Below are 576,716 nucleotides of genomic sequence, written 5' to 3' on the forward strand. Positions count from 1 at the left end.
TTAAAAAAAAATTGTAATTTGTTAAAGTCTCCTGGTAGTTTGAAATATATATGAGAAATTTTCCTTAACCTAAGATTTAAATACTGTGTAAGTTTATTCTATTCAGTTTATGTGTTCTATTCAATATATACGCTCAGTTTATTACTCACACTTTTGAAAACTTCCCTATGTACAGTACCTTATCCCCATCCTTTGGAATAAATTTTTAGTTACTGTTTTCCCCCAGCTTCCCCCAACCCACTGTTTCGGTTTCTCCAATTTACCCATTTCTCCAGTTTACCTGTTTCGTTCTCCATTTTGTTGATTTTGTTTTTTTCCCCTTTGATGGCAGTGGCTCCTTTTGCTCAAGAGAAAAAATTTCTCAAGTCTGATTATAAAATGTCTTGAATTGTCTGTCTAAATGTTTTGTTTTATATGGATACACGTCTTTGGTTATTATGTAAGAGAATCACAAGTTATGGTTATACGGCAATTTCAGATCTGGGATATTTCATGAAATAGAGATGTCAGCTGGTCAGTGCCAGCAGGTATTTACTTTCCAGCTCCAGATCTGCCCGTCACAGCATACTTTCTTTGAAAAACCACACCCCTTCTGGCCATGTTGCTGTCCATTGCTCCTTAAAACATGTTTGTGAGTCTCTGGCAGGAGCTAGAACAGGGGTGGGCAAGTTTTTTATGAAGAGGGCCAGATTGTAAATATTTTGTGCTTTGTGGGCCATATAGTCCTGTTGCAACTATTCAGCCTTGCCTTTGTAGCCTAAAAGCAGCGAAAGACAATATGTAACTGAATGGATGTGACTGTTTCCAATAAAACTTTATTTATGGACACTAAAATTGGATTTTAAATAATTTTCATGGGTTATGGAATATTATTATTCTTTTGACTTGTTTTCCCCCCAAACCATTTATTAATATGGAAACCATTCTTTCATTTATGGGCCATAGAGAAGCAGGCATTGTGCTGTTTGACCCTTGGCCCATATTTTGCTGACTCCCTGAGAAGCAAAGAACCCAAAGAAGGAGGCACATAGAACTGGTTCCTTATTGACAACTTCAATTCATGCAGATATCCAGGGTTGCTTTTGTTACTATCAAAAATAAAATAAATGTATTTCTTAATATGAGAGATGATATAAATGATGTCATTTTTTTTTTTTTTTCAAACTTCACAGGGAACTTTATTTTTTTTTATTTTTTTTTTTAACATCTTTATTGGGGAATGTGGAAAATTGTTAAGGCCTGTGGAACAAAATCTTTGATTTACACATTGTCAAAAGACTAGAATACATAGGAACTGTATAGATTTGTTTGATATGAAGGCTTCATTTAAGGCAAAGAACCGCCTTCAAGGCTGTTTTAGCTTGTGATTCCGATTTTGGTGTATTCTGTCCCTACCTGATGATTTGTGCAATCTAATGATGGTAATTCAGAGCTGGAAAGTAGGTTGTCTCTAATTTTTATCTTTCTTAGCTTTACAGTTTTGTTTTTTTTAAAATTAAATCTGAAGTAAGAGCCAAACTGTCTTTACAGGTAGGGATTGCTTTCCTCCTCCTGCTTAAACTTAAAAATACAGCCTGTTTGTTAGCTTTTTTCGGCCCTGAATAGTGCTTGGGCACTACATATTTCACAGCAAACATTTTTGCTACTTAACGTTGTGAGCAGTTGGTTAATTTGAAGACCTGTTATTCTGTTGATCCTTGCTATGACAAAAATCAGTGTACACAGCACAGTCTGAATTAATAGGACTCAAACTCATTAGGCCATGAAAATGGTTTAATCAACAGTGAACCCTTTAAAGACCTTGTCAGCTAGTATTTTAAAAGAGATTCAAGGGAAAAAATGGTTAGCACCTAAAAATATTCTTTGTTTCAAAGTTTATATTTTTCCTTTTTAAAACCCTCTTGAATAATTTCTGCGGTTGCCCCTATGTTCTATTTAGAGGAAAAAACCCTATGTTTGTATTTTTTATATTGGACCATAGCCATTCAATCTAATTACTAATCTCTTTTTAGTAAAAGCCCTTTCAGACACTGAAAGACACTTTGTTTATTCATCCTTATATGCTGGATGAGTTACTTTGTTTATTCATCCTTATTTCTAACCTGAGGGTATATTCTGGATGAGTATGTAGATTTTCTCCGCTTCCTTTAGTTTGGTAATAGTTGGCTGATTTGATGTTCGTGGGGTGTTCAGGATTTGATAGCTGTGTAAGTGTGGATCAGCATTTCCTTCTAAGCATCCTTTTTCCTCTAATGAAAGTTCTAATTGGATTGTACTGTGGGTAGTTTGTGAGAGGTAGCTAAAGGTCAAAAGGGGAAACCTATATTGACTAATAAATTGAATTTCCCTGTCGGAGAGCTTTTCATTTTGTGGTGCAGAGCCTGAGTTTAAATCCTGGTTCTGAAACGTACTAACCGCATGGCTTTATTGAACAGATGTCATTTAATACCTTTCTTGCTATGTTTGTTCATTTATAAAATGGAGAGAATAATAGTACCTATCCTTTAGGAATACTGTCATGTATGTAAAGTACTTAGAACAATACTGGGCACATAGTTAGTACTCAGTAAATATTTATATTATCGTCATCATCATCATCATTCACAGTTTGGATGAAAACAGCTTTTTGGATGAAAAATGTGAGTTTTAAGCAGGAAAAGGACATTATCAGAATTGAATTTTGGAAAGATTGCTTTCATAGTTGAGGGGAAGTGGAGAGCCAGGTGAGCAAAGGTAGAGGCAGGAAGACCAATGTTACGGGTTGAGTTGTGTCCTTTCCAAATTCGTATGTTGGAGTCCTAACCCCGTTCCTCAGACTGTGATCTTATTTGGAAATAGGGTCATTGCAGTGTAATTAGTTGAGAAGAGGTCATTAGGGTGAGCCCTAATGCAACATGCCTGGTGCCCTTATTAAAAGGGGAAATTTAGAGATAGACACACACAAGAAAAATGATGTGAAGAGACACAGGCCATCCACAAACTAGGGGACCGGGACAGATCCTTCCTTCACAGTTCTCAGAAAGAACCAACCCTGTGGACACCTTGGTGTCTGACTTAGAGTCTTCAGGACTATGAGACCGTAACTTTCTATTGTTTCAGCTCCTCAGCTTGTGGTACTTTGTTAGTGGAGCCCTAGGCAACTAATACAGCCAGCTAGGGAGATGGTGAGATTCTGAACTGAGGCAGTGGTGGTGGTGCTGAGGAGAAGGGGATGAGGCGTTTGAAGTGCAGAACCGATAATCCTGGTTAGTAATCCTGATAGGCTGTGATGAGGCGGGAGAAGTAAGAGATTGTTTTACTTGAGTGGATGATGGTGCCATTAACTGACACTGAAAACACCTGAGGAAGAGAAGGTATGAAGAACAGGTTGAGTTAGAGGTGCACGTAGGACATTCAGGGAGGGGCCGAAGGTCGGCAGTTAGATGATTCTGTATCTGAAGCTCAGGAGGGAGGTTGGATCTAGACATTTGGTAATCATCATTTATGTAAGCAGGTGTTGAGAACATTGGGGGGCACATTGCACAGTGTATAGTAAGTCTGTGAAGACAAGCCTGTAGAGAGGTCCTCTGAGGAACACTCAGATTTAAAAGTGGCAGGCAAAAGAGGGGCAGTTGTGGAACAGAAAAAGGAGCTGACCAGAGACATGCAACAGGATGGGGCTAAAACGGGAGGAAGTACGTCAGTAGCATTTCCAGTCTGCGGGTTTAGGTGGTGTTGTCACAGTGCTCAGCAGCCCATATATAGGAGCTAATATTTTTAATCCTTGCGCCAAGATTTTATATGCATTAGCTTATTTAACCCTCATTATATCTCTAAGTCAGGTATTATTGTTCTTATAGATGTGGAAACCGAGACTTGGAAAAATTAAGTTGCTTGCCCCAGATTACACAGTGAGAAGGCAGTAGAGCCAGAATTTAAATCGAGGTGGGCTGACTCCTCCTGAGCCTGAATTCTTACCTACTGCACCAGGGTGCCTCCTAACCCAAATGCAGGGTTGCAGATTTTCTGGGTAGATATGAGGCAGGAACAAAGGAAACTGAAGGATGAGATTGCTAGAAAGAGCAGTGGCATAAGAATGGAATGTTCAGTTCTGTGTCAGAAGTGGTCATTTGGGACAGAAGGAACAGATCAGTGGACTGGAGTTCTCATGGAAAGCCAAGATGATGGCAGGAAAGATGGGCATGCAGGGAAAGTGCTGTCAAAAAGTTCCATGGACCAAGGGCCTCTCTTACTGGGCATAACTAATGCCTGAAGCCAAAGGCTGAACCAAGAACTTAAAACCATTTTTTCGGTTTTCTACGCCAGCCCCCTCAACTTCCAAAAATGAACCAATGAAATAAAAATGTATTGAGATTTTGATGGAAGTAGTTTTAATTAATTTGAGGAGTAAGGCAGAAGACTTTTTCTTGTAGAAACATTGTATTTCTCTATTTATTCAAGCCCTCAATGAATTGTGTATGTGTGTATACACACACATAAAATTTTTATAAGGCAAATACAATAGTTTCGTTTTTAACATCCTGTGTGTTTCCTGTTAAATTTATTCCTAAGAATACTGTTTGTATTGTGAAGCCCTCTCCCCAATTTCTAATAGATGTGCTGATTTTTATTTATTGCATAATAACATTACTAAACTCTTATTAGTTCTGATACTTTTCTAGTTTATTATCTTAGATTGTTCCCAGATAGGCAGTCATATTGTCTACAAATAATAATTGTATCTTGTTTTTTTTTTTTAACCTCTTTATTTCTTTTTCTTGTCTTAACTTCAGTTAACTGGAACTTCCAAAAATAATGTTAAATAAAGATGGTAATAGTATACATCCTTGCTTTATTCAGAATTCCTCTAATATTTCACATTCATAATGATGTTGAATATTGGCTTGAAATGTAGTTTTTAAATCATGTTAAGGAAGTATTGTTTTAATGGAGAATTTTATCAGTTGCCTTTTTTGGCAAGGCCTCCTTTAACAGAAATACCTTCATCTCTGCCATTGTGTGGCGCTCTTGGCTGAATTAAGGATGGGCTTTGGAGATTTCCTGAGGGAAAAGTTTCCCAATTAGCCAGTTCTCTGACTGCTGCATCTGTGTCATTTAGCGAGGCAAGCTCATGCTAACATCTTGTCATGATCTGGATGTTAATGGAGTTTCCCAGGCAGGATAGGATGACTCTAGAAGTAGTTCATTTGGATGAAGTTGGCTAAATCCATTCAAATTTGATACATCAGTGCCTTTGTACCCAAAGCTAGCCAAATTCCCAGACCAGGGACTACGGCTGTGACCTGTAATCAGGAGTTCCCAGTACTAGACCAGTAGTAGCTGCTAGTCTCCTGGACCCACCGATTGATGGGCCAGAGCCTAGGTCTTTGTGTCTTGCGTGATGGCAGTCTAGTCATTACCTAGAAGGCACAGAGAAGGTGGGGCGGGGGACTCTACTTGCCTTGGGGCTATGCTGAGCACAGTGGCTTCTTAGTCAAAGACTGGCTCAGACTATCCCTTGCCCCAAGGTTTTATTTCATTCTGCAGTATCTAAGGGGGTGTTTAAGAAGTACGCAGTGGTTGAGAGACAACCCAGGTGGTTAAGTTCTGTGGCCCACCTTTTTAAGAAGGAGGGAAAAAAGAGTAAATTTTAGTGTTTTCCGTTTGCTAAACTTTCTTATTTAGTAGAGTACTCCCTACATTTATAAATAGCTCAATTGTAAGAAAGACTACAGTGCACCAAATAATGGGCAAATGTATGCAGGTGCTTGCCATTTGCATTTTTGGCAGTACCGGGTCCCTGAAGATGGGAAGTATGAAATACCCCTTTTGAGAGAGTTGATGATTTCCATACTGAATTGTGGAATCCGTGTCCTTTCAGTCACTTCCAAGAAGAGTGGATGAGAAAGTAGAATTTTTTTGATTTGTATTTGAACTGTGAGATTGTCTATTATCATACAGTTCATTTAGTCAATTAAGTTAAAATACACAAAAGCGCTTTGGAACGGACTTATTTTGATATGAATGTCCAGAGGGCTGGATCTGCTGTGTATAATTCGAGTCCCTTTCTCACTCTAGAATTCTTCTCTTTTTCTGTAGGCATTTGCACCAAATATTATGATAGCCTTAAGATCATAACATGTGGGTGGATTTTAGTCAGGCAGAAACCTGACTAAAATACCACAGAAGGATAAGAAGGTGAGACAACTGAATGTGCTGGATATGGAATTTTCTGAGGCCATTAGAGAGCATTTGACGGCAGTAGTTGAACGACGCCTATCAACTTGGCTCTCCCTTAGATAAGTGGGAAATTGTCCTGAGGATGGGGTGGACCTCAGAAAATAAAGATTGTTGAGACTTAAGTAAGGGGCTTAGAATTTGTTGGCCCCTTCTGCTTTCCCTCTTAGCTGCACACAGTTGAGTAGTGATGTCTTTCAGCATGGTCCTTCTGTCATTTCTGTCCTCTAGCTGTGTCCCAGGGAGAGCTCTCTTCCCCTGCTCCTTTTCTTTGACCTGTACTGGGCTTGGCACACATTGTCTTACCAACTCCCTTTTCCTCAGTCTTTTCTTACCCATTTTATTCCACCTCAGGTGGTATTTAATGTCCATCCTTTCTGCTGTCTCTTTTAATTTTTCCTTGGTTATCCCAGGAAAATATTTCTTTCCAAAAACTGACCCTGATTATGGCAGGTTAAGTATAGAAAGTGGAACTAGTAATATCTGTGCTAAGAAAGAGAAAAGCTGTACATTTAAAAAGTAAAAGGCAGGGCTTCCCTCGTTGCGCAGTGGTTAAGAATCCGCCTGCCAGTGCAGGTGACGCGGGTTCCAGCCCTGGTCCGGGAAGATCCCACATGCCGCGGAGCAACTAAGCCCGTGAGCCACGACTACTGAGCCCACGTGCCTAGAGCCCGTGCTCCGCAGCAAGAGAAGCCACCGCGATGAGAAGCCCATATACCGGAACGAAGAGTAACCCCGCTCGCCACAACTAGAGAAAACCCGCGCACAGCAACGAAGACCCAACCCAGCCTTAAATAAATAAGTAAGTAAGTAAAAGCCAATGTCAGAAAGAACTTCTTCACAACCCTTGAAAATACCCCGAAGACTCATTTAAACCCTCTGCAGGTATCTCCTCCTTTGGCAATTAAATATGTTTTTGCCTCAAATGCCAACATTCAAAATAAATAGAAAATGATTCTTAATTCACCTCAAGACTTTTATAGGTATTCAGAAGCATTGTTTTCTAAAACTTTTTATTGGAAAAATATATGTCAACTTCTTAAGGGATTTAGTAGTTTAGTGAGCTAGCCTAGAAATATAACTGTAATTTATAAAATTGTTTCTTCGGAAATGTGAAATTTAATTTATGAACCCACAGGTGAACTTGTGGATCATACTGAGGTTATAAATTGGAAACAGCCTGTGTTTTATGCCACATATGAAACGTAGTCATGTTTTTACTTCTTTCTCTGATCCCCGCCTAACCCCCCCCATTTAATCATCATCTAGTCCTGTTGATCCTGAAATCTTACCATATCTGATAGTATCAAATCTAATTTTCACTCCCTTGCTTAAAGCCTTTTGATGGCTTTCACAGCACCCAATGGGGATGGGGTAGAATGCAAGATGGCAACAACCTTAGCATGTCATGCCTTAGGAATCCTGCTTTATAAAAATAGTATGTGCCAAAGAGAATGAGCCGCTCTCAATATGTAATGATCATCCCACCCATTAGTAAATGCGGTGTCATCAGGGTCCTAGAATCTGACGATCATATTAGCAGTTCTTTTTTCCCTGGTCAGAGTAGAATGGTGGGATGACCAATTTGTCCCTGGGGCTTTTCTGGTTTTAAAATGGGAAATCTGGGGCTTCCCTGGTGGCACAGTGGTTAAGAATCCGCCTGCCAATGCAAGGGACACGGGTTCGAGCCCTGGTCCTGGAAATTCCCACATGCTGCAGAGCAACTAAGCCGTGTGCCACAACTACTGAGCCTGCGCTCTAGAGCCCGTGAGACACAACTACTGAGCCCATGTGCCACAACTACTGAGCCCATGCTCCTAGAGCCTGTGCTCCGCAACAAGAGAAGCCACTGCAATGAGAAGCCCGCGCATGGCAACAAAGGGTAGCCCCTGCTTGCCGCAACTAGAAAACTAGAGAAAGCCCATGCACAGCAACGAAGACCCAGCCATAAATGAATGAATGAATGAATGAATAAATAAATAAAAAAAATAAAATGGGAAGTCCTATGTCCTGAGACCCTCTCAGTCCTGGGACAGTCCTTGGACAGTTGGTCACCCTAGGTGGGAGAGAAAGGAAGAATGTGAATTTTTTAAAAAGTATATTTACTATGTCATGTTAGTTTCTGCTGTACAGCAAAGTGATTCAGTTATACATACACATATATATTCTTTTTCATAAAGAATGCGAATTCTAAAGTTTATCATGTATTTTCTTAACTCCGGGTCTTTGCACCTGCTATTCCCTCTGACTAGAATGTACACTTCGGCTAATTCCTTCTCATTCTTTCAAGTCTCAGTTAATTGTTCCAAGGGCTTTCAGAATAGGTTAAGTTGCCTGGCTCTAGGTACTGTACTTGCCCCAGGATAACACTGGTCGCTCGGGACTGTAGTTGTTTGATTAAGAAGGCAGTGCTGTATGGGACGGCGGTATGGCAGCCATTGGCGCACACTAGAATCACCTGAGGAGTTTTCTAAATTTTAAAAACACTCCACAGCTCCTGGCAGCCAAGATTGAGACTGATTGGTAGTGAAAAGGGTAGGAAGTGAACTTGAGAGCCAGTGAGATACAGGTTCAAATTCTGGCTTCACCACTTTCGTTTATTCAGCAACTATTTACAGAGTACTGTGCCAGGCACCGTGCTGGGAACGTAGACGGAGAATGAGGTGGGCACAGCTTTGGTCTCGTGATGCCCACACTTCAGTGCTTTGTGCCGCAGCGTTTCCCTCAGTGTCTGTCATTCACTCTGTACCTCTTTGTGATTTCTGTTAGTTCTCTACACACCACTGGCTCTGTCATTTAATATTTTAAAAGTTCTAACTTGTGCACTTAAAACACATTTGCTTTATTCATTTTTCCGAATTTTATTTTATTTATTTTATACAGCAGGTTCTTATTAGTTATCTATTTTATACATATTAGTGTGTATATGTCAGTCCCAATCTCCCAATTCATCCCCCCCCCGCCCCCGCCGCTTTCCCTCCTTGGTGTCCATACGTTTGTTCTCTACATCTGTGTCTCTTTTTCTGCCTTGCAAACCAGTTCATCTGTACCATTTTTCTAGATTCCACATATATGCGTTAATATACGATATTTGTTTTTCTCTTTCTGACTTACTTCACTCTGTATGACAATCTCTACAAGTGACCCAATTTCTTTCCTTTTTATGGCTGAATAATATTCCATTGTGTATATGTACCACAGCTTCTTTATCCATTTGTCTGTCGATGGGCATTTAGGTTGCTTCCATGACCTGACTATTGTAAATAGTGCTGCAGTGAACATTGGGGTGCATGTGTCTTTTTGAATTATCATTTTCTCTGGGTATATGCCCAGTAGTGGGATTGCTGGGTCATATGGTAATTCTAATTTTAGTTTTTTAAGGAACCTCCATACTGTTCTCTATAGTGGCTGTATCAATTTACATTCCCACCAACAGTGCAAGAGGGTTCCCTTTTCTCCACACCCTCTCCAGCATTTATTGTTTGTAGATTTTCTGATGATGCCCATTCTAACTGGTGTGAGGTGATACCTCATTGTAGTTTTGATTTGCATTTTTCTAATAATTAGTGATGTTGAGCAGCTTTTCATGTGCCTCTTGGCCATCTGTATGTCTTTTTTGGAGAAATGTCTGTTTAGGTCTTCTGCCCATATTTGGATTTGGTTGTTTTTTTAATATTGAGCTGCATGAGCTGTTTATATATTTTGGCGATTAATCCTTTGTCCATTGATTCGTTTGCAAATATTTTCTCCCATTCTGAGGGTTGTTTTTTCGTCTTGTTTATAGTTTCCTTTGCTGTGCGAAAGCGTTTAAGTTTCATTAGGTCCCATTTATTTTTGTTTTTATTTCCATTATTCTAGGAGGTGGATCAAAAAAGATCTTGCTGTGATTTATGTCAAAGAGTGTTCTTCCTATGTTTTCCTCTAAGAGTTTTATAGTGTCTGGTCGTACATTTAGGTCTTTAATGCATTTTGAGTTTAGTTTTGAAAATGCATTTGCTTTAAAATGAAGATTTATGTCACTACTAAAATTAAAAAGCCTACATTGCTTGCCATAAGGAGAAGGTGACTATAAAAATAAATACAATAGAAACAAAACAAACTTTAAAAATGCATTTATAAGAATGTATTTATAAAAGTAAACTCTTCAATGTGCGATACAGAGCTGTTTATGATCATTTAGTAGTAGGTGACTCTCCAGCTCCATGTCATGGCTATTGAGACAGAGAGGAGGATTTTGCATTAATAAGATGGTTTAGTTTTGAGTTTTGATATTAACTAGCACTGAGAGACCCATTTCACATGTTTAAATAACAGTCAGAAAGGACAGCATATTTGCCAGAATGTGATTAAAGTTTCTAATAGAGGCCAGCAACTCTTCCAGCAGAAGGAAAGCAGGTGTCGGAGCAAGTTGCCAGATCTCACTGGCCCAGGTCCGGTGCCTCTTTCCTACCCAGGGAGAAGAGTTAAGCAACTCTTGGATAGGGAAACGAAAACAAAAAACTGCAAAACCGTTCCAGTTCAACCCTCCGACAACCTGGGATTTTCTGTAAGGCCTGCAGAGAAGTTGCAGACTGTGTTGAGGGGCTTAGGAAAGCACTGCTCCCAGTTACGAGAATATACTGTTAACTGTCTGAGCTGCGATAGCTTAGGGTAGTGGTCTTCAGAGTGGGGGGACTGCTTCTCCAAGGGGCAAGAATGCGGGATGGTCCACTGGGGTGAGGAGAAACGCAAGTCTTGTTTGAAAATTTTAGTGGTGCCTAGATACATATTTTGGGATGTGCGAGTAACACAGGGACTTCCCCGGCGGTCCAGTGGTTAGGACTCCACGCTTGTACTGCAGGGGGCACGGGTGTGATCCATGGTCAAACCTGGTCAACCCTGGTCGGGAGATCCCACAGGCCCTGCAGTGCGGCCAAAACAAACAAACAAACCCCCCCCACTCCTATAATGGCCTATGAGGTCCTCTCTGACCTCGTTACTAGTCGTGTCCCCCCCGCCCCCCCAAGTAGGGCTGGTGCCCTACCCCTTGTATGCTGTCGATCCTCCTTGTCTTGCTCTGCTCTTTCTTTTTCCTTAGCACTTTGGATATACTGTATTATATCTGTTGGTTCTTGTGTTTCCCCCTGCAGAATGTGAGATCTATGAGGCCAGTACTCTCTTACTGCTTTGTTCACAGATGTGTTCCAGATGCTTATTAGAGCAGCACCAGTTCAATACATTTTTGAATGACTAAAGCATCTGACACATAGTAGGCTCAGTAGTTTTCTTTTAATGAATGAATAAATTATTTAGGAAAATTGGAAATACAGAAGTGAATAAAACGTGCTGTGTGCCTTGAAGTAGCTCCAGGTAGCAGTGGAGACCAGTATATAAGAAAATAATTCTAAACCTGTGAGAACTGTAGCAGTAGAATTATGTGGTGGGTAGAGAGGTGGCATTAAGTGGTGATTAACTCTCTGGGGGTGGAGGCACTTCAAAATCAATGCCTCTGAAAGGGATGAGTCTAAATGTAAAAGCCTTAACATGTAGGAACTGTCATAAACCTGGAACTTGTTTATCAAACATGTATGTAAGATGGGCTTTGAAATGAGGAGGAACATTTATAAGATCAAGATTACTGTTTTATTTTTTATTTGTTTTTTTCTTAACTTCTCTTTTGGAGTATAATTGCTTTACAATGGTGTGTTAGTTTCTGCTGTATAACAAAGTGAATCCGCTATATGTATACATATATCCCCATATCCCCTCCCTCTTGCGTCTCCCTCCCACCCTCCCTATCCCACCCCTCTAGGTGGTCACAAAGCACTGAGCTGATCTCCCTGTGCTATGTGGCTGCTTCCCACTAGCTATCTGTTTTACATTTGGTAGTGTATATATGTCCATGCCACCCTCTCACTTCGTCCCAGCTTACCCTTCCCCTCCCAGTGTCCTCAAGTGCATTCTCTGTCTGCATCTTTATTCCTGTCCTGCCCTTGGGTTCTTCAGAACCTTTTTTGTTTTTTAATTCCATATATATGTGTTAGCACACGGTATTTGTTTTTATTTGTTTTTAAAGAATGAGATTAATAATAGGCTGTTCTTGGAGGAAGATCTGATAGAAAATTTTCAAATGCATATTTTTTTTCTTGGGCAGTCTATTAACCACAAAGGAAAGTGCATTTCCACACACATTCGCCAGCCCTTAGTTCCTTTCCCCCTACCTCACTCTGTACTTCCCATGCCTTGGGCAAATCGTAGTCTGGGTTACCTTCAAGCAACTGATCAGCCCGTAAGTATTTATTTGTTAAAAACTCACTGTGTACCTAGCACTGTAAATAGAAAAAGAGCAACATCTCTTTATGAGAATATATAGGGATGGAAATTGCTTACTGGAAATACATTGATCTCATTTTTTTAAATGTTTTTTAAAATAAATTTATTTATTTTAATTTATTTTATTTTTGGCTGCATTGGATCTTCGTTGCTGTGTTCGGGCTTTCTCTAGTTGTGGTGAGCGGGGGTTGCTCAGCAGTTGTGGCACATGGGCTTAGCTGCTCTGCAGCATGTGGGATCTTCCCGGGCCAGGGCTCGAACCCGCGTCCCTGCATTGGCAGGCGGATTCTTAACCACTGCGCCACCAGGGAAGTCCCATCTCATTTTTTTTTAAAAAACAAAACTTAGTCTATGGCTAGTTAAATGTGCCCCCCCCCAAAAGGGTAAACATTTATTTTTGTCTTATTTATTTATTTATTTTTATTATTATATTTTTTTAGGGTAAACATTTAAATAAGTTATTTTAAGTGTTTAAAAAAATTTTGAGTTTTTAATCCATTAATTGTAGATAGGCCTGCTTTTACTAGTCCAGAGGAAATACAAAATTATTTGAATACAGTGCTTGTGACTCTATAGAAACCCTTTCTTTGTTAGACACATGTCTTTTCTCTAGCTTAAAGCAAATGGCACATCTCCATCATTTGTTCCTCTGTGTTTATGTTATGTAAATTGCTGTTATTTTAATAATTTCATTAGTTCTACTTTGGTAAATATGTAGAAGAGTGCCTATTGGAACTGTATCTATCCTCCCCCCCTTCCCCGCCTTTGTCTGTAATACACCTTGGGCTTCTTTGGATATTTAATAATACCTTAAGGACATAAATTGGGAACAAAAAGAGTCAGATCACTTAATTTCATCAAAACCTATGGCCAGATGCTTAGGCAGTAGCATTTTGACATTGTACTGCCACTGCCCTTGGTCTGTGGGGACGAGTGGTGAAGGGAGGGAGGAGGCAGGGAATGGGCTTGCCCTGAGATAGGCCCTGCTTGTTGTCATAGATGCTTTGCTTGCAGGACCCAGCTGAGCGTCTGTCCAGACACTCCTCCTCTGCTCAAATAAATAACGTAGCAGTGGCGGTAACAAGAATGAAAAGAAATGCTGATTTTCTTACCTCCCACTCCTGGCTTTTACGGAGTAATGTTCTTTGTAAACAAATAGTGAATTGCTGACCTCACTGATGGGGCGATTTAGGCCCAGGCTGATTGTTTTAATCGGTTTCTTAAGGTGAGTATATGATCACAATGCTAATAGTACCTAGTGTTCATTAGACCATTTCTTGTGGGCCCAGCACTCTGCTCAGGGCTTTACTTGCTTGAATCATTTCATTCCTTGTCGTGATAACCTTATGCAGTAGGTACTGTTATTAATCACATTTTATAAATGAGCATATGGATACTTGCCCAAGAATACCCTGTGAGTAAATTGTAGAGCAGGGATGCTGCTGGTCATCTGGCTCCAGAGCTGGCGCCTTTCACCATTAGACTAAATTTCCCAAAGACTGGGAAGCTCCGTCAAGAGCTGATGAAACATTGTCGCCTGCTTTCAGAGGAGCAGATGAGAGCATCACTTACCACTAAAATCATCTGGAAAAATACACAGAATTACACCTCACCGTTGGTGAAATGAAACGGTTTTAGTCCCAGAACTGAAAAAATTTCAACTGACTTAGTGCCTTGCTGGAGGTCAGAGATCATTAGCTTCCACCATTGCTTTTTTCTCATGAACTATAATACATTTCTGCTTTTGCCTGTCTTGTTTGCTTGATTTTCGGAATTTTGCCACTCTTCAGTGTGGAAACAGGCCCACTGCCTCAGCTGGTGGGGACTGAAAAGCAGCAGAGGGAGAAACTGCATTCTCATCTGACCTTATTTCTTAAGAAAATCAGTAAAGTTGTAGAAATCTAATAGCTTTAGAATTTATTATTTTAGGAATTTATGTGAAAGGCCCAGTATTCCCTAAAGTAAACTCACTTCTTTTTCTTTCATGTGTCATACCTGCTCTTGTTCTTATTCTCACGTTCTCTTTCTCCGAGCAAAGAAATGGAGGATATAGCAAGGATAGTATTAGTAAAACAGATGTTTCATACTTGAAATTGGATGTGCTTATGGTCTTGTGTGTTAACTACTCTTAACAACTGTATTGAAACTGGAAATACAGATTTGATTATAGTTTAACCAGCTTTATTTTTGTACTGCTCTCCTGTAAATGGTTTATTTTTAGTTTAAGATTTTGCTGCAAGCCCTTTCCCACTACTTAATTGACTCTTCAATCACACACTTGCAGTGCACATGTCAGCATTCCCAGGGACGCTAAACACACACAGTGTAGTCAGCATAATGGCAGGTTCTCTGTGAATTACTGGCCTCCCTTGCTTTTAATGCTGAAAGTGGAATCCATTCTGGTTTCCCTCCAGTTCTCTAATGGAAATCTAGGGAGTGTATGTCAGTCTCCTTTTAAAGTTTATCCTAATAGCTCTTGGTGGTCATTGTAAAATTATTCGTCTGAAACTTAACAGATTGCAAATGAAATAGGTATCCTAGTATTTGTTTTGCTGCTGCCTAATGATACCTCTGTTTGAGTCATTGAATACTTCCAAAGCATAACCTTTAAAGAGTGTTCCCACATCTTAATTTGCCTCTTGGCACATTTAGTTCCAACAAACCAGAAGCAAATTTTGTTTCATGAGAAACTGCTTGCCAAGCTTTAATTTAGGTCTTCTTAGAGGTTTATTAATGAACTTGTGAAGTGTATGTGAACACTTTTTATTGACAAAACAGTGGTATTAAAATTTAGCACTATTCTCAATAAAAGATAAAGCATGGCGTTTGGGAGATAACTGATAAGCTTGCAATTTTACCTCTAACTAGTGTTTGAAAACATCCTCTGTTTTCCTTTATTTTATGAATCTTATTCTCTTTTTAAGAAACTTTTAATGGATTTTGGAACATATCTTTGAATAAACAAATGGGTAAAATGCTAAGACATTGTTTAGAAAATTATGTTAAATTTTTTGAGGCTAGATAATGTATTTGTACTTTTGCTTTTATAGCATTTATCTTTTAAAAGCTGATACTATATAGTTAGTGATATGTTTCTCATTTATGTATACTAAAATTATAGGGATTGAATTTGGTTGCTATATCATTTCTTTTTCCATTTCTTGGGATTGTTTGTGTTTTTTCTTTTTTTTGAAAAAAAAAGAGAAAACTGTGAGTTGTTTTTTAAATGGAGTGGCTAAATTTCAAGAATCTTGCCAGCAGGTGGCAAAATGTAGTACAGCTTTCTGTATGAAGAAAAATAAATTTCAGTTCTGGTCCCTGTGTCTTAAAATCTAGCTTCTAGCTTCTTTGGCTAGATTTCTTTCCCTCCCTTCCTCTGTTCACCAGGTGACCAGAGCACACTGTAAAATGCTAATGGTATGTGTCAGCAAATTTCTTAAACAAGAAGCTAAGGTCTTTTCACCAACATCTTTGTTAATATTTACTTTAAATTTAGGTAATATATGTACGTGGACTTAATGAATCAAATGTGTTACAAGGTTTATTTATTTATTTTTTAATAGTTTCCTCTTCCATCCTTGGGTCTCACTCCCCGGAGAACCCATTTTAACTTTTTGAACCATTTCTTTTGTTACCTCAATGTTGATAAAGAGCATGCTTATGTTTTTATTTTATATTGTAGACATTATTTGCCGACTTTGCCCAATGAGAGATGAGGATTTATCCTTTTTATATCACCTACTTTCTCCTCCTCCATCTTCCTAATGTAGTTATATCACAGTTTGTGATTAAATCAATATAGAATATTTCTGTTACTGTGACAACGTATATATTGTTATAGCTGAAGCACATATTGTATTATGATTTAATTTCCCTTCTTGTACAACTTCTTCATTTTCTTTCCTAGAGTTAATAATTCATTTCTAACCCAGCTCCCCGCCCCTCCCGCCCCTTTGTTTGTTCCTTTGCTTAGTTTTGTATATTCTTATCTTGAAATCAGCCTCATAGTTTCCAACAGAACTGTATAAAACTCCTCTCAATATAGTGGAAAATATTAGGAAATCTATAAATCACTCTTGGTGGTATCCCTTCTGGAGCCCCTCCTCTTGATTTAATGTCTAGACCTGCCACCTAGCTGGTGGAAGGGGTCTTCCCTTTTGTGTCGCTCTGGACATCATCTTAGAGGTCAGTTTTTGCAGGGTTTTCTTTGGTTCCTTTTCATTTGTGGGATAACTTCCTAAGAAACAGTGCATGGGAAGTAAATGTTTTGAGGCTGTGTATGTCTGAAAATGTCTTTATTTTATACTCATACTTGATTCATAGTTTGGATGGATGTAGAATTTTAGGTTAGATACTATTTTTCCTCAAAACTTTGAAGGCATTGCTTTATTGTCTTCTAATTTTCAGGAAAAAAGCTTAATCATTATACAGTGTACATTAAACTGAAAACCAGCAGGACTCTTTTAGGGATAGTTGTTATTAAAGCAATGTCTTTTGAAAGATAAGGAGGACACCTAGTTGGTTGAAGGAATGTCATTTTAGTCCCATATGTTAAATGAAGGTAGTTCAATCCCCTGTGGGAATATTGTGGAAGTAAACATGAAAAATGTTAAGGTAGCTATAACTGTCAAGTAGAAAATCACTTTGGTTTATTTCCCTTCTTGACACACCTCAGGGTAAATGACAAACTTTTGTGTTAATAGCCCTTTATGTTCATATTTTAAAGCACTTTATCTCGATATTATGATTTTCCAAGCAGTGCCTTGTAGAAGCCAAATGGATTTTAAATTGACAAGATACATATAATAATATTTAGATTTTTGCCTTAAAAGTTTTCATAATATAACATTTAATTCCAGGGTGGGGGGAGAGAGATAAATTGGAAGGTTGGGATTGACGCATACACACTACTATATATAAAACAGATAACTGATAAGGACTTACTGTATTTCACAGGGAACTCTTCTCAATACTCTGTAATGACCTATATGGGAAAATAATTTAAAAAATACTGGATATATGTATATGTGTAACTGACTTACCTTACTGTACAGCAGAAACTGGCAACAGTTTGAATCAACTGTAATCCAATAAAAAAAAATTAATTCCATTATGAGAGTCCACAAATGATAAAGCCGTTCTTTTTTTTTTCACTTTAATATGTGCAGCTTATTGTGTTGATAAAGCCATTCTTTTTTACTGTCTATATACACAAAGGCTAAATAAAGAATAGAATCATGAAATTGGATTTTTTTGAAATAAAGTATCTTTGATGTTGGATATGTTAGGAATTTCTTTTGCAATCTAGTAGAATTGAAAAAAAGCAAACCAATGTCTTTAAAAACAGACACCAACCATTTTGTTGGGGGATAAAAAGTTTTTTTAGTTAGTCTGCACTGATTTGGTTTTTTAGCAAGAATTTGCATTTAAGAAAGATTGTCATTCTTATATTTGATTACAGTAATTAATTTAGTATGTTAAAAAAATGAGGTAATCAATAGAAAACACCTATAAAATGGCAAGTATCAATTCTTAACCCAACTGCTAATTGTTGCTTGGTGGCTGTCTTAGCATTGGTTACTATGGTTTTCCTCTAGCCTTTATAAATTACCACAAAAGATAAATTGTTCCTCCTGCTACACTTACTAAATTAGCTCCCAGGTAATGTTGAAAGGGATAGCTAGGAAGATTTGTAGTTCAGATTCTATAACAAGTCTTATTTTAGGATAATATGCTTTTCTAGTTGTTTGGGCACCTTTTTGGCTTTTTCCCCAGGGATGTTAATCCTTGGCTGGAAAGAATAAACTCTAGTCCTCCATAACACCTGACTGCCTGACTGCAAACTGCAACCATAAAGCCTTAGACTGTTAAAACAAACATTTCTCAACCTTATAGCAAGACTTACTGTTTTTAAAGCTTTTCTGGCCTTCCTGAGAAAAAGACCAATACTGCTACGGTTACATCCTGTGGTTATTACCATTAAAAATAAAATCTATTGAATTTCTCTAAAGCCCTCGAGTATAAAAGTGATTAATGCACCAAAAAAATGTAAATAGCACTGGACTCATGTCTGATCTTTGCTAGGCCTTCAATAAAAGATAATAGAACCAGGTCAGCTTTTAATGTGCCTCTGTTTGTTCAAGGTCTGCTACAATTGGAGTGTCAGGAAAATCTCACATTAAAGGGATCTGCCCTATTCTGGAGAGTTTGTAAAGGAAGCCTTTGGCAGTCGTTTCCTTTCACTGGTGAGAATGAACATGCTTTACATTATAATCGTTTAAACATACCAGAGTCTGCTGATAGGGCGCTCATATTTTTCACTGTAGAGTTAACTTGCTCTGAAGATTAGAGGGGATGATCATTGTTTAGGTTTTATTGTTAGAATTAATCAAATGAAGTAAATGTTAGAAGTTAGCTCACGTCTTCCTTTGTACTAAGTTGTGTTTCCTGCAGCCCAAATATTTGCTTTTTCTAGTCAGTTAAAATTAAACTCAAATGGATATTCCAAGTTTGTCTCCTTCCTCCAAAGAAAAGAAAAGAAATCATCCTGTATTGTTTAGGGCAAACATTCTTGAGACTCTGGCTTTTTATTTTTGTTTTAGTTGATGTATTGCACGTTTGAGTGGATTTTTTGAACTAGAGTCTTCTGACATTTTTTTAGAGAGAAGTGATTGGTTTTTAAGCAGAAAACTACTGGATCTTTGATGCTACCTGCAGTGTTGAATCTGGCAAATGGTACTTATTTAATGTTTTGAAACGTTTACATTTATATTTTTCCTAAAATAGACGTTGGTGATTTTATTTTAAAAGAGTTTAGTCTACTGGAGGCATATTACAAGAGAAAACATATGGCAGAATTTTTTTTAGAAAAAGGGCAAAGTTATGTTTTGGATTTGTAAGCATTATCTGGTTGATATTTTAAATTCTTGGTAAAGTGATTCCAATTAGGGTTTTTAGATGTCTTAAGATTACTTCCAATAAACTTGGCTGGATCTCCACACTGATTTTATCACGTATTGTCAGGCCCCATTCTAAACATCCTGTCAGGGTCCTGAGATTCTGAACTGTTTCTTTCACAAAACTCTTTTTTTATTGGTAACACTTTTCCAAATGAGAGATTTCTCTTAACTGTATTTTTGCCGTCTCAAAGTATCACTCTAAGGGAACATTGTAATTTCATCTGTACAATCTGAGATCTTTAGTGAGTTTTTAAAATAGAGGTGAAAAGGGCTTCCCTGGTGGCGCAGTGGTTAAGAATCCGCCTGCCAATGCAGGGGACACGGGTTCGAGCCCTGGTCCGGGAAGATCCCACATGCCGCGGAGCAACTAAGCCCGTGCGCCACAACTACTGAGCCTGTGCTCTAAAGCTCGAGGGCCACAACTGCTAAGCCTGCGCGTCTAGAGCCTGTGCTCCGCGACAAGAGAAGCCACCGCAATGAGAAGCCCGCGCACCGCAATGAAGAGTAGCCCCCTCTTGCGGCAACTAGAGAAAACCCGTGCATGGCAAGGAAGACCCAATGCAGCCAAAAGTAAAAAATAAAGTAAAAACAATTAAAAAAAAATAGAGATGAAAACGTCCTTAAAAATGTTTAAAGCATATGCTCTCTTAGAGTTCCGTTTTCTCTCAGGTTGCTCTAAGGCTTGTTTCATATCCTACATCCATGAGAGGGCCACACACTTGCAAAAACTAGAATCTCCAGGTCTGACCTTTGACTGACTTACTGCGTCAAAGAGTTTGTGCTGAGTGCACACCGGAGCCAGCGCTTCTGCTCTCCGTTCTTAGAAAAGCGGGATTTGGTGTGCTGCAAGCTGGGTTGTTTTTTTTTCCCCTTTCTTTCCAGGAATATATTTTAATAATGTTAGTAATTTTGTACTTCATGAAATAACACCTTAAATACTTATTAGCAGTTTATCACTCAAATATACTTGGGTCTGTGTTGGCAAGTATAAAACAAAAGTTGTAATTAATGTGTAATCTTAATGTCGTATCTCTGTATTTAATTTGGAGTATGTGCTGTTCATAGTTTTACTAAAGGTTAGCCTCCTTGATTTTTAGAATCTGATTTATTTCTAGTTATTTTGAGAGAGTATATTAAGTAGATTCCAACAGTATCTAGGTTGAAATTAACTCAATTTTTGTCTTAAATATAAAAGAGTAAATATTAAGATTCTGGCATTAGAGGGCATAAGAACCCACTTATCCTCAGTAATTTGTAGTAGGTGCCTAATTTTTGCATCGTATATGTCAGTGGCTGCCTGTGCGAGTCTTCCTGTGGGTATAATTATCATCGCCGTCCTAGTTGGCTTCGGTTTTCATATTTCTGTTCTTCAGCACCTTTACCTACAAAGAAACGATGACTGAATGGAAAGTGATGTGATAAGTGAACGGATAGGTGACTAGGTAGGAAAGGTGTTTTAAAAATTCATCTTAGTAAACCTTGATTTGCACTTAAGACTTGCAGAGTATGGATTAGATGGTTGTTAGCCATTATTAAACAATATGTCATTCAGTAGTGCTAAAGGCTGAGAAGTATATTATGTTTAATGTGCTAATTCTGATTTCACATACATTTTAGGGTGTAAGTCATGATTTCTCTTAAAAAGGAAGGGCATGCTGTTAATTCTTATACCAGGGTAACAGGAGTTCCTGAGACTGGGTTGGGGAAGCCAGGACATGTGGGGGAGAATGAGAATATTTTGATTTTGTTTAGGATGATTTGAGAGTGTCTGTGGAATACCATTGTGGCGGAACTCAGAGGGCATTTGAAAACATGAATCTGTTGCTAAGAAGCTAGCTGAGGGTTAGAAAAATAAAATCTTTCGATCGATCAGTAGTAACACAGAGGCAGCTTGAGAATTAAATCTTCTCACTCATGACAGATACCAGAGTGTGATAAGAAGAGGCCAGACGTTGACTACCTGTATGTTTCAGAGCAGTCATGGAAAGAAATAGAAGATGTGGCCGGGGCAGTAGGGGGTCCAGGAGAGGAGTGTGTGATGCAAAACTCAGACCGCCAGAATGCAAGTATGGGAACAGGGCCTACTGTTGGGAAGAGTGCTATATACATTGGTCCACTTTTTTTGGAGAGCAGTTTGACTCAATCTTTTTGACCAAAAAGTGCATATTCATTGACCTAGAGATTCCAGTATAGAGATGCTCACAGGTATGCACAGTGATGCACAAAGAAGTGGGTTGTAGCAGTTGAGGACTTGTTAATTATGGTACTCCCACACAATAGAATTTTGTTCAGCTCTAAAGAGGAATTGGATGTTAATGGTCTGCTGTAAAGTGAGGGAAGCAAGCTGCCATATAGCATGAATAGTAGAATTTTATTATCATGAAATAAAAATTAGTAGAATGAGCCCCTAGATGAATGAATATATATGTTCTTAAATATTTGTGTAAGTTTGTGTACATATGTTCTAGAAGACAGTCCGGAGAGATACACTTCAGCGTGTTGAATGGGATTGTTTGGATTTTCTGTAGGAACATATAATAACTAAAAAAATCCAAAAGGGCTTCAGAAAGAACTATATATTTTTCTTTTTTTCTTTTGAAAACTATAGAAGTGTTGTGTGGTGCCACTTTGTGAACTGGAAAAGGGAAAGAAGTACATGGTTAGCTTAAAATTATATATCCGTATTCCGCATAGTCATACAAAACAAAACCTCCCTATCCTAGGACAGTGTGCAAACATTGCTAGCTAGTACTAACACAACCCTTGGTTTGGTCATTGCTTGATTGACTTTGCTAATCTTTTGACACATTGACACTCAGGTGAGCTAAGTTTCTTGATTTGAGTGATTTTACTAGATAATGCGATAGGAAGGAATGTTGTTGTCTCAACTTGATAGTTATAGTTTTGGCAGACCTCACTAGTTATTGTTATATGAATGTTATTTTTAAACTTTCATGTAAAATTGCAGTCTCCTTCCCCTTTGATGGTCTTGGAGAGTGGTCCAAAGCTGCTGTCTTTAGAAGATGTGGCCAAGAGTCTCATGGCTGTGATAGAAGCCGGGTGGCAGAGAGAGGAAACGCAGGGTAGTTGTTCAAGGTTAAGGTTCTGGAATAACCTGAGCCCTATTCAACTAGTGCTGAGTTTATACTGCACATTTCCCCTGTGTACTGCTCCCTGTCATAGCTTTAATGTTAGTTTAACTAGACTTTGTATTTAATTATAAATGTTAGGGTAAAGTCAGATGTCAGCTCACTTAGCTGCATGCTGAGGCCTGTAGAATATGGAGTGCTTTGTCTCTCCTCATTATCTGTTAATGGTACTCAACTTGACAGGGTTGTTTTGATAAATGAAGAGTGTTATAAAACCTGGAGCTGGAATTTACGTGGAGTGGAACTTAAGACAAAAGGAAGCAGGACATATGACATAGACAAGGCCAGGGTGAACTCATGTGGGAACCAAGCAGTGCCACGTGAAATGCTGAAAATAACAGTGAGGAATAATTTGGGAGTGAAGCTGGGGAATATCTAATATCTTTTCATTCATCTCACGCTTTCTCTTTCGCTTTTTCTTGTGCTCTTGTGCAGGACATCTGAGAAATTGTTCTTGTTGTAAGAACTCCCCTTTCTTATCTACAGATTCCTTAATTTACAGGCTCGCATTAATGGTGTTTAAAATGAATTCTTCACTTTGAGGAGTCAGGGAGGGCAGTTTTGGAATGTCTGTCACCAATGACTATGAGTCCTCAGGTCCAAAGAATTCTTACAGAGGCTTCCGTGTCAGGGAAGTAGAAGTCTTTTAGAGAGGAAATAACTGAAAATAAAGAAAAAGTTCAGTGTAAAAGAGAGGTGAGGATTATACCCCATCCCCCACTTACAGGAGAAATTTGGTAGTACTTTCGCATTCAGAGAAATGTTGAAGACAAACTAGTGTATAATAATGTGCTTTCAAAATTTCATATTCTGTTTATATTGCTCTCTGTGCGCATACAGGATTTAGTAGTCTGTCCAGTTTACCTGCTGCTGTTTGCTTCTTAAATGCCACATCACTAGGAAGAACTTACCTTGAATGTATTAATGATGGCATCTGTACTTCATTGGCTCTTAAAAAAAAAAAAAAAGTATAGCTTGCAGATAGGACCCTGGTTTAGGTCTCAGTGTTTTTGTAAGTTACCCCAGGCACAGTTATTTACATCTCTATAAAGTGGGGATAAAAATGTTCATTTTCCTAGACTTTTAATTTATTTGCATAGGTACTACTTATTTGAGAGGGGCTTCTTTTGTGCCAACAACTGTGTGGAGAATATACAAATGAGTAGAACAGTATGAGTAGTATTATTAATGAATAATTCAGTTATTCATTTCAAAGATATGTGTGCTTGGTAACCGGGTATTTGATGATGAGCAAACATACAGAACTTTCTCTGATGGAACTTGCTCTCTAGAGGGGGCTATGAACATTAATCAGAAAGTCACACCAATGAATTACAAACTGAGATAAATGCTCTCAAGGAAAGGAACGCAGTTCCCTGAGAACTTATTATAACAAAGGAACTTGACCTAGAATGGGGCCGCAGGGGAAGCTTCTCTGACAAAGTGATATTTTACCTGAGGTCTGAAGGAGTAGGCTTTAAACTGTGTGCTGGGGAGGTTGGGGGTTCGGGGTGGCAGGGAGAGAATAATGTTCTAGTGGGAAGAAGCGGCCATGGCCTTTGGTAGGAATCCTGATACCTTGGAGAGATTGAAAGACTGGTGTAACTAGAAAGTGGGGGGCTGGGTGTGGATGGATTAGCAGAGGGTGCAAGATAAGGACAAAAGAATATAAGTGTCATAAAGTGCTGTCAAAGCATTTGGAATCCCAGGAGACTAGGTACAGTATGAGTTTAGAATGAAGCAGTTTGGTTGTCCTCACCAGCCCTTTCCAATTTGTGATAAACCAGCACTTTTTAAAGTGCTGCAGACAAACACCCCCCCCCCCTCCCATTGCTTCTGGCCCTGCCATGTATCTAGATAAGAGCTGGTGGGTAAATGGAAGTGTGCCCCAGTATAGGAGTGGCTTTTGTAGCTAGGCTTTAGGGTCAGTTTCATCTCCGACATGGATGGAGTGATCTCAGAACCACTTGGTCCTGAGTAGACTTTCAAGGCTTCGGTCCCCTCAGGATGGTTTTATTGAGGAATGGTGGTACGGGGAGCTTATGGCAGAGCTGCACTTGCGTGGGGACCGCCTCTGATTTGTGTTGGTCACAGCCACCTTTCAGGGTGGCAAAGGCATTATGCTTCATCAGCTCTTGCTCTCAGTACAAGTGCTGTGTTAGTAGTTTTAGAGAGAGATTTCTATCTCCTGTAGACTAACTTGAGTTTTCTTTGAAAGAACTCGGCAGAGTGATGTTTAAATAGCAAATGTGCATGTCAGTTAGGTTATCTGTGCCAGAGAGGCAGGATCCCTGGGTACACTGTGCTTCTCCTCCATACCTGGCCCCCCACTCCCTTGTTGAGAAACTTTGGGCAAATCACTTAATCTAAATGTTTGCCTATTGGTAAGGGTACCTAATAATTCAGCAAAGTTATTGGACCTTGGAAGGTCCAGTAACGTGTATAAAGCTATTTGAGAGTTCCATGAAACTTGCCTGGAGGCTAAAAAGTGTAATATTAAAGGTACCAAAAGTGATCATTTAAATTTTGAGCTTGTAACTTTCAAATTTGGGTTGATACTGAGTTTAGTAATTTGAATTTGTATTCCATAGGAACGTATTTTTTAAAATTTGCTATAGAGTGTCTTATTTAATAGGACACAGTGATTGTGGCTGTTACTACTAGGGAATACATGGTATAAATGTAGTTTAATTTTGAGCAAGTTGATAGATATTTACCAGTTTGGGGTTGGGGAAGAAACTAATTTGAAATTTACTTTTGGTAATTCTGTTTCCATGCACATAACAATGGAATTAATGACAGGTCTGGAATCTGGTAGCTGGTGGGTTTTATGTTTATTTAAGGCTACATGGCAAGGAATGTGTATTTATTTTGCTTCCTTATTAGATGGATTTCAATCAAGCCCAATTTAAGCCATGCCTTGTCTAGCAGATGGATCTTTGTTTTCTTGGGGAAAAAAGATCAGAGAGAAGACTTTTTAAACAAATGACTTACAGAGAATTCTTAAACTGTAAGGAAAATTGGGGTCAGAAATGTTGTTTGACACCAAACAATGCTTCTTTCTCCTGTGCATCTTTGAAACAAACGTTCATCGTGTCTGTGATTGTTGGTTATTTCATCTGCATTTGTTAGACGTCAGAGGTGGTTGGCATTAATATTCCTGGCAGAAGCAGAGGCAGCTCTAGGACGTGTGAACTGCTGATCACTCACGGGGATGCGCTGCCTCTTTAATATCTTGCTTGCAGATGCATTTTCTAGCTGACCACGCTATTAAGAGCTGCCATCAATCACACAGCCTCCCAGTTCCGGCTGTCGGGAGGGGAGGAGGACTGGGGAAGAGGGGAGGCTGGCCGAGCTGGGCAGGAGGTACAGTTGCAGCGGCACAGGCTTTGTGTGCGCGCGTCCCCGCGGGCAGAGGTGCGCGCGGAGCGGGCCAGGCTCCAGCCCGGGTTTTGTCGGCCGCCGCCGCCGCCGCAGCGGGGAGGCTGCTCTTTCTCTCCCAGCGTCTGGGTCACTGGCATGTGGCAGTGTTGGCCCGGACGCCTGGGCTGAAGGAGAGTGAGCCGCGGCGGCCGCTTCCCCTAGCTGCGGGCGGGGCCCGGCGCGGCCACCACCTCCCGGAGCCGCTGAGCCGCGGGGACATGCGCCCGCGCCTTGCTGCCCTGCGGCCTCCCGGGCCTCCTTTTGTTTAGCAAGTGCATTTCACGGCCCGAGCCCCAGCCCGTCCCTCCGGTGCCCACGGGCCTGAGTTTGCGAGGGGGCCCTGCACCGGAGGACGAGGAGGAGGAGAGGAGGCCCCTGGGCTCAGCTCCTGCTGCGACCGGCCGCAGGCAAGTGGCTGGCCCCTCTTGCTGCGAGGGGGACGCGGGTCTCGGGCCAGGAAGTTGGATAACTGTGGGCGCAGGGGCTCTCGGAGGTGGGTGTACGGGAGTGAGGTCGATGACCCCAGAGAGATGAACAACTCGGGTATTAAGAATAATGGTGGCTTTCCAGGAATCAGGAATAGGTGTTTACTGTGTCCCATTGCATTTCTGTTGGGCTTACTAGTTTTGGGGTTTTTGTTTGTTTGTTTTAAATTGTCAAAACTCTAGAAATCCCAATTAAATAAACTAAGTAAGAAACACGTTTAGGGCAGAGGAAACACTTTTGTTTTTAAAGGTGTGTGTGTGTGTTCTCTAAAAGGAAAGCTGAAGATGAGGACTGTATGATCCGGAAGCCGCTGTTTGGTCTGGAGCTTTATTGCTTACTGTGGAGTAGATTTAAGTTTTAAAATAAAGTGAATTGGATGGACTTGGTTATAAAGTAATTTGGGGCTGCTTAAGTGACAAGTATAATTTGTTTCTTGGATCACAGTACTGTTATTTTACCAGGTTAGCTAAAACGCAGGGATAGTTTTGAAGAAGATCGCTCTAAGTTTAAATTGTTATTTTTTATATTTTTATTTTTTGTTTGAGGTGATGGCTTCCCTGCCCCCTCCACCTGTTTACTCAGATCTTGTACTCTGGTTGAAGCTGTATGGAGACCTGCTTGACCACTTTCTGTTTGCTGAAAAAGAAACTCTTGTCATAGGTTACTTTGTTTTACTCCCAGCCATTCGCCTTCCTGGCCCACATGTGCCACTGTTCTCCTTGGGGCATTGTTTGGCTGGAGGCCTCCTCTCAGCCATATGGAAATTCAAAAAAAAATGGTATGTGAATGAACACTGAGGTCAGTAGAGAGATTAATTTTTCTCTTTGATATGTGTGTCTGTGTGCTTTACGATTGAGACACTGAGTGAAAGTTGAGAACAGAGTTGACAAAGTCCTTTAAATTACATGCCAAAATTACTATATTTTGGTCATTCTTACTTTCTTCTTTTTCCTTTCTTTTTTTTCTTCCTAGGAACTCCAAATTTAAAGTAGACATCATTTGAAACCCTACAGACGGGAACAATATCCCATGTAAGCCTGTTGATCTGTGGGCAATTATTTCCAGATGCACAACCAAACTCTACATTTTTATGTGTGTGTTAGATTTGGGCTCTGAGAGACAATTGCCTTCCTGAAAATCTACATTGCCTAGTTAATAACACAAGGCAGACATTTTAGAGGCTTAACATTTAACAGCAACTTCACAATAGTATGGGAGCAGCAGTTAGAAGCCTGTGTTTGTTTTTTTCAACTCTGTAATTTAGTAGTGTTTAAAGTGTTTTATAAAGATCTCTGGGACCAGTGAAAGGTGGTTTTCAGTGCAGAGCACTTGAGTGCTCGTTGTACTCTGGCAGGCCCTGGTGCTTGGCAGGCTGTGCTTGAAATGTTATGTGATCTGGTTGCATGAGAGAATGGACTAAGGTGACACTTCTTCCTTCCCCTTGGCTGTTGGAAGTGATGCATCAAGGAGTGCTGTTCAGTAACATATTTGAAGACTTAACCTACATTCATTCACTCTGAGAAGGTTTCCAGCAAAAGGCCATGTAGGTTTTTGTCTTGTTTTGTGGTTTTGCATTTATGAATTGAGGCGAGAGCTGACGTAATGTAGCTGTACCACTTCCTTTGTGTGTGAATGGGTTTTTATAAGCCTGTAGGATATGTTCCAGTCTACATGGTTGTGATTACTTCTGAAATGCTTGAATGTGTATGTATCTTCAAATGTGGGTACCCTGAGCCATGTGCCGGTTTATTTTTTAGCTTGTAGGTCTGGTGGTGGGGTGGGGTGCGGGTGTGGAGTGTCATGGGGAGCCCCGTCAACTCCTCAGGAAGGTTCAGCGAATGGCCTGTGTGTCATGCAGACTAGCTCTTCATTTTAATTAGTGCAACTGTGTACAGCTGTTAGGTCAGACTGCATTGGCTGCTCCTGCAGGGTAGTTTTCTTTTACACTGGAGGTTTTATGGACTTGTCTGGCTCTGTTTCTTAATCCCTCTCCCACCGCCCTTGTGCTTGCTTTTAAGCAAATGATAGAACAAGACAAGCTTTTGTTTACTCATGTAATAGTTTACTCGTGGGAGATTTATTTTTGGTTTTGAGGAAATTGATAAACCATGTAATTTAGCAGTAGGTATTAACATTTACCATGCTTTTCCAAGGTCAAAGGTTTTGCTTGCTATTATGTTAGTCTGAGTAGCCAATGGAACCATCCATTTTATAATGACATAGGAAGCCCTTTTTTTTTTTTTGAACTGGGTCTTTGTTTGCTATTCTAGGATTTGTTTGTAAAACTCAAATAAATGTTAGCCCAATGGAGATAACATGGCTAAAATGTTTCCTTCTGTCTCTTCCCTCTTGTTACACTGTACCAAAGGGACTGAGAGAACCTTTGATTTAGAGCAGTCTGGCCACGGGCTAGATGATTAATACAAGGGTTTAGAAATGTCTCTGTTCAAGGGTATGTGTGGCTACCTTTAAATTTTAAAATGTGCTTTTGGCTCCAAGTTATTGGAAAGTATTTACTGTAAGATTGAGTAGCTTTGAGTCTTTGAATATAGGTCCACGACAAAGTCAGACTTTTCAGGCTGTAAAATAGATTGTGGTGTGAATGACACATTTTCTTAATGGTTTGGTCTCCTTACCGTATGCCTTTGTCTTGAGGAGCTGCCTACCACCATGGTTTCTAAGACTGTCCACTACATTTTTTAAAAAAGGAACAAAAGTCAAAAGACAAAATTGACAAATCTGTTTATATATAAAGCTAATGTGAAGCCCGTCCACGGGCCCAGTTTACTGTTGGAAGAACGTGGGTGTGTGTTGTTGGAGGGACTTGTGGGGCTGGTGTTAGGGACGGGGTTGGGGGGTGTTTAGAGGGACAAGGGAAGCGGTCGCAGGTTGAGATACTTTTTAACTCATTGGAGAAATGGGTCCTTCTTAACATAACCTGGAATGAGGAAAGAGAGTGCAACATCTTCTAGAAAATGTAATAATTTCAGTGTGACATGTATAAAATGTTTTCTTTAATTAAAAGAAACCAGGACATTTAGATTGGCAGCAGAGAATGCTGAATCTACAGAAAAATAGAAGGAAGTATATAGTAAGTATCCTAGATCCAAACAGGTTATTTCAAAAGTTCATTAGTATGTATTTCTTTTTTATTTATAGGACCATATTTTTTAATTCCATATATTGATGGTGATTAGGGTCGTAGCCTTGCCCTCCACAATCTTTTTAATTCTCGATTTAGTTGACATATGTTTGTAATGAAAAATAGTAGAACAAAATGTTAAAATTTAATTAGCGGGAAAATAAAGCATGTTCAGTTTTTAATGCTATCACATGGAGGCTCTGCTGGTATAAGTAATCAATTTATTCATTATAAGTTGGTGGTAAATAGCTAGACTGTGTTCTGTCCTTAGTTCTACCACTCACGCACTGTGAGACCTGGGGTAAGTTATTTATTAGCCTCTTTGTGGGAAAAATGATGAATCTACCTCAGAGGGTGTGCAAAATGCTTAGGAAAGTGCCTGGCAGATAATGGCAGCTAGTACTTAATATAGCGAGCAGTAGTTATGCTCTAGATACTGTTTTAGTTGCTGAAGATACAAAAAAGATGAAGTCCCTGTCCTCACAGCACTTACATTCCAATGAAGGAACACCAAACAAATTTAAAAGAACATGATGGTGCTTCTCTGGTGGCGCAGTGGTTGAGAGTCCGCCTGCCGATGCAGAGGACGCAGGTTCGTGCCCTGGTCTGGGAGGATCCCACATGCCGCGGAGCGGCTGGGCTCGTGAGCCATGGCTGCTGAGCCTACGTGTCCGGAGCCTGTGCTCCGCAACGGGAGAGGCCACAACAGTGAGAGGCCCGCGTACCGCAAAAAAAAAAAAAAAAAAGAACATGATGATTCACAAAACTTCCAAAGATAACTTCAGGGCATGCCAGTGATTTTTAGTTTAATATGGGATGCTTACTCTCTAAGTCGTTATTTTCTTCTTCCTTGATGAAAATGTGTTTCTCACACTATTTGATGATTTATTAGCCATTGTTAACAATTTTTGGCTCACAGGTGGAATAGAGAGGGAGGAAGAGAGTTTTTTTCTGGGAAAGGAAAAAAGAATGGAACAAAAAAGAAATTAAACATAGTGATTTGTCAGTTTAAGCACCCAGTAGTAGAAGGGAAATGTTAAATCATGATCCATCCATAAAAGGAAATTTTATGCAACCACTAAAAATCATCATGATATAAAAATATAATGTAAACCTCAGTGGGAAAAAAAACTGTGGATGCCAAACTGTTTATGCAGTATGATTCCAATTATGTGCACACCCACATTTACTCACAGAGGCTAAGGAAAAAGATTAGAAAGAAATATACCAAACATTAATAGTGCTGATCTCTGGATGATGGGATTATGGATGACTTCATTTCCTTAATATTGTTCTGTCTTTGCGTGAATTATTTAATCCTTGCAGGTCTAAATGCCTGTGAGGTACCAGTGAGGAAACCCAAGACTTAGAGGAGTTAAGCAACTTGACCAAGGCCCACGGGTGGTGAGTGGGGAGGCCCGGATTCCAAGCCAGAGCCTGACCTCTGTTCTTTCCTTGACCTCCCCCCCACCCCATCCTATTAGAGGTGACCTTTGTGAAAGGGCTTCCCCTGGCCTTCCTCCACACACTGGTGGCCCAGCCAGCTTTGAGATTTGTTTATGCCACCAAAGGGCCCTCACTGAATCTCACATAGGAGGAGGAGCCAGTGCTGAGGTAATGCTGAGCATCACGTCATTGGGAAAGAACAGCCAGTGTTATGGCAGGAGGAGGAAATGGAAGAATGATTTGAGAGAAAGCAGTCTGAAAGGTAAAGCAATATAAAGAGAGTACAGGGTAGAGGGTGCTTCAAAGTAGGGGGATGACAGTAGAATCACATGTTCTAGGTTTTGGACTAGAGAATGAGAACTGAGAAAACACAGTGAAAAAGTGCTATTGACTTAATCAGGAATCAGTGGAACCCCTGAGAATTTGTTGAGCAGAGCAGCCCAGGAGGTGGAGGATGGCCAGTGATGGTGTAAGCTAGTTTGCAGTTGGTAAGGAAATGTTGAGAAGTTTGGTAGCGGGAGAAGGAATGATAGAAGCTGGAAGAGGCTGCAGGTTAATGGCATTAGCTGGTTGATGCATTAAGAGGTTAATGGCAGTTGTGTTCTGTACGTAGGATTTTATGATGATTCATATGACAGTTGTACTCAGGTTTTTGTGATAAAATGAGGTAGTAATGGATGTGAATCACTTTAGAAAGAAGAAAACATTTTCATTTTAGAGGATTAATCAGAAGTTACTTGTGAAGTTTTAAGAATATGGTAGGTAAGTATGGGGGATCCTTTATAAAGCTGAAGTATTTTTGCCGGTAAAGATTAGAAATAATCACTTGGTTCTAAAGATGAACAATTAGATCTGTTTCTCATGTCTTGTTTCTACAAAGTGAATGAGCTTTTGTAGTTGCAGTTTAAAAAAAGGGTCAGTTTGTATGTGACTGTTCAGCTTCAAAGGAACAATATAGAGTTGAATATACTATTATGCATTTGAAAAATTGCTTATGTCAAATGCCTCCAGATGGTGCGTGCTGCTGAGTTCACAGCTGTATTTACCTCAAGCTCACAAGATTATCTTCTAATAATTTAAAAATAGCTGGTTAGAAACAGTGGCATAGTCAAGTTTCTACTGGTTTTGAACGTCAGCAGCAGTGGGGACTTGACTTGTATGCATTTAGTAAAATGCCAGTTGATATTCCTTCCTTTTGCATTGTTTTCAGGATTTCTTATTGGTCCAATTTATGCTTTGCAGAAACAACTGTAGTGCTTATGTACAGGTGCAGATGACCAGGTTCTTTTTATGTGGTCTCAGGAGTGAGATTGGAGAATGGCTCTTGATTATCTTTATAAGAAGTTTTTGCTGTTTTACTAATCACCTTTTATTTTTTTAAACATTTTTAATATATTAATATAGGCAGTTGATATTTTACACATATGGTGAGCTTTCTGTATTTTTTGATATTACCACCCAACAAAAAACAAGAGAAAGACTCTTTAATACTTGCATCTGCCTCCCAATATAAATGCCTTTCCTTTTACAAGGATTTAATAAAAGTCATTTTGGAAGAACTCAAATTACTAAATCTTAATTTTTTTGGACACACATACTACTGTTTGTTTGCTTAGCAAAAGAAGGTTTTCATAAATTAGATGTAAAACATAGGAAAATAGTTTGAAACATTACCTAGGAATTTTAAATATGTGAGGGGGGATGGTAAGAAAGACATGCACATTCTTTATTAATCAACCAAAATTATATAGAAAAACATTATCAAGATCGAAGTGTCTGAACAGTTATTTTCTCCTTTTGGTTTTAGGTATTTAGCTCTTACTGTTGTCTTTTTTGTGTGTATGGATATTTTATAATGAGAAAAATTATGTAGAAAACTTTTTACCTATTTGTATATTCTTTGACTACCTATCTAGGCAGTGTCTCTTTCATAGGCTCTGCTCTTTCCATAGGACATAATTCTCACATTGAATAGGTAAGGGGAAATGTTCAGTAACGGAATGTTCACCTTTTTAAAAACATGTTAGATGTGAAGGGAAGGAAGTAGAGCAATTAATATTCATTCTGAAGTGTGCTGGCGGCAGATGCGGGGTACATTTTGATCTTTGAATGGAAAGGAAGAACAAAACATGCTGGCAAAAAGTAATGTCTGAAGCAGTCTGGCTTTTGGGGGGAAAGTTTTCTTCAGTTTTGTGAACAGGCTTAAATTGATTGCATAAACATTTATTATTGGATAAGTAATATTTTATTTATGTGATACACAAAAACATTAAAAAATTAAACCACTATTTAATAAATTAATTAATAGGCTATTCTACGGAGCAGTTTTATTTTATTATTATTATTATTTTTAACGGTACGTGGGCCTCTCACTGTTGTGGCCTCTCCCGTTGCGAAGCACAGGCTCCGGACGCGCAGGCTCAGCGGCCGTGGCTCACGGGCCCAGCCGCTCCGCGGCATGTGGGATCTTCCCGGACCGGGGCACAAACCCGTGTCCCCTGCATCGGCAGGCGGACTCTCAACCACTGTGCCACCAGAGAAGCCCTATTTTATTATTTTTAAAAATATTTATTCATTTATTTATTTGGCTGCATCAGGTCTTAGTTGCAGCACATGAGATCTTAGTTGCGGCATGCGGGATCTTTTGTTGTGGCACGCAGGCTTCTCTCTCTCTAGTTGTGGTGCACAGGCTCCAGAGTGCATGGGCTCAGTAGTTGTGGCACACGGGCTCTAGAGTGCGTGGGCTTAGTTGCCCTGCGGCATGTGGGATCTTAGTTCCCCCACCAGGGATTGAACCCGCGTCCGCTGCATTGGAAGGCGGATTCTTAACCACTGGACCACCAGGGAAGTCCCGGGAGCAGTTTTAGTTTTATAGAAAAATTGAGTGGAAAGTACAGAGAATCCCCACATGTCTCCTCCCACCCAGTTGTCCCTATTATTAACATCTTGCGTTCGTGTGGTACCCTGTTAGAGTTGATGAATCAGTATTGATACTTTGCTATTAACCAAAGTCTATGGTTCAGTGTTTGTGTTGTACATTCTATGGGTTTTGACAAATGTTTAATAGCATGCATCCACCATTACAGTACACACTGAATAGGTTCACTGTTCTGAATACGCCCAGTGCCCCACCTGTTTGTCCCTCCTTCCCTTTCCCTTAGCCCCTTGCAACCACTGATCTTTTTACTGTCTTCATAATTTTGCCTTTTCTAGATGTCATGGAGATGGAATCACAGAGTTTGGAGCCTTTTCAAATTGGTTTCTTTCACTTAGCAGTATGCATTTAAGCAGTCTGCATGTCGTTTTGTGGCTTGCTGGCTTCCTTTTTATCACTAATAATATCTCATTGTTTAGATGTACCACAGTTTATTTATCCAGTTACCTGTTGAAGTACATCTTCCTTCTTCCAAGTTTTGGCAGTTACAAATAAAGCCACTGTAGACATTTGTGTGCAAGTTTTGTGTGGAGATACGTTTTCAACTCATGTGGATAAATACCGAGGAGCATGATTTCTGATCTCTGGTAAGAGTATGTTGGGCTTTGTAAGAAACTGCTATACTGTCTTCCAAAGTTTCTGTACCATTTTGCATTCCCAACAGCAGTGAATGAGAGTTCCTTTTGTTCCACATCATTGCTAGCATTTGGTGTTGTCATTATTTTGGATTTTAGCCCTTTTTATTTATTTGAAAAAATTAAAAGTATCTACTTATTTTCTGGTGTCAGCTATGTTGCAGTTTTGATTTTCTCTGCTATTTACCATAGAGAGGGAGAAATGGGGACCATAAATATATTGCATATGCCTCATTCTCCATCCTGTAGGGGAAAGGCATAAAGGTATAAATTTGGGAATACAGTCTGTTACACTTTAAAAAGAATGGGCATGATGCTGATATAATGATGTTAGGTTATGGTTCATGTAAAATGCAGTAGTACTGATTTCTTAGTGGTTCCATGTAAGCTTTATTTCCTCTTGGTTACCTGTGTTCCTCATTTGGCAAAGTATTTCATTTTATGAAGGGAAAGGGATACTTTGAATTATTTTGAAATAAACTAATTCTGGCCAAAGGTCTTTATCTGCTAGATACTTATAAATGTAAATAAAGATTTGTATTAATTTCTTTATTGTAAGACCATTTATCGGATGGTCAGGGCACTCAGAGATGAGGACCATTTGATCCTGCCTTTGGAGGTTATAAATTGCAGCAGTGACTATTGGAGGGTTTACTATAGGGTAGATACCATGCAGTTCTGAAACGAGGTTAGAATTACTTCCCAGCTATGCTTATTTAGAATGTTTTTGACTTTGCATTTATCCAGTTACTTACTGGAATTTAACATCCACCTAATTGTGTTCTATACCTACCCACAGCCTTGGTTGTGAAGATGATTTGGATAGGTTCTCCTGGGGGTTATGCAGTTCATTAATTCCTTTGTCAAGGGTTCTTAACTTTATTTTTATCAGAGACTCCATTGAGTATTGGTGTAAGCTGTGGTATTTCCCCCAGAGCAGAGTTGTGAACATTTGCCTACATGTCCACAATACACAGTTGCAGGTAGTTTATGGAACTCTTGCAGCCCATCCATGGACGTCTCGTTTAAGAACTCCTGTTCTGGTGAGCCTTAAGTCTCGGTTTGAATTGCTAGGAATCCTTTGTATTTCTTACTTTTGGCAGATTTGCTTACTCGAATAGTGTGGTGTGAGACCATTGACCGGTACGGAGCCTGTGGAGCTCGCTGTTTGTGCTCCCTGAATGGCTTATCCAGGGGTACCTGAGGCTACTGGCCGTGGCAGATTGCTGTCTCTGGGCGGACCCACAGGAGAGACTTTTCTCAGCTCTTAGTTCCAGAAGGGACTGACCTCCTGAGCATGTGATTGCTTCTACCTTACGGATTTAGAATCCTGTGACTGATCAAATTTCTTCTGAGGTATTTGCTTATAAGATGTTGGCTGCATCTAACAAATGGTATACAATGAACCTGAACACCTATTTCATGGTTCCATTTTCTCAATCCCCTCGCTCCCCCTACAATTTTCCTTTTTCCCAAGAAAAAGAGAAGCAGTATAGTAGTATATAGTTAGAGCACAGGCTCTGTAGCCTGTACAACATGTGAGACCTGCCATGTGGCCTGAGGGAGCCTTTTTCACCCCTGTGTGCTCAGGGTCCTCTTCTATAAATCGTTCCTACTTTGTGTGGCTACTGTGCGGGGAAAATGGAGAGCTCTTAGAGCAGTGACTGGCACAGGCAAATGCTGAATGAGTCTTAGCTATTGTTGTCAGTCCAGTTCCCTCATCTGTTTAAAATTTTATTTTATATGGTATGAATATCAGTAAGCTGCCTTAAGTAAGCTCTTTTAAAAGTAAGCCATTCTTTAAATCTCCCCTGCCCCCTGTTTATTTTTTTATGCAGAGGTTTAATTTCTGCCTGAAGACGGTCATTAAATATGTTGAGCTGGCCAAAAAGTTCGTTTGCGTTTTGTTACGGAAAAACCTGAACGAACTTTTGGCCAACCCAGTATTATGTAGGGGAGTGCTAAGGGGCTGAATTGTGTTCCCCCAAATTTCATATGCTCATCTTAACCCCGAGTATTTTGGTATTTGGAGGTGAGGTCTTTGGGAGGTAATTAGGTTTAGATGACGTCGTGAGGGTGGAGCCCCATGATGAGAATGGTGTCCTTATATGAAGAGAAAGAGACCTGAGTGTGGCCTCTCGCTCTGCCGCTCTACTGTGTGAGGACACAAAGAGAAGGCCACAAAGAGCAGGCAGGGAACTGAATGAACCGGATTGGCCAGGACCTTGATTTTGGACTTCCCAGCCTCCAGAACTGTGGGAAATAAATTTCTTTTCTTTAAGCTGCCCAGTCTGTGGTACTCTGATATAGCGCCTGAGCAGACTAATGCAGAGAGTACATTCCATACATGCAGAGCAGAAGGCGATCAATAGCTTATCACAGAGACAGCTTTTCAAGAGTGAAATGGGGATGATGCTTCTCTTTGCAGAAGGCTTTACCCCTGCTGGATAGCCTTCCCTGACCTCTGGTTGGTCCTCACAGCTACCTTCTGAAGGAGGCAGCACAGATGCTGGCTGCTTGGGCTACGGAGTGAGCGAGCCAGCTCAGGAGAAGTCAGTGGAGTTGTCCCGTCCACAGTTTCCATTTTGGAACTGGCTGAGCCTCTTTAGTAGCTGTGTTTTCTGACTTCTAGATCCATTGATCCTTCCATGAACACCTTAATATTGTCAGTTCAGTCTTATAATTCTTTTGCTTAGAAGAATATAATCTTCACTTGTAGTCTCTATAGGAATATTATTTTCATGGTTGAAACATCAATGGTGAAATTGTTGAATTTATCTTTACTGTCTCAGGGAGAAAAATAGAATTTATGAGTTCTTTGGCCTGTTGGTTAGATTTGAAGTATAAAATTTCTGTGAAGTGACATAAGCCTGAGAAATGTGATACGACCTGAATTGGTACTTATGACATTTTTTTCTTTTATTTTGGTCCACATATTGGTTTGCCATTCAGTCTTGCTGATGAGTTTCTAAGATGTAGGAGTTTTTTGGAGCTATCCACGGTCAAAAGATTGCTATTCATTTTGGTCAAGGTGCTGTGAGTATGTCTTGATCAAAGGGATGAAACAGGAGGGATAGAACCTACAAATTAAAAAAACTCCAACTTCAAACCTGCAGCCAAACCCTGCCCTTCATTCTGAATGAGTTCTGGATCCCTACAAGGTTAGTATTTATGAGCCATCAGAACATACTGTATTTGCTCCATTTCCCATTAAATTTTAACAAACTAAAAAAAAAAAAAAATCAAAATTTTACTTCCTGAAGATAAAATGATTCATTTGAGACCAAAAACTTGGAATAGATGTAAAAAAATCTTTATTGAGGTAAAACTCCCTTAAGAGAGAATTCATCTATTAAAGAAGTGTACAAATCGATGGTTTTTAGTATATTCACAGAGTTCTGCCATCATCACCACAATATAATTAGGAATAGATTTTATATGGCAGTTTCTGGTGATTAATTGAATGCTCCTAGATAATCTTTTATGTGTAAATTTGTACTTCTATGAATAAGAATATAACTTATCTGTATGCTTTAGTATTACAGTACATAATTGGTTGAAGGCATTCAAACCCATCTTTTGTTTACAGTGGTCTGACAGAAGGGAGTTAACTTCAGACCAAGGTTATTAAATCCTTCAGTGACTGATGACTCCCTTCAAGGGATGATAAAGCAGTTATGAATATGGTATGAAAAGGGTTGTAGTCTCTTTCAGGATATTATCTGGAGAAATTGCAACTTTCCCAGGGCATTGTTTGTATATTTGATGTGCTCAAACTATGTTTAGACATTTGCCATTTCCAGCAGTTTGTGTTAAAGAATGTTTCATTTGTTAGTAGAAAGGCTGATAGCTGGGTATGTCTTACACTAGGGGAATTTCCTAGTGTTGGTTCCCAGTTAGTTCATAAGATTCAAGCGGGCCCTTAGGCTGCTGAGCAATCATACTTTTTCCCCCTCCTGGTCCATTCACTTGCCCAGTTTCCTAGATGACTGTTTCATACTTCCTCCCTGTCTTCATGCTGGGTTTCCTGCTTCAGTGAGAAAAAGCAAAGCAGTCCGCAGAGAACTTCCGCCCATACTCACCTCCCTGTGGGCCCAGCTTGCAGCACAGACTCCGCCTTCCCCCTGCCTGGAGGTAGAGCAGCAGAGCTCTCACCCTGCAAGGCCGGTCCAGCCAGTCCTGCCCTCTCAGTAGTCATTTCCTGTCTCTCCTGTCTATCCTGTATCATTGTTTTGGGCTCTACTGGATCATTCTCAACAGCATACAGTTTTTCTGCTTTTCTTCCATCTTAAGACAAATACAAAAACAAAATCTCCCTCTTTTGACCCTGCTTCCCCTGTCCACTGTTGCTTATTTCTGTGCTCTGCTTTGCAGCAGAACATCTCAGCAAGAGTTTTCTGTACTTAAGGTCTCCAGCTCTGCTCTCCTCTCTTAAATCCATCACCCATCATTCCAGGGAAACTGCTGTGGTGAAGATTACCACGTCCTCTGCACTGCCGGTTCCCTCTCCTGGAATCTATCACCCCATATACCCGTGTGTCCTCACTTTCAAGTCTCATTGAGGCCTGCCTTGACCCTTGGTCTTTGCTCCTGGTTTCCCTTTCCCTGCTCTGTCTTTTTCCCTAGAGTATCCTCTTTTCACAAACTATATGTGTATTTATTTTCATTACTTATTGCCTTGTTCCTCCCACTAGAATGTAAAGTCCTGAAGGGCAGGGATTTTTAACTGTGCAGTTCACTGATATATCCCCAGCATGTGGAACAGTAACTGACACACAGAAGATGTCTGATAAATTATCTACACCGTGTCCTGGGACTCACAGCTTTAAAAATTATCTAAATGAATATAACTAAAATTTTATGTCTCATCCAGGTCTTAACTCAGCTACCTTCTTCACATGTCTAATTCGATGTCTGATAAGCATCTAAAACTTAACACACCCAAATGGAACTTCTGATGTTTTCCCCCTACACCACACATAGCTGTGGGGTTTTTATATTTTAACTTCTCCATTTGGTAGGATTTCCTTGTCACCTCTTTTCTTTGGTGTATAAATTGTACCACCTGGAATGCCAGAGGTGGACTGCAGCAATCTTAGGTTGTTTAGTTTCATCTGGCACTTTTAAAGCAGTTACATTTTTTTGAACGTTGAAAAACAATTTAAACAGTGATGTACAAATGAAAAGAAGTCAATGTTCATCATTTAATTTACCTTAATAACTTTTTTACTGTAGATTCCATAGACCCATTAGTTAGTTTTTTGATGTTTGACACTTGGAAATATGGTTTTAGCATTCAAAGTAGAGTAAGAATATTTTTTATCAAAACTTTGATTTATAATTGCCATCTACTTAGCAAATATAAAATACTTTTTAGAAAGCTTTCCTAAGTGTAGTGGGTAAACTATTGAATCAGGAAATATGTACTTAGAAGTTCCTCTCTGGGAGAATCAAATCAGTCCTCTTAAGATCCAAACTTGAAACTTGTTTTAGCGAGAGATGGAGTTAATGGCATCTCTTCTTTAAATGCTGATCCGGTCTCACAGCATCAAATACTGAGGTAGCTTTCTTCCAGTTGGACTTAAGTTGGCAATTACATTTACTGTCTACCAGCAAATCATTAGATTTCTTGCCCATGAAACTCTTTCAAAGACTCTTATCCTTGTAGATTAATGTATGTTGATAGTTTATAGGACAGTGCTCGGGCACTGTAAGCAGACTTGTTTGGTGGGAAAATTACTAGTGATTTATTTAATATATATACATATTTGCTTTAGTATTACATTTCCCTAGATGATAGAGATCAAAGGAACTTGCAACAATGTTTTTCTCTTTTTTTGGAACAAGTAAGCCAGCAGAACAATCCTGTTTAGCCTACTTCAGTGCAGTGGTGTCATAAAGAGAATCACACTGTGAGCAGACTATACCAAGACAACCCAGCTGATCAGTGAAAAATTTGGTTGGTATTTGATAGACGGGAAAAGGAGGAGGAAATTGCTTGAAGTTTTTACTTTTAAACGAATGGAGTTTCCTTTCTGGGTCCAGTGCATTGATGGGGGATCTGTTTTTTTTTTTTTTTTTTTTTTTTGGCGATACACGGGCCTCTCACTGTTGTGGCCTCTCCCGTTGCAGAGCACAGGCTCTGGACGCGCAGGCTCAGCGGCCATGGCTCACGGGCCCAGCTGCTCAGCCGCATGTGGGATCTTCCCGGACCGGGGCACGAACCCGTGTCCCCTGCATCGGCAGGCAGACTCTCATCCACTGTGCCACCAGGGAAGCCCATGGGATCTGTTTTTAATAGTCATTTGCAAAAAGTTTAGTGTGTGGTAGGTCTGTGATGAGCTATAAAGATAGAGAAAGAATCCTTGGTTTACAAGTCAGATAATACTACCTTTCCTTTCTGTGTGACACTGAAATACTCTAAACTTAATCCTCAGTGTAATTGAGGTAGGACCATAATTCCCATTTAACAGAGGAGAAAATAGCTGAGAGGTCAAGTCACCTTACTCACTGCCCCTCAGTACTTGGTTTGATTTCCATGTCTGATGTTATTTCCACTACATCACAGCCTCCAGACTTGCTGGAATAGATGAGCAAGACACAGCAAAGGTGGACCACTGGGAGGAAGATTTCTATAGACCGAATGTGCTTGAATGTGTAGAGGCGGAGAGGGAGAGAAAGGAAGCTTATACATACTTTGGATGTGGTTGATTTAGGTAGATGACTTGACCCTAGAGAGAATCCTTAAGAGACGGGTTTTGGTCATATATAAATATGTCTACTTCTACCTTGTGTATGGTCGTATTAGAGAATTGTCTGGAGAGGCAAGGTGATTTCACTGGACTTTTTCCAATAATTTATCTTTAGAATGAAAACATTAATCTGATTTCAGTTTTTCATTTTCCCGGGAGATCCCCAATATGGTTTACCAGGGATTGAGTCTTAAAATAAAGGGGCCAGGGATAGTGTTTGTGTTCAGTGTCTGCTTTTTAAAAGTCAGTTCTAGCATTTAACGCTTAAAACACAGGAAGCAAAGCTTAGTCTAGTGACAATGCTAGGATTAATTTTACTTGTTGAAATTAACGTTTCCTTGATAAATAAACCGTTTTCAGGTTCTTGGTAGATGAATTTAACTGAGGACAGATTACAGATTATTACCTTAATTCATAAGAATTGTGCGAAATCTGAAAACAGAGAAAAAGAAGCAAACTTGTTTTCACTGTTAGATGTCCTGGCTTGATTGTATAGGTCCCCCGCCTTTATCTTCAATGCCTTCTCTTCTGAGATTAAAATCAAACCTTAATATGTCGACGTGTAGTATTCAGGTACTCTTATAATTAATTAAGTTAAATTTCCTTTAACTTCTGTAATGCTCATTTGAAAAAAAAATTGACGGAAAAGTTTTTCTGGTTTTCATAGCAATATAAACAGCAGGTAAAAATGTACTCAGAAGTTAAAAGCTGAATTTGTTAGATTTATCAGTTGGGACTTGAAGAGGATTAGTTAAAAAATGGGCTTTAATCAAAAACTGATAGCTTGAATTGAACACTGTGAATTCTGTACTCAGGAGGTTAGCTCTAAATATCTGGACTAGGAAAGAGGTTTCGAATCCAACTTTGCTATTTTTCCAGTTTGTCTTCTGTGTTCACTGGCGTTGCAGGAGGGAAAGTGGGATGCACAGACCTTGTCGTAATGGTGGGGTGGGGGGAGGTGAGGCTGGAGGGCACAGATTGTGCTTGATCTTGATTGTCTTCTGTAGGAGCCACAGTGATTATTTAACCAAGTACTGTTGAACTTGGTTATTGCTTAATTCATCATTCTTGGTTCTTTTAAATCCCTTGTGGAAATAGTGTTTTGTTGTTTTTATAAGTCTGACGCTTAGTGCTAATATAACAATTAAAAATTTATTTTTCATTGGAGTATAGTTGATTTACAATGCTGTAAATGTATTTTTTTTTTTTTTTTTGGCTGCACGGCATGCGGGATCTTAGTTCCCTGACCAGGGATCGAACCCTCGCCACCTGCGATGGAAGTGTGGAGTCTTAACCACTGGACCACCAGGGAGGTCCCTAATATAACAATTTGACGGAATGATTTCATAAGCTTGTGCGTTTCAGCACTAATTCTGCCACGTGAAAGGAAGGAAAGGTTTTTTGTTTATGTCCAGGACATTTAAAAAAAAAGTTTATTTATTTATTTTGACCGCACCGGGTCTTAGTTGTGGCACGCAGGATCTTTTAGTTGCAGCATGTGGGATCTTTTTAGTTATGGCATGTGGGCTTCTTAGTTGTGGCATGCATGTGGGATCTAGTTCCCCAACCAGGGATCGAATCCAGGCCCCCTGCATTGGGAGCGGAGTCTTACCCACTGGACCACCAGGGAAGTTCCTGCCCAGGACGTTTTTAAAGTGAGAAATGATTTGTTTAATGACACTGCCTTGCTGCTACTGGCTTTTCTAGGAAACTTGTCTATAATTAAAGAGAATCAAGATTTAATATGCCTAATGTATTATTTGGTGGACTGATTCATTGAAAATGCACTTGGTCACTGAAGTATGCTTTTAAATTTATTTAATTATTGGCTGCGTTGGGTCTTTGTTGCTGCGCGTGGGCTTTTGTCTAGCTGCGGCGAGCGGGGGCTACTCTTCGTTGTGGTGCGCGGGCTTCTCATTGCAGTGGCTTCTCTTGTGGTGGAGCACGGGCTGTAGGCACGTGGGCTTCAGTAGTTGTGGCTCGCGGGCTCCAGAGCACAGGCCCAGTAGCTGTGGCGCACGGGCTTATTAGTTGCTCCACGGCATGAGGGATCTTCCCAGACCAGGGCTCGAACCCATGTCCCCTGCACTGGCAGGCGGATTCTTAAGCACTGCACCACCGGGGAAGTCCCTGAAGCATGCTTTTAAAATAAGGGCTTTTGGCACACTTGAACCATGAAAAAATTTAAGTTGCTCTTTAGCATGTCTCTAAATGGACATTTTATTTAGTATCTGTCTTTTATTACTAAGATCCTCTAAGGACAATCGTAAAAAACTAAAAAACTAGTATTTTAAACCTGTTAAATAGTATTGTTAACCTGGCTTTGAAGGAGGGCCTATGGAGTAATCTTGTTTGTTTTTTGCTTAAGATTAAGTTGAATAACCCCATAGAGTTATAGTTGTGATGAAAAAAAATCAGATAGGTAGATATATTTTGTTTTTATTTTCTGCCATAAATGAATATTTTCTGTTTTATACCTTTATAAATACCTTTATTGGTATTCTGTCAAAAGCAGCTCCAGTAACTCTGGGGAATGGTTTTCCCTGAGGCAGTCAACAGCACACAATTTGTAGAGTTTCTGTGAGTTACTGAAGAGGTTTGTGGCAAGGTATTCCCGCCCGCCCCTTTTTTTCTTTTTAGCAGGGTTCAGCAGTTTAATTTCTCTAGTCCTTACGTAGAATCATTAGATCTAAGTAGTGCCCTTTGGTGCCACTCTCAGGGAGAGAATTAGGGAAAAAGTGAAGAACAAACCAGGAGAGAGACATGGGATAAAAAGGGGCAACAAGGGGGCAGAGGTGCATATGTGGGGTGTTGAGTTGTAAAATACCTGGGAAATGGGTGCGGTGGGGGGTTGCCACTCGGCCTCATTGGGCCCCCATATCTCCGTCTGTTCGAATGTTGAAGCTTAGGTGTTCTTACTCCTACAGGTATTTGGTACCTAAAATATTAATAATTTGTAACATCTCTTACATTTGGTTTACCAGGTCATTCAGTTAAAGTTTGTTGAATCTTTCTAATAGAGTTTTAGAGTCCTATTCATTTTTTGTTTTTTAAGATGAAGAATTTTAAGGTGAAAGAAATGAGGTACAGAGTTGGTACATAATACAGCCTAACTTCTGATCGGCGTCTTTGGACTTCACCAGTGCTCATTCTACCACATCACAGTATTGGGTAGCTTTATTTCCCACTTTTGAATCTGTTATCTTCCTGAGACTCAGAGTCTTGATTGCTCTTTGGATTGAGTTAAGGCATGTGAAAGAATCCCTTGTCATTCTAATAAAGGTTTGGTGAACAAAACTTGATTGAGGCTGGTGTACCTGTGAAACATACATCACTACTTGCCTCTATAATTTTTATTCTAGGTTATATTATTAGAGCCAGCATTTTTCTTAAATGATTACTTGCATGCTTCACATTCCTGGATATAGAGACATTAGTGAGTTAGTATACTGTTTTCTTTGTTTTGTAGATAACATTAATTTTCATCATCTGTACATTGGAAGGCTTATTGTCAATAAATAGTCAACATTTTGACCTCAAAGAAACCAGGAAATATATTCATAAAATGAGACATGGCCACAATCATTTTGAGAGAGTTTATGACGGGTTATACTCAGTTGGACAGATTATTAAAGTCAGTACCACAACAAAAATGCACATCCCCCCACCTCCAAGAAACCACATAAAATTTTCTTTCTTTAAAAAAAATAATTATTATTTATTGGGCTGAGTCGGGTCTTAGTTGCGGCACGTGGGATCTTCTTTGTGGCATGAGGGGTCTTTTGTTGCTGCATGCAGGCTCTTTAGTTGTGGCGTGCAGGCTCAGTAGTTGCGGTGCGCGGGCTTAGTTGCCCTGCGGCGCGTAGGATCTTAGTTCCCCAAACAGGGGTCGAACCTGCGTCCCCTGCATTGGAAGGCAGATTCTTAACTACTGGGCCACCAGGGAGGTCCCCACATAAAATTTTCATAGTGCCTCAACAGAAACTGGTTGTATAGCTTAAGGAGCGAGGTCAAAGGCTGTGCTTTTGATAGCAGAATTTGTATTGAAATGTGAAGAATTTATTGTATCATATTCCATAAATGATATAAAGGAAGTGAGATGTAGTTTACTTGCGATTATTTGTCGTGAAATAACGAAGAATATAGAGCCTCACTCTTATAGACAACCTGTAGTGTAAGGAAAGGAACAAGTCCCCATTTCACACATGAATAAACAGACTTAATCTCCTGATATGAAGGAGCCACAGTACAGGGGACAGCCTGGGGGTGAGGAAGGCAGAAGTCTTGTCACTTAGCCAAAATAGGCCAGGATTCAGAGTAAATGAGATTTGTGATCAAAGTAAGCCTTAAGTCTCATTAGGGCTCTGCATGATTGTGCTGAAATGAGAGTGTAGTATACAGAAATGTTTCTGGTGTGAAGTTTATTGTACTTAAGTGCCTACTTTTCAAACCTAGGACCAAGGTGCGTACTATATTTGCCCACATCTCTCAGTATGAGTATCAGGATGTGAAATAATCAGTCTCAGTTTCTCCTTCCATTCCTGTCTTACTTCCTTAATGCTACCCTGAAAATTTCAACTGTGACTGTATGTCTTTATTTTTCCTGGGGTCTGTGAAGATCTATTTGAGGTAATTTCTGTCTGTGCTGGTCTTAGAGTATAGGTAAGTTCCATTTTATTTTTTTGATTTAATAGAAGGTCTGTGATACAGAACCTTAAGTGTTACCCAATCTCAAATTTTGTTTAGTAGCACATTTTAATCTGTGGCTGAATTTAGGTATTAATGATTTTAGGTTTCAGCTCACATTTTATATTTACAGGGGAAGTAGAATAATGTATAGAGAATGATTAAGCTATGTAAATATTTGTACTTTGCCACAGTGTTAGACGTCCTAAAGTCAAATATTTGCTATAGAAATTAAAGCTTAGCTAAAGAACCAGCTATTTTACCTTTTAAGATAGATAAGATGTGGTTTCCAAAACTTCATTTTCAAAGCACCTGACAAAAATATTAAGAAAAAGACTCCCTGCTTACCATAAATAATTTAGTATATGAACAGCGAATCTGAGATTCTTGTGATTTATTCCTTGTATGTAAAATCCGTATCTGGTCTGGTTTGGAATTGCTCGCGCCGGCTGAGAGGGGCGTAGCTCTTGGCACCTAGCTCTCTCCCTCCTCCGCCTCCTCCCCTCTCTGGTTTTCTTCGCGCATGGTTTCTGTTTGCTTTTTTGTAGGTTAGAAATGACAGTTTTAAAAGCCCAGGAAATTTGTTTCTAGAGACCTCCCCTCCCCGTTTTTAGCATTTCTGTCTCTCTGTACTTATAATGATTTTATGGTAAATTTTCAAATTTCCATTTTCTCTTTTGTTCTACATGCTTTCCTATTTCCTTTCTCTGACCCTCCACTCAGGTGGTTGAGCTATTGGACATTTTGTCCTATATTTACCATTTGTAGAAAACACACGGTAATGTTTTCTTGACTGTATTCCTGCAAAGTTGACCCATATTAGTAGGAAGCAGTTTTGTTCTTTTATCTACCTGTGTCCTTTTCCTGTGTTAAAATGTTTACAATTCTTGAACAAGAAAGGGTATTCTCTCACTTCTAAATTGCTAAGGTTTTTCACACCCAAGTGGGGAACTGAGGGTGGTATAATTCTTTTCCTTTTATCCTGGCTGAGGGCTTTTTCTCCCAAGGATCCATTTAAGCATGGATGTTATATTTCACAGTCTTTCTTTGCTTTTTACCTTGAAGTCTACAATGCTGATTCTCATGTCTCAAGATCTAAGATTTCCAGGTTCGTCCCCCACCCTTCTTGCCCCCTCTCCCCTCCTGTCCCTGTGACTTCAGGTCCTTGTTCCGGAGTTGCTCCTTCATGCTGTCAGCGTCCTTCTGGAAACATTTCCTACGGGATCCTTTGCGTTCAAGCCAAAATTCCCTGGGGAGAAGTTGCTTCCACCACTCTGCTTTTGTTTGCTCTCTCAGATTCCGAAACTCTTTCAGTGGAAAGGAATAGTTGCTTGCAGTTTGGCCTCCTCTCATGGCAGATAGCTGACCTTTCCCCTCAGAGATCATTGGTACCTGGGACTTGCAGGATGGAAGGAAGTGCCCTGTAGAGAAATGCAGCTCATACATACACTCAAGGTTTCTTTTTTTCTTCTTTGTTTTTGTAATGAAGTGGTAACCAAAAGCTAGAATGGTCATCACTGAACAAGTTTATCTGGCTTTCCCTACTCCCCCCTCCCCCCCCAAGTCTCTAGGAAAAGGGTGTTTCCAACATTAAATCCATTGCCGCACCCTTGTTGTAACACTCCCGTCAACCTGCCTCACTCAGCAAACAGGTCTCCCCTGATTATTGCTTTAAAGTTAGTACTGTAGTATTGCATTATGGAAAGACATTTACGGTTCTAATTTTAGAGAAGAACTTTATTAAAATATCCCTGCCCAAGGTCGTGAGTTTTTCTCTGCTTTGCCTCTTTTCCTATGTAAAAGCAGCCTGTGGTAATCCACGCAGGTGGCAGATAAAACTAGCGAAGCACTCAGCGAATGCTTTGAGATATTTCAGTCATTATGGAGAAATAAGTGGTTAAAAACATATGCTCCTAAGAGCTCTAGTTTTGTAGAAAAACAAAACTCTGCCTGTCATCTTGTGTTATAAATACAGAGGTAACTTACCAGCTTTGCAGAAATTGGGTCTTTGTTTTTATTATGAAGAAAAATGTGCAGCCTCCCACACACCCTCACAGCAGTTGCATAGCATTGGAAAAATCCTCCAAGAGCAGACAGACTGATGGTTTTATCCAGACTGTCATTACGTATGGCCTGTCTGCCAGAGACTCTAGGCCCTGAACTGGGAGTGAAGGCAGAATGTGTGGAGCAAATCAGAGGAGATCAGTTTGGAAAGGGAGTTTACAAAGGAGGAATGCTGACAGTGTAAGATAATGGAACCTGTGGTTCTCAAACTTGGCAGATGTGACCGTGTTGGAGAAAAGCTGCAACACAGTGGAGAAAAATGCTTTCTTGCTCTTTTTCCCCTCAGGTCAGGTTGTGTAAATTGCTGAAGGATGGAAGACCAAAGCCTTAGATTGTTATGAGGTTCTCTCCCTCTGTCTTTTCTAAGAATCATAATCTGTTGTTAAGGGTAAAAGCCACTGGGTTCATGTTTATGCATATTCTTGTACTTAAATCAGTTAGAATTGATTAAAAGGGAGTGGTTTATTGATGAAATGGGAGTCGTAATATTTTTATTTATACACATTTAGATCTAGATCAGCGCTCATAGATTTCTCTATGAGGTCGGTAATGTTCTGTATCTGTGCTGACCACCATGGTACCGTCAACACTAGCCACACACGACGGGTGAGCACTTGAAATGCCACTAGTGTGACTGAGGAACTGAATTTTTTATTTTATTTAATTTTAATATATTAAAATAGCCACATGTGGCTAGTGGCTACCATATTGGACAGCACAGCCCCAGATGAAAGCTCTTAAGTGATTCACATGGCTGTCAGTGAATAACGTTGAAGGGCATTCTCTCATGTACAGACATGTTATAGTTCTGAGGACGTATGCTTTTATTTATTTATTTTTTAGAGAAAGTTGGAATGAAAGGGGGAGTATAAAGGTACTATTGGTGTGTGACATGGAGAATTACAAGTTAATTTTTAAAACAAACCCCCCAAAGGTAGCCTGTTTTAATCTATTTAAGAAAAACATTAACGAGAACTATATTATTCTGCTTTAAGAATCTGTGCCCTTTGATTATAAGAGGAAAGCTTGTTAGTGGGTAACGAAAGATGAAGTCTAATTAATAAGTGGATTTTGTTCATTCATCAAATATTTGATTGCTTCCAAAGTTAACATGGCACAAATTCCTGCTCTCAGGAATCTGAGCAGAAACCAGGATACCGTGCTTGTATAGCCAGAGTAAGGTTGGAGTGGGGAAAAGTTCCCAGGGGGCTGTGAGAGCCCTTTAGAGAGGCTCGAGGATTCGGAGCAAGCTTCTTTGAGAACTGATAACTCCTTCTGTTGAACAATACAAACTAAAACAATGTTCCTCGGACCAGCTAGATGTATTCTGACACAGCGTCTTCGGCAAAATGTTATTGAGTTCCTCTGTGTCGTGGGGTTCTTAGATGTGTAGAACGTGGGCTGTCTGGTAACTGATATCTTTGATCTGCTAGGTATTGTGCAGGTTAGTGCCTTACGTGGGTTATCTTATTTATTCCGCACAACTCCTCTAGGGGGTATGCTGTTATTATTTTCTTTATAGATGAAGAAACCAAAGTTTAGACAGAGAGATCAACTGCTCATGGTTATAAAGCTAGCAAGGACCAGGGTGTGTTTCTATCAGCAAGGCCTTATAGAGAAGATGAGAGGAGACAATATATGAAACATATGAGCTGGTAAATAATAAGGTATTTTGCATTTGTAATATGTTAAAATGCTAAGTGTAAAATACAGACTATGCTTGCAGAAGGAATTAATTAAAGAGGGGCAAGAATGGCATGGCACAGTTTGGAGGCATCATGGATTCCTTCTCAGACAGTGTAGGGCTTGGAGTGGACTTGAATAGTACACAGTTATTCAACAAATGTTTATTGAGCTGGCAGTAAAGACAGTGTGAGCAAAGGTGAGAGTGAGAGGACCAAGTAGGGGTACATGTAGAAGGCTTTTTATTGGAGAGTTGTCGGGAAGCAGGGTTATGAACTGAGGACCAGAGAGGTGGTTTCCTGAAGGAGGAAATTGAACCTCATGTAGTCTTTCCTGGAAAGTTTTTTTTTTTTTAATTAGTATACAATTGACATAAAACATTGTATTAGTTTCAGATGTACAACATTATGATTTGATATTTGTATATAATGCAAAATGATCACCACACTAAGTCTAATTAACAGTTCCCTCACTACATATAGTTACAAATGTTTTTTTTTCTTGTGATGAGCACTTTTAAGATCTACTCTTTTAACAACTTTCAAATACAGTCAGCCGTCTGTGTCCGTGGGTTTTCCATCCACCGTTGATTGAATCTAAGGACGCAAAACCTGGGGATATGGTGGGCCAACTCTATTCATTGTTTGAGCCATTTTATGGAAAGGACTTGAACATCCGTAGAATTCGGTATTGGTGGGGGCTCCTGGAACCAGGCCCTCTTGGATACCAAGGGATGACTGTGTACCATATGGTATTGGTAATATAGTCACCATGCTGTACGTTACATCCCATGACTTATTTATTTTGTAACTGGAGGGTTGTACCTTTGTCCCATTTAGCACATTCTTGAATGTTCTTGAATGAGGACATTAAAAATTGAGATAAAAGGTAGGAGTCATTTGTGTTTATAGAGAGAATTGAGGTCCAAGGTAAATGAGGGCACTGGGAATGGAGAAAAAGATTGACGGTATTTTCCCAGATGTTTTCCTCCAGATACATGTGATTCAAGGTAGTGGCCACTTTCTTGCCATTATCTCCAGCCTATTACGTGGTGCTCATCGCTTTGATTTGTGGGTCATCTCTGGTGACTACGGGGAGGTCCACCTTTCGCCTTGGCTTGGAGCCTGGGCTGTGGTTAGGGCACACCGAGGCCAGAGATACTGTCACTGCCTTGGCACCATAAAGTGGTTTTAGGCATCTAGTCTCTTTTTTCTTGAGTTCTTGCGATCCCCCTTCTGTTTTAATTTAATGTTCCACTTACGGGAGTTGATTCCTTTCCCTTGCTGCTGAGTGGCAGATTCTTTTCTTTCCTCTTTTGGTAAAAAATACCTGATTTGCTTTATTTAGTTCTTTCAGCTTGCCATCTAAGAAGGTTTTGTAGAGTGAATCATTCTTCATGTGGTTCTGTAGTCCGAGTTGATGTTGGTCTCTAACGTGAATAGAACGACCAGTGAATAGTTTGGATTATTTTCTAAAACCTGATCAGTGGTTAAGGCTCATGCTGATGTGGCAGGTATTTGGGGAGTCAGAGTCCTATCAAGAACTCCTGATATTAAGTGCAGTTAAGTTGTAGAATTTCTATTACTCTTGTTCACAACTCATACCGTTCTAAGGAAGAATGAGAGTTTGCATTGCTCGTTTATATGCTTTGTAATGTGGAGATGAATTACACTGGGCAGTATGCTCTGGATATTTGATTCTGTTGATAAGCAACTTACTGAACAGTTTTCTTACGCACAGACTTCTTAGACTCTTTAGTATGACAAATACACCGTAAACTGTGAGAGTATTTGTAAGCAATGCATCCTACACTTTACACAGAAGATTTTATTGTTGCGCTCGTTGGTTTGGGGCTGTCTGTCATAGGGTCTCCAGATTCTTTTTGGGGGGGATTTATTTTGGCAAATGCAAATGGTGTCTGTGTTTAGCCCTGTACTCTCCATCTAATGCTCTTCCCAGGTCATCTCATTTAGTACTCATAGATACTATATGACTTTGACTCCCAAGGCCTTGCCTTGGTTTCTTCTCTCCGGAGCATCAGGTTGTCTTTTTAGCTGCCTAGTAGATACCTTAGTCTGGATGGCTCTGTATTAGCAGCCGAAACCCAACACTTGGCAAAATTGAAATCTCTTCTCCATTTAGTCACATGCATCATTCCCCCACGCCCCCGTCCCCATCCCCTTGTTGTCCAAACTAAGGATGGAAGCCCTTACATCATCTTCACTTCTCTGTCTTTGATTCCCAACTGGTTGATTACCAAGCCTAAAATCCATTGGAATCACTAATAGTATCGTCCTCCTGTTTTGATCCTGGTGGAGAGTAAGAATGGCTTAATTGTGGATGTGGTGATGGGGCTCTCAGGATGCTTAAAAATCTCTTCTGGGCTACCCTGGTGGCGCAGTGGTTGAGAGTCTGCCTGCCGATGCAGGGGACACGGGTTCGTGCCCGGGTCCGGGAAGATCCCACATGCCGCGGAGCGGTTGGGCCCGCGAGCCATGGCCGCTGAGCCTGCGTGTCCGGAGCCTGTGCTCCGCAACGGGAGAGGCCACAACAGTGAGAGGCCCACGTACCGCAAAAAAAATAAAAAATAAAAAAATAAAAAAAACTTCTGTATTATTGGGAATCTCTGTGGATTTTTCATTGGTATGAAGAGCTGCCTTTTATATCACTGCTTTTTCTACATATTCTGAAATTCTGTAATATTCTAAAAAATGCTTACCTGTTCGTATCATATCATTTGTTTAAAAAAATATCAAAAGTGACAGACCTTTAGGGAAGAAGCAACACATCATATCCAGCTGCTTAAAAAAAAGAAATCCAAAACAAAACGGTAAATTACCAATTGCTGAAAATGGCACATATGTCTCTAGGTGGTTAGACATACTGTTAAGTCAATTTGCAAGTTGCAGGATAAAGCAGGCAGGAGAATAAAGAAAGGAATCTGTGCATTTCCCCAAGGTCCCATAGATTTGATAAAATTAACTTTAATCAGAAGTGGCAGTTTTTCCACTGAAAGCATTTGAGAATAAATTTCTCTGTTTTCTGACGTGAGAAAGATTTCTTTTGAGAATGCTGTTGTGAGCCTGTGCTCCATTTACATTGCAGCCTTCCAGGTTGTGTTCGTCAGTTGCTTTTGAAATTTGTGTTCTCTCATGTTGAATATTGCCTTGCTTGCATTTTCCGGGTGTTCATAAAGGTCACTAGAGACTAGAGCTCTTCAGTATATGTTTACATTGGGCAGTAAACTGAGCTTCTGATGTTTTTGTGGTTGTGGAGTATGGAATGAATATTTTGCTTGTAGGTTTAATTTTTCCTTGACTACAAAATTGAGGAGATTTGTCAGGGGAACTTGACTTTGAGCAGTTAGGATACAGACGTTATTTAATCAGGCAATTCAGTTGCTCTACTGTCTTTATCTTACACTATATGAGATGAAAGCTTAGAAAAAAATACCTGTGTAGTATTGATTAATCCTGCCAACGCGTGGCCAATACAAGTCTTGTTAGCAGATGGACTTGCCTCGGGAAGAAATGCAGTTTCTGCCTCCTTCAGTCCTGCTCAGTGTTATCACAGTTGTTGTACTTAGGTATGACCTAGTCAGTTGCTTTCACACTTTTAAAAACTTAGTTTGAAGAGCTCTGAAGACATAGCTTTTCTTTTTTTCCCCCCTCCCTGTATTACTCTCCTACTGATGATAATGTTCAGGTCTATAAATCAAAAGGTTCTCTTTTAGTCTAGTGATGGTTATAGAGCAGTGTTAATAATTTATAAATGTCAAGATGAGCCCTCTCTTAGGCCATTGGTCTATAGGAAAAGCTGCAACTTTGGTACATATTATTTAATAACAGTTTGTGTTTTAAATTATAATGTAATAGATTTAATTTGGGTATGTTTTAATATGAATTGTAGCATTAAGCTCTTGTGCCCCATTCTTTAAAGAAACATGATTTTCAATTTTTCTTATTTTGACACTTATCTTTGGAGCCTTTTATTTGTTTCACAAATCAGTGGGTTTCTCAGTAATGACCTTCTTTCCAAGATCTTGGCAGACACTTGCTTTAGAGAGGTGTCTGTCTGTATTGGAAACCCGATGTAGACTTGATGGCATTCTCTTCTCATTCCCAGGAGGGCCTGGTCCTGGAGGTAAATGAGTTTTTATTAGAGAATCTGTTACATGCTTAGCTGGACTGGGGTGTATTATCTGTGATGTAGGGCCATTATATCATCCTCTAAAGCTCGTTGTAGTAAACAAATTAAGCTATACATAATAATAGGGACTATTTTATTCTTGAATGTATGGCTGTTCCTCTTATCAAGAGGGTGAAAATGAAAAAAACATTATACCCTCCATACGAATTTATTCGATTTATTGCTGATTATGTATATTCAAGGTTTTTTTTTTTTTTTTGGGTAGATAAACTTGATCTTTTTCCCTGAGCAAGAGATAGAAGAATATGCTGGCATATTCTTACGAGTTATTTTTATTTTGTGAGGGTACTCTTTGGAAACTGTGAATTTACAATGGGGTTAACTTATTGGGGCCAGAAGCCAGGTGTGTCTCAAGCTGAATATCCAGAGAGGTTACTGCTGATGCCTGCAGTGGGAACTTTAGGTGACATTCTGTAGGTCTGTACTGTTCTCTACTTCCTTTCGTAGTTTCCTTCTTTCTACTTGTAGTTTCCTCACTTTCAAGTTCCAGAATGGAAAGTGTCCGTTCAGCTTATTAGCACCCACACATTTGACTGTTGTGCCTTTTTGCTGTATGTGTCATATGTCACTTGACTGCTCTTGGCAGTCTTGGGTACCATTCCTGGTCATGGAGAGACATTAGTGCTGAGAAAAAGCTGGCAGTGCTGCCTTCATTGCTGATGAATGATAGAAGCTAGATAATTATATGTAAGAATCCTTATTTAGAAATCTAGACTCTCTTACTAGGCAATGACCCCTCCCCTCCTTTTCTGGCTCTTCCTACTCTGAATGTTAGTGTTATCAGTCATTCGGTGCCCAAAAGTATGGGGAATCTAAAACAGTCAACTATAGAATAACATGCTTGCACTGTCAAGATTACCTGGAGTTCATGCTTCCTACTGTTCCACGTACATAAAAGATGATATTTGTAGAGAGTACTGGGTAAACTGGAGATATTTTGGGAGTGTCCGTATAGGACTTTGTGAAAAATTCATTACGTATTTTCCCCCATTCTTTCATTGACAAATATAGTCATAATTTTCTTGATAATGCACATGTATTTTGAGTCCAGTTAAACCTTTTCGTATCAAGTATTTAAAAACAATACGCGGGCTTCCCTGGTGGCACAGTGGTTAAGAATCCGCCTGCCAATGCAAGGGACACAGGTTCGAGCCCTGGTCTGGGAAGATCCTACATGCCGCGGAGCATCTAAGCCCGTGCGCCACAACTAGTGAGCCCTCATGCCAACCGCATGAAGTACTGAAGCCAACATGCCTAGAGCCCGTGCTCCGCAGCAAGAGAAGCCACCGCAATGAGAAGCCCGCGCACAGCAACGAAGAGTAGCCCCCACTCGCGGCAACTAGAGAAAGCCCGTGTGCAGCTACGAAGACCCAATGCAGCCAAAAATAATAAATAAAATAAAATAAAATTTATATATATATAAAAAAACCCAATACGCTTTTTTCCTCCTACTTGACGCACCAGTTCTTTAGGATTCAAATTATGACACCAAGTAAGCATCACTAATGAGCCTATTAAATCTCATTTTTTTCTGAAATTGAGCTTTTGTTTTGAATTCATATACTTAGTTACTACGTTTTCTTTTTTCTTTTTTTTTCTTCGTGTGGACTGTACAGTATTCAATTTAGGGCCTCAAAAATGTTACTTAAGAAAACTATTTTTAAAATCTAGTAACTCTCCTTTATTAATTTGCAAGGTAAAAACAGTCTCTCCTCCACCCCCCAGGTCTTCATTTGAATAGCTGCTGTATTTCCCTTCGAAACAGGGGCGGGGAGTGGAGTGGATGTACCTATCTTGTGTGACTTCATAAAGTAGAAGCCAACCAAGACTGTAGCAGCCTGGGTTTTATTAACTACAGCATTTGGTAACATCATTAATATGTAATTTGTCTTTAGGCAACTGTTACATATGTAGAGGGCTTCTTTGTGAATAAAACAGGGTATTGTTTTCACCTCAGCATTTTCAGAACATGGTCTGAGCCAGTCTTTCCATCATCCTATCACTGAAACTTCACCTGCAGTTTACAAATTTATTTGGCCTGTCCGTAATACCTTTTATTTGCTTGTGAGAGTATTCTCTTGCTACTTTGAATGTTTCATCTCCTGTAGTTTGCTTCCACGCCACCCAGTCATCCAGTCTCATGGTTGTTGGTGTAGGGTTTGTATGGTGAGGACTCCCAGATTTAAATCTCCAGCCCAGAACTTTCTGACCTCTCAACCTGTACCCATATTTCTGCTTAGATATTTACTAGGCGTCTCAAACTTAACATGTTCCAAACAGAATTCCAGTTTTCCTTCTCTTCCCCATCAGTAAATGAAGCTCTGCTCTTCCAGTTGCTCAGGCCCAAATTGCGGCCCCTTCTTGGACTCTCCTCTTTGTCTCAAATCACATCCAGTCTGACAACAGATTCCGAGGGCTCTACTAGCAGAACCTGCCCACAGTCTGACCTCTCCTTGCACCTGCACTACTGACACCTGGCCTGAATCCACAGTCTCGTAACCCTGCAGCAGCTGGAGGGAGTCTGTTAAAACGTAACTCAGATCATTACTTCTTTATGCCAAAACCCTACAAAAGCTTTTCTCTTATTTCGGTAGATGCAGCATGCACACCGCCCCCGCCTGCCCCCCTTCCCTCTTCACCTCTGACTTTCTTCTTTGCTGTCACTGCTTCAGCCACCTTGGCCTTTTGCTGCTGTTTGGATGTGCCAAAACTGCCCCTGTCTCAGGCCTCTGTACTTGCTTTTCTCTCTGCCTGGAATACTTTCCTCCAGATAACCACACAACTTGCTGCCTTACTTCCTTTAGGTCAAACGACCCCTTATCAGTGATTACCTTAAATAAATTACCCCGCCCCGCCCCATTCCCTTTTGCCCACCTTAATTTTTTCTCCATAGCACTTATCACCAGGTAATATACTAATATATTTTCTTGTTTGTTTGTTGTCTGCTTCCTCCCCTACTATACTGTAAGCTCTCTGAGGTTAGAGATTGTGTGTATTCTGGTCGCGCATATATCTGTAGCTCCTAGGGCAGTGCTTGGCACCTAGTAGGTGCTAAGTAAATATTTGCTGAATTAATGGAGGAATTGACAGCGACTTCGCTCAGGACATTGGTGTTTATTTGATGATCAGTGTCACAACTACAGCATTTCAGTGTTGTGGTCCAGGCCGCGGGACTCCCTGTACTCCCACCCTCCCTGGTCACTTGCTAGTTCTTGGCATCTTGAATTGAATAATTCTAGTGGCTCTTTTGCTTTTCTCTTTCAATGATGTCAGGTTAACAAAGATGGCAGTGTAATACATCTGGTCAACCTAGAGAGCATCATACCCAGTTGGAACAGCTCAAAGAAAATGGCAAATTGAGTTCTGGCTTAGATTTATGCTTTTCGTCAGAGCTACTTTTCCTTTTCATCTAGGACTCAGATTCTGAGTGTTTTTAGAAGGACTGCTCCAGTGAGTTTCGCAGTTTTTTTCCCTTGATATAATTTGTACCCATGGATTAGAAGTGTATTATGAATGCTTTTGGTTTTTCATATATGTGTGAAGTGTAACTGTGTTAAGTATAAAATCCACCCTGTCATTTCCTTTCATCAGCTGTTGAGACCTTACGTGCCATGGTTGCAAATTAACTTTGAATCTCGGATCTCTGCAGACTGAAAGAAACCCTGTCCAACTTATCTGCTTTGGAACATGTTGTGCAGAGGTAGTAAGCCTGACCAAGTATTCATGCATATTAAAGATTACTGTGGTCCAAGGAAGGTTCTCTTTCATTCTTAATGTTACATGAAATACAACTTCTCCTATGTGTTTAATTAACTATGCTTTTACAACTTTAAGAGGTGGTTTTTCAGAATTGTGGAGGTAGAGCTTGTCCTTGTGAATTTTATAGCCAGATGCATTTTTTTTTAAATTTTAACGAAGCTTGAGCTTTTTCTTATTAGTTTGTAATGTTGCTGTTTGTGTGTGTTTGTGCTGTAACAGCTTTATTGAAATATTATTTGCATATCACATAATTTACCCATTTAAAGTGTACAATTTAGTGACTTTTAATATTTTCACAGATATATGCAAGCATCACCATAATCAATTCTAGAACATTTATATCATCCCCAAATGAAATGCATAACTATAGCACCCCAGCACCCCCCACCCCCAGGCAACCACCAATCTGCTTTCTGTCTCTGTGGATTTGTCTTTTCTGGGCATTTAATATAAATGGGATCATACCGTATGTGGTCTTTTGTGACTGGCATTTTTCACGTAAGATAATGCTTCCCAGGCTTATCCATGTTCTAACAGGTATCAGTATTTCATTTCTTGTTCAATAATGTTCTATTTTATGGGTATACCATATTTTACTTATCTGTCTGCTTGAGTTGTTTTTTTTTCACACCCCCCCCCCCGCCCCTTTCCCCACCTTGGTGTCCATACGTGCTTGAGTTTTATATTTATCTTTTCTGTATTTGGTTTTCTATCTGTGGCCATGCTTTGGGAGAGTGAGTTCAGGAATTCTTTCCCCTTTCACACCAGGGTTTTGGTCTTGTAGGTATTTAGTTTCCCTTGTTCTTGGCATTGTGGACACCAGGTTTTCTCAGTTAGTCGTGTGATAACAGAAGCATCCACTTGGCTCCAGGACCAGAGCAGGTCACCACTGAGTAACATTACCCCTGATCACCTTCAGAGCTTGCCAGGAAACATCAAGATTTTCAGAATATTTACTTCGGTTTTCCTAATTCAGCTTCACACATCTGTGTAATTACTATTTCAGGTAGTGTTTTGAGTTAATCCAATATATTTCAGAGAATGAAGAACATGCCACATTATATAGTTTTCGTAATGGTGTTAGCTTTATGGATTCCATACTGGTCAAGCATAATTTTGAATAAAGCAACACAAATGCTTAATCCTTTGAAATCTCTGTGATAGACAAGAAGTTTTATTCGTTGAAAGCAGTGGTTCTCAACTGTGAACAACTTTGCTCCCCAGAGGCTATGTGGCAGTATTTGGAGAATTTTTTTTAATGTTTTATTTATTTAATTTAGTTTATTTATTTTTGGCTGTGTTGGGTCTTCATTGCTGTGCGCTGCGGTGAGCGGGGGGTACTCTTCGTTGTGGTGCGTGGGCTTCTCATTGCGGTGGCTTCTCTCGTTGCGGAGCACGGGCTCTAGGCGTGCGGGCTTCAGTAGTTGTGGCGCGAGGGCTCAGTAATTGTGGCTCGCAGGCTCTAGAGCGCAGGCTCAGTAGTTGTGGCGCACGGGCTTAGTTGCTCTGCGGCATGTGGGATCTTCCCGGATCAGGACTCAAACCCGTGTCCCCTGCATTGGCAGGCGGATTCTTAACCACTGCGCCACCAGGGAAGGCCTGGAGATACTTTTTTGTTGTTGTCATTGGAGCAGTGGGTTGTGGTACTAGAATCTATGTGAGTAGAGACCAGGGATAATGCACAGAACAGGCCTCCCCCCCACCCCCCCCACCCCAATCTGGCTCAAAATGTTAATTGTGCCGCAGTTGAGAAGCCCTGGTTTAAACTGAGCAGTGAATTCTTCTTCGCTACTTAGTAGAAGAGACACAACTATAGGCAACTTGCAAGGCAAAAAAAATTTCGTATGTAATTGCGAAAATCTTCACATTTTAACAGTATAGAAAAGCAGTTGCTTGTGTCAGTGGATTTATGTGTTCTTTAAAGAAAAGGAGGATTTTTGATTTTGGGGGGTGCGGGGGAACCTCCTTGGGCGTCTCATCTTTGGGAATTCCCTACTCTTACTCCAAATAAAAAGGTTATGTGTTGTTTGTTATTTAATTTTAATTGAGCTGTTGATTGTAACCTGGAGTTTTGCTATCCTGGGTACTTTCCCCACCTTTTGCAGGTAGTATGTTTTGTTGTTATTATGTCTTTTTGGAAGAAATTAAGATATTTGTCAGAGTCCGCCAATCTTAGTTCTCTGTTTTTTCCCAAAGCTTCTCAAGCAGTTGAGGAAGTGCTGCTTTAAGCATTACACCCACTTGTGATTAAGGTGCATTCATTCTTTGCCTCCTTCTGTTTTGATACCACAGAGGCTGCTCTCTGAATTTGACTAATGGGTCCCATCTCGGTTATTTAGGTTGTCTCAATAAGACATGTGTTCCAGGAATGAGTATTTAAACATTGACTAATTAAACTGATTGAGTTTAAATATTTATTAACCCCAAATGCAGAGAATCTTTGGAGGTAGATGTGTAACCGTTTGCTTATAAATGGTTGGATTTGTTCAGGTGGGAGAACGTGACACCTGTTTATTTTTACGTGGGAGAACTGCTCTCAGTACCACATCCGTTTCAGATGAAGCACTCTGACCTCTACGTGGATTCCTAGATCCGCTGACCCCATGTTTCAGAGTTACCTTGCATCTCTGTCAGTGATTCTCCAGCCTGTTTTGAGGTGTTCTGTGCAGCAGGTTGCTGTTTATGGGTTCTTATCCGGGAGTAACAAGTGTTAGAGTGACATTTCCCTTTCCAGAGCACAAGTCAGTACATTTTCATTCCCAGGCTGTTGATATGAAAGGGAACAGGAAAAGAACATTGATTTTACTGAGAAAGCAAGTCGCTCAGCTGTCACATGCTTCCTGGGTGTTCTGTTGCCTGCCTGGCTGCAGCTGCTTGTCTTGCAGGTGGGGCCCAGCGCAGCGGGTAGCTCACTTAGGTCTTCCACTCTTGGACCATCTCATTTTTTTCCGAAGGGAAAAGGCTAAAGCATTTATTGAGACATAATAAATGTAGAAATGGCAAAGGCAGAAGTTCTTGAGGACCTTGGTTCCTGATTTAGGCTTTCAGAGATAATAGATTTGAGAGCAAGCTAGTTGGGAATGGCACTAACAACCGTTGTTGGAAAATATCTCGTGCCAGAAGGGATGAATGTTTCCCCAAATCCTACTTTCATCTTAAGAGCCTGCAGTAACACCGTTCGCTTAGAAAACTCTCTTAAGGCTGTGTGATTGAAGGCAGTACAGCCTTGTGGGTAAGAGTATAGGCTCTGAGTCAGCGCCCTGGGTCTCACACAGAGCTGTGTGATTGGGGTCTACCGAAATACACAGTGCGTGAGTTTTGGTCTACTTGCTCAGCCTCTCAGTGCTTGCTTTTGCAGGGAAACTGTACATAGCAACAGCATCTACTGAATAGCGTTACCGTTAGGATGATCATGTGACCTGGTTTCACGTTTTTCCTGAACAATTATTAATGTTTTTGCTCTCAGATGTGTCCTGGTTTGGACGATAAATTATATTCTCAGTCTCATTATAGTGAAGTTTAAATGAATTAACGTGTAAAATGCTTAGCGCATGGTAAGTGCTCAGTGAGTATTAGCTGCTTTATTATTTTAGGAGCTCCCATTATCCGTTCCCCCCTCTACTTAAGCTTACTTCCTACTAGTTTTACTCTGTGCCTGCCATCCAGGACAAGGATTTAATCAATAACTGTTTTACTGCACTTGCACCTGAATGCTCTCTCCTCCTTTTTGCTCCTCCCACCCTGTTCATGGTGTGCAGGCCAGCTCAAGCACCCCCTCAGTTATTTACGCATGAAATATTTTCTTTCCCAAATAAAAGTCTCATCATAATACCGTCTTGATTGATCCAGCTTATGTGTGAGAGGGAGGGCAGGGAAGAGTAATTTATTGCTCGTCTGTATGTGCCAGGCAGTGAGTTAGGATTTGAGAATACAACACAGGGCAAAGAGAGTCAGGGTCAGCCCTTCACGGAGCTTCTAGCTTAGAGGTGGAGACAGATGTTAATCAAATCACACAAATAAATGCGAAGTTAGCATTGTAGAGAGCATTACAAAGGGATTTAGCCTAGTCCTTTTGGACAAGAAAGGACATCCTGAGGAAGTTCCTGTTGAGCTGTGACCTGAAGGAAGAATAGGAGATACGTAGGCCAGGAGAGGAGATGAGCATCACGACGGAAGGGAGAACATGAGCTAAGTCTTACTCCAGGTAGGAGGGCGTGTGTTCAAGGGGCAGAGGGAAGGGCAGTGTGGTTGGGCACAGAGTGTGGGAGGGAGGCGGGGGATGAGGCCAGATAGAAAGATAAGGGCGTTGTAGATCATGGCTAGGATTTGGGTTTTTGGTTAACAGAAGTGACAAGTCACTGAGTATTTTAAGGTAAGGATTGACGTAATCACATTAGCCTTTTGAAAGGAGAGCCCTGGCTGCAGTCTGTAAAGAGAATTATGAGGATTCAGAGGAGTAGAGTTGGAGAGAAGCCAATTGAAGTGGTCCAGGAAGGCCACACTAGTAGCTTTTAACTAAGGTTGTGCTGTTGGACGTGTTCTCAAGTAGGTGTGTTTGAGAGAAATTTATAAGGTGACGGTGACATGGTTTGCTGATGACGGGATGAAAGAGAGGAGGTGCTAAACATGTGGCTTAGATGTCCAGCTTGCATGACAGGATGGGCAGCGGCACCAGTCACGAGAGAGGCCATCTGGGGCCAGAGTGTGCCCTTGTTTTGATATGTTGAGGTACCTTTGAGACATCCAAGAGGAGACTTCAGGTGGGGGCAGTTTTCAGAGGCATCTGGCTCTGCAGGAGAAGTTTGGTAAACACGTGCATTTGTGGATCGCCTGTGTGGATGTGGTACCTGGGGCCTGACGGACACGTAGGAGATCGACGAGGATGAGGAAGGATGGCTCCGGATAGCTCCTGAAGAGCTCCCCCATTAGCTGGTCCAGTACTAGAGGTGGAGGAACAGTTAAATAGACCCAGGAGATGACAGTGCCAGGAAGGCCAGAGGAAAAGAGCCTTTCCAGAAGGAGGGTGTGTGGTCAGCCCTGTCAGAGGGTGCTGAATGGTCAAATGATAATGAGAACAAAACCTCTAGTGGACTTGATACAGAGAGGAAATTGCGTCAGTAGGAGTTGTTCTAGTGAATATTATACTATAGTCATGGTCCTTGTTGGTTAGTGGAGAAGTTACACAAGTTAACAACAGATACCAGTAGTGGGATCAATGAGGGCCACTTTACAGGCAGGATGGGGAACAGTGAGGGGCTGGACTTTGGGGGGGTCTGGGAGCCTTCCTGGAGTTGGGCAGCAGAAATGCCTGAGGGCCCTAAGGGTAAGTAGAGGTTAGCCCGACAAAGGGGAGGGGACTGCTGGACACACAGGAAGGGTGGAGGTCGGGCTGGAGTGGTGAAGGGGCAGTCAGGACAGGAAGGTCTCTGTAATCTTTGAAAAGGAATGGTGCACAGTGAATTGTACTGTACATGGTGAATTGTATGGTGTGTGAATTATATCTCAATGTAAAAAAAAAAAGTGGTGGAGGGTCAGATGCTTGGCTGGCTGTGTTGGAGGACGAATTGGAAGGAAAGCAAAAACAAAATTTTATAGTCACAGAGACCAGTTAGAAGGCAGTTGTGTTAATCTGTGTGAAAGATGATGATGGCTTGAAATAGGCACTCTCTGCTTGAGTTGGAGCAGTAGACAAATTATAGAGTTATTCAGGAGGTGATTGGTAGACCCTGAGAGCTGAGGAAAATGCCTAGTGTGTGATTGGTATTTGACAAACGTAAGCATTTCTTGCTGTGGTTGAATGAGGAAGAATTCATTGGACTTCACTAACTGCATTTGGTGTGAGAGTCAAGCGTCCTCCAGAATCTGGCTTGAGCAATTGAAATGAACAGAACTCAGGGATTGGGAACTCAGGAGGAAGGAGCAAGTTTTCATTAATAAGTGGGTTTTACGCAATCCAAGAGGAGATATTTTAAAATTTTTACTTCATTTGTAGTCAGTTTTCCATGATTTATTTCTTACTCGTGTAATAGGATTCCCCCTCCTCCCTAGTAGGTAATAAATTCTTGAGGGTAAGGATGACGTTTGGCTACGTTTATATCTTGCATAGCACAGTACACTGTTTGGCATTATCTGCTGTAGTAGATAATGTAGTTATGACTGATCTAAGTATATATTATTGATAGTTTATATTTATAAAGCACTTTGCAATCTATAAGTGCATTTACCTGTATACGTATACTTAATTCTCACAGCAGCTCTGTGAAGTAGCTAGTTATTATCCCTGTTTTACAGCATTGAAACTGACTCAGAGATAGAGTGATCTGCCTAAGGCACTAGCCCTGGCAGTGCCAAGAACTTGGATCTTGGCTTCTGACCCCAGTCTTCTTGCAGTTCTATCAAGGGCCCAAACCTCCTGGGACTGCTTAAATAGTGACAAGAAGTGGTGTCCTTAAATGAGGTGTGGACCCTGAGCATGACCGAAATTTTAGTACTTTATGCAAATCAGTTCTGTTAAGTAGTGTAAGGTGTTTGTAGGTGGTTGTTGGCTTCACTTTGAAGAGGCAGACAGTGTTTGTGTAGAGGGTTAAGTAACCTGAAGTAATAAAGAACAGTTCTGTATCCTCGACTCTGTTAAAAGCCTTTGACCCTGATTAGATCACGACGAAACGAAGCTAGCCTACCAAATTTTATCAAGATAAAACGATGAAGTGCAATCTGATGACTCTGGAAACTAGTGTGAGGACTATACGTTCGTTTTTTAAAAAATCAGTCCTCTTCCTCATGTCACTCCAGCCCCTCTGGCCTCCCGTGTCTTGAATGTAACTGAATCACTGCTGCCTCTGGACATTTGCACCTACTTTCCCCTCTGCTGGAATGGTCTCCGTGTTTCCTCTGTACTCACTCTTAACTTGGGACAAAGCCACCTCAGTGAGGCCTTACCTGACCATTTAAAATTGCAATCCTCTTATACTCCCTTGTTCCCATTGGACTCCCCATGTAAGATCTTTTAATATAGTGTGTGTGTGGTGTGTGTGTGTGTGTGTGTGTGTGTGTGTGTGTGTGTGTGTGTGTGTGTGTGTGTGTGTGTGTGTGTGTGTGTGTGTGTGTGTGTGTGTGTGTGTGTGTGTGTGTGTGTATCTTTCTCCACTTCCTGGAACATCAGTTCCACAAGGTCAGGGATGTTCGTATGTGGTTCTCTGCTATTTTCCCCATACCTAGGGCAGTAACTAGCACACCGCACATTGTGGGCATTCAGTAGACATTTGTTCAATGAATAGATGAAGATTGTTTTGAATCTGAAATGTTTTAGATTCGATTATTCCTTTAATTAATTATTAAAGTATCTTTTGCCGTGTTTCCTGTTTAACTGGGTTGAGTAGTGGATCGACAAGATATTTTCAATATTCTTGTCTGTCTTACTGGAGAAAAGTACCTCTTGTTTTTGGGGGGAGAGGTTAAAGTGAGTGTGTTTCCTAAAACTGTCTGTGCAAATTATCAGCAAGAATACATGTAGGAAAGGTTGGCACCTGTGAAGATACAGATTATAACCTGAGCAGCAGGTTGGAATCAGGTCAGATGGGGTTCACCTTTGGGAGACCTGCTTTAGACTCACTCACGGGCAGATGATCTCTTCTTAGTTCTCCTCCTGTAGCCTGAAAAGTGGGAGTGGTGACTTCTGTCTGGTTCACATCACTGAGTTGTAGACAGAGAGAATCTAATGAGATCATGGCAGGGACCTGCTTTGTAAACCCCTTGCTGTTTTAAAGATGCTGTTGTATTGTCTACTGTGTAGATCATTTCTAGCGTACTGAAGCGACAGCTACCTTTCTCGGTGCCACCTGGTTCCTCTCTGGGTCCCTTTCCTCAAATGTTGTATTATTGTTGCATGTTGGTCGTTTTATAATGAGGCTCAAAAAATTATGATTAGTGTGGTAAGTACAGAGGAAAAGAATATATCCCCACTGAGCTATATTTTATAGCCAAATGTGAATGGTAGTTGGATTAACTTTTGCTTTGGATTATCAATATTCTTGGTTATCTGAAGGTTGGATACACGCGCGCACACACACGTGCACACACACGTAGAGGATTTTATTTTGTGGATGTTTTCTCTGTTGATTGTTGAATTTTTCTTGCTAACTCTTGGCAGAAACAACTCAAATTTTTTTGTAAATAGAAATACAGTATATGATTTTGTAGGGAGTAATGTTGAATGTACAATTTGGACTTACTGTTTTTTTTTCCTTTTTTTAAGTGCTGAAATAATATTTTTACACAATTTTCTGGAGCAGTTATCTTGTTAACCCTAGGGAGAATGAGTTTTTTTCTTGAACTTGTCTGAAGTATGTCTGTCCTGAACTGCGTCTTAGAGGCTTTCAGCCTAAGCTTCTTGTTCTTTTTAGATTCCCAGGAGGCCTTGGTATGTTTTCAGTGTCAAAGAGGAATGTTTTAACAACTGTATTAGCTGATGGTTTTCTTTCTTGTATGATTGGCTTGTTCAGGCTCTAAACTTAAGCCAGATGGAGAAAGTAATATGTCTCTTCGTGTATTTTCAATTGCTAACACTAGTGGCCTACAGGGACTTGGGAGTTTATTACTGTCTGTTTAGCAGATGATTCATCGAAGCAGAACTTTTGCAGGCACTAGAATAATTTTTCATTTTCTGGAAATATGTTTAGAAAATTGAAATCCTATCTGAAAGTGCATTTCCTATGTAAAAGGAAGCAATTTACGTTTGTGCTACATGCTTTCATCCTTCTGACTTTGCTTATAGATTGTTGGCATTATTGCTCCTTCATTGTTCTCTCACCCAAAAGTTGTTGTTAACATTTTTAAAATTTTCCTGGATGCCTAAGGATATTCGAAGTGCTTATGTGGAGGTCTTTTCTGGTATCAAGTTTGACCTAAGAGCTTTGGAGAGAGTATATGATAATTTTTATGGTTTTGGCATGACCAAAGAGAATTTTCTCTGCCTCTGAGGCATGTAATTACAAACTGACTTGTTTGTTGTTGTCTGAGTAAAGAGGACCAATTTTTCGTTTCTTTGCACGTGTTGTTTCCTATCTGGCCCTCGTAGCATGAGCAAGGGATGGTTCTCCTATTGATCAGTTGTCTCCTCTCTTTGCATTAGAGCATTGCGGGCAAGGACCACGAGGTGTTCCCTCATGGTGTCTTTAGTTCTGAACCCCTGGCACGTAGATAATGTTTGGTACAGATTGCTGAAAAAATGAGATATTGGGAAGGACGATAAAAGATTGCAAAAGATAAATTACTGGTTATTATGACTGTTCCAAAACTGACATGTAAATAAAATTAAAATTTAAAATTTTTTATAAGAATTGTGTTGGGTTGGAGCTTGGGGTTTACTCTTCTCATTATACATTCTTAAAACCTTCAGACTTTCCTTTTGGGGTTTAGTTCTGGGGAGAAATTTATTAGGGAAACCATTAACAGTGGAAATTTGGAAGAATGTATAAACCACCTAATATTCCCTAAAGATGGAAGGTTGTTTCTGGAAGCTGTTATATTTTCTTAAGACAGAGATAATATATCTTTCGAGAAACCATTTTTCCTGGAAAATAACTAGAATAGTAAGTAGACCTAGAAGATGTAAAAAATTGTAATTGAAGGCAAAGGAATCTTGCTTTGAGGTTGTCACTTTTATTTGAGTCAGCTCTTATGTTTATTCTTGAGAGGAGCTCTGGAAATTTGGAGAAGTGGCTAGAAAGAGTCTTCAGAAGGTAATGCGCTGTGAGACATCCTGAGACATTTTGCAAGGCTATCCAAATTACTTTTTGCAGGTGGAAATAATTTAACTACAGGTTCTTACCCTTTTAAATTAATGTTATGGGTTATGAAGCCCCTTTTGTATACTTGTACCCATTATATGTTGTTTACTAGGGTACACTTTACCTTTTCCTTTAAAAGTTAGAGAAAACGATTTGTATACAGAAAGCATAGTTTACCCTTACGCATTCAGAAATCTTTCATTATTGGTGTGATCGAAAATCCCAAACCATATGCTAGTTGAGGCCCAAAACTGTTTATATTTAAATTTGATATCACTTGTCCTACCTTTTTTCCTATTGCCAGTGAGAAGTTTTAGTTGCTAAAGCATGAGTAAGTGAGTCATTTAACAAAACGTTATTTTAGGAAGGAAATACGAGAAAATGTTAAAGGAAAATCAATTTCGCTCTCTCTTTCCTCTCCTAGCATTTTTGAAACGTTGGGGTTGTTGGAGTGGTCGGATTTTCCCTGGAATTGAGTGAGAAATTCAGAAGACTGAAGCCCAGGCTTACTGTCTACCTTTCACGGAGGCCCAGCCGTGAGAGGACAGAAGAAGGCACGTGGCGAATCATGACAGCTGATAAAGACAAAGACAAAGACAAAGAGAAGGACCGGGACCGAGATCGGGACCGAGAGAGAGAGAAGAGAGACAAGGCGCGAGAGAGTGAGAATTCAAGGCCACGCAGGAGCTGTACCTTGGAAGGAGGAGCCAAAAATTATGCTGAGAGTGACCACAGCGAAGATGAGGACAATGACAATGGTGCCACCACGGAGGAGTCCACGAAGAAGACCAAGAAGAAGCCCCCGAAAAAAAAGTCTCGTTACGAAAGGACGGACACCGGGGAGATAACGTCTTACATCACGGAGGATGATGTCGTCTACAGACCAGGAGGTGAGGCGCCTTTGGGTCTTTACAGTGTTTGTGGTAGAGAAACGATGTCAGCATGTGGATGCAGGCAGGCGTGGAACCCAGAAGAGTGGGTAGTGGTTTGGGGCAGGAAAACTCCAGGTGGGAAACAGCTGCCAGCTTTGGTCATCTGGGTGTGCCCGCCTCCACTCGCCTCCTGCCCTGGCCGGTGTGCCTGTCGTTCTTTCCTTGTCTTCTGCTGCTCATTCTCGCACTTCACCGCCTGCCCAGTAGTTTTCCTCTTTCCACTTCCTCCTTGCCTTTTGTCTTCAGCACCGATTAGGCTGTGTTGAGACCCTGCAGAATGGAGTACACAGTGGGACAAGTAAACCTTCAAATTCTTGGGAACAGGACATTTTACGTTGGCTACAGGAGTGACCAGAAACTAGAAGGTGTTTTTAATGGCCTTCAGACGAAGGTTTATTCCTCCTGATGACCTCCTTTTCCAAAGTATTGATCTTCAGGGTCTCTAGTCAGTGATAATAGATGAAGCCAACTAACCTGCTCTGTTTTCCAGGAAAGGTACTGTGTTCACTCAGTATATTGAGGTTATTTATAGCAGTTGTTCAGAGAGAGAGAGAGAGAGAGAGAGAGAGAGAGAGACCCAGCTTTCAGATGAGATTCAGGGAAGCAAGTGATTCAGAACCTGTTGAACACCAGCAGAACCTTCCTTTTCCATATGACGTATTGTGTGTATTAAGGTACTTTTCTTACAGAAGTCAGTAAAACTAGCTAAAATCATTTTGTTTGAATTACTTACAGTGCTCAGGAATGATGTGAATTTCATGAGATGTAATTAACAGATTAAAAGCCTCTCAGTTTGATATTTTTCCAGGAGCGGGAGATTAAAGAGATTATGTCATTAACATGGTACAGTTGTTTTGCTGAGGAGTACTGTAACTGTGCTCAACTTCACATAAAGTATCGGATTTTTTCCCCACAAAGGAATTAGTTTTGAATGTCAAAATATAATCAATGTTAGAAATTACACAGATAAGCTTGTATTCACAACTGTGTTTTGGTTGATGATGAACTGAGAAGATATTTATGTGATAAAAAATTATCAAAGTTGAGGTTTGGGGGCAGGTGGAGCTCTGCTCTAGAGATTTGGCAATGTGTGGGTTACAGCACTATCAGGGTCTTTGATTCAGACTTAGATGCTGGATGGTCAGATTTTCTTAGCCACTGAAGACTTACCGCAGATTGCTTGCTATGAACCTGTGTGGTTCTAGATCATGAGAAAGGAACAGAATGGGTTAACTCCTTTAGCTATAGATTACAGGATGATAACTTAAAAATAAGGAAAGATCTTGTTAGCCTTTTCTCTTGATACATAACAATTCAGTGTGGTACTATACTATGATCTTTTGGATCACTGTCAAAAGTCTGGCTGCCTTGTGCAGTACTAAATGCCAGCCTTTCTCAGTGGAATGTTACTGCTGTGTCAGTGGGGATGCTTCCTCAAAATATTTGTAGTCAGAACATGTGGGAAATGCTGCACGTACTGTCCCTCATGTGAGAGAGTCATAATTAAGGACTCTGAGAAGTCCTGCAGTTAAGGAAACCTCTTTAGCGTTGAAAAAAAAAATCTGCCGTTTTTCCCATTTATGGGCCTGTGGCATCCTGTTTCTGCTGAGTATCTCCCTAAGAAAAAACATTTTTGAGAAAACTAGTTTGAGAACTGTTGCACATTCATATTGCATATTCTACAGGATGAAGGGAAATCCTTCCTGCTTGTTGCTTAGAAGACTCTGTGGAGGAAGGTTGCTAATGGCTTATTTTCAAAACAACAGGTTCTTGTTTTGGGGAAGAACTGTGTACTCAGGGAGGCAGACATTGTTTCAGTATATCTGAGGACCTTTGTGAAATGTGAAAAAGATACAGCCTCTCTGGAAGCTAACTATGTTATAAAGGATGTACGACAACCAAAAATGGCTATGAAAGTTTTCTTTGGCGCTCAGAGCATAACTACTTCCTGTGAGGTGCCCCTTGTGCTTGGGGGCTGACAGCTGTGGCCTGGGGTTTGCATCCTGCTAGGTCCTGCCAGTCTGTAAGAGTAAGTAGGAGTAAGTAAGAGTCTTACTCTTTGGTAAGGAGACTGTTTCTGACCTTCTCAGTGGTTTCATTTCTTTTGCGGTTATGCATTCGAAGCTAAATGACTTCTCCAAATAGCTTCTTTCTCAATGGAGGATTTTAAAATAGTGCCTATTCTTTAGGTTTATCTAAACTGAAGAATCAGAAGTAGGGTACTGTGGTTAGATTCGCAGGTGGGACTTGATTCTTTTCTTTCCTTCGTCTTTCTTTTTGCTCTTTCTCTTTCTTGGTGCAAAGTACTACAGTAACATCTTCTGTTAGTGATGAAAAACCATTATCCTCACCCAATTACAGAGATTCTCTGTGGTTTGTTGTATCTTAAGTGTTTTAGTAGGGACTTTATGGGGCATCATAAGGGATTTCTTCAGTGTATTATTGTTATTCTCATTTGTTTCTTTAGGATGTAGATCACAAATTAATTTTTTTCTTTTTCCTTTTCTGAATTGGTTTTAATACTCAAATCAAGTATAAATTATAAATACCCCCCAAAATGTCATTAAGAATGAGCCTAGCAGTGAGTGATACTGTGAGGATAAAAATAGACTATTATATAACTATACTTCCTTGTCCTAGGGGGACAAGCCTATGTTCAGATTATTTGGTCTGAGAAGAATGAGGTTTTATTGAGAAATCGGGTATTTAGGATTTGTCGCTAGCTAAGGTTTAACCTCATGCCTGGTTACAACCAGTTCTCTTTTGCTCCTGCTCATCACCTCTGGAGTTACCTTTATTTTGCCCTTAGAGGCTCAGCATAATGGACTTGTAGTTACAGTGCCCATGTAACCTCCTGCCTTGGGGTCTTTGCACTTGCTGTTGCCTCAGGTTAATGACCGACCCCCCCGCCCTCCCTGTCCCCAACACACACACAGACATACTTACTTAACTGCTCTCCTTTCTTCATTTCTCCCATTCCAGTGTCATTGCCTTTCCCCTCCCACGTTTTCCAGATTTCCTTAATAGCTACTGTCCTGGCATTATGTGTCTTTTCTTCTAGCACTTATAACAGTAATACTTTTCTATTTATTTCTGTTACTATTTTAGGATTAGTAGCTGTCTCTCTCTTCCATAAAGGCAGCAACTCTGTTTTTGCTTATTCCTGGAATCTACAATAGTGTACACATAGTGTGTATTCCATAATATTTGTTTGCGTTTGTTTGTTTGTTTTGTTCTTGGCCTCGCCGCTTGGCTTGCGGGATCTTAGTTCCCTGACCAGGGATTGAACCTGGGCCCACGGCAGTGAAAGCGCCAAGTCCTAACCACTGGACCACCAGGGAACTCCCAGTATTTGTTGAGTAAATAAGTTTCTGAAAATTTTTTTCAAAAATATATTGACTGATAAATGATGTCAAAGTTAGAATAATGCTTCTGGAAGTCCGTCTTGAATCATTTATTTCCCAATGGATGATTTAACAGACTTGTTATAAAATAAAAACCAAAACAAAAACCTTGTGGAGCTCTGTTTATATTTTGCATCTGTGTCTAATCTAACTTCTTTGTTGTCTATCAACCGTTACTCTACTTTTGAGATGACTGTCACGGTAACAAATTGATTCATTACACAGCTGTGTGCAGCCAGATTTCCCTTATGGGCCTCTTTAGCATAGAGTATTGATTTCTAAAGTTTGCTGTGGGTGGCATATAAATTTCTTTCTGCTTCTTTTCTTTTCCCTAGCTTTATTGAGATATAATTGACACATGACATTAAACTTAAGATGTATAACATAGTTATTTTATGTATGTATATAATGCAAAATGATTATACCACAATGAGGTTAATTAATACATCCATTACGACCCAAAATTACAGTTTTGGGTGTGGGTGTGGGTGTGGGTGTGGGTGTGGGTGTGGGTGTGGGTGGTGTGAACTTCTAAAATCTGTTCTCTTAGCAGCTTTCAAATATACACGGCAGTATTCTTAACTATAATCACCGTGCTGCACATTACATCCCCAGAACTTATTCATCTTATAACTGGAAGTTTGTACCCTTTGACCGCCTTCACCTATTTCCCCTACCCCTATCCCCCACCTCCACACCTGTGGCAACCACTAATCTGTTCTCAGTTTCTGAGTTTGGTTTTCTTAGATTCCACATCTAAGTCAGATCATACAGTATTTCTCTGTCTGACTTTTTCACTTAGCATGATACCCTCAGGGTTCATCCGTGTTGTTGCAAACGGCAGGATTTCCTTCTTTTTTTTTCAGTGGCTGAATAATGTTCTGTTGTATACCTATGCATTTTCTTTATTCCTTCATCCATCAGTGGACCCTTAGATTGCTTCCGGGTCTTGGCTATTGTAAGTAATGCTGCAGTGAACCTAGGGGTACAGATATCTCTTCCAGATAGCGATTTTATTTCCTTCAGATACATACGCAGAGGTGGAATTGCTGGATCAAATGGTAGTCATATTTTTAATCTGTGGAGAAACTCCCATGCTGCTTTCCAATTTACATTCCCACCAATAGGATGTTCACTATTTTCAGTTAGATACTGTGATTCCTTTATTCTTGATCAGGTAAAAGAGTCAAAAAATTAAATTCAAATCTTTGGGAGATATTTTTTTCACTTGGGCAGGTCACTTTTGCTTGCTATTTCGATAAAGAAAGTGTTTTTTAAAATGTGCTTATTAAGCTGGTTCTCTGTTTTTTGTATTCTGTCATTTCAACTGATAATTTTTGATTCTCCCATTTACCCTGGACATATTCGTAGAATAAAAGAAATCTCCATCACATGCAAGAGAGGAGGGAAAAAATCCAAGACTCAGAATTTTCATGTTTGTTATATCTCTGGTTCTTCCGCTTTCGTAAACAAAGAGTGAAATTTTTCATGAAGATAAACTTTACTTATAAAAGACGAAGAACTTTTAAGTTTGTGGTTTATGAAATCTTAGGTGAAATAAAACATTTCCCCCTTTTATTTGCAAATTTTCCTTATTGTTTGGAACTGGGGACTTGAACTGATAAAGGACCTAGAAACTAGAATTGATTTTATATTGAACATTGAGATGTTAATTCCTTTTGATGCAAATGGAATCTAAGCTGGAAAAATCTAAACAAAATGAAACCTGGGGATCTAGTTTGAATTAAAATTACACACACACACACACACACACACACGGACTATTGAAGTTAAAAGGAGACTATTAATCAAAGCATAATATTGAGTGGACTCAAAAGAGTATAATATTGTATGATTCCTTTTATATAAAGTTAAAAAACAGTTAAAACTATTCTTTGGTGTTTTGAAGTCAGGATAGCAGTTACACTGATGGGGCGCTGGTGTCTGGAACAGAGCATGAAGGGGACTTTTGGGTCTGGTCATGTTCTGTTTTGTGGTGATAGTGCTGGTTACATGCGTTTGTTCACTTGGTGAGAATTTATCATGCTTTGCACTTTGCTGTATGTCTGTTATACTTAAATGAGAAATTTACTTAAAAAGAAAAAGGAAAGTTAAAACGTGAAACTTTTAAAACCGTATAGTCTCCCTTTGGTTCAAGTTTCTATTTAAGGAGGGAAGGGAGTTACCAGCGTTTTAACAAATCATCTGTCCTAACATTTAGCTGCTGATGCTTCACTGAGGGGTTGGTCTTTGACCAGTTAAGAGGCTGAATTTGGTTTCAGAGTCCTGATTTTCTGAATAATTGAAAGCTTATCTACCGCAATCACACAGATAAACATTTCCTTTCTAAAATAAAGGTGAACAAAACTCTGGCATTTGGTGTTCCAGGACATACATTTTAGGAGAAAATAAAAGCTCATTTGATCTGCAGCTTTTCATCCGTGGCTTTTATACGTAGAAGAATTTCAGGTAGAAGTGACATGAAAGTGAAGGTGTCTTCTTTCCTTTTGCGGCGCGCGGGCCTCTCACAGCCGCGGCCTCTCCTGTTGCGGAGCACAGGCTCCGGACGCGCAGGCTCAGCGGCCATGGCTCACGGGCCCAGCCGCTCCGCGGCATGTGGGATCTTCCCGGACCGGGGCACGACCTAGTGTCCCCTGCATCGGCAGGCGGACTCACAAAGTTTTTTTTTTTTTTTTTTTTTGCGGTACGCGGGCCTCTCACAGCCGCGGCCCCTCCCGCTGCGGAGCACAGGCTCCGGACGCGCAGGCTCAGCGGCCATGGCTCACGAGCCCAGCCGCTCCGCGGCATGTGGGATCCTCCCAGACCAGGGCACGAACCCGCGTCCCCTGCATCGGCAGGCGGACTCTCAACCACTGCGCCACCAGGGAAGCCCCCCTCTCCTTTTTATATAGACATCAGTCATTGGAGTAGGGCCCTACCTCATTCTAACTAGTTATGTCTGCAGTGATTGGTTTTCCAAGGAAGGACACATTTTGAGGCACTGAGGGTTAGGACTTGAATGTATGAATTTTGGGGAGATGCGTTCAACCCATAACAGGCAGGAAGAGCTTTGTTGCTATGTGGACTCAAGTTTGAGTGACCCAAGGTTTAATGACCACTTCAGCTCTCTTAGTTGTGTCCTTGGAATAGTTGTGAAAATGTATTTCTTATTTTTAATCACTATAATGTGTACTTTTAGTTGTGGGTTGCGTTTTTATTTTTTCTGTTTCTTTTGAAATTTTATTTCAACTTTTCCCAAGCCTCAAGAAATGATTGCCTTTTAAGTGTTTATTAGGAAATTATTCAAATTCTAAATATATGTAAAAGAAAAAATTTTAGCACATAAAAAGTTACTACTTTATGAGGGTAGAAGAAGCAAGAGGAACTTCTAAAAATATTCTGACCAAAAGAATGGAAGGTGGTAGAGTTTTGAGACTAGTTAACCATATCTTTTTCTATTTCATAAGGAAGGGGTCCTTAAGTACAGTGAGACATGTCCTCCAGACGCTTGCTAGAGTGCCTGAGGTTGGCCACAGATGGGCGTCCCATGAGAGTTGGTTAGAAACGCACAGCCTCAGGTTCCACCCCAGACTTACTGAGTCAGAATTTTTGTTTTCAAAAGGTGATTTAAATACACATTAAAATTTGAGAATCACTAATCTAGACCAGCGCTTCCCGGTCTTTTTCAGGTTAATGCACAAATATAAAATGAGCACATTGCCTTGAGGGTTGAGAGGACCAGCATCCCAGCATACCTGTCACTTATTTACAGCAGAGTGGAATTTAGGCAGATCCAAAAAAGGGAGAAAAGGAAGATACTCTTTCATGGCTAGAGTTGTTGTGTGTGTGTGTTCTAAATTTAATTAATTAATTAATTTATGGCTGTGTTGGGTCTTTGTTGCTGCGCGCGGGCTTTCCTCTAGTTGCGGTAAGCGGGGGCTACTCTCGGTTGCGGTGCGCGGGCTTCTCATTGCGGTGGCTTCTTTTGTTGCAGAGCACAGGCTCTAGAGCACAGTCTCAGTCGTGGCGCACGGGCCTAGTTGCTCCGCAGCATGTGGGATCTTCCCGGACCAGGGCTCGAACCCATGTCCCCTGTGTTGGCAGGTGGATTCTCAACCCCTCTACCACCAGGGAATCCCCCATGGCTTGAGATTTTGATGTAAAATGCAGCATATGTAGTTCAGGAGGAATAGAGGTGGCTGTAGAATTAAGTTGTGACCAGTCTGCTGGGAGAGATTTGGATCTTCTCAAGTGCCTGATTGCAAAAGGAACTGTGAACCTGGTTGCAAATAAACAGATGTGAGGGAGAGAGGGAGCTGTAATCATGGATGATAACTAACCGTTTTTAAAACACCTGCTCGTTTCCAGTACTGGGCTTGCTTTACATGTGTTGTTTCTAGTCCCCAAAGTCTCTACACAAATCAGTCATTGTTTCCCTGTAGTACATATGGGGACAGAGAGGCCACACAGCTAGTTTGTAAGACCGCACGGGCCTGGGAGAATTGGTTAAAGCCAAGAATGGATGGACATTTGCAAAAACTACTGAAGATAATAAAAATAATAAACACACTTATGTTGAAAGATAAAGAAGGGATAGGCCCATTTCTTAGAAAATGCAAATGAAATAATTACTTGGCTCTTTTTCTTTCTCCTACTCCTAGTTACATCTTGCCTCCTTCTGAAAATTGTTTATCGCTCACTTGCTAGACACATATAAAGAATTGTTAAAAAGGTAATTGCATAACAGTTACGGGAAGTATGCTGAGTGGGGCGAGGTAAATTGTTGCAGAATATTTAGGCTACTGTTGAAACCTTACCCCAGCAACTGAAAGGGAGGATACATGGTTTATGTGATCTAATAAATGCGAGCATATTGTATTCATTCAAGTTTTTTTAATGCAAGCTGGGGGACATTGGGCACATCACACACAAAAATAATTTGTTGGTAGAATAACACACAGAATGGGTGGAAACCTGCCTGATCGAGGGAAGTTCCGATTCTGGGTCAGCAGAAACTACTGAGCGTTCCATCTGGGTGCTACCACTGGAATAGGTGTCCTTCAGCATTCTCCTGTCTTGCTGTCACCCAGCTCCAGTCACAGTCTCAGAAGAGTAAATTTGGTTGGTGAAGCTTGAATTGCATGTCTGTGTCTTGGATCAAAAAAGACAGATCTTGATTTATTGCTCCCCCTAAAACTACACATGGTGGAGCTACAGTAATTCTCCTCAGTGGAATTCGGGAGCTGTTCGGTGGGGAAAGTAGATGAGAGATGGCCAGGAGAACGGCATGTGTTCCCTGTGTACCACTTTATCAGGAGACTCTCACTGTGTCACCAGATTCAAGAAGAACTTCTAACGACATATGGATATTTATAAATAGTTTGTTTTGCTATGCATGTGCTAGGTAAATAGAGGAACGATGTCAGTGGAACGTGCGACTTGTGCTGGTTCATATGCAGCTTTTCTAGGCAAGAGGTGTGTGAATAGAGGAAGTGGAATTATAGTGTGCAATTATATGGTATAATATAGGCTTATAGTTTAGCAGAAAAGGAAAAACAAGATGAGAATTTAAACCTTCAGTTTGGCTGTTGCACCAATGAGAGCCCTTTCATCTCTCTTTAAAGTGAAATGAAAAAATGAGCACCTGTCCTGGGGCTCCTTCTCCAGAGAGGTGCACCCCACCTTACATGCCTGCTGTTGCTCGCCTTTACAGAAGCCCCATGTTAATCTGCACTGTTTCGGTACCTTCGAGTCAGCATCTGCTGTTTTTATGAATTTTTTTTTTTTTTTTGCGGTACGTGGGCCACTCACTGTTGTGACGTCTCCCATTGCGGAGCACAGGCTCCGGACGCGCAGGCTCAGCGGCCATGGCTCACGGTCCTAACCGCTCTGCAGCATGTGGGATCTTCCCGGTCCGGGGCACAAACCCGTGTCCCCTGCATCGGCGGGCGGACTCTCAACCACTGCGCCACCAGGGAAGCCCCTTTTTATGTATTTTAAATATTCCCTAAGGCAGCCTTCATCACCTCTGTGTGCCTGCTTGGGCTAGGCTGTGTTATTTCTTGAGGTTATACTTACTGATTAAAAAAAAAGGGGGGGGGACTTTCCTGGTGGCGCAGTGGTTAAGAATCTGCCTGCCAACGCAGGGGACACGGGTTTGAGCCCTGGTCCAGGAAGATCCCGCATGCCGCAGAGCAACTAAGCCCATGTGCCACAACTACTGAGCCTGTGCTCTAGAGCCCGTGAGCCACAACTACTGAAGCCCATGTGCCTAGAGCCCGTGCTCCACAATAAGAGAAGCCACCGCAATGAGAAGCCCGTGCACTGCAACCGAGAGTAGCCCCTGTTCGCTGCAACTGGAGAAGGCCCATACAGCCACGAAGACCCAATGCAGCCAAATAAATAAAATAAATAGATAAATAAATTTATATTTAAAACAAAACGGTAATCTGATTTTAGAGTTGCAGTAGTTTTGGTTGAGCTGCCCCTTACCCTGTATTTTATTTTTAATAAACATTTTTTGCAGAACATGCGGTTTTCCCAACAACATATATATTGTGTTACAGCAGAAGTGTCTACATGAGAAACAGTGAACCACAATGTATTCTTAACCTATACATTCCAAAAGAAACAGAAATGTTCTATATGCGGCCATTTGAAAATCACCCTTGATAATGGCAGGTATATGTTATGGGTAAATAGTAATCCTTTGAAGGCATTTTTATGAACAATTAATCCTCAAACTCAGAGATCTAGCTTTCTGGTAATCTGTTCACCTGTTTCCTGGATCCCACTTTTAGCCTGCATCCAGAATTCCTCTGGACACCCCGCACCCCCCAAGGACCCCTGATCTGTGGCCTCACCCCTTCTCACAGTCCCTTTACCCCTTGACGTTTCACACCTGGTTTAAATGCCGCCATTCCCATTTCTTTTGTGTCTTTTCCTTGCTGTTCCACTCCAGAAGGACAGGGATCTTTTTCCTTTTAGCTCACTCATGTACCCCAGTTACCTAGAAAAGTGTCTAGGACATTCTAGGCACTTTGTTATTTTTTCCCCAGATGTTTATCAGCATAGGCAGGGGTGGTGACTCCACACTTGAGTGTTCACCCTCTGTCTCTTGGGCGGCCTCTCTTGAATAGCATTGTCTCAGCTGTGCTGCCTTTAGGAGTTGGGCAGTAAACACATGTACAGAGTGGCTGATGTAAGGACTTCCTTGAGAAGGGTCCTCAGGCTGAAATTTTATGTAGAAAAGACTATCCAGAAAGTTTTCTTTGGTTTAAAAAATTGGTATTCAGTTTGTTAAAGTTATAAATTAGAATACATGGCACTACTTCTTAAAAGTTCAGCTTACAAATCTTATATCCTTTATAAATTAAATTTAACAGTCACTTTTAAGGGATTTTTGAATTGTGATTGGTCTTGTTTTTAAAGTAATATCTTCAACAGTTAGGCTTACTTATTAAATAAGTAAAATAAATTTAATACACGGTTTCTATTGTTAAGGGATCTTTTAACACAAACCTTCTCAAAGCACTTAATGCTTCTATAAATGAAGTAAATCATACCTATGAATGAAGTGAACCTATGAATGAAGTGCCTTAAATATTTCAGTGCTGTGCGTAAACTCACTTAGGTTTCAGTCTTGACCGCCCCTCTGAATCAGTTTCACACACGGGTGAGGTGGGTGGTTGCAAGGGACAACCTCTGTGCCTTTGTTTCTTCACTAGTGAAATGGGGATCAGAGTATCCGCTCCAGGGGCTTTACACAAGTACACACGCATACACACAGGGCTTCTTTAGAGAGGCCAGGCATATAATATGGCCCTAGGTAGTGTTACTTTGAAAAATTGGAATTACAGGATATTGTTGTAAGCCACATTCTTTTAACTATAAAAAGAATAAAAATGTCAAATCCTGATATCTTATTAACCCCAAAAATGTTAATATACTTTTGATTCTCTCAAGTCTTTCTTTAATTCTGAATGCTCTCAGGGATAGAAGATGTGTCAATTTAAGGAGGTAATTACCACCAAATTGGGGTTACTTAATTTTTAATCCTCCTAGATTGAAAAGCTATGTATCTACTAATGGGAGATATTTATAGTCACTAAGCCTCCATCTTCAGAACTCTAAAGGGAGATGGCTTCTGACCTCACATTATCTAATTCTTTGACTATTCATAAAAGTCTGCAACTCTTTTATGGTTGGCTTCCTGTTTTTTTTTTTTTTAAATTAAAGGTTTCACTTTTGGCTGGAAAGACTGTTGAACACAATGGGACCCTAAGATACACGTGCTTCCTCTCCAAAGATGAAGGGCTTTGACCCTCTTAGGATCTTGCGTTCTGTTTTCTTAGGACTGTGTAATCCTTATGGGTATTTGAAATGTTCAGTGGAATGTTTGCCTGCCTAGTGATGACAGCAGCTCATGAACTTATCCTGTGACACAGGAGTGGGCTCAAGCAAAAACTTTTCCTAGGAAGCTGCTTTGCTTGTTCAAATGCTCAAAAAAATATCTCAATGAAGCGTGGAAACCACACGGAATTCCTGGCGAAGGTTATTTTGAGAGGGGACATTACTCTGCTCTCAACCACCTGTGCTCTGACGTTAATGTAGCTACTGCTGAACATGAGCTCTGGCCGTTCAGGACTCCGTTTGGGTGGGTCAATCACGATGCGGTCCCAGTTCCGTATATTTGTGTGTCTGAGTCTGAATTGGACTTGCCTCTTGCTGTTGGTTGGTTTCAGTTTGCCATAGTTGATAGCGAGCTTTTCTTTTGGTGGAACTGGTTACCAAGTTTAGTTGTTGCTCCTTAAGACCCTCTCTGAGTATCATGGTAAACACAACGTGCACCCTCCTTCCCCCGCCTGCCCCGTTTTTTTGGTCTCAGTAGAACCTGCATCTTTCTAGTTCATTAAAAGCGTTATATGAAGTTGAAAAAGGGAGCAGGATTTATCAAGAACCCCTTATCAGTATTTTGATAAAGAGACTTTTTTAAAAGCCTAGTTTTCTTTTTTTTTTAATTGATGGTATGTCACTTGGCCTGTTAATGCCCTGTTCACAGGTTGTAGAGTGCAAGCATACCTGTTCCACTTTGATTTCACTGTTGTCCTCTATGTCGAGTTCCCAGCATGGTTTTCACACAAGAAGAGGTACAAGAAAAATGATAAAAAATGAATGGTAAAGAAGTCCAAACTAGGTGAGAAGAGTAGAAGAGATCACCTCGACATTAGATGGCAGATGGATTTCATCTGCTCTTCCAGGTGAACGAGGCTGAATGTAGTCCGTTTGGAAGGAGTGCTCTGATCAGCTGACAGTGTTGTTCTTGGGTGCAGGTGTGGGAATATTTCCATCCTTGATCTCGATTCATAAAATGAGCTGAGTTTTCAGCCGAAATGGAGAATGTGGCAAGGAACTTGGAGATGCAGTATTAGAGGCACTTTGTTATCCTCGTAGGCATTAGCTGAAAGGTATATTTTGTAATCCTCAGCTCAGTATGCTTGATATTAACCACTGGAAAAATGCTTGAGCATTTTGTAGCAGAAGGTTTCTGAGCATATGTGTCATTAATGAATACAAACCCTTTTACGAGGCAGTCTTCTATGGTGTAATTTCACATTTTCAGCTGAGCTACTTGACTTACTTAGCATTTCTAGAGCAATGGTCAGCAAACTCTCTCTGTAAAGGGCCAGAGAGTAAATATTTTCAGCTTCGCTGTAGGCCATACAGTCTCTGTTGAAACTGCACAGCTCTGCCCTTGTGGCATGAAAGCAGTGACAGATAAGATATAAATGAGTGAGGTGGCTGTGTTCCAATAAAACTTTATTTATGGACAATGAAATTTGAATTTCATGTAATTTTCACATGTCAAAAAATATTCTTTTTTTCCTCCAACCATTAAAAAAATGTAAAAACCATTCTGTACTTTGTGGGCCTTACAAAAACAGGTCATGGGTCAGATTTGACCTATAGGCCATAGTGCCGATCTTTGCTCTGTGGGTTTCCTGCCTCAACTTCTAGTTCTGCCTGTTTCTATAATCCTTAAAATTCTTTCATCACCTACTATTTTATGCTGCATTAAAAAATATTTTTTACTTTGATTTATCCAGTTAAATTAAAACATATTTTTTACTTGTCTATATTGTTGAAACCATTTAGGTATTAAATTTTAACTTTTTCTGCTTCCTATCAAGCTCTACGAGGCATAGAATGATACCTTATAAATAAGGTATTTGCTGGGATGGTGACACTTTGAAACTCTGTTTATTTCTGTTTTCTTTTTGAAAGAGTGTATGTACGTATCCTCTGTAAAGAATCTGAATAGAAACTGAATGAGAAAAGAATGTGAATTAGTTAAGATGTCATCATTATAAACTAGCACAAATCATGACTATCTTCAGAGGTGTTATTACCTAACAGCTGTGTGATACGTCTTGGGGAGTCTTCGTCATTGGTCGGTTGTAAAGCAAGCTAACAGCCTTCCGGAGACTTCTGTTCCTATGGGCCTAGAGCAACTGGATAACACAGCAGCGCGGGGAGAGATTGGGGGAGGCAGGGGTTCTTTGGTTTGAATCTCCAAGCTGGATACTAAAATCAGCCCAGTGGACTGAGATGAAGAGAGTCCCAATCACAGTGGAAGAAGATTTATGTTTACCTGGAGTCTAACTGGACTGATATTTCCTGCAGTTATGTTAAAATCCTCTGCCCTTCTGCTTAGTGAGCAAGTGTTTGAACTCTTAAGCTCTGGAGGTTTAGCTTTTGCTGGCTCCATTAATTGTTAAATGTTTCCTTTATTATAATTATATATTGATGCCTTGCTTTGTAGTAGCTGAGGAAATTGCTGAAAGAGTTGTTTAATCTGTTATACTCTATCAGTTTTGTAAAACGCTCTTTTTAAAAGGAAACAATTTTGATTTGAAGTGGCATGGTGGTATTTGGGTTGGCTCACATCGTTTAAATTGAAATGCAAGAATTTGGCTCTGTTCTTGACAGAGATTGGCTTGTGTTTGACTTTGACCCATGTGTTTGTCATCTTTCCAGATATTGCCTTCTATTTATTCTGACAGCTTCACCAGCTGAGAAAACCAGACTTTCCACAATTAAAAATAATGTCTGTGGATTTAAAGATGGGGCAATATATTGTTTGGTGAATTACTTTAAAATGTATGTGCATAAGAGTGGTTTCTTTTCCTTTTTCAAAGCGTTTAAATACCGCAGAATAGATAGATACCTGTGTGCCTCAGTTTTGATTTGGGGATAACTGAATACCCTAAATACTAGAAAACGTAAAAAGACAGGCTTTTCTTTTCTACTCCTTCATACACTTGTGTTAGTATACACTTCATAATGGATTTTAAGTACCATAAAATAGATGGGGGAAGATCAGGAAGTTACCTGGTTCATTCATTCATTCATTCATTGATCCATTCATTTATCGGCTGCGTTGGGTCTTCGTTGCGGTGCGCAGGCTTCTCATCGCAGTGGCTTCTCTTCTTGCAGACGGGCTCTGGGGCGCACGGGCTTCAGTAGTTGTGACTCGCAGGCCCCAGAGCACAGGCTCAGTTCCTGTGGCATACGGGCTTAGTTGCTCGGCGGCATGTGGGATCTTCTTGGACCAGGGATTGAACCCGTGTCCCCTGCGTTGGCAGGTGGATTCTTAACGACTGTGCCACCAGGGAAGTCCCACCTGGTTCTTTTAGGTTAATGCTTAAAATGCATGGAAATGGATAAACTTTCACTTTACTGGTCTATTAAGTTCATACACAGTGACTCTTTATCATTATGTTTGCATTAAATATCCAGTACCTTTAAATCTTTTTCATTATTTCACTATTAAATACATGCTCAAGCCAATTAGGCAGCATACTGTATGTTACATATGAAAGATATTACACATTTGTACACTCATTTAACCTCTAAATTTATTTTCTCACATATCTCTAAATTTCCTTATTCATCTGCCTTTGCAAGGAATGCCTTTTCAATGATGTCCAGTGTGATAATCAGTGTAGTGTGTAAAATGTGTAAACTGAACTGTAAAAGGCAAAGATAGGGTTGTTTTATGTTCTCTCTGAAGGCTGTAGACATTGTTCTGGCTTTCTTTGTGTGCTGGGTAGATGTTGATGCTTGACAGATGGTGTGCTAGTCTCACTTTAGACTGATCGGTAGAGATGTAATAAAAATACAGTTTTGGGGGGCATTTGGTTGCGGCTATAAGTTCCTTTTAAAAAGGAGAAATGGATTGAGTTTATAATATAATTTTTAATATTATTTCAGTATGTTGCTTTTCATTATTCTCATTGTTAACATTTTAATTTGTAAAGCTATGCATAACTGTTCGCTCTGAAGCCAGGCATTATTATTATTCGCTGGTGTTTAGTTCTTAGACGTTACTTGTCCTGAACATCCCATTGGTTCTGGTATTATAGAACATAGGTACTGTACAATTACCAAATTGATTGAGGGAATGTTAATTCTTTGTATAATTATAATTTTTTCTCTTTAGTAGAGGGAAAGAAAAGGTCACAAAAAAGTCTCACCTGATATCTTGTATTTTTATATTGTCAAGAATAGTTTAACTGAAAAGCAGTGTTTAATTACCACTATTCACACTTAAAGTTTTCAAGTTTGTGTTTGAGAATTAACTCTAGCAGCACTTAGACTTGGGGAAATTATGCTTCTTCCTTACAAGGGATTTTATACCTCACATTTCCGATTAGACAATGGAGACGTGGTTTCCGGTTTGCTCTCTGTACTGGCTAGAAGGCTTTTTTTTTTTTTTTTCCTTCTGGTACGCGGGCCTCTCACTGCCGTGGCCTCTGCCGTTGCGGAGCACAGGCTCCGGACGCGCAGGCTCAGCGGCCATGGCTCACAGACCCAGCCGCTCCGCGGCATGTGGGATCTTCCCGGACCGGGACACGAACCCGCGTCCCCTGCATCGGCAGGCGGACTCCCAACCACTGTGCCACCAGGGAAGCCCTAGAAGGCATTTTGAGGGAGAAAAACCCTGGGCTATCTTTCAGGCTCATAAATGAGAATGCTTTCGAAGTCTGCAGCAACTATCCAAAAAATAGATATTTGGCATTATGGAGAGCAGTCTTTCTTCCTTCCTTCCTTCCTTCCTTCCTTCCTTCCTTCCGTCCTCCCTCCCTCCCTCCCTCCCTCCCTCCCTTCCTTCGCTGTTAACAATTTTTGCTTTAATATATGAATTACATTAATACCTCACGTTATATATACGAAGCCAAATTACACTAACTTAGTTGTTTACAACCTCAAACCTTACTCCCAGTATACATTCTAATAAATTTATTCTGTAAAAACAATACATTTTTTTGTTTTTGATTTTTTTTTTTTTTTTTTTTTGCGGTACGCAGGGCTCTCACTGCTGTGGCCTCTCCCGTTGCGGAGCACAGGCTCCGGACGTGCAGGCTCAGCGGCCACGGCTCACAAGCCCAGCCGCTCCGCGGCATGTGGGACCTTCCCGAACTGGGGCACGAACCCGTGTCCCCTGCACCGGCAGGCGGACTCTCAACCACTGCGCCACCAGGGAAGCCCTGTTTTTGATTTTTTACAGTAAACTTTTCAACTAGAAACCTCAAATACATGAAGGATGTTCCAAGGACAAGGATAACAGGATTGATAAAACCCAAACTGACTAAATGTGTTCTCACAATATAAGCTGGCATAAAAATAAATAAAATTTTCTGTGATCACAATTGCAACAATAATATACACATAATAATGGTTTGTGGATGAGTATTAACTATTCTAATTCTACTTCCAAAAGAAAACAACAGATCATTTTAAGTGTCTATATTTAAAAGTCAGTGCTTTGTCTAACTTCCCATAGGGCTACTGCTGATTCCAGCTTTAAAATGTAAGGTATCCAGCTTGAGTGATTAGCTCAAATTGTATTGAGATTGGGAAAAAATAAATCATTGCCTTTATTTTGGAGTAACACAAAAGACTCGCTAACTTCACATATAGAAACTGAGTTTGTGTACGTTAACAACCTGAGTTTTGAGAAGTATAAGCTGTCAACTAGCTGTTTCTAATGCGGAATAGATATTTTACAGTATGATTAAACTTTACACATGGCCTCAAAACGGAAGAACAATTTTAAGTTCATCTTCAATATGCCAACATTATGTATCTAGGAATTGGTTCCTTGGTTCTGTCACAGAGAGGAAATCCCTTAAGCATTATGTTGAGTGGTCATTTTAAAAAATGTTAATTTATATTTAACTGAGTGGTGATGGTGGAGTAAAGGCAGGAGAGTGATGAACATAACTGCCTTGATAAAGGATCCTAGACTTGTATAAGCTTGTGCAAAAATCTGGATAATCCTTAGTGGTTAAGGGCAACTTCATGCAACCAAATAACATGAAATTAAATCAGTAACCTTAAAAAAGGCTAAAAAGTCTTTTTTTCCCCCCCAAACACAACAGAGAGGAATGTGAATAATGTAGATACAAACTGGGGTTCTGTCAATGACAGGAAGGACTATGTATGTGTTGGTTCATATCAAATCCAAGAATGTTAGACAACCAAACATAACCTTCTTGTGGTTTTCTTACTATGCAGCATTCATTATGGTAGTTAGGTCCCTTCACTGTTTTGCAAGTCTGAAGTTGTGTTTGAGAGCAGTCTTTTTTAAAAATTGCACCTGGCATTCAGATCATGATTGGTGGAGGCTAGCTGTTGTAGAGACCATCAGTTTTGTCATATGTTTTACTTCTATTATCTCCCAGCTGCTAGGATTCTCAGTGCTGTGGCATCTTATACACAGACATATGGATTTCCAACTCCCTTTTCAGCATTATTTCTGTTACCCAACTTCTGTAATGATTAGAGGTGCTCCATTTTGTTCTCTCCCCAGAATTTACCTGGTGCTTTTTGCCTTTGTCCTATGAGTACATTTATAATATTTGGTTATAGGCCTTTCTTTTTATTTCTCCCCCATATTTTCCTTCCTGCATTTTTTTCTTTTTGTTTTTGATGAACAAATAATACATTTTCAAGGAAGAAAATTGAAATACTCAGTTAAGCAAAAGTTAAAAGTTAAAGTCACTAGATTACTGTTAATATTTTGTTGTGTGGTCACTTGCCTTAGTAAACAGGTGTAGGATTATGCTATTCGCTGTTTTGTAATAATGCTTTTTAACTTAACATGTCTTGAATTTATTGTCATGCCAGGAATTAATCAGAGTCATTACTGCTGCTTAGTATGCCATTAAAACTGGAATTCTTAACCTTGGGTCCATCGTCAACCTAGGTGACTGAATAGAATTCAGGAAACTGTGAACTTGGGTGGGTAAAAAATGGCATCTTTATTTTCACTAATTTGTTACATTTTAAATGACATTTAGCATTCATTTCAATTCTGAAGGCAGGTAATAAACCATAGTAATATTGGCAGTACCTGTGACACCAAAATAAATCACAGGTATTCTTATATGACATGTAGAGAAAACCATCTGAAAATAATGTTTATGTTCATCACATAGGAGGTTACTGGGGGAGTAGCCTAGTAAATCTTACTTAACGAATCTATAAAGAAGCACATATATTACATTGCAGTTTTTTCTCATACTGTGACAAGTATTTCAATACATGTTTTTGTGAATTTAAAACCTTTTTTTTTTTTTTTTTGGTGGAGATTGGGTGTAGAGATTGCTAAAGGCATCCATGACACAAAAAATTAGACATGCCCACATTAGTCGATAGATACCATAATGTAAGTAGCTATATATAGTTGGATTTTAGGTTCTTCCCAAATATTCTCCACTATAAACAGCAGTGGTGAATAGTTATCTATTCAATTCTGCTCACTTTCCTTAGAAGTGGAATTGCTGAGTTAAATGGTATGTCTGGACTGCTAAAGATTTTTAATGAATTGACATTACAGTTCTTTCTAGCTAACCCTGGTGTACTGTAGGACTTTGGCCTCTGCAAGTGACTCCGTTTGTGCGTTTGAAACTGGAGAAATGTCCTCTAGGCAGAGCAGGAGACTTTACGTCATCTTTAGGTAGTAAATCTTCACCTCAGAGAATGGATCAGACACATTTGCGCTGTTTTTTATCCACAGTTAATGGCGTGGAAAGGAGGAGGTAAAGCTGTGACATTGTATCATCTTTCTGGTATGAAGTAAAATATGGAGTATATTTTGAGAACTTAGTATAGTATGAATTCTGGTCAGCTTTAACTTTTATAAATTATATAGTGTTCCAGAAAATTTGATTATCAGTGGCCCCTGTATTTTTGTTGAGGAGCAGCCACATAGCCTCGCTAAAGAAGTCCTAAAATCAAACCCACGCAGAAGTGGAAAAGAAAGGGGGGAGCCTGAGTGGTGCCATTAGACACCATCGATCTGCCCTCCACACAAAATGCCAGTCAATTTGCAGAAGTTATGATCTTTTCTTCCTACTTGTGACACCTTGGGGTAGCGTCATGCTAGGAACTTGCCTTGGCTGTGAAGTCTCTTCAGAGCGGCAGCTGTGGACGTTGTTCTGACTTACGTCATCTGCCTCTAGGACTTGATTCTTAATCCCACTGGAAGGTAATGGTTTATGCTGTCCAATCCAACTATTTTAGTCATTCTGCCAAGAGCTCTATGTGCTATGTTTTTATACACTTGCTAGGGTCATCTGTTCCTTCCTAGCATTCCCTATTAAAAGAATTAGAATATTTTCCCTAAATCATTGTTTTGGATGTCACTCTGCTCATGAATGTATTTTATTTATTTATTTGGACAGTCCTTTATTTTATTTATTTATTTATTTTTTGTTTTATTTTGTTTTTGGCCACGTCACTCGGCTTGTGGGCTCTTAGTTCCCCGACCAGTGACTGAACCCAGGCCACTGCAGTGAAAGCGCGGAGTCCTAACCACTGGACCACCAGGGAATTTCCCATGAATGTATTTTAAATATTTTGCCCCATTTCAAACTAATTTAGAGATATTTGTGTACAATGGCTGTTAGTGCTGAATTGTGAACCAGTAAATTTTTGGTCTGGTTCTTTAGCCAGAGTCAAAGATTTGGTTACTCCGTTCTGTGTGGCCGCTATTCCCATGTCATCTTGTGATCCATCTTATGCTCCGCCTTCAGACGATACATTTGTCTTCAGGCTAACAGGAAGGCTAAGGGGAGAAGGGGCTCCTCTTTTCAGGATTCAGTTTCCAGAAGTTGAAATACTATATCCCATGACCAGAGTCTAGTCATGTGACCAAACCAGCTATGAGGGAGGCTGACAAATGTCTTTTTTCTGAGAGGCCAGACACCTTCTAAACCTCAGCTGTTCTTTTCTTAAGGAAGAAGGCAAGAATGAAATTACGCTCAGCTAGCAGTCTCTGTTACAGGGGGTAAAAAACAAGTTCAGTTAAAATTATTGAAGACATATAGTTATTTGTTTTCATGTCTGTCTCTAATATTAGATGGCGAACATGTCAAGGGAAGGACAGTATTTTTATTCACTTCATTATTTCTAGTGCTTAGCTGGTGGTGCCCGTAAGTCTGTGTGTGAATGTTTTATGAGTTTATGATTCTGTTCCTTTAGAATATATTTATCTTCTTTCCTTAGCTTTAATGTAATCTTGACAAGATTTGCCTGTTACCGCTTTGGTTGAAATGGAGAGGTCTCGTCCCCCCTCTTCCAGTCAATGTTCCGATTTATTTTGTCTCAGCAGATGTTTAGAACATGATTTTTTTCAAGGTACAAATTACAAAAAGTAAAACTCTCATTAAGTGTTACATTGGCCCAGAGCAGCTGCACTCACTTGTTGAAGTGTGTTGAGTAGTTTCGTATAGAGCATCCAGAGCTTCTTACGGCCTGAACAATACATGAAGTCTCTCATCTCATTTCAGGATTCAAGAGGAATTTAGATATTTTAAATCCTGCTACCTTGCTCAGATCTTTGCTAATTTTGATTATAAAAGTGACAGGTGGATGGCAGATTACCAGACAAGATCCCGCCAACGCCCTCCCCCCAATACTTTTTAGCCTGAGAATGATGTATATTGTTAGAAAGCAAAATTATTACATGTAGAATCCTAAGGAGATAGATAATTGCAAATTGTCGTATAGGTGGAACTGTTTTTTCCCAGATACCTGTTGAATACTTGTAAAATGATATTTATAATTCACAGTGGGCTAAAGATCTTTAATGAAAATCTGAGGTCTCAACATTTCAGTCACAGGAAAGTGACTTGATGTTTTAAATTATTCTTAAAATATCTTTAATCTTTGACTTTATTTTAAAAGAAACACATGACCAAACAATAGTAACTACAACAAAACCCCAAATGAAAACAGTAATGATTTAAGGGAGAAAAGGAAGAGGTATGGGTAGAGTAAAGAGAGTTAGGGAACAGGCTTCATTTGCCCTTAAGAGTTTATATAAATTAAAGCAAATGATTAAATTTGAGGCCCACTGAAGCTGTAATAGGCTTTGGGTAAGCTAGTAGAATTTCCTGGGGTTTGTTAGATGTCAGCTGTAGTATTAGGAGTGTTTTATTAATCAGCTGATAACAGGAGAGCACACTCTTCTTTGTCTATAACTTTGTGCAAGGTGTTGTGGAGGTAAGATAAGGCAAGACACAAAAGTAGACAGTAGTCTCTGATCCTTCATTTTATGGGGAGAAATTACACTCATTCAAGTAACGTTATTTGTCAGTAACAGGCAGTGAGTGGGCAATACCAACTGAATTGAACAGACTGTAAGTTGGTGGCGTTGGAGAAGACATGAAGGACCATGGGAATCTTGATTTGGGTCCTAGAGGTTGGATAGAATTGCAGTAGGACCAAGTGGAGGTAGAGCATCTTTAATAGGGGCAACAGCATGAGAATGGGTCATGATTGGAATGTGGTTATAGGAGAATCAGTAACCAGCTGAGCAGATGTAAACTACCAAGCTGAAAAAGGACTGAAAAGGATAGCTTGTGGTTTTCCTTTGCTTCTCTTGTTTTTGTGTGAATTGCAGTCTGACAGTCTGTGACCCTGGTGGTTATAGTTTAGGGGCAGCAAATTCTGGATGCTTGCTGTCTCTGTGGGTCTTGATTTGATAAGTTTCTCTGAAGGTGCTTTTTTTTTGCGGTACGCGGGCCTCTCACTGTTGTGGCCTCTCCCGTTGCGGAGTGCAGGCTCAGCGGCCATGGCCCACGGGCCCAGCCGCTCCGCAGCATGTGGGATCCTCCCGGACCGGGGCACGAACCCGTGTCCCCTGCATCGGCAGTCGGACTCTCAACCACTGCGCCACCAGGGAAGCCTTGAAGGTGCTTTTTCTGCACACTTTTTTTCTCCTTTAAGCATCTCTTACACAGCTGTGTGGATGATTAGGTGAAAGACCAGTCACTCAATAAGAAAAATCACTCATGGGATTGTTGTCTGGTAAATAAAACTCAGAAGTAAATTGGTTAAACAGAGTATCAAACTCAAAAGTAATTCAGTACAGTATTTATTAATATGTGCTGTGTGCCCTGTTTGTATGTCTAAATCCATATGGTAAGTTTAGCCCACTTTTTTTTTTTAAAGATTTTTTGTGATGTGGACCATTTTTAAAGTCTTTATTGAATTTGTTACAATATTGCTTCTGTTTTATGTTTTTCGATTTTCTGGCCCCGAGGCATGTGGGATCTTAGCTCCCTGACCAGGGATCGAACCCGTACCCCCTTTATTGGAAGGCGAAGTCTTAACCACTGGACCGCCAGGGAAGTCCCTAGCCTACTTTTAATAAATTTCATTTAATGTTGACATTGTGACTGATTCGAAATGTATAAGAAAACCGTCCAATATTATGCAGAGAAATATATAAGGTAGAAAATTTTAATCTTCAGTTTTGCTAGCTTAAAAAATCTGAAATAATTGAGCACCTCTCTGTTCAGACTGACAAACTTTCATTTTCCCAGCCTTTAGTTATAATTTAAGTCCTAACTCTTTCTGGAAAGTTAGTAGTAAATATTTGAGTGGGAAGAAATATTAAAAGAATACGTACATACATTAATCTTACAAGGAAGGCTTATACGATGTAGATGCCTATAAAGTACAAAAATATAATTGGTTTGGCAAATTTTGTAGCTTGATGCTTGAACTGTGGAACAGTTGCTTTTACAAAATTGAGAACTGCAGATTACAATTAACTTTCATTAATTTCGTTGAGTAGAAATATGTTCCATTTACTGTATAATCAGGAGCCAGGCTTGAATGAGTTTAAATAGATGAAATCTAAATTATACTGACAGTCCATTAAACATTAGCAGAAAACCCGTAAAGAAAATGGATTCACTATGATACCAGTTTATAATAAAATCATTTGCCAAATAAGAATTATAGCCAGGCATTGTGAATTCTCCTGTGTATTTCCAGTGAGCACTGCAAATTGGTTGAACCATTTATTATAAAGCCGAGGCCCCTAGTGCATTGTTTTCTGAAAAGGAGCAGGCAGTGTTGCTTGAAATCTGCTCTGCAGGATGTGACACCAGAAGATCAGACTAGCATTTTGTTTGTTCGTCGGCCATGTGGGAAGAGAAGAATCTTCACTGCAGCCTACCTGTCACTGGTTATTTTTTCCTGTGAATACTGGGCATAGTATTCCTGGAAGTGTTTGAACTCTCTCTGGGTTGGTTTCCTGAATGTACATATTTCAGCTACATTTTAGTTGTAATCTTTGTGTTAAAGACATTTCCACTAGCAGTCATCCTCTACTTAATATGGATTTTATAGCCGAATTTATTTTTGATAGGATTCACTGATTGGAATGAATAGAGTTGTTACCTGCCTTCTCAAGCATTAGAAAGGTAGGTACAGTAGGGCAGCAAGGGTGAGAGTGATCTCGAAATTCCCTTCCCTCACGTCTCTAATGCCCTGAGACACTTTGCTTCATAGGGCAGATGACCATCACTGATTTTGAAAATAGACACCCCCTTCCTCCCTGCCCCCACCCCATGCACCCTTTCCCTTCTCCTAGATTCCTCGTGTCCTCTTATGGCACATAGCTACTGCATCTACAGACGCAGTAGAGAGATTGACATCACTTTACTGGAGTTTTGATGTCAAGCTGGCTAGAATCTTTTTCATAGTAGGGATTCAATATGAGTCACAAGGAGGGCTTTTTAAGGAACATTTTCAGAATAAAATGTGGTGATGAGAGTGCTCAAAATGTTCTTTGCTTGAGTAATACAAGTGTCAAACCATAGCTAATATTTAGCATATCAGTGTAACTAGTAAGATTGCTGCTGCTGGCAGGATGATCTTTCTTTTTTCTTGTTTTACAGAGTTTTCAAGTCCATGTAGCATAGTATTGATTTGGGAATGGGGGGGAGGTCTTGCAGCAGTAGTTTTCCAAAACAGTCAGCATCACTTCTTAATGTTAGCAAGATAATTGTCTTGAATCTGTCTTCAAGCTTTTGATGCATTAGAATATTTTCTAACTCCTAGAGGAGAAGAGAGAAAAATGGGAAATTTAAACAGATTTTCTTTTAGTTTGTTATGACCTGTTTCTCTACCCCCTCCCACCAGCCAACTTGATTTTTCTCATAATTTAATTCCCTGTTGGCATAATAATTCCCTGTTAGCAATGAGGATGAAGAAAGGTAAATGTTTGCTAAATGTATATAGTGTTGTTTTTAAACAAAAACCCGTGTAAAATTTGTAGTACTACTTGGGAATCTGTAGACATGAATACATGGAGTTTAATTTTCATAAAGGTCGAAAAGGAAGGAACCAAGGATATATGTCACCTGAGATATTAGAATCTTTAAGAAGATGTTATCAAGCCAATTTTGGTGACAGCTTTCAGGGTCACAACACAGGAAAAGGGGAAGGACTAACAAGATTTCACTTACAGAGGTGCTGTTTTCCCAATTTTTGTTTGCTTTTCCCTTTTAAGTTCTCCACTATTCCCAGACAATGCAAATATCCCTTCCCCACAAAAGAATCTGGCAGAAAGCTAAAAGTAGGTCATCCTGCAATTGAGTTATTTCTTTCTTTTTTTTTTTTTTTGGCCGCACTGCATGGCACGCAGAACTTCCCTGACCAGGGATCGAACCCGTGCCCCCTGCAGTGGAAGCGCAGAGTCTTAACCACTGGATGGACCACCAGGGAAGTCATATTTCTTAAAGAAGTATTTATTAGAAAACTGCATCTTTTATGTTGATATTGCTAGAGCATAGCTTTCTTGCTAGGAGCTTGTGTAACTTCTTTTCTGTTTTAATATTTTCATTCAATTCATTTGTTCCTCGTGTAGTTTTTGAGTGTCTACCGTGCGGAAGGTAGTAGTATATCGTTTAGAGAGGTGAGGCGTGGTGACAGGTGTGGCTCTTGTAGAGAGCAGGAAGCAAGATGAGAGGCTCTGATAGAGGCCAGGTGGCGCACGGGGGATTGGGATTCGGGTATCGGGATTTCAGAGTAGTTGCTAGTGTGTGCATGCGCGCTCATGCACACACACCCTTTTGTGTGTTGGAAATTTGGAAGCATCCATGTTAACTAGCAAGATGCTTGTGGGCTTTATTCTGCAGTGTTAGACCAGCTGCTGTTAGCTGACGGAGTAGTCAGAGTGTCGACGGTGCAGGAATCCTGTGTAAGAGGAAGGGAAAGCCAGAGAGCAGAGCAGTCCCGAGGGCCAACCTCCATGGCCACTGCTGTGCCACCCAGCTGGGTCTCTGGGGAATTTGTTTGTGAGAAAGGCTTTGTTCACGTGTGCTCTTCGGAAAGGTTTTCTATTGGAAATTATGTTAGAGTGGCACTGTCATGCTTTGCAGAGGAGCGAGAAGGTATTGGGTTGGCCAAAAAGTGAAAGGAAGATGTTATGAAAAATGCGAACAAACTTTCTGGCCAACCCAATATTTCAAAGATTAATAGGCAGAAGTACGTTCACGGAGAAAGAAATTCTTTCCCGGGACAGAGCCCGTGGCTGAGCATCGTCCACCGCTTGCTTGGTGAGTGGGCAGAGTCAGTGTCCGCGGTGCTTGTGCAGAGGCTGTCAGGAAGGATGCTCACAGGCTCTTGGTTTTTCAGGATGACAAACTGCCTGATGCTTCAGGCTGTGGTTTTTACCCTTGAGAGGACCCTGCTCTTGTTCTATTTACATAAGGCTGCTGATTTGCTGAGGGATGAAAAAGCAGAGAGGGCTTTCTTTGCCTCCAGAATCTGCCTTTGCGTTTTGGCTGACTTCCTTCTCTAGCATAGCAAATGCTCTGTTGTTTGCAGATGGCACAAGAGATTCTTGGACACAAAGCTATGTTGAGGTTGTGAGAGACAGCCAGAATCGCCCTGTTCAATATCATTGCCCACATCGTGCACACAGGATTTGAGGCCACTTAATCGTGTGATCCGTTTCCAGGCAGAGGCTACATGTTAGGAAATAAATCTTAACCTAGACCCATGGTTTCATTTGCAGACACCCCTGATAAAGAAAAAAATTTGTTATCCTGTGTTGTTTGGAATAATTGATATTGATGGTAGTAGCCTCACTCATTTTTTCTGGCCCATTTCGGGCTTGCTGATTTTAAGATTAAAAATATATATGTTTGCCCTGCAGCAGCCGTTAGCTCAATCTGGTAAATATGCATTTTCATATGGGTAATTTTGAAAACGCGCATTATGCACTTAATGGGTCGCATCAGCTTTGCTCAGTTCTTTCAGAACTGCTAGCTTGCTTTCTTTTTTAAAGACTCTTTCTTTTTCTCAAAAAAAGGTATCTGCAGTACTTGTGTTGGCCATGGGGAATTTTCAGGTTGAGGATCAATATCCAACTGACTGAAACCAATTTTATAGCCAACTTCAGACAATCCATGCTCCCATAAATTGCATGAAAAATTGTTGGCAAATCATTTTGGCTTTAAAAGATTGCTGGGCATGCCCCAAGTGAGTTTTTTTTAAAATGATTTTTTAAAAAATTGGGGTATAGTTGCTTTATAGTGTTGTATTTGTTTCTGCTGTACAACAAAGTGAATCAGCTGTATATATACATATGTCCTCTCCCTCTTGGACCTCCCGCCCCCGTCTCCCCCAGCTAGGTCACCACAGAGTACCAAGCTGAGCTCCCGGGTTCGGACCAGCTCTCTGTTTGACACATGGTAGCGTATATATGTTAACCCTAATCTCCCCATTCGCTCCTGCATCCTGACCGCACGTCCGTCCTCTACGTCTGCGTCTCTATTCCTGCCCTGCAGATAGGTTCACCTGTACCATTTTTCTGGATTCCACACATATGCGTTAATATACGTTATTTGTTTTTCTCTTTCTGACTTACTCTGTATGACAGACTCTAGGTCCATCCACGTCTCCACAAATGACCCAGTTTTGTTCCTTTTTATATTGACTTATGTTTTCATCATTCCCTTTCCAGATAAAACACTGTATTTTTGTGCTAACTGTAAACATCTATGTAAAGTTATTTTCTTAAATAGCTGCTTAATTAATAAGACAAGAGGGAAATATTTCTGAGTTATATGGCCTTATTTAACCTTGTTTTGAAAATCATTAAGAGCAATAATAAGTAGACTTCTGTGTGTGTTTGAGACTTAAATTCCAAATTGTTTTTAGGATGTATTCTCTTTTAGTTAGATCCCCCTATTTTTTATGGGAGGGTTAAAAAGAAAAGTTTGACTCTACAATAAATTTTCATGCTTTCATTTTTTAAAATGATTTAGAAAAATCAAATCAAAACAATGTATTTTTCCCTATTCCTATGGCAAGTTTGACATGTGAAAAAATTTAATTCATGTCAGGAATTTTAATAACTTCTGATCTTGGTCATTGTGTGTTTTATGACCATTTATGTAAAATAAACTCTAAGTGTTGTCACTTAATTTTGAAGATAAGTTCAGTCAGACCTTTTCACATAAAAGTTTCAAAATACTGATAGAGATCACTTGATGCAGTGACCTGCTTTACATATTACTAGCCTTGTGCATTGGAATCTCATATCTGGATTTATAGCTTTGGATGAATTTGGGTTCCCACGATAACTTTTTAAACAGAAAGAGGTGACTTTTTATCTAGTAATAAGGCATTGATAAGTAAACGTGGTAATTCCATATGTTAGGTTTGTGGATCTGCTCTCTTCCACTACCTTATCCCTCATGGCAGCGTTCCTCAGGCCAGGGCTGCAGGGCAGCCTCCAGTAAGACCACGGAGAAGTGTTTAGGCAAAGGGATATCCGTAGTTGTCCTTGACATCCCAGCATATTCCTTTCCTTTCTTCTCTAACAGATATATGTTCAGAGATAATCATTTAGATAATCATTAGAGAGAATCATTTTCCTGAATGTAAATTTGTAGTTGAGAAATGAAGGAATATAGATTCTCTCTCCTATTCTGGAAAGCTTTTTAATATACAAGTTAATACCTACTTTATGTTTTTACTTTATATAAGAGGGTTTATAGTAATAATGATTCTGTTGATTATGAAAAAAGAATATAAAGTTTTTCATTGTGTAAAAAGAATAAAGTTATTCATAATCCTCACTATCTAACCATCTGTCATTGATTTCAGTTCTGTCTAGTCTTACCAACACCAGTGTCAGACATTAGTCCTTGGGGGTTGAATGCAGAAATTAATAAGTTTGGTTTCTTTGAGCTCAAAATTGATAGTGAAGTAGACAGTGCAGACCATCTGACTGCCAAATAACTGACCACACAAGGGGATGTAAGTTGTCAACTTTGTATAAAGGAAAGGAAATCTTACATCAAGGAGAGGAGATGTTGTTTCTTTACAGAGGAGTCATGAGAGTTTACTGCCACTGGAGGTAACTCATTATAAGGTTGCAGGTGCTTGTAAGAATAAAGGAATAAAGAAGGCTTGGTATGGATGGGGTACGGGAGTTGGTGTTTCTTTAAGGCAGTGCAGCCTAGGGGAGGGCGAGATGTGATGTGGGATCAGACCATCGAATACAGCAAGTTTTTTTTTGTCACATGAGCTTTAAGAAAGTGGAGATCATTAGTTAGGAAGGGACCTGTTAGTTTTGAAGTCAGTGAACAGTAGCTAGGTATGACAGTGTTACGTTATGAGATACAGAAAATACTTACTTGTAGGAGGTGATAGGAAGAAGAGGGCATATGGGCTGTGATTTGTGTTCAGGTGAGATGAGTAAACAGTGGATGTCTAGAGATGTGAAGTGCTGGTAGTGGGTACAACAAGGATTGGAACACAGAAACTAAGAACCTTGGGTTGTCCCCACACTGTGCAAGTCGGAGCTACAGTTTTTATTTAGAGAATGGGTTTCTTCAGTTTTTCCTTGAACAGCAAGTTGGGGCTTAGGTAGAGAACTCTACCACAGTGGGAAGAGATCTCTTCTTTGTCCCTTAAGGTGATCAGCGTGTTAAGTGCATGTTGCCTGAATGTTGAACAGAGTTTTTTCCCAGCATCCTGGACTTTGGAACAAGATAGAAAGCTCAGTCAGCAGTTCATTCCTGAGCTGCTGTTTTATATGGATTCAGAGATCGGATTGCTGTTGTTGAGCCTACATCTGAGTAGAGAAATCTGTTGGGAAATTCTGGATGCCTAAATGATTGACTTTCAGACGTCTTCTTTTTCCTTAATGACTTTGGGCTACAAGAATCCTGATGTCTTTCAGAAAGTTTCTTGGAAGGCAGTGGCCTTTAGTCTTCTTTGTGTCTTTCTTCCTGTTCTGCCTCTTAGTGGGTCTGCTAGCACCTGTGGTGGGACTAGAATTTCCACTGGATCCAGGGCTCCAAACCTCTGCTCCTTTGCTTTTTGCGGGGGAGGGTGTTGTTAACATGCATGAAATGAAGAAGTAGAGGAACCTGCCTCTGTTCTCAAGCATCTAGAGTTATTCTAAGACACATTTGTTGTGAAGGGTCATGAGGAAGGATAAAACACATGGCATTTTAAATGTGGGCATTATGGTCACTCTCCCTAGAAAATTAGATTGACTGCAGATGCCTTTACTTCTGAGTCTTTGCTTGTAGTGTGGAGAGTTTTTACATTCCTTTATAGTCACTGCTTCCCTTAAAATCATTGCTTCTTAAAAAAAAAAAATGTGTCTTAACTGATCATTTTAAAAAATAACCTTTAGACTCCAGCTGTTGAGAGCATCAAAAATAATTACCCAGCCACCGCCATGTCAGATGTAATTTACGAAAGTGCCCTTCTTCCCTGAGGAAAATCTAATTTGGTTTACTTCATTCCATCTCTGATTGGCTGCCTTGGTTTTCTTTACTATTAGAAAATATGTTCAGGTTAAAATTTAATAGAAAGTTATCCATAAGATACTAGATTGGTTTTCTTTTTCTTCATGTGTGTGAAAAGGTCGTTGTAATAGCATGTTCAAGCTAGTCTTCTTTACGTATTTCACTTATTTCCTCACAAAATATTTATTAAAAATAAAGCAGCACTTGGCAAAGCTGTTTCTCTTTGTGAAGACGGGGAGCATCTATCTGAGTAATATATTCAAGATTTTGTCTTGGTGTGTAACCTTGAGCAAGTAATTCCCTTTATTGAAGTTTCTCCATCTGACTATGGATAATCTCATGGGATTCCCACTTCCCCTTCTTCAGGGATGCTGGAAACAATAATTGAGGCTTTATCAAGTTATTTAAATTATCAGAAAGTGGTCAAAAAGAACCCAAGAGCTGTTTTCCTTTAGCTTAAAATTATTTGTCATTTAATATCACCTTTAAAAATTTATTTTCTATAAAAGGCATGTGCTTTGTCATTTATTTATTTATGCAGTGGCTTTATGGGCCCTGTCTTTGATCCATTAAAGGTAAATGCCATTGTTTTAAATTTTCTTTTTCTTTTAAAGACTGTGTGTATATCGAGAGTCGGAGGCCAAACACACCGTATTTCATCTGTAGCATCCAAGACTTCAAACTGGTAAGCATCTTTTCATGTGCTGTTGATTCTACTCTGTACCTTCTCTTTTCCCAGTTCCACTGGCTGTCTCTTTTGATTGCTTCTCTATCGTACTGACTTGGTAACCAGTTCAGCTCTGAGTGCTGACTGCCTGGTGACTGCAGCACTCAAATAAGGCAGTAATCAGCTTTATAACACTAAGTGTAAACAAACGTTTCTGAAGTTTTTATTCATTTAGTAGCTGTTCTGACAACTATTTCAGAGATTCCCTTGAGCACCTGTAATAGTTCATTTTTTCTCAGTCATTGTGAAGAACCTGATGTAAAATAAACTTTGGATTTAATGATGAATTGGGGGAAAAAAGAGAATATAAATGGGCCAGAGATGATTATTTTCTGTGGCAATTGTAATTTACTTAGGTATTTTAAGCAAATATGGAGTGTATCTTGAACCTTTTCTGGGTGTCTCCCGTGGTGGAGGTCGGGGAAGGAAGTTTGGCTTGAGGATGATATAGCTACAGTACTTTCTCATTAAAAAGTACTTAGGTACTTTTACTTTCACAGGTACCTAAGTGCCAATATTGCCAGTATGAAATCTCTTGTTTTTAGACCACTGGTTCTCACACTTGGGGCTTTGGATCCCCTGATAACCGTAGAGATTTTGCAGAGGTCTGTAAATAAGCATTCTCAGTCTCAAATAAACTAAATAAATATACTTCACACATGTTTGTACAACTGCTTTTCAAATGTATTAATATGCTGCTGTGATTTTTTAAAATTAACTTATGTAATGAAAGTACAGAGTTAAGAATCACTTTATTATGTATTTTCCTCAAGCAATTGTTATGTGAAGTGCTATCAGAGTAGTGTCATTTGGGGAGTCTTTTGAAACATTTAGATGTTAAGAAAGGATCCTGTACAGTAAATCGCCTACATACGAACAAGTTCCGTTCAGAGAATGCGTTCCTAAGTCCAACAAAGTTAGCCTAGGTACCCAACTAACACAATTGGCTATATACCACTGCTTTTACGCTTGCTTGCAGACATCCTGGGCTTGAAATAATGATACTGTACTACTGTATACTGTACTGTACAGTAAAGTACACAAAAGCACAACCACTTGTAGAGGATGCACGCAAATGACAATGTACGCCAGACACATGCACTAACTTACGTGATTGCACATGTGAATGCACGTTTGCATCTTTGAAAGGTCACAACTTGAAGGTTCGTATGTAGGGGACTTATTGTACTTGAAGGTTGTGAACACTGTGTACATTCTTAGGTCTGGAGAAATCCTAATTCTTTAGCTTTGTAGAGATATGTGTCAGTATCTGTGAAAGCCAGCCATTATTTCCAAAACGCTTTGTAACTTTTGATAATACTTGTGCTCTGACATACATTGTATGTGACATTTCAGCCTAAAGAAAAGTAGTGTAGTCTGAACTCTGCATCTCCTTTTTTTTTTTTTTTTTTTTTTGTGGTATGCGGGCCTGTCACTGCTGTGGCCTCTCCCGCTGCGGAGCGCAGGCTCCGGATGCACAGGCTCAGCGGCCATGGCCCACGGGCCCAGCCGCTCCGCGGCATGTGGGATCTTCCCGGACCGGGGCACGAACCCGTGTCCCCTGCATCGGCAGGCGGACTCTCAACCGCTGTGCCACCAGTGAAGCCCTCCTTAGTTTTTTTTTTTTTTTTAAATGCATTTTAAATGACTCCAAATGTCCAGTTAGTATATGCAATTGAGTTAGTTAAAAAGTTGCATGCCATTTATTTTTCTTTGTTCAAAAATTATCACGTAAGTAATAACATGCTTTTTGCTACTTTAAAAGAAAGTAAAATGGGCCATTTACTGCTAAGATTTCTTTATTCTTGGTAGGCTGCTTTTACCTTCTAGTTTTACAAGGTGGCCTTGCGGTTTAATCTTGTAAATCACATGCTTTCTGCTCAGATTTTATGTCAACATGAGGTTTTACCATTTTTTAGAGGTCTTTGCTATTTATTATATGTTGCCTTCCAAAGACTGTTTTTTACAGACGCTGCACTGACATCTGCAAATCTGGGCGGTGGCCTTGTTTCCTGAAGAGTTTTCTTTTGCTAGTGGTGCTGCTACTGCTCTTTCCCTGCTCATTGTCTTTGTGTGTGATCTTTACCAGATATAATACCACCACACCATGGAAAAGATACAGCTGTGAAATAAAACTGCAGAGATTTTCCTTTTACCTATTAGAGTCTGAGCCCCTTTTGTACAATTTTTCCACGTCAGCAGGTGCCTTCGTGTTTGAATGGTGTCTCTTATGAAATGCTGATTACAATGTGATAGTTGCTGTTCAGGGCAGAGGTTCCTGCTGAGCTACAGTAATTGCTCAGGGTATTAACAGCAATAAAAGCTGAAACTTCTGTCATCAGGATTGGTCTAGTACAGCACATTAAAGCTGTCTGCAGAAACAGCGTGGGAAGTGGGGTGCTATAGGTTTAGATACCTTTTTCTAAGTCACATATTGCTATGAGAGATGTTTTTGTTTGAGTTCTGTATTCAGCACGTATTCACAGTTTCTGTGTAAGAATAACAGGGATGTTGAAGACATATTTGCTCCTGGAAGGGATGTGTTTGTTGTCTGGATACCCACTTCCTTTCCTTGTTTCTCAATACTACTTCCAAAAAGATAACCTAATAGGTAAGAATAATCATAAACTTCTTTTCCTTCAGCTTAACCTATAAGGGGAAAAGATGAACAGAAGGAAATGTTCTTTGTTTCTTTGCAAGATTTCAAGAAGAAGAAATTGGAGTTGGTTTTGCCCACAGCAGATACCATGCATGGCAAGTGGAACAGTGGAAAACAAAAACCCAATAGCTTTGACATGTTGTTGATTAGTTATGTATTTTATCTTTTTATGGTTTGAGGTTTAACTGAGAGATGTATTTCTTTGTTTATACCATAAATTAGAATTAGTCCTTTTAGCATGGTGAGTTTTGAGAACAAGATGTGTTTTGGGACTGTCAGAGGCACTGGGTGAACAGGAAGGGCAGGAAGGGGAGAAGGGCAGGAAGCTGGGAGAAGCAGAGGATTTTGGAGCAGCTGTGCAGAGAGAGAGAGAGAGAGAGAGAGAGAGAGAGAGAGAGCGCACAAGTGCTCTCCCTGAGTCCTGCTGTATTGGTGCTTCTTCCCGTTGGATTCTTAGATTATCCTATTGTCTCTCCTGAGTAGAGGGCTCTTGGGCCAGCTTGAGCAGATCTCTAGTAAGCATAACTGAAAGAGCCTGCTATCACATCTGCATATGCTGTGCTCCCATAGCTTTTCTAGGTCACTGTGTTTGCTTTGAGGGTTTTGTTCCCGAATGAGTCACTGTCACCACGGAGCAGTATAACCCAGAGTGCAGTTAGGAGCGTTTTGGGTTATCACCAGTGCCTTCGACAGGCATTTGTTGAAAGCCTACTTTGTGTTCTTTGTTGAGCGCAGCACCATAAGGGGGACTGAAGAATCTAAGATATAGTTCCTTCCCTCAGTGATCTTAGGTTGTGATTGGACAGACAGTGGCTGTGGTGTTACTGGATGTCAGCCCTCTTTGGGGAACCCTGAACAGGACTTGATGTGGAGGAAGCCATTCACGTAATGTCCTAAGAGCAAGATTCCTTACTTTTACTAAAAAACAGTAAGATTCCATTTTTATAGAAGTCCAGGCCTTAGCATAATAGAATTAATTTGCTATCTAGAAATAATCATGGATTCTGAGAATGCTTAACAAGGAGATTATTGAGATTAGTGGTTTCCATTCAGCATAGCACCAAGGATCCTTGTTCCTTGTCTGGCTCTAGTAGTGGTGCTTCGTACCTAATTCTTCATTCACAGATAAGTAGTTGAAGCCTTTCCTCTAATACTCTGCATGGGAATTCTGTGTGGATTCCTAATGAGTTTCTATCGTTTGTTAAATAGAAAAAATATGATGTTTGTTTCCTTGAGTTATATAATTATCAGTTCTTTAGCTTTTACATGAGATGAATTTTCAGATCGGATAGGTAATTATTACAAATACTATTTTGAGCAGACACCATTGATTCATTTTTGCTCCTGTTTGGCCTAGTAAAATGTAATTGTCTTTAAAATTAAACCTGACATTCCTTAGAGTTGGGGATACGTCTTTTGTGACGTTAGGCTATTTCCAGTTGACTTTTTAGGGCTCAGTGTGTTGTCACTGCCCTGCACGGATGCATGTGCTCTTGTGTCGTTTCTGTCCCTAACAGCATACGTTCTCAGTGCTGACTTTGAACATGGAGTAGTGGAGGGCGCCTGCCACTTGTTACCTTGGGGAAGGCACATCTCCATTGCTGCTGTGAGTGGGGGGCCGAGCTCGTTAAGGTGCAGCGCCATGTACACCTCGTTTCACAGTCGAATGTGAGCAGCTGGGGGAGGAGCATTTGGAGTTTGTTTCCAGTTCCTGGTCTGTACCTGTAACCCTACGCAAAGGCTGGTCACCCCAGTGCAGCAATCAGGGGCTTCAGCTTAGGTTCCACTTACCGTTGAAATTGCCTTCTCTCCACCAAATTGAGTTTCTCAGAAGTGTATTAAAAGCAAGAAGCTGCTTTTCCTTCTTTAAAATGAAAACTTACTGAGAATAAGTAATCATATCTTCTCGTTTTTTTTGTTAGAGACCTTTACATAGATAATGCTGGGAGATAAGGGAGGTTTCGTTAACATGCACTCTTGTGTACATACCTGTGTACACACAGTGAGTTAATTATCATTTATGTATTATACACCACAGTTATTTAATCCCAGCTTGGTTGATGTGACCACTCAGCACAGAATGTATGGTGTATGGGCATTCAGGAAATGGGCATCATTTTAATATTAGGTCAGCCTTGTATTGAAAACTTTTTGGGGCGGGGGGCAGGAAATCTGCATTAATTTGAACATGGCTAATTCAGAATTTTAGATTTGATTCTGGGACTGAGTTGGGGGATGGTAGAGTGCATGGGTTGGGAGCTGGACTTTGACATCAGCTGGTCTGTTCCATCAGTTGCTATCTTCCATGACCTTGGGCAAGACACTAACCTTGCTGTACTTACATATGAAGTTGGGATATAAAGCACCTACCTTGCAGATGGGTTGTTTTTAGATTAAAAGATCAAGCCTACAAAGTGGATAGTGCAGTGCCTGGGCCATGGGATGATCGTGACATTGACATTGAGTTGGTGCTCTAGGTTTAAGCTTTGTAAGGGCAGATACCACCACGTCTGTTTTATTCATTGATGTATATATACATTGCCCATGTAAGATCCATACTAAATATTTACTGAATATTGAATGAAGTTACATTTCAGTGGAAAAAATTGACTGGATAAAGTTTTCAAAAATCTTTAGTAGTTGTTTGATACAGTCCATGCATTAACTACAAAGTAATCTTCCATTTATTAAACAGGCCAAAGAGATCTGCTTCGTTACCTTCAGTTAGCCTGCAGTGTGTAGTATTTTATATATTTAAATAATAAAATTCTAAAAATAGTTTTAATTTTCTTCAGGAAGTTTATGTGAGTGTAGCCAAAGTCATAACATTTTTTAGACATTCTGTTTCGAATTTGCTATGTCACTGACTTCTAGCAAAGATAAACGAGGGCTTAGTCTATATGTAAACATCCCAGAGAAGGCCAGCAGATATGAAAAATGCCATAGGATGTGATGACTTGTTTCCGTGTGAAACAGTAGCTGTTTTCTCTTTTGGTTTTTTATAGTCCCTCGAGTTAGGCCTGCAGAATTGAGTCTATTTGTAGTTTCTTTTTCTCTTTACTCTCTTTGTTCATTCCCTGTAAAAAGGTCAGTACCACTTGGTTACAGCTTTGTGACTTGAGTGTAGTGTTGGATAATGAAGTGAAGACTTTGAAGTTTGTTATCAAGTGTTCTCAGCGTATAGAGTGAGGAGTTACATCTTACTTAGTGGAAAGTACAGCAGAGACAGTTCTTTAAAAAGAGTTGTTCCTTTGTTAGTTTAATTGTTCTCACCTGTCAGGAGTGGGCGCATCGGTGGGACAGTGCTCTTATACAGTGATTTCTAGGTCAAGAAAAAGTTGGAAAAAAGAAGGAAATTTTGCCATTTGCAACAACATGAATGGACTTGGAGGGTACTTTGCTAAGTGAAGTAAGTCAGACCGAGAAAGACAAGCACTGCATGATATCACTTTAGTGTGGAATCTAAAAAATACAACAAACTAGTGACTATAATTTAAAATAAAGAAACAGACTTACAGATATAGAGAACAAATTAGTTTATCAGTGCGGAGAGGGAAGAGGGGAGGGGCAAGATAGGGGTAGGGGATAAAGAGGTACAAACTATTATGTGTAAAATAAGGTACAAGGATATATTGTACAACGTGGACTATACCGAATATTCTATAATAACTGGAAATGGACTCTAATCTTTAAAAACTGTGAATCACTATATTCTATACCCGTATCTTATATAATATTGTACGTTGTATATACTTCAATTTAAAAAAAAAAGTAAAAAAGGGAAAAGGTTTGAATTACTGATTTGGTGCTAGAGTATTCTTCTAAAGGCCACGCCTTCCCCTACCCCAACCTTCTTTGTTTAAAATAAAGGTCATGGTTGCTTAGTTGCTATCGATAAGCATTGTGATAAACTATAATGGGGTATTGAGCTTCCTCCATGCTGTGTTTGGAGTAACCCACCAATAATACATATATGTGCAAGGATTAAATGTCCTTTTCATGTTGGAATTTGAAGTTTATAATTTTAAGAGTGGGATGCTATCGCTTAGCCCTGAGTTTGATGGGCATAGTCAGATGCTGCGTTGTTGGGTATCTGCTGTGCCTGCCCCCCACCTCCACCCCAATTATAGGACAATCATGTTGAAAGTTATTTTGAATCACCACAGCCTCTTCGCATGATACGAGTGTCAATTAAGTGGAAGGAAGTGGTGACACAAGTGAAAATCAAAGCGAGGCTTTGGGAATAAGTAATCTCAGAACATCTCATTGGTTCCATTTACTTAGCTTCTCAGTGGTCTGTTTTCACTCATGGCTGACAGTCATCGTAGGCCACGTGGTATTTAAAGTTTTAATGGTTCACGATTACTGTGAAGTTGGGTAGTTCATTTTCTCCTAATGTATTTGGATTTTAGGACTCTAAGAAATCACTTAAAAAGTTTAATTATATTTACTTCCATAAACTGTCTAAAAATGTTATTTTAATGGTAAACCTGTTCTCTGTATGTAAAATTTTTTCAATGCAGAAAACTCTAGGTATTCTGATTTTTTAAAAAAGGAACTTAAGAATGTTTGAGACAATCTGATATTTGCAGAGAGCTACTGTGCAAGAATACTGGTAAAATCTTGTCATTCCAACTCTTATTTCTTAGAACTGGAAATTTGTAATTTGTGTATATGTGGTTGTTTGTGTTAAGGACCAACTCAAAATTATAGAAGAAAAAATCCATTAGAAGAAACGAAAGAAAATTAGGGCAACTGAGATACTGTTAGCGTTTTCTGATTCATAAGTAAGAATAATGAAATGCTTTGAAATGATGCCTTTTTTCATGTTTAAAATGTTTTAATAATTACTTGAACTTTTGCACATTAAGTAATGCCAACATGCTTAGAAATGCTTCGCCAAGTGTCTTTCTGTTTAAAACCCTTGATTTGAATGAATAAGGATTTGAGTGGTCTGATTAACTCCTAGTGCAAGAGATTAACCACAGGTTCATTTTTATTTGATGCTTATATTAAAAGATCTTGAGTATACTGTACATTCTAGTGCACAGTTGAATCTTTGATTAGAAATTTGCAGTGCTGGTATGGGGAGGTGGGAGATGTGTGGTGGAGAAGGCTATGGCCACTAACACTTGCTGTCCATGCAGGTCATGTATATTTACTGTCCGTGGGGGCAGTGGGAGTCAGAGACTGGCCGCACAGGAAGCATATATGGTGTGGGAGCCTGGGATGCTCTAGAGGGTCGTCTGTAGAGAAAGAAAAGAACAGAAAAGCATCATGATAAAGACATGCCCAAGATTAGCTCTTTTTCTTGGGATTTATCTTTTTTGTTTGTTTTCAGAGAGACATAAAAAGAAAATAAGTAGTTGATGGAGCCTATTAAAATCTTGGGCCACAGGAAGCTGTTAGAGAGTGAGTCTTAGCTTTCTGAAATGAATTATATGTATCAGGACTCCCTAAAAATGATTTAATATGAAAAGTTTGCTTACCTGTAATTTAAAAACCATCTTAAGAACAGAAATTCACATAAGTATTTGGATTTTATGGAGTTTTCAGTTCATTAAAAACAACATGAAATTGGATTGGTTAGGTTTTGGGAAATGTTACGTACTCCCTAGAGTTTTTGAAAAGGGACCTATTCAGACTGTCATCTGAAGTATCTTTTTTTGATACTTATCAGGACTGTGCTGGCTTTCAGAAGTTGCTCTTTAATATTTTGCTGGTTTTAAATGTTTTAAAAGTTTCTTTAAAAAAAAAAAGACATATGGTACATACCAAACTGGTTTTGCCCCTAAAAGAAATAATATCTTTCTTGAACTTTATGCTCCCATCTGTTCATTACATTTACCTTGTGAGTAAATTAAAGCTTGTTTGAATGGTGTCTTCTTTTTCCTCTGGTGTTAAGCCTTTGTATGTTACCTTATCTTTAGCTTTACAAAATTAAACTAGGACTTTGAGAAAATGGTAGGATCTTTCTTTGAGGCCCCTGCCCCCAGTACCTTGAGCATTTCCTTCTGAAGTACATATCCTATGCCTCTGGCATCTCTCCTTAGAAACTCTTCTGAAAGCTCAGTTTGTCCACTGGTGGTTTATTTTATAGTCATGTTTATCTGACACCATTGCATTTTTGTTTTTGTTATAAGCAAAGCATGCCACTGTCACGGTGCTTTGACACTGTGTCACATCTTAACTTGGTTATTTTGAGGGGCACACACCATACCGCTTTATGACAGGCCCATACTGAGAGTGTGGAGCCAGAGGGTCGTATGTTCACGCTGGAGAAAGGAAGCAGCTCTGACTGATGTGCGGAGTTTAACTTTAGTGGCAGAACAGATTCGCTGAGACTTCAGAGGCCACCTGCTAAAGGATTTGTGCAGCTGCCTGCTTGTGTGCTGAGTGCCCCTAGTAACCAGGGTATGAGAGGACATTGGGCCTGTTAACTTAAAACTTTTTTCTCTTTTAGGTCCACAACTCCCAGGCCTGTTGCAGATCTCCACCTCCTGCTTTGTGCGACCCCCCAGCATGCTCTCTGCCGGTGGCAGCACAGCCGCCACAGCATCTTTCTGAAGCCGGGAGAGGGCCTGTAGGGGTAAGGAGAATCCCGTTTTTAAAAGCTATCAATATTTTATATCCCACAGGGTATAAAATAGGAATATCACCTCCCTCCCCAGAGCCCCTTTAAAAATGTGCTGTATCGTATGTGTTCTTAAAGGAGTAACAAGTACACGCACAGAGGAAGCAAAATACGGGACTTGCCTTACCCCTCTAGGACAGTTCCAGAAGTCGGGGGGCTTGGTGGTGGAGGGGTGTTGGCACCAGCAGAGAGCATGCTGGGCCGCTGCAAGGAGCAGGAGCTGGCAATCAGCAGCGAGTATGGACGTTGGCGACTGAAATAGGGGAAAAGGGGGTAAGTTTGAGTCCGCGTGCGGACTGCGCCTTTCCCCAGGATCACCGGGACTTGTGGCCCGTGAGTCTAAACTGTTCGGGCTGCTGCCCTCTCCGGTGACCTTCGGTAGAGTATTGCTCAGAGGTAGCTGGGCTTTTCTGCAGGGCCGGATACAGAATACACGTTTGAAAGGCTTGGGTTGGGGAGTAGATGGAGTGCTCTCAGCTGTACCCCGGCAAATCCTCTGTTACCTGGTGATGATGTGGGGCGTTACGTGAGGTGAAGCAGGATGCAGTGTCTTCAGCTCTTTGTCCCCTGGAGCACAGGGCCTGGTGTTAGCGATCCATGAGGGTTACTTTTGTGCCGTGTGCCTCACCTTTTCTGGAAGCTCGGTGTACACACCTGTCTTCATTTTCCTTCCTTCATGAGGATTTAATGCTCAAGTTTTCTGAAGGACAGGTGTTTATTGTTCTGATTGACCGCTGCTAGTCACTAAAGAAGGTTAAGACCTGTCTTTCCCTTGTTTTACCTAATCTGACCCTGGGGCTCAAACTCATGCTTGATTAGGAAATAACACAAGAGAATAGCCCTCGTACATGCACGCACAGATCCAGATACTGGCAATATGCAACGACTTGTTCACTTGCCGTGTAGCATATTAGTATCTTGAGACTAGGAAAAGAGAGCGCTCCCGATGGCCTGTAGCAGCGCTTGGGAAAGTTTTGGGAAGGTAGCTAGGTACTGAGGAGCCGGGTGTGTTTTTGGTACACCAGTAACACGTGGGCAGGCAGAGTGGAGGCGCTCAGCTCGCCAGGTGTACGTGTCAGCCTGTTCTTATAAGCAACGTAGGCAGTGAGCCTGGTGAAGCTGGGAGTTGTGAGAAGATGCCGCAGGACGCCAAAGAAGAGCACAGGTTAGCGGGTCCCGGGAGGCAGAGGTGGGGATACAAAATGGGGCCGGATCATTGAGGGTCCGAAAGGTTAGACAAGGTGACATTTTATGTTCTAGGCCGAAGAGAGCCTTGCAGGCTTTTTTACTGCGGGCAGGCCGATCTGCAGATCACTGCTTAAGAAGATTCATTGGGTAGAGTGTGGAGTGGGGAAAGACTGTAAAAGTTCCAATTAGGTGGCTAGGACTGTCATCCATGCATAAAATGAAGAGGACCAAGACAGTGGCGATGGGACATTAATAATTGTAATAAAATCAGGAATAATTGTCACAACATTTTCATGTTTAGGTAGTTGCCACTGCAATTTATCAAGAATTAGACCAGAGAAAAAGGTTCACATTATGGAAGCCTTGGAAGTCTTGATATAATAGCCATTCACAATGGAAGATAAAACCCAACGTAGTGGATAAAAATCTAATTTTAATCCCTGGAGAGATACTGACAGCTTAAGGGACAAATTAGCAGAGTCCCAACTTGACTGCATACTTCAAAAGCTTCAGCCTTTACCAGTTAACATCGTGTGTGTGTGTGTGTGTGTGTGTGTGTGAGAGAGAGAGAGAGAGAGAGAGAGAGAGAGAAATGGTTTTTATCTTTCAGGCCAATATTATCTTTATTCTCTAATCAGTGTCAATGTCATTGTTAGACTGTTTCATTTACTGCAATACCCACTAACCAGGATTTGCTGAATGGATTTAAAGTTTTGCCCATAATTGATATGTAGTAAACTTTTTATATTAGCATTAGTGATGACGAGTATTTATTTTTTTAGCAGTAAAAATATTGTGTCCACTAGGGATTTAAATAAGTTCATGATGGGTGGTATTCTCAGATACCATCATATGTAGGTTGGAGAAGATTCTGTAGTACGATGATAAATCTTCTTTCAGTCAGGATGATGCTGCATAAAGCTAACGTATTGATTGTTCTTTAACAACGCTTCATGCTGCCAAAGTCATTTGAGCTGGATCTGAATTGGATCCAGTTGGCCAAGCTCCCCTCCATGTGTGGAGTTCTCATAAATCCTGCAGGCACACACATCTAATACAGTGTAATGAGAGAGCTACTGGGAGAAAAAATTGATTACAGGGTTGCAGACAATATCATTAATGTTTCCTGCCGTGATACACCAGATGTCTTCCCTAATAGACTGTTTTTGTTAATTTAGTTTTTATAGGATAGCATTGATTGCATCATAATTTAACTTCCTTTGCATATTCAGGTATAGGTGATCTCTGTCTGTATACAAATGATGGCATCAACTCATAAGATTTAATTTTATTAATTTTTTATCTGTTCATTTTAAAAGTATTTGTGCTAGAAGGGCAACATTTTTACTTGTTCCCGAGAATCTGTTAGCTTCGATGTCTTCTAGCAAGAATTACTGATTTACTGGTAGTTGGTGGGAGGGAGGTGAGAAGGCAAAGAAAACATTGCCCAGATCCTCCCCGGACAGGACAGAGATCATCCCGCACCCCCAGCTGTTCCCAGTATCAGGGGGTTTAATTGGCGTGACAGAGGCTCTGTCCAAAGCAGAGAAGGTGCAGCCATTTAGAGGGGATTTAAAATGCACATTCATTTCCACTGTCATGAACGTGGCTCTGCGGGCTGGAACGCTTGTTGGGTGCACCCATCCTCTCCTCGCTAAAAAGTCAGTACTCCTCACTTTGGTATTTAGTTATTTAGCATTTTTATTTTTCAGTCGTATCTTTTTGTGTGTTTAAGACCTCCGTGGAGTAGCTAACACATATAAATAAGACAACATTGCAGTAGTGGGTCGAGCTATTTTATTTAAGTTACTAAAAAAAATGTTCATAGCTGCTTTATTCACAATAGAAAAATACTGGAAAGAGCCCAGATGTTCTTTGGTGAGTGATTGAACCAAGTCATTATTTTTTTAACGACTGGTTTTGTTTTTGGGGCATTATCCTTTAGAGAACAATTTTTTGTCTTGATGAGTTCCTGTGTAACATAGGATGCGTTAATCAACCTTTCTAACCCTTAGTCTTCTCACCTCTAAAATGGGCACACTACTAGTGTCTACCTCAAAGGGTTGTTACAAAGGTGATGAAGTAATTCATTAGATTGCTTACCATGATGCAGGCATATAATAAGCATTCCTTAAGCATTATCTCTTATCACAGCGGGTTTTGTTGTACAGACTCAGGGTTAAATAATTTACTAGTTTTCTGGACATTCTTAATCTGAAGCCCATAGGCCCCTAGGTGGTCTCCTTGAGTTTAAGAGCGTCTTTGAACTTTCTGGAATCGCTTGCAAAGTCTTATATGTATGTGCATTTCCCTGGAGAGAATATATACTTTTCAACCATGGATGATAATCAGTAGATTCCTAAAATGTTGAAAAAAATTTAAAAATTAAGTTTAAAAACTGCTATTCTCTAAAGCCTCTTGAGGTGGGTCACTTAAAACCTCAAATCGGGAAAGTAACTGTTAAAATTATATAAATATTTTAAAAATTTCTTTAATTGAGGCTATTTTCCAAGTAAAGGCTATAATTAAAACCCTGGAAAAACAAACACACACCCCTCAAATCAGCTAGCTGTTACGGAAGTCAACTAACGTGGAGCATTTACTTTGTGCCTAGGCACACTGCTACTCTTTTCACGTAGCTTAACCCGTTTGATCTCCACAACAACCTGTGATATTTATTTCATTTTGTACGTGAGAAAACTTGAGGTTTGCGCTCATATAAAATCTTGCCTTTGTATAAAAATCTGGCAGGACTGAGGTTTAACTCAGGAACTCACCTGGCCATGGGTAATCTTGGTTGTGCCCCTGGCTGACTTTGTACTGCATGGGTGACCCCTGCCTCGATGCCCCTTTGCCTTCACTTTACTAGTGAGTTCCTCAGCTGACGTGCTTGCTGCTCATTCACTTTGATGAGTAGAAGACTTCTGCCACTGAGAGTTTTACAGGCTGGCCTTGCCCCTGAATAGATGGACGGTGGTGTTAACAGCATGGTGTGGGAACCCTGTTTAGTATTGGTGAGTTTTCTTTTCCTGTTAGCACTTGTGGTGGTCCTATCTTACTGTCCTTTTGTTTAAAAAAAATGCCTGACCAGCAGACCCCAACGATGAGCTCCCTTCTCACTTACCAGCATCTGTGTACATTTGAAAAATGACCCTTGTAGTCTGTGTGTGTTAGTCTGCATTTGTTTCAGATAAAATTTTGTGCGTGTGAGAAATTGGGCTTTGCATGTCCCTTGGAATAAATCCAGTCCCCTGATCTAGACAGACCTACTTCACCAACACAGAGCAGGAAGCCGGGGTCCAGTGGCTCACCCCAAACCCCTGCTTCATGCGGCGCTGCTTAGGCCCAAATCTCTTGGGTCTCTGGTTGGTGTTCTTCCCATCACTCCTTGCTACCTTCCTTGACCATTGGGTGTCCTTAGAGCCAGCCCACGTGATAACACCATTTATTTCTTTAGAAGCTAAGAATACTTTGCCTAATAATCTAGTTTAAACTTTTTGACTGAGTCTCAAGCCACTGTTAAAACAGTATTATTTTTTGCTTATGTAAGGCATTTATCATTTTAAAGTATCATTTCTAACACTGGTACTTCTCATACTTGGGACTTTTGGTACCATTTAATAATTAAAAGTGAACATTTATTATAAAATGCTGTCTTAAAAGTAAAGTTAATTATATTTCTTACCTGCTTGGTGCTTATAAAGAACTGTCATCTTGTTGCTTCTCTAGCTGTACAGGAGGTTTTAAGGATATCTTGCTTTTTTCAGAGTTTACTGTAGCTTCCCCAACTGCCACTAAGTATGCCAAAAATAACCATTGTCTTTTATATTTGATTGTAGTGAAAGGTGTTAAAACCACTGATTTTCAGAAAAATTGCCAATACAGGTGCTATATTAATTTAGGGATTAATCCATCTACCCTAAATGAAAGATAATTTATAGCTGTTGAATTTTTTTTTTTTTTTTTTTTTTTTGCGGTACGCGGGCCTCTCGCTGTTGTGGCCTCTCCCGTTGCAGAGCACAGGCTCCGGACACGCAGGCTCAGCGGCCATGGCTTACGGGCCTAACTGCTCCGCGGCATGTGGGATCCTCCCGGACTGGGGCACGAACCCGCGTTCCCTGCATCGGCAGGCGGACTCTCAACCACTGCGCCACCAGGGAAGCCCTAGCTGTTGAATTTTAATGTAGCAAGTTTAAAAAATTCTTAAAACATCCAATTGACCAGTATTAGTATTAGCGAGCATATAACCTGCTTCCAGGTGAATTCCTTTCCTTTGGAGAAGTTGTTTTCACAGTCTGCTCTCCCTTAGAAGCTGGACGTCAGCTAATTTGTTCTTAAGGCTATCTTCCATTATATTCATCTCTTTTTTTTTACAGAAGGGACATCATGATAGCCACATTTTTCAGAACACAGATTTGAATAACCTTATGATTTTAAAAAACTGCCTGCTGTTTTAAGCAGTCTTTTTGTTGCCATAGATCTGTATGAAACATAATGATCACGTTTAGGTTTTATTGAGCTTTCCCTTCTTTCAGGGATAATGCATCACCCTTCATTACCTAAAGGCACTGTTAGGCCCTTCAACTTTGCCTTTTTAGGGCTGTTTCATACTGTTTGAAAAATACCTAAGCAAATATATGGAGTTCCCAGGCTTTACAAGTTCTCCAGAATCAGTTTTATTAATTATAAATTGCCAAAGAAATTTTAGCACATGGAGGTGTAGAGCTTGCAGTTTTGTTTAGCTTAAACTTTGTGTGTTACACCTCCTTTTAGGACCTCATAGTATTTTTAGTGACAATATCTCTTACAACTATCAAGGCCTTCAATTTTTCTAAGGGCCTGGGGTCAAGATTAAGTAATATACCTAAGGTTAATTGATCCTTTCCAGAGTCTAGAAATTGTTACGCCTAATGCCTGGAAGTTGGCAGTTTCTGGTTTTATCTTTGATCTCCTGTTGTACAGTTAGATCGAATGTCAGGTACTTGTCATTTTTTTCCTTTCTTTTCTTTGTAAATAGACTTTATTTATTAGAACAGTTTTAGGATCACAGCAAAAATTGAGTGGAAGGCACAGAGATTTCCCATATACCTCCTACCCTATACATGAGTGGCCTCTCCCATTAGCAAAACCAGAGTGATACATATATTACAGTTGATGAATCCACAGGTCATTATCACATCCTTATCATCCAAAGTGCATGGTTTACATTAGGGTTCACTTTCAGTGTGTTGTACATTCTTTGGGTTTGGACAAGTTTCTAATGCCATGTATCCACTGTTAGAGCTCCATACCGAGTAGTTTCACTGCCCTAAACATCCTCTGTGCTTTGCCTATTCATCCCTCCTTTCCTTCTGACCCCTGGCAACCACTGATCTCTTTGCTTTCTCCATAGTTTTGCCTTTTGCAGAATGTCATATAGTTTGAATCATACAATATGTAACCTTTTCAGATTGGCTTCTTTCACTTAGTAGTATGCGCTTAAGATTCCTCCATGTCTTTTCATGGCGTAACAGTTGAATAATATTTCACGCTGAATAATATTCCATTGTTTGGATGTACCACAGTTTGTTTATCCTTTCACCCACTGAAAGCTACCTTTGTTCCTCCAGGGTTTAGCAATTATGAATAAAGCTGCTGTAACATCCATTATAGCAGGTTATTGCGTGGATGTAAGTTTTTAACTCCTTCGGGAGCCTCGTTGCAGGATTGTCCAGTAAGAGTGTGTTTAATTTTCTAAGAAACAACCAAAGTGTTTCCCAAAGTTAGCCGTACCAGTCTGCGTTCCCACCAGCAGTGAATGAAAAGTTCCTGTTGCTCCACATCCTCACCAACATTTGGTGTTGTCAGTGTTCTGGATTGTGACTGTCCTGTTAGGCTTGTTAGTGGTATTTCACTGTTGTCTGAATTTGCATTTTCCTGATGACTTACGATGTGGAGTATCTTTTGTTAGGGGCTCTGGCCCATTTTCAAATCAGGCCGTTTATTTTTTTAATGTTGAGCATTAAGAGCTCTTTGTGTATTTTGCATGACAGTTCTTTATCAGATGTGTCTTTTGCAAATATTTTCTCCTAGTCTGTGGTTTGTCCTTTGCTTTTCTTGACAGTGTCTTTTACAGAGCAGAGGTTTTTCATTTTAACGAATCCAGCTTATCAGTTCGTTCCTTCGTGGATTGTGCCTTTAGTATTGAATCTGAAAAGTGATCTCCATACCCAAGGCCATTCAGATTTCATTCTGTGTTATCTTCTTCCAGGGTTTTATAGTTTTGCATTTTACATTTAGGTCTGTGATCCATTTTGAGTTGATTTTTGTGTCTAGGTTCTTTTATTTTGTGGGCGGGTGGGGGAGGGCATGTAGGTATCCAGTTGTTCAGCACCATTTGTTGTAAAAATTATCTTTTCTCTATTGCATTGCCTTTCCTCCTTTGTCAGTTGACTCTATTTATGTGAGTCTGTTTCTGGGCTCGCTAATCTATTCCATTGCTCTGAACTGAGTGTAAAATGCAGACATCTTGACTGACTGTTTACTCCTAAATACTTAGGTGTGTATTTTGTAAGAACAAGGACATTCATTTATATAGCCACTATATAGTTATCAAAATCAGGAGGTCTAACAGCACCACAATACTAATCGAATCTACAGACATCCACATTTTGTCACAGATCCCAGTAATGCCCTCTGTAGCAATTTGTTTTTCTGGCCTAGTATCCAAACCAGCATCACACATCTGTCTACCATGTCCCTTTGGTCTCCTTTAATCTGGAACAGTTCCTTATCCTTTCTTTGTCTTTCACGACATTGACATGTTTTGGAAGAGTGCAGTTCAGTTTTTTGTAGTTTGCTGCTTCCTAGTTATTAGCTGAAGGTTATGCATTTTAGGCAGGGCTGTTATATTAGTGGTATTGTGTCCTAAGTGCCTTACATTAGAGGACACGGGATACCAATTTGTCACATTGTTGGTGACAGCAACTTGGATCACTTGGATAAGTTACTAACTTTCCCTTTGTAATTAATAGGTAATTGGTAGGGGGAAACTTTGAGAACATGTAAATATCCTGTTTGTCATCAGATTTTCACCCACTAATATTAGCACCTATTTTATTTTTTGCCTGAATCACTGTGGTGATTGTGGAATGCACTTCTTTTTCTTTTTCCCCTCAAACTCTGTCTTTGAGAAATAGATCAGAATTCACCTACCATTAACTCAAAGGTGGGATTTTTGAGTCAAGTGGAAGAAAGAAAGGGAGAGAGGGAGGGAGGGAGGGAGGAAGAGAAGGAAGGGAAGGAGGGAGGGAGGGAGAGAGAGAGAGAGAGAGGCAGGCGGGTGAGGAGGAAGCCCTCAGAACATTTGAGCCCTCAGGGTGTTTTTCATTTTTAGCAACACAAGGACTTAATGAATTTTCATTATTTTTGTAGAAAGAGGAAAAACCTGTAATGGTGTTTTTTTCCATTTTTACGCTCCAGAGGAGAGAAGAGCTGCTTAGAAGTAATAGATCATGGAAGTGGTTTAAAAAAATACACATTTTTACTGCTGAAATAATGGTGTTGGTTTGATTCATGTTGGCAACATTTACTAGTGATCAAGTTACTTCATCTCGTTGCACCTCAGTTTCCTCACTTTTAAAGCCAGAGTATTACTTCAGTAGTTCTGGAGTGAAGCCCAGGAATCCACAGTTTTTCCAAGCACTCCCCGGGATATCTTATGGGCAGCCAGCTTTAGCACGTGGAAGTCTGCCACCAGTGACTGTTATAGTTGCAGATCCGATCCTGTCCTTTGCAGGATGTAGAGTTCTTTTAGTGCAGTTCCAGGACCTCTTACGTTTCTTAAACCTCAGTATTTTATGCCCTTAAAAAATTTGTTTTTGTGGTTCTCCCATTTTAACTTAATTTCCTACCTTCCCCAGCACACAAATTAGGTATAATCTGCATGTTTAAATCCCTAATATAGCGTTCAGAGACAATTTATAAATAAATTCAAACCAAACTACAAAACCAATAAAACTCTAACTACCAGTATTAATTTGATAGAATGGGTGATGATGTTTTGATGAAATGACATAGTCACTTGTGACATAAATTTGTTACTGATTGCTTATGGCCCAGATTATTGGGGGCCAGGGGCTGGTGTATAATGTGTTTAGATTACTGGGTTCCTTGTGGTGAATCAGTTCTTCTCTTGATTTCATTTTTGTTATTATCACTGAGAAACCTCTCTAAGTGTAGCTACCATGTTGTGACTTTGCCCTTACTTGGCACCACCGTGGCATATTGGGTTTATCTTGTTTACGTACTAGCTTGTGATAATTATCGTAGTACTGCTTAGTTTTTGATTGTATGTAAACATTCAGAGTCAAAATCATGTAGCTTGAAACTCTTAATGAAATTATAAAATAGGTAATCCAGAAAATGAGTCTGTTAAAAAATTTAAGATATGCATTGAAATGAAAATAAAAGCTAGCCCTCTCCTGCTTCCACCTCCCCATCTCTTGCTCCTCTCTGAGGGAGACAGTTAGCCAGCATCCCTGACATCATGCATGGCTACTTTGTACATACATTGCCCCTTGGTATCTGTGGGGGACTGGTTCCAGGACCTGCCTCAGACGCCAACATCCGTGGATGCTCACGTCCCATAGCCAGCCCTCCGTAGCCACGGATTCCACATCTCCAGACACAGAGGGCTGACTGTGTATCTAGTGAAAAAGCCCCACATATAAGTGGATCCACACAGTTCAATGCAGTTCACACCCGTGTTGTTCAAGAGTCAACTGCATAATCTGTCGTTTTGGCAATGTTAAATCAAGGGGCTGTTGGGACTTCCCTGGCGGTCCAGTTGGTAGAACTCAGCGCTTTCACTGCCGAGAGCACGGTTCGTTCCCTGGTCGGGGAACTAAGATCCCACAAGTCAAGCGGTGCGGCACCCCCCTGCCCCCCCCCACACACAAAAAAGAAAATCAAGGGGCTGTGTTTCACTCATCTTTTTGTTTGCAGTGCTCAGAGCAGTTCTTGGCTCCAAGAAGTTGCTTCTTAACCACTGAATTAATAGTTTGCTTCATTTACAAAATAGGAAAAAAGCACATTATTATTGTTTTTTAATCAGATAAAGAGGGACGTTTTAAAAAGGAATACATTAAATGTGACTGAATGGACCATTAACACGGTGTTGGGTCTTCGTTGCTGCACGTGGGCTTTCTCTAGTTGCGGTGAGCGGGGGCTACTCTTCGTTGCGGTGGCTTCTCTTGTTGTGGAGCACAGGCTCTAGGCGTGTTGGCTTCAGTAGTTGCGGCACACGGGCTCAGTAGTTGTGGCTCATGGGCTCTAGAGCACAGGCTCAGTAGTTGTGGCGCACGGGCTTAGTTGCTCCGCGGCACGTGGGATCCTCCCAGACCAGGGCTGGAACCCGTGTCCCCTGCATCGGCAGGCGGATTCTTAACCACTGCGCCACCAGAGAGGCCTCTGTATTTTTGTTTTAATTTGATGGTTTTTGGCTCTTTAAGTCTTTGTTAGAGGGGAACTTGCTGTGATCTTACAACAGGAGAGTGGCTCATTGGCCACAGAGAGGGAGGTGTTGTCATTGGTGAGGCCGCTGCCCTTGGCTGCAGCCTCCTGACAGCCCTGACGCTCCTTGAGGCCTGAATGGAATGGAGCCGCTGCTGCACCGCCCCAGGGCCTTGTAACAATTTACAGTCTGGTGGAAAAGCAGAAGGACCTAGGAAGGCAGGTGTACAATCCCTTTGGTGTCTATAATAGCAGATGTGTGTGGTGACCTTGGAGTGCTGAAGCCCTCAGGATTACAGCACCTTGACCTACAGGATCATGGAGAGACGCTTTGGAATCACATCCAAAGACAAATGAGCAGCAGAAATGGCTGCCTCCACCTCCCAGTCTCACACACTCAGTGGAAGGTGGGGCTAGTTGTCCACGACAACAGAATAGAAGTTGAGTGACGTTAGTGGAGTAGTAGGATAGTGTAACTGGAGTGCAGAACATTCTGTCAGGGATGAGAGCAGTTTGATTTATACTTGAATCAGAAATCGCTGGCTTGTTTGCAGTCTAAAAAATTTTTTTGGTTTTGAATATTTTTCCAATATATAAAGATGCAGGAATACCCTTAAATTTAGTATTACCACTAAATTTATTGTTTTGGTTAATTTTTCCTCAAGTTTAGGGACTTTATATCCTTCCATGTTGGAATGGGGAAAGAGTGGTTGATACCTATACTGCTTCCGCCTGGTTTTTCGTTCTCTTAGTAGCGTCTTCTTGGTTGTATTAAAATGTTTGCACGCGTCCGTAGATCGATCGGCACACTTACCATTATGATGGAATATCAATCTGATCTTAAGATATTTAGTAGATTTGTTAACAAGCCAGATGGAAGTTCACAAAGATATCTGATGCATTGTTAAAGTTATTTAGGACAAGAACAGTTGGCAAATGATAATAGACAGGCTTAATATGTAAAACTTGAAATGCTGCTATGGCTTCTGTGGCTTAAGTAGGGAAGACACATCTTTGAGACCAGGGGTTCTCTAGAAATGGATGAAGAATGACAAAGAATGCACAGTGACAGCTGAAGGATCGCATGGCAGGAAAGGGACTGTGATTAAATCCCCTGAGGCTGTCCCTGAGCTGTAAGCTGAAGATAACACTCTCCTTCTGCTGAAAACAAGAATCAATACTCATTCCTTGATGGGCTAAATTATTAAAAAGGGCCCTTCTTACAATGTTTCATCATCTGGATTTGCCTCTGCTGGTGATCTGTTGGCAGCATACAGGGAGATTTGCTGGGCATCCTGTATTAAAATTATTCAGTCGGCGGTGCAGCCCTTTGGATAATTCCCTTGCATTTTACAATGCTCTTGAATAGGTTTGTGGCTTACTTTTGCCTAAGTGGTTTTGTATCTTTCGGAGTTACTAAACAAAGTGTTGGGCACATATACACATTCTTGAAAAAGCCTTGTTTGTTTTGTTCTGTTTTTCTCTTTTGTAGCTGTAGGTGGGTGGCTAACAGATGATTTTAGTGATACCCTTAGCAAACATCAAATGCATCTGGCTTATTACGTCAGCCTGACACATTGATTAATGTACGCTGAGTTTTGTCTTCTTTCCTTATGAATAAAATTATATAAGAGATCGACTTGCTTTTTAGGGGTAGCTTTTAACGAGAAGGGGGGTATTAATTAGGTGGCTGACACCCACCAACCAGCTGAAAAAGAAAGCAGCCCCATCTTGTGAGCTTCAGGGAGGGAAAAAAGAAACTAGCAGTCGTTCTCTTTTTAGTTCTGGTGGTGTCACTGGTCCCAGTATAATACAAAGGATGGGGAATGAAGAGAAGGAAGAGCTTTTGTGAGTAGTCCTTTGCCGCTGTCCAGCAGGCTGGGCGGACTTCCGCAGGGGCATCGTTGTGTGGAAGCACAAGGGGACTTGTCCGTGGGACTCGTAGAGTTGGAATCTTCTGGATGAAGCTTGAAGCCTTCTGCCCTTCTACATTCTGTCTGAAGGGAGATAAGACTCTGCTTCAGTATTCCAGAATTGGTGGTGTGATGTATTTGTACTATTTTGGTGGAGACAGAACTGTTTCTAAAGTTTTTTTTATTCAGCTGCAGAAAGAGCCTGGTCAGCTGGACAAAGCCATGTTGAGAGATGTTAGTCCCTGTTGCGGAATCGTGAGGTGAGGCTAAAGAACCGTGTACAGTCACATTTCTGCTTCCCTGGAAAACTGATCCGGTTAAAAAAATCCCTTTATCTTGTGTGGAGGGGAGAGGGTTGGGAGGGAAGGGAAGCTAATGAAGAAAGGCTGGAAAGAGAGAGAGGTCTTTGAAAGCATGGCTGACCTCAGTGGCAGGGCGTGGGAAGTGGCTTCTGTGCGTGGCACACCGCCCCAGTGGGCGCGCAGCTGCCATGGAGAGGCTCTGCCTTGGGAAAGCTCCTCAGGGCCCAGCAGACTCTGGCCGGCTCCTGGGTGCAAGACTCCCTGGGGAGAGAGATGCTGCTTCTGAACAATTGCAGCCCACCCCCTCCCAGCTCCACAGTGCATGTGCTGCAGGGCTGGAGTGCTCTCCAGGTGCCACCTGCCACTCGCTGTAGGCAGCCACTCTCCTACAGATAGTTAATTATTTTCTCTTCTGTTCCATCTTTCCTCCCGGCCTCATCTTTTGTTGTGCTGCTTTTTTGAATTGTTTGTTTCCTGTTTCCCAACGAGACTCGCAGCTCCTGCTTCTGTCCAGTTCATTCTGGTTGAATGAGTAAGTACAGGACATGGGTGGTAGCCTGTCCAAGAGCGCAAGAGAGGTGGCGTAGCTGATTCACCGTACACTGTATGACCCCAGTGAGGAAGCCTTCAGAATACACCCTTGTCACGGTCACGGTGTCCTGTCACGGTGTCCTGTCACGGTGATCTCGAGAACACAGTCTTAAGGTTTTTTTTTTTTTTTTTTTGCGTTACGCGGGCCTCTCACTGTTGTGGCCTCTCCCATTGCGGAGCACAGGCTCCGGACGCGCAGGCTCAGCGGCCATGGCTCACGGGCCCAGCTGCTCTGCGGCATGTGGGATCTTCCCGGACCGGGGCACGAACCCGTGTCCCCTGCATCGGCAGGCGGACTCTCAACCACTGCGCCACCAGGGAAGCCCTCAGCTTGTTTTATTAAGCTATCTTGAGTGCAATTGGAATTGTTCTGAGCATATCGCTTTCTCTGGAAGAAAGAGACACATTGCCCTTTTATATTTTGGGGAGAAAGGCGGAAGGGCTGAAACCTAGACAGCCTCTGGTCTTATTTCTTGCTTGTATGAAATGATGCCTTTCTGCTGTTTCTTGAGGAAATGTAATTATCCTAACAGTGATTGCTGAATATCAGGCAGTGAGTTGAGCCAGAGGAATGGGTTCTTTCAGAAGATGGACTAGAAAACTATCAACAGGATTGATCATTAAAAACAAAACAAAACAAGATAGATCATTAAAAAAAAAAATCCACTGAAGTGTTTATTTACAAAATTACAGTGAAACTCCCTTGCTTTACAGACCTGATTATTGTCCTGATCAGGTCTCCTGACTGTGTACTTTGATATATAGCTCTGCTGTGAATCTGACTGAGAAACTCTGTGCTGCAGGCCTTACTCCTTTCCTCTGACAGTAACCTTGTAACAGTGAGATTGCAGGGAAAAATGCCTTTGTATCTAAATCTTTTAGTCATGGAATTTAACACACTGGTTATTATTCTACCCAGTTTTCTAGTTCTATGTATTTTTTTCTGCTCATTGGCTTATTGTTTGGGTTATCATTTTAGAGATCTGGTTTAACAAGAAGCAACATGAACTTCTTTGAAAATTCATGAACTTGCTTTGAAAAATTAGCATCAGTACAAATTAAATGATTAGCGCTTGCTGTTTAAACTTGCCATGGAAGCAGTGAGAGGTGAAACTTGGTTAACTTTCTCTTTCTGCTGGCGCATGCCCTGGGTATCTGTGGAGTTTAATAATGCTTTTGACCTCTGGGGGTACTGAACTTGAAATTTCTCCAGGTCTTTGGTGGGGGAGGTACTTAAGCACTGTCACATACTCTGTGTCATCATCGTTTCCAAAGATACATCACACCAAATCATAAATCTCGGAAGGTTAATTCATTAGAGAAATTTGTTTTCTTATTCACATTGGGTTTTCTCTATAAGGGAGATAAAATACAGTGCAGTTCACTGGATTTCTAAGTTACAGGCTATTTTGTGTCTGGGATACTGGTTGGAGACATTTTGTGCTTGTGTCAGCTTTTTTGTAGGCAACTTTTACATCTCATGAACTAAAACTACGTATATATACACAAAGGTGTTTATGAAAGAGAGGCTCGTTCCTATCAGTTCCCAGAGAAGCGCATCTTATTTTGTGTTATCGCTCAGGTAGCTGATAGGGTGCAAGCTTTTTCTGTAAAACGCTAGATAGGAAATGTTTTCAGTTTTGTCTTCTCTGTGGCTGCTACTCATGTTGGTCACAGACAGTATGTGACAGCGTTGCTGTGTTCTGGTAAAACTTTGTTTACAGAAATAGGTGGGCTGGGAAACAGCCTGTGGGCCAGTAGTTTGCTGACCCCTGAGCTAGTATAAACTCTTGAGGATTTTTCCTCTGAAGGAGTCCCTCCAAAGCTTTCTCTCCTACTTCACTGTAGCTTCATGATTCTGCAAGGGGCTTGTGGTTTGCAGAGTTAGTGGGCAGTTCCTGTTTTCTTTCCTGTGTTATTTTGAGGGGGTGAATATTTTATTAATCTCTCTCCGTAACTCCCTCCCCCGCCCCCATCCTGACCTTAATAGTTTTTGTATAGTGCACTGATAGATAGGTATTCCTTGAAAGAACTCATTCTCACTAATGATCCTGGAGGATTTTTATAAGATGTTTACATACCAAGAGCAATTAAATGTTTTTCTCAGCTTGTTTTTTTCTTTGGTAATTAGCTTATATCTGTAGAGAAATTTTGAAAGGGTAAATGTGCGTAATAAAATACATTGAAATTCATGTCCTAATTTTTCTTGTGGGTCTTCTTTTTGTTTTTAAAATTAAAAATATTGCAACAAAATATTTAAGACAGCAGAAGAACCTTTTTATCTCTGTGTACTGAAAAGTATAGCTTCTGTTTGATTTAGTATTTAACAGATAAATATTGATATGGGCAAATACTTTAGTGTTTGTTGCTGATGAAATAAAACGTTTGATAGCCACGTAGGCAAAGAAAACTTACCCAGATAAAAATTAGTCCACAGTCACAGATGGCATGTCTGATCCTAACCATAAGCTTTTATTTATTTTTTATTTAGAATTTAAAAAAAAGTTAATTAAATTAATTATTTTTGGCTGCGTTGGGTCTTCGTTGTGGTGCACGGGCTTCTCACTGTGGTGGCCTCTCCCGTTGCGGAGCACGGGCTCTAGGCGTGTGGTCCTCAGCAATTGTGGCTCACGGGCTCTAGGGCGCAGGCTCAGTAGTTGTGGCTCACGGGCCCAGCTGCTCCGCGGCACGTGGGATCCTCCTGGACCAGGGCCCAAACCCGTGTCCCCTGCGTTGGCAGTTGGATTCTTAACCACTGTGTCACCAGGGAAGCCCTTCAGGTTTTAAATATGCTTTTTAATACGCCTTTGCTCACAAGGCATCCTGGGAAGTGAGGGGGATGGCTCTGTGCCAGCCTTTCTTCACCATGGAAGGAAGAGTATGGAAACTCATTTGATTGACAGTGGATCTCAGAAGTCTGGTTTATATTAAAGTTCAGTATTATTATTACTGTCCTTCAATAATTATGCAAACTGTTTTTAAGAAACATTATTACTTATTGACAGATTCTGTTCATATCCAGATAGAATATTAGGGTTTCAAATTTTATTTGAGACCAGGGTTTGAAGGTTTATGTCATAACCTAAACTAATGTGCTATGTATTATTTGCTCTTAGTTCAGTTGCTACATTTCTGGCTAAATTATTATAAAATTGTGATTTCTGCCCCTCCAGCTCCTTTTCACACATGCTTTGTTACAAATGAAGTAGGACACCACAGCCATTAAATCTGGTTTTTGTCTTCACTAGTTGACCATGGTGTTTTTGTTGTATCTTACTACCCAGCGGCATACACACTTTATGTAATTTGTTGCAAGTACACACCCCTGCTCATTTATTTTATTTTGCTTGTGATCATGATTAAGTGATTTCATTTCACTGAGAGGTAGATTGCTCTTATGGAAAGAGCAGGCAGCTGGCTTCTGTTTTCAGTTCTGCTATCAGTGCTTCCTAGGTGTTACTTCAGGCAAGCTATCTCATGTTTTAGAATGTTAGTTTCCATCTGTCTGTCAAATCGAGATAATACTTTGTCTTGCTTACTTCACAGTGGGGTTATTCTCATGTGAGAGTAAAAAGAGGTAATATAGCACTTTGGAAATTTTGCAGTGGTCTGCACATGTAGGAGTGTCTGTTATGTCGATTGGCTGTATATAATAAAAACCCAAATCACAGTAGTAAAAAGTCTGTATTCTCCTATAAAACAAGGTGTTTTCCAAGGTGTGCCATCCAGAGTTGAGAGAGTGACCGTGATCGTCAGGTTTCCTACAGTCTGCACCATTGTCGTTAGTGCATGGTTTCCATTCTCAGGAGTTCCTCATGGTCACAGATGGCCATTGCAGCTACAGTGGTCAGATTAATGTTCTAGGCCAGTGTTATCTGAATCGTAGTCCATGGACTGAACTGTCTGTTACTAGGCCACCACGTATTGAGTACAGAAAGTAACCATTTAGAAACTTTTATAACCATTTGACATTGCCACACCATTTTATTTGTGTTTTTTATAAAAGTATTACTCTGCAGTGGATTGGGGGAAACTGGTTCTCCACTCTAGCCAGGCAGCTGAAAGAGGAGGGCCCATTCCAGAGCTTTCCTAATACCCCTGCCTAACAACTTCAGTTTATGTAGATCTTCAGGGGAGGTGGGAGTTGGTTTTGGCTGTCCAGTAATATAGGGGTTCTATTATTAAGGAAAGTGGGGGGAGTGGAGGTTGAGTTAGGCAGCCAGCAATCTCTGCCACAGTTGGACGTGTCTGAAACTGTAGTACAGTTCAGCACAGAATCAGATCCACAAATGCACCCAGTTCCTGAGTAGTAATGACCCAAGGCACTGCAGCCATTTCTGGCATTAGGAGACTTACTGCATATCTCAGATGGAAAAACATATTGAGAATGCTAAAAGCAGAGTATAATGATGTAAGAGATTATATGGTTGTCATTTGTAGAAAAGAACATTTTCAACAGATTTTAAATTTCCTTATATTTTCATAACTTAGAACTAAATTTGTGAATTCAGTTATGTTTAGTTACAGTTCGTCTTAAACCAACATGAATTATTTTCTTGCAAATATCATTGTTTGATTCTCCTAGGGTAAGATGTAGAAGTAGGACTCTTTACAAAGATGACTTCTTTTTTTTTTTTTTTTTTTTTGCGGTACGCGGGCCTCTCACTGCTGTGGCCTCCCCCGCTGCGGAGCACAGGCTCCGGATGCACAGGCTCAGCGGCCATGGCTCACGGGCCTAGCCGCTGTGCGGCATGTGGGATCTTCCCGGACCGGGGCACAAACCCGTGTCCCCTGTATCGGCAGGCGGACTCTCAACCACTGCGCCACCAGGGAAGCCCTACAAAGATGACTTTTAAAAGGTACCTTCTTATTGGTTTGGAATTGGCATGATCCTCTTTTGTATGTTGTAGTGTATACCAGTATGTGTGTTTGTAAATGCAAATGCATACAGGGTGGAAGCTGTAGGGAGGGTTTTAAAAGACAAGTTTATTAGAATGAAGTGGCTTGTTATTTAGCTGAATTTTGTTTGTGTTTTCCAGTTTTAATTTCATTGTCCTCTTTCATTGAGAAGAGGAAGTATGGTAAAATATCTTCACTATGAGTGTAATACTTTACATTGGCATTGCAATATTTTTTCCTATTATAAAAGTTTGTGTTTGCTTCCAGTGAATTAAGCCCTTGTGTATTAAACCCTCTTATTTTGTAGCATTTGATACTAAGCATGAGGAAGAGATTTAAAAAAGAACGATAGCTGCATCTTTAAGAGAAAATCAGAGTTCTTACCTGCAAATGTTTGTGAGAGGTGCAGGGCATAAGTAAATGTCTTTAAAGTAGCTAAAAAGCAGCGTATTTGCCATGGCGTGTGTGCATTGCTGAGAAGGCTCAAAATGATGGAACCTGTCCATCGGTAAGGTTCAAGAGGAGGTGTCCTAACGAACTGATGAATTTGGGGTTGGCTTTTACAGATAGGTGTGGTGGAAGGGAGAAGAAAGTGGGTTCTAGGTGGGGAAACTCTTACCACTAATGGTTGGTTTAGAGTAGTCCTCATCATATGGATACTTTTTAGTTACAGTGGCTGGATTTGGATGTGGGATGATGATAGGCAAGGTCCGTTAATTGACTTGTATAGAGTTTTGCATTGAAAATAGATAATTGTGCTTGGCTTTTCATCCAGAGGTACTAGTTGGCATTTTTGTTTTTCCTTTAATCAGTGAAGATAGTGCTGATGGTGGTTTGCTGTTCATTGTCAGTGGGAAAACTTACTTGGTCGCAGATGGTCAGTGGCTGCCGGGAGGGTCGGGGCTTTTCTTGCTTTTAAGACCATCTGGTTTTTTTTTGGGACCATTCCATTTGAAGCATATGTACCTTTTCCTCTTGTTTTATCCCAGAAAAGCCTCTTCACACCACCAAGCTATTCACAGAGAAAAACTTGCCTTAACTGCCTGCTGGCACAGGTGGCTTGATCTTTACTTTCTTGTGGCCCTGTGGAAGTTGGGACAAGATGTAGTGGATCTGATGGCAGCACCACGGGACTCTTGCAGCCCTCTCTTCAGAGTCTCGTTTGGAAGAGGCCCAACTGGTTTTCTCCTTTATAGTGAACAAACATTTGGGAAACTCTGCTCAGTTCCTGACATCTGAAATAGCTGAATAACTTTCAGTTGCTCCGGACACTGACAGAACAATACAGTTGAGTCGGGATGGTTTGGAGACTAATTGGTTGGCAACTCTTTCTACTCAGCAGTTCTTCAACTGTTCCAGAAAAAGAAACTGCTGGAGGATTCTGGGTGAGCATGTGGTCAGTGGGAGGGAAGCAGCAACTGTGAATTAGCATGGCTGAGGAGACTGCAGGTGCGGGAAGTCAAGGAACCTTAGTTACTTAGTTAAGTGGAGGAAATGCAATTTGAGGAGTAGGTTTTCCAGACTAGCAAATTAACAGTGTGTTTACCCTGCTGCCTGGAAGCATTGCCTTCATACTTCCTTCTAAGTGTGAACTAATTAAGATGAGAAAGTTTTCAGCTTTTACTTTGGAAAGCTTAAAGGCATGGCTTATGTACTTTTTGCATCAGCAGCAGAATCAGAATTCCAAATCGACTAGCTTGGCCTTACAGTGACTGACCTGCAGGCTTCAAAGCAGTTCACCTTTCCCGCTGTCTTCAGGGCTCCTCTGGCTTTTTGCTTCATTCTGTACAGTTTCATGAAACTTGTTTCGTGAGTTAATTTACCTCCCTGAATGGATATGAAACTTGAGGGAACGAACTGTGTTTTAAACATTCCTGATATTCTCTGTGGTCCCTAGTACTGTTCTTGGTGGATCGTAGGCTGTTTATTGATTTGATGGATTTGTTCTCTGTCTTTGAGTTACTGGCTCTTCATCTTTCAGGTCTCAGCTCAAGTGTTGCCTACTCCAGATGATTTTTCTGACTACCTTATCCATGGCTTGAACCTCTTTCCTACTTAGTCATTCTCTAAGATGTTGCCCAGTCTTAATATCTTTCTTGTTTTTATGACACTGATCATCACCCTAGATTACCTTGTTGATTTACAGGCAGACCTTGGTGATGCTGTGGGTTTGTTTCCAGATCACTGCAATAAAGCAATATCACAATAGAGTCACACCAATTTTTTGGTTTCTCAGTGCATATAAAAGTTATGTTTACAATATACTATAGTCTAATAAGTGTGCAATAGCATTATGTCTAAAAAAATACATACTTTAATTAAAAAATACTTTATTGTTAAAAAATGCTAACCATCACTCGAGGCTTCAGGGAGTCATAATCTTTTTGCAGTAGTAATATAAAAGATCACAGATCACCGTAACAAATATAATAATAATGAAAAGGTCTGAAATATTGCAAGAATTACCAAAATGTGACGCTGAGACATGAAGTGAGCAAATGCTATTGGAAAAATGGCGCCGCTGGGCTTGCTTGATGCAGGGTTATCACAGCCTTAATCTGTAAAAACAAAATGCAATTATCTGCGAAGTACAGCAGAGAAGTGCAGTGAAACAAGGTATGACTGTATTTTTTTCCCTTTCCCCAGTAGAACACTAGAATTTCCTCAATAGTTGGCTTGTTTTCCCTTCCCCAGTGGAACAAAAGCTCTTTGAGGACGAAAACCTCATTTGTCTTATTCTGTGACTGTTACAGGATCTAGCACTCAGGCATTCAGCACATAGTCACTGAATGAATGAGTGAACGAATGAAAATGTTAATAAATATTTTGCAATTTAGCCAACTCGATTTGGTTTTTACCTGGGCTGTGGTTTCTTAAGCTGCGTTCTGAGGTGGTGCATTTGGTGGTTACCAGGGAAGATGGTCAAAGGGAGGCTCCATGAGAGAAGCTCTGGGCCCCTGTTTCTTCTTGAAGGACGATTTGGATTTCAATTTATAGAGGTTTTGTTTGGAAAAGAGAAATAAAAGGTCCATCTGTACCTTACAGCATCTGTGCATCTTGAGCTCTACTTTAACTGATGTTGCTTAGTTGCCATTTCATGTTGCTGAGGGAACCTGGCACAGATTATCTTTTTGCCCTGGACCACATGTGCTGGTTGCTCAGGGATGGGAATTTTTCTGGATCAGGTGTCGCACCTCATGCAGTCAGCTGTAGGCTCTAGGCCAGAGTCACGTAAAACAAAGCATGGCACCTAAAGGGACTGGAAAGGGCAACTGCCCTTAGAGGAGGGCATAGGAAGGATGGGTCTGGGGACTTCTCTAGCTCAGGTACCTTACAAGGACTTCTGGTGAAATTTTAAAGAGGCAGACGTTTCTGAAAAGGAGAAGTACTGGAATATGTCAGATTTGGAGGTTGGATGGTCTTCTTTTTCCTCAAGTGAAATGAGGATTTTTAATGACTTATTTTAAATTACCCCAGTATGTTACTTTCTTCTCTTAAATGTTTCTGTACAGTTCAGCCAACATGCATTAAATGATTACTGTGTATATAATAGGAAGTCCATTGCGTAGGAGGAAAAAGATATGAATTAGTCTCTCCCTCAAGAATGGTCAGCTCCAAGTGGTTGGGGGAGGGAGGGAGATGCTTGCCTATTTGTTTATTGCTATAGACCCAGGGCCATACAGTTTCTGGCACATATTAGGAGCTTAATAAATATTTGTTGAATGTAAAAATATGAATAAAGTATGGCCTTTGCGCTCAAGTGGTTCAAGAGGAATAGAGAGGGATCACCACACACTTGCAGAGAGTGGGGCTCGGAGAAGTGCGAGAGTGCTTTCCATGGGTAGGACTTGGCAAGGGTACCCCGGCTTTTGAGCTGAGCTTCGAAGGGTTGGAAGGATTTTTTATAAATTTATGTATTTATTTATTTATTTTTGGCTGCATTGGGTCTTCGTTGCTGTGCGCAGGCTTTCTCTAGTTGCAGCGAGCAGGGGCTACTCTTCGTTGTGGTGCATGGGCTTCTCATCGTGGTGGCTTCTCTTGTTGCGGAGCACGGGCTCTAGGCGCGCGGTCTTCAGTAGTTGTGGCACGCAGGCTCAGTACTTGTGGCTCTCGGGCTCTAGAGCGCAGGCTCAGTAGTTGTGGTGCGCGGGCTTAGTTGCTCCGTGGCATGTGAGATCTTCCCGGACCAGGGCTCGAGCCCATGTCCCCTGCATTGGCAGGCAGGTTCTTAACCACTGCGCCACCAGGGAAGCCCTGGGTTGGAAGGATTTTGACTGGAAAACAGAAAAACTTTTTAAGGACACAAGATAGAGGCAAAATATTTTTGTTGAATGTTGGGGTCTAGCTTGGTTTGGTCAAGAGAGCGGTCAGAGATAGAGCAGTAAAGATATGCCTGGCTTTGAAAGTCATGCTGAGAAACTGGATTAGTTGTTGGGGAACCATGGATGTTTTTTACCAGTTGAGTACGTGATCAGAATTACGCTTTAAGAAAATTAGGGTTAGAGATAGAACTTATTAGGAGGACACGGGTGACAGGATGGCCAGGATTTCCTGCTCATTAACTAGCTGTTGGGTGTCTGAGAGAAGGTGGTAAGGAATCCTTAGGTTTATGAGACCCAAACACTGGAAAAGGGATTTGTTCCATCAGAAGCTGTGGCATTTGTTATGAGTATGAGAAAATAATTTAATGCTGAGTTTTGTTTTACTCGTTTATATTTCAAAATTGTTCTTAAATTTTAGTTTCCTGGCCTGTATTCTTACTCCAGGGATGTGATTCTGATCAATCTGTTGTCTGTTAACGCGCTCAGCAGCTATTCATTCCTTTGGTAGATTCCTGTGACAATTCCAGCTGCTTTCTTATATCTTGTCTCTATTTCCTTACATACATTTTCTAATTTAGTTCTTTTAGTTTGGTTGCTATTTTGTATTTTAACTAGAAACCACATAATTAAGAAATGTATAAATTTGTGAACATTGGTAGAATACATCTTTTATCTGTTGCCCATAGTGCATCTGCAGCATCTGGTCTCCAGCTGAAATCTGCCTGAGAAATGAAGTTCATTTACTTTATCATGATGAGACTTGTCCTTTCAGGTGTGCTCCCCTTTTCCTGAGTTTCCTCATTTGGTTACCAGAGCTTTTAGCTGATGCCTTTTCTTAGGCAGAAGGCAGGTGAGGTCTGTTAGTGGTTTCTTTAAAAAAAAAAAAAAAAAATCTCCTTACTGTTAATCACAAATACAAACAACCACACAAAGCATATGTATAGTTTAATGAATTGTAATGTGTAACTACCTCCCAGGTGAAGAAATAGGACTTTGCCAGCCATCTCCCAGTTCCTCTGCGATGACAGTCCCCTCCTTCCTTACAAAATTAACCACTGCCCTGACTTTTAAAGTAGTGATTTCTTCATGTTCCTTTATAGTTTTTATCTCCCAAGCGTGGATCTCTGGACACTACAGGTTAGTTTTGCCTATGATCTTATAATCTGTAGTTCTCCCTCCCCGCCCCCCCCCCCCCCCCCCCCGCGCCCTTCATTCATCCCTTTATTTATTTTGAAAAAGCCAAGCCACTTGACCTGAAGTATCTCCCACAATCTAGATGTTGTTGATTGCTAGTGCAGTAAACATGTGCCTCTGTCTACTGCATTTCCTGCACATTAATAGCTGGATCCAGAGGCTTGTTCAGACTTGAGTCTGACCCATTTGGGCAAGATTACAAATGGTGTAGTAAATTTTTACCAGAGGCATGTCATGTCTGGTTTTCTTTTTGTTGGTTGTTTGTTTGTTTTTTCTCCTTTCTCTTTTGGATTTTACTACCTGTATCCATTAATTCCTTGAGTGTTGCAAAATTATGAGATTCTAATTCTACCATTTCATTTTCATTTATTAGCTAGAATAATTTCATATGGCAGTGCTTCCTGTCATCTATGATTTGCCTATCCAGTTGTACTGTTTATTTAGGAAAGACAGGATAAAAGCTTGATTCTTTCTTTTTACCCACTTTTCAAATAATGCGTTGGGTACCCTTAAAGATATTGATGGGTTTCAAATAATTGCAATTCTTAATCCTTGTTGAAGCCCAGATTGTTCCATCGTTGGCTACTGGGAGCCTCTCCAAGTTGGCTTCTAAGTCGTTGATATGACCCTAGTGGTCTAATGTCCTTGCTATCTGTATGTCTAGCTGCTCCATCCCCATCTTGTGAATTTCCACACCAGACCTGGAATCACCATTTCTTCTAGACTCCATGGTTTCTTTTAGTGAGAAATGATATTTCAAGAGCACATTCTGGGCTGTTTGGGACTCATTTCTACTGGGTTGGTCATTATGTCTAGATCTTTGGATTTTTATAAATTACATGAAAATTTCTAAAAATTCAGTGGACAGAGCTGGGAAACATTATCTATTATAGTGATACTTTATCAATCGTACTGATATTTCTTTTTTTTTAAACTGCATAGACTTTAAATTTTTTATTTTATTTATTTAATTTTGGCTGCATTGGGTCTTCATTGCTGCATATTGATATTCTAATTCAAATTCAGAATTATAGAGTTTTTACCTCATCTGTATTCCATCTGTATCTTCCACGCAGAGATTCCTGATTCTCAGGCACACAGGAGTGACAAAATTAGAATATCCTGTCATTATTTTCTTTATCTCACCTTACCCAAACAGCTGTCTCAGAGTAACAATATTAATCCCATGCTCACCAGTTATGATTACTGAAGAGTATTTAAAAAAAAGTTTAGTTTGTGCTCTCCCTATGCTTCCCCCATGTTTTAAATGATAGTATTGATGCTATGTCTACATTTTCAGATTTCATAACTAGTACATACTATAGTCTCTTCTCTTTAACCCTTATTTAGTCTTAGTTCTCCAAGTAACTCTATATTTTATCTTTACCGCTAGTGCTTATATAGATGTCTCTCTAGTCATCTTAGTTGTCTGGAGGAACTATAGTCCCCGACTTCTTGAATGCTTATAACAGGTTGTTTGTGCCCTTACATTTGCAGGTCAGATTTTGCTGGCTAATGTTTTCTTTTCTTTCTTTCTTACTTGTAAAAATTGAGGTATAATTGATATACAACATCATATTACTCTCAGCATAATGATTCGGTATTTGAATGTATTGTGAAGTGATCACCACAGTAAGTCTTGTTAACAGCTATCACTGCACAGAGTTACAGAATTCTTTTTCCCTTGTGATGAGAACTTCTAAGGTCTCTCTCAGCAACTTTCAGATGCGCAGTACAGTATTACTAACTATGGTCACCATAACATGTTTTCTTTCCTTGAGTGCCTTAAATATGCAACAACATTTTCTTCAGGCATAAAGCACTGCTGTCAAAGTCTGTTGAAACTCTAATTATCTTTGTTTTATAATTCACATATTGTTTTTTCCTAGATGCCTGAAGAAATTTTTTTTCCTTTAAAGTTCAGTAATTTTAGTAGAAAGAATGTGTCTTAATCAGGATCTTCTGGATTAGTGTGCTTAAGTATATGGTGTGCTCTTGAAGTGTGAAGTTTCAAAGCTTTTCATTTCAGGAAAATATTCTTGAATTACAGTGTTTGTTCTTACCCTTAGATTTTCGTGTTTGTTCTTATCCTTAGATTTGGTTTTCTTTTCCAGGAGCTTCTGCTGTCTGTATGTTAGTTGTTCCTTGTCTATCTTTAATATTTGTCACTTTCTCCTGAATCCTTTTTGTTTTTTATTTCTTTTTTGACTTTAAAATTTTCTTCTTTTCACCTTCTCTTTCTCATAAGGCATTGCTAGCTGTGTTTATTCACTCTTGTATTCCTTCTGGTTTAGTCTTCATTTCTAAAATAATTTTTGTCTGACATTTCACGTCTGAGTTTTCCTGTGTCTGATATGTATTGCTTTCTAATGTCTTGTATCATTTATTTAATAATATCTTTTAGCTTGTTTTGAAACAGTGCATTACAGTTTTGGTTGTGTGTGTGTGTGCACGCAGGTGTTTTTTTTTTTTGCTGTGCTTTCCTTGTAGAGATACTATCCTGCTCCTTATTCCCTCCCCCCCATTAGTAGCATTGTATGAGGTTTAACCTCAGTACTTTTGCTTATTTTTATGCACATTTGATTTTCTTGAACTTTTAGAAGGAGGTGTGTGTGGTTCAGAGTAGTTTCTTGTAACTTCACGGAGCCCCCTCTTCCGTTGTTATGTGATGTTAAAAATATGGTGCTTGCATTTTGTGAGTTCCTGACTCTGTTCCCTTCGTTCACTTTCATTTGAACCTTCTTTTTCCTTTACTCTCTTGTTCCTGTTCTGCTCGGTCTGTGCTCCATTCCCTGTAGTTTCTCCTTTGTTTTGGGGCATTCTCCTGGAAGGGAGCTGTGGTGAGTTTTTAGAGTTCACTGTGGTTAGACTACTTAGCCTTTTCTGGTCTCCCTGTACTAACTTGCATCCCCATGGACAAAACCCCCGCAGTGGCAAGCTGCTGTTAGCACATTGGCCCACCTCCATGCTCAGTAACGACTTTGAGATCCTCCTGATCTTCCGTGTGAGAGGTACAGCGTTCCTTCAGTTTTCTCCCCTACAAATGCTGATAAGCACAGGCCTTTCGGTTGCTGGTGGTCTGTGCCCCCCACCTGCTTACATTCGCGGATTTGTGAAGATACCTTGTTTCTGCATTCTGTTTTGTTGTCAGCGGGAGTTTGGTTTGACTCTCTAGTTGATCTGTTTTTATGGTGGTGAGTCAGGAAGATCTGTAAACTATACTGCCATCCTCCTAGAATTCCTGGTATCTTAGTTTTTATTGCAATGGTTTTCTACTAAGCCTAGGATCACAAACACGTGAGTTCTCAGTGTGACCTGCTGTTTGTCATGGCTGCCACCATTTCTGTATAAGCCCTGAGGGGAGGGACAGGTACAGAAGACAAGAAAGAAGGAACAGTTTATCAATTACCAGCTGAGTTTGGTCCCCTAACCCCATGGAGTTTCCCCCTAGTGGTCTAGGCCATGTCAGAGGCATAGATGCTCAGTTTTCTTCTAAAATTTTTTCTAGTCCGGGAGAAGCTTGAAGTCCTGTCTTCGTAAATAGATGCTCAGATCGACCTGTGAAATCTCACCAATGATGGTGAGAGGATGCTGTTCCCCTCCCACTTCCATCCCCCCACCCCAAATGTATGTGTTAGAGCTTTGCGTTTTTCCTTATTGGTTTATCCCTTACAAGGTGACTTAAAACATATTAACTTTCCAGAAAAATTTTATTTTGAGCAAAAGGAGCAACTGGTTTAGTGACTGGAGTTGCAGATTTGAGGAGATGTTTTGTATGCTTATTTCTGGATTATACATTTATCTGAGGTAATATATCAGCACACAATTATAGCTGAGATTTTTTTACATTTCACAAACATAAACATTAGACATTACAAGTGTCACAACAATGCAGTCTGTATGCATACATATTAAATAAGTATACATTTATAAAATATAGTTGCATAATTCAAACAGGAAAACCTCAAAAAGTATAACCATCAATCAACATTACTATTGATTTTATGTAAATATAAAGTATGTTAATAAGAGGAAGTGATGCTTTCCAATATTGGTGATAGCATACAAAGTGAGATCAAGATGCCAGTGATCTCAAGGGCTAAGGTGTAACTTTTATTTCTTGAATGCAGATTTAAATGAATCGACACATATACTATCAAGCTATTTTCAATGGGAAGAGGAAAGTCTTTTCAACAAATAGGCTGGGACAGTTGAATATCCATAGGGCGAAAACAAAAGACAAAACCCTAACTCACGCCATACGTAAGAATTAATTTGAGATGGATCATTGACTTAAATATAAGGTAAAAATTATGTATCTTGACAACCTTGATGGAGGCAAAGATTTCTTAAAGAGGAGATGGAAGGTATTAACCATAAAAGAAAAAAAAAGGGAATTCATCAAGAGACATTGTTAATATTCATAGGGGAAGCCTCAGACAGTGAGAAAATGTTTACAACACAAATCTGAGAAAGGAATTGAATCCAGGATACATGAAAAACGTCAAACAGAACTGCTACAACTTAATAATAAGGCAACTCAGTTTTTAAAAATGACTTGAATATAGAGACACTTTAAGAAAGAGGATATATGACTGGAGGATAAGCCCATGAAAAAGTGCTCAATATCATTAGTCATCAGGAAAATGTAAGTTAAAACTACAGTAAATACCACTATACAGCCACTAGAATGGCTAAATGGAAAAGGCTGATAACTGATTATCAAGGTTGCCTCTCTGGCAAGGAACTCTCCAACTTTGTTGGTGGGAATGAAAACAGTACAGCCACTTAAACAGCTTTGACAGTTCCTTAAAATTTAAATATATAGATCTATCCTGGTCTCTATAATAGAAATCAGATTAGTGGTTGCTTCTACAGGTAGGGTAGAGATTGAGTGGGAATGTGCTTGAGAGAACCTTCTGGAAGAGTAGAACTGTTTTGGACTTGAGTTATAAGGGGATCTATGTACATCTTCATAAAAACCAATTGAGGGACTTCCTTGGTGGCACAGTGGTTAAGAATATGCCTGCCAATGCTGGGGACATGGGTTCGATCCCTACTCGGGGAAGATCCCACATGCCTCGGAGCAACTAAGCCCGTGTGCCACCACTACTGAGCCTGCACTCTGGGGCCTGTGAGCCACAACTGCTGAGCCTGCGAGCCACAACTACTGAAGCCCGTGCGCTCTAGGGGCCCGTATGCTGCAACTGCTGAGTCTGCGTGCTGCAACTACTGAAGCCTGTGTGCCTAGAGCCTGTGCTTCACAACAAGAGAAGCCACTGCAATGAGAAGCCCATGCACTGCAATGAAGACCCAATGCAGCCCCCTCAAAAGAAAAAATTTAAAAAAAATTTATTAAAAAAACTCTAATTGAACAGTGTACCTAAGGTCTCTGCATTTTGCTGTATGGAAATTATATTTCACTTTTTAAAATTGAGTGCAGATTATAAAACATTTTATACAGTTTGGTAAGTATAAATGTTACAAATGCTGTTTCATAAAACTGCAGTTTTTGGATTTAATCCAAATTTTATTGGCATTGCATTTTGATTTTATTATACAATACATGAGAGTAAAACTTAAATTAGAGGTTTCACATTTGGTTTTGTTCGCCAGTATCAAGCTGGTTTCACTGTATTGCATGAGGTGAATTCCAAAGCAAATGGCCCAAGTTACGTGGTAAATATAACTAAAGGCTGTCTGGTTATGCTGTGAACTTTTTGTCACCTTGGTTATTATTCATGAATTTTTTTCTAGATGTTTAAAATATCGAACACCTGCTCCTAGTAGTTTGCCTACCGTTATCCTCTGTAAGGGGCTGTTTATAGAGCATCCCGTGCTAGGATGATGAATTTCAAAGAGAAGATCTTGCCGAATTACTTCACATCATCTTGTTAATTTTTGAAGTGTCCTTCCATTTTGCTATTTATATTTGGTTAGTTTTCGCCTCTTCTATCTTGTTTTGTTATAGTCAGCCTCTGGAAGATGCCGGCTCCTGCAGGTACAACCTAGTTTGAATTCCTCTATGCCTTATTTTTCATATACTAGCTACTTTATTGATTTTTTTATATAAAAATCCAGTTGTGCATGAAGAGCAGTTTATTCTTAAATTTTTATGTATTTATCACGTAGTCCACTTTATGAATATGTCCTTTTTCTAAGAAGGGGAATATTATACCTAGATAATATTATGTTTTTCCCAGAGTTAATTGGGAAGACTTTATTTTTATGGCAAGCTCTGAGTTCATGCTTTATGTAGCATACATTTTTGTGGACTGCTTTGTGGGAAAAATCACGGAAAGATTTTTCTTAAGAGTTCATTCAAATATATTTACAAGAAAATGTCACAGCAGTGTCTGTTTTTTTCGAAATGCTGTGAGTTAGGAACTGTTCTGTATCTTGCCTTCCTCAGGAAAAATGCAGGATAAATGTGGCCAGATTTTTAAGAGACAGTGGATTTCTGCTATGTAAGAAGCTTCAGTTTTGATGAGCTTTGAATGTAATTTTTATGAACCTTCATAAAGATATGATTCTTTGGTACATTCTTCTTTAAATGTGTTTCACCTTTCTTACCTAATTCTAGCTATTTCATATCTGTGTGATATAAAGAGATGTCGAAGTATAAACTACATGCTGTAACATCATGGCTTTATCAACTAAAAATATACTAGACTCCGTTTATGACACTTGAGGGAGAGGGGACAAGGAAGACATTCATGGTGTTTTCTGCTTTAATACAAGACAGTAATCCTTATTCCTCTGCCTCTGTTACATAATAGCTAAATCTCAGTTTGTGATATCATAGACTGAGAAGTTTACACATAATGCACAAAGTTGGAAAACCTAACAGTACTGCTGTTTAGAAACTATCATTTATTTTTAGTTACTATTTTATTTAAAACTAGCTTTGTTAGAGCCAGCATTTGTTAGTGGACTACCTAGGGGTAATCTACTCTTAGGATGATTTGCTTAGAGGGTTAGGACCTCATATTGATAGGATAACTTCAGAAGGCTTTTCCTCCCTATTCAGGTATTATATCAAATGGGTGGAAGGGTGAGGAGCTGGCTTTAGTTGGTACATAGGAGTGTCCTGTTATTCACTGCGTGAGGGCCAGGTGAAGGTTTTCACGTTTTGTATTGTAAGTTATCTCTTTAGGGCAACTTAATGTTTTGTTGCTTGGGGTAGTCACGTCATATATGTGTATTTGAAGGGTGGGGATACAGACAGTACAAAAACAGATGTTACAGTGTGGTGCTAAGTGTAGTGGTTCTTAAACTGGGAGCCTGTGAACGTTCAGACATTTTCTGCAGTTGTTTGCACGGCATGCGCATTTCCTTGACAGACAAAAGGCCTAGCAAAGGTTAAGATCCATCGTTCTAGAGCCTGATTTGAGGTGTAGTTACCAGGTATTGATTTCTCCATAAATGCAAAGAGGCAGTAGCCTCTGTAAATTCCCCAGGCAGTTGATTCCACTGTCTCCTCTTTTGTATGATCATGTTAAATTTTCTTGGGCATTGTTTCATTTTATGTCTCAATAATTATTTACTGCCAATTAGAACTCTGACACTTCCTCTTGTTAGCCTACCTGACATAACATTGGTAGAGCTAGAAAATGATTTCCTGCATTTCCCTCTATAGCGATTGCCTCCCTCAAATTATAGAATATGGTAATATTGTTAATAGGTAAAGTGGTGACTGTATTATGTGGTAATTGCTAAGAGTCAGCTATTAATGTTTTCTTTTGACAATAAAAGCTTTTCTGGACTTAACAGAATTAGGGGAGTAATCGTGATCCTTGTTTAAAGGTCATCATTGGTGATCGGTGGAGAGCTCTAATGTGTCTTTCTGTGAATCTGTGAAATGTAGTTTGCACTAATCCTGGTGACTGTGCGTGAATAGCAGACAGCAACACAGATGAGCACAGCCTTGAGCTTGGTAACTGCTTTAGATTTGGGCTCCAAGTAAGGACTTCAGGGAAGGTTTCTCTGTTCTTAAAAACTAGGAGATTAATAGATCTTCCGTCCAGGACGGCTCCCTAATTTCAGTTGGACACTGCCACAAACAAGGACTCCGTAGGTATTAATATGACTCTGCTTCTTTGTTAGTAGCCTTGACAAAAGCTTCCTTTTTATGTATATTTACTTTTCCAATAAAGGATCTTTTACTATTTTGTATTTTAATACAAGGGGCAGATGTCTCCAGCTCTGAGCTGGGCTTTGCAACATGTCCTGCCTTTTGAATGTTTCTTTCAACTTGGGTAGCTCTCTTTGTTAAAAGGCCAAACCCCTTAGTGAGATGTTCTGGGAAAGAGGACCCCTTGATATTTGAAAGGTGAGAAATCCATTTAAGCCACGTGATGGCTACCGACAACCCTACTGCCTGGTTCTGCTTGTTTTAATGTAAGTGATAGATGCTCTGGCTGGTTGTGTTCAGTAATTGGATGTGAACTATATAAGTGACATTTCATGGCAAATGTGAGGGCATTGTGGATGGCACTCGATTTCTGTGTTGCTGCCTTAGGCTTAAAGGTAAAAACCGTAATGGAATTTAATTATTAGAGCATATATTCAAATATTAGTTCAGTGCATTTGTAATACCCTTAGTTGTTAGGTAACTGTTCGATTACTGTGCATGACACTGAGTGTGTGTGATTTATAATGCCAGTGTGTGCAGTGCAGCAATAGAAATGCTAATAAGGCTGTGTGTAGGGAGGGCTGCCATCCATACTTTGTCAGCAGCTTGCTGCCAAGTAGTCTTCTAGGAAACACATAATCTGCAATCAAAGAGGAGTTTGTGGAAATAGCAAACATAGACAAAAAAGGTTACAGAAAATGGTGTTCATTGCTTTCTTTCAGGAGAGGTTTCAGTTATATCTTATTAATAACACCTTCTTCCCTTTTTAAGTGTGTATACAGCCTTGATGGTCTATCACCAGGTGAAGAGGAGTCGATCATACTCTTTGTTTATTTCAGGGCTGGTTTTACAAGGTAGCATTGAGTGTAACATCTTGTATTCAGTTAGAGACTCTCTAGATTTCATATTTAAAGTCTCTATTCCTTTTCATATCAGCAACACTATGAGCATTTTTGAGGTGAAGTGGTCTCTGAATAAGGATGGTATGGCGTGTATGGAGGGCAAAGGAGTAGATGGCTTTCTTCTACAAGCAGTTGAGAACGTGTATGACTGTTTATACAGTGGTCCCTCAGTATCCTCAGAGGATTGGTCCAGGACCCCCCCGTGGATACCCAAATCCTCAGATGCTCAAGCCCCTGTGTGCTGGGAAACAGAAAATTCATGTGACTTGCTTGATTGCCGCTGGTCACTTCATTGCGGTGGTCTGGAAGTGAACCCGTGATATCATTAAGGTGTACATACTATGTATGTAGTATACCACTGTACATAGTAATAGGTATGTATAATATATGTGTAAGTTCTTTGTAACGTTTACTCATATCATGCAATAAAATGCTGTAAGCACTCCAGAAACCACCCTCATGCCCTCTCCTAGCCACTAGCCCCATGATAACTAACTACTTAGTTAGCCCCATGATAACTAAGCTCTGACATCATAGATCAGTTCTGCCTGCCTTTGAACTTTATATGTAAAGGGTATCATGTGGTATATATTTATCTGTGTCTGGTTTCTTTGGCTTACCATATTGTTTGTGAGATGCATCCATGTTTTTGTGTGTTACAGTAATTCATTTTAATTGCTATGTAATAATGCATTGTATGGATATACTGCAATTGATCCTAAACTGTTAGTGACTATTTGGAAAATTAGAAGGATTTTCAAACATCCCCTTCAGTAATTGAGCAAACAAGTAGATTATAAATCAGTAAGAATACTGAACAGCGCAGTTTAAAATTTTGAGTTAAATGTCATACATACAGAATACTATGCCCGGCAACCAAAGAATATATATTCTTTTCAGGTACATATGGGACATTTACCAGAAATGGCAATGTTGGATCTTAATTCAGGTCTTAACATATTTTAGAGGATTGAAATCATACAGAACATCTTCTCTGACCAGAGTGGAATTAAGCTAGAAGTAAAAAAGCAAAATGATTACCTGGAATATCCAGAAATGTTTGGAGTAAAGTGATGCACTTCTAAATAGTCTATGAGCCAAATAAGGAATCACATTGGAAATTAGAAAATATTTTGCAGTGAATGATTAATGAAACTATGACATATCACAATTATTGGATATAGCTAAACATATGCTCAGAGGTAGATTTTTAGCCTTATATATGAAAATAAGAAGGGTAGAGTAAAATCAATGGTTTTAGTATCTGTGCTGAGAAATTGAAAAATAACTTAAACCAAGGAAAGGAAGGGAATAATGAACATAAGAGCTCAAATTAATGAATTAATAAGGAAGTGTGCATTAAAGATAATTAATAATATCAGAAGTTGCTCATTTGAAATGACTAATGAAACTTAAATTCCTGTACAGATGATGAAGAAGAGAAAGAAAAAAAGGCAGCAAGTTACTAATACGGAGAATAAAACAGGGACAGCACTACAGATCCTACAGGCTTTGATATCAGAGGACATTATGAACAATGTTACCTATTAATTTTGAATATTTAGCTATGGCGCCAAACATTCAAAGACAAACCTAAGACAAATTTGCACATACATAAATAAGAATGCTTATAGTAGCAGCCTTGGTTGTAGTAGTGAAAAACTGGAAATGACCCAAGTATCGATCAGCAGGAAATGTTTGAACAAATTGTGGCATATTGTATATAGATATAATATGTATCATTTAAAATGAATGGACTAGGGCATGGATGAATCATGCAAGCATAATGCTGAATGAACAAAGCAGATTGCAGAGGCAGTCAGAGTATGGTATCATGTATGTAAAGGGTAAAAACTGCAAAACGATACCTTATATAGTTTTAGCTGTATGTACATATGAAGTAAAAGTATAAAGCACTGCGTGGGAATGAGCAACAGTAAATTCAAGATAGTGTTTACCTCGGGGGGGAAGTAAGAGAGACCTGTCTAGAAGGAGTGTATAGGCAGTTTCTTCAGGTTGGGTTATGTTTTATTTCTTAAAATATGTTTGGCCCCTAGTTATATTATGTTTATACCTTTATGCCTGTGAAATTTTTCATAATACATTTTATAAAAGAAAAGTAAAGGAGGTCAAAAAAACCACAAAACCTTCTGGAGTTTTCATGAACAAAAGCTCAGCCTTAGTGAGAGACAGAGGCTTGGATTTCTGTGTTGTCCCTGTGGATGGGGAAATGGTGTATAGATTTATTAAGGTGATCTAACCCCCCTTCTCTGTCTGTATGAAGCGCAGTACACTTTTCCCTGCCAAATTCAGGTGCTTTTGAAAAGACAGCTAGTTTTTTTTTTTTTTTTTTTTTTTTTTTTACGGTACACGGGCCTCTCACTGTTGTGGCCTCTCCTGTTGTGGAGCACAGGCTCCGGACGCGCAGGCCCAGCGGCCATGGCTCACGGGCCCAGCCGCTCCGCGGCATGTGGGATCCTCCCGGACCCGGGCACGAACCCGCGTCCCCTGCATCGGCAGGCAGACTCTCAACTGCTGCGCCACCAGGGAAGCCCAAGACAGCTAGTTTTAAGGAAGACAGTACCTGAAGAGATTAAATACAGTATACAAAATGTTACTTGCCTGGGATTGTATGGTTACTAAGTGGCGGATTTCATTGCCAGTGGCTTTATTAAAGCACTTAACCATTCTCTGACCGTTTTTGGGAAGGGTGGAGAGATTGCTAAAGGGTCTGTCCCTCTATTGGAATGTTAGCTCTGTCAAGACTGGGACTATCTGTGTTTTTCCTCTCCAGAGTCCTCAGTATGTAGCTCCAGAACAATGGTCTGATACCTGGTGGAAGCTCATTAAATATGGATTACATGATTTGAGGAAATTATACTGTAAAACTAATTTGAAAACAGTTTTTTCGCTCTCATAACTATTGTCTCTGTAACTGTTATCATATTCTGGGGTTTTTAGGAGATCATTGAAGTCTCAGCTCAGAAGTTTTATCTAGCAAATTATTTGATTTTGAAGAACGTGGGGTTGTTGTCTGTAGTGGTCTTCTCCAGCATCAGCTGGTAGAAAGAAGCATCACAGCTGACTCAAGAGTTGTTTCTCTCATAGTAACGTCTCTTTGTGTTAAAATGGGGGAAGGAATTTAGATTAGAATGTTTTTCTAGCATTCTCTGGCACAAAAGCTTTTCCAGCAGAGCAGCTTCATCAATTCTAAAGGAAGTGAGTCTTTCTGTGGTAATGGAAATATCCCCGATCTTGATTGTGGTGGTGGTTATACAGCACATTTATCAAACACAATCTTACTGTGTATAAAATATACCTCAGTGCAGCTGATTTAGGAAAAAATAGATGAACCAAAACCAAAACAGTAAAACAAAACCCCCAAATTGAAACGTTTCTGAAAAAGGATACAGGATGAAGGATTTTAAAGAAAACGGTCCTCCTTCAGAAGTTACTAACATTTATATAAGTTGTATTAGTGCTTGAACGTGATGGGGAATCTTCTTGGCAAAAATTAACCTATTTTAAAATGAACCGTGGCTCTGGTCGTATGCTCTTTGATTTTCTTCCTTTCTTTTAAGCAGCATTTCCTCAGCTTGGCTCATACTTGACTGAACACCCTGATCGATTATCTGGGATTAACTCAGCCTTCTCATTTCCTGCTTTCCGTTTCTTCTCCAGCAGGCCAGCGGGCCTTTGTTGTCTGGCATGTGGACTGAGATAAGCTGTCAGGGCATATGTTTGTATTAGAAAAATGGTTGTAGATAGAATAGGTATAAACAGACTAGCAGGTATTAAAGGTTACAGTCTTCATTTTGGTTTAAGTCAAAAGGAGAGAAGAATAAATAAGATACCTAAAACTGACTATATAAAGTGAAATAGGAAAACCTGAATTTTTAGGGTTCCTACTGACTTTTCCCCTTTTCAACCAAACTATTTGAATTTATTTATTGGCAAGTTCAAAATGTTTGTTAGCTGTAATTGGATTCTTACTCTGTAGGCTGACTTTATTTAAATTTAAATAATTTCTGAACCTATGTTAGCGTTCCTTAAAAGTACAGAAGCTCAATTCTAAAAATCTTTGTGCTTCTAAAAGGTGTTTTATGGTGTTACTCTAGCTGTATGTTTTGCAGTTTAATTCAGAAAACTGATACAAAAAGGTTATCACCTACAAAGAGAGGAAATGCTGGATTCACATAAAATAGGTATGTTCATCTTTATAAAAGATGATAATTCAGTATAGTATGATAAGCTAAAAGTTTGTTTTTTTTGTTGGGTTTTTTTGGTTTGTTTGTTTGTTTTATTCTTAAAAGTTGATGTTTCATGTTGTCAAGTTTTCTTAGGTAGGAGGCAGCACCATTGTTGAAATGGCCACAAAGTTGCCTGGAATTGCAAATTGCTGAATAAAAGTTACCCAGGTTACTACCTATTTTCTCCTTGCATGCTTTCGGCTTAATAGGTTCACCATTGTTTTAAAGTGTACCATTTTAGTATAGCCCTATTTATATTCTTGTTTGAATCAAGATATTTCTCAATATCACGAGCTCAAATTTTAGAAAGAAAAATATCTTAAGTTGAAACAAGAGGCTTCTTACCTAGATTTTCTTTAGGAGTTTAACTTCCTGCTCACTATTACAATGTCTGATTGTATAAATAAAAATAAAATCTTCTATTTTTTAATAGTTTCTGACTTCTAACTACATGTGTGCTCTAACATTCTAGCCATGGTTCCATTTGGGGAGCCTGCTAAAATTGTTTAAACTACCAGAGTCTGAGAGGGAGGCGTCTGGGACTGTTGTGTAGTTTGTTCACTTCATCGCATAGAGCAGCTCTTCTCACCTATGGTCCGTGGGTCTGCAGGGCCAGACTGCTTTCATGATTATACCAAGACATCATTTGCCTTTTGCACTCTTCATTCTCTCATGAGTGTACCGTGGGGCTTTACAAAGGCTAAATGATGTGTGATACATCTTAACGGATTGAAGCAGAATCAGATATGAGAATCTGTTTCCTTAAGCCAAGTATCAGAGAAATTTGTAAAAACATAATTATTACTGGTTTCCTAAATTTAGTTTGTTTTAAAAGGATAGTTGCTTGTTGTACTTATTTACATTAGCATGTAATGGGGTTATTGTTAAGTGAGTTACTAAAAATGTCTAAAATTTTTCTTTATTTTCATTTTCTAATATAGTAAACATTGATAAGATATGACCCACATAAACAAAAGCTCTTGGAATTCCTCAATAATTTTGATGAGAGTCTGAGTCTAAGAAGTCTGAGAACCACTTCTGTAAAGCACACGTTGACTCAGTGAAATCTTTTCAAGATATTTCAGCATCAGTTTTTAATAGTAAGATCTGTGTTATGTATCTTCAATCATAAGTTAGTAATTTTTGTTTCTAAAATAATGTCATAGTAAATTTGTGAAATTTCTAGAGAATTTTGGAAGACTACAGCCCAGTTTCTGCCCGCCCCTTCTTTAACTTGCTTTTCACTCCTGCCCCATCATTAATTTGTGATAGAGTTCTGTAACTTTTCTATGTCATGTACAAGAAGTAATTAACTCCCCCAGAATGAGTAAAGTCGCTGCTGCCATCACCAAACAACAACCAGCGTATTGCAAACATGTTAAACTTTGTAGTATTTGGGCTTGATTTTTTAAGAAAGAAATTCAGTGGAACGTTTAATGACATTTAGTAGGGATTACGAGGAATGGGGCGATTTCTTATGGTGCGGCCTATAAACAGCTATTTTCTGTTATGGGGGAAATCTTTTGGGCCAAATAGAAAATTTGTGGTTATAGATTTATCTGGTGTAATCATGATTGCTGGAAAGAATACTGGCTTTTAGGAAGGGGTTTATTTTGGGTTTGGGCTGCAGATTTTTGGGATCCAAGTATAGGGACTTAATCGGTCTGTGAAATTCCATCTTTCTAGCTTACCCTTCAGCCTGAGTTTTGGGACCCTTTAAATCCTGAATCTGACATTTAGTATTTTTGTCAGGTGTACATCAACACGATTCATGTGGGAAATTATAGGAATATCTTTTTGTTTGTTATATATGTCCGCATATGTCCCCATATGCTAAGTCCCCCTTTAACTGTGGCTTATCTATGTGTGTGTGACATAAACTTGTTATTCAGTTTAAGAAGACAAGGACAGCAGAGGTTACCTAGTGACCCTGTCTCCCTATCTTATGAGGCCAAGAAGTACGAATTTTCCCAGGGCTACCCCTGTACTCAGTTTTGGCCTCGCCACTGCAAATACAGGAATCCATTGTCTGAAAATTTCATTGTTCATCCGTAATGTAATCCCCGATAGAAATTGTCTTATTGAGTTTTGACTCCCTGGTTAGCAGTTGAGAGGGAATTTTGTTTTCATGCACCTTTTTGGTCCTACCATTAATAGACAAGACATCATTAAGAAACAGTGATTTTGAAAATTATTTCTGATCATTGGAGCCTGTGTGTCAGCACATTTTTAGTAGCATCATCTTTCTGGGGATTTGGATATAACCAGTTATTTGCACATCTTGGTTGTAAACATTGTAAAAAGTCATCTGCCCTCCCAGAGTTCCACCTTCTTGCTTCACCATCGGATTCCAGATGATTTAAATCCTCTTGCACAGACCCAGATGCTGATGCAATCTCTTGAAAACAGTCTTTTGGATTGAGTGCCACCGGTTTGGAAAATGAGCTTGTAACAACCTTGATTCTAGGGCCTAACAGCAGTAAGCACCTTAATCAAATGGATATGGTTTGCTTGTTTCTTTCATCTATTTTTATCTATTTTATTCATTATGCTAGTTCTGAGTAGACCCCTGTGTAGTTCCAGGTGATGTCCATTTGCAAATGCCAATCAGTACATGATAAGTAGCCACTTGTATTAGTCAGAGTTCTCCAGAGAAACAGACCCAATAGGAGAGATAGATATATGTATATATACTATAGGAGTTGTCTCATGAGGTTTTGGAGGTCGAAAGTCCCTTAGTATATGTATAACTTGCTGTCTGCAAGCTGGAGAAGCAGGAAGCATGTGGTATAATTAAATTCATGTTGAAGGCCTGAGAACCAGGGGGGCTGCTGGTGTTAAGTCACAGAGTCTGAAGGCACAAGAAGAGGAGCTCTGATGGCTGATGGCAGGGAAAAATGGATGTCGAGCTCCAGAAGAGAGAAGAAATTTGCTCTTCCTTCTTCATTTTGTTCCTTTTGGGCCCCCAAGAGATTGGGTCATGCTCGCCCACATTGGGGAGGGCAGATCTCTTTACTCAGTCTACTGAGTCAAAGTCTGACCTCTCCCAGAAACACCCACGTGGGCACACACAGAAATAACGTTTTACCAGCTAGCTGTCTGGGCATCCCTTAGCACAGTCAAGTTGACACATAAAGTTAACCATCACACCACTAAACAAGTTTCTGTGCTGGAAGCTCAAGTGTTGTGGCTCCCATAAGGGAGATGTGCTACAGTCATAGTTCTTTCACAGATCAGTTCAGTCACCATTGGGCAGTGCACATACCTGAGAAAGGTGGAAGAAAAGGGCATTTTAGGACAAAACAAATGTGGATACTTTGTTTAGTCGATGTCAGTAAGAAGTATACTTGCCCTTACTATACCCTCTCAAATAAAAGGAAACAAAATGTTTAGTTAATGTCTCAGTATATTAGGGAGATTTGTACATGATAGTGTGATTATTTGTAGGAGATACTCAGAGCCCTTTCTTCTTTGAGAACAAGACTCTGCAGTCAGTGTTGGAGCCTTTCGCTTAACCTCCTGGTACCCGTGTGAGAGCAGAACTCTGAGATGGGTGGACCTTGATGGCCTGAGCCCTGACAGCACTTATGTATTCCTATAACTCTTTGATGGCCTTTTGAGCTGTAATGGCTATAAAGCTATTTAGATATAAATATATAGATACAGAAAATGTTACACGGTTAGTGTCTTATGTTAGGAGTAGCGTAGTGGTTTGAAATAATATTACAAGATATTTCCTGCCTGATTTCATCTTAGTCCTCATGTTCATCCACATAGTTGAGTAATGACGATCTTCTGACGGGTACAGAAAGCTTATCTTTATATTTATTTTTTAAATTTATCTATGTATCTATCTATGTATTTATGTCTGCGTTGGGTCTTCATTGCTGCGCGCGGGCTTTCTTTAGTTGCGGTGAGCAGGGTCTACTCTTCGTTGTGGTGTGCGAGCTTCTTACTGCAGTGGCTTCTCTTGTTGTGGAGCACGGACTCTAGGCAGGCGGGCTCAGTAGTTGTGGCTCGCGGGCTCTAGAGTGCAGGCTCAGTAGTTGTGGTACACGGGCTTAGTTGCTCCGTGGCATGTGGGATCTTCCCAGACCAGGGCTTGAGCCCGTGTCCCCTGCATTGGCGGGCGGATTCTTAACCACTGTGCCACCAGGGAAGTGCCGAAAGCTTATCTTTAGATTGATTCCCCTGTGCATATGCCTGGAGTTATACTTGGCCTTTGAAGACTGGTGATCTTAGACCCTACTGTCTGTCCCTAATCCCCTCCCCCAGAGTCAGGAATGGTTGAAGCCACTAAGACTGTGTCCCCAAGGTCTTTTTGAGGGTGATCTTCCCAACAGGCATCACCCTGTTGGTGGAGGTAGACTCAGCAGGGTTGAAATACAACTTCAAAACAGCCGTGCAGCACCCTGGAAGGGTAACTCTTCACCTTATTTTCACCATTTTGTTTCTCCAAAGGGAATCTTCTTAAGCCATATACAAATGTTAGCTATTTCTATTTCCCAAATTTCTGGAAAAACCTGACTGGCCATTTTGGCTTTATAAAACAAGAATTTTGGTCTGATCTCACCTGACTCTGAATCTAGATCTTCCATTATTTGAAATGTGCGCTCCCAAGAACTAAGCAGTTAAGAATGTGAAGGAAGTTCTGTGTTATCTCTAGCAGATTATTTTGACTTTGCAAAATTGTTCATGTGATGATATCCACCTTCATATCCTACTTGGGTTGTCTTTGGCCCTGATCCTTCTGTCACATTTAATAACAGTGGGGGGACTAGAATGACCTGTTTGGAGGGCTTTGGGAGCCCTGATAATCTGGCAAGGCCTGGTAGGTGATTGATAGAGCAGAGAAGGTCCTTCTTCTGAAATGCAGGTTGAGTATACAATTACTGCTGTTCTCATTCTGGTTGGGAATAAAGACCATTGAAAAGGTGATCTCTGCACTTGTCTACTTGGTCATTAATGAACTCCTATCCTCACCACCACCACGTCCACACCCCTGCACTTCTTTTATTTTTTTATATTGTGTAAAAATGTTTCCCCAGAGGAAGATAATTAAGACTGGTCCTAGGAAGGACACAGATTGGCTATTTAAAATCAATGAAAGTACCATATTAATAATCATGAAAGATCTCTGGGAAGGGAAATTGACTTCTCGGCCTTGGATCTTGTGTATTTGTACTTGGGGTAGTTGAGGTGTGCGCTCTTGACGGAGTGAACTGGTGTCCCTCAGCAGCAGCCTCCTGTTTTCCTTTCTGGTCTCTGTTGCCTCCCTTTCCCTCTAGTCTGCCTTTCTCAGTTATCTTATTTCTCAATGTTTAATTTCAGTTTTGACTTTTTAATTCATTAATTCTCAACCTATTGCCTGACATGCAAATATCTGGAAATCCTCCCTATTCTGCTGCTGAACACCTACCATTAAGCTGTCTTTTCTAAACCCAGGTGGTGATGGGATTTGTCCTCTGTTAAACTCTTTATTTCCCTAAATTTACATTCATCCCTTATTTCAAGAAATCTGGGCCAGGGATATGGACAAATCCATAATTCAACCCAGAATCAGCTCCTCTCCTTTTTTGCACAGGGCCTGTGAAACCTTACTGTAAGCAGATTGGTTTGGTGGTTTTCTCTTAATGCTGGTGCATCTTACCACCTGGACGCAGTCAGATCAATCTCTCTCTCCTTAAAGAAAAAATGGTGGGAAATATTTACTTCCCAGTGGGCTCTTCTCTGTGTTCAGAAATATACCCCAGGATGCCTTCACATGGGAAGCTTTTCACCGCTTCCTTCTTCATTCAGCATTGTGTTTAAAATGTGTCATTTATAACCACTTTGACCATTATGCAGTTGTCCAATTATATCACTAGTCAATAATGAGGCATATTTGTTAGAAATACTTGACATGCTTCTTGAATTGTTGCAAAAGTGAAGAAACTTTCCCTCTAATTTGCTACTGGATTTACTTTTGTATTGCTATTATGAGCATAATTTTGGATCTGAGAAAAGCAGAATTTATAACCAGCCTCTTGATACAGCTTAACTCCTCTCTTCATCTGTAAAACAGTGATAGTACTATCCAGCATTTATTGAGAGCCAGTCCACTCTACTTAATATTCATTTATTTAATCCTCATGACCTAACGAGGTATATATAGACTATTATTTTTCCTCATTTTATATATGAGAAAATTGAGGCTTGGTGAGGTAATTGGCCCCAAACCCAGATGGTTTGGGTTGAATCAGATGATCTCTAAGTTCATGTCTGCGTTTAATTTTCTGTGATTTTGAGCAGAATTCTTAGCCTAGTGAAAAGTGTAAAGAAGATGAAGATTTCCCATGATTGACGGCTGAGGGAGCGAGTACCGGGAGAGGGGGTGCCCTCTGCTCCCTTGTGCTGTTCCTTAGCGCGTAGTAGGCAGCTTCCGTGGAAGATGACGTTTTAGTTCCTGAAACTCCTTAGGATGGTAATGTGAGCTAATGCCATTGTGTGATACAGAGAAAACATAAGGGTGCTCTCCCAATCCTATTTTATCTACTTGGTTAAGTCTGGGGAAGAAATCTAAACATAGGCATGTAAGATGGAACCAAACCATAGAAATCATCTTGTTCTGTCCCTCACTTTGTCAGACGGCTGGGTGACTTCACTAAGGTCACCCCCAGCTAACTAGTGATTGTGGACAGTACCAAAATCCTAGATTACCTGATTTTAGGCTAGTGCCTCTGAAACAACACGGTGCCTCCCTTTATAGACGTTTAATCTTTACCTAAATTCCTGGCCTATTTGGGAAGATTGTGTCCATTAGAGCTACTTACATTCGTTCAGAACTTTTGTTTACATTGAGCCTGCCTGCCTTTGCCATGTGTGGGATTCAGAATCTGGAGGCTTTTTTTTTTTTTTAAAGACAATGCCGCCACTCCCTGGTTGTTGGGTAGTATTGCATTAGGAAATCCAGTAGGCTTTCAACTCCCTTTGTAAAGGCTTAGGAGTGGTAAATCTAGGTACAAACAAACTAGAGTGGTAATTTTGTGTGGGTGGAATCATTAAGTGTGCCTGGGTCAGAAGATAACATAGGTATTATACCTCAAAACGTCACCTGAATCACTGGCTTGGTTCTGAAAAATAGACATTGTGTGATTATGGTACCTTTAAAGGTTATTTCTGTTGCCCTTCACATTTTCACACATCTTACGCTTTTTCTGCATCTGTTGAGATGATCACGTGGTTTTCCTCTTTTCTTTTGTTAATGTGGTGTATCACATTGATTGATTTGCGTGTGTTGAGCCATCTTTGTGAACTTGGGATGAATCCAGCTCGGTCCTGGTGTATGATCTTTTTTATGTGTTGTTGGATTTGGCTGGCTAATATTTTGTTGAGAATTTCTGCATCTCTATGAGTCAAAGATATTGGCCTGTAATTTTCTTTTTTCATAGTATCTTCGTCTGGTCATTTGGTATTCATACATCTTAGGTGTGTTACAGAAGTACGTAAAAGTATAAATTTTAGAACACTGTTGCTAGGAGTGCTAGCAGATCTGAATTCCTTTGTGCTGTGAGTGTTGAAGCATCCATTAGTAGCTCAGTGACTAGACATCACTGTCATCTCCTGAAAGAAACCATATTCTGGAGAAGATATCACTCCTACAATTCTTAGCAAAGTTCTTGAAGTTTTCTGTGAAACACTGGTTAGAGTCACCTACTAACAGAAAGCAATAGTCTCTTGAGTTCCTGCTCAGTTACAGATGCTTTTCCATCTTTTCAGTTTTTTCATGAGTCCTTTTAGGTAGGTTTCGATAATCCTGTTTTACAGAAAAGGGTAGACTCAGAGAATCTTAGTAATGTGCTCAGAGTCATGTAACAGGGAGGTGATGGAGTTGGGATTTGAACCATGACCGACTTTCCTGTACTTACCAGCCCAGCCCAGTCGTGCTTGAATTAGAGTTTAGTCTTACCATTCTGGCTTAGCTTTCCTTAAAAAGGAAACTGTCAGACCATTGGGCTTCACCTGGGAGCGTTTTGCACCCGAAGGGGACGTTTGGCGGTATTTGAAGACGTCTTTGGTTGTCACGATGAGGGAGGAGTGTTGCTGGCATTAGTGGTTGAAGGCCAGGGATGCTGCTGCGCATCTAACAGTGCGCTGGGTAGGCCCCCGCAACAGACTTGCCTGCACCAAATGTCAGTAGTTTTTAGGTTGAGAAGCCCTGTATTGGACAGTGTATTTACTTAACCGGGTTTATCCCTGAGTACTGCCAAACAGGCCCTGCCCCTCCCCTGGTGTGTCTCCTTCTTTCCCTGATGAGTGCGCTCTTTATCATCCTGCCTCAGGAAGATACTGGAGCCCTTTAGCTGCTCTCCCTCGGCCTGGCCTGGGGTTTTGCACCTCAGTGCCTGTGGCTTTGGTCAGCAGTGCAGATAGAAGACCCCATTTGTCCCAGAGAGTTAAAAAACCACTAAAGGCCAAACTCCAGCTAGGATTCAGGTTCCCCTCACCATCATGCAGAATGTTTTCCTGTGCTGCATGCAGATGGACCACTTGCATGTGTCTTATATATGTCTTGAACTTTCTCTATCTTTGTGTATTTCTCAGGTCTCCTCCTTTGCCTAGAAAAAATTTCATTGAAATATTTCCCATTTTTTCCCAGGTCAGATGTTCCTTCCTCCATAATCCCTTGCCGGAAGTAATTGCTCTGTCTGTAAACCCCTATACTATATATAAAGTGTATTCTTTTTATGCAGCGTACTGATTTGTCCTCTTTTTCCCACCCTCAGTATAAACAGTGTAGAATATAAAAGTGAAAAATCGATAAAAACTAAGAAGTACCCATTTTGTAGGATTATTCTTTGTATGCAGTCTCTTTTATTCAAACCAGTAATGATGCCCTATATTTGACACAGTTCATTGCAGAAGTAAGGACCTTAGCGTGTATGGAACTCACTTGGGAATAGCGCTTCTTCACGTCTGAGTTCAGTCAAGACCTCTGGCAGTTGCTTTCTTTCTGGTTCTTTGAATGGCTTACATATTTTAGCAACAATATTTTTGAGCCTTCCTGGTCTTTCAGTGAAGGCTTTGTGCAACCTCTCATGTAAGCATCAAGCATCTTACTTCATTAGAGAAGGCTCCTTTGACATACTTTAGGATTTGGCCATCTCCCGTATAAACGTGAGGTGTTTCTCGAATTTTAGCTCTCGTGCATTTCTGACCCACTGACTTGTGATGAGAAGGTAGAAGCTGCTAAGAGGAGTGGTATTGCACTCACCTTGGGGAAGTCCCTTACGGCCCTCAGCTGGGTCGGAAAGTATTTTCTGAGGCCCCGGGAAGCCTTAGTGCACTGCCACATTGAGATGCTTCATGACCAGGTACACAGAGATGGTCCCCTCAAGCCCTAGCCCCACAGCCTTCAAATGGAAAGGCAGTATTTGATTCTTTATTCTTCGAATGAACTAGGAACAAAATTAACTTTTAGGGATAAGATGGTTAAGTGTCTCACAAACATTTATGGGACCCTGACCATCATAGAACGCTATTATTCATATCCATGTCCAAGGTGTTCTCTTCTTGGGAAATTCAGAGATAAATGAGACAGGATCCCTGCTCCATGGACTCATAGTACCTTCCTCACCACCCATAGTTTGCTGTGTTAGTTTGCCATAGAGCATAAGTGGCAGTAAAGTAGCAGGGAAAACTCATTGCCCTTAATGGCCTTGACAGTGTGCTGAAACAGTTTCTAAATATCTGCCAACACAACCGAAGCTTCAGATGGAAGGATGTATTCATGTGGTGTACTGAGTAGTTAATGCTAAATAAAAAATATATCGAATGAATTAGTTAATCAAACTGGGGAGATTTGTAGATTCAACTTTGGTTTCCTTTGTTTCCTGAAATAAGCAACTTTGAGGGATAGAGTCAGAGAGGTGTTGTGGCTGGGATTTTTCAAAAAATGAAAATTGACCTCATAATTGACTAATGTATTTTTGTGGTCCTGGTAGTAATTGTGTGTCTCCTTCTCTGCCTGTCCACCTGTTTCCGGGGCTTTTGATCATGGGTATGGTATGCACCTGTGGGCACCCGAAATCCTGTTCCTAATGCTGTTAGATTTTCCTTTTCAGAGTAAGAGGGACCACCTACTCATGAACGTCAAATGGTACTACCGTCAGTCTGAAGTTCCAGATTCTGTGTATCAGCATTTGGTTCAGGATCGACATAATGAAAATGGTAAATATGTCCTTCTGGTTTGATTCTTACACTTTCTTAGCTTTGGGCAAAGTTCTTTGTAAAAACATTCATTAAATGGAGATAACCACTATGAAAAGTTTTCACTGAAAAAGCTTTTTATCAATAGACATTACTGGAATGTTCTTTTTTTTTTGCTGAGTTCTTTCACTATTTCTGCCTTAAAAGAGAAACAACCTGATCATGTGCTAGTAGCATCTTTCCCTTAAACTAGGAGTAGTGATAGATCTTCTTTGGAAATAAAAGTAGCTTCATCTTTTTATTCCTTTTTCTCACCTAATGCTGAACTAATGACACTGAAAACCCTATAGAATTGTATTTTGTTTCTTTTTAATGATCTGTATTGTTGAACTTCAGGGTTGTGAACTTCAGTTTTCAAAGCAAAGCTTTCCTGAATATTTTGAAATTTAGCTTGAGTATTGACTTTTAGAACAATAGGAAGGTAGTTCAGAGCATCTTTTAATTTTTTCTTCCTCTGGCATTGTAGTTTCTACCCAATAACTTTATTGACACATGAGATATGTACATAAAGTGTATATTACGTTTGTTCAGATGTCTAATAGCTTCTTTTTATTGATTTTTTTTTGAGGTGCTAGGCCTCATTCTAGCTGATTCACATTTGTTACCCATTAATTATATGAGTTCGGGGGTTGTCACTCCCCACTTCCAGAACAGGAAATCGAGGCTTAGAGATGCTAAAGGAGTTGCCAAGGCTATTTGTCTTCTGAGTGGAGACCCCGGGGCAGTGATCCAGCTCTCTCTGGCCCAGATGACTGTGCTTGTCTCACTCCTTCACACTGCCTTTGGTGACAGGTTTTGAGTCAACAAACCAGTAGTCAAAAACAGTTTTCTTTCTTTCTTTCTTTTTCTTTTTTGTTTTAATTAATAAAGTTCACATTAGAAGTCAGGCCTATGAATGCAGTAATGTGAAAACAGTTTTGAAGAATAATGTTCTTTTACATTTTACCAGTTTTTTCATTTTTTGAAACTATTAAATTTCTGTTAAAACAGTTAAATGATGGTTCTTTATTAAAAATAATAACTTGGTTATTCTTTTCAACTTGAAACAGTGTGATTTCACTCCATCCTGAATATTTAGCAATAAAATACCAGATGCACAGGATCACTGAAAATTTTAGTAGTTTACGAGTTGCTAAAATGTGATAGTTGTTTTCTTTTTCCTTCTTTTTTCATTTTCTGCTGAATACATTTCAGCAAACTGTGGGGACTTAATAAAGGGCAGAAACACATCCCACAGGACGCTTGCTCCTGTTATTCCTGCTGTATGTTATTCCTCTTCTCTGTTTTGCTGACAGGCCTGGTTATTTACTGTGCTTTTTATAGTGGGAAGTGATCCTGAAAGAAAAATTTTGTGAAATTTTCCTAATCCTTTCTGGAAACTCAATTATAATATCCTCCTAATTAACTTTTTTTGTGTGTGTGTGTGTGTGACAGACTCTGGAAGAGAACTTGTCATAACAGACCCAGTTATCAAGAACCGAGAGCTCTTCATTTCTGACTACGTTGACACTTACCACGCTGCTGCCCTTAGGTAAGCGCCAGAGATGTGTGGTCCTTCTGTGAAGGAGAAGTCATAGGCCACTGTAGGTAGAGAGTCTAAGCTGCCTGGATCTCATCTGGTAATCGTAATATCAATCACACTGCCCCTGTGGTCTCAGCAAGCTGACACTCTGGTGTTAACTTTGTGGCTTGTTGGGGTCTCAGAGGTTGCCTCTGTCTTCACTAACCTGTGTGAGAGGGAAAAACCACTTTTTTCTTTTAAAACCTCTCTAGAGTTTTGTATTTTATTTCCTTGAAAATTCGTTGCTAAAGTATTTAGGGTGGGGTGTTATACAGATTATTTCCTGAAGATTCAGTCACTGCCAAGATAGATTTAAAAAAATGGATGAAACAAATACGGCAGCATGTAATTGTAGGAGAATCTAGGCAGAGTTCATAGGAATTTTCATTGCCCTGTATACTTTTAAATTTCTGTGTGTATGAAGAGTTTACTACTAAAAAGCTTGGGAGTAGGGAAAACATACAGAAGATTTTATTCTGAGGTAACATTGCTGCTAGCCTTAATGTCTTAGGTAATAATGCCAAAAAGTGACCGTGAGCCTCTGCTTCACACCCTCTGGTAGTTTCTGTCCCTTTCAAGAAAAAAGATAACCTATTTACTCTGGTATATTTTGTTTATGAGGGGAAGAATTGGGACTTCTTAGGTGGTAAAGGAAGTAAGGACAAGTGATTTTATTATACCTTTTTCCCCACTGAAAATAACAAAATGGTGAAAGAACCACTTTCTCTGTTAAAGAACATGGTTTAAAAAAAAGTCATAGGGGGACTTCCCTGGTGGCGCAGTGGTTAAGAATCCGCCTGCCAATGCAGGGGACACTGGTTCGATACCTGGTCCCGGAAGATCCCACATGCCATGCAGCAACTAAGCCTGTGCACGCACCACAACTACTGAGCCTGCTCTCTAGAACCCGCGAGCCACAGCTCCTGAGCCCGTGTGCCACAACTTCTGAAGCCTGCATGCCTTAGAGCCCTGCTCCGCAACAAGAGAAGCCACCACATTGAGAAGCCCGTGCACTGCAAGGAAGAGTAGCCCCCGCTCGCCACAACTAGAGAAAGCCTATGTGCAGCAACGTAGACCCAACGCAGCGGCGGGTGGGGGGGGGGAGTCATAGGGATTTGCTGGCTTTTAGCTTAACTACAATGAGATACAGTAATTTCTCTATTATATTGCTCAGATGGTATTCAGTAAAACCATCTGGAGTCTCTTGTGCAAAGCTACATAGCTAAAGCCAGTTATTTGAAGGCAAATTAGTAGCAACTTTTAATATAGGGCAGGTTTTGGCAAACTTTTTAGGCCAGATAATTTTTCACGGTCTCTGTTGCAACTATTCAGCTCAGCCATTGTAGTACAAAAGCCACAAGCAACATGTAAATAAATGAGGTGGCAGTGCGCCAATGGAACTTTACTTGAGGACACTGAAATTTGAATTTCATTTAATTTCCACACGTCAGGAGATATGACTCTTCTTTTGATTTATTTTTTAGCCATTTAAAAATGGAAAAACCATTCTTAGTTCTCAGGCTGTACAAGAGCAGGTGGCGGGCCAGATTTGGCTTGTTGCAGACTGCAGTCTGCCAGGCCCCGCTGTAAGGGAGGGCGTGTATGTGGTTAGATTTGGCTTCCTACAGGACTTCAGATACATTTAGAGAATTCATGCAGTGTTTTATAAACTTCTAACAAAATTCCCCCAAGCTTTTCGTGTCTTCTTGGCGGTGGCTTTCCAATCTTAAACTTGCATGCTCAACAAAGCAAGTTAACGGAAGGTTGGATAGATTGATGGAACCATTAAATTATTAGCTAAGACAATTGACTTGGTCCTGGGATTATTTCTTATCCGCTTTGCATGCTCCCCCGCCCCCCATCTTATTTCATTGATTGAGATGAATGATTTTTAAGCAATTTAGAGTTGAAGTTAAGTAAATACGTGAGATATGTAACTCTGGTCATTCAACAGATTTTGATATATTTGCTTAAAGTGAATATATTTGAATATTGATCAGAGACTGTTTCGGTTTGTAGAGTCATTTTATACTATAGCATTTTTAGAATGGGTTGTCCCAGGTAATTCTAGCTGGACCCGGATGAATTTACTTTCGCTAGGTTTACAGTCAGGTGTCTTCTGTAACTGTACAGGTTACTGTCTCTTCACTGACCACCAAAGAGCTGGAGTGCTAAAGTGGTGATCTTCCTTTCCCGTGTATGTGACCAGAACCCTTATTGATTAGTTTTTTTCTCCTGTGGTATTTTCTTTAAAGTGGTCATACAGTGATTTTATAAAGCTGTCATCTTAAATTTGACTTTGTTGGCTTCAAATAGAGCATCTCTTCTGTGACTTGACAGTTGGGTTTTTTTCAAAGACACCAGATGAATGTGACCACATGGTTACTGGTGGTCTGGCCTAGTAGCTGCTCAGTAATCCTTATGGGTGTGTTGACGTTTGCTTGCATCTGGGGCTCATCTGGGGGGTTCTTGCTGTTGCTTAGTAATCTCGCCTGGTTCTCAGAGTGCTCACTGTAAGATCATCTCTGATAAAAGCAGAGTCGAGTAGCCGTGCCCCCCGGAATCTCTATTTATTCCTTTCCTCTTCACTAAAGCAAGATTACTTTAATTTTAAAGTATGGGGGTGGGGGTTAGGCTTTCATTTTTCTTCCCACTTTTTCCTTCACCATTTATCCAAGAAAGAATTTCTTTCTTTCTCCACAGATACAAAGTCGTACTGCCAAAAATAAGTTCGGTTTTGAAAGAGGACAAATAAAATAGGCCGTAGGCACATGAAAGAGGATCAAATGAATGTACTGAAAAAAACATGGAGGACAAAAAAGAAAGAAGAAGACAGTGTTAGTGCTTAGCACCATTCCTCTCAGAGATCAAAGTGCTCAGCGGTGTGGATTCTGTCGGCTCACAGCACTCCGAGGGGCTCTTGCCATTCCATTCACTCAGGAGGAGACCGGTGTATAACTTTCTCTTTCAAGCCGGTGCTAGGGTTGGGCTATAAAGGAAGAGAGAGCTTTGTCCTTTAGGCATCATGAATCAAAAGGAAAACAGAACTCCTCGGCAGCCTCTCTGTGTAAATTGAGACTGTAGCATTTCCCTACCCAAACCAAATTTATTCCGAGAAGAGATGGTGGCATCTTCACGGTTGTAGATGTCTGTGTTGAGGGTCCAGCATTACTGCACTGCTGCTGTTTTTGAATTCTTGCTTTGGCTGCCCCTCATTCCTGCCTTTCAAGCTAAGCTTCTACAGCTGTTTATTTTCTTTTCTTCGTTACGTTTATCAGCAACCATATAGTAATACTGTGTTAGTATCTTGAGTGGAGTATTTTTGAGTTGTCCTTGTTCCCAGGTTAAGTATTTTTGGCTGACGCTGGTATAAAAGAAAAAGCTCCAGATTGAAATTGGAAGACTTCAGTTTGAATCCTGGCTTTACCACATAGTTTTGTGACCAAGGTCAAGTTTGTTAACCTTTGTGCCACCTTTTTAACAAATTTATTTAAAGTCACATGATTAAGTGACAGAACCCAGAACTGGTTTTATATCCAGTAAGGTACAGAGCATGAAAAAGCCTCTTGCAGAGAGAGTATCTCACACTCAGTAGTATGAGTAGTGCTCATGAATCTGAATTGGTTTCTTAAAAGCATAAAAGGAAAAAAAGGAAAAGTGAAATTCAGTATAATTCTGTATTAAGTTATTGGTGGTACAGTGACGTAGCATCCACTTATTTTATTTCTCTGTGGCCTCTAGGGTGGATTGTTTGGATACTCAGCACTTGAGGCATGGGGAGGAGTGTTCAGCTCGGAGCCATTTGTAGATGCTCTGAGAATGAGCAGATTAGTGTGTAGCTTGCAATTTGTTTGCCATGATAGTATTTTTACCCTAAGGATAATACTTTATTGATGATCGAAGAATCAAGAGCGATTGCTTTGTGACTGGACTCTGAACATGTGGCCTGGACAACACTTTTGGGCTTACTGTGCAGCTGTAACAGTGAGTTCTCAAGCATTGACTGTGCAGGGCAGACAGGAGATCCTAACGCTTCCGTCGGCTTGAGGGCTACTTTCCAGCCTTCTGATTATCTGCTTCCTATTGGGGAAAAAAATACCCAAGGTAGGTTACAGGTTACAAGGTATCATTTCACCTAGGAATTCATATTAATAGGAGTATGTTCTAGAGTGAATTTACCAGAAGCCCAGGGCCAAGAAATCCTAAACTAGGTCTTTAGGGCTTCTAATTGCCCTTTTTCCATTCCAAATCAATTTATCTCCTTCCTTTGTTACGGGAAGCTAGCGTCACATATGTGTAGTGATTGAAACAGATTAATTACGTCTTGGTACAATTCCCCAACCATTCCTCAGAACTTAACAAAGTTCCTTTAGTTTCTGCAAGTTCCCTAAGGGGTTTCGTGAAGTCTCAGAGCTCTTAGTTTTGCAACTTAAGATTCATTTCCTGGCTTTAGTCTACAGTTCTTTTTATATGTGAAATAACTCTGGCCTACGGCATTTTTATTGTTTTGTCTGTACATGCTTAGTACTTCATTAGACACCATAACTTGTCAGTCCCTTATTTCTTTATTCATTCATCATTTAACACATTATTGAGCTGCTCATCCTAGGGGAAGGGCTGTGGAGGTGCTGGGAGCACCTAACTGAGTAACACGCTCTCTCTGCCCTTGAATACGTCATAGTCTTTTAAAAATTCTTCTGTTCGGAGCTACTTTTGGGCACATAGAAAAGTTGTAGGTACTGAGTTTCCATGTATCCATCTCCCAGTCTTCATTTGTGTGAGCATCTTATGTAACTTCGGTACAGTTGTCAGGAACAAGAAATAGCATTAGAACAATACCATTGAACTAAAGACCCTATTTGAATTTCACGGATACCTTACTTTGTTACAGCTGCTGGAAGCAAAAGACCATAGCCTGGGTGGCTTATAAACAACAGAAATTTCTTTCTCAGAGTTTTGGGGGCTAGAAGTCCGAGATCAGGGTGCCAGAGTTCTGGTGTGCAGACCGCTGGCTTCTCCCTGTGTCCTCACGTGGCCCAGAGCAGAACCACGAGATTCGTTGTACCCCTCCCCTTTTCTTTACTGGTAACTTCTTTCTTCAACAGTGAAAAACTCAGTTCTTATTGTTTAAAAAATATATATATATATATATATATTTTTTTTTTTTTTTTTTTTTTTACGGTATGCGGGCCTCTCACTGTTGTGGCCTCTCCCGTTGCGGAGCACAGGCTCTGGACGCGCAGGCTCAGTGGCCATGGATTACGGGCCCAGCCGCTCCGCGGCATGTGGGATCTTCCCGGACCGGGGCACGAACCCGTGTCCCCTGCATCGGCAGGCGGACTCTCAACCACTGCGCCACCAGGGAAGCCCTAAAATATATTTTCATTTGCTTATTTTTATCCAATTCTATGGTACACATAACTTAGTTTCAGAATTTGTAACCCATGTGCCTGTGAGAAGCACGTTTACTGACTACATTTTTGTCTTTAGTCTTATGTATAGTATATAGGCAAGAGCCTGTTTTCTACAGTTGCTCAGGTCAGTTCTGTTTTTCGTTTTTCGTAGCTCCTTAGGTGTGGTTGTGTTACTCATTTGTAATATAGCTGGGTTCATTCTTTAGACTTTGCATTCTATTTTTGGTTCCTCTTGGTTGATTTGGACTGTCTGTTTATTTTCTGGGTAAGGAAGGGTTTGTGAACTATTGCTGTGGCTCACAGGGTCAGAGCTATAAGAAGATACAGTCTTCAGCCCCCCTACCTGCTATAGATGACTGATGCTTTTACTTCTTAATTTATCCTTCTTGCATTTTCTTTTCACAAATGAGCAAATACATGTCTATTTTCTTATAACTTCTTCTTTCTTATGTGAGGGGTAGCATACTATAGATAGTCTTTTGTGCTTTGCTTTTTTTCACTTAGCGGTATGTTCTGGAAGTTGCTCCTCAGAGCTCATTCTCCTTCATAGCTGTGTAGTACTCTGTTTTGTGGGTGTACTGTGGTTTCTTCACCTGCTGTCTTGTGTATATGCATGTAGGTTGTCAATGAGTGAGTTTGAGCATATTTTTGTCTATATTTTTGTGAATTGTCTGTTCATGTCTTTTCTGTTGGGTTGTTGTCTTTTTGTCTCTCACTTTTTAAAAGTTCTTAATATGCCTGTTGCAAGTATTCCCTCAGGACTTTGAGTCATAGTTAGAAAGCCTTGCCCTACACCACTTTTTAAAGATAAATTCTACCCAGCTGCCCCAGTACCATTTACTGTCTTTACCTCAGTGGTTTGAGATGCCACCTTTGTCATATATTACTTTCCATATGTATTCTGGACTTGATATTCTATTTCCTATTGTCTAGATATGTGCTAGCACTACACTCTTAATTATAGAGGCTTTATAGTATGTTTTAATGTCTGATAGGGCTAGCTCCCCCCCTTTTTAGTTATTTGATTTTTCCACATGAATATTAGTAGAACTTGTTTTATTCCATAAAATAGCTAGCTGGTGTTTGTATTAGGATTGCCTTGAATTTATAGATCAAGTTTGGAGAAATGCTATGTTGAGTTTTCCTATCCAGGTGTTTTCCCATTTGTTTGTATTTACTTTTGTGTCTTTGAGGAGTGTTTAAGAATTTTCCTCAAACATTTAAGAAAATTAAATTTAAAAGTGGAGAGGCAGAGGGGCTTCAGTGGAAGTAATGTTGTATATTGTTATACTTAGAGCAGTCGCTAGAAAACTATGTGGAGTGATAACACTCGGAATACCATAAATAAATCAAGATGAAATCCTAAAAAAATGTTCAGATAACCCACAGGAGGGCGAGAGAAACAAGAACTAGAAATAGAAAAGAAACTTAAAAAAGAAAAGGTACTATGCCTGTCATTAATCAAATGGCTTACAATAGACACGATGCTGACCTGTCTCAAAATCTTTTTTCCCCTTATTTCCGGGTAAGAGTGACAGTAATAGCTGTAAACAGACAAGCTACTGTAAGCAGTCTTTGTGAGCTTGTGTACCTCTTCACGAGTTTCTTTGAGGTTCGCATATGTCTGGGGGTGTATGAAGACTCGCTCAATTATGGGTACAGTTTAAGGGAATGAATTTCTGGGCCACAGTTTCCATTTGTATTTCTCTGCTTGCCTGAGGAGGTTCTCTCCTCTTTTTCATCCCCTTCAGATGGCCTTCTCCCACCAGGCACAGGACTCTAGATGGTGCAGTGCCCAGGGCGTAACTGGGGGGCGTCACAGCAAAGCACTACTTGAACAAGTCTTTTCCAGGGAGCCCTTGTTACTGCTGAATAAAAGGACCCTAAGACATGGTGCTTCCCTGTCTTTAGTCTTATTTCTGGTAACAGTGAAGATATGGGGAATGCAGAACCTGAGGAAGCTGGGAAAGCAGCTGTTTCAGCAAGGTGGACATGATTGCAGTTTTCTCTTAACAGTCTCTCTGCCTCCATTTCACAAACTGTCAAATAATATACTGTTGAGCAAGAGCATGGTGAAAAGAGAGCCCTGGAGAAAGACACTGAGTGCTTAAAATGGTACACATGTACACACTTTTACTTTAAAGTGTAAGCACTACTCTTCAGCAAGAGGCGATATGAAGAATATTTCAGAACGGATGGCAGCCAGTCAGAACCAGCCACGGTCAGCCTCCCGGCCCCTGTCAGCCCTGTCTTCCACTCTGCTTTGCTACTGCGGGCCCCTTACCCGGCAGGGATAGACACTTCCAAGAGCCACAGCTATATGCTAGTGACTGGTGTTTTATTTTCTCCCAATGCTTTTTTTTTTTTTTTTTTTTAATATACAGAAAAATTCAGATTTTAAGTTTACATTTCCATAAATTTTGGCAAATTTGTTTGACACTAAACAAGGCATGGGATATTCTCATCATCCCAGAAAGTTCCCTTCAGCTCCTGTTCTCTCTAAACTTCCCACCCGGAAACAACCACTATTCTGATTTCTCCTACCATAAATTCCTTTTTGCTGTTCTAGAACTTCATATAAATGGAATCATACAGTATGTAGTTTTTTTGTGTCTGGCTTCTTTTACTCAACATTTAATTTTTGAGATTTTTCTTGATGGGTTATGTATCAGTAGCTCTTTTCTATATGTTGTTGTGTAGTAATCTCATTGTAAATTATACAATACTTTGTTTACCCGTTTCTTTGTTGATGGACATTTGGTTTGTATTTAGGCTAGTATGAATAAAGCAGTTATGAACAACAACAAAAGCACAGTGAAGGAAATAATAATGATAAAAGCAGAAATTAATGGGGAAAAACATTAGATCTAATTAATCAAATGCTTTAAGAAATTCTAGTATTTTATTCAAAAATACCTTATGGGGCTTCCCTGGTGGCGCAGTGGTTGAGAGTCCGCCTGCCAATGCAGGGGACACGGGTTCGTGTCCCGGTTTGGGAAGATCCCACATACCGCGGAGCGGCTGGGCCCGTGAGCCATGGCCGCTGAGCCTGCGCGTCCGGAGCCTGTGCTCCGCAGCGGGAGAGGCCACAACAGTGAGAGGCCCGCGTAACGCAAAAAAAAAAAAAAAACCTTATGGCCAACTGGGATTTATTCCAGGCATGCAAGGTAGGTTTACTGTTCAAGACTCTGTTAACATCTAATAGCATGTTAATAAGTCTAAGGAAGAAACCTGTCTCCTAAGCGATGATTATGATACGGTTATTCTAAAGCTATTTAATGGGAACACCTGGGAGGCTTTTCCACTAAGGTCAGGAACAAGGTGAGGATGTCCTTTATTTCCACTACTTTCCACATTTTTATTGTATTAGAGGTGCAACTTAGAGGCTTAAGAAAGGGTAAAGAAAAAGTGAAACTATGTGTATTTGCAAATAAAGTTAGCATGTTGGGAAGACCTCAGAGAATCAGTGATTAAGCTCTATCAAATGCTAAAAAATTTTGTTGAGTAGCAGGATATAAAATTAACATACAAAGATCAATACCCTTCACATAACCAAACGGGAAGCAAATAGAGGACACAGTGGTAGATAAAATCCCGTTTATTACAGCTTCATAGTAGTTTATCATATGATAGCCTTCTCTTCCTACTGCTTTGGATTTTCCCTAAGCCAGTTGTGTTGCCCTTCCCTGGGAACATTTTGGCAGTGTTTTTGATGGTCACAATGATGTGTGTGGGTGCTCTGCGGTAGAGGCCAGGGATGCTGCTAAATACAGGATAGCTGCCGACAACGAAGGATTGATGTCTAAAATGCCAGTAGTGCTGAGACTGGGAAACCTTGTCTTAAACATAACTGATTTCCAATGCTTGTGTTTAGAATTGTGGGTTAGAGGAGTTTCTATGTGTTTAATTAATTAATTATTCAAGTTTAAGGATAAACTTAAATTTGAGTAATAACCAAGAATAATAAAGGAAGAATTGCTTTCCTTTAGTAATGGACAATGATGAAGTAATTGATTTTGCACAGCGCGGAGCAGTGTACAACGTTTCATAGACTTCTCATTTGATCTTCGTAATATTTTTATGAGATAGGTATAATAGATGTACTTATCTCTGGTTAACTGATAAAGGGACTTACTTATTTCTTCTAGGCTTCAGGGATGAATCATTTCTGATAGATGGGTGATTAGTTGCAGAGCGAGTGCCTAGTTCATCTAAAAAGTTGTCTTACCTGCCTATCCTTTTCCAGGAGCTCATTTTAGTTCCAGTTAAATACTAGAAGGATAGGTCCTGGGCCTGGAGAGTTGATACCTAGTCCATTTTTTCCTTTAATTGTATCGTGTTACCTACAAATCAGTGCTTCCAACAGAACTTGCCACGATGATGGAAATGTTATATAAATCTGTGCTGTTTGAGATGGTAGCCACTGGCTACATGTGGCTATTTAAATATACATTAATTGAGATTAAATAAAATTTAAAATTCATTTCTCTTCACTTATACCAGCCATATTTTAAGTGCTCAATAACCCTCCATTATCTTCTAATCAGTAGTATCCAAAGGAACTTGAAGAAATCAGTAGTATTTTTGTTTAATTTTTAAAATGGAGATTGTCTCAGCTCATCTTATCTTCTGCCCAGTACTGAGGCTTTGGTCGCAGATTACTTAAGCCCTGTGGGAAAGGAGGATTTTTAATTGCTTTTTAATTTGTTAGGAAGTGAATGAATGTCCATCCCCATGTTGATATCCCTCAGTTTCTTTCACTAACACCTTGGCGATTAGCACATGTGTGTGTTGTTGACGTGCCAACTCATGGAGTCCTTCTGGGAATGGAATGCCTGCTCACGCAGTGGGAGGTCACATCCCTGGAAGCATCTTGCAGGTTCTGTTGATGTGCCTTTGATCCTCCAATTCCATCTACTCTAATCATAGCCTTTGGCTTCCAGTTGATGTTAAAGTTGCTTCCTGTAACTGCTGAGGGAGTTGAAATTCTGAAAACCTCCCTGCCTTCTTTGGAACCCTGGAATTTCTCTCAGCACTCCTGTATGTATGTAGGTGTGTGTAGTGGGATGGTGGGTCCTACTGCATGGTATAATGTAAATGACATTTATATTTGGTGCGTGGAAACGCTGCTTAAGGAGTTGTGTAGTATTGTAGAGTTTTCAGCTATATTGTGGTTTAACTTTTGTTAGTAGATGAACCTGGAAACCTTACTGCTCTAGTATTTCCATGGGAAAGCATTTTCCAGCTTAGTCAGTTAATGTTACCTGAAAATCTGGGAAGTGTGTGTTTGTATATTAGAACCCATCTATATGTTTAAAATTAAAATTTCTCTAGGTTTTAATTTCCAAGACAGTTTATTTCTTCCACACTCAGAAGAAAAATATTTAACAGTTACACATTCTCCTTTTCGTAAGGTAGCAGGAAGAAAAGGCCCATTTTGCTTTGATGATTTACAGAGACTTTAGATGGATTTTTTTTTTTTTTGGTAAAGTAATGTAACTGTGGTTTAAATTTTTGCCCATCATTTCTAGTTTAATATCTTTTCATCACAATCCTGCCCTCAATTTGTCTTTGTGGTTTGATTAATTTTATTCTAAGACTAAAAGGCTGAGATAAAAGCAGTTAAGTTGTAGGTTAAAGCAGTCATGAAACAAAAAAATATAATATTGGACATTTTCTTATTTTGAGGGGTGAACTCCTGTGTTTCTGAACAGATACTTAAACAGTCTGTAGCCATGTTCTGCGTGTTCTTAGAATACCATGGATTTAGTTACATCTTCCCCCACCTCTGCTTTTCTAGTAGTATTATGGTTTGCAAAGCTGTTGAGGACATTACTAACATTTTTTGTTCATTTATTTTCAGAGGGAAGTGCAACATCTCCCATTTTTCTGACATATTTGCTGCTAGAGAGTTTAAAGCCCGAGTGGATTCATTTTTCTACATATTAGGCTACAACCCTGAGACGAGGTAAGTGAGTCACTGGGTCCCACTCCGTGAGAACTTTGGCTTTTTTCACGTGCCTGGGTATGTCTGTGTATACTTCTGGGCATATACTGATAAGATGGAAAAAAAGACACAAAGTCCTGTAGTAAATAAACCTCTTTGGGAGGAGTTGTAGTACTTAATGTCTTTGGTGTCTTTAGCAGCTTATTGTTTGCTTTTTTGTTGTTGTTAAGAAAAGGAAAAGTAAGACAATTTGGGTTTGGAGAGGGCAAGAAAAGACAGGTGTTTAGTTGGTGTGTGTTTTGAACTTATTATGAATTGTACCCTCATGCCCATTCAGTCAAGCCTTCCATACCTTACTGAAAACACCTAGGACATTATGGAAAGTTCGTTGATTAGTAATTTGTTCACTTAATAAAACCCCAGGAGCACTCACTGAAGTACCTCTAGTAAGACTGCTGGTATGAGATGGACACATCCAGTTCTCAACTGTCTTGGTAAGATCTATATCACAGGTAGAATTATTATTTTTTAAATGAAAAGCAATAGAGTCAAAATAATTTAACAGAAAGAATTCTTTGTTTATGCCTCTGATAGGCTGTAGTTTTAACTCAGCCCATGGAAGAACTTCTGTAAGAGTATATGTGTTCATATTTATCTTGTATCAATCATGTGACTGTTTTATTAAGGATTTGAAAAAACAGAGAAGGTTATTAGGCGATCAGGTAGTCTGTGCACAGGACAGTCAGGACATAATCTAAAACTATAAGGACTGAGAAAGAAATAAAAGATGCTTGGCTCAAGGAAGTTAGTAGAAAGAAGTACATTAAGTATAATTGGCAGATGGGTACCGCTTGAGTGAAAACCTCTTCATGGAGGATGCTGAGAAATTATATGTAAAATTTAGAATGTTGCTGTTCAGACCGTCAAACTAGGGTCAATAAAAGGCAACATATTCTTTGTTGTGGTTGTAAGAGGCTGCATAAAGCTCTATTGGGACATATACATGTGTCTCTCTCCATATATATACTAGACAACAACTATGCTCACCTTTTTTGCTTACCTTTTTTTCTTTAAAAAACAGTGACTTTGAGCTTTTGTTTTCATTTTCAAAAGTATGCCCTATTCCAATGGCAAAGAAGCTGATCAATGGTAATATTTCAAAAGCATCTTATATTGTGAAATGTTTATACTACATATGCATTTATTAACTGCCTGGACATGTCTTCCTGTTGCCCAAGTGAAGTGTTGGACACTCAGAGTTGGATTTCTGTCTGGATACACAGTAGCCTGTTATTTCAGTGATGCCATATTTATTTAACTATTTGATAGATGGCTGTCATATTGCACAAGTTAGGTTGTTTCAGGGAATTGACCAAATAGCTTTTGAGTTTTAAGTGTTTAGCTCTTGGGTTCATAATAGCCAAGCAGGTTTACTTTTCACTAGTTTTGGTTATACACCTGTTTTTGCTGAATGTTCATTTAAAGTGATATGTAACTTATCTGTGTAAGCTGGAGACTCACACAGGTTCTTGTCTCATTTTTTATTGTACGTTACTGGTAGTCATTCAGAGTGATACTTCCCATCAGTTTTGTTTTAAACTATTGGTTAGGCATGCGATAGAGGAATATATTATTACTTATCTCACCCGAAAAAGCAACACAGAGACATACCTGTAGCAGCGTGTTTACAGGATCTGCATCCTGAAGCACTTCTTTAGTGCTTTGACCTTAGTCCCGTTTGTTCATTTCTGTGGCTCTGTTCCCCGAGTCCAGCTTGTGCTTGGCATAGTGGAAGTGCTTGGGGGTTGTTGGATGAATTGAAGTGAACAAATATTTGAATGTCTGCTTATTAGTGATAAGTCTGTGGCAGGTCTCAACCTTCTCACAGAGTGAGCGTGAAAATTTGCAGTGATGAAGCCAGTGTGGCCCAAGCTCACTGGCTTCACCATGAGCACTACTTTCTACCTCTGAAGTTTGGGGTTTGGCGCACACTTCCCATAGCTGCCCAAATTATCAACACTGTGTATGTGATTTAACAGAGTATAGAAAACTGTTTCCTCCACCTGGCTTATGCACAGCCCAGTCCTTCGAATGCTTGGGGTGCATGCCCTTGCAGAACTTACCTCTGTTTCTGTCTTTGTTTCAGGTCTGTGAGGGATGGGGCAGTGTGATGAGCTGGTCTCCCTCATTTTAGATGAGTGAGACTAGCATGTAACTGTGGCTGTGTGGTGCTGTGTGCTGACTTGTTTTGCCCTGAGTCATCTGGGGAGGAATGTCAGACCGTTCTAATAATCTCGTGAGATGGCGCGTTGATCAGTAAGACCACTGGAAGTTAAAGAATGGTGATTCTGTGACTCCAGACTTTGACGACTGTTCCCCTCCCCTTAAATAACGTGTGAACTCTAACTGAGCAATTAAAACTGAAGTTTAAGATAGAGTTGTTTCTCATAGCAAATTTTCTGATAGTAGTTAAAAGTTGACTTATGTAATTTTCCATAATTTTTTTAGCATCTTAGCTGGCACTGAATGATTGGGGTTTTTTTTCCTCTCACATTTATCACAGATCCTTTTAAAACCCCAATATCTGGCTACCTCCCCCCCACCACCTACTTATTTATTATATTTCTGAATATCGTGCCTTATCAGGGACCTGGTTGTCCAGAACTTTTTGGTTTGGTTGGCGAGCTAGTGGGGAACAGACTTTTATGAATTCTTTGGTCCATTGCCTTTAAAATTTGGAGAGGGTGGATTTCTTGTAGTCGGCATAGAATTACTTCGGTGTTATTAGGTATAAATTTATATTTCATTAATTATTTTTTTCTACTCAGAGTACTGATCATTACTATAAGTAAAGCATCCACAATAATACAGGTTCATAATCTCTTATTTTCAATTCTGAAATCTGAAAGCTCTGAGGATCAAAACATTTTTATGCTAAGTTGGGTGCTGAAATTCATTTGACCCTGAGGTCAAACTTGACCTGAACTGATGTGAGACTTTTTGTATTCTTTATTCAGTTCACTTTGTGTGGATTTGCACAGCTTTTACTACAAAGGTACCGATGTGATAGAATAGGGATTATTGCTCAGACACTGCTGTGGCATTACCCTGGTATATTCCCTGTAGTACCTTCTAAATCCAAAAATTTCTCAATTCTGAAAATCTTCTGGTCCTAAGGATCTTAGCTTAGGGGTTGTAACGCTGTGTTCCTGCTACCCACGACATTTAAGGAGCAAAACTTGGGCAAAAAATGTGGGGGCAGATGTTTCTAGCTTCAGGTAGAATTCAGGCTACGGGGGGCTGGTAGGTGAGAGAGGGCTTGAACCTTTGGTAATTGGGCTTTGCTTTTGGAATTTGTTTTGACGCTTCTGCACTCAGGGAGTGTTCACTGTTGCTCAATAAATAAGATTCACTCCAAATTTACTTCTGCAGTCAGCATACTCTGAACATAATGTCATCATGTTCTCATTTTCTTTGAAGGGTATGATCCAAAATCTAGTGAGAAACTTTAAAGTCAATAAATTTCAGCTCAGAGGTCTTAGTACATAAAGCCAGTAATCCTTATACATGAACTTGACCAAAACACCAGCATACTTGGTTGAACTAAAGTAGGTTGGTTCAAAACAATAAATAAATAAGGTAGGTTGGTTCTAGCTTGTAAAAAGAGCTGAGCATAGAGACCGGTTACATCTGTCCTTTTATTCTCCTTGTTGCTTTTTTATTTGTCTAGTACCTCATGGCCATTTAATCTGACTGCTTGATCCTTTTAAGACCAACAGCATGGAAGGATCTCCCCTTTTGGACGCAGGCAGCCTGGGTTCTGATTCTGTGCTCCCACTTCATCTTTGTGTCCATGGGTAAAGGTTGTACTTCCTGGACTGTGTTTTCCTCTTTAATAAAAATGGGGAAACAAAAACAGGGTAGCTTTTGTAAACTGTCATGTTTTTTTGTTCCTTTTTGGGAATTGCAAAAATAATTATAAATTTTCTTTTGAAGAAGAGATTGAGAAGTATCTTTTTTTTTTTTTTAAACTCCGTAAAATGTTAAATCCAAAAGCAAAATATGAACTGCTTCCCCAGATGTCTTGATCCTACCAGGTAGACCATTAACCATCTGGTTGTTGCTGCTGACATGTGGAGGTCTGAGCACTGGGGATTCTTGCCTCTGCTTGGAATATCAATTATAAAGTTCCTTGAATATATACGGTTGCTAAAAATGTAGGGTAAATTTCTTCACTGACCATGATGAAACTGACTCAACAATTAAAATAAATACGTGAGTAGTGTTGATGGGAAATAATACATTTCTACAGTCAGGATATTTTATTGAAAATTTGAGAACCAAAATTGAAAAAAAAATTTTATTGAGAAAGAGGTTTGGGCTTTTTATAGCAAACGAGCCTGTCCTCTTTGTAGCGTGGAGGGTTTACTGAGTTTTTGGTTGTCCTTTCCCCCATCTTCCCATCCCTCCACCTCTGCAGGTTCGGCCTATTAGCCAGTGCCTTTTTTATTGTGCTTTGACCTTTTCTGAGTCTATACCTTTCATTTCTTAGGAAAGTTCTCCTTACCTTTCTGCCTCAGGCCAGTGAGTTAGGAGGGGAAAGAAGTAATAGTGAATGGAGTCCCAGTAAGGACAAGTTTGCAGAGTGGCTACTTGAGAGGAGGTGCTTTTATTTTTAAATTATTAAGAGTGAATTTTACCAGGAACCAGTCCCTTTGTTTCCCTTTGCTAAATAAGAGTTCCTTGGGTCCCTAATGGGCGCAGTGGTTAAGAATCCGCCTGCTAAGGCAGGGGGACACGGGCTCGAGCCCTGGTCCGGGAAGATCCCACATGCTGCGGAGCAGCCACAACTACTGAGCCCACGAGCCACAACTACTGAAGCCTGCGTGCCTAGAGCCCATGCTCCACAACAAGAGAAGCCACTGCAGTGAGAAGCCCGCACACTGCAATGAAGAGTAGCTTCCGCTCGCCGCAACTAGAGAAAGCCTGTGTGCAGCAACGAAGACCCAATGTGGCCAAAAAAGTAAAATAGAATGTAGCATTCTGTGTATAGGTGGTCGCGGAGCAATCCCGCGCTCTAATGCTAGTTTTATGTAAGTGTCAGTGGTCTCATCAGAGGCTTGGTCTGCAGCATGAAAAATCTGATTATATTCTTGGTTCTTTGCTTCTTGAACATGAGCCTTCTCTTGTTTAATCAGGTGGAAAACAAGTTGAGGGCTCAGATCTCATCTTCTGTCTTACCCAGGAGAGAATGTCCCTGGTCACCTGTGATCACCTGAATTCACCTGTGCCCTCTCTGCTTTTCTTCTTCTTCCAGGAAGCAGGTTTTTTTTTTTTTTAAAAGCAATATTGAGGCTTAAGTATTATTATCCTTATATTTAGAAGTAATCATAAACCGAGGCACTTGCAAGAATTTATATATACAATCTCCCCCATTACAGTGGCAATAATGTTACTGATAATAGCTATAGTTAGTGAGCACTGTGCACCTGGCACTGTGCTGAGTGTTTTACTTGTATGATTCATCTTTCTTTACTTCGTTTTGAAACAGTCTTGACCATACAGAACAGTTGCCAGTGCACTAGAAGATCTTTGCTTAACTGAACCATTTGAAAATAAGTTGTCACCATGAGGCTATATCACACTCTAATACTTCGTGTATTTCCTGTGAACAGGGGCATTTTTCTTGCATAACCACAATATAGCCTTCAAAATCAGGAAATTACCAAGTAAATATTATTGCCCTGGAATTCTCAGACCCCACTCAAGTTTTATAACAAAAGGCTATAGCAAAAGGAATCCAGTTCAGCATTATGTATTTGGTTGTCATATGTGTGTTTAGTCTCCTTCAATCTGGAAAAGTTTCTCAGTCTTTCCTTCACTTCATGACATTGGTACTTTGGAAGATTATATAGGCTAATTATTTTGTAGACTGTCCCTCAGTTTGCATTTATGATGTTTTCTTATCATTGCATTTATATCGTCTATCTTTGACAGGGACAGTACAAAAGTCATGTGTTCTTTTTCCTGCATCCGTTAGGTGCTACACGATTCTCGTTTGTCCCACTGCTGGTAATGTTCACGGTGATACATTGAATAAGGTGGTGTCTGCCAGGCTTTGCGATTGTACAATTTCTCTTTTTCCTTTTATAATTTTTTTTTTAAATCGGGTTATAGTTGCTTTACAATGCTGTGTTAGTCGCTGCTGTACAGCAGAGTGAATCAGCTATATATATACATGTAGGTACATATACCCCATCTAGGCCACCACAGAGCACCGAGCTGAGCTCCCTGTGCTGTACGGCAGGTTCCCACCAGCTATCCGTTTTACACCTGGTCGTGCACATACGCCACTCCCAGTCTCCCAGTGCATCGCCCTACCCCCACCCGTGTCCACACGTCCCTTAGTGACCATTCTGTAGGTGGTTGTTTTGAGACCCTGTAGATGCTTTCTTCCTCATCAAACTTCGAATTATTCATGTATCCATGGCAGGGTGGACTAATGGAGTTGTTCATAATCTGTTACTACCATTTTGAGGTCAGATTGTGCCAAATTTTGGAGAATGATACTTAGGAACCCAGATGTGATGCTCGGTATGCTCATTACTTTGTATCACTGTTCTCAGGCCTTCTGCATGAACAGAGCTTGGGGGCTGAGGGGAAGGGAGGTAATGCACACTTTTACATCTACTTCCATATCTGTGTGTATGTGTATCCATGAGTTCACACCAAATTTTCCAACTCTAATCCAATAATACAAGGTTCCTGCAAGTTTTTTTTCCCTTTTTCCTTATTTGTAATTCTCACCTTTAACAGTAGAAAACCTCATCTCATTGTCCTTAATATCTTTACTTCCAATTTCCTATCCCAGACTCTGCTCTCTCTCACACATGGATGGGTTTTGACATCTTAAGCTGTATTTTTAGTAGGTTTATCTGTGATATTTCTTAGTCCACCTCAAGGAATCAAATTTATAACATCATCTGTTCAAGACGTATGCGATAACAACTACTACTACCATGAAGTGAATGCTCACTCTGTCCTGGATTGTTTAGTTTTTAATTCCCGTAAAAGCTCATTGAAGTTGGTATTATCTTTATTTTATAAATGAGGAAAAGGAAAATCGATATTATATTAAACAGCTGCCTAAGGTTAGTAAACAGGAAATCCCAGCCCTGTTTGACTCAAAACCTTGTGCTCTTAACTTCTATGATTTCATCGTAGATTGATTCATATACAGCGTATTTTCTTCTGGCTGTGTTAGAAAATAACTTTTAGTCTTTCTAATGAAGAGAAAAACACGTGCTTACCAGAAAATAATGACAAATTCAAAAATTAAAGAAGCAAACTGTTATAATAATTCTATAACCTATATTTGTGTTTTTCCTTGAATATACATCTTTGTGCACCTGTATAGGTATATGTGTATGTTTTAAGATTATAATTAAAATATTGTTTATACATAATTTACAAATAATCACGCATTCCTCTATTCGTTCATCATCTTCTGTTTTGAACATAGTACCACGTCATTAAACGTTTTACAAACATTTGTAATGAGCACCCTGTATACACCATCATATGGATGTCTCATAATTTATCTGCCCTCATATTATTGAACATCTATGGGTTTTCCATTATTTAAATAACATGGTCAAATAACATTGTGACCATCTTTTTTCAACATGGATATTTATACTTCGGCTGTAAAGTGACAATCTAGATCTCCCTTATCTCAGTTAATTTGGATTTGAGACATTTCAGAATTCACTTCTGTTTTAGTGAAGTCAGCTTTTCTACTCATCACAACTCATTGTCTGTATAGCTTTTGGGGGTGAGAAGCTAGAGCTGGATACGAACATTTTCTTGTTCACTTTTCCTCTGTCATCACATTTGCACTCTCAGAACATTTACCTGTGACGGCAGGTACTGGAGACAGTTGGGATGAGAGTACGTGTATATTTGGAAACACAGCTGACTGAAGATGAGAGAACTTTAGTAAAATAGGACCAAAACCCAGATTTGATAATTCCAAAAACCGTTTGCCAGTAAACATATACAAATACTGAATAAAATACAACAAATCTTCTAAATGCAGAGCTGAGCTCGCAAGAATTAAGAGAAACTGAAAAGTTCAGCAGCCTGCGGTGAGAGGGGTCGGGCCATTTGCTCATCTTCTTCACATGGTGTCTTTGGTTTTAACACGCACCAGGTACAGGAGATGGGGTCCTGATCTCAAGGATTTAGGGAGTTGGAGCTGAGAGCCTGTATAAAGTTAGGACCATCGAAGGCCTATTCTTTTGGTGGAAGGGTGAACTAGGTAACATATCTGGAACTAGAAGGAAATGACAGGGAAACCTGTCTGTGTTTGGTACTCCAGACCAAAAAAGGAAGAGGAGGAATAGAAGGAGAACTCCCCTTATAACTCATAACTTTGGGCCTTGCCCCCAAGACAATTGGGGCTTGAATTTGTACTCTTGAAAAATACGAGACGGACTTCCCTGGTGGCGCAGTGGTTAAGAATCCGCCTGCCAATGCAGGCGACAGGGGTTCGAGCCCTGGTCCGGGAAGATCCCACATGCCGCGGAGCAACTAAGTGCATGCGCCACAGCTACTGAGCCTGCGCTCTAAAGCCCGCGAGCCACAACTACTGAGCCTGTGCTCTAGAGCCTGTGCTCCGCAACAAGAGAAGCCACCGCAGTGAGAAGCCCGAACACCGCAATGAAGAGTAGCCCCCGCTCGCCACAACCAGAGAAAGCCCGCGTGCAGCAGCGAAGACCTGATGCTGTCAAAAACAAGCAAACAAACAAATAAATAAATTTATTATACATAAAAGAAGAAAAATACAAGAACTCCAGGATGAGAATATAATATAAAAAGTGGTTTCGGGCTTCCCTGGTGGCGCAGCGGTTGAGAGTCCGCCTGCTGATGCAGGGGACACGGGTTCGTGCCCCGGTCCGGGAAGATCCCACATGCGGCGGAGCGGCTGGGCCCATGAGCCATGGCCACTGAGCCTGCGCGTCCAGAGCCTGTGCTCCGCAACGGGAGAGGCCACAACAGTAAGAGGCCCGCGTACCGCAGAAAAGGAAAAAAAAAGAAGGTCTTGTGCCAGTGAGCTGCCCTGGACACCTGACAGAAACATGTACAATTTTGGAGGAAGGACACACTCTCATTGAAGAACCTGTAGGGTATATACAGGTAAAATATCTTTGAATGCTGAGCTCACTGTCAAAAATCACAAAATGTTGGAGGAAACTATGTGTCTTCAACTTGAATCAGATAAAATAAATGGTAAGATACACATTTAAGAACTTCAGTGCTAGAACTGTCAGGAAGAGACGATATAATAGGCTTGAACGAAATAGAACTTTCATTTCTCTCTCATATAAGCAAAGTTTCAAAGGAAGCAGTCCTAGGCTGGTATTGGGCTCTGCAGATACCAGGGGCCACCTCTGTACCCTTAACTTCAGCCGTGACCTTGTGCTCAAGGAGGTGATGGAATGGTAGCCGCAACATCCAGATTGAAGGCTGGAAGAAAGAGGAAGTGGGTAAAAGAAGCATGCCTTCTCCCTTTAAAGGCAGTTTCCATAATTTGTACAGGACTTTTCCTTTTCTTCTCATTAGAACGAAAAGAAAAAAACCAGACTCACGCTTTACAGGTGAATTCTACCACCGTTCTAGAAAACAGAGAAAGAAGGTGTAGGTTCCCCAAGTTATTTTATGAGGCAAGTAAAACCTTTATTCCAAAACCAGATTGAAAAGTAAGATTTATAGGTCAGTTTTACTTACGAACATGCATTTAAAATGTTTAAATAAAATATTGGGAAATGGAATCTGGCAAAGCATTAAAAATATACTTGTTCAAGTTGGGTTTATAGAATACATGAATGGTTTAATAGTAATTTATCTGTTAACATTTTACCATTTTTTAACATACTGAAGAAGAAAGTATATACAGTCATCTTGATGTAGAAAAAGCACTTGATAAAATTCAACACCCATTCAGTACTTGCAGGGTGGGAGGTTCTTAGCAAGTTAACTGTAGAGTGCAGCTTCCTTATTCTGACGAATACTTACTGAAAACCTGCAGCAAACACTGTACTTAAAGGCAGAGTGTTGGAAATACTCTCTGTAAAATCAGAGACAATAGAAAGGTTCCCATGACCATTAAGACATGAAAATATATGAGGATCGGGAATGAAGAAATGAACCTTTATTAAAGGTGGTGCAATAATTTTTACCATAGAAAATCTGAGAAAATATGTGAACAAATGGTTAGAACTGGTAAGATAAATCAGCATGCTTACTGGATATAAGATCATTATAAATATAAAGCTCAGTTCCATTTGCACACACCAGGGACAATTTCAAAGTAACGTTTAAATAAGCTGTTTCTGAAACCTTTTCTCTCGAAGGGAAGTTAGTACTAATTAAAAGTCAAATAGAATATCTTTTTTCCAGTGAGTGTTTTTCTCTAGAGTTTCCTGAATGTTAACATTTCATTGCTAATTTTGTTTTATAACTTCTTTTTTTAAAAATTATTTATTTTATTTATTTATTTTTGGCTGCGTTGGGTCTTCATTGCTGCGCGCGAGCTTCCTCTAGTTGCAGCGAGCAGGGGCTACTCTTCATCGCGGTGCGTGGGCTTCTTATTGCAGTGGCTTCTCTTGTTGTGGAGCATGGGCTCTAGGCACGCATGCTTCAGTAGTTGTGGCTCGCGGGCTCTAGAGCGCAGGCTCAGTAGTTGTGGCACATGGGCTCTAGAGCGCAGGCTCAGTAGTTGTGGTGCATGGGCTTAGTTGCTCCACGGCATGTGGGATCTTCCCGGACCAGGGCTCGAACCTAAGTCCCCTGCATCGGCAGACTGCGCCACCAGGGAAGCCCTGTTATAACTTCTTGTTAGTAAATAAAACATTTTTCTATTTCTGGAGAGTAGAAAACACTTCAAAATTAAATCCAGGAAATTTCCATGTTGCAGCTCTTACTTTACCTTTGATAAACATAAACTTTCTGCTCACTAAACATTAAGTATTATAGTGGCAGAGTGATTATTCAGTTGGCTTTTATATAATAAACCTTTATAATTTTAGAAAGAATCTATTAGTATAATATATGCATTTCACCTGCTCAGCCCCCATTTAATGTATTTGGAAGTTTTAACCCTTCACTTGTTGTTCACTAAGGAGTAATTGGAGGAGAGAGGGAGGTCTAGGATCCAGAGGCAATGTAGATGTACCAGGATCACCGGCCTTCTGGGGAGACCTAGCAGTAGGCCTCAGAAGGAAGCACTAGGGCAACCCACGTGCAAGTTGCATGCAAATCCCTGCCGGCAGCCAAATGACAAGTTAGGGCAACATGGTGGCAGGAATGAGGTCCAGGCAGGTTGTTCAGTAAGGAAGTATCTAGTGTTCAAGACAACCAGTGGAAATAAGAAGTCCTGGGTCTTGGAGGCCTGTAAGTACTGAGTAAAGTTCCAAGGTGTCCTCAGCTCAAGACAAGGATTGGTCTGGGGAAACAGAGCCCGTTTCTAGAATTGAAATGTATGGTTAAAAGTGGCACACTGGCTCACTTAATTTTCAGGTTTTAGAGCTCCTTGATTTTCTCTGATGAGGAGGAGGGCTGATCGCATACTCTGAGGTTGGGTTGAATTTAGAGCTAGCTGGTTCTTAAGTGGATTCAGTTTGGGGATTTGAGCACTATGGAAGCAGGTGGGCAGGCAGGTCACTCATTGCCACTGGTGTGTCTGGTCTCCAGATTCCATGAAGATTGATGATTGAAGGCTAGTATAAATATTTTTTGTTTCATGTATTGAAAATTTTTTAGTTGGAATTTCATGTACATAACTTAAAAAAGAGTTACAAGGTTAGTACATAGAACTCTCGTGTATCTTCCATCCATTTCACCAATTGTTACATTTTGCCATATTTGCTTTATTATTTTATTTGCATTGATTTTAGTTTATGTAGTATTATTTAATTATCTTTTAAACCTTATTACAGATTTGCTTTATTATCTCTGTTTTTGCCCATTATTTTCTGTGTTTGCCATCTTTGCTTAATTATCCTCTCTATAGTATTTTCCTTTCCTGAACCATTTAGGAATGGATTGCAGATATCAAGCTTCTTTTCTCCCAGATATTTAAATGTCCAAGAACAAGGACATTCTCTTACATAACCATAGTATGGTTATCAAAATCAGGAGAGTTAACATCGATGTAATACCATGTAGTCTAACACAGTCCACACTCACGTTTTGCCAGTTTTTCTAATACTGACCTTCATAGTAATTTCCCCCCATGATCATGCATTGGTGTTTAGTTGTTGTATTGCTTTAATATCCTTTGCCTCTCTTTGTTTTCATAATATGTTTCCTAACCTTTTTTTGTTTTTTTTCCCCATGATATTGACATTTTTGAAGAGTATATTTTCAAATATTATTCAGTTTGGTTTGTTTGATGTTTCCTCATGATTAGATTTAGCTTATGTAATTCTTTTATGTATAAATTATGTGTAAGTGACATTATGCTCTCGGTGCATCCGATTTTTTTTTGGAAGCACAAAACAGGAGAGTTGGGGGGGTTCCAATAAAGGGGATTTTTATACTCTCCTTGACCCTAAGGAGCTTAACATCTCTTAAGAGAGTTGCGGCACCCCAGAGAAGGGTGCGGCGAGCTGAGGTGTAGCAGGAGGACAGCAGAGCTGTCTGAGGTTTCCAAGGTGCTCCTAGGAAAGAGGCGTCTCCAGAGAGGGGCTGGCTGGAGCTGTGCTAGAGAGGATGCATTCTCCACGTGGAAGAGAAGAGGCCTTGGGAGTGAGCTCCAGGGTGTGCTGCCGCTGAGGGGTCACGGGAGAAGGGGTGTCTGTCCAAGTGGTATGTAAAGGACAGCTGTGAAGACACAGTGTCAGCAAAGACAATGAAGAGAGTGTTGCAGTAGGCCGGGGTCACAACTGGGATCCAGTATCACAGAGAACAGGCCATAGGCTGTTGGTAACTTGCCCTTAGTGTCACTCAGGGCATTTTGTGGGACTGAGATTGTAGTCCCCATTTGTTGACTTGCTATCCCAATAACCGGTTTTATGCTGTACTCCATGGAACAGTTACTGTGGTTTTTCAGAGTAAAGATGAATTTATTAAATTATTATTTTATGCTGAGTACTCCAAGTAAGCTATTTATGTGTGAAAGGGCTTGGTGGTTTTGTTTTGTTTTGTTTTGTTTTTTTAAACCAGAACATTTTTTGTGTGACTAATTGTTGAAATCCTTAAGAGGAGCTGGATGTTGCAACAGCTGCCCTCTTGGGTTTAGGTGTTGTTCCTTCATGGAATGCATGCCTGAATCTGCGGTATACAGTTTTTAGGTGCCTCATTCGACCAGTCCCGGTGGTGTCTCGTCTTTCAGCTTTAGCACTCCCGCTACACTTTCTCTTTCACGTGGCAGGGGAGCCACATTTGCCACAGGTGGACTTCTTAAGGTGGTAGGCCTTAGAGCCACAGCGGCGGCACACATGTGCGTCTCATTCCAACGCTTTCCAAATGATGACCCTCCCTTCGTCATCTCGCTTCTGGTGTTTTTTTTTTTTTTAAATGCACTTTTGAAGGAAACAGTTTGGTGGTCATATTCATGCTATTTGCTGCTATGTTCTAGTTCAGTTGCTCTTGTTTTTAGAAAGTCTTTTTCTCTGGGCTGTTTCTAGTCACACACTTTTGGGGACGTGTTGTCTTACGCACCAGCCGGGAAGATGATATTCCAGCCACATGACGCTTGCTTCATGTGCTGGGTCAAAGGTGAAACCTGTTTAAGTGTATTTGGCATTTCTTGTGTAAATTACATTTTTTAGCATGATGAGAGTTTTTTATTTAATCATAGTCTCAATTTGGTTGATCTGAAAGCATAACCGGGCTCCAAGGAAGTGGAATAGGTCCTGCGTTTACTTTAGGAATCTTGAGGACGCTGAGTATCCTTCTAAGCAGGTTTTAATTTCTTCTCATTCCGTTACATTTGTGGGAAACAGGATTGGCACTGCTCTTTCCTACCCTCTCTTGTCCTTTGTAAATTTGGGGGAGTTTCATGGTCTTTCTTTTCTTTTTAAATTATAACTATACAGAATCATTTCTTGGTTTGCAAATGGAAACTAAGCCCACATACACATCCATAACTAGGATTTCTTATATGGCTGACAGACCAGCTTGCCTTTTGGTGGAGGTGGAGGTTGGGGGAGAGAGCATAAAATGTGTTTTTAAGGATTTTAACAGGAAATGTGTTGGCTGGTGCTTGGGCAGTATGAACAGTTTGTAGTGCTCAGATGACTAGGATGGTGTGGTCTTGCTAATGTGGCTTTGGAAATTGCTTCCGATTAAATTTTTAAATGAATTTAGCTTCATGGACAGTGTTACAGAGAATTGCCTAGAGTTCTGAATCAAGAGGCCTAAACTGAGATTTGTTTTGGGTGCTTGGGTATTTGTTGGCAGGGTGCTTGTTCTTTGGCCTCTTGATTTGAACTTTCATGCCCTTTTTATTGCTAGGAGTGCATTCCTTATGCTATACACCTCTGATTGGGTTAGTATCTCTTTAGGAGATGTTTTTATTTATTATTTAAGTGATTTTAGAGCTTCTTATCGAAGGGAGATTAAGCTCTTTGCCTGAAATCCAGTATTCTTTAGACACTCTGCTTGCTACATCATCCGCACTGTGTTTGTGGCTGCAGTGATACCCAGTACTCCATAACTTTGCCAGGATTGTTCGTGTGACCTTTTTCCAAATGTTTAAAGTTTTCAAAAAGAAGTTTGTGGGGTTGCTTCCCTTAGGTAGCTACTGCTGTGTTTTTAAATAGACTGCAGTATTCCTGTTCGCTAACCCTGTGTATAGTCATGCATAGCTGTGTTTTTTCATTCTGTTCCTTCTTGATGATCTCTCTGTTTAAAACATAATTTATTTATTTATTTTTAAAAAGACAAAACAGAACTTGCTGTTGCCTTGACAGAGCAGGGCATCTGTCTGCAGCCTCTCAGTGGCTCGGCCTGCGAGTTCCCTAATGTTGGCCGTCTGGGATCCCCTTTCTGCAGCCCCACTTCCCTGCACACTAGCTTGGTATGCGGGGAGAAGCTGCCTCGTCTGTTGGCTGGGCTTTATTTACGGAAACAGCAGGGTTGAGATTGATTGCGTTGAGAGACAGTGTATGGATGAGGGAGGGTCACAGCACATGCTCAGTCCCGTCAGTGTGAGGGGGAGTTTCTGCGTCCTGCGTGAAGGCTTAGGTCACAGCACAAGCTCAGTGCGAGCTCTGCGAGGTCTCTCAGACCGCATGTGCCTCCATTTTGAGTTGCTAGAGTAGAAAGGGCAGAGTTTGCACAGTAAGCGGAGGCGCAGGGCGCAGCTACACTCACCAGGGCCTCTGTTAGGCATGGACCATGCATTCAGCCCCTGCAGGTAGGCTGTCTTCCTCCGGCCTCACTGAAAGAGTGTGTTGGTTTTGCTGCGCTCTCTCACTTCTGAGGATGTTCATGAATCATTTCATCATTCATAGTGCATGTTCCTGCGAGCCTTGAATTCAGCCCTGGCTGGCCGTGTAGGTGGTGGTGCAAAGCGTGAGATCAGAGCTGAGAATGGAACGGGGTATACTCAGAGATGCATTAAGCAAACGCAGAGCGTCGTGGTCCCTCTGGTCCCTGTCCTCTTCCCCTTTCCCTCACCTCTTCCTCTCCGGGTGCAGTTTCAGCCCGAGTCTTTCTGGGTGCCGGGTGCCGAGCCTGTTTGCCTTCAGAGCAAACACCTGCAGAGCAAACCTGTAGGCTGCCGGGCTGCGTGGGGCTGGTCGGGATGCCTGGGCCCCCGAGCGGCTCTGTTTGGACGATTTAGGAAGGGTGGTAGGTGGGCAGCTATTGGTTGCTTTGAAGGTGGGTGGAACTTGTTTTGATTGAGAGCCTGTTTGCCAGAGCAAATTATAATTCTTGTGATCTTTTTCTGAAGCCTGAAATAGTGCATACGTCTTGACCTATGCAGGGAACAGTTATGGATTATGGTTGCAACAATATCACCTTAAAATGGATTTTTTAAGAAATGAAAGGTTATGTCACATCATTTTCTATTGCTTCCAAGTCCATCCTGTCTTTTGGAGCTTATGGAAGATTTCTTGGCAATTAAAAACGAAAAATTGTTCGCCATGACATTTGTGTTAGAAGTTGAGGTTTCAGGTTTTTTTGTTCGTTCTGTTTGTTTTAGCAAAAGGTGCCATTTGTTGTGTATGTGTATTTTGTTGTGTGACTTGCGAGTTCTGCAGGAGAGGAGTGACAGGAGGAGTTGATGCCTGAGAAGGTGGAGGCGTCTACAAGGCCAGGTTTTGTGCCCACTGCTTGATGGGACCGGACACCAGTCTTTTCTGTGAGGGGCAGTTATGCTTTTTGTGTGTCCTGTTTGCAGACTGGGCTCAGACAGATGGCTCTCAACATAGTTAACTTAGGGAGCCAATCATAATATGCAGATTTAGGACAAGTTGAATTCTTCCCCAAGTAGATATTAAGAGAAGTTTTTGAATTATATTAATTGTCCCTTTTTGTTTCCTCTCCCCTTTTTTCATCTGATAGAAGTTGGAAAAAATTTTGAAGTGACGCTTAAGTTTTGTGTCTTTGTGAGGATGAAAGGAAGCATACAATATAGAAGAATGTGCAAGTGAGAAACTCTCAGAGGATAGGGAAGAAATTTACTGTACGCTCATGATAGAGGGAGAAATTCTTCATGTGAGCCCTTCGTTGTATATGAATACGGAGCTGGGCATGGTTAACTCCTGTTCGAGGAGGCCCCTGATTTTGGCGGAAAGTTTAGGAAGGCTAACGATGAATTACAGCCACCGAAAATGTTACTGAAGTATAATCTGGCTTCTGGAAGGTTCGATTTGGGGATTGTGATTAAGGAGGTGAATTATACGGGGATAATTTAGGGTTATTGCACTTATTACCTACGATTTTTAATTCTCTTTTCCATTTCTGTGAGGGCTGTCCTCCCCTTTTGGTCACATTTATTTGAACATTGCCTTCGGGAGTTTGGGGCAGATAAGCACTTTTACTTTTCCCCACGCCACGTAACACTGCTGCTGGAACTTGCCATCTTTCACTTCACTTAGAAGCACCTTTACTCTTCCTTCTGGCTCGTCTCCTGTGAGTGTGAGGTCACCCTTTCTCTAGACTGCAGGAGCTGGACGCCGCAGCCCTTGATGGGAGGCCTGCAGGACTCAAGTTTCTGCCTCGTTTCAGAAGCCCACCGTTTGAGTCGGGAATACTTGTTAGGAAAACAGTTGTGGAACTGCCTTTCTGTTGTAGAATGTTTAATTCTTCTTAAACTTTTTTTACATTTGGCAAATCAGATGTGAACAGGAGGCTGTACCGGTGGCTGAATCAACTCTGGCCGAGTCCTCCCGCTTGGCTGGCTGGTGGTCTGTGGAGCTCGCCTGCAGCCACCTGATTGGACGGCGAGGACTTGTAGTTGCCACCGGGGTCTGTGGGGACCCTTTGTTGTTAAGAGCCCAGTTCCTATGTTTCAGATCCACTAAAGTGAGTCACTAGAGCTTTATCTTACGTGCCATGCATTTGTACTACATTTTCCCGTTTTAGGAAAATATTTTTGGAAGGTTATTTGCTGCCCAGCCGCCTTCCGCTCTGAGGCTTCCAGGCTTGTCTGGTGGTGGTAGAGGTAAAGGCGCAGCGCACAGGAAGTCGTTCCCTTGTTTGGGGATGTTGTCTAGGGCCCGGGTGGCGTGGACATCGGAAAGAGGATGATTAGCTTCATTGTGGCTTCTTGTTCCCCTCCTGCTGGGCTTCAAGAGTATCAGGAAATGCTGGTGAAGAGAGACAGTGTGTGTTTCCAAAAGAATGTAAAAGTAAGAGCTCCCCCAAATATTATCCTGTTATTAGCTTTTCTTGTCGTTACACCAGCATCTTGAGTCAGAATCTGAGGTTGACCCTTACATTTAAAGTGTTCCTCTGTCAACATAAATTTTGCAGAGTCTGGGAATCCACTCATAACGTACCCCTGCTGTTGACCACTTCCTAGACTCTTGTCTGGTGTGTTAGCTTAAGAATTAACTGAAACACACTGATACACCTACAACCTGATATTCACCATGTCTGTGATTCTTCGGTTGTTCATTGGTCCTGATCCTTCTTCCTTCTGAATTCGTTTTCAGCTTTTGTTTTAATTTTTGGTCATTACTGGACTAAGTCGTCCTTCCACCAGAAAGACGTTCATTCTAAAGCTGTGAAACAACAATCTGACAAAACAAAAGAGGAAATAGAAAATACGGGGTAAGGGGAGATTTGAAATTATTTGTGCACCTCCTCCCAAGCTGACGGCCATCTGTATTGAGCAGTTTCTGACAGGGTGGGTGACAAGTCGTTGAACATTTGTTTAAAGCAAATCTGAAAGAAAACGAATCTAGTCTCTTACATGTATGCTCTGTGATACTTTGGATCTAAGCTAAAACAGTTCATTTGAATTTAGTTGGGATACTTAGACCTCCTATCAGAGTTCTTTGAACTGTGCTTTATTTGTGACGATTTGATTGATTGTCTTCCTTAGTGGACTTCAAGCCTCTGGAGCACAGACCATGTGCTCAGTTCCCAGGAGAGTGTCTGACCAATGGGCCTCTGGCATAAATATGTTGAATTAAATGAGTGGCATCTGTGGTAAGAGAGAAAACTAGATTTGGAGCTAGATGATATGGTTCAAATTCTACTTAATAAGTGACATTGGACAAGCTGTGATGTTGGATAAGTTCCTTCCTTTCTCTGAACCTCTGTTTTCTCATGGGTCATATGGGGGTGAATATTTCTCACAGTTGTTAGAAAGATTGGAAGAGAATGATATGAAAGTGCCTGGCACATAGTTTATCAGTGTATTACTGTTATGAATTCAAAGTCCAAGTCTACAGTCTTATGTAGGTGTAGTTATCTTAACAACATCTCTATTTTTTGGTCAACCTGTTCATCTAAGACAATCTTAGGAACTGTGTTAGGAATTATGGTAATTAAATTAGTGGCCAGTATGTTTGACCAGCATTCTTCTTATGCTTTTTGGGTGTTTATATTTTTCTTTACAGTTCTTAAAGTTTTTTAAAAAGCTTTACTTCCATATCGTGTAACATTTGGTGTATGCAGCATTAAATGTTGTTCTTTTCTTGCCAGTCTCTCTAATACAGTGGGATGAGTATGTGTCTGATACAGTGGGATGAGTATGTGTATGTTAATGCTTGTGTTGCTACCACAGCTGCCACCACCGTTGCTGCCTCCTCCCCCTTCCCCTCCTGACCGCTCCCCATATTCACACCACCACTGTGAATAGGAATAAGGTGATGGCCCTTTTTTTAAAAATTTAATTTTATTTACTTATTTATACAGCAGGTTCTTATTAGTTATCCGTTTTATACATATTAGTGTGTACATCTCAATCCCAATCTCCCAATTCATCACACCCCCGCCACTTTCCTCCCTTGGTGTCTATACGTTTGTTCTCTACATCTGTGTCTCAATTTCTGCCCTGCAAACCGGTTCATCTGTACCATTTTTCTAGGTTCCACATATATGCGTTAATATACGATATTTGTTTTTCTCTTTCTGACTTACTTCACTCTGTATGACAGTCTCTAGATCCATCCACGTCTCTACAAATGACCCAATTTCGTTCCTTTTTATGGCTGAGTAATATTCCATTGTATATATGTACCACATCTTCTTTATCCCTTCGTCTGTCGATGGGCATTTAGGTTGCTTCCATGACCTGGCTATTGCAAATAGTGCTGCAGTGAACATTGGGGTGCATGTTTTTTTTGAATTATGGTTTTCTGTGGATATATGCCCAGTAGTGGGATTGCTGGGTCATATGGTACTTCTATTTTTAGTTTTTTAAGGAACCTCCATACTGTTCTCCATAGTGGCTGTATCAATTCACATTCCCACCAACAGTGCAAGAGTGTTCCCTTTTCTCCACACCCTCTCCAGCATTTATTGTTTGTAGACTTTTTGATGCTGGCCGTTATGACCGGTGTGAGGTGATACCGCATTGTAGTTTTGATTTGCATTTCTCTAATGATTAGTGATGTTGAGCATCCTTTCATGGGTTTGTTGGCCATCTGTATGTCTTCTTTGGAGAAATGTCTATTTAGGTCTTCTGCCCATTTTTGGATTGGGTTTGTTTGTTTTTCTGATATTGAGCTGCAAGAGCTGCTTGTATATTTTGGAGATTAATCCTTTGTCTGTTGATTCGTTTGCAAATATTTTCTCCCATTCTGAGGGTTGTCTTTTTGTCTTGTTTATAGTCTCCTTTGCTGTGCAAAAGCCTTTAAGTTTCATTAGGTCCCATTTGTTTATTTTTGTTTTTATTTCCATTACTCTAGGAGGTGGGTCAAAAAAGATCTTGCATTTTTGTCATAGCGTGTTCTTCCTATTGTTTTCCTCTAAGAGTTTTATAGTGTCGGGTCTTACATTTAGGTCTCTAATCCACTTTGAGTTTATTTTTGTGTATGGTGTTAGGGAGTGTTCTAATTTCATTCTTTTACATGTAGCTGTCCAGCTTTCCCAGCACCACTTATTGAAGAGACTGTCTTTTCTCCTTTGGATATCCTTGCCTCCTTTGTCATAGATTAGTTGACCATAGGTGCTAATGGTTCTGTAGGTGCTAATAAACGCATAGGTGGGTTTATCTCTGGGCTTTCTATCCTGTTGTGATGGTCCTTTTTTTAAAAAAAGCATTTCCCAGAGACTTCCCAGTGGGAACAAAGAGACGTTTAGATGTGCATCATAGACATACTTGCTTGGTCCAAAGCCCCTGTTTTTCTGGGGACACTCCATTCCTGTGTATTATGAAGTTTGATATCCATGTACGGAAAGCCAGCAACATTTTTGGTCGGGAAATTGGCTTAACCTGTGAATACTGCTGCTTTATAAACTGAGGTGGGATTTTAAAAATAAATTTGTTTCCTAAACTGTCGTGTGTGTGTGTGTGTGTGTGTGTGTGTGTGTGTGTGTGTGTGTGTTGGGTATGGTCCTTACAGCTGTTTTCTTCTTTGCAGCAGGTGATGAGAGTAAAACCCATGAGGAGCCTGAGGTGGGATGGAGTTGTGTGCCCTGGGCAGATGTGCTGCATGTTACTACATGATGGGGGTGGGGGAGATCAGGCAAAGAAGAACTTCAGGCAGTGGAACGAGGTCATCGTAGTGCTTTGAAACTAGATCCTTTCCCATGTATTATTTAAAAAAAATTTTTTACCAGTTATTTTCTGATGCTGCATATTATTGTATAGAGGCCATATTTACTGACTCCTAGTGTCAGCCTGGAGATTTTTCTTATTCCTTAGCTAGTGCCTAAACTCTTGGTTCTGGACTCTGCGTTATATTTAGGGGGACTCTACTGAAAGGAGAGAGGCTTGAGATCCTTTATGATTAACTCACTGTGCCCCTTGAAAGAGCACCTTCATCTCCTCGGCCTTGGTTTCTTCTGTTAAGCTAGAGGGCTGGGATCAGATGGCCTCTGAGGAACCTTCCGTCAGAGAAAATTTAGAATATTATGATTCTGGAATTTAATGAATTCCTGTCCTGACCTTTGCATTTGTGTATGAATTTGGAATGTTAACTCTTCCACATGTTGACTGGTTATCTTTTTCTTTTACTTTGAATGAATCCTGAGTTTTGTTCTTCTGGGCAGTTTATCAAGCTTGTTTCAGATGAATTTGCTTTGCGGGGTGGGGCGCGGGGGCGGGTAGCCTTCTGTCACAGGTGACTTGACTTTTCAATAAAGCACTTAGTTGTTATTTATGGCAAAATGGTAGATGAGTTAAAATATTGGAGTCATTTACTCATTTAAAATATCTTTAGTGAGTGCCAGGGGGCTCTGGGAAGTAGTGGTGAGCTAATATCAGACTTGGTTCCTGCCCACAGGGTGCTTTTGGTCAGGATAGCCATGGACAGAAATAATTACACAAATTAAATATAAAATCATGCCTGTGACAAGAGGCTGAAGGAGAGGTAGGTGGTGTTTTGGGAACTCATAACAGAGGAATTACTTCCTGTTCTCGCTCCTGGCAGTGCTTGGAGCTAATAATAGTGATGACTACTGTGTGACAGGCACTGTGCCTTGCTTTCCATAGATCATCTTTTATTTTTATAGCTGTCTTGCAAAGTAGCCATTATGAACTTGATTTCATAGATGGGCTCAGAGAGGTTGAATTGAGTCCTCAAGATCACACTCAGAGCTGACAGAACCTTGCTACTGACATTTTAATCCAGGTTCCTTTGACTCTGAAGTCTGTGCTCTCCCCCAGGCAACTGAGCATCTAGACTCAGGTGTGTATATCAAGTTCTCGCTCCCGGCTGCGGCAGGGTGCCCGAATCGTGGGACGTCCTGAGGATAGGCAGAGCACAGTGATTTTACTCAGATTTAGGGAAATTTTTTCTACCTTAAAATGAATGGGAATATGTTATGGAGTAGAATATAAAATTTACTTGGATTTTTAAGAAGCTATGTCAGACTTCAAGGAAATTTCAGACTTACTGAAAAGACTGTTTTAGAAATACCTGTCCATGCTGGAGAAATCTGAGAAACCCAGCCTGCCATTCTGGGTTTCCTTGTTGTCAGTCTGACTTTCACTCCTGCCCACCACCCTTGTAAACAGAAGTGATTCTGGTAAATTGCCTTTTGATTTTCCTAAAATTTGGTGTATTTCATTCTGGACCCCCAGTCTGTTATTTCTGTGGTCACTTCTGAATGAGCTAGTAAACAGAGTTTCTAGAATCTTCTTTCTGTTGATCTCTGTCCGTCTTCCTGCTTAACTTGCCACCCTATGGAAAAGATAAGAAGGATCTGCCATCGAGCCTTGCGATCTGAAGGACAGGTGAAGAGAGATTGCATGTGATTTCATTCACCCATGGCAGCAGCCACAGGGGCAGGGTCTGACTCGAGAGTTACTGGTCCCAGCCTTTGGGGAATGGGCCAGAGGCCACCCTGCCTTTACGTTCTGGGTGTGGATTGTGATGGGAAGTAGCCACGCCGGCTGCCTGTACAAGACCTCTGTTCTACCCCCTTGTGTCTTCTCCCCAGGACCGCATGTCCTTGTCCCTCTTCTTTCCCTGTAGATGCAGGTTCTTGTCGTAAGCAGTCACCGTGATCACATAAAGATACTTGGGGGTCTTAAGCGAACATTCACAGACCCGTGCCTTCCTCACACCGCCCCCTCTCTTGGGGGGAAGGAGTGGTTCTGCCGGGCGGCCCCTGTCTCCAGCCGACTCGCTCTTCTCCAGAAGCTTCCTCGTCTGGCCAGCTGCCGCCTCATCTTCTTTGCATAGATGCTGCTCCCTTTCTGATATTCACTTGCAGGCTCCCTGCTCCTTTCTGTCCATTCCCTGTTTACTTCTTAGACTAAAACGTTTCCTTGGTAACGGGTTACTTTTCAAAGGGAACATCTTGTCATTTTATTTAATCCACTGCAGCTGAAGAGGACTGAAATATTAAGTTGTAGTTGCCATGGATACTGCTTTGTTACATTGGTTTCTTTTGTATTAGATTTCATATACAATGAATTTCTTTCTATTTTTTTTTAACTCAAGGAATAAACACAGTGGCTTACCATCATTGTTGTAATTTGGCTTCTGGGACTATTTTTTCATATTCCAAAGCAAAGATTTGTAGAATAATGGGGATTAAACTCAGCTGTTTCGAAATATGTATATTATTTACATGAAGGGCACAGAGAAATTCTTCCTTCTTGGTTGTGAGGATGGTGAGTTTTTTTTGTTTTTTGGTAGTATGCATCACAGCTAAGGATGTCTCAAAAAGGATGATCCCACTCCAGAGATCCCTAGGAAATACAGAGAAAAAAAGGAATGTGTGACTTAATTCATTGAATCTCGTAGCTTACTAACTGTGGCGTTCTTTCTTCAGCTACTTATTCACCTGTCTACAGTGTATTTTGAGGGAATCTGTTATTTATTCAACTTTTCTCATGTCTGGTTTTCTGTCTTACCCCTAGTCTATCTGTAATGCATCACTCAATTAACCTCTTCTTTTGACTTTAAACAACTTGTAATTTTTTAGATTCATAGGAAGTTGCAAGATCCTACAGAGTGTTCCCATGTACCTTTCACTCACTCACCTACTCCTAGGAGGTATGGTATAGAACTCCAGTGTAACATCAGAATCCAGACTTGGGGGACATTAGTATAGTGTGTGAATAGCTCTGTGACATTTTATTTCATGTGTAGCTTTGCAGATCTATTCCATCATCACAAAGATTCTATTCCCTCCCTTCTCCCCCCACCATTCCTAATGCCTGGCAACCATCTTTATAATTTTGCCATTTTGACAATGTTATATAAGTTGACCTTTAACTTTGATGGGTTTTCTCTTTTAACATGATTTTCAAACTTTAAAAAAAACACTTTTTGATTATTTTGTCTTACTTTTGATGCTTGAAACGAACAAAGAAGTGAATTAAGGAAAAGGATATGGCTTCTCATAGTGGTTCTGTTTATAATTAGTTGTGTAATTTTGGTTCAGTAAAATCACTCTGCCATATGGAGTGTGGCTGGGAGCTCTGACTTTGGAGTTAACTAAACTTGAGTTTGAATCCTGCTTTTTCCAACCTGTTAGCTGTGTAATCTTGGGTAATTTCATAAACTCTCTTAGCTTCAGTTTCCTCATCTGTACAGGTAATAATAGCACCTACTTTACAGGGTCATCCTTAAGGTCAGGTAAGACAGTGTGTGGAGTTTGCTTCGCTCGAAATGCCTGCTACATAGTTAATGTTCAACGTACATGTTAGCTTCTTTATTGATGTTGCAGTTACTCCTGTTATTATTATCTGTTAAGTGGAGCCGTTGCCTCGTAGAGTTGTCATGGAAGAATGAAATAATGTATAGAGAGCGCTTCATAAGTGATAACTAGTATTATTTTGCTTCTGTTTGTCATACAAGTATGTGATACCTAAATTTAAGGTAATATAGGTAAAAACCCTGAGGCAAGGATGAAGGTGTGCATAGATGTGTCTTGCATTATCCTGGGATATGACTTCCATCTTTGGTTTCTTATTGCATATGTAGTATCCTTTATCTGACCTTGCTGGGATTTACACTGTCCTTGGTCTTGATTTTCCTTCTTTAATTGAAGGCTACCCTGGTTTTGCCCAGACCTGCTGTGTTAATTAGGTAATGCTATACATCAAGCAGAAACCTTCTTAGTAACTATGTTTTAAACACAAGATAGAATAAGATCTGAATTTCTGTGAATAACACTACTAGTGCTCTGATTAATATCCAAATATGAATTAAATGAATTAGTACATAGAAATGAGATAATACTGTAAGAGCGCCCAGAACAGATAGAAAGTACTTAACACGTTAGCTATTGTTACTAATTGAAGGATTAACCTGGCGTTTTCTAGATTAGGGACCTTTTGAATTTGAGCCTCCAGTATGTTTTTTAGAATTTATTCCAGTGACTGTTTATTGGACAGTGACCCCCAAGTTAATCCCAGTCTCCATGACTTCAGAAAGTGGCTCCAGACTTTACTTTGTTTTCCATTAATATGGATGCAATCAGCGTCCATTCTCTTCGTGTGAACTTCTCTGTGTAACAGCGTCGTAGTTCTTAAGCAGGTTACATGCGTAAATGTCTCGTTTCTTCAACACAAATATAATATTTCACATTGATGGGCTGGAGTGAGGAAGAAATGTATGTAAACGAACAGGGGAGCAAGTATTACAAAACAGGAAACAAGTCAATCCTCCTAGTTAGTTAGCCTCCAGTATTTTCTGAAGTTCTTAATGTATAATAATCAGTGCTTCTCACAGCTGGTTTGTGGGCCCCATTATTAATTTCATCAGATCCCGACCCTTGAGTTCCTGTCTTTGCAGTATTTGTTATGATGAAACGGGAAGCACCATGGAAGACTTCTGGTGCACACCAAAGGACACGCATTGTTTGTTGGAGTTAGAAGCTTAACTAGCTGCTTCTTTCATGGAACACCATTTTTATCTGAGAGAATAACTGATAAACTGTGTTCACTCACTTGGGTAATCGGTGGACATTTTCTTGAAAATGAACGAACGCAGTGAGCCTGCCATTTCAAGGCAAACCAGCTGATAGTATTTTGCCAATGCAAGATTGGAGCTTTCAAGTAAATAGTTAGAATTTTGAAAAACTCGTACCCACCACTCTGAGTTTGACAGCTTCTGTACGTACACAGGCTCTTGTTGTGAGATGTGTGGTGATATTAATGAATGTGATTATGTTTTTTAAATTGTATAGTTAACTGTGTTAATATTTGGAAGATCTGCAAAACTTAGTGAGTGAATATTTTCCATCTAACCAATGCATGACAAAATCATGGGTGGAAGATCCATTCAAAGGCCAAGACAGACCAACAGATTTTAATGTACAAGAATCCAAAAGATCATTGATAAGATTTTAGGTTAACATTGTGCAAAAGACCTTTAAGAAACAATCACATGTTGGGTTTTGGTGTAGTATCAAAAAGCATATCCATAGTTATCAAAAAGACTATTCACATAATCTTCCCTTTCCCAGTTATATATCTGTGTGAGGTTCGATTTTTTTTTCATGTACTGTAACCAAAAGAATGTACTGTAACATATTGAGTGTAGAGAAGCAGATGTGAGAATCCAGCTGTCTTCTACGGAGTCTGATCCTAAGGAAATTTGCAAAAATGTAAAACGTTGCCTCTGTTTTCACTGTTTTTTGTGGAAATACAATTATTTTTCGTAAGAGTATATTTGATTGTTAAATATTGTTATTTAAGCCCATTGTTATTTTAAAATAAATAAATAAGTAAACATTTTGAAATCTCTCAAAAATACAGTTTCCTTGAGATACTCAATAGAGTATAAAGGTGTTAGACCAAAAAGTTTGAGATTTGCTGTGTTAAGTAAAAGGAAAAATGTAGTAGTCAGCGTATCATCATTAAGAGTGTTTTCTATAAGCTGTTGATACTGCATTTAAAGAATAATTCTTGGTGATTTTTATCAAGTTTTGCATCCTAGCAGTCTAGAAATATTCATGTAACCAAGGAATTTTCAATTTGTCCTGAATGAGTAATAATGCCAGACAGGTACTGTATTAGATCTGGGGGATATAAAAAGTGAATTAAATCTCTCTTTCTGTACTCTCCAGTCCCAGAGTGGGTGGAGGTAGATGTCCAAATTAGTCATAGCAGAGTGCCACCCACTAACATGAGGTGAGAACCACAGAAGGGGCACTCGGGCTGGGAAGCGGCAGGTGAGGACCCTTGAATGTAGAGTTTGGCTGCTGTCAGAAGAAGGGAGGGCTGAGATTGTTCCTTGGATTCCAGATATAGCTGGATACTGGCACTTCCCCAGGAGGAAGGCTACTTTTTCTTTTCATCTTTAGTTCATATACTGACAGTTTTTCTGTCAGATGCATCCAGTTTTCTCTAATAGGGTGTATATTGCTATCTACCTCTTTTCTCTTAGACCTAAAAAATATTTCTGCCATTTATTCTATATTTGGGAGTACCTGGATATGGTCGGCTAATGCCATTGTCTGCTTACCTTGCATCTTAATCCTGCTCAAAACTAACTTCGTTGTATCTCTTGCTAGGAGACCCTAATATTTAAAAATTGCATATGATGAATACTTTTGTTGTAAAAATTGATTTTTAATTTTAAAAGGTTCTTTGTTTTATTTTGTGCTTTTCAGTCTACTCATTAATAAGTACCCTTCATTGACATAAAAGAGAGAAACAGATTTCTAATCTTGGCTGTTAAGATACTCCAGCACGTTTTTTAGTCTCACTTGTATCATTATTAGCAGTATTAATAATTACTAGTATCCTGTTTTTATACAAATAAGTGGTATATAAGCAGTTCTATTCAATAAGGTGTTTGGGGGGTTTATTGTGGTACAGTTTTGACCTAAATATGATAATACTGGTTAATTAAAATATTAAAAGAAAACAAAAACGGATGCAAAAAATTAAAATAAAAATGAACCAGGAATGTTTGTCCTGGAATCAGCAAGGACTTCGCAGTGTGTGTAGCAGTGATGGGGAGATGCTTCCATAACCAACCGCTTGAAGACCGTGCAGAAGAACATGAAAGTTGAGCTGTGGGCACACGTTGCTGGCCGGGGCTGTGGCTGAGGCTTTCTGAGGTGATGCATTTTGGCCAGACCTCCTTGGAGGCAGGCAAGCATCTGGGGAGTGTTTAGAAATGAAGGAGAGAGCTAGGCTTGGCAGCTATGTTTTGCTCATAGCTGGTTACGAAACAGAAAGGCATGAGCTGGAAGGGAAATAGTGGGTAACACTGACGGCTTGTTTTTTTTTAAAGAAGTGCTCAGATTAAAATAGCCTCCTGGCCTGTGTGACTCCTCTGCATACCTCCTAAAACAGCTTCTCCTAATCCCTGCATAAACTCATGGGAATGTCAGCTCTGCCTTTCAACACCCATTTCCCTACGCACGAGACCAGGGTGGCTTGTGAGTTAAAGGTCGCTCCTCACAGGAGCTTTTCTCCCACCACAGCCCCTCTTTTTCAGTTTCCCGCCTTGGTGGGGTTCTGGTCCCACTTGGGAAGCCCTCTCTTGCCTGCTGTTGTGCCCCTCATGTCCTTCAGGGGTCTCTCTGGAACTTAACCTCTTCATGGACTGTCTCCTCTTGAAGCCCGCCTAATTTTGATCACTTCCCTTAGCATTTTTACTCTGTGTCTCCTGAAATGTATTGGGCTTATGAGTGGAGCGATTGGACCAGATGTGGTGTTTGGGACATGGCTGCTACCTTCCCAGGTAGATGGACTGTAAGCTCCTTAAGGCTTAGACCATTTTCTTTTTGTTAGTCTTCTCTCTTCCTTTGTCATATCTGCTGCCCACTTTGCCAAAATAAGACTCTTCGCGAGAAAAATGGTCGGATTAAAAGAAGAAAGTGCTGGACCTGAAGGAAATAATAGTTTTCCAGAATTCATTTTAACAGCTTCAAAGCTAATGGTGGGGGTATCAGATCCATGGGAGAAGAATAAGAGTCTGTGCTTCCTCTTTGGTCTTGGCTGCCTTGTTATGCTCTTCAGCTCGGTCCAGGTCGACAGATAATCATAGAACAGCTCTCACCATGGAAAAGCCTACTCTTCAGCGCTAGTGAAAATTCACAGGTGACTGTACGGCGCAGTAAGGCCTTGTCACTGGGCACGGAAAGCGTTTTCCTAAGAGGGTCAACAGATGGTCATGATGGTCATCGAGGGTAACAGGGAGCTCTGGGCACTGAGCTCTGGGAGGCCGAGGTCTGCGTTTCTTTGTCCACCACTGTGTACCCGCTGCATGCCCTGTGCAAGGCCCAGGATGCAAAGACCTTCGATGAATATTTCCTGAAGGAGTGAAAGGGAAAAGATACCCCACACTTTTGGGGGTGTGTGAGGTGACATGGGGAGGAAATCAAGAAAGGTTTCAGTGAAATGGTGGTTTTTAGAAGGACCCTGGTTGGTTTGGATTTGAAGCGAGGGAGAGTGAGCATAGCAAGTGCAGTAAGAATGACACGGAAATGAGATGGGTCTTTCACCTCCTGGACCTGCTGGGCTCATGCCCCCACACGCTTTACATCTCTGCTCAATTTCACTTTATTAATAAGGCCTTTTCTGACTATCCTGTATAAAGAACTGTAAAAGTTCATCATTTACCACCCCTTTAATTCCTTGACCCTTTTCATCATCTGACCTATTATTTGTTTCTTTTTTTTTTTTTTACCCAAATTAGAATAAAAGTTCCAGTAAGGCAGGAATATTGTTTTTTTTTTTTTTTTTTCCTTCATTGCTTTATCCCCAACACTTAGGGCAGTTCCTGGCTTGCAGTTGGTACTTAATAAATATTTGTTGAATGAATGAATGCATGAGCCAGTGTGTGTGCTAGGAATCATAAGCTATCTTGTCTATATTTTAATAAGGTTTATCGTAGGGCACCCTGAAATATTTTGAAAAGAAGAAACATGTATTGGGATTGTACTGTAGGAATGTTCATCTCTCTGCAGGGTGAAAGAACGATGGTATAGATACTCAAGACAGGGAGTTACAGTAGAGGGGTTTCTAGAAGAAACGGTTTTAGAGATGCGTGTGGGGTTAGGGGAGCACACATGTACAGGGCGGCATTAGCAACAGTGGGGAAGCTAATTCTTCCTGAGTTATCCCTCACTTACTTCAAGTGAGTTGTTTTCCTTGAAGAACGTGTGCATGTTCATGTCAAAACTATATTATGCTAACCTGATCTGCTCTTTTCATGACAGGAGGCTGAACAGTACCCAGGGAGAAATTCGTGTTGGTCCTAGCCATCAGGTAAAGCAAACTTTAGTAGCTTCTTTAATAGGTTTTTATTTCTTATTATTCAACTGGCCCTTTATTCTGTTGAGCAGCAGCTTAGAACTGTTATGCTGTTTGGAATTTTATATAAATGCAGAGATTTATTTTTTTAAGATCACCACATTCATTTAAAAAATTGTGGTAAAATATATGTAATATAGGGGCTTCCTTGGTGGCGCAGTGGTTGAGAGTCTGCCTGCTGATACAGGGGACACGGGTTCGTGCCCCGGTCCGGGAAGATCCCACATGCCGCGGAGCAGCTGGGCCCGTGAGCCATGGCCGCTGAGCCTTCGCGTCCGGAGCCTGTGCTCCGCAATGAGCAGTGAGAGGCCCGCGTACCGCCAAAAAAAAAAAAAAGTGTGTGTGTGTGTGTGTGTGTGTGTGTGTGTATATATATATGTAATATAAAATGCACCATTCTGACCATTTTTAAGTGAATAGTTCAGTGCCCTTAAGTACATTCATATTGTTGTGCAACCATCACTAGCATCCACCTGCAGAACCTTTTCATCTTCCCAGTCTGAAACGCGGTGTCCATTAAACAGTCACTACTCATTATCCTCTCCCCTCATTCCCTTGCAGCCTCCCTTCTACTTTCTGTATCCATGAATTTGACAACTCAGTGGAATGACCCAGTATTTGCCCTTCTGTGTATGGCTTATTTTCTTACCATAATATCTTCAAGGTGCTCCCATATTGTAGCATGTATCAGAATTTAATTTCCTTTTAAGGCTGAATTATTCATTGTATATATGTCTGTTCATCTCTCGATGAACATTTGGTCACTGCCTACTTTCATTGTAACTTTTTTTTTTTTTTTTGCTGTACGCGGGCCTCTCACTGTTGTGGCCTCTCCCATTGCGGAGCACAGGCTCCGGACGCGCAGGCTCAGCAGCCATGGCTCACGGGCCCAGCCGATCCGCGGCATGTGGGATCTTCCCGGACCGGGGTACGAACCCACGTCCCCTGCATCGGCAGGCAGACTCTCAACCACTGTGCCACCAGGGAAGCCCAGCAGTTTCTTAATATTCAGGTGTCTGCTATATCTAGATTTCCCTAAGTGTCTCCCTCCCTCCCTCCCTCCCTCCATCCGTCCACCCATCCCAGGATTAAATCTAGAGGTTTAATCACATTCTAGTTCGGTACCCTGCCCCTGGCAAGAATACTTTTGGGTGGTACTATATAGTCTTATCAGGCACATGTGTGTCTCTTAATGATGGTTTTCAGCCATTGCTTGTTACTTAGATTCACTGTCTAATTGGACCTGTTACTTAGATCTACCCTTTAAAATGCTGATACTCTAATCCTATCATTCCTTCTTTTATTTTTTTTTTATTTTTTTTTTAACATCTTTATTGGGGTATAATTGCTTTACAATGGTGTGTTAGTTTCTGCTTTATAACAAAGTGAATCAGTTATACATATACATATGTTCCCATATCTCTTCCCTCTTGCGTCTCCCTCCCTCCCACCCTCCCTATCCCACCCCTCCAGGCTGTCACAAAGCACCAAGCCAATATCCCTGTGCCATGCGGCTGCTTCCAACTATCTATCTACCTTACTACGTTTGTTAGTGTGTATATGTCCATGACTCTCCATTCCTTCTTTTATTAGCTGACCAACTGTCCCCTTGACAACTTTTGTTTCCCTGAAACACATAGGAAAGGCAGGATAAATGCTTGACTCTTTCCCTCTTTTTACTGGTTGGTTCCCCAACATCTTCCAGTAGTCATCAGTGGATTTAAAATTACTTATCTGGGCTTCCCTGGTGGCACGGTGGTTAAGAATCTGCCTGCCAGTGCAGGGGACACGGGTTTGAACCCTGGTCCGGGAAGATCCCACATGCCGCAGAGCAAGTAAGCCAGTGCGCCACAACTGCTGAGCCTGCGCTCTAGAGCCCACGAGCCACAACTACTGAGCCTGCGTGCCACAACTACTGAAGCCCGTGGGCCTAGAGCCCATGCTCCACAAAAAGAAGCGATGAGAAGCCTGCACACCGAAATGAAGAGTAGCCCCCACTCGCCGCAACTAGAGAAAAGCCTGCACGCAGCAACAAAGACCCAAGGCAGCCATAAATACATAAATAAATTTATTAAAGAAAAAAATAAAAAACTCCCTTTAAAAAAAATTACTTATCTGCTAACCAATTGCTGTTACTCTTACTGATGATTAAATTATCCATTCGTGGGCTAGTAGGCGCCTCTTCCTGCTGTCTTCTGTGTCCTTTTAACTCGACCCCTGTGGTCTTTGGTAGAGTATTTTATCTAGTATGACATGATTTTTTTTGTTTTGTTTGTTTTTTTACTGGAGTATAATTGCTTTACAATGGTGTGTTAGTTTCTGCTGTATAACAAAGTGAATCAGTTATACATATACATATGTTCCCATATCTCTTCCCTCTTGCGTCTCCCTCCCTCCCACCCTCCCTATCCCACCCCTCCAGGCAGTCACAAAGCACCGAGCTGATCTCCCTGTGCTATGCGGCTGCTTCCCACTAGCTATCTACCTTACGTTTGGTAGTGTATATATGTAGTATGACATGATTTTAATGTCTCATTATGTATGTTCCCTGCCCTAGGTCTAGAACTAAATTTTTCTAATGAGTCCTCATTGTTTTCGAGGAAAGTGACATTTTTTGAGTGGCTGCTGCCCAGTCATTATTACTGGGTTAGTTACTGTTTCCAGGCCTCTTCAGGGAACAGATTAGGAAATATGCTTCCCCCCCCCCCCGCTTTTTTAATGATAAAACGTATCGTGGTTTCTTTCTGATGCTTCTAATTCAAATTCAGAACAGGCCTTATATTTAATCCTTATAGATGAAATTTTCTTTCATCCGTATCTGTATCTTTTCCCCATGTCTCAAAACCAAGTTTTAAATGACACCAAAATAATTATTCATTTGCTTCAATCCCATAATACATATATAGCAGCTCAGAATAACAGTACTTGCACTGCTACAAACAATATGATTATTGGAAACAGCTTTATAGATTTTTTTTTTTGGCCTTAGAATATATCCCACTAAGTCTATATAGGCAAATTAGTATGTTTTAAAGTTACCTGAAATGATTCCTAGAGAGGAACAAACACAAAACATAGCTAGGTGGATTTATTTGATTTTGCTTTAGAGTTTTTAAGGGATTGTTGTTCTTTAAACTTAATTTTGTTTTTATAATTATGTAAAATACAAGGCTCCAAATCAAACGTGCAAATGAAGTGTGCTCAGAAAGTTCACCTTCTTGCCCTGTCCCCTCCACGTGCCCCCTCCCTCCCTGATGGATAATTGTTTAGTGTTTTTAATTGAAGGTTTTGATCTATCACTCTTATTTTTATTCCCCCAGCCCCATGTTCTTAGATAGTGGTAGCATAATAAAAACACCTTCACCACCTTTCTTTGACCTTCTGACAGTATCTCCTGTGTTCCCTCCATAGCAATAGGTAGAGCTCCTTCTCGTTTTCTTCTGCCACTTCCTGGGACCCCACTGCATAGGTGGAGCAGTTTATTCTTCCAGCCCCCATTGTTGGGCGTTTGCACTGTTTCCAGTCATTTGCTGTTACAAGTAATAATGTGATGAATAGCTTACGCATAAAGATTTTTATTTTGCCAGCTTATCTTTGGGATATTATATTATCCCCAGAAGGGCGATGGCTGGCTTAGAGGGCACATGTAATTCTTAGGATATTACAGAGTTCCCCTCTGTAGAGATTGTACCATTTTGCTTTCTCGTACTAGCGACTTACATGAGTGCAAACATGCAGCCTTGTGTATTGTCACACTTTGGCATTTATGTCAATCTGATAGATCGGAAATGGTCTCTCGCTGTCATTAATTGGCATGTCTCTTATCAGCAAAGTCGACCATCTTTTCCTATGAGTAAGAGCCATTCTCATTTCCTTTTCTGTAAGCTAATTGTATTTCTAGTCCATTTTTTCTCTAGGGGATTGGTCCTTCCCCACAGCAATAGTATTTTAAATAAATAAATAAAATATTTATTTATTTATTTATTTATTTATTGCTGGCTGGCTGGCAGGCTGGTTGGCTGTGTTGGGTTTTTGTTGCTGCGCGCGGGCTTTCTCTAGTTGCGGCGAGCGGGGGCTATTCTTCGTTGCAGTGCGCAGGCTTCCTATTGCGGTGGCTTCTCGTTGTGGAGCACGGGCTCTAGGCGCGCAGGCTTCAGTAGTTGTGGAGCATGGGCTCAGTAGTTGTGGCTCGCGGGCTCTAGAGCGCAGGCTCAGAAGTTGTGGTGCATGGGATTAGTTGCTCCGCAGCATGTGGGATCTTCCCTGACCAGGGCTCGAACCCCTGTCCCCTGCATTGGCAGGCAGATTCTTAACCCCACTGCACCACCAGGGAAGACCCAGCAATAGTATTTTTTAATTAACAAACAACTATTGGAGAGCTGCTACACCAGCTACTGTACTTGGTGCAGGGGAAACAGCTCAGTACAAATGTCAAAGACCTTTTGATATGAGTAGCTATTGTGTTTTAATTTTATTCCCATGCCATCACTGTTTATTAAGCAGAACTAATTGTGACCCCCACTTAAATGTGAAACATGTCAGTACTGAATTAGGGAAGAGCATCGTTGTTTGGGGGAGGTCAGCACTTGATACACAGCAAGAGGCCTCAGAGGTAGCCTGTGAAGCAGAAATTGCGAACCCGTAGCCTGCCAGCCGCGTGGCCTACTAATACTGTGTTTTGCCACACAGTTGTTTTTAAAACTTGAATAGCCAACATTTAAAACCATGAGCTTTCACATTGAAGTCAAGATTTCTGGACTTTGGAAAAAAACTGGAGGATGTGCAAACAGAGGTTCTCATTCCTGCACAGCAGCATTCCCTAGATGGGGACGCTCTCTCTTCATTTCACCCTGATTCCCTTCACTTCTTGGTACCTAATGCCTGCATGCCCAGTTTGGGAGCCGCTGTCACATGTGGCATTGAGCACTTGAAATGTGGCTAGTCGGAATTGGGATGTAGTGTTCTGTTTACTGTGGACAGTAGAACATTGAAAGTGGAACATGAGGCCCTCGTTTTATTTCCATTGGGTGCACACTCTGCCTGCTTCATTCATTTACAGTTTCTACCTAGGTTCTGTGGACACTGGAGCTTTTAATTTAAAATATTAGACTAATGTGACCTTGTTCGTAATTTGAGAAAATAAGAACATGTGTGTTTTGCAGATGGTTGACTTTTCTTAGGCCTCTGAGTAGTCACAGCACCCATTTACACTTTCTCTGCCCCAGCAGTGGAGGATGAGAAAATGCTGGAGGTGTTTGAATCTCTAGCAGAATTGACTTAGAATCTTGGTTGTTGAGCACTGTTGTTCAAATCCTTCAAAAAAATTGTTAATTGAGGTGTACCTTATGTACAGTGACCTGTTGATATCTTGTGTATACTGTTCAGTCTGCTGTGACAATTCATAGCAAGGCACAGAACATGTGTCATCCCAGAAAGTTCCTTCCTGCCCTTCTCAAGAAGTCCTCTCCTCCTGAAAGCACTGCTCATCTAATTTCCATCACCATCATTTTAGTTCAGCTATGTTTTTTAAATAAATAAGTAAATTAATTAATTAATAATTTATGGCTGTGTTGGGTCTTCATTGCTGTGCGCGGGCTTTCTCTAGTTGTGGGGACTGCACGAGTGGGGACTACTCTTCATAGCGGTCTGCAGGCTTCTCATTGCGGTGGCTTCTCTTGTTGCAGAGCACGGGCTCTAGGGCACGTGGGCTCAGTAGTTGTGGCACATGGGCTTAGTTGCTCTGCGGCATGTAGGATCTTCCCGGACCAGGGCTCGAACCCATGTCCCCTGCGTTGGCAGGCGGATTGTTAACCACTGCGCCACCAGGGAAGTCCCTTCAGCTGTGTTTTTAATGTTACCGTGATGGCTCTTTTGGATGTTCACCCTGACTCATCGATACTGACTCTCTGGAAAGCAGCATTAGTTTAGTAGGGTAGTTCAGTTCTTTTTTTAGCACCTGTCCTTAGGTGAGGTTCCACTATTTGTATATATCTCTTTGTCAACATATTATTATATTGGAAATGTGTGTGGCTCTGCCTTCTTTATCAAGCAGCTCTTATTTCCCGAAACATTTTTTTGTTTTATCATTTCTTTTATTCACACGTGCCCATTTCTTTCTCCCTTTGAGGACCATACTGGCACTGGTTTAATTTGACACTGTTTGCTTCTCCTTAAGTAGAGATCGAGCAGTCCATTGTGAAATCTTCTGTGGTGAAATGATCCTGAAATGTGTGATAGGCCAGCTTCAGTGACTCATGATTTTCCTGTTATTTCAGCGCTGCCAAAAGAAAGAGGCTTAGTAAGCTACTGCATCTGTCCCCAAGGCCTGCCTGCACAGGCAGCTCTCAAGTGTGCCTTGATTGTGACTTGTTCGTCCCTGTCTTACAGGCCAAACTTCCCGATTTGCAACCATTCCCTTCTCCCGATGGTGACACTGTGACCCAACATGAGGAACTGGTCTGGATGCCTGGAGTTAATGACTGTGACCTCCTTATGTACTTGAGGGCAGCAAGGTAAAAGGAATCCACACCATTCTGCTTTGTGAATTGATTAGTGGACAACAAACGTTCTCCTTTCCCCTGAAATTCTATTTATATATTGGGCATTCTGACTTCATGTTTTGTTATACTGTCTGTAATCAGAGCCCTGATCCTTGTTACCAGAGAAACATAGCTTACCATGGTAAAATCACTTTTTTCTCCTCGGTGTTTGCCCCACATTAGATTTTAGAAGTCTTCAGAAGGAAAACATCTTAAGCCATGCATGCAATTATCAACACCTCTTAATACAGCTGAGTAATTGGCTCATTCAGCTTACCTTAAAATCCCTTTACAGGTTTCTTTACCCTGTGGCTGTTCATTGGTACCTAACCTAAACTTCATGTTTTGGGGGCTTACCTATATGAGTACTTGCTAACCTAAAAATGCCGAGACTGCAAAATGAGAAGTTGAAGTCTGTCCCAGACACATCCTAGTGCAGGCAGAGCCTTCCTTTGTCTGCAGGGGTTTCTGGGACTCACTCACTGTAGTGTCAACAACATGCAACAGAAATGCTGAAACAGGGTGGTGATGGGATATTAGCTCTGGCTGTTCTGTGGTCAGCAGTGTAGCTTGGAGGCTGCCGTGGGGATGGAGGCTTCAGGGGAGGGGTGACTACTAAGAGTTCTTTTCACCTCTTTTCCACTTTCAATTTGCTTAGAAGTAGTTGATGTAGAGTATGAAAGGAATGAAGTAAAGTTTCAGCGGATTTAATTTTAGATATTTTCTGGAGAATATATCTGGGTGAACTGCAGAGGAACTTCAAATTTTTTTTTTTAAACAAGAGCAGAAGCAAGGCTGAGGACTCATGCATGTAGTAGTGGAATTTGGTCTGGGCTGAAGATGTGCTCTGGAAACTGAGGGTTGAAATGTCTGTACTGCCGTTTTCCCTTCCCGTCTTCCCAGGAGCATGGCGGCCTTTGCAGGGATGTGTGACGGAGGCTCCACGGAAGATGGCTGCGTTGCGGCCTCGCGGGATGACACCACCCTCAACGCACTGAACACAGTGAGTCCTTTGAAGTTGCCCTGGGTGGGAAGAAAGTTCGTTTTTCTCCTGTGCTGGCATAGGGAATATGTGATGATCATGGAACATGAAGGGGCCTGGCATCTGAGGAGTAAGTACTGTGGTCTGCTGCTGGGATTGAAAGACTGGAGTCGTGGTCCTGGTGGTAGGGCTCCATGGCCTTGGCCAGCGATCCGGCACCTCCAGATTCACCTCCTGATCTGCGTCTGTGCTTCAGGATTGTGGCGAGCCTCTGCTGAGAGCCTCATGCTAGTGGTTAATCTTCACTGAGACCTCACCAAAGCCAAGGACTAGGCAGAGTGGTCTTACTGAATCCTCCCAGCACCATTATTACCACCATGTGGACACAGGAAAGAAGTTGAGAGCAGTTAAGTCACGATCCAAGGTCATACCCTCAAGATGTGAATCCAGAGGTCACGCTTTTCCCCTCAATGTATTCGGAAGGGCTGGAGGATCAGAGAGAAAGCTTGACTTCTTTGAACAGATTTGGTTTTTATAGATTTGGCTTTGGAACCATGTATATATTTCACATGATTATAAAACAAAATTAAGTTTAAAAAAAAAACAATCCTTAAAAAAATCTAAAGTAAAACATAGCACACGAGCGTAATGGTGCTGAGTTGGTTGCGTGACATCCTGCACAGACACTCGTCTGCTTTAATCCTGTGACTCCATAGCAGCTCAGAATAACAAGACTCGAACGGCTACAACAGTAGGATTCCTGAAACCTGCTCACTCTTTTTTGGGGGGCACTCCTTTTTGACCTTGGAGCATATCCTACAGGGCTGTACAGGAAAATTAATGTATCTTAAAGTTCCTTGAAATAACTCCTCTTCTGGGTGTTTACTAATGTGAAATGATCAGATCTGAAGTAATGATGAATTTTTATGGATCTCTGATCCGTTAGTAGTCTGCAGGGTTATGTATACTTACATAGGGTATTGAGCATGAGGCTGAGCAGCTCTTCTGACGGTTCACTAAGTATAATGTGAGCGCCCTTTTTGTCTGTCTTTTTCTTGAGAGGTCACTGTAGTTGGAAGGGACTTTCAAAATCATCTCTTCCCATCTCTAGATAGATAAGAATACGAGGCGTAGAAAGACCACATGACTTGTTTGAATGCCAGCAATGCAGAAAATTGATAACAGATCCCAATTTAGGGATCTTTCTTGCTTTCAGGGAAACATGTAGATATCTGAATGACATAGTTGATTTTTATTCCTGGTCTAGTTGTGTTTCTTGAGTATCACATAACGTTGTAATAGTCTCATATGTTGGAGGTTGATTCATCTTGCTGCCATGTTCTAAATAAGTGAATGATTTTTCATATTCCCATTTACTTTCTCACCTATTTGATGCTTTGAATTTTTGTTGTTATAAGGAATCCTTATTCTGAACATATAGTGATAGAGCCAGAAGGGCTTTGAGATTATTTGAGATTATTTTTACAGATGAGAAAACTGAGACCCAGAGATTGATGATACTGCAAACAGTGGCTATGGCAGATGTATGTCTGTGAATTCAGAATACCCTAAAAAATGTGTGTATATTTAAAGTAACTCTTTGATATGAGTTTGTTTTCTGTTGGGTTTTTGTATAAAAGCTTTATGAAAAAAATTCTCCTTTCATGACTCTGCTGATCAGTTGAATTTTGAATAACAAAGATGTTGCCATATTTAATTAAATGTCTGTTTTTGGCACTTTCCTGAATTTATCTAATTTATTCTTATTCCAGCCCCTCTAAGGATTCTGTGGAACATACTTCTGTACAGAAATAATTCGGGTTATTTTTGCCTGTGATCCTTTGTAGCAAGTTCCTTCTGAAGTTTTCTTCAGCATTGCCAGAGGGTTTTGGCTTTATGGGTTTTTGTTTCTGAGAAGGTACCTTCTCATCATTTGAAAGTCTTCCTGCCTAGGTGAGCCCAAGATGGCTCAGGTGTCGGGTTATGCAGTACAAGTGCATTTAGCCATCAAAAGACTGCGTTGTGTGCTCATTTTGTGATGAAAAGAAACTTCTAGTGGCTGTTTTAATTTTTAAACTTCATTGTTGTACTGGCTCACAGAAACTGTAGGCTCTTTCTTTAATGAGAAGTGGAGTGATTGGAAAAATCTTGAGAGAAGTTAATGTTTATTTTGACTTCCTTGGAGTAAGGGGGTTTTGAATTACGTTAAGTAATAAAAAGATAAATGCATTGTCACGTGAGAAGTATTTGTTGTTTCTTAGAGTGTAGCATAGAGTCAAAACAAGGTTAGGCATTTATCAGCTTAGGAAATAGACACAGGTTTATTCTGTTTCCCAGTACAATGTGGAAATTTAAAGTATACGGAGTCTGCAGTACGGCTACATTAGAGTATGTTTAATATCCCAGTAGGACTATTCGAATTAAAATGCATTTAAATAAATAGTTTAATGTTTAAAACTGTAGTCACTAATAAAACATTTTTAAACTGTTAGTTCTTTTTGACAACTGTATGTACCTGTTTTAAAATATAAGGTCTTCAGGATTACTTGTTTTGACTTTTTTCTTCATTATTTGCAAATGAGAGTTTTAGTGTGTATTTAAAAAAACTTATTGGGGCGTAATTTCTGTATAATAAATTGCTCTGATTTAAAGTATACAATTTGATGAGCTTTTGTAGATGTGTGTGCCAATGAAACTACTACAGTGTTCAAAATAGAAATCATTTCCAGCATCTGCAAAAGTTGCCTCATGCCCTTTTATAATCCTTTGCTGCTTCCAGTCTCAGATAACCACTGATATGTTTTCTCTCATTATAGATTAGTTGCATTTTCTAGAATGTTGCGTGAATAGAATAATTTTGTATGTAATACTTGGGGTCTGGATTCTTTCAGCATAGTAATATTACAGTAGATTTATGTTACATTATCAATAGCGCATTCCTTTTTATTGCTGAGCAGTATTCCAGTGTATGGATATTCATAATATTTTATCCATTCACCTGGTGATGGACATTTTTTTTTTCCAAGCTTTTGGCCATTATGAACCTTGTTATGCAAGCCTTTCTGTAGAACATATATTTTCATTTCTCTTGAGTAAATACCTAGTAGTGAAGTTGCAGGAATGTATATATGCAGGTAGCTTTTTAAGAAACTGTCGAACAGGTTTCCACAGTGGCTGTACCATTTTACATTCCCATCAGTAGTGTGTTAGAATTTCAGTTCTTCAACATCCTCCATGAGACTTGATGTTTTCGATCTTTAAAATTTTTAGCCATTCTAATGGATGTGGAGTGATATGTCATTGAGGTTTTCATTTAAATTTCCTGACTGTTGGTAATGTTGAGCATCTTTTCATGTCTTAAAGCCCATTTGTATATCTTCTTTTGTGAAGTAACTTTTGCCTAATTTAAAAAATTGAATTATTTGGCCTTTAGTATGATTTATTTGTAAGAATTTATACTGCAAATACAAGTGCCTTGATACATGTATTGTAAATATTTTCTCCCATACTATGACTTTTTTTTTCTTTATAATGGTGTGTTTCTAAGAGTAAAATAACTTAATTTTGCTGAAGTCTGATGTATCTTTTTCCTTTTATGAAAGTTTCTTTGATCATCCCATGATTACAAAGATTGTTTCTATGCTTTCTTCTTGAAGTTTTAGTTCTTACATTGAGACCTGTTGTTCATTTCAAATTAATTTTGCATGTGATGCAAGGTAGACGTGAAAGTTCATTCTTTCCTACACAGATGCCAGCTGTTGGAGCCACATTTGTTGAAAATAGTCTTTTCTCATTGAATTGCCTTGATGCCTTTATTGAACAAGCACTGATTGTATATGTTTGGTTTTTTTTTTAATATTCTATTATGTTTAACTGATCTAATATTGTATCTATTTTTTTTTTTACCAGTACTTAAGTATTTTGAATACTATAGCTTTATAGGAACTCAGATGATATAAGTCTTTCTATTTTGTACTTGTTTTCAAGGTTGCTTTGGCTCTTTTAGGTCATTTGCATTTCCATATAAATTTCAAAATCAGCTTGTCAGTTTCTATTTTAAAAAAGGCTTTGATGGAATTTTGATTGAGATTGCATTGAATCTGTGGATCTATTTAGGAAGACCTGACATCTTAACAATCTGAATCTTCGAATCCATGAACACGATATAGTATCTCTCCCTTTTTAAAAAAGGTTTCTTTAATTTTTTTGAGTAAGACTTTGCAGTTTTCACTGTACAAGTTTTGTACATATTTTGTAAAATTTATCCCTTAAGTAATTATTGTTTGAAGATTCTATTGTTAATAAAATAGTATTTTTAAATTTCATTGTCTACATGTTCATTGTTAGGATAGATGTACAATCAGTTTTTATGACTTTACCTTGCACTATTTTATACAAAGAATACATGGTCAACACTAGTAGCTTTGTGGTTGGTTCCTTAGGATTTTCTGTGTGCACGGTCATGTCATCTGCAAATAAAGATAGCTTTACCTCTTTCTGATTTATGTGTTTTATTTCTCTTCTGTGCTTTCTTGCACTTGCTTGAACCTCCAGTACAGTACTGAATAGAAATGATGAGAACGGACATCTTTGCTTCCTTTCTCATCTTAAGGAAAAAACATTCAGTCGTTCAGTGTTAAGTACAATGTAGGATTTTTGTTGTTGTTTAATCAAGCCGAGAATGTTCCCTTTTATTTCTAAGTTTGTTGAGGTTTTTACCATGAATAGCCATTGAATTTTGTCAGATGCTGTTTTTTTTCTTTTGTATCTAATGAAATGATCATATGGTTGTTATATACTTTATTTGTTAGTATGGTGAATTATATTTATTCATTTCAGATGTTAAACCAACTGTGCATTCCTAGATTAAATCCTGCTTGGGCATTCTGTACTATTGGATTCAGTTTGCTATTATTTTGTTAAAAACTTTTACATTTGTGTTCATGAGGGATAGTGAGCTGTAGTCTTCTTTCTTTGTAATATCTTTTTCTGGTTTTGATATCAGAGTAATACTCACTTCAGAAATTAGTTGGGAACTATTTCCTCCTACTCTGTTTTTCTCTTATAAAGCATTGATCTTTTTTCTTTGTTAAATGTTTGATAGAATTGACAGTGAAGCCGTCTGGGACTAAATTTTTTTTTAATGGAAACTTAACGATTGTTACTGAAACCAGGTTCGTACTGCTCACCACACAACAGGCCAATAAATCGAGAGAGGAATAGTGACTTTATTCCGGAAGGTGGCAGACCAAGAAGATGCGGACTGTGTCCCAGAGAACCGCCTCACCTGAGTTAGAATTCAGGCTTCTTTTATACCAAAAGGGAGGGGGGTGGCTGCTTGTTGCAGACTTCCTGGTGCCAGAATCCTTTGTTCTTGCAGCTGTCCCACATAGATCTCGTCACAATGTTCTTATAAGCCTCCAACAATACAGTTGTCATTTTCTGTTCTGAAACTTTTTACCTCTATATGAGTGGGAAAATGTTATACCTTTAAGGGTCAGAGCCTTGAGAATGGGCTATCATATATATTTCAGGCCGTAGGCAACATTCTTTTACAAAGGTGAAGAGCCAGCATGACTCAGCATAGGTAACAGAGCCCAAGTGTTAAGAGCTAAAGGTATAGGTCTGATATGGAGTCAGGTTTGTTCTTCTCTGTTACAAAAGTACGGATAGACATAGGCCTATTCAGATTTTATATTTTGTTTTGTGTCACTAGTAATCTGTTGATCTCTAAATGTTTTATTTCATCTGGGATATCAAATTTGTTGGTATAAATTACGAATTATTTCTGTAGTATCTTTTTTTTTTTTGCGGTACATGGGCCTCTCACTGTTGTGGCCTCTCCCGTTGCGGAGCACAGGCTCCGGACGCGCAGGCTCAGCGGCCATGGCTCACGGGCCCAGCCGCTCCGTGGCATCTTCCCGGACCGGGGCACGAACCCGTGTCCCGTGCATTGGCAGGCGGACTCTCAACCACTGCACCACCAGGGAAGCCCTGTAGTATCTTTTTAATGTCTATAGGAATCTGTAATTTTGACTTTGAATTCTTAATATTGCTAATTTGTTTCCTCTTAATCATGCTAAAATAGAAGGTTATCAATATTATTGATCTTTTCAGATAGGTAGCATTTGGTTTCATTGATTTTTCTCTGTCTGATCTCCCAATCTTATTTTTATTATTTCTTTTCTACTTATTTTGGGTTAATTTGATTACTTTTCCCCCTAGCTTCCTAAAATGGGATCTTAGATAACTGATTTTATCACAGATTCTAATTTGTAATTAGAATGGAACATTCTGTTACCATTTTGTTAAAAATTTTATGTGTGATTTCTTCTTTTACCCATGGATTGTTTGGAATTAAATTGTTTAATCACCAGGGACTTGGGATTTCTCTCTCCCCGCCACCCCTCTCTCCCTGCCACCCCTCTCTCCCCACCCTCTCTCTCCCCCCCACCTCCTTCCCACCCCGCTTTTGGAATGTTATTGATTTCTAATTTAGCTCTGCTGTGGTCAGAGTAGCAGTAAGATTTCAATCTTTTGAAATCTGAGACTTGTTTCTTGGCTCAGCGTGTGATTTACCTTGGTGAATGTTCCATATACAATCGTAATGAACTTATGTTCTGCAGTTGTTAGGTGTACTGTTTTATTATTGTCAGTTTCTTTGAGGTGGTTTATATTATCATTCAGATCTTCTCTGTCCTATCTAGTTGTATTGTCAGTTACTCAGAAAGGTGTGTTAAAGTCTTGTGAATTTGGTTATTTCTCCTTTTAATTCTGTTAGTTTTTGCTTCATATGTATGGAAATTGTGTCTTTATCTTTCTCACTGTAGTGACCCTTTAACATTTTTGGTGTAACCCTTTTTGTGTCTAGTAGTACTCTTTTGTCATGAACTCAGTTTTGTCTAAAATTAGTACAGCTACTCTGGCTTTCTTATGCCTGTTGTCTGCATGTGGTATATCTTCTTCCAGCTTCTTACTTTGAATCCTGATTTTTACTTTTATTTAAAGTACCTCTCTTGTGTACTTTAAGCTTTTCAGTTGTTTCTTGCTTTTTTATCCAGTCTTTTGCCTACAAAAGGTAGGCAATCTCTACCTTTTGTTTGGAGTGTTTAGTCCATTTTAATGTAGTGCAGATGATTCTCAGGTTGTATAAAACTTGAGCTACATACAGTTTTAATAGCAGAGCTGTCATTGGAGAATCACAGAAGTAGTTAATATATAAATATCTTACTTTCATGGCCACATGATGATACTTTTGATTCAGCAGTAGACTTGCAGACTAGTTAGGTAAACAGTTCTTTGTGTACTCATTCATGTTAAAATGTATTTCTTATCTTTTTACTTCTTACATAAAAAACAGTTTTATACTGATAGAGAGGAAGAAGATGTAATAAACGTGTTGGCCTCTCTTATTGCAAGAGGAGGGTATTCTTTTTTTTTTTTTTTTTTTTTTGCAGTACGCGGGTCTCTCACTGCTGTGGTCTCTCCCGTTGCGGAGCACAGGCTCCAGACGTGCAAGCTCAGCGGCCATGGCTCACGGGCCCAGCCGCTCCGCGGCATGTGGGATCTTCCCGGACTGGGGCACAAACCCACCTGCATTGGCAGGTGGACTCTCAACCACTGCGCCACCAGGGAAGCCCCAAGAGGAGGGTATTCTTAGTAACCACAGGCCTACTCCTTAATGTGCGTCAGCAAAGATAGTTTTATTATATTTTACTATTTTAAATTGTGAATACCTGTGAATGCAAAATTGTTTTATTCATAAATTTATGGTATACATATATTAAATAACATATTAAAATATGACAAAGCAATGGTGCGATCTCTGGAATATCTTACATAGAAATGTTTCTGTGTGTGCTGTACCAGGTATATGCTTCTCCAAATGAAATTTTAATTAGGCTTATTGTACACGTTTAGCATATATGTAAATTTTAAGCATAATTGCTATGTAACATATAAATGGCCCATATTATTCTAATGGAATTTATTCAGCCATCTTTAAAGGCGTACATTTATTTGGCCTTTTATAAATTAGACCTTTATATTTATGCTTGGAAACGGCCCCACAGCCCTTTAGTTTGAGACTAGGGTTTTCTGGAAAATATCATGCTGACTTATTTTTCCTAAATTGGTACTGGATTTTATTATTTGAGCTCAGGTATCTTTCCCATTTTCTAAATAAAGTTCAAATTCTTTGACTTCTCTTTCTCAGAAACTTATTTGCATTCTTATGTTTACCTTCTCTTGCTAACACTAAACATATACATTTTCACTATGTATAAGTAAAATTTATAATCATGCAGCAAAGATTTTCACCTTTGCCTGGACAGTTTTGTTCCCTGAAATATAGATGGCTGTTAGACGTTTGGATTAATTCAAGAGAGTGTATATGTGTTTGCTTACTTATTTATGCACACCCACATCTCCTTCAACAAAGGATGAAAGGCCTCCAGTAGCTTAATCGTTAGTTTTTATCTCTGATCTATAAATATCACTATTTGTTAACCACTGAGTATTAATCATCTTTGTTTTCTGCGCTATAGCCGATGCCTGGTACAGGGTAGAGAGGACTAAATATTTGTTGAATTGATGGAATACATAAATCGGGTCCAAGTCCACATCACATTTGATCACGCAGAACCTGTTGTTGTAGAGTTGGCGTAGCAGAGTATGCAGATAAGCCTGCTCTAAGGATCATTTTCATCTTCCTCTCTTTCATTCTAAAAAATTAAGTCTATAGAATTTCTGTCAGAGATCTTCTATTTGTTCCTTGTAAATGGACTTCACTAAAGCATCTGGCCCTGGATTAGCTTTGCAGTGCTTCGGACTTTAATGAATGTTGAGTCTGTTCCAGCTCCCAAATAAGACATTGCCAGGAGGCCCTTTTTTAATACTTTGCCTAAGGTATATGATCAGGATTCTTCTGAAATTCATTCCACACTCACACCCTTTGCTTAAATTCTTCTCTTTTTACTATTTCTCCATTAGATTAGTCCCCATTAATTGGTTGTAGGGTGGTGGTTTTTTTATCTCAGGATTTTGGTTGGAAAGAGTAATAGTTGATAGTGCTATATGATTTCTTTTGATGGAAATCCAGTAATTACAAGAACACCTTATTTAAATCAGTCTTGACAAGCACCTTTGCTAGGGTTTTATTTATGTTGTAACAGGATATTGGACTCTACCTCATATTATATTCTTAATGATAGTAGAAGTGAAATTGCTGAAAGAGACCACGTAGTGAAGTTTTCTGGTGTAACCATGACCTTTTCAACTGATTATCAGCATAATAATAGACAAATTTGAGTTTTTATTTATTGTGCTTTGACCAATTAGAAATATTTTGAACTTTTGTTCTGAAAATTTTTTGTTTTAGAAATTTACCCATGTGGTTCCCTTTGGGCTGAGAACTTCAGACATTCACTTCTGTTCAAAAGTTACACGAAACAACACTTCTCACACAAATTATATGACTTAATTCATTTTATCTTGTTTGAAGATAACTTTTTTTTTTTTTTTTTTTGCGGTACGCGGGCCTCTCACTGTTGTGGCCTCTCCTGTTGCGGAGCACAGGCTCGGGACGCGCAGGCTCAGCGGCCATGGCTCACGGGCCCAGCCACTTCGCGGCATGTGGGATCTTCCCGGACCGGGGCACGAACCCATGTCCCCTGCATCGGCAGGCGGACTCTCAGCCAGTGCGCCACCAGGGAAGCCCTGAAGATGACTTTTTAAATTTAATACTTTCATATTTTATTCCTTTTTAGAGAATCTGTAGCTTTTACTTAAAGTTGACTTTATGCCTCTGTTCTTTCCCCTAAATATAACAGAGAGCATTATCAAAGGTTCTCAGGGGTGGGTGAGGAGATAAAGGCCACTTACATTATCAGCCTCTGGGAATGGCATCTTCATTACTTATTGTAGTAGTGATTTTATTTTTGATAATTTTTTTAACACAGAAGTCTGGCTGTAAGTTCTTCTGGTCTGTTGTGTTCCTGATTCAGCTCATCACAATTGTGGCCCCACTTTGCTTTTCAGTGTGAACCACTCACAAGTTTCGTTAGCCATTTCTTTCTTTTATCTCTTTTTAATATAATAGTTTTATTGAAATATAATTCATGTACTATATATTTCACATATTTAAAGTGTACAATTTAATGGCTTTCAGTATATTCAGATTTGTGTTAACTACCACCATGATCAATTTTTGAACATTTCACCCCCCAAGGAAACCTGTGCTCATTAGTCACTCCCCATCTCTCCTCACCCCACCCAGGCAGCCATTACTATATTATTATTATATTCTGCCTTCCATGTCTTATGGATTCCCCTGTTGTGAACATTTCATTTAAGTGGAATTGTGCAATATGTGGTCTTTTGTAACTGGTTTCTTTCACTGAGGGTAATGTTTCCAACTTTAATCCATGGTGTAGTTTTTATGTGTGTGTGTGTGTGTGTGTGTGTGTGTGTGTGTGTGTGTAACCATTTTTATGTATAACCATTTTATTTCTCTTCCTGGTCAGCTCTGTCTATCTGTATGTCTTAAAATGCGACACCTGCACTAAAGCAACACTTGTCAGATTTGATCAGCATATGGTGTCAAGGAGTTAACTTCAGTTGTCCCAAAAGCTCACCTCAGTGCAGTCCAAGCCTTCATGAATGTGCACATCACATTCATTTTTTTCTTGTGTTTTGTCTTTGTCCTGTTTTGTTTCATTTTTCTTCGCATTTTTGCCTTTCCTAAGCCATTTATCTCCCGCTCTCGGCTTTTTGACTGAATTTTCAGCCAGGCAGGGGACTTTAAATTTATCACTGTTATTTTCATTTTATTAGGTATCAACTATTGGTCAGTTGCCTGATGTCATTAATAACAACAATATTAATAATCGTAACACAATTTAAATGTATTTGTTGGTTGAGTGCTTATATGTTGGGCAAAAGTTTAAGTGCTTTTTATGAATGAATTTATTTCATCTTTATAACAGTTCTGTGAGAAAAGTACGGTTATCACCTGCAGATTAATAGCCGCACTCTGTCATATTTATATACACATAATAATTCAAACTTGAGGGTGGTCTAGAATTGAGGCCAGTGCCTTACAACAGTCCCCTTGAAATGTCCATTGAATCTGCAGTTTGGGGGACTTGCCATTCAGCAAGTTAAAAGCCCTTCATGCTGCAGCCGGGCTGTGTACCTCCATCCTTCCTCCTAGGCTCTCAGCAGCGGCGGATGAGTGATTCAGCTTTTACTTCTGTTTGGCAGAAGGTAGAAAGTTCCTTTGCTAATTTAAGGAATTTCTTTCTCATAAGAGTTTTTTCCAAGCTAAATACTGGTAAAATATTTTGAGGTTTACATGGTGTTTTGAAAACTGTCTACTTAACATCAATCAGTTGGAATTTTAACATCTGTGAATCTATATTAAGCATTAATGCTAACGTAATAAGTATTTAGCAAGTCGGGATAAAAGCCCTTAGCCTTTTTACATCGAAGAAGAGGCTTTAATAAAATCATTCATTCATTTGTTCAGTAATAAACGTGACGGAGTCCCTGCTCTTTGCAAAACCCTAATGGGAGCGCATTGCTGAAGGTGTTGAAATCTAAGTAAGTGTTGAAATCTTAGAACAACGTGGGCCCGTGAGTTTTGAAAAGGCTCACATGTGAGCAAAACTTCTTAAATGCACTGTAGAATATTAAAATTTATATTTGTCCTAGTATGTGTGTTTCTTATACTAGTTTGAAGTATACTTCAGAATACTTTTTTTTTTTTATAGCTCTCCTAGATAAATTTTTTTACCCCCAAAGTTTGAAGGTCGGTGTATTAGTTTCCTGTGGCTGCTGTAACAAATTACCACAAACTTGGCGACTTAAAACAACAGGTTTTATTCTTTCCTAGTTCTGGAGGCCAGACGTTAGAAACCAACATGTCAGTGGGGCCATGTTCCCTCTATCTCCACAGGGGGAGAATCATTCTTTGCCTCTTTCAGCACTGAGTAGCTCTCCTCGCTCTCCTCCTTTATGGCCACATCTTTCTCTGCTTGTCTTCCCATTGCCATCTTCTCTTTGTGTCTGTGTCTTCTCTGTTCCGTGTTTCCCACTGCCTCTCTTTCATAAGGATGCTGGTCACTGGGTATAGGGCCCGCCTGGGTCATCTAGAATTGTCTCCTCATCTTAAAATCCTTAACTTAATCACCATCACATCTGTAAAGACCCTTTTTTCAAATACGGTCACAATCACATGTTCCAGGGATTTGATGTGGATATCTTCTGGTGGTCATTTTGTAGCCTGCCACAGTTGGATTTTACTGTTACACAAAATGTTACTGAAATAAATTATAGTACTTATTTTTAATTTTTTGTAATAGTTTATTTTTACTTCCTTTCCTTTTCTATCACAATTTATTTAGATTGTGGACTTTATAATATTGAGAGTATAAAAATATTCTAGTAGTGACTGTGATATTTCTGTAACATTTGAGGACATTTGATTTATAAAATACTGTCATATTTGTATTGGCATAAAGTATAGTGTATTTGGCTTTCTTGGTACAAAGAACATTTATTTAAATAACAGAATTGTCATGTATAACCACCATATTGACTGATTTATTCTGACCTGTCAGGTTGCTGAGTATTTCTTCCTTGGCTCCGCCCTAGATGGACCCAGCCTGCCCCAGTCGAGTCAGAGGGCACCTGCCCCTCAGGGCCCCTCGGGGGCAAGGTCTCCTGCTGCTTGTAGGTCCGATCTCTGAGGTGGCCTGGGGTCAGCCCTGGCTACCTTTGAAGCTATTGCTCTTTTAAGTCTCTGCCGTCTGTTCTATTTCCTGTCTTGCAGCGCTGCCCCGACCAGCTCTCTTCTCCAGGAGACGGATTATTCCCCCATAGCCGGTCACTTTCTGGGCTGCTTATTAAATCACTACACCGACTGCCCACCCTTGCCCTTCTTGCTGCCCTGTCTGTTGCTTGGCCCGCCTTCTCCCTGCCCATAGTATTGGTTGGGTGGTGTATTCCAGCTTACTCAAGTGCTTTGAATTACTACTTATTCAGGGATTTTGGGGAAAGTTGGCTCTTAACTTTCCTCCATTCTGCACCCCCGCCCATGTCACGAATGAGGTGTAAGTTTTCATGTGTCTCAAATCAAGTCTACCTTTACTTGATGCCTCCGAGTCGTCATTATTGGTGGCCATCACACAAAATCGTGTGCGACTGTGGAGAGTTTCAGGTCTTTGGTTTGCATAATGTTGGGTTGGCCAAAACGTTCATTTGGTTTTTTCCGTAAGATGACTCTAGTAGCACTTAGTTGTCTTTAACTTCATTCAAAACAATTTTGTTAGATCGTATGTGATAGCTGTCATATTAGTGTGCATTTAAAGAAAGACTTATCAAAATTGGTGAATTTTTGTGTAGCCATTTTAATATTGAAGATGGAAGAAAACAACATTTTTGGCATATTATTCTTTATTATTTCAAGAAAGGTAAAAAACGCAAACCAAACGCAAAAAATGATTTGTGCAGTGTATGGAGAAGGTGCTGTGACTGATCGAACGTGTCAAAAGTGGTTTGCAAAGTTTCGTGCTGGAGATTTCTTGCTGGACGATACCCAGTGGTCAGGTAGACCAGTTGAAGTTGATAGCGATCAAATCAAGACGTTAATTGAGAATAATCAATGTTCTGCAACGTGGGAGATAGCCGACATACTCAAAATCAAGCGTTGAACGTCATTTGCACCAGCTTGATTATGTTCATCACTTTGATGTTTGGGTTCCACGTAAGTTAAGCGAGAAAAACCTTCTTGACCGTATTTCCGCATGCCATTCTCTACCTAAATGTAATGAAAATGTTCCGTTTTTAAAACAAATTGTGATGGGCAATGAAAAGTGGATACTGTGCAGTAATGTGGAATGGAAGAGATTGTGGGGCAAGTAAAATGAACCACCACCACCAACCACACCAAAGGCTGGTCTTCATGCAAAGAAGGTGATGTGTATATGGTGGGATTAGAAGGGAGTCCTCTATTACGAGCTCCTTCCAGAAAACCAAACGATTAATTCCAACAAGTCTTGCTCCCAGCTAGACCAACTGAAAGCAGCACTTGACGAAAGCTTCCAGAATTAGTCAACGGAAAACACATACTCTTCCATCAGGATAACACAAGACCTTGTGTTTCTTTGATGACCAGACAAAAACTGTTACACCTGGGCTGGGAAGTTCGGATTCATCCGCCGTATTCACCGGACATTGCACCTTCGGATTTCCACTTATTCCGGTCTTTACAAAAAATGTCAGTTCCCTGCAAGACTGTAAAAGGCACCTGGAACACTTCTTTGCTCAAAAAGATAAAACGTCTTGGGAAGATGGAATTATGAAGTTGCCTGAAAAATGACAGAAGGTAGTGGAACAGAAGGGTGAATATGTTGTTCAATAAAGTTCTTGGTGAAAAAGGAAAATGTGTCTTTTATGTGTACTTAAAAACCAAAGGCACTTTTTGGCCAACCCAGTAGTTTGCCAAGTTTTGGAGTCTTCTACAGCGAGGCTCTCTTGCGCCACTGCTCTGTGGTAAAATCACACAGTCTCTCTCATTTGTTCTTTCAGACCTGTTGTTTGACTGGGAAATCCAGAACTGTGAGGAAGCCAGACAGCTAAGGTTCAGGGTGAGGGCTTCGAGGTTCTCCAGGGACATTGCTGGAGGGGTACTACTGTGGTTGCCCAGAGCCTTTTTGCTTATTTTTTAGTCACTAGCTTTGTTCTTTTTTTTTTTTTTTTTTTTTTGCGGTACGCGGGCCTCTCACTGTTGTGGCCTCTCCCGCTGCGGAGCACAGGCTCCAGACACACAGGCTCAGCGGCCATGGCTCATGGGCCCAGCCGCTCCGTGGCATGTGGGATCCTCCCAGACCAGGGCACGAACCCGTGTCCCCCGCATCGGCAGGCGGACTCTCAACCACTGCGCCACCAGGGAAGCCCTAGCTTTGTTCTTTGAGGTTTCTAGATAAAAGAGCAGTCACTCAGAAATTTTCCCAACTCAGTAATCTCACATGCTTTGGTGTATGCCTCTTTGATTTTCTTTGTTCCATTACTTTATCGTTGCAACCAAAAAAAGCATATGTGTGCTATTGTTTACACAGCCTTAAAATTACTCTTCAAAAATCACCAAGGTTAAGGTTGTTGAGCCCCGTGGATTGGAAGCAGTCATTTCTGCACCTAAATTCTACTGAGTAGGTATTAAAGCACTTTCTGTAAATGTTTTTCCCTTAATACTGATGCAACTGATCTTGAGGTTGTTTTTGTTTATTTATTTAAAAAAAAAATGAACTGTTTGAAGGAATCTGGTTAAAATTGACCCATAGCTGACCTTTCACATGTACTTTTTTTTTTTTGGCGGTACGCGGGCCTCTCACTGTTGTGGCCTCTCCCGTTGCGGAGCACAGGCTCCGGACGCGCAGGCTCAGTGGTCACGGCTCACGGGCCCAGTCGCTCCGCGACATGTGGGATCTTCCGGGACCGGGGCACGAACCCGTGTCCCCTGCATCGGCAGGCAGACTCTCAACCACTGCGCCACCAGGGAAGCCCTGTACTTTCTAGTTCAGTTTAGCATTTATGAATGGGTTCACTAATACCTACGTGAGAGGGATAGAACAGTGTTTTTTCTGTCACCCTCTAGGTTAGAGCCTTACTTATTGTTTTTCTGTTTTCAAGGCTGTGAAGATTCTAGAAGTAAGTGAAAAAAAAGTTTTAATTTCCACTGTGGCCCTGAACAGTTCTACTTGTGAGCTGAAACAGGTCTTTCTAAACTGACAAATAATTATGATTCCTGAATCTGCCAGTAGTTTTCTCGTTGTGGCCAGAGTTACACTCATTCTGTATCATGAAGCAGAATCTTGTCATTAGTGGATTTGTCTGCTGAGTCCTAAGGAGTCAACCTCCCTTCAGATACACTGGGCTGGCAGCTTAGACCCACGGCAGCCTGGGGTTCTTTATGTGCGGTGCCTGGACTCACACACAAAAAGCAGGAGGAAAGATTTTGTTTCTGAGAAGCGAGGTTATATACATGTTAACTGTGTAGATGATTAACTATGCATAATGTCATTTAAAGACCTGTGGCATAAACTATTGCAGCTTTCACAGAGGCCTGAAAATTAACACCAACCTTAATCCCTAAGGTGCAAGTGAAGCCTCTGCAGCAGCTAGTCAGTGTTTGGCCTGGACAGTTTGGCTATATTGTTCAGTGGCTATATTGTTTGTTTATTTTTCTAAAGGACTGTATAATATTCTTTACATTTATTTGTTTTTTAAGACTATTTAGAATTTCACCTTTAAGAAACGTCTATAAAGAGAAAGAATGTTAAAAACTGGGAAGTTCCAAAAAAGACCTTCTTCAGCCCCTCTGTTACAGATGAAGAATCCAGGGGCCACAGTGCTACACAGAGCAGGGGCCTCCAGGTCCTTTGCCCAGGCTGCTGCTCCTCCAGTGCAGCCTGGTAACTTGCTCCTGAGATTCGCAACAGTCACCAGGTTCTCTGTTATTTCCCTTCTGAATCCTGTCTGTCATCCTGTGTTGTAAGTACTGGAGAGTAAAGTTCATTCCTGTGGCGCTCGAAAGCTGATTCACTTTGCTTACCACCAGTGCTATTTCCCGTGACGGTCATCCCGTCCCATCCCTTTTTACTTTATTTTATTTTATTTTATTTATTTATTTTTTGCGGCACGCAGGCCTCTCACTGCTGTGGCCTCTCCCGTTGCGGAGCACAGGCTCCGGACGCGCAGGCTCAGAGGCCATGGCTCACGGGCCCAGCCGCTCTGCGGCATGTGGGATCTTCCCGGACCGGGGCACAAACCCGTGTCCCCTGCATCGGCAGGCAGACTCTCAACCACTGCGCCACCAGGGAAACCCCCACCCCTTTTTAGTCGGCTCTCCTTAATGGAATATTTCCTTCTCCAGGAGTCATGCTCAGTGATTACCACGTACCTTATTTCATCCTAAACAGTCCTTCAAAATAGGTTCTGTATTCTTCCTTTCTGCAGCCAAGAATACTGAGGTTTAGAAAAATATTTAACTTGTTTTCTGTCACACAGCTGGTGGCAGAACAAGTGTTTGAATCAAAGCCAGGAACCCTGTCCTGTTGAGATTTCACCTCTGCGAAACTCCCAAACCTGTGTCTTTGGCCCAGGAACTCTTCAGCTTCTCCTTTCCAGGTGTTTGTGTTCGTAAAGACAGTAGGCAGATGGTCAGAAATGGCCAAGACGTTGAGTTTGGTTTGTTCTGTATTTTGAAAACATACTGCCCTCAGCTGAAGTGCCAGCATTTGGTGTTTACTTTCTAATCACCTTGTGGTTGAGGCTCCTGTTCTGTGTGTTTAAAATACCTTCAAAAACACTGTAGGCAGGAGGTGGTGACCTGTTGATTTCTGGTTACAATATTGTGCGAGAATTAACTGTGAATGAGAAATGATACAATGCTGTATCAGCCATGGGAAACGCGGTTAAAAGTGCAGTGTTATCTAGACGTAGTACTGCCTACTTCTGCTTGCTCCTAGAGTGGTGTTTTTAATTTGGTTGTTGCCCTTCATTAAGTGTAGGCATGGTTAATCATATTACTCTGTTGATTTTTCACGTCTGCTCTGTGGAGTCATCTTGGTTTTTCAGCAGAGCAGATATCACCGTAGTCACTGACACTTTTGTGTTTTTATCATACATTTATTTCATTATTTTGTTTATGTGTGTGTGTTTCCTCTTCTCTGAGCTGCTCGTTTCCTCCTCCTGCCTACCCACCCCGCCCCAGGTTAAGAAAAGACCTTGAGCTTGCTGTCTCCCTGTGGCTGGAGGAGCCCCCGAGCCCATTGCTCCCACCAGATTGCCGGTTCTAAGCTGCTCCAGTGTAGATGTTTGGGGCAGGGGCTGAGTCTCAGACTTCCTAGAAATTGGGCTTATGTTAGAATCCTCGCTATGCTGCTTTCTAGAGAAGTGGCCCCGAGCAAGACACTAAACCTCTCAGTTTTGTTTCCTCATTTTTAGTACTCTTGCCACAAAAGAGTGGTGTGAGGGATGATGAAATCATAATGACCTAGTAAGTTCCTAGTACATGCAATACTCAAGAAGTATTGGTTCCCTCCTCCCTTCTCCTTTGTGACCCCAGGGTCTGGCATAATTCCTGGAACATTGTACTTATTCAGAGAGTGTTGGAGGGGGAGGGTTTGTCCAGCGACAATGTATTTCCTTCTGAAAATTAACTGAATCTTTCCCTCAGCCCTCTCTCTCAGCGGTTAAATTCTGTCTTAACCATGATCTCTAAAATGTATGCCCATAGGAGTATTTAGAGAAATTTATCCTCTCCAGTGCTTAAATAGCATTATTTGGAGTGACAGTAGCCAAACAAAAATAAACATTGTGCTTTTAGTCTTAACTCTGTTTTTTAAATGTATACATGTATCATATTTTGAGCTTGGTACTAGGTCATTGGTGATGGAGGAATGATTGAAAATATATATAGGCATTTGTGAATTACAGATTATGATAAAAAACTTTTTAAGTTGTGTCTTAGATTTCAGCAAGATTTCTCTCATGTTAGTGAGAAATAATTGAAATAAAACTACATAAAGGATTTTAAGAAATTTTCCAAATTCCACTTTTTTTCCCCTAAGTTATTTTGGCAGTTTATTGTAAATAATGTATTTTGCAGAGCAAAAGACTTTGAAATCTAATATTATCTTTAATGGACTGCAATTATTTAATATTTAGCATGAATGCAATCTAACTCAGGTAGGCTTTTTCTCCAGTTATTATAAGGGCTGCAATTGCAAAAGGACACTTTAGTGTAGTAGAAGCTGCCAGATGCAATGCCATTTGATCTAAAAAGGTCACAGTAAAAGGGACATTTAAATTAAGTTATAAATTACAATTGAAGAACAATATTTTGATGTGTGAGACCAGGGATGACAGAGCAAGAGATGTAATTCATGGGTTCATTATAGAACAGAGGTGCCTGACAGCTGAGCCGTGCCAAGAGGAAAATTTATTTGCAACATCACGCAGACAGAAAATGGCAGCTCAGATGAAAAGCCTGAGTAGAAACTTGAAACCTTGTGGTAGTACGTGGAGTTTATGCTAATAAGACTGCCCCAGATCCAGCGACGTTTAATGATTGCTGTAATATAAATGAGGTGTTCGGACATGTGCACATTTTCAGTCTTATTTAAATTAAGACCTCGTCCTTGCTCTGTAAAATAACACACTTTATAACCAGGCATTAAGGTTGATTCTCTCACCTCCCTGTCCAATATACAGATTTGCTGAAATTTCAGAATTGTTTAGGCAGGAGAGTTAAAGCTTGAAACAAGAATTCCATCCATGGCAGCTTTGAGGAAGGATATAATTTAATGTTTATAGCAGTCCATGAGAAGTTCAATCATGAGTTAATTAAACTGTAGGCAGTCATTAAGTATTATTTATTCTTTCGAGAAGCTTGCCAATAAAGCACTTATATATATTAAATCACAGAAAGTAATAAGCAGGGGATGATTTGTCAGGCTGAGTGAGAGTAGCAGGTTTAACTTGGGCAGTTTTGCAGAAATGTGTTTTTCTTCTTGTGGCCTGACCCTTTCTTCCTGCTAATCACAGAGAGGTCAGGGGCTGTCACAGGACACTTGAGGCTACATAGTCCCCAGCACGGTGGGCACCTTGAATGTCCGGGTGTTTGAAGAGTCTCGGGTAAGAGCTGTGTCCCTAAAACATTACTCCCCGAGGGCTTCCCTGGTGGCGCAGTGGTTGAGAGTCCGCCTGCCGATGCAGGGGACACGGGTTCGTGCCCCGGTCTGGGAAGATCCCACATGCCGCGGAGCGGCTGGGCCCGTGAGCCGTGGCCTCTGAGCCTGCGCGTCCGGCGCCTGTGCTCCGCAACGGGAGAGGCCACAACAGTAAGAGGCCCGCGTACCGCAAAAACAAACAAAAAAACAACAACAAAAAAAACATTACTCCCCGTGATGATACCGCTGGACAGTTTATGGTTGTTTGGCATTTTGGGGTATCTTGTCACAGTGTCTGATTTCTGGCTTTTCATGGTCCTTTGACACAGCTGAGGGCTGGTGTTGTCAGGCCCATTTGACAGACGAAAACCTCAACTCGGCTGGTTTGTGACGAAGCTGCTTAATAGGAATCTATCCCCCGGCGCAGGCTCTGAGCTGTATTCTCGAGGCTCCAGAAGGCCTTGACTGTGGAGCGGTTCATGCAGAGGGGGCTGCTGAGCACCTGGAATCTTTGGGTCATTGAGATGTTTATGCAACAGCCAGCTGTGTCCAGTTACAGAGGGCGCTGGTGTCCTTGGCTCTGTGTGATTCAGTGTTGCAGTTCCTTTGTCGAGCAGAACCAAACTAGGAGTTTGTTGCACAGAAGCTGCCATTGTTTTCAGAACCATCCCCCCCGCCCCCCCCCCCCCAAACCAGGTCCACCCTGCTGGTATACTTGGGCCATCTTAGGCGAAACCGTGTGTAGCATTCGGAGTTGCTCAGGAACTCTTTGTGGAATGAATGGAAGGAAGGCAGAGAATGTGGTGGGAGCTGCCTGCCTCCAGGGCTGGGACGTCCCACTGGGTCTCAGGGCACCAGAAGGCGTGACTGAGGAGGGTGGACACCTAAGGGGGATGAGCCACCCTGGACTCCTTCACAATGAACAAACCAAAATCGAAGGGAAGAGCGCAACCTGAGGATTCTGTGGCGTAAGTGTGGGGAACCAGATGCCGGGCTGCTGGAAGACAGCAAAGCAGGGGTAGTTCCATGGTGGAGTCACTTTTAAAGGGCTAGTGGATTGGTGAAAAATCGCCATTTTGTTATCAGATCCCCCAGATACTGACCCGCGGTTTAGGGGAAGATGGCTTTTACTTGTGCATAAGTGCAGACTTGCAGTTCGGTGATGTGGAAGCGGCAGATTTACAAGTGCATGCTTCCCTGATCATCGGATTAAACACACACACGTGCACGCACGCATGCACATGCACACACAGGCCCTGTGATGATGAATTTGAAAACGGTTTCTGCGGAATGACTTCCTGCTTTAGTGGCTGGCAGGTAGTGGTGATAGTGTAAGATCTAAGTTCTCTTACCAGTAGCTTGTGAAGATTGGAAGCTGATTGAGTAAAGATGCTATATCTTGGTCCCTGCTTTTTGCAGTGATCTTTACCCAGTAGCTCCAAAATGGTTCATTCCTCTATACATTAAAATTGCATTTAATCCCAGATTTTCCCACCCGGGCTTGGCTGCAAAATGGACAGAAAGGTTTACTTATCTTGTTTTAATTGCTCTTCTAAGACTACAAAGTGAAGCTGTAAGACATTTGAGGGTCTCCATTGCAATGCCTTTGAAAAATCTTCTCTAGGGTAATGGTAGAAAATCTTATTCACAATGAGGAACCTTTTACCTTAGCAATATTGGGAAGCCTGCACTGAATTTCCTATATTGATGTATCTGTGTGATTGTAATCAGGTGTTTAAAATTTGAAACGCACATGTTTTTCACTGGTTGAGATCATCCCAATTCTTCAGAGCTTGACATGGTATTAGAGGGGAATATTTTCAGTGACAATTTTTAGAGATTTGAGATAGCCAGTATTTTGGTAAACTTACCAACTCTAATTTACATGAGGAAAACAGTTGAAACAATCAGTTAACCTCCAGCTCAAACATTATTTTGGCCCCAGTCTGAAGAAAGAAAATCTTCATAATCATCTAGAAAACAAACCCTTTTTAAGAAGTGCTTTCTTGTGCATGATATGATATGTTAAGGAAGGAGGTGGAACCCAACAACTCAACCCATTAGGACCCTAGAGTTTGGATGCGACATTTAGATAGATGTGTCACACTAGAACAGTACTTTAAACTGATTCTCAGGCCAGCATTTCTGAGGTACGTCACCTGTGTTACTCCCAGCTCTGTTCATCCCTAGCACCCCGAATAGTGTCTGGCACAGTTTAGCTCTCAATAAATATTTGTGGAAGGAATGAAGGATATCCTGAACTCCCAGGAGTTTTCCCAAACTGCTCAAATGATAATCAACAGAAGAAGCAATGTGGGCTGTAACAACTATTAATATGTTAGAAATATATCTTCAGTAAATATAATTGAAGTATTTCTTTAAAGATGTAACGCTCTCAGAATTTCTCAGACAAGATTCCTGGAAAGTGGGAGTAAGTGTTTGTACCATTAAGAAGGCAACTGTTTAGAAAGGTTCCTTTGGGTTTCCTGGGAAGGGGGTGTGCCAGAGCAGAACTTTGTCCTGGCGTTTATGAATTATCGATAACAGCACAGTAACACCCTAACTTCGTTTGTTCAGTCAGTATTTGTCACTGTTGGCAAATAATCCCACACCTTTTACTTTTCAAATGTGTTTTTGTATAGGGGTGAGAGAGGTAGACACTCTGGGTATTTATGGAGTTCAGAGCACGGAAAGGTCAGGAAGAGGAATATTTTAAGAGGACAGGCTGACAGTGGACCAAATGAGAGGAGGGAGTTACCCGTTACTTAGGTTGCCCCATACATCGCAACAGCTTTTTCAGGGGAAAGTATGATCTGAAATAAAGGTTTGTAAAGGAAGTGTGAATGCTGGGATATGTTTTGGGGAAACGTCTTTCTCTACTAAGCACCTCACTAGAAATTTGACTGGGGGCATCGTGCAAGCAGGAGCTAGCCCTCTCCAGTAAACCAAACGACCACAAGTTCAGCAAGTCACTCAAAACATTTCTTCCAGCTCATTTAAAGCTCTCCTTGGTTCACCAAAAGGCAGGAATGTCATAGGGATTAATGACTTAACTTCATTCACTTGTTCACTTTTGGAATGAGCCTTGTGTTCTTGTGAGTAATTTCCTGTTATCAGCCATATAAGGTTTACATTTTTTCTGTGTCCTGTACCAGAGTTTAATCAAATTTCATTAATTATTAATGTGAGTAATTATGTGAAACATAAGTGGTTTTGTTTATAGTTTCACAATTTTTTTTTCTGTCTCTGAAAAGGCTACTCTCTAATCTAGAAAATTAATGAAAATTGAGTAGAGACTGCTTCCTTCATTTTTTTTCTCTTTCCTTTTAAAAATAAATAGCTAACACTCATGTAGCATACTATGTGCCAGGTACTGTTCTAAGCAATTTTGCATGTATTTTCTAATGTTGTCCTCACAATAGCCCTAAGAGGTAGATGTTATTATTATACTCATTTTAAAAGATGACAAAATTGAGGACCAAAGAGGATAAGTAATTTGCCCAAGGTCACACACCTAGTAAGTAGTAGAGCTAGAATTCAAATCCAGATGATCTGGCTCCAAAGTCCGTAGTTTTTCATCGCTCTCCTTATAATTACCCCATTTACTATAATGACCTCTTCTAAAATGTCGTTAATTTGCCATGAGCTTTTTATTAAGAATTTATGATTTGATCAACTTGAATTGATTTCAAAGTGTCACTAACGTGTGCTTTTTAAAAAAATTAAATAGCCGTATAATTTTTCGTTTTATTCAGTTCTGACCCGTGCTGTTAAGCTCTCATTACAGATCCTCATTATATTATAGAACTTGGCAAATACCTGCTTGTTCTGGGTATCAGGCGAAGTATGAAATGCTAACTTTATTTTTATTTTATATACTTCTGTAAGGAGGCCAAACTGGACGGTTTTCAAACATTTGCACATTCTAGTATTTTAGTATAGTATTTTGTTTATTTAGTATAATATTTATATATACTATTTTATTTTTAAAATAGTCTAATGATGAATGTCATAAAATATGTAAGTTAGTATCTAGCATTCGTATGCATTACATACACCCCACACAAATAACACTCGCCCACACCCACACTCTACCACCCCCAAAAGCAGGATTCAGCATTGATCATTGTTACAGGTGTTTCGTTTTGTTTTAAGGTAGTTGACTTAATAGTTAACTTGTAGCCTGTACTTCCTTGGATAGTCTGGACTTAAACTGGGGTCCTGTAAAGTGGGAGACTAACTCGGGAAATTTTAATTTTTAATAACTTATTGTTTTGCTGAACGAGCAATGAAAATGGGTATTTGTGATAATCCCTTCCAATAGCAGTTAAATGATTAGAAGAGAGACTTGATGTGTATGTCTCAAACTTTTATTTATTTGTTTATTCATCCATCCATCCATACAAACAAACAAATATTTATCACAGGCTTACTATATGCCCAGCCCTGGGGCTACAGCAGTTGCCAGGAAGGCAGTCTGTAGGTTCTCCTTGAAAGTCTTCTGTTAAGGAGGGGAACACAGGGCTGTCTCCTTCAGTTGAGTCTGTAGCTCCTGGCCTAGACTTAGGTGATAGTAATTGCTATAACCTGCTAGAACTTTTTATCTTGTATGTGTTGTATCCCCACAGCACATCCCCACTAGTTTGTGAGTTTCTGGAAATGAAAACTGTGACTTACCAGTTAATAAGGTTTGTACTGTATTTGTACTGGGGATTCAGCAAAAGCGGCTGAATTGTTCAAATAAGGGATTGAAACACTGGTGAAAAGATCAGAATGTCCATTACATGAGGGCATTTTTGTTCACTGCTGTATATCCCCAGGGTCTGCTGTGTGGCCTGGAACATAATAGGTACTCAGCCAACATCAGGCTTAATGAATTTGAAGACACTGAGATTTAGATTTGGGTTGAGACTACCTAAGGACAATAGTTGAAGGCCTTTATTAACTTAAGAAGTATTTCTGTGTATCACCTTATGCTACAGACTGTGTTAGGTACTGGAGATACAGGTCTTGGCCAAAACAGATGCTTGTGTCAGAGAAATAGATTTGTAAAGGAACGGCAGATTCCCAGTGAGAAATTTGGAGGGACAGCTGTAGTTTGGGGAGGTCGACTGAGCAAGTGGATTTTTCTACCTGCTATTTCTCTTCATGGTCTGCTGGTTGAGACTTAGGAACCAGAAGTGGAGAGGGTCACAGGAGCCAAGGCAGGCATATCTTTGCAAGATAGAGAGGGTTCAGGGGTGCCAGGCACTGCCCAGGGTTGAAAAGGATATAGAGTGAAAAAAAAGTTCAATAGCTTTGACCAGAGGGAAGTCTGTTCCTAAAAGGACCATGTAGATAAACCAGCGTCTTCATGTATATGTACTGAGAAGTTAGTATGCTGTTACATAATTAGGTACTTGAAACTTTTCTTAGCGAAATTACTACAGTTGAAAGACAAGAAATGCTAATGGGATAGAACATGATCAAGCTTGTCTTTAGGTCTCTTTGGGGAAAATGGGACAAGAGTAGAGGTCACGCTGGCTGGGTTTGAGTCTTGCCCCACCACCTACTAGCTAGTATGTTGAGCACCTTTACTTAACCTTTCCATGCCTCAGTCTCCTCATACGTAAAATGGGTGACGATAGTTCCTACCCCGTAAGATTAAGTGAGAGAAGACCTTCCTCATAGGATTAAGAATGGTAATGAGTTAATGGAATGTACTTAGCAATAGCCCAGGCCAGATGTTTAATAAATGTCATTGTTACTCTTAATCCTGTTTCTATTACTGCCAGAATGTTCTCTGCCTTACCTGTTTCCCTTTCGCAGAACAGCTGAATTTGGGGGGGGCGGGTGGTTGGATAAGAATGAATTATCATGCTGGCTAAAATGGCTCTGAGTCTTGTACGCTCCTCTCATGACTCTTTTGTTAGAGTAAATGCGGGGTCCGCCCCTTTATTGATTTGTTCTCAGTTCTGTTATTTGGCGCAGTTAGCAACTAAAGTTGTTGTTATTGTTTTAGCTCCATGAAAGCGGTTATGATGCTGGCAAAGCCCTGCAGCGCCTGGTAAAGAAGCCTGTGCCCAAGCTGATTGAGAAGAGCTGGACCGAGGACGAAGTGGTGAGCTTGCGGGGGTGGTGGGTGAGGGATGCTTTGCCTCGGGTCTTGGCGGGGCCGTGGGTAGGGGGCAAGGCGCGGGGTCTGCCTCGGGTCCGGGGCGTCGGGGGCTTGCCTCTCGCTGTTCTCCCAAGGTCCAGTCGTGGATGCAGGCTGTCCATGGCATCTGTCAGTCAAGGGAGGGAGCCTTGAAGCCTCATAACTGTATGGAAAGACTTGATTTTAGTAAGCACTGGTTCTGTAGATAATGGGAAAGATTTTCCCAGGTGTCATGGAAAGAGGGAAAAAAGTTAATAGTTGCTCTTTAAAAAAATTAGTTTGGGTTGGTTGGTTTGTTTTGGGTGCAAGCTAGCTTTTGATACCTCCCGGTATTAAGACACATTCATTTTAAAACTAGTTGGTACCCAACCTAGAGTAGGGCTGCTACCCCGTTTTTATTGTGTAGGCTGGCAGGGTCCCTAACCTGCTGAAGGACAGTAGTCAAGAGCAGGAAGCGGGGACTCGATTAAATAAATACAGTGGATCTTTCATATTCATTCTGTCAGTGTGGCCCATTAAAGAAGGTGGGGAGATAGAAGTGTATCCACAAATACAGATTTTTCAAACCCATGGATTTTATCCCAGCAGAAAGAGTTCTCATGAAGCTACATCCCCCATCTTGTAACTTTGGAAAGGAATTGCTGTAAAAGACTGAGAGATTTCTGGTGCTTTTGCAAACAGAGTCTTCAATAGGAATGTCACCGCTTGACATTTGCCATTTAGGTTGAACGAGATTAAGATGAGCGCTGGCACTGATACACATATCGATTGATTGTAAATTCCTTGCCTGTATTTAAAACTACGCTAAGGAAGACTGTTTAGAAACTGTATGGCTTTCCTGATCCTGCTCTTTCATTTTTCAGCAGTATCTGTCTAAGGCTTATGTGCCAGGTGCTGTGTTAGGAGCCATCAAGGGGAACACAAGGCCCCACCTCACGAGGGGAGACCGTCTGTAAATCAGTGTATGTCAAGGGGTGAGACATGGGCTGGGGAAAACAGCAGGGCAGCGAGGATGAGGATGAACTGGGTAGGGGGCTGTCTTTCGTAAGGAGGCTCGGGAAACGCCTGGTGAGCACCATTTAGCACCCTTGGAGCAGAGACCTTAGAGAAGGGAGGAGGCGAGCCTTTTGGAGGTCGGGGGCCCTAAGGTGAAAGCACGCCTGGAATGGAATGTTCGAGAAATAGGCAGGAATGTGTCTGAGGGGAGAGCGGTAGGAGAGGTGGGGGGCCGGTCAGGGTGGCCTGTGGACCTGTGTTCAGGGCCTTGCTGTTTGCTCTGACGAGCAGCTTGAGCAGCTTCTGAGCAGATGGGCCCTCTGGCTGCTGGGTCAAGCGTGGGCTTTGGGGGCTGTTGTGAGAGTCCAGGCCCGAGACTGGGGATGGAGTAGCACAGCAGCAGTGGTGGTGAGAAGCGCTGAGATCCTGGATGTCTGCTGAGTGGAGAGCCAAGGGGGCGGGTTCATGGAATGGCTAAGGATGCGGATGCCGAGGCTGGGGGTTGAGAGGAATGGAATGGGGAGAGGACTGGGAGGCGGCAGGGGGGCTGGGGTGGCCCTTGAAGGCTCAGTAGTAGAGCGCCTTTTCAGCAGTCCCTTTGCACTCCTCATGGCATGAGACTGATGATGAAGCCGCTGTCGCTGTTTTGAAATTTAAAATGTTAAAACTTTACATGATTAGTAGAGAGATGGAAACACCTTAAATATTTGTTATTCAGATAGTGGCCGAAGTGAAAATGTTAAACTTAGTTGTTTTGAAAAGTCATATATTAAAAAACTAAAAGTAGAGTTGCCATATGATCCAGCAGTCCCACTCCTGGACATGTATCTAGAGAAAACTCTAATTCGAAAAGATACGTGCACCCCAGTGTTCATAGCAGCACTGTTTATGATAGCCAAGACATGGAAGCAACCTAAATGTCCGTTTACAGATGAATGGATAAAGAAGATGTGGCGTGTGTGTGTGTGTGTATAACATGAAATATTACTCAGCTATAAAAAAAGAATGAAATAATGCCATTTGCAGGAACGTGGATGGGCCTAGTGATTATCATTCTAAGTGAAGTAAGTCAGAAAGAGAAAGAAATACCATATGATATTGCTTATATGTGGAATCTAAAATATGACACAAATGAACTTATTTACAGAACAGAAACAGACATAGAAAACAAACTTATGGTTACCAAAGGGGAAAGGGGGTGGGGGAGGGATTAATTAGGATTTGGGGATTACTAGATATAAATTACTATATATAAAATAGATAAACAACAAGGCCCTGCTGTGTAGCACAGGGAACTATGTTCAGTATCCTGTAATAAATCATAATGAAAAAGAATATGAAAAAATATTTATATATGTATGACCAAATCATTTTGCTGTATAGCAGAAATTAACACAACATTGTAAATCAACTATACTTCAACTTTTTAAAAAAGTCATATGGATGTTGTTTTCCACTGTAGACCTATTTATGTGAGAAGGAGATAAGAGATTTGATGGATAAAAATTTTAGATTCTACAAAAAGCCTTTGTGGAGGACAGACATAAGGGGATGGGACGAATGTGGCCCGTGTGACCCGTCCTAGGTCGTGGTCAGCACTGATGAGCTGTGGTGGCTGCTTCAGACTCACGCTCCTTCACTTGGTCTGCGGTTCCTTTTGGTCTCTCCTCTTCTTCCGCCCCCGTCGTCCCTCCCCTTTCACTGTTGCCTCTCCAGCTCCTCACTAGCCATGACTCTCTCCCCCTCCATTCATTCCTCCCTTGACCTTTCATTCCCTCTGGAATTTTCAGATTCCAGCTTAAAAGAAAGCTCTTCCTGCTTGAAAGAAATCTGGCTTCCTTTTCCGGCAGCCCTTGCTTATATCGGGCACAGTGTGGGCCATGTCCCTACGGCTGCCTCTTTGGGACTTTTCACAGACAGTAGGATGAAGCGGGGCGGGATCTGACACATGGGGAAAAGCCCAGCTTAATTCTGAAAAATGAACCACGACTCCAGAGCGCTGCGCACTCAGAGTCCCGGATAATGGTATTTAGCTGCATAAATCCTTGTCAGTCTGGGCTCATTTTTATCGTGTTTGCTTCTTGTTTTAGTGTAAGTTTTGAGAAATGTTTTGGCAGTCATCCAGCCCTTGCAGAGCCTAAGGATCAAACAGTTGCCTTATTCATAGGAAGTTAAGCTTCACTTTCTGAAACCTCAAAAGTGAATGAGAGAGAGTGATTGAATAATCGATAGGCTGAGGGAAGCTTCAGCTGAATGTGTCCACATCACTTCTTTGAATCATTTTTTTTTTTTTTTTTTTTTTGCTATACGCGGGCCTCTCACTGCTGTGGCCTCTCCCGTTGCGGAGCACAGGCTCCGGACGCCCAGGCTCAGCGGCCATGGCTCACGGGCCCAGCCGCTCCACGGCATGTGGGACCTTCCCGGACCGGGGCACGAACCCGTGTCCCCTGCATCGGCAGGCGGACTCTCAGCCACTGCGCCACCATCATTTTATGTGGCAGCAGGGCACGTAAACCAACACGACTCTTAACCTTAGCCTGGTTTTGGCTGTGAGTAAATACCTGCTCTGTACGTGTGGTCCCTTCTGCTGATTTTCCCACATTTTCTCACCCCAGGAATCACAAGAATAAGCAAAATAAATGGGCCCCAACTCAAATAAATACGTGAGCCTGCCTCTTTTTTTTCCCTCTCAATGTTCTATATACTTGGACATTCTAGTTATTTTTAAACTTCACCGCCTCCAGTATATGAATCTGACCCAACTACCCAACATCTGACCTGATGCCAGTGTCGATGAACGTGCTTTCCTTTGCACTGACGTGAATCAGACTCTCTGTGTGAGAGGGTTGGTGCAATGAGCACCTACCGGTGGGAACCCCTGGCTGTGCTGGGGGTGGACGTCCTGGGCACCTCCTGGGTCCTCTGCTCTGGGAACAGACTCCTCCCTTGCCCACCCAGACCCGGACCCTAACCGCCTTTGAGGCCTAGCATGTTCTCCGGCCCGTCCCGTGGCGAGCGCTCCCTCTGCTGACCCGCGTCTCCTGTCTGCATCCTTTACTGGTGGCTCATCCTTTGCCGCCTCGTGTGGCCTTTGTGCCACTATCACCAGTTTTGTTCCTCACGGTCCTTATTTCTGAGTTGATTGTCCTTCTGGTCTGTAGACATATTAAGAGTGAGGACTTTCTAACAGTGAGAATGATGTATCTGCCTTTGAGGCGCTTGAGGAGTACTGACAACTCTTTATTCAAGATGATTGTTTTTAAAGATTCTTCGCTATAAGTGACACTGTCCTCAAGCCAGCATTTTAAAACTTGTAATTGTTAATAATGACGCATCAGCATCAAGGAGAAAAACTTTTATATGCATCCAGTGCTAACCTTAAAAGCTTTACTTTTGGGAAAAGTTCCCAAATTATGATTAATAATATCACCCGACCTCTTCTTCCCAGGTCTTTCAGATAATCATTAATCCTCGACATCTTAGGCCTCAGAATTATACAGTAGGAGGCCTTTCATTTCACACTTTTCTCTCAGTAATTCCTTGGACACTGTGTGTGTTTACAGATATGGTATTTCTTATTGAAGTTGCCTTGGGGCTGAGACACTTTAAATTCTGTTGAACTGAAGCCAGATTTGTGCCAATTTCTGTCAAATTCTCTGCCAGATAGTGACAAATGAACTCTGTTTTAGAGGAGAGACTGTGAGAAACACCTTGGTAGCTAGCTCATGACGGCGTTTCGGGCTAAATAAACCAGGTCGGATCAGAGAAGCATTTTTGCTTTAATTCGTGAAGCTTATTGAACACCACGGTGTGGGCAAGGATGGAGCCAAAGCCAGCGGCCTGCTGCTTGCTGCACTGGAGGGTGACACAGATGCTTAACCAGTTTCACTTACATGATGCTAAAAATATTGTTCCTTTTCAGGAAGCCATCCAGATCAGTAGAACTTGAGAAGAGAAAGAGAAGGAAAGTACAGATCAGAACTTTAAAAAAAAACAAACAAACCCCAAACCCTAGATTATTAGGTTTTTAATTAAACATGATGAGCACATTTAAATATAACACAAAGGCCCCAGGCTGAACTGCGCCTAATGGAAACACATTAAGTCACCCTTCCATGCTTGGATAGTTATTAATTCTGTTTGTTTATGCATGCAAGCTGAAGGTAGCATTTGCGCTGTTGTGTTGTTGCTTATTGCACTGGGATTCCATTGCTGCTTGATGCTGTGCTCTTAATTAGCATTCAGCTGTTGATTATGGAAATACTGGGGATGCTAATTGAATTCTTTTTAAAATTCAGGGCCTGCATTTTCCTTGTGGAGTTTGGCCTGACTTGCAAGGTGGTCAGATTGGGTGCTTCACTGAGCTGGGCATTTCACCCTTTGCTTCCCATCCACTTGGCCGTGTTTTGGAAATTATTTTCGTGTTGAATTAGCTTTCCGCAGAATTCCAGGTGTTACATAAGGGAGAGGTTTTGTAGCTTAGGATGTCCCTACAGAGTGTTTCCATTTCATCTTGGGTAACTAACTTTTATCTTGAAATATGCTTCTTTTTAACTATTTCATACCAATCTTGACATAATACATTGAGGTGGACAGCCTAGCTACAAATAGCCTCTGAAATTTTTATCCAAAGATAGTTAATCTGCGGTGGCGATAAACCTTAATTGGCCATGTACATGGATTTGCGAATTCGTAAATTTAAAACATCTGAACCATCCTTCAATTTAAAGCTCAGTTTATCATAAATATAAATGAAAATCCTTCTTTCAAAATTGACATGACAACGGCAAACTAATTTTCTGAATATCTGTAATCCAATGAACCCGTGTGGCTGGTCAAGGAATTACACAGAATACACACAGCTATTTCCATGGTGTCTTTCCCCAGCAGCATCTTCAGATGCCTTTGTTATGCCCTTTTTGGAATGTTTGCTCGAGAAAACATTGTTTTCATTGTTCACTCTTTTCAAGCCAGACATCTGGATGTGCCAGAAGACAGAGCTGCTTAGTGGGGCAAATATACAATGAATTTTATTTACTGTTTGTGTAGCAGCTGTAGAAAATAGAATTCACAGGGAACCCAGAGTGAAGGTCCTATAGCAGCAGGAGGTAGTGGAGGTGAAAGCAGAGAGAGGGGGACAGTGACAAGGGGGAGAGAACTTCCCACAGCCTACAGTTAACGATCTGCACATGAGCTTTAAGATGTCCATAATCTTGGTGTTTAGTTTTAAATGTTATATATTCAATATAGAGGAAGGCTTAATTGTATTATATTTATTTTGGGAATGGTCCACTTTCCAGAGGTGTTGAACATTTTATAAAGTCGTTCAAAAAAATGTTGATGGGGCTTCCCCGGTGGCGCAGTGGTTGAGAGTCCGCCTGCCGATGCAGGGGACACGGGTCCGTGCCCCGGTCCGGGAAGATCCCACATGCCGCGGAGCGGCTGGGCCCATGAGCCATGGCTGCTGCGCCTGCGCGTCCAGAGCCTGTGCTCCGCAGCGGGAGAGGCCACAGCAGTGAGAGGCCCGCGAACCGCAAAAAAAAAAAAAAAAAAATGTTGATGACAGGAGGTCATTTAGTATGAATCCATTCATTTTCTTCTTCATTTGTAAATTTTATGTGAGTGTTCCCTCTGGTTAGAACATTATTATAAAAACATTAAAGGGGAGTTGAAACCTCACCACCATCTCACAGTCTCCTGGTTTCATACTCTTTTCAAAGCACTTTGTTTCACGTATATACATCATTTTATGTAATTGTAAACTTACATAAATTGAATCATAATATTAAAGTTTTCACTTTCTAAAGTCATCTTAACCTGAAAATTTTTACAGTTTGCTTAGAACCCAAAATATAGACATGTTGTATTTAGTGCAGCGCATAATAGGTACTTAGTAATATTTAAATTGGATCAAAGTAGCTTTTTCTCTCTACTGATTACCCTTCCTCTAATTTTAAACTAAATTGGTTACTGTTTCTTATGAACAGCTTAATTCTTAGATATGAGAGTAGAAAAAATAAGAAAAATTATAAATGTTGACATATTTCTTACACGTAATGTATCTATTTTACTCACTCATGTTATGTATTCTTATTACGGTCCATGTAAAAATCAGTCCCTTAATATTAAAAAAGAAAAATGTTGGGCTTCCCTGGTGGCGCAGTGGTTGAGAGTCCGCCTGCCGATGCAGGGGACACAGGTTTATGCCCTGGTCTGGGAAGGTCCCACATGCTGCGGAGCAGCTGGTCCCGTGAGCCATGGCCGCTGAGCCTGCGCGTCTGGAGCCTGTGCTCCGCAACGGGAGAGGCCACAGCAGTGAGAGGCCCGCGTACCGCAAAAAAAAAGAAAGAAAAATGTAGATTCAGGTGAAGTTTGCCTAATGTTTCAGGTATTAATGAAACTGAACTATTTTTTCTGTAGTTGACCCCATCAGTCTTTGAATCAAACTCTTGTTTAAAGAAGTCGATAGTGCGGATAGAGTGGAGTTTATCGTCAAGCCCTTTTAGAAATCAGACATCAAATTAAAAATCAAGGGGCTTCCCTGGTGGCGCAGCGGTTAAGAATCTACCTGCCGATGCAGGGGACATGGGTTCGAGCCCTAGTCTGGGAAGATCCCACATGCCGCAGAGCACCTAAGCCTGCGCGCCACAACTACTGAGCCTGCGCTCAAGAGCCCGCGAGCCACAACTACTGAAGGCCGCGTGCCTAGAGCCCGTGCTCCTCAACAAGAGAAGCCACTGCAATGAGAAGCCCGCGCACCACAATGAAGAGAAGCCCTTGCTCGCTGCAACTTGAGAAAACCCGCGCGCAGCAACGAAGACCAAATACAGCCAAAAATAAAAACAAACAAATAAATAAATTTATAAAAAAGGAATCCTCCTCCTAATGCAGGGGACACAGGTTCGAGCCCTGATCCAGGAAGATCCCACATGCCCCAGAGCAACTAAGCCCTTGCACCACAACTGCTGAGCCCGTGTGCCTGGAGCCCGCTCACCACAGCGAAGAGTAGCCCCCGCTCACCACAACTAGAGAAAGCCCGCAGGCAGCAACAAAGACACAATGCAGCCAAAAATAAATAAAATAAATAAATTTATTTTAAAAAATCAGTTATATGTGCAGAAAAGTTGGCGTAAGGCGGTCAGTTTTGTCACTTAGTTTGCAGAAAGATTCTACTGTGTAACAAGCTGTAAAGAGAAACGTACTTTAGAATCCTTTAGTAAATGAAATAGGCCAAGCATTAGAAGGGGAGTGATATTTCAAAAATTTATTTCAGCATTTCTTATCAGTAGAAGTTGCCTCTGGGTTCAATCTACAAATTCAGCCGTGACCTTGCCTTTCACATATTTGGTTTTACTGCTTTCTAGGCTTCCTCTTTATACTATGCTCAAAGTTAGCATGTCTGTTTTTCTTTTTAGACAAGGTCATTGTTTTTTCATTTTCTTTAACCAATACGTTTTTAAGTTCCTTATCCCAAGCCCTAATTTTAGTTTTTTGCTTCTGTTTTTAAAGAAAGCTAACAGTAAATTGTGCCATGCTTTTGGGTTCCGTGTGTGTGTATGTATCTGTTTGTATGTTCGTGCAAGTGTATGTGTTCAGGCCTTGGGGTGATGCAGAGGGAACAGAGACCTGGGAAGTAACCTCATGTTGAATATAAGCGTAGCCTAAATTATTTCTCACCGCTCAGGATAATCTTTTAAAGTCAAAGAGTAATTTTTATGGGACAGTTTTCATTTTTGCTCGAAGCGGGGGAGTGCCAGGAGAAGCTTCAGCCTGGAAGCTTAGTAAATCCTAGAGCGGCGGGTTACTGAAGCCGTGATTTCCGTCTCCTTTTCAGGGACATGGAAAAAAAATGGAGATGGCGTACACTTTCAGCCACTCTCCATCATCTTTCTCTGTTCATTTTAAAATGAGAACAGGGCACAAGGGGACTTGAGAGATTGCATTTGTTCTCCCATAGACAAAGTGGGTATTTTATAAATGAAGAGGTTGGAAAACCCTTTCCTTCTGCGGTTCCTTAGCAACAGAACTAGAGTCAATTTTAATGTGCATGCATGGAACGCTCTGAGGATAGTGACATTGGAGCCTTATATTTTCACAGGTGAAACATACTGTATTAGCCTGGTAACTAGAATTCAGGGTTGGGGGAAGGAAACAGGAGGTTAAAAAAAAAAGAGGGAACCCTACATTGAGAGGAGGTAACTCATTTATCACTGTCTCCTCTCTCCTGGCACACTTATGTCTTAAATCTAAAGTCTCTCTTAGGTAGAAGTAGTAATGGCCTCGGTAGCCCCCTAATTGCTTTGTTCACTAGAGTGCCAGCCTGTTTTTTTATATTTCCTGGTAGCGTTTCATTCTTCTTCTCCTAATACGCTGCATGCTGCTAAGTGATACTATGTTTCAGCACTTGCTTTAGGACATTTTTCCGAAGTATGTTTATATGGGTAAATTCCAGTGCATTTTCCACACCTATACAGCATAGTACTGAGGTGCTAGGAAGCAGAATATGTTTGGTGGTCACAAAGGAGAAAGACCGTCTCTGCAGTTTGCTTACCACTTAGTGTTCAGGCCCAGGTCTGTGTCTCCAGCTTTGCATTTGTTGAGTTTGGTGTTGGGGCTTGGCAGATGGCAAGTGAGCGTGAAGATGGGGTGACCCCTTCATGTTGTTTACCAGGATACTTAGTTCTGATTTTAGATTACTGGTTGAAATTCATTCATTTATTTCATAAATGTCTGTGTAGCACCAACACTCTGCCAGGCACCATTTTATGTGCTGGTGATACAGCAGTGAGCAGAACAAACAGAAATCCTTATCCTCATGGAGCTGACATTCTAGTGAGGAAGACAGATTAAAACAAGATCACTAAGTGACATACCTAGTGTGTTAGCTAAGTGCTAGGGTCTTGTATCCCCAGAGCATAGCCCAGGGCCTGGGGCAAAGTTGATCATCAGAAAATACTGTTTGACTGGGTTGAATAGAAGGGAAACCTAGCAGAGGCTGTTCTCCCTGCCCCACCTCTACTCTCAACCCCCCAGATCCTCAGATCACTTCAGTGGAGTTGGCCCATGTGGCTGAGCCCCGGCACTGATACAACCAAGGAGAGCTTCTCCTTCAACCTGCACGGGGCCAGTGCACGCCCTAACTCCGGCAGAATTAACTGGACATTTCCCTGTTCTTTTCTTCTTGGTAGCTTCCCTTGGAAGGAACAACCAACCCCTTCCAGTTGTCTGTGGTTTTCTTTTCTAGACTCCAATTATAAAAAGCCCATTCCTTGCCAGCATCACTTGATACTTACTGATGCGTATGGTTGCAGTGTTCCGCCGTGAGGGTGAGAAGGAAGAAGCCTCAGCAGATGGCCCAGTGTGAGACTGCCTACTCTGACTAACCCACCTTCCCTTGAAACCCATCAGTCTTTCAAAAGAGAATGACCTGTTTGCTCATCTCTTTCTTATGGTTGGCCGGTTGTCTTGGGCAGTCTTTTTTGTGACTGTGAGATGTGCGTAATATACTTTTCCTGTCAGGTTTCCTCTAAACCTCTAGTGTGCTCCCACTATTTGGTCACTTTTGGAGTGTTTTCTTCCCTTGCAAAGGGCTAGATTCCATGTAGTTAATCCGAGCAGGACGAAACAGAAGAACTATCAAATAAACATACCAAAGAACTAGAAAGGAGGAGGCAGGGAAAGCTACAAGTAAAAAGGAATCACACAGTAAGAGAATTGAGCAGACTGACTGAAATTACATCACGTGGCCTGAGGGCTAAAGAATCTAATGTGTCTAGAGCCTGTTTTATTTTTTTTAAGTGTATACTGTGCCATTCTGGATCATTTTATTAAATGATCAGAAATCACGACCCCTGACAGCACCAGGAAGGCCTCTATTCTGGAAGTAGGAGAATGCCCGGGACACGGTGGAGTCACTGTTGCTTTGTTGCCGTTGCCCCGCGTTCTCCGAGGGCACCGAGGGCACGACTGAAGTGCAGACCCGGGACTCTGGGGGAGGGCAAGGTCAGGGTGTTACGCTCCGCTCTGCTCTCTGGAAACTGGGTCCCCTCCTTGGGTCTTACTTTTCTTGTCTGAGGAATAAGAAAAGGAGGAGGAGGGGGAAAGGACGAGCTTTGCGATGCCTGACAGGTGTGTGTCGAATCTGGACCTGATGCATCTTGGCCTGCTGCCCCCCACCCTTTTACTTCCCAGGTAAAACATTGGCAGATGTTTTGCCTAAAGCTAATGGAATCATCTCTGCTTAAGAAATTTGAAAACATGGACACCTGCACACTCACGAGTCCTTTTAGTACTAAGGGCTGTTGGTTTTCTCTTGCAGTCAGTTTGTAAGTTTTGATTATAAGTTTATTTTTTGCCTCATCTTTCCTGTCAGCAGTAATAAAACAGAATCTTCTAGACTACAGAGATACACGTTAACGAGTATTATGTACTATGGCAGAGTGGGAGGAAAGGATGACCCATCATCATCAGGGGCTCTGCTTTATGTTACTTCAATCTCTTTCCTCCTCTTAACAGCCCTGAATCTTCTCTGGGAGCCTCTGTTGTTGAAGTCTGTGGAGGTGTCACATTTGCTAATAAGCTGCTTTTCCAAACAGGCACTGTCAGCCTAAATTAGTCATTTTCTTTTCTATCTAGGGTTTTTTTAGGGTAACAGTACGAAACAGGCTTGGTGATCCATTTTTGAAAGGAAAGTGTTAGAAAAGGAATTTAACAAGATCTTAGTAAGGGAACTAGTTGATCTGGACCCCAAACCCAGGTAACATGAATCTAAATCTAAAATAGCTTTGCTTGTGGAAAACACTGGGCCCCGGGTGTCTGTGGTTCCCATTCCTGTGTCCCCAGCAGAACACTGCGTGGGACTCATGTTTCCATCGGACAAAGCTGTTCCACGCTCCTGAAGGAGCTTAAAGGTGGGATGGACCCTGAATACTTGGAATCTTCCCTCCCAGTCAAGTCCACAGAAATGACATTCTCCAATCTTTTAGCAATAACTAAAGTTAGAAAATTATTTTCAGATTGTCCTTTGGGATAGCCCAACTTCTTTGTCAACTTCCCAAGTTTTTCACCCCAGAAGGGTCTGACCTTGGTAGTTTGTTTTCCTCATTAGAACTCTCTGACTTTATAATCACCTCACATTTTTCCTTCCTCCCTCCTCCTGTCCCCTCCCCACCCCCTTTCTTTAAAACCCCTGTCAAACATTCCAAGGATCCGTTTAGATTATCTTGCAAACATTCCAAGGATCCGTTTAGATTATCTTGCAAACATTCCAAGGATCCGTTTAGATCATCTTGCAAACATTCCAAGGATCCGTTTAGATCATCTTGCAAACATTCCAAGGATCCGTTTAGATCATCTTGCAAACATTCCAAGGATCCGTTTAGATCATCTTGCAAACATTCCAAGGATCCGTTTAGATCATCTTGCTTTTAGGCAAACTTTCAGGGATCCTTCAGTTGCCCACACATTTAGAGTCAGTAAGCATCACACCATATTGTCCTCTGCTGCTTTGAAATAATTTTAGGGCGTGGAGAATTCCACTGTTAGGAGGATATGCATGTGCAGGAGAGGCCCTCTCCTTCAGATGAATAGCTGGACAAAAGGGATTCTTAGAGCGCAAAACCAAATGTCATTGTCAGTTTCTGGGTAACCAACTTTAGATGTGCCTTAGATAATATTATACAGGGAATAAGAGAGAGGAGGGGCTTCTTTTTCGCCTTACATCAAATTGAATTCCACTGAATTTTCATACCCACTCTGTGTGAGGCTCTGCTGGGTGTTGTGAGACCCCTTTATCCACTGTTCACTGTCATCATTCTTCCTCTGGTTGAATCTTCCATTCCCATTGTTGCTCATTCTTCTGTTATTCAAGTGATATGTTTTGTATTTAGCTTAGATTTTTAGAAACAATTTAAGGACAATATTGTATTCGAAAGGAACTTCTTGGTGACTTTAGACAAATAAACGTCATCTGTTCTTTAGCTGCTAAGATCTCTGCAGGAGCCACCATAACCTTGATAATTGCCTGGCAGTGTGGCACCCTTGACTGATTTTGCCTGTGGGTGTGAATGAGTGCTTGAGTTGGATGCTGTTGCCACAGGCCGCCTAGAGAGCAGATAGAAGCCGCACAGTTGCAGACCCGCTTCGAGTGCCTCTTCTACGCCTGGCAGTGTGCTGGGGTCCACGGGAGACACAGGGGTGAACCTGTTGCTTTGTGTTCTCCAATAGGGAGATCGGGAAGGGCGCTGAGGAGGAGGTGTTATTTGAGAGGAACCTTGAAGGATGGATAGGATTTTAACCGGCAGAGTTGATAGAGGTTAATGGAAGAACAAAGGCATAAAAGAATGTGGGTAGTTGCTTAGTAGCCAATTACCCAGTTTGAAGGAAGCTATGGGTGGAAGAGTGTTTAAGACAGCTTATTTAAAGCCAACCACTCTTTATGGGAAGACAAGTTTATCTTTAATTTAATAGGAAATAAGGACTGATTACATATGTTTGAATGTGGGGAATGATAGGACTGGGACCGTCATCGAAGATTAGTCTGGCAGTGACAGGATGATGGATGGAAGTGGGTGGAGAAGGGGGTCACGGTTCTGAAACTCGGCTACACATTAGAATCACCTGGAGAACTTTAAAACGTCCTAGTGCCCAGACTGCGCTCTGAATCAGAATCTCTGAGGTGGGACTCGGGCGTCCATGTTCCAGGCTCTGAGAACCACAGGATGGGATAAGGACTCTGGTTCTAGTGAGAGATGTGGAGAGCCCCGAGTTTATAGCAGTGGTTCTCAACCTTGGTTGTACACTGGAACCACACGAGAAACGTTAACTAACACACACACAATGGAGGCTTGGGTCCCACCCCAGAGACTCTGAGTTGATTCACCTGGGTTATAGCCAGGGTGCTGGGGTTCTACATACAGGCAAGGTTGAGAAGAGCTGAGGTAGAGGCCGTGAGAATCGAGAGGAGGGATTAAAATCAAGAGGCCTGTGGAGTTACAGTAAGACCCTTGTTATGTGCCAAGGTGCTGTGCTGAGCACTTGACGTGAGTTGACTCATTTATTGACATTCTACAGAAGAAGCAGCTGGGTCACAGACGGGAGGGAGAACTTTCCCGAGGTCACAGAGCGATTGGTAGAGCCTGCTTTCCAGCCTGGCCTCGTGGTTCCAGAGCCCTGCTCTTAACCTACTATACTGCATGGCCTCTCTGGAGAAGCCTGGCTGATTGGAGGTGGGAAACAGGGAAAAAGTGGAGAGATGCCATTCAGATTTTGTGTTTTGGTACAAGGGAGGAGGCTGTTGGTACTATTAATAAAATTGTGAAATCAGGAGTACTTGCTTTAGGGGAGGAGAGGAGAGCTTATGTTGAATTTGAGATGATTGTAGAAGATACAGGTAGGTGTAGCAGTTAGACATGAAGGTCTGAAGATAGGAGAGCTTTCTCGTTTGCAGAGAGGGTTCACAGTTGAGGAAACTGGACTTGAAGAGGTTAATTAGCTCACTGAGGACCACAGAACTAGTCAGTGGCAGGGCAAGGATCGGATGAGGTTGCCAGGGGTAACAGTGCAGTGGTGGGAGGAGAGACTCGTAGGGAATCTTTACGTTGAGGGGCAGAAGGATGGACAAAGTGATGAAGCCACTTGGCACGAAGTCAGAAAAGGAATAGCTCAAAAGGCAGGAGAAGGATTTGTTTAATTTGTTAAACATTATGTTTAACTTAATAGGAAATGAGGAATAGGTACATATCTTTTAATGTGGGCAATGATAGGACTGGGGTTGTCCTTTACATAACTTAATTGAAAGATTGGTCCAAGGCCGGGATGCTGAGGCATGTCTACCAGTGTTGATTGCACTGCCGAAATAACCGATAGTCCAGGCCGCATCTGGAACTTGGGGAAACAGGACGGAGATGGCAGAGGAGCTGAGAGGCTAGAGATCACAGTCAAGAAGAAGAGATTGGGGCTTCCCTGGTGGCGCAGTGGTTGAGAGTCCGCCTGCCGATGCAGGGAACACGGGTTTGTGCCCCGGTCCGGGAGGATCCCACATGCCGCGGAGCGGCTGGGCCCGTGAGCCATGGCCGCTGAGCCTGCGCGACCGGAGCCTGTGCTCTGCAATGGGAGAGGCCACAGCAGTGAGAGGCCCGCGTACCGCAAAAAAAAAAAAAAAAAAGAAGAAGAGATTGTGTGGGATTCATAGTGACTGTGCAGCAGTAAGTAAAAGAAAGTTTCTAGTTTTATATCTTAGATGTTTTCATAGAGTTCCAGCCATAAGTGGATGGCTAGGTTGGGATAAAGGGAGGGCACCAGGAATTGTGGTTGCAAACACAATATCAGAGGGGCTCTGGGCAAGATTTTTCATGTTCCTGAGAGTGCTATCAGAAAGTAGGGTAGAGAAAAGGGCCTTTTAGTGCGGTGTCCGATCACTGAGGCAGCGGGGAGGCTGGCTTGGCTGGTTGATGTTACGACGAGGAAAGTGTCTAGAGGTGGTAGGTGATGTGGTCAGACAGGAAGGAATGCGCCCAGAACGAGGCTGCTGGCCCTGTCATTGGAGGGCTTGAGAGGAGAGGGATGTCGTGTGGGTCTTATGTGAGGATGCCGACGGAGGGGGGCCTGGGGTATGAGGGCATTTGGAGAAAAGGGGGCGGGGAGAAGACAGTAGGTCTCTAGGGTGTAGGGATCCAGTTGGGGTTGCGAGGGTGAGGTGTCCCGAGTCAGAAGTAGGGATTGGGAGGAGAATAATGGGGAAGGGGCGCGAAGGAAGTTTGTGCTGTGGCTGATCCTTCTAGGAAAGCTGAGGATTGGCCCCTGGGTGCTGCCCTGCTGGGTGATGTGCTTCTTGAGGGCCAGTGCATATCTCAGAGCGCCTTCCTTCCCAGTGGGGCTCGGTCAGTAGTAAACTGAGTTGAGCTGATATGTAGAGGTTGAAGATGGAGGCAAGTGGTGACGAGGGAGGATGTTGTGAATAGAACAATATTTAGAATTTGAGAGCACAGGTTGGAGTGTTGGCTCCAGAATGTGTTGCGCTATTTGTTTCCTCAGTCACTCAACAAGTACTAGGCATTTAACTGTGTAACTAGGCACCGTCTAACCTCTAGAGACAGAAATGACGGTGGACACACAGTTCTAATGGTGCCTGCATTCTGTTGGGGAACAAAGACAAATAAATGAACACAAATAAAGTAATTCGGGTAGATTCCATGAAGAGGATAAATGAGCTGCACCCGGGCTCTAGCAGGGCGGGGCTGCCTTCTTAGGGGAGCAGCACTTCTCATTCCAAAGCACCTTCTGCTGAGCAAGTCTGGGCAGCCCACACTTCTGCTAGTTCAAGTCATTTTAGGAGGAGCGATAGACGTCTTTCTAATAATTCAAGTTACTTGACCCCCATGTGGTGATCTATGGGGTCGTGTCTTAATTGCCTGTAAACTGTTCCTTGTCAGACCAGATAAGTGCCTTCAGGACCCAGGAGCTTTTGGTGAGCTTAGAACAGGCTGAATTTGGCTGGAAGGTGAAGTGGGAACTTTGTTATGGAAGTAAATCATGTTGCTGTCTTTCACGTGAAATCCACGCATCTGTCATGCATAGACGTGCGTTTTCCAGTATGGGGGACGCCAAACGTAGTATTTTTAAATGCCGAAAAGATTCTGTAAGCCGTTTTCATGACTTTTTGGATTGGGGGAAAGACCAGAAGATGAGGGTCTGGTTCTTGTTAAAACTTTTGCTGATAATCTTCTGGTCGCTTTGGATGAATGTTCTCTATGGCCAGGAAGGGAGAATGGGGAGAAGTTGTGAAGTTGTGGCTAAACCCCAAAGGCGGCTCTGTCTAGCCCTGGAGTTCCCTTTAGATGTCACTGTGGTTTCATTTTCTTTGATGGCTCCTCAGTGTGATGTGTTTTATCAAACAGACTTTAAAAAAAAAAAAAAGGCATGAAGGAGCTTGATAAGTAAAAAATTCATTTCCTCATTATGGAGAACATTTCTTTCATCCTTTATTAGGCCACAAGAATTTTGTCCCACTGTTCACCATCCTAGACAGTGTTGAGAAGGTCCCACCAATCCTGTCTGCCTGCCTGTGGTCAGAGCAGCCGGGTCTTCTGGAGCCCGGGAGAGGTCTCAGAGCTCTCCTCAAATTAACTGGGGGACAGAAACGCACTGCTGGTGGGCGAGATTTCCCCTGCATGTTTTCGCTGCCATTGTGTCCCGTTCTTCTTTTGGTTCACGATTTGATCAAAATCAAGAAAGTCTAGTTTCTCCTCCTTATTTTTTTTCTACCCCCTCCCTTCACTTTTACTATTCTCAGATAACTCCCCATCTGTCTGTAGAAAACCACCCACTTGTAACGTCATTAAAGTCTGGTGGTAAAAAACAAAAGTGTGGGTAAACCTGTTTCTGGTTGAGACCAGTTTTCATAGCTTGGCCATTCATTGATCTTCTTTTAAAAAATGGAGTATTAACTAAATAATTAGGCTCCTTCTGGCCCTGAAAGGCCCAGGTTCTGATAATAGGATTTGTCATTGAAGAACATTCCTTAGACGCCTGTCTTGTATGTGCAAAGGACTCTGCCAGATGGCCCCAGACAGGACCTCCCTCACTCATGGAGAGAAATGGCAGTGATGGACTTGGGTGCCCAGAGCCTGGTACCAGGCAGATTGTGGGAAGTTCCGTGGTGGGGTCGCAGAACAATGCAGGGACAGAGGAGGGTGACGGAACGTGGACACGAGATAGTGAACATACTTGTTCAGGGTCACACCAGTGGTAAGTGAGGACACCCAGGAATCCAAGCGAGATAGTCCAGCCCAAGAGCGGCTCCGTGGCGATGTTGCACAGGATCCCCAGACAGGACGTCATGGCAGCGGACTTCCCTGCTGGTCCCGTGGTGAAGAATCCGCCTTTCAGCACAGTGGACGTGGGTTCGATCCCTGGTCAGGGAAATAAGATCCCACATGCCGCGGGGCAACTAAGCCCCATGCACCTCAACTAGAGAGAAGACCCAGCACTGCATCGAAGAGAACGCGTGCCTCAATGAAGATCCCTTGTGTGCCACAACTAAGACCCTACAAAGGCAAAAAAATAAAGAAAATAATAAATTAATTAAGTAGAATAAAATTAAAAAAAAAAAACCAAAAACATCAGGGCAGGAGATGCAGAGGCGGGAGAGTGCGGGGCATGTTCAGGCAATAGCAGGGGGCTGGCTCCCGTTGAATCTAGGGCAGCTGGGGCAGACGTGCAGGCCAGGTGCCACCCCTTCCTTCTTCTTGCATTTCTCATAGATATTGTTTAACACGGCACTGTCTCCCGCTGAGCTGAGATGAAGCCTCAGTTCATTTTAACACAACTTCTAATCCAGATGCTTGTGTCTGGTGGGAGCTGAGGCTGGAGTGATAGAACGGAGATCACTGAGCACTTTAATTGCACACTGTGGAGTCTGAACTCTTCATTCTTCTTGAACAGAGAAGTGCCATAATCAGTATTGGAATTCAAAGAATGGCTTTTACCTCAGTGGAACGGCAGTTAACACAGTGTAGCGTCTTCAGGGGCGCCATCTGTCTGGGTTCTAGAAAGTGTTTTTAATAACCCTAGTTCGGTTCTGTTAGGTAAAAGCAGAGTCTAATAAACCTAGCCGAGATGTGGAGCGTGCTCGGCACCCCCAGGAGCTCCTGTCTTCCTTTTAGGTACAAAGTTAAAAGTGTTCCTCATAGAGCCCCTAAAAAAGCTTTGCTTAAAAAGCCATATACTCCCTCCCAAGTTTACATTGGCATACACTTTTTTCATCATAAGGATGTAATTTCTCATGTGTCATAAATATTGACATTTGAAAATAAAACTGTCCCATCGCTTTTTAATTTTTATTTATTTATTTTTTCCATCACTTTTTAAAATACATCCACTGCATTTTGGCTGCCATCGTCATTTATACCCATTATTGTCTGTTTTTTTTGTTTGTTTGTTTGTTTTCGTTTTGGTTTTGCGGTACGCGGGCCTCTCACTGTTGTGGCCTCTCCCATTGCGGAGCCCAGGCTCCGGACGCGCAGGCTCAGCGGCCATGGCTCACGGGCCCAGCCGCTCTGCGGCATGTGGGATCTTCCCGGACTGGGGCACGAACCCATGTACCCTGCATCGGTAGGCGGACTCTCAACCACTGCGCCACCAGGGAAGCCCTATTGTCTGTTTTAAAAATACACGAATGGGCTCCTTTTTAGCAGTAATATTTTACAATTTATCTTTTCCCCCCCTAACATGTCACTAGTAATTTTCCAGTCTACTTCCCCATAGACTTTATTCCTGATATAAAGCATTTTTTGCTTGAGAGTCTATTGTCAGATCACGCTTTCATACTCCCTATGACAGACGTGTGCGTTTCAAATATGTGTGCGTGTTGTCATTTCCTTTAGCAATAAAGGTCTAAGTGTTAAAAGAAAATCTTCTCTGATTATGTTATCAGAATAATTTTTTTTAATACTTTTTTTTTTTGGCTGCGTTGGGTCTTCGCTGCTGCGCAGGCTTTCTGTAGTTGTGGCGAGCGGCGGCTACTCTTAGTTGCGGTGCGCGGGCTTCTCATTGTGGTGGCTTCTCGTTGCAGAGCACGGGCTTTAGGTGCGCGGGCTTCAGTAGTTGTGGCATGTGGGCTCAGTAGTTGTGGCTCACGGGCTCAGTAGTTGTGGCGCACGGGCTTAGTTGCTCCGTGGGATGTGGGATCTTCCCGGACCAGGACTAGAGCCCGTGTACCCTGCATTGGCAGGCAGATTCTTAACCACTGCACCACCAGGGAAGCCCCTGTTATCATAATAATTATTAGTGCACAGTTGATCAAAACAACGAGATATTATAAAAGTTGATAAAATTTTACTTTTTGTTTAATATTTTTTGGAAATTAGATGATTCCGTTTTTTAAACACATTAGTTCTTGGATGAATATTACTTATTGTAAGAGTGAAGCCATATTCTGCATCAATTTTGTTCTTACTCTTCACTTATTTGTAGATGTAAGTGCTCAGAAATCTTGTTTACATAAATAGATAGGAATGATAGCTTTGTCACTCCGTTATTGAATTCCTTCCATAATCAAGAAATATAATTTATCATCAGACTTGATTTTCAGTAATCTATCAGATGACACCTCCACAGGTCCTCCTTCAATTCCGTTGAAAGTAAAGAACTGGAAGGTGCCCGAGACTTGCATGAGGCTTCCGACTGTGACCTTGGAGTTGGTCCCTGCGTCAACAGGAACATCGGTGTCTTGAACTGACCCTTTGTTTGGTGGCTGGAGTTTCTGCATAGGGCAGTGCTAGTAGCACTCCAGATGGGAGAGAGGGATGCCTTTGTGTGCGAAGTGAGGGGAGGAAGATTGCTAAAGGGGAGGTGGAAGAGGAGGACTGCACCTGCCTCACAAGAGTGTGTTCTCAGGCAGATGAATTTTAGGAAAGAAAATATATGAAAGTTGAAAGTTTGGAAATGAATTCCCTTAAAATTACTTGAGTCCGTGTACCCTTAAGAAAGTCTTTGGTGTCTGCACACCCTGCTTTGCAGTCTGTGGACCTGCCTACAAACCTTGCTTGTCCGGCCCACTTCCGGGCGCTGGGAAAGCGCAAGGAAAGGCCCCCGTAGGATCTGGACCGGCCTTGTGGAGAGGGCTAGCCTGGGAGGCTTCAGTTGGTCAGCCTTGGGCAGGGAACGAGGCCACACATTGCTCTGGTGATTTAGTGATGAATAAATTACTGTCCTTGCCCTCCAGGGGTTTATAATCTGAGCTCATATTATAAAACAAAACAAAACAATACCCCGCCCCCCCCAAATCTGACAAAAATCAAAATCTTCTACGAGAACTTGTTTAATATATTATTAAATAAGGTATACGTTTATTTGCATTTTTTAATGTTTTGATGACTGGATTTCAGTATAACTGGTTTCCTTTGTAATCTCACTTTATTTTCGGCATTTAAAAATCTTTTTTAGAAGAGGTTAGGCTTTACCAGACTGCCAAAAAGTTCCATGGCATAAAAAAGATGAAGAACTGTGTTCTGAGTGCTGGCCTCTTCCAAATACCACAGTTAGTCAGTTTCCAAAGAGTCCTAGATGACAATTTCAATAAAACGGTTTCATGGAAGGGCGCCTCATAGAGCTTTTGGTAGGACTGTGGTGTGATGTTATTGGCTTGGGCATGCCCCATAGATGTTTGCCATGTTACATTAGACTGTCAGACTTGGACCTGGTACAGTCAGCTTTCCACATCTTCAGGTTCTGCAACAGTGGATTCAACCAACTGTAGATAAAAAATATTCAGGGGAAGAATTCCAAAAAGTTCCAAAAAGCAAAATTTGAATTTGCTGCACGTCGGCAACTATTTACATAGCAGTTATTGATACATTGTATTAGGTATTATAAGTAATCTGGAGATGATTTAAAATACAGGGGAGGATATGCGTAGCTTATGTGCAAATACTGCACCATTTCATGTAAGGGACTTGAGCATCTGCGGATTTTGGTATCCTGGAGGGTCTGGGAACCAGTCCTCTTTGGAATCAGGCACTATCTGAAGGAGCTTACAGTCGCCCATCAGGGAAACACCCACCCCCCCCCCCCCACACACACACGGTTCTCGAGGGTCATAGGCCTTCCTTGCCCCTATTCCGCTGTAGGAAATCCATGTGAGGGAGAAAACTTTCATTATCTCCAGATTGTGTTTCACAACAATTGAGAATGTTCTTGGTTTTATTATTAAGTAATGTGAACCCGTGACTTCATAGTTATTGTTTGCTTTGTTTCTTCAACATCTCAACGTGCATTATTTTCTTCCCTGTGCTTTCTTCAGCAGCTTATTTGCTCCACGCACCAGGTCCCCTGACTTGAAGCTACAGAGCTGCATTTAGATCAGGTTTCTCGCATGCTGCTGACTTTATCTCATTTACAGTATCACATTTCTGTTGCCATACACTGTGTGATCTGGGCCTCCTCACAGCTTTTTAACAATTAGTAATTGAGCAGGAAGTGTGTTTTTATTACAGTGGCCTTTTGATTTTGATTTTACAATCGTGTAGTGTTTAGCAGAGAGCAGAGGTGGGGAAGTGGCCCTCTGAAACACATTTTTGACAGAGAGAAGTCTGTTGTTTCAGCCACTTGGCTATCTGTCAGCAGTTCTCAGACTTCCCCCTTGTGTTGGTTGCCTGGCAACCTGGGGCTGGAGCAATCAAACCGTGGCCAGTGCTTTTCCAAGCCCAGATTGGGAGATGATTTATTGGTGGAACTGTAAGCATGGTAAACCCAAGCCTCAGAAATTGACCTTTTTTTTCTTTTTCTTTCTTTCTTCCTTTCCTCCCCTCCCCTCCCCTCCCCTCCCCTCCCCTCCCCTCCCCTCCCCTCCCCTCTCCTCTCCTCTCCTTTCTTTCTTTCTTTCTTTCTCTAGGAGTTTATAGAAACCACATCAAGAAAAAATAAGAGAAAGGGTATCAGTTGGAGGGTTTTGTTGTAAAACTTTTAAAGAATAAAATTAAGGCCTAGAGTGAGCTTGTTATTCTGTGTCTATCAACATGTGTATAGAATATATTTAGTTGCGTTATTACCCTTTTCTTTCATTTTACTGCAACACCCAACATTTAAAAGTTAGTGCTTTTTTTGGGTAAATTAGGATACTTGGGATGTCACCTTACCACGAGAAACTCAGCCCAGGGAATGCTCATAGCTTGCCCCAGGGGTCATCTGTGAAGCTTTGATAGAATCAGGCGTAGAACCAGAGCCCAGCTTTCCTAATGCCTGTGTCTATATTCTGGATTTAATGCAGTAAGCATAAAATGCTGATTGCTCTTTTTATTTTTCAAAATCAGCTGAAAACTCCAAAGACCCTGCATTACGGTCTGCTCTGTTAATAGATGCTTAAGTAGGTCTTCTTCTTCATATGTGTGTGGACTTGGTATGGGCAAGGGAATCCTGTCATTGTAGGACAAGTCAATTCTGAATTTTCAGATTCCTCCCACTTCCTGCTTCTGCCTTCTTTTTATTTTTTAAAAAAAATATTTATTTAATTTATTTATTTGGTTGTGCCGGGTCTTAGTTGCAGCAGGTGTGCTCCTTAGTTGTGGCTTGCAGGCTCCTTAGCTGTGGCATGCGAGGCATGCATGTGGGATCTAGTTCCCTGTCCAGGGATGGAACCCGGGCCCCCTGCATTGGGAGTGTGGAGTCTTAACCACTGCGCCACCAGGGACGTCCGTATGCTTCTGCCTTCTTTGCCCCCGCCCCCTCATTTATAATTATAACTTTTTAACTGTGAAAATTATCTCATTGATTAATTTTTGCTATAGAAGTGAGTTTTAAAGCTCTTTTTGAGAGTTCTCCTCCATAGAATCTCAAATACTTTCTCCAGTATTGCAAATGAGGACTATTTGGGGGCGGGGGCGGGGCAGGGGAGGCGGTGTCGTGTGGTGAGGGCAGTCTGCATGAGGGGAAGGCACAGAAGAGCCTCAGCCTGACTCAGCAGGTTAAGCATTCCCTAAGCATTTCTTTTTGTAAGATTTTAAGTAAATACTTTGGAACTCAAACTCCACTCTGCTTGCAGCCCAATGTATCCAACTGTGTATGTAAGTGCACTGTTAGTATGTTTGTATTCCATATAAATACACAGGTTGAATCGGTTTGTGTGTGTAATTTACACACAGCTGTGTTCACGCTCCCTTAACACCAGTATTTTCAGCAAGAGTGAGGTATCATGGGAGCACTGTTGTTCCAAACAAAAGCCGGCAGAGCAGCCTCGAGGTGGGGCCCATTACCAGCCCCTGACGTGGGACCCTCCCTTGACAGACTCTCTTGTGATAGACATCCTGCGTGGAGGTAGTATGCGACCAGACGGGTGCCTGTCATAGAAAGAAAATAGTGACTGCCAGTTAGACCAGGATCTGCCTTGTGACCCAGTTTTGCCTTTTGTAGTTGAAATACACTGCTCTTCCCCCTCCAGCCCCCTGCGTTTCCTAAAGGGATACTTGATTTTCCTCTCATTTTGGAGAGCATTCAAAGTGACCAAAGTTAAATAAGGAGCCCTAGCCCTTGTCATGTTGTCATGAAAGAGAAACAGTCCAGGAGCCGCTTCTATGGCCCTGGAGCTGGACAGGGCCTCAGTTTCCCCTGTTTAGGAAGTGGCGCAGGAGTGGATGGTAACAATTTCTAGACTGAGTTCTTCTGGAAGACACGTTTCACTTAATTTGAAATAACAGGCCTATATGATTTTATTTCATTTAGGACTGTATGATATCATTGTCCAGTATTCTAACAATGTATTTATTTTACTTCCCTACTAGAAAACTTGTAGTGCTTTAGATGTTTTAATGTTTTATCAAAGAGGAGCAGGGATCATCCTAAACTTGTGCTGTCCACTGTGTAACCACTGGCCACACGCGGCCGTTGAGCACCTGAAATGTGCTACAGCCCGAGTTGAGATGTGCCGTTAGTGCAAAACAGACACTGAATTCCACAGGCTGAGTAGGAGAAAGGCAACGTAAAATATTTCATTACTGATTTGTATATTGATTACACGTTGAAATGATGATATTTTGGATGTATTAATGTGCTACTGATGTTCATCTTACCTCTTTTTAAAATATGGCTACTGGAAGATGGAAGTTACCTACTTGGCTCACGTTTGTGGCTCACATTCAGTTTTTATTGGGCGGCCATTGACCTAAACACCTTGCATTATAATTTTTGCGAAAGGCCTCCCACTAAAGAGTTCTACTTCTTTGTTGTCTTGTAACTTATAGACAAGCCACATTTCTTTTTCAGTTTATTCCCTGTTCCTTCTGTGCCAACACCTACTTTGTTAAAGAAGCTGAACTTTTTAGTGACTTAATTATGAGCCACTTGACCAAGAACATTTACGTGGGGACTACAGTGCTATCACAGGGAGAGAAGGTGCCTCTTATGTCCGTTTGGCTTCGTTATTAGTGTTGAGTTATTTTTAATTTGGGTGTAGCTGGGCAGCCATAATTGGCAAGAGGTATTTAGCTGGCGGTATTTCTACATCTGCTAACGCTTGCTGCTTAACTAGCCAGTTCTCATTTGACTTGAAAGTGCATTGAAGCGTGCTGCTCCGATATTCACCCTGTGGCAATGCTGTGTTAGGCCTGCAGTAATGAAAGGACTTCAGCTACTCAGCATAATCATCTAGACTCAGAGGGTCACATAGACAGAGATGTATAGGATGGCTCAGTGGCCTTTGCTAGTGGGCAAAGTTGCTGTGTAAACCATCCAACATAAGGTCATTTTCCTGTTGGGCATGTGGTCTTTGAAAAATGGAGTGACTTTTTTTTTATGTTTGCGACCACCTGGGAAGGGTTTTGCGCACAGGTGTGTTGAAAAAGGAAATTGTGGGCTTCACTCTGGGTGGTGAGCCGGCATCAGGGAGTGGACTAGCGTGGTGTCTCTAGTGAGACTTGTATGTTTGAACGGACGGGAAAGGTGGTGTTGAATCATTCTGTAGGTAGTAATTAGAGAGTCAGAAACTTAGCACTGAGCATAGGTCAGGCTGCAGGGCCAATGGCTGGGAAATAAACAGCACTGTAAGAAGGCCAAGCCAGTTCACCTCCCAGATACATTCATTTTTTCATTCAGCCAGTGATAGTGGTCACCTGCTCTGTGTGTCAAGGGCTGTTCTAGGTGCTGGGGATTCCCTCATGTACTCAGTATCGTACATAGCATGTCATGTCATGTCAGGGCAACAAGAGCTCAGTGTTAACATAGAGCAGGGGAAGGTTACAGAGAGTGATAGGGCCTGCGGATTGTCTGAGGAAGTCTAATTGGAAGATGGTTTACTGGTTGATTTAATTAATAGTTGACTAACATTGAGGTTAAAGGTTTTAGTAATGAATCTTGTATTGGTTTCCTGTTGCCGCATAACAGATTACTCCCAACAATAAAGATCACCTCAACTTAAAACAAGAATGATCATTTGTTATCCTGTTTCTGCAGGACAAGAATTTAGGAATGGCTCAGCTGTGCCTTCTGACTTGGGGTGCTTTCATGAGGCTGCAGTCAGATGGTAGATGGGGTTGGAGTCATCCTGAAGGCTCCTTCACTTGCGAGTCCAGGCTAGGAAAACTCAAATGGCGGGGGGCTGCACAGCTGGAGCTTCTGAGGCATCTCTCTCTCTCTCTCCCCGCCTCCCTAGGTGGTCTCCCCAGCATGGTGACTTCTGGATAACCATACTTCTTAATGTGGTGGCTCAGGGCTCCAAAGACACATGTCCAGAGAAGGAGAGCCAAGCAGAAGCTCTGTTACCTTTTATGCATGCCCCAGCCTCAAGCTACCAGTGCCACTTGTGCCCTGTTGGTCAGGATAGTTACAAAGATCCACCCAGGCTCCAGGGCAGGGAACAGAGACCCACATCTCAGTGGAGTGTCTTCATCACACTGTAGGAGCAGCATGTAGGATGGGATGGAAATAAGAGTCTGTCACAAATACAAAGCTTTTGTGGGTATGTGTGTTTGTTTGTTTTGTTTTAAATAATGTATGATCCTTGCCTGAAAAGTGAGAGCTTTGACCAGCTTAGATGTTCTAAAGCTTCCTTCCGACTCTAATATTCTCGGATTCTACTATTATTACAGACATGGCAGGGAGGGAGTGTTGAGCTGACGACTGCCTAGCTTTTGTAGACATTTCTGGAGCACGTCAGCAGAGCCAGCTGGGGGTAGGATGACTGCTGGACTCTTCTTGCTGGCCTCAAACACCTTAGGACCTGGCACTTGAGTCACCCTTTGTGTTTCTATAGCTAATCTTTGGTGGAGGGATGGGGCAGAGGCAGGGGGGATAAAACGGTGATGAGACAAGGAGCTGTCTGTTGTCACAATGCTCGTGAATTGAGGAAGTTAGAAGAATCAGGGCAGGATCATACCTACCTACCTACCTCCCCCAATTCTCATTCTCATATTCTTTGGCCTTTGGAAGATTGGAAAGTAAAGGAACCAGGAAAAAGAGCTCTTTGGTATTATTCCTCCATGACAGCTCAATATTTGGAATCTGCTGTATTTGACCCTAGAGAGGACTTCTCTTAGAAATGGACAGGCTTGTATTTGGGCTTCTGTTCTGAGGACCATCAAATCTTTTGGGATGAGGGGGGGGAAACGGGTCTTTTTTGCAAAACGTAGGATTTATTTAATGTTAAAGGTATCTTAGACAGATCTTCTGCATTTCCAGGTAAGACAGTTGATAAAACATATCATGCATTAACAGGGTCTCTTTTTGGAAAGAGTTTAGCCACCCTCCTGTCTCTGTGTAGGAGAGAGGCCACCTGCCTGGCTGCAGCTCCCAGTGATGGAGAACTAGGCATCCACTGTTGAGGCTTTATGGATAGATGAGAGAAAGCCCGCCACTCCTCTTGCATACGGAAGCCCGGAGGAGGCCTAGTGACCTATACAAGGGTGTCGTTATTTGGTGGCAGAGCCATGCACTCCAAGCCAAGTGTTTCTGTGGGAAAAATTTTAACATGGACATACAGCATACAGTCTCTGGCACTTTTGCTTCAAAGAGCAAGTGTGTATATGTTTATACCTAAAATTTCCTTTAGAGGTTTTCTGTTTTTTTTTTTAAGACAGATAATACCCTTTAATTCCTCTGATACGTATAGATACAAGAGAAAGTTTTCTGCACCTGGATTCCAAGCAATTAATCCTATTTCGAAATCTCATCTCTCTACTTCTCCACCCTTCCTGATTAGCTATGGATCGGGGCAGGATATTTAATTTACCTAAACTTCCAGATTCTCCACCTGTAGCACGGACCCAGTGACACCTACGTTGGAGAGTGTATTGAGGAGCCTTGAGGAGGATGTGGTCTGGGACCCACCAGTATCCATGTTGCGACTGTGACGTCCTGAGACAATGGAAGATGTTACTCTGGATAGAAAGCGTAGGACAAGTCTGAGCTAGGGAAAATGTCAGGTCTCAGAGAGACTTGAGAACAATCAGTAAAAATGTGGTTGTTATTTTATTTTATTTTAAAAATTTATTTATTTTTGGCTGCGTTGGGTCTTCGTTTCTGTGCGAGGGCTTTCTCTAGTCGTGGCGAGCGGGGGCCACTCCTCATCGCGGTACGCGGGCCTCTCACTGCCGCAGCCTCTCCTGTTGTGGAGCACAGGCTCCAGACGTGCAGGCTCAGTAGTTGTGGCTCACGGGCCTAGTTGCTCCATGACATGTGGGACCCTCCCAGACCAGGGCTCGAACCCATGTCCCCTGCATTGGCAGGCAGACCCTCAACCACTGCGCCACCAGGGAAGCCCTGTGGTTATTATTTTAAATTGTGATCCTATTTGCTATTTTTAAACTATAACTAGTTGAATGGAACTTAACTATTAACTAGCTATTCTGGAATACTGCTAGTAAATTCAACGTGTACTTACAAAGTAGAGTCAACAAGAAATTAGGAGCAACATACCAGAAATCTCGGAGATGCCCACCACGGCTTGCTGGCCTGTCTCCTCTCAGACGCACTGCTTCCGCTGCTGTTTATTGAAAACGTCATGCTTTACTTGGGTCGTCCTTTCGTTGATGTGTTAAATATTTTAAATCAAAACCCAAATGATACTTTTCAAAGCAGTATCAATAGTGTATCTAGCCGGAAGCGTGTTTTCGATATGGGGTGATGGGAATCTGTAACAAACAGGATTATATGGATGAAATGCAATAGGTTCTCATCTGGTGGTTGCTCAGTGAGAGCCACTGTTGAGTGAACAGGTAGGAGTCCTGGAATACAGATGTCTGGAAAGGCGTTTATTTCTTCTGCTTGGCATCGGTCTTCTCTTTTTTCTCCCTACCCCTCATTAACATAGGCCCACATTTAGGAAGCGTCTTCAGTTTTCTGCTGCTGCTGCTTCTCTACACCTTCAGAAGACCAGTGGACAATTCCTCTTACTCTCTGCCTGGCTTGTGGGCTTACACTTTTGTCTCTCCACTGGGGGCAACTGTGGTTTGCTTACTTGCAGATCTGCCTGTTCTTCAGTCCCCTGAGAAGCAGCAAGTCATTAACATAAAATTTTGTGCGGGAAACAGGGTAGAGCAGGAGCCATTTTCACAGTGGGACTCACTTTAATACCTGCAGTGTTTTCCAAACAGTTACGTAAGAGGACTGAGTAAGAGTCGCTTTTCAGAAGTCCTGGTGAGTTTCTGACTGTGATACACTAGTTAAAATTCACCAGAGGGAGTTAATTTTGAAAGCTCTCAGCCAGGGGTTAATGCAGAGTTATCTTTTAGCCTTTTTGCAGCATTGCCCCTCTCCCCTGGCTCCTCTCCTCTTCTGTAGACACAGGTCATATCCAGCACTTGAGATGAGCAGCGTTGGGAGTTTCACGTGCACACGAGGGAGATAAGTGCACCTTAGTCTTTGGCCTCATCTACCCAGTACTCCTCTGGGTGCAATCCAGTTTGATATTAAGAGTAATCTTTTTTGAGATAGGTAGGGCAGGTATTTTATGGCCAGTTTAAAAGATGAACAAACCGAGACAAGAATAAATTAAGTTTCGAGAATATGGCCTTTATTTGTCCATTCGTAGACCTTTGAGAAACACTCAAAATCTTGAAATGCAAACGCAGGCAGCAGGTGCCCATCGTAGCCCTGATCCACACACTCTCCTCAACTCCATTTTTAGCAACTTCACCCCATCCCTGAAGTTCCCTGACTGTTTACATTTGTCAGTCTTGACCCTCCCACCCTGGTTCAAGGATTTGGTGACACGTGGTTAGTTTTCCCATCTGTAAAATGGAGATATTAGTAGCCCCTGCCTTGTAAGGTTATTGCGGTGCTTCAGTGAGTCAGTTGGTGTAGAGCCCCTAGGAGAGTGCCCGCCATGGGAGTACTGCTCAGTGCTGGCTGCTTTTACTGTTGAATAGGTGGTGCCTCCCTGCCTTTCTCTCATCCCGACACAGGACAGTGAAGCTGCTTGCCCCAGGCCAACCCTGGTCCACCCCTTCCCCCCACCCGGTGGGAGACAGTCAGTGTCTGGGCAGCCGGTGAGGCCGTCATCGCCCATGGGCACAGGGCTTGGGAGGCTCTGAGCTGGGGCAGGCTCAGCAATAATGAGCGGAACTTTTGAACTTGTTACTTTATCATAAGAGAGAATGTTATCGCATTTTCACCCAATTATGTTTATCCCTATTACGTATCTCCCGTTTCAAAAGTGGCTGTGTCTAAACAGCCATGTCAGAATTACTCTGTGGAACAGAGAAGCAGACCAGATCCTAGGACTTCTGGGTTTGAATCTCACATTCTTTCCATTCTACCAAAAATGAGAAATAGAGCTCTCCAGATTCTACTCAGACCCAAATTTAACAGCAAGTACTGTGTTCAGGTAACTCACTTCTTTTAAAGCCAAGAATTAAATGTTCTCTACCAGGAACTTATAGGTAGATAACTTCTGATGGTGACATGAAGTTTCAGCTCAATAATAGAAGAAACTCTAGCAATGTGTCTAAAACCTGGGGAGTAATTATGTAACATGATTATCACTACAATGGCAATCATTTTACAGTGTATAAACGTATCAGATTAACATGTTGTGTACCTTGTAACACAGTGTTGTATGTCAAAATATATTTCAGTAGATAAAATCAAAATTGGAGCGCAATCACAAACTAAGTTGTAAAACAAAGCAAAGAACAGTCTCCTTGCCATTAATAAATCTGTATGTATATTTGGGTCTCATCTGGCTATGACGATTGAGAAATAGAAGAGGACTTGTCTTCTGCTCCCAAAAAACACACAGGTTGATTGAAAACAAAGAGCACCAGAGAAAACAGTGCCAACACCCGGGGAACCTCAGCTCACGGCTCTGAGAGTGGCCAGACTGCAAGCCTGCGGAGCGTAAGAAGCAGGGCTGCCCGGCACTCGGAGCAGCGGCCCAGCCACAGCTCCCGCCTCGGGAAGGAGCAGCCTTCTTTCTCCTGCACCCTTGGCATCTTAGCAGTCTAACGTCTATACACCATCAGGGACAGAACAGCTAAGGGACAGAGACATAATTCATGAGGCCTTGAATCTCAGCACTGGAAATGCTGAATTTCAGCTCAACTGCTAGAATGCTATTAAGAAACAGACCGCGTCTGTGAACTTTCGTTTAGAAGCTTCCAGTACCTGTCTGTCTGTGAGTCGATAGTGTTAATTATGAAATTAAAGTCTTAAAAAAAGTCAGGGTCTTCATTTGCAGAGAGATGAATGAATTGAGGGAAGGGAGACTACAGCCTCAGTAACCTATTTAACATACTGACCTATTCTAATCATTGACCACTCTCAGTGGGTTGGCTTTGTTTCGATTTTAAAGGCTACTCTACATTTCTGGTAAACCACAAGGTAAAGGCTGGTCTCTGAGAAGCAGATGTTTTGCCAGTTTGAGGCCTTGTGGCTTTCCATAGAGAAGTAACAGTACAGGCCACATGAAGCTTTTACTTCCTTTTTTTAAAAAAGTAGGGCCAGTGGTGCTTTGCACTTGATAGCATAGTCATTGATATACACTGACAGCAGTGGTTTGTGTTCACCATCAGATGTCAAATCCATATTTCTGGAAGTAGTTAGTTTGAAATGTCTGTGAGACAAGTGTTCCCAAATGGGCTTGGACCATAGATTTAGCCTTAGAAATAGTAGTGAGAATCTTGGATGGTATTTAGAGCCATGGGAGCAGTGGAAATCATATTGGGAGGGAGTTTGTGGGGAGCAGAAAACCTAGAACAAAGCCTTGGGGAGACTCAGAGGTGGAGGAGAGAATTAAGCCACCAGGTGATATGAGAAAAATCAGCAGAGTTTGGTGTCATGGAGCCGGTAAGATCAACTTTGTTATCAAAGTTCAAAATGGACCCTTTGGCATTTAACAGTCTATTTCCACTGTGACCACCCTAGCCCAGGCTCTTGTCATCTCATGGTTTGTTTCATCTGTGTATCACAGACTTGGGAGCTCCAGCTGCCTAATGCTATAGGGAGGCAAGGTGGTATAAGATACAATTCCTGTCTTTTCAGAGCTCATAGACACTATGAGTACGTAAGGCCTTTTACAAATAAATAAATGCGAAGTGAATGGGGATGGGGACGGTCAGGGAAGTCTCATTTTGGGGTGGGAGGGATTTGAGCTTGAGTTTGAGGTGAACTGGAGGTAGGCTGTGGAGAGAAGTATTAAAGGTACCCCAGAGTCGGAAGTTCAGACAGAGGTGGTAGCATGGACCAGTTGGCATTACTGGACATCTGTTTGGAAAGGTAGGCCAGGACAGGATCCTGGTGCGCCTTGAATGCAGGGCTAAGGGTTAAACACCACCTGAAGAGGTCAAAGAGCTATTCGTAGGTAGGGCCTGGGGGCAAGATGGTGTAGGACTCATGATGAAATCCGTGGTTTTGAAAAGTTCCTCAGCAGAGGCTTGTAAATGGCTGGACGAGGGAGATGGGTTAGGAAGCTGGCTAGTAGGAAGGAAGGGTGAGGGTTTGGCCTGCGACTACTGCTGGAATGAGCGGGAAAGGAAGGCACTGAAAGACCTTTCTTAGGAAGAATACTGAAGAGTTGATTTGATTTGGAGGGGCAGATGGAAAGGGCAGAGTCGCAGATCATGGGACCATGACTGAAATTGCTGACCTCCGTAGACTCTTGGCCCACTTCACCGAGACTGTGGCAGTAGTGCTGCAGGGCATGGATTTTGGAGCCCGGGTTTGAATTCTGCCTTGACCGCTGAGGAGTTGGGTGACCTTGGTCTGGTTACTTAACCCATGGTGCCTCAGCTTCCTTGTCAGTAAAATGGAGATAATAGCAGTACTTCCTTTTAGGTTGTGAGGACTTTGAGGCTCCTGACATATAGTAGGTACTTCATAACTGTTGAATGGATGCTGTTCAGAGGATTATAACAAGTGGAGGAATCAGGGTCTGAACTCACGTTTGCAGAACTCTCCCACATTACCCTGCTCTTCCAGGTTCAGCCTTTCTCAGGTGCTCCTTCACTGGGCCGGCCTCTCCCAGTGAACCTGTTGCGTGTCCTCACACATGCATGGCCCTGCCATTCCACCATCTGACTCACGCCAGAGCCCACCTCAGCTTTGTATAGACTCTCCCTGTCTGATTGCCACTTCCTGTTCTCTGCCTCTGTCTTGCCTGGAGGGCCTTCCCACTCCTCCACACCTGCAGATGCTGTCTGCTCTTCTCGATCTGCTTCCGTGAAGGCATTCTGAACAACAGTCCATCCCTCTTCTCGGCTCCCTTGCAGCACTGGTGAGCTGCCCTTCACTACTTCATGCTTGGCCGACCTAAGTCTCAGATTGTTCTATAATCACCTCACACACATTTATCTTACCTGCAAAAAATGAATCCGTTTTAATAAAGGTCCATGGCTACCTTTTTTGTTGTTGTTATTTTTAAAATTCCTCCCAGTGTTAGGTGCTCACTAAATACTTAACTTCTTAACGAGTAGATTAAGAAGCATTAATTCTGAAGGCTGAGGTTGGGCTCCGGTCATCCTCATCTCACACCTGGGCTCCCTCTCTAGCCTTTTTAACTGCATTGCAGCCAGTCTGTCCCTAATGCACGCCGAGGGCCACACTGCCACCAGAGCAGTCTCTTCTTTTCATGGAACGCTCTTGCTTACACTTCTCCGCTGGCCTACAGCTAGGAGCAGAACTCTTCAGCCTGGCCTGGAAGGTTCTTTGCAACCTGACCCTCTCCCCACCTCTTCAGTCTTACCTGCTGGGACTCCACTCCGTACACCCTGCCCTCCTCGCAGTTCCCAGGGTGATCTGTGTGCCCTTCCTGGCTGACCCCTCTGCCTGGAGCCCTGCTGAGCCCACCTGACAGGCTCATGCTCCCCCTTGTCTCGCCCCTACGACGGCAGCAGAGTAAGTTGCTTCCTCCTCCTGACCCCACCTCCCGCCCTTTGTTCCTCTGCTGCTTTTGGTTGGGGCCCAGAGATTGATCTGTTTACCCTGTTTGCCAGGCCTGCTCCTTGAGGGCAGGGCAGTCTCGTTCCTCTCCACATCCCGGTGGAGATGTGAAGATGTGGAGGTGCTCTGCACGCAGCCCGGGATGCGTGCTGAGCATGTAAATGATACTTTTTTCAGGTAACGAGGGTCACTCTGCTTCAGACTAGAGCAGAGCTTGCTTCTTTCTTGTGCCTTGCCAGATTTTTCCTTTTGAACTATACGAATTATGTTGAAAACTGACAGTGATGAGTCATATCTTAGAAAGGGGTGAAATCTGAAAATGCAGAGCCTCCAGGAATGGAGTAGGAGGTTGCAGATCGGTCTTCCCGGCCAAGTCTGGCTCTTCACTGAATTCGCCCGGCTGGTCTCAACCGCGGGGAGTGGGAGGGACTCCCCTCCCGGTGGGCAGGTGATTTATTGGCTGGGAAGCTTCCGCGGTGATTTAGTTGTGAAACGGCGCCCTGCGAGGTGCTGGCTGAGGCCTGGGCCGGGCGGGAGCGGCCGCCCACAATCCCGGGCCAGAGGGACCTCGGGGGTCGTCGGGGCCAGCCCCCCCCGCTTCGCAGCCCGGGTGCGGCGGGCGTGCGCTGCTGACTCTGCCCGCCCGGGGGGAGGTCCGGAGACGGAGCAGCCCGGGGAGGGCCCCAGCCCGGAGCCAGCCCCGCGGGCGCCCTCCGCTCGCGCCCGCCGCGGCGGGGAGGAAGTTTCGTGCTCCGCCGCCCGGGTCGACTCCCGCTGTTCGGAAGGAGGAAACCGAGGTACCGGGCCGGGGTCCCGCGCGGGGCCTCGGGGCGGAGGCCGCAGCCGGGCCGGCGGGCGGCGCGGCGATCCAGGCCGCCTTTTGCAGCCGCCCGCGGCCGCGCTGGGCTCTGCGCGCCGCTCCGGCCTCCTCCCCCGGCGGCGGCGGCGGCGGCGGCGGCGGCGGCGGCCGCCCCAGCCCCGCGCCCCGCGCCGCGCGGCCCCGCCGCGGTCACACGCCGAGCCGCCCGGCCGCCTCCGCCCTGCGCTTTGTGGAGCCGGAGCCCGAGCCCGAACCCGAGCGCGAGCCGAGTGACAGGCGCGGCCTCCCGCCACCCGGACCCTGAGTGCGGCCCGCGGCGGCCCCGCGTACCTGTGGCTGCCGGCGGTCGGCCGCGCGGGACCCGACTTCGCGGGCCGAGGTGGGGTCCGGGGATCCGGCAGTGGCCCCGCTGTGGCGGGGAGGGGCTGCCCAGGAGGAATGGGACAAAGTGAAAGTCCCCGGGCTGCCGAGGGAACGGGGACGGGGAGGGGCCGGGAAGGAGGAGGGGTGCTGGTGTTTGGGTGCCTGGTGCCCCGGGGCGGCTCTTGCGGCCGGCGTGGCGGGGCACGCAGGCCGGCCGGGGTTCGGGCCCGGTGGATTGCCGCGGTGCTGCTGCCGTCCTGGTGAATTCCCCGGACGAGCGAAAGGCCTTTGAAGCCTCCAGGGTGCCCTTCTGGAGAAAAGTCTCCAGCTTTGCTCCCGTTCCCCTCTTCTGCTCGGCACTTTGGGAAGCTTCGTTCTCAGGTGGGGACCAGTTGTGCTGTTTTATTGATGGAAGCACGGAGCGTATGTGTTGTTTATACCTCCGTGGACCGATGCAGAGACCGGAGGCAGCGAAGGCACAGACGGCTGCTTGCCTCAGACACGGGACGTCCTCCTCAGCCTGTCCGAGTGCGGGACTGGGGATCTGACGGAGGCTGTCTGGGCGCGGGTCCCGCCTGTGCTGCTGAAATATTCCCCCAGCCGTGTCGACGTTCCCTAGCTCGTACTTCTTTGGGGTTGTTATTCTGCTGATTGCAGAGATCTTTGCTGACATCCTGTGTTGTTTTTGGCTTTTACATCCCATTTGTTGTTTCTTTTTATCACAGAAACGCTTCGTTAAGGGGCTCAGGCAGTACGGCAAGAACTTCTTCCGAATTCGAAAGGAGCTGCTTCCCAATAAGGAAACAGTGAGTACAATTGGACTTTATGTAACTTGATTTTTTCCTCTTCGCTCCTGCTGCTTCTCCGCACTTGATCTTGTGAAATGCTTTCCTTTAACCCTGTGTTGTGCTGGCCTCTAGGATTCTATTAATTTTACTTCCTTCACCTTTAGTTTTAGCTCAGGATTCTAGATGGTAAAGTGACTGATTATGCTTATCCCCAAGAAAGTGGATTTCAGAACAGAAGAGTCTTTGGCAAGAGAGGTTGGGGGGGGGCGGGGAGTCTGGGGTGTTGGGGAGTTAACATCTAATTTTAAATACAGTGGGTGAAATAGAAAATATCATTTATCGCTAGTTTGGATTTGGTTATTGACAAAAGTCATCAACAAACAATAGAGCTAAGAGGTTTGTAGCTCAATATACTTTAAATTCTCTGGGGACTTTTATTTTTTTTTAATGTTGCTATGTTTTGAAGAGTAGTTGTACCTAATTTTCCAGCCCTAAAAGTTTGCACTTTTTATTGGACAGATACACAAGGATCCCTGTAAGTTGCTTGAAATGAGGTTTTTAAAAATTCCTTTGATATTTCACAAAGCTGAGAATCAGGTCTGATGAACGCTCTTGTTAAACTTGGGGTAGGTGGGTTTGCTAAGGAGGCTTGGGAGTGAAGTTATGTAAAGAGAATGCTAGCAGGAGATTCATTCAGTCTTACCTGAATGTGCCTCTGGTTTCCTACAGGTGGTATTGGAGGAGGGTGGGGAAAGTCCTCCCTGCGGCTAGGCCAAGGAATAGGGGAGACGGGGGTTGGGGGGGTGGGGGGTGGAGGGGTGGAGTAGGCCAGCCACTTACCAGTGCCTGTGGCCCAAGTACTACAGAAGTGCACTTCAGGACTTGGGGATGGGAGGGGAATATTTAGACATCGAGTGCTGCTTCCCCCACCCCAGGTTTTGGGAGTGGATGGAGGAGAATATCCATGAAGAATACCCATGACAAAAGCTGATGGGTTGGTTTGGGTTTTGGTTTTCTAATTGGGTATTGGGTATTGTTTATTGATTTCCTCTTATTCAATTTTGGTTCTTTTATTCAGGTTTTTTTTTTTTTTTAAACCGTTTCTGGACACGTTTTCTGTACAGCACCTTATAAACAGACCTCATAATAGGGGAGAAGCGTTCTGAGATTTCAAGTATAGCCTCATATAAATTGGTGGTTTGCATTAATCAATCATAATTAGATTAAGTTTTCAGTATTTATTATACATGTAAATATGCTGAGATGGGTCATTTTGAGGATAGTTGAAAAAAAAAAGCTTGTTTATGGACATTAAACTAAAATATATTATCACTCTGTATAATCAAGTGACTTTTTGCTCTTTCCAGAACAGAGTGGTAAGAGGTATTTAATGTGGAGCAATGAAAGAAATACTTTTTACGTTTTCTGAGGATTTCAGTTATTTGAAGTAAAAACTAAAAAGGCTTTACCCTGTAAAGTATAGGAATTTTGGTTTGGCCCAGTTGGAGTGAAAATGAGAGAGATCTTTGAGTAGATTTGAGCTGATGTGAGGGGCCAGATTATAACCTCTCAACTCAATTTTCTCTCTCCCTGTGCTCTGCTAAAAGTTGCAAAACATGAAGAATTTGATACAAGATATCCCTCTACAGTTATTTTATCTTTCTCTTTTAAAAAGTAAACTTAATAGCAAGATTAAGCACTGAATCTAAAATCTGGTGTCTAACATTTGGAAATGCCAGACGCTTTGCATTTTTATCTCCCCTGTGAAAAGGGATCTGAATAACCTTTAACCTAGGGAATGGTCTTCTAATCTGTTTTTCCTCTTGCTCTTGGTTGTCGATTATTCTTACTGATGATGTCTGACTCAGTGGTAGCCTCTTTTTTTGCCACACAGAAGTTCTCAGTACAGCAACCTTTTGAGCAGGTTCTCTGGTCTTTTCCAGGCGCCTCTTTCCTGAGACGCTTCCCCATCACTTCTCTGCATTCCCTGTTTCCCAGCCATGTGGCTCCAATCCTCCCATCTCCTCTGGCACCCAGCGGTCTTCCTGTTTCCAGCCTCTTCCTCAGGGCACAGTCATTGGAGCTGATGGGAGAGTTGTTTGCAGCACTGGAGAATTTATTAGGGCTGAACATTGGCTAACTATTCCTAGTGTCCTGCTGTCTTTTGCATGGAATTGGAGGAGGTTGGTAGTAGGATAAATCTTAAGCATTCTAGTCAGCTGGGAGCGGCACTCATGTTTTCCTTAGTTATCAACATGGCCAGGCTAATCATTCACAAGTCATACAGAGGGGAGGGCAAAGGTTATTTTTCATTTTTGCTGCAGAAGATGAGAAAATTTGTAGGTACCAGTGTTCTTGGTTCAAAACTTCCTAGGTAGAAATCTTCATACGGTCATGCCTTATAAAAATACACACGTGTGTGTGTGTGTGTGTGTGTGTGTGTGTGTGTGTGTGTGTGTGTGTGTGTGTGTGTACACACACACACACACACACACAGCAAATCCCACTAACCTAGATACTTTCCATATTGTCTTCTATTTACCGGAATTATTAACTCATTTCTTTGCTATTCTCAAACAACTTGAAACTTCAGAAGGGTGTCAGCATCCAGAAGAACACGCCTGATTGGGCATGGGTGTGGGGTCAGCAGACTGTGTTCTATTCTTGGCCTTACCAGTAACTATAGTACTTGATGATCTCTTTTAACTGGGAAGTCTTCTTTGAGCTGTTCATTGGCAAGTTCAGGTCAAATCCTGACAGGGTCTAGGAAATTATTTTCTCTAAAATGGTGTGTGTTTGCATGAGAATTTTATTGGTGTTAGAATCTTTATAAAATGTTTGTACATCGTTGGCTGTCGCTGTGCCTGAGACCAAAGTGATGGTTCTTCTCTCCTCTGCCACTTACCTGCCATAGGGCCTTAAGCGGATTATTCAGCCTCCTGTCCTTTAATGTCTGGGTCTGTACAATGGGGTGATCCTTCTACCCCTTAGAAATTTTTTTTAATTTTTAAATTAAATTTAATTTTTTTTATCGGAGTATAATTCTTTACAATGTGTTAGTTTCTGTTGTAGAACAGAGTGAATCAGCTACATGTATACACATATCCCCTCCCGCTTGGGTCTCCCTCCCCCCCTCCAGAATTGTTTTGAGAATTTAAATGAGATACCGTCTATATAAAGAGTGCATAAAAACACTTGAAAATGATTGTTCTTCTTATCCACCCTGAATACTATGTAAAGTAGCTAAATGCTATGAAAAGTACAGAATTACATTCTGCTTGTAAACATATTGAACCTATATAAAAAGAAATTACCTGTTTTTCATTAATCTGTCTTGCAGAAAACCCATTTAATTGAAAAACAGAGTGGGTGGAGGGCACTGCCTAGTCTAAAAGATGGAATTCCTCTGTCTTGAAGCTTTGTTGAGGAGACGCTTACCAGGCCACTGGGTGCCGATGTACGTTCAGAGCTTCCTGGTAGGCACGGATACGGAGAGCTTTCCCAGCTCTTTTGGTTTCTGGTGTTTATTACTCAGGAGCTAAATCTGGCTTTTCTCTGAACACTGCTGCCCACTGAAGTGGGAATAGTGGCTGTGATTGTGGAAAACCAACTGTTTATAGAGGTTTAGTTGAGTGGGTATTACATGTTAACCTCATGTTACCCAAGAGAATAAGTGCAAGTCAGATAGTTTAGTATCACAGTCGTGCAAATATCCTGTAGTTGATTGTCTTTCTCCCCGTTCTCCCTTCCTCTAGAACTATTTGCCTCCCGCAAATGCTTATAAGATGTATAATTAGTAGTAAAATACGGTAAAGAATTTTTGCTAAGCATCTCAGGTTCCCCTTGGCTGTATGCTTCTTCTCTCTCAAGACACTCTTTGGCCTAAACCACATCAGAATCTTGGGTACATTTGTATAAATCACAGTGAGTGCCCCGTAGCTGAGCTTCTGAGAAAATGATGGGGAACAAGGCTTCTTGGGTTCTGCTTTAAGCACTGCCGCGTAATCTTTGGCTTGATGAATCACATGACCTTTGATGCTAAGGTAATTCCTGAAAAAACAGGAGACCTAATAGTGTTGAATCTTAATTACCAGGAGGGGAATCCATGTTACAAATAACACAAAATCATAGGTGTTCCAAAAATAATTTTTCCTTTGATTTTTACACATTGTAGTTTTCTTCAAAAACATGAGATGATTACTCAGGTGACAGTGACATATAGTATCTTCTTTCATGCTGAGAACATCTCTTCGTTGTTTGAACCAAAGACTTTTCCGTGTCTGACACTGGGGTGGTTGTCCCTTGAATCCTGGCTGGCCTTTGTGTAAAGCTCTGTCTGCTGGCGCTTGGACAGATCCAGCCAGCATTGCATCGTAGACAGGGAGCATGCACTTAGTGACCTGTCTCAGCGGCAACTAACCTTGGTGAGAAGACAATTTGATCCACCCCGACTTGATAGGGAGAAGAGGTGCCCCTAGAGGATTATTAGCCCCTGGATGGAGCAGGGGGACAGGCACACACTCTTGACTCTCTTTCTCATCTCTTAGTTTTATTTTTGAATACCTAGCCCAACAGAGATGAAGCTCGTGTTATTTGTAAACCCAGTTACTGGTGCCTTAATACTTACTATGCCAGAAATCCATTTTCACCCACTTCCCATTTTCAGAGCTAGTTAAACATGCCATATGGTTCAATTTTAGAAAATTTTGTGTACCACTGAGCGCTGTAATGGTGGGATGTCTATAGAGAGAGCAAGGTGCCACCCGTGCCCTGCAGGGAGCTGGCATTGCAGCAGGGAAGATGAGCCATTTGCAGGCCTGCCATGTTTGCCAGTTTGTGCTTAGGGCCCTGGGAGAGGTCCGGGTCCCACAGAGTGAGCACAGAGCCTGGGGGTTTCTGGAAGGCTAATTGGAGGATGTGGTGTTTGAACTGAGCTTCGAAGGAAGGAAGGATATAGGCCATGGTTGGGAGGGTGGAAGGAAAGCGACTTTCCAACTGTTGGAAATATCACGAGCAAAGGCATGGAGAGAGGAAATTGCAAAACGTGCCCGGCAAGTCCATGAGTGCGGTCGGAGAGAAGGCTGCACGAGCTGATGCAGTGGGATTTAGGCCAAGTTTATGGCTTGGAGGTAGACTTGGGGGGACCTTGCTCTCTCTCCAAAGAGTGCGTTTGGGGACCCATTGAAGTCTTTTGAGAAGAGAGGTGAGAGCATGGGAGGTGAGCATTCTTGAGCAGCACCAACGAGATGGAGACCAGAGAGGAGGTTCTTAATAGTCTAGTAGTAGGACAGAAAGTGGGGAATCGTCAGTGACTTGTGGGAATGGAAGTCTTTTATCTTGACTTTCTCTATTGAAAACGTGTCACTATTTTTTTGTTTCTTTTTGTTTTTTTGAATGGGACCGAGGGGCAGCTGTTTTTGATGTTTTGAGCTTTTTTAACCTTGGGTGATAGGATGAAAATATTGGAGATTTAAATTTTTGAGAAATAACATGAAAATCAACCACCTTTCTCAGCCATATTTTTGGGAACGAATTCTATTAAGTATATGCATAACTACTGAATGTTAGTTGTTCGTTTCTTCAGGCAAAATATCTTTTGCAGAGAGCATGTTCCCCCATCAAAGAATAACCACTATTGAGACAGGGCTTTAAGACCAGGTAATCAGGGACTTCCCTGGTGGTGCAGTGGTTAAGAATCCGATTGCCTGCCAATGCAGGGGACACGGGCTCGAGCTCTGGGCCGGGAAGATCCCACACGCCGCGGAGCAACTAAGCCCGTGCGCCTCAACTACTGAGCCTGCACTCTAGAGCCCACGAGCCACAACTACTGAAGCCTGTGCGCCTAGAGCCCGTGCTTCACAACAGGAGAAGCCACCACAACAAGAAGCCCGTGCAGCGCAACGAAGAGTAGCCCCCGCTCGCCGCAACCAGAGAAAGCCCGTGCACGACAACGAAGACCCAATGAATAATAAAATAAATATTCCCATTTTCAGAGCTAGTTAAACATGCCATATGGTTCAGTTTTAGAAAATTTTGTGTACCACTGAGCACTGTAATGGTGGGATGTCTATAAAGAGAAGCAAGGTGCCACCTGTGCCCCACAGGGAGCTGGCATTGCAGCAGGGAAGATGAGCCATTTGCAGGCCTGCCATGTTTGCCAGTCAAAAATAAAAATAAATAAATTTTAAAATGATACTTAAAAAAAAGAGACCGAGTAATTGGGATTCTGTTAATATTAAGAGGTTAAAAATGACTCTAGTATTTAATACTAGCGTTCAGCATGAAGCTTTATTTAACTTCAGGTTATAACCTTAGATAAACAAACTTTCTAGCCTCATTAATGCTTAATCTAACGTTACATAACAAAGTGTGAACTTCCTGAATCGGTTGATACTATTGAGGACACAAATGTGTTATAGCCACATAACATACTTGATTTTAAGCCAGAGACCTGGACTGCAAATGCTGTGTATTCTCACCGCTCTCAGTGTGGTCCTCAGACCAGCATTATCGTCATCACCTGGAGCTTGTTAAAATTGCAGCCTCTCAGCCTCCTGTCCATTCCTATTGAAGCAGAATCTGCATTTTAATAAGCTCCCCAGGTGATTGGAATGCAGAGTAAAGTTCAGGAAGCCCTGCTGTTTACACCGATGAAGACTTGCAGATTCTTAATCCTGTGTGTCACATTCATTCTTAAAATAATGTGTTTTTCATTCTGTTAAAGCTGTAAATTGTTTCACTATTAAATAGGGCTCGATTTTGCTTTTCGAAGGGTTACGGAGTATTTCAAACATATAGAAAAGTATCTGGGATTATTTTCATGATCAATAATAGAATTTCCCAATATGGCTTCCCTCTTCCTGTCTTCCATTTTGTCCTAGAAACACAATTGTAACTCATGTCATATTTCCTTTTATTTTTTTTGACCACACCATGCAGCTTGTGGGGTCTTAGTTCCCTGACAAGGGATCGAACCGGGGCCAAAGGCAGTGAAAGCGTGGAAGCCTAACCACTGGACTGCCAGGGAATTCCCGATGTCTCACTTCATATAAAAACTGTTTTCCTCTTTTTCTTTTGACATGCAGCCAAAATATGTGAGTTAGGCTAGCCTAGACCCTACTGAAGTTTCTAATAGAAACTATTTTATTTAAAGGCTGAACTTCGCTTATTAATATGAAGTTTGCATATTTAATACTACAGTGTTTTTAAGTGTTTCTTTCACTGGAACCCCTATACATGAAGAAGAACTGTAAATATTTTGAGAGGTTGGCAAGAAGTGGGTACAAGGACTGACATGTGCCATGCCTCTTCCCTTAATAATTTGTCCTGGGGTAGATGCAGGTACAGTTGGGATTCTCCACTCAAAGCAGAAGTGATTACTCACAGAGACAGGCCCTGCATTTCGGCAGCAAGTGCTGTGATCCTATAGTTCTTCCCATTAAAATGGAGCAGAGCCTTGAGTCTATTCATTCTGAGAGTCTAAACTATGGTTATTTGACTGGGCAGTGGTCCAGTTTTTGCTTTTGTTTTTGTTTTTTTTGTGGTACGCGGGCCTCTCACTGTTTTGGCCTCTCCCGTATGCGGAGCACAGGCTCCAGACGCACAGGCTCCGCGGCATGTGGGATCTTCCCGGACCGGGGCACGAACCCGCGTCCCCTGCATCGGCAGGCGGACTCTCAACCACTGCGCCACCAGGGAAGCCCAGTGGTCCAGTTTTGACTAGGGTAATCTGAGAGAGAGTGGCTGATTCCCTTGTGTAAGTGAAGCAGTTAAGAAATTTGCATGTAAGAAACTTTTTTGCTGCTGATGTTGGGGGAAAAGGGAGGACTTTAAAAATTAGATGACTTTAAAATTTTTATTTATCTATTTTTAAAGAGTAATTATTTTAAACTTTTTTGGAATCAATTTTATGTGGCATCAGGTTAAACAAATTATATTGAAACTTCCAGAGAGTTAGATGACTTTTTAAACCAAGGGCCTTGGATATTTGCTGTTCTCAGTGTAAACATCTTAGGCCTGTCCTTGGTCTTATCCTACGTATTAGGACTGGTAGGAATGGCATGAGTGTGCTTTGATTACATGCGCTGTATTACTTGTAGAAACTGTACTCAAATGAAAAACCCCTTGGACTTCAGTGTTATTGAGCACAGTGCTGCTTGTAAGGATGGGTTATTTATTTGCTGTTGGCATTTGCCAACGTATATTTCTTATGATTTGGCTGGATCTTTGTTACCTGGTGACTTTTAAGATGGAGACATTTATGACTTTTAAGCCTAAACAGACTCACTCATTTTATTAGCTAGTAAAAGCAAATGGAAGGTTTGCAATGGTCTTTAAGAAGACTTGCAAGTTGTGATTATAGTCAGTGTGTTTATCTACTTGGAGCTCGTATTTTATATCGTAAGTAGATTTTTGTTTTTTAACCTTAATGAGATCCGTGAACCCATCCTAACTTTGAAAGTCCAGTTTGCTGATGCTTTAAAAAAATAAATCTAGTCTGTTAAAAACTGACATGAAAAATAAGTTTTAAAATGTATCTGAAGTCATAATTCTTGAATAATTGGTTCATTTTAATCTTACTTGAACTTATGCCCTTGAGTAATAGTTAGGAAAAATTAAGAATAAAAATTAATCGTACTGTTTTGAAACATGAAGCAAAGCATTCACCTCGGTCTCATTCACAGCTGCTCACCCGTGGTGGGAAGGACACCCCGCCCCATGAAAAATGTTTTCTGTTGTGTGTAATTTGAAAGCCATTCATTGTATTATGGAAATAGGAAAGGCAAGCCAGAGAAGCCTGTCTTGGGACACCAGAATTCCATTAAGCTCAGTTTTCTTTTTGAGATGTTTAATTTTTAAATTAACTTTCAATGGTAACGGCCTTTGTTATTTTTTTCACTTTGGAGATATAATTCTTCTGTTCAGATCCTTCTTCTGAATCCTCTAAATTGTGGCATCATAATTCTCAGGAATTGGCCTTTGAGGTGATCAAACCATCCTCGCAGTGGGCAAAATTGGGAGTGTTTGGGAAGAACTGTTCTGGGGAACGTTTGGTACCCAAGGCCTGTGCTCTGCGGGGCGCCTGGGATGCGTGAAAGGGGGCTTGCCCTCCTGCAGCTCACAGCCTGGTGAAGGGGCGGTGGCTTTGTGCTCTTCCCTGGAAGATGCCTGAGTTGCAGTCACTGAGGCTATCCTGAGCTCAGGTGTAGGGGTCCTGCTTCGGGTGTGCGTCTGTGAAAGCCACGCGAGCCTCTTTCTCTGTGGACTGGTGGCCATTACACAAAGAGCCCAACTTCTCTCAGTGGAACTGTGTTTTGTTCTGCCCTTTAAAAATTAATATTTTGTTTTAGTCTTGGACTGTAGACTCTGCTTCCCTTTTTCTTTGATGCATTTCTGTTCTGCACATTGACATGCATCTGTGTATGTATATGGAATACATATATGAGGTTCTGGGCAGAAACCTTATTTTAATATCTCTTTATATCACCTTTAGTGCCCTATAATAGGCCCTGACTTAATATTTGTTCAAGATGAAGTGTGTGTGTTCACACATGTGTGAATGATGGGATAGAAATACATTGTGTGTGTATATATGTCTTAAAAGATTAAAACTCAACGTTTTAAAGGACCAGTTGAAGCCTGGCCATCCCAGGCCTTACACCATGTAGTGGACAGGAATCCTTGTTAACTCGTGTCCCCAGATGGTAAGACTGTGACTCTGGGTTCACTGTGCACATTGGACTTTCCGGTTCTGTTCATCATGGGCAGTAAATCAGCTCTACTGTTTGCACAGCAATTCCGTTTTCTAGATTATTTATAAGATTGAAACCCATTGTTTATTTTTCTCAGCAGGTTTATTGAGTGAGTCAAGAATAAAATATTGTCTTAAGCAGTAGAGCAAGCCATTAGCCAATTGCAGCCTCAAAATGGTCACTAGAGTGTGCATGTGTGTGCGCGCGCGTGTGTGTGTGTCTGCTGGAGGTGAGAGCCAAGTGAGGGTGGGGGAGGTTCAGTGTTGCCAGCTTTGCAAGGTTCCTGTGACTCTTTATGGATTTTTTTTCCTTTTAGTCAGTTAGTGAGTCACCATCATATGCTATTTTATTATCTTGAAAACAGTCTGGAATTTTTATTCTGTGTCTTTGCTGTGTGAGTGAAACACCACTGGGGATGTTCTGAACAATATTAAGCTAAAGTTTTTCCTATAATGTTTGGTTATGTGTTTTCAGCTGAGCTGTTGTCTTTTTGTTCCCATGTGCAGGAGTTGGATTTTTCTTGAGTTTGGCAAGAAATGGTGACTTTCATGTATTTGATTATTTTAGAGGGCTGGAAACAGCATAGGTCCAATGCCTCTGGGATTTGGTGATTATTGATTTAGGCATATGCCTCCTGAGATCAGAACCTGGTTCATTTTCCCACAAATGCTCTGCTTGGGAAATGTGTTATTGAGGTACATTGAATGAGTCAGCTTTGCGGCTTAAGTTGTCAAGGGAGGTGTTTAAGTTTTGGAGGGAAAATCTGGATTTGTGGAGTAACTGAATTCAGAAGGAAATCGGCCCGGTGAATCTGTATACATGGCCAGCAGAGAGTAAAGCAAGTAGCAAGTGAACTGGGTAAACTCTGTACACATTCTGCGGAGAGTGGGATAAAAAGCAAGGCAAAGCTTTTTTGGGGGTGGGGGCGGGTGGCGCACAGTGTGGCTTGTGGGATCTTATTTCCCTATCATGTGACTCAGGAGAAAAGTCCATGTGTTCCTCTGTACCATATTCCGTCTACCAGATGTTTAGGCAGAATAATACAGTGAAAGGACAGAATGCTTCTTATTTAGTCATTTTGTAGTCATACTAAAATGTGCAAGTTTAAAATTAAGAATATGCACCCATTTGTCCAGTATATTTGTCTTAGACTCAGACTAAAGCATACTGTTTTCTTTTGTACTATATTCTGCTCTAATCACTAATTTCCCAAATGCTAAATTGTCTATGAATATTCAACATTGTTATACAATTTTTTTGGAAATCAGTGACTTCTGATATCTAGATAGCAAGAATATAAACAGTTTGTGGTTTATTCTTCATACCAGTTGATCAGCCAGCGCTGCCAGTTCACTGAGTATCCGGAGAAGATGAGGGTTGGGTGGGCCTCTGCTCCCTCGGGGGTTGCTCCCACTGTTTCGTTACCGCAGTGTGGGTTGGTGTGAACCCAAGTGCTAACCTGTGCGGTGTGGGCCATGAATGGGGCCTCCTGGAAGATGTGCTGATGATCAGGGCTGGAAGCTGTTTGAAGGATAGGTTTTTTAAATGTTAAAACTTGTTTGAAATGTCTTGCCAGAGAAAATTCTTGAAGTATCCTTGTCTATTGAGGAATTTTCAAAATACCTGAGTTCTTCTGCAGCATCCATACAGAATGTGCTCTGCTGCTTCTGAGAACCTGGTAACAGTGAACCCATTAAATGTGACCTGGTGGTTTTGGACAGTTGTATTGTTTGAAATGCCCTCCTTTTACTGAGCTGGCATTGGAATCACTTCTTCTGTAGGTCGTCCTGGTAGAGAGAATTGTTGCTGCGACCCTCCCTCTCAGAGGGCTCTCAGATAAGTCAGGGTAGGTGGCACGTTCCCTGCCTGGGCTTCTGGCTTCAGGCTGCGCAAGCACACGTCCGCCCCACACCTTGGGTGGGTCAGCTTCTGGAGCAGAGGGGCTGCCCCCCTCCTCCCCCAGCCCCTCCCCCTCTTCACCCGTCCCCTCCCCCTCCTCCCCTGGGCCACTCCCTCTCCTCCCTGGGCCCCTCCTTCTCACCCCGCAGGCAGGCACAGGAGCTCATTGCTTGGCATGCTTCCTAGAGTAACAAAGTCACACTGCAGGCTTTGTTTGTTCTGTCGAGTTTAGCACGTCTTGAGGTTAGCATCTTTACCCCAGGTCTCATTTCCCACAATGAGAAGGTGTTAACGTTAGGATTTAGTAAAGGACGTTACCCGGTACAGCAGTGCATACTCAGACTAACCGTCAGTGAGGCCATTTGAACACCCAGAGTGGACTTAAGCACTTAAATCTTACTGAGCAGAGATTTCCAGTAACAAACCACAGCATAATCATGCATGAAGCAGTAGGCTTCTCTCTTGTGGGAAAGACCATTAGCTTTAGTCACAGCCCCAGACCCTCCCCAGGAACCTGTTGGCGCTGATCATCTTGGCACCAAACCTGCCCCTCAAGCCCATTCCTACATGTTTTGGTAAACTACGGCTGGAGATCAGATAGCAGTCCTTTAGCAGACAAATGCCTTTATCTGTCTGCTGCTTTTGTTCCAGCCTGCGGTTGCATGTAAAGCTGGAGTTCTTCTCCCCTCCCTCCAGGGAAAAAAGCCTGGAAAGGGACTGTTGACGCATTAAACTGCCCGCCCTGAATTTCAAGGTGAACCGTTGCTCTGGTGCATGCTGTCCGTTCTCCAGGTTGGACTTGCTGCCTTTCACTGGGCCTTTCTCGTCCCCAGACCCCTTCCTCCTCCTTCCAGGTTGGTAGGGAGAGCACCCCAGCAGTGTGGTTCATGGTGAGTGCACCCTGACCAAAGGGTGGCAGCCTCACCTGTTGTAGTAAACTAATCCAGTCGGAGTAGGAAGTCTAGCATTTCGTTCTGTTTACCGGTGCTGCATAACAAGAGGGCAAGGTCACAAGGTCTGTCACTCAGCTTCACAACCGCTGTCTTGGATAAACACAGATCCTTAGGTGTCGGGTTGACCATTTCCTGTTCTCAGATGCTGTCCTCCCTCTGCTGGTTTGGTGATGCTTCTTTAAGAAATTTATGCGGCTCGTTGCTGAAGATGACATGGTCTCTTTCCCCAGGCCTTCAGCTGTATATGTTGCACAGGGAAAACTAGAGAACTCCCTCTGGCTGTGGGAAAATTATTTCAGTTCTTAGACAGGGATGGCCAGGAATAGATGTGATAGAAATTCCTCTGCCTCACATCCCACCCCTAAAATATCACCAGACTGTGTAACGTGTTTGGGGTGCCCCCAAACCGAGCATTTCTCAGTTCGACTTTCTGTTCACTCTTGTTTTCTTTCACTGCCCCCCCTGCCCTCAGCCCAGCCCCCCGCACTCGCAACGGGAGTCATCTTATAGCACGCATAACCTTTAAGCCAGAAAGAAAGTGCATTGCTTATAACAGAACAGATCTCTTTTCTGCTTTTATTTTGAAGTCCTCCGTGTTGTTTAATGTGGAGGATATTCGCGCTGAAGGCCTGTTCCAAGTAGGCATTCGTACATCCCAGAGGAACTTTTGATTTATTTCCTTAACTCTGCCCTCCTTTCTCTGTGGTTCAGAAACCTTTAATGATCTGTGAAGCTCTGAGACTTCAGTGCAAAACAGTAGTTGGTTTAAGAACCCCTCCCACTATATAAAAGGACTGCCAGTTTCCACATGCTGGGTTTTTGACTCCCTGAAAGGCTGACCTCTCACAAACTTTGGTTCTACAGCCTGGTATCCTGGGTTGGGGCCTTGATAATGCTTTTGTGAAATATTTTTTCCTCCTTCTCTCCCTCTTTGAAAGGTTGTAATGAAAATTCTGGGCTCTTGGCCAGCCTGTGGGATGCGATACAGTAGAAATGTTTCTGGAGCCCTTGGTTACGGCTCAGCTTTGATTAGGGTTACTTCCCGTAAGCTTAATTTTGTCCCTCCCCCCCCCCACCCCCGCCTACCTTTTTTTATGGCTAAGAAGGTTAACTTTAGCCAAGGTTAAGCATTTTATTGCGCAAGCTGCTGCAGCCTTGGTGTCACCATGCCAGGCTTTTGTGGCAGAAAGAGACAAGGGGGAAACAACTTTTTCCCTCCATGTTTGCGTTTCTTCCTCCCAAGACTGCCTTCTCCTTTTATGCCTGCTTTCACGTGAGCAAGGTCTGTTTCTCCTACTCACGGTGTTCCAGGAAACCGTCGTTCAACTTGTCTTGGGATTTTGTTAAGCTGAAAATCATGGTAGACCTCCCTCTTCAGGGTTTCTGCCAGGTGGAGGGAGGAGCCTCCCAGAGCAGCCGTCAACAGTGCCACTCCTTTGATCCTCCTGTGTTTCTCCATTTCAAAAGAGAGACGTGGTTGCAGCTTTAGTACTCCTGTGACTTTGGATTTATAGCTCTTTTCATCCTTACAAACGAGAACACTTTACAGACATTATTTCATGGTTCCCCCACGCCCCGCGGGGACGCCAGCGATGTTGCACAGGGAGGAAACTGAGGGGCACCAACCCCGGGGAGCCTTGCAGCCAGGCAGCAGGCTCGAGCCACGGGCAGAGCCTCTGTGGTGTGGGTGCTTGCCTTTGGGGCCACGTTTGCTTTTTATAGGAGGAAAGGGAGATTTTATTATCATCGAGATGCTTTATTCACAGTAGGATTCCTTGGCCAACCAGTAGTGATGAAGCATGGGGACGTGTAATCCCTTTGTGTCCGGCCTCTCGGGTGCGCTGGCGCGGGGCACCGCAATAGAAATGCTCTTTGATCGCTGCCCCAGAATCTGCCCAGTCTCTTTCTCTTGGGGAAAAAGTGGCCCTGCTTCCTTCTGGGTTAGGTCCTGGGAGCCTGTCATGAGTTTTGTCACAGCCAGCCCAGCTTCGTCTTTTCTAGCTTCTGCGCTGAGCATGTACAAGTCACCGGACAGAGCTGGCTGCAGTGCGAGCCTGTGCCGAGCTCACTCTGGTCTCCCCCGGACTGCAGACAGCACTGTCCACACTTGAACCCTCAGGATCATGAACCATTGACTTAACAGCTCTGACCAGTGTTGCTCTTGCCCCATTTTGATGAAGTCAGTTTTTGAGGCTTTGGTTTTTGTGTTTAAATCTCTCTGGAGATAATAGAGGGCTGTGTCGGGCATTGGTGGTTCTTTTCATTCCTCCTCCCACACACTCCTGTGAACTCATTCTTGCTAGAGCTGAAAATCTGGCCTAATGTTACAAATGTAAACAATACCTCTTCGATTTTTAAAGAATCTATTTGGACTGAGTGGAATAAAAGTCTCTAACTGTTCTAATTATTCCCAGCTCTTCCTCTTCTCTCTCTCACACACACATACAGACACACAAACATATTTATATATGTGATACTGCAGTTTTTTAAAGTTTCGGTTATTCTGTGCACAGTTCTTTTAAAACCTGTTAGTTTGAATTGATTTCAAACTTAAAAAGAAAAGTTGCAAGGATAATATAAAAAATTCCCACATATCCTTTACCCAGATTCCCCAAATGTTAACATTTTATTACATTGCTTTCAACTCTCCCTTTTAAAACCTATGTAGGTGTTTTTTTTCCCCCTGAACTGTTTGAGGGTAAGTTGCAGACCTGTTGCCCCTTTCTCCCTGAACAATGCCCTGTGGCACCCTCAGGATTTGGTGAAAGCTGTATCATTGCCTGCTCCTCTTTAAAAAATGCTTACCTGGTTGGCTCAGCCAGAACCCTACTGCTGCAGTAAAAATCTTAATACGTGTAAGTTTATGCTTCGTAAGTGTGTTTTTAGTAATTTTTCCCCCTGAAAACACAGGAGAAAATTAGAATCGCTGATAATTCATCACCAAAAGATGACTGCTCGGTAACATTTTAGTCCATATTTCTAGGCGTAACATATCAGTAAACATTTTAAGTAGAGTAGCCTCATTCTGTTCTGTAACCTTTTTAAACTTAACTGTGATCTTCTACATTAGATGTGTATCTGTATCATCATTTTGACGGTTGTATTTTTGTTTTATTTTATTATTATTATTTTTTTTGGCCACACCATACGGCTCACGGATCTTAGTTCCCCAACCAGGGATCAAACTCGTGCCCCCTGCAGTGGAAGCGCAGAGTCCTAACAACTGGACCACGAGGGAATTCCCTGATGGTTGTATTTTTTAAAGATACCATAATTTTATTAACCAGTTTCTAATTTTGAACGTTTATTTCTAGTTTCTAGCTTTTTTGTTTTTCTTTATTTTTCCCCTCTGTTAACAGTTTTTTTCCTTGATGCTTTATTTTGGGGTCTGGTCCATTTAATCTCCTTAAAATACATTGCTAGTGTATCTTAAGTGTAAAGGCTGTTTATTTCAAATACTATTTATATTTTTAAGGTCTTTAACACATAGTGCCAAATTGTCCTCCAGGGAGATTGAATTAGTTTATTATGCTTCTGCCAGGTTCCCACAAGCTCTTGGCCCTCGGCTGTTGTCCTTTTCAGTGTTTTATCCTACAAGTCTTCTTGTTCTGAGAAAGCTTTATGCTACTTGGAGCAACCCTTCCCTGAAACAAAACAAAAATAAAAACAAAACCGAAAGTCTGACATGTGCTCAGTGGCAGATTTATCCAGAAGCAGATGAACGGTACAGGGACCTGGGGCCTCCCCTCTCCCCAGCACTGGCAATATTTTGGTAGCTGATTAGAGCTGATTGGCATCCTTGAGGAGAGTGAGGTGAGTGAGGGTCATGCCTTAGGGACACCTGCCGTGTGGCCTCCGCTAGAGCAGCCCTTCCTCCCAACCTCACAGCACCAGCCTGTTGCCGTCCAACTTGCCCTGAGTAAATTGTTAACCCTGGTTTTTTTGTTTTGGTTTGGTTTGGCTTTTTTTGGCTGCCTTGGGTCTGCATTGCTGCGCGCGGGCTTTCTCTAGTTGCGGCGAGTGGGGGCTGCTGTTGCGGTGCACGGGCTTCTCATTGCGGTGGCTTCTCTTCTCACGGAGCACGGGCTCTAGGGCGTGTGGGCTTCAGTAGTGACGTGCGGGCTCAGTAGTTGTGGCGCATGGACTTAGTTTCTCTGCGGCATGTGGGTTCTTCCTGGACCAGGGCTTGAACCCATGTCCCCTGCATTGACAGGCGGATTCTTAACCAGTGTGCCACCAGGGAAGTCGTCGTCCCGCCCCCCGCCCAGTTTGTTTTAACTGTGCTGTTGGGTTACCTGTGGACTCTTCCTCCTTTCTTCTCACTCCCACTCCTGTTAATCAAGGGTTGCTTGTTTTCATGATTAGTGAACTGTAGCCTAATCCACAGTTCCTGTAGAGAGAGGGAGCTCAGTACTAGTCATCTCAGGCCAGAATCTCTGGGACTTTCTGCATAATGGGTCAGGCTTTGATTTTTCTCATCTCCTTAAATCTGAGTTTAAAGGCCTATCTTGTTCATGGAAATATGATTATGTAAAGATTAAGACTGGTAAATGGATTTAAAGTGTTAAATACATGTATTTAAAGTAATTTTACTAGAATACTTACTATATCCTAGTAACAACCTAGAAAGATTAGAACCAGAGAGGCTGAGTATTTTATTAAAGAAAGTGGATAACGAACAACCACCAAAGAAAGTGATATTTTTTAAAGGGAAATAACAAAGGTAACAGCAGATATCAGTGAAATATGAGGGAAAAAATGAGATGATCTTTGAAAATAACAATAAAATAGACAAAGCAAGACTGTTAATGAAAAAAAGAGAGAAGGCACAGGTAAACAATATTAGATAAAGGAGCCAGTGCAGATAGCCAGATAGAATTTTTAAACCACAACAACAAAAAACAGGACTACTGTAAAAATTTTATGATAGGAAATTTTAGAAGGGAGACCAAAAGAGAATTATCAAAACTAACTCAAGATAGAAACTTTGAACAGATTAATAATCATTAAAGAAATGGAACCAGTGGCTTAAGCACCCCTGTCCCAGCACCAGCCCTAGACAGTTTTACAGATGAATTGTACCAAGTATTTAATTAACAAATAAATCTTGTATAAACTTTTTCATAGACTAGGAAAAGAAAGAAAGCTCTCCAACTAATTTTAGAAGGTCAGTTTACCCTTGATATCAAAACCGTATAAGGATAATCTAAAAACGGAAATTGTGGTCCTTGCCCGCCTGCCCCCACACCCCTAGAAGTGCCCAGGAGGACAGGCGATGGAGCCAGGCCCCTCACCTCCGCTCTTTCCTGATGACACACTGGTCCTGCTGGAGACCTAGATGCCCCCCTCGTGCTGGACTGACCACCAGCCCGAGTAGTTGAAGTGATGACGGACGACTGGCGCCCTGTCTGTGAGCACTGATGCCTCTTTGGCCTCTGAGCCTTCGAAGCAGTCCTTCTCCAGATTCCCTTTCCTGGAAGAGGGCACTGGCGATACTGGCATGAGCATTGCTGAAAGTGAGAGCCTGTGCTCACCCTGACGGCCTTCCCCTCCCTCCCCCTCCTGTGATGGAAGGACCCATAGGGTAGACACTTTGAGGGAGGCAGGAGGCTCTGCTTAAAATGTATTTATTTATTTGTGAGTAAACTTTGGTGTCAAAAAACAAAAAATAAATAATAAAAAAGGAAAGAGAAATTGTAGGCGAGTTTCTTACTTCACGAACAGAAACAGAAAATGTTCTAAGTGAAATATTACCAATCGGAACAGAGCAGTGTAAAAAAGTACTACATGGTGACCAAGCAGGTCTTATCCCAGGAATGCAAGGGTAGTTTCACATCAGTGTTCCAGTCATCTACTGCTGCGTGACATACCACCCCAAATTTGGTGGTATAAGACAGCCATTTTACTATGTTCGTGGAGCCCATGGTTCAGCAGTTCTGGATGGGGCACCACAAGGGTGATGTGTCTTTGCTCTACGGTTTCTGAGCCTTCAGCTGGGAAGACACAAATGGCTGGGGGTGACACCAACAGCTGTGATCTTCTTTACTTACACATCTGGCTCCAGGCTGTGATGACAGAGTCGTGTCTGAGGCTGGGCTGGGCGGGCACTGTCAGCGGGAGTACCTGTGCCACTACGTTTGGCTTGGGCGTCTCACAACGTGTTGGCTGGCTCTTCAGGAAAGCTAGGCAGAAGCTACATGGCTCTCTCTGACATAGCTTTAGACGTTGTGTCATAATTTCTACCACGTTGTATTGGTTACAGACAGATTACTGAGTCTAGCTCAGATTCAAAGGAAGGAAAATCAGACTATCTTTTGATGGAGGAGTGACAAAGTCACATTAAAAGAGAGTAGGTGGAAGGATCATACACCATGATCAAGTGGGGTTTATCTGAGGAATGCAAGGATTCTTCAGTCACCCTATTAACAAATTGAAGGATAAAAACCATATGATAATCTCAATACATGTAGAAAAAACTTTTGACAGAATTCAGCACCCATTTATGGTAAAAACTCTCCAGAAAGTAGGCATAGAGGGAACCTACCTCAACATAATAAGGCCATATATGACAAACCCACAGCCAGTATCGTTCTCAATGGTGAAAAACCGAAACCATTTCCTCTAAGATCAGGAACAAGACAGGGTTGCCCACTCTCACCACTATTATTCAACGTAGTTTTGGAAGTTTTAGCCACAGCAGTCAGGGAAGAAAAAGAGATAAAAGGAATCCAAATCGGAAAAGAAGAAGCAAAACTGTCACTGTTTGCAGATCACATGATACTATACATAGAGAATCCTAAAGATGCTACCAGAAAACTACGAGAGCTAATCGGTGAATTTGGTAGAGTAGCAGGATACAAAATTAATGCACAGAAATCTCTTGCATTCCTATACACTAATGATGAAAAATCTGAAAGAGAAATTAAGGAAACACTCCCATTTACCACTGCAACAAAAAGAATAAGATACCTAGGAATAAACCTACCTACGGAGACAAAAGTCCTGTATGCAGAAAACTATAAGGCACTGATGAAAGAAATTAAAGATGATACCAACAGATGGAGAGATATACCATGTTCTTGGATTAGAAGAATCAACATTGTGAAAGTGACTCTACTACCCAAAACAATCTACAGATTCAGTGCAATCCTTATCAAACTACCAATGGCGTTTTTCACAGAACTAGAGCAAAAAATTGCACAATTTGTATGGAAACACAAAAGACCCCGAATAGCCAAAACAATCTTAAGAAAGAAAAACGGAGCTGGAGGAATCAGGCTCCTGGACTTCAGACTATACTACAAAGCTACAGTAATGAAGACAGTATGGTACTGGCACAAAAACAAATATAGATCAGTGGAGCAGGATAGAAAGCCCAGAGATAAACCCACGCACCTGTGGTCACCTTATCTTTGGTTAAGGAGGCAAGAGTATACAATGGAGAAAAAGACAGCCTCTTCTAATAAGTGATGCTGGGAAAACTGGACAGCTACATGTAAAAGAATGAAAGTAGAACACTCCCTAACACCATACACAAAAATAAACTCAAAATGGATAAAAGACTTAAATGTAGGGCCAGACACTATAAAACTCTTAGAGGAAAACATAGGCAGAACACTCTGTGACATAAATCACAGCAAGGTCCTTTTTGACCCACCTCCTAGAGGAATGGAAGTAAAAACCAAAATAAACAAATGGGACCTAATGAAACATAAAAGCTTTTGCACAGCAAAGGAAACCATAAAAAAGATGAAAAGACAACCCTCAGAATGGGAGAAAATATTTGCAAACGAAGCAACTGACAGAGGATTAATCTCTAAAATATACAAGCATCTCATGCAGCTCAATATCAAAAAAACCCAAACAACCCAATCCAAAAATGAGCTGAAGACCTAAATAGACATTTCTCCCAAGAAGATACACAGATTTCCAACAAACACATGAAAAGATGCTCAACATCACTAATCATTAGAGAAATGCAAATCAAAACTACAGTGAGGTATCACCTCACACTGGTCAGAATGGCCATCATCAAAAAATCTACAAACAGTAAAGCCTGGAGAGGGTGTGGAGAAAAGGGAACCCTCCTACACTGTTGGTGGGAATGTAAATTGGTACAGCCACTATGGAGAACAGTATGGAGGTCCCTTAAAAAACTAAAAATAGAACTACCGTATGACCCAGCAATCCCACTACTGGGCATTATACCCTGAGAAAACCATAATTCAAAAAGAGTCATGTACCACAATGTTCATTGCAGCTCTGTTTACAGTAGCCAGGACATGGAAGCAACCTAAGTGTCCATTGACAGATGAATGGATAAAGAAGATGTGGCACATATATACAATGGAATATTACTCAGCCATAAAAAGCAACGAAATTGAGTTATTTGTAGTGAGGTGGATGGACCTAGAGTCATACCGAGTGAAGTAAGTCAGAAAGAGAAAACAAATACCATATGCTAACACATATATATGGAATCTAAAAAAAAAAAAAAAAGCGTTCTGATGAACCTAGAGGCAGGACAGGAGTAAAGACACAGATGTAAAGAATGGACTTGAGGACACAGGGTGTAAGCAAGGGTAAGCTGGGGCGAAGTGAGAGAGTGGCACTGACATACATACACTACCAAATGTAAAATAGATAGCTAGTGGGAAGCAGCTGCATAGCACAGGGAGATCAGTTCCGTGCTTTGGGACCACCTAGAGGGGTGGGATAAGGAGAGTGGGAGGGAGATGCAAGAGGGAGGAGATATGGGGACATATGTATGCATATAGCTGATTCACTTTGTTATACAGCAGAAACTAACACAACACTGTAAAGCAATTATACTCCAGTAAAGATGTTAAAAAAAAGAGTATGTGGGATGGGAGGTATAACTAAATAGTTGCATGAGAAGCTAGAAAGCACATAGTAAAATGTACTGTTCAGCATAGTAACAAACAACTCGTAGCAAACTAGGAATACAGTTGACCCTTGAACAACATGGGGGTTAGGGGCAATAACCCTCCGCACAGTTGAATATTTGAATATAAGTTACAGTCGGCCCAGCGTGTGCATGGTTCCTCCACATCTGCGGATTGAGCCAATCTCAGGTGGTGTCATAGTGTAATATTTGCCATGAAAAAATCCACATATAAGTGGATCCATGCATTTCAAATCCATGTTCAAGGATCCAACTGTACAGGAAATCTTAATCTGAAAAGGAGTACCTATCAGAAACCTACATTAAACATCATACCTAAAGTGAAACTTTTAGAAGTACTTAATTTAAAATAAAGATGGTTACTGTCATCACTGAGATTAAACTGTGTACTCAAATTTCTATATAATGGTAATCAGACAAAACGTACAAGAAACAAGGAATGAAATGGAAGAGACAAAGTTGTGATTTGCAGAAAAACTAGACTTAATTATAGAACAAATGAAAATAGAGGAAAACTGCTATAGTTGAAAGATCAAAAATCATCAGTGTTCCTGTGGACCAACAATAGCCAAGTAGAAAACGTAATAGATTAAAAATACCAATATCAGTATCAAAATACCAAGCTCAATGTGAAAAACAACAACAACAAAAACAACCCAGTCAAAAAATGGGCAGAAGACCTCAACAGACACTTCTCCAAAGAAGACATACAGATGGCCAGCAGGCACGTGAAAAGATGCTTAACATCGCTAATTATTAGAGAAATGCAAATCAGAACTCTACAGTGAGATATCACCTCACACTGGTCAGAATGGCCGTCATCAAAAAGTCTACAAATAGTAAAAGCTGGTGAGGGTGTGGAGAAAAGGAAACTCTCGTACACTGTTGGTGGGAATGTATATTGGTGCAGCCACTATGGAAAACAGTATGGCGGTTCCCTAAAAAACTAAAAATAGAGTTACTATATGATCCAGCAATCCCACTCCTGGGCATATTTCTGGAAAAGTCAAAAACTGTAACTCGAAAAGATACATGCACCCCAGTGTTCATAGCAGCACTGTTTATAATAGCCAAGACATGGAAGCAACCTAAATGTCCATCAACAGATGAATGGGTAAAGAAGATGGTGGTGTATATATATACAGTGGACTATTACTCAGCCATAAAAAAGAATGAAGTAATGCCATTTACAGTACCATGGATGGACCTAGAGATGATCATACTAACTGAAGTAAGAGAAAAAGAAATATCATATGATATCACTTATATGTGGAATTTAAAAAATGATACAGATGAACTTATTTACAAAACAGAAACAGCCTCACAGACAAAAGAGAACAAATTTATGGTTACCTAAGGGGAAGGTGGGGCGGATAGATTAGGAATTTAGGATTAAAAGATACCCAACTACCATATATAAAACAGATAACCAACAAGGACCTACTGTATAGCACAAGGAACTATATTCAGTATCTTGTAATAACCTATAATGGAAAAGAATCTGAAAAAGAATATATATACACATATATATGTATAACTGAATCACTTTGCTGTGCACCTGAAACATTGTAAATCAATTATACTTCAATTAAAATAAATAAAAATCTTTAAAAAGAGGGGAAAGGAAAAACTACTGTTCCCAGTGGCAACAGAAATTGTGACTCTTTGCAATAAATGTAACAGTTGATGTGTGAGGCCTTTATTAAAAAGAAGAAAAAAGAAAGACATGTTAAAACACACGAATAAAAAGACCTGAACAAATGGAGCGATGAAGTGGCAGTGTTGATCAGTAAAAACACTCAGTATTATAAAGGTATCTTTACTCTCATTACTTTATAAATTCAATATGATTTCAATAAAAATGTGAACAGAGTTTCTTATGGAACTAGCAAACTGATTTATAAGGGAGAAAAAAGGTTCAAAAATAGCAAGAAAATTCTGAATAAATGAGATAGGCTTTGCCTCATGAGACTTGTAAGGCTAGACTAGGACCGCATAGTGTTGATGTAAATAAGACAGTGTTGCCGATAGAACAGAGGCAGGCCTGTGGAATCCATGGTCAGTGGAGGTCAGGTTGTAGCTGCCCTTGGGGAGGTGTGGAGAGTCATCTGCCGAGTTCAGTACTAACTCTTGGGCTAGGTATTCAAGGCCCATTATATTGTGGCCCAAATCGGCTTTCTCAGCCTCCTTTCTTGGTGTTTCCGCTTATGGCATCTCAAGCCCTAACCAAATACCAGGCTTCCCATCCTTAAGTTTCTTCCTGGGCTTTCCTGTGTAGAATGCCTGCCCCTCCCCTTATCCATGTAGAAAACCCCATATGTTTACCAGTTTAATTTCCTTCATCAGTCTTTTTCCTGATCTAAAGGGGATGTCATTCCTATGTTCTCTCCCTCCTTTGAACCCCCATAGAATTTTGTGCCTCTCTTAAGGGCATTTGTCTGGCTCTGTTTGGTCTTACAGAATTACATCTTAAGCCTCCTTTTTTGGACTGAACTCCTGAAGGCAGGAACTGTCTGGCTCATGTGTATTTGTCTCTGTCATAGTGCCTTGCACATAGTTGCTCAGAGAAATATTTGTAACACTGCCTTAAAGTTGAAGGTTGAGTCAATGTTTTTGAAGATCAGTGTGAACTGGAGAACAAAGAGCCTGAAATCAGAAAGGACAAATTACAGAAGGTTGTGGGCGCTGGAGACGTGAGTGTTGAAGCCAGTGGGTAGCGCTCCGGGAAGATGGAAATAGACCAGAAGACCCAGGAACTGACCACGTTGGGGAGAGAGGCGATAAACATCGAAGGACCACGAATCCCCATGGCTTAGAGAACTGAGGAGCTAGCAGTAAACAGAAGAAGGGCGAGGTTAGTTTTGCTGCCTTTTGCTTACAGAGTTTCAGATGTGTTGATTTTTTTACGTTTTCATTCTCACACACGCTTTTGCTTAGTTTGGTAAATGTGACAGGGAGCGTTTTATTCTGTGGTAGAAAGCCTAGTCCTTAAGCTCCAGTTCATAGCCCAGCTCTGCCACTCATCCCCTGCGGGCTTTTGGTAAGTAAGTCTTTGAGACACTGGAAAATTTAGGTTCCCCCCTAGTAAAGTGAGGGCACAATTAGAACCTCCCTCAAGGATTGTAGTAGAAAGAAGGCAGCAGTGATTACAGGTAACACGAGTTGAGCTCTCATTCTGCGCGGGCACTGTTCTCAGCACTCACACCCGTGACTCTCCAGAGCGACTCCTGAGGTGTACGTACTCTTGAAGTTAGTACTGTCGTCATGTTACTTGTGAGGAAGTCGAGGCAGATTGCCACACAGTTCACACTGAGTCAGCACTTGAACTTGGACATTGTGGCTGCGGAGTGCCAGTCTTACCACTGTGTCAGGCTGTTCCTACTGCACTGTCTCTGTACAGTGAGTGTCAGGCCGCTGCTATCTGCTCCGAGGGAGGACACGCCATAGCTGTCTTGCCAGGCATGTGTAGAGTCAGAAGACGTGTTGGAAAGCATGGTTCGAGGTGTTAGCCCTTACCACCTTTTGCATTTCTCCATGCCTTTAAAATGAGAAGATGCTGTTGCAAATGAATAACCTGACACTTTGCGGAGAAAGGAATGCTGTAATCACAATGGACGTCATTAGGGTTTTTCTTCTTCTTCAGCTTGATTTGGACTACTTCGTGAGGGATGCGGGGTCTCCTTTGGGGGTGATAAGAGTGTTTCGGAACTTGGGAGAGGTGATGCCTGCACACATTGTGAATGTACTAAATACCTCGGAATTGTATACTTTAAAGTAGTTAATTTTGTGTTAAGCAAATCTCAGCTTAAAAAAATTTTTAAGTGGATTTGAGTTTGATTTTACCTTTGGAAATATATAATTACAAAGAGGAGTAACGGGCAGTACTCTGTACTGTTAGAATTAAGGTAGATTTAGACTGCTGGCTGCTTTCATTGTTATCCACAGCTGATGAAAAGGACAGGAAAATCCTGCTTGTAGCTGAACAGTCTTTAGAATTCTATTGCATTCCTTCCAGATTCCATCACTCTAGCCAAGAGTATGAGGTATTTGATAATAGGGGACTGATTCCAAGAGGGCAGACGCTCTCTAATGTGAGTTTTCATACGCCTCAAGTCACGTTCATGTCACACTCCTCAACTTGATCGGCTTTTAAATGTGGGCGTGGGCAGCAAACCTCACGGTGGATTCAGGTCTAGAAGCTGGGCTTCAAGTTCATGCCACACAGAGAGAGCATCAGGACGGAATGGACCCCAAGTGATCCCACAGCAGCCCTGTCCCCTGGGCCTCCCTACAGACACTGTGATGGGAGTTACTGTGTCCCTGAGGACAGGGATAAGAAATAATGTGCTGCCAGGAGATTTTCTTCTGCCCAGTTGTTTTGTGCCTTCTCGTGAATCATTAAGGCTCTTAGCACTGGCTTGAAGGCTTTTGATCACGTCCCTGGAAGGGAGATCTTTCTCTGGAATCCACTCTAGGTGGGTAGCTAATGGAATGGTCATCCTTTAAGCATAGAGAGAGGGATAGTTTCCCCGGAGCAGAATAGTAAGCACTAAAATGCTAGTTTGAGTCTTCCTTCTCCAATTTTGTGTTCCTGTTCTCCTTTGGCTTTCACTGTCTAATCCTATCCAAACATCTCATTCACTCAACCCGTTGAACCTCTAATCCTTCCTGCTGCACTCGCATTGCAAGCATTCATTTGAAGATTGGGTTTGTTTTTTTTCCCCCCTGTTTAGAAACACAGATGTCTTACATCCCCACAAAAGAATTTCGGAAATTAACCTATTTCCAGAAAGATCCAGGCAAGTTTGACATTGTTTTCTCAAAGCACCTTGTTCAAGGTCTTCAGCAAATATGCTGCTCTTCTAAATCGAGCACCCCCCGCCACCTTTTCTTCCTCAGCCCCAAGTGTGTCCTCAGATGCCTGCACAGCTGAGCAGGAAATGAGGCTCCTTTTTTTCCCCTAAACTAGTAATGCAAACAAGGCCAGAGAGGAAATTGCTCATTCTTTGGTATTATTAAGTTTATTTTTAGTTTCCTAGTACTTGATTTATTTTGGAGGGAGGAGGGGGTAAAACAGTATCTTACTAAGGGAAACGCTGGACACCTTATCTAAAGGTTTATTACTGAGTTAACAGACTTCCCACGTAGAGCGCTTTCTGACTGGTTCTTAAAATGTATTTTCTTCTTTTAAATTGTATTTACATTTATTTATTCAGTCAGCTAATCACTCAAAAGACATTTGAGTTCCCGTCTGGAAGTCTTTTTTAGGGAGATGCTGAGGGTATAAAAATGGGTAACATATTTTCTTCTACTCTTAAAATGTTCATAGTCTGCTAAGAAAAACAAGTGTAGCTCCACGTGATAACTGCTACATGGAGATATAATAAATACCCTTGTTTTTATGGTTTTTTGGTTTACAGGGCAGTTTCACACATTTTATCTTATTTCATCTTGATGACAGTCTCCTGAAGCAGTTGGGTAACTGGCCGAGTTGGGACTCAGACCTGTGATTTGTCGTCACTTTTTACTTGCTTGTTCCACCTCTCAAGTGGTAGTAAACATTTCTCTTCCTGGTGTGAGATTGCTTGACTGTTGAGTTTGTCATCTTTGCTGTAACCTCTTCTTCCTTCTTTCGTAAAATTTCTGGCAAATGTGTGTAGATTCTTTTTCCACTGTCTCCGATCTTGGACAAGTTACCTGATCACTTTGTGTTTTAGTTTTCTCATCTGTAAAATGGAGATAATACGACCTACATCCTAGCACAGTTGTGAGGATTAATTGCATGTTTGATGGTCAAAATGATCTTACCTGTACTAGTTGTCAAACCTAAAATTTGTGAGACTGAAAAGTAAAAAATGTTACTCAAATCGTACAATTCAAAATTGTATACAGTATGTTTGGCTGACTTTCTTTTGCCAGGGCTGGTGGGGGGGCTCACTTTTAATCAAAGATTTCTGTTCTATTCCTCAACTTGTAATGGGAAGAGCTCTGTATATCGCTGTGTTGTGTGCCCAAGATGGATTGTGTGAGTTTGTGTTGAATCTGGGCTCTGTGCTGTCTGCGCAGTTAGAGTACTGTGCTCGAATTAGAAATTGAAATGTGGAATTTTCGGGATGAGGAATCAAGGGTTTCCCTTGGGCTGTGCTGTAGAGGATCACTGCTGCGTAAGTCACAGATGAGCACGCAGGGGCATCAGTCTTCAGGTTGGAGGACTGGGCCTTGGGTTTGGGTTTCTGTTGACTGAAGCTTCCAGTAGCCCTTCAAACTACAAACAAAAATGAAGGGAGTTAAAGAAGGTAGTCTTACATCTTCATATGTTTTCTTGAGATATTTTAAACTTCAGTTTATATGGTTTCCATTTTTACCAGGACACTAGTAAATCTATAATTAATTTGATGCCATTAAACTCTTATTGATTAAATCATCTCTGGTTTATTTGGTTGCTCGGCTCTGGGTGCACCAGAGTTGAGCGTTATTGTTTTATCTTACCTGTGCTGTTCAGCTGACGTTAATAACAGAAATGAAGTCTTTGTGCTTGGGTCTCTTTGTTGGGAGGGGCCCAATATGCCAATGATATAGAATATTTTGTATTACTGTTGAAGTATCTTGACCTGTTAGGGCCAGAAATCAGCCCCATAAGTAGAATTAAATAAGACATGAAGAAGGAGTGTTCAACCAGAGCAATGTAGCAGGTACTGAGGCTGAGTCAGTAAGAGAAAGGCCACTAGGCCGCTTGCTGTCATGCTGTGGCTCTGATTGGAAAAGCCCAAAAGATGCAGATGCTGTGACTCAGGCCTCCCCAAGGAGGACGCCGCATCTTCCTTGGCTTTTTTTTTTTTTTTTTTTTTTTTTTTTTTTGCAGTACACAGGCCTCTCACTGCTGTGGCCGCGCAGGCTCAGCGGCCATGGCTCACGGGCCCAGCCGCTCCGCGGCATGTGGGATCTTCCCGGACCGGGGCACAAACCCGTGTCCCCTGCATCGGCAGGCGGACGCTCAACCACTGCACCACCAGGGAAGCCCTTCCTTGGCATTTTTTTCCCTTAATGGGGATAGAGATAAGAACTGTTATATTTGGATCCTTCCAGAACAGTTGGTGGAGAGCAAAGAGCTTAACAAACAGTTAAGGAAAAGGCTTAAGACTAAAAGGTTCGCAGAAATGCCTGGAAAGGTAAGATAAAGTAGAGCAAAGTGTAGGACAGTTTCTGGCAAACCAGTATCATCTTGGCGGGCTGCGTGGTCACTTCGGGGACTTATCCTGTGGAGGTCCCGTCTGAGCGTCTCCCCCTTCCTTCTTATGACAACAAGCCACCCACAGGCTCCTTCTCCCACCTCGTGGTAAACGTCATTCCTTTTATTAGTGTACATCTTCACTGGGTAGTGGGTAGCGGCATCTTCACTGGGTGATATCAAACTGTGTTTTTGACCAAGCTCTACATAGTTTAAGATTCTTAATATTATTTTCTATGAAATAGAGGCCCTTTAAAATGATCGCTGAGATGGCACATCGCACTCTTTGCAGCCGTATCTGTGCACGTCACTTGCATTGGTCAGACAGCTGCTTCACGAATGGCTGAAACTTTCCGGACAGGACGGCCCAATTGATAAAAACGTTGCATCACAGCCTTACTCTTGGCATACTGGCTTAACACGTGCTGCCCCTAACTCCTTAGGGTCTCCACATCCCTTAGAGATGGACTCCACTGCTCGTGGGAGTTATGAATATTCTGGGTCCATGATTAAAGCTGCTGTGCTAAGAGGAAAGATGGGGGTGATGTGGGCGGTCCTCAGAGCGGGTGTTGAGTGTTGATAGGGAAGAACCAATGTTTTATCTTCACTGGATTTTTAGAAGGCTAGAAATGAAAAATGAGACCCAGGGGAGAGGAAAAATGGTGCTTTCTCAGCTGGTTACATATATTCAGTATCCAGGTTAGGGAAAATACCAGACTAAAAAAAGATAAAGGATTGGTTAGATTAGACTTTTTTGATTTTTCAAATATTTGATATTTTGCTGAATACTGTTCTTACAGTGCACTCTGAGTTTTTTTATCTCGAAAAAAAATGAAGCATTATGCTTAACTTGTAACTTCTTGAGCATATAAATTTTTTTTAGGTTATTTCCTAAAAAGATCAGTCAAGTTGGTATTAGATTCTCTTGTACCCATTCATTTTGCAAGTATCTGTTTATTTATTTATTTATTTATTTATTTTTGCGGTACGCGGGCCTCTCACTGTTGTGGCCTCTCCTGTTGCGGAGCACAGGCTCCGGACGCTCAGGCCCAGCAGCCATGGCTCATGGGCCCAGCCGCCCCGCGGCATGTGGGACCTTCCCGGACCGGGGCACGAACCTGCGTCCCCTGCATGGGCAGGCGGACTCTCAACCACTGTGCCACCAGGGAAGCCCTTGTGCAAGTATCTATTGATGATCTACAGAATGGTGAACATTGTGTTAGGTGCTAGGAGTATAGCAATCAACAAAACGATATGTTCCCTGACTGATGGAATTTTAAATCTGTAAGAAGACATATTAAGTGAACAGTCTTTTAAGTATCGATATATAATTATAACTCCTGATGTGTACTATGAAGGAAAAGTACTAGAAGTATAATATAACAGAGGGACCTAACTTCAGTGAAAATATGTGTAAAGATGTTTCATTTAGATTAGGACCCCAGGGATGAAGGGGGAAGGATGGAATCAGAAGAGCCCCCTCAGGCCAAGGGACCAAGTTGTACAGAAGCCCTGGAATAGGATGAGCTTGGAGCTAAAGGAAAATAAATGTAGTGGTAGTACGGAGAACGGTGAAGGGGGCAGTAGAAGCGCCGGGGAGGGGTCAGATCACGGTGACCTTGCAGGCTCTGGCAGTAGTAATAGCGTGTCCTGAGGCCCTCTGATGTGCCAGGCTTGTCTGATGTGCCAGGTCCTCTGATGTGCCAGGCACTCTCCTTGGTCCTTTACATGCATTGATTCATGGACCTCATAGACAAGAGACCGTGTAACTTGCCCACGTTTATATAGTGGTGTAGCCAAGATTTGATCTCAAGCAGTCTGGCTTCAGAATCCATGCTCTTGAACACTTCATTATGTTTTTATATTAAGAAACATGATAAGCCATTGAAGAATTTCAAACAGGGAAGGGACATTAGATTTGGGGGTTTTTTCCCCTATTTATTTACTTACTTACTTATTTACTTATTTGCTTACTTACTTACTTACAAGATGCAGGGTGGAAAATGTGTTGTAGCAGATCAAGAGTGTGGACAGAGAGAAACGGGGCAGCAGCCTAGCCCCTTGTGTGCTTGTCTGCCCCACTGGGCTTCACTGAAGTAGGTGTGTCCACTGAGCCAGAGAACAACACCACTTTAAATAGATGAGTGGGATGGCGAGGAGGTTTCTCAAAGGGCTGGGAGTGAAGAGCAAGACAGTGATATGCCACACCCAGCAGGCATTGTGGGTGCGGGTTTAGAACCTCGTCTCTCCACGTACATATTGAATTTTCCAGGTTTTGCACAAACAAAAGAGTAGGTTGACTTGACTTCACAGACATATTCTTCACACCACTTGAGCCTGCTTGTCCTGTAGATTAATTTTGGAAACTGTTGACATCTATAGAGGAGTCATTTGGGGCCTTATCTAGAAGCACAGCTCTGCTTATTTTAAGGTGATTTGGATCATTTTAAAGACTAACCTGGGGGAGAGGGGCTTCACGTCATCCTTCCCAGCATACACGTGGTTTCTAAGGAGTGTCACTTTATAAAAGCACTGCACTTTCCGTAAAATATTACAGCACTCAGGGAAACAGTGACCTGACACTGGGGGGTGGATAAGAGAAGGAGAGGTCTCAGACCTGAGGCCCACTTCTGGTTTTGAAGAGCTCGCACACAGGCGGATGCAGGAAATCAAAGTGTGAGCAGCCCCGCAGTGGATATGCTGCGGGGGCTTGGACGGCACCCCTAGTGCGGACGGACACGCGGGGGTGGGAAGGTGGGAGCAGGTGGAGGCACAGCTCTGAGCAGAAGCAGTTGAGCAGGGGCAGAGTAAGCCCTCACGCTGCGCTGCTGTCTGATGAGCAGGAGGTACCTGCCTGTGACTTCCAAACTCTCTGGAGAGTTGAGAAACCTTTCTAATATGGCGGAGTTGGAATGTTTGACAGTCTTCTGGGTAGCTTTTGTTCTGGTTAATATTGAGGAGTTAGGAAAGAATCTTTATGAAATATGTGTTTGGTATAAAAATAAGAACGTATGAATTCCCGTGTACCACCACAGAGCTGCCGGTTGCGGGAGTGTTCCCTCCCCAGTCCAGTTCCCCTCCTCTCCACTCAGAGGTGACCACTATCCTGAACAGTCTGTTTTTACTCCCCTTCCTTTTCTTTATGGTTTTGCCTCAAATATTTGTATCCGTACACAATATATTGTTTAGTTTTGCATGTTTTGAACGGTATGTGAATGCAATTGTGGAGGGAGGAGATGCTTCTGCACCTTGCTCTTTTCACTCACCTTTATCCTGGGATTCCACTGTGTCATTTGTAGTTCTACAGGGTTTCACAGCATTGTATGAATATAACACATTTTACTTTTCTCCTGTTGACGGACATTTCAGTTTGTTCCAGATTTTTTTGCTCTTGCATACGGTTCTGCCGTCCGTGTCTCCTGGTATGTTTGTAAGAGGAATTCTTTAGGGATACCTAGGACTAGAATGTCTGGGTTTTGGTATGCCGATCTTCTCATTTACTAAAGCCAGTTATTTCCAGCTGCATATGAGTTCCAGTAATTTCACTTCCTTGCCAACACTTTGACAGAGTCAGGCATTAAAGTGTTTGCTACTATTGTGAGTTTGAAACATCTCAGAGTAGTTTTAACTTGTATTTTCCTGATAACTGCTGATATGGGGCATCTTATCATGCGTTTATTAGTCATTTGTTTCCTCTTCCATGAAGGACCTGTGTGTAAATCTTCTGCTCGTTTTTCAGTTGAATTTCTTTTTCTTTTTGATTTCTAAGAGTTCTAGATGATCCTTATTTAAAAACAAAAAATCTATGTTGCAAATGCACTTCCAGTTTGTGGCTTATCTTTTCATGTTCTTTGCGGGAGAACTAGTATGTTTTTAATTTTTGTGGAATTAAATGTATCAGTCTTTATGATTTGAATTTGTAGTATTTAAGGAATCTTTCTTCATGGTTGTAAAGGCAGTCTCCTATATTTATTGTCTTTTAAGAGTTTTATAATTTTACATTTATATATGTCTTTAATCCCCTGGAATTGGTTATTGTATGAGGTAGGGGACAACATTTATTTATTTATTGGCTGCGTTGGGTCTTCGTTGCTGCGCGCGGGCTTTCTCTAGTTGTGGTGAGCGGGGGCTACTCTTCATTGCTGTGCGTGGGCTTCTCATTGCGGCAGCTTCTCTTGTTGCAGAGCACGGGCTCTAGGCGCGTGGGCTCAGTAGTTGTGGCTCGCAGGCTCTAGAGTGCAGGCTCAGTAGTTGTGGCGCATGGTCTTAGTTGCTCTGTGGCACGTGGGATCTTCCTGGACCAGGGATTGAACCTGTGTCCTCTGCATTGGCAGGTGGATTCTTAATCAGTTCGCCTCCAGGGAAGTCCCTTATTTTTTTTTAATGTGTATAACCAGGTGTCCCAGTACCACCTGTTGAGAAGTCCAGCCTTTCTCCACTAATTTATATCACCTGCTATGTCAGAAACGAAATTTCTAGCAGTGCGTGAATCCATTTCTGGGCTCTGTTTTGCTCCATTGGTCTGTTTACTTCTGTGCCAGCACCTCACTGTCTGGCTTTAGAAGAATTGTTGACATTTGGTGTGGCAAGTCCCTCACCTTGCTCTTCTTTTTCAGGAATATCTTGGTTATTGGCCCTTTGCTCTTTAAAGTTTTTGGAATCAGCTCGTTTTGCTCCACAACCTAAACAGTTGGCATTTTGAATGAAGTTGCATCGAATTGGGTCTCTAGATCCGTTTGCGTTTTGGGCTTTCCTTACTCCCCTTCCTACTTTCCTGACGGTCCCTTCGGGTCACATTATGAAATATTTCTTCACACTTCCCTGCATCCGAAATTGCAGGCTGCCCTTGAGAGGATAGAGAATAGATTTCAAAACCTTTGTCCTTTACGTTAAGCCTTTGAGGTAAACTTTGCTAGAAAATTCAGCCCTAAGAATTTGGGGCCACTGCTCAATTTGCTGCCTCCAGAAAGGAAGCTGGCTCTTTGGAATTCTGCCTTGGCTGTGTTTCAGAGTCCAGTGTTGTGGAGGGGGTAGGACTTGCTTGTGCGGCTTTAATGTCTTTTATGGGACAGTGCCGCACGAGCTAAGGGGAGCTCAGGAACGCTCTTAGTAGTAGTGATCCCAAATGTGGGAAGTAGATCTTGGCTTGTAATTAGAAAGGTTCCTGGGAAGTTTTCTTGGCTCCATTTTCTCCTTGAGATTTATACAGGGCACAACAGCAATTTTTTTTTTTAACTTTTTTTTATTGTCTTTCTAACTCAAGAATAATTTTTAAGGAGAGATTAGCTAACTATAGTATCACACGTTTTCTTAAACATGCTGGTATTTTGACCGATTGGGACAGAAGTGCACCTTAAATTCATGAAAATTCCTTTGCTTAGAAGCTTGGAAGCTGCTGCTACTTTGCATTTCTTTGACTCCTCTGAGCCGGGATTTATTGGGGGTAGAAATCTTCCCTTCTGGAGATAAAAGCTCACCAAGTAGCTGATCCGGCCTCCTCAGTCCATGGGTTTGTGTTGTCTTGTGTTGTTTTGCCACCAGGAGCTAGAAGTACAACATTATCTGATTTTTTTTTTTTATTATTGCAATCTGATATCCGTAAGGGTCCTTTTGGCACCCATGGAATTCCTGTATCTCCTTCGTGAATTAGCATGAAGCAGGGTTTAACGTTTCTCAGTAACCTGTCCCACTACCATTCGATTTTTAGGAATTTGTCTAGGCCTTCCTTGTATCGTTTTTTGACTTCCCAGGGGCTGTGCTTTTCCTGGGGCTTCCTGAGGAGACCTGAACCTCTGTCTGGGCAGAGGGCAAGCAGGCAGCCAGAGACTCTGAAAGGAGGGGCCTTGGGACATCATTAAAGTCATTTAATGACGAGTCAGCTCAGTTATTATACTGTGGCAGGGCAGGTATTGGTATTATTCATTCAACTATTTATGTGTGTAATTGCTTTTGATTTGATTTCAGGCAATGAATGTGTTAAATCCTAAAACACAGAACATTTGGGAGCTACATTTTCCCCTCTGCTTCTTCTGAAGTGCAGCAAGGCCACACTTGACCTAGTCTGGCTGGGAATTCTGGGAATGGAAGGTGGTGGACCCGATCCTGAGGCCCGGCAGGAATAGCTCTGAGGAGCTGCTGTCGGGCAGGCAGGCCCTGGAGGAGCATGTGGGCAAGCGAGACTTGGCGGAGGCTGCTTTGGGGTCATTTTTAGAGTGGTGTTGAAGTGATTGTGGTCATTTCATCAGTTGAGAAGTGACATGGCATGTTGATGGCCAGTTGTTAACCTCTGTTACCTGGGAGCAATAGCCACATTCCATTATCTCTCCTGCCCAGGGGAGTGAGACATAAAGTTTAGTTGGGACTTACTAGAAATTAAGTCATAGAACTAAAAAACATAAAGCTTGACCAGTTTATTAGCAGCCTTTTTGGAACAGGCGAGTAGAAGTGTACAGAACTGTGCTGCTTCCTGTCACTAGAGTGAGCAAAAGAAAATGTCTTCAAAGCATCTGGTTGTGACATCAGAGCTTTTCTGATCATACGTGACGAGAATTTTTAAGTGGTGCAAATCAGGCCAGTTTTCCTCTTATCTGGGGTTAGTATATAGCCTTGTGTCTCTGCTGTTGTCTTAAGTAGCTAACACTTGCTTCTTTATTTGCTGCCATATGTGAGTCACTGTTGAAATGATTGCTTGAGTTCCCAGGAGAGGATCCCTACTTTTAATTATTAATACAGTGTTAGGATGTAGGTGCTTTAGTACCCCCAAAGCATCTAGAACAGCACATTAATTTTCTGGGCATATCAGCACAGTCCCTTTAGTGGGAGAGCATTGTAGAATTGACCTGGTGTCCTGAGGGGCAAAAGTGGGACAGTGGGAAGAGGACATACGTAACTCAGGAGTAGGCTGAACTTCACAGACATCCCAGCTCACACATTCCCTGATTACACAGCACGGAGTGGCAGAGAGACAGCCACAACGTGGAATAGATTGTGGAGCCCGGACCCCCCGAGTCAGTGGGCCCAGGGATGCTGTGGGGTGACACAGCGAGTTGTACATTTTTTCCCATCCTCAGCTCAGCATCAGAAACAGAGATTCTTGGGCGCGGAGGGGAGGGGGGGAAAAAAAAAGAAACACAGATTCTTTCTAGCTTTAACTCTTGGAGAGTCTTTTCAACTTTCTTTCTGCTTAAAGAGTTTGTGATCTAAGCCAGCAGTTTTCATTCTGGGGTTTGGGACATTATTATATTCCACATTTTCATAAGAGAGTATTTTTAAAGTTCACTAACAAAGTTCACTGTAATTAATGTTCTTTGGGACTTTTAAGAGTGGAGTGACGGTGTCATGAAGTTAAATAATGGGGTGTTGCGAGTCCCCCAAGCTGGACCTTTCCAACTTGTCTATTAAAGCTAATTCTGCGTTGAAGTATAGGGACAACTGGTAAACCCCAGAGTAGTCTGCTGCAGATTAGCAGGTCCATTCTCTTAGTTCATTCCTGCTGAAATGAGTAGTGATACTACATGTTCTCATTCTCGTGCTGCTTATCTGAGAATGGAAGCTGCTGCTGGGCAGATACAGGACTTTTTCAGTTGCCTCAGTGAGGCTTTTAGGTAGGTATATGTTCTGGTGGTTCTACTTGGGAGCTTTGGGGAGAATGCTGACCTTTGACCTGTGCTGTCTTTCATACCATGAACTTGCCCAGAACACCATTATCATTCGCTACGCCTAACATTCCCTTATTCTTTGACTATATAAAGTGTCTAGTTTGAGGGGGAACACATTAGAAGAAGGAAGTCAGTTACAGAAACCATTCTTTGGAAGATTGTTTTTTTAATTCAGTTAATTAAACTAGTCCCTTAAGTTGAACTTAGTTTTAAGTTTCTAGTCCTTTTCCCAAATGGAAAGAGAATAAACATCATGGCTGTCATTTATTAAGCATATGTGTCAGGCCCCTCTTAGGCATTTCAGTCCTAACCACAGCCTTGTAAAGGAGGGAGCTACCACTGAACCTTCCCTAGTTTACAGATGAGGAAATAGAGTTTCAGAGAGGTTAACGAGCCTTCCCATGGACACATAGCTAGTCGTGGAGGGCTGGGGAGAACCCGGTACAGCACTGGGTGCTGCCTCCTGAAGCCTGTGTGTTGGCGTCGCTGGTTTCGAGGTTAGATTCTGGCTCATTGTGCTGTTGTGGTTTGTGCTGCACGTGGGTTAATGGGTGCAGGCGAGAAGTGGTCATTTGTGGCAGAAGGTGGTGACCTGGGATGTGTGGTTCTCGTTTGGCCACACTGGTGAGGTTTCTGGCATTACCAGGGCTCGACTATGTGCCTGTGGCTCCCAGGGATGGGCATGGCCAGCCCACAAGTACAGCGAGTTCATCTCTTAGGCCAGTGTAAGCATTTGAACCATTCAGGTCCCTGTTGCTTCTTGAATACAGTTGTACTCGTCACCCATTTCAGCTCAATTCTGCTTTTTTTTTTTTTTTTTTTTTTATCCTGAGTCAGAATTTTTAAAAATATTTAATGCTTTTGCTGTTTCTAGAAATGCTGCGTTTGCTTGCTCTCTCTTAGGACTTCGTGTTTTGTTTGTGACTGTGATACAGTTATTTTCCAGTCAGGCAAAAGAACAGGCATTGTAGCTGCTACCACCACTGGGACTTTCTGGTTTGTTTCAGTGTCGTGACCAACAGTTATGTATCTTTTACAGTAGGCCAAGCACTGTCCGAAGTGTTTTGTATGCATCAACTCTTCTTAATGTCACAGTTCAATGAGTGAGGTGCTATTCTCCGTTTTTAAAATGGGGACCAGCGCCTGAGGGATGTCTCTTTGGCAGTCCTGCTCTCTGCCCCAACTCTGGCTGCTCTCTCGGCAGAGTAGGGCCCTGTGGCCATGGGCTCAAGCCCGAAGTCGCCTCACAGAGAAATGTCTACCTTTCTGTTCTCCTTCACTGCAAAGGGTTTTGACTTCTTCGGGGAAGTGAAGCAGAACTGGATAAAGGCCGTTTCTGAGGCTTTCTGCGACTGGAAACGCTTTAAGATTTTAAAGCTCTTGAATTAATGAAAAGTTTCTTGACTTTTTAGCGTCGTTTCTGGGACTCAGGTTTAGGTAATAAGAATGCAGAGCTCATCTGTCAGTGTCTTCCCTTTGTGTCACTTTTTGTTACAAAAGGCCAGTGCCCAAGAGTGACCTTTTAGCAACACGTGGGGCATGAGGGAAAATTTCCCAAGAGTGGGCCAAGAACACCTTCACGTCTTGGGCCGGTCTCAACATAAAGTCGGGAGTAGTTTGGGGGACTTCCCTGGCGGTCCAGTGGATAAGACTCCACGCTTCCAATGCAGGGGACACAGGTCTGATTCCTGGTTGGGGAACTAAGATCCCACATGCCGCGAGGCGCGGCTAAAATAAAAGGGAGTGGTCCAGGTATCCCCCGGGAGCACCCCTCCCTCTTCCTGCCACACCCCATATCAGTCCAGGGGAGAGGGGGTAGCTAGAGTGGGGTGACTGCAGCCACCCAGGATGGCAACATTGGTGGCTTGTCTCCAGAATGAGATTGCGGGATTTTGATGCACACAAGGCGTGCTGATTATAAGTTAGCAGCATGTCACCCAAGAGGGAAGAGATCCCAGTCAGCCCTAGAGAGTCGTCCCTACCATACAGTTTGTTTCAGAGATCTAGCTCCATCCAGTGTTTTAAAGACGTGGGTTAGATGGCCAAGGAAGCTTCCAGCTCCCCTCTGGGCAGATGGCCAAGGAAGCTTCCAGCTCCCCTCTGGGCAGTCAGCCCCACGGTGGCAGCATGATCTTCCCGAGCCCCTTCGGGCTGGGGATGCTGCCAAGGGAGCCTAAGGGGCCCCTGAGAGGAGCGACCCACCCGTGCGTCCTCACAGGCTCCACACCTGCAGCGGCCTGCCGCAGGGGCCAGCCGCCCAGCCCCCCAGCCCCTGACGGGGAGCCCTGAGGAGGCCTAGACAGGAACCTGGGCCGGGCCGGGGGCACGGGGAGCCCTCCGAGCCCACACCACGAGCTGTGGCGAGGGATCCGCAAGTCGTTTTCATAAACTACAGCCCAAAGCCCTGGTGGGTCACATTGCACGTGTGTTCTGAGCTACAGCGAGCGCGTTCGTGTGAGTCACCTGCACGATGCTTGGAGACCCCCTGGAACCCGGAGCAGCTGTGGTCACGGTGCCCAGCACACCTGCTCGTCCTGGGAGCGCAGACTGAGTGACCTTTCCTTCCTCCGATGGCAACCTCATGGGGGGTGGCATAGGCTGTTTCCTGGGGGGCCTCGGGGGGGCGGGTGCTCCCCTCGTGTTCTGCCGGCAGCTGTCTGTCCATCCTGTGGTCCCCTTTCTTCCCACCTCGTCTGCCCAGGTGAGCTAAGTGTCCTGCACCCCAGGCATCTGTGAGGTGTTCTAGACTTGGGCTGCTTCTCCTGGGTCGTAGTGAAGCGGTGGTGAGGAAACCCGTGTGGAAATCTGCCACCCAGAGCTGCTAGGATCAGCTGGGAGACGTGGCCCCCACTGGTAGGGGCCTGCGTGGCCGGTTTCCTTACCGCTTTCCCACACTGCTGCTCCTCATTGGTACTCTCTTTACCCCCCAGCAAACTCTGGTGTCCTCCGCCTCCCCTGCTGGCAGTCTTCTCACAGGTGGAGGAGTTTGAGGTCCCCTCACCTCCTCTCCTAGGAGCTAACCATGAAGGAACAGGCACAGGAATTGGGGGGCGGGACACCTCAGCCGGAACAGCTTGTGTGTAGAGAGCTGCTGACCCCTCGGCCTCCTCCCTGGAGTTCTTTTGTGCTAAAAGCTGCCATGAAGCAACTGCTGGCCGCGTGTGAGAGACGGGAGCACAGAGAAGCACAGGTTTGGTTTGCAGGCTTGTCTGGATTTTTCGGAGATCTTTGCCTTAGGTTAAATCCAAAAATCAAGTGAAAGACATGGCACGTTTCGCATCTGGGATGCTGTACTGTAACTGTGTTTTTGTGCTTTGAAGAGCAATCTTTGCTTCTGTTCCTTTTATTAAACAAATGTGATAGAATGACAAAACTAAATACCCCTTTCCCTCCTTTCTTTGTAATGAGGAAGTCTATCCTTTATTTCAAAATTCAACTTGCAGAAATTGATTGTACTTGATAATTTGCTGTGTGTCCCTAAAAAGCATAAAATAGAAGAAGCAGTGTTGCTACAGTAGCTGCTCTCGTTCTCTGGCAGTCATTACAGGTTTTCCAGTACAAACACGTTGTCTCCTGACTGTCCTTTCTGAGCTCAAAAATGGCTTTCCCTCCAGCCCCGTTATTCAGTTATCACCTCGGGAAATGCACAGATATAACTGATGATCCCTTTAAAACGTCCTGTAGCATGCCACCCTCTCCCATCCTTCATCTTTTGTCCCATTCCTGTCATTAAATGTTGCATTGCCAATGTATATTTTATAGGGTGACCCTGGCGGATGTCACTTTGATACTGTGCAGGGATAATAAGATTGCACAGACAATGAAAGTCCGATAAATAGAAAAATGTTTACGAGACAGAGAATGGCGGTTTTAACAGTTTTATGGCTTTCTTTTTCCCCTCTCTCTTCTCCCCCTTTGCTGGTAGAATTGTGGTTTTGTTACAGGAACTAGAAAACATTAAGAAGGGTGATGTGGTGATAGACCCAATGGCGGTGAAATCCCACTTGCCCTGTTGCTGAACCCCAATAAAGTGAATTCAGGAAATAATGAAGTATTCAGCTTGTGGGAGAGAAAACCTATTTCAGTGAATGAATTCTTGAGGTTTGGGAGGCCCTACAGAGAAAACGAGACTCCTGGTGTTGACGTTATTATATTGAAAATGTTAACAGTCTGTATTTAAACAAACACCCCAGTAAAACCAAAAATAAAGGCCCCCCCTGTGGGCGCTTCTGCGGGGATCCGTGTTAAGCAAAGGCGGTTGGTCACGTGCTGTGCCAGAGGCTGATGTGGGCCCCGCACGTGGCTGGGAGCCCTTCAGTTCAGGCTGGGCTTTAGACCAATTCGTGATGGTGTTGATCTGTGTCTTCAAATGAGCCATTTCCAGACCTGTTACTTACGTTTGGTTACTGTTGTTGTTTTTGGTGAAGTGGCAGAACCTTCTGCGGGGGCTCAGTTGGTGGTTTAATGGAGCCGCTTGGGGAGGAGGCAGCAAGAGTGGAGGCTCATGGGCTCCCCTGAGTGGCCCATGAGTCACAGTTGGAAGTCGCCGCTTTAATTACGTGCCTCTAGCTGGAAGTAGTTTGGAAGGATGCCCTGTAGCATGTGCAGAAGTCTTTTCTTGAGGGACTCTACAGGATCTAAACTCTCAAGCTTCCTTGGGGAATGAAGAGTCACTGCTTTGGGGTGAAGAGGTGTGTGAAGGCCCTTTGCTCGGCACGGGTCTGTGACATTTGTAGCCTAGAGCGAGAAGTGGACAGAGGGCTTCTGGAACAGGGGCCCCTGGACGGCCCAAGGCGTGGCGAGCTGGTCAGGAGGGTGCCCGTGGCAGTGGGCCCCCAGAGTCCGTCCAGTCTTGTCCCTGCTGTCTGTTCTCGGTATGGGAAGTAGGACATGTTTCTCTGGGCTTGTGCATAATTCTGACTGTGCACTCGTGCCTACCAAATGTGTGTCTGACCTTGGTCCCCCCAAGAGTTGCTTCAGGCGGGTGCGGTTCTGTAATTCATGGGGGGAAGGCCGGCTGCCTGTTGTGATCAGGGATGCACAGTGCTCCTCTGTGCTCTTCAGCCACCACTATCCAGGCTCCAGTTAGTGGGTTTAAGATACTATAGAAATGAACTCTGTAGATCAAAGTTAACCCAAATTTGAGCCTCTGACTTTAAAAAAAAAATTGCTGTTTCCCCTTACTTCATAGCAGAGTGGTTAAGAACATAAGACTGGAGCCAGACCCCCAGGGCTGCCAACTGAAGCTATGACCTCTTCTCCCTGTGGCTTGGTTGTTTCATTTGTAAAGCGGGGGTAATGAAGATGCGAGGGTACTATGAAGGTTAAATGTTGAAGTAGGGAAAGTGCATATTTATCGTGCTTAGCTATTGTTATTACAGATTTTATAGCCCAGTAAAAGGTGGTTTGTTGGTTTGTAAGTAAGGCTGCTGGTGAGGAAGTGGTGGCATTGGATTCCTAAGCCCACCCTCCCGCCAGCCCTGACGCCCACCTTTAGAGCAGCTGCTTCCAAGTGACCACGCACGCGCAAGGATTCAGTTTTCACTGGCCTGTGGGAAGTGAAAAATAAGAACAATGTAGTCATTTTGCATAACACTAAATATCAAATTAAGGAACCCTTATTTGGAGATTGTCTATCTTTTTCTGCTTTTTAGGGATAATGTCATTTCTTTTGTGAAATAATGGTGAGATGAGGCAGTTGTTTTCAGTGACCTTACTTGGCAAAATAAAAAGTTGGCAATCTTGTCCATTTCTGAAAAGTTTTACCCTTTTAGTGTTTGTTTCCAGTGACTTTTAGTTCTCAAGAAATACTCATTCTGTCAGATGTTTATTGAATACTCATTATATTCAAGATGATGCCCTAGACCTCTGGGGTGGGTCCCACAGATGAGGTGGACATAGACTTGGGGAGCTGGACAAGCTCATTCGTGGTTGCAGTCCGAGGGAGAGCCTGTGTGTACAGCACGGAGGAGTGAGACGACGTTGCGACGGCCTCGTGGTTGGCGAGACGGGTGAAGGAGGGCTTCGAGGAGACGACGACATCTGGGATGGCCGGAGCCCTGCGTGGTGAGGAGGGCTTGGACCGGACATCAAGGAGACAGAGTAGTGAGCGGTTCACGGGGCTGCGTCCCGCCAGCAGCAGGAAAGCACCGAGGAACAGGGACTGGCCGTCGTGATTGGCATAAGCCAGAGACCATGAGAGGTGGGGAATGCAGTCAAAAGGTCTTCTGGGGACAGAGGGAAAGGCCTGGAGGAAGCAGCGAAGCAGCTGGGCATTTGTTCTGTAGGCCTCGAGGAGCCTTCAGTGATTCAGAGAGGAAAGTTGACGAGGTCAGAGCTGTGCTTTGGGAGGACTGACCTAGTCTCTGTGTGGAAGGGGACAAGCCAGCCCAGGACCGCAGGTCTGGACATCCGCGTGAAGGTGTGGGACCAGAGGAAGGATCTGCAGGTGGCTGAGGTCAGCAGCTAAAGAAGTGTAGAGCTTAGGAAATCTCTACAATTTTGAGTTGAAAAAACCCAGATCTATTCCCATTCCTTCACAATGTTCACATGTAGTGGTGGTAATTGTTTAAAAAAAAAAGAAAAAAGAAAAGAATTTTTTCTTTCCTTTACCCTGCACAATTGAGATTTTAAACAGGGGCAGCAGAGTGCTTGGTTCAGGAATATCTCTGAGTGTCTTCACGTGGCCTTGTCGTTTTAACCAGTTACACCCAGGAGGCCTTCCCGGACTTCCAAAGTCTTGCCTTTCCTCCCTTCCCTTCGTCTCTCCAGGAAAGGAGCCGGATGTGGGTAAAGAGGGTAAGGAGCGTCGGGAGCCTGCCCCGAAGCAGGATACCCCCTCGCGTGGGGCTTCCTCCCGCATGGCCTGCTAGGTCAGAGGCTGTGGTTTTCTGCTGTGCGCCTTCAAGCATGTCATCGTCCTCGCAGATGCACTCCGAGACCACAGAGGTGGTGTTTAACAATTAGCAGCAGAGCCAGCTGGCTGGGGGCTCCTTTAGCGATTAGGGGATTCGGTTGGTTAACAAAAGGAGGAGCCCAGGACAGCATTGCTTTAATTACCAGAGTTGTTGCTGGAAGACAACCAGTTGCCTGCTGGAAAAAGATTTGTAAAGGTGGCTGCCCCTAAAGACAGTGGACGGTTCTACCCAGTGCCCGGCTGCTCACCTCAGATGTTCTAAACAGTTGTCAGATTCAGCCCTTGAATCCTCAGGGAGTGAAGGGAAAGAATGACTTGCGTGGGAGTCTGTGACAGGAAATTTAACTGACTTGCTTCACTACCCTTGAATTAGTAGTTTTTGCCAAGAAACAATGCAGCTGTAATTCCCAGGCAGAGGTGGCCATGGAAATCAGAGGGCCTGAGCTCGGCTCCGGTTAGAGCAGCTCTTCCCAGGAGACACGTCCCAGGCAGGCTTCCTAGCACCAGCTCCAGTGGCCACGGTGTCATTTCCTGGGGCCCTGGGTTGGGGAATGAAGCAGCTCGAAGCAACTCTGTGCCATGTTTCCTTCTCCCTCCTGCCCCACTGGGTTTGGGGCCTTGTTTCATAACTACTCATTGCTTCCTGGACCTTCTCCCTGGAAAAACACACTTTTTTTTTTTAAAGCTTTAGATCGCTCCATAGTGGTGGGTTTCTTCACCCTTTTTACCTGGACCACCAAAGAAGGAGCCAGATGGCGACTGAAGGGCATTCTTCAAACAAGTTTTAGCAGAGGAACACCAGTCTGATGCCAATTGGCCATCGGCCTGCTGACTTCAGGCGCTGTGTGCAGATCACTTAGCGGTGCTTGCTCCACATACTCAAGTTAAAATACTCATTTAGCGTCTGAACAGTTAATAATATGTCTTAGAGAAATAAGATAATTTCTTCTGAGCGCTTACTTTCTAACCCCTGCAGTGGGGTGTGTCAGTGGCGTGTGAAGGTCAGCTGCCACTTCGTGGGGCCTGTCCACCACGTTGTCTGCTGACTGTGGCAGGTGGCCTTGAAGTGCCTGCAAAATCGCTTCAGAAGAAACTGTTTATAATGCCATCGTCATGAGCAGCTCCAGGCCTGCCGCTCCATCCCGTCTCTTCTGTCGTCTCCCCAGCCCTCCCCCACTTAGTAGGCAGTGTTTGGCTAGGAGAGGAGGGTGCCTGTTGAAACTTTGGTAAAGGAGAAGTCCCTTTCCCCTCACCAGCAGAAGGGGCACTTGTGGGCGCCCCCCACTGGGTACCTCCTGAGGCAGGTGCGGGGGCACTGAGTACAGTGCAGGGACCGGGTTCAATTAGCCACCTGCCTCCCTGCGTGTTCCGGAAGCAGGAGACTGGTTTCCAGGGCCTTGCTTAATACAGCTTAACAGAAGACCAGTGGGCATCGTTTTCTGCCAGTTCACAGAACCGTGTTGTCAGAATGGAAGAGAAGGGAACACTGTTGTGTACCCTGAATGGAGAGTGAGGTGTGCGTGTACAGGGTTATTTACAAAAGACTGAGGCCTCCCTTGGCTTGTAAAGAGAGGACCTGATCGTAGATGGCAGCCCTGGACTCGGTGTGCGGGCGGGGATCCCTGGACCTCGTCTTCCACCACCTTGGAGGGTTGAGACTTCCGTGGATGGTTGTAGCAGTAATGATTACGTGACAGTTGCAGCAAATGGGACTCAGTCTTGGGTAGACCCTTAGGCTTCAGCAATGGGACGAAAATACTTGACTGCCTGTTCTGCCTCCACACTAGCCTCCCAGAGGGCCCGTGTCTGGGGAGTTCGTGCTGGGCTGCGGGGAGAGAACCTGGGGCGTGGGGAGCTTTGCTCTGTGACGGTCCTGGGGGCAGACGTCCTCGCTGACAACGAACCTTTGATACTTGAAGTGCCTACAGCGCCTTCCTCTTCAACAGTCTCTTCTATGCTTTCATTTCCCCAAGGTCCCTTAGAGAGAAGACATGTAGCTCATCTTACTTCAGAAAAAGAAATTATCTTGTTTTTTTAATTGAAGTTTAGTTGATTTACAATGTTGTGCCCATCTCTGCTGTACAGCAAAGTGACCCAGTTACACACATGCAGACGTTCTTTTTGTTAATATTCTTTTCCATTATGCTTCATCACAGGATAGTGAATATAGCCCTTGTGCTATACAGTAGGACCTTGTTGTTTATCCATTCTTTCTTTTAATATATATATTTTATTTATTTGTTAGTTTGTTTATTTTTGGCCGCGTTGGGTCTTCGTTGCTGCACGCCGGCTTTTCTGAGAGATGAGTTCAGCCCCTTCCTTTGCTTCTTTGCCCAGGCACTAAACCAGTTTAGTTCCTTGAGCCTGTGCAGTTCTGCCCCGAGACGCGAGGCTTGTTGACTGTGAGGCCTTGTTGCGGGATGAGGTTCGAGCACTGGGGACAAAATGATCATTACAGGCCATTCGTGTCGACAGCGTTTATGCCTCTATGTGCGCTTGCAACGCAAGCAGGAGCTCATTTGCAAGGCTGCCTTTGTGGAGCTGCCTTTTGATCAGTGATTGCCTGTGTTAATGTTTCAGTAAGCTATTGATTTCTGCAGCAGCTTTTCTTCCCTGAATTTATGTGCAGTGGGTCTCCACAGCACACGCTATGCATGTTTGATTAAAGTTCAATTGACTTCATTCCTGGTGAGGCCTCGAGCTGCTTCACTCCCTATTTGTAGAACGAAAGCTTTCCCCCACGTATTCTTTTGTTTGTGCTCATGACCTAGCCACCCATGCAGTCACCAATATACTGTTTCTAATCCTCCCAGATTTGCTCCATTCCAATGTTTAATCCCTTCCTAGACATTACAGTGGTTGAGAGGCAGCTGATAAAACCTGGTCTGGATTTTTTTCTTTTTCTTTTATAGTCAACTCATTGATGTATGGTGTGCATGCCGTATAGATCGTAAAAATGCACCCACTTGAAGTGCACAAGTTCAGTGAGTTTTGACAACTGTATACATCCATGTAATATACATCCATGTAACACCACCACCATCGATGTATAGAACCAGCCCCATCACCCCAAAAGATCTCCGTTGCCTACCCCTCATGCTCCAGACTCCAGGCAACCACTCATTTGCTTTTTGTGATTACAGATTTGTCTTTTCTAGAATGGAATCGTACAGTCTGTATGTTCCCTTTGGTGTTTGGCTGCTTTCATGCAACATGATGTCTTTGAGATTCATCCACTGGTTGTACCCATCAGTAGTTTGTTCCTTTTTACTGCCAAGTGGTATTCTTGTGAGTGGGTGTACCATAATACGTTGATCCGTTTTCCTGCTGAGGGGCTGTTTGACTTGGTCCCAGTTTCTGGCTGTGGAGAGTAAAGTTTTAATGAACACTTGTATAAAAGTCTTCGTGTGCACATATGTTTTTATTCCTTTGGGGTAAACACCTAGGAGTCGAATCATTTGCTAGGTCATATGGACTGCCACACAGTTTTACAAAGTGGTTCGACCCTTTCATTTCACCAGCAGTGTATGAGATTCCTCGTCACTCCCCTGTCTTCCTGAATTTTGAAATTTATATTCTTTTGTTTTAATTTTAACAGTCCTTCAGACTTGGTCATTTTGATCCTTGGAACTCAGATGGTGGAATCTGTTCCGGGCTCCTTGTTTAAAAGCTGTTTCTATTTTATTTTACTTTATTTTATTTTATATTTGGCTGCGTTGGGTCTTCGTTGCCGTGCGCGGGCTTTCTCTAGTTGTGGCGAGCGGAGGCTACTCTTCATTGCGGTGCACGGGCTTCTAGTTGCGCTGGCTTTTCTTCTTGTAGAGCGCGGGCTTCAGTAGTTGTGGCGTGCAGGCTCAGTAGTTGTGGCGCACGGGCTTAGTTGCTCTGCAGCATGTGGGATCTTCCCGGACCAGGGCTCAAACCCGTGTCCCATGTGTTGGCAGGCTGATTCTTAACCACTGAGCCACCAGGGAAGTCCCCATACCATCTTTTGATACTATTTGAAGCTCTTTCAGAACATTCATGTGTGAGAAATAGAAAGGATCCCTCATAACCGTGTGAGTCAGTAGTGCACACAGGGCTCTGCAGAAACGTCAGGGCGTCTCTTGTTCACAGCCTTCAGGTCAGACCGAGGTGTGACAGAGACGCTGGTGGTCGTGCCTCCCCTCCAGGTTTCTCACCCATTTTTTTTTTTTTTTTTGCGGTACGCGGGCCTCTCACTGTTGTGGCCCCTCCTGTTGTGGAGCACAGGCTCCAGATGTGCAGGCTCAGCGGCCATGGCTCACGGGCCTAGCTGCTCCGTGGCATGTGGGATCTTCCCAGACCGGGGCACGAACCCGTGTCCCCTGCATCGGCAGGGGAAGCGCGTCTCGCCCATTTTTGTTTCCTTCCACCATCCGAGGCCTCTGTCACCCTTGACCCCTAAAACAGCCTCAGCTATAAGCGGAGGTGGGAGGAACAGGAACCACTTTGGATCTCCTCATTCTCTTTTCCAGCCCTGGGACTGGGCCGTGATTTACTGCACCAGCTGCCCTTTTGAACTGATGAAGCACGGCACTCTGACACAGTGTTTGAAGGGTGACGCTGACCTGCCTTGGCTTCTGTTCTGTGTTTTCTCATAGGAAAACCAGAGCCAGGTCACTTTTATGTCAGCACAGGTCTCTTAATCCCCTAGTGGACTTATGAGTTTGAGCCCGCCAACAGCAAAAGATCAGTATAGATAAATGACTTTCCAAGTCAGGAAGGTAGGAAGTAAAGAAGCAGAAGCCGGGAGGTTTCTTAGATCGTGACCTTAGGGGCTCAGGATACTCCACTCACCATGGGGACCATCATATAGCCTGCATTTGTGGTCTAACGTGTAATAGAGTGGAAATCCAAGGGCAGTTCCTACATTTTCCCTTGTTGTTCAGTCACCATCTCATGGAACCGAAAAGGGGGTGGGAAGCGTCCTTGGAGGCTGGTTCCTGGCCTCCTTGGCCTGGGGTCGTGCTTCATCTCTTAAAACACTGGCAGTCCCTAGCGTTTCGTTCAGTGGTGCTTGGAAAGACTGAAGCACAGCCACAGCTCCAAGGGATACAGGCTGTAGCCTTGTGGGAGCTGGTCAGGAGTCCTTGAATCACAGATCCTTTAGGGGTCCGATGACAGCTGTGGTTCTGTGTCTTAGAAAATGCACAGAGATGGGACTTTCCGGGTGGCGCAGCGGTTAAGAATCTGCCTGCCAATGCAGGGGACACGGTTTCGAGCCCTGGTACAGGCAGATCCCATGTGCCACCGAGCAGCTAAGCCCGTGCGCCACAACTCCTGAGCCTGCGCTCTAGAGCCCGTGAGCCACAACTACTGAGCCCGCGAGCCACAACTACTGAAGTCCACGTGCCTAGAGCCCATGCTCTGCAACAAGAGAAGCCACCGCAGTGAGAAGCCCGCGCACTGCAACAAAGAGTAGCCTCCGCTCGGCGCAACTAGAGAGAGCCCATGCACAGCAACAAAGACTCAATGCAGCCAAAAAGAAAAAAAAAAAGAAAGAAAATGCACAAAGAATCTAGCTCTCAGTAGTGAGTACTCAGCACACGTGCGTCACCTGCTTTGCGGAAGCCATGTCCCCACCTCAGATCTGCCCACTGCTCTCCCAGCTCACTTGCCGTTGGGTTCCCAGGCCGTTCCTTCTGGGGGTGTGTTCATGGGAACCTCATCTGACTGGGCACTCTGCCAGTCCCAGGGGTTCATTGTGTGGTACCTGTGCTGCTCTGTCTCTTTCAGTCTTCTTAACACTGGTCTTTGCAGCTAGACCTCAGGTCACTGGAGGACAGACTCTTCACTTATCTTTTTTGGCCCCTCCATTCCCAAGGCAGAGAGCCTCCTGTGAGGCAGAGTGGGCTTTGGCCAAGAAGCTCCCACCTTCAGGTGCAGGATGCACCACCACACACCCCCTGCCACCCCCGCTGCCAGGGACACGTCCCAAGATACCGTCTGTCAGGTTAACTGACTTTCTACAGTATTGATTTAATTACGGAAGATCAGTGTGATCGAGCCTCTCTCACTGTTTTAACTGGGTTTTTTAAAAAATAAATTTATTTAATTTATTTATCTTTGGCTGCGTTGGGTCTTCACTGCTGCACGCAGACTTTCTCTAGTTGTGGTGAGCGGGGGCTACTCTTCATTGCAGTGCACGGGCTTCTCATTGCGGTGGCCTCTCTTGTTGGGAGCACGGACTCTAGGCGCGCAGGCTTCAGTAGTTGTGGTACTTAGGTTTCAGTAGTTGTGGCTCGCGGGCTCTAGAGCGCAGGCTCAGTAGTTGTGGCGCACAGGCTTAGTTGGTCTGCGGCACGTGGGATATTCCCGGACCAGGGCTGGAACCCATGTCCCCTGCATTGGCAGGCAGATTCTTAACCACTGTACCACCAGGGAAGTCTCTTTGAACTGTTTTTTAAACATTCCAAGTAGAGGCACTTTATCTTGGGGTGTTTGTTTTAAGAAAACAGTCTTTTGTCAGCCAGTGTTAGTGGAACACACCATACGACCATCCCCCACCCCCACCCGTGTGTGTACACATACGGTGTGCCAGATGAGCCCCTTGGGGCTGGGAGTGCCAAAAATGCTCTTGTTTTTTTTTTTTTTTCAAGTTGTACTTGGACTCATGTCCACTTGCTGTATTTTTTAGAAAGATGTCTTGCCTCCCTTTCTTTTGAGCCATGCATGAAACGAGGAGCTCCTTTGGCCTGAAACACTGACCTCGTGACATGTGGCCTTTCATCTCCACCCAGCGCCACAGTGTGCTGTGTCCACTCTTAATCTTTTTCGCCAGGCCCCGGTCTCGCCTTCAGCACCCAGTGCTGGCTTGTCCAGGGTGGGCATTCGGCTGTAGAGCAGTTTGCCTGGGTTTGGGGTCTGTTCTTCCTGACCTTCCTCCTGGCCCCAGTTCCTGCCACCTCAGTTGTTTGCTTTGGTTTCTGGAATGGTCTAACTGGCCGGGTATTTCCGTGTCACCCCTTTGTGGATTCACTGAAACGCTGTGAAGAGATCATCCTGTGTGTGTGCACCCATTCACACACACACACACAGCTGGAGGATAGGGGTCTTCCTTTGTGTCAGTGATTTACTGATGCACCTCCAGTGCTTAGAGCAGTGGCGGCATCTGCACATAGGCACCCAGCAGATACCTGTTGAGCAGATGAATGTTCCTGATGTCTAGAAGTTAACGCTCCAAGGGGCTGGCCCCAGTGGCCTGGCAGCTCTGCAGGTGTGTCTTGAGGGAGTGCGGGCCTCCGGGCAGCTGTCGTAAAGCCAGCCTCTGCTCACAGCGCAAGAGGCAGTGCTGGGGCGAGGGTGCTTCCCTCACAGCCGTCCCTTCTTTCATGCAGGGAGAGCTCATCACCTTCTATTACTACTGGAAGAAAACCCCGGAAGCAGCCAGCTCCCGGGCTCACCGCAGGCACCGCAGGCAGGCCGTGTTCAGGAGGATTAAGACCCGCACTGCATCCACGCCCGTCAACACGCCCTCCAGACCCCCGTCCAGTGAATTCTGTAAGTGGGGGCTGTGCACACGCAGGCACGTGTCGCAGCTGTGGGTGGGCCTGCTTTCGTGCGCATCCCTGGCACAGCTCGTGTGTGTGTGTGTGTGTGTGTGTGTGTGTGTGTGTGTGTGTGTGTGTGTGTGTGTGTGTGTGTGTGTGTGTGTGTGTGTGTGTGTGTGTGTGTGTGTGTGTGTGTGTGTGTGTGTGTGTGTGTGTGTGAGAGAGATGGGGGGAAGTACAAAGCCTGACCTGAGTGTCTCACTGACTCGGGGGATTTGGTAGGGAGAGTTCTGCAAACTATTCGTACATTTAGATTTTCCTTAAACTCAACATCATCTTTTACAAAAATGTAAGTCTTGGCCTTGGCCTGAGGCGTTACTGGTGACCCAGAGGACGTTTCCCCGTAGCCGAGGGTGTACTGCACTTGTGTGGTGGCTGCAGTGCGGTCAGATGAATGTTTTCTTCTCCTTCCTGCTGCTTTGTTGGGATTCTCCTCTTGGTCCCCTGTGACTTGCAATCTGATATGACAGTGAAGCCCACACCTTCTTAACCTCTGAAAACTAGAGTAGTGCCTTGTGGTTCTGCCCTGGCCCAGGGCACTCAGCCTGAGGGTCGCTTATGTTGCTCATGCAAACAAGAAGTAATCCAGTAGGGCCGGAGGGGCTAGGGCTTGCTGGAGAGGGAATTCCTCAGGGTGTCAGGGAGGGCGTCGCAGGTGCACTTGGCCCTGTTCACGTCCACCAGCTGTGGGCATCGGTGCCAGCCACCCCGGGACTGAGACGTGACAGCAGCCCCCCCCGCGGAGTGGCACCCCGCGGAGTGGCAGGGCAGACCCTCGGGTATCACCCCTCATACACGAGTTCTTCATTCAGAGTGGTCCTTTGTGGCCTGCTGGGCCACCCTGACTGTTGGCTCAGAGCCTGGGACAGGCCAGAGGTGACAGGTGGTCCCAGTCTTGGCCCAGCTGACGGTGTCTCCCACCACCCCCTTGCGTGCCCATCGTTCCCAGTGGACCTGAGTTCAGCCAGTGAGGATGACTTCGACAGTGAGGACAGCGAGCAGGAGCTGAAGGGCTACGCCTGCCGCCACTGCTTCAGCACCAGTAAGTGCGGCTTGGTGGGCAGGGCGCCTGCGCTGGAACGGCCGGGCTCGGCCACTTCCGGCTCTGCACGTTCGGGGAGTCGAATTGGAGGCCTGTCTGGGCGGTCATTGACTTGACATTTGCATTGTCTTCAGGGTTACTTAGAAAGTTGAAGATCTTTGTTTTACTTGACTCTCCTGTTAGCGTTCAGGATGGAGTGCCGACCAGTGGGTAGGACAGGCTTGTTCAGGGTTGGGGCCTGTGTTCCCTGGGAGCCTGCTGCCGGCTCTTCCTGGGTCTCCTGAGATGAGGTGCGGGTGGTGGGCAGGCCTGAAGTCCTCTCCCTTGCAGGGGAGAGCAGGGCGACACTAGTACCTCTGTGGTCTGGGTGACAGGTGTTTGTCCAAGCTCAGCGCTACATGGTTCTCGTGACGCTGGGGTCAGCTGAGCCCACGGAAGGGCCTCCCTGCTCCGATGCCTGTCCCCAGGGGCGCTGGTTGTCGAGGTTGGCACCCCCCCGCCCCTCTTCCCTTGCACAGCCTCCAAAGACTGGCACCACGGGGGCCGGGAGAACATCCTGCTCTGTACAGACTGCCGCATTCACTTCAAGAAATACGGCGAGCTCCCCCCCATTGAGAAGCCCGTGGACCCCCCACCATTTATGTTCAAACCTGTGAAAGAGGAAGACGATGGGCCCAGTGGGAAACATAGCATGAGGACACGACGGAGTCGTGGCTCGGTGAGTCCCCATGGCCAGGCAGCCAGACTGCTTCTCCAGGTTCCTGCTGGGGGCTTGCGCCCATCAGGAGGAGGATGGTAGGTGTGTTTCATTTTGGGTAGAGAAGCAGACCCCCCAAAGGTGAAATGATTTGCCCGAAGGCATTAATTAGCTTTTTGCCTGTGGGGCTGGGAAGAGCTCTCTGTTCTCTCCCTCCCTTGCACCTGCCTTGGGGAGCTGGTAGACCAGTGTGACTTGCTGTACCCCTGTCTCTTCCGAGCCCCCATGGCTTTGCAGAAACCTGCTGAAGGCCTGGTGGTTTTAGGAGCTGAGCGCATTATTTGACAGCTCATCTCTTTGGGTCACTTCCATCCTGTCAGGTGAAATCAGCAAGTGTGTGTGTTTGGATCTGGTGGGAGGAGCGGGCAGTTAACATGGAGCAAACAGAAAGGGTGAGGTGACTTAAAACTGACTTTAGGTGTAACTGTCCCTCGGGGTAGCTCACGGAGTAGGGCTGCCCTCCCGACTTCTGCCCTCAGGCAGGCTCGCCTCATTCAGGACAGTTCCTGGAGACGAGCGCTTCTTGTGTAAGCTGAGAATCGCCCTCTTTTCCATGTAAACCCGCCCGTTCACCCCCTCCTTTCTTCGCTCCATGGTGACCCCTGTGCAGCCAGGGACAGCCAGGGGTCCCCGTGGTTGGCCAGGGTCTGGGATTTGCCATGAGGCTGTTGGTGGACCTGCTCTGGAGGCTCCTGCCTGGGACTGGGGCTCAGGTGGCCGGTGTGGGAACTGGGGCCCAGTCTCACCAGCCTCCGGTTGGGGTGGGCAGATGTCTACACTGCGCAGTGGTCGGAAGAAGCAGCCAGCCAGCCCTGATGGTCGCGCCTCGCCCATCAATGAAGACATCCGCTCCAGCGGCCGGAACTCCCCCAGCGCTGCCAGCACCTCCAGCAACGACAGTAAAGCAGAGACGGTGAAGAAGTCGGCCAAGGTGAGGTGCTGGGGCCCACCCTCCCCTTGAAACCCGGGCTGCTGGAGTCGGTGCTCAGCTTCCCCGTGTCCCTCAGTCATTCGTGGAGCCTCCTGGGCACCAGCAGTGCCTTGACCTGGGGCCTGGAGAATGGGGGTCCACGCGGTTCCCAGCACGGACCTCTGGGGGCCACCTCTGCCTTGAGTTTCCCATCCCCAGACACTGGCCCCTTCCAGAGCTTTCTTGTTTTCGGGGATGGAGCGTGGCGTGCGGGGGGCCAGGCGTCAGCAAGCAGCTGTCACCCGCACCCCCCGAGGCTGCCTCAGCCTGAGTCTCCCTGTGGGCTTTCCCGCCTCAGAAGGTGAAGGAGGAAGCCTCGTCCCCTCTGAAGAGCACCAAGCGCCAGCGGGAGAAGGTGGCCTCTGATACGGACGAGGCCGACAGGACCAGCTCCAAGAAGACAAAGACCCAGGTGAGATCTGTGGCTGAGCCGCGCTCGTCACCGCTAATGGAAGCTAATGTCCCTTGAGAAGCCCCAGCCCAGATCCTCCCTGGGCAGAGGTCGTGTCCCGTCTCCCAGGGAGGGGCCTAGAGAGCGGCCCCCGAGACTGGCCGGGTCAGGGCAGGACCCGTGGTCCCCGGAGCCACGCGTGCTGCCTCATCTGCCAAACCTCACTGTGCGGCCGGGCAGAGGGCGCCCCAGCTCCCCCTAGAGCGTCCGCCCTCCCCTCTCTGGCCCTAGGAGATCAGCCGGCCCAACTCGCCGTCCGAAGGCGAGGGCGAGAGCTCAGACAGCCGCAGCGTCAACGATGAGGGCAGCAGTGACCCCAAAGACATCGACCAGGACAATCGTAGCACGTCCCCCAGCATCCCCAGCCCCCAGGACAACGAAAGCGACTCCGACTCCTCGGCCCAGCAGCAGATGCTGCAGGCCCAGCCCCCGGCCTTACAGGCTCCCAGTGGGGCCGCTCCAGCTCCCTCGTCGGCCGCGCCGGGGACCGCCCAGCCGCCCACGCCAGGGCCCACGCCCGCCACCACCGCCCCGTCACAGGGCTCCCCGTCGACCTCCCAGCCCCCCACCCAGCCGCAGGCGCCCTCAGCTCCCGCTCCCCACGCCCATGTCCAGCAGGCACCTGCCCTGCACCCACAGCGGCTGCCCTCACCGCACCCCCCGCTGCAGCCGCTGACCGGGCCGTCCGCCGCCACTCCGGGCCCGCCCCACCCCCAGCCCCCCCTGCATGGTCAGGGCCCACCCGGCCCTCATGGCCTCCAGGCCGGGCCGCTGCTGCAGCACCCAGGCCCCCCGCAGCCCTTCGGCCTCCCTCCGCAGGCCTCCCAGGCGGCGGCCCACCCTCACGCCTCCCTGCAGCCGCCCGCCTCTCAGTCGGCGTTGCAGCCCCCGCAGCCCCCTCGGGAGCAGCCCCTGCCACCTGCGCCCTTGGCCATGCCCCACATCAAGCCCCCGCCCACCACACCCATCCCCCAGCTGCCGGCGCCCCAGGCCCACAAGCACCCGCCTCACCTCTCGGGGCCCTCGCCCTTCTCCATGAACGCCAACCTCCCGCCCCCTCCGGCCCTGAAGCCCCTGAGCTCCCTGTCCACGCACCACCCGCCCTCGGCCCATCCCCCTCCCCTGCAGCTCATGCCCCAGAGCCAGCCTCTGCCCTCCTCCCCCGCCCAGCCCCCTGTGCTGACCCAGAGCCAGAGCCTGGCCCCTGCCTCCCACCCCGCCGCGGGCCTCCACCAGGTGCCCCCCCAGCCCCCGTTCGCCCAGCACCCCTTTGCCCCCGCAGCCCCTCCTCCCATCACCCCTCCGACTTGCCCCTCCACCTCCACCCCCCCAGCGGGTCCTGGCCCCTCGGCCCAGCCGCCCTGCTCTGCCCCCGTCGCTGCGGGAGGCAGCGTAGCTGGGGGGGCAGCCTGCCCACTCCCCACCGTCCAGGTCAAGGAAGAGGCCCTGGACGAAGCTGAGGAGCCCGAGAGCCCCCCTCCCCCGCCTCGGAGCCCGTCCCCTGAGCCCACTGTGGTGGACACCCCCAGCCACGCCAGCCAGTCCGCCAGGTATTGGTCCCCGGGAACCGGGCACGTCCGGGGCAGGGACAGCTGGGCACCTGGGGCCTCGGCAGGGACCCCAGCGAGACCCGGGCCTTTTTCAGGTTCTACAAACACCTGGACCGGGGTTACAACTCATGTGCGCGGACAGACCTGTATTTCATGCCTCTGGCGGGGTCCAAGCTGGCCAAGAAGAGGGAGGAGGCCATCGAGAAGGCCAAACGGGAGGCTGAGCAGAAGGCGCGAGAGGAGCGGGAGCGGGAGAAGGAGAAAGAGAAGGAGCGCGAGCGGGAGCGCGAGCGGGAGCGCGAGGCGGAGCGGGCGGCCGTGAGTCGGGCCGGGCAGCCTGCTCTGCTCCGGGTGGGGGGGGGGGGCTCCCGAGGGCTGGTCCCCACGCTCGCCTCGGGGGTGGGCCGCCACCGCCTGGCGTCCTCTCGGCAGCCACCCGCATTACCTCTGTGTCCCAGATATGCGGACCCATCCGGGCCCCGGGTGCCCCGCCACTGCAGGGCCCGGACCTCGGCTGGGCCGGTTCTGGGTCTGGGTCTGGGGCACGGGGGGACCCAGTTGGCTGGGCCGGCGGCCGGACACGCCCATTCCTCACGGCCTCTTTTCCTTTAGCAGAAGGCGTCCAGCTCTGCGCATGAAGGCCGCCTTGGCGACCCCCAGCTCGGTGGTCCCGGCCACATGCGGCCCTCCTTTGAGCCCCCGCCCACCACCATCGCGGCCGTTCCTCCGTATATCGGGCCCGACACACCGGCCCTCCGGACTCTGAGCGAGTACGCCCGGCCCCACGTCATGTCGCCCACCAACCGTAACCACCCCTTCTACGTGCCCCTCAACCCCACCGACCCGCTGCTGGCCTACCACATGCCCGGCCTCTACAACGTCGACCCCACCATCCGCGAGCGGGAGCTCCGGGAGCGCGAGATCCGGGAGCGTGAGATCCGGGAGCGCGAGCTGCGGGAGCGGATGAAGCCGGGCTTCGAGGTGAAGCCCCCAGAGTTGGACCCCCTGCACCCGGCCGCCAACCCCATGGAGCACTTCGCCCGGCACGGCGCCCTCACCATCCCCCCCGCCGCCGGCCCCCACCCTTTCGCGTCTTTCCACCCTGGCCTGAACCCCTTGGAGAGGGAGAGACTGGCCCTGGCGGGCCCCCAGCTGCGGCCCGAAATGAGCTACCCGGACAGACTGGCGGCCGAGCGCATTCACGCTGAGCGCATGGCCTCACTGACCAGCGACCCCCTGGCGCGGCTGCAGATGTTCAACGTGACCCCGCACCACCACCAGCACTCCCACATCCACTCGCACCTCCACCTCCACCAGCAGGACCCTCTCCACCAAGGTGGGGACTCCAGGGGGCCAAGGGCAGAGGACGTTGCCGGGGGGCGCGGCTGAGAGGTCTGCGGAGAGTGGGGCTTAGTGAGCCCCCGTCCAGCAGCGCCTGCTCTGCTGGCCGCCTCTGGGTCCTGTGGGTGAAGGGCCCGGGAGGCAGCCCTGGGGAGGGTGCCAGTCCAGCTGAGCTGGGAGGAGGGATGCTGGCTGGGGCAGGGCTGGAACGGCCCTGGGGTTCCTGTGGACCTGAAGGCCACGGGAGGGCCTTGGGCAGTCGGCCAGGCGGGCTCTGCTGATCCAGGGTCCTGGACAAAGCGAGGTTGAGGAGGCTCTGCCTGTGGGGGCGCTGAGGGGGAGGGGGAGGGAGAGGAAGAGGAAAGGAAAGCCGTGGCCAGCTCTTCACTTTGCGGCTCTCCAGAGCTCCGCTGTAGGGGCGGGGAGGCCACGGAGGGTGACAGCTACTTTGGGTCGGGGTTGCTGGTGGCCCTGGTGACCAGAAGCCAGCCGTGGAGAGGAGCAGGTCCCTGGGAGTTGCTGCCAACGAGGGCAAATGGCGAGAGGCCCCCCAGAGCCCTGCACCGCCTGCATGTGCACTTCTGCCCCTTTTCCTAGGTTCAGCAGGCCCAGTTCACCCGCTGGTTGACCCCCTGACTGCTGGCCCGCACCTGGCTCGCTTTCCCTATCCCCCTGGCACCCTCCCCAGCCCTCTGCTTGGACAGCCCCCCCATGAGCACGAGATGCTTCGCCATCCAGTTTTTGGTAAGAGCGCGCCTGGGGAAGGGGTGGGATGGGGTCCAGGGCAGAGCTGGGGTGGTGGTCTGCCGCGACGTCCCCGTTCGTTCATGTATTCAGCACATATCTCCTGAGTGTTGGGAGGCTACTTGGGAACAAGGCAGGCAGACCCCTGTTCCCAGGGAGTTGGGGGTCAGGGGTATAAACGTGTATCAGGAGCCGGGACGATGGTGGGCAGGGAAGAGATAGCGGAGTGCCGAATTCAAAGGAGGGCTGAGGGCAGGCCTCTGTGAGGACCAGTCAGTAGGCTGAGGAGGACGGGGCCCAGGGGCAGGGGGTCCGGGAGCCGCACTTCTCTCTTGCAGGCGGGCGGGGGCTCTGCTCCGGTGCTCCCTGCCGGTGAGGTGGCTTCTTGCCCGTCCCCTTGGGAAGCTCCCTCCTGATCCGAGCTCCTTGCCGGCCTCATCCTGGCCTTCCTGTCTCAGAGGCTGTTCTGTGTTTGGCAGGCACCCCCTACCCCCGGGACCTGCCTGGGGCCATCCCACCCCCCATGTCGGCGGCCCACCAGCTGCAGGCCATGCACGCCCAGTCGGCGGAGCTGCAGAGACTGGCCATGGAGCAGCAGTGGCTGCACGGACACCCGCACATGCATGGTGGCCACCTCCCGAGTCAGGAAGATTATTACAGGTGAGGAGGGGCTGGGAGGGAGGCCAGGCTCCCACCTCCCCGACCTGTGGGTCCCCCACCCCCTCCTGCCCCTCCTGGCTGCACCCACACTCCCCCCCAACCCCCTTCGACAAGCGCCGGACTCCTCCCCCTCCCCCTCGGCTCACCCCCACCCCTCTGCCTCTTGGGCCTACTGTGGAGCTGTCTTGAGGAGGGGAGACAGGGCGGGGGTCAGCAGTGTGGAGGCTGCCCCGGGCATCTGGGCCCTCCAGCTGCAGGCCTACCCAGGCTTGACGCTGATTACTTCTTCCTTTTTTTTTTTTTTTTTCCCCACCCTCTCTTTTCAGTCGACTGAAGAAGGAAGGTGACAAGCAGTTATAAGTTATTTATTTGTTAACGCTGGCTGTGGAAACCCCAATTCTTGGGGGAGAAACAGGACTTTTTACATACAATAGGAGCTGCAAAAGCAAAAAGAATATCTTCTAAAGATTTCTTTATATATTTAAAAACCCCACAACTAAAAACGTCTCAGCATACTAGTGTTCGTTTGTAGAGAGGATTCCTCGAGACTGGCTTGGGTCTCCCTGCATGACAGTCCCCAGAAACTTAGCGAGGCCTGGACTGGACTGAACATTCAGAAAGCTCCCCTGCAATCTTGGGGTTTGGCTTTAGTTTTCTTTTCCTTCCTTGATTTCTTCAGTAGGTGCTAGAACCAGTTCACACCCTTCACTGTGCGTGCAGACACACTCAGTTGCGTGTGTTCCAAAACCCACAAGGTTTGCAGATAGGCAGCGTATGAGTTTGGAATCCAAGAGCTGTAATTTTTAAAAAATCTTTTATTTTAATACATTGTAGGAAATCTTCATAATTTGAGGAAGTTCTGCGCATGGCTTTTTACGTCTGTAAATAAATAATTTTAGAACAGCCTTTTTTTTCTTCCATAAACTACTATTCTGATCTATTTTTTCCAGCCATGTCACTAATTGTGAATTCCTACCAGCTGTTGACAGAATACAGAGTTGATTTTTTAATAAAAAGTTATATATAATTATCCCTTTAATTAAAGGGAACAGATGGGCGTTACTAGTTACAAACGGGCAAAAGCTTGGGACTAGGTTTGGGCGCAGCAGGGAGCAGCCAGGGGTTTGCAGGGACAGTGTTACAAACCGTTTCTTTGTTGTGCTGCTTTGGTTTTCACTTCTGTCTGTTCCCAGCCTGTGCTTTGCCAGCGGTGCAGACATCTGTTAGCTTGAACCTCTCATCTTGCACCAGGAGCGCAGGAGTTAAATGTCCCCCATGCTGTCTCTGAGGGATCGAAAGCACATGTTTCTGTGTGTCAGATTGTAGATTTCCTTATAGATTTCTCTGCACACGCATTTGATTGTTCTGAATGAACTGCCTTTTTTAATATTAACTTGGACAATTTCATAAACATTCTAGAAAATCCAAGAAAACGATTCCCTGCGAGTCACTCAGCACCTATGCTTGCCAAAGGGATCTGTTAGAAATCTGCTTTGTCGTGCGTGTCGTCGTTTGGATCTTCTTGTGGTGAGGCCAGGCCATCCTTGTCACGGCCCGAGGCTGCTTTGGAGTGAGGGAGATCCCGGAGTTGGTCCGGCTGCGAGTGGCGGCCTGTGTGTTACCCCAGGAACAGGGACCCACGTCGGACAGGGAGACACTTGGCGTCCCGCTCTTCCTCCCGGAAGCAGGACGGGGGTCACAGCCGTGGACGTGGAGTGAGAGGCAGCTCCACCTGGGGGCAGGTGGCCCAGAGAGCCTGCCTCGGCTTTCTGAGTTGCCCGCGTGCTGCACTTTCTCCAGAGCAGAGGGTGGGGAAGTTGGAAGGACATTCTGCACCTGCTGATCACGCTTTCTGCCAGGACGTGACCTTTTCTGTTCCTCTTCTCTCAGCCTCTCGGGGGCTCTTTCTGCCGTGGTGCGCGGAGTTCCCGCCTGGGGGTCAGTGGACGTGGAGCGTGTCCAGGACCGGAGCCACAGAGGGGGTGGGTCGAGAGGCTGGCGCTTTGACCCAGAAACCAGCAGGCGATAGCTCAGATTCAGGTTCCGGATTCACACTTGCCTCAAGGGCATTTCCAGTGTCCACTAAAGCCACGTTCGGTTTCCTTTGGGACAGATAGAGGATGGTTTTGTCTGTTGAAAGTGTTCGTAGGTTTTTTCTTTCGTTTTCTCTCATTCCATTTCTGCCTTAACTTTAGCTTCTTGGGGGGAGGCAAGCTCAGATGAACACTTTGTCATCGCTTGAGTGGCCGCGTTGGCCAGGGGCGTTTGTGTCCCCGGGGCTAGTGACGTGCCATCAGGGCGGCTCCGCTCTGCGGCCTCTACGCCTCTGAGCCGGGCCCCTTCCTGCTGGACTCGGGCGCTCCTGCTGCCCCGGCTCCTGCACGGAAGCCCCCGCCTGCTTTTTTTTCTCCCTTTGGGTGGAACGCGACGCCTCCCGCCCAGTTATCCTCCCCTCTCTCCTCTCTCCTCTCTCCTCTCTCCCTCTCTCTCTCTCTCTCTCTCTCTCTCTCTCTCTCTCTCTCTCGTCCATTTCCAAAGAAGAGAGAGAGTTGAAGTACTTGGAAGTCTGTACTTGAAAACTGTCTGAAGGCGTTTTCTCCTTAGGTTTTGGTTTTCTCCCCACGTCCCCAGGTGAAGCACTGAGATTCTTCCATTTAAAAACCCACAACCCGAAATCCTCACCTGGTCAACTGCAGCGTGTGTCGGAGGCCCCAGACCTTCACGGTGTCTTTGAAGCCCGACCCCTTGGTCTCCTTTTGGGCTTCCTCCCTTTGTTTGGAGTTGTTTTGCTTTTCCGTGTTTTATGTGTATCTTGTTCACTGTCGTCGGGTTGAGCTTCACTTCGCTGCTGCAGCAGCAGAGCGGAGTGTATGTTATGATTTGCTACGTTTATATATATCTTGAAGCTAAATGTATATATGAGTAGTTTGCCATGAGATAACACAGTGTAAACAGAGTAGACACCCAGAAATTGTGACTTCTGTGTTCTCTCCATTTGAGTATTTTGTAATTTTTTTGAAATATTTGTGGACGTAAATAAAAACAAGCTACACTACAGCGGCTGCGTGGACTGCGTCTCATCCCTGCGGTGGGCGGGGGAGGCGTATTGGCCGTTGTTCTGACCTGGGTCTCGCCGGGTGCGGAGGGGCAGGGGGATGGTTTGGTTCTCTGCGTTGCCAGCACACTGCTTACCCTCCAAAACAGCTTCCAGAGAGCCCCGTCTGCACCGTCTGGGGGGAAGGGCCTCTCTGGCGGGTACACCGCCCTCGCGGGGAGGCTTCAGCCTGCTGACTCGGGACAGTCAGGACGTGCAGTGGCTCCCCAGGCAGTGGGCATTCAGTGCCCATCCGTGGGCATTGATGAATGGTCATTCATCAACCGGGGTGATGGCGTTGGGACCAGAACGCCCCCTCCTCACTCCTCCCCGTGCCGTTCGACCCGCACCTCTAATTTGTGGACGTCCTCCAAGGCGCGTGGGCCTGTGGCTCCTTCTCTGCTGAGGAGAGGTCTGAGCCACCAGCCAGGACAGTGGCCTCCTGCCCCTGGTCGCGCCTCCTGCCTGTCCCCTCTCTGCCTCTCGCCGAGGCCTGCCGGTACCCCCAGCCCGCCTTCAGCAGCTGAGGTGCCCTCCAGGTTGAGGATGCCTCCAAGCCCCATGGGGGAATCTTACCCAGTGACAGCGCACCAGGTCACCTGCAGGGTGTGCGTGTGGCCACGAGGGGGCAGCAGTCACCAGGTTGGGTTCGCGGCATTTCCTGAAGCTTCAAGACTGCCGTTGGAAATTGATATGCGCGCCTCTGTATCTGGGGTCTGGCCGTGATGATGGAGCGTGAGCAGCCCCGAGTGCTCATTGTTAGTAAACGGCCTCAAACCAGCCAGGGTCCGTCCGCCTTGTGGTGAAGGCCTGGGGGACGGCACGTGTCGGGCACCACCTAATTTAGGGCATGAGAAAGCTTTGCCAACCGGAACGGTGCAGGTGGCCTACCCATCAGTGGCCCTAGAGACACTTCCGTGCCCTCCAACAGCAGGAGCCCTGCTGGGCAGTTTGGGTAGTTGGGGGAACAAAGTGAGGGCCCTGCAGGCGCCATGGGAGGCACATGTGACTGTCGTCATGGGTCACGGATGAGAAGGTGGGATGGGGCAGTGGGGTGAGTGGGTGGAATCCAGGTGCCACCTCTGCTGGTCTCTTTTTTTCTTTTTTTTAATTTTTATTGGAATATAGTTGTTTCACGATGTTGTGTTAGTTTCTGCTGTACAGCAAAGTGAATCTGCTGTGCATATACGTATCTCCCCTCCTAATTGGATTTCCTTCCCATTTAGGTCACCACAGAGCACTGAATAGAGTTCCCTGAGCTCTACAGTAGGTCCTTGTTAGTTATCTGTGTTATACATGGTATCGGTAGCGTATAGGGCTGTCTCTCATGTAGACTGTGCCCTTTGTGAAGCTGAAGTTTTCAGTAGGTAGGTGGGCGGACCCTCGGCCTGGGCACGGTGGCTCAGCCCCTCTGGTTCCCTGCAGCGTGGACGCAGAAAGTGGCACTTGGCAGGGCTGGGCTCACGGCTGCCACATGGGTCCTTGTCCGTGGTAAGTTCAGGTGAACGGGGCACGTCACTTAGGCAGCACCTGCGTAAGTCAAGGCCACTTACCTCCAGGGCGAGGATACACAGCAGAGAGATCAGCAGTGACCTTCCGAGAAGACATCAGATTCCAGGGCTGCGTGCACAGCTGTGCAATCGTGGACACAAAACAGCTGCTGAGGGAGGGCCAGGGTCGCGTGCTTCTGCCTGGACACACGGGGACCCTGCATCCGAGCCGCGAACACTTTGCCAACCTCAGGCGAGACCCAGGGAGGTGGGAGGGCACCAACACAGACCCCCGATACCACCCTCAGCCTCTCCCGGCTAACCCGGTCAGTGCAGGCGTGTTCCTGAACTCGGAGCTATGGAACCAAAACAGGACCGGTTAGCCAGACACCTGGGGTCAAGCGAAGGGGCCCCAAGACCAGTGCGTGGGTCTGTCCTGCACTGGAGCTCCGAGCAGGTCCTTCCCAGGGGCCTGTGGGGACACTGAGGGATGGGGGCCCTCGGCCTCCCTGTCCCCTCCCAGGGAGGGTCAGCCAGATGAGCCTGCAGGGTAGGCAGCCGCTGCATGTGGCTGTCCAGCTGGGCTCGTTGCGGCTACAGGCTCGAGTGCGCCGTCACTGGAGTCCTGGCGCTCGGGGTTGGGCCTGGTGGGGCTACAGTTACCGTTGTTGTGGACGGAGCAGCCCAGCCTTTCCCCTGGGACTCGCCTGCCCTCACTGGGTCCTCTGTCCTCGTTGTGGGCCCTCGGGGGGCTCAGTATCCGAGGGGTCCTTTCCCCGGGTCCTCGCAGGGCTCTCAGCTGCTTCAGCGAGATTCCCCGCTGTGTGTAATTGTTTCTTCTTGGTCTCTTGGGGCCCCCAGGCTGAAGAAGCTGCCCCTGCATCGCCCCGACCCAGCTCTGTGCTTCCACGGGCACCCCGCTGCACCCCTACCCGGGCACCTCTTTCCTGGACCACGTTCCAGCGTGGGGGGATACGTGTGCTCCTTTCATGTTTGCTGGATGAATGAACAGGCCCCGCTGAGGAAGTTGCCTTGGTGCACTGTCCAAGTATGCTGCTGAGTTACAGGCGTGGACGAGCAGCTAGAAGTGCCTTTAGCCCCATCCGGGGATCTGGCCCCTCTGCTGTGGCTCCTGGAGTGACCTCTCCCTCCCCTTCAATTTTCTTAGTCCCGCACCCCACCCCACCCCCAGTCCCCAGCTATGCTCGCTCCAGGATCTCACAGCCCCTCTGGCTCCAGTCCTGGGCAAAGAGTTTTGGGTGAGGAGGGGACAGCCGCTTTACGACCGTGACCTCCGGTGAACCCCTAGGGTGTGGACAGCCAGTGCCGCGAATGAGATTAAAAATAGCACTTTAGGGCACGTCCCTTGTGGTGCAGTGGTTAAGAATCCGCCTGCCAATGCAGGGGACACATGCCGCGGAGCAACTAAGCCCGCGCATCACAACTACTGAGCCCGCGTGCTGCAAGTGCGGAAGCCTGCGCACCTAGAGCCCCGTGCTCCGCAACTACAAGGAGCCCCGCTCGACGCAACTAGAGAAAAGCCCGCGCGCAGCAACGAAGACCCACCGCAGCCAAGGAAAAAAAAATCACTTTAATAAAGGCACTTCTTAGTAGACCCTTTTGGCCCAGGGAGAATCCCTGAGGCCGGCAGACTGCCTTAGGGCCAGTTTCTTCTGTCTACCTGACCACTGCTTGTCACTCGCAGGTCCTCTCCACTCCCCTTATTCCTTGCACGGGCTCTGCTGCAGGTCCTGCCCCAGAGCAGATGTGAAACTCGGTCCTCACTGACATACCCAGTCTTGGCCACCAGGTGGCAGTGTCTCCAAAGCCCAGGCGCCATCCCTCTGTGCCCACCAGCCCGCCCGCCCCCGCCCCCCCCCACCCGCGACATCTGCAGCTCAGCCTGCAGGGGACAGTCAGGGTTCCCCCAACCCCCGAGCCCACCCCTCGGCTGAGACGATCAGGGGAGAGACGTGTGGGTACCACGAGTATTTTGCAAAATAACTGATGTTTTCTGGAGGCAGGGAGCCCCAGGGGGCCGGGTGGGTTGGAGATGAAGGCGGGGTGTTCTGGGCAAAGGGCAACTGGAACAGGTCATGGCTGGAGCAGGGGGGAGTGGTGGCCGAGAAGGGGGCTGGGGGCTGCAGGTGGGGTGGGGTGGGCACAGCCCAGGCGTGGATGTTACAGTGAGGGACAGACGCTCTCGCCCCCGTGCTAGCTTGTACACAGCAGGCCCTCGGTAAATCTTCGCTGGGACCCACGCCGCACCCTCAGCCCGGATGAGTTCCAAGCATCGTGGCCCCAGGATCCCCCAGCCCTGAAAAGTCCCCCTGAGCTACTGCTGCCCTGGGTGCCCCGAGTGTGCCCCCACCGCAGGACACCTGCTCCTCTCCTCCAAGTCTTCCGGCAGGAGGCTTCTCAGTGCCCTCGACCTCACAGCCAGGAAGAGGGCACGGCACACAAACACACCTGAGAGCAGGGAGAAGCCGGGGCGCTTCTGTCTGTTCTGGCAGATCCCAGGGAGGCCAGCTCCGTTCCCTAGAAACCTGTGGCCTGGTGTAATGGGTGTGGGGACACCTCACCCAGGCCCCGTATCCCAGCCCATGGTCTGGGGCTCGTCCACAGCCTCGGAAGCCAGAAATCAACCCGATGAGGGCTGTGGTTTCACCCTGGGTTCGCGGTGCCATGCGTAGTGTGGCTCAGGGGCCAGCGTGCTCCCTCCAGAGGAGCCTCAAGGAACAGGGTTGACCTTCAAGTTCACGGAAGGGAAGGTCAGGTGTGGATTCAAGATGCGTGGCATGGTCCTTGTCTTGTTTTCAGTGGTCTTTGTTTTAGTCTCATCCCGGGACCACAGAGCAAAGGTCTCCCTCCCTGTCCTCTGTCCACAGATGGAACCCCGCGCTCCCTCGGGGCGGACTTCCGGGGAGCAAGACCCAGGAGGCCACGGCCAGGCAGGAGGGTGGGCAGCCAAGGCCACGGGAAGGGCCCGGGGGGCTCAGAGGCAGGTCGGGGGTCAGACTCGTGGGGCAGGCGCATGACCCTGTGGGAGCTGGGCCAGCACTTAGTGCTCGTCTCAGGGCCCAGGTCCTCCTTCCCAGCAGAGGGAGGAGATGTACTTAGCCCCCACGGGCGAGCGGCGGTCCCTCTCATCACCATCATCACGGCTTGAGTTTTAAGTCAATAGAGTGGTTCTCTGAGATGTGGAAATCAAGTGGCTGTGGTTCTTGGTGAGTCCCGGGCCTCCTGGCTTGGATCCTGGGTTGTGCCCACGGCCACCTGCTGCGGACAGACCGGAAGGTCAGGGCAGCTTTTTGGAGCCAGGCTGATGCTCTGCTCAGCCCACTGGTCCCGAAGAGTGCCTGACTCAGAGAGGATTCTTAGGAAAGGGAGGCTGATGACAATCCTTCCCTCGTGAGAAAGGGTTCTTCATTTACTGACAAAGTTCTAGGAAGAGGGCCCAGGGTTCGGCAAGCCAAGAGTGAGAAGGGAGACTCCCATTGCTCATCTTGCTTGCAGATTTGACGATTCTAGGCAAAAACAGCCCAGGCCAAGGACAGCCATGCAACGCCACGTTTTCTAGAAAATCCAAAGGTCTTCTAAAGCAATATAAATGTGGGGAGGATGAGTCCGGGGTCCCAGAGAAAGCATGGGAATTAAGGAGGCCCAAAGGGGCTGTGTGACTTTAAAAAGTCACCGAACCTCTCTGTGCTTCACCTACACATAGAGCGGGGTATGATGAGACCTGCCTCGCTTACCTCGTGACCACGAACGGTAAAATGACATGATGTTTACCGAGTGAGTCCATGGGGAAAGGCCTCACTGATCTCAAGCAGGGCGGGCTGCTCAGAGGAGGCGGAGTTTTAGAAGGATCTTAGTCGATGAATCGGAAATCGATGGGCAGGAAGGAGGTAGAAGGACTTCACCCGCGGGAAGAGCACGAGCTCAGGCAGAATCTGTCTGGCTGAAGAGGGCTGGGTGGCTGCAGCTGCAGAGGGTGGTGGCCTCAGGGAGATGGGCGGGGCCCAGGTTGGGCGTGAGTGGCTTAGACCGGCTTTCTTAGGCCCTGGGGAGCTATGGAAGGTGCTAAGAGGGAGGAGAGGGGCTCAGACCTGTTTGCAGCTCCCCCAGCACAGGGTGGAAGATGGATGGTGAGGGCAGACTGGAGACGAGCTCGTGGACCAGGGAGGGGGCGGGGAGGAAGGGCCTGGACCCCAGGGACCCCACGGGAGCCCCCTCAGCTCCAGGAGGGCAGCAGACAGTGGCTGAAGCGGGTCTGGGGGAAGCGTGGACGAGGTGAGAAAGCTGTGGCCCATGTGGGGAGGTGGCCAAAGTCCCCTGCAGAGGGCTGTGGTTTTTGCACCCAACTCTCCCTAACTGGTCAGGACAAGATGGTGGGACACGTTAGCTGCCCATAAACCAGACTCTCCTCAGGGGCTGGCAAGGGGCCGGGACGCCTGTTGCTTGTTTGGGCCTTCTGGTCAGTGTGTCCTGTGTGTCCCCCAAACATCAGGACCGTGCAGTGAGGGTATGAGTGACCAGGGCCCAGTGCAGCGGGTACGACGGTGACTGGGCGCACCCCTCCCTGCTCGGCGTGCACAGTACGGGGAAAGGACCCGCCCGGGTGCACCAGGAAGGGGCCCAGCCAGCTCGCGGTGGCTCGCGGTGTCCACTGATGGAAGATGACGAGAAGCCCCGTGGCGAAGGATCTCGACACCCGCAAGAAGTTGGAGGCTCATCCAGGTCCATAAACAGCACTGGAAGATGGTGGGCACGGGTGGGCGGGTGAAGTCCAAGGGCAGGATGGGCATTCACCAGGGACGTCGGCTCCACCTTCTGCAGTTCCCACCTTATGGGGCATTTCACAGTCTGAGCTTTTGGTCCCTTGAACACACCAGCCCCATTCTCCCTGGAATAGCTGTCTCCCGACCCCATCACCCATCCTCCTACCCTGCTTGTGTTCTTCCCAGCACTTGGCATCATTCTCAGGCCTAGAGGTCAGTGTATTGTCTGTCTCTCCTCCTGTCACATCAGCCCCATGAGGCAGAGCCTTGATGCTCACAGTTGGGTCCCCAGTACCTACCACTGCCTGCCACTCCCAGGGCCCTTGATGAGTATCTGCAGGGTGGATGGATGGATGGATGGATGGATGTGTGGATGAGTGGGTGGACGGATGGATGGATGGACGGATGGATGTGTGGATGGATGGATGGATGGATGGATAGAGGGATGGATGGGTGGATGAATGGATGGATGGGAGAATGAATGAATGAATAAGTGAGTGACTGAATGAGTGTGAGGTCTTCTGACCCAAAAGCATTGTCTGCTCTAACTCTATTCTGGGAAGCAGTGTAGTTAGACAGGCTCTCTGCACGCCAGCACTGTGGACATTCGGGGCCGGATCATTCTCTGCTGTGTGTGTGGTCACCCTGTGCACTGTAGGGTGTTTACAGCCTCCCAGGCAGCAGCAAAGTTGTGACAACCCAGAATATCTTCAGACGTTGCCAGGTGTCTTCGGGGCAGGGGGTAGGGGTGGGAGGCAGGGTGCAAAGCTGCAGCTGGTAATATAGAGATATATATATGCATAAATGATACTCACAGCCCCCTCCCCAAGTCCCCGTGGCGAGTGGCCCAATCCCCAGGTGACCTCTCACCCCTCGGGGAGCCACACTGGAAACTGTACGCTTTGCTGCTGCCGTTTATTGATTTACCACATATTTACATCCCATCAGGAAACCCGTCACGCCTCCATCCACCAGGGCCCTGTGGGTTTCCGCCGGCCGGCCTGCTCCCGACCCAGGCCCAGGCTCGAGGCCGAAGCCACGGCTCTGGACGTCAGACATTCAGCAGGAGGGGCCGGTGCTCCTCGGCGGTGGCAGCGTCACCGGGAGGGATTTCGTAGACGACAAACAGGGAGGAGTACAAGCAGCCCAGGAAGGACACCAGGCTGGAGAAGTACATCACCCCGTTGGCGCTGCCCACAGCCGAGGTCAGAGGCCCTAGCACCAGGGACACCAGGATCTGGGCCAGGAAGTACTGGCAGCTCAGCAGGGAGATGTCCACGCCCATGCCCCGCCGGGTGCCATCGGCGCTGGACCCTGCAAACTGACCAGAGATGTGCGTCAGCCAGACCAGGCCCCCTGCGGCCCTGGGACCCAGCACCCGTGCCCAGCAGCTCACGTCCTCCGGGCCCCACGTGCACAGGGAGCCCGGTCAAGACTGATAATATTTGTGTTCTGGGATGACGACAAGGAAAGGAACCCGCGGCCAGCAGGGGCTGGCACGGCCTCTTCCCGGTCTCCCGTCTCTAAAGGAGATGCGGGGCCTGCCGGCCCGGCCCCCTCCACTCCAGCTCCGCCCTCTCTGAACCCTTGTCCCTACGACGCCTGTCGTGCTCAGAGATCCCAGGGTCTACAGCGCTGCTCCTCTGGCCTGTGGCCTCCACCTTGGACGTCAGGCTCCCTCCGCCCCCAGCCAGCACCACGCTGGGGACACAGGTGACACGTGGTCTCTGAGCAGAGCTGCCAAGTGGCAGCGGGAGTGACTCTGCCCCCAGCACAGGCCACCTGCACCCCGCGGACTGCGGCTGGGCGCCACCCGGGGTCCCGCCCGGCCTGGCCCCCCTCCCAGATGCAGCTGTGCTCTCCTCTGGGATGCTGGACAACTCCCGCCCCGCCGAGGCTGTGTTCCCGCGAATTGGTGTCACGTGAGTCCTGGGGACACCCGCCCAGCCCGTGGGGGCCACCGCCATGGGGAGGTCGCAGGGGAGCCCTGGACCCGCAGCCCAGCGGAGACCGCGTGTCCAGAAGACTTGACGGGCAGCAGAGGCCCGAGCCTTCCAGCGGGGTCGAGTGGCCCAAGGCCCCACGTCCCCTCCCACGGGGCAGGGCCGCCCTCCACCGAGAACCAGCACGTCCGCGTACCCCGGTGAAGGGGGCTCCCGGGAGGTGACAAGGGGGACAGTGTGCTCAGGTCACGTGCACAGCCTGAGCACCGTCCAGGGGGCGAGTCAGCCCCCGGGGCCAGGCCTGGGGGAGGCGCCAGGGGCCCGGAGTTAAAGGGGCTGCGGGAGAGGCAGCCGTCAAGGTGGTCTTTTAGTGCCATATTGTAAAGCCTCAAAGTCACGGCCAAAAACCTACGACGGGAGCGTTATTCGGCCACAAGGAGGAAGGCGGCAGGGACCCACTCATACACAGGGCGGATAAGCCTTGAAAACGCGAGGCTGGGAGAAGCCAGACGCACAAGGCCACCTATCACGTGATCCCATGGACGGGAAACATCCAGGGGAGCGGAGGGCTGGAGGGGTGATGGCCAACGGGGAGGGGGCTCCTTTTGGGGGTGACGAAAATGTTCTAGAATTGATGGTGTGAATACACCAAAAGCCACTGAATCGTACACTGGAAATGGGTGAACTGTGTGGCATTGTGATGACTTCTGCCTCAATAAAGCTGTTAAGGGAAAATCCACCCTGAACAAAATACCAGAATTTGACCTAAAGACGGGATCCGTTTTCCTGAGTTTTCCTTTAGCCTCGGACTCCACCAGGACTCGGCTCAGCCCTGTCCCTTTCCCTGTCTTTACGTCCCCGATCTCTCGCTCAGTGTGGATTTTTGGCATTGATGCTCATTTTCACACAAACCACATTCACGAATTACTGACCTCGACCGCTGAGTTTTTGGTGCCCACATGCCCCCAGCTGGCCCCAAAGCCCCGCAGAGCCCTCTCCCTGCGGCTCTCCCAGCGCCCCCCAGTTCCCTGCGCGAGCAGCTTCCTGCCGGGGTTCGTGCTCTGCCGGTGCGTCCTGATCGTCTTCCGTTTGAACGGGGCCCCGAGCTGTGCAGCGGGTCCCGGGACCCTGCGCAGGTGGAGAGTCACCTGGACGTGGGGCCCGAAGCAAGAAGGCCGGCACTCACCTGCTTGCTTTGGTAGTAATCGCACAGCAACGAGTAGGGCAGGGTGCACAGGGTGGAAAACAAAATCCCGTAGGTGATGCAGAGGGACAGAACCACGTAGAGGTTCCTGGAAAGGGTGGCAAGCCCCGTCCCCAGGCCGAAGGCCAGGTAGGCGATGAAGTACAGCGTGCGGACACTGAGGTGCTCCTCCAGCTTCTCCAGAATAGCTGCGACCCAGAGAAGAAGGTGAGCGGCGCCCCGCCTGGGGCCCCAGGCCGCCCGCCAGGCCGGCAGGCAGCTCGCCCCTGACCGGGAGACCCGATCGGGGGCCCCAGGGAGCTAAGGGACCACTGATGGGGTTGTCCGGATGGGTGGCAGTGCCCGGGGTGGGCCCCTGCACACCCAGGGGAGGCCCCCAGGTGCTGCAGCAGGTGAAGGGGTCTTTGGGTGGAAAGATCAGAGGCTCGAGGGTTTTGCGGCTGAGCCCTGAGTTCTTGCACGAATCGTAGTCGCGTCTGTCGCTTTCCCAACACAAGGACACTGACAGCCCCAGCCCGGCCGGCCAGTGTCTAAGGGCCCTGAGGGGCCTGGCAGCTCGGGTTCCGCATGACACCCCTTTCCGGAGTCAAATACCCCGGGGCCGCTTCCCCACGTCCTGGTGCCGCCAAACACCCAGGCCCACCAGGGTCCGCCAGCGAGAGCCAAGAAATTCTTCCTAATAATGTGGTCCCTCGACCGCCTCCAAAAGTCACGGTCCTGACTGTGGGGCTGCAGCTTGCTAACGGGGTCCACAGTCTGCAGCCGTCAGCTTGGGTCTGGGCTGCAGCCTGTTTTTGTACCACCCGGAGCTAAGAACGGTTTTCACATTTTTAAATGTTTAAAACGAGTCCAGAGAAGACAGATCTTTTGTGGCGCATGGAAATCATACAAATCCGAATCCCGGGCACATCAGCGAAGTTTTGCTGGAACTCGGCCCCGTGTGCTCATCGCGCCTCGTCTGCCTCGAGGGCAGCGCCGGGTCGCCCCACCGGAGCCTGTGGCCGGAAAAGCCAAGAGGCCAGACTCTCTGGCCTTTTACTGAAAACGTGGGCGGACCCCTGAGATGAAGCCTGGGGGCTGTGCGCCGCCAGCTAGGCCACCACTGGGACGCCCGGGAGCCCACAGGCACTCAGCACAGCGTCCTAGGTCCGTGGGGCACGCAGAGTCAAACCTCAGGGTCGTCTTGGCCTCCCCGCACCCATCCCACGTGTTCCACAGCCTCACTCGAGCTGCACCCCCGGTCAAACCTGCACCCTCCCTCCCTCTGGACCAGCCACCATGAGATCGACATGGGAAGGGTGGGGTAGGGGTGGCAGGTGGACGGCACACCCCCCCCCGGGAGTGACCTCGTGGTTTGTCCCTGGGCCCCCACGTGTCCCTCGCTTACGGGCCTGACACCCCGCCCCATCCCAGCCAGCTGCTTACTCAGGGCCGTACACACGCCCGTCCCCACCCGGCCCTGCCCCGCCGCGCAGCACCAGGCAGCGTCCCCAGCTGACCCCTGACGACGGGTCACTGGATAACGGAGAAAAAAACAGCGCTGTCTCCCCCCAAATTGGGATGCTATGTCTGCAGCTGTAAAGATACAACCTTCCTTCATTGAATGGGTCCCAGCCACCCAACCCAGGGGCCGTTATCACTCCCACGGAGGCCCCGCCCCGCTGAGCCCCGCCCACCGGTACCTGAGTAGAAGGCGGCGCTGAAGGCATAGATGCACATCCCCCAGCAGCCCACGGTGACCCCGCTGTTGTATTTCTGATACGCTTCCGACGTGTGCGGGGCCTTGGGGTCCCCCTGAAATACCACCTCGCCCATGAAGTCCGTGTAGAAGAGAAGCATCCCCTCGAAGGAGAGCCACCCTGGGAGGGGGGAAGGGCCGGTGACGCTGGGCAGGCGCTGGCCCGTGGCCCCTCCTCCGCCCGCAGGTGGTTTTGACCGATGATTGAAGGAGCCCGTGAGTTTTGTCGATTCAAAACTTAAAGAAGGAATTACCTATAGCTTCACCACGCAGACAGGACTTTACCGCTGTTAAAATTTTGTAGGTTTCCTACCCGTCTTTTTAAAATATATATTCTTATAACATAGGCTCTGTCGCGTGAAGGTTTTATATTCTATTCTTTCTCTGAACGTTATTGCCAGGAGGAAAGCTAACCCTCAGCTCCTCCTGTTTCTCCCTCCTCTGCAGGGGAGGCGAGAAAATGCCAGTGGGGCTCCAGCCACAGTGTGGGGGCAGGGGTCACCCGTTTACCTGGGAGAAATACATTAGGAAGGGCAAGTATTGATAGAGATCTAATTTGCTCTGTTACCGAGAAAACCACAGCGCTCCTTCCTCTGATTTCCCCGTGCATTTCCTCTTTTATAGAGGAAGGAGGTGATATTTATGGGGTCTCTTGAACCCCAGTAATTATCATGCATGCTCCCTATGCCATTAAATATTCATAAACAGCCCCATCCTAGTGGCAGCAAAATACGTCACAGTGTGGATCCGTCTTCCCATCGTTGGACATCTACCCTTTCCCCCATCCCAGTCTTTGGCTATCATGAGTCGTGCTGTGAGAAATACCTCGCGCATGTATTTGTGATGAGACCTCGGACTACATCCTTGCAAAGAACGCCAAATAGGTAGGACCTCTGGGGTAAAGGTGATGGGCATTTTTAAGATCCTTGCCTGTTGCCAAATTGCCTCCTAGAGGGTCATTCTGATTTACATCCCACAACGTTTGAGAGCCTAGATTATCTCAGATTTCTCATCATCCTCAGACGGTCAACAACCCAACAGCAAAGAGACACCGAAGGGCACGGAACGCAAGTGGGGCTTCTCGGTAGTCGTTCGAAAGCCAAGCCTGTGAACGTGAGACCAGCACTGGACATGTGTGTCTGTGTGTGTTTACGTCTCAGCTCTAAGCCTGAGGGGTCCAAACTGGCTTAAGACACAAGTCCCACTAGTGGGAAAGGGATGCCCCCCCTTAACTGTGAGTTGCCCGAAGAGCTTTCGGTCCTGAGGATCTGGGCTCCGTGGAGACCCGGCTCCTCCTGGAGAAAAGCCCTCCCCGCGGCCCCTCTGCCCCGCCCGTCCCCACCACGCCCTGCCCCTGGTGACGCCTGGGGAGGCCGAGTGGAGGGGAGAGGCCTCCAGGCATCCGGAGCCTTGCCCCTCACGCAGGGCCACCTGAGGGGGGCAGGACACGCGGGAGGCTTCGCCGCGAGCTCACCCAGGAAGTGGTTGAGGCAGAGGTGCCGCAGGGCCTTGGGCATGTTGCAGATGGTGAAGCAGAGGTGCCTCATGGACGGCGGCTGCCCCGACGGCTCCCTGGGGCCCGTCAGCTCACTCTCGTATTTCACGCCATTCAGTAAAATATTGGCCACCTGAAAGGGAAGCCCCCAAAAGTTCCTCCTCAGTGCATCAAACCCCAGGCACCCCTCGGAAGCGTGTGTTCTGCTTCGATGAGAAAGTGAATCAGAAACACAAACCCAGAGGCTGGGAGGGTTTGTTTTCCTGGGCGGTGAGAACTGGACACCCAACACCACCCGAAAGAGAGAAATGACGTTAAGGCGTCTCTTCAGAGACGGAAGCGGCTGAGAATCGAATTTCCCTTTGCGGTGCCTGCCTTTGGGCCACAGAGAGGAAGCTATGACCTTGCCAAACGTGGAACACGTTTGAAAGAAAAGAAATACGGGTCAGTTGAAATTCAGACCTTACGAAGTCTCATCTTATCTGTAAGAGAGGATGTAAAAGACTGATTCCAAGGTGACTGGGTATCTGGACAGGTGGACTCCTACCTATACAGGGGTTAGGGTGGCCAACAGAGCCCGTGCAGGGAGGGAGCCGGGCACCCAGGCAGCTCCATGTCACCAGCATCTGTCAGGGCAACTCCATCGCCAAATACACTCACTGGCTCAGTTTGCCGCCTGTTCCCGGAATGACAAGGCCTTGCCCCACCGTGGCCCCGCCTGGGCTGGGGGTGCAGAGAGCAGCCAGGTGAACGGATGCCTCTGGGAGCTGGACGTCTCGAGAGAGAAGGTGCCTTACTCTGGGTCCACGTGGGAGCTTGCGCTGGGTCGGCACCTGGACGTTCCGGGTGGGTGAATGAAAAGGAAGGGAACAGCCCACGATGCCGGTTCCAAGGGCAGCTGCATCAGCAGAGCTTGTCGCCCACAGCTGCCGGAGGAAGACTTCGACTGACATCTGTGTCCCCACTGAGCCCAGATGTGTTCATATTTAGCTCATGAACTTTATACTTTCCTCCAAAACTGATTCGAAAATGGAAAGTTTTAAAAGGATTAAGAAGAGATTTTTCAACCAGAATTTAAGGACTGTATCTAGAGTCCAGGTGGAATTTCGGGAAACAGGACAGGATGACCCAGGATTGACAAGAGGCTTCATGAACTGCTCTGCTGTCCTCAGGAATGAGGATGACATGCCCTTGACTCGAGCAGTTAGAGAGGTGGCTTTCCGTTGCCAAGGATGGGATTCCTTCCGGTGATTTTCAGTTCTTCAGACGGTTTCCAGACCTGAGCTTGTGGATGCTGCCCACGGGGACCTGGCTGCTTCCCTGCAGGACTGGCGCCCACCTGTGCAGAGCGCTTCCTCGAGATGGGAGGACCTTGAGTTCAAGACACGATAGAGGTGGCCCTAAGACCGGCTCGCGGTAACACAAAGGAGGCGTGGTTAAGCTTCAGAATTTCACAACGAAGCGAACATGCGTGGCCACCTCCCAATGTCAGCCTCCCACGAAATCAGGGGGTCTTCCCAGGCACGGGAGTGTGGGTGGGGATGTCTGACGGAGGGTCGGGCCGGCAGAGCGGGGCCTGCATCACGGGAGACGCGGCCACGTGGCAGCCGTGTCCAAGGGGCATGTCCAGGTCACCCGCCTTCAGAACTGCCCCTCTGGGGGCCTGTGAGGGTTGAACAAGGGTCATAGGCTTCCTGCTCAGGAAACTTCATCCCCGGGATGCCCCTGAGGGCAGGGAGGCCCTCACGTCTACTTTAAATGAGCATAACTCTCTTTAATATAAAGTAGCCTCTTCCAAGATCACGGACTCTGAAAGCAGCTAAAATCCCACATGTCAGTTCGTGGCCTTCCAGCCAACCCTACATACAACACAGACAGCCTTCCGGAAGGTTCTCTCCTTCCCAGAACATGCCTGCGCCCTTTGGGATCCAGAGTATCGACAGCCTCTGGGCTGGTTGGTTAAGGTTGCCCACCTGGGGAGGGAAGGAGGCCCCAGAAACAGCCGCCACGTTTATGTTTTGTTTCTGTCCTTCAGGAAGACTTAGCTCAGTTGGCACTGGGCGCACACGGCCAAAGTGGGCTGGACGTGTCAGGGAAAAGACTAGGAATGACCGCAGTACACGTGAGGCTGTGACAAACTCACCGGCTTAGCCCTGGGCCAACGTAAGGGTGTTTAAAAGAGCCGGGCCTTTGCTGCGGCCAGTGTCTTAAAGTGCGACCCCGAGCAGAGACCCTGAAGGCATCCGTGGGCTCACGTCGGGCCCAGAATCTCGACACTGACAGGATGTAAGGATGGGGATGTCCCTGGGGCCCACCTATTAGACCCAGGCCCCTTCTGACTGATATGCCCAGATGGGCCGGGAATTCCCTTCCAGATCATCTGACGAGGGGGGACCACGCACGGTGCCCTCTGACCCCTGGCTCCCCCCTCCCACGGCCCCCGGACGTTTGCTTTTACCTGTTGACTGAAGGTCACGTTCCTTCTCCTGCTGGTGTCGGGGCCACCTCCTCCGGCTGTGTCCGGGATGGCCAGGGTCTGGGGTCTCTTTAGGATGCCAGCCGACCGTGGCTTGGAGGTGTCCAAGGAGCCCACCCTCAGCACGTCCCCGTCGGGGCCGGTGGCCAGGGCGACGTCCCTCCGGTCCCCGAGGCCGCGGTCCCGGTAGTAGAAGCCGTCGGGGGCCCGGGGGAAGCTGACACTGATTGCCTGCCTTGGGGCGCTGCCGGGGATGGCCAGGTGGCTGTCGTGGCCACCCGTGAAGCAGTCGATGAGCACGCTGTCTATGTTGGACGTGGCGAAGGACGAGGCGAACTCGTTGATGCCCGTCAGGGAACTGTCCCTGCTGATGAAGCTGCCGTACTTGGGCGTGAGGGGGCTCAGCGGTGAGATGGGGCTGGAGAAGTTGGTGTGGAGGCTGCTGGCCGGCGGGCAGGGGACTGTCTGGCCGGCGCCCTCCTCACCCAGGACAGGAGGGGAGGGAGGCAGCGGGAGGCTGGGGCTCTTCATGGCCGGCCTCTTCTCGGCCGGGGGCCGCAGGGGTCTCTCGGGGATGCTGACCAGGGTCAGGACGGTGGAGATGCTCAGGACGGCGGCCGTGAAGATATAGATGACCCGCAGCTGCCCGCCCAGGGCTCTCCCGAAGCCGGTTTTATCCCAGTGGATTCCCCCGACCACATACCCGAACCCTCCTCCGAGACCTGGGGAGAGAAGCGGGGCAGGGAGCGGGGAAGAAAGCCCCCGAGGAAGGTGTTCGCTTCCTTACTTGATTCGTAAAATCCACCCCAAGGACCCGGATGTATCATCTGTCCCACCTACGCCCCAAAGAAAAGGAGAAGAGAATGGGATTTCCGGGGGGACCCTGGGGGACCCGGTCCCCTGCCCTTGAGGGCCGCCTGCCAGGGCATGATGACCGCCTGCCCACACTCTGGTCCCCGCTGCACACGGCGTCTTAGGAGGAGCGAAAGTGAGTGTCGACACTGGGTCACCTGTCCCCTCGGAGTCCCGCCCCCCCCCCAGCTTCAGCACTGTGTAAACACGGGAGACCTGGTCCCCAGCACACAGACCACTGCACGTGTGCGTGCGGGAATTCACGTGGCCACCCCTGTCTTCCTCACCTGGAGACATCGTCCTTGGGCCTGACCACCATTAAGAAAGTCACCCCTGGGCTTCCCTGATGGCGCAGTGGTTAAGAATCCGCCTGCCGATGCAGGGGACACGGGTTTGAGCCCTGGTCCAGGAAGATCCCACATGCCGCGGAGCAACTAAGCCCGTGCTCACAACTACTGAAGTCCGCGTGCCTAGAGCCCGTGCTCCCAACAAGAGAAGCCGCCGCAATGAGAAGCCTGCGCACCACAACGAAGAGTAGCCCCCGCTCGCCGCAACTAGAGAAAAGCCCGCGTGCAGCAACGAAGACCCAATGCGACCAAAAATAAAATAAAATAAATAAATTTATAAAAAAAGAAAGAAAGAAAGAAAGAAAGAAAATCACCCCTCATGGGTCACCCCTGGTGGCAGCTCTCCAGGCCCCGGAGCCACCAGGGAACAGGAGGGCTGCAGGATTCTGGTCCTTTCCTCTGATCCCGCTCACGGATCCCACGGCCTCAGGGACCCAGCAAACAGCCAATGGTTCACACAGCACAACACGAAAATGTAGGTGATGCCACACGGTGCCCGGCCATTGGCAAAAGACATTCTCACCTCCAGAAAGTGCCGTTTCCTCCCGCCCAGCGCTGGGCTCCCAGTGGCAGAGCAAGGCCAGGCGCCAGGGATCCACCCGCCCAGCCCCTCTGCAGCCACATCACGCATCTGAGGTGCTTTTCTATTTTGAGTCCAGCTATACTCTGACCAGGCTACTGGTTGGGATGAGTAAAACTCTCTGTTTACTCTTGGCGATGCAGGGGAACCTGCATCCGACCAGCAGGGGCCCTCCCTCCCCTCCACTTGGGGAGATCCAGCCGTATCAGGAGTTGGCCTTTTCAACAGAATCGCCTGTGGAAAGGTCTGGACTCAGACACATTCAGCCCAACCTTCCACATGTCCCTATGGTGGGACATGACCCTGAATCTAGTTATTTAATGGCTTTCTGTAGAACTTCATTTGTTCCAGACTCTTCTTACGGGCCTCTTAATCTCATATCTACCCCCCCCACCACCACCCCCAGCTTTATTATTCTTAACTTTCCACATTCATGGTCCTAATTAGCTTCCCCCACTCCTTCTGAAGACACAGTTGCAGTTTGGTGACCCTTAAGCAAGGTCAGATTTGGGAGAACTTTATGAACTTTTTTTTTTTTAAATGATCGAAGCGATACATTTGCACAGTTGAGGAACCATACTCAACAACGAAGAAACAAACAACCTGCTTCAAGCAATGGCCAAAGACTGGAATAAACAAACATTTCTCCAATGATAGACGCACGGCCAACAAGCACATGGAATAGTGCTCACATCACTGATCATCAGGGAAATGCAAGTCAGAGCCGCAGTGAGACACAACCTCACATCCATTAGGATGGCTACTATCGAACAATTTTTAAAAACCCAGGAAACAGTAAGTTGACGAGGAAGTGGAGAAATTGGAACCCTTGTGCAGTGCTGGTGGGGATATAAAATAGTGCAGCTGCTGTGGGAAACAATAAGGAGGCTCCCCCCAAAACTAAAAATAGAATTCCCCAGCTCTTCCACTTCTGGGTAGAGGCCCCAGAAGAACTGAAAGCAGGGTCTTGAAGAGATATTTGTACCCCCATGCTCACAGCGGCATTATTCACAATAGCTAAGACGTGGAAGCAACCCAAGTGTCCATCGAAGGATGAATGGATAAGCACAGTGTGGTCTATACATGCAGTGAAATATTATTCAGTCTGAAAAGAGTAAGGAATTCTAACATACGCTACAACATGGATGAACCTTGAGGACATTGTACTCAGTGAAATAAGCCTGCCACAAAGACAAATACTGTTTGATTCCGCTCACGTCGGTTCCTTAGAGCAGTCAAATTTGTAGCGACAGGAAGTAGAATGGTGGTTGCCAGGGGCTGGGGGGGGGGAGGTTGGGGAGTTAGTATTTAATGGTTATAGACTTTCAGTGTCACAGATGAAAAGCGTTTCGGGGGTGGGTGGTGGTGATGGCTACACAACAGTGTGAAAGTATCACAGAACTGTACACATGAAAATGGCTAAGACGGTAAACGTTACGTTATGTGTATTTTAACACAATTTTAAAAGAGGAAAAAAAAACTAATTCAGAAGAGTACAGATCTTCATGTACTTACTACAGAATTACATCCTGATAAACCCATTGTAAGTTGAAAATATCATAAGATGAAAATGCATTTAATACACATTCCTATATATAACATAGATAACCAACAAGGACCTACTGTATAGCACAGGGAACTATACTCAGTATCTTGTAAAAATCTATAAGGGAAAAAATCTGAAAAAGAATATATGTATATATAAATATATGTATAACTGATTCACTTTGCTGTACACCAGAAACTAACATGACATTGTAAATCAACTATACGTCAATTTTTTAAAAAGGGGAAAAAAAAGAAAATGCACTGAATACACCTGACCTACTGAACATCATCGCTTAGCCCCGCCTACCTTACACATGCTCAGATCACTTCCATTAACCTACAGCTGGGTCGAAGCATCTAACACAAAGCCTGTTTTATAATGAGGTGTTGACTGTCTCATGTAATTGACTGATGACTGTCCTGAAAGTGAAAAACAGAACGGTTGTCCGTGTAGGGCTGTTGACCCTCGAGATCACAGGGGTGAATGGGAGCCGCCGCCCAGCATCACAAGAGAGGATCGGACTACATATCGCTAGCCCAGGAAAGGGCAAACTTCAGATTCAAAGTGCAGTTTCCACTGAATGTGTATAGCTTTGGTCAAGGCAAAAAGATCGTAAGTCAAACCATCATAAGTTGGGGACTGTCTATATAAGATAAAAAACTAATTCCTTCTTCCGACCCTCCAAACTCCTGCCTGCCTGGACCCACGCAGAAGCTCCCTGGACCCATGTGCATACGGGATTGTAAAGAGAGATGAACAACGATGTTTTCTAGAAGAAGCGACTGAGGCTTGGAGGGGCCAAGCAGTTGCCTAAAGCCCCACCATGAACAGGAGGAAAAGCACAAAACCGATTCAGGATTTCAGCTCCTGGGCCACCCCGGCCTGTTCACAGGTCCTACACATATGACATCTTTCCCTGGACTTTTAGAAATCTTTTCCATTGCTATTATAAATGGGATTGTTTACTTTGGAACAAGATAAGTGTTTTATATACAAACGCTAGAGGGATTGATTTTTATACGATACTTTGATAAGCAAACATCATACTGAATTCTCTCACTGTTTTGCAGTTGATTCCCTTGAAGGTCTTGTTTGCTTTATTTTTAAACTATTTATTTATTTATTTACTTATTTATATCTTTGGCTGCCTTGGGTCTTCGTTACTGTGCGCGGGCTTTCCCTAGTTGCAGCGAGCGGGCGCTACTCTTCATTGTGGTGTGCGGGCTTCTCACTGTGGTGGCTTCTCTTGTTGTGGAGCACGGGCTCTAGGCACATGGACTTCAGAAGTTGTGGCTCATGGGCTCTAGAGCACAGAGTCAGTAGTTGTGGCACACAGGCTTAGTTGCTCCGTGACGTGTGGGATCTTCCTGGACCAGAGCTCGAACCCGTGTTCCCTGCTTAACCACTGTGCCACCAGGGAAGTCCAAGCACAGACTCTTTGTTTTTTCTTCCTTTCAATTTTATTGAAGTAGAGTTGATTTACAGTGTTGTGTTAATTTCTGCTGTACAGCAAGGTGATTCAGTTATGCATATATATTCTTTTTCATCTTCTTTTCCATCATGGTTTATCACAGGATATAGGATATAGTTCCCTGTGCTGTACACTAGGGCCTTGTTGTCGATCCATGTTATATATAATCGTTCGCATCCGCTAACCCCACACTCGCAGTCCAGCCCTCCCCCAGCACCCCTCCCCTTGGTGGTCATTCCTGCCTCCTTCCCGACCTCAGTGGGAATGTTTCTCGTGTCTGGCATCAAGCACAGCACAGGTGTGTGCGTGTGTGTGTACACACAGTCAATTGTCATTATTCACGGATTCCATATTTCAAATCTACCTACTCAGTAAAATTGATTTGTAACCCCAATAAATACATGTGTAACACGCAATCACTCTCGGATACGTGCAGAGCAGTGAAAACAAATTTTTTTGCCCGGCTTGTGGGATCTTAGTTCCCCGACCAGGGATTGAACCCGGGCCACAGCAGTGAAAGCGCCAAGTCCTAACCATTGGTCCACCAGGGAATTCCCAGAGCAGTGAAAGAGTCGCCCGGCACACACGGTCCCGGCTAAGACTTTCCACAGTGATGTTCTGCCTTGTTGTTTCAACTCTCACACTGTCAACAACCATCCTTTTCATAGTCCATGTGGGTGCTACATGTTTGCAGTTTTGTGCTTTTTTGGGGTGACACGCTGTTTAGTCGACAGCCCCCAAGTGTAGCGCTACCGCTGTCTAGGGTTCCCAAGTGCCCGGTGCCCGCGATGTGTCTTATGGGGAAAATATGTGCGTTAGACGAGCTTTGTTCGGGCACGAGTCATAGTGCTGCTGGCCGTGAGTTCAATGTTAATGAATCCGTGATATATACTAAATAAGATGTCTTTAAACAGAAACACATAGAACAAGGCTAGGTATTGATCCGTTGACAAAAATGATGTGGCCAGAGGTTCGCAGGAACCTAACCCTGTATGTCTCCACGGGCCATGATTCGAGGTTGGCTAATTCAGAGCTCGTGACGCCTTTGAACGACACAACTACCTGAATAACGAGAATCAACGACGTATAACACTATTTACACACGGTTATATACACACATACAGAGCTATATACGCACATATATGCATATATATCAACGATATCTTCCATAAAAAAGAATGAAATCATGCCATTTGCAGCAACATGGATGGACCTAGAGATGATCACACAAAGTGAAGTAAGCCAGACAGAGAAAGACAAATATCACATGATATCGCTTATATGTGGAATCTTAAAAAAAAAATGATACAAACGAACTTATTTACAAAACAGAAGTAGACCCACAGACATAGAAAACAAACTTACGGCTACTGAAGGGGAAGGAGCAGGGAGGGCTACATTGGGAGTTTGGGATTAACATACACACACTCCTATATGTAAAACAGATAAACAACAAGGACCTACTGCACAGCACAGGGAACTCTACTCAACATATTGTAGTAACCTAGAAGGGAAAAGAATCTGAAAGAGATTCAGATTATATACGTGTAACTGAATCACTTTGCTGTACACCTGAAACTAACACAGCACTGTAAATCAACTAGACTCCAATAAAAAAAGAAATATAGATTAAATATAGATATTATAGTATACAACATGTGTACTGTTGACATATGTGGTTTGAGAGGCGCACTTTCAAGCACGTCCGTGCTCGCCCACGTCTTTGCATTTTGTCCCAGTTGCACAGAACCTTACCTGCCAGGAGGGCATGGATGTTCAGGCCGCGGTCCTGATCGGCGGGGCTGCACACGTCCATCATGTACGCATGGCTGGGGCTATCGGCCGAGTCCGCGCTGAAGTCCATCAGCGCCACGCCGCACACCGTGAGGAGGATGCCCCACTTGTGGTCGTGGGCCGTGTCAGCCAGCGCCGTCCCGATGTCCCTGCCGTTCAGCAAGAGTGAGAGGCCCAGCAATGCGCCTGGGGATGGAGAACAGAGTCACCAGGGAAGCGCGGCCCTGCCGGCCCGGCGGCCACCACTTCAGGCTGAAATCTTTTTTTTTGCGGTACGCGGGCCTCTCACTGTTGTGGCCTCTCCCGCTGCGGAGCACAGGCTCCGGACGCGCAGGCTCAGCGGCCATGGCTCACAGGCCCAGCCGCTCCACGGCACATGGGACCTTCCCGGACCTGGGCACGAACCCGCGTCCCCTGCATCGGCAGGCGGACTCCCAACCGCTGCGCCACCAGGAAAGCCCCAGGCTGAAATCTTTAGGGCCCCAAGAACTCCTTTTTAATCAGACCGTAAGCACTTGGATCAGGGTTTTTATTTCATCAAGCACAGCAGGAATGATATAGACTTTATTAACTCTTTTTTTTTTGGCCGTGCTATGCAGCTTGTGGGATCTCAGCTCCCCAACCAGGGGTTGAGCCAGGCCCATGGCAGTGAAAGCCCGGAATCCTAACCACTAGGCCACCAGGGAACTCCCCTATTAACTCATTTTTAAAAAGTGATCAAAATGAGATATTTTCACAGTTAACCCAGACTGGATTACAGGGTGCTCTCCGCTACCGCACCACCAGTGACATGACCTGGATAACTGTTTTGGTCAACACTCTTTTAGATTTTCCTAACAGGAAGCAGTTGGGGCCTTTTTTCTTTTTTCCATTTTATTTCAATTCCAAAACAACAGACCTATAGCCAGGACAAGAATGAAAGGGCGTCTCCTTCCAAACCTTGAGGTACATCGGTCACTCCAAGCGCCCAACAGTGGCTGCAGTAGGAATCCTGAAATAGAGCAGGTCACTGGTCACTGCTGAGGTCCCCGGTGTACACGGGGACCAACACCGAAGCAGCTTCATCAAATTCCTGAAACACCTGCACTCAAACGTCCCCAGGGCATCAGAAGAATAAGATGATGAAACTCAGAGTCAGCAACAGAACCCTGAGCTAGAAAACAAAAGATAACCAGACTCTTGGAATCACTCAGCTTCTCCTTAAATTTTCTGCTTAGGCCCCTACAAGGCACGAAGGAGCCATGACCTTGGGAATCCAAGAAAGACCAGGACCTCCCAGACCCAAACCACCCCCAGCTGTACTGCTTGTCTCCTCTGATGACACCGCCTGGCACGGGATGGTGGAATCCTCGGGGTCCGCTGAAGTCTGGTCCTTTATCTGGTTTAGATAAAGTCCCTTAAGATACGGGGTCTGACCGGCCATACCTGTGTTCTGGTACAGCCCCACACAGCTGGGGGACTTACTCTGGCCCCTCCCTTGTCCCCCTGGGGACCCTCAAGCTGCCTCCACGGAGGTTTCTGGAAGCTTCTGGGGAGGTTTCGGAGGCCCTCGCGGGCGGGCCGAGCGGGGCTCACCGAGGATGGGGCTGACGAACCACACGAGGCTGTAGAGCTGGTCGGGGAGGCCCATCTGCAGGAGCACCGGGGTCACGTACGCCGTCTCCATGGCGTAGCTGAACTCGATGCCGAAGAGGACGCAGCCGTTGAAGAGCAGCTCCCGGAAGGACCTCTGGGGGTGCAGGTCCCCGAAGCCCACCAGCTCGACTGGACACGGGGTGTTAGGGGGCGGGGGCGGCGACGGCCGGATGCACTTCCTCCTCTTGGGGTGCCGTTTGAAGTTGTTGGCCCGGTGGCTGATGTGCCGGGTCATGGACCCCGAGTAGCCGGCGATCGGGGGCCTCCAGAGGTCCTGAGGGGTCAAGGAGGGGAAGAGGGCCTCTCCCGGAGGGGCGCTGCTCACCGGGGAGGTCATCGTAGGGGGAGCCGGTGGATGCTCCTGTGGGGAAAGCCCGTTTGGGGGCAGCCGTCACCCGCGGGGCCTCCACCACGCGAGCTCATTTGTCCCGGTGGCTCTGTCCCTCCAACCCCCCTGGAACCGCTCACCCGTCCACGTGGGAAAGGTGAGTTCACTCGGGGGTCCCGTAGAGCTGACACCGAGCCCCCGGAGTGGAGCCTGCTGTGTGGACGGTGTCCCTGGGCCTCACTTTCGCATCGGGGCAGCCCGCCTGCCCGGGGAGACCAGAGCCAGAGAGAGGATCAAATCCTTCAGGTCCCCGCACTAAAACTCAAAGGGACGGTTCCCCAGACAGGCTGTACCGGGAGGGCCCAGCAAAGAACCACGAAGAGTGGGAGCCGCCAAGAGCCCCGTGGCTGCCCTCAGGCCGCACAGGTTGCCGGGCTGTGTTAGGACCTGCGGCCCATTTCCAGGGCTAATTTTGCCCTTCCCTGCAGGCCCCAGGGGAGCAGAGGGGGAGACCAGGCACCCTGGGGGGAGACAGGACTCACAGGCACCCTGAGCGCTTGCAAGTGGTGAGGGGACAGCCCTTCCTTCTCGGGATGGAGAGCCACACCCTCCCTAATACCTGGGTGTCCTCTCCACCCCAAGCCGGAGGACCCAAGCCTAAAAGCCGCGGAATGAGTTCAACTCGAGTCTTTTCCTTTTACATCAGCTGGACAAACGAATCTTCAGTCGAGTCAGGAGAGCTGAGACTTTCGTAGTGTTTGAAATGCTCTCTTTAAAGAAATAAACCGACTCCCTGAATCCTGCTTGTTATAGGCAACACCCTGAATAGGGATACAGTTTACCAAAAAAAAAAAAAAGTGAGGGACAGAAAGAATCCGGGAGGGTGAGAAATAGATTTTCCTCCATCCTCAAATTATTTTTTTGAGGAATTTTTGCAACGCCCTCGCCCTGGGTAGGGAATTAGCAGGCGTGTAGGCTAATTCACAGACACTCCTGACTCCTCTGTCCCCCACCTCCCTGGGGTTTACAATGTGTGCCACTCGGAGACCTGCCCTTGGGCATCCAACTGTTTTCACTGCTTAGAAATTAATCTAGATTGTAAATATTAAAGGAATAGATTCTAGCATGTTGACCTGTGCGTTTTAGCCAATGTCAATTTTACTAAGCACAGGGAGAGGAAAGCTACTAAGATCAGAGGGAAAGAGACAGATAAAAACATGAGAGGGGGAAGTTCTGCATTGGGTTTGACCTCTCTGACACAGCTCAGCCCATCTGTATCACAGAAAAGCAATCGCCTAAGTTTCCTTTGGAGTCCTTCCTGGGAAGCAGGCCCTGAACCCGAGACGACATTCCCAACATTGATAGGTTTCCTTACAAGAACACTTGTTATTTACCGAGATAAATAGTAGAGGCTTTCTTTCAAAATTAGTTTTTGTTTTTTTTTTTTTGCGGTACGCGGGCCTCTCACTGCTGTGGCCTCTCCCGTTGCGGAGCACAGGCTCCGGACGCGCAGGCTCAGCGGCCATGGCTCACGGACCCAGCCGCTCCGCGGCACGTGGGATCTTCCCGGACCGGGGCACGAACCCGCGTCCCCTGCATCGGCAGGCGGACTCCCAACCACCGCGCCACCAGGGAAGCCCCATCAAATTTAGTTTTTAAGCTTTAGAAATGAGGCCCTTATTTCTGACTTTAACTTACTGTACACCCTCCATCACACTCTTGCTAGTCGATAACTTCTTTATGAATCACTCTGAAATTCCTTATCACTCCAGATGTGCATCCCAAACTCCCCCACTACCCCACCCACTCGGGGATTGTCTTCCTTCTCTTCAGAAGACACCAGTGGTAGAAATGATTTTTTCTAGAGACGTCCCAGCAGGATTCAGAACACAACATGTTAACGCAATAAACCATCTCCACCAATCCATCCATCCATCCATCCATCCATCTACCCATCTTCCCACCCACCCACCCATCCATCCACATCCACATATACATATCCACCACCCGTCCTCTAATCTACCCAACCTACCCGTCTACCCATCCACTCTTTCGAATATCCAACCATCCATCCATCCATCCATCCATCCATCCCTCCGTCCATCCATCCATCCTTCCACTTGCCCACCTACCCCCACCATCCTCCCGTTTGGCTGAGTACTGAATACCAAGACACTGAATTTATAGAGATAAAAGAAAGACATAGCTCTTGCCCTCAAGTTAGGTGAAACAGTGGAGGAAAGACATGCTAAGCGGTGGGAACCACCCATGCAAAGGAGCTCTGTGCACCAGTTGGGCACGGTGGTGATGTGGTGATGAGAGATGAACCCATCAAGAAGGGATTAGTTGACCAGGAAGATTTGGTACGAGGTAGATTTCACACCAAGATGACAGGGAATGACATAACCAGCGAGTCAGTCTGCTCTCGCTTCTAGAAAAGGTATATCTTATGACCTTAAAAAAATCCCACGCTCTCCTCTACAACAAGAGCAGAGGGAACCTAAGAACCATGCAGACAAGTAATACTTCACTAAAAACATAATCCACTTACGAAGATTAAGTCAAGTTTTTAAAAAATTAAACTTTTAAGCTAAAAGCATCTTGTTTATGTTCCTCACGGGTCTCACTCAGGCCCTTGTACATAGTAAATACTCGAGAAAAAATGGCTGGTCTTGCCTTCAGAAACCCAGGTGGTTGTTAGTTGTCCCTGGAGCTTCATAGAAATAGAAATAGAAATAGATCATAGAAATAGAGGACCCGCTGGAACACCGCATAATAAGACTGTCTCCTTAGAAGTCAGAAGGAAGACCTTAGCCCAGGTGTGTCAGAGAGCTTAACCTGACTTCACCTGTCTGGTCACAGCCCCGCACCTGCCTCGGTGGATAACTCCCTCTGTGCCTCTCTACCTGCCCCTTCAGGCACAGGACGCCTCTCTTTCCTATTGGCATTTTACCCCCATAAAGTGAACTTAAGTGAACACGCGTTAGAAACCTTCCCTTTCATTTTAGAATGAAGAACCCTGGGCCCCGTCTGGAAGAATTTTAGCCTCACTCAGCATAAGGCAGAAGTATATTTTTGAAAAGGGAGGATATCTGACCCACTTGAAATGGACTATGTAAATAGTCCATGTCTCTACCTGTGATGTGACAATTTCACCATCACCTGCCCACCACCTCCAGCTTTAAAACACAGCCTGCAGCCGGTCCTAGCAAAAGTGAGACCCTCACCACCCCCATCCTACACCCCACCCCCCGACACACATCTGAACCGGAATTCAACCTGAGCTTGAACAGAGTCTTCACTAAGGCTTCCCCTTCAAGTTTGGGCGATCAGGGTTACCGCTTTTATTTAAAAATACATATATTAAAAGCTGTCCACGGAAGTTTATTCTAAGAACTACTGAAAATTCACTTTTGAATGTTATAAAAAAAGAAAGTAAAATGTAAACTAGTAAAATAGAATTTTAATACAAATATTCATCAGACCATCTCGATCACACTGTATTACCGTTCACTCAGCCCCCCCAAAATGTGCACATATTCCTGGACCCCCCAGGTTATATGCTGGGTCCACTGTGCTTCTAGAATACAGAGGGTGTTTCAAGGAATGAATCCCTCAAATTGTGTTATGGGATGACTAAGCAGCAATGGATTAATAAAAATAAACAATGTCCATGTAATTCGTATGCTTAAAATTACCCCACTCTGACCTCAAATCATTTCCTCATTTCTCTACGTGAAACTAGGCTTCCAACTGTGGGATGACATGGGAGCACAGCCCTTCCCCGTCCTTCCTTCTACCAATTCTCAAAGTTTATACTTCAAGGAAATCTTCCCAGACCAGTAAAGGGCTCTATGGACTTCAGGGGATGTATTTAATCAGCTAGTTGCTCAATTGTGTGTCGCCCACTTCTCACTTTTGATCTGTGGCAATCTAGCCCCTACCTGACAGCCAACTGATCCCCAAACCCCCAGTGAGGCCACATTGAACTTTCATCAGCACCTGGTTCTACTTCCCTATAAAAACTGAAAAACAAAAGCATTATGATAACCCCACAAGCGACCTGTCGAGGACAGAATGAACCGAACCGCCGTAACCCTCCCGTCTCAGCCTGAGCATATTACCCTTGACGAGAAAGCAGAAATCCTTGGTGCTCATCATAAACTTAATCCTGGGATGCTGAGACAGATTATCCCAGGGCCCCAGCCATCCAGAGCTTTCATTAAGCCTCTGGCGGGAGGTGAACCGGAAGCTGATGACACCTGCCCAGGTGACCCGGGAACAGGCCTCCGGAACCCATAAGCAGAGCTTAAGCCTGGGGCAAATTCCAGTGTTCGGTCTCTTTCCTTGCAAATGTGAAATAAATCTGTCACCCAACTGCTACCCTTCTCAGGGCGGGAGAGTTCTGCACTCAGGGGGCGAGACGTGGGCTCCACTGACAGTTCAATTAATTAGACATCCAAGGGGAACAAAGGTCTCAGTGCCAACCTCCAGTCCCAATCCTGGCACTCTGATTACCCTGGGGCCTAAGCCGCGACTCTCCCAGCACAGAGCCGGGAAGCTGTGCGGAGGGCACAGGAGGAAATGGAGGTACCTGTGGGTCCAGCCAGGAGGCATCCCTTTCCGAGGCCGGGGTCCTGCCTGCCCCGGTCGCAGCTCGGGTCCCGGCCCGGCCGCCCCCGGCCCGCCACTGCTCCTGCAGCATCACCCCGCGGGGCGGGGCCGTGACGTCATGGCTGCATCCTAGCCAGGCTTCATCCTCGCCGCCTACCGCCGGTACCCGCAGAGCATCCTTAAAGCGGCACCGCCCTGCAGTCCGCCGCGGAGGCGCTGGACCCCGCGCAGGGCCCCCACCCCTCGCCAGTCGCTCATCCTCCTGAAGTTTAAAGGCCGGCAGAGTCTGCAAGGAAAGCTCCAGAAACAGGCCCGCTATGACTTCCGCAGGCTGAGGCGTTCTGGCCTTGGTGGGCCCCTTTCTCCATAAAAAAAATATATATATATATATGTATATATAATTATATATATTAAATATATATAATATACATTAAAATTGTATATTATATATTATAATTATATATAATATATAATAATTTTATATTATTATATATATAATTTTATTTTACAGCTGTGTTGGTTTAAAGATTAATATATTAATACTGTATATTAAAACATTTCCCTTGGCCTAAGAGTTCTTTTTTTTTCCCCCTTCTGATTTTAAAAGAAATGAACCCATATTTGAGGATCCCTAAAAGCACTGTGTGCTCTGGACACTACCCACTGTACAGAATAAGTTGATCTTGCCTAGAAATATTATACTGCATTCACTTATTCCCTTAACCGAGGTATCAGGTGCTACTCTGTCCCAGCTCTACCCTAGGGACTGGGGATACAACAGTGAACAAACAGGCAAAAGTTCCTGGCCCTGTGGCATGACATTGTAGAGAGGGAGAGACACATTGAACAAGACAAATAACATAAATAAATGGTAAGTCAGAAGACAGTCATCCCCAGAGAAGGGGCTTAGGGAGTGTGGGGCTGGGGGTTGGGGGGGCACTGCAGTTTACATAGGGTTGTTGATGAGTCCCCACCCAGAAGGTGACATTTGAAGAAAGACTTGGACGAGGTGAGGGCGTTAGCTGTGCTGATGTCTGGGGGAAGGTCATGCCAGGCGGAGGGACGAGCAAGTGCAAAGGTCCTGGGATAGGAGCTGGATTGAATCAATGACAGAGCAAGTAAGTACACTGTACAGTCTGTAGTGAAATTACAAAGCACAAAGTGCTACTGGGGGAAGACGTGTGGCTCTAGGGAAGTTTATAATAAGGGGATGTGACTTTGATGGGAGGGCCGGGGGTCCTTGAGGAAATGACCCTGGACAGGTGTGCTAATCCTCAGTAGAGGGGGCAGCATGTGCAGAGCTCCTGTGACAGGAGGGGGCAGGGTGAGCACAGAGCCAGTGGGGCTGGGATGCCTAGGCGAGCTGGGGGGGGGGCTGGAGGCAGCTTGGGCTCAGGCTGTGGGCCTCGTGGACTGTGTCATTTTCTAAGAATGAGGAGAAGCTTAGATGGGTCTAGTGCAGTGGCGAGGGTGACATAAGTCATATTTATATTTTGCAGAGATCATGTAGCTCAGAGTGGAAAAGTGGGTTGGAATGGATCAGGGGAGCCAGGTGGGCGCACCAGGGAGGATCTTAGAGAACTGCCCAGGCAGGACAGGCTGTGAGTGATGGTGGAGAGACAGAGGTGGTGGGTTGCCTAGGCATTTGCGGGTGAAACCAACAGGGCTTGGTGACAGGTTGAAGGTGGGGGGCATGGGGAGGAGGGAGGGAGGTGTCCAGCCTGAGCACCCAGGCAAAGGAGAGGAGAGCATTTGGGCTGGTGGGGCGAGTCACAGGGTAGCTTTGATACAGAATGAGTTCGAGGGACCTTTGAGACAAGGAGGCCCCTAGAGACAGGTCTGGAGATCAGAGACGGTCTTTCGAGAATCACTTGCACGCAGGAAGCCAAACTGTGGACAGTGACATCAGCAGGGAGAGACGTAGCACGGAGGAATGACGCCCCATCGGTCGCTGGTCAGGTGGGGGAGGATGAGCCATCAGGGGACTGGTTCCACCTCATCATATCTCTAAACAGGAGTAACAGTTTGGAAAAAATACCAATGTGTTTTTCTATTTTGTCTTTACGCACAATGACCTGCTATTTTGTTAGCGCAGAGCTCACAGCTGTAACTTATAAACCTCAACATCCCCAGAGCTTAACACAATGGACGCTTAATTTTGGGTCGTGTGAAGTCCAAAGGGGTGTTTCTGATGCACAGGGGACCTCCAAAGCGTCATCCAGGGACCCAGGCTCCTTCCGTCTGGGGTCTGCCTGAGCCAGGCTAGCAAAAGGCCCACATCCCACTCATTCCATTGGCCGGGACTCAGTGACACAGTCACGCCCAGCCGCAAGGGAGGCTGAAGGGCCTGGAGGAAGTGGGTGTGCGGGGTACTGTGCCAGCTGCTTGTTTAGCTTTTATCAGCTTGGAGGAGGGGAGGGAGGGGAGGGAGGGGACCGCTGGGGATGCTCAGAAAACAAAAGTTAATACCTCATTTCTGATATTCAAAATAGGATTCTGCAGCCCGAGAAAAGGCTTGAAATCTAGGTGTTGTTAAGAAAGGACTTAAAAAATTCCTTTGACCTCTTTTAACCTTACAAGGTCAGAAGCTTCCTTTCTTAACCCTCCAAGGTCAGACTGGACCTCGGTGTTTCTCCCCCTCTGTGGACGAGATTCCCTGTCTTATCCGTGGGTCTAGACAGGAGTCCAGAGTGGAAAGAGGGCGACAGGGCATGCAGGGAACAAGCGAAGCCCACCCCCCATCCCTGGGCACCGTGGAAGGAAGGCAGAGGCAGCAGGCTGGGAGGGGGCCAAGCCGACGGGGGGCTGCGTGGAGAGGACCCCTGGGGGTAAAGGCTCAGCCCTCCGCTAACCCTGGCAGGAGTCTGTTGGGGGAGGGCAGGAGTGGGTCCTGCTCAGGACTGAAAGCTGCGATGGCCCCTTGTGGGGGGATGACCTGAAGGGGGGGCTACTCCGCCTCAGTGGGGGAGGGCAGTGAGAACCCGGGGCGGCTGAGGGCATGCCCTCCACGCCTGCAGTTGGTGATGGTTCATGACAAAGCCCAGATCAGCCCCCGATAAATAACTGGACGCCGGTTCCTTTGCACCCCTGAGTGTGGTGGGAACAGCTCAGCCAACGGCTGGGACTCCAGTGCTAGAGAGGGAAGGGGAGGGGGAGGGTGGGAGGTGACCCCAGGTGGGTCCCCACAGCAGCGGCGGTCACCTGCCATTCCGGGGCGTCCACAAGGTGGTGGGAGAGCCCCACCTTCTCCGCCCGCGCCTGGGAGGGCCGGCGGGGGAGCCAGAGGCATGTCTAGTATTTCTCTGGCACAAAGGGAAGGAGAGATTGTGCTTTTAAAGCATTTTCCACCCTTGCAAGGATTCATGGTTCTACGGCTGAATTCTTTTTTTTTTAACTTTGTAAACACTTTTTCTGCAAAGCACACAGCTACATTTTTTTTTTTTTATGAATTACATTTTTAACAACAGATCTTGTGCCAGGCCTTGTGTTAAGGCTTTTATGTACTTTAAACCTCATTTAATCATCCTACCTTTAGGAAGCGGGCAAAACCCCTACCATGTTTTTTGGATCCGGAAGCCTGAAGCTTGGTGAGCGTCACTTGGCACTCACGGTTGGAGCTGGACTTGAACCGGGACTCGAACCCAGGACTGGGTGACCCTGGGGCCCAAGCCTCCGGCAGCACCTGAGGGCTGCAGTGTTCGCAGTTAGGCTTGGGGTCACTCCTAGGTTCATCCAGCGAGTGTTTGTGGAGCGCCTGCTTTCCACAGGTCAGGCTGGGAGAGAGAGGGGGGCGGCATCATCAGACCAGCACTGACCTCCCAGCCTGGGCTCCACCCTCCTTTCTCAGCCTCTCTGTCTCCTCCAGCCGCCCCTGCCCATCCATGTACCGTTTGTCCGTAAGGCTGCCTTTTGGCTCCCAGTTCAGGAGGACTGGGCAGTACCAGAGCTGCAGGAGTGTGTGTGTGTGCATGTATGTGTGTGCGCGTGTGCATGCGCGTGCGCACGTGCATGCTGGTGAAAGTGCGTGCTTCCACAAGTGTTGTAGAGAAAGGTGCCTTCCCTTCATTTATGCAGAGTTAACAGATTCCTGGTGTCCTTCAGTCAGCACTGCTTTTCACTCTTCAGGGAAGCTTCCGTGCCCTACACACACTCACACACACACACTCATGCCCAGAGTCTGCATTGCGAATTCCAGGAGGGCAGGATAATCCAACTCCTTTTGCACCCTCCTGCAGAACCTGGCGCACAGAGGGCCAAACACATGGTGGACGCTCAAACACGTTTATTTGATGTACACAGGATGGCATCAGTAGAAGTTGTGTGGTTACTCTTGTGTCTGCACAGGTATGTTATGGGTTAAAACGAAATGTTATGGACGGGCCTGGGAACTCTGTCAGACGATTTCCGAACATATGCCCTCCTTGTAGGGAGCCTATGGCACCGAACCCTGGACTCTGGGCCATCCAAAGGCTGGGACAAAGGGGCTGTGGCTAGAGTCTGAGCTGAGCCAGGGCAGGAACTCAGTGTCTGGATGTCAGGCTGCGCTAGAGCTGAAGGATGTTGGACTTAGTTTCTAGAATCAAGGCGGTGGCACCCAGGATGGCTGTGGACTCCTCGTCCGTGGACTGGGATACAGCCTCACGGGGACACAGGGTCACCTGAGAAAACGCAGGACGTCCAATTAAATTCAAATTTCAGTTAAACATCGAATAATTCTTACGTTTCAGCACGTTCCAGGCGATATTTGGCATCCTGTATTTTTGTTTTTGTTTTTGTTTTTTGTTTTGCGGTACGCGGGCCTCTCACTGCTGTGGCCTCTCCCGTTGCGGAGCACAGGCTCTGGACGCGCAGGCTCAGCGGCCATGGCTCACGGGCCCAGCCGCTCCGCGGCATGTGGGATCCTCCCGGACCGGGGCACGAACCCGTGTCCCCTGCATCGGCAGGCGGACTCTCAACCACTGCGCCACCAGGGAAGCCCTGGCATCCTGTATTTTGATGTGCTCCATCTGGCAGCCCTGTTGAGACAGCTCCTGGACCCTGGCAAAAGAAGCCTCCCCGGGGGCGCCCGAGAACCTCTTTCTCGAAGCGGCCAGGTGATCAGGAACCCCAGGCTTGGGCTACTGCCCAGTGCCTGCCGAGCTCAACTTTGATTTGCTGTCCCCCTGAGAGAGCAGTGAACACCCAACATTCATGAGAAGTGCAAGCCAGCCTTTGGGCAGGTCTTGAGAGCGGAAGCTCCTGGGTTATGCTCACTGGGATCTTGAAAGTTTCCGGTGGCTTTTGCGCTTTACCTATGTGTTCAATATGTCAAAATTCTGAATCTACTAAACGGGACTTTCTAACATTTAAGCATTATTTATACAACTAATACATTTAAGACCTATTAAGTTTTCAAATGATTTTAATCTTTTATCTTCATGCCCATGAATTATTAAACTTTTGTATTACGAAATATAACCGAAAAGTGCAAAAAACAAAACGAACAGCTCCATGATTTATCATACACATGGAACCACAGTCAGGTCTAGACAGAATATTTGCCAACTCCCTAGAAATCCATCTCGTGCTGTCTCTATCACCCAGCTCTTCTGCTCTCAGTCTGTGCCAAGAGGTAATCACTTTTCTGACTTTTATGTTCATTGCTTTCAGGCTTTTTAAAAAATAGGTGTAACAGACATGCCCATGTCTTAGTTTGCTCCCCGCTCTCCTGCCCAAGCTGGTAGGAGGTGATTCCAGGAAGCAGGAGTAAGGAGAATAAGATGGGGAAGGGAGAAAACCTAATAACACACACATGAATGACCAGGTCACCAGTGTGGGCAACTGGGGCTCAGTCGTATTGGGGCGCCCTGAGAAGTCAAATGGAGCAAGCTTTATCATTGTCCTGCTGTAGGATGGATCGCTGAGGCACTTATTTACCATCTTCCAGTCCCTTCTGGCGGAGGGGTGCCACTGAGGGCCTTAGCTACCCTGCACTGTAGCTGCACCTTTCGGAGGAGGTGCAGACTCTCAAGGTGCTGGAGAAATCTCAGCAGCTTGAAGTGGGAAACTGTCAGCATGGGAACCGCTACTGCAGCTACAGGCGAAGCCAGGTGAACCTAGGACATACACAGCTGTGCTACTCAGAGTGACGGTATGCAGCAAGATGCAGGGCTTGTACCAGGATTTAAATCAATGCACTGTTTCCTTCACCTGGAAAGTCTTACTACAAAAGAAAGGAAAAAGGCAGCTGAACTAAGTAGTGGGTTTAGTGACACCCTGGTGCAAAGCCCTTCTTTCCTGCTGGGAGGACACTGTTTACAGACTGGCAAGCCCGAGTCTTTCTGTACAGCAGCATGCATCCTGAAATTCTAGGGTTTAGTTCAGCCTTTTCTTCTTTCTTTTCTTCAGTTTTTGACTGAGATGCTCGGCTTGCGGGATCTTAGTTCTCAGAAGCGGGATCGAACCTGGGGCTCCAGCAATGAGAGCACCGAGTCCTAACCACTAGACCGCCAGGGAATTCCCTAGTTCAGCCTTAAAAAAAAAACTTTGTGTAAATAAGATCAGAAGTATGTGTTCTTTTGTGTCTGGGTTTTTGTTTTTGTTGTTGTTGATCATTTTGATTTTGAAAGTCGTCCACGTGGCTCTGGTCCATTTTCAGCGTTGTAATGTGTGGATGTATCCTAAGGTATTAATCCATGCTGTTGACAGACATGTGGACTGTTTCTATTTTAGGGTTATTATGGTGATGCTGCTTGGACGCGGTAATGCATGTTTTTGGTACACATATGCGTGCATTTCTTTTGGGTATATATTCAGAAATAGCACTTCAGGGTAAATATATGTTGACCTTTAGTAGATAATCTCAACAGTTTTCCAAAAGGTGTACCAATGTGCACTCCTAACGGCAGTGTGTACTGCTTACATACTTAGCACAATTTGGTATTGTTTGTCTTTTACTTTTAGCCGTCTGGTGTACAATGGCGGTTTTAATATACATGTCCCTGTGACTAATAAGGCTGAGCATCTCTTCATATGTTCATTAGTCACCTCAGTATCTCCTCTGTAAAGTACCTGATCAAACATTTTCCCCATATTTCTATTGGATTATAAGCTGATTTATAAGAATTTGTTTTGTATTTATATTTAAACCTTTTGCATATTCTTTTTTTTTTGCGGTACGCGAGCCTCTCACTGTTGTGGCCTCTCCCGTTGCGGAGCACAGGCTTCGGACGCGCAGGCTCAGCGGCCATGGCTCACGGGCCCAGCCGCTGCACGGCATGTGGGATCTTCCTGGACCGGGGCACGAACCCGTGTCCCCTGCATCAGCAGGCGACTCCCAACCACTGCGCCACCAGAGAAGCCCCATATTCTTAATTTTAATGTATTGGGTTGGCCAAAAAGTTCGTTTGGGTTTTTCCTGTAAGATGTTCAAATCATCAATTTCTTTCTTTTTTTTTTCTTTTTTTTGGTGTCCTATGTAAGAAATCTTTCCTTACCTAAGGTTATGAACATATTCTCCTATGTTATCTTCTAGAAATTTTATTTTTTAATTAATTTTTATTGGAGTATAGTTGCTTTACCATGTTGTGTTAGTTTCTACTGTACATCAAAGTGAATCAGCTATACGTATACATATGTCCCCTCTTTTTGGATTTCCTTCCAATTTAGGTCACTACAGAGCACTGAGTAGAGTTCCCTGTGCTATACTGTAGGTTCTCATTAGTTATCTATTTTATACATAGTAGTGTGTATATGTCAATCCCAATCTCCCAGTTCATCCCACCTCCCTTTCCCCCTTGTTATCCATATGTTTTTTGTTCTCTAAGTCTGTGTCTCTATTTCTGTTTTGCAAATAAAATCATCTATACCATTTTTCTAGATTCCACATATACGCGTTAATACACAATATTTGTTTTTCTCTTTCTGACTTACTTCACCCTGTATGACAGTCTCTAGGTCCATCCACGTCTCTACAAATGTCCCAGTTTCATCCCTTTTTATGGCTGAATAATATTCCATTGTATATATGTACCACTTCTTCTTTATCCATTCCTCTGTTGATGGACGTTTAGGTTGCTTCCATGTCCTGGCTATTGTAAATAGGGCTGCAGTGAACATTAGGGAGTATGTGTTTTTTAAATTATGGTTTTCTTTGGGTATATGCCCAGTAGTGGGATTGCTGGTCATATATGGTAGTTCTATTTTTAGTTTATTAAGGAACCTCCATACTGTTCTCCATAGTGGCTGTATCAATTTATATTCCCACCCGCAGTGCAAGAGGGTTCCCTTTTCTCCGCACCCTCTCCAGCATTTATTGTTTGAAGATTTTTTGATGATGGCCATTCTGACCAATGTGAGGTGATACCTCATTGTACTGTTTTGATTCACAATTCTCTAATAATTTGTGATGTAGAGTGTCTTTTCATGCGCCTCTTGCCCATCTGTATGTCTTCTTTGGAGAAATGTCTATTTAGGTCTTCTGCCCATTTTCTGTTTGGGTTGTTTGTGCTGCATGAGCTGTTTGTATATTTTGGAGATTAATCCTTTGTCAGTTGTTTTGTTTGCAAATATGTTCTCCCATTCTGAGGGTTGTCTTTTCATCTTGTTTATGGTTTCTTTTGCTGTGCAAAAGCTTTTAAGTTTCATTAGGTACCATTTGTTTATTTTTATTTCCATTACTCTAGGATGTTAGTCAAAAAAGATCTTGCTGCGATTTATGTCAAAGAGTGTTCTGCCTACGTTTTCCTCTAAGAGTTTTATAGTGTCTTACATTTAGGTCTGTAATCCATTTTGAGTTTATTTTTGTGTATGGCTTTAAAGAGTGTTCTAATTTCATTCTTTTACATGTAGCTCCCCAGTTTTCCCAGCACCACTTATTGAAGAGACTCTATTTTCTCCATTGTATATTCTTGCCTCCTTTGACATAGATTAGGTGACCATAGGTGTGTGGGTTTATCTCTGGGCTTTCTATCCTGTTCCATTGATCTATATTTCTGTTTTTGTGCCAGTACCATACTGTCTTGATTACTGTAGCTTTGTCATATAGTCTGAACTCAGGGAGCTGGATTCCTCCATCTCCGTTTTTCTTTCTCAAGATTGTTTTGGCTATTCGGGGTCTTTTGTGTTTCCATACAAATTGTACAATTTTTTGTTCTAGTTCTGTAGAAAATGCCATTGGTAATTTGATAGAGATTGCATTGAATCTATAGATTGTTTTGGGTAGTATAGTCATTTTCACAATATTGATTCTTCCAATCCAAGAACATGGTATATCTCTCTATCTGTTTGTGTCGTCTTTGATTTCTTTCATCAGTATCTTATAGTTTTCTGCATACAGGTCTTTTGCCTCAGTAGGTAGGTTTATTCTGAGGTATTTTATTCTTTGTTGCAATGGTAAATGGGATTGTTTCCTTAATTTCTCTTTCCAATCCTTTGTTGTTAGTGTATAGGAATGCAAGGGATTTCTGTGTATGAATTTCTACCCTGCAACTTTACTAAATTCATTGATTAGCTTTAGTAGTTTTCTGGTGGTATCTTTAGGATTTTCTATGTATAGTACCATGTCATCTGAAAACAGTGACAGTTTTACTTCTTTTCCAATTTGGATTCCTTTTATTCTCTTTTCTTCTCTGATTGCCGTGGCTAGGACTTCCAAAACTTAAGAAATCTTTCCTTAACTAAGGTTATGAATATATTCTCCTATGTTATCTTCTAGAAATTTTATTTTTGACCTTCTGTGTATAGGCCTACAATTTATCAAGAATTGACTTCACTTTTAGTATAAGGTAAGTGCCATGCTTAATTTTTTTCATATGAATATCTGCTTGACTGAACACCATTTATTGAAGAATGTCCTTTCCTTACTATTCTACAGTGCCATCTTTGGCACAAATAAAATACCATATGTGGGGTCTGTTCCTGGACTGTATTCTGTTCAATTGGTCCATTAGCCTATACGTGCACATAGCTTTATGGTAAGTCTACATCTGGTAGAGTAAGTTCTCCAACTTTGTGCTTCCTTAAAATTTTTCTGACTGTTCATGGACATTTATTGTGCATGTTTAAGAATCAGTCTTTCAATATCCATAATATATATTTATTTTAAAAACTCTGGAATTTTTAAACTTTGGGATTTTAAAAGGATAGACTGATCTGGAAGGATTGAAATATTTGCAATATCCAATCTATGAACATTTTATATACCTATATATGTGTATATATATATATATATATACACACATACATATACACATATATATCCATTTATTTAGGTCTTTTAAAATTTCTCTCATTAATGTTTCATGATATACAGGACTTACAGATCTTTTTAAAAATATTTATTTATTATTTTTGTCTGCGTCAGGTCTTAGTTGCAGCATGCGGGCTCTTTGTTGTGGTGCGTGAGCTTCTTTCTAGTTGTGGTGCATGGGTTCCAGAGCGTGTAGGCTCTGTAGTTGTGGCACACGGGCTCTAGTTGTGGCATGTGGGCTTAGTTGCCCCACGGCATGTGGGATCTCAGTTCCCCTACCAGGGATCGAACCCATGTACCCTGCATTGGAAGGTGGATTCTTTACCACTAGACCACCAGGGAAGTCCCTGCCTTGCTAATATTTTGCTTAAGAGAGATTAATCTGTAAGTTTCCCTTTTAAAAATGTCTTATCAGGTTTTGCTTTCAATGTCATGCTGACCTCATAAAATGGATTAAAGGGTGCTTCTCTCTCCTTTTTTTTTTTTCTATTTCCAAGAAAAATTTGGGTAATATTGGCATTATATTCTTGTTAACTGTTTAGATGAACTCACCAGTGAGCCAGCTGGGCCTGGAATTTTCTTTGTGGAAAAATTTTAAATTGTGAATTCAATTTCTTAATAATTGTAGGCTATTCGGATTTTCCATTTCTTTTTGTGATTGTTTGGGAATATGTGTTTTCCAAGGAAATTGTCCACTTCATCTTAATTAAAAAAATTTTTTTGGCACAAGTTTGTTTATAATATCCTATTATGACCTTTTTGATGTCTATAAGATCTGTAGTAATGTCCCTGTTATGAGCTGAATTGTGTCTCCTCCTCCCTCCCCAAGTTCATATATTGAAGTCCTAACCCCTAATACCTCAGAATTGACTGTCTCTAGAGATAGGGCCTTTAAGAGAGGTAATTAAGGTAAAATGAGGTCATATGGGTGGTCCTTAATCTAATATGACTGGTGTCCTTATAAGAAGAAAAGATTAGAACAGAGACACCCACAGAAGGAAGACCATGTGAAGACACAGGGAGAATATGGCCATCTACATGCCAAGGGGAGAGGCCTGGAATAGATCTTGCCCTGGAACCAACCCTGCTGACACCTTGATCTTGGACTTCTAGCCTCCATGACTGAGAAAATAAATTTCTGTTGTTTAAGCCACCTTGTCAGTGGTACTACATTGTGACAGCCCCAGCAGACTAATACAGTCCCATTTTTCGTTCCTGATATAAATTATTCAGTCTTTCTTTTTTCTTAATCAGTCTTGCCAGGGGTTTATCAATTAGTCTCTTCAAATAACCCATTTTGTTGATCCTCTCTATGCTTACTTTCTTTTTTTGTTTTAATATTTATTTATTTATTTATTTGGCTGCACTGGGTCTTAGTTGTGGGAGGCAAGCTCCTTAGTTGTGGCTCGTGGGCTCCTTAGTTGCAGCAGGCAGGTTGCAGCAGGCAGGCTCCTTAGTTGCAGTCCAAGGGCTCCTTAGTTGCAGCACGAGGGCTCCTTAGTTGTGGCATGCAAACTCTTAGTTGCGGCATGCATGTGGGATCTAGTTCCCTGAGGACGGATTGAATCTGGGCCCCCTGCATTGGGAGCGCAGAGTCTTATCCACTGCACCACCAGGAAAGTCCCTATGCTTACTTTCTAATTCATTAATTTTTGCTTTTATCTGTATGATTTCCTCCCTTCGACTTCCTTTGGGTTTAATTTGCTATTTGTTTACTAACTTCTTGAGATGTTTTGGCTGTTCCTCTCCTAATATAAGCATTTCTCTAAGCATGACTTCAGATGCACCCCACAAATTTTGACATGCAGTATTTTCATTATCATTGAGTTAAACATTTTGGCAAGACAACTAAGTAAAACAATATGGCTGAGAGTTAGTGACAGGGACCTGGGGCTTAGCCATGTTCAGAGATTTGGATTTTGGTATTTGGAGATGGTTTGAACAAGGGAACAGATATACTTTCAGGTAGCATTCTGCTGCTGACCAGTAGAAGTGGAGCAGGGCAAACTGAGAGGGTCCCTTGATGCACTAATCACCAGCTAAATACTATCTCTACCCTATCTTCTCCCCTTTTGATATCTCCCCATTCTTTAGACATTTATATCCAACTGCCCACTTGAATTCTCCACTTAGATATCTAATAGGCACCTCAAACTTATCAAGTCCAAAACCAAAATCCTTGATTTTTTCTCCAGCTCTGCTCCTTGCTTGGTGAATCGCCAAGGATAACTTAGATCACACTTAGGAACCCACAGAGATTTGGGAGGTAAGTGTTAGCTGCTCCTACAGGGGTGTCCATCGGTGCAAGATGATCTGTCCTTGCAGCACAGATGGACTAACACTTCCTAAATATCTATGAAAGTATCTATGGCCATTTCTCACATCATGAAACCTAAACTTTCTGCCTAATTTTCTGGGTCCTCCATCATCTTCCCTCTGTCCACTCAGATTCATTGCCCTCTTCAACTGGTGTGATCTGATCCCATAACCCCAGAACCACACTTGTCTGTGAATATAAGCTGCTCTTTCCTGGTTCACTGCCTTTCCCAGTGATGTATTCAAATCCTACCAATTCTTGAAGGTTTGCCTTACTTCTCTAACCTTCATCTGTCTCTTCTGAACTTGCTTGTCCAGGTCACATTATCTAGCTCCTAATTGTACAGTGGTTTACACTGTTCAATATTGTGTCACTTATGTTTGTCTTTTGTCCCTAAATAAGTCTGTTGGCCCCTCATGATACTTAGCACATTTTCGCTTTTCAATACTCCCCATAATACATCCTATTATGACCTTTTTGATGTTTATAAGATCTGTAGTAATGTCCCTGTTATGGGCTGAATAGGGATTGATTTAGAACATCAAAAAGTACTTATTCTAGCTTTGGAAATCCTCAACTCCTCTGCACAGGAGGCCTCACCCTTGCATTTGATTTCAGCCTGCACGTTGGCTGGCCAAGGCTATGAGACCCCTTGGGTCCCCGTTCTCATCTTTGGGCCTTGATGTTTTCTTTGCCACTGGGTGGCCTGAAGTAAGCCCCAGGGAACAGAGACAGGGCTTTTTTCTTCTTCTTTCTTCTGTTCTCCTGGACAACAGTTTTCACCCTTTGGTGTGACTCGGGTCCAATTGGCGTGCTTTTTAAAAATGCTTGTTACTATTCCCCCAGAGGTTCTGATTCAGTACATCTGGGTTGGCAAGTTTAACAAGCATCCTGGTGCTTCTGGGCAGATGGAACTGTGACCATACGTTGAGAAGCCAAGCTCCTGTGAGTTCTGGATGGCTAGGGTTAGGGTTAAGGTTCGTCCCTTTTGTCCTTCTAGTTTTAAGTGATATTACTCCTCCATATTTCCTTTTAGACTTCCCCCAAAAGGTAAAAAAATGTGGCTCTGACTCTAACACCTGGCATTTAGCAGGATGCTTTCCTGAGAGAAAGCCTTCTGGTTTAGATCATGGTTCAAACTATCACTTAGCTGTCAAAAACAGCTCAAGAGAAAGGAATGCTTAAATGTTGCTCTTAATTTTCTATCCAGAAACTTAGAGGAAAAAGAGGTACATGTTCACGTAGTTTGTATATGCAAAGAAAGGGTCTGGAATGATCTACACTGAACTACAATACTGTCTGTCTACCCTTGGGCAGTGGTATTGGGTGGGACAGGCAACATTAACCTTTTAATTCAGCCATTTCAGTACTCTTTGTGGGGTTGTTTTACACTGAGCATGTGCTCCTTTTGTAATAAAAATAAGTTTCCAGAGCAAAAAACCCAGCACAGTCCTTTAAAACAAAACGCCAGCGCACGTACTCAGTGTTCTTTCTGTGTGAGGAGGAGGAGGGAAGCACAGTGTCTTCTCCCCTGGATCACCGCGTTCACGCATCACTGGGACGTTTTAACGTCGAGCTGTGATTTAGAACCAAGTCCCAAGACGTTCTGTGGCTAAAGAAAGATCTTTGAAGTAATTACGAGCTTGGAAGTGTCCTATTAAATAGTTCTTGTTATCCAGGAAGGAACTCCCTCAATAATTTACAGGGCGGTAGAACTGAAAGATTTCTGGATAACTTTGGGCTCTTCATTGTTTGTTTTTCACAATTTAAAGTATTGTCTCCCGACTTCTCATTTTCCCAACAACATCAGTCAGGTGGTTTCGAACCTCAGCGGAACAGAAGTTACAACTCTCCGGGCGTAACTCGCTGTAGCATTGTGTCCGCAATCAGGGTTTGGATGTAAAGGGCTTTGTCTTCATTTAAACTTGACCAACCGGGGTGTACTGGGACCCTCCCACCTCCACCAATCTCCACTCCGCCCTTCCACCACGATGTTCCCCCTGTTTGTGAGTCGCTTGGCCTCAATTAAAGTGCTTTGCTTTCCCCTTCAATGAATCCGCCTCTTACAGCGCATTCATCCCGCCCATATTTACAGCTACACTTGGGCCCAACATTTCAGCTGCCAACAGACAGACACCTCATTATTTATCCAGCTTGAATTGGGACTCTTTTTCTGTTTCTTGGAAACCTCCCTCAAGAGCCCCATAATCCTTTCTCCGGTGAAAACGGTTGCTCCCGCTGAGCGAAATTCCGCTTATGGCCTCAACACAGCCCACGTTGTTCTTGTCCTTAAAGAGGTTGTTTTTACTCCATTAAACTTGTTTTTTCTCGAGGCTCAGAGGATCCGCCTTACCCATTCAGGAGGCACCTGATCAGCTGAAGTTGTCTCGTTCAAATAAAATTCGATTCTTTGCTCGAGGGTCAACATTTGGGAAGCAGCCAATTCAATAACCTTGAGGTCTGCCTCTGGGCAGCTAGAGAACAGTGATGACCCCGCTCAGCTCTGGGCAGCTCGAGCACCAAACTAGCCAGGACTGTATCTGCTGCCGGTCTTGATCTCGAGCGGCCTTGAAGCAGCATTTCAGTTCCCTGGCCAGAGATTGAAGTCGGGCCACGGCAGTGCGAGTGCTGAATCCTAGCCACTAGACCACCAGGGCCAGTGGCCAGTGATAAGACCCCTGGCCTGTCAGCGTTGTAGAAATGAATTCCAGCAAAGAGACGGCAAGTAATGAAACAAGTAAAGTATTTATTAGGAGGAGAAAGGGTACGTGTGGATAGACACAGGGGTGGGCTTAGAGAGAGAGTCGAGCCCTCGTGGTAGTTTGAATCACTTATATGGGGCATTTCTTCCTTTGACAGATCATCTTGCTTTGCCTGGTTCTGAGTCTGTATTTGGTTTATCTCAGGGTCCTCCCCTGTGTGTGCACGCATCTCTTAGCCAAGATGGACTCTAGCAAAGAGGCCTATGGGTAGGTTGACATCACCTACAGTGGTCTGATTCCCCCTCCCTTTTGACCTCCAAGGAGCCTTTCTGCGCATGTGTAGTCGGGAAGGGCTCCTTGACTTCGAGAATGAGGAATATGTGGTCTCTTTCTCTCTTATCTGGGCAGGGCTCAGCTTCTCCTCTCTCCTGCTATTGTCTTTATCTTGGTGTATCTGTCCACAAGGGACAAACTCCAGCTGCTCAGCCTGGGACCCATCTATCTCCTGCTTCAGTCTCGCCAGTGAAACTGGGCCACGTCCTGGTGCTTCCTCTGAGAAGCATCACTGGAGAAGTTCGTAAAGCAAGTTGCTGACTGCTTTCCACACAGAAGATTCCAGAGGCTGCTGAGAGGGGCTTCTGAAGGTCGTAAGGACTTTTGCTAACCACTCTGAGGAACTGGGGTGAAGTCATCTTTCAGGGCAGGAGAGCAGAGAGGATTCTTCGTTTTGGAAACAACTGGAATTGGCATCTCCAGGGAACCCTAGAGATGTAATCAGTCTTCAGACACTCTGCTTACTTGTTATAAGAATTCTCTCTTGGAAAACAGCATTCAAGGTGTTTGTTGAAAAACTGAGAATGTAAAGTTTTCAGTCATATGTTTCAAGAGGTCTGTATATCATATTTAACATTTTAAATTGCTTTTAAAAGTTACTTACAGATTTTTTTTTTTTTTTTTTTTTTTTTTTTTGCGGTACGCGGGCCTCTCACTGCCGCGGCCTCTCCCGTTGCGGAGCACAGGCTCCGGACGCGCAGGCTCAGCGGCCATGGCTCACGGGCTCAGCCGCTCCGCGGCATGTGGGATCCTCCCGGACCGGGGCACGAACCCGTGTCCCCTGCATCGGCAGGCGGACTCACAAAGTTTTTTTTTTTTTTTTTTTTTTTTGCGGTACGCGGGCCTCTCACTGCCGCGGCCTCTCCCGTTGCGGAGCACAGGCTCCGGACGCGCAGGCTCAGCGGCCATGGCTCACGGGCCCAGCCGCTCCGCGGCATGTGGGATCTTCCCAGACCAGGGCACGAAGCTGCGTCCCCTGCATCGGCAGGCGGACGCTCAACCACCGCGCCACCAGGGAAGCCCCAGATCTATTTTTAATTGTATTTCAATCACAGCCAGTGGCTTTGGGGCTTGCAGGCAGCTCCACTTGTGTATCACAAAGTCCCAAATGGGAAGTTTCTACAAGATGATGCGGTACAGCCTCAGCACGTCAAAAACGAGGAACCCAGGTCTGGAGAGAAGAAGTAACTTGCCCAAGATCACTAGGTTTTTAGATAGCAAGCCCAGCAAAAGATCTCCTAATTATCTTCTCCCTCTAGAGCTCCTTGTTTGTTCCTTGACATCAGTGATTCTCAAATTCTCAGCCCAAACAGACCCCATGCCCCTTCATTCTCCTGATGACATCCACAGGTAAAGTAGCTAATTTCAGCATAATGGCCTAATTATAATATAGAGAAGGAATAAAACAGATCTTTTCTCCCCCCCCCCCCCCACACCGTGTGTCTTGTAAGACCTTAGTTCCCTGACCAGAGATTGAACCCTGGGCCATGGCAATTTAACCACCGGGTCCTAACCACTGGACGGCCAGGGAATTCCCTACAAGGCCATTTCTTCAACCAGAAAGGTCCGTTGTCACAAAATCTCCTAGACATTCCCCTGCCCCATTCCCTGTGAATATCTGGGTGTCAATGCGACAGGGTCCCTGTCTTGGAGCCCCTTCCATGAGGCTCCCAGTCCTATTATACCTGCCCTAAGCTCACCTCTCCAGGGCATAGCCAGAGCTCAGAGGGTTCTATGTGCTTTGCTGCTTCTCTGCTTAAAAGTTTTCTCCCAATTAACTGCAAATTTATACCACTTGGTGCCTGCAATGCCTACCTCCTCTGTGTACCATCGTCCTGAAGATTTCTCACGAGGGGCCAGGGCATCCCCTGAGAGTGCCGCAGGGTACCACACCTGCTGGGTTCCTCTCCTGAAACTGGATGGGTCTCTCTCTGCATAATCTCAAGAACCAGACTTACCATCCCAACGGATTGACTTCTGCATTCCGAGTTCAGGATGACATCCACCCATTTTGGCGTGGCCAGGTCATACCTCCAACCTCATTTTCTCCTGCGTGGGCACCTGCGGCTCCTGGCTCTTTATATGTTACGAAAAATATTTTGCTACAAAATCTTTCTACTGGTTTTCACAAATCTCTTGCTCCATTTGCCACTGGCTATTTCCTTCTGTGAACGGTGCTTGGAGATAAAATGATAGCTTCCTGATCTCATAAATGTGACTACCCTTAGCATGAGTCACGTGATTCTGCAGACCAGTGAAATCTCACCATTGCTCACACTGAACAATTTGAAAAGAATATACACGTCTTACGCTCAGGCGTCTCTTAAAGGCCTGCATGGGCTCTGTTTACTAAGTCAACCCGGTTTTCATCATTGGTCTTCGTCAGCTTCAACTCCAGGCAGCACCAGGGCTCAGGGAAGCAAACCACTCACTGGGGCTCAGTTTATGACTGTTATCAGCATAGTCCCGCCAAGGAACAAATGCTTCTCCCGCAGAGGTGTGTTTTTATTAAGCATGGGGTTTTTTAATTGCTGGGTACTTGTTTAGACATTTTAAATAAGTATTAAAATTTAAAGAACTTTAATTTTTTTGCTTTATACAGCTTTCAACTTTTATAAGGCAGTTAATTATTGCAAACATTCTGCTTCTTTCAGGTGCTGGAGAACTCCTTGGAAACGTGTGTTCCCCATCCTTTAGCCACCAAGACATTCACACATGCAAATGTACAAATCATAGTGGCCCCATTTGTTGCTTGTGGTCATCTAAAAACAGTCCAGAGTCATTGGCTTCTACCTGCGCAGGATCAAACCTCTTGCTTTGGGTCAGACTTAGAAATAAGCAATTGTAAAAGTAGAGGACTGGCTAGAGGAAAACTTTCATCCACAGAAGATCCAGGTTTGATCTCGAGCAAAGTTATTTGTCTTAGTCAAAAGTGAGTTGATTTTACGGAGTTTTGTATGTCTCCTGATAGGTCTTAATACAATTAAATACAATGAAGACAATTGTTTTCAATGTACACAGGACCTAGAGAATGTTAGAAAACATTCACCACGCCATTTCTTCTTACTGGGGACCCAGAAAGATTATATTTCCCAGCATCCCTTGTGGTAGGGTGGCGTCATGTGACTGAGTCCTGGCCAATGGGAATGTGAGTGGAAGCTATTGGTTACTATCAGTTCAAAGCATTTAAGAGCAGGTGTGAGCTCCCTGCACCCTTTCTCTCTCATTCTCAGGGGCTATTAACAAAGAACTTCTAGATGGCAGAGATGGGAGATGGGAACAGACAAGATCCCTGAGTTACTAGTGGAGGATTGGAGGAGAGCCACCTTCACTGGATTTTTTCATAGTCGTGTTTGACCCCTGAGCTTTGGGGTTATTTGTGACCTATCGACTATCAAACCTAACATAACACACTTTTTTAAACTTTTTTTTTTTTCTGCAGTACACGGGCCTCTCACTGTTGCGGCCTCTCCCGTTGCGGAGCACAGGCTCTGGATGCGCAGGCCCAGCGGCCATGGCTCACGGGCCCAGCCGCTCCGCGCCATGTGGGATCTTCCCGGACCGGGGCACGAACCCGCGTCCCCTGCATCGGCAGGCGGACTCTCAACCACTGCCCCACCAGGGAAGCCCTAACATAACACACTTTTAAGAGAATACATTTTTGGAGGGGTTAAAGGGACCTTAGATGTCTGAGTCCTGCGTTATGTCACTAGAGCCCTCCTTCTGGGCTGTCATCAATCTAGTCATCAATAACCAATGAGAACAGCTATTCTTGGAAACATCTCATTAATCTGGATGGTTAGGATACATTTCTTGGAAGGTTCAGAGATCGCCTTGTGACTCAGTCAGTAAGTACGTTCTGAGTCCCCACCGTTAGCCAGCTCACAGTGTTCATTTCAAATCTGAAAGGGCATTAGGGGAAGAGAGAGAGCTCTACCACACTTCAAGTCATGAGGACATTTAGGAGAACTTGCTTTCCACCACGTTGATAGTTTTTGATCACTGTGTGAATAATGAGCTATTTGTTACACATCACTCCGGAGAAAGCGGGGCTCAGCTGAGCATGTCTGTTCCTTCTCCAAATGTACTCATCAGAGAACTCGCTCCTTGGCCCACAGGGCTGTCCTAAGACACCACTCCCCGCACCCATATACCATTCTTTGCTCTTGTTGGGGGGCCTCAGGACTGCTACAGAGTCCTAAGATCTATTCCAGTCAATTTGGCCTCCGCAGACGCTGAAATGGGTAAAAAGAGTATTGAAGCTAATGCCAAGGGCACTTTGAATCCTTGGCTGAGAAAACACATCTCCTTGTGTCTCTCCATCTTAATTATTTCCAGCAATGTCTTCAATATGGCTGATCAGAGGCCCTGCATGAGATTAAATGGCAACATAAAGGTCCAAGCCAGCAAAACAGAGAGGCTCCACATGTGAATACCAACCCCTTTCCCACTGTCATTTCTGGGGAGTCATTGAAGTGCAAGGGTTAATTTCCCTTGCAAGCTAAAGTCCAAAGGACTTGAAAAATCACACTGTCTTGCCCTATAAGGTAAAAAATGTGAAGGAAATGAAGTCCAAGTGCGTCCTGCCCTTTGTCTCCTGCTGGCCCTGCTGAGCCCTGGGCTGCCTCTGCTGGAGAGATTGTAGCACGACCCCACCCCACCCCATTCAGAAAACAAACCCCACCAGCTGTTGTTATGAGGAAAGTTCCAGAACCCAGACCACGCAGGGTGGATGCCCAGGGTATGTGAGTGAAGGAGGCTAGGAGGAGACCATTCCTGTTTCCAGCCTGGCCAGAATGCCCGTCAGTCTCAGCTCCCTGAGAGCATCATGGCCTGTGACCATCAGAGACTATGCCTGACCATACCTGGGAGGACACCTCACCTCTGAACGCCGTCACCCATTCAGAAAGTGGCATCATAGGGATTTCCCTGGTGGCGCAGTGGTTAAGAATCCACCTGCCAGTGCAGGGGACACGGGTTCGAGCCCTGGTCCGAGAAGATCCCACATGCCATGGAGCAACTAAGCCCATGCGCCACAACTACTGAGCCTGCACTCTAGAGCCCGCAAGCCGCAACTACTGAGCCCACGTGCTGCAACTACTGAAGCCCACGTGCCACAACTACTGAGCCTGTGTGCTGCAACTACTGAAGCCTGCACGCCTAGAGCCCGTGCTCTGCAGCAAGAGAAGCCGCTGCAGTGAGAAGCCCGCGCACTGCAACAAACAGTAGCCCCTGCTCGCTGCAACTAAAGAAAGCCCGCGCACAGCAACGAAGACCCAACGCAGCCAAAAAATAAAAATAAAAACAAAATTTTAAAGTGGCCTTATAGATATTCTTGCCTCTTTGTAAAGTATAGACATTTAAAATCGTGGCATCACCTGACACAGTTTGAGAACCGTCCCCCCCGCGATGGTCACTACTGATGTTTGTAGGTCTTTGTAGGTGCCCTCTCTCCCCTCCCTGGAGCCCATCCCCTGCTCAGCTCAGCCTTCACCCTTAGAACCTCTCTTCGGTCCTGCCCTCCGCCCAGTTATTCAGCCCCACAGAGCTGGTCTCCCATGCCCTGTCCATCTTCCTGGGCCAGGAGCCCCTTGAACTTAAGGAAGGGACCACAAGCACCTCTATGTCCCCAGATCCAGAACTGTGCCTGACATAGACTGAGCAAACGAGCCAGGCTTGAACTCATGTAATGTCCTTACTCTTTTGCCCTGGCTCCAAGGAACCAGCTCTAAGTAAGGAAAGGGTTTTCCCTCCGTCCTTGCTGCACTCTGGCCAAATGTTACAGTCCCTGTCTCTCCAGCTTCACCGTGTGGGACTTAGATGAGTCAAATCCATCCTACCTACTTTGTCAGCTGTCCCCAAACTCCCTAGGAATACTGTGATGTTCCAACACTGGATCTTTCTGGAAAGGGACCATTCGGGGGAACATTTGCTTTAGAGGTAAAGTGTTATGAGGAAAGGAAGGTAACCAGATCATGACGGGATTCAATTCACTTGCCCCCGGATTGCTGCCTTGTCTCAGGGGGTTCATACCTTCCCATCTGAGTGCTGTTCTGTGCAGGAAAACCAGTGAGAACGGTCTGTGATGAGATTTTATCTGATCAAAGGGTCAGAATTCCAACGCAGAGTCAAGTAAACGCAGCCCTGGCCATGACATTTTCTATAAACAAACTCGTAAACGTCCCTCATCTTCCAAAGGGTCACATGGCCAGCCTGACAGACTTTCCGACTCACTCCTAAGCCATATTGCTGCCAATTTTCCAGTTTTGAAAAAGGGAAACTTCATAAAACGCTTCATTTCCATTTGTCCTGTGGAGGAGGATGGAATACATGGTGAGTCGGAAGCTATGAACAAGTTTATAAAAATTCCAAATAAAACGACACTTCTGATGAAATTCGCCAGATGTAATGTGGCTAAGATGCCAGGCCTGCGTGGATAGGTGTAGCAGGGCCACATGGGGACAGGCTCCCCTGGGACAGCAGAAGACACGTGGGGAGACACGGGGACACAGGAGAGGACAGCTCTGGGGCACCATGAAGTAACAGACCCTCCAAACAAATGAGCATCGTAAGAGAAAACGAAGGTTCCTCAGCACAGCATCTCTCCCATCTCCTGCCTTCCAGAAGCTCAGAATAAGAAACTAGATGCAAAAAAATGATTTCTGTTAAATTCCATCTTGTACATCATTTAGTTAAGGAGTCCAGGACATGCCACCCCCAAATATACCACTTTGGTATCTTGATTATTTTGAGCTGAAAGCATTTAAAAAACAGTAAATAACAGGGAGAGGTCTTCTCTGAACCCCCTTTATCTGTCTAAAGACAGACGTCTGAAAGGAACTCAATTGTCTTTTTTTAAAAAACAATATTTATTTATTTACTTATTTATTCGGCTGCACTGGGTCTTAGTTGCGGCATACTGGATCTTCGTTGGGTACAGGATCTTCAGTTGTGGCAGGCGTGCGGGATCTAATTCCCTAACCAGGGATTGAACCTAGGCCCCCTGCACTGGGAGTGCAGAATCTTAACCACTGGACAACCAGGAAGTCCCTACTCTACTTTTTATTTTAATTAATTAATTAATTTACTTATTTTTGGCTGCGTTGGGTCTTCGTTGCTGCACGCGGGCTTTCTCTAGTTGCGGCGAGCAGGGGGCTACTCTTCGTTGTGGTGTGCGGGCTTCTCATTGCGGTGGCTTCTCTTGTTGCGGAGCACGGGCTCTAGGTGCGTGGGCTTCAGTAGTTGTGGCACATGGGCTTACTTGTTCTGTGGCATGTGAGATCTTCCCAGACCAGGGCTCGAACCCGTGTCCCCTGCACTGGCAGGTGGATTCTTAACCACTGGGCCACCAGGGAAGTCCCAGGAACTCAATTGCCTTAAACCCCCTTTCCCTCCCCGGGAGTTTCATGAACCAGGAAGATGGACTCTTATCACAGGAGAGGATGCTAGAAATTGACACCACACCCAGACATAGTTTGTCACCAACTATCCTTCTTCCCATCTGTTCTTCTAAGGGCCCCTTCATCTTTCCTGAAAACCAGTCATTCTCCCCTGAGAGGCCTACCTCCCCCCTCCCTTTCCCCTATTAAGATGGTATGTAAGCTCTCAAATCTGACCTCAGTTTGGGTATGACATGAATTTACTGTATTGAATTTATATAAAATTAATTGTTAATTAAAATTTGTATATGTGTATACCTAATCATATGAAGTAACATTAAAAATCAATAAATGTATATACCTTTTCTCCTGTTGTCATTTCATTTCATAGACTCAGTTATCAAACCCAGGAGGGTAAGGGGGACAGTCTTTCCCTTTGCACTATCTGAGAAGGGCTAAAGTTACAATTTATACTAGACTTTATTAAATCAAGGTCACAGGATGTAATCACTAGGGTAACCAACAAAAGAACAGTAAAAGAATGTATAACCAACCCCACTGGGGAAGGAAATGAAATAATAAAAAATATCTAATCCAAAAGAAGGAAACAAAAGGGGGGAAAATTAAGCCCAACTATATTAGTAACCAAGTCAAATGTAAAGACGCTAGATATACCAATTAAGAGAATATCATTAATTGAAAGATTATCAAACTGGATGAAAAAACTCAACTATATGCTGCTAACAAGGGACACACCTTACATATAATGTTATAGAAAAGTTGAAAGTAAAATGGATGGAAAAACATATACCATGAAAAGAACGAACCAAAGAAAGCTGATCGTAAGGGTAGACTTTATGTCAAGGAGCAGATACAGATACAGAGGAACATCTCATAATGAAAAAAGGTCATTCTGTCAGGAAGATAAAATAACGCTATATCTAAAATGCGTGATACCACAGTCTCAAAATAGGGCAAAAATGGACAGAATTACAATTATAAGTAAATTCACTTTTACAGTGGGAGACTTTAACATACCTGTCTCAATAACTAATAGACAAGAAGATAAAACAATCATTAAGGATATAGAAGGATATATAAGATTTTATTAACATAATTAACAAATTTGATTTAATTGGTATTTTTAGGACTGTCTCGCACTGCAGAATCCACGTCTCTTTTAAGTGCACACGGAGCACTGACAAAAATGGACCAAATGCTGGACCTTAAGCCAAGTCAACCCATTTCAGAGAATTCAATTGTACAGAGGATGCTCTCTGCAAATAGTGGAATTAAGCTAGAAATTAATAGCAAAAGATAAATAGAAAATTCCTCCCAAAAGTTGGAAATTAAATAATGTGCTTCTAAATGGAGTCAAAGAAGAAAACTTTTTAGAAGCAAAACAGAAAATATTTTGAACTGAATGAAAATGGAAATCCCATCTATCCAAACTTATGCCAAAGAGGTCCTCCACTCATATGAAACATAAAGAAGACAGGCTGGAGATCAATGAGCTGAATATTCAACTAAAAAAATTAGAAAAAGAATGGAAAATTGAGCCCAAAGAAAGTAAAAGGACGGAAATAATAAATACAAGGGCAAACATGAAGGAACTAGAAAACAAAAGTATCTGCAAAGCTCAACCTGATTCTTTGAAAAGATGAACCTGGGAAGAGTTATGGGGAAAAAAGAGAGAAAGTAACCAACGTCAGAAAGGCAGCACAGAGCATCACTGCAGTTCCTACAGAAGTTAAAAAGATGAATCAAATATAGAACTTTATGCCAATAAACTTGAAAATTAAGATAAAAATTCCTAGAAAAATGCAACATACCTTAAATATATTTAGTCCGATGGCGATTAAAGAAATAGGATCCAGAATCTTAAATCTTTCCACAGAATACTCCAGGCCCAGATGGCTTTATCAGTGAATTCTTTCGAATATTTAGGGGAGATAAAACACCAACAGAAACAGAAGGAACATTTCCCAACTCACTGTGAGGTCAACATAAACTCAGTGCTGAAACTTGACAAGGGTGTTAAAAGAAAGAAAAATCTCTCTTGTGACTATGTTTTATAAAATGCCAGGTGACGATCCTAAACTAAAACCAATTTCAGTGATTACATATAAAGATCATATCATGATCAGATCAGGCTTATTTCAGAACTGCAGGGTTAGCTTGCTATTCAGGTTGACTACCTTATCAGAAGAAGAAAACTTATACGATCATCTCAATATATGCAGAAAAATCATTTGATAAAATTTAATACCCATTCATAATGAACAGTTTCAGCAAATTAGTAATAGGAGGAAACATCTTTAATATTACAAATTATATGTAAAAAAGCTTATAGCAAATATTGTAGGTCCTAGCCAGTCCAGTAAATCGAAAAAAAAAAAAGATATGAAGATTCAAAAGCAGGAAATAGAATATCATATTCACAGACCTCATGATTGGTTGGGTAGAAGAGAATTTTAAATATACTGATAATTGTTTCCAAGAACATCAAAAGCACAGGAATTAATCTAATAAAAGGAGTTCGCGATCTCTACACAGAAAACTATAAAACACTATTGAGATTAATTTAAAAAGATCTAACTAAATGTTCATGGATTAAGTACGCAATAAAGATGTCAATTCTGCCAAACTGACATGCAGATTCAATGTAATCCCGGCACATGTCTCAGCAGGACTTGTGTGTGTGTGTGTATTGAAAAACAGATTCAGAAATGTATATAGAGGGCTTCCCTGGTGGCGCAGTGGTTGAGGGTCCACCTGCCGATGCAGGGGACACGGGTTCGTGCCCCGGTCCGGGAGGATCCCGCATGCTGCAGAGCCGCTGGGCCCGTGAGCCATGGCCGCTGAGCCTGCGCGTCCGGAGCCTGTGCTCTGCAACGTGAGGGGCCACAACAGTGAGAGGCCCGCGAACCGCAAAAAAAAAAAAAAGTATATAGAAATGCAAAGATCCAAGAATATCCAAGATAATTCTGGAAAATAAAAGTTGGAGAACTTATTCTTTCAATATCAAGAGATTTGGGTTGTTTCCAGTCTTCTGCTCTCACACATGGTGCTGAACTGAATTGCCTTTGCACATATCTTTTGGGCATTTCTGAGTGTATCTTTGGGATAGATTGTTTGATGTGCTTTAGCACCTTCTCATATGCCTAAAAGTCATTTGCATTTTTTATTTATCAAATTGTGCGTTCATATCGCTGGTTTATTATTCTATGGAGGTATTGCCCATTTTATTTTTTTTTAGAAATTCTTTATATATTAGTTATTAAGTTGACATATGAAATTGCTATTTTGTTAGGTCAAAAATGGTCTAATACCAGCAATTTCAGATGGTTTAACCTAATATATTAATCCTCTTTTATGCCGTAAAAATTGTAAATGTTTTCCCCACTTTGTTGTTTGTGTTTTTACTTACTTTGTGGTGTGCTGGGCTATGCAAATTTTATATTTTTATGTAAACACATTAGTCAGTCCTTTTCCTTACTGCTTCTGGGATTTCTGTCATAGTAAGGAAAGTTTCTTGGTTATAACTCCAAGCTTATGAAAGAATTTCCCCATGTTTTCTTCTTTTTTTTTTTTTTTTTTTTTGCGGTACGCAGACCTCTCACTGTTGTGGCCTCTCCCGCTCAGCGGCCATGGCTCACGGGCCCAGCCACTCCACAGCATGTGGGATCTTCCCAGACCGGGGCACGAACCCGCGTCCCCTGCATCGGCAGGCGGACTCTCAACCACTGCGCCACCAGGGAAGCCCGTTTTCTTCATTTTGCACCTAAATCTGTGATCCATTTGGAATATGTTCTGGCATATGGCATGAGAAGGGGCTCAATTTAATATTTTTTCATATGCCTTCTGGATATCTCAATATTACATGTTTAAATTTTTCTACTGACTTGTGATGTCACCTTAATCTATATAAAATTTCTATACTCAGTTGGGTTTATTTCTGCATTTTCTATTGGTTTGTCTGTCTATATATGCAGTGATACCACAGTGTTTTAATTATAGAAGGTTTAGAATGTGTTTTCATATCTGCTGTGCTAGTCAACCCTTCATCATTGTACTTCTTTTGGGGGACGGGGGGCAGATTTTCCTGGCTATTTTGCTTGTTTATTCTTCCAAATGACCTTTATAATTAACATGTCCAGTCCTAGGAAAAAACATGGTAATATTCTCATAGGGAGTGTGCTATAAACTAATTTAGGGAAGATTGGGTTTTCTATTTCCTCTCCAATCAGTTTTGACAAGTTATACTTTTTTTCTAGGAATTTGCAAGCTTTCCAGAGGGTTGTCAATTTTCTTTGAATTTTCAAAAGATAAACTTTTGTCCTCTCTTGTATGTCTGTCTTCTATTTTGTGTTGGGTGTTTAACTCATTCATTTTCATCTCTTTATTTTTACTGATACAGGTTTTAAATGTTACAATTTTAGCTCTCTATCATGGACATTTTGATGTGTTTTCACCATTGTTATTTCAAGGCATTCTGCAATTTCATTTTACATTTCTTTGTCGACTTGAGATATCAGAAGTTTTAAAATTTCTAGGTGAAAGGTCTTTTCAGTTTTTATTTGTCATTAATTTCTAGTTGTATGGTAATGTCATTTCACAAATGAGGCTCAGAGAGGTTAAGTGATTTGCCCAAGGACACACATTTAGCAAGAGGTGGGGCTTGACTGGAAACTCAAAGTCCATTTCCCTTCCACTGTCCTACCCTGCCCCTAAGGTTCATAGGTAGACACACCATTTAATCATCACCAACAAAATTCCAGCAGGTGTCATTATGAGACAGTAAAGCTTCATTGATAAAACTGTCATGAAATACTAACATTTAATTTCTGTGGGTAGGAAAGTTAAATGTTGATAGAAGTAATAATTAAATGGGGGATTTTTCTTGAAATAAACTCAAGTCGCTCTTAAGCTGAGTTCTGAGAAAGGCTTGTGTGAAGGTAGTTTACCTGGGACTGTAAGCCCAGGAAGCAGAAGTGAGGGTCAGAGAGGTAGACACAAAAGGGAGGAAAGCCAGTTCAAGGATGCGTTATTGAGTTGTCCAGGTGGTTCCATCTGGTGGGACCCTCTCAGGATCCTTATGAAACTACTCTCAGGACCGTCCTCCCGAGGGAAGATGGGGGAAGAATATATCCACCAGCTCCTGTCCACCATTGGTTAAGAGTAGACCCCAGGCTCTATCTCCCTACACCTCTGGGCTGGGCAGGAGTCAATGGTGACTGGTGCCCCTGCAACACCTGTTACCAGAGGGGCCCCACCTGGGCTTGAGACAAGTGTGGTCCTCCCCCCAGCCCCTACCCCCTGCCCTGGGCAAAGTGGATAGAAGTCTGCTCAGAACTAACTAGAGTAAGAGGGGAGGAAGAGAGGATTTGAAGTGGGGGCCAGAAGTGTCTGATGCAAGTAGATACTTTTAAAAATGTATTTTGGTGCAAATCTTCAAAATCGTGTATCTAGTGAAAATGATGGACCCTTATTTTGATAGGAATGGCCCATTATCATAATGGGTGAGGATCTGAGAATTTCATTATGACCAGGGAATAAGCATATTCAACTCAGTTTTCTTTGTTCTTGTAGGTATTCGCTTCTGTGTGTGTGTCTATCAGGGGTGAGACATTCAGGCTACCAGCAAAGACCTGATTATAAATGAAGGAAGGATAAAATGAAAGGATGAAAATCTATCTTGACAGAGAACTTCTCTTGAAACATGGGATCTATGTTTTTATTAGCATACTATTTTCCTCCTAAACGAGTTTATCCTTTTAACAATAATCAGAGACCCACCTAAACAGAGGATTCAGTGACATTTATACACATTTAAAATAGAACCTCTTAGTGGCATGCACATATATACACTACCAAATGTAAAACTCATAGCTAGTGGGAAGCAGCCGCATAGCACAGGGAGATCAGCTCGGTGCTCTGTGACCACCTGGAGGGGTGGGATAGGGAGGGTGGGAGGGAGGGAGACGCAAGAGGGAAGAGATACGGGGATATATGTATATGTATAGCTGATTCACTTTGTTATACAGCAGAAACTAACACACCATTGGAAAGCAATTATACTCCAATAAAGATGGTAAAAAAAAAAAAAAAGAAAGAAACACATTTCACATTTCTAATGAGATCGTGTTCCAAATCTGCCAGAAACCAAGTTCAATTTCCCCCTTGCTGCTTCCTGGAATCCAGGGGTGGTGAGCAACCCTCAACTGGCCACCTTGGCTTACTTCACTTACCCTTTAATTTGTTTCACATAGTATTATCTCTTGAATATGTAAACATATGTAATTAACTTTTTTTTTAATCTAAATTTTATTTATTTATTTATTTTTGGCTGCGTTGGGTCTTCGTTGCTGTGCACAGACTTCCTCTCATTGCGGCGATCGGGGGCCACTCTATGTTGCGGTGCACGGGCTTCTCATTGCGGTGACTTCTCTTATTGCGGTGGCCTCTCTTGTTGCAGAGCATGGCCTCTAGGCTAGCGGGCTTCAGTAGCTGTGGCTCGAAGGCTCTAGAGCGCAGGCTCAGTAGTTGTGGCCCATGGGCTTAGTTGCTCCGCGGCATATGGGATCCTCCCAGACCAAGGCTCGAACGCGTGTCCCCTGAATTGACAGGCAGATTCTTAACCACTGCGCCACCAGGGAAGCCCTGTAATTAACTTTTAAAAGTATTTTTCAGCTAATAAAATTTTCATTTTTTATGTAAAAATAAAATAAAATAAAATAGAACCTCTTACCCTATAAGTTTATCCTAAACTCCTGGTTATTCTTACTTTCAGATTCTAGGTTAATGTTTAAAAACCCACACATATCTCGATAGTATTTATGACTCATTTGTACCATTAATGCCGGCAGTGAAATAAATAATGTCCAGCAAACGGCTTACGCCACATTATATTAACACACCTTTTCTGTTCTCTACTCAGAGGCTTGGTGCAATCTGCCTAATTCTCCCCAGGAAATAAGCGGCTGGGAGTCATTTCATCCACAGTAAAATGGCAAAAGTGATTTTCTTCCCCTGACACAAATATCCCACGGTGTGGTGGCCCTGTGTCGAAATGTGAGGTTACTCTATAAATGCAAGGTGCTCTTAGTATCAGCAACTTTCAAATCAGCAAAGACACTGCCTGTGTAAGTCTCTTGGGGATGCCCAGCAGCATCTGTTGCCCCTGAGGCCAACAGAGAATCATTCGTCCATGAGGTTCAACCTTGAACAATTTATGTTCTACCATGTTATCACAAGATAACATTTTTTGCAGCTCTGAGCCTTTCAGGGAAAAGGCTACAAAATACATGCTTAAATTCATGAACATATGTGGACTCCAGAATCCATTTAAAAGCAGGAGAAGGTCTTCTCTGGTGGCGCAGTGGTTGAGAGTCCGCCTGCCGGTGCAGGGGACATGGGTTCGTGCCCCGGTCCGGGAAGATCCCACATGCCGCGGAGCGGCTGGGCCCGTGAGCCATGGCCGCTGAGCCTGCGCGCCCGGAGCCTGTGCTCCGCAGCGGGGGAGGCCACAGCAGTGAGAGGCCCGCGTAGAGCAAAAAAAAAAAAAAAAAAAAAAAAAGGCAGGAGAAAGGTTTTCTTCTCCCTTACTAGTCACCTTGTGGAAAATTGCAGACCTAACTGGGGGCGTCACTTAGAGGAAAAATGTCATCATCGTCGTTGTTGTTATTATTGTAATGATCACTTCTCAGGAACCTGGTTCCTCATGGAAACTCAACGAGTAAACAAGATGTTCATAAAGCCTTCTGGCTGTACTTGACATGTGGCTGATAAACGTGGTTAAATCTGGGAGGAGAGAAGCCTATGCAAGTCCCCCGCCCTCTCCTGTCCTACCACCAGTGACCCTAAAAGCTTCATCCAGAAATGGCCAACACAGAGCACGACCAACCTCAACACAGCCCTGGGGGCGGCTGTCCCAGGACTGAAAGGATAACGGAGCCTTGTTAAGTCTCTGGGTGCCACTTAGCCCTTGACTCATATGTGTCGTAGTTCATATGAATAAGACTTTCCTGGATTAACTCAGACGTATCTAAATTGCCCAGTGAGGAGGGGCACTTCTCATTTAAAGAAAACTATTACGGACCATAAAACTCTTTACCCATGATGCTCCCCAATTACTGATGACCCGGGACAGCGACACATCCTTCCTGTGCTGCCCTACACAGCGGGGCAGCCAGCCTTCCTCATCTCCCCCAGGCAGGGGGTCATTGCTCATGCCCCAACACCTTTCTCAAGGTAACAAAGAGCTTCTTCCTGTCACGCATTAATGAATGATGCCTGTTATTCAGGGAAATGCATACGTTTGTTTAAAAGGTCTAAGTACATAGAGAACAGACTTGTGGTTGCCAAGGGGGAGGAGGGTGGGAGAGGAAGGATTGGGCGTGTGGGATTAGCAGATGCAAACTAGCATCTATAGGATGGGTCAACAGCACAGGGAACTGTATTCAATAACCTGTGAGAAACCATAATGGAAAAGAAGATGAAAAAGAATACATATATGTATAACAGAGTTACTTTGCCGTACAGCAGAAATTAACATAACATTGTAACTCAACTATACTTCAATAAAAAAATAAATAAAAGGAATAAAAAAGAAATAAGTAAAAAATAGAAGTTTGACTTTGTGGAAGTAATGATTCTCACCAGTACTCTTCCCCAGACCTATGCTAGAAAAAAAACAAAGAAGCTAAACCTTTTTTTTCAAATATAAGACAGTGTAATATATCGTAAGTGTACAGCTTGACGAATTTTTCACAAAATCAACACACCCTCATAACCAGTATCCAGACCAAGGAACAGAACGTTACCAACACTTCAGAGCCCCCTTTAGGATCTTTATGATACTGTCCCACGGGTGACACTATTCTGACTTCTAACAGTATCAATTAGTTATGTCTGCTTGTGTGCCTTATAGGAATGACACGTTTATTGGTCACTTGAATATATTCTTTTGTGAAATGCCTGCTTAAGACTCTGAAGGCTGGCTCTCTCTTGATCAGAGGCTTGCACACATTTTCCCTCTGTTAGAAAATCCCTTCCTCTCTCCTCTGCCTGACAAACTCCAGTTTGACATAGAAAGTAAAAGCTTAGGGACTTCCCTCATGGCGCAGTGGTTAAGAATCCGCCTGCCAATGCAGGGGACAGGGGTTTGAGCCCTGGTCCGGGAAGATCCCACGTGCTGTGGAGCAACTAAGCCCGTGAGCCACAACTACTGAGCCTGTGCTCTAGGGCCTGAGAGCCACAACTACTGAGCCCATTGCCACAACTACTGAGCTCATGCGCCTAGAGCCCGTGCTCCGCAACAAGAGAAGCCACCGCAATGAGAAGCCTGCGCACCGCAACAAGGAGTGGCCCCCGTTCACTGCAACTAGAGAGAGCCCGCGCGCAGCAACGAAGACCCAACACCACCAAAAATAAATAAATAAGTTTATTAAAAAAAAGAAAATAAAGCTTAAAAAAAATTTTTTTTTTCTGTACCTTGTTCTGGGAGACACACTGAAGTGGTTGTGTCATCATTCAAGAAAGTCATCCCCATTTCTTGCCTCATATGGACTTTGACTGGAGGAACCCAACTACCTGCTTTCTCAGAAACTGTGCCTGGTTGCTTTGCACCCTTGGTGAAATCTCCCAGTCACCAAGACTAGGGTTATTGTGGGTCGTCAACCTCACCCATGCTCTGAGTCCTGCTGATGACCTCGTTGTGCTCGCCTGATCAGTCCTCCCACAAGGACCATTTCTGTCTCCCCTCTGTCAAACACCAAGCCACTCTCCTTCCCTCTAGATTTTTAGCAGGAGACTTGGGTTCCTATTTTATGCAGAAAATGACAGCCAACAGATGCCCTGGGCTGCCAGCCACCAAGCCCCCAAACCTCCTTGTGTTCCTCCACTCTTTCCTCCGTCCCTTATCCTCTCCAAGGCCAAGTTCTCCATCTGTGCACTGATCTACAGCCCCTTCCTCTCCAAGATCTCCCTCTATTGCCATCTCTACTTGTGTCTTCAACATCTCCTGGCCCTGGGCCCCAGCACTCCTCCAGCTACTTTCCCGTCTCCTTCCCTCACAGCTCAACCGCGTGGCACACTTGCCTGGGGCAGTGACTGCTATTGGCTCCCTGTCCTCCAGTCCCCCTTCTTCTTTTGGAAATAATCCCCCTTGGCTTTGGCTGACCACACGCCTCTGTCGGTGTGACCAGCCTCTCTCGCCAGCAGGGGTGCCCACGCTGCTGAGCTCCAGCCTGGGGTCTGCACGTGGTGGAATGGGCGGCTCTGCTGTGCATCTCAGGAATGGCTTGCTCTTTCCTCCTCATTCCCCTCCCTGAGGACTGGGCCGTGGCCCTGAGGGTGTGAGCTGCCTTTGATCAGACGGACCCAGACGACAGCCAGGGTGGTGGGGGGACAGAGCCGGCTGTAGGAGGAACCACTGCATGATTTTGTGGAACGGAGCCTCCCACCGGATGGGTCCTGGGCTTTGACATGAGAAATAAACCTCCCGTCCTGCCTGAGTGGCTGTCATCTTTGTAAAAGCAGCCCAACCTCTGTCTTAGTTAAGATATTGTCGTCAAGACATGGAAGCCACCTAAGTGTCCATCGACAGATGAATGGGTAAAGAAGATGTGGTATACACACACACGCGCACACACACACACACACACACACACACACAAAATGGAATATTACGTAGCCATAAAAAAGAATGAAATAATGTCATTTGCAGTAACATGGATGGACCTAGAGATTATCATACTAAGTGAAATAAGCCAGACAAAGACAGATACTATATGATGTCACTTAGATGTGGAATCTAAAAAAAATGATACAAATGAACTTATATATAATACAGAAATAGACCCACAGACATAGAAGACAATCTCATGGTTACCAACGGGGAAAGCGGGGGGACGGTTAAATTAGGGGTTTGGAATTAACATATATACACACTCCTACATACAAAATAGATAACGAAGAAGGACCTATAGCATAGCAAACCATATTCGATATTTTGTAATAACCTATAAAAGAAATGAATCTGAAAAAGAATATACATATTCATATATATATGTATAACTGAATCACCCTGCTTTTGCTGTACACCTGAAACTAATGCAGCATTGTAAATCAACTGTACTTCAAAAAATAAATAAAGGAGGAACCTAATTCTTAAAACTTAATTCTCAAAAAAAAAAAAAGATATTGTCTGTGCTCACTGTCTACCCTCCCCTTCACTTCTGCTTGCTCCTCCACACACTGCAACCAAGCTTCCCCACCACGAGGCTGAAAGAGCTCTCATCAAGGTCACAGTGAAGCCATCAGCACACCCAGTGGGCACTTATCCATCCTTGGCCTTCCTTCAGGTTCTGACTGTCCCCCCAGAGTCTCCCGCTGGTCGTCATCTCTCCCTTGGCCTCCGTCTCACGGACTCTCCGCCTTCCTCCAGTCCTCTTTTCCCTTCTCACCACGCACCCTCCCAGGGTGACTCTGTAGGCTGCCCTGTGCTCAACCAGCAAAGACAACAGCTCTGGCAAGTTAAACGAGAATGGAATTGATGAGAAGGAGATGGAGTAGCTCAAAGGATCAAAGTAAAAGTGAAGATCCAGGCTTAGAAAGAACAAGAACAGGGGTTAGGGGAACAGGAACAAAGTAACAATTTCATCAGGCTGCCCCCTCTGGGATAACCCAGCTCCGGCCGTTTGAAACATCTGTGTAACTCTGATAAGAACTCTAATTTCAGAGAGAGAGAATATTTGATCAATCTAACTGGTGTCACCAACTCAGCCCTTGGCAGGGGAGGGAAGAGCATTTTCGTGGGCGGTTTTCTCAAGATCGCATCCAACAGGAGAGGGACAGGTTCCCAACCGATACTGACACACTGTATCGGGGGCCTGACAAGGATGAGTGTCAGGCAACCGAAAGTAGCAAGACAGTCATCCCAATCTACCCCTCTCTGCCCAACAACAGTGCATGACGTTTACCTGCAAATAATTCCACAACAGCCTGAAATAAAACACGACTATTATATGTGCAAATGAAAACGAGCCTCTTTATGATCCAACACCCAATAACTCGTACACAGATGCATCCGGCTTCAAGCTCAGGATCTGGAGGAAACCTGTTCTTCCTCTGGTGAATTCCATGTGGAAATGTAGACTATAGGTTCAAAAGCAAATTCAGCCACCACAAACATATGCTACATGGAACCGTGAAGTAAAGAGAGAAATAGAGGGGTTGAATCACTCTCACCTCCACCCCTGGGTCCCCAGACATATGTATTTCTGCCACAGGGAGAAGGGCACCAAGCCTGGACCTCTGGGTGGAGGCCTGACGTCCTACCTCCTGGACAGCTCTCACCTTCACAAGCTCTTGACTCCCACCCGACACCATAATGGAGCTTTCAGAGGGTCATTTCAGGATCTGTATTAGTCAGTATTCTGCAGAGAAACAGAACGAGTAGAATGTGTATATATATATATATATATATATACACATAGAGATTTATTATAAGGGATTGAGTCACATGATTATGGAGGCTGATAAGTCCCTAGATCTACAGTCAGGTTGCTGGACACCACACAAGAGTTGATGGCATAGTTTCAGTTTGAATGCTAGCAGGCTTGAGACCCAGAAAGAGCCAATGTTTCAGTTTGACTCCAAAGGCAGGAGGAAGACTGATGTCCCAGATCAAGGCAGTCAGGCAGGAGGAGTCCCCCCTTTACTCATAAGAGGGTCAGCCTTTTTGTTCTATTCAGGCCTTCACCTGATTGGATGGGCCCACCACATGGGGGAGAGCAATCTGCTTTATTCAGTCTACAGATTCCAATGTTAATCTCATCCAGAAACACCCCCATGGCCACATCCAGACTAGTGTCTGAGCAAACATCTGGGCACCTTGTGGCCCAGTTAAGTTGACACAATATTAACCATCACAGCATCCTATAAAGCCAGTGCTTTGGGGGCTGGTGTGCATGGTAAGACTGGCAACTCCCGATGGTGTGAGGCTGGGCCATAGGCACTGAGGGTCAGAGCCACCACACCATAGCCTGCCCCAGCTGAAGTGCCTTCTCTGGCCCTCTCCAAACTGATGGCTTTCTGGATCATGCAGTAAACTGGCAAGAACGGGCTGTCTAAATGTGCCACGTGGTCTGTAAAACCCAGCGATCTTCAAAACACGTGTCTCTTTCTCACTTGATGTCCCTTTGTAATAAGGAAGAACAAATCTGACTCCATACTGGATCTGTTTCTTGTACTTTAACCTTTTTCTTCTATTGCTTTTGCTTCAAGTTAATCACTAAATGGATGTTGCTTATAAGATTAAATTATACATAATGGTCCACCTCTGAGAACCCTGCCTCCTATGTAATGGGCATTAAGCTAAAATACGTTTGTTTAGCTCACAGGAACATCCTGACCAGGCCAACCTGTGAATGGCTCCAGGAAGGAAGAAACTAACACATCCCCTCCAGAGTCTGTCGGGAGCCAGGAAATGCTTGACTTTCCCCCCTCCCCTTTTAGTATAAAAGAAGCCTGAATTCTAACTCAGGGAAGATGGTTCTTTGGGACACGAGTCCACTGTCTTCTCAGTCTGATGGCTTTCCAAATAAAGTCACCATTCCTTGCCCCAACACCTTGTCTCTTGATTTACTGGCCTGCCGTGCAACAAGCAGTACTAGCTTGGACTAGGTAACACCTTCACTTTGGAGGGCAAGTCCTGGCACACTCCAGACCACCGGACCCCCAGAAATTTCACAGACCCTGGCACCTTCACAGGATTTCATCTTCCACCATCAGACACTCATGTTTCTCACCAAGTTATCTGTGACCCCTGCTACCTCCTACAGTTACTGTCTAAACGGGGGAATTGGGGGTTACGGCCGTTTATCCATCCCCCCCCCCCACCAGAATGAGTTCAAGATAAAGGGTACTCGGTGACACAGGATACAAAGATTCGATTACAAGGCAAACTGATCAGAAGAGAAAAACTGAAATGCGTTGTGAGCAGGAAGAAAAAATCAGCTTCATTACTTTATAGTCACAGATTTGAAATACATTTGCCTCCTGTTGATGGGGCTTTTGAGAAGCTTTTTGTTCTGTCCCACTGAGTTGGGTTAACAAGGGTAATGACCTTGGAAACTGAAAAGAATTACTGCCTGGGCGGCTCTTGCAGGTTCCCGACAATTCTTTTCATTGGCCTATTTCCTGGTGGCAATAACATTTGTTTACCTTGAAAATGAGAGAAGACACTTTTATGGCAGGCTGTCCCCATGGTGCATTGATCCGAGCTTACGAAGCTCAGCCCATCCCCTTCTGTGAGGAGCTGGGGAACGCGGTGAAAGCAGGCTGACTCCACCAGAAGCAAGATTCAATGAGAGAAAAGGGAAAGGGACAGATTTATTCCCGTTCCAGTTGTCTTCCAGAAAACTAATTTCATCAGAATGCAAAGAATAATAGCCCCAGAAGAGAAGAGTTTCTACTGCATTGAGTATTTCGTCTGGGCTTTGCAGGTAGGAGTTTGGGAACATTCACTCCTATTATGTGATTCTGGCGGTCGATACGCTTTGCAGTTTTCAGTTTCTACTGTTTAATCTATGAGTTTATAAATATTTCCCCCCTCTTGAAATAATCAAAGTTTTCATGACTGATCATATGTTAAACATTTCCTAGTCTCCACAATGAGACTATTCATAAACTGTGAAACAAACAAAAAATGTTCTCAAGGGAGAATGGGAAACACAATTTCACATCCATGCTGAAGCCATTATCGTAACATCACACGGTTCCCCATCCCCAGAGAAACATAGATGTCATCCACAGAATCCTTATCCACATTTGTTTGAGGCAAGTGGCGACTGTCATGTTTGGTTCCTGATTTTACAGCAGTTGTCATGGAAGTGTTTTAAGATGTCAATTTTTGTGATGAGTATCTGTTTTTTTTTTTTTTTTTTTTTTTTTTTTGCTGCGGAGCACAGGCTCCGGACGCGCAGACTCAGTGCTCACGGCTCACGGGCCCAGCCGCTCCGCGGCATGTGGGATCCTCCCGGACCGGGGCATGAACCCGCGTCCCCTGCATCGGCAGGTGGACCCTCAACCACTGCGCCACCAGGGAAGCCCGTGATGAGTATCTTTTTAGAGATTTTAATAAAGCCAATAACTCTAAGTTTTCTACTTAAATCTTTAAAAAAGGTTTTTGCTAGAAGGATCCACGGTTCTTCAGAGGTCCAGTGGACTCTGATTTCTAATCTTGTTTCTATCTGAGATAATAGGTAGTTTCTAGGGGAAACAGCAGAGTGCCTGCAATGGGTGTACATAGTAAGCAGTACCCAGCAGCAGATAATATTTGTTAGAAGACAGACATGCTGTTTCCTTTTTAAGAATAGAGGAGAAAATCCCTCCCTTCTGAATAGAAAAGCCAGCACACAGACCTTCCTTATTTTGTGTGGTGACACATTATAATTCTTCCCATTTTTGGCTTCTTTCTCATGCTGGAAAAAGAGTGAAGGAAGGCCAGAAAGGAAAATCGCTGTCTTTTCTCTGATTAGTTAGGGGCAATTTGAGAAGACTATTCTTACCGAAGAAGAAAAGCTACTGGCAGGTTAACAGCTGCATGCAAAGGCGGGTCATAGCAACGGACTCCCCCAAAACCATCCTCGGAAGGGCGAACGTGGAAGGGAAACACTCTGACCAAGCTCAGCGAGAGAAACTGATAGAAATTAAGGGCGAACATGGGGAAACTGCATTGTAAATTTGTTTTAAAATCTGTTGACATGATTTAAAATTTTTTATTACAAGAAACGACAAACGCATATAAAAATAAGAGCGTCATGAACCCATACACCCATCTTGCAGCTTCGACGATACTCCCCCATCCCCCATAATTACTGTGAAGCAAATTGCAGATATGATTTCATCAGTAAAATTTTCAGTATGTATCTCTAAAAGATAAAGATTCTTAAAAAAAAAAAAGATACTCATTATCAACCCCCCCCCCCAAACTAACAAGAATTCCCTGTATTATCAGAGCTCATCTTTGGCCATTGGTTCAATGGAAGCAGGATATTCCAATGAGGTGTATACATGGCAATTGGCTCTTAAAAATGAGTCGGTTTTTGGAGGGGCATGGATTGGGGAGTAGGGGTTGCTTGTATAAAAACCCTCTACACAGAGCGAACAGGAGTCTCCTTCTCTGCCTGGATTCCTGGGTGAGTGGGGGAGAGGTGACATGGCTCTTGGGCTCGGAAGTGGCAGAGAGGGTGGCTTTAGCTGAGTTGCTCAGGGCCCCAGGTCTCTCCCGATCAAAGGGGAGTAGAGGTCAATACTGACTACTGGCCGCCACTTCTTGGGCAAGGGCAGAGATGATGCCCCCTCTTTCCAGGAACGGGGATCAGATATACCAGCATAGACCCAGTGCCCTGTGCTCTGTCACCTTTCAGGGAGCTACGTGGCACCTGCCTGTCTTGTGATGATGGAGAGCTTGGCTGGAACAGGGCACCATACACAGCAGTGGCTACTTCCTCGGAACACTTGACCTTTGGACACTGGAATTCCAGAAGCCACCAGTGTCTTGCACCTGCGTAGCTGGCCAGAGCCCTGTTCTCCTTCTTCACAGGTGTGACATTCAGAACCTCATCCTGGAGTGATGGCTCTGGAAGCAGTAAACGACCTCCTGATCGGCGGGAGAAGAGACCAGGTATTTTCTTGGAAACAAGCTGAGTACCCTTGTCCAAGTTCTATTAGATTATGGTTTGGACTTGTAAATTCCCAGTCCAGAGAACTTCACCGTAACTTGTGGTGTTATGTGCTGGGTGAAGAGTGTAGGCTCCAGCCCAGATGGTGGAAACTCACTGGATCCACCGCATGGGGCCCTGGAGAAGCTACCTAGCCTCAGTTTCCTCATTCCCTCAAGGGATGAGTTAGTGCATGTAGAGTACCCAGTACTAACCAGTCGAAGTGTGAGGCGCTCTGAGGGGCTGGGCCTGCCTGCCTGGGTGTGGCCAGGCATCTATCTCACTCCTTACCTTTTCCTGCAGGTGCATTTACTTTCCTTTTTTGTTTGTTTTGTTGGGTTTTAAAAAATTTATTTATTTGGCTGCTCCTTGCGGCTTGTGGAATCTTAATTCCCCGACCAGGCAGGGATCGAACCCGCGCCCTCGGCAGTGAAAGCATGGGGTCCTAACCACTGGACCACCAGGGAATTCTGCATTTACTTTCTGTAAGACTTTCCAAGTCCGTGCCTTTCCTCCTGACCTGGTTCCTCTGGCTTTCTCAGCTGCCAACACTGGAAATTCATCTTCCGTTCATCTCTCCCTTCTTCCTTGCTCTGTCCATTACAGTAGCCTCCTAACTGATGTCTCTGCTTCCATCTTTTCTCAGCAAGCCCGTTCTCCATTGTCCTCCCCTCCTTTCAGACCACCCACTTCTATCAACATCCTCACCCCCATCCACACCAGACACCTTTGTCGTAGTTCTCGCCATCTTGATCTGAAAGTACGTGGTTTGTTTTTTCCCTTGAAGATGATCTCATATATATATATATGTGTTGTCTGTTTCCCCACTCCACAAGCCCTTTCCCAGGGGGCCAGGGGGCCAGCCCTGCACAACACAGAGAAGGTCACTGCGCTCAAGGAATTTATGCTCTAGTGGGGAGTTGGTGCAGTAGATTGGCAAGAAACAAATACATAAATGAACAAGATCTTTGTAAAGAGTGACAAGTGCTGCAAAGACCGCCCCGCCCCCCCTCAAAAAAAAAAAAAAAAAAGCCCAACCAGGATGATGTGACAGAGAATGACATGAGTGAGGTTGGGAGACCATTTCCATAGATGTCCTGCATTTCTGCATGTCTTGGGAACAGGGGCAGCCTTTGCCCTGGATTCTCTTTGCAAGGATGTTTGTTTAGTCAACACCCTTGGAAGACAGAGATAGTGTGTCCCTTTGGGGCAAAGGGCAGGGTGGTTTACTGTCTAACATGATAAAGATAATGTCACCCCCCCCCCCCCCGCCGGGGCAGAGATAGAGCAGGTGTGTTTGTGCCCATTATAACAGATCTGGGTTCCCTAAATTCAGGGTGCTGATCAGGCGATGTCCACCTGGACGGCTCTGTGTGGTCCGCCTGGGACTTGAGCGCAACAGAGACCCAGGCAAACATGAAACCCTGCTGCCTGCTGTGCTGTGAAAGACAAAGTCCTTTGTCTCTGACCTGCACGTCTCGTGTCCTCTGCCAGCATCCGTGAAACTGTGGCAGGCTTAACATCTCAAACCCTTCACAGTTCTGGTGAGTGAGGGGACTTCATTCGTTCATTCGCTCACACATAGTTATTGTTCTCCAGCCATGTGCCAGGCTTTGCCTTGGGACACACAGCATTGAATACAATGGTCAAATAGCCCTGACCTCATGAAACTTTGTGGCAGAGAAAGTCAAATAGGGGAATTCCTTGGTGGTCCAGTGGTTAGGACTCCGCACCTTCACTGCCCCGGGCCCGGGTTCAATCCCTGGTCGGGGAACTAACATTCTTCAAGCTGCACGGTGCAGCTAAAAAATAAAGACAAGTAATTAACTACTAAGATAATAGAGAGATCAAATCTTATATTATGTAGCATAACATAGTATATAATGCGATGCATGAGATGGAAAGCATAAAGTGCGGGGAGCGTGGAGTGCAGGGGTAGGGGAGAAGGTTTATAATTTTAAGTGGATGTAAAATCAGAGGCAACCTACTGTTTGTACAGTTTTATTGGCTAAGGGAGGGCGTTTAGACTCTCTCCTAGGTGTAAAGGGAACCACTGAATGATATATGCGGGGGAACCATGACATCTGATTTGCTTTGTTAACGATCACCCCGGCTGCAGTGCAGGGAACGGACTATAGTGCAGAAAGCAAGGAAGGCTGCCCGGGAGAGAAATGCTGCATGTGGGTAGTGAGCAGAGATGGAGACAAGGGAAGGGAGATGAATATGTTTTGAAAATAGAACGGATGGGGGTTTTTTTTTGATGGATTGGTTCCTTATCCCTGGAGGATTTCATCAGCACTTCTCTGCACTGTATTCAGTTCTCACATGTGTGAATGTGCGTATCTGTGCGTGTATAGGCAGGAGTAATATTTAAAATATTTGATAATGTCATAGTCATAGAAATAAATAGAATTATAATATAAAACAAATATGACATTTTATAAAATATGTAAATATACACACTATATAAGAATTTTAAATATGCATTTAAAATTTCTAAATAAATGAAATTACGTATTTTTATACAATTGATTATAAAGTGATATGCTGTAGCATGTCATTCATCAAATGGATCTAGTAATGTCTAAATTATTTGTTGATCTTTAGATATTGTGGGTATAATTTTGGTTGTTTTTTGGGTATGGGTGTCATTAGCTATATATCACTACCAGCACGTCTGAGCTGTGGGAATGACATGAGGGAATGACATTGTCAAGAAAAATTGTGAGAAATTTTGAAATGGGCCAAAAAAAAAAAAAGTGGTGGCGGTTCCCACTCCTGGCTTAGATGCACCTTTGTTTTTGAGCTAGTTCACAGCTGTGTAAGTTGTAGAGACCAATAGCAACACAATTGTTCAATGGAGATACAATAAACTGTCGCCCTGGGGACATTGACCTGCTTTGCGTCAATCTGCACATCTGTTTATTTCAGCATGCCCGATTGTCTATACAGTGCGTGTTCTCTGAATTTTCCTTTGAGCTGATTGTAACGTCCTACTGGCTCCTTCGTCAATTAATGAGTTAAGTAAAATTTTTGACATGTGTTTATCTATTATCTGTTCATACAGATGATTTAGTATTTAAGATGATTTTTAGTATTTTTTAACAACATCAAATTCTTCAAAAGCCCTCTCCATTATATGGACACCTGTTAGATTATCTATCATCTCTATCATTGGAGATTTTTCTCTTAACATCAGTGATATTGGTCAAGGTGCTGAATCTTCTCTCAGTTTCTACTGAACTAAACAGCAAATGACATTAATTTTGTTTCTAGTTGTTTTTATACTGCCTGAGATTTTTAAAAAATTCAACATCTTTATTATCAAGTAAGTCATAAACATTGTTTATTGACACCTTATATTTAATTAACTGGCTTAATTAATTAATTTTTCTTTCATTATCTTCAGTCCACAAACTCTGGAAACCTCATTTGGCCAATTTTCAGGATTCGATAACTTGGAATAACTGAAAAGTTTTAAAATGTTTTCACATTTTGTCCTCAAATAACAAACACATTTTCATACAATTTATTTAAAGGGCTAATAAATAAATTGGTAAATAAATCGGTGGTTCAGTGGTTAAGACTTCACCTTCCAATGCAGGGGGTGCGGGTTCAATCCCTGGTCGGGGAGTAGCAATATTGTAACAAATTCAATAAAGACTTTAAAAAAAAGGGTCCAAAAAAAAAACTTAAAAAAATAAATAAAAATAAAGGGCTAATAGGCCTAATCTTGAAATTGTTAAGCTTTTTCAAATGGTTATATATCACTTTCTTGTTCCTGTAATATCTCTCTCTTCTCTTTCATAGATTGATTATTTTCGTTTCATGAGTTCAATGACTTTATCCTTCATTGCATTAACGTCAGCTCTACTAACTGAAGCATTTCTTTTTTTATAAAGCTAAGAAAGAATTGAGGTCTCTTTCATGGTATCATTCACTAAAGTCAAACATCTAAATAATTTTTCATTTTCCAAATTGTTTTACTTCCATTTCTCAGTCGATAAAGATTAACATTCAAGGTTTGCTACCACATCCAATTTGCTTCTGCAGCTCTAGTAGATCCAAGGGTCCTTCCCATTTTCATTATTTCTATCCCTAGCTTTTCAGATATAGCATTTGATTCCTTTTGAAAGTCACTACATACATGGTAGAAGAGATTTAAAGTCATGACTTGGTGGGAATCTTTCACTGTATTGACCCCAAGTAACTGAAAAACTTCTGACTGTTAAACAAGTTTCTTCATATATTTTTTTTATAGTGGATTGTTAACTGTATCTAATCAATCCACTTAGATTCCATTATATATATTCAAATGAAGAGGTGTGTTTTACTGTCATTAGTCTCCTTACTTTTTTTTTTTTGGCCACGCAGCGCAGCATGTGGGATCTTTGTTCCCAGACCAGGGATCAAACCCGGACCCCCTGCAGAGGAAGTGCAGAGTCTTAACCACCGAACTGCAGGGAAGTCCCGAGATGTGCTTTAAAGTGTATTTATAGGGGCTTCCCTGGTGGTGCAGTGGTTAAGAATCCGCCTGCCAATGCAGGGGACACGGGTTAGACCCCTGGTCTGGGAAGATCCCACATGTCACAGAGCAACTAAGCCCATGTGCCACAACTACTGAGTCTTCGCGCCTAGAGCCGTTGCTCCCAACAAGAGAAGCCACCACAATGAGAAGCCCGCGCACCGCAACGAAGAGTAGCCCCCGCTGGCCGCAACTAGAGAAAGCCCGCGCAAAGCAACGAAGACCCAATGCAGCCAAAAATAAATAAATAATTTTAAAGTGTATTTATAGCACCCTAAAGAATGAAATAGGCTTCCCTGGTGGCGCAGTGGTTGAGAGTCCGCCTGCTGATGCAGGGGACACGGGTTCGTGCCCCGGTCCGGGAAGATCCCACATGCCGCGGAGCGGCTGGGCCCGTGAGCCATGGCCGCTGAGCCTGCGCGTCCGGAGCCTGTGCTCCGCAACGGGAGAGGCCACAACACTGAGAGGCCCGCGTACCAAAAAAAAAAAAAAAAAAAAAGAATGAAATAAAGCCATTTGCAGCAACATGGATGGACCTAGAGATGATAGTACTAAGTAAAGTTAAGTCAGACAAAGACAAATATCGTATGATACCACTTACATGTGGAATCTAAAAAAATGATACAAATGAACTTACACACAAAACAGAAATAGACTCACAGACATAGAAAACAAACTTATGGTTACCGAAGGGGAAAGGAAGTGGGGAGATATAGATCAGGAGTTTGGGATTAGCAGATACAAACTATTATATATAAAATAGATAAACAACAAGGACCCACTGTATAGCACAGAGAACTATACTCAATATTTTGTAATAACCCATAATGGAAGAGAATGTAAAAATAAAATATATGTTTATATACATAGGTATGACTGAACTATTTTGCTGTACACCTGAAACTAATACAACATTGTAAATCAAATATATTTCAATAAAAATTTTTTTAAATCTTATAGCAAAATAAATAAAATAAAATATATTTATAGCATCCTTTTTAAACTTGAGATATTTTAGATGTCAAATTAAAAATGTATTAGGAGAACAGAGTTTAACGAAATCCCATTAAGGGATTATATGAGCAGACACGGAAGCCCACAGCTGTGTTCTATTCTACATAGGGCTATTTTATGATTTATTTACCTTTTTACCTGTTGAAGGACTTGTGGGTTATTTCCAGCTTTCTGCTCTCAAGAACAATGATACCAGGAACATCTGTGTGTGCACATCTCACGCGCAAGAGTTTCTCTAGGTTTCACTGCACGTACGTGGAATTGACTGGTGAACAGAATAGGCAGTTTTGTTTTTTGTTTAAAAATTTTTTGTTTGTAGTAGAGTGATTTGCAATGTTATGTTAGTTTCAGGTGTACAGCACAGTGATTCAGTTTTACATATATATGTATATATATCTATTCTTTTTCAGATTCTTTTCCCTTATAGGTTATTACAAGATATTGAGTAGAGTTCCCTGTGCTATACAGTGGGTCCTTGTTGTTTATCTATTTTATATATAGTAGTTTGTATCTGCCAATCCCAAACTCCTAATTTAGCTCTCTCCACCTCCTTTCCCCTTTGGTAACCATAAGTTTGTTTTCTATGTCTGTGGGTCTATTTCTGTTTTGCATATAAGTTCATTTGTATCAGTTTTTAGATTCGACATGTAAGTGCTATCATATAATATTTGTCTTTCTCTGTCTGACTTACTTCACTTAGTATGATCATCTCTAAGTCCATCTGTGTTGCTGCAGATGGCATTATTTCGTTCTTTTTTATGGCTGAGTAATATTTCATTGTGTATATGTACACCACATCTTTATCCATTCATCTGTCGATGGACACTTAGGTTGCTTCCATGTCTTGGCTATTGTAAATAGTGCTGTTATGAACATTGGGGTGCGTGTATCCTTTCAAGTTAGAGTTTTCATCTTTTCTGGTTATATGCCCAGGAGTGGGATTGCTGGGTCATATGGTAGTTCTATTTTTAGTTTTTTTAAGGAAACTCTATATTATTTTCCATAGTGGCTATACCAATTTACATTCCCAACAACAGTGTAGCAGGGTTCCTTTTTCTCCACATCCTCTCCAGCATTTGTTATTTGTAGACTTTTTGATGATGGCTGGAATGGGCTTTTTAACTTTACTAGATATTTCTGATCTGTTCCCCGAAGCAGTTGCCCCACTTACAAACCCGCTGCAGTGTCCCAGCACTCCTGATTCTCCGTGTCCTCGCTTACACTTGGCCCCATCAGAATTCTTGTTTTTTGCACATCTGGTAGGTATGGATTGACACTTTATCCCCGGTCTTCCTCTGATTACCAGGCACTGGGCGAGGCAATTCAACAAGAGGGACACGGCCCATCTTAGAGCCACTGCTGAGTGAAGAGATGGGGTCCAGGATGATCACTGGGTACCGATTTGTGTTGGGTTCACTGTATTCTTCCCTCTCCCTTCCCAAGAGTCCTCCCGGGGTGGGGGGTGGGACAGGTGAGTACAAGTTATCTGGAAGACATCCCCTCCTTGTGCTCTGGAAAAACCTAAACTCCTTGGGAAGGCAGAGCTGGCTGCCCCTGGTTGGGAAGAGTCGCTGAGACTGGTAAGTGGATGGAGATCAACTCCATGAGGAGTGTGGCCCTGTGCCCTACTGGGGGCGGCTTGGGCACCAGGGCACCTGTCTGGAAAGCGATGCCCATGTCCAGGAATGGCCAGGAGGAAAGTGGGCTGGGCGAGGGTGTCCTGAGTCACCTTGGATGGGAGGGACTGCTGCCAGTGTTTCATCTGACTAGGGCACTAGGCTGGGACGGAGAGAGGGGCAGGAGCTCCAAGAATGAACAACATGGACATTCCCGCTCGCCTGGCAGGACAGAGGCTTGGAGTTGACTTTGATTGAAAAGGAATAGGGAAATGGACGTTTCTGTGCACCTGTGTGCGTGGGTAAGCTTCACGTCGTAAATCAGCAATCTCCATGCATTATAAAACATGTGCTCCCACAGAAGAGTCACCTGGCGCCACACCCACTCATCTCAGCCCCAAGGTCAGGGAGGACTGGAGGAGGAAGTATCCCTGAAGGGCGAGGAGGGCCCTTCACTTAGACCAGAGTGTTAGTTTAAGGGCTTCAGCTCTGGAGTAATAAATGGGGAGACATCAAAGGTCTGTTTTCTTTCTTTTAAGGGACGTGATATAAATAGATCTGCATTCTTGAAAGATGATCCTGGCTGTGGTGTGGACAATGGACTGGAAGGCAGGAGACTTGGCAACGAGGCAGGTGACAGATGATGGCAGCCTGGGCGATGGAGACGACGATGGGGGTGGCGATGGGAACGGGGACAGGGCGTGTGTCTGCAGGACCAGAGCCACTGCAGCTTGATGCTGCCCTGGTTGGGAGGTGTTGCCACTTCTGCTCAGGAGGAACTCGGGAAGAGCAGGTGTGCGTGCGAAGCTGAGAGCTCTGTGGGGCCACGTCTCATTCCGGAGCCTTGACTGCGGGGAACTAACAGGAAGTGGGGGGACCCAGCCTGAAGCTCGTGAGCAGGACCAAGCTCTGACCACACAGCTGAGGGGGTCATCAGGCTGTGTGGATAATAAGTAAAGCCCCAGGGCTGATGACATCACCCCAGGAAAGCCAGAAGAAAAGGGGACCTGGGACAGACATGATTGTTTGTGTGGTTTTAAAATATATTGGGAATTCCCTGGTGGCCTAATGGTTAGGGTTCCAGGCTTTCACTGCTGTGGCCTGTGTTCAATCCCTGGTCGGGGAACTGAGATCCCGGAAGCTGCGCAGCGTGGACAAAAGGAAAAAGAAAAGTTCTATGTTTGAACTGGCTGCCTCTACCTATTTTTAAAAAAATTTTTTTTAATGAAAGTATAGTTGATTGACAATGTTGTGTTAGTTTCAGGTGTACAGCAAAGTGATTCAGTTATATATATATATATATATATATATATATATATATATATATATATATATATATATATATATATACACATATATACGTATATATATATTCTTTTTCAGATTCTTTTCCCTTATAGATTTTTACAAAATATTGAGTATACTTCTCTGTGCTATGCAGTAGGTCCTTGTTGTCTATCTATTTTATTTTATTTTCATTTTTTTATTGAAGTATAGTTGATTTACAATGTTGTGTTGCCTCGACCTTTTTATTGCCATCCCAAACACTGTATTTGTAATCATTTCCCCCAGCCGTATCTTACAAAGCATTTCTTATAAAAATAGCTACCACATAAGCTAGTCCCCTCTTTCTATGATCACGAACGTTATTCCGAGCCTGAGAAAAACTGAGTCACGAGCTGAAACAGCCATCTGCACCTCGGTTATGAATTTCCAGCTACAGGTCGTTTCAATCACGAGACTCTTTGCCCATGGTTAGCTTATAAAGTTCCTCATTAAATGGGAAAGGGAAAATACATTTCTAATTTATTTATAAGCAAACAGCCTTTGATAACGAAGTGAGGCATCTTTACGACATGCGCTGACATGATCTTTTCTAACTCTGGGCTCTCAAGGTCTAGCTACGAGGACACGAGATTGACTGTTGTGACAAACACACCGGAACTTATGTATTCCAAGGGTGTTTTCCTCTAAGCAGTAGGATTAGTCAAATGATCACACCCTTTGAAAGGACACCATTGAAACTCCTTTTAGGGATGAGAGGCTCTCCTGATCATCTACCGCAGGGGTTCCTACAACTCGTTAATTAATTAATTTTGGCTGCATTGGGTCTTCGTTGCTGCACGCAGGTTTTTCTCTAGTTGTGGCGAGTGGGGGCTACTCTTCGTTGCGGGCTTATTGCAGTGGCTTCTCTTGTTGCGGAGCATGGGCTCCAGGTGCACGGGCTTCAGTAGTTGTGGCTCGCGGGCTCAGTAGTTGTGGCCCACGGGCTTAGTTACTCCGTGGCATGTGGGATCTTCCTGGACCAGGGCTTGAACCCGTGTCTTCTGAATTGGCAGGTGGATTCTTAATCACTGCGCCACCAGGGAAGCCCCTTACAAATCTTTTGAGGAGGACGAGGGGGCTTGAATTTTGGAATTGGCCAAGTCATTTGAAGCCAAGTTTGATGAGTAAGAGGAAAGACTGAGGCAGGTCACCAGCTCAGCAAGCTTGCTGTGTCCCCACCGCACCAAAACCTTTTCCTCCCCAGTGTTCACCTTCTCATGAAGAGCATCACTGCCCCCCAGCCCAAAGCCTAACTTCGTTAAAGCATTTATCTAGAATGTAAACATATTTGTGCTGCTTCTCCTTTCAGCACACCCACACCTGATGCACGCCCAGTCTCGTCGGCTTTTTCTCTGACATTTACTCCAGAACCTCGCATTGCCATCCTCTCATTGCCCCCGTCCCCGGGCAGGGCCACCACCTCCTGACGTGGTCCCAGGCTTCCGCCCCCTCCATCCCTTTTGACCAGTTCTGTCGCTCTGCAGCTGAGCATCCGCCACCAGTTCCCATCACCATCACAAACACTCAGACAAGTTCCCCGGTAGAACTTGCTCCTGGTGGGTCTGGACCTCGTAAGCTTTGTCTTGGTTCATTGCGTTTGCCAAGGTTTTTGCCTCGTTAGAGCCATTGCAGATGCTGTTTCCTCAGCCCTGGGACCCTCTGCCCTCATTCGTTGTGTGCCTGGCTCCTTTGCATTGGCATTTGTTTCCTAGGGCTGCCGTAACAAATGCCTGAAAACTGAGTGACTTCAAACAGCAATTTCTTCTCTTGGAGTTCTGGAAGCAAGAAGTCCAAAATCAAGATGTTGATAGAGTTGCATTCCTTTAGAAACCTGAAGAGGAGGTTCCTTCCTTGTCTGTTGCAGCTTTTGGAGTTGCCAGCATTCCTTGGCTGTTAGCTGCATCACTCCGGCCTCTGCCTCCGTCTCCACATGGCATTTTTCTTTGTGTTTGTCTCTTTTTCTAAGGACACCGGTCATACTGTGTGAGGGCCCACCCTACTCCAGTATGACCTCATCTTAACTAACTGTTTCTGCCACAACCCTATTTCCAAATAAGGTCACATTCACAGGTACTAGGGGTTAGGCCTTTGACATCTCTTACGGGGGAGTTACGGTTCTACCCCTGGTAGCAGCTTTCAGATCTCACACTAGACAGCCCTTCCTCCAGTGGATCAAGCTCTCCAGGGTGAGCTTTTCCTCTTCGGCTCAGCCTTTAGCCGGCTTCCTTGCAGTGCTTCTCTCGTCTTAGATGAACGTGTGTATTCCGTTGTCTCGTCTTTGTGTCCACCTCTCGCTTGAATGTAAGTTAAGCTCCTTGAGCGCTGGATCCAGAGCCTGGAACAGTGTAGGCCCAGCGTTGATGCTCCGTACATTTTTATTCATTGAACTTCAAAGTGAGATTCAGGCTAGAGAAAGTAGCAGTGGCCTGAGAATTGGAGGACGTAGAGTCACTAGACTGTAACCTACATCCAGTTCGTGCTTTATCATTTTCAATGACTTCACAGATTTTATCTCATGTCATCTGCCCAACGACCCAGCAAGATAGGCCAAGGAAGTCTACATCTCCCCATTTTACAGAGAAGAGCACAGAAGTCAAGCTTATAACAAAAGGAGATGCTGTGGTTGAGGCAGGACCACAGATTGTTAGAGCTGGAAGGTCTGATCTCCTCGTTTTACTAATGAGAAAACAGGGACTGGAGAATTGAAGTGATTCAATTATAATCGCTGCTTACTATCAGAGCTGGAATTAGAGTCTGAGTACCTCAATTTCTTTCTTTCTTTTTTTTTTTTTTGGCCTCACTGCACAGCATGCAGGATCTTCGTTCCCCAACCAGGGATTGAACCTGAACCCCCTGCACTGGAAGCACAGAGTCTTAACCACCGGATGGCCAGGGAATTCCCCTGAGTCCTTCAATTTCTCATCAGATTCCAAGAGGTTAATTCCAAACATGTCTAGGGAATGACAGGATCGTTGCAGTTCATGTGTATCCTCCCCAAATGATGACGTGGTTGGGTGATACTTCTGGAATACATGGAGCCAGACTGCCTGGGTGGGAATCTCAACTCCACCCCTTCCAGGCTCGGTGAACTTGAGGGATCTCATAAATCAATTCACACCAAGGCATCCATGCTTAATATGATGTCTATCCCAGTCAAACCTACTTTTAAAAGAGAATGACCAGAAATCGTTAGCCCCAGGCACAGATCTCTGCTGCCGGTGCCTCACATAATATCTGACACAGAGTCAGCGCCCAATAAATAGGAAATGGACGAACACGGGTGGAACTTGGGGACAGTTGAACCCGGATGTGGGAGAGGTTCTGGAGCAAGAGGCATCCTCCCGGAATTCCTCAGTTCATTCCACAGTTGTGATGCATTGCCTATGCCTTAGGGTTTGCGTAGCCCTGAAAACTCATTTCAGCGAGGACAAGTACAAGTTAATGAATCAGGGAAACTTGGCATCATAACACAAATGATAATTATAGGATAATAAGCTCCATGATATCAGTTTTCAGGGAGTTACAGTGGACTATTCCATTGAAGACATTGGCCAATAGATTGCTGTGGCCAAAAGCCCATAAAATACATTAGACAGGATTTTAGAGCAAAGCTGAAAATATGTCCATACTTTTGTCTACCACCTACGATGCCATATGCACTTGAACTCTTGTATGTCAAGAAAATATCTTGAAGAAGAACCATTAAAATAATCACAAGAAGGAGAGGATGATGTTGAGCGTAGAATAAAAAGGTTAGTTTTTTGGTTTTTTGTTTTGTTTTGTTTTGTTTTGCCTCGTAAGAGGATGGTTCGGGGAAAACTAATCTCTCCATGGGTTTTCTATCCATTAGGCAAATATTGATCAAATGCCTACTTGGTCCAGGCACATCTAGGTGCTAGAATTCAAAATGCACAAGATAGATCAACCCCTGTCCTCATGCGGTCATTAAATATTAACAGAGTTTATTTACCAAATCTGGGGAAATTAGTTGGAAGGATTAGCTCATGAAGCTTGGAAGGGATACCTTTAGAACAAGGAGAAGAATCCATGCACAGCGCCCAGGACCAGAGAAGTCCCCAATGGGTAGTGAGTCATTTTATATAACAAAGAAGTGTTGATATGCTTAATAGCCTTTACGTAGGTGATATTAAAAACTCCAACAGAAAAAGGCAAAGGACCACGGGCAATTCAGAAAGGAGAGAGACAAGTGGCCAGTTAAATTAAATGCAAATTAATATATATGCAAAATTAAATGCAAATTAAAATATAACAATGCAGATTTGCTAGAAAACCTTCAGAGTTAGTAGCTCAGCAGGTAGAAGAGACTAATAGACTTGAAACAGATTCTGATAAATCCACACCAGGTGTCTAATGATTGACTAGTGAGAACCAGAGTATTGGAGGCTGTGAAAATCAACACTTGAAAAATAGCTTGTTGTCAGAGGTTCCCTGCATATGAGTTTTTTTAGTCTAAGTCCGAAGGTTCACAAAACCATTCTTCGGGACCACCAAGAGGATGTGGAAAAACGCTGAGTTGACTTGTTGGCACCCGGCCAAGCTGGGCTTTCTTAAATAACAATGGCCTGGGCTAGTTAGTATGAGAACTTGTGAAATGAAAGCTCAGAGTGGCCAAAACAAATATGTGGCCAGATTCAAGCCAACTTGGCCAAAGTTTCTCTAACATTCTCATCTTAAAAACATAGAAAACAGTAATAAAATAGAAGGCTGTGCTTTTGCCACAGATCAGGTCCGTGGCTGTTGCTTGCCCGTATCTCTGTTACATCATCTTCACTATCAAAAGCTTGAACATTTCATAAAGTCCATGGAAAGCATTGGAAACACTAATCAAAACAAGCAAGTCGGGGATGGGGAAATGCATGCTTTCTGTTCTCTGCTGGGTGTAACCACGGTTTTCTCTTTCATAACTGTTGTTGGATCTTTCTAACAAACACCTAGAACCCTCTCCTCTCCGGAAGTCAGGTATTGGTGGACCAGGAGATGTATTTGTTTAGCATCCTGTGCTTTTATTCCCAGAAGAAAGGGAATGGGAGAGAACACTCTGTCAAATAAACAATTGCCCAAGGTCTTGGGCAAAAGAAAGTGGGACAGGAAGCAGACAGACGATTCGTTGCCCCAGGTAACTGCCTGATAAGGTCAACACGCGTGTACAACGAGTTCCTGTCCTCCTGTGATAAATATTTATGCGCTGAGCCCTGTGTTTGAAAGCACTAAACCATTTCTCAGTCTGAACATTGACCTTTGGATGCAAAACACAGGACTAATTTTGCAGGTGATGTAATTAATTTTTGTGGCTCCAAGCTGTACTGGGAACAAGAAAAACTGTTGTTTTTGTGAGCATTTAAAAAGTGATTCAGCAGGTGTGTGCGGCTTTCAGGTAACAGTGTCAATTTACAGTCTGAGGCTTTTCTTAATCGCTCCTGGAATTCAACGATTTTGGTCTGGGAGTTTATCATAAGCAACCTCACATTCTCCTGGTGTAAGAAGAACTAACTTAGGTTAATGCATGGATTTGTATTATTTCTCGGAGGCACTGAGGGCTTTATTTTTAGGATATCAGTTTAGCGTGGCCCCAAATTTCTGTGACCTACATGCATTTCACTTTAACGATCATAAAATGTACAGGCAAACCACTCTCCTATGGTGAGCTAAATTAACCCCACCCCCAAAAAAGTAAAAAGCCAAAGGTAAACAAGGCAAGATTTTTGCCACAAATGCCACCACCATCTTTCCAGGTGGTAAAGCTGGAGACCCCGGTCCACCCTTGTCACTTCTGCCTCTCTGACTCCCAGTGTTCAATGGATCTAAAGACCTTATTGTTTCCCCTGCTGGAAATATCTCCAGTCCACATACTGCCCCTTCTCCACCTTCTCCACCTTGCTATATGCACAGGAGCCTCCAAGCACTTACTCACCAAGACCAGACTCAAGATCCTCCCTGCCAGCGGGGACATTCTGGGGTTCCATTTCTCATTAAGTAGCATCCTCTCCAGATCTACCCTCCAGGACCTGGGACTACACCCTGGGCTACCCCCCACCCCCGACCCCATCCCCTGACCCACCGTTCACCAGGTCTTGTGAATCGACCTTCCTGAACACTTTGGAGCCATCCATCCACGTCACTCTGTGTTCACTGCCGCCACTCTTTCTCAGGACACGCTCATCTACCCTCTGGACCCCAGAAATGACCTCTCAGCACCTCTGGGGTCCACTCTGCTACCCAGGCTCCATTGTCTCCAGCCAAGCCAGGGAACTTTCCCAACCATAAACCTGATGGAACCACTTCCTGGTTGAAAATCATCTGTGACTTCCCTTTGCCCTGGAAAATGAAGAAAAAGTTCCCATCTCCACCTTGGGGGCTCTGCAGCACCTCCCCTCATTCCAGCCCCATGGTGCCTGCCCAGAGCTCCAGCCGCACCGGCTGCACCACAGGGGCTGCCCACTTTCTTCCCTCTTAATTCACCTCTAAGAATTTATCAGTATCTGAGATTGGCTTATTTATTAGTCTGCACATCACAGGTCCTCAGTGAATATTTGTGGAATAAATGAACGGATGAACGGATGAACCGATCAAGGAAAGCACCAGGGTGATGGAAGGTGAATTCATCCAAGAAAATGGCAGACCTTAGGAGAAGAAAACCATAAGCTGAGAGCCTACGCCTCAGGTGGCTGTGGTTCACAGCCATAAACCCAGAGTCTAGAAAGGGGAACTTGTTTCTGACCAACTGTCATGATGCCTCGCCTGAACCTGGATTTGTCTAGTCTTCAGGCCAGACTCCCATTTCCCTTTATGTCTCATCCTTCACATCTCAGCTCAAACCATGTCTCATGTCCTTGTACACACCAGCTCCTTTGGCTTCAGGGCCTTTGCACATGCTAATATCTTTGCCAGGAACGCTCTCCAACGCCACACGCCATCTTTAGCTAGTTCCTACTCATCTTTTGAATTGCAGTTACAATGTCACTTCCCGAGAAAAGACTTCCCTGAACCCTAGATTAGATCAGATCCCCTTCGTAGCACTCTGGTCCTTATCCCAATTTGTAACTATGTATTTGGGTAATTCTTTCACTACTATCTATTTACCTTCCTGCCCCACGGGTGCAGGGATTGTGGCCTTTTTTCCCACCTCACCACGTAGGCCAACATCCAACACAGGGCCTCATCTAAAGGGGTGCCCAGTGAGTATTCGATGATTTTATGTAACAAAAGAAGTGTTGATATTCTTAATACCCTCTATATACATGATAGTAAAACTCTAATAGAAAAAGTGGGCAAAGGATAGCTGGCAATTCAGTAAGGAGAGATACAAATGGTCAGTTTTATTTGCAATAAAAGAAATGCATATCAAAATACAGCAAAATACCATTTCAATATGCCCATTTGGCAAACTTTTAAAAAAGTAATAGTAACATCTACAGATTCAATGCAAGCTCTATCAAAATCCTAACAATGTTTTTCGCAGTAATAGAAAATTCATCTTAAAATTCATATGGAACCTCAATGGACTCAGAATAGCCAAAACAATCTCAAAAAAGAAGAACAAAGTTGGAGGCCCCACACTTCCTCATTTCAAAACTTCCTACAAAGCTACAGGAATCAAAATAGTATGGTACTGTCATAAAGACAAGACATATAGACCAATGGAATAGAACAGATGGTTCAGAAATAAACTCTCACATATACAGTCCAATGATTTTCAACAGGGTGCCAAGGCCAGACCGTGAACGAAAAGACAGTCTTTCCAACGAACGGTCCTAGGAAAACTGGGTGTCCACACGGTGGTGACGGCTGCACGACAATGTGAATGTACTTAAGGCTACTAAACTGCACACTTAAAAATGGTTAAAGTGGTAACTTTTGTTATGTCTATTTTACCGCCATTTTCTAAAATAAATAACAGATTTGTAAAGGTAATGGTAGTTCACAGGACCTAGTGCTTACTGGTCAGGTGTTGTATTTGCTTCGATGACTAGTCCTCAGAACAGCCTATAAGATCAGTGATATTCTTCCCACTCTTTCTGTGAGGGAAACCAAAGCACCAGCTCAGGATTGATAACTACGGCTTGCAGGCCAAAGCCGGCCTGCAGACTGCATTTGTAGATACAGTTTTATTGGAGCATAGTTGCTCCCTGTCATTATTTACTGTCTACAGCTGCAGACCTGAGTAGTTGCAGCAGAGAACATATGGTCCCAGAAGCATCAGATGGCGTGGGGTGCAGCCCAAGGCGGGCTGCACAGAGAGCTGGGCCGGGGCCAGAGGCTCCATTTGTATTTCCTGGCCCCGCAAAAGTCCAGGGTAGGTCTACGTGCTTTACTTCCTTTACTGTAGTTCATTGATTTACAGCATTTAAATATTTAGACATGAGTAGCAAGGGCCTCTGTTGATCTGGGGCCCCACAGGTCCTCTGCAGCCTGACGGTCAGGGAGGGAGGCCTGGAGGCTTCGAATGGATTTGCCGAGGGCAGTATTTTTCTAGCTGTCAGTTGTGTCCCAATAGTGGGCCATTATATCAATTTAGTGGGCTGCTACCTGCATTTTAAAAACCAAGAGGAGAATTCCCTGGTGGTCCAATGGTTAGGAGTCCCTCGCTTTCACTACTGAGGGCGTGGGTTCAATCCCTGGTTGGGGAACTAAGATTCCGCATGTCGTGGAGCAAGGCCCCCCCAAAACAAATAAATAAAATAAATATATATAAAAAACAAGATCGAACAGAATAGAAAATACTGGAATCTAGCACTTCTATAAGACTATTTTAGTAAAATACTTGTTTCTGTCCTGTTGTCTGGTCCTGATGTCAAATATATCTCCTCCTTTGCTGCTCAGAGAAGCCTGACAGAGCACGAGGAGGCCTGAATCCGGGCTCTGCTCTCCATCCACACCGTGACCACCCTCACCTGGACCACTGTTGACTCACCTGGATGCCTGCAGAAACCTCCTGATCTCCTGGTCTGCTCCCCTCCTCTCCCTTCCCTCTGCTTTCCATTCTGCTCCCATGTCCCCCTCTCCCTTTCTTAGAACCCGCATGGCATCTTCTTTATTCCGTGGTCTTGCTTTGCCCATTGCCCATCTTCCTTACTCTTCCCACAACAGGTCAGCTCTAGGAGGGCAGCTGTTGTTAGAGCTGGGATCAGGTTACAGGCCCCTGTCTGGCACACAGTAGGTGCTCAGTAAGTGCTTGTTGGAGGAATACACATGTGTCAGAGTGATCTTCTAACTACGAGAGTGCGCAATCTGAAATGCATAAAGCCATCCATCAGCCTTGATGCGTTAAACTCTCCAGGGTCCTGAAGCCGATGCCTTGGCCAAGTCATCTGACCTTTCCGCACTTTTGTTTCCTCCTCTATGAAATAAAAGTTAAACTAGAGAATTCCGGAGTGCCTTCCTAATTCTACAATTATATCAGAATATAACTACTTACCACCAACTTTCTGTTTCATTCCCCTCCCACTGGGGGAGGAATAAAAAAGGATGCATTTATAGTGTTTAGAGAAAGAGCTGAAAGCTTCCAACCCTGCAAAGGTAAAAAAAGTTCTTTTCTCAGTTTAAGGTGTTTTGCCTTTGGCGTTTATGTTTTAATACTATAGCTTTTTAACGTTTTGAAACACAATTTACAGCCTAGACCTATTCTGAGAGTCCTAACAGAGCTTTCCTAAACGGGGCTGTTTGGATGACAAAAGAAAATATATATATACTAGAGTAGCCTTAGGCTGTTACTGAAGCTAATTCAAACTCCTACTCCCATGGAATTCGCAAGAGTGAACATACAAAGATTTCTTTTAGTGTTTTTAGTCTAGACTCTTTGGAAACGTCGGAAAGTATGCGCATAATCATTAACTTTTATTATGGATGTATCTGGCTTTATTGCAGAAATAATGTAGTTATTTGCTAGCTCTCCACCAGCTCTCACCCCTGGAGACAGGAAGGTGTGTGGGGAGCACTTCTATTTCAGACAGAGATTTTCCTCAGGCATTTTCCAGTTTTTACACCCAGGGAAAGGCCATAAAATTGACATCCGGCACCAAATCATTTTTACAGTTGGAAACAAACTCACTCACTTTGGTTATGAAACAACCAAAGCTACTGTATCCTCGTGCGAGGACTAGATTGAAACCACGAGAAATCTCAACACCCCATTTGCTCCCGGGGTTTTCATTTTATTTATTTTTGGGGTGGCGATGTCAGCCAGCAGAGTCAGAGTTTTATTTCCTCTACCTTCGGTGGTCAAGGGCTGCAGACGTGCACTTGGACTCGACTCGTAGGACCCTCCACTTCCTCGTTCCCCTAATCACATTGCCCCGGGGATATTGGAATCCCACTTCTCTCCCCAATATCCAAATCTGTGCAACTGAAAAGGTTGCCTCAGCTGTAGCAGAAGTTTACCAGCGACACCCAAGTTTATTAATAGGCTGCCCCTAACTTTTCTAAAAAGGTAACTCGGCTTGGAAATTAGTGTCGGCTATTATACTGGTTAGAGGTTCACTGCAGTTGCAAAGTGGATATTCAGAGGATGGAGTTTTGGAAAACGGAACCTTTTATTTTTTTATTTTTACAGATTTATTAAGATGTAACTCACATACCATACACTTCACCTATTTAAAGTGTACAATTCTATGGCTTTTAGTGTATTCAGAGTTGTGCAACTGTCACCACAATCGTTTGTAGAAGGTTTTCATCACCCCGAAACCTGAATGTTTTAGCCATCAGCTTCCGATCCTGCCCCTCCCCCCGCCCTTGGCAACCATCCATCTACCTTCTCTCTTTACGGATTTGCCTATTCCGGACTATTACTATTTCATGTAAACTGAATCATACAGTATGTTGTCCTTTGTTTCTGGCCTCTCTCACTGAGCAAAATGTTTTCAAGGTTCATCCACATTGTAACATGTGTCAGTACTTCATTCCTTCTATTGCCAAATAATATTCCACGGTGTGGGTATACCACATTTGGTTTATCTCTTCATCAGTTGATGAGTTATTGAATTTTTTTTTTTTTTTTTTTTTGCGGTACGCAGGCCTCTCACTGCTGTGGCCTCTCCTGTTGCGGAGCACAGGCTCCGGACGCGCAGGTTCAGCGGCCATGGCTCACGGGCCCAGCCGCTCCGTGGCATGTGGGATCCTCCCGGACCGGGGCATGAACCCGTGTCCCCTGCATCGGCAGGCGGACTCTCAACCACTGCGTCACCAGGGAAGCCCTATGAGTCATTGAATTTTAGAACTGGAAGGCACTTGGAAGACCCTCTAAGGCACCCCTCAATTTTAAAAAGGAGAAAAGAGACCTAGAAAGAGGAGGTGACTTGTTCAAGGTGGCATAGCCAGATGGGAGACCTGGCATTAGAGCTTTGGTTTTTTCCATCATGAAATAGTTCCAGCCTACGGAAAAGCATAGGAAAAATTATACAAACATGCATGTACTTACCACCCAGCTTTGAAACCATCTTACTATCTTTGCATGTTGTATCACTTAAAGAATAAAATATTACAGACATTACGGAAACTCCATGTGCACCCTGTCCCTGATCCCTGATCCCGGTCCCTCTTTCCCCAGTGAGAACTACTTTACTGAATTTAGTGTTTCCACGAGCATTTAAATTCTATTACTACAAGCACACATACCCACGAACATGCGTATTTTGTACATGTATGCAAATTTTATACACATAGCATCATACTGTACGTACCATTTTGTAGTTTGCTTTTTATAATTTTTTTTGAGATTTAGTCATGTTGACACATGTAGCTGTGGTTTATTATTTTCACTGCTTTATAGTATCTATTTTAAAATTATACCTACATTTATTAATCTATCTTCCCTTGATGTGTGTTTAGATCAGGGGTCAGCAAACTTTTTCTGTAGAGAGTCAGATTATAAATCTTTTAGGTTTTGGGGGCCAAATTCTCTGTCATAACTACTTGCCTCTGCTATTGTAGCCAGAAAGCAGCCTTGGACAATATGAAAGCAAATGACCATGGCTGTGTTCTAATAAATCTTTATTTACAAACACAGGCAACAGACCAGATTTGGTCCACGGTCTGATCTGCTGCAGATTTAGATTATTTCAAGCTTGGTAATACAAATGTAGCTGGATTGAATATTGTTGTGCTATCTTCCTTATGCACATGCAGGAGAGGCTCTCCAGAACATAGAACTGCTCTTTTAAAAGGAATGCACATCTTCCACTTGACTGTGTATTGCCAACTGTTTCTCCGAAGTAGTTGTTTATGGAGTTCACACTTACGAAGTCCAGATTGTTTGTGTCCTTTCCATATCAATTATTGTCAGACCTTTTCATTTCTCCCATCTGATGGGTATAAAATGATACCTCAGTATGGCTTTAATCTGTATTTCTCTATTATTTTGAAGTTGAGCACTTTTTCTTATTTATTTATTTATTTAATTTATTTTTTTCTTTTTGCGGTACGCGGGCCTCTCACTGTTGTGGCCTCTCCTGTTGCGGAGCACAGGCTCTGGACGCGCAGGCTCAGCGGCCATGGCTCACGGGACCAGCCGCTCTGCGGCATGTGGGATCTTCCCAGACCGGGGCACGAACCCGTGTCCCCTGCATCGGCAGGTGGACTCTCAACCACTGTGCCACAGGGGAAGCCCACTTTTCCTTATTTATTGGCCATTTAGGTTTCCACTTTGTGAATGCCCTGCTCATAGCCTTTACCCATTTCTCTTCTGGGTTCTATTTTACTCGTTACTTGTAGGAGTTCTTTGTAAATCCCAAAGGGTAATCATATGTTGATTACAGACTACATTTATCTTGTCCCGGCCTGGGGTTTGTATTGCCCATTTCTTTCTGTTGTTGTTTGATGGAAAGGAGTTTCTAATTTTAATGAACTATCAATCTTTTAATTTATAGTTTGTACTTTCTGAGTCTTGGTTAAGAAATCCTTTCTTTTTTAAAAAAATAATTTATTTATTTATTTATTTTTGGCTGCGCTGGGTCTTAGCTGCTGCGCACGGGCTTTCTCTAGTTGCGGTGAGCGGGGGCTACTCTTTGTCATGGTGTGCCGACTTCTTATCGTGGTGGCTTCTCTTGTTGCAGAGCACGGGCTCTAGGCGCACAGGCTTCAGTAGTCATGGCTCGTAGGCTCTAGAGTGCCAACTCAGCAGTTGTGGTGCATGGGCTTAGTTGCTCTGCAGCATGTGGGATCTTCCTGGACCAGGGCTCAAACCCGTGTCCCCTGCATTGGCAGACGGATTCTTAACTGCGCCACCAGGGAAGCCCAAGAAATCCTTTCTTAATGTAATTATTTTCCTAATTTTCTGTTTCAAATTTTGCTTTCTAAAAATTATTTATTTGGTCATGCCGGGTCTTAGTCGTGGCAGGCAGGCTGCTTAATTGCAGCTTGCCGGCTCCTTAGTTGTGGCACATGTGCTCCTTAGTTGCAGCCAGTGGGCTCCTTAGTTGTGGCCAGCAGTCTCCTTTGCTGAGGCTTGCCAGCTTCTTAGTTGAAGCTCACTGGCTCCTTAGTTGTGGCATGCAAACTCTTAGTTGCAGCATGCGTGTTCCCTGACTAGGGATAGAACCTGGGCCCCCTGCATTGGGAGCTTGGAGTCTTAACCACCGCACCACCAGGGAAGTCCCAAAGTTTGCTTTTTATATTTAATTCATATGGAATTTACTTTTGTGTTTGGTATGAACCTGGGGTCTAATTTACTTTTTCCATATGCACAATCAGTTGTTCAGCTCCAATAACTGACAATTCATACAATCAAATACACTTTTTAATTTTTTTATGCAGCAGGTTCTTATTAGTTGTCTCTTTTATACATATTAGTGTATATATGTCAATCCCAATCTCTTAATTCATTCCACCCCCCACTCCAGCCGCTTTCACCCCTTGATGTCCAGACATTTGTTCTGTACATCTGTGTCTCTATTTCTGCCTTGCAAACTGGTTCATCTGTACCATTTTTCTAGATTCCACATATACGCGTTAATATACAATATTTGTTTTTCTCTTTCTGACTTACTTCACTCTGTATGACAGTCTATAGGTCCATCCACATCTCTACAAATCACCCAGTTTCATTCCTTTTTATGGCTGAGTAATATTCCATTGTATATATGCACCGCATCTTCTTTATCCATTCATCTGTTGATGGGCATTTAGGTTGCTTCCATGACCTGGCTATTATAAATAGTGCTGTAATGAACATTGGGGTGTATGTGTCTTTTTTTTTTTTTTTTTTTTTGACTGCATTGGGTCTTCATTGATGCACATGGGCTTTCTCTAGTTGCGGCGAGTGGGGGCTACTCTTTGTTGTGGTGCGCGGGCTTCTCACCACGGTGGCTTCTCTTGTTGCAGAGCATGGGCTCTAGGCACACAGGCTTCAGTAGTTGTGGCATATGGGCTTAGTTGCTCCATGGCATGTGGGATCTTCCTGGACCAGGGCTCGAACCCATGTCCCCTGCATTGGCAGGCAGATTCTTAACCACTGAGCCACCAGGGAAGCCACATGTGTCTTTTTGAATTATGGTTTTCTCTGGGTATATGCCCAGTAGTGGGATTGCTGGGTCATATGGTAATTCTAATTTTAGTTTTTTAAGGAACATTCATGCTGTTCTCCATAGTGGCTGTATCAATTTACATTCCCACCAACAGTGCAAGAGGGTTCCCTTTTCTCCACACCCTCTCCAGCATTTGTCATTTGTAGATTTTCTGATGATGCCCATTCTAACCAGGTGAAGTGATACCTCATTGTAGTTTTGACTTACATTTCTCTAATAATTAGTGATGTTGAGCATCTTTTCATGTGCCTCTTGGCCATCTGTATGTCTTCTTTGGAGAAATGTCTATTTAGGTCCTCTGCCAATTTTCTGATTGGGTTGTTTGCTTTTTTAATATTGAGCTGCATAAGCTGTTTATATATTTTGGAGATTAATCCTTTGTCCGTTGATTCGTTTGCAAATATTTTCTCCCATTCTGAGGGTTGTCTTTTTGTCTTGTTTATAGTTTCCTTTGCTGTTCAAAAGCTTTTAAGTTTCATGAGGTCCCATTTGTTTATTTTTGTTTTTATTTCCCTTACTCTAGGAGCTGGGTCAAAAAAGAGCTTGCTGTAATTTATGTCAAACAGTGTTCTTCCTATGTTTTCCTCTAAGAGTTTTATAGTGTCTGGTCTTACATTTAGGTCTTTAATCCATTTTGAGTATATTTTTGTGTATGGTGTTAGGGAGTGTTCTAATTTCATTCTTTTACATGTAGCTGTCCAGTTTTCTCAACACCACTTATTGAAAAGACTGTCTTTTCTCCATTGTATATCCTTGCCTCCTTTGTCATAGATTAGTTGACCATAGGTACACGGGTTTACCTCTGGGCTTTCTCCCCTGTTCCATTGATCTATATTTCCGTTTTGGTACCAGTACCATACTGTCTTGATTACTTTAGCTTTGTAATATAGTCTGAAGTCAGGGAGTCTGATTCCTCCAGCTCCGTTTTTCTTTCTCAAGATTGCTTTGGCTATTCAGGGTCTTTTGTGTCGCTATACAAATTTTAAAATTTTTTTGTTCTAGTTCTGTAAAAAATGCCATTGGTAATTTGACAGGGATTGAATTGAATCTGTAGATTGCTGTGGGTACTATAGTCATTTTCACAATATTGATTCTTCCAATCCAAGAACATGGTATACCTCTCCATCTGTCTGTGTCATCTTTGATTTCTTTCATCAGTGTCTTATAGTTTTCTGAGTACAGGTCTTTTACCTCCTTAGGTAGCTTTATTCCTAGGTATTTTATTCTTTTTTTGCAATGGTGAATGGGATTGTTTCCTTAATTTCTCTTTCTGATATTTCATTGTTAGTGTATAGGAATGCAAGAGATTTCTGTGCATTAATTTTGTATCCTGCAACTTTACCAAATTCATTGATTAGCTCTAGTAGTTTTCTGGTGGCATTTTAGGATTATCTATGTATAGTATCATGTAGTCTGCAAACAGTAACAGTTTTACTTCTTCTTTTCCATTTTTTATTCCTTTTATTTCTTTTTCTTCTCTGATTGCCGTGGCTAGGACTTCCAAAACTATGTTGAAAAATAGTAATGAGTGGACATCCTTGTCCTGTTCCTGATCGTAGTGGAAATGTTCAGTTTTTCACCATTGAGAACTATGTTGGCTGTGGGTTTGTCATATATGGCCTTTATTATGTTAAGGTAAGTTCCCTCTATGCCCACACTCTGGAGGGTTTTAATCATAAATGCATGTTGAATTTTGTCAAAAGCTTTTTCTGTATCTATTGATATGATCATATGGTTTTTATTCTTCAGTTTGTTAATATGGTGTATCACATTGATTGATTTCCGTATATTGAAGAATCCTTGCATCTCCAGGATAAATCCCACTTGATCATGGCGTATGATCCTTTTAATGTGTTGTTGGATTCTGTTTGCTAGTATTTTGTTGAGGATTTTTGCATCTATATTCATCAGTGATATTGGTCTGTAATTTTCTTTTTTTGTAGTATCTTTGTCTGATTTTGGTATCAGAATGATGGTGGCCTCATAGAATGAGTTTGGGAGTGTTCCTTCCTCTGCAATTTTTTGGAAGAGTTTGAGAAGGATGGGTGTTAGCTCTTCTCTAAATGTTTGACAGAATTCACCTGTGAAGCCATCTGGTCCTGGACTTTTGTTTGTTGGAAGATTTTTTTTTAAATAAATTCATTTACTTATTTATTTTTGGCTGCATTGGGTCTTTTTTTGCTACACGCGGGCTTCCTCTAGTTGCAGTGAGTCGGGGCTACTCTTTATTGCGGTGGGCGGGCTTCTCATTTCAGTGGCTTCTCTTTTTGCAGAGCATGGGTTCTAGGCATGCGGGCTTCAGTAGTTGTGGCATATGGGCTTAGTTGCTCCACGGCTTGTGGGATCCTCCTGGACCAGGGCTCGAATATGTGTCCCTGCATTGGCAGGTGGATTCTTAACCACTGCACCACCACAGAAGTCCTTGTTGGGAGATTTTTAAGCACAGTTTCAATTTCATTACTTGTGATTGGTCTGTTCATTTTTTCATTTCTTCCTGGTTCAGTCTTGGAAGGTTATACCTTTCTAAGAATTTTTCAATTTCTTCCAGGTTGTCCACTTTATTGGCATAGAGTTGCTTTTAGTAGTCTCTTAGGATGCTTTGTATTTCTGCAGTGTCTGTTGTAACTTCTCCTTTTTCATTTCTAATTTTATTGATTTGAGTCCTCTCCCTCTTTTTCTTGATGAGTCTGGCTAATGGTTTATCAATTTTGTTTATCTTCTCAAAGAACCAGCTTTTAGTTTTGTTGATCTTTGCTATTGTTTTCTTTGTTTCTATTTCATTTATTTCTTCTCTGATCTTTATGATTTCTTTCCTTCTGCTAACTTTGGGTTTTGTTTGTTCTTCTTTCTCTAGTTCCTTTAGGTGTAAGGTTAGATTGTTTATTTGAGATTTTTCTTGTTTCTTGAGGTAGACTTGTATTGCTATAAACTACCCTCTTAGAACTGCTTTTGCTGCAGCTCTTAGGTTTTGGATCATCGTGTTTTCGTTGTCATTTGTCTCTAGGTGTTTTTTGATTTCCTCAGTGGTCTCTTGGTTATTTAGTAATGTATTATTTAGCCTCCATGTGTTTCTGTTTTTTACGTTTTTTCCCCTGTAATTTATTTCTAATCTCATAGCTTTGTGGTCAGAAAAAATGCTGATATGATTTCAATTTTCTTAAATTTACTGAGGCTTGATTTGTGACCCAAGATGTGATCTATTCTGGAGAATGTTTTGTGTGCACTTGAGAAGAAAGTGTAATCTGCTGTTTTTGGATGGAATGTCCTATAAATATCAGTTAAATCTATCTGGTCTATAGTGTCATTTAAAGCTTTTGTTTCCTTATTAATTTTCTCTCTGGATGACCTGTCCTTTGGTGTAAGTGAGGTGTTAAAGTCCCCCACTATTATTGTGCTACTGTTGATTTCCTCTTTTATAGCTGTTAGCAGTTGCCTTATGTATTGAGGTGCTCCTATGTTGGGTGCATATATATTTATAATTGTTATATCTTCTTCTTGGATTGATCCCTTAATCATTATGTATTGTCCTCCTTGTCTCTTGTAACATTCTTTATTTTAAAGTCTATTTTATCTGATATGAGTATTGCTACTCCAGCTTTCTTTTGATGTCCATTTGCATGGATTTTTTCCATCCCCTCACTTTCAGTCTGTATGTGTCCCTATGTCTGAAGTGGATCTCTTGTAGATGGCATATATATGGGTCTTGTTTTTGTATCCATTCAGCCAGCCTATGTCTTTTGGTTGGAGCATTTAATCCATTCACATCTAAGGTAATTATTGATATGTACGTTCCTATTACCATTTTCTTAATGGTTTTGGGTTTCTTTTTGTAGGTCCTTTTCTTCTCTTGTGTTTCCCACTTAAAAAGTTCCTTTAGCATTTGTTGTAGAGCTGGTTTGGTGGTGCTGAATTTTCTTAACTTTTGCTTGTCTGTACAGCTTTTGATTTCTCCATTGAATCTGAATGAGATCCTTGCTGGGTAGAGTAATCTTGGTTGTAGGTTCTTCCCTTTCATTGCTTTAAATATATCGTGCCACTCCCTTCTGGCTTGTAGAGTTTCTGCTGAGAAATCAGCTGTTAACCTTATGGGAGTTCCCTTGTGTATTATTTGTCATTTTTCCCTTGTTGATTTTAATAATTTTTCTTTGTCTTTAATTTTTGTCAATTTGATTACTATGTGTCTCAGCATGTTTCTCCTGGGGTTTATCCTGCCTGGGATTATTTGTGCTTCCTGGACTTGGGTGGCTATTTCCTTTCCCATGTTAGTGAAGTTTTCAACTATAATCTCTTCAAATATTTTCTCCGGTCCCTTCTCGCTCTCTTCTCCTTCTGGGACCCCTATAATGTGAATGTTGGTGTGTTTAATGTTGTCCCAGAGGTCTCTTAGGCTGCCTTCATTTCTTTTCATTTTTTTTTTCTTTAGTCTGTTCTGCAGTAGTGAATTCCACCATTCTGTCTTCCAGGTCACTTATCCATTCTTCTGTCTCAGTTATTCTGCTATTGATTCCTTCTAGTGTATTTTTCATTTCAGTTATTGTATCGTTCATCTCTGTTTGTTCGTTCTTTAATTCTTCTAGGTCTTTGTTAAACATTTCTTGCATCTTCTCAATCTTTGTCTCCATTCTTTTTCCAAGGTCCTGAATCATCTTCCGTATCATTGCTCTGAATTCTTTTTCTGGAAGGTTGCCTATCTCCACTTCATTTAGTTATTTTTCTGGGGTTTTATCTTGTTCTTTCATCCTAAGACCCAGTCCTCTGTCTTTTCATTTTGTCTATCTGTGAATGTTGTTTTCATTCACAATCAAATATCTTATTGCTAATCTACTGTAGGGGAGGAAGAGTATCTTTTTCCTTCTATCCTTCTGTGTTCTCAACTGGGGCTCTGTAACAAAAACTTAACAGGAGAAAAGCATAAAAATTTTTTTAATACAAGTCTCATGAGACACAGGAGACTTCATAAGGAAAGGAAGACCTGAAGAAACAGTTAAACCTCAGTGTTTTTATACTAGGTTTGATGAACAGTGGAAAGTTGTGGGAAAATATGATAGGGCAACGGGGTATGAGCTCAGGGTAGTGAACTGAAGGGAACTTAGCGAAGTCTATTCTTTCAGATTCCTCTCAGCATCCCTCCATCTTTGAAGCTGAAGATGCTCCTTTCTTCCAGGCATGGGAGGGCACCTCTCACATGACGGTCTTATGACCTGCTTCAGGAGAAGGTCAGAGTCCTTCGTGTACCTGTCATTTCTCAAATCCCTTCATTTAAAAATATTTGGTATGCCAAGGTGCTGTATCTTGGAGTAGCATGTCCTGGACCCTGTCACGACAATGCTATCTCTATCACATGAAAAATACCCATATGCCTGTGGGTTTATTTTTGAGCTCTGTCCCTTTAGTCTGCTTGTTTCTTTCTGGGCCAATACCTCACATCTTAATTCCTGTAAATTTATAGTAAGACCTGACATTTAGAAGGGCAAACCCACAAAATTCCCACCTTGCCCTGTTTCTTCAAAATGATCTTAAATAATTTTGGCTGTTAGTTCTTCCATCTGAACTCCAGGATAAGCTTGTCAATTTCTCAAAAATCCTTCTGGTGCTTCACTGGTATTGTATTGGATTTATACATTAATATGGTATACTAACATCTTTACGAGGTATTGAATATTTCTATCCATGAAGATGGCATATAGCTTTCCTTTTATATCTTTCAATACATACATTTTAAACAATTTTACAAACTGCATAATTTATAAATTTCACATTTTATAATTTTCTTTATAAGAGTGTTACACATCTTTTGTTATATTTATTCCTTGATCATATAATTTTTCTTGCGTCTGTAAATGGTAGTTTTAAAATTATATTGTTGCTGGTGAATAGGAATACACTTCGGTTTTATATATTAATCTGACATCCAGCAATCAAGATAAACTCTCTTCATTCCAAACAATGTATTGGCTCCAAAATTCTCTTGGATTTCTATGCAAATGATCAGATTATCTCGGAATTTTGACAGTTTTGTTTTTTTTCTTTCCACCTTCCACCTTGCACTTCTTTTTCTGTTCTTAGTGCACAGGTTAGGACCTGGATCCACCATATGGTTGAATGAAGGTGGTAACAGTGGGCATTGCTGACTCAAGCCTGACATTGTTTCTCATTTCATCTGTGTAATAATTGCTATAGGTTCTCAACAAATGCCCCCCACTCCAAATCCAATTATGGAAGATTCCTTGTATTTCCAATGAACTGTGGGTCTTTACCTCAGTTTTTTAAAATAGTGTTTATTAATTACTATTTTTATTATAGAAGTAAGATATACCCATAGAAACAGAAATTAAATAGGTGAAAAGTAGAAATGCCTATTCTCAGCCCTAGCCCTTTTCTTCAGACACAACCATTGTTAAGATTTTGTCTTTCCTTCCAAAAATATTCCTGTGCCTCTGTGTTTTCACACAAATAGATTACATTGTACATACTGTTCTACAGTTTGCTTTTTTCAAATAAAATATCTTGGACATTATTCTATATCAGTACACATAGACTGCCTTCATTCTTTGTAAAGGCTACCCAGTATTCGGTTGTATGGATACCCATGATTTATTTAACCAATTTCCTATTGATATACATTTAGGCTGTTTCCTTATTCGCTTATTTGTCTGTTTGCTATTACAAATAATACCTTAATGAACATCCTTGGACATACATCTTTGTGTCTTTGTGCAGGTACACCTGTAGGATAAATAGGAAAAGTTCTAGCTGTGAACTCCATTGTCTAATCCCCAAAACCTTTTCCCTGAATCACCCTGCCCTTCACTGAAGGAGACCTAGGAAGACTGTATTTGCTTCAATCAAGACTCTCCAGGACACATGGCTCTTTGCATCTACTTCCCTCCTGGGCAAGAAGACAAGCCAGGGGCACAGAGGGCAGACAGCCAGCCTTCTGGCACTTTTCCCATGGACCCATTGGTTCCTCTTGGTCTGTTTTAGCCTCTGCAGACTTTGGACCTGATTGTTTATCTAGATTCACAGTGCCTTCTGCTCCTTCCTCCTCCATGGCCTGCCTACTTCGGTGCCTGGTACCTGTGGGGTCCTCCCCACCTTTAAGGACACCCTGGGCCTTGGACTTAGCTCCATGGTACCTGCTTGCTCTTCCTTTTGCCAAAGGACACTTAGACTCCCGCTCTGCTCCTCCTGAATCTGTAATATTTGTTTCCTCCTTCCTATAATAACTGATCTCCTCCTACCCCTCAGCCTCTTTGATCGTAGCCCCATACCTTTAAAGGGGATCAAAATATGCCACCCCAAAACAGATACCCTGGCATAAGGTTTATTTTGGGCTTAAGCCAACTGCGAAAAAGCAGCCACAGGAAGGGCTCTCTGTGCCCCCACTATCTGCCTAAAAGCAGGGCATAAACTCCCCTTGCCAAGGTGTCTCCCACCCTTCTCCCATGCTAGGCCAACACTTATCACCAGAGATGAGGACAGTATACTGAAGTGAGTCTGCACAAACAAACCTTCCTAAATAACCTTTATCTACCACTAGTTCCCCCCATAGACTTACCTCCCCACAGTTTTCTGCCCCTAGAAAGAACAGGTGTTCCTTTGTCTTGGCACTCCTCCACAATATAAGGTCCTTTGTTAAAATGGTGCATAAGCCCCCAAGTTTAGCCACTTCTTTGGGTTTTCCATTTTTTTCCTATGAATCTGTCTTTTGTCAGTTTAATTCACATACTCTAGTCGTAGAACCTAAGAGGGTAGAGGACAAGTTTTCCCTTCCCTACGTGTTCCATGCCCCACTCTCATCCACAACTCAGTGATGACTGAACACCTACGAAGTACGCCTAATGCTCCAATATATTCTCTACCCTCCAGCCAGGGCACTCTTTTCAAGTGAAAATCAGATCATGTTACTTTCTTTTTAAAGATTCTTTTATGGTTTCTCAATGCACTGAAATAAAAAGAAGCTTACCCACCACCTCCCTCAGGTCTGCTCTGTCTCAGTTCATGGCTTTGAATTTGCTGCCTTCTCTGCTGGACACACCCTCCCCCATCTCTCTGCAAGCTCAGCTTCGTCCCCAACGTCTCACCTCCCCATTAAAAGCAGGCGTTATTCTTTTTCATGGCTCCTCTCTTCTTTCTTTACCGTGAATGCATCACATCTTCCCCACTAGAATGTAACTCTGGAGTGATTACCTGTCCTCCATAGTATGGTGTCTACCAACCTGCCCCACCTTCCCAGAGAGTGTGGCAAAAGCTCAGCCAATCAGACTCCCCCCACCTCTGGAATTTGACCCTTGACCCCTTGTGGCATTAAAATTTACAACAACAAACCAATTGGAGCAGATCTTCAGGTGGGGCCCTGAAGAGAATATCCTTTAGCTGCCACACTTTTGGCAGCCTATATCCCTGCTTGCCCACCCCCCTCCATTCTCTGCCACCCCTGCCTGTTCAGCTCTTCCTTCCAATTTATGATTTTCCCCTCATCCTTCGCCCAGCCTCCCTCTCTCATCAATTTAGCTGGCTGGTTTTCTGTTCCTGCCTGACCCTTTCCGCCCTCTGAGGTCCCCCTCCTCCAGCCCCTCTCCCGCTCCCCATTCATCCAGAGCCCTCTGTAAATATTTGAAGGAATCACAAAGGCTGCGAACTAACCTGTGGCGCTTTCTAAGGGGGAAAAGTCATAAAGAGGGAATAGGAGTGAGGCCTTTCGAGAAAGGTACGAGCAACGTGAACTATTACTTGCATCATACACCTTTGTTTATGCTGCTTCCTTTGGCACAGATGTGGCTTCCAAGAGGCGCCTGGGAGGAAAGAATGAAGCATCTGTACAGTAAACGACTCAGTACTGAAAGGTCCGATCTAACTACCTTCGCCATTGTGGGTTACATCAGCGGCAAATCTATGGAATGTTTTTTCTTTTGATGAAAGGGGAAGTTTTACTGATGAGGGCCTGGAACAGTTACACATCAACTCAACTTTCTAATAATTTTCTAATTGCTGGAGACCCTATGTTTCACCTCTTGACTTAATGTGTCAAGAGTTGTTAAATCGGTTATAAAATGGATTCATTCCTCTTTTCAACGATGATCTTTTGCTACACTCCAATGACCAACAGGAAAATGTGGACATGATCACTGACTTGCACTTTACATATACAAGGAACTGAGGGTGTCCATCCTCAAACTCGCCGAGGGTGGGGCAGTTCTGCCTGGGGCATTGACCGTAGTGTCCCAGTGCCCAGCGCACTGCAGGAGCTCACCAAATATGTGTCAAATGACTGATTGAGTGACTTAACGTTTTAATAAAAAGACTAACTTTGAAAAACAGCAAATTGTTCTTTTCCCCCTTGTTTCCGAGGTAAGCTAGAACTAGGATAATAAAATTCGGATTGGAAGATCATCTCCATTGCCCATCTGAGGATGATTCCCTCTAGGTCATTTTGGCCATCTCTGCACAGCTTCGGATTTGGGCAATTTTCCCTTACGTTACGCCAGAGACCGTACTGCAAGTGTAGACAAAATGCGTCCACACCCCTACACGTGGTCGCTCCTCAAATATTTAGGAGCATCCTACCCTTTTCTCCAGGACGGTCACCACCACCACAGCTATACCCAGCCCTCACCCTCAGACTCTCATTGTTTCAACTACCCCAGCTGCCCTTGACCCAAGACCCCTCCACCTACTCTCTAAAATCGTGGCGTCCCCAGGGCTGGGTCCTGGGCTCTCTCCTCTAATCACCCTAAAAGTTCTCTTGCTTTCCTCATCCCCGCAACCTTAACTATGGTCAGTAAGCTAATGTGTTCCAGACTTATACCGATGGTCCTGACATCTGGTCCACTCACATCTCCAATCAGCCCTTTGACCTCTCCCCTAGATGTCCTACCACCTCCCAAACTCCACTGCTCCCACCTGCCCCTCTCTCAGTGAGCAGCACCCCTGCCCCAGCGGCTCAGACAGAAACCTGGGGGTCCTGCTGCTTCTCCCTCGCCCCCCACCCCCGATCCAACTCAGCACCAAGGCTTATCGATTCGATCTCCAAAGGATTTCTCAGATGCCTCTCATCTCTGTCTCCACTGCCATCATTCCAGTACAAGACACCAGGCTTTCTCACCTGAGCTATTTCAGGAACCTCCTTTCCTGCCTTGCCTAAAACTTTCTGATGACTTCCCATGGGACGCAGAATAAAATCCAACCGTGACCTGCCTTCCCTGCCTCTTCAGCACCCTCTGCTGTATCTCTCCTCTGTGATCACAGCTGTCTGCCACTCTGGTCTCATTGTGGCTCCCTGGGCAGACCAACTTCTCTCTGCCACAGGACCTTTGCATATGCTGTCTGAGCCTCTCCTCCGCCTGGAGTGTTCTTCCCCTCCTCTCAGCACGGTTTTCTCCTTCCTCTTCACTAGACACTGCCCGGAGCCCCCAGTTGCTGCCTCATAGCACCTAGAATAATCTGTCATCACATATTTACTTACGCACATTTCTGTTATATGTCTGTGTCCTCCCTTCTCCCCTATCCCAACCCACTCTACACTCCATGAGGGAGGAATCTGGTTCTCTTTCTCCCATGACATTCCCAGCACCTGGGAAAGCTTGTGGCACATATTAGCTGCTTGATAAATATCGGCTGAATGAACATGCAGATGATTCAAATGTGCATTTCCAGCCAGTGTCTCTCCCCTGGTGGCTGACGGGACCAGACATCTCTAATTATTCAAAACTGATCTCATGACCTCTCTCCCCAGTCTGTGTCTCCTTGTATAACCTGGATCTCAGTGAAACAACCTCACGACCCCAGGGACCACCACTGCCCCCACATCTCAGGAGCCAAACCAAGTCTTATCCATTTGGCTTCTTTAACAACTGGCATTTCTGTCCCCAACTCTCCACCTTAACTGCTCTGAAGGTTTTCTTTGACCCTCAGCCCTGTTGTCTTTGTAGCTCCTGACCCTGGGACACCCTCCTTCCAGCAACATGTTTGTGCCGTGTTGGCAAGTGGTTGGGGAGGCATCTCCATGTGAGGACCCTGGACCTCTCTCTGCCCCACTTGCCCCTCCTCAGGAGAGGGACGGCTTCCCTGGCTCGTGTGTTTGGGAGGAGGGACGAGGCCCCTCGCCATGCCAGCTGAGCTCTGCTCCTTGGGACTGGCGACTTTCTAACTCAGGGGAGAATTGGCAAGTCCACTAGGCCAGGAAACCCAGCAAGGCCTAGCCACGTTCTGATGTCCCCTTTTTCAGTAATAAAATGACCCTGTGGTCCCCATCTCCTGACTCCCCTATTTCTCAATCACACTGAAAAATGGGAACCATCCCAGTGCCTGCTTCCTAGAATAGGGAACATCATTAGGCTAAAAGGTGTGAAGCACTTGTAAGAGTGTCTGGCACAGGAGAAGTTCTGCAGAAATGTTAGCTCTCACCACCACTATTACGGTAAACTCAGCTGAAGGGAAAGGAGGTGATTATCAGCCCTGGGAAACTCCAACAGTCCCGCCGAACCCTGGGCCCCAGGGACACACACGCACACAGCCGGTGGAGGCGCTCATCCGAAGCAAAGCTTTACAGTCACACGGGAGGGAAAACTACGTTTCATCAGCAAGCCACCATGTCACGCTGCAAGCCACACCAGGACTCCTCCAAACCCTCTGGCTGCTGAGCCAGAACCAGAGCCGGGCGCCAGAAGCCCCTGAGGGAGCCGCTCTCCCCGTCCTTGAAGCTGTGCGATTCACTTCATCTGCAGTGAAGGCAGAAGCTTCAGGCTGTGACTCAAAGCTTTGTCATCTTCTCATTGGTTTCTCCCTCCTCCACCCTCCTCTTCCTTCTCCTCCCAACCAAATCCCAGACCTGCCAGATCCACTTCCGAATGGTTCTGAAACTCTCCTCCTCCCACTGCCCCGCCCCCTCGACTTCTCTGGACCACCTGTTATCAGTTCACGATTCCACTCCTTCCAAGCCCTCCCCTCCCCCACTCTGCAGCCAGCGGTCCCTTTGATCTCGTCATCCCCCATCTCGGAAACCTCTGACAGCTCCCGCTACTCACAGAAAAGTCCAGACGTGCTCCACACCAGCTCCTTTTCCAGCTCCTTGTCTGGCTTAGCCTCCCCGACGCCCCATCAAGCATCCCGGGTCTAGACACACAGCCTCCTTTCCATTCTTCAATGGGCTCTGCGGTCTCCAGATTACCACTCTTGTGTTAACCTTTCAGAGGTAGTGGACCAGTCAGATTCTTAGCTACAGATGGCAAAACTGACTGGTTAATTTAACTGACAGAAAGACAACATATTGAAAGGATACAGGATGGAGCAGCAACCAGTAGGAAGGCTTAGAACCAGACTTTAAAACAGCCAGGGGGCGTCCCTGGTAGCGTAGTGGTTGAGAGTCCGCCTGCAGATGCAGGGGACGCGGGTTCGTGCCCCGGTCCGGGAAGATCCCACATGCCGCGGAGCGGCTGGGCCCGTGAGCCATGGCCGCTGAGCCTGCGCGTCCGGAGCCTGTGCTCCGCAACAGGAGAGGCCACAACTGTGAGAGGCCTGCGTACCGCAAACAAAACAAAAACAAAAAACCAGCCAGGGCTATGCACACTCTGTACCAGGTCAATTTCGGGGTCCCGGCGTCCTGCTGTCATGATGGGAGGTGTAACCACAGCTGGAGAAGCAGACCCAGGACCTTTCTAAAATCATGTAACTTGCTGTGGATCTATACTTATCTCAAAGCAAAAAGTCTGAAAGAAAGACAAACCAGGCAGGGATAGGGTAGGGGCTCTGGCCGCAGGGAAGAGAGCCCACGCCACGCCCGCTCATAGGTACTGTGTGCAAACGATGCCGCGGCCTACAGAACCTCCGCTGGCCACATCTCTCAACAGTCCCTGCCTCCACGAGAGCGTGAGATCGGCCAAGCGCGGAGCTCAGATACGTGCCCCAGCACCAGAGAGGGGGTCTCATCCCCTCACCTGCCTATACAGGGGCCTCCACCAATGCAGCGGTAGTCAAAGAAAGGGGCAAAGTCCTCTTCGAGGAGAGCCTGTGAGCCCCAGCCTGGGTAGTTTGCATATGTCTTGACCACTGCAGCACCATAACACCTGCATTGTCATTCATGCCTGCCTGCATGCATGCATTTATTCACTCAACAAATAAGAACGGTGCCTACCTGCAGCCAGCTCTGCAGGGGATACCGCAGACGGCAAAGCAAGCAGGAAGCCCTGCCCTCCCAGAGTTCCATCCTGGCTGTCCTCGTCATCTGGCAGTTTTCCTCTTTCTTGGGTTGAAGATATCCCCTTGACATAGATGCAGAAACAATATAGGAGGTGAGGAATTCCACTTCCCTGTGGCTCCCAGACATGTTGCGCCTTTGTCAGCTGTATCCCCCAGGAGTCTTGCCCTCATCGTTTTAATTAATTAATTTTTTTAATTGAAGTATAGTTGATTTGCAATGTTGTGTTAATTTCTGCTGTACAGCAAAGTGATTCAGTTATACATCTACATACATTTTTAAATATTCTTTTCCCTTATGGTTTATCACAGGATATTGAACATAGTTCCCTGTGTTATACACTAGGACCTTGCTGTTTATCCATTCTATATGTAATAGTTTGCATCTGCTAACCCCAAACTCTCACTCCATCCCTCTCCCACCTCTTCTCCCCTTGGCAACCACGAGTCTGTTCTCTATGTCTGAGTGTCTGTTTCTGTTTTGTAGACAGGTTCATTTGGGTCATATTTTAGATTCCACATATAAGTGATATCATATGGTATTTGTCTTTCTCTTTCTGATTCACTTCACTTAGTATGATCATCTCTAGGTCCATCCATGTTGCTGCAAATGGCTGCCCTCATTGTTTTTAAGTTTCCCTTTCTATTGTGCTTGGATTCCTGAGATTTTTCTTAGAGGTCCATCTCAGTCTCTTGTATTTGTCCATCATTAGGTAACCTTCCATTTTTAGGTACCTGTCCCTTAAAAATCTCAGCTCTGCTGTGGAGTGATGTCTACACTCACGGCGATTTCTCCCTCATTAGTAAGAAAGTCATTTGTAATTACCCAGCTGGAGTTTCCAGCTTTTCTGATCTCCCCTGTTGAGATGCACCTGTTAGAATCATAAAGTTCTTCAAAGCCTTTTGAAATCTCCCATGCTAAAGATCAGAACACACACCTGACGACATTATCCTTCTTGAATATCATGAACCCTAAGGTCACACAGTTGCTTACTTCCAGGTTTCTATCATTTCTGCTTGTCTAACGTCCCCTCCATATGGTAGCCATTCCTGGGGGTGGTTGCTTTGAGACATGAAATTGTTAATAAGGCAAGTCAAGAGTTTGTCAGAAGGCCCCACAATCCATTTTTACTGCAATCCCCATAGCCCCCTTTCCCTTCTCACCAAGGTCATCCAGTACTACTCCTACCCTGTTCTTTCCAGCCTTTGAATATATCCAACTCTTTCCTGCCCCAGGACCTTTGCACCTGCTATTTCATCTCCTCTTTGCTTAGCTAGCTTCTTCTCTTCCTATAGGTCTCAGGTTGAATTTCACATCCTCCAGGAGGCTTCCTCTGATTACCCTTCCCTCTGTAGGTCCCCCTTAGTTACTCTCCATCTTAGCTCTTGTTTCTTCAGAGTTGCAGTTATTGTATTTACTAATCTGTTTATTTGTTGGTTTTGGTTTTGGTTTTTGCTTGCTTCCTGCCATTGAGAGGTCAGGTCCAGGAGGGCAGGGACTCTGATATCTGTCTTGTTCACCACTGTGTGAACAAGTTACTGTCCAGTACCTGGCTAATGGCTGATACTCAACAAACTTTGGTTTGTGAAAGAATCTGATCTACGACTCACAGCCTTCAAAAACAAACTTATGGTTACCAAAGGGGAAACATGGGGCAGGGGAAGGGATAAATTAGGAGTCTGGGATTAACATATACACACTACTATATATAAAATAGATGACCAACAAGGACCTACTGTATAGCACAGAGAATCTGCTCAATATTCTGTAATAACCTATATGCGAAAAGAATCTGAAAAAGAATGGATATATGTATAACTGAATCACTTTGCTGTACATCTGAAACTAACACAACATTTTAAATCAACTATACTCCAATATAAAATAAAAATTAAAATAAAAAAAGGAAACCGGGGGCTTCCTTGGGGGCGCAGTAGTTGAGAGTCCACCTGCTGATGCAGGGGACACAGGTTCGTGCCCCGGTCCGGGAGGATCCCACATGCCGCGGAGCGGCTGGGCCCATGAGCCATGACCGCTGAGCCTGCGCATCCGGAGCCTGTGCTCTGCAACGGGAGAGACCACAGCAGTGAGAGGCCCGTGTACCGGGGGAAAAAAAAAAAATGGAAACCGATTTACACAAAGAGGCTTCCTTCAGATGTCACTCCTAGATGCTGCTCTCTGCCCACGGGGAGTTCTGTCTGAGCCAGGATGGGATTTCACCTGGGTCCAGGTGGCCCACGACATGCTATGACAACAGCTACCTTCCGGCCTTCTCTTACCTTCCCTCTCTCTTCACCCCGCATCCCTCAGACTTACGGCCAGGTCTCACCCTTTAGGATGGGGTGCACTCTTGCACTGCCTACTTCTGTGAGATCCTACTTCTGGGCCACGAGTATTATTTCTGCCTGTCCTAACTGTTCCCCAGGTGAATCACTGGGCACTTCCTGCCCTCCAGTTACTATTTTTTTTCTCACATCTTTATTGGAGTATAATTGCTCTACAATAGTGTGTTAGTTTCTGCTTTAAAACAAAGTGAATCAGCCATACATATACATATATCCCCATATCTCCTCCCTCTTGCGTCTCCCTCCCACCCTCCCTATCCCGCCCCGCTAGGTGGACACAAAGCACCGAGCTGATCTTCCTGTGCTATGTGGCTGTTTCCCACTATTTTGCCTTTGGTAGTGTATATATGTCCATGCCACTCACTTTGTCCCAGCTTACCCTTCCCCCTCCCCGTGTCCTCAAGTCCATTCTCTATGTCTGTGTCTTTATTCCTGTCCTGCCCCTGGGTTCTTCAGAACCTTTTTTTTTTTTAGATTCCATATATATGTGTTAGCATACGGTATTTGTTTTTCTCTTTCTGACTTACTTCACTCTGTTTGACAGTCTCTAGGTCCATCCACCTCACTACAAACAACTCAATTTCGTTTCTTTTTATGGCCGAGTAATATTCCATCGTATATATGTGCCTCCAGTTCTTTCTACATCACCCCACTGTCCTCCACAGCAACCCAAGTCACTGATGCCTTGGAGTTTTTCTCCCTCCTCCAAAATATTCAGCTCCGAGCTTGCTCGGGATGCAGCCAGTACTCAGGCAAACACATCCTTGACCCTGTTCCATGTGCTCGCTTCTAGCTAAGAGCCTCTTCTTCCTGGTATCTTATGATGAGCAAGATCCAGGAAGTCAAAACCCGAATAACCACTTACCTCCCTCATCTTCTCTTTCAACTGTTCTCATGTCAGCAGGAGGAAACTGGGGAAACCCTCCTCTGCTTCCTCCAGCATTGGGCCCAGGACCCCACGGTCTCCTGAAGGTGCCGCCCGGACCAGTGGCCCCTGGGTGGACACTGCAGCAGGTGGGCACGTGGACACGTGGTCGCTCCGGGGAGACAGAACATCTCCAGGTCCAGTCGGCCTGGCCACTCCCACTGGCTGGGAGTACCCCACCCCCGTGACTCATCTCTCTCCTAGAGACCTTCCTGGGACCTGCTTCTCCAGAAGATGTGGTTTCTCCTGTCTCAGGGAGCAGCTAGGCTTTCTTTCTTCGATGTCACAGTCTGTGCTCTCTTTGATCTTGTCCTGGGTTTGAGAGGATCAGAATCTTTGACTTGGGCTTCCCTGGTGGCGCAGTGGTTGAGAGTCCGCCTGCCGATGCAGGGGACACAGGTTCGTGCCCCAGTCCTGGAAGATCCCACATGCTGCGGAGCGGCTGGGCCCGTGAGCCATGGCCGCTGAGCCTGCACGTCCGGAGCCTGTGCTCCGCAACGGGAGAGGCCACAGAAGTGAGAGGCCCGTGTACCGCAAAAAAAAGGAAAAAAAAGAAAAAAAAGAATCTTTGACTGCCTGCTTCTTCTGTTCCTACTGGTTCTGTTTAGAAATGGAAGACTGAGGTCAGGACCATCTCTGCCTGGTTCATCCCTGTAACCCAGTACCTAGCACAGTCCCTGCTCGTTACAGGCACTCCAGACCTTTGTGGAACAAATGATTCAGTTATTCCTGGGAGCTCTTCTTTCTCTCTAAAAAGCTAAACCTGGTCCTGAACTGGTTTGTCTTCTCTTTGGACCCAGTAACCAGCTTGCATTTGCTGCTCTGCTCAAGACAGGAAGACGCACACTGCTCACGGTGTGCCCCTGGAACTGTCATCATGATGTTTTGGATAGGAATGGAATCCCAAGAAAGATTCAGATCCTCCGTGACTGTGAGATGGTGCTTTGGTGCTGGGCGCTGTGTACGGGCGCAGGTATGATGACTGTATAACGATGATGGGAAGAAGGAGGGTGACAGAGGTGATGGTGATGACGAAGGTGGCAGTGAGGACTCTCCCTGGCTTACTGCTAAGCTGAACCGCATTTATTTCTCAGGCTCTGGGTCATCTCCAGCACGCCCACACTCATTCCAAGGAAGCCATTAGCCACTTCCTTCTCATGACCAATTAGCACGGCCAGTGAGAGCAGCCAGGTGGTGAACTGCCTGGCAAATGGAAGAAGAGTGTATGCACATTTGTGTTGTTTTAAATTTCAAATCTCTGCAGCCAGGATCTCTTATCTGCTCTGTCTCCGGACTCAGGAAATGGATATTCCTGGGGTGTCTGGGGAGGACACCAATAAAGCTGGAAAGAATTTTCAAATGGTTCCATGTTATGGTGATAAATTGGATGTTTCTTCCTCAAAACTAATTATCCATATCATAAAATCATACATATCAGACTGAATTATAGGACCACCTATTTTAATTAGTCTAATTAGAGAATACTGTTGGGGAAGAAAAAACTCTTTCCTCTTTCCTCTTCCCTCTTAGGTTCTGTAGCTGGGATCTGCAAATTAGAAGGACAAAAGCCAGATTAACAGGAGAAAAGGCATACAAATTTTATTTGATGTTAATATTTTTGATTTTTACGTGCATGGGTTAATGTTTTAATTTTAACACACATGGAGGACTTCACAGAAAAGAAATGAAGGGGTTAAACTCAGGGGGTTATATACCATTTTAACAAAGGGAGAAAATTTTTTGAGAAGTGAAAAGACTTTGAGAAGTGAAAGGACAAGGGTCTTGGTTTCTAGGAGTGGTAAATCATGGGAAGGTAAATATATCGGAGAAACTAATGTAAGATAAAGCAGGGTTTTATTTATGCAGACTCATCCTGGTGACATCTCCATCTGCAGTGATAAAGGTTGCTCTTCCCTTCCTGGTATGACAGAGGGGAGAACACCTTCACGAGAGAAATTTATGACCTACTTTTAGGCAGATAAGGGGATGGCAGATTGCCTTTCCTGTGTCTGCTTTTTCTCAATTGCCTTCAGCTCAAAATAATCCTTATGCCAAAGTGGTGTGTTGTGGGATGGCATATTTTGATCCCCTTCCATATTTTAAAAGAAATTTCGTTATATTACCCTCAAAACTATAGAAACCCAAAGTGAGAGAAAATAGAATCTTGCCCCCTGAAGACACTGGCAGATTGATTTAGGGAACAGAGAAGGATCATTTAAATCAACATTAAATTAATAATATACAAATGAGGGCTTCTAAAATCAAGACAAACATGTTGTTCTGTTACATAAATTAGATGTTTTCCCTCTGATCTTTCTTGCTCAGCAAAACTTCCTTTACAACAGTATGTAAATTAGTACAAACTTCCAACTAGTGAGGTTGAAATAAATTATGGTTGATGTGACTGCCACTTTTAAAGATCATTTAGGAGGAAAAAATATCTTATTTCTAGGTTTCCTGAGAAGCTCGGTTTTAGAACCCCCGTGAATAGAGGGGACATTCCAGGTGCCTTCACCCCATGACACCTCTGCACAGCCAGTCACAGTCTTGTCTGTTCTGGACAGAAAGCATCAACTCCAGATGCAGCCACCTCCTGCGGTTCCGTTGTTCATGAATTTTAATGGATGTCGAGACTGGCATTCGTTCATGTCTAGGAACACGATGAGCAATGCTTATTTAGAATGTTTCCTTCAAAAAGCCCAATGTTTTTGAAATCACATTAAACATAATGTGAAGCATATGCTTTTATGCTCCTGAAGCATAAAAATAGGAAAATGAAATTAATTTCATTACAGGCATATCTCAGAGATAGTGTGGGTTTCATTCTAGACCACTGCAATAAAGTGAAATCCCAGTAAAGCAAGTCACACAAATGTTTTGGCTTCCCAGCGCATTTAAAGTTATCTTTACTGTCTTCTATTAACCGTGCAATAGCAGGAGGTCTAAAAAAACAATGTATATACCTTGATTACTTTCTTGTTAAAAAAATGCTAACCATCATCTGAGACTTCAGGGAGTTATAATCTTTTTGCATAAGTAACATCAAAGATCACTGATCACAGACCATCATAATAAATATAATAATAATGAAAAAGTTTGAAATACTGAGAGAACTACCAAAATGTGACACAGAGACATGAAGTGAGCAAATGCTGTTAGAAAAATGGTGCTGACAGACGTGCTTGACACAGGGCTGCCACAACCTTCAATTTGTAAAAACTGCAGTACCTGCTAAACACAATAACGTGCAAGACAATAAAATGTATGCCTGTACCTATGTAAGCAAATTAGGCCGAAACCACAGAAAACTGGAGAGCTAAAGTAGACAGTTATACCTACTGCAACATTCAAAATACTTTTTGTCTTTTTGCTCTTAGGAGCTTCATAATTTTCATAACTTTTCAATAAACAGCTCTTTAAACTAATGAAGCTAAAGGAATAAAGTCAAGAGGAGAAAGCACTGTTTTCAATAACCCAGAGTTCAAAGCAGATTTTAGAATGGGTGTTTATCTACCTGCTTTAGGATGCGTCAGCACCTTAGGTCAGGACCAAGTGCCCGGACAGGGTGGACGCTTTTGGTCAGCATCCAGCTGACTGAAGTAGGCATTCCCCTCCTACGGGGTAGAAATTAAAAGATGAAACACCTAATACTAACGACATGCCAGCGGCGGCTACGAAGCTTCAGAACCATGATGGTTTAAACGCATCCAGGCTGAGGGCGGTCTTAGCGGGAGCTCTCCCACCAGGAGGCCAGTTTAGGCAGAAAGTCTTCTGCTTCAACCCTCTCTTTTAATGGTTCTCCTGCCCTCTGCACATCCATCCATCTACCTGCAAACAAAACACAGGCAGGCAGCCCCCAGGCTGCTGGTCCGGAAGCAGGGGCTCCCATCAGTCACTAGGAGCTGCAGAATCTGTGCCTCACACCAGGGGTCTGTTATCCCTGGGATCCCACCCACAGACCCATTTTCTGGGAAGAGTAAAAGCAAAAGCAAACAAAAGAGCACTATACTCTGTTCCTTTCTTTTACATTGAACTGCTAGACTAATGGCGTTTTACAGTCTGGAGCTGAATGAGAATGACCTCAGCCAACTCCGGGCTGTATTAAAATAAATGTAAAATAAATTCAACGAGCCCTGACTCATGAGAGATAATGGAAAGTCTAACTGCTCCAGGCAAATGTAAAAGAACCAAGATGGGGTCTATTCAGCGCTGAATTATGAGCCCCAAAGATTACCCTGAAAGGCGGGCGCCATCAGGCTCGAGCAAGCCAGTTACATAGGGAATCCAAACGTTCAAGGTCAAATCCGGAGTTTTTGTCAAAATTGCCTTCCAGGACTGTAAACCCACACCCTCCCTGGACAACCTCTGGGAAATTTCACTGTGTTAATAATACACGCGAGGGGGCCCGCGTGTGGCGGCTTTGAAACCCATTCTTTATGTCACACCTCGACTTGTTTCCGTTCCTCAAGTGGCTCTTCCTTGTCTGAGAGCAGGCCCAGCAAATAAGAGCGTGGAGAGGAGACAGCTCCTCAAGGACCCCACCCCACCCTGCTAGGGGTAACTCCCTACCACTTAGGAAACTTTCCTGTTTCTGTGAAGGGCTCCACGTCACCGCATGGAGCCCCCAAGACACTAAGAGGATGCGTAAGTCTGAGCTTCAGGGTCAAGCAAAACCTAAGTCATCACTTTCCTCAAAAGTCTGACGGCACTGATGGATCTCAGAAGGGAACAACCAGTAAGGGCGGACGAGGGCGGTCTGATTTTGCACCTGGAGTGGGGGGTTGAGATTAAAGTGCACTGCGGGAGGGGCTGGATGGCCAAGGTCGCTTTTTGCCTGAACGGGGTCTCCGGCGGCGCCCCTAGCCCAGCACTGAACTTGGGTCTGTCCCTCTTCTCGGCCCCGCTGGGGCTCCCCCAGGTCACAGAACAAACCCAGTTACTGGATCCGTGGTCGCAAAGCCAGGATTCCCTCCCGATCTGCCGCCGCTCAGACCACTTCTAGAGGCTCAAGTTCAGGACTTGAGTAAAAATAAACACGGGCTATAAATAAGCCGGGGAATTTCTTCAAGGCCCAAGCTCGACAAGGAGAAGGTGCCACCGCACAAGTGCTCACTTGAAAATTTCTCAACACGTAAAAATAACTTTGATAAAGGCGCGAAGACGCCTGGCTCAGGGGAAAGGAATGAAACGGCGCCAAGAGCCCACTTCCTGCACCGCGACCCCCGGGGCCCCTTTGGCGTGGGGGCGGGGCGTGGGGACGGAGGGACCGGGGGCGGGGGCGGGGCGCGCGGTCGGCGGGGGCGGGGCGGGCGGCGCACGCCCACGGGGGCGGGCCCGCGTGACTCACCGCCGGCTGCCCGCGCCTTAAAAGGGCAATCGCTTCCGGTGGCCGACTTGAGGGGGGCCCACCTCACTCCGACGGGGGTAAATGGCCCCAATTTCCAAAGGGCCCTCACTTCCACTCCAAGGCTGAACCTGGCTCGATCCCACATTTTTCAACCCGGTTCAGCCCCTCCCCCTCATTCCTGTGTCCCCCGCCCCCTCCTTCCCCTCTCCCACCTCTGAGACTGTAGTTTCAGCCCTAAAATATTCTCGAGCACCTATTCCTCCTCCCAGATCCCCATCATTTAAAAATGCCACCCTTCAAATGATCAGCGCCCTCCTTTTCTTTTTCTTCAGCTTCAAACTTCTCCAAAGCTTAGTCTGCGCGGGCTAACCCACCACTGTCCGGCTAGCGTCTTGCACTCTCTGCAAAGTATTCTTTTTAAAACAGGGGGATTTTATTTCAAACAAAGTTGCAAGAACATCACAAAAAAACTCCCCAAAACCTTCGGCCAGCTTTTCCACTTGGGAACATTCTGCCACTTTCGCTTTATCTTTCTATGTGTATGTATTTTTTTTCTTAGTCATTTGCAGGTAAATTGAAGACAGCATGTCTTCTTATCTCCAAATACTGCCCAGTGAACTCTGAGCTGCCCAATCCAACGGCCTGGCAGGGCTCATTCGCTTGACCCTGCTGCCCCTGTTCTCTCTGTCTCTGTCTCTCCCTCCTCTGATTCTCCCCGTTCCTGGGCTCCTGTCCTCCCTGCCCTCATGGGTGAGTCTCTCCAGGGTCTTGCCTCCTGTCTCATTTTACAGCCTCTCCCTGGAGGATGCCATGGACTCTCACAGCATCAGCTGTCACGCATCCTCAGCGAGCACTGAATCTTAGCCTGGGCCCCCTTCTCAACTTCTACCTGAATGTCCACTGCTTTCCAGAAACCACTACCTGATCCCTCGAAGTCCTTCCATTTGTTGTAAAACTGGACGTGCCAAAGAACTGGGTCATGGTCCCCCCATGCCCCTCTCTGCAGGACTCTCCAAGGGGAAACCTCCCTCTGAATTCTGCCCCCTCCAGCCTTCTTGGTCACACGCCCTGGCCTCCTCATTCTGACTTTCTCTCATCCACCTCCTCTGTTCCTGTGACCTGCACCTGGGTCAGACCTCCATCCTCACTTGCCTGCTGCCTGGGCTTCCCACCTGGGGCCCCTCGCCCACCCTTCATCTCTACGCAGCTATGGGAGCTGCCTTGATGCAATCCAAGGTCTCTCTTGATTGAAATCACTGCCCCCAAGGTTTTCCATGGGGTTCCAAAAAGCAGACTCTTGGGTCCCTGAAAAGGTATTCAAATGTTGGGGTGGGGGGGAGCATTTTCTGGGAAAAGGCTTATACGTTTCATCACATTTTTAAAAGAATTTGTGACCTCTCCCCCAAAAGAAAAGAAGCAATGGGCTTTGTGTTAAGGTTCAAATTCCTTAGGGGGTCCAAGATCCCAGAAGCCAGTTACTGTGCCTCGGGCCAGCTTTCCCAGAATTGCTGGTCACGAGAGTGGACCCAAGGCACCAGGTAGAAAGTCAGACTCCCTGGCCCCATCCCCTGTGGATTCTGATTCAAAAGGTCTGATGGTGGAGTCGGGATGGGGTAGAGGGAGTCCCAGTAATCTGTATTCAACCAGCAGGCGAGTCTAATGGAGAAACACTGGGCTAGAATCAGCCAACGACTTTCTTGCCTCCGGACCTCTGCATTCAGTGTGGCTCCCTCTTTCTGGAATTTACACTTTACCCCACTCCTCCGTTGATAAATTCCTATTTATCCTCCGATGTCCAGTTCAATGTTAGTGCCTCGGGTGAAGTCTTCCCCATCGTTCTTGTGTTAGGGAGGTGAAGGCAAAGCCGCTGTAGCAAAGATGCCCCCGAATGCAAAGGCTTAACTGAGAGAGATTCTCCTCTTCCCTCTCCCGTGAGAGCCCGGTCCGTGTGGGCTGGCGAGGAGGCCCTTCTCCCGGGGCTCACCCTTCTCATTCCTGTCACGTTGTGGGCCTTGTATGAACTGCTGTGGTGGAAGCTACGTCCTCACCAAGCCTGTCAGGCCAGAAACAGGGAAGGGAAATGGGGGTCAAGCCTGGTGGCGGTTTTTTTGTTTTTTTTTTTTAAGAAGATGTTGGGGGTAGGAGCTTATTAATTAATTTATTTATTTTGGCTGTGTTGGGTCTTCGTTTCTGTGCGAGGGCTTTCTCTAGTTGCGGCGAGCGGGGGCCACTCTTCATCGCAGTGCGCGGGCCTCTCACTATCGCGGCCTCTCTCGTTGTGGAGCACAGGCTCCGGACGCACAGGCTCAGTAGTTGTGGCTCACGGACCTAGTTGCTCCACGGCATGTGGGATCCTCCCAGACCAGGGATCGAACCCGTGCCCCCTGCATTAGCAGGCAGATTCTCAACCACTGTGCCACCAGGGAAGCCCCAAGCCTGGTGTTTTAAATCCCTACCAGGATGTTGCACACCTGACGGGGGCTCACATCAGCCAGAACTTGGTGACATGGCATGGCTAGCTGCAAGGGAGGCTGGGAAGTGTCATTTCTAGCAGGGTGGTCTTGTGCCTGCCCCCGACAATCACCTGCCCTAGTAGCAATGATTGCCATCTGTCTGCTCTGTGGGAGAGGAACCCAGGCAAAGATGTGTTAGGGGCTTACTATGGGGCAGGCATTATATGGCCATTTTCCTACATTATCTTTTTTTTTTTTGCGGTACGCGGGCCTCTCACTGTTGTGGCCTCTCCCATTGCGGAGCACAGGCTCCGGACGCGCAGGCTCAGCGGCCATGGCTCCTGGGTCCAGCTGCTCCGCAGCACGTGGGATCCTCCCGGACCGGGGCACAAACCCGCGTCCCCTGCATCGGCAGGTGGACTCTCAACCACTGCGCCACCAGGGAAGCCCCTACATTATCTTTTAATCTTTTTTTTTTTATTTTATTGGAGTACAGTTGCCTTACAATATTGTGTTAGTTTTTACTGCACAGCAAAGTGAATCAGCCATATGTATGCATATCTCCCCTCTTTTTTGGCTCTCCTTTCTATTTAGGTCACCACAGAGTACTGAGTAGAGTTCCCTGTGCTATACGGTAGGTTCTCATTAGTACTCTATTTTATACATAATAGTGTGTATATGTCAATCCCAATCTCCCAGTTTATCCCACCCCACACCACCCCCATTATCTTTTCATCTTCACAGTACTTTACCCACACTGAGACAGCCAGGAAAGACCTCCCGAGACCTGCTCTACTGAAGTCTTCTCACTTGGGGCACCAGCTTAGGTTATTTTTTTTACATGTTTGCCTCCCCCACTGAGTATGTGCTTAATAAATGTTATGCTAATTGGTGAATCAGAGTGGGATTAGTAAATAAACTTGTGGAAATTACATAATGAGTCAGCTCATTGGCTATATTTTTTTTTTTTTATTTTTGCTGTACGCGGGCATCTCACTGTTGTGGCCTCTCCCATTGCAGAGCACAGGCTCCGGACGCGCAGGCTCAGCGGCCATGGCTCACGGGCCCAGCCGCTCCGCGGCATGTGGGATCTTCCCGGACCGGGGCACGAACCCGTGTCCCCTGCATTGGCAGGCGGACTGTCAACCACTGCGCCACCAGGGAAGCCCTCATTGGCTATTTTTGTTTATCCCCCTTTGTCCGCTGAATGCGAATTAGCTCTTGGTCCCTGCAGGAGGTCAGGCAGAGCCTGGATGCCTACCTCAGGGATGCTCTCCAGGACCCTTCCCCATCCTAGCATGCTGTGTTCCCCCTCCACCTTAACTATGACTTTTTCGTTAGTGATAATTCAGAGCGTGTTCATTCTCCCACTCTATCCTGAGCGCCTCCTGGTCCCAGATCCTCTCCGGATACTGGGGAGGCTAGGAGGAAAAGACACATCAACAAGAAAATAAACAACAGTCACTCAGACAGAGATAAGAGCTGGGAAGAATATAAAATAGGACAAGATGAGAATTGTGTGCCTGAGGGCAGGGAAGACCTCTCCGAGGAGATGACAATTAAACGGAGACCTGGAAGAGAGAGGGGCAGCCATGGGGGGCTTTCCCAGCAGAGAGAACAAGCTCTGGGTGGAGTATCTGAGGTTCCGCAAAGCAGTCAGAGTGGCCAGAGCAGAGCGGGTGAAGGGAGAGAGACAGGAGAACCAGGTCAGCGCCAGGTGGCACAGGGATGCACAGACCGGGGGTTGGGACCTGTTCTAATGGGACTACAAGTCATGTCCAGCTATGAGCAGGCCAGTGATATAATTCTATCTAGATTGTTGGACAGTTATCCCAGCTGCTGTGTGGAACGTGGATTTTGTAGAGCCGGGATGGAGACGGGTCACACGGGGGGAAGGCGTTTGAGTGGTCCCACAAGCACGTGATGGAGGCTTTGGCCAGGGTGACAGCAACGGAGGCAAGAAGTGATGGACCTGCTTTGTAGGTAGCCCATGGGTCTTGCTGGAAATGCTTCTCCCTAGAGAGCTTCCCTGTCCTCACCTCCTATGGTGTTAATACTCATTCATTACCTCCTCTGGAATAAAGGACCCACGGCACAGGGTCTTTATGGCGATGAGTGTGACGTTGCCCCTCCCGGGAGCTCTGAGGCTGCATCTGTCTTTGACTTGGCAGATCACCCTCGTGGCTGGGCTAGTCAACTTGGCCTTTTCACTCTTTGGGAGATGATCATGGACACTGGCCCTGTCTCCCTCAGGCTCAAGCCCATTAGAAAGACAGACAATGAACAAATAAGGGTACAAAGACACCAAAAATGCCACCTATGAGGAGAGGTGTAACACAGTGCCAGGAGGACATACGAGAGGGGCTTTGACTCACCAAGAGCAGTCAAGGGAGGCTTTGAGGAAGCACTGCAGGAGCTGACACCGGAAGGAAGGGGTGGGCTGAGGGTGGAGAACATGTGGGCAGAGTCAATAGCTTGTGCAAAGGCTCTGGGGCATGAACCTTTATCGAGCAGAGAGCAAGGAAGGTAGGATGGGTCCAAGCGTGGGTAGGTTTGCTTGCCACAGAAGAGAGAGGCATTCCTTTGTGATGTCTGGGTTGTCTGTGAGGATGAGAAAGCAGGTCAGTGGCTTGGAGAGCAGAGGCGGTTTGATAAAGGTATTTAGTTTTTAATTGAACTATAGTTGATTTGCAACATTGTGTTAGTTTCAGGTGTACAGCAAAGTGATTCAGATATACCTACATCTATACATGGATAGATATGAATTCTTTTTCAGATTCTTTTCCATTACAGTTATTGCAAGTTAGTGAATATAGTTCCCTGTGCTATACAGTGGGTCCTTGTTGTTTATCAGTTTTATATATAGTGGTGTGTATCTGTTAATTCTATACTCCTAATTTATACCCCTTCCTTTCCGCCTTGGTAACCGTGTCTGTGAGTCTGTTTCTGTGATAAAGACATTTTTAAAACAGCATTTCACAGACTATTCCTGTTTTGAAGAAAAGCTATGTCACCAAAAATGTATATTTGACCTAGAGATGGTGAGTTTTATTTGATAGTTTATATTGACGATCCAAGTTCTGAAATCTGTCCACTAGCCCCAAAGCAAACATTTAAATCAGTCCAGCATGTATAAGCACCCATGGCCCTGACATCCTTCCTTAGGATTCCTGGATGGTTCCACAGAGGGAGAGGAAGAACGGCCCAGTCACTCATTCGTCATTTTATCCTGGTGACAATCCCAAGCAGTTTAAAGTTTGCCAGAAAAGGCTACAGTCAAATCAAAGCAGATCTTTCATGTCTCCTGATCCAGGGACCACACCTACTACATTTTTCTTTATCAAAAAGAGAAAACAGCCCACTAAGCTAGTGAGAATCAGTTACCCACTAGAATACAGATAACCCCACCCCCAATTTTTTTTTAAACTATTAACTTGGTACACCTTGAAGAAAGTAAGCCCAGCCTCCCCTCCACCTCTGCCCTACTTTTTTTTTTTTTTTTTTTTGCAGTACGCGGGCCTCTCGCTGCTGTGGCCTCTCCCGCTGCGGAGCACAGGCCCCGGACGCGCAGGCCCAGCGGCCATGGCTCACGGGCCCAGCCTCTCCGCAGCATGCGGGATCCTCCCGGACCGGGGCACGAACCCGTGTCCCCTGCATCGGCAGGCGGACTCTCAACCACTGCACCACCAGGGAAGCCCTGCCCTACTTTTTAAAAAGAGTTCACTGGGGAGAAATTGCCACATTGCAAAACTTGTGAAATGCCTGCCAGCTAGAGAAAGCTTTCTATAACCTGAAGCAATATGGGTGTAAAAGCAAAATCAACAAAAAAACTGGAGAGGGGAAGGTGCTTACATACATCATGCTTTAAAATGCAAATAATTTTTTCTCGATTAAAAGATAGCACCTGACTGGGCTTCCCTGGTGAGGCAGTGGTTGAGAGTCCACCTGTCGATGCAGGGGACACGGGTTCGTGCCCCTGTCCAGGAAGATCCCACATGCCGCGGAGCGGCTGGGCCCGTGAGCCATGGCCACTGAGCCCGTGCGTCCGAGAAAAAAAAAAAAAAAAGATAACACATGACTTAACAGAGGAAAAAAAAAATACAGGCAGAGTCAGGGCACAAAAATTAAGATTTTTTTCTACAAACCCTAAAATCATTTTTGTTGGAGAAAAATGTCGGGGCTGGGGAGCATTAGTGATCAGTTTCAGAAGGGTAGATGTATTGATACATAATGACCCTGGGGATTTATCCCAAGGAAATAATTTGAATGAAAAAAACCGAGTTGTATGCACACAGATGGTTATTGCTTCATTATCTGCAATATTTTAAAGAAGTCAGATTTATTCTGGGAAGAATGGGAGTGGGGTGTCAGGTACGAGTCAGATGGTCTGATGGTGTTTAGAATTGATGAAGGTGAGGAGGCTGGATTAAGGGGTAGGTGAATCAGTGTAGACAAGAGAGGAGGAAGGTTTGACTAAGGCTGCACCCCCAAGGTTAGAGAGGGAGCTTAGTCCAAGAGATATTTAAAGGATCATTTAAATGTGCAGGGAGAGGGAGGGAGGAATCTAGAATGACAGTTTGGGTGGATGGTGGCGAGCCCAAGAAGGAGAGTGCAAGTGAGTGAGTCTGGGGTCTGCCTGTCTGACTGTCTGGGGGCTGGAGTGAAGGGGTGGAAGGAGTAGGCAGTTCTGATGCTAAGTTTGAACCACCTATGGAATAAGGAGGCAATGGAAAATGTAGGTCTGGGCTGAGAGAGGAAGGTGGCTGGAGATAAATAACAATAGACATAAGTTTTCCGTAAGATGGGGGAGGTCATGCATGGCTCCCTCCTTTCCTCCTCTTGGTCTTCATCCCCTTGGACTTTTCAGAGGCAGCTGCTACTGCTGCCCACCTTCTAGAAGGTGTCTCTTCCATCAGTCCCTGAAGCCACACATCCTTCGTCTCTTCTACCTCTGTTTCTTTCCTTCCCATTTTAAAAATTATTTAAAAGTAAATATTTCTCCCCAAGTAATCAATTTTTCTACTGTAGGGAAGAAAAACTAGAAAATACAGATAATTAAAAAGAAAAATTAACTGAATATTCTGTCATAGCCCATATGGGAAAAGAATCTGAAAAAGAATAGCTATGTGTAGATGTATAACTGGATCACTTTGCTGGACACCTGAAACTAACACAACATTGTAAATCAACTCCACTCCAATCTAAAATAAAAAAGTAAATAAAAAGAAAACTTAAAGTCACAAAGCATTTTGATGTATATCCTTACAACTCTTACTCACTCTTCACGGGCTACCTGCTAACCTGGCTGGGTTTCCTCCCCATCACACGCACTCAGTGCAGCCTTTTCTGATGAACGTTTATCAAAGGTGGAACTAAATAATTATTTGCAGCACTACTTTTCTAAAAAGCTGAATTGTTTAATGAATGTATTCATATAATGTTATTTTTTACCAAAATAAAACCAATTGGTAGATAATGTTTTTTAGTGTATTTTCTTCGTGTGTTAATATATCATGGATAATCTTTACACACCCGTCTCAATCTATGTGATCCTTTCTGATGCTACCTGGTATTGAATTCACCTGTATGGCTGAGCCAAAATTTCTCAACCCTTTATTAGGATATTTAAGGTAGGGACTTCCCTGGTGGCACAGTGGTTAAGAATCCTCCTGCCAAAGCAGGGGACAGGGGTTCGAGCCCTGGTCCGGGAATATCCCACATGCCACAGAGCTACTGAGCCCACGTGCCACAACTACTGAAACCCACGTGCCACAGCTACTGAAGCCCGCGTGCCTAGAGCTTATGCTCCGCAACAAGAGAAGCCACCGCAATGAGAAGCCTGCGTACCGCAAGGAAGAGTAGCCCCCGCTCGCTGCAACCAGAGGAAGCCCACGCGCAGCAACAAAGACCTAACGCAGCCAGAAGTAAATATTGAAAATAAAATAAATTTTACAAAGGGGATGTTTAAGCTATTTCCAAGTTGTTTCTAATCTACAACTGTATACATACATCGTCTCTACTTGCTTGTTTGTTCATCTTCTAAGAATAGAATTGTTAGGTCAATGAGTATGCCAAATTTTCGGCTTTTGATGGAGGTTGGAAAACTGTCTTCCAAAAAGTCTATCCAATTACACATCCACCTTTTTGCTTTTATAAAACTCTTTTTTTCCTGTTACAAAAATAGTGCCTTCTATTAACTATAGACAGAAGGCAGATAAGCAAACACAGGAAACGTGGGGAGCCTATGATTCCAGCTGCTTGATAGCCCCTGTTAGGTGACTTTGTCCCATGTTTGTCTGGGTGGATGCCCTTGGGAGTCAGGCTTTGGCTTGAGAGCCAGGTTTACCATTACTGACAGGGTGGCCGCAGGTGATTACTTAATATCTCCAAGCTTCTGTTTTCTCATCTGTAACAGAAGGTGACAGTAACAGGACGGCACAGGTTGTCGGGATGCATGGCGACATGAAGCTCAGTGCCTGGCACGTTACAAGCTCTCAAGCCGTGCTTCTTTCATTCTGCTTGCACTTTGCTTTCCTATCCCGGTGATAAAAACCAACTTCTTCCCTTGTATCAAGTGGACACCTCTGGTCTCATCTTCTACCTGAGCCCCGGGCCTATAGCCCTGATCCCAGACTGTTAATAGCACCCATGGTATTTTGTTGGTATCAAGTTTCCTTTGGGTCCCAGTCAGACTAGTTACGAGTTCCTTCTCCCCATCTGCCTGCTCCATCTTACCCACTGTCATCTGTCCTCAGAGGCGCCCAGGCAGGAGTCACCGCAACACCTCCCTCCCCCTCCCACAGTTAACTGGTTCCAAGCAATTGTGTCATTCCACAACACGGGGCATGGCTGGAGTCAGACCGACCTCAGTGGAAATGCTGGCCCTGCTGTTTACACGCTGTATGCCCAGGAGTAGTTGCCTCTCTTCTCTGAGCCTCTGTTTCTTCATCTGTGAGATGTGGGAATAGCAGACCTACCACTTAGGGCCGTCGTTCTGATGGTAAAGGGAGACGCTTAAGTGTTGAGCGTCTCCAAGGGGTGAGCTTCGATGCGCCCTGTTAACGGTTATTGTCGTGTCTCACGCTCTCTGGCCTTTGCTTATCCGTCAAGCGCAGTCCCAGCCCATCTATGGCACAAACACGACCTCCCACCTTCAGCCCTTCCCAGGCCAGATGTGCTGCCCGCATGGCCTTCCCATGGCGTGCCTGGAGCTCGTCATCCACTCAAGACTCTGGACGGCTCACGACCGCCTGCGAACTAAAACACAAATTGTCCTTGCACAGTGATTATGCCCCGTATCTGTTTCCAGCCTGGTCGCTCCTGCACCCACCCCCCCACCCACCCACCCCCGGTTCCTGCCTCTCCATCTCTGCGTTGACCTCCTGTCTGTCTCCCCTGCGCTTTCCCATCCTTGTTTGTGATGGTCCCACCACCTGGATGGACACCAGTAACCCAGCAGTCTCCCAGCCTGGCTCAAACATCCCTCCCAGGACATTCAAGGCCTCCTCCCTTGAGCCCCACCCTTGGCGCACCTCCCACGCATGACCTGGAGTGTCCATTACCCACCAGGACTCTGTGCCCTTCAGAAAGCAGATGCCCTTTTTGTCATCTCTGTGTCCACCACCTCCGCCCCAGCTCCCCTCCACAAACCCCCAATGTTTGTTTGTTAACCGCATTGTTAATAAATAACATTCTCCTGGGATTTCAATGTACAAAAGTTTACCCACAGGCCAAAGGTTCACAGAGATCATGTACCTTTCGCGTGACTTATTCTGAGATGACAAGTGCATAGAGCTTTTAAAAACTGCGATACCCGTCACCCGAGCTGATGTGTCATGGATGCCGTGTACGTGTGCCTTGACTGTCACGGTACTGTGTTTTCATGATGATGAGATGAGCACAGAATGTACAACACGTATGTCTTCCTTATCTCTGCAGAGGCAAGAGAACAGTTGCTCATGACACTTGCCCACTCTCCCTCTAGGGCAGGATAACCGGGCTGTACTATAAAGAGAAGGGTGGGGCTGGATGTGGACTCCTGCCCTTCTTTCCTAAAGGCATGTAAGTTTCTAGTAAGTTTCAAGTACATCTGTTCCATCCTGTTGGGAAAGATGATGCAACGATGAGAAAGGAAGCTGGGAGTTGCCTTCCTACTATGAGCTAAGGAATGTCATGTTGCTGAGCGCCCTTCACATTCCCAGAAATATGTCGTGCTTGAGAAGGTGGATGACTCAAGAGTTCCCTCGGCCACTGAGCCAGAGCAGAGCTAAAGAGCACAGGTTGGCGGAGAGCGCGGCCCCTGTTTGGTGCCAGGTTGGCGTGTCCCCCACGTCTGGGGGCTGCCCTGGCACTGGGCGTGCAGAGAACAACCTCACGAACACAACGCCATTTTCTCAGAGCTGGAGCGAGGGGTCCACAGGGCGCATGTGTCAGTGCTCAGCTGTCCAGACGTGCCAGACCAAACTCCGTGGATTCAGCTGGGGTTCTGATGACTCCTTTTGCGGAAATGGGGGCCTCTGTCCTTAGAACAGGCCCCTGTGACAAAGTTCCTCTCTGATTTTCAGAGACCTTGGAGCTTTATTCTAACTTGGTGATTCCTTCCTGGTCTTCTTGTTTCCTCCCTCCCTCAATCTCCAAATTAGAACTTTTTCTAGTAGAAAGACCTGGAAAATTATTTCAAGGGCAGGAGTTTGGCAATTGTCCCTGAACACGAATCACATGGTTTGCAGGGGTTTTTGATGTTCCAGAGAGGAGCCACCTGTTCCTCCCCCCCACCTCTGGGCGCCTGGCCACGGGGCTCATGAGTCACGAGATGAGATCAGCCTGCCTCACTGGGCAGAGGTTTCCAGAAGGTTCCTCTAACCCCCAGCCCCCCTGCTCCATCCTTAGGCAGGATCCCCTCTGCCAGCCTACGGCAGTCGCTCTTCCAAGGCCCATAGCCCAAAGCGACGCTGAGCGGTGGACACCCCCCAGGTGTCATTTACAAAGTCATAGTTACTCACCCGGAAGAGAGAAACTCAGATTCCTCAAGGTCACCAATAAGAACCTCACATCCACCAAAGGCAAGGGGGTGCAACACAGACTCTGAAGGACCCCTGAGATGCTCACCAAACAGACATCAGTTTGCCACGAGAAGCCCAGAAGGCGGCGGGTGGGTACCGTAGCCCTCCACCTCCTGCAGCTGGTGTACCTCAGCATCTCCTAAACTCATCATCACCGCAACCGGCTCTGCTCCGTGACCCGCGGCCTGTTGTCCATGTGGCAACTAAGGCGATAAGAGACAGCCCTGCCTGCACCACCTGCTTCCGTGGTGGGGGTCTGGAGCCCCCCGGACGTGAATACCAGGCAGTGGAGTGGAGGCCAGAGGCTGAGGGTCTGGAGTTGGACAGCATGGGGCTGGCTCCCGGCTCCCCAGTCACTGAGCTCTCTGTTTAACCTCTCTGGGCATCACTGAACCTGGGTCCAAAGACCAGGAATTATAACAGGGTTGTAATCAGGCCAAAATAACTCCCTATTTTTGTAAAGTACCTACAACAGTGCCTGGCACTCCACAATGCCTAATGAATGAATAAGCACAAGATTCCTTCCTGGGGAGCGTTTAGCGGCAGGCACGGCCTTTAGGTGTGGGGCTCCCCATCCTAGGGCCTGAGTCTTGCCCCTCGGGGTCTCTGAGGGTTAAATCCCACGGCCATAAAATGAGTGTTAACAGCAACTGAGCACAGCAAAGAGCAGGGAGGTCAGAATCAAGTAAGACTCAGAAGGGAAGCTCTGTGCCATCGGAAGATGCCACGTTAATTGGCAAAACTCGTCTTTCTCAAATGAAGGATTCAGATGCATAGGGAAGGGGTCCTCGGCAGCCCCCTTTCCGTACCTCGCAGAAGAATGCTCCTTCTAAGGGCGAAATGGGCTTTGAAAAACTGTATTATTCTCTCTCTAACCTGAGAATTCTTTCCGACACCAGCTGAGATAGAGTCCACCCCCAAATCTTCCACCTCCGGTGTCATGCTGGTCAGGAGCTGGAGCCCCACCCCCTGCCCTCCCAGGAAAGGTTGTAGGTAAAGGCCACAGATAAGAAAGGCTCAAGCTTGCATGACCTGGGCCTCTGTCACCCCAGGGCCACAGCAGAGGTCCCAGCCTGCTCACCTCTGGCCAGACTCTGCTTCCTGGGTACGTGGCGGTGCAGACACATGGGATCCTATGCTCAAAGGAGACCCATGCTTGGGGTTTCATGCTCTGCAATCTGTCTTGAACTTAATAATTTTATCTGACCTTGTGGTTCATAAATGAAATTCAGTGGGATGACAGAGCGTGTGTTTGGGGCTTGGAGCCATACGCACGATCATACGGTCCACTTGCCGTGGTTCCTTGGCTACCTGCGGCCCTATTCTCTGGTGTCCTGGGGGACACAGGTCCCCTTCTCTGCCCCTGTCCGGTGACCACTGATGATACCCTCTGCCCCCAGAGGGGCCTGGCCCCAGGCAAGAGAAGAGTCAGGGTTGGGGGCATGCACACCCACTCGGAGTCACAGGGTTCCCAGGCACCTGGTGGGTGGGTGGTCTGTACGCCCAGAGAGGTCTGTGCTGACCCCCGACCCGAGGAGCTACCCCATCAAATAGCAGATGAAAAACACCACGAGAGGTCAAGAGAGACTCCATGGGAAAAAGGACAAAGTTTTCTCTGGCTTTTTGAGCAAGGAGTCCTGCATTGTCACTCTGCCCCGGGACCCCACAAAGGATGCAGCGGCCCCGCCTCAGGCTGTAAATCCCTGCCACCGGTGTCATCTCACCTCGGCTAGAAGGGTCGGCCTGGCCGATGCATTCAGGTTCCCGTATTTTAGAGTTTTGTGTGTTTTGTGTGTTATAAGGCGGAGGGCCCCCTCTCACCCAGAGCCACGTGGGTGCTGGGGTCAGCTGACTCACTTGTCCCACTTGCCAGGGTCCATGTAGGCCTGTGGGCTCAGCTACCACAGCCAGAGGCCCCGTGTCCCCTGCCCCAAGCCTGACTTCCCACCTGTGAAAAGGGATTAAGCAACGCCATCTTCAAGATCTTTTCTAGATCTAAAGGCATCTCATGGTTCCAAGCACACAAGGCCCATTTTCTGCTCCGAAAACCCAGAGTGGGAGGTACAGAATCCTCTGGATTCCTGGCAACAAAATTTTTTTTACAATGATTGGCAACAGAAAACCACGTTTTCCGTTGGGATGCGTGAACGGGATGCATGTTTGAAGTGCTGTTCTAAGATCCAGACGTACAGCACGAGAAACTGCACAGCATCTCGGATCCTGGGCTTGGTGGACGGTGAAGGGAGAGGTTAGTAAACATCCCTTCTGCTGTTGGGCAGGGGAGAATAAGGAAGGCCATGTACAAAATTACTGAAATCCTCTCTGTGACGATATGCCATAATTTCTGCTCTTTAAAAATTTTGTATTATTGAGACAGAAAGAGACCCTCAGACATAGAAAACAAACCTGTGGTTACTAAAGGGGAAAAGGCAGGGAGGGATAAATGAGGAGTTTGGGATTAACAGGTACACACTCCTGTATATAAAATAGATAACCAACAAAGACCTACTGTAGAGCACAGGGAACTATATTCACTGTCTTGTAATAACATATAAGGGAAAATAATCAGAAAAAATTATATATATATATATATATATATACACACACATATACATACAACTGAATCACTTTGCTGTATACCTGAAGCTAACACAACACTGTAAATCAACTATACTTTAATAAAAAATAAAATTAAAAAAATTTTTGTATTATTGGAAAATGGATTAAAAACATGAGGCTTCATTTAGCATCATATCCTAAATTAGCCAACATGGTGTGGACCCCAGGGCCCACCACAGGCTACTGATAGAGAGTCGTGTCAGGTTTGTGCACACGGGAGCCTGCATGGTTAACATTCTCCAAAAGACCATGGAAATATGCTTAGAAAAGATATAAGAAAGTTCCAGATTGGTGGCTGAAGTCTCCCCTTCCAGGTCATCAAGTAAGTCCAAAGTAACCCAGAAAATACCCACCATACTCCATGTCCTAGATACTGTCAAATTTCCCAGCAAGGAGATCTTCAGAACACTGCAATCCTACTGCATCCAGGCAGTGGATTTCCTGGGCTGCTTAGTTCATCCAAACAGATGTGCAGAACCCACATCTGACAGCCAAGTCCCTTTTTTCTGCCCAAATCTGTGACAGTTTTCCACCCTAAAGGGACTCAAATTTGAAATTCCCTAAAATTACTTTTACTTTTCCCTCGAGTGGGACATAGATTCTAAGAAACAGTATTATCACCTCATTAAATGTGTTGGTTAAGTTTTAAAATTGGGGAAAGTTAGCAAACACAGGGGGACCTGCAATGTTTGCTTGTGAGATTTCTCTCTCGTAGCAAATATTTCCTACGCTCAAGGCTGCATTGATCTGTATTGTTGGGAAAAGGTTTGGGTGAAACCGCGGTGCCAACCTTTATATCTGGTGTCCTTCCTTGACGAATTGTCCTTCGTGGTAAGTGTGTGGCAGCTCTTTGCCGGTTTCCATACCAGAGCCCAGTGTTCTAAAACTCATTGCCTTTTGGGATAGTGAATGGTTGGATTTCAAAAATTCTGTTATTTTGGACTGTCGGGCTGGCCCAGGAAAAGGACCAGACGTGTGGGAAAGAATGTCAGGGGGAGATAGTTATCAGGAAAATTAACAACGGCTTTAAAGATTGTGTCATAACAACGCATGCTTAAAATGGTTAAAAACACTCATACTGTTATTCCGTCGGGCCTGAACTATTTCCTAAGATAGTGAGATCAGCAGTGAAGGAAATTCCTCCTTTATTCTGCCTGAAGGTTTGGCTGCAGGTCTGAGACGTCTTGAAAGGCAGAGAGAAGACGGAGCTTTTCACTTCAGATCTCGGAAATCTTTTCCAGTTGTACAGCAGGTGCAGCAGTTTGGGGAAAATATTCGAGGGAAAGCAAGAAGAAACTCTGTTCTCTTCAAATATGCGATTGGTAAAGAGCCCCAAGTTTGCAAGCTAGCAAGGATCTAGCCAATTCCAGGACCAGAGTTTCTCTCCCTATCGACACATTCTGGAAAAATGACTAAACCTTCCTGTACCTCAGTTGTCCCAAGTGCAAAATCAGAAGAATTCTCTTAACCCCCTTTACAGTACTGCAGGGAAAACACAACCACGGATAATGCTTGAGAAGTATTCACTTGTAGTTAATTGTCTCATAAATGCTTAAGATTGCCAGGCCCCCGGGAAGCCTGCACGGTGTAACGTAAAAGCCAATTCACCTGATCAGAACCTGTTGTCAGGGCGTTAGGAAATGGCCCACTGGGGGACCGTAGTGAAATCAGAGCAGAAGGAAACCAGGGGGTGCATCGCACAGGAGCCTGAATTTTCAATAGCATGGGGCTGAATTGGGAGGCTAGAGACTTCTGTCCTCTTTCTTGGCCCACTGCAGAAAGCATTTTTACTTTATCACATACACATTTTCCTCCTTCCCTTGGTCATGAATCAGAACATTTTACAGCTAGGAGGAGTTTTAGGGATAGTCTAGTTATTTCTCATTTTACAAGCAGCAGGCCCTGGAGCTAAGAGGCACCGAGTTTTCTGACTCTAAGTATTGTCCAAATGAACCATTCAGCTCAACCCAGCTACAGCTCGTTCAGCAGCCCGGCTCCCTACACCCCCTACAGGGCACACTCATACCTAAGAATCTTCTTCCTCAGACTTTATGGACCTGCGTCCTTTTGGAGAAGCCACCCTTAGGGGCCGAGTGCCGAGGGCTGCGCTCAGGATGGGACCCTCAGTCGGTAGAGGGAAAAGGTGAAGATGACCTTCGTCCACAGAGGCTGCCACATTCTCGGCCACTTCCTGAGTGAGCACATTGCGATCTCCACCACAGATCTTATGAAACAGGCATCTTATTCCCACCGAGGAAGATGCGGGTTAGAAGTGTAAGCAACTACCCCCGGCAGTGGGAATCGGGCTTCATGCCCAGATTCCAAGGCTGGCCTTCTTGCCACTCCCCCTGAGGCTTTATCAGAGAAATCATGTCCTGGGCAGATGACCAAGGCAAGGACTCGGCCTGGGGGTGGGGAACGTCTGGGATGGATTCCTGAAACCAGAGGATAAACTTGAAGCAACGGGGCAAGAAGCTAGCTCACAGACTTGGGGGTCCAGGAGGGCATTGCTAACGGGACGGCCAGACTGGGAGGCCTGGGCCCTGGAGTCCACCTGTCACTTACCCACTGTCCTGAGCAAACCCAGCCCCTGCTACTTGTGGAGTCTGAAATGCGGCAGCCCTTTGGACTTCTAACCGGACGTTGCATGCTGAGTCAACTGCCGTCTCAGCTCCTTTTAGAAGACAACAGCTGGTCACCCAGCTGGGGCCTGGGACCCTCACCCCCAGGCCACCTGAGGAACAGATCCAGGTCACGGTTCACAGAGTTACAAGCGGGAGTGGTGGTGGGGTCAGACCACCCGGCTCTTGATCCCGCCTCCCTCACTTAGCAGCTGCGCCAGCTTGGGCAGGTCGCTAAGCCTCTGTGTGCCTCAGTTTCCCCATCTGTACAATGGGGAGGCCATTTGCTGGTGACACGAGGAGGTGCACACAAACGTGCTGAGAGCAGCGCCAGGCACGTTGTAGGTGCTCAGAAAGGGGTGGTTGACCTTGATTTCTGCACACGACTGTCACAGCAGAGGGAGCGCTCTCCTGAAGGGACTCCTCCGGGACCTCATCCAGGCTGCGGGCATGCTGCCTTCTGAGTCAGGCCGCTCTGTTTTTGGACGGCTCTAAGAAAACTCTTCCTTGCTTTCAGCCAAGTCCACCTCCCCGCAACTCCCACGCACGGGTCCCAGCTTTGCCAGAAGGCAAACATCAAAAAAAATATTCTTGAAAGAGGGACCTAGAATGTAAATAAGCATATGATAGAATTGGGTTGAGGAATTACAGTCTGCCTCGCTGCAGCCGTTCCCACCGCTAAGCCCGGATGAGGTTGGGTGGTGGGAGTCAAAGACCCTTCAGTTCAGTGGGATAACGGCTAAAGCTCTGAGCTCTCCTCTGCTTCCTTTAGAAACGCATTAATCAACTTCTCCCTCCATGTTTTGCAGACCACAGCGTGCTACTGACTGCCGTGAGACCAAGACACAAGTCACTCCCCCCAGGAGCAAAGGTGACGGTCACCAGGCTGCAGAGCCTTGACCTCATCTGACTTCATACGTGCCGTCCAGCCCGTAATCATTGTGCATGCAGGGAGCATGCCCGCCAGGGCAGCGCACGTGCCTGGCCTCCTGTTTACAGAGCCTTGCTGGTGTCAGGTACATAAAATCACGACCCGTGAGTCCCTTCCCTGCCTTCCTTGGCAGGTACTGTGACATAAGAAGAATGCACACATGTTTTTTTCAGACAGATTAGACAGCTTGGCTCTCCCATGACGCTTGTTAAAAAGGATTTGAAATAGAGTTTCCGCGTTGCAAGGTGAAAAAGTTCTCTGAGCTCTGTTGCGCGTGGTACAAATATGCTTCACACTACTGAACTGTCGACTTAAAAATGATTATGATGGTAAATCTCAGGGTAGAGCTTTTTCCCACAATAAAAAGTCTTTAAGGATGAAATAGGTAGGTGAAATAATACGACGAAGTGGCTTGAAAATGATGCGAGAGGATGCAAAAGTTCATCGAGCCGTAGACGTATGATTTGTGCACTCTTCTTTAACATTAGACTTCGTTAAAAAGTTTATATATAAAAAATAATCATATGGGACTTCCCTGGTGGCGCAGTGGTTGGGAATCTGCCTGCCAATGCAGGGGACACGGGTTTAATCCCTGGTCCGGGAAGATCCCACATGCTGCGGAGCAACTAAGCCCGTGCGCCACAACTACTGAGCCCGCGTGCCACAACTACTGAGCCTGCGTGCCACCACTACTGAGCCCACATGCCACAACTACTGAAGCCTGTGCACCTAGAGCCCGTGCTCCACAATAAGAGAAGCCACCGCAATGAGAAGCCCGCGCACTGCAACAAAGAGTAGCCCCCGCTCGCTGCAACTAGAGAAAGCCCGCGTGCAGCAACAAAGACCCAACACAGCCAAAAATAAAATAAAATAAATAAATTTATTAAAAAGAAAAATCACGGAGGAGGAGGAAGTAAAGGGGGCTACAGCTGAAACAACATTATCCCTGAGTTGGGTGAGTACTAGTCTATTCTTGTGTACGTTTGCAATTTTTCATAATAAAAGAATTCTTTTATACCTTACAAGTATAAATCAGTTAAAACTTGGGGCGCCCTTGTTGACTCCTCTCAGGGGGCTCTGGGGCAGGGCAGGAGTGAATTTGGTACCAGAGCTGCCACATTCTGCGCTACAGGGCAAGGTAGGCAGCGCCCCCAGTCACTCTCGGGCACTTTTATTCCTCTCACTGCTCATCCAAGAATCCGAGACAAAACGAAGGGTCCCCTTCTCCCCACCTCCTCTGGCTGAACATCGCTGTCATCTCCCAGGCCTTGCGGACCCCAGCTCTTGCGAGCTCTCCAAGGACTTAGCCCCAGAGGAGCTGGAGGAGGGGGACTCCAGTCCCCCTCAAGGTCAAGTGCAGCCCCACCCTTCCCAACAGAGGTGCTGTATGCAGTTAGGGCCCCCTCTGTCCTCCCAGTTCCCTCCCTGGGCACACAGAAGCTTTCTGTCAAACTGCCCTCTGTCACCTCGGGTAAGCCCTGCTCCCCCATCAGGGGACAATCCAATTAATCTCCTTCCAAGGGTCTGAATTTTAAAAGCCTTTTAGGGCTTCCCTGGTGGCACAGTGGTTGGGAGTCTGACTGCCAATACAGGGGACACAGGTTCGAGCCCTGGTCCGGGAAGATCCCACACGCTGCGGAGCAACTGGGCCCGTGTGCCACAACTACTGAGCCTGTGCTCTGGAGCCCGTGCTCCGCAGCAAGAGAGGCCACCACGGTGAGGGGCCCGCGTGCCGCAGCAAGGAGTGGCCCCCGCTCACTGCAACTAGAGAAAGCCCACATACAGCAACAAAGACCCAATGCAGCCAAAAATAAATAGCAATAAATAAACTTTAAATAAAAATAAAAAGCTTTTTAGCTCCCCATCTCCAGTGGGCGCTGAAAGGAGCTATGACATCTCAAAATCAAAAAGGGGTGCTAGAAGGAAGTAGGCTGCATTTCCCCGTGTCTCTGCCAGGTCGGGATCAAAACAAACACCTGCCAAAGGAAGAAGACGTGGGTGTGGGCTTCTCCTCACCCTCACCCACATCAGATCAGCTAAAACTGTCAAGTCTCAGAAGTCCACGTGATGATTCCATCTCCGGGGCCCCAGTGACATTCACGATTACCCAGAGTGTAACTTCTAGGCGGGACGGTCTGTGGAATCCAGCAACACCCCGGTGAAGTCAGGCCTGGGGTGGGAGAAGCCTCAACTGGGAGCCCCCTCCTCTGCCATCAGGTGAGAGGTGAGGGCCGGTGACTGGCAGGCCAGGGCTCGAGAGGAAAATCTGTATCACTCAGCCACATAAAGAAACGAAATTGAGCTATTTGTAGTGAGGTGGATGGACCTAGGGACTGTCATACAGAGTGAAGTCAGTCGGAAAGAGAAAGACAAATACCGTATGCTAACACACATATATGGAATCTAAAAGAAAAAAAATGTCACGAAGAACCTAGGGGTAAGACGGGAATAAAGACACAGACCTAGTAGAGAATGGACGTGAGGACACGGGGAGGCGGAAGGGTAGCTGGGACGAAGTGAGAGAGAGGCATGGACATATATACACTACCAAGCGTAAAATAGCTAGCTAGTGGGAAGCAGCCGCACAGCACAGGGAGATCAGCTGGGTGCTTTGTGACCACCTAGAAGGGTGGGATAGGGAGGGTGGGAGGGAGGGAGGGAGACGCAAGAGGGAAGAGAGATGGGAACATATGTATATGTATAACTGATTCACTTTGTTATAAAGCAGAAACTAACACACCATTGTAAAGCAATTATACTCCAATAAAGATGTAAAAAAAAAAAAAAGAGAGAAAAATCTGGGTGTGATTCAGACACAGCTTGCCTTTCCCTTGTTTTACATGTTAATTAGTGCCGACCACCTCCTCCCTTCATCCCTTGACAACAGATGGGTAAACAAAACACCTGGAGTCCCCAAGGGCCCCCTGACCTCCCCTCCCCCCACCACCCAGGATCACCCCCTGGAGATGACCCCTTCCTCTCGGGGGCTCTGAGCACAGCAGCCTCTGGTTCCCCTCCTGCTTCTCGGGCCCATGTTCCCTGGGCTTTCCTTTGGCTGCTTTTCTCCTCCCTCCCTCCCTCACGTGGATATGTCTAAAGGCTCTGGCCTTGGACCTCCCTCCCCCCTCCCTCCTAGGTCATGACCACTCCTAGTTTACCGAGGGCATGAACTCCCTCCTGAATCAACAAGGGGCGCTGACTCAGCGCGTGGGAGGCCGTCCTGGGCACCCGGACCCTCTCTCCACCCCGACGGCCGGGCTCCAACACCTCCCTGTGCACCTGGCCCCTCAGCACCAGGGACCCCTGCTATTCACCGAGCTCCTCCCCACGCCCCCTCCGCCTGCTCCCAAGTCACAGAGAGCCCTTGGGAGACACAGAGCCTAACGTCCCACCAGGTCAATCCTTCAAGTCACCTCTAATTTTCTTTCTAGCAAAATCCTCCCAGCTCCTATGATGGGGGGTGGGGTGGGGCTTTTTATTCAGCCCCAGTACCCCTCCCCATCATCTCAGAAAACTTAAATAGGACAGGGCAGTTGAACCCACACAGCGGGATCTCCCAGTCATGCTCCAGTAATCCCAGTGAATTGCTGCTTCTCCCTGTCTTTTTGCTCCCAGTTTGAGGGGAAGATTTCCTCACTTCCCCTCCCTACAGACTCTGCCCTCACCTTCCCAGACCCCTGGCTGAATCGTAGGTCTCCCATCTATTACCCATCTCTGCTTATCTGCAACGTGGGGATAATCCTACCTTCCCATTAGCTAGTTAGTGCTCAATTCACGAAGCTGTGATGATGATGATAAGGGCGGATCTGTGCCTAATAATCTGTGGTTCTATCCAGAAGGTGCTCCCTTGGACACACAGCCCTGCTCCACCAGTCCCGCTACGGGGCCTGCACCCTAACACCTTTATACACACAAAGCCCACTTAAAGCGCACGCCACCTCCTCATGTTTAATTGATTCTTCCGCCATTGATGCCCACGCACCTCCCAGTGGTGAGATTTGCAGAACTCAGGGGCCTGATGAAATGATGGGTCCAGCTGCACGGGCTCTCTTGGCACCCTCCTCTCTTCTGTACCCTGCCCTCCCACCACCTCTGCCTAAACCCAGTCGTCCAACAAATATGTTATCGGGTACCTGCTTTGTGCCGGGCGCTCTCCTAAACAGTGACAAGGATGGTGATGATGAAGGCGGAGGAGGAGAACGCCTCCTATTTCCTGAGCACTTAGTGTGCGCTAGGCACCGTCACATATTTGGACTCACTTAATTCTCATAATGGACCCGTCTGTTCCCCAGAAACCCCAGTGAAATGGGTGCAGTCATCATCCTTGTTTCCCAAATGGACGAGCTGGGGCTAAGCTGCCTGAGGTCACGCAGTCCCAGGAGGCCACCCAAGGAGACCAGCCCACCTGTCCCCTAGGCTGTGTCCCTCAGTAGCGGAGGGGAGAGAGAATAAAGGAGGATGTGGACCAAGAGATAACCTGATGAAGCCAGGGACTGCAGTGCCGTGGGAAGGGCTCAGGACCCGCTTCAGGAGAAGCATCCGAGGGTGACTCTTCACCAAGACCTGGGAGATAAGAGCCCCAGGTGCACAAGGTGTGGGCGGAAGAGAAGGGATGACTAACGCTCCCCAGACCCCGGAGAGGAGCTACAGGGAAAGTACTGGGACAGCCGATGGAATTCGAATATGGAGTGTGGATCGCATCCTGGCTCTCTCTTTATGTTAAATGCCCCGTGGTCACTGTGGTGTGGTGCTGTACGAGGACGTCTTCGTGGTTGGGAAACACACGGAAGTGTAGAGGCAGTGCCTCCTCCTTACCCTCAAATGGTTCAGAAAAAATGTGCATCTGGGGTGCGTGTGTGTTTGCGTGCGTGTGCGTGTGCGCGTGCGCGCGTGTGTGTGTGGAGGGAGAGAGAGAATGACACAGCCTACAGAGCAAAGTGTAAACAGTGAGTGAACCTGGGCAAGGGGTACACAGGATTTCCTTGTACTATTCCTGCAGATTTTCAGGAAATTTTAACTTATTCCAAAATAAAAAGTTACTGGAAATACATGCCCTGAAATAGCAGTACGCGAATAGCAAGATCTTAGAAAAACCAAATAACACTCGTGAAATGTGTAAGAGGGGGAGGGAGAGGGATGCAGGTGGGAAAGGGAGAGGTAAAAGAATTAAAAAAATTGGGAAGGGGACAGACAGACAAGGAAGAAAGAAAGAGGAGAACAGAGAAGGGGGGAGGGGAGGAAATCCGGGGGTTCCCTTACACTCTCGGTCCCTGACTGCCCCCCTCCGTTCTCCGGACTTCAACTTTGCATCTCCAGGACGATGACTCCTAAATTCTTATCTCCAGCTTGGTCAACCGGCCAATCCTGTATTTACAATTGCTTGGCCCAGGACCCCTCGTGGATACCCCCAACTGCAAAGCTCTCCTCCCCGCAGCCGACCCTCTTTCGCCCAAGGCCATTGGCTCCGGGCTCCAGCTCCTCTCTCACCTTCCTCCTTGGGTCCAAGTTGTCACCACGTCTTATTCTTTCTTCCTTTCCTGTTCCCCTTCTCCTTCCGTGGCTCTAGCTCCCATAACGTCTCTGAGGGTTACTGCAGGGGCCTCCTGTCTGGGCTCACTGCCCCCAGGCTGTGGGCCTTCCATTCAGCGACGCTTGCAGCCCCACTTTCCTGTACCTCAAGAATGCTCCCTTGCGTCTGATTTTCTTTTTTTTACATCTTTATTGGAGTCTAATTGCTTTACAATGGTGTGTTCGTTTCTGCTGTGTCACGAAGCGAAAGGTCGGATGCTTCTCGGGGGTATTTGTTTTAGCTCCCAGCTTTATCGCATTTCCTTGAGAGCAAGCACTGACCCTGTCTCATGGCCGCATGCACGGCCACAGCAGCGCACTAATAGATACCTAATCAATTAACTGGTTTTTCCTCATTTCTAGGTTGTTCGGTTACAACAAAAGCACTTCTCGTGCTCATCTCACATGTTTGGAGTGACAATAGGTGAGATTAAAAGGACAGGATCAGGACCCTAGGGCTGTTTGGGGGTCCCTCGTTGGGTGCACCCTGATGTCAGCCCTTACGATCACTTACGAGGCTCTGCTGAAAGGCCCATTCTGGGTGGCTTTGTAGTTTCACGTTTCTCACGGAAGGATTTTTAAAAGGATGACATTGTTTTTAGAATATATGTTTATTTCTGTAACTGTTCCAAAGCTCAACATAGATTAAAACATACTCCCTAATCATCCGCTACTTCCTCGTTCTCACTTTTCCCAGCCCAAGACATATGTTTTTGATATCACAGCAAACAGAAATTGATTCTATTTCTAGTTGCTTCAAAAACAACTCTCATGGCCTAGTCACTGTCCAAACAAGGCAAGGGCTGAGTGGCTCTGCCCCCTTATGTCACTGTCGTAAGGAAGGTCCTCGCAGCTAAAAGTCTCCCAGCCCCCAGTCCCCTATCTTTGTTTCCTTCTCTTGATATTTCAGCATTTCAGCTCATAAAAAAGAAAGTGATGTCATGTGTAATAAATACCAAATTAGTCTTTTCAAGAAGCGACACCAAACATGGGCAGAATGCCAAAGCCCTATTTGCTCGGGCAGACATTCAGACATCTGTCATCATTTAAGTTTCATCTGAGATGCTAGTTTATACACAGGTTTCAGCGAGGTTTTGATCTATCTAAATTGCAAAGCACTGGGATTTGAGCCCACACAAGATGTATGTGCGAGAATCTCTGTATCATTGTTCTGGTACTGCGAACAAGTACCAGAACACGTATATCCTCCTAGAGACACAATAATATTACCAAGGACCACTTACTGTGGGTGTATTTTTTTTTTTTTACTATAATGTAAACTTCCTGTTGCATTTTGAACCAATTTCCTCTCGTCCAGTTCCCGGGGGAGATGGTAAACAGTTCCTCGTCAGTCTCTGAGCAATGTGTGAGCGTTTCTCTAGGAACGTAGCATGACCGATCTTTGTTATATGGACCATCTGCTTTGAGTTGTTTGTCCAGGTGTGACGCCTTTGTCTCTTTAATTCCCAAGTTCTTCTCTGTTCCCTTTTGAAATGAAGACACATGCTGGCTATTCACGGATCCAGAGGAAAGAAAATTGTCTTGGCCACAGAAGGCTGGACTGAGGCTCATCAGACATTACGCTCAAAACTCCTGGCTTAGTGAGCCCTTCACAGACTCAACCATCACAGAGGAGGAAGAACTCTCAGGAATTCTTTGATCCAGACTTTTCCTGCATGGGCTTCAGTGGAAACCAAAATCAGCCACAGTTATGGTCTTTAAAGAACACGGGTGAGAGGCATGTCCAGAGTTAGCCACACATGTGACTCTCTCCTCCTCCTGAATTTTTGCTGAAACAACTCAGCAAATGTAACTGGGACAATTCCAGGCCACCGTGAACCCTCACTTAGCCACAGAAGCCTCTGGGATGGAAGCTGCGTGGGAAAGGCCACTGCAGGGAGTCAGGCAGGGGCTCAGCCGGGTGGATGTCACCATGGCCGTGGGAAGCAGGGCGAGGTCCCAGGTGGCTTCAGGCTTCCTGGAGAGATTGTTTCCATTTGCACACCACCTCCCTCCCCATCTTCTCCCTGGACTACCAAAGAAAAATTTAAAGACAGCATTAAAATAAATGTAAACTACTCCCTCCCCCTGCTTTCTAAATAGATGTGACCACGAGAACGGCTTTCAAACTTTGTCAGTGATTCTGATCACCTGAGGGCCCCGCGGGAGCTGGATTCTGTTCTAGGTTTGGGACGCGATGCCTGCTCTTGTGAGCCCCGTCCGGGAGGGGGAGGGCCGCCACATAAGAGGTTGCAAGGGACATGCTTGTCCTAAAAAATGACACATAGTTTATCTGAGTTCACACTTAATTGGGTGTCCTGTATTTTTATTTGCAAAATCTGGCAACCCTGAGTGAGGAAGGTAGGCATGATTAGGGAGAGAAAAGGGATCTCACGCAGAAAGGGCCCCCCGCCCAACAAAAACTGGGAACTTTTAGTAAAATTTGGGGAGCGGAGGGTCCCTGGGAGTGGAATCTCCCTTACCATGTCTAAGTCTTGTGTGTGTGTGTGTGTGTGTGTGTTTAACTTTCCCACCTCAACTTTGAGTACAAATGACCTGCCATGGCGAGGATGCTCTGCTGGTCATCTTGCCCTCGCCCCTTAGGCCTACTCTCCATCCTTCCCCATCCTGCTCTCAGATCTTCTGACCTCTGGCTTCGGCTGGGTTTGGTCAGTGGGGGGCTCCAGCAGCAGGCAGCGACCAAAGGCCACAGCTCCTGCCAGGTGACCTCCCCATATAGCCACCCTTTCTCAGGGTACTCCTGGTCTCTACCTCTCACCCCTGTCTCAGTTCCTTGCCCCAGTAAATATGCCAGGACTTTGGAAATACATTTGCTAAAATTACCCGATTTGAGTGAGCCACTTGTTTCCTGCAGAGACCCGGACCAGTACCGCGATCCGTTCTTCCCCAAGTTAAACTATAAATGTAACACAAGTCAACTCAACTAAATGATTATTAAATTTGTTTGGGACAGTTGTATGAAGAATAGTCAAAACTTTGTTTTTGGAAAAGTGGTATTGAAGGGCAATTTGCTCTAAAAATTTTTAAACCCATTATTAAGCTATAGGCACTAAAATAACAAGAGAAAAGTAAATTTAGACAAGAGAAAAGTAAATTTAGAAACAGACCCAAGTCAATGTGGGATTGAGTCTATGACAAAAGATGGCATAGTAAATCATCTTAAAAAGACTATTTAACAATTTGGGAACAACTGACTTATGATTTGGGAAAAAGAATAAAAATAACTAGATCCCTACCTCACATCTTATACAAAAATAAATTTTTAAACGGGTTAAAACATTAATGTTGAAAAAATATATAAAGTATTTGATGAAAGCATAAGTAAATATTGCTGTACTGTAGGAATGAGGGAGAACATTCTGTACCAGAGCAAGAAACCATAATTTTCAAAATCCTGAGATTTTAATACATAATATTTATATTTCTGAATGCAAAAATACCATAATCAAGGTTAAAAGACTGATGACAAACATATTTTCTGCAAACAAAACAAAACAAAACACCACAGGTTAAATTATATAAAGAGGTCTTACAAATCAACAAAAAAAGATAAATTCTCCAATAGAAAAATAGACTATGACTAGACAATTTTTTTATGACTGATGGACTACAAAAGATATTTGAATTAAAATGAGATTTTTTATACTATTATATTTTTTAAATTTTAATATAGGAACCACTATGGATAAAGACATGTGTGGGGGATATGTTGGTGGAATCTTTCTGGAAAGATATTTGCCAATACCTATCAAAGATCTTAGAATGGTCAGTGTTTTAACCTAAGGAGCCATAAAAGGGCAAATGTACAAAGACACACACAGAAGTATAAGGTTAGCCACTGCAGGGCTGTGTATAATAGCAAAAAGTGAAAGCAAGTACAGTATCCAACAAGAGGGGCTAATTAAGTCAGCGGGTCCCCAACCTTTTTGGCACCAGGGACCGGTTTCTTGGAAGAGAATTTTTCCACGCCCAGAGGCAGGGGTGGAGTTGGTGCGGGGGGTGGGTTCAGCCTCCTGTTGTGCCGCCTGTTTCCTAACAGGCCTGGCCTGGGGCTTGGGGACCCCTGAATTAAGTTATTGGACTACGATTTAATGGCCTACCATGCACGTATTTAAAATTATTTTATTTATTGACTTGGAGTGATATCTACCATTAAATGTTACTTTAAAAAGTAATAAAAATATATATTAAATGATCTCGTCTCTTTTCTCTTCCTCCTCTTCCTTCTTACAAACCTACTTATGTACCACTTCTCACCCACTAGGATGGCTGTGATCAAAAATAATAAGTGTTGGTGAGGTGAGGACGTGCAGAAATTGGAATCCTCAGACTCTGCTGGTGGGAGTGTAAAATGGTGCAGTTGCTTTGAAAACTGGGTTGGCATTTCCTCAAAAGATTAAACGTGGAGTCACCATCTGACCCAGCAAATCCATTCCTAGGTATACACCCCAGAAAAATAAAAATGTACGTCCACACAAAAACTTGTATACAAATTTCACAGAAGCATTATGCATAAGGTCCAAAGAGTGAAAATAACCCAAATGTCCATCAACTGATGAATGGATAAATAAAATATGGTCTATCCAGATGCAATGGAATATTATTTACCAGAAAAAGAATGAAGTACTGGTACATGCTACCATGTGGATGAAACGTGAAAACATTATGCTTCATGAAAGAAGCCAGGCACACGTTGTCGAATTCCATTTCTATGAAATGTCCAGAACAGGAAAATCCGTAGAAATAGAAAGTAGATTAGCTGTTGCCTAGGGCTAGGCTGGGAGTGGTTTGGAGTGACATGTATGACTGTTAATGGGTACAGGGTTTCTTTGGGGGATGATAAAAATGGCCTAAAATCTATTGTGGTGATGGTTGCATCACTTGCTGGGCATACTAGAAACCACTGAATTGTATACTTTTAATGGGTGAATTAAATGGCATGTGAATTATATCTCAATCAAGCTGTTTAAAAAGCTCTTTATGTGTATGGAGGCATAGAAAAAATTGGAAGGTATTTGGAATCAAAATGTTATAAAGGTTGTCTCTAAGTGGGGTATTATCTGAAATTTCCAATCGCGTACCTTCTAGGATCTTTTGACGTATGCAAAGAGTGCGCACTTCTGTAATCAGAGAAACAAAACAAGTCTCTTGTCCGTTCCAAGACCTAGACCTAGGTTCTCTTATAGGGGGGGACCCTACCCCACATTGTCTCAGACATAGTAAAGAGCATCTGAGCCCTGTGTTAACTGGGCTTCTGTCCATGAAATATTTGAAACAATTTTGTAATTTTGCTTTTGAAATTATTATGCTCCAAACAACTAATTTATGATTAGTTGTGACTTCCCCAGCAATCATCATGCAAACTTGGACATTTGTGCAAGAGGGAAGATATGTAGTCTACAGATAGCTTTTTTTTTTTTTTTGCGGTACGCGGGCCTCTCACCGTTGCGGCCCCTCCCGCCGCGGAGCACAGGCTCCGGACGCGCAGGCTCAGCAGCCATGGCTCACGGGCCCAGCCGCTCCGCGGTATGTGGGATCTTCCCGGACCGGGGCACGAACCCGCATCCCCTGCATCGGCAGGCGAACTCTCAACCACTGCGCCACCAGGGAAGTCCCTACAGATAGCTTTTTAATGTGACAAGATGTTTACGAATTATAAACCAACAAGGTTGACATCGTGTTACATTTCAGAGACATTTAAACATTACTCTCTTTCAGGGTTTTTTCTCCTATATTTAGTAGTCAGTACAATTTTTCAGGCCCCCGATATTTCAATATGCTTGAGATAAGCACAGAGACCTGAGCCCCAGGCCTGGGCAGGCTCCTCCCATCTTGTGGTCAGGGTTTATGTCCACTTGCCCATGTGCCCCCAGCGCCTAATACAGTGCCTGACAAATAATCTGCCCTCACTATCTTTGGATTGATAAGTTTATGGAGGCTTCACATCTTTCAAATCTTCCTTAAGAAGTGTGATTTTATTTAAAAGTCTTTCCTCTTTTTCAGATAACCATAGACATGGAGAACATATATTTGCATCCTTCCATTAAAAACCCTTCACATTCCTGAAAAAATAATCAAGATGCCTCTTGATCCACTGTTTTATTGATGAAACAATTCCAGCATATTTAACTTATCGTTAAAAAACTTATTTTTATGATTAATTCTACACCTCGTTTAGGGTCTATCCTGTATAGGGTCTGACATGTCATGTCAGCTCTTGCTGGGTATAACATTTCATAAATGTTTGACAGATGTAAAACACAGAGAAGGATTTACCCTCCAAATCATACCAGTGCAGTGGTTGTCGTTTTTGTTTTTAATTTGATTGAAGTATAGTTGATTTACAAGGTTCAGAGAGAACAAACTTGTTTTTAATGCCAACTGTCACTCAGCTTGAGGTCACCCCTGATCCCATGCTCTTTATCTTTCTTTCTTGGATCTAGTTAAGTTCTTCCCTATCCCATATTTGAATGATTGCTTTTTCTTCTATAACTACTGTCTTGTAATTCTCTGCTGGATTTTATCATTTTCAAGAGAACACTTAATTTCATTCCTATTTTATAGAACTTTGGCTACTAGAGGTTCAGTGAATGCAGAGTTGGGCCAAATATTGAATGTTCAACTATTAAGGCCAATGTCTGACCTAAGATAAATAATTATAAAATAAACTTCTATGATATAATAGAATATCTGAAATTTTATTTTAACTATTCAAGACTTAGAACTTTTAAAATTGGATTGTTAAATTTTAAAGGTTTAACATTCTACTATGGAAAAATGTTCTCAGCTCTGTGAGCTATATCTCTCCTTTAGGCACAGTTAAAATATTAAATAGGTGTGCATTTTCATCTAACAATGGAAGAGTAAACTTTTCTCTAACATCTTCTCCACTTATTCGCACTTTTTATATGCTGTACCATGTCCGGATAGATGATCAATTATCACTAATATATTATACATGAGTTTGGAGACTTTTTCTTTGTGAAACTTTGATGTTCTGCTTTTAATTTATCCTACAAAACATGAAAACTTTCCAAATGAGGCTTTTCTCAAAAGACCCATCACCTAAATGGATTAAACTATACATTAAATAGAGCCCTTGAATGTTTTGCTTAATGTTATGAATGCAAGTCACTAAGTAATTCCACAACCATTAGAATTATGATATAATCAAACCTCTCTTACTCTGCCTTATACAATTATTTACATTTCTATAAACCTTTGTTGGCACAATGGTCTTTTTAAAGTTATCCAGCAAACACACTCTCACTATTCTTATTAAATGTCAACTTATTTTGCTATTTATTAATCTTTTTGAATATTCTTTAAATATTCTTTCTTTCTTTATTTATTTTTTTTGCTGTACACAGGCCTCTCACTGTTGTGGCCTCTCCCGTTGTGGAGCACAGGCTCCGGACGCGCAGGCTCAGCGGCCATGGCTCATGGGCCCAGCCGCTCCGCGGCATGTGGGATCTTCCCGGACCTGGGCACGAACCCGCGTCCCCTGCATCGGCAGGCGGACTCTCAACCACTGCGCCACCGGGGAAGCCCAAATTTTTATACAATTTTTAAAGTTACTTTCCATTTACAGTTATTACAAAATATTGGCTCTATTCCCCATGTTATACGATACATCCTCGAGCCCATCTTACACCTAATAGTTTGTACCTCCCACTCTCCCACCTTTTTATTGCTCCTCCCCCCCCCCACTGGTAACCACTAGTTTGTTCTCTATATCTGTGAGTTTGCTTCTTTTATGTTATAGTTACTACTTTGTTGATTTTTTAGATTCCACATATAAGTGATATCATACAGCGTTTGTCTTTCTCTCTGATTTATTTCACTTAGCATAATACGCTCCAGGTCCATCCATGTTGCTGCAAATGGCAAAATTCCATTCTTTTTTATGGCTGAGTAGTGTTTCATTGTATATATATATACCACAGCTTCTCTGTCCATTCATCTGTTGATGGACACTTAGGTTGTTTCCATGTCTTGGTAATTGTAAATAATACTGCTATGAACATTAGGGTGTAAGTATCTTTTCAAATTAGCGTTTTCACTTTTTTCGAATATATACCCAGGAGTGGAATTACTGGGTTTAATATTCTTTTTTATTTAACAAGTGTTTTTTTTTACATCTGTCATTTGTACCATTTAAAAATTTTTTTAATTAAACAAATTTTTAAAAATTAATTAATTAATTTATTTTTGGCTGTGTTGGGTCTTCATCGCTGCATGTGGGCTATCTCTAGTTGCGGCGAGCAGCAGCTACTTTTAATTGCAGTGCACGGGTCTCTCATTGCAATGACTTCTCTTGATGCAGAGCACGGGCTCTAGGCATGCGGGCTTCAGTAGTTGTGGCACGTGGGCTCAGTAATGTGGCTTGCGGGCTCTAGAGCGCAGGTTCAGTAGTTGTGGCATGTGGGCTCAGTAGTTGTGGCTCGCGGGCTCTAGAGCGCAGGTTCAGTAGTTGTGGCTCATGGGCTTAGTTGTCACGGCCTGTGGGATCTTCCCGGACGAGGGCTTGAACCCATGTCTCCTGTACTGGCAAGTGGATTCTTAACCACTGCACCAACAGGGAAGTCCCATGTTGAATATTCTTAATAATTGTTTTTACACATAAAATGAACATCTCTCAAAATCACCAATTACTGTAGCATTTTTTTGCGATAATAATTATGCATTTATTCTTCAGCTGACTGACAGAATTTTGAAATAAAGATCACGTAGGACATATTTTCTCCAAGGAGCATCTAAAATACTTAACTATATTTTGAAAGGGAATTTATCAACATTAAGGCAATATCCTGATTATCTTCTTATTTATAATCCTGACATTAAGCTGATTAGCTACGGTGGCAGCCCTTGCAATCACACACACAAGGTCCAGGATGCCAGAAACAGTGTTGAGGTGGGCATTTGGCTCCCCTTCCAAAACCAAAGTCAAAGGAAGATTTTGGCCAAATACTGAGGCCAAAGCTAAATTTTGGTGCAACCCTATATAGTCAAAGGGCATGAACTATGGGGCCAGATGACCTGGGTTTGAATCCTGGTTCTGCCACGTACAGGCTGGGTGACCCTGAGCAAGTTACTCTCTGTGCCTCAGTCTCCTCATCTATAAAATGGGGATAATAAAATACCTGCCTCGTTGGGTTATGGTGAGGACTCTATAATACATGCCAAGTGGTTAAAAGCATGCCCGTCTTATCGTAAGTGTAAGTATATGTGTTCATTGATGCTGTTATTATTATTATTATCAATTATTAATTGGTACCAATGAACCTTAACTTATGATCTATTGCTTTTCATGAACTCTAGTCTCAAAATGACAGAAAGGAGAGAAATCAGACAACAAGAAACAGACTTTCTGTTTGTTTAGAAAATTTCTTAAGGCTATAAATAACACAGTTAATCATAATTCCATATCATTCTTTATGCTAGATAAAGGTCTTTTATTTATCTGAGCAAATGTTTAAAACTTTTAATTAGGGAAATTGTCAAACATACACAAAGGCAGCAAGATTAGTCTGAGGAAACATATGTGCCCAGATCCACCTTCCACAAGGAGCACCAGGCTGTCTTCTTGTTTAACTGAGTTCATCCAATCCAAAGCCCTACATCCCTAGCGCCACTGGTCACGTGACAGTCAGGGCAGCAGCGAGTCAGCTGTTCCACAAAATCACACTTCCTAAGGAGTGACAGCTTTTAATTTATCTGAGAAATGGAAGGAAGGGGTAGGAATCTAGCCTCTAGTACAAATGTTTATGCTCAAGAATCATTTTTCACATTTTCAATTCAAAACACATTCCAACTCTTGTAATAGAAGAGGCACAAATCACTTCAGTTGCTTTAGTTCTTGGCTGTGCTCCCAAGCATCAAATACTTTTGCTCCCAACAGATCAAATAAAAGTTCAAAAACCTCTGATGTCAATAGACCAAGTACAGACTGTTAATGGTGGCCTTGTCTTGCTGCACCAATGCATTCATCTGCCAGGACACCCACATCCTCAGGGGCAGAGAACCCGACCTAACAGTGCCCTCAGGCTTTGTTGTCTCATGGCCATCACAGAAAATGCAATGTTTTAGGCACACTGGGGAAACAGATGGGGAAGCTCATAGCCAGGTGCCTGGACCAATAGGTCTCTCAACCATTTGCAGTCTGTATACTCTGCGTACAGGTTGGGAAACTCTGGACCACAGCAAGTGCTTTACAGATACTGACTTATTTAATCCTTACAAATACCCTGTAAAGAAGGCACCACCAATCACTATTCAGGGTTGAAGAAACTGAGACACAGGGAAGTAAAGCAGCTTGCCCAAGATCACAGAGTCAGAAAGTGGCCATCATCATCGGGACAAGATTCTATGCACCAGCATCCTCTCTAGTAAACCTTTCCTGATCATCCCATGTTTCCACCTTGGTCAAACCATGGCATGCATGAAAAACACAAATAAATGTGTACTGTAGTTTCTGCATTCTCACGCTTGCTCTGTGTCATCTTCCCTGTGAGATTCCATACTAGATTCCAAACTGCTGGAGAGCATGAACAGCAACAACAACAAAAAGCTGGGCACAGAGTGATACTCAAATACCTTCTGGCCAAATGACAATCACATCAAAACTATTTAACACCTATGGACACTAAAAATATTTGATGATGATAAAAATGTGGAAAACAAGGAGCAAGACAGAACCTGTGACAGATTATTAACACCCTGTTTCATTAGCATCTGAGGGGTCAAAAGAGCCCAGAAAACAGAGGCTTTCTAAGTTCCTTATTTATACAAGATGTCGACTTTGTTTTTACTTTCTTGGGCTTTTCTATGCTTACAGGTTGGGAACTTCTTATTCCTTCTGGCACCTTTTCAGACCTGTGTTTTGATCTCTGTGAATTCCTGAGAATACAATCATATTACCTAAGTCACACTTTAACTGCCCTCAGACAAATATGCAAACAAAAAGCTTCAGAAAACTCAGTAATTACCTGAAATTGATGCCAGTGTAGACCGACATCGTGACCAACACAGAACAGGCTGCTGAAATGAGGCAGTTATTGTTTTGTTCAAATCTTTCTTTTGGTTGCGATGAATCACCTAAGTCAGGAAGCAAGGTGATTTTAATAAGTAATAATCACAGTGACACATCTTATTTGTAATATTTACAAAATGCTCTTGACATCATCAAGGCCATGCCCTTGGAAAGAGGAAGGAGAAACAGAGAGAGTGAGAACATTCTCTGAGCACCCACTCTATGCCAGGCGATCCCATCCACAGGGGCAGAATCTCAGGGAGGCAGATGTGATGATTCCTTTTTTTTTGGCCACACCATGCGGTACACGGGATCTTAGTTCCCTGCCCAGGGATCGAACCTGTGCCCCCTGCAGTGGAATTGCAGAGTCTTAACCTCTGGACCTCCAGGGAAGTCCCAGCAGGTGTGATGATGCTTGATTTCCAGATGAAGAAAGAGACTCAGAGAGATTGAGGAATGTACCCTCAATCACACGGCTAGAAAGGGGCCAAGAAAAGATTAGCAGCCAGTTTTGCCCAGCACTGAAACCCATGCTTTCTCCTCAACACTCTGTTACCTCTCAGATTTCCCTGAGAAATACTTAGAGAAATTATGTGAATTCATTAATTTCCCCAAGATTTGGTTCTATCCCTATACCTAATCAGAAAGTAACATTTTCTCAAGATGCAAAACTTAATAAAAACCCTATGGAGGAAGAGTCAAAGGCAATCAACATGTCTAAGTTGTCAGATCACTTGCTTTGATGACTGGCAAAGATATATGACTTTGGGATACTCATTCTCCACTGCACCTGCATTAAGATGGTGGAAATTTATATATCACAATAGTCATAATCCTACCAAATATAAAGGGATGAAATCCGTAAGTTAAAAGTTAGACATTATCATACTGGGAGAAATCCTGTTTGGGAGACAACTAAAGCAAAAGGACATGGAAAGTTTGAAAGTAAAAGGATGGAAAAAGGTATACCAGGAAAATAGTAACCAAAGAAGAATTGGCATAGCTTCGTCAATATCACAAAAAAATGAACTCTAAGACAAAAAGTGTTACTAAATCATGGAAAAATTTTCAACTTACCAGGAGGACATAAGAATTCTAAATGAAAAAAAAAAAAAAAAAAAAAAAAAGAATTCTAAATGGATATGCACCTAATAAAAATCACACCATATAAATAAGAAATGATAGAAGTACAGGGAGAAATTGACAAATCCCACCCACATTTCTCTCTCAATTATTGACAAGTCAAGCAGCAAAAAATAATAAATATATTTGGACTATTTGATTAACCACCTTGATCTAATGAACATATGTAAAATCCCGAATACAACCATTAGAGAATACCCATTTTTCTTAAGCACACATGAAACAGATACAAAAATTAATCAGATACTAGGTCATAAAGCACATCTCAACAAATTTCAAAAAATAAATATCATATCCATCACATTCTTTGAACACAATGTAATTAAGTAGAGTCAACAACAAAAAGATAAGGTGTTTTAAATTCTGGAATTGAAAAAGCAGAATTCTAAATAATTCATGACAAAAAAGAAATTAGAATGAAAATTTAGAAATACTTGGAAAAATAATAAAAAGAAAAACACATAGAACTTGTGTATTATAGTGAAAACTGCACTCACAGGGAATTGCATGGTCTTAAATACTTATATTTGCAAAGAATAAGGGCTGAAAATTAATGAGCCAACTCCAACTAAAAATGTTAGGTAAAAAAATCACAACATATATCTAAAGAAAGAGAAAGGAGAAGATAATAAAGGAAAGAGCAGGCATCAATGAATGGGGGAGGGGTGAATATCATATAGTAGAAAGAATCAACAAAGCCTAAGGCTGGTCCTTTGGAAACACTAATAAAATAGGCCAGTCTCTGGTGATATTGATCAAGAAAAAACGAAAAGGCAGAAATATTTAATCACAAACACAGCCAAATATATTTAACTACAAATACAGCAGAGAGGAAAAACATAAATGAATTCAATGAACAGTTTTATGCTGATATATTTGATGATAAGATGAAATAGACAAATTTCTAGAAAAATGTTATTTATTAAATCATGACTAAAGAAGAAATAGAAAGCTTGAATAGTCCTATCATTATTTTTAAAAATTAAAATTCCTTCCACAGCAAAACACCAGGTTCAGAATTTTACAGGTGGGTTCTTCAAAATTTCAGAGGACCTGTCATTCCAACCTAACAAAAATTCTTTTAGCACACAGAAAGAAAGAGAACGTACTCTCCAGTTCATTCTATGAGCTCACTATAATCTTAATTTTAAAAATCAGGCAAGGTCAGTAAGAGAAAGGAAAAGTATGTTAATCTCATTCGTAAACATTGATGCAAAATTCTTTTAAAAATTAGCAAAATGTATCCAGCAATGTTTAAAGCAGATAGTGTTATATTATTCCAGGAATGCAAGGTTGGATTGACACGAGGAAATGTATGAATGTCATTGTGTAGTGAAGAATTAACTTTACCCAAAGACAGATCTGGCCTTTGTCCCAGATCCTGGGAGGTAACCTTTAAACTCATGAAATTTCCTGAGTAATAAGAGTGTCTTTGTTATGCATGGTGGGCCCCTCGGGCCACGCCTGAGAGTTTATGCTAATAAAATGACTCAGGGTGGAGACTGGCCATGCCAGAAAGACCAACTAGGTGATTAGAGACTTGGGGCTTTGGGCCACTTGAATCCAGCCTGACCTGGGGATGGGGGGAGACTGGCTGGAAATTGGAGTCAACCACGTGGACAATAATTTAATCAGCCAGACCTATATAACGAAGACTCAATGAAAAATACGGACAGCAAAGCTTAGGGGAGCTTCCTGGGTTCACAACACTCGGCATAGTGCTGTACACTGATGCTGGGAGGGCCGTGCATCCCCGAGGACACAGAGCTTTGTGTCTGGAACCATCCTAGTCCCATATTCTGCCTTCTGTATCTCTTCCCTTAGCTGGTTCTGTTTTGTATCCTTTTGCTATAATAAAACTATATAGAGCCTGTACTCCGCAACAAGAGAAGCCACTGCAACGAGAAGCCCGCGCACTGCAATGAAGAGTAGCCCCCGCTCGCCGCAACTAGAGAAAGCCTGCACGCAGCAACGAAGACCCAACACAGCCAAAAATAAATACATAAATACATATAAATAAATAAATTTATTTTTTAAAAAACCTGTAATAGTTACGTATAACACTTTCCGAAGTCCTGTGAGTTGTTCTAGTGACCCTAAGAGTCCAGACCCCTGAATTTGTAGCCAGCTGGTCTGAGCGGAGGTGGCCTTGGGGACCCCTGAACTTGAGACTGGTGTCAGAAGTCTTGGTAGTCTGGAGGACCGTACCCTTCACCTTGAGTTTGGCTAACTCTGGGTAGTCAAATGAATGAGAAAAGAACATTGGGTAATCTATCTCAACGGATGCAGGAAAAGTATTGATAAAATTTTCTAATCATTTTGATTAAAAACAAAAAACTTTAGTAAACTAGGATTAGGATAAAACTTCCTTAGCCTGATAAAGAGAATATAAACAAACACTATAAACATCAAAATATTCAAAGTTTTTTTTTTTAAATCAGACACAAGTCACAGATGTCACTATTGCTGCTTTTTCTCCAAATTTACTGACATTCTAGAGCATGCAATAACAAGAAAAATAAATTTAAGGCCTAAGGAGTAGAAAGGAAGAAACAGGACAGTTATTATTTGCAGATTATATGATTTTCTATATATAAAACCCCAAAGATAGATAAATACCTACTTTAAAATAGTAAGATAATTTAACACGATGGCTGCCTGTAAGAGCTATGTTAAAAAAATCCGTTGCATGTCATAACATAGATCAACCCTGGAGACAAAATGCTGGGGGGAAAAAAGGTCCCAGAAGACTTATTGTAACATGATCCCATTTCTAGAGAGCTCAAAACCCAGCAACACTAAATAACAAACCAGCATACACACATTGGAGACCAATGTCTATATATTTATAAAAACAATGAGGTACACAAAAAAGAATATCCATCATAGTATTATTAGTAACAGCCTCCAACTGGAAGCAGCCTAAATATTCATTAGCAAATAAATGGGTAACCACGGTGTCGTATATTCATATGATAAATACTCCACAAGAAAAACAAATAACTGTGGATACTCTCAATCACATGGATGAAACTCAAAAACATTATGATGAACAATATTTTTTTTAAAAACTGGGCACAAAAGGATAAATATTGCATGATTCCATTTATACGGAATTCTCAAACAGGTAAAACTAATTTATGGAGAGAGAAAAAAAGAATAGAGGCAGCCTCTGCCAGGGGAGAGAGGATTGGATGGAAGAGGATGCAAAGAACTTTCTGGGGAAACGGAAATATATTTTTTAAATGGGATAGTGTTTCCATGGGTGTAAAGATTTTCCAAACCTCATCAGACTATACACTTACAATCTGTGCATTTTTCGAATGTAAAGTATACTTCAATTTAAAAGAGAATATATGGGGGAAAGTCATATAACCTAAAAAAAAAAAAAAAAGCAAAGGCTTGATAAACACAAAATTTCAGATTGTAATTACCTAGGATGGGTATAGGGAAATATCATGTAGGTAGATACAAGTCATTGGTGATACTCTAGTTCTTAGTTTGGGGGCTGGGTCCAAGTATTCATTATATTATTATACTTTAGTGAACACAATGTGTTACGTTCAATATTTTGCAAATATCAAATAATATATTTTTAAAGATATTGAAAGCAAATGATCACGCTGAGATGGGAAACATTTTTTAAAGATTCATGTAAGAAGTAGTACTTGAAGGAGAAAGATGATTTTTGTAGACGGAGAGGGTCAGCGATAGAAACTGTAGATAGAATGCCAATTTCAGCAAACTCACAGAGGTAAGACTGAGCAGGGCTTTTCTGAACTGAAGCACTTGATTTTAATATATTTTACATTGTTCTTGTTTCTAGTATGAATATCTTATGTCACCAACAAGATGAAGTTTGTTGAACATCTGGAAGAGGTAAAGTACTATATATATATATATATATTTTTTTTTTTTTTCTTTTTTTGGCTGCGTCAGGTTTTCATTGCTGCACACATGCTTTCTCTAGTTGCTGTGAGCGGGGGTTACTCTTTGTTGTGGTGCGCAGGCTTCTCATTTTGGTGGCTTCTCTTGTTGCGGAGCATGAGCTCTAGGCGCGCGGGCTTCAGTAGTTGTGGCACGCAGGCTCAGTAGTTGTGGCTTGCAGGCTCTAGAACGCAGGCTCAGTAGTTGTGGCGCACGGATTTAGTTGTTTTGCAGCATGTGGGATCTTCTGCGGCAGATGGGATCTTCCTGGACCAGGGATCGAACCCGTGTCCCCTGCATTGACAGGAGGATTCTTAACCACTGAGCCACAAGGGAAGTCCCCTAAAATATTATTCTTAGCATCTCTCAAGGAACCAAACATTTATACAGTGGTTGGTTAATAAGTGTATGCTGCACCTGACCGGATTCCACGATTGGTTACACAGAACACAAAAATTATGTTCACTTTCTTTCTCTGGTTACTATTGAATTAAATTTATATGGCAAGTTAAGGTAAGTTTTTCAGTTGTGCGCACGCCCGCGCGCGTGTGTGTGTGTGTGTATGATGAGAACGTTCACATGGTTTGGCTCAAAGAATACTACCATTTTTGATAAGCACATGGAATTATTGAACGTTTCTGTGATTTGCTACAACATATTTGAGAAGCGGAGAAGTCCTGAGATCCAAAGCCATTAGAACCTGACACTGGTTGAATAATTGAAAATTTGGGTTACAGCAAGCAATCCCAAAAGTAAAATATACAAACCCTAAACATTTTGCTTTGTTTTTTGAATTAGAGGTTTGTTTGTGTTGGGGTTTCATGACCAAGCTTAACTAATTCATGTATGAAAGAATTATTTCCCGTTAGAAATGAATTCATCTAATTCACCTCAGTAATAGATTAACAGAATATAAAATAAGTGAAAGAGTATAAAACTGCTCCAACGTGCATAAAGGCATTTGATAAACGTCCAGTTTCTACCTTAAGGAGGAAGAGAACAGGTTTGATTTGCTCTCCTTGAGATGCATCGTACTCTATCATATGAACCTATCACACTGAGTTGATCTTTTGAAGAGTATTAAGAAGCAATGACTACTGTCGTGCATGGGTTTTAGGATATATATTTTTTCAATCTTAAGATAACCACTAAATTGTTTTCCAAACTGGGATAGTTCTACAGTCCCAAAATTAACCATAAAGTTGATTGGAGATAATAATGCCAAGGGAATTCTGTTCTAAACATTTCTTATTGTAACTTAAAGTGTGTGAGTGAGTGTAGATTCATCCAGCATTCTTGGGATGTAGGGCCAAACAAAGCTTTCTCTCTGCACATGGATCTGCTCACTGGAGTTCAATTGGGTTTTGCATGGAGCCCTAGTGCTGTATGGTCTACGGGTCACAGTGGCCACACGTCTCTGATGGGCACACACCCTCCCTGGAAACATCCCTGTGTCTGCCTTCTCAGTCTTCAAGACATGCCCCCCACACTCTCTTTAATTGTGTACACCATTCCCTCTCTGAGTGGGAGCCCAGGACGGCAGCTCCAGCATCACCTGGGAGCATGCTAGGAACACTAATGCTTAGGTGTCACATCAGACCTGCTGAATCAGGAACTTGGGGCGGGGGGCGGGGGGTGCAGCTGTGTATTTTAACACAATCTCCCCCGTGATTCTGACTCATGCCAACGTTTGAGAACCACGGTTCTCTGCTCTGAACCCTCCCTTCCTTTCAGCAGAACATCCCTCCTCAGCCTTCACTGAAAAAACAGAAGGGACTTCCCTGGTGACGCAGTGGTTAAGAATCCACCTGCCAATGCAGAGGACACGGGTTCGAGCCCTGGTCCGGGAAGATCCCACATGCCGCGGAGCAACTAAGCCCGTGCGCCACAACTACTGAGCCTGCGCTCTAGAGCCCTCGAGCCACAACTACTGAGCCCGTGAGCCACAACTACTGAAGCCCATGCGCCTAGAGCCCGTGCTCCGCAACAAGAGAAGCCACCGCAATAAGAAGCCCGCGCACTGCAATGAAGAGGGGCCCCTGCTCGCCGCAACTAGAGAAAGCCCATGCACAGCAATGAAGACCCAATGTAGCCAAAAGTAAAAAAAATATTTAAAAAACCAGAAAAGTAAATGAACTTCCTGAAACCGTGTGGGGCCCTGTGGGGCTCCAGGGCACGGAGACCTTTTTTGGCTCCCATTTCTTGTAGGCAAGACTCCAGCCTCCATGACCTTCCCTGAGTTCCAAAGGGCGGATTTCAAAAAGTTGCTTTTTGAAATCGGGTTGCTAAAAAGTTGCTAATCGGGAGTAGCAGCCGTGAAACCACCTGAGGCGAGATTAGAGGGACCAGGGAAGCTCATCAAGATGAGGAGATGACCACCTGAGATGAGGTTAAGGAAGTGCAAGTCCTGCTCACACCCTAATCTTGTCAGAGACACCACCCTTGGACTGTTGTTATAAAACCACTCATCAAATCCTCTGGGGTTGGGACATAGAGTTTTTCAGGGCAGGAGCCGGCTGTGTCTCCCTCTGTCTGGCAAAGTAATAGAGCTCTCCTTTTCTACTTCACCCAAAACTCTGTCTCTGAGATTTGACTTGGCACTGGTACACAGAGGCTGAGATTTTGGCATCATTCCCACCGCAGGAATCATGACCTTCCCATGTACCACACTCTCAATTCACACTCACATTGCGAGGACAGAAATGATCCTTTCTTTCATTTCCAACTTCCAATCCTTGATAGAGTCCTGTTAGTCCAAAGCATGTCCCAAGTCGCCCACGTCCGTGGACCTCCTTGCCTGCCCCCGCGCGGGAGCCAGGGTGCTGCAATAACCTCCCTGCTCTCGTCACTCCCACCACCAGCACCCAGAACCCAGCCTCCACCAGCACCCAGACTGCAGCCTCCTCCAGCACCCAGACCACAGCCTCCACCAGCACCCAGACCGCAGCCTCCACCAGCACCCAGACCGCAGCCTCCACCAGCACCCAGGATGCTCAAGGCGCAAATGGGATCCCACCACTCCCTGCTCAAACCCCCTTCTGATGGGTATTCCAAGCACCAGAAGTAACAGTCGGAGCCTTTCTCTGGCTCTGAAGGCCCTCCGGGCCCGGCGCCGCCAATCCCCCCACGTCCTGCACCTCTGGGGCTGGTATTCCTGCTCCCCCACCTCCAGCTACATTGACTTTCTTTCCAAAAACACACCAGGCTCATTTCCACGTCAGGGCCTTTGCACGAGCTGTTCCTTCTGCCTAAAAGTTTCCCCATCAGCTCTTTGTGTGCCTGGATTCTTCTTGTCATTCAGATCACGGGGTTTTTTGGTTGATTATTTATTTATTTATTCATTCATTCATTCATTGGCTGGGTCAGGTCTTAGTTGTGGCACACGGGATCTTTTGTTGCAGCGTGTGGGCTCCAGAGCACGTGGGCTCAGTAGTTGCAATATGCAGGCCCTCTAGCTGTGGTGCACGTGGGCTCAGTAGTTGCAGTGCGGGGCCTCAGTTGCCTCGCGGCATGTGGGATCTTAGTTCCCTGACCAGGGATCAGACACGCATCCCCTGCATTGGAGGGCAGATTCTTAACCACTGGACCACCAGGGAAGTCCCCAGATCACAGTTTAATTGACCCAGAGTCCTTCCCACCTTCCTCATGTCAAGTAACTAAACCTGACACAACCTAGCTATTTGTCTGTCTGCCTTTCCGCCACTAGACCCTCATGGGGCGGAGGCTCGCAGGGTCCTGTTCACCAGCAGAGCATCAAGAGCAGAGCACATAACGGGTGCTCAGTAACAGTAAATGATGAACAAATCTGAGGGGAGAGGTGGGGAAGCATTTCAGGATGGTTCATTGGGTAGGTTGCCTTGTATGATGCTGTCTGCCAGCTGCTTGAAAAGAGCTTGAGTATAACAGGTGTGGATTTCTCTGGAAAGCATTTTGACACCAGATTTGTGCTTCTTTTAGATATGTCTCTGGGTTAAGATCAAGGTTTATCCATGTTACATTTTATTGAGAATTTCTGAAATCTAGAAATCTACTGCTCTCCATAGATGCTGACCTACAGACAAGCCCGTCACATTCTTAGGATCCGCACCTAGATTAATTGCAACACTTTCATTTGCATTCTCAGAAGCCCAAGATTATATACACTTCTAAAAACCTCTATATCCTTCCTCACAGATTCCTGCACTGTTCCCAGCTCCCTTCAACCTCCCCGTCTCTGCCCCGAGGTTTTCTTGCCTTTGTGCAGGCCTCAGGCCATTTCAGCTGCCATGGTCTGGGCACTAGTTCCCCATGACTGCAAAGGAGCCTTTGAAAACATGCCTCCGTCAAATCAGTTCCCCTAAGAAGAGCTCCAGCGACACTTCTGCTTGTAGATAAAGTCCCGGAGCCACACAGCTCTGGGCACGCTGGCACCTTTGCAATCTGGCTAGGACTCAGCGCTGTGCCACCACTGGCCTCAGCTCCAGGGGACTCATTGCTGCTCTTTTCTCCCTCCCTGCCCCCGTCTGTCCCTTCCCTTTCTTTTCTGATGCCACCTGCAGTGCCCTATCCCCTCCCCTGCGAGGCCGTTGCATGCTGGACCAGCTCAGCCCTGCTGGTTAAGGCAGCCTCTGTGCAAGGAGCTGGATTCCAGATGGCAACTGTCCTGGGCCTTTATCTGCTCTTCCCGTGGATTCCCCCCAAGAGGAAAACCCTGCCATGATTCTACAGGTGAGAACACAGAGGCTCACTTCGGTAAGGTGCCCACCACTGGGGGATGATGGAGCCCCAGGTACACAGCCCTGACCATTGCCCTAGGCTGCTGACAACAGAGCGGGACATTGGGTAACAACTCTTTGTTGAGCCCTCCTGGCCCACCTGGAGTCTGCTTCTCAGAACCAAGGTGACATCAGCCACCTGCCTGTTGCGTACTCAGGCACTGTGTGCGCCGTGTGCACGGCCTGGTCCTCCCAGCAGCTTGCCTTTCCTCACCATGAGCAAGTGGGAGGGGACAGTCCCTGTCCTGCAGCTGACTCCCTCTGCTTTGTGTTGCTGAACGAAGGATTGGATGATGCTGGCGGGACACCGCAGATCTGTCATCCTTCACGGCAGGGCAGACATGTGGGCCTGCATCTCAGGCAGCCCCTCCACATGGTTGATGAGGTTGAGTTTGAATAGTGGAAAACTTTGGTCTTTGTCACTTTTTATTTTTTTATGTTTTTAATTAAATTGCCTGGGTCACTGACACCCTGCAGAGATGGTGAAACTCAGCCTTGTATTTTGTTAATGATACACCATCTGTTTGTTCACACTGTGTGATCACATGATCTTTGCTCTGCAGAACATCCTGTCTCACCGGCCTAAACCAGTTTGTGGGTGAAATGCTTGGGACGAGTGCCAATCTCTTTCTTTCTTTTTTTCTTTCTTTCTTTCTTTCTCTTTCTTTCCTTCTTTCTTTCTTTTTTTTTTTTTTTCTTTACGGTATGCGGGCCTCTCACTGTTGTGGCCTCTCCCGTTGCGGAGCACAGGCTCCGGACGCTCAGGCTCAGCGGCCATGGCTCACGGGCCCAGCTCCACGGCATGTGGGATCCTCCCGGACCTGGGCACGAACCCGTGTCCCCTGCATCGGCAGGCGGACTCTCAACCACTGCGCCACCAGGGAAGCCCTCTTTCTTTCTTTCTTCCTTCCTTCCTTCCTTCCTTCCTTCCTTCCTTCCTTCCTTCCTTTCTTTCTTTCTTTCTTTCTTTCTTTCTTTCTTTCTTTCTTTCTTTCTTTCTTTCTTTCTTTCCTTTCTCTCTTCCTTCCTTCTTTCCTTCCTTCCTTCCTTCTTTCCTTTCCTTTTCTTTCTTCTTTCTCTCCTCCTCCCTCCATCCCTCCCTCCTCCCTGCCCTCCTCTCTCTCTCTCTCTCTTTCTCTCACCCATTTTAAGATTGCTCATTGACCCCAAACTTGCTGGCAGCACTGATGTTAGTGCTCATGCCACAACCATCCCGCTTCCATTGCAGTCTTTTAGCCTGACTTCTGCACGGTGCCAGCAGAGACCAGATAAGGTGGAGGTAGCTCAGACATGAGGGGGGAAGCCCACAGGGGGCATTCCGAGGCAGTACCACCTGCCTAAGGCTCAGAGGTTGCAGAGAAATCAGCTGGGACCCCCGGGGTAGTAGAGGCTGAGGCTGGAGAGCCCCTCTAACCTCACCAGCAAGCGCTGCTGACTCACCTTTACCTGCAACGTTTGTGATGACTGACTCATCGCCCACGTTAATTAGATCAAGTCCCTGAAGAGCGTTGTATCCCGGGTATTTTAAAGAGCTTTAAATTCTATTCATTTCAGTGAAGACTGGGCCTCAAAAAGGAAAATTAACGAAGGCACAGATTCTGACCATCTGGTGGAACTTCCGTCAGAGAGACAGAGACACAGAGACAGGACACTCTGCATGTAGCTCACAGGTGGGGCAGGAAACCCAGCAAGGAGTGAGTCTCGGATGCTGACCTTGAAGAACCTGGTATTCCTGTAACAAGAAAAGGAAGGATTTTTTGAATTATGGTTTTCTCAGGGTATATGCCCAGGAGTGGAATTGCTGGGTCGTATGGTAGTTCTATTTTTAGTTTTTTAAGGAACCTCCATACTGTTCTCCATAGTGGCTGTACCAATTTACATTCCCACCAGCAGTGCAAGAGGGTTAAAAAGAGTCATGTACCACAATGTTCATTGCAGCTCTATTTACAATAGCCAGGACATGGAAGCAACCTAAGTGTCCATCGACAGATGAATGGATAAAGAAGATGTGGCACATATATACAATGGAATATTACTCAGCCATAAAAAGGAATGAAACTGAGTTTTTTGTAGTGAGGTGGATGGACCTAGAGACTGTCATACAGAGTAAAGTAAGTCAGAAAGAGAAAAATAAATACCGTATGCTAACAGATATATATGGAATCTAAAAAAAAACAAAAAAGGTTCTGAAGAACCTAGTGGCAGGACAGGAATAAAGATGCAGACGTAGAGAATGGACTTGAGGACATGGGGAGGGGGAAGGGTAAGCTGGGACAATGTGAGAGAGTGGCATGGACATACATACACTACCAAGTGTAAAATAGATAGCTAGTGGGAAGCAGCCGCATAGCACAGGGAGATCAGCTGGGTGCTTTGTGACCATCTAGAGGGGTGGGATAAGGAGGGTGGGAGGGAGATGCAAGAGGGAAGGGATATGGGGATATATGTATATGTATGGCTGATTCACTTTGTTTTAAAGCAGAAACTAACACACCATTGTAGTGCAATTATACTCCAATAAAGATGCTAAAAAAAATGTATGGCTATGAAATATTACTTATAAAACATTCAGAACTTCGGCAGCTCCAAAGTGTTGGAATGCCCATCCTCAGACACACACCTTTGTAGCCTAACTCTGAAAAGCCATGGCTTGGTCGCTGTGTGACACTGTGTGATCAGTTGACACGCCATCCAGGTAAGAGAGTTTGTCCTGGGAGTGCACCTCTAAAGGGACCAGGGGACTGGAGCACCGGGGAGGCTGTGGGTAGGGTACCCAGAGGTGGCTCACCCCACTGGCACTTAAAAGCCACACACACCCGGAGTCTCAGCAACGCATCTGCCAGCCACGGTTCCTATCACATCCCCGCTGTGTCTCGGCTCCTTATGAGGAGTGTCTTGTGGCTGCCCTGCTCCCTCCCTTCTATCAGATTTCACTTTCTGGTTGTGACTTGGGGCGGGGAGGCATGGGAGGGGGCACACACTATCTGTCTGATTTCACACCTTCCTTGGGGGGGGGCCTGATTCCCAGGTTGAAGGTATGCATGTGTGTGTGTTTACACCAATAGACAGATTTTTTGTGTACAGAACATGGCCCATGGGGGTGTCATCCTCAGCTATTTCACACTTGGGGCTTAAGAAATCCGTCTCCAATCAGCGGAGAACCAATGGTCCAGAACTTCTCTTATCAACTTCTGATAGGAGTTTGCAGCCCACAAAACCCAGCTCGCACACTCCCTGCAGAGAAAACATCGGCACCTGGGCTTCTTGGCCCAGAAGGTTGTTATTTAGTCGCTTGTGAGTAAAGGGCACCATTGTTCCTCCCCTCCCTTTGTCACTAAAGGTAAGCAATCAGGCTCCAGGAGCTGGCAGCCCACAGGGGACCCTTGCTGGATGTGTGTTTCTCTGATAGATCTTGCAGACCACGAGTAAAGCAGCAATGATGGTTTTCCTGGAAGAGCAAAGAGTGATGCTAATCAGTGTTGTCCTGAAATCCTGTCAACACCTCTGTGCTGACACTGTTTTGGTAAATTAACTCGTACCAGCCCTAAAAGCATTCGTGTTATTATTTCTGAATGTCACTAATGAAAGTGACAGAAAACAGTGACGTGTGACACGCAGAGAGAAAGGGACACGGAACTCTTTTCAAACTTCGGTTAAGAATTCCCAGCCCAGGGGCTTCCCTGGTGGTGCAGTGGTTGAGAGTCCGCCTGCTGATGCAGGGGACACGGGTTCGTGCCCCGGTACGGGAAGATCCCACATGCTGCGGAGCACCTGGACCCGTGAGCCATGGCCACTGAGCCTGCGCGTCCGGAGCCTGTGCTCCGCAACGGGAGAGGCCACAACAGTGAGAAGCCACAACAGTGAGAGTGAAAAGAAAAATCACGGCATAAATACGCGGGAGATCGCTGAGCAGAAACACATAGAGTTATAAGCGTTTTTCCTCCCGGGCAGAAGGCTGCAGGGACAGTCAAGGTTACAGGGCAGACAGTGAAAGTTTAATTAAGGCTTTGTGGGTCACACACCATCTCTGTCACATTTTCTTCCTCTGTGTGTGTGTTATAACCCTTTAAAAATATAAAAACTATTCTTAGCTTACAGGCCATACAAAAACGCAAACAGGCTAAGGCACACCCACAGGATGGCTATAATCAAAAAGACGGAATGACAAGGGCTGGTGCGGATGTGGAGAAATTGGAGCCCTGTACGCTGCTGGTGGGAATGTAAATGGTGCAGCTGTGGTGGAAACCAGTCTGGCAGTTCCTCACAAAGTTAAATATAGAGTTACCGTGTGAGCCAGTGGTTCCACTCCGAGATGAGCACAGAGGGAAATGAAAACATATGTCCACACAAAAACTGGCACATAAATGTTCATAGCAGCGTTATTTATAATGGACAAAAAGCAGAAACAACCCAAATGTCCATCAGCTGGTGAATGGATGAGGAATGTGTGCTATATCTGTACAATGAAATATTATTCAGCAGCAAGAAGGAATGAGATTTGGATACAGGCTACAACATTGACGAACTTGGAAAACATCATGTGAAGTTAAAGAAGCAGACACAGGAAATCACCTACTGGATGATTTCATTTATTCAAAATGTCCAGAACAGGCAAATCCACAGAGGCAGAAGGTAGATTAGTGGTTCCCTTGGGTTGGAGGGGTAAGGGGGGAATAGGGAATGACTGTTAATGGGGACAGGGTTTCTCTGCGGGGGGTGATGAAAATGTTCCCAAATTAACTAGTGCACAGCTCTGTGACTACACTAAAAGCCACTGAAGGGGCTTCCCTGGTGGCGCAGTGGTTAAGAATCCACCTGCCAATGCAGGGGACACGGGTTCGAGCCCTTTTCCGGGAAGATCCCACATGTCGCGGAACAACTAAGCCTGTGTGCCACAACTACTGAGCCTGTGTGCCACAACTACTGAAGCCCGCGCACCTAGAGCCCATGCTCTGCAACAGGAGAAGCCACCGCAATGAGAAGCCCCTGCACCGCAATGAAGAGTAGACCCTGCTCACCACAACTAAAGCCTGCGCACAGCAGTGAAGACCCAATGCAGCCACAAATAAATAAATAAAATAAATAAATTTATTAAAAAAAATAAAAGACACTGAATTATATACTTTAAAAGTGTGAATTCTATGGTCTGTGAATTATCTCTCTTTCTCTCCCTTTTTAATGGTTTTGTTTTGTTTTTTCCTGACAGACTGTGGACCATGGGTCTGTGCCGTGACAGTGATCAGCAGGAAGAAAGGTGCCCAGAGATCTCCAGTCTTGAAGGCCATGGGCAGGGGTCTGGGCTCGGTCCTCCAGGAAATGGGGAGAAGCCATCCAAGGCATCGGTGTGGAAGGAATGTGGTCAAAGATGTTTAGGAGAGGCTGGAGGCAGGAAGACCACCTGGCAGCTGTCTTTATATGGCAAGAGGGCTGAGGAGTGAGTGGACTTGGGTACCAGGGGAGAGAGAGACATGGAAAGCCCCTAGATGTGTTCAGGTGGAAGAATCAGTAGACTAGAGACTGGTTAGTCACAAACGTAGGTAAAGAGACCAGGCAGAGACGCCTGTGGTTTCTAGATTAGGAATCGGATCCCGCACTGACGCCTGCATCCTGGGACCAGGAGGACCAGGCTCACCCGTGGGACAGCAGGACCCTGAAAGTACATCTCCCAGCCTGGCTCCCAGGACAGCCGGGTGGAGCGTGTGGGTACCAGGCGGTGGTAAGTTTGTGTCTACAGCCTAGAAGGAAGAGAGACAGGCTAAAGATACAGATTCGATGGCAGTCCGTGTGGAGGTCAGGTATCTCGAGAAGAGAGCACACGGCAGCAGGATTTCAGAGGGCTAAACATGGGAGCTTTGGGAGTGTCCACGTGTAAGGGGCAAGGAAAGGGAAGGAAGAGATCTGGGCAGGAGAAAGTGGAAATGGCCAGGGAGCCAGGAGAGGGCAGAGATTCATAAAGGAGGGCTTTGAATATTACGGGACAGCTGTGGACGGTAGGGGCCCCACTGAGCTTTAAGAGAGGCACTTACACATCCCTGTGGGGATAAAGCCAGTCTTCAGGGGACTGAGAAAGGAGCCCAGGGGTGGGGGGAGAGGGGCGCAGGAACAGGAGGGTGGGGTGGTGGGGGGGCGGTCGGGGGAGATACAGTGATGGGGGGTGGGGGGAGGGCGGCTGGTTAGAGGGGAATGTGCTGCCTCCTGCTCCTAGGCAGAGGAGGAAACGCCCCTGAAGGTGTTTTTCAAAATAGAAAGACTCAAAGATGAGAGGGGAGGAGGGCAGGCGGGTCTGGCTGTTCTGAAGCTCTGCCCCTTGTCCTGCCTGCCAAGAGAAAACAGAGAAAATGGGGAGCCGGGCCCCCCAAAAGAGGGAGGGGACAGAGCAGAGCTCCACCTCACACAGGAGTCCAGAGTTAGAAGGTCAGAAAGTATGATTACACACTATGTTTGTCTCGAGTGTGAATTTTAACCGAATCACAAACTTGAATGTGCAAAAAAAATCCCAGTGCTTGTTAATTTAATGTGTCAGCTTGGCCAGGATGTCACGTCCAGGTGTCTAATCAAACACCAGTTGGGATACTGCTGTGAAAGTATTTTGTAGACATGGTCAGCCTCTGCAATCGTTGGCTTCAAGGAAAGGAAAGGACTCCTGACGATGGAGGTAGGGCTCACCCAAGGAGTCGGAGCCTTACGAGCAAACACTGAGGTTTCCTGGAGAAGAAGGGATTCTGCCTCGAGATTGCGCCGTCCATCTGGTCCACCTGGGATGCACCCCACCCCACCCTATTCTTCCTTCCTTATCCTAGGTGGGACCTGGATTCAGGGGAGGTTTACACAGCATGTGGGAGTCACAGACAGAGATGAGCACAGCTGGTCCCTGGTGCTCTGTCCTGGCTACACCTGAGATGGACCTGTCCCACCAGGTCTCAGGCTTTCCCTCCACCCCTGTGGCCCTGTGATGATACCTAAGGGTTCATCGGGGCCTCTCGTTGTCAGATCTTATGCTCTTTGTTCTCAGTGACCAAATTTGTGGCTTCCTCTTGTCCACCTGTCCTCGAAGTCACTTCTGTGTCCCTCTTTGGGTGTGCAGACCTCCCATCTGTTCCTCCCCAATCACACTGGGTGTGCACGTCTCTGTAAGGCTGCCCTGGAGCCCGTCTACACAGATAACTTCCATGGCCATTGCTCCAGAAACTTCTCAGCAAAGCTTCCACTCTCTAGGGCCGGGAAGATACAGGGTCAGGGGTAAGTGTTTTTAGGGTTGAAAATACCACACTCTGTGTATATAGCTCAGGTAATGATACAAGCATTGTTAGAAAATTCGAAGGGCCCGGGATGTGGCCAATGCAGGCTCAGAAACTCTTTCTACGGAATTCCCTGGCGGTCTAGTGGTTAGGACTCTGAGCTCTCACTGCCGGGGGTCGGCATACTAAGATCCCGCAAGCCATGCGGCATGGCCTAAAATAAATAAATAAAATTTAAAACTATAAAATAAAATTCTAAAAAAAACCCCTCTTTTTTCAGATTGATTTATGTTAATATGACATACGGAAAATAAATTACAAATTAATAAACCAGAATAAATATAAATTTCTTATAAATATAATATAGTTATATTAAATATATATATATATAAACCAGAATATAATTGCCAAGCGAACTGTTTTGTATTCACACCACCTTTGACATCAAATGTGTGGTTTTTTTCTCACACCCAACACCAACAGGGTGTCCAAGAATGATTCAATTCAATTCTGACATTACCTGTCAGACCCACAGGAAAGGGCTCAGTCCCACGTGACTGTCCTCACTTTGGTTGCCAATCTCATATCCCCAGGTCACTCGTCCTTCTGATGGAGGAACAGATAAACCAGGGGTTCCCACCTGATTTATCCAAACCTCTTCAGGTGTGATAATTTGCTAGAATAGCTCAAAGAACTGAGGAAAGAGCTTTCCTTTATGTTATTGTTTTATTATAAAAGATACAGCTCAGGAACAGCCAGATGGAGGAGACACACAGGGAAGGTACAGTGGAGAGGTGGGAGCTTCGTGCCCTTTCCGGGCTTGTCACCACTCCCAGAACCTGGACGGGTTCGCCCACCCCGAGCCTCCCAAACCCTGACTTGGAGGGGTTTTATGGCGGTTTCATGACAGACGCGTGACTTACGAAATCTTTGGCCATTGATGACTAACTCAATCTCCAGTCCCTCTTCCCTTTCTAGAAGTTGGTGTGTGTGTGTGCGTGTGCGTGTGCGTGCGTGTGCGTGTGTGTGTGTGTGTGTGTGTGTTTACCCCTCTAATCACGCCTCGAGCTTTCTGGAAACCAGCCCCCATCCTGAAGCTATCTGGGGGCCCACAGCCAAGAGTCATCTCATTAACATTCAAAAGAGTCATCATTCCAGAGATGCCGAGGATTTAGAAGTTGTGCACCAAGTACTGCAGACAGAGAGCAAGTATCTGTTCCCCACCGCACCACACCGAGTACACTGAATATTTGTGTCGACCAGTCTGCACCTGCCTTCCTACCTGTGAAACCTAACCCAGTCATTCAAGCGGATGCTGCTCAGTTCATATAAGAAAAGTCTGAGACTCACGGAGGGGCATCAATGACCTGGAAGTAGCAGAGGGAACCTCCCTCCACCAGAGAGGAACCCAACGTCCAGATAAGAGTCCTCCATCATTAGACACCCAGAGCTTCTTTGCAACGCAGTTGACTGTGTTTAAAACAAAATAAATCTACATCAGCTGTAGAGGCTGGAGGCCCAGGCATAGAGGATTAGGGCCAGTCAGGCCAGCCAAGGGGAAGAACAGGAGAGGCAGCTGCTCTGAAGGCCGCGGCTTGGTGGCAGGTGACTGGGAAGAGAAGCGTGGGGAGGCTCTCTGGCCCTTGAAGGATTAGCCCGCATTGCAGCGCTGCGCTCCAGAGACCTCCTCCCTCCTTCCCTTCTCCTCCACCAACCATACCCTCAGAGAAGTGGAGGCTGAAACCAGGTGTTTCGGTCGGGATTCGGGGACCATGGCCATTGCCTTCCTCTCCCGGTCCTTCAAAGTCTTCCAGGAACCAAAGGCCTGGCTGGGCCAACAGAACAGATGCAGAGCAGAACACAAAAGAAGCAACTCATGAGTTAACTACATGTAAATCTCACCACAGAAACCACATTGCTTTTAAAAAATGTTAAACCGCCTGAACATAGTAAATGTCATTGGGGAATGCCAGGGGGGGGCTCTTTTAAAAGATGGAATGAGGGACTTCCCTGGTGGCACAGTGGTTAAGAATCCACCTGCCAATGCAGGGCACACGGGTTCAATCTCTGGTCCGGGAAGATCCCACATGCCGTGGAGCAGCTAAGCCCGTGCGCCACAACTACTGAGCCTGCGCTCTAGAGCCTGCACGCCACACTACTGAGCCCGCGGACCGCAACTACTGAGCCCGTGCTCCTAGAGCCCGTGCTCCTCAACAAGAGAAGCCACCATGGTGAGAAGCCCGCGCACCTCAACAAAGAGTAGCCCCCGCTCGCCCTAAAGAGAAAGGCTGCGCGCAGCAACAAAGACCAAAACAGCCAAAAATAAATAAATTAATTAAAATAAATAAATAAATAAAAGATGGAATGAGGACCCATTGATCCTTATCAGTGCCTAGGATGCAAATGTCTCTAAACCTTGCCTTCCTAGGACAAGGGTCAGACAGATGAGCTGGTTCTTCTCTTTCTAATAATCAAGGATTATGTCATTTTGCTGCTTTTCCTCTTTTTACTCCATTTTCCTTTTTTTTTTAACTATTATTTCAAAAATATTTCTATTTTTCAATAAATCTGTAATTTAAAAAATGTCTGACCTTGCACATCGCCTCCATCTTTCCTTTCAAGAAAACATATCCAAGATGTAGTCCAAAGAAATGTCTTCCTTCCCCATCTAAAGAAATGGGAGATCTCCAAGAACAAAAGCATAATCACATCGATCTTTGTTTTCTAGATGAAAAATGCAGTTTATGTTTCTCACTTCTGACCACGGAGTCATTTCACATGTACCGTGGGTTTAGTCTTCACAAAATGACATTTGTATGTATGTATGGCGTGCTTTACCCTGGGCTGTCCGTCCTGAGATAGAGCCAGCTGCACCGATAGTAATTCCCGCAGAGTCCACGGGGTCGGCGGGCAGAGAAACGCTTCTCATCCATCAGCCCTGGCAGCTCAGCCCGCCAGAGGCCAGAGGTGCTCCTGAACAAGTTCTTTGTTCCCAAGAGATGAAAAAAGTCCAGGCTTCCTTTACCCGAGAGCTACCATCCGCATCTGAGTCTGCCATCTTTGTATACAATAGCAGGAAACTTAGTGATGGAGAATTAACACTCTTTATCCGGCTTGAGCCATTAGCCTTAAGATTCACTTAAATAGCTTCATCTTTACCATCCCTTCGTTACCAAAAAAAAAAAAAAGTTTCAAACCACCAGCACACCAGAAGTGCCTCGGGTGGGGTTTCTCCTCAACCAGGCAAAATAAATACACGCCCCCAGCACCGTCAGCTATCTATGACTAAGACCCAAATCACCGCAGCTGGGGTTCTGCTGACGGAGCTCTGGCCTTCCCCATCCACACTCACGGCACTTAGGCCAGCAGGATGTGTGACAAGATTTTCCTTTCATGCTGAATGATAGAAAGCTGCTGTTTGGGCTTGGGGGTGAAAGGCGTTGAGGGGGTCAGCGGGTCAGAGTTTCCTAGCCCCGTTCATGACGGATCTGTAAGCTGGCGCCCATCTCTCCACTCCTAGGTCTGCGGCCGCTGTGTGAAATGGAGCTTTCTGTGTGGCTACTCAGAGGCCGGCGGCCCAAACAGCTCCCATCTTCGAGAGGGCAGTTGGCTGGAGTAGGACAGTGCAGGTCATGCAGGTGGCAATCAGGCAGGCTGCTTGAAGGCAGTCACATGCCCTCCTCCTTCTGGGTGATGTCCCCACCCACATGAGGATGAATGCCCTAGAATTTGGCCTGACCCAGGGCAGTAATTTTCTGTGAGTGGAAGTGTCAGGCGTATCACTTAACTGATATCAACCTGGGTCCTGGAACCACCTCTGCTGGTAACTAGCCATGTGCCAACGAGCAAACCACTTACAACTGTCTGGGTCCCTTCATCTGTAAATGAGGGGAGGGGGTCCTTGATGGGTAAGGGGCCCCTGATGGGTAAAGTCTCTTTTATTCTAACATCTGTGGTATCATGATTTCCTTTGCCAAAGCAAGGAAAGGACCAAGAGGATTTTGTCCTAAAACCCTAAACCTCTCATAACAAGAACACTGCTTGTGTGTTGATTTTTTTTTTTTTTTTTTTTTTTTTTGCGGTACGCGGGCCTCTCACTGTTGTGGCCTCTCCCGTTGCAGAGCACAGGCTCCGGACGCGCAGGCTCAGCGGCCACGGCTCACGGGCCCAGCCGCTCCACGGCATGTGGGATCTTCCCGGTCCGGGGCACGAACCCACGTCCCCTGCATCGGCAGGCGGACTCTCAACCACTGCGCCACCAGGGAAGCCCTTGTGTGTTGATTTTTAAAGTAACCCTTTAAAAAACTTGAGCAGACAAGGAAACGTATAAGCATACAAAAGACATCTGGCCCAGTCTTGACGCAACTTAGAAGCTGAGGGCAAATCGATATTCATAAAATTGGATCCTGGTAAGCACTCATGCAGAAGAAGGGTGTTTCCGTCCTCTACTCCACTCTGTCCCACAGATCTGCCTTTATTAACTACAATGTGACATCAGACACTTTGGGACTTTTTTAAAATAAGAGGGTTGATACAAAATGTCTAGTGAAAATCCAATCAAGGTCATCCCCCATTATGTTGTCTGTCCCTTAGGAATAAAAATTGTGGGGCAAATTCATCTCCGAATCCGTCTGTCTCACCTGACAAACTGGTCTATTTCCTCTCTGCGGACAATACACTGTAATCCATCCCTTGCTTGTTGGAGAATTCAGAATAAAGGTCGGTGTTCAGCTGAGTACTTTTTCTTATCCTGAGTTCTCCATTGTAATTGTACCTGTCACTTGACTCTTATTTTAATGGCTTTTGGTTTCACAGAGGTACTGATTCTTTTTTAATGAGTTCATTCATTCATTTGAGCAGTTTTTTCAGTTTACAGACAAACTGAAGAGAAAGTACAGAGAATTCCCGTATATCCCCTTCCCTCCTTGTATACAGTTTCCCCTATTATTAACATCTTGCATTAGTGGTACAGTTACTACAGTTGATGAGAAGGTATTGATACATTGTTATTAACTAAAGCCTAGAGTTTACACTAGGGTTCACTCTCTGTGTTGTGTTCTAAGGGTTTTGATAAAGACATAATATCGTGTATCCACCATTGCAGTATCACGCTGAATAGTTTCACTGCCCTAAAAATCCTCTGGCTGCACACCTATTCATCCCTCCCTTCCCTATAACCCCTGGCAACCCTGATCTTTCTGCTGTCTCCATAGTTTTGCCTGTTCCAGAAAGTCATATAGTTGGAATCATACAGGATATATGTAGCCTTTTCAGACTGGCTTCTTTCACTTAGTAATATGTGTTTGAGGCTTCATCATGTCCTTCTGTGGCAAGAGAGCTCATTTCTTTTCTTTTTTTTTCTTTATAAATGTATGTATTTATTTGTTTATTTTGGGCTGCATTGGGTCTTTGTTGCTGTGCGCAAGCTTTCTCTAGTTGCAGCGAGCGGGGGCTACTCTTTGTTGCGGTGCATGGGCTTCTCATTGCAGTGGCTTCTCTTGCTGCGGAGCACAGGCTCTAGGCGCGCGGGCTTCAGTAGTTGTGGTGTGCGGGGGGCTTTAGTAGTTGCAGCACACGGGCTCAGTAGTTGTGGCTCTCGGGCTCTAGAGCGCAGGCTCAGTAGTTGTGGCGCATGGGCTTAGCTGCTCTGCAGCATGTAGGATCTTCCTGGACCAGGGCTCGAACCCGTGTCCCCTGCATTGGCAGGTGGATTCTTAACCACTGCGCCACCAGGGAAATCCCAGCTCATTTCTTTTCATCACTGAATAATATTCCATGGTATGGATGTGCCACAATTTGCTTACCCGTTCGCCTACCAGAGAACATCTTGATTGCTTCTAAGTTTTGGCACTTATGACCCAAGCTACAATTTCTACTGATTTTCATTATTATTATTATTTCTACTGATTCCTATTATTTTACTGTAAGCTGCCTCCAAGTCCTTTTGGAAGTAGATGAGAATACAAGTTAGTGTTGAAATATGCTTAACAGATGGCGCACGCTACAGAACATCACTTTTTAAAACCCTGCCAAAGAATATGACTATAATGGGGTAGGAAAAGGGAACGTCTTTGTCATGATGGGATTTTCTGAATGTGGATTGGTATCGTAGTTATATGAATCTATACATTTGAAAAAATGCATAGAACTGCATACATACATACACACACATACCACAAATCTATGTATGTAAAAATAGGTGAAATCTGAATAAACCTGCAATTGCATGGTACCAATGTCAATTTTGTGGTTTTGATGTTGTATTATAATCATGTAAGATACTGTCATTGTGGGAAGCTGGAGGGAAGAAGGGTACACAGACCTCTGTATTATTCTTGCAGTTTCTTGTGTGTCTATAATTATTTCAAAATAAAAGTTAAAAAATAAATAAATAAAATAAAATAATAAAACCCTGCCAAGTAGAATCAGGTTTACCACGGATCTAGCTAACAGAACTGACATGTGGGATGACTCTGTTACCTACAGCTCTGGAAGCCCAGTGCATCCCCTGCATTTTCTAAATACGACCTGGAGCAAGCGTAGCTGCGTTAGGTAAAGGACTCAGCAGGGGTTTACCTCAACACGGACAAAAGTTACAGACAGCAAATTTTCCTGCTTCCTAGCTGGAATCAAACTCAAATTGATGTTCATCAGGACTCACAGACGGGCTTCCCTGGTGGCGCAGTGGTTGAGAGTCCGCCTGCCGATGCAGGGGACGCGGGTTCGTGCCCCGGTCCGGGAAGATCCCACATGCCGCGGAGCGGCTGGGCCCATGAGCCATGGCCGCTGAGCCTGCGCGTCCGGAGCCTGTGGTCCGCAACGGGAGAGGCCACAGCAGTGAGAGGCCCGCGTACCGCAAAAAAAAAAAAAGACTCACAGACGTAGAGAACAGATTGTGGTTGCTCTGTGGAGGGATGGATTCAGAGTGTGAGATTAGCAGATGCAAAGTATTATATATAAAATGGATAAACAACAAGGTCCTACGGTATAGCACAGGGAATATATTCAATATCCTATAATAAACTCTAATGGAAAAGAAGATGAAAAAGAATGTATATGTATATGTATAACTGAATCACTTTGCTGTACAGCAGAAATGAACACAACATTGAAAATCAACTATACTTCAATAAAATAAAACTTTTACAAAATTGCTTTTTATCAGAAGTTCTTCATGGGGCATAAATTGGGTTACACTTGCTTTCTGCGAGATCTGGGCAGGAGTTGAGAACTGAATAAAGACCCAAGCTGTTTTTTAATTTTTATTAAGGTGCAACATGGGTGTCTGGTTCCTTTGGGTATTTCTTGGCTTGTTTTGTCAAATAGTGTTAAAAGGCTTATTACAAAACTGAAACAAAACAAAACAGCGATCTCTTGCCCCACTCAATTTCACTGGATACTTCTAACTCTTGCAGGTCTTTTTTTCTCCTTTCTTCTTTTGTTCTCCTGTCTTGTGATTTGATGACTCTCTTTAATGTTATGTTTGGATTCCTTGTCTTTTGTGTGTGTGTAGATTTTTGGTTTGCGGTTACCATGAGGTTTTAGATAGCAGTCTCTGTAGACACGTAATTGTTTTCAGTTGCTGATCTCTTAATTTCAAAGCATTTTCAAAAATCCTGCATTTGTACTCTCCTCCCCTCACGATTATTACTTTTGATATATCTACATCTAAGTGTTTTGTGCGGATACTGCCATCTCTTAGCAGATTCTTCTGAGAGTTACTTCCATATTTTTATGTACAGGTATAGTACAACTCTGTCTTTTTTTTTTAATTGAAGTACACTTGATTTACAACTCTTTTAATTAATCTATTATAGATACCATCTACTATACTTCAATAAAATAAAACCTTTACAAAATTGCTTTTTATCAGACGTAAGCAGACAGTATAGCACTTTCTGCTATTGACGACACTCCGGAATTCTCAGTAAGTAGCTAATTGTTTTTATTCCTAACAATACGTTCTAATTGTGCACTTAGAGTGTGCACAGCTTGGTTATATGCCAGAGATAAAAAGGGGGCAGAAGTTCTTCTTGGGGCATAAATTGGGTTACACTTGCTTTCTTTTACTGTCTTCCCATCAAGGTAGCTGAGAATTTAGTGCTCTTGGCATCCAAATAGAGTTACTGTATTACTTTTGGCTAGATCAGTATTCAAAATCTATACTCTTAGGACCATGTGAAATATTGTTCACGGCTGAGTCAAGTAATAAACTATGACTACAGTTCCTTTCTTTTGCAACGTTTTGTTTGTCTCAAAGTTAATAGCTGCCTTACATTTGGATTTCCTTCACTTTATTTGTGTCCGTGCTGTCTCCCTGCAGCCCTTAACATCCCCTCATCCCATCTGATAATCAGTTGATTTCATTTTTGTTTCCCGGAGACTCCTTCCTGGGCCCCACTCCCTGGTTCTGGCTAAACTTGGTTCCCGTGGCAGGTGCCATACATTTGCCCTTGGACTTCCCCTCACCGTCACCCTGGAAATTCCCTCTGCTCCTTGAAGTCCTCCTTCCTGGGATTTCCTCTTCCTTGCTCTTGGCTGTTCGGGTCACTCCCTCCCCGTGATGGACCACATCGTCCAGCAGCTTCCTGAGAAAGTATACAGAGCTAACTGAGAGGCAGGTGCTGGAGTTAGAGAGATGGGGATCCAAACAGCAGCTTTCTCACTGCTGAGGCTGTTTGGAGGAGGTGGCTCCTTGTCTGCTGGCCAAGGGCACATCCTCCCTCAGCATCCTAGGATTAAGTGCACCCACCCAGCTGTGCTGGAAAGTGGCAACCTCCCCAGATGGGTGAGAGTGATGGGACACCTGCTCTCTGCAGGCCAGCAGAACCCAAAGAGCAGAGGGGGAAGGGTGCAGGGTGGAGTCCAGGTCCTTCTCCCCAGCGTCTCCAGCCATGTAAGTCACAGCCCCGGAACGGAGGCATGAGTGGAGGGGCATGGGCCGGCCTGAGCATCAGCATTTTTAGAGCCCCTTAGGTGATTGGATGTAGCCATGGCGAGAACCTCTGGCTTAAGCAGAAGTGAGCAGGTGCAGAAAAGAAAAAAAAAAAAGGGAGGTACTTCCCTGGTGGTCCAGTGGTTAATACTCCGCTGGGCTTCCACTGCAGCGGGCATGGGTTCGATCACTAGTCAGGGAAATAAGATCCCGTGTGCCCTGCAGTGCAGAAAAAAAAAAAAAAAAAAAGGAAGTGAGCAGGCGGTTTCTAAGGGCTCCTGTCTTCAGCCCCCTCCTCGGCCAGGCTCCCCTCTACTCCACAGGCTTGGGGCCCCACACCTCCATTTGTCCCCACTCCACCACCAGTGATGGTTCAGTTGTGTGAATTCTCTCCTGTTTCATCTAAGTCTGAGCTTACGTCTCAGTTTCTTCTTCTCATTTTGAGAGAGATTTCCACGCGTGGATGGAGGGGAAGAAATGTATTCTCGGCCGTCTCAAAAACAGACTATGGAACCGAACTGAATGACTTCTTTTACCAAGCACTTTTCTGACACTTTTTAGAAATGACCCGGAGAGATAACAAATGGGTCTATTTCTCTGAAAATATTTCTTGGTTTCAAAAGGGAGTTACAGACAAAGGGTCATGAATGTCCAGAGCGAAGAATGGATGGCTTTCAGCTCACACGCACGTGAGGGAGGCAAGTGGGACCCGGACCTGCACACATCGGCCAGACGCTCTCTCCTCATGGAGCCTCTATAAATTACATGATATAGTTCAGTTTATTATGGCAACTTTCCCCAATAGCCCCTTTACTCAGCACCACACGGCATAACCATTCATCTTCTCCACGTGAGCAGGGAGTCCAGATTCTGGACTTCACCGGCAGCTACACGATCTTGGCCAAGGCATTAACCTCTCTGAGACTTGCTTTTAGCATCTCTGAAATAGATCTACTGTTATGTGCACTGCATGCCTCAAAGAGCTAATATGAGGCACTGACGCAGTCACGTGTGGTGAGCTGGAAGGCGTTAATCAGACGTGTTACCATTATAGTCCACTGAATCCTTTTTCCTCCGAGGCAAGCAGGCAGAGCAAACCCCTCTGCATGGCCTAAATAAATAAATTAAAAGTTTCAATCTACTTTCACAATCAAATGCAATTATCAGCGCAAGGGAAAAAACACATGTAAGTCCAAACATGAAATACCCTATATATTTAAACAAGTGGTGCAGCTAAATTCTTATACAATATCCTGGGAAGGAAGAATTTAGAGAAGCATGCATTAGATTTAAATGTGAAATGAACTGGGGGCAAACTACACCGTAGCAGTCTGCTCAGGCTGCCGTGACAAAATACCACAGACAGCAACAGAAATTTATTTTCTCACAGTTCTGGAAGCTGAAGGTCCAAGATCAAGGTCCAACATGGTCAGAGAGCTCTCTTCCTGTCCTGCAGATAGCCGCCTTCTGGCTGTGTGCTCACATGATGGAGAGAGAGCTATGGTGTCTCTTCCTTTTCTTACAAGGACACCAGTCCTGTTGGATTAGGGCCCCACCCTTATGACCTCATTTAACCTGACTTCCTTAAAGGCCCTGTCTCCAAATACAGTCTTATTGGAGTTTAGAGTTTCAACACATGAATTCAGGGGGACACAATTCAGTTCCTCCTCTCACATGTGGGTTCTGTCTGCCTGAATGAGCAATGATAGACAAGGTGAATTTCTGGGACTGCAGCAAGAGTCTAGTCTAGACCAGAAGTAGAAATAAACTGGAATTCACAGAATTAAAACTATGGATTGAGGCCAAGCTGGTCTCCTGGGCTTGGTAGAGCTTTCCAGACTCTGGGGTATCAATATGAACTGTCTCCTGAAAGCCCCAATATCTGCTCTCTGTGCGTTAACGCTTTTGGATATCGTCTGAACCCTTGTAAGCATTCAACCACTATTCTGAAGCATAGCTGTCTTCACGCCAATGATTCTGGAAGCATTTTCTTTTGATAACTCATTGGAGAAGGGCAATGGAAATATTACATTTCTGAATCTGAAACCACAAGAAGATTTAAGTCTCTGCATGTTGGCGGTGAGGTCAGAGGATCTGCCACCACGGAATTCAAAGTTCTTTGTGGTTTGACATAATAGCTACCTATTAAGTTTGCCTTCTGCTTGACCTGTGCAACTGCCATTTAGAAAAGGGAAAGCTATCATCCATCATGGGTCTTTATAAAGAACTTCTTTAAACTTTATCTTATGAAACTGCTTTCATAATTATTTAGCTTAGCTCAGCTTCCAGAATGCTGTACAAGATGTACAAAGAGAGAAAAACTGCAGTGCTCTAGGATCAGGCATCTTCCAAACTAACAAGAATAAAAGGCGTTCGTAATTTTTTTTTCTTGAAAAAGGACATAAATCATCATGAAATAAGCCCCAATTCAAGTCTACTTAAAACAACAACAACAAAACTTCCAGATTATGTCCTGGTGTTAGTTGGGTGATTCATTCAGCAGGCATCATTCAATGTCCTTATGTTCACACCACTCTACAGTGATAACTAATGCTCAGAATGCTGATTCCAAGGCCCAGCAAAATCCTGAATCATGATTCATGATGAACAAATTTGCACCAGAAGACAGCAAAGAGCACCAAAATATCTGGTTTCTCGGATAATTTGCTGACTTTAAGTCATATAAAAACCATAGCTTTATGCATATTTTTTAAAGTTCATCATTATGAAGTATACTGTCAAGGTAGGAGGATAGGACATATTTTGTTTAACAGTTTATTCACTTGATTGATAATTTTAAAATTTGGACACGATATGTGGGTCTCGTTTGTACTCTTGCCCAGTCTCCATAAAGGTTAGGGCAAGCCAACTCCCCACAACACACCATTCCAGACTCCTTTTATCTTGGTGCTCTACCACCCTTAGCATGTGACCTTTGGCTTCATGGTTTTTTACCTCATGGTCTCAAGATGGCTGCTTCAGCTCCAGCTTCATGGCCACATTCCAAGCAGGAAGGTGAAGACAAAGAGAAAGAGGATAAGGTGATGCTAGATCACAAAAGCAAAATATTTCCAGAAATCCCTGGCAGACTACCCACACAAATCAGAACCACGTCACCTGGCCACCCTTAGTTGAAAAGAACTCAGGAAAGGTAGTTATTTTAACTGGGTACAGTGCCACCCTAAACAAGATTGGGCTCCTGGTAATTAGGGAGAAGGAGACAATGGTTATTAAGCAGGCATGTAGCAGTGTCTGCCACACACAAGGGCCAAGAACAGTGACTCCTAGGGGCGCCTGGTCCCAGGATTCATGGTTCCCATGAAGCCTGCTAATCACACCTGGTTGACTGTCCACACCAGATGCTACAGGAAGGTCAAAGTTCTGACGGACTTAAACATGGAACCTGGGGTAGGGCTGAGACCACAGAAAAGGGGCCTTCAGGGAGCCCAGTTTGGAGCCGTTACAGAAGGAAGAGGCACATGGACCAAGGCACAAGGTTCCCAAAATTGTTCTAGAAGGCAACCCAGCAACTCATATCAAAAACTTTGAGGGGCTTCCCTGGTGGTCCAGTGGTAAAGAATCTGCCTTAAACTGCAGGGTATGTGGGTTCGATCCCTGGTCAGGGAATTAAGATCTCACATGCCACGGGGCAACTAAGCCCATGCGCCACAACTACTGAGTTCTCGTGCCTCAGCTAGAGAGAGAAAGCCCACGTGCCACAACTAGAGAGAAGCCCGCTCGCTGCAACAAAAGATCCCGCACGCCTCAACGAACATCCTGCGTGCCGCAGCTAAGACCCTACGCAGCCAAAAATAAATAAATAAATCTTAAAAAAAAAAAAAAAAACCTTTGAGAAAATGGGAACTTCCACTTCTGAAGAGGCTGCCCGTTCGTTAGGCTACCCAGGTCCCCGGAGCTATTCTGAGACCAGGGGACTCAGCTTCTTCTCCCTTTCTGGGGGCTTCCCTACGACCACCTCACCTGTTCTTTTGTGCCTCCGTCAGCCAGAGTTGGTTTGAGTGGCAGCCCCAGATCTTCCACATCAAGAGCCTGAGGGGCAGGGACTTCCCCGGTGGCACAGTGGTTAAGAACCCACCTGCCAATGCAGAGCACACAGGGTTTGAGCCCTGGTCCCGGAAGATCCCACATGCCGCGGAGCAACTAAGCCCGTGAGCCACAACTACGGAAGCCCACGCACCTAGAGCCCGTGCTCTGCAACAAAAGAAGCCACTGCAATGAGAAGCCCGCGCTCACCGCAATTAGAGAAAGCCCGCACACAGCAACAAAGACCCAACGCAGCCAAAAATAATTAATTAATTAATTATTTTTTAAAAAGAGCCTGAGGGGCAGCATTCCAGTGGTGAGTGAGGTGAAGAGACACAGCAAATGCTGCCAGGCAGGATTTGCACAGCAAGGTGCCGGCATTTGCAGATTACTTTTTATTTAGGGTGCTCAGAGGGTAGTGGGGGGATTAATGGTACATTTCTACCGCAACCCCCAAATCCCAACTTATATAACAACATTTATTTCAACTTTATCACTTTTAAGGAAAGACATATACTCTTTAATTTACTATAAATGAATTACATGGGGAAAAGTATGATTTATCAACAAATTTTGAAGTTATATATATATATATATATATATATTTTTTTTTTTTTTTTGCCGTACGCGGGCCTCTCACTGTCGTGGCCTCTCCCGTTGCGGAGCACAGGCTCCGGACACGCAGGCTCAGCAGCCATGGTTCACGGGTCCAGCCTCTCCGTGGCATGTGGGATCTTCCCGGACCGGGGCACGAACCCACGTCCCCTGCATCGGCAGGCGGACTCTCAACCACTGCGCCACCAGGGAAGCCCGTGAAGTGATATATTTTATGGCAAATGTAGACTCAAATATAGATTCAAAGTTAAGTATGTATTACGGCACCAAAAAATGGATAAAAACTGGTTCTATGAATTGTTTGGAAATTTTTGCATTTTTTAAACTGAGTTTTAATGACGGAGGTTTTTATAGATAAATCTCACTATTTTGCTTCTAAATGACAGATATAGAAGGTTCCAGACTGCCAGTTGTAAGCACCCCTCAGCAAAAGCACAAGGTGAGTGTGGGTAATCTTTATTCCTAGCAAATGACAAGCAAGATTGGATGTCATCGTCCTTCTATTTTTAGCTTTTAATTTTCGAAAATTTTAATTTGGATCTGATGAAAACACCTAAGAAATCCGGGAAACCGTATTATTATTATTGTCAGTTTGTGGAAATTTTATCATTCCGTTTTAGCCTTTATTTTCACCATTAGTGTTCCTTAAGCTTTCTTTAATCTGAGATGTGTTATGTGTAGAAATTTTAAAATGGGGACTTCCCTGGAAGTCCAGCGTTTAGGACACTGCGATTCCACTGCAGGGGGTACAGTTTCGATCCCTGGTCGGGGAACTAGGATTCCGCATGCCGTGTGGCATAGCGCCACCCCTCCCCCCAAAAAAAGGAAAATAAAATCTTAAAAAATTTAAAAAGGAAAATGATTTCAGTATGTATCAGCTGAAGATCCAGACTGATGGCCTGGGGTGTTGATACCACTAACGGCTCAGAGAAAACCAACCGTCCCACTTTGAAGGTTAGAAGAAGTTTAGTCATTGTTTTACTTTAAAAAGATAGAAATGGAAGTATACACTTTTCTGTCTTTAAGGATATAAACCTTTGGGTCCACCATGACAAACTTCATTTCCTCCCAAATCTCAGATCCCCAAGCTGAGGGACCATCTTTGCAGCCGACTGACTGTTCCTTCGTCTAATTCTGGTCAGATGTCCTATAATTTCTGTGACCGGAGAGAACCATTTAGCCGTGCTGTCCCTCGGCCAAGATGAACTAAGCCTGCTGTCCCCAGAGAGCTGGTAAGACAGCAGCTGTAGAAACATACAGTTCTGTGTTTCAAAATGTAAATGACCACATTTCCCTGACCCCGGGTGTCCTTGGAAACATTCCCCACCAATGATGATAAATCCTGCTCTTGGAATGCGGTAAATTGAGAAATTCAACACAAATACCCTAATCTGACAGTTTTCCTTCTGGCCTTTCATGGTGTTGTTTATGGAGCTAGATTTTAGAAAATGCATTCCTTTAGGTTCGAGGTTTTAGGCCTTTGTCCTTTTTTTCTTAAGCCCAGAAACTAAATTTTTTCATAATAGGAAGCTGGTTGCGGTCCTTTTGCTTTACGGGAAGGGAAAGGGGGCTGTTCTGGGTTTCAGTGCCCTGCAACCACCCTCCAATCCTGATAGCACCTGAATATCCTTTTATGGAATTGCCTCTTCCCCTTTAGGGCAATCTGATGGGACTGGAAACCCCAGCATGTGCATCTCCCTGAAGATGTGGAAGGGACCTGTTTCCAGCTCTCCAGAACCGGAAACGGACCCACATCATTTCCATTTCCCAACCCAGAGCCTCAACCGCACATCCCTTCTAAGAGTCCCTGGGCCCCTTCTGATGCATTCTCTTTTGCTTAAACTAGGTAACCGGTGATCCCAGTGTGAACCACAGGAGCCCATCCATATCTGCTCCGATCAGCTCCCTGGACAGAACTTAGTTTTAGGTCAAATATATATTCTTCTTTCAAAAACACATGTGGGGACTTCCCTGGTGGTACAGTGGTTAAGAATCCGCCTGCCAGGCTTCCCTGAGAATCTGCCTGCTAATGCAGGGGACACGGGTTTGACCCCCGGTCTAGGAGGGTCCCACATGCCGCGGAGCAGCTAGGCCCGTGAGCCACAACTCCTGAGCCTGCGCGTCTGGAGCCTGTGCTCCGCAACAAGAGAGGCCGCGATAGTGAGAGGCCCGCACGCTGCGGTGAAGAGTGGACCCCGCTTGCCACAACTGGAGAAAGCCCTCGCACAGAAACGAAGACCCAACACAGCAATAATTAATTAATTAATTAATAAACTCCTATCCGCCTGCCAGTGCAGGGGACATGGGTTCCAGCCCTGGCCGGGAAGATCCCACATGCTGAGGAGCTACTAAGCCCATGCGCCTCAACTACTGAGCCCACGTGCCACAACTACTGAAGCCTGTGTGCCTAGAGCCCATGCTCTGCAACAAGAGAAGCCGCTGCAATGAGAACGGTGCACCGCAATGAAGAGTAGCCCCTGCTCACCACAACTAGAGAAAGCCCGCATGCAGCAACGAAGACCCAACCCAGCAAAAATAAATTAATTAATTATTTAAAACAAACGAAAAAACACATGTGGACCTGTTAGATGCTGATGAGACTTTCTCAAGCTTCCTGGAACTCTGGCCCAGAGATGCATCCTGACTAAGTCACAGTTCTTTACCAAAGTATTTTCATTGTTTTCTTTTCCGTGAAAATCTTCAAAGGATTAATACAATCTTCTTACTGTGGGATTATGGGCCTCACACCAAACTCTGTATCAAGCATTCATCTTAAGGAGCATTAATCCAGAGTACTAAGGTCAACAACTGCTGGGAAGTAAACTTTCCAGAATGTCGGGAATCTGGAAGCAGAGCTGGAGTTCAGGGAAACCCAGGCATCAACTCCAATTTCTCTTCCCCAGAGAGGAAGTGACCTGAAACTGAGTTTGGTTCAAGAAACAGGAGAGTCCAGTATTGATGAGCACTCTCTTGAACACAAGCATGATTATGAGAATAATGAACCCAGAGTATAAAAGTTCAAGGGCACAGCAAAACCCACAGACAGCATTGATGGGCCCTTTTGAACCCATAGGGGTGTCCACTTTGGTCCCTGGAAAGCTACTCTGAGATGTATCTCAGAATACATCTGCTTCCACCCTGCTGCAGGAGGAGGCACCCTATTTCCTATAAGCTTCAGGAGCCTTGGTTCAAAAAATTGGGAATTTAACCTAATCTTATAGTGAAGGGGTATGTGTGGGCTCTTCCCGCTAGACGTTAATCCAACAGGCATAAAATAGTTGCTGTCAAAAATGAAATTGGGGGCTTCCCTGGTGGCGCAGTGGTTGAGAGTCCGCCTGCCGATGCAGGGGACACGGGTTCGTGCCCCGGTCTGGGAAGATCCCACATGCCGCGGAGCGGCTGGGCCCGTGAGCCGTGGCCTCTGAGCCTGTGCGTCCGGAGCCTGTGCTCCGCAACGGGAGAGGCCACAACAGTGAGAGGCCCGCGTACCGCAAAAAAAAAAAAAAAATGAAATTGGCATCATCATGCTTACAATACTCAGCAAGTTGAAAGAGGAAACAATGAACTAACTATTGCCAAGATGAAGACAGACGAGCCCATGGTGTGAGGCCAGGGGTGGTTGAAGGACTGACACCCGTGGAATTTATCCAGTTCCCTAAAGGAGACCATTCATGCTCAGTGATGACTCAGAGGAAGCGGACCTGGGGCAGGGTAGCCCACTGACTGCTTCCTAGCTTCTCCCAACCCTATCAGCCTGAGATGTGGGACAGCTCTGGATCCCAAAGGGAGTCAAAAACCTAAGGAACCTTGGGTATTCTTGCCCCAACAGAACAACAACAAAAGACTGGATCTTATCAAGCTTCTAGAACTCACTACCATTACACCAGGAGGACAGAATTGGTCACATTCAAAATGTGGGGAATTTCTCCAGGACTTGCAACCCAGGTTCTCCAACACATAAAGGTCATGGAGAAAAAAGGAGGAGGGGACTATTCCAGATTAAAAGAGACGTAAGACACCTAACAGTCAAATGCAATGTGTGGGTCTTGTTTGGACCCCAATTTGAACAAATCAACTGTCAGATCCTGTTACTGAGGCCCTGGGGGAAATTTGAACGTGGATTGGATATCAGATGATTGTGGTGGTTTGTACTGTGTCATCTTGGCTAAGCTGGAGCTAGATTACCCCAAATCCCTTTCTCGAAGTAGTTCTGGGTTAGAAGAGGCCAAGAGAGGAATTCTCACGAGACTTAGGAGGCGGAAGGAAGCAGGTGTTACTCTCCAAGGTTTCGAGGAGGCAGGACAGACAGACACAGAGGGATCAGTGGATTCCAACTTGTCCTCGTCCTCCTCTGTCCCCACCCAACACTTCTCCCCGACCATCAACTCTGCCAGCCAACAACGGCCCTGAGCCCAGCCCCAGATGCTTGGCTGTGGTCCACTTTGACCCAAGCAGTTACTACGAAGGGGTTTTGTTCATTGTGTTAGGTTGATAATGGTGTTGCACTTAGCTTAGCAAAAAGGAAAGGTTTTCATCTGTCCCAGGCACAGGCTGCAGTACTGACGGGTAAAGTTATGCCTTGTCTGGGGGATGATGAAGCAGCATTGAGAAACGGTGATGATTATTAAAGCTGGATGGCGAGCGTTGCTCTATGCACTCTGTGTATCTTGTATGTTTGAAAAGCCTCATGACAAAAAGCAGGGGGGGGCTTGGGGAGTTAAGGAAATGGAAAAGACCCTGAAGACTCCCTGAAGATCCTCTCCTCAGATTACCAAAGTGTAAGATGGGGTGGTGGGCAGGGTGGGGGGAGAGCTGGAAAATTCTCTGATTCTTCTTGAGGATTAAAAAGGAGGAAAAAACTAAGGGTGGCAGGAATCAGATGAACACACTCACACCCGAGAAGAAGAAAGAAAACCAATTAAGTCTTACTATTACTTTCAACCGTAATACATTTTAACACATACGGGCTGGTCTTGCTGTTCTTACAAACAAGCTAAAGAGACCTGGGACCTTGGAATCCTGAGGTGTGTGTAAGCTGTTGAATCTTTTTTAAATGATGTTTGGAGGACAGGGTTTCAGACATAAGTATGTACTTTTTAAAAGGTACCTTCTAAATTGAATTTTTAGATATTTGAGACATAGAATTTTTTTTTAGGAAAAATGTAAAACTCCGCACTATCTCAGGCATTGTTTTGGTTAGGAGGGAAGATGACGGCACAGGACTGGAGCCAACCAAAACAGATGGGCGGAGGACGGCAAGGGGCCCGTGGGTTTTGTTCACGAAAGTTCTTCTCCAAGGCTAAACTTCTTGGAAAGGGGTTTATTTTGTTTCACTCTGACCCAGCTCCACTTCTGGGTCATCTTAGGATCTCAGCTGGTGGCCACAGCTTTTGAGGTTTTTGAGCCAAGCCCCTTCTTTAAAAAAACCAGAGGGGTGGGTATTATTTAAGAGGATGCTATATGAACAATATTAAACAGAAGAAAAGATGTTGTCTTGGAAAAATAAACGATCAGTGTGTAAAATCAGTGAATCCGATAGAAACAAAGTCAAGAGGAAAAATACTGCACGATGTTTTTAAAGCGATAAAAGCCATTCCTAGTGCCTCAGCTCAGGATGCAAGAGCAGAGAGGGAGGAAGGGGGAAAGTTAGACAGGAGGGGGTGCCCAAGGCAAGAGGGAGGGAGCAGGAAGCGGACTCAGAGACAGAGACAGGGAGATATTCAAGATGCAAAACGTCAGCCCCAGAGGAGGCGTCGCTCAGTCCTTGAGACGGACATGGGGCTCCTGTACCTCCTTGTCCCACGGTCAAGTGACAGTAAAATGGTTGAGGACCAAGGCACCAAGTCTTCGAGAAGGTTCGGTTCCTGGTGGTTTTCCCTGGGAAGCGGATCAGAATTCACCACGCCAGAATATGCCTCTTTGGCGTAAGGATTATTTTGAGTTGAAAGCAATTGAGAATCAGCAAATGCAGGAAGAGTTCTCTGCCCTCCCCGTAACTGCCTAAGAGCAGGGCACAAATTTCCAGTCGTGAAGGGGTGCTTCGTCCCCACCCCCACTCCCCAGGTCCCACCCTCCCACCCCACCCTGTACCAGAAGAGGAGAGAACTCATGACTGAGGCGAACAATGACGCCAAGACAAGGTTGCATCAACGGACCTGACTGTACGAACCCTTATCTTCCATTACTTCCCCCATGTATTTTCTAGTTACGTCCCCATGATTTATCATCTCTTGAAGCCCAAACCCCCTTTCCTTTGTTAAAATGATATCTAAGCCCCCAAATCTACTGCTTCTTTCAGTTCCATGTTTTTCCTGTGAACTCCCATGTATGTAAATGTTTTTAAAAATTGCGTATTTTTCTCCTCTAAAACTGTCTTTTTTCGTTTAATTTGAAGGCCCTCTGGACAGAACCTAAGAGGGTGGAGGAAACAGTTTTCTTCCCCCAACATCTGCAAGCAAGGACTAACTAAAATTAAAACACAAAACGGAGCCTTCTGGTTAATTACCAGTCCCCATGAAAACAACTCATTTAAGGTAGTTACGACCGTGAGGCCACCGTGACCTGACAAAAGAATTTATTTCTAAAACAAATTACTGGCCCAGACCCTTCCCAGGTCCAAACAGAAAGCCCAGTATCAGGTTGACCTGTTCGGATTTTGACACAGCCAGCAATGGTAGTATTGGTTTTACCATTATTGTGTACCACATATATTTTTTTAAAAGAGCTTTATTAAGACATAAAATAGGGGCTTCCCTGGTGGCGCAGTGGTTGAGAATCAGCCTGCTAATGCAGGGGACACGGGTTCGAGCCCTGGTGCAGGAAGATCCCACATGCCGCGGAGCAATAAAGCCTGTGCGCCACAACTACTGAGCCTGTGCTCTAGAGCTTGTGAGCCACAACAACTGAGCCCTCGTGCCACAACTACAGAAGCCCGCGTGTCTAGAGCCCGTGCTCCGCAACAAGAGAAGCCACCACAATGAGAAACCTGCGCACCGCAACAAAGCGCACCACAACAAAGAGTAGCCCCTGCTCGCCGCAACTAAAGAAAGCCCGCGCACAGCAACGAAGACCCAACACGGCCAAAAATAAGTAAACAAATAAATAAATTTATTTTTAAAAAGACATAAACTAAAAGACATAAACTGTACGTTAAAAAGTGTACCATTAGATAAGCTTTGACATATGCATACACCCATGAAAACATCATCCTAATTAAGATAGTGAAGAGTGCCATTACTCTCCAAAAGTTTCCTCACTCCCTTTTGATACCTTAGTATCTTTTTATATTAATTAATTAATTAATTTTTGGCTGTGTTGGGTCTCCATTGCTGCGCACGGGCTTTCTCCAGTTGTGGCAAGTGAGGGCTACTCTTCGTTGCGGTGCGCGGGCTTCTCACTGCAGTGGCTTCTCTTGTTGTGGAGCACAGGCTCTAGGAGCTTGGGCTTCAGTAGCTGTGGCTCAAGGGCTCAGTAGTTGTGGTGCAAGGGCTTAGTTGCTCCGCGGCAGGTGGGATCTTCCTGGACCAGGGCTCGAACCCGTGTCCCCTGCATTGGCAGGCTGATTCTCAACCACTGCACCACCAGGGAAGTCCGATGCCTTAGTATTTTTAGGTATCAAAATAGAAGTATGTTTGTGGGTGTAACAACATTATTTTAAGCTTTTGTGAGCAATTTGCTTAGCTTTCTGGCTCTTCAATCCCTTTTTCCTCTGTACCCCTCCCAACGCTCACCCAATTCAGGCACCCGCACTCCAAGCTCTCCCAACCCTCAACACCACTTACCTCCTACGACTCCCCACCAAATCCTCTTGCCCCCAGCCTGAAACAAAGCCCCCCACTCAGGGGCAGTGGATAGGGTCTGCAAGCGCACAGGGCTCCGAGGGCTCCTAGGGAGGGGTCTGGAAGTGAAGGAGGCAGCAAAGCCAGGACAAGCCAGACTCCAAGAGGCGTAATATTTTTGGAGGTTCAGTTTTATCTCCAGTTTCTCCATTTTATGAATTTGAAAACTTTTAAATAGAATTCTGATGCCATTAAAAATGGCATTTTGGGCTTCCCTGGTGGCTCAGTGATTAAGAATCCACCTGCCAATGCAGGGGACACGGGTTCTAGCCCTGGTCCGGGAAGATCCCATATGCCGCAGAGCAACTAAGCCCGTGCATCACAACTACTGAGCCTGTGCTCTAGAGCCCGCGAGCCACAACTACTGAGCCCGCGTGCCACAGCTACTGAAGCCCATGCACCTAGAGCCCGTGCTCTGCAACAAGAGAAGCCACTGCAATGAGAAGCCCGTGCACCGCAATGAAGAGTAGCCCCCGCCCGCCGCAACTAGAGAAAGCCTATGTGCAGCAACAAAGACCCAACACAGCCAAAAATAAATTTTAAAAAAAACGGCGTTTTGATATTACTTGAAATAAACACTAAAATACCAGTATGGTCATTTTACTATGAAACTGGCAAAAGCACATCCTACTGGGACTGAGCCACCAGATGACCCAAATGAGGTAACTTTGACCTTTGAGGTGTTGGAGTTCTGAGGTGCTCATATAATCCGCTCAAAGAGCTGGGTGTTTATATTAGGGCTTTCTATGGTTGTCCTGGTCTTACTTCTATCTTATTTATTTATTGGGCTGCATTGGGTCTTGGTTGCAGCACACGGGATCTTCATTACAGCATGAGGGACTTTTCGTTGCGGCACACAGGCTCAGCAGCTGTGGCACGTAGGCTTCTCTCTAGTTGTGGCACCTGGGCTCTCTAGTTGTGATGAGAGAGCTTAGGAGTTGCAGCGTGGGGGCTTGGTTGCCCCACGGCATGTGGGATCTTAGTTCCCTGACCAGGGATCAAACCCACATCCCCTGCATTGGAAGGCGGATTCGTAACCACTGGACCATCAGGGAAGTCCCTTTCTTCTATTTTAAAAACCCTTAAGATGTACCACTTCCCAAGGTAAGTGCAAAGTAAAACTAAATTTTCATCTGGGTCTTCCCTGGTGGCGCAGTGGTTGAGAGTCCGCCTGCCGATGCAGGGGACACGGGTTCGTGCCCCGGTCTGGGAAGATCCCACATGCCGCGGAGTGGCTGGGCCCGTGAGCCATGGCCGCTGAGCCTGTGCGTCCGGAGCCTGTGCTCCACAACGGGAGAGGCCACAACAGTGAGAGGCCCGTGTACCGCAAAAAAAAAAAAAAAAAAAAATTTTCATCTGAAGTATGTTATAGTTCCAGTAGTTCTGAGGGTTTTTTGGTTTTGTTTGTTTACCAATTAATTTTAATGGAACCAGACAATACTGGTTCAAGCTTCCTTTTGAAATGCTACACTTAAAGTTAAGTGGTACCTTTACACTTTCAAAGTATCTAATACTTCTTAGTGTTAACCCAGTTGTATTTTTGTGACATTCTTAATCAGCTTTAGGAAAGTTGAATTGACTAATACGGAGGTAATAAATATCTATACTTATTTAAATGACAAAACTATCTGAATAAAAAACAGTGGTGCTAATTCACATTTAAAAAGTGGACAAAACCTTAAAAGGATGTATTTATCTGTCTTTTCCCTTTCAGAGATACAATCTGATAATTGCATGGAATTACACCTGAGATAGCAGATGTCCCGTACGTATATTCTGCATGCTCCTCTGGAGAGAAGCTAAAATGCTTCATTCCTTTCAGACAACTGGTTCCTCAGTGACGCTGACAAACCGGATGGCCCAGAACTGCACACTCTGGAGCTGATTCCAAGGTGGCTGAGACCAGGATGGATGGATACAGATAAGGAGGTAGAGAGAGGAGTTGAGAGGTGGCTGAACCAGGGACACCTGTGCAAAGTAGACATGCATTCTGATGTGATGATAGATAATACGGTACTTCAAAGGTGCAACCAGGAAAACGGAAGCTAAAAAACTGTAAATGGCTCTTCCTGTTCTCCTTCACATGCCTCTCCCCCACCCTTCCCTTTTTCTTTCTCTTTCTCCCTTTCTCCTTCCCTTAATTTCCTGTCCCTTCCTCAACAATTAAGTCCCTAAGTCACGAAGAGTGGCAGAGCAAGGGAGGTGTCTGTGAGGAGAGGTGACCCAGGGCGGGGACTCAGAGCCTAGGCCTCTGTGTATGTTATGAACACAGATGGCGGGTCAGAGCCCGTAGAGAAGGGAGTCCACATCGGGGAGGGGGTGGTGACGGAGACTGATTCTATACAGGGCATGGATCAAATAAGTAAGTGGGATTCAGGTTTCTCATGGTCAGAGAAAGGAGTTACGAATATGGAAATGGAGAAAACCAGAATGAGCCCTGTGGTGTTGGGCTGGAATTGAAGGTATTGATGTGAACTCAGGGATTTCAATAAAAATACACATAGAAACAAATGTGCATGTACTTACACATGCATATATTTTCTAGCTCTGTCTACCGAAAGGCTCTCAGTGCAGCAATAGCTCCATAGCAGTAAGCACACCTGGTGCCCAGATCTTGGTTTCTAAATACCATTCTCCACTAAAATATCCTTGGAGAAGTAGCTGATTCCAGGGCTAGGAGAAGGAATGTTGAAGTTGAACCTAGAACATCTATCTGGGTCAGAAAAAAATGTAAATGCTCAAAGGATGATTAGGAGGTGTCACGAGGACACAGAAGTCAGAGTGAAGGGGAACCAAATATAGGACAATTTGAGCATTAAAAAAGGACTGTAGGGCTTTCCTGGTGGTGCAGTGGTTAAGAGTCTGCCTGCCAATGCAGGGGACACGGGTTCGAGCCCTGGTCCGGGAAGATCCTACGCGCTGTGGAGCAACTAAGCCCATGCGCCACAACTACTGAGCCTGCACTCTAGAGCCCGTGAGCCACAACTACTGAATCCATGTGCTACAACTACTGAAGCCCACGCACCTAGAGCCCGTGCTCCACAACAAGAGAAGCCACCGCAATGAGAAGCCCGCTCACCGCAACGAAGAGTAGCCCCTGCTCACCGCAACTAGAGAAAGCCCGCGCATGGCAACAAAGACCCAGCGCAGACAAAAATAAAATAAAAATAAATAAATTTATTGAAAAAAAGATTACAATCTATTGAATAAAACAGAAAATCATGAATCCATACCGAATTAAGGATTTGATGAGGAATGGGGTGGTTTTCAGTTCCTCCCTCAAAATACGTATTAATCACAGAGAGCAAAAGAGTGGCTTCACACTGAAGAAGCCTAGCAGATGCCACTTATCTAATGATGGGACAATTCAAAATCCTGCACCGCAAGTTATGATGCAGTGAAGAATACAACACCACCTCTGAGACGTTTCCGCTAGAGATGCACAATTTAAATCCAACCACGAGGAAACATCAGACAAATGAAAATTGAGGGACATTCTAAAAATGTCCCATTCTCTTCAAAACTACAAGGTCACAAAGGTCAAGGAAGGATTGAGGAAGGGGATATGACAACCCAGTCAGTGTGTGACCATGAACTGGATCCTTTCACCATAAAGGCCATTCTTGGGACAACTGGCAAAACTTGAGTGGAGTCTCAGGGTATGGTGGTGACAAGTCACAGCTAATATCGTGATGCTGGTGGTCACATGGCAGTTACGGAGGAGAATGTCCTTGTTTGTAGAAATACACAGGGATGCGTTTGGGTTTGATGGGTCATCAGGTTGGCAACTTACTCTTAAATGGCTAAGGAAAAAGTTTTTTTGTACTGTATTTGCAACTTCTCTGTAGGTTTGTGGTGGTTAGTAAAAATATAACAAAAATTTAAATAAATAAGGCATCATATTATTTTCTCTTCAATATATGTCTTAAAGGAGTTCATTCACCACCTTAAAGAAGTCAGTCTAGAAGCAAACAGACAGTAAGAGGGAACCCTTCCCTGGTCTGGATGAATCACTCCCACGTTTTGCCTTTCCCAACCAAAAGTCCAGGACGGAAGCTCTCCTTGGGAATTTTTTTTTTTCTTTGCGGTACGCAGGCCTCTCACTGCTGTGGCCTCTCCCATTGCGGAGCACAGGCTCCGGACGCGCAGGCTCAGTGGCCATGGCTCACGGGCCCAGCCGCTCTGCAGCATTTGGGATCTTCCCGGACCAGGGCACGAACCCGTGTCCCCTGCATCGGCAGACGGACTCTCATCCACTGCACCACCAGGGAAGCCCCTCCTTGGGAATTTTTGCATGACCCTCGACTTTGCCCATCACAGCATTTTTTATACTCTAATTGTAACTGCCCATTTCCTTATAAATTCAATGAGATTGGGGACATCGTCTGACTTGGTCACTGCTATTGCCCAGAGATTAGGACAATTCCAGGTTGTTTAGGAAAAACACACTGTTTTCCTCTACCCCATTTCTTCACTTCTGACACCACATGTGTATGGGTTTTCCCACACCAGACAATTCTCCAACCCTGCTGCAGACTCCAACTGCGTGTCGTACAATTCAACTCGATTCTGACACCATCTGTCTGGAGGTAGCGTCAGATCCCACAGGGCAAGGGCTCAGTCCCATAAAAAGTCCCCCACTCCAGGTACCAACTGTACATACAGGTTGTCATCTGTGCTTCTGACCAACTGGCTATAAATCAGGATTCCTCCAACACCCTCCATGGGTTCGAGCAGCTGTTAGAACAAACCACAGAACTCAGGAAAACAGTTTACCGGTTTATACAAAAAAGGAAAACATATACAAATGAATATGTACACAGGGTCCCAAGGGTCCCAAGCCCAGTAGCCTTTGTCCCCATGGAACTGGGGTGTGTCTCCGTCCTTGTCTGTGGATGTACTCACCAACAGCAAGCTCACTGAACCCTGTACTTTGGGGACTTTTTATGGAGACGTCATCATGTAGACATGACCGATTATTAACTTTCTCTAGAGAATGGGGAGTAAGGCTGAAAGTTCCAAGTTTCTAATCATGGCTTTGTTTTCTGGTGACCAGGCCCTACCCAGGAGCCGTCCAGGGGTCACCTCATAAGAACAAAAGGCGCTCCTCTCACCCAGGAAAGTACAAGGCTTTTAGGAGCTCTGTGTCAGGAACCAGAATCAAAGACCAAGTAGAGGAACCTGGGGCAGAAACATACACACACACAGACACACACACACACACACACACACACGCACACGCGCGCGCGCGCGGTTCACGGTAGTTCCTGAATAAGCATTTGCTGAATGAACAAAAGAATACTTCACACTGACCCCAAAGAAGTCTTTCCTTGCAGTTATGGAATGCTTTAAATCCAATAATTGGAAGGTAAAGAACAAGAGACACAGCTGAATTAGGTCTGATGGAGCCCTTCACCCTCCATCGTGGAACCATCCTGACGTTTCACAAAGACTCTTGAGTCTTTGCCGAGGAGGCACGGAAAGGCCAGGCATGAGTCACTGCTGTAGGTCACCACGACCTTGTTCTGCGAAGGGCTCGAAGTGGGGAAGCCTCAAAAGGAAGAAAATCAGAGAGCTGCCAAAGCTTCTGAGCAAGCGTTCTCGGATTACAGCCCAGTCACCAAGCTTCAGACTCTAGTGAACGAGGTTATCAAGGGATGCATAATCCTCCATCCCTTCTCAAACTGTAGAATAATGCCCGGCCTTCTGAAGCTCTCAGAAGAACTTCCTTTTGAGACAACTATTCTGCGTGACCCAAGGACAGTTCAGCCTAGCCTCCTAAAAGTCTACAAATTGCCCACGAAGCAAATCTCCCTGGATTTTCTCACTGCCAATCCAGGCAACCTCGAGGGCCCGTGGCAGAGCTGACTTCTGTTCAGCTTCTCCACTGGAAAGAGTTTGTGTAAAAAGAAAAAGAAACCAGTAGTCATTCCACAATAGGGGTAATTGTTCTGAGCTGCCACATTCCCTTAAATGTTTACCTTTTTGTTTCACAATCTCACAGGAAATGAGGGGGTCAAGGGTTTTTGATTCCCCTCTTCCCCTCTGCTCAAGACTTAAGGAGATCACTGTTTTTGCAGTTGCTCAAAAAGGAAATGGTAACAGGTAAGGAAATGAACACTTAGCCAGAGACCCCAGATGACAACTTTGGGTTTCAACCCAATTCCCCAGCAACTACATGAAGTGTTTCATAGGAATGACAGAGGGATGAACCTTGGTTGACCCTTTCCTGCTTTTGATGCGCTTCTGGGATGTTAGCAAGCGGGGCTGAACATTTTAACCATTTCTATTGATCCGCGTACGCCATCGCAGGATGCAAAGCTGGCCAGAGAGATTAGGTTCCTTCCTCACCAAATGCACATAGGGTGGTGATACAAAGCGGTGAAGAATTGGCAAGGGGGCCCGGGGGCTTCACAATACTCTCTTCCTCCATTTCAGACTTATTCTTCAAGACCAGACCACTACCAGCTTTGGCTTCTAGGTGAAGTCAGTACTTGTGTGAAGGTCCATCGGTAGAATGGTCCAGCTGGGATGGAAATCAGACATGTGAATCCAGCTCTACCACAGAAAAGCAGAGGAAAACCTCCATGGACTAGAGTCTCTTAATGTGTAAGTTCAAGTCACAGAGTGGAATACCTTTTAGGGCACTTGTAGCTTTTTAATTGCCTTGAAAAATAGCACAAAATTATTTCAAAAAATTAGAAATTTGTAATTCAGTTTTAAACACGATTGTCATAACTGAACAAAATTAGGGGTTTTCAATACTTCTACATATTTCTGTATTAAATAGTCTCTGAACTTATAAAGCTTGTGTTCAAATCTTGTCTCAGCCCCTAACTAGCTGGGTAACCCCCCGGGAAAAGTGCTTAAAATTTCTGTGCCTCAGTTTCCACATCTATAAAATGGGGGAAATGACAATTTGTATTTCATGGGGTTTTATGAGGATGAAAAGGGTTAAACATTAAAGGGTTGAAACAAATAACCTGGCACACATTAAACACTCAATAAATGCTCACACTCATCATTGTTGCGTTGCTACAGCACTTTAAGAAAGAATTTTGTGTTTGGGAAAGAACGTGAATGTTAACAAACAAAACAAAAAACGTAAAATGGGCAAATCTGCAGACAGACCAAAGATTTGTACTTTCAAATGATTTTTTATGAACACTGAAGTTCGACCTGCATTTTCAGATCACGAGGGGGAGTTCACTAGGGCTTTCCTAGTGGTACATACATTGTACTTTCAAGACCCTTTCCAATGTAAAGGATGCAAACTGAATTCATACTAGCTTAGGAAGACGAGGTCGAGGCAGGGCCAGGTAATTACACCGCAGAAGGCAGGGATAGAGTTTGCCTTAGGAGGTAGATGGGACCCATGTCTCTCCGTGTCCCCTGAATGTCCCCTTACTCTCACCTACTGGAGCATCAGTCAGACTGCCTGTCTTGGAAGCCCCTTAAATCTTATCTGTCTGCAGACCCTCTCTCTCCAAGTAGCAGGAACCCTGGCTGCCAGCAGCTCCTGGTCCCACAACTTAATAATTCCAAGGGCATGGAGGAAAGTGGATTTTCTTTCTCAGATCCACCTAGCTTGAAAAGTCTTGAGGAAGAAGTATGATTGGTGGACTTTGGGTCACCTAAACCCTACGCCAAGACCTAGAACTGGCCTCTGGCAGAGAGGAGGGTGGCGAGAAGACGGAGACTGGTCAAAATGATGACAGAGAAGGAGGCGAACAAAAGCATCAGGTGTCCACCATGACCTCCGTGACTCTTGGAGGACACCAGGCCCACTTTTATAAGTGCTTTATGAGTCAGAGTGCCTATGAATTAAAAGGATTTTAAATAATAAGTTCATTTGTATCATTTTTTTAGATTCCACGAATAAGTGATATCCTGTGATATTTACCTTTCTCTGTCTGACTTACTTCACTTAGTATGATCATCTCTAGGTCCATTCATGTTGCTGCAAATGGCAATATTTCACTGATTTTATGGCTGAGTAGTATTCCACTGTATGTACCATACCTTCTTTATCTGTTCATCTGTCGATGGACACTTAGGTGGCTTCCACAGACAGAGAAAACCATCATGATTACCAAAGGAGAAAGGGGAAGAGGGATAAATTAGGAATGTGGGATTAACAGATACACACTACTATATATAAAATAGGTAAGCAACAAGCAGTATACAGTAGTATAGCACAGGGAACTGTATTCAATATCTTGTAATAACCTATAATGGGAAAGAATCTGAAAAAAATAGAGACATATATGTATAACTGAATCACTTTGCTGTACATCTGAAACTAACACAATATTGTAAGTCAACCATACTTCAATTAAAATTTTTTAGAAGAAGGATTTTACAGCAGGAGACCATAGTCATCTCTATAGCATGTATTAGGCTGTCCTGGGAACAGACTTGTCCATGACCATCCATCGTTCATCATCCTCGAGGGGCCCCCTGGTCGTAAAGTTCTGTTTAGGCAACCACCATGGGGTGCTGCCCACCTACCGGACCCCAGGCAGGCACTGGGCATAAAGGATAAGGCAAGTGGTGCACTCCCAGGACAACAGAGAAGAAGGGACAACTGTCCCGGTCCTCAGGGAGCGCCTTCATTACCGAGCTGGGAACTGAAGAAAACAAGCCTTTCAGATCCACTTCAAACCCTTGGATTTCAGTGGACTTTACGTTTGTAAAATTTCCACTATGTAACGCAGTTGTAAATTTGGGTTAAATGTGTTTTTTTGGTCTAGCTCTGTCCTCTGATTTCCTCACACTTTCAAGTTCGTTTTTAGTCCCTCAGGTCTGTCTGGAAGTTCTAAGAAAGACCTTTTTTATATATTTTGCTCAACGTTGCAAAGGAACGGTTTGTTTTGATTCGTCATGTACTGACAAAGGCCCACCTCCAGGTCTCTGGAGAACTGTATGAGGCATTTTCCAGAGTTATTTCCAGAATAAACAAGGCTGGAAAGGCCGGCCTCGCTTAACCGCGGCCATGGCTTCACGTCTCCACTCCAGGCTGGAGGAGAGACTCTTTGACCCTCTGTAAATATTTCAACACAGCCAGTTCTCTGAGGAGTTAGAATTTGTGTTTTTTTAATCCACTCTGAACCATCCATGAAAAAGGCCCCTTTTTTTATTGCTGTGGACACTTTAGTGATGTTGAAAAGTTCCAGCATGATATTTTTCCAGCTATTAACAAAGGAATTAAAAAGCCAAACCTCTCGGGCAGAAAGTGCACAAAAGAAGCGTGGACGTAATGAGGCTGGAGGGGCCCCGGTACCCCGCGTGGCCATGGGGCATTCTATGTGATTAAGAAATATTTCTGGCCGCTGGTGCCACCTGCTAAATTGGAAACACCCAACGCCCTGAACACGGAACTTAAAAAATGAAAACACTATGCTGGTATGAGGACAGAATGTTACCTACATATTAAAAGTATTTAAACTACTCAATTTGTCATTGACGCATATACCAGGGAGAGGTGGTGGCCTGTGCTCAAAAAGGGATTCCTAGGCTTCCCACTGGCCCCCTCTCTGTCCACACACATGGGGGAAGAAGTCTATACGTTCACTATTGCGGGAAAGGAACACCAAAGGTATTTTGAGACTACCAGTTAGTTTCGTGTGTTGCAAAAGGTGGGAACTTGAACTCACCTTTGCCTTAGATGCTCCTCAGTTTGGGAAACACTTGATGAACCTAGAGTCACTCAAACAGAAGCATGTGTAGATGGTGTTAGCCTCCTGGGGTCTGGGCTGTGGGACATGGAAGGGACCGGGGTGAGCAAGAGAGGACAGGTCTGCCCCAAAAGACAGCCCTGTTCACCTCCAGACAACTGGTGCCAATGCACCATTATCGTGGTCCCTTCTTATGCTTTGAGAGAAACAAGAAATCTTCAAATTTTTAATATTTAAAACTAATTAGAATTCAAAAGGGCTGTGAGCCAATGCTGAATGCCTGTAGAGATAATCAACAACTTTCTGATCTTCCCGTGATGACTTCTTAACTACTTTCTCTGAAATCTCAAATGTAACGTTTCTTCAAAGGATGCCGTAGTACCCAGCCAGTGTGTCATCTTTGTCATCCCACACGGGGCTGCCCGTGGAATAAGTGGAGGTACCAGAGGGCGCCTGTGGTAGCATATGAAATATATTTGGTCTTTGCCCCTTGTTTCTGGCACAGAGTTCCTGAAACCCTTGGAATTTCCTGAGTGATGGGAATGTCTTTTGTTATTCACTACGAGCCCCTTTTGACCACACCTGAGTTTATGCTAATGCGGTGACTCAGGGTGGGGCCCTAGATCGCCTCTGATTGGGGCTGGTCACCAGAGAGCCGAAGGATTAGAGGGCTGGAACTTTCAGCCCCACCCACCAACATCCAAAAAAGTGTGTGCGTGGTCGGGGAAGGGAGGGAGCTGAAGATTAAACTCTATAAAAACTTGAACAACAAGCTTTGATGAGCCTCCCAGTTGGTGAATGCAGGAAGGGGCTGGGAGAAGGGTGTGCCCACAGAGGACAACGGCAGCTCCCAGCAGCCCCCCACCTCCCCATGCCTTGCCCCAGGCATGTCTTCCATTTAGCTGTTCCTGAGCTCTGGAAAAAATAAACTGTAAGCATAAATGAAGTGTCTTCCCTAGTTCTGTCAGCCGTTCTAGCAAGTGATCAAAATTTAGGAGGGGGTGGGAGTGAGAACAGGAAGTGGGCAGGGCACAACCTTTAAAAGAATGACACAGCTGTCGAGGACACAACATAAACAGGTTAGAACCAACCAGGTCCAAGATGGCAGATGAGTCGACTTCCACTAGACCTTGAGCCTCAGTATACGCTCACTGTAACACGTCAGCACGCTAAATGACACACCCACAGGCGCCATGACAGGCCAACCATAAAAGGCCAACAAGTGGGCAGTGACCTAATTCCTGGAAATTCCCTTCTCTTCCCCCAAACAGTTGGAATACTCCTCACACTCGTTAGCCTATGAAATTCCCCACCCCTATAAAAACCGACAACCCCGTAGCCTGGTGCCCCTCGCCTTCTGAGATGGCCCACGCTCTGTCTGTGGAGTGTGTATCTCCCTGAATACCTAACCTTCTTTCACTTTACGATGGCTCACTCTTGAATTCTTTCCTGTGCGAAGCCAAGAACTCACATTTGGCGGCCATCCTAGGGACTCGCCTGAGACTTGGAACATGACCGTCCTCTCGTGCCCCACTTTCTTTTCTGCAGCAGTGGGACCCCTGATTTATAGCCAGTTGGTCAGAATTACAGGTGGTCCAGGACTTGCACTGGCTTCTAACGTGGGGGCAGTCCTGTGGGACTGAGCCCTGAAGCTGGGGCGTCTGCATTAACTCCAAGCAGTAGAGTGTCTGAACTGAATCGAATTGCAGGACTCCCAGCTGGTGCTGGAGTGGTAGAAAAAATGTGATTGACATTGACTCCGGAACACGCCGGAACACCCAAACCTCGAGGCTTGGGCCTCGGGTTTTACAAGTCAGTGTTATCTTGCACCCAGTTTTAAGCTTCCTAGTATCACCTGTTAAATCAAAGTTTTGGTAAAGTTTTATTGAAAGTAATAGCCTGGTCTTTGCTAACTTGCGGGAAGGGTGTGGAAAGTGATGGAGGTGCCCAGCAGGAATGTATCAAGTGAAGACTGGAATCATCGCCTGACGGCCGACTCAGATGGATTTGTATACAAGTAAGTGAACTCGGGGAGAGGAACCTGGTGACAAACAGGTCAAACAGAACTTCCTGCAGGTAGGCAGGTAGCGTTACTGAACTCAGGTTTAGCTGTTGGTGGTTCAAAAGCCAATACTCGAGAGGCAAGTGTTGGTGGGTAAGAAACAGTTACTTTATTCAGGAGGCTGGTAACCTGGGGAGATGGCAGACTTGTGTCCAGAAACCAACTCCAAGTATTCTGCTTGACCATGAACATTTTTAAAGGGAGAATCATTTGGGGAGGGGGTCAGAGTCTTCTTTAGCTTCACTGTGTGCAGACTTTCTTCTGATTGGTTGGTAGTGAGGTAACAGGGGTGTTCCAAGAATCATGTGCTCAGCCTGAAGTTACCATCCTCCATCTGGGTGGGAACCTTAGTTCCTACAGAAGAACTCAAAGATATTGCTATGTCTATTCCTTTAGGAGAAACCGGGACCCTGCCCTGTTTAAATTTTATTTAATAGTTAAAATATTTAAATAATGAAACACTGTGTTCCATGAACGTAAGGATGGTTTAACATCAGAAAACCTACCTATGTAATTCACTATATTGATTTTTCTAAATTTTTAATTTATTTTTGGCTGTGTTGGGTCTTTGCTGCTGTGCACGGGCTTTCTCTAGTTGTGGCGAGCGGGGGCTGCTCTTCACTGCCATGTCTTCTCTTGTTGCAGTTGCAGAGCATGGGCTATAGGTGCGCGGGCTTCAGTAGCTGTGGCATGTGGGCTCAGTAGTTGAGGCTCACGGGCTCTAGAGCACAGGTTTAGTAGTTGTGGCGCATGGGCTTAGTCGCTCCGCGGCATGTGGGATCTTCCCAGACCAGGGCTCAAACCCACGTCCCCTGCATTGGCAGGTGGATTCTTAACCACTGCGCCACCAGGGAAACCCTATATTGATGGTTTAATGGAGAAAATAATACTATTATTTTAATAGAAATAGAGAAAGCATTTGATAATGTTCAACAATTTATGGTTTAAAAACAATTTATTTGGTAAGGCTGTATACCAAGAACATAAAAACAAATATTATGTGTAATAAAGAAATTTTAAATCCAAAAAAAGTAAACATTAGACAATTGTAAAATATATAAAAGTACACATACACACAAATTTGTAATCTCACTGTGGTTGGCAGAATTCTAAGATGCAACCCGCCCACCAAAATTCCAGGCTCCTGGTACATACACACACCTTCTTCTACTTATTCAATCAAACGCTAGGTACTGCCAGGAAGAGGATTTGCAGATGTAATTAAGGTACCAAACCTCAAAATAGGGAAAATATTCAGGTGGGCCTGACCTAATCACATGAGCTCTTTAAAAGCAGTGTTTTCTCTGTCTGGTCACAGAAAAGGAAGTCAGAGATTTGAAGCACAAGGAGGGTTCACTGCACCATTGCTGGCTCGAAGGAGTGGGTCCCATGACAAGGAATGTGGGCAGCTTGTAGGTACTAAGAACAGCCCTCAGCTGATAGTCAGCAAGGAAACAGCGCCTCAGTCCTACCTCCCCAAGGAGCTGAATTTTGCCAACAAGAAAGAGCTTAGAAGCAGATGTTCCTGTGGAGCCTCCAAACAAGAACTAAACCCAGTCCATATCTTGATTTCAGCCTCGTGTTACCCTGAGCAGGAAACTCAACCACACCATGACAGGCTTCTGAACTACAGAACCAGGAGCCAGTAAGTGTGTTGTTTTGGACCGCTAGATCTGTGCTAATTTGTTATATAGCGATAGAAAATGAATACTCCCTCCACCTGAAATTTTTTCCAGAGCGTTTATGCGTGCAGTGAATGTGCATATTTTCCTTTTACAAAATGAAGTCTTATTGTAGGTACTATTTTACAACCAGCAAAAGGTTCAGTTTGCCAAATTCCACCAAACCAAACAAAACACCGTTTTGAAATTTTCACTGGAAGAACATTAAATCTATAAGTCAGGGGAGAATTGATATGTTTAAGAGGTTATGGAAATAAGTCAGACGGAGAAAGACAAATACTATATGATGTCACTTATATGTGGAATCTAAAAAGCCAAAATCATGAAAACAGAAAGTTGAATGGTGGTTACCAGGGGCTGGGGGGTGGGTGGGGAAAATGGGAAGATGTTGGTCAAACAGTACAAACTTTCACTTAGAAAATGAATAAGGGGGCTTATCCACTGTGGCACAGTGGATAAGAATCTGCCTGCCAATGCAGGGGACACTGGTTCGATCCCTGGTCCGGGAAGATCCCACATGCTGCGGAACAACTAAGCCTGTGCGCCACAACTACTGAGCCTGCGCTCTAGAGCGTGCGAGCCACAGCTACTGAAACCCGCGCGCTTAGAGCCCGTGCTCCGCAACATGAGAAGCCATTGCAGTGAGAAGCCAGCGCACTGCAACAAAGAGTAGCCCCCGATCGCCTCAACTAGAGAAAGCCTGCACGCAGCATCGAAGACCCAACACAGCCAGAAATGTAATTCATTAATTATTTTAAAAATGAATAAGATCTGGGGATCTAATGTAGAGCACTGTGATTACAGATAACAATACTGACTACATACTTGAAATTTGCTAAGAGACTAGATCTTGTATGTCCTCACCACAAAAGAGAAATGGTAATTATGTGACATGATGAAGGTGTTAGCTACTCCTTTAGTGGTAACCACATTGTAATATAAGCATGTATCAAATCAACATGTTGTAGTTACTCAATGCTAGATGTCAGTTACATCTCAGTAAAGTTGGCAGAGAAAAAGAGGGAGGTTATGTCTTTGAAAGCACGCTATAACTCTCCATTTGTTTAAGTCTTTAGTATCTGTTGGGCAAATTTTATAACGTTCTCTACAAAAGCCTTGCTCATTTTTATGATACTTATTCCTAAGTACTACTGCAAATAGAATTGTTTTTATTACCTGTTTTTAACTATCGTGGGTGCAGCAACGTTGTAGAAATGACCTTTGGATTTTGTTTACGTCACCACTTTTCTAAAACCCTTTACTAACGTATCTGTATATTCCTTAGGATTTTCTAAGAAGACAGTCAAATGCATCTTGAATGGTTTCTTTTTAAAAAAATGTTATTAAAGTTAGTTGACTTACAATGCTGTGTTTAATTTCTGCTGTGCAGCAAAGTGACTCGGTTATAATATATATATTCTTTTTCATATTCTTTTCCATTATGATTTATCACAGGGTATTGAATATACTTCCCTGTGCTACACCATAGGATCTTGTTGTTTATCCAGAATGGCTTCTGCTTTACTTCTTCCTTTCCAAATCTTTAAAGTTCTTTTCTTTATTGTCTTACTGCCCTGATTAGCATCTCCATCACCACGTGGATCAGAAGAGGTAGGACTTGGTGTCTTTGAATTGTTCCTAATTTTAAAGAGAACGCTTTTAATGTTTCACCACTAAGTTTGAGTTTTGCCATAGTTTGTTTTGTTTTGTGAGTTTTGGGGGGTGCGGAGCTGAGGTGCAGGGCATGAGGAATCTTAGTTCCCGGACCAGGGATAGAACCTGTACCCACTGCAGTGGAAGTGCAGAGTCAACCACTGGACTGCCAGGGAAGTCCCAAGTTTTGCTGTAGTTTTGTTTGTTTGTTTGCTTGTTTTTTAATAAATGTCTTCATTAAGTTATGGATATTCTCGTCTACTCAAAGATTTTTTTAAATCATGGATGAATATTAAATTTTATAATTTGCTTTTCTACATTGATTGGGGGCAATCACATCATTTTTTCCCTTTAATCAACTGATGGGGTAAGTTACAACAGCTTTTTCCAGGATAAACTTTATCTTTCTCATATATTCCTTGATTCCGTTTGCTAATATTTTGCTTTTTACAGCTATATTTGTGAGTGAAATGGGTTACGAATTCTCCTCTCTTGTACCATTTTTGTCTGGTTTTCGTAACGTAGCTATACAAATTGATTCGAGTTTCAATAAATTAGTTAAGGCATGCTCCCTTCATCTCTATTAGTTGGAAGAGTTTGTGCAAAGTTGGAATTATTTCTTCCATGAATGCCTGGTAAAAGTTATATGCAGAAGCATCTGGACTTGGGGGCTTCCCTGGTGGCGCAGTGGTTGAGAGTCCGCCTGCCGATGCAGGGGACGCGGGTTCGTGCCCCGGTCCGGGAAGATCCCACATGCCGCAGAGCGGCTGGGCCCATGAGCCATGGCCGCTGAGCCTGCGCGTCCGGAGCCTGTGCTCCGCAACGGGAGAGGCCACAGTCCGCGTACCGCAAAAAAAAAAAAAAAAAAAAAAAGAATCATCTGGGCTTGACGTTTCCTCAAAGGAAGATTTTGCCTTGTGTTTCAATTTCTTTAATGGGTTTAGAACCAGTCAGGTTTACTTTTTCTTCCTGAGTCACTGTTGGTAAGTTATACTTTTCTAGGAATTTATCAATTTGTGGTCCTAAAGATGTTTGTAATATTCTCTTACCATTTTAAGCTCTGCTCCACCTGTATTTATGTGCCCCAATTCAGTCTTAGTATTGTTTATTTGCACCTTCTCTCTTCCTGTCTTGATCAGTTTTATTGGGGTGCGTGTTTGGCACATGGCATGCACAGTACTTGGAATGAATAATAAATGATTCTTCTAGTACAGCATGTCTGTAATTTTCATGTGTATATTATGGTTATATACATATGGTTAGCTATATATACACAATATGGCTAAAGTATTATTATATCTTGTACCAGTCACTAAATGTCTTATTTTAAGCTACACAGCTGTTTGAGTGGAAGGTATGAGGTGAACACAATCTGTATGTCTCACCGGTTACAGTCAGAGTCAATACCCTAAGCTACAAAGGGCCATATCAGCGATGTAGAGCCTATAGACGAATTCTTGCTGTCACACAGCCCAAGATCTAATTTCTGCATAAAAGATTAGAAAAAATCTTTCGTTTTACTACATACCAACTTTGCCCAGGTCTTTACACCACAGTTCCATTTTTCGTAAGGATACCTGATGACTGAATCAAGAAGATAATCTAAATTCTTGATATAGTCCATGGGTCTCAAATCTGTTTTGATTTTAAATGGGGGAAAAAAATCTCACACACACCCCCACTCAATTTTCCTTTTCCCTGACTTGACCTCATGCAAAACAGTTTATTACCACTGGACTAGATAATTCATTTAGTAGTTAATTATGGCCTACAAATGAAATTAAGAAGATAGACTAAATGGTCTGAGAGTCTTGGTTCAGAGAAAAAGAAAAGGTATCGATTTTAAATAGAAAGGCCATTTCTTGTGTTTGTCCTGAGGTCCAGAAAGACAAGTAATTGGCTAAATTTGTTCATTCATTCACCATGTATTCATGTAATATGAATAATGAATAATGCAAATATAATTTGTCATATCTCCAGCATCCCTCCAGGTGACCCACAGCATTCTGTTTGACTTGGTAACTATGATTTGTAGATCTTCTTCCCGTGTTATAATAACACCTTGAGCTGCTTCTTCCTCCTAAAAATGGTTTAAATTATATTTCTTTAAATATATGTACCATATACTTACCCTCATGGTGCGCACCTACTATTTGCCCAAATCCCTCAGACTGCCCTTGCAGCTGGTTCCCATCACTGTGAACTTTCAGGTTACCATGGCTACATCATTTCCCCATGGTGCTCATTTGGTAATCATAATACATGCTTAGCACATTAGGGTCCTCGATAAACATTGAAGTAACAACAGATTCTTCCTTGATAACTACTGACTTCAAAAAATTAACGAGGCGGTTGTCTTTGTACCTCAATACGGACGATACAAACCATAATTACTTGCTGCTATGAAATCTACCTGTGGCACATGTGTCTTAGCTGCACGTCAAGCTGTGAATTCAGGCATATCCAGGTGTGTCAGAAAAGGCAGATCAACCGGACACAGGAAGTAGGGGTCACTGTGTCCTTGAGGGCCTCAGGCAATATCCTAGTCTCATTCCTACTGACTTTCTCCTCCCTAAGTGAAGGGACTTCCTTCCCTACACACACACACCATTCTGTTAAAAGGAATTTTCTTTACCTAAGATGTTTTTTCTTCCCAGCCCGTGGGTTTCTCAATTTTGCAGCCAGTTTTAAACTCTGGGCGAAGAGGAAATGTCCCCACTGCAAGAAGGCAATGGTAGAATAAGAGTTGTGTTGGTGGTACCAAGAAATGACAGGAGTGGCAGCTGGGACCACAAACAGTATGGTCAATGCAGAAACCAGAACGTCTGCAGGCAAATAGCCATGTGGCAAAGAGGAGGTTCCATGTGCTTTTAAGAAGTCACTCTAATACTGTAGGATTCCGCTAATAAATAGGAGGTGCCTTATAGAGACAGAAAGTAGAATGGTGGTTGCCAGGAGTCGGGGAGGGGAAATGAGGAGCTGTTGTTTAAGGGCAAAGCGCTTCAGTTTTGCAAAATGAATAGAGAGTCCTGGAGATTTAAATGCAACTTTACTGAAGAAGAATTTACATAAAATAAAATAGATACACTTTACGGCTTCCCTGGTGGCATAGTGGTTAAGAATCTACCTGCTAATGCAAGGGACACGGGTTCGAGCCCTGGCCCGGGAAGATCCCACATGCTGCGGAGCAACTAAGCCCGTGTGCCACAACTACTGAGCCTGAGCTCTAGAGCCCACAAGCCACAACTACTGAGCCCACGTGCCACAGCTACTGAAGCCTGTGCGCCTAGAGCCCGTGCTCCGCAACAAGAGAAGCCATGACAATGAGAAGCCTGCGCACCGCAATGAAGAGTAGCCGCCGCTCACCGCAACTAGAGAAAGCCCGCGTGCAGAAACGAAGACAAAACACAGCCAAAAAAAAAAAAAAAAGATACACTTTAAATGTACAATTTGATGAGTATTGACAAATGTATAATACAGCCATGTAACCACCATCACAATTAAGATACAGATCATTTCCATCACCCTAAAAGCTTCTCTTGTGTCCCTTCCCAGTAAATCTGGACCAAACACGCTTGACCCAAGGCAACCAGAGACCTGCTTTCTAGACTCAGTTTGTCCTTCCTAGAATGTCATATGAATAGAATCATACAGTAGATACTCTTGCATCTGGCTCCCTTCACCCAGCGTGTTTTTAGAAATTCGTCCATGTGAATCATTAATTTCTTCTTTTGTATTGCAAAATAATATTTCATTGCTTGGAGATGTCACAATTTATTTATCCATTCACCCGTGGATGGACATTTTGGTTATTTCTAGTTCTTTGGCAATTATTATGAATAAAGATGCTACGATCATTTGTGTACAAGTTTTTGTGTAGACCTATGTTTTCATTTATCTTGGATAAGTAACTGAGAGTGGAATTGAATCATACATATAACTTTATAAGAAGCTGACAAGCTGTTTTCCAAAGTGGTTGGACCAGCAGTATATGAGAGCTCCAATTGCTCCACAGTCTCGTCCACACTGGTATTATCATGCTCTTAAATTTTAGCCATTCCAGTGGATGTGTGTGGTTTTACTTTGTGTTTCCCTGATGCCTAATGATGTTGAGCGTGTGTTCACATGCTTATTGTATTGTAAATACTGTCTCCAGTGATTAATAAATAAATTTAGTGATTTTTTAATATAAATTTATTTATTATTTATATAAATAAATTTATTTATTTATTTTATTTTTGGCTGTGTTGGGTCTTCGCTGCTGCACATGGGCTTTCTCTAGTTGCAGCAAATGGGGGCTACTCTTTGTTGCAGTGCTGGGGCTTCCCATTGCGGTGGCTTCTCTTGTTGCAGAGCATGGGCTCTAGGCATGTGGGCTTCAGTAGTTGTGGCGCTTGGACTCAATAGTTGTGGCGCACGGGCTTAGTTGCTCCGTGGCATGTGGGATCTTCCTGGACCAGAGCTCAAACCTGTGTCCCCGGCACTGGCAGGCGGATTCTTAACCACTGCGCCACCAGGGAAGTCCCAATAGAGCCCATTTTTTAGTTTTTTTATAGTTCATGTTTTTGTGTCCCAGTTAAGAAATTTTTGCCTATCCCAAGGTTTCAAAGATTTTTCTCCTATATGTTCATCTACAAGTTTTATATCAAGGGCCATGATCCATTTTGATCATATCCTTTAATTTTGTGTAGGACATAAGGTGAACATCAAGGTTCCTATTTTCCATGTGGATACCCAGTGTTTCCTGCACAACTTGTTGAAAAGAGCCTCTTTTCTCCCAACTGAATTATCCTTTGTCAAAAGTCAATTGGCTAAATATGTGTGAGTCTATTTTTAGTACTCTATACTGTTCCATTAATCTATGTGTCAATCTTTATAGCGATACCACACTGATTATTGTAGCTGAGTATTACATCCTGAAATCAAATAATGTGAGTCTCCCATCTTTGCTCCTTACTTTCAAAATCTTTTTGGCTTTTCTAGGTTCTTTGCATTTCCATATAAATTTTAGGATCAGTTTGCCGATTTCTACGAAAACCTGCTGGAATTTTTTAGGATTGCAGTGAATCTATAAATCAATTTGGAGATAATTGACATTTTTTAAAATTGAGTCTTCCCATCCATGCACATGGTCTACCTATATATTTATATCTTTAAAAATTTCTTATAGTAATATTTTGGAATTTTCTGTGTGCTGGTCTCATACATATTAAGATTATCGCTGAGTACTTCATGATTTTAGAAGCTATTGTAAATGGCATTTTTCATTTGAATTTTCAATTGTACATTGTAAGTATTGTATATAGAAATCCAATTAATTTTTGTATATGGACCTTGAATCCTATAACCTTACTAACCTCAATTATATCTAATGACACTTTTTTTTGTAGATTTCTTGGGATTTTCTATGTACAAGATTATGTTGTCCATGAATAAAAAGTTTTGCATCTTTGCAATGTGTATACTTTTAATTTCTTTTTCTTGCTTTATTGCACAGTACGGTGTTGAATAGGAAAGGTGAGAGTGGACATCCCCACCTTTTTCCCAGTCTCAGGGAGAAAGCATTCTGTGTCTCATCATGAAAGATATTGTTAGCACTAGTTTTCTGTGGATGTCCTTTATTACATTGAGGTAGCTCTTTTATATTCTCAGTTTGCCACCAGTTATGAATAGGTACTAAATTTTGTCCAAAATTTTCTTTGGGGTGTGTGTGTGGGCTCCATTTGTGGAGATACATGTAACAAAAGGGTTAACATGGCAGGCTGAGACTGCTGTCCTTTGAAAGGCCTGTTTGCAAGGCTAGCCTTTGGCTGCAACCTGAGACATAGGTTTTGGGAGGTTTCCCACTGTTCCCCGAACTGGTGAGTGGTTCACTGTGCCTAAACTCTTTGTACAAGCAATGTGGTTTATTCTGTACACCTGCTTTTGTTCTGGAAGTCTGGAATTTTGGTATGTGCCAAGTAGACTGCCTATGTGACTAGTCCCCCAAGAAAAACACTGGGTAGAGTCTCTCCTGAGCTTCTCCAGTGAACAGCATGCTGTGACTACACGTTGCTACAGGAATTAAGCACAGAGAGAGGACTTTTGGAAGCTTACACCTGGTCTCTTCCAGATTTCACCTCATTGCTGACTTTGGTTTATATCTTTTCACTGCAATAAATCTTAACCATGAGTATGACTATATGCCGAACCACAAGTCCTCAAGAATCATTGAATCTGAAGGTGGTTTGGGGACCACCAACATAGATATCACATAGTTTTACTCCTTTATTCTATGAGTCATATTTGTTGATTTTGAAAATTAAACCAATCTTAAATTTCTGGTACAAAGCCCATTTGGTATATATCCTCCCTGTATATTATCCTCTCTGTCTCTCTTCCTCTCAGTATATATTTATATATATTGAAAGAGAGATTTGTTAATGTATTGTTAAGGATTTTGCCTCTATGTTAATAAGGAATATTTGTTTATGGTTTTCTTTATTTATAATAATTTTTTCTGGTTTAAGTATCAGGGTAATCCTAGCCTGATAAAATGAGTTGGAAAGTGTTACTTCTCCTTCTATTTTCCAAAAGTTTGTGTAGGAGGGGAATTATTTCTGTCAAATATTTGATAGAATTCTTTTTTTTTTCAAGTGTTTCCTACCCAATTAACTCATCTGTTTCTTTTTTAATTATTATTTATTTTTGGCTGCATTGGGTTTTCATTGTGGTGCACAGGCTTCTCACTGCAGTGGCTTCTCTTGTTGCAGAGCCCGGTCTCTAAGTCCATGGGCTTCAGTAGTTGTGACCCATGGGGTCTAGAGCACAGGCTCAGTAGTTGTGGTGCACGGGCTTAGTTGCCTCGCAGCATGTGGGATCTTCCTGGACCAAGGATCGAACCCATGTCCCCTGCATTGGCAGGCAGATTCTTAACCACTGCGCCACCAGGGAAGCCCTGATAGAATTCTTTAATGAAGTCTTCTGGGCCCAGTGTCTTCTTTGTCAGAAGTTTTAAAATTACAAATTTAATTTATTTAATCAATATAAGATTTTTCTGTTTCTTCCTGAGTCAGTTTCAGTAACCTGTATCTTTCAAAGAATATCTGTTTCATAAGTTATCAAATTTCTTGGCCTTAAATTGTTCAAAATATTCTCTTATAATCCTTTTATTATCTGTAGGATCCATGGTAATGTCATTCCTGATATTGGTAATTTGTGCTTTCCCCCCTTTTTTTAATCTTGATCATTCTGGCTAGGGGTTTATCAACTTAATTAACCTTTTCAAAGAACCAGCTATTGGCTCCATTGATTTTTCTCTGTTGTTTACCATTTTCTATTTCATTTAGCCTCCACTCTTCTCTTTACTTATGCTTATGTTTGGTTCAATTTGCTTGTCTTTTTCTAGTCTCTTAAGGTGGAAGCTTAGATCATGAATTTTAGACACTTCTTTTCTAATATATGTATTTAATGCTATAAGCTTCCCTCTAAGCACTGCTTTGGCTGCATGACACAAATTTTTTAAAAAATATATTTATTTATTTATATATTTATGTATTTATTTGGTTGCATTGCTGCACGCTGGATTTTGCTGCAGCATGCAGGCTCAGTAGTTGTGGCATGAGGGCTCTCCAGTTGTGGCACATGTGCTCTAGAGCACGCAGACTTAGTTGCCCCGCGACATGTGGGATCCTAGTTCCCCAGCCAGGGATTGAACCTGCATCCCCTGCATTGGAAGGCAGATTCTTAACCACTGGACCATCAGGGAAGTCCCCATGACACAAATTTTGATATACTGTGTTTTCATTTTCATTTGGTTCAAAATATTTTCTAATTCCCACTATGATTTCTTCTTTGACTCCTGGGTTATTTAGAAATGTGTGTAATTAAGAAATACTAGAAATTTTGTTTCCCTAATACTTAGAGATTTTTCAGAAATTTTTCTGTCCTTTGTTATTATTGTTGGTTTACTTAATTTAAGCTAAGTTCCAGTGGCAGGGGATTGGTAATAGTTGGTGCTGTCCCTCGGCTGAAAGCTTCTCAGGCATTTAAACTATTTAACATACTTAGCAGACAGATTTTTTTCATGGCTACTACAGAGGTAAATTTCAGACACCTGTTCTGAATTAATGAAATCTTAATATGAATGTTAACATTTAACATTTAATATTATATGCTTTAAGTACAAATATTAATGATTTTTAACAACCATTACATTTAAATTAAACACTTGGATTCTTGTGCTTTTTAAAATTTTTGGATTTTAACTCATATTTAGATCATCAAATTTAAAACTAAAAAAAAAATGCTCTCAATGGGCAGAGCACAGAGGTTTTGAGGGCAGTAAAACCTCTCTATGTGCTACTGTAATGGTAGATACATATCTTTATATACATTTATCCAATGCCAAGAGTGAACTCTAATATAAACTATGGACTTTGGGTGATTATGATGCATCAGTGTGGTGTGTGTGCATCGATTGTAACAAAGGTACCACTCCGGTGAGGGATGCTGATGGTGGAGGAGGCTGTGCATGTGAAGGGTCAGGGGGCACATGGCCTTCCTATACTTTCTGCTCAGTTTTGCTGTGCACCCAAAACTGCTGTAACCAATAGTCTATTTTTAAAAAGTAATAATAATGAGATCTGGTGACATTCCAAATGCTAGATTAACGTTTCATACTATTTTTGCATTTTTTGCTGCTACTAAATCATTTGTTTTTCCAATCCCATGTGGTTTCAAATGTGACTTTTAAAAAATCCCCCTTAAACTTCCATAAGCTCTGCCGGGGTGACAGTAAAATTATTTAGATTAAGCCCATATTAGTTTAGAAATGAAGCATTTGAGGAGTCAACCAAGTCCCTGGGATGTGAGTCAGCTATTAACTTAATATCTTAAGGAAAAAGTACCCCCTTTACTGGTCACTCACTACCTTCCCTACTGAGAGTATAAGATAAGCATTTCAAGTGACATCCAGCTGCCTCTCCTAGGAGCTCAGTGGAGCTTCGTACATAATATCAGAACTGAGTCATTTGTGGTTGAATGACACAGAATGAAAAATAAACGCCTCTCATCCAGTTCCTGTTGCCTAATATGGACTAAGAAATAGACACTTTAACTAAAGTGCCCCACCTGTGACCAAGTGAACCTTTCCCTGCAAGGGTGTTGATCTGATTTCCTGATCAAAAACGGAATCCAAAGATACTGTAAATGATCTGTCTGGACCTGAAAGCAGGCCTATTTTCTTTTCTCCAGGGCTTTGCTTGTCAACATGAGTCTATCGAGCTTATTCCTTCACTAGCTGAGGGTGTTTTGTTTTTTTTGAAGAATTTCGGTTAAATCTGCTTTTTCATCCTAGCAAAAGGTCATATGGCCCAGCTGTCCTACAGGTGGCTACAGTTTATTGCATGCAGAGGCAGAAACAAGATAACTGAAAACAGAGAATTCATATTTAGAACTTGGGGGAAAAACTAGGAGTGTTATTTTTACAGGGTTTTTTCAAAACAACTATCCATTCAACTGTGACTTATAAGCCCAGAACAGGGATGTTTCAGATAATTTACCTCACTAGTCCCTACGCCTTCTTACCCACTACTAAAGGTGAAATTTCTTCAAGAAGTAGGACAAATGAGGTTAAGATGACAGCTTTCAGATAACTGAATTAAACTTTAAAAAGCCATAAGAAAAGGGAGCCCTTTTGCAAGGATGTGACGACAGATTCATAAACTAGATGACTCATAAACTGCTTTCAAATTGCAAAACTGATTATGAATCACTGAAGAAAAACTTAAAATCTCCCGAAATCTGAGTTCTCTTTTAAAAATCAACAAAGGCAGCCTCTGCTGTTCACTAACATATTCTTATTCACCGACCTGAAATAACCTTTGGGTGATCTTAAAATAGGTCAGCTTTTGCAAAACACTGCTTAGAAATATGTGTTTAAAAACTTGATTTGGCTCTAGGTTTCTTCTGAATGAATCACAAGAGACTGGATGATAAAAAGAATTATGTGTAGAAAAATGTATTAAAAAATTTAAAAAAAGAAAAAAAAAGAAAAATGTATTAAAACAGGCATGAGATAAAAAATAATAGAAATTTCTTTTGGTAGAAATCTGTGTGTTTCTGAATCTTTCTTCAGAAGGTAGTTCCCTTGAGCTGATGCTTGTTGAAGATGTAAACGTGGTAAAGGAGGAATTGGCCTTGACCATGTGGCTACCAATTAAGAGGGGGAAGTGTTCAAAAGTAGAGACCAACAAGGTGGTTTATTAGGTAAAAAACCATTAAGAATAGATACATGGGGATCTCTCTGATGGTGTAGTGGTTAAGAATCCGCCTGCCAATGCAGGAGACACGGGTTTGAGCCCTGGTCCGGGAAGATCCCACATGCCGCGGAGCAGCTAAGCCCGTGCACCACAACTACTGAGCCTGCGCTCTAGAGCCCGCGAGCCACAGCTACTGAAGCCGGCGCGCCTAGAGCCTGTGCTCCGCAGCAAGAGAAGCCACACGCCATGAGAAGCCCGCGCACCGCAACGAAGAGTAGTCCCCGCTCACAGCAACTAGAGAAAGCCCGCGCGTAGCAAAGACCCAAAGCAGCCAAAAATAAATAAATAAATTTATTTATTTTTCATTTACAGAAAAAGAATAGATACATGTATATGTATAACTGAATCACTTTGCTGTACACCTGAAACTAACACAACATTGTTAATCACCACAGGGGGGATTCTCGAGAGATCAGAATCTCTACCACGCTGTTTAAGAATCTACACTATCACAGGATATTGAAGAATGTACACTAGGCTGTTTCAGAACTGGAAACTAATGGGAGGCATTTTCCAAGAAATGATGAATAACGTCTACGCGGAGAAGATTTTAATCATTAACTCCAGGGTAACCTTAGACTTTTGTCCGATTTCAGGGACACGTGAGAAAGGACAGTAGTAGCGAAGATGGCATATTATTTAACTGCCGGAAAGGCTTGGAGACCGTGAAGGTAGATAAAAATAATATTGAGTGTTGGGAATTTTTTTTCATGTTTATATAAGGGCAGTTTTACTACCAGTACTTAGGAAACTGAAATACAAATAAACAATAAAAATTTATCTAGACCATGTAAACATTATGGGTTTTACAATTTGGCCCGAAAATCTCATAAGATTTGCTTACTGGATTTCCAAGCGATAACCTCTTTGGATCTTAACCCCCCAAAGGGGAAGAGTGGATGAGAAGGGATCCTGAAACCAAAGGGTCCTCAGCTCTGAAGTCTATGGGTCAAGAGGATTTTAAATTCCCTTCACTTCAGGGTAGAGGTAAATTTTTTTCCATCAGCCTAGAGATGAGTCTGTTCTTTTCTCATCGAACAGCTGCAGTATTGGAAGAGCAGAGCATTTACAGCCTGGAGACCTGGGTTTCTGTCCCTATTCTGCCATTTACTAGTAGGAGATCAGGGAAGTTATGCGACCTCCCTGAGCCTCAGTTTCCTTATCTCTAAAATGGGGGGGTGATAGGGAATTCCCTGGTGGTCCAGTGGTTAGGACTCCACGCTTCCACTGCTGGGGGCCCGGGTTTGATCCCTTGAGGAAACTAAGATCCCTGAAACTGCACAGCGAAGCCAAAAAAAAAAAAAAAAAAAGTGGGGGCAATAAAAACATCTCACAAGGCTGCTGTGGTCCCTCAATAAGGTAAGATATGTGAAAGCCCGGTGTGAGCACCCTGTGAATATGTATCGGATGTGAATCTTAAAGCAAATGGGAATCCTTACTTTCTGTTTGTGGTATTTCATGGTTAAAATCTTTTGAAAATCATTATTATTCAGAGAAAAAAAAAATACTCTCAGTGTCATTACCAAAGATACTAGTTTCAAAGATTGTATCTGTGAAGACAGCATTGCACATCCATTCTAAACACTCATCTGCAAACCCTTGTAATAACCTTAGCAACTATGAGACGTAAATAGATAGATTCCTTATATGGAAAGAGCTGAAACTGTGTCTGCTTTGTGCGGACAACAATCTTCTAACCATAGTAAATACCCTACAGGTACACACAGAGACGAGTGTTTACAAGGAATTTGGAGGGATTCCGATGTTTTCCTGCCTCCCCCACTTCAGCTCACTCCTCTGTGGAAAATGTCGCTTTTACTGACCACGGATAAGCTACCAGCCCCTTCTGATTTATAGCCTTTTCCTGTGAACCACCTCTCTCAGAGCTAAAAGCAGGATGTTACGTTCGTATTTGTTTTACCTCACCCCTCTCGCCAGGAGTTTAAATCTACTTAGATTAAGAAACCAAAATCTCCACTATCCTTTTTTTCTATAAATTTATTTATTCATGTTTGGCTGCGTTGGGTCTTCGTTGCTGTGCGTGGACTTTCTCTAGCTGCAGCGAGCGGGGGCTACTCTTTGTTGCAGTGCATGGGCTTCTCACTGCGGTGGCTTCTCTTGTGGAGCATGGGCTCTAGGTGTGTGGGCTTCAGTAGTTGTGGCACATGGGCTTCAGTAGTTGCGGCTCGCAGGCTCTAGAGCGCAGGCTCAGTGCTTGTGGTGCATGGGCTTGGTTGCTCCGTGGCATGTGGGATCTTCCTGGACCAGGACTCGAACCCGTATCTCCTGCATTGGCAGGCAGATTCTTAACCAATGTGCCACCAGGGAAGCCCTCCACTATGCTTTTTGATCTTCGGTTGAAGTTCAGTGTGTCAAACCTACTCACTATGTAAGGTCCTTTTGCCCTCTCCTCACCTCCGAGGATGATGTGGAAATCACTGGGTCTCAGAGAGAAATACAGAACCAGCTCATGTTTGGGGAGCGGACGTTTCTCCCTCTGGGGACTCTCATGAGAGTGTGGCATTCAAACCTCTAGATTCCCTTCGAAAAAAAGAGTTATCGTTAAATCTCTGCCAAGATTTAAAAAGTGGATGGAGTGACTTCATATTTGAATGAAAGAGGCAGTTCATTGGGTGGAGTTAATAAGGGCAGAGGTGAGTCATGGAGTCCTGGGTTGTGAATATAATTACAGCCCATTTAGAAATGAGCACGTATATACATGACCTTTATTCTCCACCAAAGCTGTACAAACATTCGCTTCCAAGCTGACACAGACAACCCGTGGAAATACATCCATACAGCAGGAGCCAGACATCTGATCACGTTCGTAAAGATTAGATGGCTCTGAGCGGATGAGGCGTTGAGAAACACCACAGTCCCATTAATCACACACCTAGAGGGCTCAAGGGACCCAACCTCGAGCAGGCTGGTCTCCACGACCCAGGTAATTTGAGTTGATGATAACTCTCCAGGTTGAGACGACAGCTCTCAACTTCCCTATTCTGGGACGTTCCCTATTCCAGCTTCACACTGATTCAACCCCTTGGAGAAATTGTTATTCCTTCCTTCCCTTCAATAATCCCTGATATCTGGATGGCTTTTCACTGTTCAAAGACCCAAGTCGTGTTCATTTTCTTCTTTGACATCTCATCCCTGCCCGTCTCTCCTGGTATGTTCACTCCCCACTGATCCTCTCTCCTCACCTCTAATACTCCTACAAGAGCCTCCACGTTTCATCTTTCCTTCACCCTCGAGTTTATCCCATACATTACTGCTGGCTTTGCGTCCCCAAAATGCCCTTTGCAAATGTCACGGCTCAACTCAGAAATCGTTAGTACCCTCCACTGTCTGCAAACTCCTCCGCCTGACTTTCAAAGACAAAATCCAGGGACTTCCCTGGCAGTCCAGTGGTTAAGACTCCGCAGTTCCAATGCAGGGGGCGGGGGTTCGATCCCTGGTCTGGGAACTAAGATCCCACAGAATCCCGCCCAAATCTACTTGGCCAGGTTTTTCTCCTGGAACTCCCTCACTCCAGGATAACTGATGGCCACCCCTCTATAACACACGCATCAGGTTTCAGGCCTGGCTCTTGGCCTGTAATGTCCTCCTCTTGTCTTCTCTGTGCCCAGGAAGTCCCACCTGGCAGGTGCAACCCCTCTGAGAAGTGTCACCCAACCATCACTTGGCTTCTTTATTCCTTCAACTTGAATGCACTGCCGGCCAGCTGCTCAGACATCAGCTCTTCCACAAAGCAGCCCTGATACTCCGAGCCGCAGGAACTGTCTCCACGCCCAACCGCTCATGAACGCTCATGAGATATATCATCAACTGCCTGATCTGAGAGTTATTTCCCTGTTAGATTATAAGTTCATTGGCGATAAGGACCATGTCTTAGTCATCTTTTTTATGCCCTGCAGCACCCAACATAGTATATGATTGAAAAATATCTGTTGAAAGAATAAACAAAGCAGTTATAAGGGGCCCTGTCAGAGCAACAGACATCTTGACCCCAATTCATAGAAGTCCTCCTCAGAGCCAAGGTCACAACAGTTATCCTGTGTCTTTAAGAAAAAGCCACCATCTCACAGAAACAGTCCAGACAAAATCAGCTGGGAACAGTAGAGGTAATTTTCTAGACTCTTTGGACAGATAATCTTGCTTTAAAAGATAGCAAAACAGAACTTTCTGAATTACTTAAAAAAAAAAAAGGAAAGGAAAGAAAGAAAGAAAGGAAGGAAGGAAGGAAGAAAGATACACCATGGTCCACCTCATTATTCATCCAAAGTTGTGGCCAATTATATGAGATTTCACAGTTTTGTTTGAGAAATTAATGTGTAATAAGGAAAATGAATATCCCACATTTCAATATGCCTACAATTATCCATGGCATACGTGTTAGAGATCAAACTTGCCAGTGTTTTGAACATGCTGCTCAAAAATACAAGTTATCTGAACAATATAGAGGTTCCTTAAAAAACTAAAAATCGAACTACCATATGATCCAGCAAACCCACTCCTGGGCGTACATACCTGTAGAAGACCATAATTTGAAAAGATACGAGCACCCCAATGTTCATTGCAGCACTATTTACAATAGTCAGGACATGGAAGCAACTTAAATGTTTTCATCGACAGATGAATGGATAAAGAAGATGTGGTACATATATACAACGGAATATTACTCAGCCATAAAAAAAATAAAATAATGCCATTTGCAGCAACATGGATGGACCTAGAGATTGTCATACTGAGTAAGTCATACAGAGAAAGACAAATATCATATGATGTCACTTATATGTGGAATCTAAAAAAATGATAAAAATGAACTTATTTACAAAACAGAAACAGACTCACAGACTTCGAAAACAAACTTACAGTTACCAAAGGGGAAAGTGGGGTGGGAGGGATAAATTAGGAGTCTGGAATTAACATATACACACTGCTATATATAAAATAGGTGATCAAACTAGGACCTACTGTACAGCACAGGGAACTCTACTCAATATTCTGTAATAACTTATATGAGAAAAGAATCTGAAAAAGAATGGATATGGGTATATGCATAAATGAATCACTTTGCTGTATACTTGAAACTAACACAACATTGTAAATCAACTACACTCCAATATAAAATTAAAATTTAATTAAAAATTTAAAAAATACAAGTTATCTTAATCAGATATAAGAACAGAGTACTAATAAGGGAGAAGGTGTCACATGTACTGAGAACCATGTTCTGGCACCAGGAGGTGATGTACTAGAGTACACACACTCTCTCTTTTTCCTTCATTCTCCTAAAATGTTCGTCCCTTTATAAGTAGCATTACAACATCCCTGGTCGCATACATCGAAACGTCCTGAAATTAAACGTCATCCCTCTTACTACCCATCTCTTTCCAAATTCACACCAGTCTCCTCCCGACCGCCCGTGGTTTTTCCTGTCCGTGAACATTTTTCATGCTAAAATGCCATGTGTTTCTTATAATAACGACACTAATGGGTCCCCACCACAGTCCTATGTCATGTGGATTTCAAAGACACTCAGAGTTACTTTATGACCATCAGATCATTAACGTGTTACTAACTGACATAGTAATTCCGTAAAGTAATTAACAATGATGTCTCCGCTGAGGAAACTCAAGCTCAGAAAGGTTATGTCATCAGCCCTAGGATATTACAAGGTCAAAATAAGACCAAAAGTGGAAACAAGGTCTTCTAATTCAGTGCTGTACTTGGAAGGCGATGCTTTCTTATCTTTCCCCATGGTGTGCTCTGAAAGATACAATAAAAAACCAAGAGCAGGGCATTGTTTTTCTAAATGCTGTCTTCTAAAAATAACATCACACATTTAATCCCCAAATGCTCAGTTATCTGAACAATTATCGTGCATTATGTTTTCTTCTTTGGGGAGACCTGACCTGTCTCTAAACATTGGGAACAGTCTTTCCCTTCTCCAGGAGAATTTCTGTTCTTCTTTCTCTGGTTCAATAGAGCCTCTTAACTGCTCTCTCTGCTTCGGGTGCTAAGACACAATTCAGATCGTGTCACTTCTCAGCTCAAAAACCTCCAGTGGCATCCTCCATCATTAAGAGTGAAAGCCAAAGTCTTTACCCGGAGGCTTTTTATGATGTGGCCCCTGTTCCATCTCTATCCTCATCCCCAACTACTCTGCCCATTGGTCACTACATTCTAGCTGTGCCCTTGTGTTCCTCAGGCACACACCTGCCCCAGGGTCTTTGTACATACTCTTCCCTTTGCCTGAAATGTTCTTCCCCAAATGCCCATATGACTCACATACTACCGAGGTCTTGACTCAAATGTCACCTCCTCCATGATGCCTTCCCTGACCACTCCATATATCATTTCAACTGCCTTCCTGCCTCCAGCCCAGCACGCTTAAGATCCTGTCCTTGCCTATTTTTTCCCCCCTAGCACTTAACACCATCCAACACATTGTACTGATTTATCTTGGGTGTTGTCACGACCCAGTACATCCGTCCAGTGATCACAGTGGAATAGAAACACACATCTTTGTGTGGGGGTTACTACGCGCAAATGTGACTAATGCTGTCGTAAACTGTGCTCGATCCCTTTTTATACTAATGTTAAGCACTATTACAAAGTCACTTGTGGTTGGAATGACTTTAAAACTCGGAATGCTATTAGTTTCCGGTGAATAATTCCAAGAAACATGGTACTTGGGGAAGAATTAAAATGTTTTCAGAGCAGCACAGAAAGCTGCCTGCTGTGGATCCAGGGGAAAAGACCATCCTGCTGAAGTCATTTTCCTGTTTAGGAAACCGCAGCAGACAGCTAAGTGGATATTTGGAGATTTACTGTACTCTGATTCATTCAAAATGAGATTCCACATGATAATATGTTTCTTTAAAGTGTTTTGGAAGAAAGTCATTTCCATTTCAGTTTGTATTTTTTTATTAAAAAAAATGTACCATTTCCAAGTTTAGAAGTTACTGTATTCTACCAAAAAGTTTCTTACGGGTTACTCCAAAAGATTTTTAAGAGAAAGAGAGAGAGGGAGAGAGGTTTAAATGGACACATGTAGCTGGGGAAACGGGACAGCTACATGTAAAAGAATGAAATGAGAACACTCCATAACACCATACACAAAAAGAAACTCAAAATGGATTAAAGACCTAAATGTAAGTCCGGACACTATAAAACTCTTAGAGGAAAACATAGGCAGAACACTCTGACATAAATCGCAGCAAGATCTTTTTTGACCCACGTCCTAGAGGAATGAAAAAAAAAACAAAAATAAATGGACACACCTGTCCAACTAAATTCAGCGTCCACTGGGTGCCTTCCATGGTGTGTCCCCAAGCAAATTATGTAGCCACCCTTTTACCTTATTTTGTGCACGTATAAGAGGTGAAGGAGCCTGTTGCCTTATACGGATACGGACTGTGTATACCCCCCTGCACCCCATGAAATCAAGGTGGGTACAGCACTGGTTTGCCGGTTCAGCCCTGACCCTGCTCCCATCGCATCTTGGCAGCCGCCTCCAGAGCTGAGAGTTGGTGCCAGGGGACTGAATGCTCGCCAGCGCCATCTCCCACTTGGCCATGGTGCTCTGGGCCCTGTGTTGGGTTTCACTCTGGTCTCACTTGTTCCCTGTTCCTGCTGATCCAGTCCACAGCCCAGAGCTTGCACCACAGCTACAAAAACCAACGCATGGTGTTACCGTCAGAACGACTGTTTTTGATGATTACTGCACGTCTCATGAGATTTGGAGGAAATCAACCAGATGATGATTGAGAGTCTTCAAGGAAAGTTCTCTCTGATGACATCATCGTGTATCCTCAGTGCCCTAAAATATCCACCAGGCAGCCCTCTGTCTGCTTCATGCCTGGATTCCCAAATGCCCAACACAGTAACTTGCATATAATACATGTTCAAGAAATAATTACTGAACCAGATTTTTGTTGGATGAATTTTTCAATGTTAAATATCATAAGGGATATTTATCTGCCTACACAGAGAGAGTCTAATCATCTTTTAACACTGAGCTTTTTGAAAGAAAAACACCATACATTTATGCAAAAGGCAGTATGTATAGAGCTAGATTATTTAAAATAATTTAAAATGCATGGAGCATGGCCCCTGTAACACCAGAAGAATCTGAAGAACCAGATGTAAAAAGGCTAACTGCACATACACAGGAAACCTTCACTTTTCATCCCTGCATTTCAAAACTTGATTACCAATAAACTGTGGTATATTTAAACAACGGAACTCTACCAGCAGTAACAGCAATAAATACTGCAACATGGATGTATTTCAAAAACATTGGGCTGTGTGAAAGAGGCTTTACACAAAAGAATACAATGATATGGTTCCATTTATATGAAGTTCCAGAACAGGCCAAACCAACCAACGGTGGAAAAAAGTGAGAATACCAGTTGTCTCAGAGGCTGGAGCAGGGGGTAATTGGGGTAGGCATCTGAGGGAACAATGTGAGGTTATGGTAAATGTTGTACATTTTGTTAGGGGTTTGCATTAACAAGTGCATACATCTGCCAAAACTTACCCAGTGGGGCTTCCCTGGTGGCACAGTGGTTGAGAGTCCATCTGCCGATGCAGGGGACACGGGTTCGTGCCCCGGTCCGGGAGGATCCCACATGCCGCGGAGCGGCTGGGCCCGTGAGCCGTGGCCGCTGAGCCTGCGCGTCCGGAGCCTGTGCTCCACAACGGGAGAGGCCACAACAGTGAGAGACCCGCGTACCGCAAAAAGAAAAAAAAAAAAAAAAAGTACCCAGTGGTACACTTAAGATTCGTGCATTTTATTGCAGGTGAATTTTACCTTAAAAGAAATAAAGAGGGAAATGTAATCATACATGAAAATTGAACTCTAGTTAATGACGGACATGCTGAAGTGTTTAGGGGCGAAGTATACTGATGGCTGCAACTTACTATGAAGTACCTCAAAAAGTAAGATTTATGTGAGAAAGGAAAGGATATGTCGAAATATTCATGGATTTGCTCATTTCTGTAAAATAAACATAGGAAGGATAAATCAGAAACAAATGAGACTGGTTACCTGCAAGGAGTAGACGGAATTCAGTGGAAAGAGCGTGTATTTCTACACAGCCCTGACTTTAGAATCACAGCAAAGTTTCCCATATTGCCCCTGCCAAATAACAAATATAAATATTTAAAATCAATCAAGGCACTTCCCTGCTCAGGGCACTAGATCCTGCATGCCACAACTAAGACCCAGCACAGTCAAATAAACAAGTAAATATTTTAGAAAGTAAAAAATAAAATAAAATCAATCAAGATGTGGAGGAAACCCCAAATGGAATGCAAACAGTAACAAATGAACCTAATCGTACTAGAAATGAATAACACAATCACACTGAAGAGGGTGGTGAAGAAAAGAACTAAGCTAAGGAACTTTGGAAAACAGTATTTTGTCTCTAAGCTAGAACGCTAAAGACAAAAAGAACTGTATACAGATATTGTACGTGGGCTAGTAAATGTGTTTTTCGTGGAGGTGTGGATTAGCAATTCCAAAACTACTTTACGTGTATGCTAGGACTGAATGAATGAGTAAATATATTGCGGATAACGAGAACCAATTTTTTCACGGCTGGAGAGAGAAATTCCTAATAAAGAGGAAGTCCAGAATGAACCTATGGTGCTGAACTGGACTAAAGGCATCCGTATGAATTCATGATTTCATATAGATATAAATGGATATATGCACATATATACTCACAGGGATGGATAAATACAGAAATGTAGATGAGCACGTAGGTCTGTATAGGTGCACATCTACATAGATGTCCGAGCTCCATCTGCTGAGAAGGCCTGAAAGCAATGACACCCCCATAACAGTAAGCACACTTAGTGCCCAGAGCTTGCTTTCTAAACACCATTCTCCAATTAAAGAAGTCAAAGCTCCTTAGAAAAAAGAGGGAAAATACAAAGTGAGCTTGCAACATCTTGCCGTGCCAGAAAGTAAGAAAATGCCCCCCCCAAATGCCGGACCATGTTAAAAGGACTCAGGAGCTAATCCAAAAGGAGCAGTCAATGATCAAACTGAGACAACTTGAGCCACAAAATAAATAATTATCATATTGGATTCGAACCCAAAGAACAAAATAAATATCCCTGACTCCATCCTGAAATAAGTAACTAATTGAATAAATAAATAAATGGGAAAGAAGAGACATCTCTTCCTTACAGTTCAGTTCCAGCAAATGGGACTTCCCTGGTGGTCCAGTGGGTAAGACTCCACGCTCCCAATGCAGGGGGCCCGGGTTCAATTGGGGAACTAGATCCTGCGTGCATACCACACCTAAGAGCCTGCATGCCGCAACGAAGATCCCACATGCTGCAACTAAGACCTGGCGCGGCCAAATAAATGAATTTTTTTTTTTAATTCCAGCAAATAATGAAGGAGGTAGAAAACTGCCACTTGAGAACAACAGAATAACTGCTGCAGGCAAAATCCTGCAATGCAATGGATAGGTGAACATTTAAGGAGAAGCAGGATATTTGCATGGTCTCAAACTATCTCCTCCAAAATACTTATTATTTACAAAGTGACAAATAGTAACTTTACAGTGGAGAGACCTGGCAGACAGCCCTTTACCAAGTGATAAAAGATAGCATCCGTAATCAATCATTAGAGAGTGTGCTATGATGTACCCTCCCACCAAATACAGTGAACTGAGAAAGGTATCATCACTCTTGTATAATCACACTCTTGTAAAAAGTGCACAATCTCAGTCTAACCATGAGAAAACTTCAGACACGACCAAATTGAGGGATGTTTAACTAAATAAATGGCCCGTGCACTTCCAAAGGGTCAAGATTATTAAGGACAAAAACTGAGGAACTCTCATAATCGGGGGAGGCTAAGGAGACACAGCAGCTAAATGCAGTGTGGGCTGCTGGATGGATTTTGCACGAGAAAAAGGACATCAGTGGGAAAATTGATGACATTCAAATAAGATCTGTAGATTCATGAATAAATAGTGTTACGTTAATGTTAATTTTCATAATTTTCAAGACTTTGATCCTTGTATTATGGTTTTGCAAGATTCTAACATTAGGGCGAGCTGGTGAAGGGTATTTGGGAACCCTGTATTCTTTTTGCAATGCTTATTAAGTCTAACATTATTTCAAAATAAAAAGTAAAAAAAAATAAGATGGCTTGATGGATGAAAAATGGCTATATGACAAATAAATATACTAAAACGCTAACTGTAGACTCTAAGTGATGGGTATGGAGGTGATCACTGTACAGTTTTCTCAACTTTTCTGTATATTTGAAACTTGTAAAAGTAAAATGTTGGAAACATCCGATTTTTTATTTTTTAATTTATTTATTTTTTGCGATACACGGGCCTCTCACTGTTGTGGCCTCTCCCGTTGCGGAGCACAGGCTCCGGACGCGCAGGCTCAGCGGCCATGGCTCACGGGCCCAGCTGCTCCGCGGCATGTGGGATCTTCCCGGACCGGGGCACGAACCCGTGCCCCCTGCATCGGCAGGCAGACTCTCAACCACTGAGCCACCAGGGAAGCCCGGAAACATCCGATTTTTAATAAACTAAACTTAACTTTGATTTAAGTTTAAACGTATCTGTTCCTAACTGAACATAAAGAGCTTTGTAGTCAGTCATTTGACCCGAGTAAAGTGAAATAAGATGACTTTTGCTGATCAGGATGACACAGGGCAGGAGACGCACATTCTGCAGTTAGGAATCAAACAATGTAATCTCAACAACAAAGGATCAAGTAAACGAGAGCAAGAGAAGAACACCCAAAACCTTAAAAGTAGAAACGGACTTAGTAACAAGAGAGCCTTGCCTATATGTTTAGGTTCATAGACTCCTCTTGTTGTAGATGTCCCTTAGTAGAGACACGGTCTCATTAAGAATCTCACGCTGTATCTCCTAGTCAAGGCCTATCCCTGTGAGTACAGGTCAACCCTTTCAAGCTACTGATTAGAAGGAGGAGGTGGTAGAGTCAGCTAAGTCAGCTAAGGAGGTGGTAGAGTCACCAGGGCTGGTGTAAGCTGGTACAGTCGCCTTATTTAATGTTATTTAATTGTTAAGCAAACTGATTCAGTGAATCAGCCCCACAATAAAATGATGTAACAAGCAATTAACCTGCACTGGTAACCTTTGGCGTTCTGTGTGAATGTATACACTGTAACCCACATATTTATCACTGAATGCGGGAAGCCGTGGAGTTGTAATGAAATACACACGTGTTCCTTGGAGACTGAGACTCAGGCGATGATGAAGGGAAAAACATGATCTTCATGCTCTACAGAGTCACAGATCAGGAAACGTCCTATGAGATAATTCAGAAAGCTTCTGTTTCCCCGTATAGAACAGGAAACGCCAAAGGTCCAATTCAGCCCTACGAGGATAATTCCAAAACCTCGTCCTCCTGGGAACTCAGAAAGGAATCAGACCCAGGAGGTGGAGACTTCATCGGCTGCTAAACGTATCTGGTTCTACAAGTTAATTGTGATTGCTTGAAAACTTTGTAATACACAAATGTGTTTCAAAGCCGGATGGAAGTAAAAGACACTTTCCCAGTGATGAATGGTTGTCTTTGAACGTGCGTAGTATAAAACTTGGACGTCTCAGTCTAGAACCAGCAGACCACATGTGTAGAGAAGGAAATGTGGTCCATGATGACCACCCTTTCAGGTCGAGTGTTGGTGACAATTACCCTAAACCCTCCTCCTCCTTTCCAGCACACATAAGAATCTTTCTTACACATGATTTCATATGTGAAAGGAATGTTTAGTGTTTCTAATTGAATCCGAGGAAGTCAATAATTCTAACTAATAATTTTTAATACAGTAATACCAAATATTCTTTAAATACAATGTACCAGGCCCTATGCTCAGGAGTTATTTGTATTAACTCATTTAATAATAATAATTTCTTCCCCAAGTGCTAACTGGACCTCAGCAGGGCACAGAGCTGACCTGTCGTTTATTGGCAATTCTAGGAGATAGAGTAATGACCACTGAGCATAGCCTTTGAACCTCCTCCATAGCTTGCTTGCTCGCTTTTTTTTTTTTTCTCGTACACACTGAAGGTTTGCCAAGGGTTGAATCGAAAATGATTCCAGCTGCATCTATTTCAAAATTGCCAAGTAGGGCCACTGCTCCAGCCATTACTGCGCTATTCATTTCTAAATCAAACATGGTGTGCTCAGACCACACGTCTCCCTCTGATCGTCAAAAAACATGCATTTATAGAGAAAAGTCATTTTGTGACAAAGCTTTACTCAAACCTGGAAAAGAATAGGAGACATAACAGATACGCATATTCACTCAGAGATTCTGCAATAAGAATCTGATGTGTTAAAAAAGCAATCAAAGCATACTCCATGCTAATGGGTATTCCATAGGTATACTGATTTTTTAAAAAGGAGGGGAGATGAACATTAATCCCTTCAGAGCTTTTGTTTCAAAGGCCAATGAACTCTAATTCTTTTTCTGAATTAGCACATTAAATAAGCACATTTGTTGAGATTGACATATACACACTACTATATATAAAACAGATAACCAACAAAGACCTACTGTATAGCACAGGGAACTCTACTCAATACTCTATAACTACCTATATGGGAAAGGATTCTGATAAAGAACAGATATATTTATAACTAAATCACTCTGCTGTACACCTGAAACTAACACCACATTGTAAGTCAACTGTACGCCAATATAAAATAAAAAAATTTTTTAAAAAGCACATTTGGTTTGATAGATCTGACACACAATTTCTCATTGTGTTTTTCTTATTAAACTTTAAAAAATGAGTCTGTTTTTAAAGATGCATTGGAGTCAGTGGTATTCCTAAAGCTGGACCACACTGTGAGAATTAAAAGCAAATTAATATGCCACCTGTAATACAGGCTTGTGTAGGTACGTCGTCTGTAAGAAAATGACCCAGTTCTCCCAAGTGGTAAAGCAAGTCTCTGAGTATGTCACTCCCTTCCTCACTCTGCTGTCCCCCCAACCGGCCCTGCTCCCAGTGGTAGAGCAAACCACCGCGTGGATTCAGAAGAAAGAAGATGGCTTCATAGAGCTCGATATATCAACTTGACATTTGGACTGTTAAAACTCCCTGACCCTGTTTCCAATTGTAAAACTTAAACGTGGACTTTGCGGGGACTTCCCTGGTGGTCCAGTGGCTAAGACTCCACACTCCCAATGCCGGGGACCCGGGTTCGATCCCTGGTCAGATCCCGCATGCCGCAACTAAAAAGATCCGGCATGCAGCTAAGACCCCGCACAACCAAATCAATCAATAAATACAGTTAAAACAAACAAATAACAATCATGGACTTTCACGCGAGGGACAAGGAGGCAATGTTCGTGCACATGCGTGGATGACAACCGTGTCCCTTCCAGGAGCCATCTCGGAGCTTATGCAGTTCCTCCTCCAGAGCTGACGCTGCCCTACTGTTTCGGTGGCTACAGCCTCACCCCTAACACATCAGAACCCCTCTTTGTGGATCAAGCCTTCAAGCCTCAACTTGGTTCCTTTCTAACTATAAACGTACCTATACATTATCCTCGCCTTACAGGGATCTGTGTTTCTGATTCTAGTTGCCATATATCCCCTGCTGGTTTTGATTTCTTCAAGTTCTCCCTCCACTGCTCTTTCCCTCGCCTACCATTAAGCTCCAGCGCTCAGCCCCTGAAGAAAAAGAACTTGACTTTTTGCAGGATGTCCCTAAATCACTGTGTTTTCCCTCCCACCTTCTGGCACTAATTTCGGCTCCAACCTAGTTCTTGAATCCACCTGCTTCTCTTTACCGTCATTGCCAGGATGATGGTCCAAGCTAACGTTAGTTCTCACCTGGACTCTTGATTTCAAAACGAAAAACTGATTGCGTTCCACCCTCCACACATCAGCAGTCTCCTGCTTGTTCTCAGACTCAGAGCCTCCCTATCATTTAAAAGACCCAGCAGGGACTCCCGTCCCGCCCCTTGGCTCTGTCCACCCTCTTTCCACGTTGCCCGGAATATTCTGCTCCCTCTGCCCCTTCCTCCGACTATTTTACTCCTATTCGCCCTTGAGATCTGAGCTCAAACCTCCTCAGGACCCTTCTTTGACCTCAGATGAGGTCACGTTCCGTGTGGGGCACCGTGTTTCCTCCCGCCGAAGCCTGACTCCGTTTGTGACGATTCACTCACTTTGGGTCACTATTTGATCAGCGTCTCTCTCCCACGAGACCCTAAGATCCACAGGCACAAAGCTCACGTTACCTTGTTCCCATTCGTGTCTACACTGAATGATACAGGTCCCGACCCTTCTCAGGAGCTCAGTAAATATTCACTTTTGTCAAATGTCAACCTTCCAGAAAGAGAAGTCTGGACTTACAGTCCCTGCTCCTGATTCCCATTCTCTACTCATCATAACACCCCTTCCTGTCACACCGATGACTTCCTAATGGTCCCTCCTCCCTGCCATCAAGACACCAGGCTCTCCATGCCCTCCTGACTTCCGAGATAGATTTCTGCCCTCCTTATCTCTTTGGTCTCTTTCCCGGTCTCCTCTCTGCTTCCTCCTTAAATGCTGATTTCCCCTCAGTCTAACGTTTTTGCTCTTATCTATTTCCATTCTACACCACTGATTCATTAACCTTTGGATACCTCTCAGAGTCTGATCAAAGTTACGGACACACTCCACCCCAGCACGCCAACTGGAAACTCATAGAAAACATTGCTTATAATTTCTGCTGGTTATAGAGACTTGAATCCTAATCACCAAATCACCGTGGACCCTAGTTAAGGACCCCATTCCACATGCTCTCCTGACACCATCTCCAACTTCTAACCACTACCTTTGCTGAATCTCTTTCCAGCTCCGAATTCTCTTGAAATCAAGCCCCGACTTCAGATGGCTCTTTCTATCGCTTCCTAAGTGTCCTGAAAGCACCGTCAACAAGGAAACTCATTTCCTCAAACCTGCTACTTTTTCCTGCTTTTCCCATCTCTAGCAGTTGCCCCAAGCTAGATATCTTTCTGATTTTAAAGACTATCTTTTTTTCATCCATGGTGTTTCTACAAAACCAGCCAGGATTCTTCCCAGAAAAAAAAAAAAGAAGAAGAAGAAAAAAGAAACATTGATTTTCTCAATCCAATTTTCTTGTGGTTGTTGTTTGTTTGTTTGTTTTTAATCGAAGTATAGTTGACTTACCATGTTGTGTTAGTTTCAGGTGTCAATCCAATTTTCAAATAGTTTTTCAAAATGCATTCAACCTCTTTCCTGAAAACAAACCAATTCCAAAACAGACTGATGAATAAATTAAACATGTAAAGAAAAGAATGGTGAAATCATATTAACAGACCTCACCCACCCCTCGACACCGCCAAGAAGATAATAAATGTTCTAAGGAACAACTGAAGAGGAAGACAGTGTCCTGGGTGTGAAATAGGGAAAAGAAGAAACACCATGAATGTGGCCTGCATCCCGGCCACAGCACCTCTGGAAGCTCTCTTATTTTATGAGTCACCCTAATACCACAATTATGCTCCAAAACATCTTAGCCGGCCTCCTCCCTGACCCCTTATTTTGTCAAACTAACCCTCAGTTCTGCTGTGATCATTCCACCAAGCGTGCGTCTCCACTCTGTTCTGACTTTTCAAACTCTTCTCAAGGCCCAGGACAAACGATTCATGTATGGGCAGCCCATCACCATCCAATGACCCCTCTCTACCTAAGCTCCACCTTCTCAAAAAAGCCTTCCTTGATTCAATTACGTCAGCAAATGCTTACCAAGCCCTGTTATGTGTCCAGAGCTGTGTCCCATGAAAGGATTAGTGGGGAGGTGGGCCGGGGAGGGGGAGCTGCTGAATGTACTAGAAGAGAGAGGAGACAGAAAGATGAAAATAACGTAGCCTCCAACTCAAGGTGTCTATCATCCAGTAGAACAATTTTTCGGAAACAATACTAAAGCCAAGTGAAATGCTAGGCCGAAAGGCACAGGCGTTAGGGTCCAAGCGGAGGCAAAAATAATTTCTCCTTCCTCTGAAATTGCATTGTATTCCTTTGTGGTTCTATGATTCTTATGCGTTAGATATCCTCAACTGGTTCAGAGAGCTTTCTGAGCTACATTGTTCCTGTCTCTAAAGAAATCTCAAAAACTGGCCTTTGATTGCAGGAGAGGTGAGCGGGAGACAGAAGAGATAAGAGATCACCCCATTCAAAGGACAAGCGCTAATAAAGGGGGCTCATCTCATACTTATCATGAAGCAGTAGAAAATAATAACCAAGGCTGAAATGAACCACAACCTTTATTTTTCAAGGAATTCATCATTTACACCCCAAAGGACATGCATCAGAATTTTCAACAACGTCATTGTCAATGACGTTGCCCTCAAAGCATCTTCAGTTGAAAGTCAAGATAAAATATGTCTTCCAAGATCTCTTAGTAGTGACTGAGCGCTACATTTGAGGAAAAATGAATCAAAGTATCAGTGTTTAAACCCCACCGTTATTATCCCGTGAAGGTGATAGCAATGGTCCGAAGCAAAGCAAGCCAAGGTCAAGTTGAAGCAGAAGCTGCTCTGGGCAGCCGATGTGGTATGTGTCCAGCTGGTACAGGAGGTGGTTTGCTCTGGCCTATGAGTCACTCGGAAAGTGCAGTTCTCCACCAGGACTGTAGGCGCTAAGATCCGGTATTTGCTTTTAGACCGTGGGAGCAAAGACTAATAAGGAAAATACAGCAGAACAGCTGGGAAACAAGTTCCCTTCTGACTGCACAGAAAGCGCTACTGCAAAGTCATTTTCCATCCTAGAGACAGGGGTCCAAGAGGATGTGTGCTTTCCTGTCCTTCAAATTCATTTCTTTTGCCTCACTTTTAGCTTTATACTCCCCCCCCCACCCCCGTCCTTAAAATGATACCATGCTTGGTAACACAAAGCATGGCAAAAATATATCACTGGACAAGCAGCTAAAATTTTTTTCATTTTAGTGTTTTTCTTTTCTCCTTTCAAACACTGCCTATTCAGCAATTTTGAGATCCCAGATATATGTCAGTGTTAGCTTGTAGGGTGGCATGATTTTGTCTCTTACTACCAAGACAATTTTCTAATTTCATATGATCCTTGTCATCTGTGTGACCGAAATGAATATTTGGACCTCATCAAACACTACTGGACACAGAGAGAATTCTAGGACCCTACGAGAATGCAAATTAACACTCACCCCTTCTCTTGATTTCAAGAGAGGGTGAACAGCCTTGTGAGGGTGACTGATGGTCAGGAAACCATCAATTCTCTTGGAAAACCACTTGGATTCCAGCAAAATCCCTGAACAATTGGAGTAAAACAGCTGTCGGAAGAACTCACGTGTTTTAGGAACTATGGTTTATTGTTCAGTGCTTAGAATTAAAAGTATTTTTTTGACCAGGCAATTTTTAAAAAATTTATCCCAGTGATAAATCCATTTTTCTGGGTACAATGATCTAGCAACATATTTTCCTTTACTAACATTCATTTTTGTGCCATGCTCAGTCCTGCAGTTTCAGTAACACTTTTCCTGACCTGGTTCTTCCTGTGAGATGTTAGTTATGAACAATATGTATTGGGGTGTTCCTATGGAAAGGTTGCCACCTTTTATTAAATTAATTTATTTTATTTATTCTTTTTTTTTTGGCTGCGTTGGATCTTCGCTGCTGCGTGCGGGCTTTCTCTAGTTGATGCGAGCAGGGTCTACTCTTCGTTGTGGTGCGTGGGCTTCTCACTGTGGTGGCTTCTCTTGTTGTGGAGCACGGGCTTCAGTAGTTGTGGCACACCGGCTTAGTTGCTCCGCAACATGTGGGATCCTCCCGGACCAGGGCTCGAACCCGTGTCCCCTGCATTGGCGGGTGGATTCTTAACCACTGCGCCACCATCAGGGAAGCCCAAGGATGCTATTCTGGTAGAGAATCTGCAAAATGTATAATCTCATTGTGGAAAAGTATACAAACTAACTATGCCTAGACATAAGTTATTTTTTTACCCAGATGGATCTGATAGACTTATAGCCTTTCAGTATCATCCTAGCCCTGTACCTTTCCTGGCCCACAGCTCTGCTAAAATGAAGGAGTAAAGTTGCCGAAGAGAAAATGCAAAATTAGTAAATATCTCACTTATTTTCATGGCAGATTCAGTTGATTGGAGCTCTGCTGAGAAGAAGAGAAAGGAAAAGGAGCGGTGATTCCCTGGGGAAGGATAGAAAACTACTGTAGAACAAGCCAGTTAGGAGGCAAAAAAGCTCTAACGCTCTCCAGAGACCTCACACGCCTATGCCTATAATAGGATAGAAAAGCCACCAGCACATAGTAGGCCCTCAGGATGCTGAATGATGGAAAACGACTGCTCTAAATGATGACCCAAGACCTCAGTTATGAGATCATTCTATTTAATCGTACTTAGATATGGCCAGAAGCAGAGAACACTTTACAATATTTTTCTCAAAAAGCTTTTTATATAATAAAGCAAACATCAGGCATGGACAATGGTTCTGTTGGTTCTAAAACAGAAACCAGGTTGTTGTCTAAGAGAAATGGAATTGTGTCGTGCTCCAGCAGGAAATGGCCAAGTGTAGAAGTCTATACAAAAGGGCAATTTTAATTTCCATTCCTTTGGGGCAATGTATGGTGTTTCTTTTTTTTTTAAATTTATTTAGTTTTGGCTTCATTGGCTCTTCTTTGCTACAGGTGGGCTTTCTCTAATTGCTGCGAGCGAGAGCTACTCTTTGTTGCGGTGTGTGGGCTTCTCATTGCGGTGGAGCACAAGCTCTAGGTGTGCGGCTTTGGTAGTTGTGGCACATGGGCTCGGTAGTTGTGGCTCTTAGGCTCTATACTGCAGGCTCTGTAGTTGCGGCACGTGGGCCCTAGAGCTCACGGCCTGCAGTAGTTGTGGCACATGGGCTTAGTTGCTCCGTGGTATGTGGGATCTTTGGGGGCCAGGACTTGAACCCGTGTCCCCTGCATTGGCAGGCGGATTCTTAACTACTGTGCCACCAGGAAAGCCCCTGTATCGTGTTTCTTTACTGCACATACAGATGAAAGAAAATTGCCCTCTTTTTTTTTTTTTTGCGGTACACGGGCCTCTCACCGCTGTGGCCTCTCCCGTTGCAGAGCACAGGCTCCGGACGCACAGGCTCAGCGGCCATGGCTCACGGGCCCAGCCACTCCGCGGCATGTGGGATCTTCCCGGACCGGGGCACGAACCCGCGTTCCCTGCATCGGCAGACGGACTCTCAGCCACTGCGCCACCAGGGAAGCCCAAAATTGCCCGCTTCGACGTATTACTTTAGAATTCAAAAACATGCTGGATAACCAATAGGCATCTCACGTTTGTGGAAGCTGAGGTCCTTGCCTGTCTCCCCAAAATTGCTCTCCCACAGTCTCCCCATTTCCTTATTGGCAACTCCATCCTCTGGCCACCCAGGCCAAGCCCCTGGGAATCATCGCTTTCCCTGACATCTCACACCCGATCCATCAGCAAATCCTCTTGGCCCTTCCTTCAAATTAGATCTAGAATCTAAACCCTTCTCAGCATGCCCACCACTAACACTCTGGGTCAAATCACCTCCATCTTCTGCCTGGATTATCGCAAAACCTCTCAACGAGCCTTCCTGCTTTCTGTCTTGCTCTCTTGAGTCAATTCTCCAGATATAGTTCAGAGGGATCCTTTTAACACATACGCTGGACTTACGCCCCTCCTCTGCTCAGACCCTCCAATGGCCTCCTTCTCGTGCAGAATAAAATTGAAGTCCTCAATTCCTCCTGCTCTCTCCCCAGCTCACTCTGCTCCAGCCCACCAGCCTTCTTGCTGGTCCTTGAAAACGCCAGCGCCAGCTCTGCACTGCTGTTCTCTCTGTCTGGAATGTTCTTCCCCAAAAACATCTTTCTAGCTCACTCCCTCACCTCCTGCAGGCTCAAATGCCACCTCCATGAAGCCCTCCCTACTAACCTATTAAAAACGGAAACATACCACCTACCACCTCACCTGGGGTTCCCTGTCCTCCTCTCTTGCTTTCTTTTTTTAATTTTTAAAAAAAATTTATCAAGAGACTTCCCTGGTGGTCCAATGGTTAAGACTCCGTGCTCCCAATGCAGGGGGACCGGGTTAGATCCCTGGTCAGGGAACTAGATCCCACACGTCACAATAAAGATCCCGCGTCCTGCAACTAAGAACAGGTGCAGCCAAATAAATAAATATTTAAAAAATTTTTTTATTGAAATATAGTTGATTTACAGTATTGTGTTAGTTTCAGGTGTCCAGCAAAGTGATATATATATATATATATATATATATATATATATATATTCTTTTTTAGATTCTTTTCCATTATAGGTTATTAAGATATTGAGTATAGTTCCCTGTGCTATACAGCAGGTTCTTGTTTGTTATCTATTTTATATATAATAGTGTGTATCTGTTAATCCCAAACTCCTAATTTATCCCTCCCCCCACCTTCCCCTTTGGTCACCATAAGTTTGTTTTCTATGTCTGTGAGTTTGTTTCTGTTTTGTAAATAAGTCATTTGCATCATTTTTTTAGATTCCGCATATACGTGATATTATATGATGTTTTTCGTTCTCTATCTAACATATTTCATTTAGTATGACAATCTTTAGGTCCATCCATGTTGCTGCAAATAGCATTATTTCATTCTTTTTTGTGGCTAATATTCCTTTGTGTGTGTGTGTGTGTGTATATATATATATATATATATATATATATATATTAATAGCACATCTTCCTTATCCATTCATCTGTCGATGGACACTTAGGTTGCTTCCATATCCTGGCTATTGTAAATAGTGCTGCTATGAACATTGGGGTGCATTTATCTTTTCAAGTTAGAGTTTTCTCCGGATACATGCCCAGGAGTGGGACTGCTGGATCACATGGCAACTATAGTTTTAGATTTTTAAGGAACCTCCATACTGTTCTCCATAGTAGCTGCACCAGTTTACATTCCCACCAGCAGTTTAGGAGGGTTCCTTTTCTCTCCTGCCTTCTTATTCTCTAACACTTGCCGTCAGCTAACATGCTCCATACCTGGCTTCATTTATTATCAGGCCCTCCTTACTAGGATATAAACCCCACGAAAGCAAGAACGTGTGGCTCTGTGTTCATTGCTGTGTCCGCAGCCCCCAGAACGGTGCCTGACACAGAGTAAGGGGATCAGTAACTGAATGAATGACTGCTGTGATAGACTCAACGCTCTGTCTTGGGCTACGTGGCTGTGTCACTTCCGGTTCAGGGAACACACACCTGGCACCTCTTGCATGAGGCACACCCCGTGTTCTGCAGGATCTAGGGGTGTAGAGGTGAACCGGAGAGACCACCCTTGCCTTTGTGGAGCTGACAGTCTGGTCTAGCGAAGGAGACATTAGAACATCGCAAGCGTCAGGAACAGAGATGTTCAGGAAGCAGGTCACAAGGACCCTCCGTCTAGTCTAGGGGCTCAGGAAAGGCCTACCGTGAAGAAGTGACGTTAACACTGAGACCTGGTTGACAGTACAGTTGGCCAGATGCAAAAAGAGAAGAGAATATTCCAGGCAGAGGAAAGAGCATGACAAAGTCTGAGGCTGAGAAAATTAGATCCAGCTCATTGGAGGATAATGAGAGAGGACAATGGCAGAGACAGAGACAGAGAGATATAATGTGGAGAACCAGCTCCAGGGGGATCCTGGACTTTATTCCCAGGCAGTGAGAAGTCAGGCTTTAAGCAACATGATCAGATTTGCAAGTTTTTAACATTTGCTCTATATTAGGAGAAATGACTTGAAGACAGGCACGAAGGGATGCAGCGAGATAATTTAGGTGGCCAGAGCTGATAGGGGTTTGCCCTAGGCTAGTTGTCGTAGGAAGGACGTACCAGGAACGTAGTACGAGTTTATATAAAACTATCATCCTTGCTCAGGTGCTCCATCTCCCTCAAACCCTCATGATTCAAATCACCCAACAACCTGAACAATGAGAGAGGATAAAGGTGTAGATGAACTAAGATAAAAATGATTCTATTGTTACGATTTTATGTTTATTTTAGAAACATACTCAAAGTATGTTAATATTGTCTTGTTATTTATATTGCAGGAATAATCAAAACAAAATATTTTAGAGCATTTGCCAAATTCAATGTGCCATTAACAAAGAACAAAAATGGTGTTCTGAATGGTGTTAAAGAAGATAAAACCCAGAGAAGTATTTTACTCCATTTTACAATTGAGGAAATTGAAGCTCAGAGAGGTTAAGTCACTTCCCCAAGGTAACACAGCAAAAAAGTGATAGAGCTAGGACTTAAACCTAGTCTTTTGGACACCAAGTCTGGTTTCAATCCACTGACTTTTCCCTACAGTGCTAAGTGTGCATCAGAGTCCTTTGATGTATGGCCCTGTCTGATTTAATGCCTCCTTCAGGATTTTACTTATGAGAAATAGTTTCACTTGTTTATTAAGTGTCCCCTATGTGTACAATGCCAGGCTCTGTGGGCACATGATGGGTAAGACCAGGTCCTGACCTCAAGGGACTTACAGCCTTGAAAACAGTGACAACACTGTCTGCAAAATGCTAAGAGTACAGGATGGTAGGGGCGTGTCTGGAGAGCACAGACCTGGGTGTGGGAAGGGGTACGGTCAGGGGAAACTTCCTTGAGGAATTTCATCTAAGTTACCCAAGCAGGGCCCTTCCCAACGCCCCTAAAACCTCACTCCAGAATGAATTCCCAAAGAGGATGCACTTTCCTGCCTGTCTCATATTTTCTTTCCAAAATAATAATTACATTTTACTTCTAGAAAGAGCTTTATTTTTAAAAATTATTTTTTACATTTTGTTTTGTTTTAATTTTTGGCTGTGCTGGGTCTCTGTTGCTGTGCACGGGCTTTCTCTAGTTGCGGCGAGCAGTGGCTTCTCTTATTGAGGAGCACGGGCTCTAGGAGTGTGGGCTTCAGTGGTTGTGTGCACAGACTTAGTTGCTTCGAAGCATGTGGGATCTTCCCAGACCAGGACTTGAACCCATGTCCCCCGCATTGGCAGGTGGATTCTTAACCACTGCGCCACCAAGAAAGTCCCTAGAACGTGATTTTTACAAAGTGATTTTTGTATACAGTATCTCATTGGATTTCCACTACCATCCTAGGGAAACAGGCCACACAAGGTGTTATAATTTCTATTTTATAAGTAAGGAAAACGGGGACTCAAGAGGCTGGGTGACATTGTGCAATTTCGCACATCCAAGCAGGGAGCTCAGCCTAGAGCCCGGGTTCCTAGACTTCTGGTCTACCGCTGTTTCCATTAAATCCCAAATGTCTCAGGGAGTTTACATTCTCTCCTTCCTGACAGTTTCTTCCCACCTATTTTCTTCCCTTCAGGCACTGTGTACAGCCTGGGGCCCTTAAGCCTGTGAGCTGGCTGGCGAGAACATTTACAGAATAATTCTCATATGACAGGAAGATAAGTTAGTGCTTGGTAGGTAAATTCCTAAAGGAACCAATCAACTTAATTCAAAATAAACATACCCTGGGCTCACTACCATTAATTAAAAACTTTCCAACATGACTTTTGATGATAATTTTGAAGGGAAGGGAGGGAGAAAGAATGACAGGAATGAACAGTGCAGTTTCCTCCTCTTTATCAGGTCTGGAACAGGCTGTGCTCCTAAATTCTAGGAGTACATGTTGTTTTTATTTAACTCATTAGTCACAGGTTAAATGAAGCAACTGAAAAAAAAAATGTGGCAAGAAGGAATCCACACGCAGACGCTGGTCATCAGAGAAACAGAAAAATACACAAATTGCAAACTATGAAAAGTAGGAAAACAAATTCATCTGAAATAAAAATGGCAATTTCAAGGTCACTTTTACTTAAGGGGTAATCTCACGATAAATGTGAAAGGAATCCACCACTCTTAGAAAGACTAAGATTTGTGAACTAGATCACTGACGTTTCCAAATTTACTCCCAGTATACATGGAGATGCTGTGGGGTGAGGCCTTGTGGGGTCAGTTATTATGCACAGTCCTAGGAAATCGGGGAATACGGGCTTGGATTTACGGGGTAAAGTCTGTTCAAGGGACTTCGGGGGCCCCGGCCTCACTTTCTAATTCTAGAAAGCGCGAGAATTCATTTTCTGCAGGTCCGGTCTGACAGTGCAGGCAGATCCAATCACTTTTTCTCTTGAACAAAGGAGTAACCATGCCCAGAGCCCAGTCCAACCTGAAATACCAGATTTCCTAATGAGAAGTCAGCCCAGAGGCCTGTCCTAGCAACTTCCTACCCTGTTTAACCCCTTCCTTCCCTCCTGCGTGGCCCCGGAATTCTACCTTCAAATACCATGAAGATTATCTGAATTTAAAATACATGAATATCTCTGAAAATCCTCACATCGAACTACGTTTTAGATATGAGTATGCATAACACTCTTCATACACACATCGTTATTCTGAACAGTACTAAACGAGAACACTGCAGGAGATAGTAAATAGTACCACCAATCACTACGAAGTTATATATTCATCTTTCTAATTCATATACCTTTTTGGATACAAAAATTAATTAATAGCTCTGATCATTTTTCAAACTATATCACCAAGAAATTTTGAGCTGGTTCACAAATAATGTAGATCAGATGTCTCTTAAATCACCAAAAGTCTCTCTATTACTAAACTTTACACATTCCCATCCAGTAACTGAAAAGACAAAGTTCCAAACTGAGTTTCTTTGATTCCAGTTGTTGAGATTCCTGTTGTCTTTTTTTTTTTTTTGGCTGCGCTCGGTCTTAGGTGCGGGAGGCGGGCGCCTTAGTTGCAGCTTGCCAGCTCCTTAGTTGTGGTATGTGAACTTTTAGTTGCGGCATGCGGGATCTAGTTCCCTGAGCGGGGATCGAACCCCGGACGCTGAATTGGGAGCACAGAGTCTTAACCACTGGACCAGGGAAGTACCCCTGTTGTCCTTTTTGTTTGTTTGTTTATCATTTATTTTTGGCTGCATTGGGTCTTCGTTGCTGTGCACGGGCTTTCTCTAGTTGCAGAGCATGGGCTTCTCATTGAGGTGGCTTCTCTTGTTGCGGAGCACAGGCTCTAGGCGTGCGGGCTTCAGTAGTTGTGGCACGTGGGCTCAATAGTTGTGGCTCGCAGGCTCTAGAGTGCAGGCTCAGTAGTTATGGAGCACGGGCTTAGTTGCTCCGCGGCATGTGAGATCTTCCCAGACCAGGGCTCGAACCCGTGTCCCCTGCATTGACAGGCGGATTCTTAACCACTGCACCACTAGGGAAGTCCACACCTGTTGTCCTTTTTGAAAGTCAGTCTTTAGGCTCTGGAGTTTAGTCTTGTGATCTTTCTTAATCTCAATGCATGTAATAGCAGTATCTCTTTCTCCTCTTCTGTTTAATTTATGTAGGTTTTTTTTTAAAAGTATTAGATATGAAGAGTTTTGGTTGTTAAAAATCCTGTGAACAGAAGAATAGTAGACTCTGAAGCATACATTTTTTGTTTAAAACTAGTAAAGAAATGTAAATGAGAATGAAATATTTTTCTCCCGTGCAAGAGTGAGCTATACCGTTTCTGTTTTTCCTTTTCTTCTTCCTTTTTTTTTTTTTTTTCTGCCTATGAAGTTAGGAAAGATAAAAAATCAAATACTCTTTGATAGCAGAAATGTAGAGGAAACGAACACTTTCAAACACTGTTGGTAAGAGTATAAATGAGTAAAAACCTATTTGGAACGTAAGCTAGCAATTAGTATACAAAGACTCAATCATTTCCTTTGATCTGATCATTCTGCTTTGATCCATTTATTCTAAGGAAATAATTAAAGATGCACAAAAGTTTTGGGTAAAAGATGTTCATTTCAACATAATTTATAATGGTGAAAATTGGAATCATCCAAGGGAGGACTGAAGAACTAAACTGCAACTCCCTGATTACTAGTGGCCAAGGAACCAGCCAGACATCTTTACTTCTTACTTCTGGATCTACTCTGCACATGAATGTAACTTAATCTGTGCACTGGATTCTTCAGAAACCGAGTCAATGAGTTTAATAAATTGTAGATGATTGCCAGTCAGTCAAGGTTCTGACTTAAATTACTAAAATTCAAGAACTGTATTAAGCTTTTCTGCCCAAGAGTAAACAATTTCTTTATTTTAAAAGTTTTTCATTTTCCTGGGCAAGAACCCTACCAACAAACAGCAATTTGTTGCGATTGATATGAACATGATCCAATTCGTTCTCTGACAACTGAATACAGCCCTATTTATTTATTCACATTTAACTAACATAATTAAATGAATAATTTAAAAATAAAATATTTTTAAAGGACTTTCTCTAATGAGATCTATGCAATTCACATGACAACATCCTCGGAATGAGCAATGTGACAATTAGCTTGTCACAGGCAGTGAGTGGTGCAAGAATTTTAAGTGCATTGATTCACTGAATCTTCACTCCAGCCCTAGGAAGTGGGTGCTCTTATTATGTCCCTTTTACACATGAGTAAGCTGAAGTATGAGAGCTTCAGTAACTTGCCCAGGAACCCAGCTAGGAAATAGCAAAGCTAGAATCGGAATCCAGGCAGTCAGCATGGAGGTCTCAACCACCTGCCACATCGCTATTAAAATACAGTAATTACATACAAATGAAATAATTAAAATTTATGTAACCTAGATTAATATTGAAAACACATTGGGCTTCTGGTTAAATCGAAGCAAAGGAGGGAGGGAAGAGATGATCACATAAGGTTTATCAAGAAGGTAATGATGCCAAAACGTTCACTGGGCCTCTGGGAGGGGAAGTGGCTGGTGAAGAACATTCTAGGCCAACAGCACCATGTGATCAAAAGAACAGACTCAGGAGTGATGAGCTTCTCCCTGAGGCTGGAACACCAGAGATGAGGAGGAAGGAAGGGCAGGCAAGGATTAGAAAGCAAGGACTGCCTTTTATCTTGTCTCTGTATTTTGTGTCTCTTTATTTTGTTTTTTATTTTATTTTTTTCTTTCTGGGAGAAATAAAGATGGAAGAATTTTCAGTGGCAGAATGACACAACCAGGTATGTTTTCTAAGGAGCCATCGCTCTGGCAGCAGTGTGAAAGTTGGGTTGGAGAATGGAAGATTTGGGGGCAAATAAGACCAGTTAAAAGGCAAGAAATATAAGTAGCTGCAGAGGACTTCCCTGGTGGCACAGTGGTTAAGAATCCGCCTGCCAATGCAGGGGACGTGGGTTTGAGCCCTGGTCCCAGAAGATCCCACATGCCGCGGAGCAACTAAGCCCGTGCGCCACAACTACTGAGCCTGTGCTCTAGAGCCCACGAGCCACAACTGCTGAGTCCACGCACCACAAGTACTGAAGCCCGTGTGCCACAACTACTGAAGCCCATTCATCTAGAGCCCATGCTCTGCAACAAGAGAAGCCACCGCAATGAGAAGCCTGCACACCACAACGAAGAGTAGCCCCACTCGCTGTAACTAGAGAAATTCCTTGCGCAGCAACGAAGACCCAACACAGCCAAAAATAAATTAATTAATTAATTAAAAAAAAAAAGAATGTTCACCAAAAACAAATTTTTTTAAATAAATAATTGCAGGGCAGTTGGATTGGAGAGGAAGGGACAGAGTCAAAGCTTCATTTAACAGATAGAATTCAGGGCTTTGATCACCAATTAGATGTGAGGGATTAAAGAAACAGTGATGTGACAGGTAATTGGCTAAAGAAAACTTACTTAAATACATATATATGCATATGTTTTAGAGTCACCATGCTGAGTAAACTACTTGTCAGAAGACCATGTAAGTTCCAAAGAGGGGAATTTACTTTTTTTTCCTTCCTTGTATTTCCCCTCCTTATAACATCCTGAATCACAATCGTTCTGTTTTCACTTTTAATTACTGAGTCACTTCAAGATAAACACAGTATGAAAGACAGAATTGGTTTCTCAATCGTCTTTCCATAATCAAGTTTCCTTTGAATTTGTTAAGGACCCAGAATGCACATCGAATACAAACAATTCCTAATAACCTCGTTTTTTAAAAGATAAAAGTTGTTTTTAAAGTATAGATCTGACTCTGACATAGAAATGCAAATACCATAAAAATTTCCTTCTTACCTCTTTCAAATTTCACCCCTTAAGTAGTCAGTTTCCTGAAACACATCTAAAGGAATACAGTTATAAATTTATGTTCTAGAGGAAAATTAAACAATCAGCTTGAGTATCTTAGTTGATAGTAAATGTGCCTTTGTCTCATCCAATTTGCAATTCTGTCCTAACTGAGGAGCACAAGTTGTCCAAATAATTGTCAAAGACTGATAAAATGAAGAACTAAGAAATACATATTTAAATTAAATAATAAAAGCCTTTGGAAACTACTAAAAGCACTAAAAAACAATGATCTCCGAAGAACCAGAGAGTGACATCTGAAAACCCCATACAAGAAACCGTAAGGATGACACACCAGAGAAGCATGTAACAAATCCAGTGTTCTCAGAGACAGGACACAGATGTCTGCTAAAGCTGCATGTCCCGACCTCCATGGCTAGGAGGCTGAATTACAGCCTAATTAGAGCCAGAGAAGAAGGCTTTGTCTCTTTCTTCTCCCAAGAGATGCAAAGGTAAAGCTGGAATTGTAATTTGCTGGGCGGCCTGGACCAAGCATAGTTTTGCACCATTCTCTAAAGTAAAAGAAAAGTATATGAAGGAAACGCCGTAATGGAAACATAAGACATCAGAACAATGACAAAGAAAGCTTGTTCAGGAAAATGACAGAGTACATGGATTTTCTAAATCCAGTAACATTCCCTTTTATCAATAACTGCTGTTACTAAGTATTAATGGGAATAAGAAAAAGTACACCGGCTTTTAAGTCAGACAGACCACCACCACTCGGGAGCTGTGTGATCTTGGGCAAGTTACTCAACCTCTCTGATACTTCATTTCCTTCATCTGCAAAATGGTGGTAATGATACCTATAATTATACCTTTCAAGAGATGGTGTAAAAATTAACTGAAGTAATAAATGTAAATAAATAAAACCTCTAACATAATGCCTGGCATACAACACAAATGGTCATTCCAATAGTATGCCTGAAGGTTCTTCACTGACCTTGTATTTGTAAAAAATAAGTTATTAGAGATCTTTCTCCCTTTTAGCACCAAGTGAGGCAAAGTTGACTCTTCTCCTCCTGCCTGTCCAACCCGGCCTCATCTTATGATTTGAATCATGGCCAAAAAAACAAAAACAAAAACAAAAAAACCCCAAACAAACAAAAACACTTGAGTGCTTGCTGTGTGTGTCTAGGAGCATGCTAAGTGCCAGGCTAGATACAAAAGAAGAGAAAGGACGTTTTCTGTCCTCAAGGGCCCTGCAACAATACAAACAAGAAAGTGAGACCTCCATTGATGAAACAACTGGAATCAAGCTTAAAAATATAAGGTCCTGGGGCTTCCCTGGTGGCGCAGTGGTTGGGAATCTGCCTGCCGATGCAGGGTACACAGGTTCAAGCCCTGGTCCAGGAAGATCCCACGTGCCATGGAGCAACTAAGCCCGTGCGCCACAACTACTGAGCCTGTAAGCCACTACTACTGAGCTCACGTGCCACAGCTACTGAAACCCGCACACATAGAGCCCATGCTCTGCAACAAGAGAAGCCACTGCAATGAGAAGCCTGTACACCGCAGTGAAGAGTAGCCCCCACTCGCCACAACTAGAGAAAGCCCACACACAGCAACAAAGACCCAAGGCAGCCAATATATATATATATATATATATATATATATATGTATGTATATATAAGGTCCAGCACGAGATTACATGATATCGACTGGATAACCATGGCGACTCCCAGTGGGAAGAACTGATGTGGGTTAGAGCACTGATGCTCAAACTCTCTGCGGTGAGAGACCACTTTTGTTTTCATTTCCAATCCATCATGAACCAAGAAGTGGTCCTATTGCCCACGGCTGCAACACAGCTCAGGCTATATCCAGTTCATCACCTAAGTCTGACAGCACTGAGGGTGCTCTATGCCTTGTCAGCAAGACAAGTTCATCAGTCACGTGCTTGGATGCTGGGGTAATGCTGAATTGCCAAAAAGCTTTTAAATGCTGTTCCCTATTTCTCTGCTCACACTGCTGCAGACCAGTAACAAACAGTTTCTGAGCTAGTTTTGAACTTGTAGTCTGTGGGCTACTCTCCAAGTTTTCCGGAGCTGGACCTGAGGGGAAGGGTTTTGACTGTTCCAGCAGGAGCAGTGGCAGACAGAGAAAGGTCTGGGGGCTGGGATGAGCCCTGCATGTCCTGGGATAATTATTTTTATCACAAGTTGGAACAAATCAGTAGAATTTGGGGCAGGGTCTAAAAAAGTAAAGCAAGAACCTCTATATCTCATAATGCAAGGGAACAATTCATTCAGTAGGGATCCCGAAAACCATCAAAAGGAGAGGACCTACAGGAAGCGTTCCCAAACGGTCACCTGATTGGCTTATGAGCTATCGAGGAGTAGAGTCAAAGGCACACTCATCAGTAAGTACATCAACACTCTGTGTTTGTGGGTACGTCTCACGGGTCCTCTTAGTCGTCAAGGCGAAAGAAGCAGGAATGGGTTCAAGGTTTGGGGCAAGTTCTGCCGGTTACGCAGCAACGAGCGCAGGCTCTCAAGCCACACTGTGGGAGCTCGAATCCCAGCTCCTCCATTTCCTTGCTGTGCCATCTTGGGCCAGCAGCTTCATATTCCTTCACTTTGGTTTCTTCAACTGTCAAGTGGGGGTCACAATAGCGCCTTCCTCACCAAGGGTTATTGTGAGAACTGAATGAGGTCATGCATGTAAATCTCTTAGAACAGTGCCTGGCGCCCCGCAACGGCGAGCTATTATCATTATTACCACTACTACTACCATTATTATTCCTACTCCTACTCATTGTTATCAGACTTTCCCCTCTGACAGGTTCATCCCCAAGGCCAATTTTAGAGGTATTTTAGAAGTCTTCATCCCACACCCTTGAACTCAGACAATGAACCCCTGATATTCAAAAGCCCCCAGTCCAATAACTCAAGAAGATGCATGCAACAACTATGTTCATAGCAGCACTATTCACAATAGCCAAGACATGGAAACAACCTAAATGTCCATCGACAGATGAATGGATAAATAAGAGGTGGTACAGATATACAATGGAATACTACTCGGCCATAAAAAAGAATGAAATGATGCCCTTTGCAGCAACATGGATGGACTTAGAGATTATCATATTAAGTGAAGTCAGAAAGAAAAACATATGATATTGCTTATACATGGAATCTAAAATATGACACAAATGAACCGATCTACGAAATAGAAGCAGACTCACAGACATAGAGAACAGACTTGTGGTTACTAAGTGGGAGAAGGGGAGAGAGAGGGATGGATTGGGAGTTTAGAATTAGCAGATGCAAACCACTGTATATAGAATGGATAAACAACAAGGTCCTACTGTATAAGGCAGGGAACTATATTTAATAGCCTGATTTGCTGTACAGAAGAAATTAACACAACATAGTAAGTCAACTATGTCAATAAAATTAAAAAAAAAAAGCCCCCAGTCCAAACAGACCGCTTGAAAAGACTTCTTTCCTTGGCCCCCTTTCCCAGTTAGTTGCTACTCGGGCCCTTCAAAGCCCAGTTCCAATGCACATGAGCTGTGTTCATTAGGAATTGCATGCAGCTGTGTGGAGTGGAGACCCAGCTGCTGTGGTTCCATCAAGAAAGGGCTAATTGGGGCTTCCCTGGTGGCGCAGTGGTTGAGAGTCCGCCTGTCGATGCAGGGCACACGGGTTCGTGCCCCGGTCTGGGAAGATCCCACATGCCGCGGAGCGGCTGGGCCCGTGAGCCATGGCCGCTGAGCCTGCGCGTCCGGAGCCTGTGCTCCACAACGGGAGAGGCCACAGCAGTGAGAGGCCCGCGTACCGCAAAAAAAAAAAAAGGGCTAATTGTCAGCACCTAGCAAAAAGTCAGGGGGTGGAAAATCCGGGGCTGGTGCAGCAGGTCTTCGACATCATCAAGACCCCAGGCTCCCTTTATCTTTCTCCTCTACCATCCTTAGTATGTGACATCAGTCCCCATGTCAATCCATGAACATCTCCATCAGGCAGGAAGTGGAACAAAGAGCACCTGTACCTGGAAAATAGCACCCACCCAGCATTCTCGTTGGTGGAGGCTGTGACAGGTGGACGTCCCGAGTTGTAAAGGAGGTAAAAAAGGAGTTTTGAAAGCTGGATAGTTTGCTGATCCAAACACAATCTGGATTCTGTTCATAACAAAAAAGGAAAGAATGATTATTGGAAAGGTAATCGGTAAAGATGCTTTCCTTGATGCCTAAAATCGTAAGATATTTTCAGAGCATCATACACTCCTCCTTTGTGAGTCACTTAGATGTACGTTGTAATTCGGTAATTTCTTACGTGAATAACTTTTAATACCTTTCTCACAACAGAACATAAGCTTTAGGAAGGTGGGAACCATGTGTCTCCCGCTCCGCTGACCCCAGGACCCCCAGGGCCTAGCCCAGCGCCTTATATACAGTAAACACACAATAAATAGATGCAGAATTGGCCAAAAAAACAACAACAATAAAAGCTAATGAATATACTTATTAGCTGTAGACAATTAACTTCACTTTATTCTTGTTTAATCTCAGACTAGAAATTTTTTATATGCCTTATAAGGTTAATGTTATGAAGAATATGTGAAAAGAAAATCAAGAGACACTGGGAAAATATGTTGGGTAAAAACTTGATCCATGTGGTAAGAGAAAAAACAGAGCCTTACTATTCATAAGGGATATGCTTTAAGGTCATGGGAATACAGAAATGTCACATAGGAAAATGCCAGGAATATCACTATATTACTTGGTATTAAGTACTGGAGGTAGAGACATATTTAGATATGGCTGCCTTTTTCTTTTCTCCTCTTTCTCTCCTCCCAGTAAAAGACAGACATGTTTTTATAAGCGGAATTAAACTACTCAGGGGAACTCATTTACCAGTAGAAGGTTATCTTTGTTCACTCACTTAACCAACACTTGTGGGAACATGCCCTGTATTAGGTCCCAGGAGAGCAATAATCCTTAAACAAACTCGGTCCTGACCCACATGACACTTAAGTGTCCGGTAGGATAGTAGGGCAAGATAATAAAGAAGTAAACGGGGGCTTCCCTGGTGGCGCAGTGGTTAAGAATCCACCTGCCAATGCAGGGGACACAGTTTGAGCCCTGGTCCAGGAAGATCCCACATGCCACGGAGCAACTAAGTCCACGAGTCACAACTACTGAAGCCCGTGTGCCACAACTACTGAAGCCTGCACGCCTGGAGTCCGTGCTCCACAACAAGAGAAGCCACCACAATAAGAAGCCCACGCACCGCAACAAAGAGTAGCCCCTGCTCGCCACAACTAGAGAACGCCCACACACAGCAACGAAGAGTAGCCCCTGCTCGCCGCAACTAAAGAAAGTCCACGCGCAGCAACGAAGACCCAACACAACCAAAAATAAATAAATAAATTTATATTTTAAAAAAGTAAACAGGGGCTTCCCTGGTGGCGCAGTGGTTGAGAGTCCGCCTGCTGATGCAGGGGACACAGGTTCGTGTCCCGGTCCGGGAGGATCCCGCATGCCGCGGAGCAGCTGGGCCCGTGGGCTGTGGCCGCTGGGCCTGCGCGTCCGGAGCCTGTGCTCCGCGGCGGGGGAGGCCACAGCAGTGAGAGGCCCGCGTACCACAAAAAAAAAAAAAAAAAAGTAAACAGATTTACTGCTGGTCATAAATGCTATGGGGTGCTGTGCATAGGGTAATGAGAGGGAGGTGACATTGCAGCCACCACCCGAGAATGAGAAGGCAACCATTGAAACAGCCAGGGAAAGAACGCCAGGTGGCCAGAACATCAGGGGCAAGGTGAGAGCTTGATATGGTCCATTTCTCTGATGGCATCTCTTACCACTCACATTGACTCACTGGCCAACCCTGCTGGTACTTGAACATGCCATGCATGCTCTTGCCTCAGACCCTTTGCACATACTATCCTGCCACACTCTACTTAAACACTCTTCCCCTGCACCTTCCTGTTATTCACTCTGATTCAGATCTCTGCTCAATAAAGTAATAG

At 43.8% G+C, this 576,716-nt stretch overlaps 2 protein-coding genes and 1 pseudogene across 13 annotated transcripts; 1 reads left to right on the forward strand and 2 right to left on the reverse strand.

The window, feature by feature from the left end:
* Positions 1–68,095: 68,095 nt before the first annotated feature.
* RERE (arginine-glutamic acid dipeptide repeats) lies at positions 68,096–330,555 on the forward strand. Of its 8 annotated transcripts, XM_082653708.1 has the most exons (22): positions 68,096–68,534; positions 99,738–99,808; positions 108,973–109,098; positions 156,434–156,539; positions 158,013–158,109; positions 169,417–169,521; positions 199,771–199,819; positions 206,252–206,376; positions 207,307–207,406; positions 233,120–233,218; positions 269,018–269,098; positions 319,771–319,933; positions 320,933–321,025; positions 321,544–321,743; positions 322,552–322,713; positions 323,051–323,164; positions 323,435–324,753; positions 324,849–325,071; positions 325,369–326,089; positions 326,692–326,838; positions 327,318–327,498; positions 327,825–330,555. In XM_082653708.1, exons 1-22 carry the CDS (start codon positions 68,213–68,215, stop codon positions 327,856–327,858), a joined length of 4,638 nt encoding a protein of 1,545 aa, XP_082509834.1. In that variant the 5' UTR covers positions 68,096–68,212; the 3' UTR covers positions 327,859–330,555. The 8 variants fall into 8 exon arrangements, with proteins under 8 accessions (XP_082509834.1, XP_082509835.1, XP_082509836.1 ...); XM_082653709.1 differs by lacking the exon at positions 108,973–109,098; XM_082653710.1 differs by lacking the exons at positions 68,096–68,534; positions 99,738–99,808; positions 108,973–109,098; ... (1 more) ...; positions 158,013–158,109; positions 169,417–169,521 and adding an exon at positions 184,779–184,924.
* Positions 182,760–183,052, reverse strand: LOC309834052 (large ribosomal subunit protein eL37-like; annotated as a pseudogene). Its single transcript has one exon. The product of its transcript is annotated as a large ribosomal subunit protein eL37-like (transcript).
* A 7,359-nt stretch (positions 330,556–337,914) lies between the features above and the next one.
* On the reverse strand, positions 337,915–359,001 carry SLC45A1 (solute carrier family 45 member 1; the record flags this gene model as incomplete). Of its 4 annotated transcripts, none has more annotated exons than XM_082666976.1 (9): positions 337,915–338,184; positions 339,993–340,198; positions 341,693–341,869; positions 343,223–343,376; positions 345,702–346,441; positions 352,274–352,498; positions 353,211–353,303; positions 353,888–354,401; positions 358,870–359,001. In XM_082666976.1, 8 exons carry the CDS (start codon positions 354,282–354,284, stop codon positions 337,915–337,917), a joined length of 2,262 nt encoding a protein of 753 aa, XP_082523102.1. The 4 variants fall into 4 exon arrangements, with proteins under 4 accessions (XP_082523102.1, XP_082523100.1, XP_082523101.1 ...); XM_082666974.1 differs by having other exon boundaries at positions 353,888–354,308; positions 358,870–358,980; XM_082666975.1 differs by lacking the exons at positions 353,211–353,303; positions 358,870–359,001 and having other exon boundaries at positions 353,888–354,284.
* Between the last annotated feature and the right edge of the window lie 217,715 nt (positions 359,002–576,716).

The sequence above is a fragment of the Grampus griseus genome (assembly GCF_964374135.1).
Source record: "Grampus griseus genome assembly, chromosome: 1".
NCBI lineage: Eukaryota > Metazoa > Chordata > Mammalia > Artiodactyla > Delphinidae > Grampus > Grampus griseus.

Excerpts from the sequence above, each read along its gene's own strand:
- RERE (XM_082653708.1), top strand. The coding sequence starts at position 68,213 with ATGACAGCTGATAAAGACAAAGACAAAGACAAAGAGAAGGACCGGGAC. Across the intron at positions 199,820-206,251 it reads GTGTTGGTCCTAGCCATCAG|GCCAAACTTCCCGATTTGCA; the intron begins GTAAAGCAAACT and ends CCTGTCTTACAG. Across the intron at positions 269,099-319,770 it reads TGCTTCCCAATAAGGAAACA|GGAGAGCTCATCACCTTCTA; the intron begins GTGAGTACAATT and ends TCTTTCATGCAG.